This window comes from Myotis myotis, unplaced genomic scaffold, assembly GCF_014108235.1.
Source record: "Myotis myotis isolate mMyoMyo1 unplaced genomic scaffold, mMyoMyo1.p scaffold_m19_p_4, whole genome shotgun sequence".
In the NCBI taxonomy this organism is placed as follows: domain Eukaryota; kingdom Metazoa; phylum Chordata; class Mammalia; order Chiroptera; family Vespertilionidae; genus Myotis; species Myotis myotis.
Genome location: NW_023416346.1, coordinates 93,399,149 through 93,916,253, shown reverse-complemented (window position 1 = coordinate 93,916,253; position 517,105 = coordinate 93,399,149). Strand labels below are relative to the sequence as shown.

The following is a 517,105-nucleotide window of genomic DNA, read 5'->3' as shown; positions in this document are numbered from 1 at the left end:
ACACTGGGGGATAGGGGAGGCTAGGGGACTGTCTAGGGCGGGGGGATAAAATGGACACATATGTAATACCCTTTGTAATACTTTAAGCAATAAATAAAAAAAAAAAGAAAAAAAAAGTTTTAAGACCCCTGATCTAGGGCATCAATCTTCTAAAACTGTGATTAAATATATAGAATTCATGGCTCAATTAATATCTCAACTCAGAAAGCGCTTCAGGCAGCTTAGAGGAGAAGAACTCCAATACATCTATCTTCCCCTCACTGGGAAGCAATTAGAAATGTTATTTCAGACTGATTTGAATTGGCAGATTGGACTAAGTGGATATTCAGGGGAACTTTGTTGTCACCTACTAAAAAACAAGTTACTACAATTTTTATATTACACCCCTATTATTATACCAAAGAATACTAGACAGGAACATATTCCTGGAGCATTAATTGTTTTTACTGATGGTTCATCTAGTGGTAAAGCTGCTTATCATACAATGAACTCAAACTGAATCATCCAGACTAGTCACACTTCTATACAAAGGATTGAATAAGAAGCTATCAAGGCTGCACTACAGAATTTCCAAGAGCCTCTTAATATTATTTCTGATTCTGCCTATGCTGCTTGCCTGGTAAACAAAATTGAGACTACTCAATTAAAATGACTCAATGACCAAAATCTACTTATACTATTTAAACAAGTACAGCGAATTGTACAGCAAAGACAATATTCCTTTTATATTACTCATATTAGGGCTCATACCACCCTGCCAGGTCCTTTAACAAAAGGAAATGTATATGCCAATCAGTTAATTGTTTTATTACACCAGGCAAAAAAAAATTATCAAGGTATGTCCCACTTATATGTTACATCTGCCTCAAAGGCCTAATACAGGAATTAACCCTCCAGGATTGATAAGGGACCATATCTGGCAAATGGATGTAACACATTATACTACTTTTGGATGCCTTAGGGCATTGCATGTAGCTGTAGATACCTTTTCAAAGGCCCTATGGGCCATTGCATCTACAGGGGAAATGGAAAAACAGGTCATTAATCATTGCCTAACTACTTTTGTCATCATAGGAATTCAAAAAATTATTAAAACTGACAATAAACCTATATACACAAACTCATTTCCAGCATTTTTGTAAAAATTTAACACATTACAGGAATACCATACAATTCCCAAGGGCAGGCAATTATAGAACACCAACATCAGAGGCAAAATCCAAACTTGAAAAACAAAAAAGGGGCCATAGTGGTGCTGGAGAAATCTCCTGTAGATAGACTACACCAAGCCTTAATTACTTTAAATTTTTTCACTTGTAAAACTGTTTGCAAGACACCTATGGAATTACACTTGTGTCAGAATAAACCAAAGGAAAATGGTTTGGTTAGATGGAAAGATCTTGAGTCTGGTTTATGAAAGGGTCCTGATCCTTTGTTAACCTTTGGTTTAGGATATGCTTGTGTATTTCCAGAAAACTCCTCCAAGCCTGTGTGGATTCCTGCAAGGAACATTAAACTTCAACATGAATCCAAGAGAGGAACTGACCAGACTAATGAGGACCTTGCACCTGGAGCCTCACCCTGTACCTGTGGCTGCAGACAATTGACTACTCCAGCCACAGTTAGCAGTAGCCTTCAAGCAACACGCTGAAGATGAGGAATGGGAGGAGAAAGAGACAGACAAGAAACAGTCTGGAGATAACCTGGGGGATGGCGAAGAAGACAGCTCAGAAAACTGAGTGAGTTTGTGAGGAAACAAGAACCCTGAGAACATCTGAGAATGTTTTCTTTTCCATGCTAGCAGTCACCAGTTGTGGTACAGTGCAGGTTGCCCTGGACAAAGCCAGAGAAGGGCGGACCTGATTGTCATTGCCCACTGTTTGTCCACCATCCAAAACTCGAATATCATTGCTGTCATGTCACAGAGGACAGTGATTGAGAAGGGGACCCATAAAGAACTGATGGACCAGAAAGGAGCCTACTACAAACTAGTTCCTTAGATGCCTGGCAGCAATTTAAAAAGGACATGAAAGAACTCAATCCTTTTCATTGGATCTCCCTACATCTGCCTCTTAGCATAATCACTATTGTCTGTCTCATTCTTATTCTTTTTCTTTTAAATTAAATCTTTATTGTTCAGATTACTACATTTGTTCCTCTTTTTACCCCCCATAACTCCCCTCCTCCCAGTTCCCACCCCACCCTCCGCCCTCACTCCCCACCCACTATCCTCATCCATAGGTGCACGATTTTTGTACAGTCTCTTCCCGCATCCCCCACAGCCCCCCCCCCCAAGAATAGTCAGTCCATTCCCTTTCTATGTCCCTGATTCTATTATAATCACCAGTTCATTCTGTTCATCAGATTATTTATTCACTTGATTTTTAGATTAACTTGTTGATAGATGTGTATTTGTTGTTCATAATTTGTATCTTTACCTTTTTCATCTTCTTCCTCTTCTTAAAGGATACCTTTCAGCATTTCATATAATACTGGTTTGGTGGTGATGAACTCCTTTAGCTTTTTCTTATCTGTGAAGCTCTTTATCTGACCTTCAATTCTGAATGATAGCTTTGCTGGGTAAAGTAATCTTGGTTGTAGGTTCTTGGTATTCATCACTTTGAACGTTTCTTTCCACTCCCTTCTAGCCTGCAAAGTTTCTGTTGAGAAATCAGCTGACAGTCGTATGGGTATTCCCTTGTAGGTAACTGACTTTCTTTCTCTTGCTGCTTTTAAGATTCTCTCTTTGTCTTTTGCTCTTGGCATTTTAATTATGATGTGTCTTGGTGTGGTCCTCTTTGGATTCCTTTTGTTTGGGGTTCTCTGCGCTTCTTGGACCTGTAAGTCCATTTCTTTCACCAGTGGGGGAAGTTTTCTGTCATTATTTCTTCAAATAGGTTTTCAATATCTTGCTCTCTCTCATCTTCTGGCACCCCTATAATTCTGATGTTGGTATGCTTGAAGCTGTCCCAGAGGCTCCTTTCACTATCTTCATATTTTCGGATTCTTTTTTCATTTTGCTTTTCCGGTTTGGTGTTTTTTGCTTCTTTGCATTTCAAATCTTTGACTTGATTCTTGCGCTCCTCTGGTCTGCTGTTGGGAGTCTGTATAATATTCTTTATTTCAGTCAGTGTATGCTTAATTTCTAGTTGGTCCTTTATCACAACATCGAGGGTCTCATTAGATTTCTTGTACATCTCATTAAGTTTATCGGCAGTCTCTAGAAGACTCTTGGAAGACCTCAAATGTGTGGTTTTGAATTCTATATCCAGCAGCCTGCTTTCCTCCAGTTCTGTCATTTGTGTCCTGTTTCTTTGTCTCGGCATTTTTTATGCTTCACTGTGTCGATAGAGTGGCTTTCTGTGCTAAGTGAACCAATTACCTGAGGTAGACTGCCGGAGTCCATTCATTGTCTTCACTAGCTGAGTTTAGACAGAGACCTCCAAAAGCTAGTAACCTTTGAAGTCCTAGCAAAGGTCAGAACTGTGCACCACCCAGTTAACCTAGGAACCACCCAGTTAATTTAGGTAATAATAGTTGAAGCATCCCCACCTTAGTTCACTTAATTCCTTAGATACTTATGTAGATCCTTGTTGATTATTGTTAATCAGATACTCTGCCTATTCCTGGAAATCTATTGATGAGCTAATCAGATACTTTGTCTATTCCTGGAAATTGTCTGCTGATCTGTGTGTCATTGAAACCTCCTTACCCTAAGGGCTACTCCAGATCAATAAAAGATTGGAGCAGCCTGAGCATGGGAGGAAGTCCTTCGGGACTTGCCCGCCTGGTCCCCCAATATTGCAAAATTATCTCGTGTCATTTCTCTCTCATTTGTTGTGCGGCTCCTCTTTCAGATACCGAACCCTACTCCACACAGAACGTGGAGGGAGTGTTACTCGACATCTGGCGTCCGACGGGTAATCTGGAAGTGCAGGCTTCGCTGGAGTGAAAAAAGGAAGTTTTCACCGAAAAGGTGTGGAAAACTCACTGAAAAAAGATGAGGGGAATTTTACCGCACGCAATGCCCAGGATCAACTGCAGAGGCCCGGGTCTGTAAGTAGGCTGGGAAGGTTTTCTTAACCAGGCTAACAAACGGGGCAGGATGTGGCTTTAAAAAGTAGATTTGGCTCTAAAAGGTAAAAAATTTAATTATAGACTTTTGATTTGCATGTTTAAAGTGTTAAAATTTTAGAAGGTAATCTTTTGCAGTTTTTGCATGTTATTATCCTATCTAATAAAAGAGAAACATGGTAATTGGCATACGGCCGCTACCCTTCCCATTGGCTAATCAGTAAGATATGCAAATTAACTGCCAACGAAGATGGCGGCTAATTTGCATACTGCAGGCAGAGAGGGCCAGCTCGAGCTGCAGTCTGGCCCTTGTGGTGCCTATGCCCCAACACCAGCCGGGACCCCAGTGTGCGGCCCTGAGTGGCGGGGGGCTTGGAGGCAGGAACAGCAGCCTAAACCACACCCCCAGTTGCCCTGTGTGCGCCCTGGGCGTGGGGAGGGGGTTGGTGGCGCGAACAAACCTCCTAAACCATGCCCCCAGCTGGGACCCCTGTGTGGGGCCCTGGGCGGCAGGGGGCTTGGAGGCTGGAACAGCCAACTAAGGCACGTCCCCAGCCGGGGCCCCTGTGTGCGCCCCAGGCGGCGGGGGGGCTTGGAGGCGAGAATAGCTGCCTAAACCATGCCCCCAGCCAGACCCCTGTGTGGGGCCCTGGGCAGCAGGGGTCTTGGAGGCGAGAACAGCTGCCAAAACCATGCCCCCAGCCAGACCCCTGTGTGGGGCCCTGGGCAGCAGGGGTCTTGGAGGCGAGAACAGCTGCCAAAACCATGCCCCCAGCCAGACCCCTGTGTGGGGCCCTGGGCAGCAGGGGTCTTGGAGGCGAGAACAGCTGCCAAAACCATGCCCCCAGCCGGGACCCCTGTGTGAGGCCCTGGGCAGGCGGGGCCTCCGCAGCTGCAGTGTTCGGACCCAGGCCCCAAGCCTGCCCTGGGCTCCGCTCAAGGAGGGGCTGGGGGCCTTGGGTTTACTAAACTTTACTGGAGCTGCTCCCTGTTAGGTTAGGTGGCTCAGGAGGCGGCGCAAGAAATAGAGTCCAGTGAATCAGAAAAGAAAGGAAAGGAAAAGGTTTATTCTGCGTCCCTGGGAGACCCACGTACCCCAAGGACAGGGCACGTGGATTCACGCCAACAGGGAGGGGGGCGCTTTTTTTATACTGCAGTTGGGTGAGGGGCGGGGACATAAGCTGAGGAATTCTCTGCTGCAGGGAATGGGCGGAATATTCAGGACGAAGTTCTTATCTGTGTGGGGGTATGTGAATTCAGGGAGAAGAAGCTGGTATCTGTGTCTGGCACCTTGATCTGTGAGAAATTCCAGGGGAAGTCCATTATCTTGTCATGTCTGCATGTATCCGATCCTGGGCTCTCTCCGACCTAACACTCCCCACACCCCAGCCCGGGCCCCAGAACCACACTGCCCGCAGCAAGGCTCCTGGCAGCTTCCTGACAGGTGGGTGGCAGGAGAGCTGAGTAGAGCAGGGCTGCAGGGAGCCATGGAAGGGCTGGGCCGCGGGATCCAAGCTCCCGGGGGTCTGAGGAGAGAGCCTGAAGGTAGAGGAACCTTTGGCAAAGTGGCTGCCAGGAGCCGCGGCCATGGGGTCTGCAGGCGCGCGGACAGGCTTCCGCCTGATGGGCGATCCTGGGCAAGCGTCATGGCTTCGGGGAAGCAGCTGGCCAGGAGGCAGGCGGCCCAAGGTGGGGTGCACTGGAGGGGGCTCAAGCCTGGGTAGGGTGCTGGCGGGTGGGGATCTGCCTCGCCTGCAGAGAGTGAGGTTCTGTATTGGCCCCAATAGGGGGGAAACAAGAGGCGATGACTGCAGGCGTGGAAGGATGCCCAGGCAGAAGGGCGCAGACTCCCAGCCCTGAGGTGGGGGTGGAGGGGCGGCGCCACCTCAGTGGAGGAGCGCCCCACTGCTGGGTACCCCACTGCGGCGGTTTGGTGAAGCTCCTGGTGCTGACCGGGCCTCGCCACGGCCTGCACACTTGGGAGGCCAGGACTCCTGCTCCCGCGTTGGCCCAAAAACAAGCCTGCGCCCGCCCTGCCCCCAGTTCTCACCCACCCCATGGGGATGCACACCTGCACAGTGAGTGCAAGCCTACCACCTGCTCCCCAGAAGAGGGGCAGTAAAGAGTGGGGTGGGGGCGGGTTAGAGGAAAGAATGTGGAGCATCCATGATGAAGAGATGCTGGAGAATGAGGCTTGGAAGCCTCACAGGGAGGTTTGTTCTGTTTGCCCTGTGGCTGTCCCTTAGGAAAGGCAGAGGGCATGGCTGTGAGGGCTCCCTGCACTGAGTCCAGTTCCATAGCCAACTGGAATTGGCCTCAGTTTCCTGCTCTGTAAAATGTGTTAAGCGTGTCCCAGTGCCTTCACTGAGCTTTGCGGGCCAATTGAGATACTACATAAAGAAAATGAGGGAAGAAGTGAGAAAGAAAAGGAAGGGCAAGCAACACAAAAGAAAGATTGAAAGGAACCTGTAAACCTATTGTCACTTAAATAGGGAATAGCGTCAACAGTGCTGTAATGATGGTATGAAGCCAGGTGGGTACTGGAAATATCAGGGAACACTTTGTAAAGTATATGGTTGCCTAACCACTATTTTGTAACTAATAAACCTGAAACTAATACAAAATAATATTGAATGTAAAGAAATGAAAATAGAAGTGAAATTTTTCTAAATTTCAAATTTTAAATAAAGGCTGTAAAGGAAGGAAGGGGGAGAATAAAAATAGTGTTTTTCATTTTACCACTTTATTGTCTTTTCAGTATATGAAAAAGACAGTTGTCTTTATATGGTGCTTTTATGCTTTTCTAAGCCATTATCTCATTTGATGTTCAGGGCAATTTAAAGACAAGATAATTATTCCCTCCACTATTCAAAGAAAGGAAATCTTGGTGCCTGGCCCCAATGATTCAATCGTCAATCCCTTATTGTAAAGCAGGGTTAGTGAAATTTTCTGTGAAGGGTCATATCTATACTAATAAAGGCCTTGGGGATGATCAGGCTGGCAGGGGAGTAGTTAGGCATCAATCAGGCCGGCAGGGGAGCTGTTAGGGGGCGATCAGGCTGGCAGTCTGAAGCAGTTAGGGGCAATCAGGCAGGCACGCAGGTGAGTGGTTAGGAGACAGCGGTCCAGGATTGTGAAAGGGATGTCCAACTGCCAGTTTAGGCCCGATCCCGGCAGTCAGACATTTGGGATCAGGCCTAAACCAGCAGTCGACATCCCCCAAAAGGTCCGAGATTGGAGAGGGTGCAGGTTGGGCTGAGGGACACCTCCTCCCTTGCACGAATTTCGTGCACCAGGCCACTAGTAGAATATAACCTTTGTTTTTCTTGAAAAAGGTACTCTTTTAGATCAGGCTGAAAAAAATAGTGCCATGGTCATCTTAATGAGTTTTTTTTATCCAAATTAAAATCTTAATTTGTATTTGGAATCTATCTGTAATAAGAAATGAAACCCCGCTGCCGAATCTCTCTCTGGTTCGGAGAGATTCAAAGGTGGCAGGAGAGCACAGAGCAATAAGCTCTCCCGCAATGAGATTACTTAATGTTCTGTTTAAAAACTACCTGAGAACACATCGGGAAGTGCAAAGTCTAGCCAAGGTCACCTTGGGTGCTAGCTATTACTTTGGAAAGGCAAAAAGGAAAAAAAAATTAAAATCTGTTTTTCTATTAAGCATGGCTTTGGGAACAACAAATACGCCATCTGAGTCATTTGCTGAAACTTCCCCCAAAACAGGATGTGGGGGAAAGGAAGGAAAGAAGCTCACCTGGTCATCCAATATGGACGTCACTCTCCAAGAAAACCACTTTTTTGCCTCATCTTCGCCATCTTTATCCTTTTTTTCCAGCTAATGACTTAAAGCTTTTATAAATTCATAAGGGCATCCGGGATTTCTATGCACATGTAAAGGGAAAAGGCCAGTTTAAAAACAAGTGCGCATAGTTTTGAGCTGAACTTGACCTTTTGCTGTGTACAGAATAAAAACCCGAGACTGTTTTGGCCTTAAAAATGGCGGAGATGAACCTGAGAAAGAAATACAGGTTGGTTTCCCAAGGCGATTTAAAGTAGCTCTTTTGAAATTTCCTGCCCTGAGGCAAGTACTCCCAGGAAGTTGATAGTCAAGTTTACATGTGAATAGCTATGGGTTTGCTTCTTGACTTCCCCAGCAGGAAAATTGTGACCATTTTGAAATTTAGCAGCTATGCCAGGCTTATTGGCTGGAAACTTAAAACTTTTAAGTTCAAATCATCTAAAAGTATTGAGATTTATAATACTTAAATGTTGATCTGAGTATGCCTAGTATGAAGTCTAGATGATAGAAGTTAATCTATTAATTGAAAATGCCTTATATTTCATTTGAAATGTATCCTTAAATGTAAAAGTATTGATTTGGAAAATGCTAAGTATTTAATTTGCAACCTAAGATTTAAAGCTCTGAAAGTTTAAGGTAGCCGGATCCGGCCCGTTTGAAATGAATAAAACTAAAAAAAAAAAAGACCGTACCCTTTTATTGTTATGCCCAGAGTTCGGGGTCCCCAATAATCCACCACCAGGGAGCCTCCTCCAATGCAAAAGCAACAAGTCTTTATTGATCAATTCTAGAATTGGCTCCCAGCCTCTATCTGGCGCAGCGGTGAGGCGAGAGAGTGTGTCCCAGGAGAACAAAGGTTATATAGGGCTAGCTATTTGGGGTGGGCTTTAGGGTTGACGTGAGTTACAGAGATTGGTCAGGGTTTTACAGCATAAGGGTCAGGAAGTGACCATCACATTCTGAAGGTTGGAGCCATCCTCCACTATAGCCTTATTAGGACCTTAGCTACATTTCTGGAGCTTCATTGGTCCACTCAGGTGGGTGGTTGGGAGAGTTAGGACAATACCAGCATTCTTGTGGTCACTCTCGGGGGGGGGGGGGCCGCTTGGGCTGAGGGCCCAGCCTTGCAAGACAAGATAGAGGAGAGGGAGAAGAGCATGTCTCTGCCTCGTCCTTGAAGAGGGAGGAGGGTGCATTTCTGCTTAGTTCTTTCAAGTTCCGTTCTGTCCCTTCATTATGTAATGATGTTTACTTTGAATTTATATTAGTTCACACAAACACTCCATCCATGCTTTTGTTCCGGCCTTCTGGTCCAGTTTAAGAACCCACTGTGGCCCTCAAGTCAAAAAGTTTGCCCACCCCTGGTTTAAGGTCTCTTTTCTTGCCATTAAAAAGTTTAAAGCTACACCCTTTTTTAATGGAGGGAGAGGTAGACATGCCCTTCCCCTAGCATGCAGGTAATCCAATTCCCGCCAGCAGCCATCTTTAGGAATGTTAATTTGCATTTCAGTGGCTACACCTTTTGCTAGCCAACCTTCCCAGAAAAGGTTAAGTGGCCAAAAGGTGGCTCCTTTGAAATCAGCTTTCCGCCAGTAGTCATTTTTTAATACCTACAAGTTTGCTTCTCAGTTTCCCCAGGCAGAAAAAACATGGTTTAAAGTTAATTGTTAAATTTTAAAATTTATTCTTAAAAATATAAAAGTGTAGTTAATCAAAGAACTGCTAATATTTGACTTGTAAGCTCTGAAAGTTTAAAGTGCAAATTGAATCAGAAGAAGTTAATTAAATATCTAATGTATAACTTGTTTTTGAAAAAATAAAATATGTTTTCTCTTAAATGATTAGGAATTCAAAATATGTTACTTCTTTGGCTGATTAAAAAAGAGGATTAATTTTATGACCTCAACTGAAAATTTTTTTAATACAAAAACCAGTTTAAATTTAATTGATATTCTTTAAGATAATTATAAAGGGTATAAACAGCTAATGAGAATTCTGTTTGTCTACAATATAATGTTGGTCATCTATCTTTTAGGGATATTGGTTTGCTCTGTCAAAGAACAGTGTAGACAGCCACCATTTTGGGCTGCGTGACTTGGCAGCCGCCATGTCAGCCACATGGCCTGCCGCTCCCCAGGGGGCCGCCATCTTGGAACAACTAAGGCCCCTCCCTCTGACTTAGCCAATCACAAAAGGAGTGTCTGCTTACTGAGGCAGGATGGAATTTCAGGAGTGGAGTTTTAAGACGGAAATGCTGATGGGGCAGGAAGTGTGCTTGCCTCACAGATTTTATTTAATACTATTTTTAAAATATTTTAATGCTTAATAAATTAGCAATCACAGTCTTAATATAATTTCAGTGGTATATGATAGACCAATGTTTTGAGCAGTTGGCTTTATAAGGGCCAACAATAGAGCTTGTATTTCTTAAAAGGCTTGTAGATAGAGACATTTTTAAAAGATATCTAAAATTCTCAGTAGAACCACAGTTATACATATATCATAAACAAATTAAGAGTAATTGATTCCATGGTCAAGACTAGATCCTATTATGTTGAGAACTGTTTTTAAGTGTTAAAAATTTTTTAATTAGATATGTATTTGACAGTTTTTCCAGAGTGCAATATTTCAAAATATAATATGCTTGGCTGCATAAGGAATTTCTGCCAAATAAAAGAAAAAATTGATTTATTAGTAGCAATGTCTTTCTTTAAACTAACAAAAGCTCCTCGCCGCTGCATTTTAAATTAGGCTGGAGGTGGGGCAGCATTTGCACCTCATGTATCAGACATAAAACTTTGCTAAATTTACTAATCTTTGTAAGCAACTGAATCCTAGTAAAGTAAATTCTTCTAAAAAGGTTACTGAAGGCTTCCCATGATTCCTCTGTATATGCAAATAAGCCAAAGGGTATACTCTTTAAAAATATAATTGCTAACATTTACAGATTGTTGTTAAAATACTAAATCTGACAATAATTAGTCACCATAAATGAGAAATCACTTGAAATATATAGCTTTGTGACAGTATTTGTTAAAATCTCAAAAGGCAACCATGTTCCTTACATTTGTTGCTTGTGTGAGAAAGAAAGCTGTCTGGAAGGAAATAAAAAGAGGTTTCCTTCAGATGTCTAACTAAAATTAAAAATCAACATATTGGGCCTCATAAGCTAAATTAAATAATTTGTGTTTTGCCTCCTTAAACAAAGTTTATGTAAATTTACCCAAAGACTAATACCAGAAATTTAATTAATGTCATTTACTGTCCATAACTTAGGACAAGTAAAGTTAAGAGAATAAATGTTATTTCAAACTGACTTAAAATTGGCAAATTGGGTTAAGTGGATATTCAGGGGAACTTAGTTGTCACCTATTAAAATATAAACTACTACAATTTTTATATAAGACCTCCATCATCATACCAAAAATACTAGGCAGGAACCAATTCCTGGAGCTTTAACTGTTTTTACTGATGGGTCATCAAATGGGAAAGCTGCTTATCATACTATAAATTCTGACCGAGTCATACTGATCAGTCATACTTCTGTGCAAAGAATTGAATTAAAAGCTATTAAGGCTGCGTTGCAAGATTTCCAACAGCCTGTTAACATAATTTCTGATTCCTCTTATGCTCCGGGCCTAGTAAGTAGAATTGAAACTGCCCGGTTGAAATGGTTTAGTGACCAAAGTTTATTCTTACTATTTAAGCAAGTTCAACAGATTGTGCAGCAGAGAAAATACCCTTTTTATATCACCCACATCAGGGCTCACAGCATATTACCTAGCCCATTAACTAAGGGAAATGCACATGCTGATCAATTGGTTGCTTTATTAAAAGAGGTTTCAGAGTCTCACCAGCTTTTAAAAATTCCAACTTGAAAAACAAAAAAGGGGGATGATGGAGAAATCATCTTCGGGTAGGCTGCACCTAGCTTTAATTACTCTAAATTTTTTCACTTGTGATGCTAATGGAAAAACACCTATGGAGCTACATTGGTGTCAGAATAAAAGGAACAGCCCAGAGACCACCTGGGGCATGGTAAAGTGAAGTATGGTAACAATTATTTCAGGTTAAAACTGTAAGTTTGGTCTTAAAAGACACTTTTTTCCTTTACCTGGGAAGGACAGCACAGCTATCCCAAGGTTAGAGGGCTCCAGTTAATATGTCAACTCAGTGTTCTGGAGACCCAAAACTGTAATTTAGATAACATGCCTAAGTTTAACCGGGTCACCCAAGGGTTCTAGACCCAAAACTGTAATTTAGATAACATGCCTAAGTTTAACCTAGGTCACCAAGGACTCTAGATAATGTGTTCACCCAAAACTGTAATTTAGATAGCATACTGTCTCTGCTTCTGTAAATTTCTTCTTTTTTTTTTTGAAAACTAGGTTCCTCATTCCAAACCTTGAGACAGCCAGTTTAGAAAATTAAAGTTGTCATGACCTAGAGCAAAGAATATTCTTACATGGTATTATTCTACAAAGTTTTATTAATAATTTTTGATGCTTTACAACAGTATTTTGTACATTTATCCCAAACAAACTTACAAATTAATATTTACTTTGAATGTTTTAAGAACATGAAAGGATTTATTCCCTCCTGGGAAGGCACTTAAGCATTCTGTATTGACCTCTCTTGACCTTCTTTTTGCCAAAAAGATTCCAATTGTCTACAGCTGTTATCTGAGCTCTCAGTTCAAGCTGAGACCATGAAAAGCTGGTACCATGGATCTGTCTCTTGCCCAATGGCGTAAGCTGGGCCCGCTCTGGAGAAGAAACCTGGGTTCCCTATGATCAATGCCGGGGCCCCGCCAGCAGGCGAGGGGATCCAAAGGCAGTTGCTGGGCAGGGAGGCCAGAGGGACATAGGCTACCAAGGAGACAGAACTGAACCTCACATCACCCTACTTGGCCCAGAGATGGCTGGTAGTCAAAGACAGGTAAGACACCACAGGGTGGGGCTACCTAAGACAGGCATAGTCGGGGGCCAGTAGGAGAAAAGTTAGGGTTCAACAGAGGTGAGGCACAGATCCTCACCCTCCCCAATGGTGCAGGGGCTTGAACACTCACCCCTTCTGAGGAAGGTCTCCTGTCCCCATGGCTGCTTCTTGCTTCCCATGCCCAGCCCAGATCAGGAACCAAATAACAAAAGAGATTTGGTCCAGCTGAAATCAGAATCCAGATAAACGGAGGCTTGGCTAACAGACCCTATGTCTAAATCTAGCCTAACAACAGGAATGCTTGGGCCTCCTCAAGGACGTAAAGTGATCCTTTCAATTAATATTTACAGTGTAAATTAAGATTATTGTTAAAATATTAAAATTGATAGTAACATAGTTGTCAAGTTTTCAAATGAAATTTGGCTAACTTGAAAGAAGTAATTATTCAAAAAATATTAACCAAAATTTTCATTTCGTGGTAAACATGCTATGAACCTAAAGCATGTTCAGGTTCATTTTTTTTTGTGCAAAAAATTAATATTTAAAGCTATCTAGACTGCATTATAAAATTTCCAAAAAATCTCCTAATTAAATCAAAAAAAGGGGGATAGTGGAAAAATATAGTGGAAAAATGCCATGTAAGAAAATAGACCTTATAACTAAATTAAAATTTTTTCGTTAGCGAGACACCCAGAAAAAAACACACATTATGCCAGGGTAAGCCAGGTAAGATCATTTTAAAGAAAAGACCCCAAGTAAGGTTTTTTCCTTTAACCTTTGGTCAAGAATATGTTTGTATACTTTCAGAGAACAGCTACAAGACCATGTGGATTCCTGTAACAACGGATCCCAGAAAGCCAGCCACAAAGACAGAAGAGACAGTTCAGAGATGGAGATGGTGAAGATGCCTTGCCATGCTAGCAGTCAGCAGCTGTACGTCGCTGCAGGGTGCCCAGGACCAGACCAGAAAGGACCGGACCTGCATTTTCCACCATCCAGAACCAACATTTCATTGCTGGCATGTACACATGAACTGTCGGACATTGAAAGTTGGACCCAGAACTGTTGGACATTGAAATTGGGACTTGTTCTTATATTTCTAGTTTACAGATACTTGATTTTTTAAAGAAAAAATAAGGGGGAGATGCTGGAGTCCATTCATTGTCTTCACTAGCTGAGTTTAGACAGAGACCCCCAAAAGCTAGTAACCTTTGAAGTCCTAGCAAAGGTCAGAATTGTGCACCACCCAGTTAATCTAAGAACCACCCAGTTAATTTAGGTAATAATAGTTGAAGCATCCCCACCTTAGTTCACTTAATTCCTTAGATACTTATGTAGATCCTTGTTGATTATTGTTAATCAGATACTCTGCCTATTCCTGGAAATCTATTGATGAGCTAATCAGATACTTTGTCTATTCCTGGAAATTGTCTGCTGATCTGTGTGTCATTGAAACCTCCTTACCCTAAGGGCTACTCCAGATCAATAAAAGATTGGAGCAGCCTGAGCATGGGAGGAAGTCCTTCGGGACTTGCCCGCCTGGTCCCCCAATATTGCAAAATTATCTCGTGTCATTTCTCTCTCATTTGTTGTGCGGCTCCTCTTTCAGATACCGAACCCTACTCCACGCAGAATGTGGAGGGAGTTTTACTCCCCCTTGTGGTCTTTGTGCGAAGTCCTGTTGTAGCTAAGCCTTGATTATTGTAGGTATCACTGGGAGGGATTTGACCTCCAGGCCAACTGGCTTTGAGAATCAGCTGTGTCTGCAGTGGGAGAACTTCTGTCCTCTAGGGAGGTGCTAATCTAGCCTTTGCCTGAGGCTATCCAGCATATGCCTCTGTGCATGGCTTTGGTGGGGCGGATCCAAAAGGATCAACAGGGTGGGCGGAGCGAGCAGTTATGGCTGCTCTCAGTCCTGTACCCAGAGGCTCTGCCTCTCAGAGTCCCAGCAACCGCTGCAAACCTCGGAGAGAAAGCTGCCCTCAAGTTCCGACCGATGCCAGCCAGTCCCGCTTCTCCAGTTTGAGTCTGGGTCCCTAGAGACTCGCCCAGAACTGGAGCTCAGAGTCTGAGACTCCCTCCCGATTGAAACAGACAACCGCGCCCTCAGCCACCAGCCCTTAGTATTTCACTTCCTCACTGTGCCTCCTCTGAGTCTCGGTATGCTTTTCTCTTTCCTTCTAGTTGTGGAATTTCCACTCAGCCAGCCTTCCTGTGGTTCTGGGTGATGTCCATTCCATCTTTTAGTTCTATTTTTGAAGTGGTTGTGCGAGGCACTAAACTCCGGTGTTTACCTATGCCGCCATCTTGGTTTCTCCCCTCATTATTATTCTTATATGTTTATTTCTAGTCTGCAGATGCAGAATGAATAGTCTTAGCACATTGTTTGCGGGTAGCTTTTATCACGCGCTAACAGGTGGCACGAGCCATTTTTGCCAATTTTTTGCGCAAATGGCAATGTTCAGTAAAATTACGATAACTTTAGTTTACGTATTTATATGTTACCCGCATTCTATAAAAAATGTATTAATACGTATTAATAACGTATAAAAAATGTATTAATAAGTGTCCCACACTCTACTACACTGGTAGAACGTATAAATACGTGAAACGTATAAATACGTTTCCCACATACAATGTGTTAAAGGACTCAAGTTTTACAGATGGCATACACTTTTCAAGATTTATTAAGAAAACAAAAAGGGGGAGGTGTAGGAAGCCAGCACTTGCCAATATGTCAGTGCACCAAGGAATGCAGAAGGCCAATGGACCTTGGGTGTTAGCAGAGCTGACACTAAGCACTGGTTGTTGAGATAGTGGTGGCTCAAGGCAATTCCCTAACCTGATAATCCTTTTACTGTTTACCAAACTTTACCTTTGGTATGCCTGTATGCATTTCTAAAGGGCAAGATGTATATCTAAAACTTAATAAAAAGCAGACAGGCCCAGTATTGGGGGTGCCTGTTCAAGAAAGAGGTCTCCACCTGGTCCCTCATGCCTTCTAAATTCATATTTACTGTATAGCATTTTCATTTATGCGTTGGCCTCTCCTTCAGATCCTAAAGCCCACAGCAAAGGTTGCAGCATCTGTTTTCTTGGGATCTTTAACTAGCACTCACTTGCCTCATTCAATTTTTTAAAATTTTTCCTTATTGTTGACAGTATTACAGATGTCCCCCATTTTTACCCCATTACCACCTTCCACCCAGTTCCCACTCCACCCCAGGCCTTCATCACACTATTGTCTGTTTCCATAGATTATGCATACATATACTAATAAAAGGGTAATATGCTAATTAGACTGGACATCTTACAGATGACCTTCCAGATGTCCTTCCTGACAAAGCAGCCTGGGTGAAGCCGTCCACCCACAGTCTCGGGGGCCGGTGGCTGCGGCTGCAGCCCAGAAGAGGGAGAAGGTGCCCTCTCCGTGGTCCCAGGTGCCTGCAGCTGCAGCTGAAACCCGGGCAAGCCACCCGCCCCCAGTCCCTGGTGTCTGAAGCTGGCCATAGCGAGGGAAGCCTGGGTCCCGGGTGCCTGCAGCCAGCCAGAGGAGGGAATCCTGGGCCCTGGGTGCAGGGCTGAGGCAGAGGTGGTTATGGGCAATCAGGCAAGCAGGCAGAGGTGGTTAGGGGTGATCAGGCAGGCAGGCAGAGGGGTTAGGGATGATCAGGCTGGTAGGCAGGTGAGTGGTTAGGAGCCAGAGGTCCCGGATTGCGAGAGGCATGTCCGACTGCTGGTTTAGGCCTGATCCCACAGTCGGACATCCATCGAGGGGTCCCGGTTTGGAGAGGGTGCAGGCAGGGATGAGGGACTCGCCGCCCCTCCCGCCCCGTGCATGAATTTCATGCACTGGGCCTCTAGTATGCATATAAATTCTTTGATTAATCTCTGCCTGAATAACATCAACTTTTTAAAAACACCTACTGTGTTTCAGGCCTTCCACTAGGCTCTATTGTGGGGGAATACAGTAATGAATATGATGCTTTAGCCTTTCAAGGTGTTCACATTTTATTAGAGGATACAGCCATATGAAAATGATTTAACATACTAATATATTTGTCAAACTATTTTTAATGCAAATCATAGTAAAAATATATTTTATATTGTGATCCAGTACACACATACATTTGTATATCATTAAAACAGAAGTTTTATAAAATAATACTTACACTTACCATATGTTATGGACCCTGTTATTTTTTCATTCTATTCTATTTCTTGTGTTATTTTTAAAGCTGGGCACCAATATATTGAATATCTTCATAACCCATTAACTGAAGTCAAAAAACACATTTTAAAAAATACAATTAAATTGTATGAATAAAATAATGCAAAGAACATGATGGCATCCTTTACTGAAGAGGAACGTTCAATTTTTTTTTTTTTTTAAATGGAGGCTTCAGAGGAGAAGTTTCATTTTATTGAAAACTTGAAACATGAGTAGGTGTTGAGCAGCAGAAAGAGGCTAAGAGCATTCTTGTCAAAAACAAATAAAAGCACAGAGATTACAAAATATTCTGGGAAAGGGCAAGAAGAATTATATTGCTGGAGAAAGGGCTGTAACAAGAGATGAACCAGAAAAACCTAGCCTTAGGCAAAATTATAAAAAAAACCTTGGAGACTGGGAAGTTAGACCAGGAGGTGGGTTTGAGTAATCAGGTAAAATGATTGATTTTCAAATTGTTGTTGTTATTTGGTGGTTATATATGTATATATGTTTGTTATATAAATATGTAGTTAAAAGTACTACAAGGTGTTATTTTATTTTTTTAATTAAATCTTTATTGTTCAGATTATTACATTTGTTCCTCTTTTTACCCCCCATAACTCTCCTCCTCCCAGTTCCCACCTCACCCTCCACCCTCACTCCCCACCACTGTCCTCACCCATAGGTGCACGATTTTTGTACAGTCTCTTCCCGCATCCCCCACAGCCCTCCCCCCCCCCAAGAATAGTCAGTCCATTCCCTTTCTATGCCCCTGATTCTATTATAATCACCAGTTCATTCTGTTCATCAGGTTATTTATTCACTTGATTTTTAGATTAACTTGTTGATAGATGTGTATTTGTTGTTCATAATTTGTATCTTTACCTTTTTCGTCTTCTTCCTCTTCTTAAAGGATACCTTTCAGCATTTCATATAATACTGGTTTGGTGGTGATGAACTCCTTTAGCTTTTTCTTATCTGTGAAGCTCTTTATCTGACCTTCAATTCTGAATGATAGCTTTGCTGGGTAAAGTAATCTTGGCTGTAGGTTATTGGCATTCATCACTTGGAATATTCCTTGTCACTCCCTTCTGGCCTGCAAAGTTTCTGTTGAGAAATCAGCTGACAGTCGTATGGGTATTCCCTTGTAGGTAACTGACTGTTTTTCTCTTGCTGCTTTTAAGATTCTCTCTTTGTCTTTTGCTCTTGGCATTTTAATTATGATGTGTCTTGGTGTGGTCCTCTTTGGATTCCTTTTGTTTGGGGTTCTCTAGGCTTCCTGGACTTGTAAGTCTATTTCTTTCACCAGGTAGGGGAAGTTTTCTGTCATTATTACTTCAAATAGGTTTTCAATATCTTGCTCTCTCTCTTCTTCTGGCACTCCCATAATTCGGATGTTGGTACACTTGAAGCTGTCCCAGAGGCTCCTTACACTATCTTCATATTTTTGGATTCTATTTTCATTTTGGTTTTCCGGTTGGGTGTGTTTTGCTTCTTTGTATTTCAAGTAGTTGACTTGATTCTTGCGATCCTCTAGACTGCTGTTGGGAGTCTGTATAATATCCTCCATTTCAGTCAGTGTTTGCTTAATTTCCAGTTGGTCCTTTATCATAACCTCGAGGGTCTGACTAGATTTCTTGAGGATCTCACTACATTTATCGGCGGTCTCACCAGTCTTTTCAAGGGTCTTACTAAATTTATTGGCGGCTTCTAGAAAGTTCTTGAAAAACCTTAAAAGTGTGGTTTTGATCTCTATATCCAGTAGTTTGCTTTCCTCCATTTCTGTCATTTGTGTCCTGTTTCTTTGTCTCTGCATTTTTTATGCTTCCCTGTGTTGATAAAGTGGTTTTCTGTGCTAAGTGTCCTCTATGGCCCAGTGGGTCAGCCTCCCCAATTACCTGATTTGGACACTCTTGGTGCACCCCCTTGTGGTCTTTGTGCACTGTCTTGTTGTAGTTAAGCCTTGATTGTTGTAGGTAACACTGGGAGGGATTGACCTCCAGGCCAATTGGCTGTGTGAATCAGCTGTGTCTGCAGTGGGAGAACTTCTGTGCTGGAGACACCCCTCTGGGGCAAGACTTTCTTCAATGGGGCTTTGGTGCTCACTGAGTCTGCCCCCCTAAGTGTGTCCTTTATGGATCTGAAGAGCTGAAAACTGGATGGTCCCACTCTGACCACTGAGCACACTGGCTCTTGGATCTCTAAGGAGGTGCTAATCTAGCCTCTGCCTGAGGCTATCCAGCAAAAGCCTTCCTGCAGGGCTTGGCCGGGTGGGTCCCATGGGATCAACAGGGCAGGGCTAGCAGTTATGGCTGCCCTCTGAGGCCCCACTTGTCAGTGTCCCGGCAATTGCTGCAAACACCTCCGAGAGAAAGCTTCCCTCGAGTTCCGACCAATGCCAGACAGTCCCACTTCTCCCATATGAGTCTGGGTCCCCAGAGACTCCCCCAGTACTGGAGCTCAGAGCCTGAGACTCCCTCAGAATTGAAAAAGACAACCGCACCCTCAGCCACCAGCTTGCTCCGCGAGCGCCTCTGTACCTTAGTATTTTACTTCTGCACCACACCTCCTCTGAGTCTCGGTATGCTTTTCTCTTTCCTTCTAATTGTAGAATTTTCACTCAGCCAGCCTTCCTGTGGTTCTGGATGATGTCCGTTTGGTCTTTTAGTTGTATTTTTGAAGTGGTTGTGCGAGGCAGCAAACTCCGGTGTTTACCTATGCTGCCACCTTGGTTTCTCCCAAAGTGTTATTTTAATAGTGTGCATTTGCTGCTGGTGGGAATGCAGACTGGTGCAGCCACTATGGAAGACAGTATGGAGTTTCCTCAAAAAGCTGAAAATGGAACTCCCATTTGACCCTGTGATCCCACTTCTAGGAATATATCCCAAGAAACCAGAAACACCAATCAGAAAGGATATATGCACCCCAATGTTCATAGCAGCAGAATTCACCATAGCTAAGATCTGGAAACAGCCTAAGTGCCCATCAGTAGATAAATGGATTAGAAAACTGGGGTACATCTACACGATGGAATACTATGCTGCTCTAAAAAGGAAGGAACTCTTACCATTTGCAACGGCATGGATGGAACTGGAGAGCATTATGCTAAGTGAAATAAGCCAGTCAATGAAGGAAAAATACCACATGATCTCACTCATTCATGGATAATAGAGACCATTATAAACTTTTGAACAATAATAGATACAGAGGCAGAGCTGCCTCAAACAGATTGTCAAACTGCAGTGGGAAGGCCGGGGAGGGTTGGGGGGCAGGAGGGAGGGGGTAAGAGATCAACTAAAGGACTTGTATGCATGCATATAAGCATAACCAATGGACATAAGACACTGGGGGATAGGGGAGGCTAGGGGACTGTCAAGGGCGGGGGAAAAAAAAGGACACACATGTAATACCCTTTGTAATACTTTAAGCAATAAAAAAAATTAAAAAAAATGTCTTAAAAATAAAATAATGAAGTAGGAATAGTGTGCATTTGAATGGCTTTCTAAGGGGCCACTCATTCTTTTTTGTTTTAACTTATCTATATTTATTTTTTAAATTCTTTTCCCCATTGTCCTCTCCCAGCCAGCCCCTGCCCCCCAGCCCAGGCCTTCACTGCCTATTGACTGTGCCCATTTGGTTATGCTTACATGCATACAAGTTCTTTGGTTGATCTCTTAAGCTTCCCCCCACCACAGACAACCTCCCCTGACTTCCCTTTGAGGTTGACAGTCTGTTCCATGCTTCTATGTCTCTGGATCTATTTTTGTTCATCAGTTTATGTTGTTCATTATATTCCACAAATGAGTGAGATCATGTGATACTTACCTTTCTCTAACTGGCTTATTTCACTTAGCATAATACTCTCCAGGTCCATCCATGCTGTTGTAAATGGTAAGAGTTCTTTCTTTTTACAGCAGCATAGTATTCCATTGTGTAGATGCACCACATTTTTTTAATCCACTCATCTGCTGATGGGCACTTAGGTTGTTTCCAAATCTTAGCTATTGTAAATTGCACTTCTATGAACACAGGGGTGCATATATTCTTTCTGATTGGTGTTTCTGGTTTCTTGAGATATATTCCTAGAAGTGAGATTACTGGGTCAAATGGAAGCTCCATTTTAAAATTTTTGAGGAAACTCCATATTGTTTTTCACATTTGCTGCACCAGTTTGCATTCCCTTAAGCAGTGTACAAGGGTTCCCTTTTCCCTACATTCTCACCAGCACTTGTCATTTGTTGATTTATTTATTTTATTCTTTTAAAAATATATTTTATTGATTTTCTTCAGAGAGGAAGGGAGAGAGACAGAGAGTCAGAAACATCAATGAGAGAGAAACATCGATCAGCTGCCTCCTGCATGCCCCCCACTGGGGATGTGCCCGCAACCAAGGCACATGCCCTTGACCAGAATTGAACCTGGGACCCTTCAATCCTTAGGCCAACACTCCATCCACTGAGCCAAACCGGTTAGGGCAGTTTGTTGATTTATTGATGAGTGCCATTCTGACTGGTACCTCATTGTTGTTTTGAATTGCATCTTTGGGATGATCAATGACTTTGAGCATTTTTTCATATGCCTCTTGGTCTTCAGTATGTCCGCTTTCAAGAAGTGTCTACTTAGGTTGTTAACATAAAAACATTCAAACCTGTGAATAATTTTTGAGTTTATTTGAGCCAAACTGTGTACAATTGCTGGGAAGCAGAATCTCAACGGATTGAAATAACGCTCAGAGAATGGTGGTTTTTCACTTTGTTTTGTAAATTACATCAAAGGAGATGATGTAAGTGGGTTACATGAAGGCAGGAGAGAGCAAAGTGGGGGGAAGGAACCTCTGGAATTGGATAAAAAATAAAATGATAGACACATATTTCTTTTACTTAGGTGGGTGCGGGATAGTTAACAGTCAACAATTAACATGATAACAATAACAATGAAGGAATTTATGGTCTCTGTCTGTCCTGGTTCCCAGGTGCATTTGGTTGTGCCCTGAGGGGCCCAGAAAAAAACAGAAATTACAAGTTACCCTGACATTTCAATGATATATTATCGTAGATGCAAAAAAACACAAAAATCTCAGTTAAGGTAAAGATTGACCTTGTCAGGGAAGATACTGGCCTCAGGGGTGACTCCCCACCATAACTGCTTTTAGTTAAAGTTTAATTTCAGACCATCCTTTGTGGCTACTCTAGATCTTTGAGTTTGCGAGACTGCCATGCAGGCCCTCCTTGAGTTTGTCAGGTTAGGCAGCCATGGGCAAACTACGGCCCGCGGGCCAGATCCGGCCCGTTTGAAATGAATAAAACTAAAAAAAAAAAAAAAGACCGTACCCTTTTATGTAATGATGTTTACTTTGAATTTATATTAGTTCACACAAACACTCCATCCATGCTTTTGTTCCGGCCATTCCGGTCCAGTTTAAGAACCCATTGTGGCCCTCGAGTCAAAAAGTTTGCCCACCCCTGGTTTAGCGTCTGGCCCCTTTTGTCCACAAAGTCCTTTGCCCGTTTTCTAGGACAATGGAAACTAAGGAGAAAATAAACAAATGGGACTACATCAAAATAAAAAGCTACTGCACAGCAAAAGAATCCATCAACAAAATAACAAGGGAGCCCACTGCATGGGAGAACATATTTGCCAATATTACATCTGATAGGCGTTTAATCTCCAAAATTTATAGCAAATTTATACAACTTAACAAAAGGAAGATAAGCAATCCAAAATGGGTGAAGGACCTAAATAGACACTTCTCAAAAGGGGGCCACACATTCTTAATTTCTTTCCAGTTTCCAGAAATCTCTTTCAGCCCATTTTTATCACCATCTTCATCTCTGTGAGCATTTGAGTTTATAGTCCATAGTAGAATGTCAGATCATCATAAAATTTAATTAAAGAACTATCAATCAGATAGTTTATTAGAAAGGTAAGTAATGGCTGTAATGTGAGGATGAGCAGGTAAAAGGAAAATTGGAGGCAAAAAAAGAAGTGGCCAAGTTGTAGCAGATTTTCAACAAGAGATAAAGAGAGCAGATATGCAGTGATTCTGATAGTTTACCAACACAAATGACCAGGACATTTTTATTGTTTGTTTTTTGTTTTGTTGGTGGGTAATTAATTAGTCCATTTTAAGTCATATTGTCTTTTAAAAGTCAATGTATACAACCACGTTGCAGTTTTGATATTATCTTGTAAAGTTGAACAATTACATACGCTATGACTCAGCAATACTAGTCTTAATTATAGACATCAAATAAACATATAATGTTCTTATCAGTACTGTTTGTAAAATAGCAGTAAACAAGCAAAGAAACCCAGAATCAAAAACTAGATACAATCTGCCCTGGCCAGTGTTGCTCAGTGGGTTAAGCATTGTCCTGTGCACCAAAAGGTTGGAGGTTCATTTCCTGGTCAGGGCACATACTCAAGTTGCAGGTTCTATCCCCAGTTAGGGAGTGTGTGGAAGGCAACTGAGTGGTGTTTTTCTCACATCGACATTTCTCTCTCCCCATCTTCCTTCCTCTCCCTCTAAAAAAAATCAATAAAAACATAATTTTTAAAAAACTAGAAACAATCCAAATATCTATTTATAGAGGAATGGGTAAATACAATAAATGTTTGCATAACAGAATATTAGAGAGCAATGATGAATGAACTGCAGCTACATGCCACAACAGTTTTTATTATCATTGTTAGAGGCCCATTGCATGAAGATTCGCGCAATACGCCTTTCTACCCCTGGCTGCCAGCACCGGTTTTCCTCCAGCACCCTGGACCCAGGCCTTTGGTCCGGCCACAGCAATGAGGCTTGGCTTCTCCACTGCAACTGCAGCAGCGAGGCTTGGCCTCTCCGCTTGGGCCACAGCAGCGAGGCTTGGCTTCTCCACTCAGGCTGCAACAGTGAGGCTTGGTTTCTCTGCTCTGGCTGCAGTGGAGAAGCTAAGCCTCTTCAGTCTTCAGTCATCTTCAGTCTTCACTCCACATCTGCATATGTAAATTAACTTCCATCTTTGTTGGGTTAATTTGCATACTCATCCTGATTGGCTGGTGGGCATAGCAGAGTGACAGCAATTTGCATGTTTCTCTTTTATTAGTGTAGATTAGTACCTATGTATATTGGCCTATATTCAAATGAAATTTATCTCCTTAGCTCCAGATCTCTAGATCCACCACCTTCTTGCATATCTCCAAGGGGAAACAATCATATGTTTGCCATTTACTGGGTGTGTAACCATAGGAAAATTATTTAACCTCTTTATGCTTCAGTTTTTTTATCTATGACATAAGGATACGAAAACATTAACCTCATAAGGTTGCTGTGAAGACCGAATAAACACTATGAAAACCTCTCAAGAATAGCCATAAGGAAAGCAAAGGGAATGGTCAGTGTGTAGTGGTCTTCCATAAGTTTCTACTAGAGTAATTTTCTTTGATATGTCTTAGATATTGAGGTTTCATATAAGCATTCATTTGAAGAAAGGGTTCTTCAGTTTAAAAGAAATAAGAAAACAAGTGACCTTCAAGATAAACCACAAGCTCCCTTAGAAAAGCATACTAAATTCTTTATGACCTAGGCCTTGCCCAGCCTCATATGTTCTACTCTCAACCTGGTACCACAAATCCAATACTCCCTCTTTTAGACAACTTTATGGAAATCCATGGAGATAATATGCTCTTTCAGTACTCATTGCATGCTAGTCCTACTTCCCTGATGCCCTCCCATCTCAGAGCACTTTCCCTGTGAGTCTCTTTCATCTTTCTCCTTTCCCAAAGTAGAGTCATGCAAGTTTGTTTTATACTCTCTGAGTATTCTATACATAATATCTCTACTGTTAAAGACACTTTAAGTCAGTGGTTCTCAACCTGTGGGTCGTGACCCCTTTGGCGGTCGAACAACCCTTTCACAGGGGTCACCTAAGACCATCCTTCAAATCAGATATTTACATTACGATTCATAACAGTATCAACATTACAGTTATGAAGTAGCAACGAAAATAATTTTATGGTTGGGTCACAACATGAGGAACTGTATTAAAAGAGCCAGAAGGTTGAGAACCACTGTTTTAAGGGAATGGATGTGTTTTCTTTCTTTTTTTTGTTTGTTTTTTTGTTTGTTTGTTTTGAAACAGAATTTGAACACAGCTCTTTAATGTAAATTTGATTTTATTCCACCATCTATCCTATACAAACAACATAGGAATTACTTTGACCACCCTGTGTTTTATTTCTTTATTGCCTAATACAAGACCTGGAAAAGTATAAGTTCAGTAAATGATGGATAATAGAAGGAAAGAAGGAAGTGAAAAAAGACAGGAGGAAATGAAGGAAAGCAAGGCCAGCAATGGCTTTGATTACAACTATGGAGTCAACCTAGCACATTTAGGCAACAAAAATAATTTGGAGACATTCATAAGTTTGGAGGTAACTTAGTGACCATAGCTGGATTTTCTCCAAGTTACTGCTGCAAGTGTCTAAAATGTAAATGTTCCAAAGTGTTTACTAAGAAAGCAAGCCAGGCAAGTAGGTAGCAAAGCTGGCATTTTAGTATTCATAGAGATTGACTTGTGTTCTTGTTTATATGACAGGTAAATTAGTCCTCTTACATTGCCCACAAAACTCAGTAGTGTTGAAACATAGTTGGAGGAGAGCATTACCTACCTCCTCCACACACACACATAAAATGAGTCCTTTTCCACAATGAATGCCACACTTTACTGTTTTTTTTTTCTTTTCATATGGACAATTATTTTTTTCTCAATTTGATATAATATGTGAATATGAACATCTTTTAAAAACCTTGCTACTTTTTTCTCTCTGTTTTAAAAAATATTTTATTGATTTCAGAGTGGAAGGGAGGGGAGAGAGATAGAAACATCAATAATGAGAGAAAATCCTTAATCAGCTGCCTCCTGCATGCCCCCTACTGGGGATTGATGGAGCCCCCAACCCAGGCATGTGCCCTTGACCAAAATCAAACCCTTCAGTTCACAGGTCGATGCTCTATCCACTGAGCCAAACCAGCTAGGGAAAAACCTTGCTACTTTGATTTCTCTGTAATATAAAACCCTATATAATAAAAGGGTAATATGCAAATTGTCCCCATTGGCAGGAGTTTGACTGACCAGGAATTAGATGTGTGCTGACCACCAGTGGGCAGCACAGAACATGGTGGTTGTCAGCGACAGGGTGCTGGTAGCGGGCAGCAGTGGAGGCACTGCCAGCCTTTCACCACTCCAGGAGTGTGGTGAAAAACCCTAGATCACTTTTTTGGATTCTTATTACCCAAGTTACTAAGAATATTACCAGTGGCATACAGGAAGCTTAGCCAATGAGCGGTCAGAAAAGGTGTTTCCTCTGTAGTTCACACCAATCACCGGCTTGGCCCCGGCCGGCCCAGGCCTGACACCTCTGGCCCAGGCTTCAGGCCTGGTCAGGGGATCCCCATTTTCCTCTGATCACCCCCTGGCCCCCCCACCCAGGTCTGATGCCTCTTGTTGAAGTGTCAGGCCTGGGCAGGGGACTCCCAGACCACTCCGATTGCTGGCTCCCCCCTGCCTAGGCCTGAAGCCTCTGGCCCAGGTTTCAGGCCTGGGCTGGGGACCCCCATCTCCCCCCCCCATCACCGGCTCCGCCCTTGCCCAGGCCTGATGCCTCGGCCAGAGGCGTTGACCCCCATCACTCTCTGATGGTGGTACTGGCCACTTGCCCAAGCCTGATGCCTCCGCCAGAGGTGTCAGGCCTGGGCAGGGGACCCTCATCTCCCTCTGATGGCCGGCTCGGCTCCCCTTCCCAGGCCTGATGCCTCTTGCTGAGGCGTGAGGCCTGGGCAGGGGACCCCCAGGCCCCTCCGATTGCTGGCTCTGTCCCCCACCCAGGACTGATGCCTCAGCCAGAGGCATCGACCTCCATCACCCTCCAATCCCCAGATTGGCCCCTTGCCCAGGCCTGACGCCTCTGCCAGAGGTGTCAAGCCTGGGCAGGGGACCCCCATCTCCCCCCGATCACTGGCTTCTGGGCGGCTTCTGGGACTTCTGGGGCCGGCCTGCGGACCGGGATGGTGGCTGGCACTGGTGGCTGCACTGTTCTGCCCTGCCTGAAGTATGCAAATTAGCCGCCATCTTTGTTTGCAGTTACTTTGCATATCATGCTGATTAGCTAATGGGAGGCAAAGCGAAGGTATGGTCAATTACCATGTTTGTCTATTATTAGATAGGAAAATAAATCCTTATGAAAGCCAGGCATTTTTTTTGGTCTCAAGTAAGATAAAACTCATCTAACTATGAACTAATTAAATTAGAGTTTCTTTTCTCCACATAATAATCTGGAGGTTGTTGATTATTTCTGTAGTACACTGATGTCATCAGAGAGGCAGCCTCTTCATGTCTTTCCTTGTTAGTATGCAGACCATGAGCCTCATGGTTGCTACTTCATGGTCACAGAAGGTTGCCCTAGGCAACCTAGCCCCAGGCATCACATCTGCATTCAAAGTAAGGAGAAGAAAAGAGATGTTGATGCTAGCCATATTTCTCCCCTTTAGCAGGAGAGCAAAAGCCTATCAGAAATTAGCCCCCTACCAGCATCCTTTCTCTTACATTTCCTTAGTCAGGTGTTGGTCTTATGGCTAGCTTTTCCTGCAGGAGAGGATGAAAAAATGAGTAACTGAGCACATTGTTGCCTCAAATATGGGGGATCAAGTTGCAAATAAGAAGGAAGAAATGGATATTAGGAAGGCAATCAATGGCTTGTCAGTCATAGATAAGTAAAATTATAATCACTATTTTACAGATAGGGAAACTCAGCCATGAAGTAGTTAAGTAACTTACCCAAGGTCTTATAGACAACAGACAGTAGAGCTATAATTTGAATCCAGGCAGTTTTGCTCTACACCACTGTTTCTGGAACATTCATTGTTACAAACTACAGTAAGAAATACCTTTAATATTGTACCCCAGTACACATACTTTTTTCTTTAAATCTTTATTGTTGAAAGTATTACATAAGACCTTCTTTTTTCCCCATTGACCTCTTCCATCCCACCTCTTCCCCCCACCCTTTTGTCTGTGTCCATGGGTTATACATATATGCATACAAGTTCATTGGTGGATCTCTTCCCACCCACCCTCCCCTACCTTCCCTCTGAGGTTCGTCAACCTGTTCCATGCTTCTATGTCTCTGGGTCTATTTTTGTTCATCAGTTTATTTTGTTCATTAGATTCCACATATGAGTGACATCACGTGATACTTATGTTTCTCTGACTGGCTTATTTTGCTTAGCATAATACTCCTCAGGTCCATCCATGCTATTACAAATGGCAAAAGTTCTTTCTTTTTTTACATTCCATGTGTACATTCAAACCACTATGTATCTTTTCTTCCTACAATGCACTAATCTATTCTATTCCATTCTATTATTTAATTTTTTAAAATGCTGGTCATGCTTAACTAAACTGCTGTGATGACCCTGCAATTTGGAAATAATTTTACTACACTGCTCTGCCTCAATGCAACTACTTCCCCAAAGGGATATCAGAGGTACCAAGAAAGACTGAAATGCCACTATTTATTTCTTCCTTTTTGTGTAAATGTTTGTCTCTTACTGAATCTGACTTTGGAAGAGGAATACATTATTTGAGGGGGTCCTGTTTTATACAGCCAGACACAGTTCCTAATTGACAAAAGCACCAATGAATGCTTTAGTGAGAATGTATAATACTTCACACAATATATAGTGAGCACTAATTCATGTGTCTTGGCTGAATCTCCCCAAGAAGCATACCCTTTGATATGAGGGGAATAGGAAATGAAACAAGGAAGTGAAAGCAGTAAAACAATGAATGAGCAAATAAGACAAAGAAGCAAAAACTCATAGACACAGGCAACAGTATGGAGGTTCTCAGAGGGAAAGGGGGTAGTGGGGTATTAAAGGGTAAACAGGGTAAAATATATAGTGATAGAAGAAGAATTGACTTTGGGGGGCAAATATACAATGCAATATACAGATGATGTATTATAGAATTGTACATTTTAAACCTGTATAATCAATGTCACCTCTGATAAAGTTAACTAAAACTAAATAAACACAAAATAAATTAGGTATGTCTTATTAAACCAGCTACTAGAGTAGGCAATTGAAGCTTAATCCCTGGGAAAGCCCTGAGGGAAAGGATCAAACACATGTATCTCTATTTTTTCCCCCACATGTATCTCTTTTTGTTTTGTTTTGTTTTTGTTTTTTGTTTGTTTATTAGAGCTAGCTGAGACTTTATTTTGGAAAAAAAGCACTTGACTTTTAGTTGAGGGTGTGGGTAAGAGGCAGTCCCACAAACAGTAGACTCCATCTCTAAGGGTGGGCTGAGAACTGGGGCTGAGCCTCAGGCTGGTCTCCTTTTCCCTACATTCCCCTGCATAGCTCCTTGTCCCACAGGCTCAGAGGCCAGGAGAGAATGCAGTAGCCATTCACTTGGGCAGCATGTCAGATGACTCAGACAACACCTTCTCAGTCTTCTTCACAACCATGGTCTTGGAGCAGCTGGTGTTGGTGCAGCTGAAGGAGCCAGAGCCTCTACCAGAGCCAAGTTGGCTTGGAAGCCCAAGCCATAGCTGAAGTTCCCATAGGCCAGGCTCAGCCCACTTGAGCAGCTGCTTGTGGTCTTAGTATGGATATTCGTTTTGCATTCCAGACTCCAGCTGATTCTCCTTGCCCATCCAGCAGCTTGCATACTTTTGAATTATCACACTTGGGAGTCAAGGGAATCAGGATACTTATACATCTCCCCCATTGTCATTGGTTAAGGGCTACTCCCAGGACAAGGAAGGCAGTAATTCCCAGGCACTTCTAGACTGCTATATTCTAGGCAAAGTGGGTTCTGGCAGCCTGAGAACAACCCTCCAACAAAGATGCGGGTACTAAATATTGAAAGTCAGGTTGATGTCCACAAAATTATAAGCTGAGGTGGATGGAAGACCAAAAGCCTCTGTTATAATATGTTAGCTTGCATCCTCAATATTATCATCAGCTCTAATATATTCAACAGTTTCTGGGTGTTTGTTCCAGTGCTATGTTTCTATAGGAATGGATGGTACAATGTTGTAAGAACCTCACATACAGCAGGTCTGAGTTTCAAACCCAGCTCACTCACCAATTCTGTGACCCTGACCCTCACTTTCCTCATCAGTAAAATGGGAAAAATATTCACACCTACCTCTTAGAGTTATAGTGATGAACCTATAACAGAGCTTAGCACATTAGCAATTAATCAATGCTAGCTAATATTAATTAATAACAAAAAAGATTTTGAGTTGATCCTATTGTTAACATATGAAATGGCAAAAGTATGTATAACTATATGTATGGTGTTGGAAATGAGTGTGGGCTACTTTATCCAATGCTGAACATAAAACAGAGGGCATGTAATCTGGTGACCAGGAGGCTGGACATTTAGGAGGGGTTTTGCTGAAGCTTTAACTGTAGTTGGTTTACTACCAGAGCTTGGAAACTCACATCTCTCATCTCAAGAATACAGTTTCCGAGGAATTTGTGCTAGAAAGTGATTTACTACTCGATAAGCACCATACAAGTAGGAGCAGTATCTAATTTATTCACCTCTATATCCCAGATAGTGGAAATGTTCTGCATGCAAGTACATATTTGTTGAATTAATAAATAAATGAGTACAAATTGATGACATACAGAGCTTTTTCCCCAGTGTGACCTAATCTACTAGGATTTTAGTCATGCTATTTCCTCCACTTGGAACATCCTTTATTTCTCATGCCACCCTTTGCTCCATGCTTATACTACATGTGTGTAGAAAAAAATCTATGCTTGCCCTAAGAGAAATATGACTCTTACCCTCAGCTTCTGGGAGGTAATCTCCAATCCCTTGGAATATCATATCTGATAAGAATGGTTTAGGGTGAGGTTTTGGCTACACCGACAATGTGATTTAGGGTGGGGGCTGTAGTTTATCTGGCATCAGATCACTTCCTCAGGAGACTGGGGACTGAGATCAGGCACAGAGGCAGTGATGGATCCCAAATAAAATTTCTAGGAGCTTGGATGAGCTACTCTGATTGGAAATACTCCATGCATATTGTTTCATATTAATGCTGAAAAAGTAACACTGTCCTGACTTCACAGGGAGAGGGCCACTGAAGCTCCCCACTTAGTACTTTCTTGGACTCTTCCCTATGTTTCCTTCCTTGGCTGATTTAAACACTCTAGGATTCTCTCTCCGGCTGTGGTGGTTATGGAAATATGTGTTCAGAAGGAAATGTAGCAAGGTCAAAAGCAGCCCAGATTATGCACTATCACATGGAGAATAGCTGTCCTGGAGAGTTACTAGGACCCACAGTAGGATTTACATGAGCAAGAAATAAACTCTTATAAATTAGGCCATTGAGATTTTGGGAATATCTATTACTGCAGCACAACCAAACTTGTCCTGACTGCTTACAGATATCTTCCTCAGGCATAATTAACCACTCCACTCACTGAGTGCCTCCAGACCCCCCATCCATCCCTGTTATAGCATATGCTTATATGTTCCCACTAAACTCTGAATAAATATTTTATTTTAGTCATCTTTGTATCCCTAGTGATTCTACCACAAGTCCTGGCTGAGGTCACATACACAGCATATGTGGGTTTAATCTAATTCAGCTGTTTGGCAGCAAGACTGGGAGGCATGCTATTGTGGAGCTAGACATAGCTTTACCTATGAAGATATCTTAAATGGTCCATTGGTGAGCTAAGTAGAAGGAATGGAGGCTTCTGAAAAACACAGGGTCATGGTATGCTTATGTGACATCCCTCTTTTATGACAACAAAAAAGTGTCCATATGATATTCCGTATGAGTGTTGGAGAAGAAAGTCATAGTCCAAGACAGAAATGTGAGAGATGGAACCAGAATAGTGTACTTCTAGGGGACATAAATTTTACTTCCAAATGTCCCTCTTCAACTGTATTGCAAACCCAGCTAGTCTTATCAATGTATGGCCAGGCTGAATTATTGTCCTGCAGGTGGTGGGACTTTAGGAAATGCTAGAAGTCTCCTATTTTTAATTTGGACTTGGCAGGTAAAGGCCTAGCAAGCAAGATCTACCTTAACAGCCCCATATCCTGGTTCGAACAGAAGCTTCAGGAAGCCAGGGGTGAGCAGATCAACATAAAGAAGGAAATCCCAAAACTAAATGGGTCAAGTGACAGTGGTGACCTCCATGACTAAAACACTGAAGTAAGGCCACAGCAGAGATCATGGTCCTCCTGACATTTGTTCTTCATATTAGAGACAAAGAGACATATGGCTTCAGTCATCTGTTGGAGGCCTAGTTTAGAAAACTGAAGAAGTAGAACTCTCAAGGAGCATATAAGGCATTACACTCATTTACATGTTAGAATCAAGTCATTCTATATTCTTGCTTCACACCCCCCCCCTCCTAACCCCAATCTGTGCCACCCTCAGGAACACTCTGAGAGTAATCAGCTCTGAGATCGGTTTGAATGGTAGTGGGGAATAGTTGAAGAATACTCACAAGCTGGGTAACTTTGGTCACTTTAAATGAGCCCCTGGCTTTTCCAGTGTGAAATGTGGTTAACAACCACCATTGCTAAATGGTTGTCATAAAGATTAAAAGAGACCATTATATGTAAGGTCATTGAAAATACTAGGGATTCTTGTATTTAGACAAGCCATAAGCCTCCTCCATCACAGCTGGTGGGAGCCTTTCCAGGATAGAGATAGGTCAGGGATGACTTGTTTGGGAAGAGGCCTTTCCTGGAAGCTGGGATGAGTATCCTTTCTCCATTATAGTTATGGCCATCTGGACACACCACAAAGACATCTCTCCTGACCACTCAGCCTCCCAGAAAATCCTGAGGAAAGTCGAAGAAGCCATCATTCTCAACACAATGATCTTGAAATTGGTAAATGCCCTGTGGCCCTCCCCTTTTGAAGGCCTTCTGAAAATGATACTTGAAATCCATTGCCACCTCTGCTCCCAGTCAAGAGGAAAATCTTAGTAATTAGGCAAAGTAATTTGGAGACTTAGTAATTAGAGAGGCAAGTGACACTTACATCAATGAATATAGCAGAACTCTCATCAGTGAATAAAACTTAAGGGCAGGAATAGGTAAAATGCTCTTAGCAAATAAGTTTGTAAGTTAGTAAGGCCATCCTTTATGGTAATAAATAATATGGATTTATCATGTAGACCATATAGAGCTTTCATAAATAATTCTTTTGGCGGTAAGATGTGCTTTCCTAAGGTACCTTAGGAAAGAATCAGCTGCATCCAGGAGTGTAAGACCCCCACTATTTATTTCCCCACTCTCTACTGTAGTACCTACATAAGGTCATCAGGGAACACTAAGACTAGGTGTAGTCTTCTTGCTCTGAAGTAGGTAATTGAGATTCAAGTCTGGTAGCTGGGGAAGATGGATGATAAGAACTGAGGCTTTTGAGTTTGGTGGAGCGAGATGGCAGACCCCATGAGGGCAGTAGAGAAAGAGATTAAATGAGGAGAAATAAAGAAAGGGTAAAAGGTTACTGAAGGAGATGGTTTAATTATCTCTTTCTCCAAATCCTGGTGGATGGGGATATCCCCAAGGTCTAGACACGCAAGGCTTACACCCTAAAACCTTTCAGTAAATAAGTACTTTATTAGGGTCAGTGTTTAGCTGCTCTCAAGAAGGGCAGGTGAGGCAGTGCCAGAATAGACAGATCCACTATGGTGTCTTTGCTAGGCAGCATAAGACATCAGTTGGGAGTCTGTGGGCAGGAAGGAGCATCTATGTATATATATATAGGTAACACCATGATGAAAGAAACAATATGGTCACTCCACTGGTTTTGGGTAATGAATCTACCTCTGAGGAGATGGACTCGGAAGCATTAAGAAAGAACTGGGGGTAGGGGACTCCTAACTGAGATGGTCTCTTGCTGGGTCCATAAAACAACTTTTATGATTCCATGAGTTCCAGGCAGGTACTGAACTCACAGCTACAAGGAAAAGGAGCAAGGTCAGGAATGGGCTTTGAAGTCTGGTCCAAGAGTCAGGTAACCTGAAGGACAGTCCCATCAGTAAGGGCACTTGAAGTGCCCCGTTATAGGATCATATTTGATTCTTGTGACCAACTCTTCCAGAAAGAACATGAAAGGTCATAGCCTATGGATTGCCTGACAATGGTACAGCAGGGATGCAGGCTGAGAATAAGCGGGGGTAAGCTGCCCCCTCCCCCCCCCAGGTAAATTCCCCTTATTTTGCTATTGGGAAACAAGCACACACATATACACACAAAAATGGCACGAGAGCTATGCCTGAGGTGTCTTTTTACTTCTTTTATTGAACTCCATAAATATTTTCATAAGGCTTTGTGTCATTACAACATCATAGTTTTGTTGTTAAACATTTTTTTAAACACACAACTTTGACATTTGTTTGACAGGGTCAAACAGTCAATTAGGAGAAACAAAATAAACTGGCAAATGCAGAGCAGCAGGGGTAATCAAAATCACTGTTGCCCATCCAACCACCCCAGCCCACCCCATCCCCAAAGCACTAAAAGATCACTATTTGGCTTTACACTAGAACTGTTAGAACTCTCTTGTTGCTGTTCTTATAAATCCATTAGAGATATACACATAGAGAGAATGGGGGAGAGGGAGAGAGAAAGAGGAGTTGAGTTTCTGTGTTAGGACCATCCCACAGCAGGGCCCATAGAACACAATAGCAAAGCCTTTTGAAGAGCAAATCCAGGCCTCATTGAGTTGAGGAAAAGGGAGCTCAGGGCCATGCAGAAACAAAGATTTACAGAGTTCTTAGGGATAGCACTGCTGTGAGGACACAGAATAGGACTGGACCATGAGCCCAGATAATGGGACTCCCCATGGGGCTGCTGGCCACTGGTTTGATTTGCTGCCATAGGCTGGGGGAACACTACAACCAAGGGAAAACTTATTTCTTGGTGTTTTCACAAGTCATTGGCATCTGGTGAGGCCAGTGGGTTGGGTGGATGAGAGATAGATGGATGGGAGATGGATGGCGAGAGGCAATATCCCTGATCATGGAGCTCTGGGTACAGGTCTAGGGGAGCACAGGGACAAGGGGGTTTGACCAAGAGATATTGTAGGCCCAGGGACTTGTGTGAGAATCCCCTTTTGGTGGGCTCCAAGACCTCATAGAAACATGTCAGTGCCAAGCGTAGTGGGGCAAGTAAGAAAGAATGTAAGTTCAAGAAAGGCCTACCCAGCTATTTAAACACATTCTGCTTGCCAGAGAGGCCATTTTATCTTATGCACTAGGTACAGGTTTCTTGCCAAGGGTGCTTAAGTAGCTGGGTCATGTTCTGAGCAGTGGTGGCCAGTCCCAAGCCCTGGCCCTCTGCCCAATTCAAGCTTATCCTTGGCTCATTCCACAAGTCTGAATGGAAGCTGAAACAACTTGCAGTTTGATTCCCACAGAAGAAAAATTCCCAGGCTGGGTAGGACTGGTCTGGGTCAGGAGTCATAGAGCAGCAATCAAGCCAGCTACACTGAGGGCCCCATGCAGCCATGGTACTGCTTAGTAAGCTGAGGTCCTTTCATGATGCAGTCTTCTCCCAAGGGGTTCTGAACAGACTCACAATCTCCAGATTCCTCACTAGAGTTCTCCATAGCAAGGTCAATCCTTACTTCTTTGTACTCCATTCTTCTTGCTGTTCAACGTCTATCCACACAAGGGGCCATGTGGGGAGGAGAAGCAAGTACTCCTGTACCCACAGGGAACTCTTTCTTGGAGAAGTTAGTTTTACCCCAGTGTAAATCCTGCCCCCAAAATGAGCCTAAGTATGGGATTTCTGTCTCAGATCCTTTCTCCATAGGGAAAAATCCCCCTGGAATCCTTACTTGCTTCAAATGTCCTGAGATGGGGCAATGTTGGAAATGGAGCCTTCTTCAAGTGCCAGAGTGCTTTAACTATGGCAATACCACCAATCTTCCGGTGCCAATAGAGCAGGAAAAAGAAGAAAGATAGGAAGAGGGGAAGAAAAGGGAGATTGTCCATGCAATCTGCTAATAATTAGGGAAGTCTCAAATAACTTGAATGGTAGGAACTGCAGGTACATATCTTAGGCCAAGGCTGTCTATTTCCATACCGACCCGTTTTTTTTCCTGTAAGAAGTTGCGGTTCAGCATTGGATCTTCTCTAGGTAAATAATTTAAAGACAGATGATGATCTTGGTAAGGTAGGGTAGACTCTATCTTTATCCATTTATAGACTCCTATCAATGCTGCCTAAACAATCTGCAAATGGAAACTGGGATGAACGGGCCCTCAAACTGATTGCAGTGGGGAGCCCTTTCTTAAATCTATTTGGTACTGGAGGCAGTTGAATCCCTCCAACAGGAGGCAGAGTTTCAGCCTGTTTGCTTCCAGTTCAGATCTTTTAGGTTAGGAGAGGGACAGGCTTAGAAGGAAAACCATAACCAAAGCATCTTGAAGAACAGAATAATTTGTGAAACTAAATCCCAGATACAAAACTGTCACAACTCAGTAGTGCTGCAACATGGGAAACCCCAGTGCTAGGAGAAGAAATAGCCCAAATGCAGAATGTTCCCTGAACAGAAGTCTTCTCCTGCATCATTATACTCTGACATGCCCTTGCTTATTTTGGTTTTGATCCCTCTACAATACCAAAACACAGTGAAAGCAATAGGAATATTGAGTAGTTATGTCACAGGGCACAACAGAGCACATCCAGACTCACACAACTGAGAACAGAAGATGCAGGGAAAAGGCTGTTTGGGGCAACTATAGGGCTGCATAAACATTTGAAGATAGATGGTCAGCTAAAGGAGAGGAGAAAGAAGACCCTCCCTTTACCTAGTAAAAAGTAAAAGGAAAAACAATTCTAAACTCCCAAACCCACCACATTAAATTAAATTAAAAAGTCATCAGCATCAGTATCATTGGGAAAGAAAAAAAAAAACCAATATAAACACATCTATGGTAATAATGACAAGTCAATGAATCACTCAGGGGAGTAAAGAGATTATCTCAACAAGAAAAGGAACAAATAGAAATGTCAATTTCTGAAAGTAAAGGGGATGGGGATAGAGCAAGAAGAACAACAACAAAAAAAAACACTTTTAAGAAGAGATCAAATGTTTAGAAGTCATTGATACCTCTTCCTACCAACTATAGATTTCACTTCCCCCAAAGAACAGAAAACGTTTTTGGTCCTTCTGTGTGTGTGTGTGTGTGTGTGTGTGTGTGTGTGTACACTCAAGGGTCTCTCTGTGTGTGTATATGTCCATATATATATTTATAAATTTCAACAGTGCTTCTCCGAAAAAAGGTCCATCTATAAATATAATTTTATTTACTTTATTTTAAAATTATCTGCCTCCCTGTAGGTACTATTTTTTGAAGGGGGTTAACCTGCTGAAGTTTTGCCAGAATGGTGACTGGCTGCGCTTGGGTTCGGTGAACTCAAAGACCTGTGACTGAGCGATGCCATCTGGGACCAGGTACTGGCCCTGGTTTAATGGGTCCTGCGGTGGTGGGTAGGAAGGAGGAACTGAGCGGGCAGAGTTGACACCTAGAGTAGATGAAAGATCAAAGGGAAAAGTTATAAGTTAAGTAGCAAGGGACTTCTCAAATTACCCACTGACCACTATGGGCAGACATTTCAAAGCATCCATTTTAGAGAGTGTGAACTGGAACTGAAAATCACCAAGGGAAGATTTACATTCCTTCATAGATTTTGGAATGGTGCGGTGATTACTGCAGCAACATATGCTTTGCCATCTACACAGCATTACTGAGAAATCTGGGATGTTGCCATCATCCATTTTACAGATGAAGTCACTGAGACCTGGAGGGAAATGCCATACCCAATGTCACAAAGCAAGGGCTAGAATTCACATTCTTTGACTTCTCAGTTCAGAGCTCTTTCCAAGAGACCATAAGCATTAATCAGACCGTCAAACCTCAGAGGGAAGGTAGGGGAGGGTGGAGGTAAAAGGTAGAGATCAACCAAAGGACTTATATGCTAGCATATAGGCCTAACGAATGAACACAGACAACAGGGGGGTGAGAGCATGAGTGGGGGGGGGGATGGGGGGGTAATGTGGGGATAAAGACACATATGTAATAACTTAATCAATAATTTTTTTAAAAAGAGACCATAATCCATTATGCAGGGTTGGTGCTGCAAATAACCCAACAATATCCATTTAATGTGAAGCAACATTTTCTCCCTCCTCCATTCCCCCTGGAAGTGTCAAAAGAGCCTGGTTAAAAACTAGTGACTTCAGGGTAGGTGTTTAGGGGAGGGAAATGTTTTTCTAAAAGCAAGTGTTCTATGCCAAGTTGAGAGTAATGCAACTGTATTTAATAGGGAAGTGACATTGGTAATAGAGGGAGAAAGTGAACTCACCAACAGAAAATATGATTCATGGAACACAAGGAAGACTTGGAATATATTTATGACATTTCAAATGGAACACTTCAATAATTTATCAACTTTCATTAGGAGGGTTTGCAACTATCAAAGCAAAATCTGCTTGAATAGAGAATTCTTGGAACCAGGGGCCTAAACTTAAAGTTTAATCTTAATCTATATTCAGAATAGAATAGGCTAAGATATACAGCATCTGATTCAGAATGCAAGGAAGACCTCTCTACTGCTTTCACATACCTTCCTCATCTGCTGGGCAGTGTCTGAAATTTTAACATTATAGCTTTTTTGTTTGCCTTTGTTTGATGATTTGATCCCATTATCCTGGAGGTAGTATCATATTAAGCCACCATCGGCCATTGGCCCTTCAGTGGGAAGGAACTGATTTTATTCTAAAAGTCAGTAGTTTTTGTTTTGTTTTTGTTCTTATTTTTATTTTCTAGCTTTGTTGAAATATAATTGACACAGAACACTGTATAAGTTTAAAGTGTGAAACATGATATTTGATAGACATATGTATTGAGAAATGATTATCACAATAAGGTTAGCTAGCACATCCACTGCCTCACATAATTACCTTTTTTTGTGATAAGAACATTTAAAAACTACTTTGTTAGCAACTCTCAAGTATACAACAAGTATTTTTTAAAAAAATACATTTTATTGATTTTTTACAGAGAGGAAGGGAGAGGGATAGAGAGCCAGAAACATCGATGAGAGAGAAACATAGATCAGCTGCCTCCTGCACGCCCCCTACTGGGGATGTGCCCGCAACCAAGGTACATGCCCTTGACCGGAATCGAACCTGGGACCTTTCAGTCCGCAGGCCGACGCTCTATCCACTGAGCCAAACCGGTTCTGGCTACAACAAGTATTGTTAACTATAGTCACCATAGTGTACATTATATCCCCAGAACTATGTGTTATAACTGGAAGTTTGTTCCCTTTGAACAACATATTCCCACTTCCCCAAACCCCAGCTCCTGGCAACCACCAATTTATTTTCTGTTTCTATAAGTTTTCATTTTATAGATTCTAAATATAAGTGAGATCATACAGTATTTGTTTTATTGTCTGACTTATTTCACACAGAACAATGACTTCAAAGTCCATCTATGATTCAATAAGGCAGGGTTTCTTTCTTTTTATGGCTGAATAATATTTCTTTGTGTATATGTGTATGCATTTGCATGCATACACAGGTACCACATTTATTTTATCTATTCATTCACTGGAGGACACGTAGGTTGTTTCTGTGTTGGTTATTGTGGATAATGCTGCAATGAATATAAGGGGGTGCAGATATCTCTTTAAGTTTCTGATTTCATTTTCTTTCCATATATACTCAGAAGTGGGATTGCTGGATCAGGTGACAGGTCTAATTTAAATTTTTTGATGACCTTGCATATTGTTTTCACTGTAACTCACCAACTTACATCCCCATCAACAGTGAACAAGGGTTCCCTTTTTTCCACATTCTTACCAGCACTTGTATTTCTTGTCTTTTTTTATATAACAGACATGAGGTGATATCTCATTGTGGTTATGATTTGCATTTCTCTGATTGGTTAGTGATGTTGAGCAAATTTTATGTATCTGTTGGCCATCTGTATGAATTCTCTGGAAAAAATATATTCAGATTCCCTGTCCATTTTTAAATTGGACTACTGGCTTTGTTTGTTTTTGCTACTGAGTTATATGAGTTGCTTACATATTTTGAATATTAATCCTTTATCAGATATATGGTTTGCAAACATTTTTCCTATTCTGTAGGTTGCATTGTCATAGTGTTAATTGTTTCTTTTGCTGTGCAAAAGCTTTGTAGTTTAATGTAGTCCCACTTGTTTATTTTTGTTTCTGTTGCTTGTGTTTTTGATATCATATTAAAAAATACTTGTTGCCAAGACCAATGCCATTCAGTTATTTCCCCTATGTTTTTTTTGTAGGCCCAACATTATTATTAATGAAAATCTACAGTTTACATTAGGACTGACACTTTGTGTTATATAGTTCTATGAGTTTTCACAAATGCATGATGTCAAGGGTCCACCGTTCCACTATTGGTCTTTTATTTTTAGATAAATAAGTTTCCTTAATGTTGATCATTTTTAAGAATTCTTTCTACATTTTGGATACAATTCTTTTACCAGATATGTGTTTTGCAAATAATTTGCAGTCTGTCTTGTGTTTTCATTGTTTTTAAAATAATTTGAATTTATTGGGGTGACATTGGTTCACAAAACCATAGAGGTTTCAAGTGTACAACTCAACAAAACATCATCTGCATACTGCATCATGCATCCATTACCCAAAGCAAAGTCTCTTTCCATCTCCATTTACTAGTATCCCACCCCCTTTGCCCAAAGCTACATATCTACCCCACCTTTCCCTCTGGCTATCACCACACTGTTGTCTGTGTCTAGGTGTTATATACATATACACACATGTACCACATTTATTTCATCTATTCACCCTTGGAGGACACATAGGTACATAGGTTGTTTCCATGTCTTGGTTATTTATGAATATATATAATGTAGTTTTTTGGTTAATACCTTCACCTTCTTTTACCAAGCCCCCCACCCCTCTCTTTTGACAGTTGTCAGTCTATTTCGTGTATCTATGCCTCTCTTTCTATTTTGTTTGTCAGTTTATTTTGTTCATTAGATTCCACATATAAGTGAGATCATATTGTATTTGTATTTTCCTGACTGGCTTCACATAGACTAATACTCTCCAGGTCCATCTATGCTGACCCAAAAGTTAAGATTACATTACTTTATATTTTTTTTACAACTGAGTAGTATTCAATTGTGTAAATGTACCACAGCTTTTTTATCCATTCATCTGATAGTCACTTTAGCTGTTTGTAGATCTTAGGTATTGTAAATAACACTGAAATGAACACAGGGGTGCACATATGCTTTTGCATTAGTGTTTCAGGTTTCTGTGGATATATTCCCAGAAGTAGGATTGCTTGATTAAAAGGCCATTTCATTTTTAATTTTTTTAGTAAACCTCATAGTGCTTCCTCCAGTGGCAGCACTAGTCTGCATTCTCACCAACAGGACATGAATATTCCCTTTCTCTACATCCTCATTATCACCTGTTGATTTTAATGATAGCCATTCTGACAGTTGTGAGGTAATACCTCATCATAGCTTTAATTTTTAATTTGCATCTCTCTGATGATTAGTGACACTGAGCATTTTTTTCATATGTCTATTGGCCATCTATATATCCTCTTTGGAGAAGAGTCTACTCAGGTTCTTTGCCCATTTTTTAATTGAGTTGTTTGCCTTCTTGGTGTTGAATTGTATAAATCCTTATATATTTTTGGAAATTAACCCCTTATCAGATGTATCATTCATTCTCCCAATCAGTGGGCTCCCTTTCGTTTTATTGATGGTTTATTTTGCTGTGCAAAGGCTTTGCAGTTTGCTAAAGTCCCATTTGTTTATCTTTTCCTTTACTTCCCTTGCTCAAAGAAATATATTGGCAGAAAAAACTTCAATGAGAAATGTCTGAGATTATACTGAATATGTTTTCTTCTAGGATTTTTATAGTTTTAGAACACACTTGTGTTTAATCCATTTTGAGTTTATTCTTGTGTATGGTGTAAGTTAGTGGTTTAGTTACATTTTTTTGCATGTATCTGTCCAATTTTCATAATATCATTTATTGAATGGGCTGTCTTTAGCCCATTGTATGTTTTTCCTGCTTTGGCAAACATTAATTGATCACAAAGTTGTTGGTTTATTATTGTGCTCTCTATTCTGTTCCATTGTTCCATATACTTATTCTTGTGTCAGTACCATTCTGTTTTGATTACTATGGCCTTGTATTATAGTTTGATATCAGATAAAGTGATACCTCAAACTTTGTTCCTTTCTCAAGATTATTGAGGCTATTTGGGGTCATTTCTGGTCCCATATAAATTTATGCAATATTCATACTAGAGCTGAAATCTATGCAATTGCTATTTTTATATCTTTATTGTTGAGAGTATTACAAATGTCTCCCCCTCTTTTCCCACTTTCCTCCCACCATCTGGTTCCCACAGGGCCCCAGGCCTTTACCACACTATTCTCTGTATTCATGGCCAATGCATATATGCATATAAATCCTCTGGTTAATCTCCTCTACACCCCTCACACCTTCCCACTGAGATTTGTCAGTCTGTTCCATGTTTCCATGCCTCTGGTTCTATTTTATTCATCAGGGTATGGTGTTCTTCAGTTTCCACATATAAGTGAGATCACGTGATATTTGTCTATCTCTGACTGGCTTAGTTCACTTAGCATAATCATCTCTAGGGCCCTCCATGATGTCTCAAGGGGTAATTGATCCTTCTTTTTCATAGCTGCATAGTATTCCATTGTGTAAATGTACCATATTTTTAAAATCCATTCTTCTACTTTAAGGCACTTGCTCTATTTCCAGATACTAGCTGATGTAAGCAATACTGCTATAAACATAAACATTCATATATTCTTTCTGATTGGAGTTTCTGGATTCTTTTTTTAAATATATTTTTTATTGATTAAGATATTACATATGTGTCCTTATCCCCACGTTACCCTCTTCACCCCCCCCCCCCGCTCATGCCCTTACCCCCCCCCCCATTGTCCGTGTCCATTGGTTAGGCCTATATGCTTGCATATAAGTCCTTTGGTTGATCTTTCCCCCTTACCCCCACCCTCCCCTATCTTCCCTCCAAGGCCTGACAGTCCAATCAATGCCTCTCCATCTCTGGATCAGTCCTTGTTCATCAGTTTATGTTGTTCATTATATTCCACAAATGAGTGAGATCCTGTGGTGTTTATCCTTCTCTGACTGGCTTATTTCACTTAGCATAATGCTCTCCAGTTCCATCCATGCTGTGGTAAATGGTAAGAGTTCCTTTTTCTTCTTCCTCTTCTCAAAGAATACCTTTCAGCATTTCATATAATGCTGGTTTGGTGGTGATGAACTCCTTTAGCTTTTTCTTATCTGTGAAGCTCTTTATCTGATCTTCTATTCTGAATGATAGCTTTGCTGGATAAAGTAGTCTTGGTTGTAGGTTCTTGGCATTAATCACTTTGAATATTTCTTGCCACTCTCTTCTGGCTTGCATGGTTTCTGTTGAGAAATCAGCTGACAGTCGTATGGGTACTCCCTTGTAGGTAACTGACTGTCTTCTCTTGCTGCTTTTAAGATTCTCTCTTTGTCTTTTGCTCTTGGCATTTTAATTATGATGTGTCTTGGTGTGGTCCTCTTTGGATTCCTTTTGTTTGGGGTTCTCTGTGCTTCCTGGACTTGTAAGTCTATTTCTTTCACCAGGTGGGGGAAGTTTTCTGTCATTATTTCTTCAAATAGGTTTTCAATATCTTGCCCTCTCTCTTCTTCTGGTACCCCTATAATTCTGATGTTGGTACGCTTGAAGTTGTCCCAGAGGCTCCTTACACTATCTTCATATTTTTGGAATCTTTTTTCTTTTTTCTTTTTTCTTTTTCGGTTGGGTATTTTTTGTTTCTTCATATTTCAAATCTTTGATTTGATTCTTGGGATCCTCTTGTCTGCTGTTGGGAGTCTGTATATTATTTTTTATTTCAGTCAGTGTATGCTTAATTTCTAGTTGGTCTTTTTTCATATCCTCCAGGGTCTCACTAAATTTATTGGCGGTTTTCATAAAATTCTTGAAAAACCTTATAAACGTGGCCTTGAACTCTATATCCAGTCGTTTTCTTTCCTCCATTTCTGTCATTTGTGACCTGTTTCTTTGTCTCCGCATTTTTTATGCTTCCCTGTGTTGGTAGAGTGGTTTTGTGTGCTAGGTGTCCTGTAGGGCCCAGTGGCTCAACCTCCCCAGTTACCTGAGGTGGACACTCTTGGTGTACCCCCTTGTGGGCTTTTTTGCACAGTCTTATTGTAGTTATGCCTTGATTGTTGTAGGATCACTGGGAGGAATTGACCTCCAGGCCAATTGGCAGTGAGAATCAGCTGTGTCTGCAGTGGGAGAATTTCTGTGCTGAAGACACCCTTCTGGGGCAAGACTTGCTTCAGTGGGGCTTTGGTGCTCACTGAGTCTGCGCCCTGAGTGTGTCCCTTATGGATCTGAGGAGTTGTAATCTGGATGGCCCTCCTCTGACCACTAGGTACACTGCCTCTTTGATCTAAGTAGGTGCTAATTTAGCCTCTGCCTGAGGTTACACAGCAGGAGCTACAAAGAGAACTGCAGATTCCCCTTCCTTTTTTGGAGTTTGGAGGTGCCCTGATGAGGCCCAGCTGTGAAGCAATGCAAGCTGCTGTGGGGCCTTGGGCCATCTCTTGGAAGTTCTGGGTCTGTGGGGCCCAGCTGCAGTTTGTTAGGTAATTTTCAGGTTGCAAAGGGCCAGGGCATTCATATGCAAAAGCCTCTGCCGCAGCCTGGGTGGGGCAGGGTCTCAGGGAATCAAAGGGCGGAGCAAGCAGCTATGGCTGGTCCTCAGCCCTTCCCTAAGGGGCCGCGTGTCTCAGTGTCCCGATAATTGCTGCAAGCACCTCTGTGGGAAAGCTGCCCTCAAGTTCAGAGTTCTGCCTGCTGCCAGACAGTCCAGTTTCTCCCCGTATGAGTCCTGGGTCCCCAGAGACTTCCCGGAACTGGAGTTCAGAGCAGTTGGGAGCTTGTGACTCCCTCTTGATTCAAAAAGACAGCTGTGTTCTCAGGTGCCAGCCCCTTTCTGCGCCCGCGAGCCTCCGTACCTCTGCACTTTACTTCCGCAGCTCCTCTGGCTCTCAGTGTGTTTTTCTCTTTCCTTCTAGTTGTAGAATTTCCACTCAGCCAGCCTTCCTGTAGTTCTGGATGATGTCCATTTTGTCTTTTTGTTGTATTTTTGAAGTTGTTGTGGGAGGCAGCAATTTCCTGGTGTTTCTCTATGCTGCCATCTTAGTTTCTTTCATATCATCTCTGGAGTTTCTGGATTCTTAAGATACATTCCTAGAGTGGGATCACTGGGTCAAATAGCATTGCCATTTTAAATTTTTCGATGGAAATCCCATTCCATAGTGGCTGCTCCAGTTTGCATTCCCACAAGAAATGTACTAGGGTTCTTTTTTTTCTCCACATCATCACTAGCATTTGCTGTTTGATTTATTGATGGTAGCCATTCTGGCAAGTATAAGGTTATGCCTCATTGTTGTTTTAATTTGCATCTCTATGATGATTAGTGAACTGAAGCATTTTTCATATGTCTCTTAGCCATTTGAATGTCCTCTTTGAGAAGTGTCTAATCAGGTTTTTGCCTGTTGTTAAATTGGATTGTTTGTCTTCCTTTTGTTGAGTTATATGACTATTTCATATAGTTTGGAAATTAACCCTTTATTGGATGTATCATTGGCAAATATGTTCTTCCATATAGTGGGTTCCCTTTTCATTTTGATGCTGGTTTCTTCAGCCGTATTACAGATTTTTATTTTGATGTAGTCACATTTGTTTTTTCCCCCTTTGTTTCACTTGCCCTAGGTGATATATCTGTGAAAATTCTGCTATATGAGATGTCTGATATTTTTGGGCCCATGTTTTCTAGTAGGATTTTTATGCTTTAACAACTTACATTTTTATTAAATCTTTATTATTGTAGTATTCAATATGTCACCCTTCTCCCCCATTGTCCCATTCTAGCCTGCCCCCACCCCCAACCCCAGGCCTTCACCAAAATACTGTCTGTGTCCATGGATTATGTATACATGCATACAAGTTCTTTGGTTGATCTCTTCTCTCCCAACCACCAACAACCGCCTTCCCTCTGACATTTGACAGACTGTTCCATGCTTCTACATGTCTGGATCTATTATTTTTTAAATTAAAATTTCATTTTTGAAAGTATTACATATGTCCACCTTTCCCCCCATTGATGACTTATAACCCACCCCCTCCCTCCACCCCAGACCTTCACCACCCTATTGTCTGTGTCCATTGGTTATACATATATGGATACAAGTTCTTTGGTTGATCTCTTCCCACCCACCCACCATCCCACGCCTTCCCTCTGAGACTCCACACTATGTTCTGGGTTTCTATGTCTCAGATCTATTTTGTTCATCAGTTTATTTTGTTCATTAGGTTCCACATAAGAGTGAGATCATGTTATACTTGTCTTTCTCTGACTGGTTTATTTTGCTTAGCGTAATACTCTTCAGGTCTCTCCATGCTATCTCTAAGGGTAAGAGATCTTTTTTTTTTTTTTTACTGCTACATAGTATTCCATGGTGTAAATGTACCATAGCATTTTAATCCACTCATTTACTAATAGGCACTTGGGCTGTATCCAGATCTTAGCTATTGTAAATTTTGCTACTATGAACATAGGGGTACAAACATTCTTTCTGATTGGTTATTTGGTTTTCTTAGTATATATTCCTAGAAGTGAGATCACCAAGTCAAATGGTGGATCCATAGTAAATTTTTTGAGGAAACCCCATACCATTTTCCGTAATGGCTGTATTCCCACCAGCAGTGTACAATAGTTCTTTCTCCACATCCTTGCCAGCACTTATTGTTTGTTGATTTGTTGATGGTAGCCATGCTGACAGGTTTGAGGTGATACCTCATATTCATTTTAATTTTCATCTCTCTGATGATCAGTAACTTTGAGCATTTCTTTCATATATCTCTTGGCCATCTGTATGTCCACTTTGGAGAAGTATCTATTTAGTTACTTTGCCCATTTTTTAATTGGATTGTTTGTCTTCCTTTTAAGTTGCATGAGTTCCTTATATATTTTGGAAATTAACCCCTTATCAGATGTATCATTGGCAAATATGTTCTGCCAAGTAGTGGGTTCTCTTTTCATTTTGTTGGTGGTTTATTTTGCTGTATAGAAGCTTTTTATTTTGATGTAGTCCCATTTGTTTATTTTCCCCTTAGTTTTGTTTGCACTAAGAGATATATCCACAAACATATTGCTATGAGAGACATAAGAGTTTTTGTTGCCTATTTTTCCTTCTAGGATTTTTATGGTTTCACTACTGACATTTAAGTCTTATCCATTTGGAGTTCATTCTCTTGTCTGGTGTAGGCTGGTGGTCTAGTTTCATTGTTTTGCATGTCTGTCCAATTCTCCCAACATTTATTGAAGCAACTGTCTTGACACCATTGTATATGCTTGCACCCTTTGTCAAATATTAATTGAGAATAATGGTTTGGGTTGATTTCTGAGGTCTCTGTTTGGCTCCATTGATCTATATGCCTGTTCTTGTGCCCATACTAGACTGATGTAACTAGTGGCTTTGTAGTATAGCTAGATAAGCTAGATATCCAGTATTGTGATCCCTCCAATTTTGTTCTTCTTTCTCAAGATTGCTACGTCTACTCAGGGACTTTTTTGGTTACACATAAATTTTTGGAGTATTTGTTCTACATCTGTGAAATATGCCATTGGTATTTTAATAGAGATTACGCTGAACCTATAGATTGCTTTGGGTAGTATGGACATTTTAATGATGTTGAGTCTACAAATCTATGAACATAGTACAGTGGGGCCTTGACTTACGAGTGTCCCGACTAACAAGTTTTTCCGAGATACGAGTCGTCTCTCGGCTGATATTTTGCTTTGAGTTGACAGAGTAATTTGAGTTGAACTCCTTAACGAGCTCTGTCACAGAATGAATTAAACTTGTAAGTCAAGGCCCCACTGTATATTCTTTCACTTGTTTATATTTTCCTCTATCTCTTTTTTCAAAGTCCTGTGGTTTTTGAAGTACAAGTCTTTTACCTCTGTGATTAAGTTTATTCATAAGTATTTTAATGTTTTTGTTGCAATGCTAAAAGGGAGTTTGCTTAGTTTCTCTTTCTGAGAGTTCATTATTGGTGTATAAAAATGCCATAGATTTCTGGGTGTTAATTTTGTATCCTGCTACATTGCCAAATTCATTTTTTAAATCTAGTAGTTTTTCGATGGAATTTTTAGGGTTTTCTATGTACAATATCATGTCATCCGAGAATAATGAGAGTTTTACTTCCTCTGTTCCAATTTGGATGCCTTTCATGTTTTCTTATCACCGTGGCTAGCACTTCTACTACTATGTTGAAATAGAGTGGTGAAAGTGGACATTCCTGTCTTGTTCCTATTTTTAGAGGAAATGGTTTTAGTTTTTGCCCATTGAGTATGATTTTCGACGTAGGTTTGGCCTTTATTGTGTTAAAGTATGATCCCTGTATTCCTAATTTGCTGAGAGTTTTTATCAAAAATGTGTGTAGGATTTTGTTGGATGCTTTTTCTTTTTTTCTTTTTAATTCTTTATTGTTTAAAGTATTACATATATCTCCTTTTTCCTCCATTGATCTCTCCCGGGCCACTCCCACCACAGCACATGCCCTCACCCCCCTAGTGTCTATGTCCATTGGTTATGCTTATATGCATGCATACAAGTCCTTTGGTTGATCTCTTAATCCCTCACCCCACCCTCACCTGCCTTCCATCTGAGGTTTGATGGTCTGTTCGATGCTTCTCTGTCTCTGGATCTATTTTTGTTCATCAGTTTATGTTGTTCTCAAATGCTTTTTCTGTCTATTGATATGATTACATGTTTTTTGTCTTTCAATTTGTTTATGTGATGTATCACATTTGTTGATTTGCAAATATTGTTCCAGCCTTGCATCCTGGAATAAAGTCCACTTGGCCATGGTGTATGATCTTTTTAATACATTGCTGGATTTGATTTGGTAATATTTTTTTGAGGATTTTAGCATCTATGTTGATCAGGTATACTGGCCTGTAATTCCCTTTCTTTGTACTGTCTTTATCTAGTTTTGGAATTAAGGCTATTCTGGCGTCATAAAAAGAGCTCAGAAGTGTTTCTTATTCTTTGATTTTTAGAAAATTGTTTGAAGAGGACATGTATTAGTTTTCCCTTAACTGTTTGGTAAAATTGTCATGTGCAATGGTCCAGACCAGGGATTTTGTTTCCTGGGAGTTTTTTGTTTGTTTGTTTTGTTTTGGTTTTTAATAACTGCTTCAATTTCATCAGTTTTTATCAGCCAATTCAGGCTTTCTGATTCTTCCTGGTTAAGTGTTAGAAGATTGTATTTTACTGGGAATTTGTCCATTTTGTCCAGGTTGTCCAGCTTGTTGACATATAGTTGTTCTTCATATTTTCTTACAATCCTTTTTCTTTCTGTAGTATCAGTTGTTACTTCATCCCTTTTCATTTCTGATTTTATTTATTTGGGTCCTCTCTGTTTCATGATTAGTTTGGTTAAAGGTTCATCAATATTGTTTATCTTTTCAAAGAACTAGCTCTTGGTTTCACTGACCTTTGTGATTTTTTTTTTTTTAGACTGTCATTTATTTATGCTTTGATCTTTATTATTTCCTTCCTACTTACTGTGTGCTTTTCTTGTTTTTCTCTTTCTAATTTCTTATTTGTAGGGTTAGATAGTTTACAAGTAATTTTTCTTGTTTCTTGAAGCAGGCCTGTAGTTCCATGAACTTCCCTCTCAAGATTCTTTTCATTATGTCCCATATATTTTATGGTGTTGTATGTTAACTTTCATTTGTTTCTTATTTCTTCCATGATCTCATTGGTAACCATTTCCTTGTTTAATAAAATGTTATTTATCCTCCATGTGTTTGTATTGTTTTTAGTGTTTTGTTTTGCTATAGTTAATTTTTAGTTTCATACCATTGTGATCCAAGAAGATGCTTGATATAATTTCATTCTTCTTGAATTCACAGAGACTTAGTTTGTGTCCTGACATGTGGTCTATTTTTGAGGCTGTCCCATGTGCCCTTGAGAAGAATGTATATTCTGCAGCTTTTGGGTAAAATGTTGTATAAATGTCAATTAAATCCATTTGATCTAGTTTGTCCTTTAGGGACTCTGCTTTCTTGTTGATCTTTTTTTGTCTAGAACATCTATCCAGTGATTTCAGTGGGGTATTAAAGTCCCCTACTATGATTTTATTGCTTTCAATCTCTCCCTTAAAGTTCTCCAGAATTTTTTTTTAAACATATATTTGTGTGCTCCTTTATTGGGTCCATATATGTTTCCTCGGATTATATCCTCTTGTTGTATTGATCCCTTTATTATTATGAATTGGTATTCATTGTCTCGTCTTATGGCCTTCATTTTAAAGTCTATTTTGTCAGGTCTGAGTATTCCTATCCTTGTTTTTATTTTTTTTTCTTTTCCATTTGTTTGGAAATTTTTTTTATCCTTTCACTTTCATTCTGTGTGATTTTTTTGTTCTGAGGTCGGTTTCTTGCAGACATCATAAATATGGGTCATGAGTTCTTATCCGTTCAGCTACTCTATATCCTTTGATTGCAACATTGATGCCCTTCAGATTTAAGGTTATTATTGATAGGTACTTGTTTGGTGCCATTTTTATTCTTTATGCGTGTGTCCCTCCCTCTCTTTCTATTTCTTCTTCTTACAACAGTCCCTTTAGCATTTCTTGCAGTGCTGGTTTGGTGGTAATAAACTCCTTTAGTCTTTATTTTTGTGTCTGAAAAGCTCTTTGTTTTTCCTTCAAATTTTTTTTTTTAATTAAATCTTTATTGTTCAGATTATTACATTTGTTCCTCTTTTTTTCCCCCCATAACTCCCCTCCTCCCAGCTCCCGCCCCACCCTCCGCCCTCACTCCCCACCCACTGTCCTCTTTCATAGGTGCACGATTTTTGTCCAGTCTCTTCCCGCATCTCCCACACCCCTTTCCCCCGCAAGAATAGTCAGTCCATTCCCTTTCTATGTCCCTGATTCTATTATGATCACCAGATTTATTCACTTGATTCTTGGATTCACTTGTTGATAGATGCATATTTGTTGTTCATAATTTGTATCTTTACCTTTTTTTTTCTTCTTCCTCTTCTCAAAGGATACCTTTCAGCATTTCATATAATATTGGTTTGGTGGTGATGAACTCCTTTAGCTTTTCCTTATCTGTGAAGCTCTTTATCTGACCTTCCATTCTGAATGATAGCTTTGCTGGATAAAGTAATCTTGGTTGTAGGTTCTTGGTATTAATCACTTTGAATATTTCTTGCCATTCCCTTCTGGCCTGCAAAGTTTCTGTTGAGAAATCAGCTGACAGTCGTATGGGTATTCCCTTGTAGGTAACTGGGTTTCTTTCTCTTGCTGCTTTTAAGATTCTCTCTTTGTCTTTTGCTCTTGGCATTTTAATTATGATGTGTCTTGGTGTGGTCCTCTTTGGATTCCTTTTGTTTGGGGTTCTCTGCACTTCCTGGACCTGTAGGTCTATTTCTTTCACCAGGTGGGGGAAGTTTTCTGTCATTATTTCTTTAAATAGGTTTTCAATATCTTGCTCTCTCTCATCCTCTGGCACCCCTATAATTCTGATGTTGGTGCGCTTGAAGCTGTCCCAGAGGCTCCTTACACTATCTTCATATTTTCGGATTCTTTTTTCATTTTGCTTTTCCAGTTGGGTGTTTTTTGCTTCTTCACATTTCGAATCTTTGACTTGATTCTTGCGCTCCTCTGGTCTGCTGTTGGGTGTCTGTATAATATTCTTTATTTCAGTCAGTGTATGCTTAATTTCTAGTTGGTTCTTTATCACAACATCGAGGGTCTCATTAGATTTCTTGAGGATCTCACTACATTTATCGGCAGTCTCACCAGTCTTTTCGAGGGCCTTACTAAGTTTATCGGCAGCTTCTAGACAGTTCTTAAGAGACCTTAAAAGTGTGGTTCTGAACTCAATATCCTCCATTGACAGTTTTGTCCTGTTTCTTTGTCTCCGCATTTTTTATGCTTTCTTGGTGCACCCCCTAGTGGTCTTTGTCCGCAGTCTTGTTGCCTTTAAGCCTTGATTGATGTCGGCAATACTGGGGTGATTTGACCTCCAGGCTAACTGGCTATGAGAGTCTGCTGTGTCTGTAGTGGGAGGGCTTCTGTGCTGGATCTCTAGGGCGGTGCTAATCTAGCCTTTGCCTGAGGCTATCCAGCAAATGGCGCTGCGCAGGGCTTGGGCGGGGCGGGTCCCCGGGGATCTACAGGGCGGGCGGAACAAGCAGTTATGGCGACTCTCAGTTCCTTCCCCAGGGGCTCTGCCTCTCAGAGCCCCAGCAATGGCTGCAAACCTCGGAGAGAAAGCTGCCTTCGAGTTCCGACCGAAGCCAGACAGTCCCGTTTCTCCCGTTTGAGTCTCGGTCCCCAGAGACTCGCCCGGATCTGGAGCTCAGAGTCTGAAACTCCCTCCCGATTGAAAACAACAACCGCGCCCTCCGCCACCAGCCCGCTCCGCGCGCACACTCCGCACCTGAGTATTTCACTTCAGCACTGTGCCTCCTCTGAGTCTTGGTATGATATTCTCTTTCCTCCTAGTTGTAGAATTTCCACTCAGCCAGCCTTCCCGTGGTTCTGGGTGATGTCCGTTCTGTCCTTTAGTTATATCTCTGAAGTGGTTGTTTGAGGCAGCGATCTCCGGCGTTAACCTATGCCCTTCCTTCAAATTTTAATCATAGCCTTGCTGGACAGAATACTCTTGGATTGCATCCCTTGCTTTTCATTATTTTGTATACTTCATGCCACTCCTTTCTGGCCTGACTTGTTTCTATTGAGAAATCAGCTGTCAGTCTAATGGGAGGTCCCTTGGAATTAACTTTCTTTCTCTCTCTTGCTGCCTTTAAGATTCTTTCTTTGTTTTTAACATTTGCCATTTCAATTATGATGTGTCTTGAAGTGGGTCTTTTTGCATTCATCTCATTTTGAACTCTCTGTGTTTCTTCGACTTGTGTGGCTTTTCCCTTCACCAGGCTAGAGAAGTGTTCTGTCATTATTTCTACAAATAGATTTTCTATTGCTTGCTCATATTGTTCTGTTTTTATGCCTATGATGATGATGTTATTATGTTATATTTCATGTTGTCCAATAGTTCCCTTAAACTCTTCTCAGGCTGTTTACATTTTTTTCCAATTGCTACTCTTATTGTTTTTGTTTTGTTTTGTTTTGTTTTTTCCTAACTTGTCTTCTAATTCACTGATTTGGTCTTCAACTTCTTCCAATCTACTGCTGATTCTTCCCAGGGTATTCTTTATTTCAGGTATATCATTGTTCATTTCAGATTATTCTTATTCATGGTTTCTACCTCTTTGTTCATGATGCTGTAGTTCTCACTAAGTTCCTTGTAGTCCTCATTAAGTAATTTGAGCACAGTTATAACCATTTCTTTGAATTGCTTCCCTCATTTAATGTAGTTCCCTATCTGGTGATTTCTGATTTTTTTTCATTTGGGCGCTATTTCTTTGTATCCCCATTCTAGTGGTTTCATAGTCCAGGGCACTGAGTGAGGTGGACCAGGTTGCGGTGGCTGGTCTGTGCATTTGGAAGTATTGCTTTGCAACAGGGTCTGGTCTCCTGGGGGTGCCGGGTTAAGTGTGCCTTGTTGCAGAGCCAAGTCCATGTATCCAGAGGCTTGGATCATTGCTGTGAGGCCAGGTTCAAGGTGACAGGGCCAGTTGTCCAGGAGTGCCAATTCAGGCACACTGGGCCTCAGTGGAAGATCCATGCATCATGGGTGCTGGGTCAGGTTAGCAGGGCTGTGTGGGGTCATATTAAGGCAGTGGAGCTAGTTTTCCAAGGTCGCAGGCTCAGGTGTGTCAGGTTGTGTCAGCAGGTCTGTGCATGTGGTCCCACACACATCAAGGTGGCAGGGCAGGTCAGGTGTGTCATGTGTCAAGGCAGTGGGGTCAGTTGTCTGAGAGCACTGGTTCAGGTACACCTGGTCATGACATCAGGCCCATGTGTCTGGAGACATTGGGTCCCAGAGGTGGGGCTGGGTGTGCCTCTCTGGCTGTGTGGCACTAGGTCATGGCCACTCTTTGTAGCCTCCTCCTGAAGAAGACCCTGTGGATCCACCAACATGGCGTACTCTCCAATCTCAAGAGGAGAGAAGTGCTTGGCTGAGCAGCAATCAGTGGCAACTGGCAGCTCCTCTACCAGGAGGATTTTGTGCACTGACAGACAGATGCCCATGTACACTCACACACACACACTCTTCCTCGAACACACTCACCCTCACTCTGGTCCTGCCCTATGCCATGTTGGATCCCTTACCATTGCTATTTTGATAGGAATTTCCTTGAAACTATAAATTGCTTTGGGTAGTATGGACATTTCAATGATGATTTTTTCCTATCCTTGAACATGTTATATGCTTCCCTTTATTTGTATTTTCCTCATTTCCTTACTAAGTATCTTATAATTTTCCAAGTACAAGTCTTTGACCTCCTTGGTTAAATTTAATCCTAGATTCTTTATCTTTTTTGTTGCAATAATAAATAGCATTTGTTTCTTAATTTCTCTTTTTGATAGTCCATTATTGGCATACTAGTATAAAAATGCCACTGATTTCTGAATATTAATTTTGTTTCATACTTTTCCAAATTCATTTATTAGATCAAGAATTTATTAGATGGAGTCCTTTAGGTTTTCTATATACAATACCATGTCATTTGCGAATAATGACAGTTTTACTTCCTGTTCCCCAAATTGTATTTCTGTGGTGTCAATTCTTACTTTGTATCTTTCATTTCTGATTTTATTCATTTGGGTCTAATTCCTTTTTCATTGAAGAGTCTGCTTAAAAGGTTTGTAAATTTACTTATCTTTTCAAAGAACCTGCTCTTGGTTTCACTGATGTTTGTATTGTTTCTTTAGTCTCTATGCCATTTATTGCCACTCTGATCTTTATTATCTCTTTCCTTCTACTTAGTCTGGGCTTTGTTATTCTTTTTCTAGTTCATTTAGGTGTAGGATTAGATTGTTTACTTAAGCTTCTTGAATTGGCCTGAAATGCTGTGAACTTCCTTCTCAGGTCTGCTTTTGCTGTGTTCCATAGATTTTTGTTTTTATGTGTTAATTTTCACTTGTTTTCAGGTAACTTTTTATTTATTCTTTTATCTTACTTTAACTCATTAATTGTTTAATAATGTTATTTAGGCTCCATGTTTTTTTTTTTATTTTTTTATTTTTTATTGCTTAAAGTATTACAAAGGGTATTACATATGTGTCCATTTTATCCCCCCGCCCTAGACAGTCCCCTAGCCTCCCCTATCCCCCAATGTCTTATGTCCACTGGTTATGCTTATATGCATGCATACAAGTCCTTTAGTTGATCTCTTAGGCTCCATGTTTTAATGTTTTCCAGTTTTTATTATAATTGACATCTAGTTTTATTTTTTTTAAATATATATTTTATTGATTTTTTAGAGAGAGGAAGGGAGAGGGATAGAGAGTTAGAGACATCGATTCAGCTGCCTCCTGCACACTCCCCACTGGGGGTGTGCCCGCAACCAAGGTACATACCCTTGACTGGAATCGAGCCTGGGACCCTTCAGTCTGCAGGCCGACACTCTATCCACTGAGCCAAACCAGTTAGGGCAAGTTCTATACCACTGTGGTCAGAGAAGATGTTTTATATGATTTCAATCTCCTGTATTTATTTATTTATTTATTTTTTAAATATATTTTATTGATTTTTTACAGAGAGGAAGGGAGAGAGATAGAGAGTCAGAAACATCGATGAGAGAGAAACATCGATCAGCTGCCTCCTGCACATCTCCCACTGGGGATATGCCCGCAACCCAGGTACATGCCCTTGACCGGAATCGAACCCGGGACCCTTCAGTCCACAGGCCGACGCTCTATCCACTGAGCCAAACCGGTTTCGGCTCCTGTATTTATTAAGACTTAGTTTTTGTCCTAAAGCTTGGTGTATCTTTGATAATGTTCTGTGTGCACTTGATAAGATAGTATATTCTCCACCTTTGGGATGAAATATTCTGTAAATATCAATTAAAACTTTCTGATCCAGTGTGTTGTTTAAGGTCATTGTTTCCTTATTAATTATTTGACTGGAAGATCTACCTATTGATGTCACTGAGTGTTAAAATCCTTTAGTATGACTGTATTTCTGTCAAACTATACTTTAACGTCCACCAAGGATTTCTTTATATATAGGTGCTCCTATTTTGGATGCATATGTGTTTACAAGGGTTATATACTCTTGTTAGATCAATCCCTTTAGTATTATGTAGTGACTTTTGTTGTCTTTCTTATGGACTTTGTTTAGAAGTCTATTTTGTCTGATATAAGTTTCCTTCCTGGGCTTTTTTGTTTGTTTGTTTCCATTTGAATGGGTTATTCTTTTTTCCCATCCCTTCACTTTCAGTCTGTGTGTATCTTTTGTTCTGAGGTGGTTCTCTTTTAGAAGCATTTATATATGGGTCATGTCTTATTATGCATTCAGCTATCCTATATCCTCTATTTGAAGCATTTAGTACATTTAAGGTTATTATTAATAGGCACTTATTTTTGCCATTTTATTCATTTTTAAATATACTTGTTCATTTTTAGAGAGAGAGGAAGGGAGATGGAGAGAAACATCAATATGAGGACAGAACATTGATTCACTGCCTCTCACATCCCCCCTCCTCACCAGGAATTAAGCCCGCAACCCAGGTATATGCCCTGACTGGGAATCAAACTTGGGACCTCTTGGTCTATGGGATGATGCTCAATCCACTAAGCTACGCCAGCTGGACCAATTTTACTCTTTATATCTATGTCCCTCTCTTTCTCATTTTATTTTCTTCCTCTTAAAGCAGGCCCTTTAACATTTCTTGTGATACTGGTTTTGCATTAATGAACTCACATTGCATCACTTTGAATATGTCATGCCAATTCCTTCTGGCCTGAAGTGTTTCTGTTGAGAAATCAGTGTACAGCCTTATGAGAACTTCCTTGAAGGTAACTGTCTTTCTGCCTTTAAAATTCTGTTTTAATCTTCATCATTTTAATTATGATGTGTCTTGTTGTGAATCTTTTTTTGAGTTTGGGACTCTGTGCTTCCTGAACTTGGATGACATTTTCCTTCACCAGGTTAGGGAAGTTTTCAGCCATTATTTCTTCAAGTAGGTTCTCAATTGCTTGCTCACTCTCTTCTCCTCCTGGTATCACAATGATGTGGATGTTGCTATGCTTGATGTCTTAGAGCAGTGGTTCTCAACCTTCCTAATGCTGCGACCCTTTAATACAGTTCCTCATGTTGTGGTGACCACCAACCATAAAATTATTTTTGTTGCTACTTCATAACTGTAATTTTGTTACTGTTATGAATCATAATGTAAATATCTGATATGCAGGATGTATTTAGGTGACCCCTGTGAAAGGGTTATTCGACCCCCAAAGGGGTCGTGACCCATAGGTTGAGAACCGCTGTCCTAGAGCAAGCATGTCAAACTCGTGAGCCTTGGCCTGCATACAGCCCACAACAAACAGTTTTGCAGCCCAACCAGTATAATAGTATGTAAGAAATGTTTTAATAAAAGTTTCATAACTTAATTTTTACAATATCCTGTTATACATAATTATTAATAATGAATTACAACATTTGCTAATGACTGATTACTATAATCATGTTGCATTCATTTCCCTTATGAACCTTGCACGTAGGTGCACCATTTCTCTCCACTAATACTAGCAGCAAATATTTTAGCAGCCAATTGCCACATCATTAGTCTTGGACTGACTTGTTTGGTGTGTGCAACAGGAAATATTTTGCTTTCAGAGAACAAGAAAAATAGGTTTATTTGTGTTACATTTATTAATTTGTGCAGTTATTCAGTGTCTAGTAAGTTAATGTTCAAGAAAAAATTAATTTTTATTAAAATATTCTATTATTTTATGTTAATGATTACTCATTTATTTCAGCCCTTTGTATTCAGCATGTCTCTATCAAAATAAAACTACGTTTCTATGAAAATTAAAGCTTTTGTTTTTTTGTGGCCCACATAAACTTAAACCTTGTTTATTTGGCCTGTGTTAGCCTTTGAGTTTGACATGCTTGTCCTAGAGGTCCTTTACACTTTTCTTATTTTTCAAAATTCTACTTTCATTTTGTTTCTCTGCTTGGGCGCATACTGTTATCTTGTCCTCAAAATCACTGTTTTGATCCTCTGCTTCATCTAACCTGTTTATTCACCCTAGTGTTATCATTTTAAATATTGTATTCTTCATTTCTGACTGGTTCTTTTTTATGGTTTCTATGTCTTTTTAAATTCATACTATCTCCTTGTTTAAGTACTCATTGAGATCATCCATGCTTCCCCTAAAGCCCTTGAGCATCCTTATAACTACAGTTTTAAACTTTGTATCTGGTATATTGCTTGCTTCCATTTCATTTAATTTTTCCCCGGGGTTTCTCTTGATCTTTAATTTGGGGCATATTTCTTCATCTCCCCATTTTGTCTGCATGTTTGTGTTGGTCTCTGTATATTTGGTTGATCTGCTATGACTTGTTATGGAGATTTTATGATGTATGTGTTTTGTTGGGTTCACTGGTGCAATCTTTCAGATCACCTGAGCTCAGTGCTCCAGGAATGCTTCTTGTGGGTTATATGCACTCTCCTGTTATAATTGAGTTTTGAATTCAGTTGGCCCTTTTAAGGGTGGATTTATAATATCAGGTTGGCTGATTATGAGGACAAACCTCAATCACCATGTATGAGTCACTGTGCAAGAATTGTTCCCTGAGGCAGAGTCATTCCCAGAAGTGTCTGGTGCCTGCCAGTATTCCCATTGTGTGTGCTGCTTGTGTGGCTCATTGGGTGGAGTTCTGGTATTGTCTGAAGCACATCACTGGTTGTGTTGGTTCTGGGTCCACTTGGGCAGTGTTCTGGTAAAGATCTAACTGTATGGAGGTACTATGCTATTCACTGTTTGTGACTGTCTTTACTGGGCCTGGGAGTGTTTGGGAAGGACCAAGCTATGTATAAAGGTCAACTTTCCTCCAATTTAAATCTGGGGACAGATCTATAAAAGGTCCGAGACTACCTAAGGTCTACCTCTATGTGTTGTCTACTCTGCCTCTTCCTGAAGTTGCTTGGTTTTCCTCCCAAGCCTTCCAAAGAAAGACTATAGAGTGGGCCCAGGCTGGCCGTGAGTCACAGAACCTTCCATAGGGCACAAGCTCATTAGGGCAGAGCCTGGGGTTGCAATCATGGGGCTAGTGGATCCCCTATTGGGGGGCTGCATAGGGAAAAGTGGACTGTATCTAGAGCCATACCATCCAGGCTTGTCAGAGTTTCCAACTCTAGCTTCCCCAGAAGGAGCAGGCCATAGGTTCATGTTGGGTGCAGCCAGCCAGCCCCTCTGCAGGAGCAAGCTCAGTGGGGTGGAGCAACTGGGGAACCATAGAGGACACATCAAAAGAGCCTTCATTGGGGGTGGGCCAGATGAGTATGCAGAAGGGGCAAGCACTTCACCTCCCCTCTGCTCCACAGCCAGGCACACAACCCAGTGCCCATTGGAGTCTAGAGCCTCTGAAGGAGATACATTATGAAGGTCTTAACTCCAGGTAGCACTCACTTCTCCCTACTGAACTGAGCTCCACAGAGTGAGGCCACTGGGAATTTGGAGGACAGATCCAGACAGTCTGACATGGGGGTGTGTGCCAGCAAACCTGTAGGAGGGGGTTGGTACTTCTGCCACCCAAGGAAGAGCCTCTGAGGGAGACACGCTCTAAAGATCCCAGCCCCAAGTAGCTCTCTCTTCCCTCCACAGGACTGAGTTCAGCAGCATGGGGGCCCTGGCTGCCATAAAAGCAGGTCAAATGTGTCTCCTATTAGCGGAAGATTAAGCACACAGGGGAAGATAGTAGTGCCCTCCCCCCTCATGATATAGCTACACAGCCCAGCACACATCTGATTCCCAGACAAAATCCTCCTAAAGAAACTCATGCCAAAGGTCTTGACTCTGAGTATCAAATCTTTAGGTGTGGGAGGAGCACTTCTTCCCCTTCCTGGGCAAGAGATTTTGAGGGTGATGCACTCCAAAGGTCCCAGCTCTGTGAAGCACTCAAATCCCCCTGCAAGACTGAACTCAGGCAGGATAGGGCCACAGAATGTGGAAGGGCAGGCAAAGTGATTCAACAGGTTGGGTGGGGCCACTGGCTCTGTGCTGGAGGTGCAGTAGAATGGTCCTTTTTTCCAAAGGTATGCAGTTAAATCACTACCTGAGTCTCTGCCAAGATTTTCTCCAGAAAATATGTGCCATAAAAGTCCTTGCTGGGAGTAGTGAACAGACAACTCTGCAGGACTCAAGCATGGCAGAATGGTGTCACCAGTAGCTGGAGGATCAGGCAGTGCTCTTCCCAGGATGGTACTGTAATAATAGAAGTGTTCACCCCTCAGAAGGTGGTGTCTGAGTCTCTAGAAGACTGTCTTCTCTCCCATTTAGACTGAATCCCCAGTGATTTTCACCACCAGATGCTATAAGGGCTCTTTTTGCTCTGGGTTGAGACCCCATGCTCCTGGGGATAGGAAATTTGCATCTGACATAACCCACTGGCTTCTCACCTGCCACACATGCATGCGGAGATCAGTCCTTTTGGCATCTCTTATTCCCAGCCTCTAAGTGGCTTATTCTGTAAATCCTTGTTATAATAATTCAGTTAAACTAGCCTTCAGTTGGTTAATTAGGTTGATTGCTCTAAAATTTAGCTGCAAACCTGGTTTGGCCCTGGGAGGAGGTGAGTATAGCTTCCACTTACTCTGCAGCCATCTTGGATTCCCTTTCTCTCTCTCTCTCTCTCTCTCTCTCTCTCTCTCTCTCTCTCTCTCTCTCTCTCTCTCTTTTTCCATACGAGTTTTGTGGTATTGGGTCTTACAATTAAGTCTTTAATACATTTTGAGTTAATTTTTGTGAATTGTATAAGAAAGGGGCCCAATGCATTTTTTTTTATGTGAATATCTAATTTTCACAATACCCTTTACAGAAGAGACTAGTCTTTCCTCTTTCAGTATTTGTGGCATCGTAACAAATATTAGTAGACTATAAATGCTCTTTTATAACTGTGAGTTTATAATTTGGTTCCATTGGTGTTGTTTTTTTATGTCAGTGCCATACTACATTGATTGCCATAAATTTGTAATATATTTTGAAATTGGGACATTTGATGTCCCCAGTTTTGTTCTTTCTCAGGATTGCTTTAGGTATTTAGGGTCTTCTGTGGTTCCTTATGAAATTTAGGATTGTTCTATCTACGTTGAAAAATGTCATGAAATTTGAGATAGGGATTATGTTGAAACTATAGTGGGCTTTGGGTAGTGATGATATTTTCACAATATTAATTCTTATGATCCATGAACATGGAATATCTCTGTATTCATTTGTGTTCCTTAATTTCTTTCATAAACATCAAAAGGTTTCAGTGTACATATCTTTAACCTCCTTGGTTAAATTAATTCCTAATATTTTATTCTATTTTGTGCCATTACAAATGATATTTTCTTCATTTTTCTTTTGGATGTTCATTTTTAGTGAAACATTACTGATTTTTATACATTGATTTTGTATCTTGAAACATTGCTAAATTCTCTTTTTATTCTATTACTAGAGGCTGGTTGCAGGAAGATTCCTGCAAGAATAGGGCTTCCTGTGGCCGGAGAGAAGCAGAGAAGGGAGCGAAACCCACTTGGGTTTCGCTCTCGCCTCCGCCTCCCCGCTTGCTTGTCCGCAGCTTTGCTCCCTTCTGCAGTGCTTGGCTTCCTTCTACATTGTCTTCAGTCTTTGCTCCGCACCTGCGTATGCAAATTAACCGCCATCTTTGATGGGTTAATTTGCATACTCATCTGACTGGTTGATGGACGTAGCAGAGTGACACCAATTTGCATGTTTCCTTATTTTCAAATTAAATCTTTATTGTTCAGATTATTACAGTTGTTCCTCATTTTCCCCTCCATAGCTCTCCTCCACCTGGTTACCACCCCACCCTAAGCCCTTACCTCCCTTTATGGTCCTCACCCATAGGTGTATGACTTTTGTCCAGTTTCTTCCCACACCCCCCACACCCCTTTCCCCCCAAGAATAGTCAGTCCATTCCCTTTCTATGCCCCTGATTCTATTATATTCACCAGTTTATTCTGTTCATCAGATTATTTATTCACTTGATTTTTAGATTAACTTGTTGATAGATGTGTATTTGTTGTTCATAATTTGTATCTTTACCTTTTTCGTCTTCTTCCTCTTCTTAAAGGATACCTTTCAGCATTTCATATAATACTGGTTTGGTGGTGATGAACTCCTTTAGCTTTTTCTTATCTGTGAAGCTCTTTATCTGACCTTCAATTCTGAATGATAGCTTTGCTGGGTAAAGTAATCTTGGTTGTAGGTTCTTGCTATTGATCACTTTGAATATTTCTTGCCACTCCCTTCTGGCCTGCAAAGTTTCTGTTGAGAAATCAGCTGGCAGTCATATGGGTACTCCCTTGTAGGTAACTGACTGTTTTTCTCTTGCTGCTTTTAAGATTCTCTCTTTGTCTTTTGCTCTTGGCATTTTAATTATGATGTGTCTTGGTGTGGTCCTCTTTGGATTCCTTTTGTTTGGGGTTCTCTGCGCTCCCTGGACTTGTAAGTCTATTTCTTTCACCAGGTAGGGGAAGTTTTCTGTCATTATTTCTTCAAATAGGTTTTCAATATCTTGCTCTCTCTCTTCTTCTGTAACCCCCATAATTCAGATGTTGGTATGCTTGAAGTTGTCCCAGAGGCTCCTTACACTATCTTCATATTTTTGGATTATTTTTTCTTTTTGTCTTTCTGGTTGGGTGTTTTTTGCTTCTTCATATTTCAAATCTTTGACTTGATTCTTGCAATCCTCTAGTCTGCTGTTGGGACTCTGTATAATATTCTTTGTTTCAGTCAGTGTATGCTTAATTTCTAGTTGGTCCTTTTTCATATCCTCGAGGGTCTCACTAGATTTCTTGAGGGTCTCACTCAATTTATCGGCGGTTTCCAGAAAATTCTTGAAAAACCTTATAAGTGTGGTTTTAAACTCTATATCCTGTAGTTTGCTTTCCTCCATTTCTGTCATTTGTGACTTATTTCTTTGTCTCCACATATTTTATGCTTCCCTGTGTTGACAGAGTGGCTTTCTGTGCTAGGTGTCCTATAGGGCCCAGCAGCTCAGCCTCCCCAATTACCTGAGGTGGACACTCTTGGTACACCCCTTTGTGGGCTTTGTGCAGAGTCTTGTTGTAGTTAAGCCTTGATTGTTATAGGTATCACTGGGAGGAATTGACCTCCAGGCCAATTGGCTGTGAGGATCAGCTGTGTCTACAGTGAGAGAACTTCTGTGCTGGAGATACCCTTCTGGGGCAAGACTTGCTTCAGTGGGGCTTTGGTGCTCACTGAGTCTGCCCCCTGAGTGTGTCCCTTATGGATCTGAGGAGTTGTAATCTGGATGGTCTCACTCTGACCACTGGGTACACTGGCTCTTGGATCTCTAAGGAGGTGCTAATTTAGCCTCTGCCTGAGGCTACCCAGCAGGAGCTATGGAGAGATCTGCAGATTCCTCTTCTTTGTTTGGGGTTTGAGGTGCCCAGATGAGGCCCAGCTGTGAAGCAATGCAAGCTGCTGTGGGGCCTTGGGCCTTCTTTTGGAAGTTCTGGGTCTCTCTGACCCAGCTGCAGTTTGTTAGGTAATTTTCAGATTGCAAAGGGAGGCCTTTCATATGCAAAAGCCTCTGTGCACAGCTTGGGTGGGGAGGGGTCTCAGGGAATCTACAGGGCGGAGCAAACAGCTATGGCTGATCCTCAGCACTGACCTAAGAGGTTCCGGGTCTCAGTGTCCTGTGGTAATCGCTGCAAGCACCTCTGAGAGAAAGCCACCTGCGAGTTCCGATCAATGCCAGACAGTCCAGTTTCTCCCCGTATGAGTCTGGGTCCCCAGAGACTCGCTCTGAACTGGAGTCAGGGCCGTCGGGAGCTTGTGTCCCCCTCGCAATTGAAAAAGACAACCGTGTCCTCAGTTGCCAGCCCTTTCCGCGAATGCCTCCGTACCTCCTCTGAGTCTCAGTGTGCTTTTCTTTTTCCTCCTAGTTGTAGAATTTCCACTCAGCCAGCCCTCCTGTGGTTCTGGATGATGATTGTTTTGTCTTTTAGTTGTATTTTTGAAGTGGTTGTGCGAGGCAGCAATTCCCGGTGTTTACCTAGTGCATGTTTCCCCAGTGCATGTTTCTTTTTTATTAGCGTAGATTACGATTTCTTGATAAGAATTCTTAGGGTTCTTTCTATAGAAAATCATGTTATTTTCAAACAGAGGCAATTTTACTTCTGTCTTTCTGACTTTTATTTCTTTTTCTTGCCTGATTGCTCTGGCTAGGACATCCCACACTATGTTGAACAGAAGTGGTGAGAGTTGTCACCCTTGTCATGTTCCTGGTCTTAGAGGAAAATCTTGAACCATTCGTCATTTGGTATAATGTTATTAGCAGTGGACTTGTCATAGATTATGTTGAAGTATGTTACTTATATATTAAGTTATTGAGAAATTTTATCACAAAAATGCGTTTTATGCATCTATGGAGATGAGCATATAATTTTTACTTTTCATTCTGTGAATGTGTTATATCATATTTGTTGATTTTCACATGTTGAACCATCTTTCCATCCTAGAGATGAATCCCACCTGATGATGGTGCATAATCCTTTTACTGTGCTGTTGTTTTTGGCTTGCTAGTATTCTGTTGAGAATTTATGCATCTATATTTATCAGGGATATTGGGATGCATTGTTTTGTACTGTCTTTATTTTATCTGAATGGATGTCTATTCAAGGCCTTTGCCTAATTTTCAATAGGATGATTTGTGGGGGTTTTTAAAAAAATATATTTTATTGATATTTTACAGAGAGGAAGGGAGAGGGATAGAGAGTTAGAAACATCAATCAGCTGCCCCTTGCACACCTCACACTGGAGATATGCCTGCAACCAAGGTACATGCCCTTGATTGGAATTGAACCTGGGACCCTTCAGTCTGCAGGCCGACGCTCTATCCACTGAGCCAAACCAGTCAGGGCGGGTTTTGTTTTTTTAAAAGGTTTTTGCTACTTAGTAGTATGAGTTTCTTATAGATTTGGGATATCAATCCTTTAGCATATATGCAATTTGTAAATATTCTTTCCCATTCCATAGGCTGCCTTTTCATTTTGTTGGTTTTTAATTTTATATAGTTCCACTTATTTATCTTTTGCTTTTGTTGCTTGTGCTTTATCTTTCATATCCAAAAATGCATTGCCAACACCCATATCAAGAAGCTTTTATCCTATGTTTTCTTATAGAAATTTGATGGTTTCATATGTTATATTTGTCTTTAATACATTTTGAGTTAATGTTTGTGAGTAGTATAAGATAGCATTCTATTTTAATTCTGCCATGTGAATATCCAATTTTCCCAGAACAATTTTGAAGAGACTGTTCTTCTTAGTTGACGATTCTTGGCTCCCTTAGCAAATATTTAGTTGACTCTATATGCATGTGTTTATCTCTGGGCTCCGGATTCCTTTCTATTAGTCTATGTAACTGTATTTTTCCCAGTACAATACCAATGATTACTATAGCACTGTAATATAATTTGAAGTCAGGAAGTGTAATGGTTCAGGCTTTGTTCCTTCTCAGGATTACTTTGCCTATTCAAAGTCTTTTATGGTTCCATATGAATTTCAGGATTGTTTATTCCTTTTTCTGTGAAAAATGGCATTGGAAACTTGGTAGGAAATGTATGAAGTCTATAGATGGCTTTGGGTTGTACAAACATTTTAACAATATTAATTCTTCCAATCCAGGAACACAGGATATCTTCCATTTTTATGTCTTCTTCAATTTTTTTTTTAACAAATGTCTTAGACTTTTCAGTGTATAATCTTTCACCTCCATCATTAGATATATTCCTAAGTATTTTTATTTTTATTTTTGATACTATTGTAAATGATTTTTTTCCAGATAATTCATTGTTGGAATACAAAATGCTACTGAGTTTTGTACGTTGATACCGAAACCTTACCACATTCATTAATTAGCTTTATTAGTTTTTTGGTGGTGCTGCTAGGATTTTTCTATATATAAAATCTTGTCATAGGCAAAAACAGTTTACTTCCTCCTTTGTGATTCAGATGCTTTTTACTTCCTTTTCTTGGCTGATTCCTCTGACTAGAATCCAGTACTATGTTGAAGAGAAGTAGTGAGCGTGAGCACCATTTTGTTGCTCCTGGTCTTAGAAAAATAGCTTTCAAACTTTCATCATTGACTATGATGTTAGCTATGGGCTTGTCATATATGGTCTTCATTAGGTTAATGTGTGTTCCTTCTATAACTAGTTTGTTGAGAGTTTTTAACATAAAAATATATTGAATTTTCCAAATGCTTTTGCACCTCTTGAGATAATTACATGATTTTTATCTTTCTTTCTATTAATGTAGTATATCACATTTATTATTTGCATAGATTGAACCATTTTTCCATCCTGGAATAAATGCCACATGATGATGGTGTATGCTCCTTTTTAATTTTGTTTGCTATTATTTTGTTGATAATTTTGCATCTATATTTATCAGGGATATTGGCCTGTACTGTATTGTAATGTCTTTAAGTGGCTCTGGTGTCAGGGTAATGCTGGCCTTATAAAGTAAATTTTGAAGTGTTCCTTCCTCTTCAAGTCTTTGAAAGAGTTTGAAAAGGACTGATGTTAATTCTTCTTTAAATGTTTCATAGAATTCACCAGTGACACCATCTGATCCCAGGCTTTTCTTGGTTGGAAGGCTTTTTGTATTTGTTACTGATTCAATGTTATTACTCATTATTGGTATGTTCAGCATCCTTTTTTATGTTCATTAAATTTATTGGGCTGACATTGGTTAATAAGATAATATAGGTTTCAAGTGTACATTTCCATGATTCATTGTGTACCCACCAGCCACAATCAAATCATCTTCTGTCACCATATATTTGACCCTCTTTACACTTACTACCCCCACACTTCCCTTGCTTCTGGTAATGACCATACTGTTGTCACTGTCTATGAGCTTTTTTGTTCCTTTGTTTTTCTTGTTCATCTGTTACTTTCTGTTTTATATCTCACATGAGTGAAATAATGGTTCTTAACTTTTTCTGTCTGACATATTTCACTTTGCATGATATGCTCAAGGTCATTATTTCCCTGATTCAGTTTTGATACATTGCATATTTCCTGAAATTTATCCATTTATTCTACATTATCCAATTTGTCACTGTATAGTTGTCATAGTATTCTCTTTTGATTATTTTTATTTCTGTGGTATCATTTGTACTATCTTCTGTTTAATTTCTGATTTCATCTGAATCTTCTCTTTGTTTCTTAATCTACCTAAAGTTTTGTCAGTTGTCTTTTTTTCAAAAAGCCATCTCTTAATTGCATCAGTATTTTCTATTGTTGTTAAGTCCCTGTCTCATTTTTTTTCTTCTCTGATCCTTATTTCATGATTTTTTTTTTTCTTGCTAAATTTGGGCTTATGTTTTTCCTTGTTTCTCTTGTTCCCTTAGGTGAAAAAGTTTGGTTGTTTATTTGAAATATTTCTGTTTTTCAGTGTAGGCATTTATGCCTATAAACATCCCTCCTAAAACTGTTTTTCTTATATTCCTTACCTCTTGGTATATTGTGTTTCCATTTTCATTCATTTTGTATTTTTGTATTTCTTCTTTGACCCATTAGCTATTCATTCATGTGTTGTTTAATTTCCACATCTTTGTGAATTTTCCAGCTTTTCTCCTGTTACTGATTTCTAGTCTCATATCACTTTGGTTGGAAAAGATATTTGATATGATTTCAGTCTTCTTAAATTTGCTGAATTGGTTTATGATGTAACATATGATGTCCTGGAGAATGTTGCATGTATGCTTGAGAGAAACAGGAAATCTTCTGCTGTTGGATGGAATGTTCTTTAGGTTCATGTAGTCTAAATATCTTATTAGTACAATATTCTCAATCATTTTTGTCTCAGTAATCTATCAATTGCTGAAGTGAGGTATTAAAATACCCTACTATTATTATATCACTGTCTGCTTCTTCCTACAGATGTTAGTATTTGCTTAATATTTTTAGGTGCTCCAATCTTGAGCACATATACATTTGCAACTGTTATGTCCTCTTGAGGAATTACACTTTTATCATCATATAATGACCTTTGTCTCTTGTGACAGTTTTTGACTTATTGTCCATTTCTCTGATATAACTACCCTTGCTCTCTTTTGGTTTACAATTGCATGGAATACCTTTTTCTATTATCTTCACTTTAAGTCTATGTGTGTTTTCAAAGGAGAACTGATTCTTTTGTAGGCAGTATACAGTTGTGTCTGATTTTATATTTTTATCCATTCAGCCACTCTATATAGGAGAATTTTACCCATTTACATTTAAAGTAATTATTAATAGGTAAGGCATTATTATTTCCATCTAAATTACTTTTTGTCTGTCTTATAGTTCCTTTGTTCATTTCTTCATCTTTTGCTACTTTCCTATATGAATTGATAATTTTCCATAGTGGTATTCTTTTCTCTTTTGTGAATCTACTGTAGGTACTTGCTTAGTGGTTATAATGAGGCTATCATAAAAAAATCTCATAGTTGCAATAGTCTATTTTAAGCTGATAAATCAACTTTGAACATATACAAAAATTCTACCCCTTTACTTCGCTCTACATTTTATGTTTTTGATGTCACAGTTTACATCTTTTTATTGATATCTATTAACACATAGTTTTACCTATAGTTATGTTAATCCTTTTGTCTCTTATCCTATACTAGGGGCCCGGTGCATGAAATTCATGCACGGGGGTGGGGGTCCCCTCAGCACGACATACACCCTCTGTCACATTTCGGGACCCCGGCCGCTCCTGGCCTAGGCGCAGGCCTACAGACTCAGGGTGGACTGGCTCCCGAGAATGCCTTTCCCAGAGACACAGGCCTTTTGGCGCCAGCGTGTGCACAAACAGCCACAGAGCGAGAACCTCTGCTGGCGCCTGCGAGCGTGCACCCGCTGTGTAGGAGCTTCCCTGGAGTCTGTGCATGCTGTCCTGACCCCGGCGACACAGGGGAAGTACCTGCCCTGCCCCCAGCTGCCCGGTGCCTGTGTATGCAAATTAACCCGCCATCTTTGTTGGGTAAATTTGCATATTTGCTCTTCATTGGCTGGTGGGCGTGGCTTGTGGGCATTGCAGAGGGACAGTTAATTTGCATGTTTCTCTTTTATTAATGTAGACTAAAGGCCCAGTGCATGAAATTTGTGCAAGGGGAGTGCCCTCAGCTCAGCCTGCACCCTCTCACAATCTGGGACATCTGGCTCCTAACTGCTCACCTGCCTGCCTGCCTGATCACTCCTAATTGCCCCCCTTGCCAACCTGGTTGCCCCTAACTGTCCCCCCTGCTGGCCTTGTCGCCTCTTACTGCCACCCCTGCTGGCCTGGTCACTCCCAACTGCTCCCCTCTGATGGCCTGGTTGCCCCTAACTGCCCCCCCTGCCAGCCTGGTCACCACTTACTGCCACCCCTGCTGGCCTAGTTGCCCCCAAATACCCCCCTCTGCCAGCCTGGTTGCCCCTAACTGTCCCCCGCCAGCCTGGTTGCCCCTTACTGCCCCCCTGCCAGCCTGGTCACCCCCAACTGCCCCCACCTGCTGGCCTGGTCACCTTCAACTGACCCCCCAGCTGGCCTGGTAACCCCACGCACCCTGTTCTTCAGTCGTTTGGTCATCCCTCACTAACTCCCCTGCCCGCCTTGTTGCCCCATGCAGCCTGCTGTTTGTTACTGTGATGGTGTCCCAGACAATTTTCATATTCCTCTATTATTAGTATATAAGTCTCATATGCTAAGTGTCTGGTCTTCCAGTTGTCCATTCAACCAATCAAAGCAGAATATGCTAATGATATGCTAAGGCCACTCAACCACTCTCCATGATGTGCACTGACCACAAGGGCGCAGACAGTTGGCTGGTTGACCAGTTGCTATGATGTACATTGACCACCAGGGGCAGATGCTCCAACCGGTAAGTTAGCTTGCTGCTGGGGTCCAGCTCATCACTACTGAGAAAAACTGGGCCGGACATGCCCTGGAGCCCTCCCACTGTCCCTTCCCGGCTGGCTAACTTCCCGTATCCCTCCCCAGCCCTGATCATGCATTGGGTGGGGTCCCTCAGCCTGGACTGTGCCCTCTCGCAATCTGGGCTGAGGGACACCCCCCTGAGTGCATGGATTTTGTGCACCAGGCCTCTATTCATTTATAATAGATTTAAGCACACCACTGTATTAGATTAGTCTTTGACTATATATTTAACTTTTACTTGTGTGTGTGTATTCATATGTTCTCATGTTACTAATTAGTGTCCTTTTATTTCAGCTTGAAGAATTCTTTTCAGCATTTCTTGTAAGACAAGTCTAGTGGTGATGGACTTTGAGCTTGTTTGTTTGTTTTTTGTTGTTCTGGGACAGTCTATTTTATTTCTGAAGGACAAATTTTCTTGGTACAGTATTCTTAGTTGGCGTTTTTTTTTCTTTTAGCACTTTGAATATATAATCCCCAGTCTTTCCTTGCTGCTAGGTTTCTGCAGAGAAATCTGATAATAGCTTTATGTGGGTTCCCTTGTATGCAAGGATTTTTTTCCTCTTGATAATTTTAACCTTCTCCCTTTGTATCTGATTTTTGACAGCTTTATTTTAATGTGTCTTGGAGGAGATCATTTTGGGTTGACGTTGTTTGGAAACCAATAAGCCTCATGAACCTACTCAGAATTGGGAATATCTCATCCATTATTTCTTTAAGTACACTTTCTGCCCATTTCCCTTCATCTCCTCAACTTAAGGGACACCAATATTTTATACACTTTTTCTCTTAATTTTATCCCACAATTTGCATAGGCTTATTTCACTCTTTATCATTCTTTGGTTTGTTTGTTTGGTTCTACTATGATTGCAAATGACCTGCCTTTGACTTCACAGATTCTTTCTTCTGCGTGATCAACTCTGTTGTTGATATTCTCTATTTAAATTTTCATTTCATTCATTGTATTCTTCAGCTCTATAATTTCTGTGTTTTTTTTTTTAATTTTTTATTCTCTGCTAAAATATATTGTTTTGCTCATGAATTGTTTCCTTGAATGTATTGAATTGGCTCTCTGTGTTTTCTCAAATCTCACTGAGCTTCTTTAAAACAATTATTTTGAATTCTTTATTGGGTAAATTGCAGATCTCCATGTTTTGTAGGCTCCGTGTCTTTGGGGGTCAGTTTCTAGAAAATATTGTGTTTCTTTAGAGATTAAACATTTCCTTGATTTTCACATTCCTTTCAGTCTGGCATCACTGTCTTTACATTTAAAGAAGTAGTCATGCATTGTTTGGTGTGGCTCAGTTGATTGGGCATTGTCCCGTGCACCAAAAGGTTGCCAGGCTGATTCCCAGTGAGAGCACATGCCAGGATAGTGGGTTTGATTCCACTAAGGGGCAGGCAGGAGGCAGCTGATCAATATTTCACCCTTGCATCAATGTTTATTTCTTTTTCCCTCTCCCTTCCTCTCTCTCTAAAAATAAAATCAATAAAAATATTGTTTAAATAAGGAAGAAGAAGTAATGACCTCCCTCAGTCTTTATTGACTGGATTCTTCTATGCATCCAATAATGGATTTTATTTTTCTCCAGCAGTGATCTGGAGCTTCTCTGATGGACTCCTAGACTCAAAAAAGAAAAATCACTCTCATCTGTGGGTCTTTGACAAAATCAGTGTTCTTTAGGGGGAGAACAAAAGCAAACTATTCTGCCATTTTAATGACATTCTCTGTCCGATTTCAAAGGTGGTGTCAGAAATATGAGGGTACAGGATGCCAATAAACGATATGGACATATTAGGGAGGGAATGTTGGGAGTGCTCATTTGAAATTTTTAATTAAATTTTTTTTTTATTTTGAGATCATTATAAATTTGCATGTAGTTGTAGAGAAAATACAGAGGTATGCTTTGTACCCTTTATTCAGTTTCTCTAATAATATTTTGCAAAACTATTCTACATAATAAAAGCCTAATATGCTAAGTGTCCAGTCGTCCGGTCATCCGTTCAACCAATCGAAGTGTAATATGCTATTGATATGCTAAGGCCGCTCAACCGCTCGCTATGGCATGCACTGAATACCAGGAGGCAGACGAGCCGACCAGTAGGTTAGCTTGCTGCTGAGGTCCAGCAGATCAGAACTGAGTTAGATGGGCCAGACACACCTTGGAGCCCTCCCGCAGTCCCTCCCCAGCTGGCCAACCTCCTGCATCCTTCACTGGCCCTGATCGTTCACCGGTGAAGTCCCTCGGCCAGGCCTGCACCCTCTCACAATCCAGGACTCTTGGGGGGATGTCAGAGAGCTGGTTTCAGCCCTATCCTGCAGGCCAGGCCGAGGGACCCCACTGGTGCACATGTGCACCAGGCCTCTAGTAGTACAATAACACAGCCAAGATATTACCATTTTTCTAGAACATGGTCAAGAGATAGAACATTTCTATCATCAGAAGGATCACTCTTGCTACTCTTTTGTAACCACACTCATTTCTCTCCTGACCCCACCCCTTTATTATTCCCTGGCAACCACTAATCTATTCCCCATTTATAAGTTACATTAAAACATTGTATAAATGGAGTCATACAATATGCAACGCTTAGCTATTGGCTTTTCTCACTTACTAGTAGCATAATTCCTTTGAGATTCACCTAAGTTGTAGCATGTACTTGTATCTGGCTCCTTTTTACTGATGAGTAATATTTCATGGTATGAATGTACCATAGCTTGCTTAATTTTCACCCAATGAAGGACATCTGAATTGTTTCCAGCTTGGGCTATTATGAACAAAGCTTCTATGAACATTTGATTTATGTGGAAATAAGTCTTGAATTCTCTGGAATAAATGCTCAAGAGTGTAATTGCTGGCTCATATGGTAATTGTATGTTTCATGTCTTAAAGTGCCAAACTACTTTCCAGAGTGGCTGTGCCATTATATATTCTCACCAGCAAGGTATAAATGGCTCAATTTTTCTGCATCTTTGCCAGCATTTGATGGTGTTACTATTTTTTATTTCTGCATTTCTAATAGATATGTAGTAATATCTCATTATGGTTTTAATTCACATTTCTCCAATAGTTAATGATATTGAACATTGTTTAATTTTTAAATGGTATCCATATATCCTCTTTAGTGAAATATGTTTATATATTGCCTATTTTCTAATTGGAATAGGTAGTTTTTTAATGTTAAGTTTTGAGAGTTCTTTATATAGTCTAGATACTAGTGTTTCATCAGATATGTAGTTTGCAGATATTTTTTCCTAGCCTGGAAGTTTTTTCATCCTTTTCACATGGTCTGTCACAGAGAAAATTTTTCTATTGTGACGAGTGTATTTTATCAATTTTTTAGTTTGTAATTCAAGATTTTGGTGTCAAGTCTAAGAACTTCTCTGAATAGCCCTAGATACGCAGAGAAGATTTTCTCCTATCAATCCTAAAATTTTGTAGTTTTAAATTTAAGTGCATTATCAATTTTGAGTTAATTTTTATAGGGTGCAAGTTTAGTTTGAAGCTCTTCTTTTAATTTTTGCCCTATGGAATTTCAATTGTTTCAGCACCATTTATTGAAAAGGCTATCCTTCCTCCAGTGAATTGCTTTAGCACTTCTGTCAAAATTCAGTGATGTAAATTTGTGTAGGTCTATTTCTGTGTTCTCTACTATGTTCAACTGAGCTAATATCTCTATCCCTATGCCAACACTACACTGTTATGGTTACTATAGATAAATTAGTGTTGAAATCAGGAGAGACTGATTACTCCAACTTTTTTCTTACTTTTCAAGATTATTTTAGTTATTATAGTGTACTCATTTGATTCACAACTGGTCCCAAAACCTCTGAAGATCAGGGCTATACTCAGGGCCCTAGGGAGTTCTATAATGATAGACTGAAATAGTCTGATGGATCAGGAAGTAGCATACAACTCTTAAGAAGTTAAAACCAGGGCAGTATGAAAGACAAATGTAAAATGAAAAGGCTTTCCTTAGAGCTAGGCTTTCCTCCAGAGCAGTTGACTAAGTTGATAAAGTCCCATGTCATTACAGATGGGGTTGCAAAGGGAAACTAGAATAATTACCTATCCAATTACATTACATTAGAGAAATCTTAACAATTCTTTCACATCACTTTTAGGAAGGGTTCATTGGAATGGTAAGGCAGCTAGATTTCATTGGTATCTATAAGGACTCCCTTGCTCTTCCCATGTATATTATGTAACTAATATTACTAAGTTTGACAACTACTTCCACACGTATAGTACCTTTGAGTCACAAAATATATGAGTCACCACAGCCCTGGACTAGAAGAGTCTTGAAGACTAGAAGTAGAAATAAGAGAAGTGATTTGTAGGAATTCTGGGACATTTGAAACTAGATACGTTTCTTTGAAGTCTTTAAGATTGCTATTACAGGTAGAAAGCTGTTCAGGTGAACCAGTGTTTAGATATTGGGACACAAGAGAGGATCTGAAGGGTATAGGTTGAGACTAGACAGGTGGGTAAGAAAACTAACACAAAAGCTTGGTATGACTGAGCAGGGCCGTTTTCTGGTTGCTTGATTTGCGGACTTTCCTAAGCTTTAAAGATTATCAGTCACAAAACCAGCCAGTCTCAGATAAGCTTCAGGGAACCTGGGCTAAGGTAATGTGCTGGGGTCCAACCCCAGCAGGTCCAGGGATCCCCAAAGGTGTGGACGGAGTCGGCGAAGAAGGAATGACACGGAGACAGCGTTCAGTTGATCAGCAGCCTAGCTAGGATCTCTAGCCAAGTTCTGGTCAGGATCTCAAGCGAAGTTCTGGTTAGGATCTCCAGCCAGGTTCTGTGTCCATGTTCTCTTGCTAAGTTCTCCAGCCAGGTTCTGTAGCCATGTTACCTCGCTAGGTTCTCCAGCCAGGTTCTGTCCAGGTTCTCAAGCCAGGTTCTGTGTCCATGTTCTCTTGCTAGGTTCTCCAGCCAGGTTCTCCAGGTTCTCCAGCCATGTTCCCTCGCTAGGTTCTCCAGCCAGGTTCTGTCCAGGTTCTCCAGCCAGGTTCAGTCACCAGGTTCTAGTCAGGTTCTCTTGCCATGTTCTATCCAGGTTCTGTAGCCAGGTTCTGTCTCTAGGTTCTTCAGCCAGGTTCTCTCGCTAGGTTCTGTCTCTAGGTTCTGTGGCCAGTTTCTGTCCAGGATCTTTTGCCATGTTCTGTCTCTAGGTTCTGTCTCTAGGTTCTGTGTAGGTTCTGTGTCTAGGTTCTGTGTCTAGGTTCTGTGTCTAGGTTCTGTATCTAGTTCTGTGTCCTGCTGTCTTGTTACATCTGTATTTATACCAGTTGATTCCAATCCTATCAATCTCTATTCCAAAGGTTAGGGCATTTCTTATCTCCATTCCAGGGAGTAAAGATTATGTAGCTTAAGCATGATTGTTCGTAGTTAAAGTGATTAATTACCCGCCTGGCACTTAGTTAAGGGGTTTTATTCCCTCCTTAACTTCAGGGGAAAATCCCTACCTGGGGAAACAACCTTTCTCAGAGAGGTGACCTTGGTTAAAACACATAGTGCCAAGAAGGTGAGCAAACATATTAAGAACAGTATGCCATATATGCCAGGTCCCTTGAAACAGCAAGGATGGACTGGCTCCCAGCAAATTCCCCCTTTTTTATTTTTTAAAAGCAGGCATTAAAAAGAAAAACCCCAAATGCTCTCTTGTATCCATTTTAAGAGTAGGATTGGTGCTTTCCGCTATTACCTGAGTCCTGATCTATCACCCCAGGGAGAGCTTGCCAATCCTGCACTTTCCTGGGGTGGAAAGGCTGCAGTGGGGTTAAGGATAAGGCTCCTTGGGCCTACCTCCTCCCATGCCTTTACATTTACCTTTCCTTCCTCAGAAAAGCATGGACATACTTCTTGTATAAAACGTTCTGTCTGACTGGGAGTAACCTTAATTCCTCTGCTAGCAAGCATATGTGTTAAAAGATCAATACAGAGTCTTATTTCTTTAGACTCAGTACGGCACATCTTCTTAATCTAAAGATCAATACAGAGTCTTCTTTCTTTGGACTCAGCATGGCACATCTTCTCAATCTAAGTTCTGTACTATCCACCTTCTTACCCTACTTATCCTCTATAGGGGGGTCTGCAGTACCCTGGTGGAGTCCTATCCGTCCCGAGTGTGGGATTCTCAAAGGGGGGGGGCTTACCTAGGGGAATCCTCTTCCAGGGGTTCCCAAAGGTGTGGATGGAGTCGGCGAAGACTATCCACCCTCTTCCTACGGCGGAGTCCTATCCGTCCCGAGTGCGGGGCGCTTACCTAGGGGTCCCTGTTCAGGTGCCAGATGCTGGGGTCCAACCCCAGCAGGTCCAGGGATCCCCAAAGGTGTGGACGGAGTTGGCAAAGAAGGAATGACACGGAGACAGCGTTCAGTTGATCAGCAGCCTAGCCAGGATCTCTAGCCAGGATCTCCAGCCAAGTTCTGGTCTGGATCTCCAGCCAAGTTCTGTTCAGGATCTCCAGCGAAGTTCTGGTTAGGATCTCCAGCCAGGTTCTGTGTCCATGTTCTCTTGCTAGGTTCTCCAGCCAGGTTCTCCAGGTTCTCCAGCCAGGTTCTGTAGCCATGTTCCCTCGCTAGGTTCTCCAGCCAGGTTCTGTCCAGGTTCTCCAGCCAGGTTCAGTCACCAGGTTCTAGTCAGGTTCTCTTGCCATGTTCTATCCAGGTTCTGTAGCCAGGTTCTGTCTCTAGGTTCTTCAGCCAGGTTCTCTCGCTAGGTTCTGTCTCTAGGTTCTGTGGCCAGTTTCTGTCCAGGATCTTTTGCCATGTTCTCTGCAGGGAAGTTCTTCTGTCTCTTGGTTCTGTGTAGGTTCTGTGTCTAGGTTCTGTTTCTAGGTTCTATCTAGGTTCTGTGTCTAGGTTCTGTTCTCCAGTTTCTGTGTGTTCTGTTGTCTTGTTACATCTGTATTTATACCAGTTGATTCCAATCCTATCAATCTCTATTCCAAAGGTTAGGGCGTTTCTTATCTCCATTCCAGGGAGTAAAGATTATGTAGCTTAAGCATGATTGTTCATAGTTAAAGTGATTAATTACCCGCCTGGCACTTAGTTAAGGGGTTTTATTCCCTCCCTAACTTCAGGGGAAAATCCCTACCTGGGGAAACAACCTTTCTCAGAGAGGTGACCTTGGTTAAAACACATAGTGCCAAGAAGGTGAGCAAACATATTAAGAACAGTATGCCATATATGCCAGGTCCCTTGAAACAGTAAGGATGGACCGGCTCCCGGCAGTAATGGGGTACCATCCCATCACAAATGTCAGTATGGTGAGGACAATGAAGGAAATCAGAGTGAGAAAAGCTCAGGAACTAAGAGCTTACAGGAGACAGATGCAGGCTACTAGGACAGTAGCCCCTTTGTAGCCTGAGGACTCTCCACCTGCCTAGGGCTCTTTTCTGTTCATATCTCCATCTAAAGAAGGGGCATATTCCCTCACAGGACTCTCGTATTCATACAGATTATATCTTTACAGTAACTCCAGATTGCTTTCTAATATTATACCTCACTTTTCATCCCCAAGAGGTTAGGAGTGGTTGCCTTTAATTCTTTATCTAAAGAGAATCACATTTGCATGATGAGGGAAAGAGGGTCTCCCAAGGGCAAAAAGCAATAAGCAGTTAAAGGGACTGTCATGTCTAGATAGAGGGGCTCCAACTAGGTACACTGCTTAATTGTAAATCAGATATACACAGGTACTCAGCTTACTCAATGAAAAACAGTGCCATTAGGAGTAAATAGGGGTGCTTTCTGTCACTGCTGGAATTTTAGGCAACTTGAATCTGATTATTTTCTACGGTGACTCATTCTGAGCAATAGTCCACTGAGAAAGCAGGAGTGACCTGGGGAAACTGAGGTCTAAGATTGCCCACCCCTGGGGACAATAACAGTGGTTATCAGTAACAGAAACATTTGTTGGTAATTGAGGTGAGACAAAAAAAGTCAGCTGTTCTTCCTCAAAATGGAAAATCATCAGACCCCTTAGGTGGAGAAGAGAGAGCAGGGGACTTATAGTCAAGCTGACTTCTGTTCAGAGTCACTTAACCCAGAAGAGCCTCAGTTTCCTCATCTACAAAACAGGGCAAACAATGCCTACCTTATTAGAGGTGCCATAAAGATGAAATGAAAGAAATTATGTAAAATGACTGGGATTGAATAGGCTCTCAAATAAACAGAGGGTAGGGTAGTTCCTTTCTTTTGTTTATCTAAGCATTTTAATTTTGTCTAGCTCATAAAAATGAGAAAATAGGGCTTCATTTCATATTCGAATTTATTTTCAATATATTTTTCTTTTGTAAATACTTTATAGTTCAGAGAAAGAGACAATGAATATCTGAATCTTCTAGATTCAGTTTGAAATTCTTCATTCTGATTTGGGATTCTTGATTTACCAAATATCTCCAAAACAATGAAAGAAAATTCTGCACATTTCCCTTACACTTATAAATAAATCCTACACATTTTCTATTGCCCAGCCATCTCTAAATTGTTAGTAAAGCTTAGTTTCTCGCTCTCTCTCGTTTATTTAAGTAAAAATAAACATAAAAAGAGGCTCTATTTTTTTTCCTGTACTCGATGAACTATCTCTGGACATAAGTACCTTATACTATTCATTCCTCAGACTTAAACCTTTAAGAACATTTTCTATGTACAGGGACACATAGGAACCCAGAAACTTTCCACCACCCCCAAGTGAACTTCTACATGGAAAAAAGCCTAGGAATATGAAAACACATAGCCTATGGCTTTCCATTCTCACAAAGAGAGTGAATGGTGGGGTGGGGGTGGGATAGGGTGGGGTAGGAGGAGTGTTGGTAAAAGGCAGCTTTACCTTTTTGTTTAGAGACTTTTCTCACAGTCATTGCAGCCTGCCTCTTCTGATTTTCAGAAATTTCAAAGCCTAGAAAAAGAAAAACACATTATTTTGTTAAAGAAACATTGACCTTTCTTAAATGTAAAAATTAGTATGTTCCTGGAAGAGTAATTTTGGCAAGACATATAAAAAGTCTTTATTTTAAAATTTTACTTATTGATTTGAGAGAGAAAGGGAGAAAGAGAGATACAGAAAGAGAAACACTGATTTCTTGTTCCACTTATTTATGCATTCATTGGTCGATTCTTATATGTGCCTTGACTGGGGATCGAACCAGCAACCCTGGCATATTTGGACAACACTCTGACCAACTGAGCTCCCTGACCAGGGCCTCAAAAGTCAACAAGGTATCACCATACGAGAGTCTGATTTCACTTTTTTTGCATGTTTATATCAAGTTTTTCCAGCACCATTATTTTTTTTTTAATATATTTTATTGATTTTTTTACAGAGAGAAAGGGAGAGAGATAGAGAGTCAGAAACATCGATGAGAGAGGAACATCGATCAGCTGCCTCCTGCACATCTCCCACTGGGGATGTGCCCGCAACCCAGGTACATGCCCTTGACCGGAATCGAACCTAGGACCCTTCAGTCCGCAAGCCGACGCTCTATCCACTGAGCCAAACCGGTTTCGGCTCCAGCACCATTTTTAAAGAAACCATCCTTTCCTAACTTTGTAGTCTTGGCACATTTGTTGAAGGTATGTTGACTTATATGTGTACATTTATTTCTGGGATTTCTATCCTAGTTCCATGGTTTATATGTCTGTCTTTTATGGCAGTACCATACTGTTTTTTAAAAAATATTTTTATTGATTTTTAGAGGGAGAGGAAGAGAAAGGGAGAAAGAGGAACATGGATGTGAGAGCAGAACATCAATCATTTTCATCCTGCACCTTCTGCCCTCCCCACAGGGGAATGAGCCTATAACCCCTGCATGTGCCCTGACTGGGAATCAATCTTTTGTTGCATAGGACTATGCCCAAACAACTGAGCCACACCAGCCATGGCAGTACCATACTATTTTGATTACTGTAGCTTTGGCATATATTTTGAATCAGGAAGTGTGATGCCTTCAGCTCTGTTCGCTCTTAGCTATTATGGGTCTTTTTGGTTTCTACATGAATTTTAGGAGTTTTTACTATTTCTACAAAAAATATTATTGGACCTAGAGGATGTTATGCTAAGTCAGACAGAGAAAGACAATTACCATATGATTTCACTTATATGTGAAATCTAAAGAGCAAAATAAAAAAACAAATAAAATAGAAACAGACTAATATAGAGAACAGACTGATGGTTGCCAAAGGGAAGGGGGTTTGGGGGCTGGGTGAAAAGCTGAAGGAATTAAAAAGTACAAATTGGTAGTCACAAAATAGTCATAGGGTTGTAAAGTACAACATAGGGAATATAGTCAATAATACCGTAATAACTATGTACAGTCCCATATGGGTACTTGAAATATTGGGGGGATCACTTTGTAAGTTATATAAATGTCTAACCACTATGCTATACACCTGAAACTATATATATATATATATATATATATATATATATATATATATATATATATAAAGCCTAAGCAATCAGATGACCTGCCAGTAGCTATGAGATGCACTGACCACCAGGGGGCAGATGCTCAACCCAGGAGCTGCCCCATGGTGGTCAGTGCATTCCCACAGCGGGATCGCAGCTCAGCTAACAGACAGGTGCCAGACACCAGGCTTGGGCTCACAGGTGGTTGGCGAGCACAGCTGTGGCTACAGGAGCCTTTCCCGCAGACACTCCCCCTGTGCACCCCTCTCCCATCTAGACTGGGACAGGGATTGGGACTGGTATCTGGATTGACTGGGCATGAGCCTGTGGCTGCTTCTCTAGTGCCACGGGAGGTGCAAGGAGCGAGGCTGCCATGACGAGCATAATACCCATAATACCTAGGATAGGCGTGCAAAAGACCACAGAGGCGTGGTAGTGAGCCCACTGAGCAGCAGTGGTGGCAGGCGCAGTGGGGCCAGGATGAGCTGGAGCAGGGCAGCACTGGGGCTCCTCCCAGGCCACCTGCCACTTTGTGCACTTCTTCCTGTTGTGCTGGATCTACAGGCTGGAGCCCAATGAGCTGGCGGGTAAGGCTGGGCTGCAGCAGCACAAAGGTCCACTGATTCCTGCAGGCCAGGCTGAGGGACCCCACTGGTGCACGAATCCATGCACTAGGCCTCTAATATAAAATAATATTGAACTTAAACTGTAATTGAAACATTTAAAAAAGTCATTGGCATTTTAATAGGTTCACATTGAATCTACAGATAGCTTTGAGAAGAACTGACATTTTAACAATATGAAGTCTTCCAATATGTGAACACAGAAAGGTCTTTCTATTTATTTTTGTCTTTAATTTCTTTCAGCAATATTTTGTAGTTTTAAGTGTAGAAATCTTTCACCTCCTTGGTTAAGTTTATTCCTAACTCTTGCATTCATTTTTATGTGATTGTAAGTAGATTGTTTACTAATTTTCTTTTCAGGTAGTTTGCTGTTAGTGTATATAAACACAACTGAATTTTGTATGTTGATTTTGTATCCTACACATTTAATAACTTCATTTATTAGTTGTAAGAGCTTTTTGTGGAGTTTTTAGGATTTTTCTATATGTAAAATTACATCATATGCAGACAGAAATAATTTTACTTCTTCTTTTCTTATTTGGATGCCTTCTGTTTTCATGCCTAATTGCTCTTGATAAAACTGCCACTACTATGCTGAATAGAAGTGGTAAAAGTGAGCATCTTTGTCTTCTTCCTAATCTTAGAGAAAAGGCTTTCAGTTTCCCCTCTTTGAGTACGATGTTAGCTATGGGCTTTTCATACATGGCCTTTATTATGATGAGGTAATAAAGGCCATGTATTCTACACTTTGTTGAGAATTTTATATCATGCAAGAGTGATGATTTTTCTCTATCCAAAGCAATTTAATAATTCAGTGTGATCCTATCAAAACTCCAATGGCATTTTTATCGAAATAGAAAGACCACATGTGGAACCACAAAAGACCCATAATATCTAAAACAAAATTGAGAGAGAAGAACAAATCTGGAGGCATCATACTTCTTAGTTCAAAATATATTCAAAGCTACAGTAATTACAGACAGACATGTAAACAAATAGGATAGGATAGATAGTCCAGAAATAAACTCATCTATATATATATATATATATATATATATATATATATATATATATAGTCAATATATCTTTGACAAAGTTGCCAACAATACAAACTGGGGAAAGGATCCTTTTCTCAAAAAACGGCGCTCAAAAAACTCAATGGATATCCACATGCAAAAGAATGAAACTGATCTACCTTCCACAATACATGAAAATCAATTCAAAGTGGACTGAAGACTTAGATGTATAACCTAAAACTTGAAAAGTCCTAGAAGAAAACAGGGAAAAAGCTTGGCATTGGTCTTGGCCATGATTTCTTGAAAATTACACCAAAAACATAGGCAACAAAGCAAAGCAGAAAAGTAGGACTACATCAAACTAAAATACTTCTGCATAGCAAAGAAACAACAGAATGAATAGGCAACCTATGGAATGGAAGAAAATATATTTGCAAACTATATACCTGATAATGGGTTAATTTCCACATATAAGGCACTTCTATGTGGAATACTCAATCGCAAAAACAAAAACAAAAAATCCCACAAATAACTAGATTTTAAAAATGGGCACAGGACTTATATAGACATGTCTTCAAAGAAGACATACAAATGGCCAACAAGTATATGAAAAGATTCTCAATATTTCTAATCTTTAGGAAATTCAAGTCTAAACCATAAGAAATCACCTCACTCCTGTTTGGATAGCTATTATCAAAGAAACAAAAGATAAGTATTGGCAAGGATGTGGAGATACTGGAACCATAGTACACTGTTCAGAATTAAAACGCTTCAGCCACTATGGAGAACAGTAAGGAGGTTCTTCATAAAATTAAAAATAGAACTATCATATGATTAGCAACCCCACTTCTAGATATATATCCAAAATAACTACAATTGGGATCTTGAAGAGATATTTGTACTCTCATGTTGATTGCAGCACTATTCCCAATAGCCAAGATATAGAAACAAACTAAACATCCATTAATAGATAAATGGATTAAGAAACATGGTATATACATACAGTGTAATACTATTCAGCTCTAAAAAGGAAGAAAATTCTGTCATATGTGACAATATAGATAAATCTGTAGGATATTATAGTAAGTGAAATATGGCAGTCACAGAAGGACTAATATGGCATGATTTTTCATATTAGATATATAAATTAAATATGAGGTCAAACTTATAAATGCACAGAATAAAATGGTGATTCCAAGAGGCTGGCTATAGGGGAAATGAGGAGTTGATGTTGAATATGTATAAAGTTCCCTTTATATAAGATATGAATAAGTTTCAGAGATTTGCTATACAACACTGGTTGTGGAGCTTATGTTACTATATCGTGCACTTAAAAATTTTTAAGAACATAGAGTTCATGGTAGTTGTTATTACCACTTAAAAAAAAAAAAGCAGTGCTGAGGTCTCCCCCCTCTGAGAGATAAGAAATTCTGCCTCACAACTTTAGTCCATGTACTTGGAGTTCAGTCCTTCTCATGAAATTCCTGTCTATGGATGAGAGCTTTGGCCTATGTCCATGAGTTCAAGCCTGCCCATGATCTGTCATTCCTGACAGCCTGCCCTACAATTTTGGAGTTGCTCAGCCAGGATTCACAATCACATAAGGTAATTCCTTATAAAAATCCTATCTAATAAAAGAGAAACATGGTAATTAGCGTACGACTGCTACCCTTCCCATTGGCTAATCAGGGCGATATGCAAATTAACTGCTTGCTTGCTTCAATGACGGAGGACTCCAACGTTCCCCATCTGCTTTGCCGGCCTCTGAGCTTGCAGTTTAAGAAACATTGTAACAAATACAGAAGCTAAACAAAACCCCAGAAACCAGCTTCCAGTGAGCTGGGATCTCAGAGCTGGAGTTGATACAGTGTTACGAGATAGAGAACCCAAACAAACCAGATACGTGCTTTCAGCAGCAGAGGCCTCAGAGCTGGAGCCAGAGCTAAAGCTGGCCCAGAAAAAAAAAAAAGAAAAAAGGAGCGGTTGGGAGCTTCAGTCACCGCCAGCCTGAAAACAGCCCTCAGCCCCTCACCCAGACAGGCCAGGCACCCCAGTGGGGACCCCCACCCTGATCCAGGACACCCTTCAGGGCAAACCAGCCAGCCCCCACCCATGCACCAGGCCTCTATTCTATATAGTAAAAGGGTAATATGCCTCCCAGCACCATAATCAGCAGAGCCACGAGGCCTCCTGGCACCGGGATCAGCGTGACAGGGGGCAGCGCCCAAACCCCCTGATCTCCCTGTGGCTCTGTGTGTGACAGGGGGCGGGGCCACAACCTCCCTATTGGCCCTGCTCTGTTCCTGACAGGGGAAGGCGCCCCAACCCCCTGGTCGGCCCTGCTCTGTGCCTGATAGGGGGGAGCTCCCCAACCCCCTGATCGCCCTGCGGCTCTGTGTGACAGGGTGCGGCGCCCCAGCCCCCTGATTGGCCCTGCTCTGTGTATGACAGGGTGTGGTGCCCCCCACCCCCACCCCACGGGCCCTGCTCCGTGTGTGACGGGGTAGAGCCATAACCTCCCCATCGGCCCTGCCCTGAGTGTGAGAGTGGCAGTGCCCCAACCCTCTGATTGGCCCTGCTCTGTGGGTGATAGAGGGCGGCGTACCCCCCCCCCCACAGGCCCTGCTGTGTGTGTGATGAGGTAGAGCCATAACCTTCCCATCGGCCCTATCCTGAGTGTGACAGTGGCGGCGCCCCAACCCCCTGATCGGCCCTACTCTGTGAGTGACAGGGGGGAGCTCCCCAACCCCCTGATCGACCCTGCTCTGTGCGTGACAGGGGGGAGCTCCCCAAACCCCTGATCGACCCTGCTCTGTGCATGACAAGGGGCAGAGCCCCAACCCCCTGATTGGTCCTGCTCTGTGCGTGACAGGGGGTGGCGCCGCAACCTCCCCATCGACCCTGCCTTGAGTGTGACAGGGGGCGGTGCACCAACCCCCCAATCGGCCCTACCCTGAGTGTGACTGAGGGTGGCATCGCAACCTCCCAATCTGCCCTGCTCTGTGCATGACAGGGGGCGGCGCCCCAACTCCCCAATCGGCCCTGCTCTAAGCCCGACCAAGGGCTGCACCTAGGGATTAGGCCTGCCCTCTGCCACCCGGGAGCAGGCCTCAGCCAGCAGGTCGTTATCTCCCGAGGGGTCCCAGACTGCGAGAGGGCACAGGCCAGGCTGAGGGACCCCCCCCCCCCCGCTGAGTGCACAAATTTTTGTGCACTGGGCCTCTAGTATCTTAATAATCTCCTGTTGGTTATGCTTCTCTGATTGAACCCTGATATAAAGAGTTATAGTAAGAATTTATATTCTTCACCTGTCAAGTTATTTATGATTAATTAAGTTTTATAAAAGCAAGTTACAGAGTAATATGTATAATTTTTTGTAAATAAAAATTAAAAAGTCAGATGTGCATAGATGTTTATATGAGCAGTAGAGGCCCAGTGCATGAAATTCATGCATGGGGGGATGTCCCTCAGCGCAGCCTGCACCCTCTCCAATCTGGGACTCCTCAGTGGGATCGATCCTAAACAGGCAGTCGGACATCCCTCTCACAATCCAGGACTGCTGGCTCCCAACTGCTTGCCTGCCTGCCATCCTGATCACCCCCTAACCCAGCCGTGGGCAAACCACGGCCTGTGGGCTGGATCCGGCCCATTTGAAATGAATAAAACTAAAAAAAAAAAAAAAAAAAAAAGACCGTACCCTTTTATATAATGATGTTTACTTTGAATTTATATTAGTTCACACAAACACTCCATCCATGCTTTTGTTCCGGCCCTCTGGTCCAGTTTAAGAACCCATTGTGGCCCTCGAGTCAAAAAGTTTGCCCACCCCTGCCCTAACCACTCCCCTGCCAGCCTGATTGACACCTAACTGCTCCCCTGCAGAGCTGATTGCCCTTAACTGCCCTCCCCTGCTGGCCTGTTCCCCCCTAACTGCCCTCCCCTGCAGGCCTGGTTGTCCCTAACTGCTCTCCCATGCTGGCCTGGTTGCCCCCAACTTCCCTCCCCTGCAGGCCTGGGTCCCTGCCAACTGCCCTCCCCTGCTGGCCATCTTGTGACCACATGGGGGCAGCCATCTTGTGTGTTGTAGTGATGGTCAATTTGCATATTACCTCTTTATTATATAGGATTGGATAAGTATGAAAATATGTACACTAAATAAATAATGATTATCTCACACAGCATAGGAGTGATAGAGAAGAAAAAAATTATAGACTTCCTTTATTACATATCTATAAGTTTTTAAATGGTTATTATGTCTATGTATTTGATAATTAAAAAATAAAAATAATATTTTTAATTTGATAATTAAAAAAATAAAAATAATAAACATAAAAATTGTAAATCCATATGATAACCATAAGAATAATAATTAAATATTAAATGATTTAAGGAAATAATAATGATATAATTTTAAGTAAAAAATAATGATGTATGATTATATCTACCATCAGGGAGAGGTGGGGAGTAGGGAGTGATAGAAAAAACTATTGAGCCATGCTAATTTTTAAATTTATCATAGAAAAATAGAAAAATATATTAAAATATTTATAAAAGTTAGCTCTGTATGTTCATGTCTGGTTTTTAGTTTCTTTTTTAAATTAATTATTTTATTATTATTATTTGGTCTACAAATGAAAGTCTACAATTAAAGTAATCCTGTATAATAAAAGGCCAGGGACCATAAGCGTAACGACTGGAATGACCACTCAACCAGTTGCCATGAGGTGCATTGACCACATCTCGGTCCCTCCCCTCCCCCACCTCCTGACCTCCCTACCCCCACCTGCAGGTGAACCGGGAAGCAATTGGGTGGTGGCAGGACAGGGTGGGATTGGGGACTGGCGAGCAGGCAGAACAGCTGACCTCTTGGTCCCTCCCCCCGGCCTGCAGGATCCGATGGATCAGCCGTGGTGAATGGGGGAACCAGGGTGGGTGGCGGGAGGACTGGGCTGGCTGTCAGGCATTGGGATCCCCAGCTCATCCCTGGCATCTAGGGGGCTCAGGCCAGTGGGAAAGCGGGCACTGGTGACTTCACCTCCATGAGCATGCGCTGGGCCGGCTGCTGATGGAATGCGCTGCCCACTTGGGGCCGCTCATGCAGGTGCCACCGCTGCTGCTGCTGCTGCTGCTGCCACTGCTTCTGGGGCTTGCAGCGCTGACAAAAGCTGGGGGTGTACCCATGACCCACCCGCCCCGGCATTGGAGGCAGCCTGGGACTGGCGAACGGGCAGAAGATGGTCCTGATTGCAGGCTAGGCCTAGGGACTCTACCACAACGATTTCGTGCTCTGGGCCTCTAGTTTAGTTATAATCAGAAAAACAAACACATATTTACTTATTAAAAGACAAACATTGGCCTGCCAGGATTGAACTTCTGTAAGCTTTTCTATTAGAGGCAGATTCTCAAAGTTATAGGTCATTAGGACATTGTGCGTGAGGCATCGTGTTTGAACCATAGAGAATGGAGGGGATATTCAAGTTGATCTAGGGGCTTCAGAAAGCACACTAAGAAAATTCCTTTAATATCCCTAACAACTTATGCAATGTCAAAGGCTACTACTGCTGCCATTGGGAGAAGAAGCCAGTAGCATTTCTGTACCACTCCACATCATGCCCCAAATCAGTGCCCATAAGCTAAAAGCAATTTGACACCAATGGGACTCAAAGTGAATTATCAGTATGCATTTTAACTAAGACTTGAGAAGACTAGGATAAGACTAAGTAGTGTTTTTCTAATTATATTACCTTGCTTTTGGACCATTTCTATTCCCTACACTTAAGGATAGGAGAATCCAATTGTACCAGAACTCAGTGGGTAGGCTCTTTTTTCTAGAGGCAGTTTCTACAAACTTGAGTGTAAAAGTATTATAAAGTACAATTCTACTTCCATTTGGAGTGGTGAAAAAACAGAAACTATTTTTTAGGGAATTACAAAGCCTGGATTTTTATATTTTTATATTAGAAATGTATGACTATGGGCAAGAGACCTGATAGTACTTTGTAAACCACACAACTACTTCCAATGGAGCTTAAATCTCATTTGGGAAGCAGAATAAAAAATATCTCTCCCAGCTATATCATTTGTGGAAAAGGGGAACAATCTCTCATACAAAAGAGTATGGTTTAGTGTGAATGGAAATCATGCAAGTGGTTATGATTTTAGAACCTATTTATTAATTTATTTCAAAATATTTTCATACAGAGGGTATGATATATACATTTACATTAATTGTAATCTATATTCTATGAGCATTTAAAGTGCCCTAGTCAAGAATGTACACTCAAGAGGTGATGTTTAGCAATATTAAACACTCAGAAATCTTTCCTATCGAGGCCACTACTACCAGCCATTTAGTCACCTTATGCATGAAGCCTAATTAGCCTAACAAATGTTAAAAATGAACTTTCATCCCTAGCTGGTGTGTCTTAGTTGGTTGAGTGTCATCCCATGCACCAAAAGGTCGCTGGTTCAATTTCTGGTCAGGACACATCCCAGGGTTGCAGGCTTGATCCTCAGTAGGGGGTGTGCAGGAAGCAGCCAATCGTTGTTTATCTCTTACATTAAAGTTTTTCTCTCTCCCTCTCCCTGCCTTCCTGTCTAAAAATCAATAAAAATGAACTTTGCCCATCAGCAGATGAATGGATTAGAAAACTGTGGTACATCTACACAATGGAATACTATGCTGCTGTAAAAAGGAAGGAATTCTTACCATTTGCAACAGCAAGGATAGAACTGGAGAGCATTACGCTAAGTGAAATAAGCCAGTCAATGAAAGAAATATACCACATGATCTCACTCATTTATGGATAATTAAGACCATTATAAACTGATGAACAAAAATAGATACAGAGGCAGAGCAGCATGGAACAGACTGTCAAACTACAGTGGGAAGGCTGGGGAGGGTTGGATGGGGGGTAAGAGATCAACCGAAGGACTTGTATGCATGCATATAAGCATATCCAATGGACATAAGACACTGGGGGGTAGGGGAGGCCAAGGGAAGGTCAAGAGGAGAAAAAAAAGGAGACATATGTAATACTCTGTAATACTTTAAGCAATAAAATAAAATTTAAAAAAATAAAATTGAACTTTCATTGGGAAAATGAATGTTATACAAGATGCACAGTGGCCACAAATGTCTTACAGGCACTTTAGCCCTCACAAAGACTGGGTATAAGAATCCAGTAAGTCCTTTAGCCTATGCCTTTCAGAAGGAAGCCTAAAGCTTAAAATTGAAAACAGATGCTATGACTTGACCTTAATGAAAGGATTCTGTCATCAGACTCTGACTAGAAAGTTAGCTGAATCCTGTCACTATATTACCAAATCTGCCTTGACTAACCTTTCACAGAAGATTCCATCATGTATCTAAGATTAGAATTGAGACTGCATTGAGATTACAGAATAGGCTGTATAACTACTTTCATGTTGTTTTGCTGATAAATGTCTGTATGTTTGAAAGGATTGAGTCAGAGGTTTGCTTTCCATGTAAGAGTTTTATCTAGTAATGAGACTGTAGAGGAAGCTGACCTGTAACTCACTTAACCCTAACTAAGGGAAACTACTGGTATCTACCAAAAAGCACCTAATAGTAGGGAACCAACAAAGTTGATTAAGTCAGCCTGCAATATAATCTTCCTTCTGCCTCTAGAGAAATGAAAACTATTTCCAGTCCTCTATGTTCTTCATAACCATATTCTTTGTTCTCTTCTGAAGTCACTTACCAATTTTTTCATCTTCCTGTACCATTTTCCTCTCTTCTCTGAAAGCCCTGAGCCAGCGTATCTTCTCCTCCAGCTTCTTGGCAAAGAATAGGTGCACCTCCTCAGTCTCTTTGTTGTGAAGTTTAAAGGCATTCTTCATGCTGACATTAAAGTCATCATCTCTGCCATCTTCAATGTCTACTACCTCATATTTATCCATGTCAATGCGGCCTTTGTAGTATAGGATGTCTCTCCGAATCAGGTCCTAGGTGGGAAGAAGAGAAGACTTTGTTAAAGGTATGTAGAGAGTGGGTACCAAGAGAGTTGGCACATAGGCACATCAGAATGCTAATACTGCCAATGGGAGGTGTTTTGGTCTAAATTTGGGCACATTATCTTAGTGTTGTGGGGATTTTTGAAGAAGGCCTAGTATAGAAGGAGAAATGGGGATAAAAATTAATAAAGAACTTCATATATTGACATGGATGAGTCTTACAAATCTTATTGTCTGAGAAAAATAGAAGTACATATATACAAATAGTATATTGCTTATCTGTTATTATCATAGTTGTTTTGCTCTTGAGTGCACAAAATTAGATTAATCCTAACTCAATCTATGAGACACTCATCATTAGTCTATGAATAATGCTCTTATTTCTATATTTATTTACTTAAGTACTTTTTTAATATTTTCATTGATTGTTAGAGAGAGAGGAAAGAAGAGGGAGAGAGAGAGAAACTTTGATGTGAGAGGGAAACGTACATCGCCTGTCTCCCGCATACCCCCTACTGGGGATTGAGTCGCAACTCAGGCATGTGCCCTGACTTGGAATTGAACCAGCACAGTACAATGCCCAACGAAGTGAGCCACACTGGCCAAGGCTAATTAACTACTTTTAATAATGTATTAAGTTTTGGTGAACCCATCACACAATCCAAAATCTATGATGACAAAGCAAACTCCATCTCAAATCCCATGCTCATCATTCCCTTAATTTCTATATAGTTTATCTCATCTATATTTATTTCATTTATATAAGGTTTAAAAACATACAAGTTGACACATGTTTAAGGATGCATACATATGTACAAAACTATAAAAATAATACATGAGAAATTCAGTACAATGATGAGAATGGGGAGAGGCAAGGAAGGAAGAGTAGGGAAAAAGCAGAAAAGGAGAGGAGGAAGACCATTTGTAAAAATATTTCTAAAATTGAATAGTAAGTACGTGGGTGTGCATCATGATTTTCATATCTTTTTGAATGTCAAATATTTCATAAGTTAAAAAACAGAGAGACATGAAATAACCTGTGGGCCTATGGAATATAAAGTCTGATGAGGGTCTCTGAGTGGTCTTTCAGTGCCTTCTCTCAGCACTGTCCTAAGCTTCCCCTGAGAGCACACCTAATTCTGGGACATGTGGTGTGACTGTGTCTGGTGAAAGAGGACCCCAGTGAGCCCTGTCCAGACAGATGTCCTCTATTAGTAGCAGGAGCCATTTCTGGCCAATTATCCCTCCTGTTGGCCTATACTTGGACTTTTAGACAATTTGATAGAGTCAGAAATGCTCGTTAACTTTTATTAATATGATATGGTTTGATTAAACTATTTCCGTTCTACTGAATCGCCTGACATGACTCATTTCTAAGCTGCAGGCTATCTGCCAAGGATTTGCCTTTGGCCATGGCCACATTCCCAATCCTAACTCTTCACACTGCATGGTAAACTGGGCTTTTTGGTAGGGCTGTGGAAGGCTGTCCTTAAGGATTTCCAACATAGCTCTGTCAATCTTGAAGCTTCAGGCTGGAAAATAGAGGTCTTATTGAATTGCTTTGCAAAAAATAATCATCACATGGTACTTTTTCCTCTCATAATGATCATTCACATACATAAGCTGTGAGTACATCTGGACTCTGATCTGTTGGGTGTCCCTGGCATCAAGTTCACAGGAGAAGAAAAGGCCATCTACGAAGAGTGGACAAATGTTTCTCCAAGCCTCTTTCATAGCCTGGGTTCCTTTTATCATCAGGCTCAATCTGGCCAAAAGAATGGATTGGCTCCCATGTGCTGACTTCCACATCCTCAAGAACACTTTGTGGAAATATACATTAAAAGTAGGCTCTGTCAGGCTAATCTAACTACAAAAGCAGGACAAGCTTAGAATGGATCAATATAATACAGTTTGATCTGTAAAGGCTTAAAACCTGCCTTAATACATAATACAACTACACATAGACCCAGTAATCCAGGTCTGGACCACACAGGTGGGTAACCACTATGCTAGAATAAGGCAGTCTCAAACTCCCTTTATTCCTAACTTCAGCCTACAGCTTCCTTTCTCTCTGAGTTGGTGTGTCATAATCATTGTCAACCTTCAAAACCTCTACTAGTTTCCACAAATGGAAAGGATGTACATCAAACATGTCAAACTCAAAGGCTAACACAGGCCAAATAAACAAGGTTTAAGTTTATGTGGGTTGCAAAAAAAACAAAAGCTACAAATTTTCATAGAAACGTAGGTGTATTTCAATAGAGCCACGCTGAATACAAAGGGCTGAAATAAATGAGTAATCATTGACATAAAATAATAGAACATTTTAATAAAAATTAATATTTTTCTTGAACATTAACTTGCCAGACACTGAATAACTGCACAAATTAATAAACATAATGCAAATAAACCTATTTTTCTTGTTTTCCGAAAGCGAAATATTTCCTATTGCGCACACCAAACAATTCAGTCCAAGACTAATGATGTGGCAATTGGCTGCTAAAATATTAGCTGCTAGTGTTAGTGGAGAGAAATGGTGCACCAGCGCATGAGGGAAATGAATGCAACACGATTATAGTAATCAGTCATTAGCGAATGTTGTAGTTCGTTATTAATAATTATGTATAACAGGATATTGTAAAAATTAAGTTACAAAATTTTTATTAAAACGTTTCTTACATATCGTTATATTGGCTAGGCCACAAAAATATTTGTTGTGGGCTGCGAGTATGACATGCTTGATGTACATGATCTTAAAGCTAAATTAAAAGCATCAATTGAATCTCTTATTGTTTTTGTTTTGTTTTGCTTTGGAATTTAAAGATAACAAGCAACGATAGAGAATTCTGTTTCTGTGACAGGGGAACAGAGCTAGAGATATATGTCTTTAAAATTAGGCCCAGGCGGCGTGGCTCAGAGGTTGAGCATTGACCTATGAACCAGGAGTTCATGGTTAAATTCCTGGTCAGGACACATGCCTGGGTTGTGGGCTTGATCCCCAGTGTGGGGCGTGCAGGAGGCACCAGTCAATGACTCTCATCATTGATGTTTCTATCTCTCTCTCCCTCTCCCTTCCTCTCTGAAATTAATAAAAAAATATATTTTTAAAAAATCACTTTAAAAAAAATAAAATTCCCCCTTTGCCTGCTCTTTCTGACTCGGCAGCGTGAATATGAGTTTTCAAGCACCAGATTAGTCATAAGGTCAAGTGTAAGGATGTGATAGGAATGAACCACTGATCAGAAAATCCAATTACAAAGGATAGTTATGACATAAAGCAGCATGAAACAATGGAGTGAGTTAGAGTCCAAAACCATGAGTTTAACCTACTGTGTAGTCTTGTGCAAGCCATATAACCTCTCTGAGCCTCAATTTCCTCATCTAAGAAATGAGGGGAGTCATCCTTACCTTGTATAATGGTTGTAAAGCTCAAATCTAAACATGCAGTTACCAGGGCATGATGAAACCTACCCCTCTATTCTTTTAATATTGTTTTTTTTTTTAATTTTATCTTTATTGCTGAAAGTATTACAGATGTCCCCTTTGTTTTTCCCCTCATTGACCCCTTCCACCCCAAATCTTCTCCTCCCAGGCTTTCAGCACACTGTTGTTTGTGTGCATTGGCTATGCATATGTGCATATAAGATTCCAGGTTAATCACTCCCCAACCCTCACCCCTGCCTTCCCTCTGAAATTCCTCAGACGTTCCATACTTCTGTCTCTGGATCTATTTTGTTCATTAGATTTCACAAATGAGTGAGATCATGTGATACTTATCTTTCTCTAACTGGTTTATTTTGCCTATCATAATATTCTACCTGTCCCTCCATGCTGTCTCAAAGGGTAAGAGGTCCTTTTTTTACAGCTGCATAGTAATCCATGGAGCAAATGTACCACAGCTTTTTTATTCACTCCTACTGATGGACACTTGGGCTGCTTCCAAATCTAAGCTGTTGTAAGTTACACTGCTGTGAATATAGGAGTGCATATATTCTTTCTGATTGGTGTTTCTGCTTTCGTAGGATATATTCCTAGAAGAGGGATCAATGGGTCAAATGGGAGTTCTAGTTTTAATTTTTTGAGGGAACTCCATACTGTTTTCCACTGTGGCTGCACCAGTCTGCATTCCCATCAGCAGTGTACTAGGGGTCCCTTTTCTCCATATCCTCAATAACATTTGCCATTGGTTGATTTGTTGATGATAGCCATTCTGACCGGTGTGAGGTGATAACTTATTGTCGTTTTAATTTTATCTCTCAGATGATTAGTGACTTTGAGAATTTTTTCGTATGTCTCGGCCTTCTGTATGTCTGCTTTGGAGAAGTATCTATTTAGGCCGTTTTCCCATTTCTTAGTTTCATTGTATGACTTTCTTTTGTTAAGTTGTATAAGTTCCTTGTATATTTAGAAAATTAATCCTTATCAGATGTATCACTGCCAAATATGTTCTCCCATGTAACAGGGTCTCTTTTCATTTTTTTTGATGGCTTTTGCTATGCAGAAGCCTTTTATTTTGATGTAGTCCCGTTTGTTTATTTTCTCACCATTTATTGAAGAGAATATCTTTACAGCACTGTATGCCCTTGCCTCTTTTGTCAAATATTACTTGAGCATAATGGCTTGGGTCAATTCTAGGTTCTCTATTCTGTTCCATTAATCTATATGCCAGTTCCTGAGCCAGTACCAGTGAGTACAATGTTGTGAGTACAATGGCCTTGTAATATAACTTGATATCTGGTATCGTGATTCCTCCAACTTTCTTCATCTATTTCAAGATAGCAGAAGGTATTTAGAGACCTTTTCTGGTTCCATATAATTTTTTTGAGTGTTTGTTCTAGATCTGTGAAATATTCCATTGCTATTTTAATAGGGATTGCATTGAATCTATGCATTGCTTAGATTTATAAACACGGTATATTCTTCCACTTGCTTATAGCTTCCTATCTCTTTTTTCAAGGTCGTGTAGTTTTCGGAGGGTAGGTCATTTTATTTATGTATTTATGTATTTATGTATGTATTTATTTATTTATTTATTTATTTATAAAATATTTCTTACTGCTTTCAGTGAGGAAGGGAGATGGTGAGAGAGACAGAAACATCAATGATGAGAGAGAATCATTGGTTGGCTGTTTTCTGCATGCCCCACACTGGGGATTGAGCCTGCAACCTGGGCATGTGCCCTGACCAGGAATCTAACCATGACCTCCTGGTTCATAGGTCAATGCTCAACTACTGAGCCATGCTGGACGGGCAGGACAGCAGGTCTTTTAATTCCTTGATTACATTTATTCCTAAGCATCGTAATTTTTTTGTTTCAATGGTAAGTGGGATTTTTAAATTTTTCTTTCTGATAGTTCATTATTGGTGTATAAAAATGCCATGGAAATCTGGGTGTTACTTTTGTATCCTGCTACATTGCCAAATTAATTTATTAAATCTAGTAGTTTTTTAAAAATATTTTATTGATTTTTTTTACAGAGAGGAAGGGAGAGGGATAGAGAGTTAGAAACATCGATGAGAGAGAAACATCGATCAGTTGCCTCCTGCACACCCCCTAATGGGGATGTGCCCACAACCAAGGTACATGTCTTTGACCGGAATCGAACCTGGGACCCTTGAGTCCGCAGGCTGATGCTCTATCCACTGAGCCAAACCGGTTAGGGCTAGTTTTTTGATATAACTAGTTTTTGTAGGGTTTTCTATGTACAATATCATATCATCTGTGAATAATGACTGTTTTACTTCCTCCTTTCCAATTTGGATGCCTTTATTATTTCTCCTTGTCTGATCACTATGGCTTGGTCTTCCAGTACTATGTTAAATAAGAGTGGTGAAAACAGGCATCCCTGTCTTTTTCCTGTTCTTAGGGGAAATGGTTTTAGTTTTTACCCAATGAGTATAATGTTGGCTGTAGGTTTGTCATGTATGGTCTTTATTGTGTTGAGGCATGATCCCTTTTATTCCCACTTTGCTGAGAGGTATATATATATATATATATATATATATATATATATATATATATGTGTTGGATTTTGTTGAATGCTTTTTCTGAACCAATTGATATGATCATGTACATTTTCTCTTTCAATCTGTTATTGTGCTGTTTCACACATATTAACACGTTAAGCTCCAAGCCTGTTTTGTATTCCTTTCCATTTAGCCCGCGATACCTGATTTCACCGATATGCTGGTAGCACCTGTGACTGACTGGTCCAGATGGAAAGTATAGTGTTAGTCAATGGTGACTGACATGGCACTTAATGTGTTAATTTACGACTATTGTATCAGCCTTGCATCCCAAGAATAAATCCCATTTGGTTATAGTGTATGAACTTCTTAATGTATTGCTGGATCCTATTTGCTAATTTTTTTGAGGATTTTACCATCTATGTTTATAAGGGGTATTAGCCTGTAATTCTTTCTTTGTAGTGTCTTTATCTGGTTTTGGAATTAGTATAACGTTGGTTTCATAAAAAGGGCTTGGAAGTGTCCGTTCCTTTTTGATTTTTTAGAATAGTTTGAAGAGGATAGGTGTTAGGTTTTCATTGAATATTTGATAAAACTCCCCCGTGAAGCCATCCAGACTAGAGCTTTTGTTTCCAGGGAGGTTTTTGATTACTGCTTAATTGCATCAGTACTTACCAGCTTATTCAGGCTTTCTGAATCTTCCTGATTATTTTAGAAGATTGCATTTTTCTAGGAACATGTCCATTTCATCCAGGTTGCCCATTTTGTTGAAATATAGTAATACATAGTATCTTTTTTAAAAAATTAAATCTTTATTGTTCAGATTATTACAGTTTTTCCTCTTTTTCCCCCCATAGCTCCCCTCCACCCAGTTCCCACCCCACCCTCTGCCCTCACCCCCGCCCCACTGTCCTCATCCATAGGTGCACGATTTTTGTCCAGTCTCTTCCCACAGCCCCCACACCCCTTTCCCCTCCATGAATAGTCAGTCCACTCCCTATCTATGCCCCCGATTCTATTATATTCACCAGTTTATTCTGTTCATCAGATTATTTATTCACTTGATTTTTAGATTCACTTATTGATAGATATGTATTTGTTGTTCATAATTTGTATCTTTACCTTTTTCTTCTTCTTCCTCTTCTTAAAGGATACGTTTCAGGATTTCATATAATCCTGGTTTGGTGGTGATGAACTCCTTTAGCTTTTTCTTATCTGTGAAGCTCTTTATCTGACCTTCAATTCTGAATGATAGCTTTGCTGGATAAAGTAATCTTGGTTGTAGGTTCTTGGCATTCATCACTTTGAATATTTCTTGCCACTCCCTTCTGGCCTGCAAAGTTTCTGTTGAGAAATCAGCTGACAGTCGTAGGGTACTCCCTTGTAGGTAACTGACTGTCTTCTCTTGCTGCTTTTAAGATTCTCTCTTTGTCTTTTGCTCTTGGCATTTTAATTATGATGTGTCTTGGTGTGGTCCTCTTTGGATTCCTTTTGTTTGGGGTTCTCTGTGCTTCCTGGACTTGTAAGTCTATTTCTTTCACCAGATAGGGGAAGTTTTCTGTCATTATTTCTTCAAATAGGTTTTCAATATCTTGCTCTCTCTCTTCTGGCACTCCTATAATTTGGATGTTGGTACGCTTGAAGCTGTCCCAGAGGCTCCTTACACTATCTTCATATTTTTGGATTCTTTTTTCATTTTGCTTTTCTGGTTGGGTGTTTTTTGCTTCTTTGTATTTCAAATCTTTGACTTGACTCTTGCGATCCTCTAGTCTGCTGTTGGAAGTCTGCGTAATATCCTTTATTTCAGTCAGTGTATGTTTAAGTTCTAGTTGGTCCTTTTTCATAACCTCGAGGGTCTCACTAGATTTCTTGAGGATCTCACTACATTTATCGGCGGTCTCACCAGACTTTTCAAGGGTCTTGCTAAATTTATCGGCGGTTTCTAGAAAGTTCTTGAAAAACCTTAAAAGTGGGGTTTTGAACTCTATATCCAGTAGTTTGTTTTCCTCCATTTCTGTCATTTGTGTCCTGTTTCTTTGTCTCTGCATTTTTCATGCTTCCTGTGTTGACAGAGTGGCTTTCTGTGCTAGGTGTCCTAAAAGGGCCCAGTGGCTTAGCCTCCCCAATTACCTGAGGTGGATACTCTTGGTGCACCCCCTTGTGGTCTTTGTGCACAGTCTTGTTGTAGTTAAGCCTTGACTGTTATAGGTATCACTGGGAGGAATTGACCTCCAAGCCAAGTGGCTGTGAGAATCAGCTGTGTCTGCAGTGGGAGAACTTCTGTGCTGGAGACACCCCTCTGGGGGCAAGACTTGCTTCAGTGGGGCTTTGGTGCTCACTGAGTCTGCCCCCCTGAGTGTGTCCTTTATGGATCTGAGGAGCTGCAATCTGGATGGTCCCACTTTGACCACAGGGCACCCTGGCTCCTGGATCTCTAAGGAGGTGCTAATCTAGCCTCTGCCTGAGGCTATCCAGCAGGAGCTCAGCTGTGAAGCAATGCAAGTTGCTGTGGGGCCTTGGGCCAGCTGCAAGTTTGTTAGGTAATTGTGCATGGGACAATTTTAGATTGTAAAGAGCCAGGGCTTTCATATGCAAAAGCCGGCGCACAGCTTGGGCAGGGCGGGGGTCCCAGGGGATCAACAGGGCTGAGCAAGCAGCTATGTCTGCCCTCAGAGGCCCTGCTTCTCCATGTCCCAGCAATCGCTGCAAGCACCTCCGAGAGAAAGCTGCCCTCGAGTTCCAACGGATGCCAGACAGTCCAGTTTCTCCTGTATGAGTCTGGGTCCCCAGAGACTCACCCAGAACTGGAGCTCAGAGCTTGAGACTCCCTACCAATTGAAAAAGACAACTGTGTCCTCAGCTGCCAGCCCTCTCTGTGTGCGCCTCCGTACCTCTGTACTTTACTTCCACACCGCACCTCCTCTGAGTCTCAGTATGCTTTTCTCTTTCCTTCTAGTTGTAGAATTTCCACTCAGCCAGCCTTCCTGTGGTTCTGGATGATGTCCGTTCTGTCTTTTAGTTGTATTCTTGAAGTGGTTGTGCTAAGCAGCAATCTCCTGTGTTTACCTATGCCGCCATCTTGGTTATTTTTCCCATAGTATCTTTTTATGATCCTTTGTATTTCTGTTGAGTCATTTGTAACTTCACCTCATTTGTTTCTGATTTTGTTTATTTGGGTACTCTTTCTTTGTTTCTTGAGGAGTCTGGCTAAAGGGCCATCAGTCTTGTTTGTCTTTACAAAGAACCAACTCTTTGTTTTATTGATCTTTGGTATTTTTTAGTCTCTATGTCATTTATTTACACTCTGATCTATATTATTTCCTTCCTTCTACTTATTGGGAGTTGTTGTGTGATCATTTTCATTTGTTCCCAGGATGGTTTTTATTTCTTCCTTGAGCTCTTTGGTAACCCTTACTATTTATCCTCCATGTGTTTGAATGCTTTTGATTGCTTTTATTGTAGTTGATTTCTAAGTTCATGCCATTGTGGCCCAAGAAGATGCTTGATATGATTTCAACATTTTTGATCTTGTAGAAACTTAGTTTGTGTCCTAACATGTGGTCTAATTTGAAAATGTCCCATGCACATTTGAGAAGAATGTATAGTTTAGTTTTGGGGAGAAATGTTGTGAAAATAGCAATTAATTACATCTGATCTAGTGTGTCATTTAGATCGCTGTTTCCTTCTTGATTTTTTTGTCTAGAAGATCTATCCAGTGATGTGAGTTGTTAAAGTCCCCTACTATGATTGCATTGGTGTCCAAATCTCTCTTTAAATTCCCAGAAGTTTTTTTCATATATTTGAATGTCTTGCATTGGGTGTTTCTATTTTTACCAGAGTTGTATCCTCTTGTTGTTTTGATCCTTTTAGTATTATAAAGTGGCTTTCATTATCTATTGTTATGGCCTTCACTTTGAAATCTATTTTGTCAGATATGAGTATTGCTACCCCAGCTTTCTTTTCATTTTCATTTCCTGGAAATTTTTTTCCATCCCTTAAATTTTATCTTGTGTGCATCCTTTGTTCTGAGGTGGGTCTCTTGTAGACAGCATATATATGGATGATGTTTTCTTATTCATTCAGCTAATTTATGTCTTTTGATTGGAGCATTTAAGCCATTTATACTTTAGGTTGTTATTGATAGGTACTTATTTATTGCCATTTTTATTTGTTATGCCTGTGTTCTTCTCTTTCTATTTCTTCTTATTATTACAGTCCCTTTAGCATTTTTTGAAGTTCTTCTTTGATAATAAACTCCTTTAGCCTTTTTTTGTCTGTGATGCTCTTTATTTTACCTTCAATTTTGAATGATAGCCTTGCTAGATAAAGTAGTTTTCAGTTTAGTCCCTTTCATTCTTTTGTATACTTCATGCCATTCCCTTCTAGCCTGAAGTGTTTCTATTGAGAAATCAGCAGACAGTTTAACTGGAGCTAAATTGTAGGTAACTTTCTGTCTCTCTCTTTCAGCCTTTAAGAATCTTTGTCTTTAATGTTTGTTATTTTAATTATTATGTGCCCAGGTGTGGGTCTTTTGGGGTTCATCTTTATTGGGACTTTCTATATTTCCTGAGCTTGAGTGACTTTTTCCTTCACCATGTTAGTGAAATTTTCTGCCATCATTTCTTCAAACAGGTTCTGTATTCCTTTATCAGATTCTTCTCTTTCTGGTACCCCTATAATGCAAATGTTGTTACATTTCATGTTATCTCAAAGCTCCCTTAAGCTCTCCTGCTTTTTAATTTTTGTCTTCATTTGCTGCTCTGAATGGGTGTTTTTTTTTTTCTACCTGGCCTTCCAATTCGCTAATTCGTTCCTCAGCTTCTTCTAATCTACTGTTGAACTCTTCCAGGGTGTTTATTTTAGCTATGTTACTCCTCATTTCCAATTGATTCTTATTTATTATTTCAAGTTCTCTTTTCATGTTGGTATAGCTCTTATTAAGTCCTTTATAATTTTCTTTAAGTTGCTTGTAGTTCTCACTGAATTGTTTGAGCCAACTTATTACTATTACTTTGAACTCTTTATCTGACAAATTACTTGTTTCCATTTCATTTAGTTCCCTTTCTGGGGATTCCTCTTTTTATTTCATTTGGGGGTTGTTTCTTTGTCTCCTCATTTTTCTGTCCCTTTGTATTTGTTTATATGTATTAGATTAAACTGCTATGCCTTCCATTTTTTCTGGGGTGGTCTTATGTAGTAGGTGTTTTGTGGGACTTAGTGATGCTATTTCTTAGATCTCCTGAGTAGCGTGCTTTAGGAAAGCCCCTTGCCTCAGCGATTTGGGTTCTTCTGTGTAGTTGGGTCCTGAATTTTATTGCTCTGTATGTAGATGGAGTCTCCTCTCAGACTGGCTGACTACGTGACTCACCCTCATCCATGTCGTGTGAGCTATTGTGGAGGTGTGGATCAAACAGAACAAAGTACAACACAAGAAAACATATAGTAAAAGAAACAATACAAAAACATAACACAAGATCCCTACAGCTGCAACAAAACAACTATCAGAGAAGAGAGAATTAAGAAAGAGAAAAGAGCAAGAATGATAGAAAAAAAAGAAAAATATATGAGGAGAAAACAAAACAAAACAACAAACACATAAAAGCACAAATTAACAAATTAAAAAAAAACAAAAAGGGGGAAGGATAATATGTGGATGCAGAGCTAAAATAAAGAATATACGAATAAATAATTAGGGGAATAGGGGAAGGAAATGGTTTATAATAAAGGAGGAAAAAAGAAAATTAAAGAAAAGAAAGAAAAAAATCTGAAAAGGAAAATACAAGAGAAAGCAGATAGACCTAAAATAATAAAAGGTAAATAAATGAGAAAGCAGGAGAAAAAGAAAAGAGATGAAGAAAACAAATTTAGTAGTGAAAAAAGTAAAAAATTGAGTATAAAAAGGGAAGAGAAAATTTATATATATGCTTTAAACAATAGAGACTAGAATAATAACAAATCAATAAAACAGATAAAGAAAATTTAAAAAGGGGAAAGAAAGGAAATAAAGAGAAAAAATTTTAAAAAAGTAAAAGAAAAAAAGGGAGGAAAAAATAGAAAACAAAAGTGAAGTAGTGTTCATTTCGGCAGAGTTTAGTGCCCCATGGAAGATTCCTTTGAATCTTATTCTGATGACTGTGGCTGACTATTCTGCCTGCCAATTGTGGGCTTCCTGTGAGGTATTTAGGTGCTAACCACTGTCAGGAAGTGTCCTCCTTTGGCTTTCAGCAACCTGCTTGAAGCTCCAAGCAATCCACCATTTGTGTCTCTCTCCAAAGGACTTAGCTGAAAGCAGGAGGGGCCAGGACTGGGTCATCAAACTTCCCCTGGTTCCCCAGGCTTTGCCTCTGATCACCTTTGACTGCTAGGCAGCTGTCAAACTTAATCACTCAAATATCTGTTTTTGAAAGGGCTTTAGGTGGGGGAGGTGCTGATTAGCTTTCAGGGAATGTGGCTTGTGTGTTTCCTTGTCCCAGAGCTACTCCTCCATGAGTAGCCCAAAATATTACTCTGCCCTCAGCTGGACAGAGATCCTTGTACAGAGAAAAGTGGGTTGGAAGGAAACCTGGAGTTTTATCAGTTCTCCCATGCAGCGAAAGTAGGAGTCTGTTTCCCAGGAGAGTGGGGCAGATGGCTCCTCCCCCAATCTAGTTACTGAAGTCCCCTGAGACTGTTTGGGGTTTGCCTCTGCTTTTGTTTCCTCTGAAAAGGTCAAAATTCAGGGTGTTTCAGGCAGGGCTCCTGATGATGGGACAGGCTGCATCAGCTATGGTGGGTTTTTTCCCCCCCTTTTCTGCCCTGAGGCTACTGGGAGTGGCCAACTCCTCTCAGGAAAAATGGTCATTTGGGTTGGGGGCCTACAACCAAATGAAGGACTCCTGGCTGCTGCTTTTCCACATCTTCCCATAATGCTTCCCACCCCAGCCTCTCCTTGGGCACCTCCAGTCTGAGTCACTGCATCAAAGCATTGGTAACTTTAAATGAATACTACTGTGCTCTGGTTTAAACACACACACACACACACACACACACACACACAAAACAAACAAAAAACCTGAAACTTCAGCTTTCTCTCTGGCTGTCTCTGGTCTACTGGCTCCAGACTCAGCTGTGGCCAGCAGCCCTGTGGCCTTTCACAGCTGGATGATACATAGGCAGTGGATCTAAGCTTTGGTGCTCCAGACTGGAGCTCAGCCTGAGTTTTGAGCATCTATCTTCTGAGGGGACAGACCCTCCCATAGCCAGGAGCTCCCTCCTCACTCTTGTACTGCTAGCCTGCCAAACCTGGAAACTGGGTCAGCTTCTCTCATGACCTTGATCTTCCTACCAGTCTCCAGCTGTTTTCTGTCTTTCTTAGATATAAGTTTCCTCCTCAAGTGGACCTCAGTTGGAAATTCCAGGTGAATGTTCTCCAATTTAGTTGTATCTCCAGTGTGGCCCTGAGAGGAGGTGCATGAAGGTCTGCCTATCCAGCCTCCATTTTTTCTCCTATTTTTAATATTGTTTTTGTTAAAAGTATTTTTATGAAAGGTGAATTATTACCTAATATGTAAAGCATGAATATGTTGCATATATGTGTAAGAGTTCCAGGGGAAAGAAGCTAACTCAAGCAACTGGACATTCTGGCTCTGGGAGACTTGCTGTCTCTCAGCCATAAAAATCCGATCTCCACTTGACCTGTTTCGAGATAATCATCAGAATGGACTGTGCTGACTTACATGTAGAGAACTTTCAAACACCACCCTCCTGATTTCTTTGTTTTTCTTTTTCATTCCCTCCCAATAAAAACCCCTGCCTGCACTGAGAAGTTAAAATGGGCTTTGGGATGCGAGTCCCCTATTGCCTCAGGCAGCTGGCACTTGAATAAACCACTTGCCTTCTCATTAGCACCTGTCTCATGAATTTGGCTTTTGTTGCAGCAGGCAGTGGAACCTGCATTCAGGTTACAAGGAAGTCAAGTTTCTCATAGACATGGTCTGAGCTCTCTTGCTCCCATACCAATGTTCTGTATTATTTTAGAACTCTTTTTGATAAACCTAAAAATTTCCATTCCCCCTTTAGTTCATTTAAGCTTCCAAAGTAAGTTAAATACTGTGACTGAAAATAAATCAATGTTAACTCTGAACATTTAAAAATTTACATAGCTACCCCACTATCCCTGGAAATTTCACATACCCCTTTCAGGGTGGGAGTGGTGTGGTGGTGGTGGATGGCAAATATTATTTGCCACTCATCAAAATCACAGATCTATATGTGGGCTCACACTAATACCTCCTCCTTGCCCCAGTGATGCTTCCTATTTTAATACAACTAGCCTTTAAAGTCAAATTCACATATTCTTCCTCCCTAAAGAAGTTTTCTCTGACTGTACCCTCTAACTCCTCACTGTGGTTTCCCTTTTGTGAATGCTAGCACAGACTATACACCCTTACACAGTTGACACTCAGCTACCACATCGTTGAGCTACATTTGTTCTGTTTCACAGCTTTTAGTTTTGTTTGCTCATTTAACCTGTGCCAAGCAGCATCTTTGTCTTGTCTCACTCAGCAGTTGTCCTAGAAAAGACAGTTGACAAAGCCTCAGAGGTTTTTCTGCTCATAACAAAGAGACAACCTCTCTGAAACCTGGTTGCCTATGGTTCTATCGGAAACAGGTTGCTTACATGCCATTTGTTAATGGTTGACTGAGTGTTTTCATTGGGACATGGTGAAATAAGTGCTCAGAGATGCTATCTGGGTTGCCACAAGTTCCCTGCCTAAATAGGGTTGTTTCCAATAGTATATCACCTTTCCTCCTTTTCCCTTTCAGTAATATGAGATGGAGGATATTAAGGAAGTTTTACTTCTCCAGGAGAGCCCCAGAAGTCTGCAGACAAGCATCCTGGCCCTAACCATGGCTCTAGCAAGGAATCTATCCCCAACCCTGACATTGCATAATTGAAACAGATGGGAGCTATTTGAATTTGGACTCACTGAGTTTTTGTTAGGTTTAGTAAAATACTGTAGGACATTTTGTACAAATGAGAGATAATGAAATCTGGGGAATGCAACTGTTCAGAATTGTAGTCTGACTGTCAATAAGGTCCTCTCTGCCTCTTTAGATGGGGCCCTGGTTATTACCCCCCTAGCCTGAGTCACCCTGGTTTTCTCTCCAGATCCTGGGGAAGGCACAGGGACTGGGACTGGATTTATTTTTCTCATTATTTCATTTCAGCATCAAGAGTACATACTTATTAATAACAAAATAATAATAATAATGCAACAGTGAACACAGCATAATTTACGTGCCAATTCCATTCTAAATGCTTTGCCTTTTTCTCCAGCTTTATTGAGGTATATATTTAAGGTATGCACTGTGAAGTAATTACCACAATCAAGCTAATTAACATATGCATCACCATTTTTTTGTGATGAGAAAACTTAAGTTCTACTTTCTTAGTAAAGTTTAAGAATACAACGCAGTATCACTGTGATCACCATGCTGGTACATTAGCTCTCGAGAACTTATTCATCTGGTATAACTGAAAGTTTTTATCCTTTGACCAATATCTCCCTATTTCCTCCACCTCACCAGCCCATCAACAACCATTCTACTCTCTGTTTTATGAGTTCAAATGCTGTAAATTGCATATATAAGTTAGATCATATGGTATTTGTCTTTCTCTGTCTTATTTTATTTAGCATAATGCCCTCCAGGTTCATCCATATTGTTGCAAATGGCAAGAGTTTCTTCTATTTTCAGGCTTAGTAATATTCCATTTTGCATACCATATTTTCTTTATGCATTACTCAGTAGCTAAATGTTTTTGCGTTTATTAACTTAAATAATCCTCACAACAATTCTACAAGGAAGGTACTGTTGTAATCCCATTTTATGAGGAACTCTAAATATAGAGCAGTTAATAAACTTGTCCAGAAAAAAAAATACTAAATGGAAGAGCTGTACCTTGAGTCCAGGCTATCTGGCTCTAGAATCTATGATTGTTCAACCTTCTGGATACTGCCTCCCAATAAAAATTTGCTGAATAAATGATTAGTAACACTAAATATACAATGGCTAGTATTTACTATGTGCTTAACTATGTGCCACTCACTGCAATTATTTTGTATCATTTGACCTTCCCTACGTCCCTTCTATGTAGACATGATTATGATTCTCATTTTGCAAATGAGGGGATAATAATAGGCACAGATAATTTGTCCAAGGTCATGCAGCTCATGGAAAAAAAAGAAATTGATTCCCTCCTGTCTGGCCCTAGAATCCATGCTCTTAAGAGTAAACGTCACTGCTTCCTACTAACTTAGAGGGTTCTTCTCAAAACCTCCTGAGATAAATTTTTATCATGTACCTGCTTTGACACTGAGGAAAAATAATTATTTACAGTTAAAGCACTGCCCAAAGTTAGACTAATTAGTAAGAGACAGTAGAGTCTAGGACCCAGTTGTTCTGGCTTCAACTCCTCATCTTCTTTCTCTCTATCACCATTTCTGTTGCTATGTTTGCATTTCTAGTTGTCCTGAATGGCTCATCCTCCAAGTCGGGCCAATCAGTGCAAGAAGAAATGGCCCAAATGCAGAGAATTACCTGAACAAAAGAAGTCCCTTCTCTAGCATCATTGAATTCTATATAGTACTGACTTTCCAGAATATGACAAAAACAACATAAATATCAAGTAATCATGACACAGGAGACAACAGAGCACATCCAGACTGGCACTATTGACAGAAGATACAAGACAAAGTCTGTTTGGGCAACTTCAGGGCTGTAGGAAATTTAGTGGATAAATGACTGAGGAGAGAAGAAATGGGTTCTCCTCCCTTTCCCACTAAAAAGTGAAAGGGCAAACATGGAGAAAAGGGGAAAAATCCCCAAAATCAGCAAAATAATTTCCAGTATAGCTATGTCAGAAAAAATAACAATACACATGCATAACTAAAATATCAGGGCAATGAGATTAAGAGGAGCAGAGCCAGCCATCATAGAGGACAGGAAAAAAGAGAACAAATAATCTTATCTATATTTTTCAAAAGAAAAGTGACAAGAAAAGAATGGGGACAGCAAAATTTAAAGAACAGGTCACATAATTAGAAGTCACTGGTATCTTCACATCTACTATAATGGCCATTTAATTCATAAACATATACATATATATGTGTATATGGATACACACACCCTCTAAATCAAGCTACACATTTTTAAAGCTGTTTTTGGTGGCTCCGGTAATCCCAATTTCCAATATACACTATGGGAAAGATTTTGCATAATAATTTGCAAAATGGGTAAGTTTTTGCAATAAATCTTGAGTTAATCCTCAACAATTCCGTCTCCTGATTTGATAGATGTCCTAGGAAGAATTGGGCGGGGGGGGGGGGGGGGAAGCTAAGAAGAGGCCTGGTATTTGGCCAAGTTCTATAGTCATAAAAGTTCCGTCTTCCAGGGTCAGCTACAGACCAAGATAATTATTGTATCCATTAACCAATCCGCTATTGGTTCCAGAGCTGGCATTCAAAGCTTATCTCCAACCCTGAGGCACTTTGACTCAAAACTCAATTTGTTCTCTCAATCCACTCTCAAAGGCATATGGACAAAGTTTTGTTTGTTAAATATATTTTATTTTTTTACAGAGAGGGAGAGGGATAGAGAGTCAGAAACATCGATGAGAGAGAAACATCGATCAGCTGCCTCCTGCACACCCCCCACTGGGGATGTGCTCACAACCAAGGTACATACCCTTGACTGGAAATGAACCTGGGACCCTCCCAGTCCACAGGCTGACACTCTATCCACTGAGACAAACCAGTTAGGGTTATGGACAAAGTTTTAATGAAACATGTGGCACACACAGAACAGGGTGCTTAAAAACAAATGTGTAGCTCATGTCTCAGGCTGGAAAAAATTACAATTTTAATCTAGGTATCTCAAGACTCACCATTCCTCTTCAGATGCATTTACTACTGGATAAGGTTAAGAACAAAGGGACTGGATGATGGAGTCAGAGCCAAGGGTAGGACAACAAATTTAGAAAGTCACTCTAAGCATTCTTTGGTTTTTCCCTTCTCTTTTATTTTCCCTGGTCCAAAATTTTTCCCAACCACTCCCTGGAGCCAAAAGTGGTCTGAACTCCCTATGCTGAGAGAGAAAGTGAGGGGAACAGTATACCTTCAGAAGAGGGAAACAGTATATCCATTAGTCTGAGAACATATGCCATCCTCCTACCTGCCAAGGATTGGAGACCACGAAACCAACACTCACATTGAGTCAGCCAGAGGTCAATGACAAGAGTAAGACATCTCATCAAAAGGATTACAGAGAATGGAGGGTGGAGAAAAGCATAGTCAAGAGTTATAGGAAAGTGATACAACTTGTGTAGAAAATAAGTAAGGGCACAGGGGAAATTCCTGTACCACAAAAGTACATACCTGTCAGGGAAAGGTAGGAGGACCCTTGTTGTTTCTTGGGCCAGTGAGGGTCCAGATGGCTAGAACCATTGGAGTGGAAATAGGGTGAATTTGCTCAGGGAAGCCACTATTCACCAACTGGGATAGAAATATTTAAATATTTTTAATGCTTATTGTAAACCAGTAGGCTATTAGCTCTGGGTGGAAGATAGTGGAGAAGGATCACCAGGGGCAGGAGGGTAAATAGTAAAAATGATACCAAGACAAAAATATCCTATCTTCAGATTTCACTGCCCAAAATCCAGCTTTGCTTACAGTATTCATGCCATACCAGTGATCCTGATATGGAATTGTTGCCAATCTCCTGTCTGCTTTTGACCCATAAGTTTTAGCTCACTTTATTGAGAGTTTGGGGATGATAAAGGGGGAGAGACTGGTGCCCCCTGAAGTGCCCATATTCCTCAGGGAAGAAGAGGGTGTGATTACCTTCTTGCAGAGGACCATCTGGTGGTCAAACAGGAAGAAGACCCGCTGTTGGTTGCGGCCATAGGGCTGGTAGATCCAGGCCATCTCCCCAGTGTAGATCAGCTCCGAGCTCCTGTCTAGGATGTCCTCACCCTGGGAAGGACATGTGACAGTGAGAGGCAGCCAGGCAGGAGTGATGGACCCATCACCTGCCTGGAGGCACCTAGGGCTATGCATAATCTGGGGCAGGAGTAGAACAGAAAGGACTGGTGGGAAAGGAGGGATGAAGGGAAGGACCCCTGAGAATCCTTGAAAGCCTCCATGAGCTGGATCTGGAAAGACTAATACTCTTATTCACCCTGAGGCCATATGAGCCCAGGGCCATCTAGAACTGCTATAGCCAATTGCCTTCTGGCCCTAGGGGAACCAGCTGCCATGAAGTTCATTCTCTAATTTGGCCTCTTTTTCTCTATGAATCTCTCTGACACAGTATTTCATCCCAGCATTTGTCTTTTAGATGCTTTCCTGTATCTGAAGGGTAAGTCTGAATAGGTGGTATAAGTCTCTCTGTTTTTTGGATGAGAAAAAGGGGACAGGGGAGAGCAAGAAGGAGATGATAATAAAGGAAAAGAGAAACCACTCACCCTCTTACAATAGTGTTTTTCTTCCCCTAATAAGTTATTAAAATATATTGATTAAATAGGAAACTTTATGACCACATGCTTCCTTGATTTATTATCCAGAGAGTTGGAAAGAACTCCTCCTCCTTGTTATGTAGAGTCAGACACACAAAAAAGCACCAAGACACCTGCTTCCTAATTCTTCAATTCTATATTCTCTAAAGGCTCCTTTTTTAATGGTAATTCTGCTAGGTCAGATGTATGTGGTAGGTCTGTCATATGCTAAGTCAGACTTGGCACCTATTTTCAAGGATCTTACATCTTCAGTGGATAAGACTAATAGAGATGTGCTTGGAACTCATGGAACACAAGGCAAACAAAATCAAAGCCATGGGCACCAGGATGTGTGTTCCTGGGCCTATGTGCAGATGGGTACAAAGAGCAGTGCCCAGGATTAATACTTACTGAGCACCTATATTGGTCAGACATTGTGTTACACTTTCTCTCTTCTAACACTCACAGTTGCCCTGAGAGATAGATTTCTTGCTTTCATTTTATAGTCTGAGTTACAGAGAGGTCAAGTGATCAGCCAAGTTTATCCAGCTAGTTAGTTACAGATCTACAACCAAGCCTCAATTCTATGGCTCTGGAGAATTTGCTCACTCTTACCATTACATTATGCTGTATCCAGGCCAAAATTACTGGAGAGTCAGTACTTTCCTCTCTCTGGGTCTCAGCTTTCCCAGCTGTTAAATGAGGTATCTGAGGAGGATGTCTAAGTTCCTAGCCCTGGTACTCAAAGCTTGAAGTCAGTTAGAAATGATGGCTGCTACATCACCCCAGGAATAATCAGAGGCAAACAGCACTGGGCCAAAGAGAGGGATAGCTGGATATTATATTCTCAAGCATACCATTTTTTCCCAGTCTAAGGGGTGGAAAGGAAAAGAGGAGCTCAGCAGGAATATTTTCTAATAATACAACCTCAGAAAGAAAGCTCAGAGATATTACTGTGACTCTAGACTCCAACCCAGGGATACCTTAAAACTTAGATAACACTCCTTCTTTGGGAGCCCACATAGAAGCACAGAACTTCTGGAGGCCCAGATCTGGGAGAGGAAGTCCTCAGAATGAGGGACTATACAGGCCTTTCCTTTGAAGGAATGGAAAGGTGAGAGTGGTACCAGTCTGCCATGTCCCATCTGAAGTATGCCAGGAAGATGTGTCACCATCTATTTTGAATATATATGAAGTGAATGAAATCTATAAAAGGGGCCAATGCCATACAAGAATGGCCAAGATTACTTTTAGATGCAACACTTACTAAATTGAGAATGATTGTACAAGGACTAGGACTACTCAGTGTCATCTGGTCCACCCACTGTATCAGTAACTACACAAATTCTATTCTAAGTACTACTTATCACATGTAACTCCACCAAGCAAAAAAAAAACAAGTAAAACCTTGAAAAAATACTCCTTATGCTCATCAAGGTGGTTTACAGTTGATGTCGGGCAATTCACATGTCCTCTCTGTGCCTCAGTTTTCTCATTTTAAAAATGAGGATACTAGCAGTACCAACCTCATTTGACTGTTGTGAAGATTATATAAATCAACATATATGAAGTTTTTAGGAAAGCACATATCATACTATAAGCTCTATATAAGTGAAAGTTATTCTATTGAGTATTACTGTGTGCCCTATATCCTGTGCTACATACATACTCCTATTCATACTCACAACATAATAAGAAATATACTGTTAATATCCCACAATCAAGGTCAGAGAAATTGGAAGTAATCGTTCTAAAGTGGCTGAATCCAGGTCAGACTCCCTCCAAATTCCATGTTATAATCACTGAACCACAGTAGAATAATGATTCCTTAATGGAACAACCAGGTGTCCTGGAAGTTTTCTGAGGTGAGAATCTCAGAAGGCTTGGGTTCTAGACCCACTGCTGCTACCAATTTACCTGTGCCTATGAGAAATACGTTAACCGCTCTCAATCTGTTTCCTTATTTGGACATTTGGAATAATACAATGGTTCCTGTATGGCTCACCTTATATGGCTGCTTGAAAGTGGCCATGTCAAATCAGTCCATGTGAAGGAAAGAGCTCTCTCAGAATTCAGAGCTCTCACCTTGCCCCCAAAGTGTAAACCTTTTCCACTGACCCCTTCCCCACAGGCCTTTTGTTCTCTCCATTCCTCTAGAATTTTGCTCACACTGTTTCCTCTTCCTAGAATGTATTTGTCCCCACTCACCCCCCCCCCCCCGCCCCAGATAGGCAAAAGCACATCTCACTCATCTCAATTCTCAGCACACCATTCTGATTACAGGCTGATTGTCTGATGTAGGGTTTATTTTCATACAGTTTATTTTCAATGCTGCCTACTAACAAGAGGGCAGAGAAATAACAAATCCATCCAGCACCAGATTTGGTCTCCTGGTCCCAGGAACATGCCCCATCAAGCCAGTTTAGCTTTTAAACAGATGCTCTTGCTGCCTCCATCATGTTGGGGCTTTGTGTATCCTCCAACTTCTTTGGATTAAATCACCCGATGGTAAACTGCAATAGGTCCTTGAGTATTACACAACCAGGATGTGAGGGGAAGGGTTCCATGAGGAGGAACTTACAATCATGTTCCCAAACATGAGCTCTAAACTTGGGTTCCTGGTAAAAAACAATCTCAAAAAAAAAAAGATTAAAAAGAAGGTGTCGGGGATATGTTCCTTCTCCCTTCCTTTCAAGTGGATCTAATGTGTGTAAAGGGTGGTAAAGTGATAGCTAAACCAAATATCAGCATCAGAAAAATTAGGAATTCAAATTCTCCAGAAACTATAGTCCTTGGAACAGGTCATTTTCTATGCTGTTCCCCTAAGCTGCTCTGAAGTATTGATTATTACTTAGAGGTTGTATCTATGTCCAATGGAATGGGGTTGTGAGGTATTGTTTTTATAAGCATATGACAAAACAACAACAACAGAATTTGGTCTGTCAGTTTGGCAGGGATGATAGTCAGGGCCTGAAGTGTGCAGGCTTGGGTGTAGACCTAATAGATATGTCATGGTGAAGTGACCCTAACAAGAGGAAAATAAGTATGTTGGCTGGCCTATACCAGAGAACCAACCTTGTATTCTGTGTTTGGGAGTGAATTAGGATATAGATCTCTTCAGCCAAGTATTCATCTGGTGGCGATGAAATTCCAGGACTTGAAAGAGATTTGAAAGGTTACCTAGTCAACCCAATTGTTTCCTGGCAATAAGAAAAATGATGAACCTTTCCTTTCTTAATGAAGCACTGTTACAAAGATTTATCCAACCTTCCTAGAAAGCTATTCAGGTACACGATACCTCTCATTAGCATGAAGTTTTGCTTTGGCTCTCATCTAAATCCTTCCTGCTGCTCTTCAAATCTAATTCCTCTTCACCCATCCATGGCTATGTTCAGTTCTGGCTAAGCTGTTCAGAATTCCCAATATCCCTGTTGGTAAGGATCCTACCTCCCAGTCTAGGACAGAGGCCTGCCACTGGGCAATCTTGTCAATATTCTCCAAACGCCGCTTGCGTTCATTGATCTGTTGAGTCACATTTCTCATGACAGCCAAAGCAGCTGCCACATACCTGTAGTCACTGTGAAGACACAAAAGTACAAGTTGAATCACTCAATGTGCCAGAGAACCAATTTGCTACATGCCAACCCTAACATCCATTTTCTTCTTCCTACTTAGTATAACAGAACCCTGGTTTTCAGATAGAAGCCATGTCACATGGAGACTACATTACCTATCATTTTTTACAGTAAGGGGTGACTATGTGACTAAATTATGTCAAATGATATGTAAATAAAAGTGTAGAGAATAATTTTTTGAGAAACCTCTTTTAAGTAAATTGGCATACCATTCTTTAGCCCTTACTTAATCATGATACTTAGAATATAGATTTGATGGCTGAAGTTCTAGCAGTCATCTTGGACCATAAGGATAAGGTCCAGACTCCTAGAGATAGTATAAGAGAAAGGTGGAGAAAGTCCAAGTCTCTGAAGACTATGGCAGCCATAGTTTACTTCCCTGCAGACATATTTTTCATAAGATAAAAAATAGACAAATATCTTTTCTACACTATTATTTTTGTATCCTATCTGATACAACCAGCTAAAAACCAAGAAGGGATCTTCGCACATGCCTTGGTCCAGACAACTTTACCATTTCTTCTATCACCTATTTCTAGGGAACTCTGCCCCAAATCACTGTGAAGTAACATCCTCCTGAACAATATATAGATAATACATAGAATAGTGGTTAGAACAGAGACTGAAACCGGACTCCTTGGGCTCAAATCCTAGTTTTGTTACTGACTAGTGGTGTGGCCTTTGGCAAGTTTCATTCACCCTCTCAGTGACTCAGTTTCCTTAGTTTCCCACAAAATGAGGAGAATTACCTTAGGATTTATTGAGGGTTTAATCATCCATGTAAACTATTTTACTCCAGTTTGTTTTCTGTACAACTGCCAGACCTCAGTTTTCAAACATTACTGTATTTAATCACTTCCAGTAACAAAATACTTACTATGCCTCCTAACCAGTTTATTTTGTCTCAAGAAAACTCTGTTAAAAAAATAAGCTCTTCTTTATCCTGAATCTTTATGAATGTTAGCTATTATCAGTTTTTTCTTCTGGATCCTACTGTTGACTCATATTGAGCTTATGGCTGACTAATGTTTCCTAAGTCTCTTTGAAATATGCTGTCTGGAAGCTGCATGTCTCTCAATCTGTAGTTTAACTGTTGATTTATTAAACACAACGGCAAATCTTTACATTTGTTCATGTTACATTTCATCCTTTTACAATAGATCCTACAGCCTATGGGGGATATATTGGGCTCTGTAACATTGCCAAAGTTATTCTCTGGCACTACTATCTGAGCCTGATATTTAGAAGCAGAATAGGGTGATGTTAGAAGGGGTGGTTACAGTGTAGAGTAGAAGCTGTTAACATAAACAAGAACCTCTGTTCTTTGGGCCATTCCTCTATCTGATTTGAGAGCATCAGGAAAAGGCCTTAAGCTACTTTCTGGAAGGTAAAGCATAGATCTATACTGTCCAATAAGGTAGCCAAGAGCTACATTTAAGTAAAATAATTTTTTTGTTCCCAAGTTTTATCAGCTACATTTCTCAGTATTCAGTAGACATATATGGCCAATGGTTAAAATCTTGGACAGCATAGATAGAGAGCCTTTACGTTACTATAGAAAGTTATACTGGACAGCACTGTCATGAAAATGCTTATTACTTCATGCCCCACTCAGCCATGAATTAATCCCTGCCACTGTGCAATACTGTCAGTCAACCTTTGCCATTGTTACCTGGGTGCCTTTCTCATAGTGGATATAGAGGAAATATTCCCATCTCTAACTTGCCCCTTTAGCTTTAGTGTGAAAAAAGTAAATAGCTGTGGTCCAGTTTGAATCCTGCTCAGAGTCCCGAGGACTCCAGATGAGGTCTGGGCCCAGGCCCCTAATGAAGAGATTGACTGAAGCAAGATTGTATTACTCCAGATACATCAGCTAAATGCCCTCTTGTCAGCTTAAGGAAGGTTGGGTGGCAGGATGGGGACATGTCACCCTTCTGTAAGCAAAGGTAGTATTATTCTCCATTTATCACTGTCCATCCATCTAATCTTCTACCTCAGCAGCCACCCTGACTGCCTGCATTTCAGTCCCACCTATCTTAACACCTATCACACTAAGCTTTTAAGCTGGCAGCAACTTCTAATTGCCTTCCAATCCAAGCTACTCTGACATGCATCACAGGAGCTGCCATCTTGATGCAGCTTGCTGAACCTGCTGAAAGGGGTAGTCTGTGACCTGGGTATAGTGCTGGGCACAATAGGGCATGCTGAAGGAAAATAGGGATTGATGTAGCCTGTCACTCTCTGAGACATTCTCTCAGTACTCTTGATCCCAGGGGATAGAAGGACAGAAGACCAGGGACCCAAAGGTAAAGGTGGTCTTGAGGCAGGGGTTCCAGTTACAAGGTGAAGTAACACAGGAATGGCAAATCCCAGGCAGATGACCTATCTTATTGGTTCCCATTAAACTCGAAAGGCCCTGAGGTTGCTTTGGCCTTAAGAAACTAACATAGCTTTTTACTGTGCTTTGAACATGGTCTTTCTGAGCTCTTAAAAGCAATTATGTAACATATAATTTACCTAGTTGAAATCATCCATCCCCAAGTATGGTTTTTAGAGCCTCCTGCTAGGTTCCATGGAACAGATACTCAGGATTAGGTAGGAAATGAACTGTGATATAAAAACATCTGAGAACCACTGTTTGAATATACCGGTTTTAAAACTATTGGTCTGGAGGCTGCTCCACTGAGATTTAGGTACAATAGTGGCTGCTTCTGGTCATTTAACACCATGAAGTATAACTGTGAATGGCATTTAGGCTCATGATATCACGAGTTAACAGAACCGGAAGACACCTTGCAGATAGGCTAAAATAATGGCTGACAAACCTTCTTGGGCATGGAATCATTTGGAGAGCTCTTTAAAAAGGTTTAAAAAGTTAGGTTCCCAGTCCTGGATAGGTGGCTCAGCTGGATGGAGTACCATCCTGTACACCAAAAGGTTGTGGGTTTGATTCCAGGTCTGGGCACATACCTAGGTTTCAGGTTCAATTCCAGGTTGGGGCGTGTATGGGAGGCAACTGATTGAGGTTTCTCTCTCACATTAATGTTTCTCTCTCAAGTCAATAAACATATCCTCGAGTGAGGTTTTTAAAAAACAAAACAAAAAACAACTTACAGTTAAAAAAAATAAAAAAGCTAAGTTCTCAGACCACTGTCCAAAATTTGTGTCCCTGTTTTTCCAAGGACTTGTTCTTTGTAATTTCACTGTCTGGGCCTCAGTCTCTCCAGCTATAGAAGGAGGAAATCTGACTAGAATACATTCCTTTAAGGGTCTTTCCATTATAAGTGCCATAAATATTTTCCATTTTTATTTTCAAAATATCTTAATTTTAGTGGGGGTTCTTCAGTGTCCTATGTTAGCTCTCACAAGAAACTGTGTCCTTAGAAAACTTGGCACTCAGTTCTGACAATGAGTTGTATTAAATCTTTTAAAATGAGATTTAGTCACCTCCAAATTTCATATCTAATGAATATTCCCATCATTCCCAAGCTAGCAAACAGACTGAAGGAGGAGAAAGAAGAATCCTCCTTTGCAAGGTCCTTCTCTCTACCTGCCTCCCTCATAGCCAACAGAGCATGGAAGGCAGAATTACTACTGGTGGTGTTACTCACACAAAGGGAGATTCCAGTGTCACTGTATTTGGATTCATATCTGAAATCTGTTCAGGGCTCCAAAACTACTGAAGCACATGACCCATGATTTGCTTAGAAAAACATCAACTTAAAAATAAACGCATGGATTGACCTAGAAGTTTGACATAAACAAAACCAACTGGCCAACACCCATGGCCTTATGCAACTAGGTCTACAAGTCAGATCCAAGGAACCTAGGCAATGGAGCCAAATAAAAGTAGAAAGCAGGCCTAATACAAATCAGATAAGAAGCTAAAACAATTGGGCAAAGGCCTTCTTTCTACTTGGAGTGTTCAATCAGAAAGAAAGCAGAGCTGGGCCAACTGGTCTAAGGTCAGGGACTTAATATCAATTAAAGGCGGTCTAGAAACAGGCTGAGGACTCTAGTTCATGAAGTAAAACACTTGAAAGAGTGGGAGAGTGGGGGATGGTTCACTTTAGATCATCCCCATTGTTGGAGATGACTCCCAGCATATACCTTACTGGTAGGGGGTTAGGGATGCCATTTCCATTCTGAGAGATAAACTCCTTGGTCCATTTTGAGTTGGTTTTCTTGAAAATATTAAAAAAACTTTGAAAAAAACTTCAGAGGAAGTTTCAAGTCTATTTTCCCCCAGTATGTTCAGGGTCTAATGGGAAAGTACAGTTGGAATGAGGCAGAGCAGGATAGAAAAGATAAAGAAAACCAAGGAGTTAGCCTTGCAGAATAAATGTAAGGTCGGTATAGTTGGGCAGGCTGTTACCGAAATATTTAAATCTATTAAGAAGAATAGAAAATAACAGTTGAACAATTATTCCATCTGTGTTGAATTACTTGGCTAAACTCAGGACTAAGGACCAGACTGTAGGCTCCCTGAAGGCAGGGTTTAAGTTGTACAATAATGATGATGCATAATGATTTTTTTTGTGCATACTGACTTATAACTTTTTAAAAACAGAACATGATCATATTTAATACACAAGTTTGATACAACCAAAAAGTAAAACACCAGAATAAAATAGTAACAAAAAACATGGTATTTCATTTGCAACACATGAGAAATGGTTAACATCTTTAGTCATAAACAAGCTCTTAAAAACCAGTAACAGAGACACTATAATGCAAGGAAACTTGATTTACAACTTTATAAGCAACTCTCATAAGCCTTCCCTTACTTTATACACATAACAGCCTTGTGAGGTAAGCAAGAATATGTCATCATCCCATTGTGCAAAGAAGCTAACAGAAGCTCAGACAAGGAAAAAGAACATACATACTCAGTAAGAACCAACATGTAGAGGAGGCTCTCTCCTTCACTCTTGCCTCCATTAATCCCTTACCTATGGTCCTGGGCAGTATACTTGAGGAGCTCAGCCAACTGTAAGGGATACTTGCAGATTTTCTGGACTGGAGTGAGAAGGAAACCATCAATAGCTATGTCAATCATCTGCTGCAAGAGGCGACAGGCCTCAAAGAAGTGCTGATAGCGGCTGTCCTTCATCAGTTTGGAGAGCTCCATGCAGGCGTCCAGATGGTTGTTACAGTACTCAGAGTATATCCAGAATCCATCTTGCTGTGAGCAGAAGAAAAAATGAAGAGAAAGTAAAAGACTGCTGAGGATTCCAAAAGAAGTTTTGTAGAAATGGAAAAACAGACCCTGTTGTTATGTAGGAATATTAACATGATAATATCAATCTTCCAAAGTTAATTCATAATTTAATAATAAAAAATGAATTATTTAGAAACAAGAAAAACTTACTGTAAAACTTCATATAGAAAAAGAAATAAGTAGCAATAGTAAAGAAATTCTATAAAAGAAGGGTAATGAGGAGAGACTGGCCCTCACAATAGGAAAATACACAACAGCAATAAAACTTTAGAAATTTCTGGCAATGGCAGACTAAATTTTTTAACTAAATCTTAGCCAGAAAAGCTAGAAAAATATAACAATTTATGTTCAAAGAAATCACATCATCCAGAGGCTCAAACTGTCTCCACAGAATATTCTTTAGGAAATACGCCTTGGAGTATTTAGGGGTAAAGAGGTCATGATGTATGCAAATTAAACAGATGGCTAAGAAAAAACATATGAGTGGAAGTATGTACATGTACATATACATATAGAGAGGTGGGAAGAGGAAAGAGAAAAGAGAATGAAGGAGAGCATATTCAAATTATAATGTAAAAACAGTGAAATGTTATGTTAACAATAGGTGAATCTGGGCAAATGGTATATGAATGTTCTTTGTACTTTTCTTACTTTACAACTTTCCTGTGAGTTTGAAATTATTTCTAAGTTTAAAATAAACCTCTACAAATTTTCTTATACATTGTTTAAAACTCATACAATGATTATCTGATACATAAACAAAACCTAAGAGAAATAATAGGCAATGCAAATTGATAGATACAAAAAAATCAAAATTGAGTTATTATACAGACTTAAAAAAGTATTATTTAAAATAAATACTAAATAGGCAAGCCCCACAGATGAAAAGAAACTAGAAAAATATATAAATAAAGAGGGAGATAGTGTGAGTGAGTAAAGGGGTGAGAAGGGCATGTGTAGACATGTGTGGTATGTGTGTGAATAAATGAGGGTCAGATAGATATCTCAGGAGTCCCAGGAACTGGAAGATCAGGCTCTCCTAGATGGGGAGCCCCTGCTGCCACCATGGGCACCCCAGACTGGTTCGGCTTTGGTGGGGAACCCATGCCATCTTGTAGAGGGGAGTAACGGAAGCCAGGAGTGCTGCCACACCAAAACCCAGACCAACCTCGCATAGCACCCCAGGACCTGTGCAGGGAGCCGCATGCCAGCCATAACACACGTGGAACCACCACCATGCTCCAGTAGTGAGCAGCGTGATACCACAATGTAGGTCCCAATGTCTGCAGTGAGTGCTCGCCAGACAGACCTCCTGAGCTGTGCCTCCTTGCCAAAGCCCAAACCCAGTGTCCCAGAATACCATGCTTCAGGTCCCATGCTGTGAGTGCAAACCATGGGTACCCCACTCCTTGCTCCATCCCTGGTCCTAGTACAGAGCCACAGCCCAGTGCATGCTACACCCCCACCAAGACAGAGCCCTCGCCCAGTGATCACCCCACCCCCCACATAGACAGAACCTTTGTCAAGAGTGCACTCTGCCAGCAGCACAAACAGAGCCTTTGGCTGGTGTGCACCCCACCCCTGGCACAGATAGAGCCGCAGCCTAGTGTTTGCTATGCCCCCAGCAGAAACAGAGGCTCTGACCAGTGTTGCCCCACCCCTGCACAGACAGAGAGTCAGCCTGGTGTGTATCCAGCCCCAAGCAATGATGGAGCCTTGGGCCAGTGTGTGCTACACACCCAGCAGATACAGAGCCGTTGATAGGTGGGTGCTCGGCCAACAGCACAGACAGAGCCTTTGGCTTCTGAGTGCCCCGCCCCCGGAATCGACAGAGCCTTTGAACTGTGCATGCTCTGAACCCAGCACAGACAGAGCTGTCACCCGGCACACACCCTACCCCCACCTCAGGTCAGAGCTGATGGTGGGTCCTGGTGTGCCCAGCAACAGGTCACAGTACCATGCTGCAAGTGCACTGCCAGAGGGACCTAGGCACCATCCTGCTTTAGGAGCTGGGGCTGCACAGAAAATTGCATGCCAGAGGGTTCTTGGCCCTCACAGAGAGTCACAAACCAGAGCAATTATACACCCACATGAGCCAACCCCAAGAAAGAGACAACTGAGGGCTCAGAACCATGGGAGAAGGGAGTACAACTCAGAGGAGAGACAATAACAGTGTGAAGCTCAAGGAAGACCCAACTCCTGGGCTAGGGGTCCAGGACCATTTGACTGCTAGGGGCTTTAATGCCTGGGACCCCCTGCAGGGAGCCCAGAGCAAGAAAGAGACAGCAAAAATAGGGAGACAAAGAGACAAGCCCCAAGGAAAGAAAAGGAAGAATCGCCAGGAAAGGATCTAAATGAAATGGAGGCATGCAAAATGTCAGAAAAAGAATTCAGAGTAAGGGTCATACAGTTCCTAAACAGGATAGATGACAAAATCAACAACTTACGTAAGAATCAAAAGGAAATAAAAAATGATACAGTTATAACAAAAAACACAATGGAAGGCTTCAACAGTAGATTAGAAGAAAGGGAGGACTGCATCAGCGAGCTAGAAGACAGGGCAGGAAAACTCACCCAATTTGAACAGCAATTGGAGATATTGAAGGCCACTTCATAATACTAAAGGGAGCAATTCAACAAGAGTATATAACTCTGGTAAACATATATGCAACCAATGCAGAAGCACCCAAATACATTAAAAAAAGTTCTGGAACATATCAAGGGAGAGATTGACAGCAATACAATCATAGTAGGGGACTTTAATACCCTATTGACATCACTGGATAAATCCTCTGGACAAAAAATCAACCAAGAAACAGCAATCCTAAATGACTCACTAGATCAGATGGACTTAATTGACATCTTTTGAACATTTCACCTCAAAGCTACAAAATATATATTCTTCTCAAGTGTACATGGGACATTCCCAAAGATATACCACATATTGGGATATAGGCTAAGTCTCTACAAATTCAAGAAGACTGAAATCATATCAAACATCTTCTGAGATCACAATGGCATAACACTAGAAATTGAAAGGGTTAAAGAGAGTAAAACAGGACAGAGAAAACTTATTGTGCTTAGCAGATATCTTGCAGAAAGCTTGCAATCTTCACCACGCCACAGTGCAGATAGCTACTGGAAATCTAGTGCCGGGAAGAGCTAAGGACGGACCAAACCCTTACATCAGCAAAAAGGCTTGCAGGCAGCAAAAGTTAATAAAAACCTTTCCCTCCCTACACTCTCTTCTGATTCCTCTGTTGGACTCAGCCCACCTGCACCCAGGTGCCTGAAATAAAAGCTTCTTTTGATACCTTATGGCCTCATGTCATAGGTGCATGAACCCGCCAACTCTGCAGCTTTTAGAAATCAACTACAGTAAAAACAATAAAATAATTCAAACACTTGGAGGTTAAATGGCACATTATTTTTTTTTAATTTTTTTAAAAATATATTTTATTGATTTTTCACAGAGAGGAAGGGAGAGAATTAGAAACATCGATGAGAGAGAAACATCGATCAGCTGCCTCCTGCACATCTCCCACTGGGGATGGGCCCGCAACCCAGGTACACGCCCTTGACCGGAATCGAACCTGGGACCTTTCAGTCTGCAGGCCGACGCTCTATCCACCGAGCCAAACCAGTTTCAGCAATAGCACATTATTAAACAATAATTGGGTTACCAGAAATGAAAGAGGAAATAAAAAGAAATGACAATGAAAACATAACAATCCAAAATCTATGGGACACAGGGAAAGCAGTTCTGAGAGGGAAGTTCATAGCTTTACAGGCCTACCTCAAAAAACCAAGAAAAACTGGTAATAAAGTAGCTAACCCTACAACTTAAAGAATTAGAAAGAGAGCAACAAGAAAAGCCCAGAGTGAGCAGAAGGATGGAAATAATAATCATCAGAGGGGAAATAAATGACATAGAGACCAAAAACACAATACAAAAAATCAATAAAACCAAGAGCTGATTCTTTGAAAGGATAAACAAGATTAATGAACCTATAGCCAGGATCACCAAAAAACAAAAGAGAAAGGACCAAAATGAACAAAATCAGAAATGAAAGAGGTGAAGTAACAACTTACCCCACAGAAATACAAAGGATTATAAAAAAATACTATGAACAACTCTATTCCAACTGGACAACGTAAAAGAAATGGACGTATTCCTAGAAAGACACAATCTTCCAAAACTCAATTAGGAAGAAGCCAATAACTATGGAGGAAGTTGAAGCAGTCATCAAAAAACTTCCAGCAAACAAAAGCCCTGGGCCTGATGGATTCACAGGGGAATTTTACCAAACATTTAAAGAAGACCTAAAACCTAACCAAAAAATTCAAGAGGAAGGAACACTTCCAAGCTCTTTGTATAAAGCCAGAATTACCCTAATCCCAAAACCAGATAAAGAAACTACAAAGAAAGAGAATTACAGGCCAATATCCCTGATGAACACAGATGCCAAAATCCTCAACAAAATTCTACAAAATTGGATTCAGCATTACATTAGAAAGATCGTACATCTTGACCAAGTGGGATTTATTCTAGGGATGCAAGGCTGGTATAATATCTGCAAATCAATAAACATGATATATCACATAAGTGAACTGAGAGACAAAAATCACAAAATCTTATATATTGATACTGAAAAAACATTCAACAAAATCCAACACTATTTCTTGATAAAAACTCTCAGCAAGGTGGGAATAGAGGGAACATACCTCAACTTAATAAAAGCCTTATAATACAAACCTATAGCCAACATCACACTCAATGGGCAAAAACTAAAACCATTTCCCCTAAGAACAGAAACAAGACAGGGATGCCTACTTTCACTACTCCTGTTTGACATAGTACTGGAAGTGCTAGCCATAGCAATGAGACAAGAAGAAGAAATAAAAGGCATCCAAATTAGAAAAGAAGTAAAACTGTCATTATTCATGGATGACATAACATTGTACATAGAAAACCCTAAAGACTCCATCAAAAAACTACTAGATTTAATAAATGAATTTGGCAATGTAGCAGGACACAAAATTAACACCCAGAAATCTATGGCTTTTTTATACATCAATAATGAACTCAGAGAAAGAGAAACTAAAAAAAAAAAAAAAACAAAAAAAAAAAAACACAAAAATCCCATTCACTAATGCAACAAAAAAATTAAGATTTCCTAGGAATAAACTTAACTAAGGGGGTAAACACCTGTACTCAGAAAACTGCAGGACATTGAAAAAACATAGAGGAAGACATAAACAAATGGAAGAATATACTGTGTTCTTGGATTGGTAGAATCGACGTCATTCAAATGTCCATATTACCTAAAGCAATCTATAGATTCAATGCAATCCCCATTAAAATACTAGTCCCAATGGCGTATTTCACAGACCTAGAACAAACTCTCCAAAAAATCATATCGAATAAGAAAACACTCCGAATAGCCGTAGCAATCTTGAGAAAGAAGAACAAATTTGGAGGGATCACAATACCAGATATTAAGCTCTATTACAAAGCCACAACAATCAAAACAGCCTGGTACTGGCACAAGAACAGACATATACCGTAGATCAATGGAACAGAACAGAGAACCCAGAAATCGACCCACTCCATTATGCCCAATTAATATGACAAAGGAGGCAAGAGCATACAATGGAGTTAAGACAGAGTCTTCAAGAAATGGTGTTGGGAAAATTGGATAGATACATGCAAAAAAAAATGAAACTAGACCATCAACTTACACCACACACACACACACACACACACACACACACACACACAAAGAATAAAACAACAACAACAACAACAAAACAAACAACAAAAAACCTCAAACAGGATAAAGGATTTAAACATAGGATGGGAAACCATAAAAATCTTAGAAGAATCCATAGGATGCAAAATACCAGACATTTGTCATAGCAATATATTTACCAATACAACTCCTAGGACAATGGAAACAAAGGAGAAAATAAACAAATGGAACTACATCAAAATAAAAAGCAAAAGATACCAGTAACAAAACAACAAGGAAGTCCACTGCATGGGAGAACATATTTGCCAATGTTATCTCTGATAAGGGTTTACTCTCCAAAACTTATAGGGAACTCATACAACTTAACAAAAGGAAGACAAACAATCCAATCAAAACATGGGCAAAGGACCTAAGTACACTTTTTGAAAGTGGACATACAGAAGGCCAAGAGACAGATGAAAACATTTCAAAGTCACTAATCATCCAAGAGATGCAAATCAAAACGACAATGAGGTACCATCTCACATCTGTCAGAATGGCTATCATCAACAAATCAACAAATGACAAATGCTGGTGAGGATGTGGACAAAAAGGAACCCTCGTGCATTGCTGGTGGGAATGCAGACTGTGTAGGCACTGTGGAATACAGTATGGAGTTTCCTCAAAAAATTAAAAATGGAACTCACATTTGACCCAGTAATCCCACTTCTAGGAATATATCCCAAAAAATAAGAAACACCAACCAGAAAGGATATATGCACCCCTATATCCATAGCAGCACAATTTATAATAGCTAAGATTTGGAAACAGCCTAAGTGCCCATCAGCACATGAGTGCATTAAAAAACGGTGTTACATCTACACAATGGAACACTACGCTGCTGTAAAAAAAAAAAAAAAAAAGGAATTATTACCATTTGCAACAACATGGATGGACCTGGAGAGCATTATGCTAAGCGAAATAAGCCAGATGGAGAAAGATATATATCACATAATCTCACTCATTTGTCAAATATAATGAACAACATAAACCGATGAACAAAAATAGATCCAGAGACAGAGAAGGATGGAACAGATTGTCATACCTGAGAGGGAAGGTGGGGGGTGGGGGAAAGAGATCAACCAAAGGACTTGTATGCATGCTTAAACAATGGACCTAGACAATAGGGGAGTTAGGGTATATGCTGGGCGGTGGGAGCAGCTGGGGTGAGGTCAAAGGGGGGAGAAAGGAGATGTATGTAATACATAAACAACAAAGCATTCTTTAAAAAAGAATAGAACTTAATAATAAAAAGATAAGCATAAGAAAAAATATTTTTTTAAAAATAGGCAAAATTACTACACTAAAATGATGATACACCATGAGGGTTTTATCTCAAGTCATTTCACACTATTAACAAATTAAAGGATAAAAATTATATGATTATTTAAATAAATAATAAGCATTTGAGAAAACACATTTATGGTATAAAGTCACCAGCAAACTAGGAATAGAAATAAACTTCCCCAATGTGATAAAAAATATATATATATGATTTATAGATTTAATGCAATATTACGCAAAATGCTGGCAAGGTTTTTGGTTTGTTTGTTTTTGCTTTTTGATACAACTTGGCAAATTGATTCTTCTTTTTGAAAAAAAAATCAGTTTTATAGAGAAATAATTGGCATATGTTACTGTATATGTTTAAGGTAAACAGCATGCAGGCTTGACTTACTTATATTGTGAAATGATTATAACAGTTTAGTTCACATCCATCATCTCATATAAATACAATAAAAAGAAGAGAAAAATTTTCATTGTGATGAGATAAAAATACATATAGACATAGAAATTATCTAAAATAGCTTAACTGTTTTGAAAAAGAATGAATTTGGAGGGCATATGCTTCCTACTTTCAAGACTTGTGTTGAAGCTACATTAGTCAAGACAGTATGAGAAAAAAAATTCCTAATAAAATCTATAGTGATGGGTGTTAACTAGACTTATTGTGATAATTTTACAATAAATACAAATATTGATTTATTGTATTGTACACCTGAAACTAATACAATGCTATATGTCAATTACATCTCAATAAAATAACCACCATCACTACCACCCACCATCACCACCACAATAAAAAGAGAGTGTGGTATTAGTATATGAATAATCACATAGATTACTGGAAAAGATGAGTATCTCTAAAAATAGACCCATACATACAAATCTGATCACTTGATTTTTGAAAAAGGTGCCCAGATAATTAAATGGTGGAATTAATAGTTTTTCAACAAATGGTGCTGGAACAACTGGATACTCTATGTCCTATGTAAACCAATGAGCTTTGAACATTATTTAACCCCATTTATAAAAATTATCTCAAAAAAGGATCATAGACCTAAATATCTACACTAATAAAATACAAAGATGCTAATTGACCTTATCTTTGCTATGGCCCAAGCCATGCCCACCAACCAATCAGAGTGACTATATGCAAATTAACCCAACCAAGATGGCGGCCGGCAGCCATGGAGCTGGAGCAAGCAGGAGGCTTGGTTTCCTGGGCGATGGAGGAAGCCAAGCTTCCCGCCTGCCCTGAGCCGACTGCGGCCTCCGCTCATGGCAACAAAGTTTCAATTATAGAAGACAAATAAATCCCAGATACCTGCTTCCAGCCAGCCTCCACTGGGAGCTTGGGTGCCTGGGGGCCATGGCCAGCCTGCAAACAGCCATCAGCCCCTCACCCAGGATGGCCACAACCTCGTGGGGTGAGGGTCCCTGCTGGGGGGCTTGGCCAGCCTGCAAACAGTCATCAGCCACTCACCCAGGCTGGCCACACCCTCATGGGGTGAGTGTCCCCACTGGGGGGTTTGGCCAGCCTGCAAACTGCCATCAGCTACTCACCCAGACTGGCCAGACACCCCAGCAGGACTCCCCCCACCCTGAAGGGGGTGTGGCCAGCCTGAAAACAGCCCTCAGCCCCTCACCCAGGCTGGCCAGGCACTCCTATATAATAAAATGATAATATGCAAATTGACCCTAAAGCAGAACGACTGGGAATGACTGGTCACTATGACACACACTGACCACCAGGGGGCAGACGCTCAATGCAGGAGCTTCCCCCTGGTGGTCAGTGTGCTCCCATAGGGGGAGCTCTGATCAGCCACAAGCCAGGCTGATGGCTGCCAGCACAGTGGTGGTGGTGGGAGCCTTTCCCGCCTCCTCAGCAGCGCTAAGGATGTCCGACTGCAGCTTAGGCCTGCTCCCTTCTGGCAAGTGGGCATCCCCTGAGGGCTTCCGGGCTGCCAGAGGGATGTCTGACTACTAGCTTAGGCCCAATTTCCCAGGGAGTGGGCCAAAGCCAGCAGGTGGTCATCCCCCAAGGGGTCCCACACTGTGAGAGGGCACAGGCTGGGCTGAGGGACCCCCCTGAGTGCACAAATTTTTGTGCACTGGGCCTCTAGTCTATATATATATAAAAGCCTAAGTGACCAAAGGACCAAATGAGCTGCCCCCCTGGTGGTCAGTGCGCTCCCACAGCAGGAGTGCCACTCAGCTGACTGCCCTGCCTAGGTGGCCCCCCAACCTGGCTGCAGCCACTCACTCCCTCAGTAGTCCACAGGTCCAATCTCTGGAGAACAGGCCAGGCACTGATGGACCGGCACCACCAGCACAATCCTGACAGCGCCACTGGCCTCTTGGAAGTCGGCCTCAGGCACCTCGGCCACTTCCCCTCCCTAGAGGCTCTGCAAGGAAAAAACAATATAAAAATGGCCACCAGGTGGCTCCCAACAACCTTTGTGAACATCAGCGAGATGGATCTGGATCCCCCGCCTGCAAGGGCATCCCACCACCTGCCCAGAGGGCCGATTGCATCCCGGTCCCCCCTCAACACCCTCTGGACCGACGGCAGGTACAGTGGGGCCAGGATGAGTGGAGCAGCAGGCATGAGTGGCAGGCAGCATTGGACTGCGGGTTTTGGCCTGATCCCCACAGGCTACCCTGAGGGACCCCACCTGTGCATGAATTCATGAACCAGGCCTCTAGTAAGAAATAAAGCTACACAACTTTGATAAGAAAATAGGGTAAAACTTTATGACTTTGGATTAGGCAAAGATTTTGTAAATAAGACCTAAAATCATGAATCATAAAAGAAAAATAATTGTAAATTGGATTTCAACAAAATTAAAATTTTATGCTTTACAAAGACACTGTTAAGTAACTAAAAGACTAAGCTACAGACTGGAAGAAATATGTGCAAATCACATATCTGACGAAGGACTTATAAACAGAATAAATAAAAAACTGAAACTAAACAGTAAAAAAAACACACCCAAAAATCTTCTTAAATATAGGCAAAAGACATGAACAAACACTTCACCAAAGATTTTATACACATAGAAAATAAGTGCATAAAATGCTCAACATCATTACCCATTAGGGAAATGTAAATAAAAACCATAATGAAGTACCACTAAACATCTAACAGAATGGCTGCAATAAAAAAAAATACTGGGAATACCACATGCTGGCAATCATGTGGAACAACTGGAACTCTTATATAGGGTATCCCCCAAAATGTACATGTACAGTTTGAATAATTATAAAGGCAGTGTTTATTAATTATACATTTCATTTTTAAATTTGGGCTGTTAAACTGAGTATACATTTTTGGGGACACCCTTTATATTTGAATTCAGAATGCAAAATGGTATAGCAACTTTGGAAAATAGTTTTTCAATTTTTTATAAAGTTAAACAAACACTTACCATACAACCTAGGAATCCTACAGATATGAACAATCCAGTAAATAACTCAGATGTCCTGGAATAAACTGATGAATGGGTAGTATATCTAGACCAGAGGTCGGCAAACTGGCCCCTTGAGTGTGGCTCTTCCACAAAATATCACGTGCAGGCGTGCACGTACAGTGCGATTGAAACTTCGTGGCCCATGCGATGGGGCCAAAGAGCAGCATGTGGCTCATAAGCCGCGGTTTGCCGACCACTGATCTAGACAATGGAATATTATTAAGCAACAAAAAGAACCAACTACTGATACATTCAACAGCATGGGTGAATATCAAAGGCATTATGTTCAGTGAAAAAAGCTAAATACAATTACTACTATATGATTCATTTATATGACATTGTAGAAAAAGTAAAATTAGGGTAACAGAAAGCAGATTAGTTCTTGCCAATGGCCATGGGTGGGAGCAGAGATTGACTACAAAGAGAAAACTAGAGAACTTGATGAAGTGATATAAATGTTCTATACCTTAATTATGATGATAGGCACACAACTATATACATCTGCTAAAAAAATGGTGAAACTTATTGTGTGTAATTATACTGAAAAAAAGCTGATAAAAATAAAATCTTAGAACTGAATAATAAAGGTTAAACAATCCAAGTTTTTTCAAGACAAACTACTCAAAAAAAAAAAAAAAAAAGATTGCAGCACTATTTACAATAGCCAAGATCTGGAAATAGCTCAAGTGTTCATTAGTAGATCATGGATAAAAAAGCTGTGGTACACAATGGAATACTACTGTGCTGTAAAAGGGAATCCAATTTTACACTTTGCAATAGAATGGATGGACCTGTAGAATATCATGCTAACTGAAATAAACCAGTCAGAGAAAGTCAAGTACCATATGATTTCACTCATATGTGGAATTTAATGAACAAACTGACTACCAAGCAAAATAGAGACAGACTCATAGATAGAGAGCAGGCAGACAGCTGGGGGTGGAGGGTGAGTTGTGGAGGTGGAGCAATTGAGCAAAATGGGTGGGGGGGGGAGAACTCATGGACTTGGACAACAGTGTGGTGATTGCAGGGGTGGAAGGGGATGGGTGGAGGTGGTAGAGAGTATAGAGGAAATAAAAGGTGATGCAGAAAATTAAATTTTTAAAAAATGTAATACAGTAGGGTTTATCCCAGCAATGCAACTATAGTGGGGCCTTGACTTGCGAGTGTCCCAACTAACGAGTTTTTCGAGATACGAGCCGTCTCTCGGCCAATTTTTTGCTTTGAGTTGCGAGCTAAAATTCGGGTTATAAGCCAGCTTCAGATACCCCACCACTAGTTGGCGCAGCGAACTTCACAGTGAACGCCACAACATCAGCCCAGCATCACGTGTCTCACTCGTTCACTTTATGATTTGATATATGAGTAATTTGAGTTACGAGCTCCGTTACAGAACGAATTAAACTCGTAAGTCAAGGCCCCACTGTACCATTTAATATGAAAATTACTCAATACAAATTCACATATTAACAGACTAAAGGGTAAGAGCATATGACCATTTCAATGGATTGGTGGTTCTTTTTGACTTCCAGATATTTGACAATGTCTGGAGACATTTTTGGTTGTCACAAGTGGGGTAGTGGGAGTTGCTACTAGCATTCACTGGGTAGGGACCAGAAATGCTGTTAAACACCCTACAATGCATAAGGCAGGCTTCAATTGAATATCAACATTCGATATTCTACTTAAACTCTCAACATTATGTTTATAATATCTATAAGCATTGCTATAAAGTTCATACATCTACTCTGTTGAGTCTTGCTACATAATATCCCACAGTAAGCATCTGCTGTTTCTTATCCATCCCTTGGTGATAAATACCTAAATTGCTTCTAATTACACTCCACCACACATAACACTGCCATGCAATGAACAGCCTTGTAAATGCTCCCTCATGGATCTCTGTGAGAACTTCTCTGGGATACCTATTCAGAAATGGAAGCACGAGGTCATACATATGCTTAACTTTGATAAATACTTCCCATGTGCTTTCTGGAATGGCTGAAACAGTTTAAATACTGTGCAGAAAAGAGTTAAAAGAGTTAACATATCAGACCTGAGGCTGCTATCCTTAGAAAGACCTTTTTTTTTTAAATGTTGGCCTTCACTGGCATCTTGGAACTTGAATCTCAAGAGGCTTCTCACCGTTCCCTAACAATCATGGCTCACTGTGCCTAAACTGTTTATATAAACAATGTGGTTTATACTAAATGTCCCATTTCCTTCTGGGAGTCTAGAATTTGGGTACATGCTAGGCAAAGGGTGCCTATGTGACCAGACCCCCCATAAAATGCTTACGTACTGATTCCCTAATGAGTTTCCCTGGTAAAGAATGTTTCATATGTATTGTCACAACTTATTGCAAGGGGAATTAAGGGCATCTTATGTGAACTCCACTCAGAGAAGACTCTTGGAAACTTGAGTATGGTTTCATCCAGACATTACTCCTGGTGCCTTTTCCTTTTGCTGATATTGTTTTGTATCCTTTAGCTATAATAAATCACGACCATGAGTATAACTATATGTTGAGTCCTGCAAGTCCCTCTAGCAAACCACTAAATTACATATCCATAAGCAAAGCAGTATTTTTAAGACTTACTTTTAGCTACACACTTTTTTATGTGCCACTTGAAATTTGTATCATGTGCACATGTTATCTCTTTAAAAAATAAATACTTTATAAAATGGGAGAAGAGAGTTGTTAAAACAACTTGGTCAGCTATGAATGAGACCCAAGAGAACCACAATATATAATTGACTTCATAGAGGAAGGTAGATGGAGAGAGAGATAGAAACATCCATGATGAGAATCACTGATCAGCTGCCTCCTGCATGCCCCTGGGGATCAAGCCTTTAACCCAGGCATGTGCCCTTGGCCTGAATCAAACCCGAGACCCTCCAGTCCTCAGGCCGACACTCTATCCACTTAGCCATACTGGCTAGGGCCAGAGTGAACCTTCTTATATTCCAGATGAGGAAGCCCAAAGAAGGTAATGGACTTATCCAAAGTTACCCAGACGGTCATTACAGATACTGGTACAGGACTCAAATCCTCATTTTCCTGTACCCTAGTGCTCCTTTCTCTAAGCCATGTGGTCTCCTGTCCTACACATATAATTTCTCCTGCCCTAGTACTCTCCCCTAAATGCCTCAAGAGACCTATTTTCATGCTGATCATGGGCTCTCCTATTACTCAGATCCCTGGATTATCCATGTAGTGAATAATTTCAAAGCCCTTCCAAAAACACCAGGTCCCACAGAAACTGAACCCAACAGAAAAAAAAAATAAGCTGAAGAAAAATCTTACTGGTAACCCTCTGGAAGGAGAGAGAAAAGAGAGGGGAAATGTAAAGTAAGAGAGTCCTAGTCCAAATTACAGTACCTTCCTAAGTCCTCATGCACTGGCAAAGATATCAACATCAAAGTCAGAGAAGAATTCATCCGCTACCATAGGACAAACCAGCTGAGCAGGACCACGGAGCTCGGACACTCCTTCCAATGCTTCTTTTTTTTACTTTTTCTTTCTTTCTTTTTTTTTTTTTTACTGAGTTTGTTGGGGTGGCATTGGTTAATAAAATTATACCAGAAATGGTATAGGTTTCAGGTATACAATTCTAAAAAACATTATCTGTATATTGTATTGTGTGTCTACCAACCCAAGTCAAGTGTCCTTCCATCCCCATTTATCCCCCCTTTAACCTCCTATACTCCCTCCACCCCCTTCCTTCTGGTAATCACCATACTGTTGTCTCTGTCCATGAGTCTTTCTTTTTTAACATCTCTCAAAACTCTCCCCAAAGAGAAAGATACTTACGTGCTCCAGGAAGCAGGGTCCTATCTCACTGAGGTGGGGGTCATCATTGTTGTACTGTTTCTCCAGGTCTCTCACAAAGCCCATCTGAAACCTGTAGATGTCTTCAATGTTCCCAAAGATGACCTTCAATTGCTCATCACTGAACATGTCCCTTCTCTTTCGGCACTGCTTCAGGTAGCCCTGCAGACAAAAAAAGAGGCCAGTCTGAGGATATCCCTGGTTCCTTGAAAGCTTTACCACTTCCTAAGTAGTTGGAGCCTCAATTCAGTTCCATGAGGTAGACAGGGAACAATCCTATATAATAAAACCCAAATATGCAAATTGACTGAATGGCGGAACCGACTGGCTGCTATGATGCACATTGAACAGCTCCTACATTGGGCAGACCACTCAGCCAGAAGGTGGGCTCATGGCTGACGAGCACAGCGGCGGTGGCAGGAGCCCCTCCAGTCTCCACTGCAGGTGGGCCATAAGGAGTGAGAGGTCCCAGACTGTGAGAGCTACATACTGCGAGAGGGACATCTGACTGCCTGCTTAGGCCCAATCCCCTAAGGGGTCCTGGACTGCGAGAGGGCTCAGGCTGGGCTGAGGGATGCCCCCCTGAGTGCATGAATTTTGTGCACCAGGCCTCTAGTCATTTATATTTTTCATATGAGGAAATTAAGGTTTTGAGAAGGAAGTCACTCCACCAGTGAAGAATTAGAAAAGTTGGATCTCAAGCAAAGTCTTCAGAGTGCAAAGACTCAAGTATAGAGCTTTGCCTGCAATTCTCTATGACAAAGACCCCCAAAGTCTTAGGACCATTTTTTAGAAGCTGGTTAAGCATAAACATTTTCACTAATTTTAGTAGTTATTGGTTTAGCTTGATCTATTCATATCTCTAAAGTTCTTTCTTATAGGACCAATTCAAAAGATCTTCATAACATCTACAACAGTTTGGCAACAGAGACCCCAGAAGGAAACTTCCCAAAAGGGAACAGGAATTGACAAAACCAAACCATTCCTTAAAGCAACATCTTAGTCATCTAAGGTAGCTGGCCCGGAAAAACAGTTTGGATGAGCTCAGACAACAAGCCCACCAGTGTCCAGGCATGGTGTTTTTAACAGAGTAAGTGTTCAGGACACATTTGTGAATAAACAGATTATTCAATATAGCTAGCCATTGATGAAAGGGAAAAACAATGAAAGAGATTTTTGGTCTAATAAGAAAGTACTGAGATAACACAATTAGCCTCAGGCACACTGTAAGTCATAGGGAGGAAAAATAAAACAGCCACAGTTTTCCATTTTGAACTTAAATATTTTTAAACTAATGGCCACTGTCCACATTAGAAATCATCAGCACATGAAAATGTTCTTGGTGAGAATGAACCATGGTCACTTGCTTTCATATAAAAGCTAAATGTGAGCCCAGCTGGCATGGCTCAGTGGTTAAACATCGGCCTATGAACCAGGAGGTCACGGTTCCACTTCCAGTCAGGGCACATGCAGAGGTTGTGGGCTTGATCCCCAGGGTGGGGAATGCAGGAGGCAGCAGATCAATGATTCTTTCTCATCATTGATGTTTCTATCTTTCTCTCCCTCTCCCTTCCTCTCTGAAATCAAGAAAAATCTATTTTAAAAAATAAAAGCTAAATGTGATTTTTTTTATTGTTTTATTGCTTAAAGTATTAGAAAGGGTATTACATATGTGTCCTTTTTTCCCCCACCCTTGTAAATGTGATTTTTATAACACCTTTCGTAAATGTTGAGCCCCTAATGAAGAGCATTGTAGTGACTGACTTACCACTTCCAGGCCTGTCTCTACCTCCACTTTGTCTTCCCTAACACAGCTTCCAATTAGATCTTCTAGCTCTTCCTTGGCTTCAATGGCCTTTACTAACCTCTACCAAAATCTCACTTCCCTTATCTCTTCTAACAATCCAAATCAGCCATTAATTATTAAGTGTATTTCAACAGTTATACAAATTAATACTCTGTGCCTGTGTTGACATTTATTTTACTAATGGCAGCTGCCCTTATTAAGTGAAATGCCCAAGATGTTCTGTATTCATTTGTATCCAATTCCTGACCAGGAAGAACATGCCACTTATTCCAGAAATACTCTTTTAGCTTCACTACTTTTGCTGAAACAGCTCCCAAAATTCTGCCTCCATAGAGACTTTTCCTTGACTAACTGGAAGATCGTAAGTAACTCCTAGTGTTTGCTTGCCTCTTTCTTCCTTCTCTTCCTCCCTCTCTCTTTCCCTTTCTCACCCAATCATATTTGGAAGTATCTTAGCTACAGTGAAGCAGGGAAAGTAGTGTGCATATCATCTGGTAGGAACTTTTCTATCTTGACATCAGGCAACTGGACAGAGTCTTCCTCACCCCTGCTCCCATTCTCCCTAAGGTAGACATGTGAACACAGCTGAAAAAAACTGGTAACAATGTCACATCAGCATGTCATGGCAGGAAAGTACAGATATCAGTGAGTGACCATATTGGAGCAATATAAGAAGCCATTAGGGACAGCTCATTCATCCTTAGAAGACAGTTCAGGAAGTACTTAATAGTTCTTTTCACTGCTCCCATTTAAAAGGTCTCAAGGAGCCCTAACTGATTTGGCTCAGTGGATAGAATGTTGACCTACGAACTGAAAGGTCCCAGGTTCAATTCGGGTCAAGGGCACATGCCCAGGTTGTGGGCTCGATCCCCAGTGGGGGACTTGCAGGAGGCAGCCAATCCATGATTCTCTCTCATCATGAATGTTCCTATCTCTCTCTCCCTCTTCCTTCCTCTCTGAAATAAATAAAAATATTAAATAAACAAACAAACAAACAAACAAACAAACAAATAAATAAATAAAAGATCTCAGGGAAAGAACAATTATCAAATCCCCACGTGCAACAAGGATACTAGATCTCAGCATCAGTATGGAATATAACAGAAATGAAAAATAAGAAAAAGTGAACTCTGGAAAAGAAAGAACAAATAGAGAAGTCAGTAAAGCTTCCTAATTCCTCAAATATGCTATTCATTGTTATTGTCAAGGTGACATTTTCTTTCTATTACATCATATGTGTTGTAGCATGTAAAGGTTAAGTATGGATTAGAAGAAATGTAACTGTCCATAGTATGGTGGGACCCTAGAGTGCTTAGTAAACTGTTTTTCTTTAAAGCTAATGCTAATTATAAATACACTAGAGACCCGGTGCATGAAATTCATGCATGGGTAGGGTCCCTAGGCCTGGCATGTGATCAGGGCCAATCAGGCTCCCCGCCTCCTGGTCTCTCCGCCTCCTTCCCTTGCTCCCTCAGCACCCTGCTGCAGCTACTGGTCACCCGCCATGTTCCACATCGCCCCCTGGTGGTCAGTGCACATCATAGCGAGTGATCAAACTCATAGTCTCCCAAACTCCTGAGGGGATAATATGCATATTAACCTTTTATTATATAAGATTCTTGTTTATTTAACTTGATGGAATATTATGTAGCCATTAAAAATGATTAGGAAGATTATGTAGAAACATGGAGAAGTGCTTATGATATAACGTTAAAAAGCAGGACACAAAATGGTATGTCACTATAATTATTACTGTAAATACATGTACATATTTGAAGGAATTATACAAAAATGCAAATAGTTTTCTTATAGTTTTGTGGATTCTAGTTGATTTTTGTTCCCACTTTCAAACTTCCTCTAATTCCATTTAAAAAATTATTTCTATGATAAAAAAGGAGGAAATCTTTGCCAGAGGATATAAAGAAAATACAATGTCAGGAATGCTGTCCTGAGTACAATATTATCAAAGAAAAGGGATAAATCCAATGTCCTCTCAAAATCTTAGCCCTAGGGTTTAAGACACATGACTTGCTAAAGAGAGTACAACTAATAGAAACTTCCTTTATCAAAGAAATAAGAGATGGAACATAAGAATATGGGAGTAGTTAGAGAACCCCAAAACTGTTAACCTTAGCCCTTACAACACATAGCTGCTTAGGCTTCTCAAGGGAGAAAGGCCAGGTGATATGACTAGTACTCTGTAGTCTAGCTTTTATTTTTCATCTCCTTCCCAAATTTTCCACAGCAACGATGAAAAGAAGCTTGACTTAGTGGATCAATCAATATGTGTGTCTTCTCATTCACCCATTTTTGAGGGTATATATGTTTAAGAAAAGCTAGCTGTAGAATGTGACTGCCAAAAAAATGAATGCAATTATAAGTTAGGGGACAAATTCTATATTTAAATAAACAAGTTATAGTTATTGAGGTTCAAGAGAAAATAAAACCTCTGTTTAAAATATGGAAATAAAGGAGAAACAGACTGAGAGGGTAGAATGAGAGACGTAATGAAAAGGTAGTTCCACCACTGTAGGAGAGCAGCATTCAATTCTGAGGCCTCTTTTCAGAGGAACTTGGAGAAAAGAGAGTAGTAAGCAGGGTAGAGAGGGGCCTGAAAATCAACACCATGAAGAATGGTGTAGGATCCAGGACTGTTTATCTTGGAGAAGAAAAGACTTAGGTGGCATTGGAAGGCCTGACACAAGGCATAGGTAGCAGAAGGGGTCTGCGGCACTTACTATCAAGCTGCTTTGAATACCCTCTAACTCCATCCGAATGGGAAGAGAGAATAGGGTGATATGGCAGTAGGTGTGAACTGATTAAATAGAGTCAGTTTCTGAGATCCTCACCTCTGTCTCCTACAAATAGAGTGGGCATGGTGAGAAGGCAGGCCACACAGCAGCTAAGAGTACTGTGGGAGTTATCAAATCAATCACAATTGGAATGATTTAACCATGGCATTTCCATGGTGATAGTCAAGGAAATAGGAAATACAGTTAATAATATGGTGATAACTATGTATGGTACCAGATAGGGTAGTGGAAATATCAAGGGAATACTATATAAAGTATACGATTGTCTAACCACTAAGTTGTATACCTGAATCCAATACATAATACATAAATAAAAAACAAATAAAAATAGTCAAAGACATTTGCCTACTTAACTCCATTCTAAAACCCAAAAGGATTTATTTAGAAGTATAGATTTAGTGCACTGAGCTAGGATTACTGCCTTGATATGGAATTCAAACTACAACCATGATCTCTAGGGAAGATCCCCAAAACCTCAGGGAAATAAGGATGAATAAAAAAGCTCTGGATCACCTAGGCTTGGAAAACACCTTAGGTAAAGGCCCTTATAAGTCTGGACCTCAAGGTCTCCATCTTTATAGAGCAAATCTCTATATTCCATGCATATAAAAATATTTCCAGGGCCCTATTTAGCTATGATTTTCTGGAGATTTCATATATTATTTTGCTTGGAAGGCTGGGGCCCAACAGAAGACCTGATAAACATCTTGAAAATAGATTTCAGAAAGTTTGGGAATGATGACTACATTTGCCTTCTTCACAGCTATATCCCAGAGTTTATTAGAGTAGCTGGTATGTAGTTGCTGCTTAATAAATATACATTGAATAACTACAAAGTGACTAGCTCTTCTCATAGTAATGATAACAAAAGGTAAACTAGAAGCAGAATGTATAAACTGGCAGCTGTCTTTTCTTCATTCTCTTTTTAGGCCAGGAAACACTTTCTTCAAATTAAATAAAACCATTAACATAAACCTAGGGAATGTGAGGAAGAAAGATACTTGTCATATGGAAAACTAACAACAGATTAACATCTGAAATATATAACAAAATCCTATAAATAAGCAAAAAAAAGTTAAACTATACGAAAGTAAATAGAGGATAAGAACAGGGCCAGGAGTGTTCAGGTGGTACAAAGAGGTCAGCCAGAAACCCCTGGGTTGGTCACTTCAGACTGACAAGCTGCCAAATCATTTACTTTAGGATGCTATAAAAATACCATTTAATAAAATGCGCTATCATTTTCTATGTGTAAATATAGATGTAAAGACAATTGGAAAACATCAAGATAGGCAATTCCCAGAAAGGAAAACCCGCATGGTAAATAAGTTTGAAAACCTCAGGCTTAAACATATCAAATGGAAATGACTTGAAGCTACAGCAACTCAATTAGGTCTAAGGAAGAGTTTCTTGATGGTGAGGAATCAGAGACAGTAATATAAATGACTGAGGAAAGCTAGTCCAGCCTCTCTGGAGGAATTTGAGCACAGAATTTATTTCACAGGTATGGGATGACTGATATTATCTTCCTCAAGAGAGGCAGACAAGGCAACTTTATAAGTCATCTTTAACTTTGCTTGGCCTTTACCTCAATTTCCCTGATTATGAGTTTTAAGTTTACAAGAAGTAGTACCACCAATCATTGGTCAAGGTGACCTAGAACTAAGCCAAGGTTTTTTATCCCACTGTCTGGATTTAGAAAGAAGAATGTTGCCTTTTGCAGAAAACCTATTTAAAAATATCTTTTCTCTTACTGGCCTCACTGAATGACTCTGACTTTCTTTCTTACTCATTTGTAAAATAAGGGCAATATAACTTAAATATTTGTAAAGCACGTTCTGATCCCAGGAGTGAGTGTGTTTGTGTGTGTGTGTGTGTGTGTGTGTGTGTGTGTGTATGTGTTTATTCTCTGATAGTGACTTTTTACTATATTGAATGCAGTGTCCCTCATTTCTCCTTCAACAGCACCAAAGTGGAAAGTGTTTAGAGATATCCTTTAAACTATAGAAAGAGTAGACATGAACATATTCATGCCTAAGTAAGACATGTCTCCATGGGTACTAAGGAGGAAATGGCAAGAAATGCAGAAGTAGGAAAAAAGATGGCTGCTGGCAGGATGGAGGCGAGGGATAGGAAGTGAGTGAGGGGATGAATGGAGAGTGTGTGGATGTGTGTGTTGTGTGAGTGAGTGAGGGGCAGTTAAATCAGGCAGGAACAGCAGAGGCTGGCGGACCAGGCTCTCTGGGACACTGAGAGACTACCACCGCTGCAGCACTCCTGGACTGCCAGACTCAGGCACGGAGCCCACGCCATCTTAAAGGGGAGAGCGGCCTCTTCTAGGAACTCAGCAGCACCACCACCCAGACAGGCCTGGGACACTGCCTTCGACCCAGCAGCCACTCCAGCAAAAAGCATTTGACAAAATCCAACACCCTTTCTTGATAAAAACTCTCAGCAAGATAGGAATTGAGGGATCATACCTCAACACAATAAAAGCCATATATGACAAACCCACAGCCAACATCATAATCAATGGGCAAAAACTAAAACCATTCCCCCTAAAAACAGGAACAAGACAGGGATGCCCCCTCTCACCACTCCTGTTCAACATAGTACTGGAAGTACTAGCCATTGCGATCAGACACGAAGAAGAAATAAAAGGCATCCAGATTGGAAAAGAAGAAGTAAAACTGTCCTTATTTGCAGATGACATGATACTGTACATACAGAACCCTAAAGACTCCATCAAAAACTTATTAGACTTAATAAATGAATTCGGCAATGTAGCAGGATACAAAATTAATGCTAAGAAATCCATGGCATTTCTTTACACCAATAGTGAACTTACAGAAAGTGAAACTACAGAAGCAATCCCATTTACCATTGCACCAAAAAAATTAAAATACCTAGGAATAAACTTAACTAAGGAGGTAAAAGACTTATATGCTGAAAACTACAGGACACTGAAAAAAGAGATAGAGGAAGACATAAACAGATGGAAGAATATACCGTGTTCATGGATTGGTAGAATCAACATCATCAAAATGTCCATACTACCCAAAGCAATTTATAGATTCAATGCAATCCCCATTAAATTACCAACAGCATATTTCACAGATCTAGAACGAACGTTCCAAAAATTCATCTGGAATAAAAAAAGACCCCGAATAGCTGCAACAATCCTCAGAAAGAACAAAGTAGGTGGGATCTCAATACCAGATATCAAACTGTATTACAAAGCCACTGTTCTTAAAACAGCTTGGTACTGGCACAAGAACAGACATATAGATCAATGGAATAGAATAGAGACCCCAGAAATCAACCCAAACCACTATGCCCAATTAATATTCGACAAAGGAGGCAAGAACATACAATGGAGTCAAGACAGTCTTTTCAATAAATGGTGTTGGGAAAATTGGACAGATACATACAAAAGGATGAAACTAGATCACCAACTCACACCATACACAAAAATAAACTCAAAATGGATAAAAGACTTAAACGTAAGACGGGAAACCATAAAAATACTAGAGGAATCCACAGGCAGCGAAATCGCAAACATATGCCGAAGAAATTTCTTCTCTGATAATGCTCCTAGGGCAATGGAAACTAAAGAGAAAATAAACAAATGGGACTACATCAAAATAAAAAGCTTTTGCACAGCAAAGGAAACCATCAACAAAACAACAAGAAGACCCACTACATGGGAGAACATATTTGCCAATGATACCACCGATAAGGGTTTAATTTCCAACATTTACAGGGATCTCATGAAACTTAACAAAAGGAAGATAAACAATCCAATAAAAAAATGGGCAACGGACCTAGATAGACACTTTTCGAAAGAGGACATACAGAAGGCCGAAAGACATATGAAAACCTGCTCAAAGTCACTAATTATACGAGAGATGCAAATCAAAACGACAATGCGTTATCATCTCACACCTGTCAGAATGGCTATCATCAACAAATCAACAAACAACAAGTGTTGGAGAGGATGTGGAGAAAAAGGAACCCTTCTGCACTGCTGGTGGGAATGCAGACTGGTGCAGCCACTGTGGAGAACAGTATGGAGCTACCTCAGAAGACTAAAAATGGAACTCCCATTTGACCCAGTGATCCCACTACTAGGAATATATCCCAAGAAACCAGAAACGCCAATCAGAAAGGATATATGCACCCCTATGTTCATAGCAGCACAATTCACCATAGCTAAGATTTGGAAACAGCCTAAGTGCCCATCAGCAGATGAGTGGATTAGAAAACTGTGGTACATATACACAATGGAATACTATGCTGCGGTAAAAAAAAAGGAACTCTTGCCTTTTGCAACAGCATGGATGGAACTGGAGAGCATTATGCTAAGTGAAATAAGCCAGTCAGAGAAAGATAAATACCACATGATCTCACTCATTTGTGGATTATAGAGAACAACATAGACTGATGAAAAGGGACAGACTCAAAGACTGAGAAACAGCAATCAGGCTATCAATCCCCAGAAGGAAAGTAGGGGAGGGCGGGGGTAAGGGGAAGAGATCAACCAAAGGACTTGTATACATGTATATAAGCCATACCAATGGACATGGACAACAGGGGGATGGGAGCATGAGTGTGTGTGGGGGGGGAGGTTGGGGGTTAATGGGGGGGATGAGGACACATTTGTAATACCTTAACTAATAATAATAATAAAAAAAAATCCTGCAGCCACACCTGCAGACTCGCAGACCCTGGGACCTCCACCACCAAAGGAGCACCACGCTGCCCGCAGCAGTAAGTGCAGCCGCCCCCTCCCCAGCGGCAGACCTCCAACATCGAGTTTGCCAGTCTCCAGCACGCAGGTCTCCAAGGCACACCACTCCATAGACTTCTCTGAGGAGTCACTAGGAACCTCAGATGGGTGTGATTTTGTACAGACACAGGCGCACTGCCACCCAGTAGAAATTCTGAATTCCCTCTACCTGAATAACTGCCCACACACACCCAGCTGCGCAACTTAAGCGCCAGGGCCCCTCAGAGTGCCTCAGAGCTCAGCTCTGGTGAACTGCACTGCCACAGTTGCTCACTCCCCCTGAGCCCATCTATCCACAGGGCACTTTGGGGAAGCAGCGGTGAGCCTCTGCGGGGTCCGATCTTGGACAAATAGGGACGCACTCCCCTGGGAAGTAGAAATTCTGAATTCATCCATCCTGGATTCCTGCCCAAAGCGTGCCAGGGCCCTTCAGAGTGCTTCAGTGCACCTGCGCTAGCAAACTCACTATGGGTGCTCCTGTGTGCCTCCACAGGGAATGCGAGCCTATCAACGACAGGTGCATCAGCAAAATCTGAGTTTCCCCACCCCACAGCTGCAGAACTCTGGACACTACAGTTGCATGCTTTTCCAGCGTGCAGGTCTTCCAAGACCACCGCTCCACAGGCAGCCCTGGGGCCCCGCTGCGAGCCCTGCTGGTCTTGCACTTAAACAAACAGGGGTGCACTGCTAGGCTATAGAAATTCTGAATTCCCTCTTCTGGGATACCTGCCCACAGACACTGCAATCCAGTGGCTTCAGTGCCAGGGCCCTTCAGAGTATGTCAGTACACCCTGCTGGCAAACACATCACAGGTGCCTCTGTGAGCTGCCGCTGGAATCGCGTGTATCCAACCACGGAGGCAGCATGAAAAGCTGAGTCTACCCACCCCACAGCTACAGAACTCTGGACACCACAGTCACGCTTTGCCAGAAAGCAGGCTTCCTGAGTCCCACCACCCCAATAGACGGTTCCTGGGTGCCACTGTGAGTCCCTACGGGGCACGCGTGATTTCAACCAAGGGCATAAGACAGCAAAAATTGGAACACCCCCTCCACAGCCGCTGACTTCTACACACCTCTGTTGCGCCTTTCCAGCTCACAGGCCTACATCAAGAGAACCCAAATAGCCCAAGTAGGGAGTTACACTAGACTACCAAACCCAGGAGGCCTGAGAGGTCACTCCAGTAGCACCATATTCTAAAGACACTGGGTAGCAAAGCAATCAGAGCTACAATTAAAACATTACAGCAAAACATGGGAAGACAAAAAAGCAATCCACAAAGGAAAGAAAAATAGAAATCACCAGAAAGGGAATTAAATGAAATTGAGGCTACTAACTTATCAGAGAAAGAATTCAGAGTAATGGTTATAAGGATGATCAAATGGCTGGATGACAAATACACACAACTCAATGAGAATTATAAGGAGCTGAATGAGAATGTCACCAACATGAAAAGGAGCAAAGAGGAAATGAAGAATGACATAGCTGCAATAAAGAACACAATAGAAGGCTTAAACAGCAGACTAGAAGAGGCTGAGGACCACATCAACAAATTAGAAGACAAGGTAGGAAAAAAACACACAAACACAGGAGAAACTGGGAAAAAAAAACTTAAAAAGCAAGAGGAGAGCCTAAGGGAGCTTTGGGACAACGCAAAACGAAACAACATTCACTTAATAGGGGTACCAGAAGGAGAGGTGGAGAAGCAAGGAATAGAAAACCTGTTTGAAGAAATGATGACAGAAAACTTCCCTGATACTGGCAAGAAAAAAACTACACAAGTCCAAGAAGCACATAGAGTGCCAAACAGGATGAACCCCAAAAGACCAATACCAAGACACATCATAATTAAATTGGCAAACACCAACGACAAAGAAGGAATCTTAAAGGCTGCCAGAGAGAGACAGAAAGTTACCTACAAAGGATCTCCTATTAGAATATCAGCTGACTTCTCAACAGAAACACACCAGGCAAGAAGGGAATGGAATGAAATATAAAAAGTGATGCAAAGCAAAGGAATGAATCCAAGAATACTATACCCAGCAGGGCTATCATTCAAAATTGAAGGTGGAATCAGGAGCTTCACAGACAAAAAAGGGCTAAGAGAGTTCATTACCACCAAACCAGCAATGCAAGAAATGCTAAAGGAACTGCTGTAAAAAGAAGAAACAGAAAGACAAGAAGAAACACAAACATTAAGAATAACAATGACCACAAACAAGTACTTTTCAATAATAACATTAAATGTAAATGGATTAAATGCTCCAATAAAAAGACACAGGGTAGCTGAATGGATGAGAAAACATGACCCATATATTTGCTGTCTGCAAGAGACCCACCTCAGAACAAAGGATTCACACAGACTGAGAGTGAAGGGATGGAAAAAAAAACTTTTCAGGCAAATGGAAATGAGAAAAAAAGCTAGGGTTGCGATACTTATATCTGACAAAATAGACCTCAAAGTAAAGGCCATAACAAGAGATAAGGAAGGCCACTACATAATACTAAAGGGAGCAATTCAACAAGAAGATATAACTCTGGTAAACATATATGCACCCAATACAGGAGCACCCAAATACATAAAACAACTTCTGGAAGATATCGAGGGAGAGATTGATAGCAATACAGTCATAGTAGGGGACTTTAATACCCCACTGACACCACTAGATAAGTCCTCTAAACAAAATATCAGCAAAGAAACAGCAATCCTAAATGACTCACTAGATCAGAGGGACTTAATTGACATCTTCAGAATATTTCACCCCAAAGCTACAGAATATACATTCTTCTCCAATGCACATGGGACATTTTCAAAGATAGACCATATATTAGGACACAGGCAAAGTCTCTTCAAATTTAAGAGAATAGAAATCATAACAAGCATCTTCTCAGATCACAATAGCATAAAATTAGAAATCAACTACAATAAAAACATTGAAAAAAATCAAACACTTGGAGGCTAAATAGCATGCTATTAAGTAAAGACTGGGTTACCAGAGAGACCAAAGAAGAAATAAAAGGCATCCTGGAAACAAATGACGATGAAAACACAACAATCCAAAATCTATGAGACACAATGAAAGCAGTCCTGAGAGGGAAGTTCATAGCTCTACAGGCCTACCTCAAAAAACAAGAAAAACTGGCAATAAATGATCTAACCCTACAACTCAAAGAGTTAGAAAGAGAGCAACACGAAAAGCCCAGATGCTGGGGTCCAACCCCAGCAGGTCCAGGGGTCCCCAAAGGTGTGGACAGAGTCGGTGAAGAAGGAATGACATGGAGACAGCGTTCAGTTGATCAGCAGCCTCGCCAGGATCTCTAGCCAAGTTCTGGTCAGGATCTCCAGTGAAGTTTTGGTTAGGATCTCCAGCCAGGTTCTGTGTCCATGTTCTCTTGCTAGGTTCTCCAGCCAGGTTCTCCAGGTTCTCCAGCCAGGCTCTGTAGCCATGTTCCCTCGCTAAGTTCTCCAGCCATGTTCTGTGTCTAGGTTCTCCAGCCAAGTTCTGTCACCAGGTTCTCTAGCCAGGTTCTCCAGCCAGGTCCTATCCAGGTTCTCCTGCCATGTTCTGTTGCCAGGTTCTGTTGCCATGTTCTCTCGCTAGGTTTTCCAGCCAGGTTCTGTCCAGGTTCTCCTGCCAGGTTCAGTCACCAGGTTCTAGTCAGGTTCTCTTGCCATGTTCTATCCAGGTTCTGTAGCCAGGTTCTGTCTCTAGGTTCTTCAGCCAGGTTCTCTCGCTAGGTTCTGTCTCTAGGTTCTGTGGCCAGTTTCTGTCCAGGATCTTTTGCCATGATCTCTCCAGCGAAGTTCTTCTGTCTCTAGGTTCTGTGTCTAGGTTCTGTGTAGGTTCTGTGTCTAGGTTCTGTTCTCCAGTTTCTGTGTGTTCTGTTGTCTTGTTACATCTGTATTTATACCAGTTGATTCCAATCCTATCAATCTCTATTACAAAGGTTAGGGCATTTCTTATCTCCATTCCAGGGAGTAAAGATTATGTAGCTTAAGCATGATTGTTCATAAAGTGATTAATTACCCGCCTGGCACTTAGTTAAGGGGTTTTATTCCCTCCCTAACTTCAGGGGAAAATCCCTACCTGGGGAAACAATCTTTCTCAGAGAGGTGACCTTGGTTAAAACACATAGTGCCAAGAAGGTGAGCAAACATATTAAGAACAGTATGCCATATATGCCAGGTCCCTTGAAACAGCAAGGATGGACCGGCTCCCAGCACCCAAAGTGTCCAGAAGGAAGGAAATAATAAAGATCAGAGCAGAAATAAACAACATAGAGACCAAAATATATATATATATATATATATATATATATATATATATATATATATATATAAAAGATCAATTAAACCCAGAGCTGGTTCTTTGAAAGGATTAATAAGATTGATGAACCTCTAGCCAGGCTCACCAAGAAACAAAGGGAGAGGACCCAAATAAACAAAATCATAAATGAAAGAGGTGAAGTAACAACTCACCCCACTGATATATAAAGGATTGTCAAAAAATACTACGAACACCTCTACTCCAACAAACTGGACAACATCGATGAAATGGACACATTCCTAGATAAATACAAGCTTCCAAAACTCAACCAGGAAGAATAAAAAAACCTGAATAGGCCAATAACTACTGATGAAATTGAAACAGTAATCAAAAAGCTTCCAGCAAACAAAAGCCCTGGACCAGATGGCTTCACAGGGGAGTTTTACCGAACACTCAAAGAAGAACTAAAATCAATCCTTCTTAGACTATTCCAAAAAATTCAAGAGGAAAGCAAACTTCCAAGCTCTTTCTATGAAGCAAGCATTACCCTAATCCCAAAACCATATATAGACACCACAAAGAAAGAGAATTACAGGCCAATATCCCTCATGAACATAGATGCCAAAATCCTCAACAAAATTCTAGCAAACCGGATCCAGCATTACATTAGAAAGATCATACACCATGACCAAGTGGGATTTATTCCAGGAATGCAAGGCTGGTACAATATCCACAAATCAATAAACGTGATACAGCACATAAACAAGTTGAGAGACAAAAATCACATAATCATATCGATTGATGCAGAAAAGGCATTTGACAAAGTCCAACACCATTTTCTGATAAAAACGCTCAGCAAAGTGGGAATAGAGGGATCATACCTCAACATAATAAAAGCCTTATATGACAAACCTACAGCCAACATTATACTCAATAGGCAAAATCTAAAACCATTTCCCTTAAGAACAGGAAAAAGACAGGGATGCCCACTTTCACCACTCCTGTTCAACATAGTACTGGAAGTGCTAGCCAAAGCGATCAGACAAGAAGAAGAAATAAAAGGCATCCAAATTGGAAAAGAAGTAACATTGTCATTATTCGCAGATGACATGATACTGCGCTTAGAAAACCCTAAAGACTCCATCAAAAAATTATTAGACATAATAAATGAATTTGGCAATGTAGCAGGATACAAAATTAACGCCAAGAAATCTACGGCATTTTTATACACCAATAGTGAACTTACAGACAGAGAAATTTAAAAAACAATCCCATTTACCATTGCACCAAAAAATTAAGATACCTAGGAATGAACTTAAACAAGGAGGTAAAAGACCTCTACCCAGAAAACTACAGGACATTGAAAAATGAGGTAGAGGAAGACATAAACAGATGGACGAACACACCATGTTCATGGATTGGTAGAATCAACATCATCAAAATGTCCATACTACCCAAAGCAATCTATAGATTCAACATACTCTCCATTAAATAACTAACAGCATATTTCACAGATCTAGAAAGAACACTCCAAAAATTCATCTGGAATAAAAAAAAAAAACCAAACCTGAATAGCTCCTGCTATCCTGAGAAAGAAGAACAGAGTAGGTGGGATCTCAATACCAGATATCAAGCTGTATTACAAAGCCACTGTTCTCAAAACTGCCTGGTACTGGCACAAGAACAGACATATAGACCAATGGGATAGAATAGAGAACCCAGAAATCAACCCAAACCACTATGCTCAACTAATATTTGACAAAGGAGGGAGGAACATACAATGGATTCAAGACAGTCTCTTCAATAAATGGTGCTGGGAAATTTGGTCAGACACATGCAAAAAAATGAAACTAGACCACCAACTTACACCATACACAGAAATAAACTCAAAATGAATCAAGGACCTAAATGTAAGTTGGGAAACCATAAGATTATTAGAGGAATCCACAGTTAGCAAAATCTCAGATATATGCCGAAGGAATTTCTTCACTGACACAGCTCCTAGGGCAATGGAAACTAAAGGGAAAATAAACAAATGGGACTATATCAAAATAAAAAGCTTCTGCACAGCAAAAGAAACCATCAACAAAATAACAAGAATACCAACTGCATGGGAGAACATATTTGCCAATGATATCTCTGATAAAGGTTTAATCTCCAACATTTATAGGGAACTCATACAACTTAACAAAAGGAACATAAACAACTCAATCAAAAAATGGGCAACGGACCTAAATAGACACTTTTTGAAAGAGGACATACATAAGGCTGAGAGACATATGAAAACATGCTCAAAGTCACTAATCTTCCGAGAGACGCAAATCAAAATGACAATGAGGTACCATCTCACACCTGTCAGAATGGCTATCATCAACAAATCAACAAATGCCAAATGCTAGCAAGGATGCGGAGAAAAAGGAACCCTTATTCACTGCTGGTGGGAATGCAAACTGGTGCAGCCACTGTGGAGAACAGTATGGAGTTTCCTCAAAAAACTAAAAATGGAACTTCCATTTGACCCAGTGATTCCCTTCTAGGAATATATCCCAAGAAACCAGAAACACCAATCAGAAAAGATATATGCACCCCTATGTTCATAACAGCACAATTTACAATAGCTAATATTTGGAATCAGCCTAAGTGCCCATCAGCAGATGAGTGGATTAAAAAACAGTGGTACATCTACAGAATGGAATACTATGCAGCTGTAAAAAGGAAGGAACTCCTTCCATTTGCACCAGCATGGATGGAGCTGGAGAGCATTATGCTAAGTGAAATAAGTCAGTCAGAGAAACATAAGTATCACATGCTCTCACTCATTTGTGGATTATAATGAACAATGTAAACTGATGAACAAAAACAGATGTAGAGACAGAGAAGCATTGATCAGATGCTCAAAACTCAGAGGAAAAGCAGGGGAGGGTATGGGTGAGGGTGAAAGATCAACCAAAGGACTTGTATGCATGCATATAAGCATAAGCGATGGATGTGGACAACAGGGGTGAGGGTGAGGGCAGGATTTGGGGGATACGGGGACATTGGGTGGATAAGGACACATTTGTAATATCTTATTTAATAAAGAGGGGGGAAAAACAACAGCTGGAGATTCCATCTAAATTGCACAACTGGCCGAATAAAAGCAAGACACCACTGGACTGAAAAAAAAAAAAAAAAAAAAGAAATGCAGAAGTAACCTGGATCACTTCCAGAGCTTTCTCTAGTGAGAGCATATCTAGATCACACAGAACCAGAGAAAGTAAGATCCAGATAGCACTTAAAAAAGCAACTCTTCTAATACCCTCATTTTAGAGTTGGGGAACAAGGTCCAGGAGGGAGAAGATACACCTGATGTTACTCAGTGACTAAGCTGAGACCTGAAGAGGGACTTCCAATTCTGAGTCTGATGTTCTTTCTGATAAACCATATTTCTGCTCACAGCTTTTGGGTGAGATGTAACACATCCTGGGCTAAAATACTCTCTTCTGGCCCATATAGAAACAACTTTCTCTACCCTTCTTTTGCTCTAGTTAAACCTTTCTTTTGCAACAGCATGGATGGACCTAGAGGGTAGTATGCCAAGTGAAATAAGTCAGTCACAGAAAGACAAATACCACATTTCACTTATTTGTGGAATCTAAAGAACAAAATAAATGAACAAACAAAACAGAAACAGATTTGTAAATACAAAGAACAGACTGATGGTTGCCAAAAGGAGAGAGGGTTAGAGGATTGTGTGAAAAAAAGTGAAGGCATTGAGAACTACAGGTTGGTGGTTACAAAAATTGTCATGGGGATGTAAAGTAGAGCATAGGAAATATAGTGAACAATATTGTGATAACTATGTATGGTGCAAGTTGGGAACTAGAAATATCTGGGGAATGCCTTGTAAAGTAAATGATTATCTAACCACTATACTGTACACCTGAAACTAAGATAAAATAATATTGAATGTAAACTATAGTTTAAAATATTAAAAATTTTAAGACTTTGTTTGATACCTATGATTGCAAGGTAGTACAAAGAGATATTTCCCTCTTAAACTCTTAACTTTAGCACCAAGTATAATTAAGAAGTACATAACTGGCAGATTGTCAACAAAAGCTTTGCATGGGTTGGCTGGATAAACAATCCAATAAAAAAATGGGCAAAGGACCTAAATAGACACTTTTCAAAAGTGGACATATGAAAGAGGCATATGAAAAAATGTTCAAAGTCACTAATTATCCAAGAGATGCAAATCAAAACCACTATGAGGTACCATCTCACACCTGTCAGAATGACTATCATCAACAAATCAATAAACAAAAAATGCTAAATTTTTAAAAATACCCATGAACAAATAGTGGAGAAAAGGGAACTCTCATACACTGCTGGTGGGAATGCAGACTGGTGCAACCTTTGTGTAAAACAGTGTGGTGTTTCCTCAAAAAATTAAAAATGGAACTCCCATTTGACCCAGTAATCCCACTTCTAGGAATATATCCCAAGAAAACAGAAACATCAATCAGAAAGGATATATGCACCCCTATGTTCATAGCAGTGCAATTTACAATAGCTAAGATTTGGAAACAACCTAAGTGTCCATCAGCAGATGAGTGGATTAAAAAACAGTGCCACATCTACACAATGGAATACTACACTGCTGTAAAAAAGAAAGAATTCTTATCATTTACAACAGCATGGATGAACCTTGAGAGCATTATGCTAAGCAAAATATGCCAGTCAGAGAAGGATAAGTATCACATGATCTCACTCATTTGTGGATTATAATGAACAACACAAACTAAATCTAGAGACACAGAACCATAGAACAGATGTCAAACATTAGAGGGAAGGCAGGGGAATGTGGGCTGGGGGATGGATGTGGGGAGTAAGAGATCAACCAAAGAACTTGTATGCATATAAGCATAACCAATGGACACAGACAATGGGGCGAGGGGGGTGGTGAAGGCTGGGTTGGTGGGCAGGAGCGGGCTGGGAGAGGACAATGGGGCTGGGAAGGGACATATGTTATATTTTCAATAATAAAGAATTTTTAAAAATACCCATGAACAAATAGAAAAGAGAGACAGAGAGAGAAAGAGAAAGAGAGAAAGAGAAAAAGAGAGAGAGAGAAAGAGAAAGAGAGAGAGAGAGAGAGAGAGAGAGAGAGAGAGAGAGAGAGAGAGAGAGAGAGAAACTGAGCAGCCCCAAAGAATCAGTTTCTCACAAACAAAATTTAGGAAACCAGTCAAGGTGCTCTTTCCAACATCTTCAACTGTCACAGGTAGGGCCCAGGGAGTTGTTGTTTCTTCATGGAAGTGAACTCTGTTTCACCCTAAGTGCCACCACAAGTACTATCATAGCTGGACCTACCTCACAGATGTCCTTGAGGTGCTTGATATAATGACGCTCAGTGCTCATGATTTCATTGATGACATTGGCCCGCATCTGATCTCGGTTTTGTAGTGGCCGGCCCAGACAGAGACAGTCTGAGTTGGGGTCCAGGTGCCCATTCTGAACGTCACTGGGTCCTTCCTCTACCCCATCCTCTTGGTTCACCCAGAGCTGTGGAAGAAGGCAGAGAAAGAAAGGATTAACTTCCCTCTTTGAGAAGTTTTCAAACAAGTAGAAAAAGGATAAACTAAATTCTTCAGGTATTCAGAGAACCTTCAGAGGCCCCTGTAAACTGCATGCCAGGCCTGGATCCAGGGTGACTTGTTGACCCTAGGAATGAGACTAATTTTCTCTTGGCCTCTGGTGACCTGTCATTTGTAAAATGAAATATGGGGAAATCATCTTCAGAGACTTCTTAGCTAAAATGATTTCAGAGGAGAGAAGAGCAATGACAATCAGAAGACATATTGGGGCATATTAGGGAGAATAGTTGGATCAAAATAAAAAAGGATTAAGCTATACATATGAGGTGCCATGGCTGGATTATTGTTAAACACTTATGAGTATGGAAATCAAAGTTAGAAACTAGAGTGGGCATATCCAAATCAGGGCCTTTGGTGTTGATTTTCCTCAAAGCCTACACATATAAATCATTAAAATTTGACTGTGAAAATTCTTGGGATATGCAAATATCTGTACTTCCTCAAGGTTGGAATGGAGATGTCATAATGTTCTTGTGCCACATAATAGCCACAGCTGTTTATTGAGCACTTACTATATACCAGCCCCTGTGTTGAGAGTTTTCAGTGAACTGTATTATTCAGTTCTACTAGACAGGTACCATTATTATCACCATTTCACAGAAGAGGAAACTGAGCCTTAAAAAGTTAGGGATTTCATCCCAAGTCACAAAGTTAGGAAGCAGAAGAGCTGGATAGAAGCCAGGCAGTTTGGCTCCAGAGTTTTTGGTCTAAACTACTGTGCTAGCTCCTTTTGCCTCTATCTCTAAGAGAGATGGAAAAGGAGTAGAGAAGGGATCGAGACAAGGTGATCTTAGAAATATTAGACTCATCAAAATTGGATACAATTGGTAGAGGTTCAGACGATCCATTCCAAATCATGAAGCAAAGGAATGCAGAAAAAAAAAAAACTATTGGGGAGGCTTAATAAGGTATTTCTTGATCTTGGATTAATTAACTCATGGAAATGGCTCATTTCACCCTATTCCTAGGAAGAAGGAAAACTAAGTGGCATGGAAAAAAGGAAGGGTGGTACCCTAAGAAGAGTGGCAAGATCTGCTAGGATAATTAGCCAAAGAGCTTGTCAGGTGTCTCTACAACTTTATTCAACTATTCATCTTTCCCTCCCATATCCCACCCCTGGTTTTTCTACATTCCTGCCTCAAGAAGCTAAGATTAAGCAATTTCAATGCATCTCTATTTCTAACAACAAAAATGTATGTTGGTGGGTGGATTTAGGGGTACAGAAGCTTTGAGATGAGGCCAGAGGGACAGTAGTTCCTTCCCACCTCTGTGTATTCTCCTCTCCCTTTGCCTCACAGAGCTTGGAGAGCATGGTTACCACCCAGTGAACCTAGAGATGTCACCAGCATATAGTCTACTTATTTGCCACAGTAGTTGGTATATAGTAAGAGCTCAATCCATTTTAATGCATTTTGCATACACAGCCAAATGTGCAAAAATGTACGTCTACCCAGAACCTATCACCCTCTGCAAATTATGTATTGAAAATCTTTCTACATCTTATAAAGGTCAGCTTTGTGTCTTTGATGTGCTAATAGCTGTCCCTTGATACAATAAATAGGCAGTGATGAAGGATGACTAATTAAGGAACAGATCTGTTTTTTAAAAAAAGGTGATTCTAAGGCCTTGAAGCAAACACATCATAAACCTGTCTATCTTTACCAATAAAAACATCATTTTCTAATAATCTATTAGCTTTTTCCAGCTTCTCATAAAGCAAGCTAATCCCTGCTATGAAAAGAATACAATAGGCAGGCCTTCAAGAAATAAAAAAACCTTTCTATTCTTCTCAGGAGTAAGACAGTCAAATCAAAACAAAATGTTGGCTTTCAGATGGCTGAAATGAGATGACTCTTTGAAACAACTCTAGTGGGAAGGAGCACAGAATATTGGTGGGGGTAGGTGGGTTGGAAAGTCAGGTCAAGACAGAACCAAATTTAGGTTCAAGTAATACTTCAGATAACAATGAAATGGCAAGAAGGCAACTACAACTAGGTGGATGCAGATTTCTTGCACAAAATTTGGTGGAGGAGCCCCTTCTGGCAAGAACTAAAGGCATGGATGGCAGGACTCTTCATAAGGAGCTTCTGAGAAGACAAGACCTTTATCTATTATACTGAAACAACCCCATAAGCCCACTACTTAGGGAAAGATGCTACCTTAATCCAAAAGAATGACTGGTAGATTCATTCATTCATTAAACCTATGTTCAATGCTTAATATATACCAGATAATGGAGATAAAGCAGTAACAAAAGAGACAAAAATCTCTGTCCACTGTGTAGCTGACATTTGAGGGGAGATTATTTTAATTTGCAAAAAGGTAGCATGTAAGGCCTGATTACTGTGCCCCTAAGCCCAGGGTCCCACAAAAAAATCCCCTGAGCCTGAGACAATGACGTTCTGGTAGAAAACTTTCAATCCCCTGCTGTTGAGAGTCTCCCTGTTCTGTGTGATGAAGGTCTTGGCTGCTTGTATGTCAAAGTACATTGACACAGATCAGCACAAGACTTCATCTTCCGTGGGTACAATATCAACCCTCTCACCAACACACTATGCAAGCTAATGTATACCTGTGTACTTTTTCAAAAATGTTATACATTAACACTGCAATTGGCACACATGGGCTCCTAGGTGACAAGAAAGAAGACAGACAATGCCCAGAGCCTGGCAAGATGGAAGGCTTTCCTGGAAGCCCTCTCAGAGTACTTGAAGATTATTTTCTCCAGCCTTCATTGTGCTCTAGCAAGGCTTGGTTAGTGCAATTAAACTTAATAAATGCCTATTTTGGACCTAGTTTGTACTTAACTAATAGCTATGAGAAACAAGGGGATGAGCAAGAGAACTAACTACTCTCGTCTCCCTTAGTTTCAGGGAGTACTTTTCAAAACATAGAAGATCTCTGGTCATCATCTCTTACTTTTCCATTCTTACTGTCATGGCCCCCATTCCCTAAGTGATTTCCGTGGGTGATTCCTAGCTCCAATCCTGCCCCCACACCAATTTCTTTTGATTGGCTACTCTCACACCTCCATATACTCATTAGCTGCCCATTGCTAAATCCAAATCTCTTACCATGGAATTCAAATATTACCATAATCTGGCTTCAATCTGCATTTCCTTTCTCACCTTCAACTGTGCCTTTTAGGAATACTGGGCTCCTTCCAAACTGGTCTACTGTCTATTCTCAAATACTCCAAACTATGGTCTTTAATCCCATGCTCAAACATGGAAATAATATAGTCCACATGCTTTCAAAGACTTAAATAATTATTAACCAATATCATAACTTCCTGATGAAGAAACTGAAGTTGATAAAGGAGAAATAACTGGTGGAGAGCTAGCAGCATGCCCAGATCCCAATTTTGATAAGGCTTTGTATTTTGTATGTATCTTCAATTTCTCCTTTTTTTTCTCCTTTGTTGTTTAAATTACACAGTAGATACAGGATTACATTTGCTTTTTAAAAAAGTTAAAATGTAAAAGAGAGATCTCAAATTATCAAAATCAAGAATAAAAGAGGAAATACTACTACTAATCTGAAAGAAATAAAAGGGATTAAAGGGGACATTATAAACAAGTACATGCCAATAAATTAGATAACCTGATGAAATGGAAAAAAATTCTAGAATGACAGAAACTGACTGAGGAAGAAAAGGAAAATTTGGATAAAAAGATCGGACTATTATTCAAAAACTTCCCATCTGGATCAGACCAGATGGCATCACTAATGAATATTTAAAGAATATCACTACCAAATATTTAAAGAATAATTAACATCAATTAAAAAACACCTAAGAAACTAGGCATAGTACAGAACTGTTGAAAACTGATGATGGCAATTTGTGAAAAACCCATAGTTAACAGCATACTTAATGGTGAAAGACTGAATGCTTTCATCCTATGATCATGAACAAACATCACTCCATGCAACATATGTACTAAAGGTACTGGACAGAGATATTGGAGGGAAAAACATTTAGATTAGAAAGAAAAACTAAAGCCATTCACATATGACATAATAGTATATATAAAATTAAGAAATCCACACATAAAAAAAACTGTTATAACAAATAAACAAGTTCAGCAATGTTGCAGGATACAAGAACAATATAAAAAGTCAATTGTAGCCGAAACCGGTTTGGCTCAGTGGATGGAGCTTCGGCCTGCGGACTGAAAGGTCCCGGGTTCGATTCCGGTCAGGGGCATGTGCCTGGGTTGCGGGCATATCCCCAGTGGGAGATGTGCAGGAGGCAGCTGATCGATGTTTCTTTCTCATCGATGTTTCTAACACTCTATCTCTCTCCCTTCCTCTCTGTAAAAAATCAATAAAATATATTTTTTTAAAAAAAGTCAATTGTAACCCTAACTGGATGGGCTCAGTGAATAGAGCATGGGCCGGCGGGCTGAAGGGTCCCGGGTTTGATTCCAGTCAAGGGCATGTACCTTGGTTGCGGGCACATCCCCAGTGGGGGTGTGCAGGAGGCAGCTGATCGATGTTTCTCTCTCATGGATGTTTCTAACTCTCTATCCCTCTCCCTTCCTCTCTGTAAAATAATTAATAAAATATATTTTTAAAAAGTCAATTGCATTTTTACACAAAATAAGTCTTTAAAAATTCAAGAGAATTGAAATTATATCAAGCATCTTCTTGGATCACAATAGCATGAAACTAGAAGTCAAACAACAATAAAAACAACTCTAAAACATACAAACACATGGAAGCTAAATAGTATTTTATAAAATAATAAATAGGTTACCAATGAGATCATGGAAGAAATTAAAAAATTCATGAAACCAAATACACAAAAACCCCAAATCTATGACACACAGTGAAGGCAGTCCTGAGATGGAAGTTCATAGCATTACAGACCTACCACAAGAAACAAGAAAAACATCAAGTAAATAATCAAACCCTATACCTAAAATAATTCGAGAAGGAACAACAAGCAAAGGGCAGAGTAAGTAGAAGGAAGGAAATAATAAAGATCAGAGAAGAATATGACAAAAAAACTAAAAAAGAATACAAAAGATCAATGAAACCAAGAGCTGGTTCTTTGAAAAGATAAACAATATTGATGAAGCTTTAACCCGACTCATCAAGAAACAGAGAGGAATCAAACAAATAAAATCAGAAATGAAAGAGGCAACGAAACAACTGACATCACAGCAATACAAAGGATTGTAAGAAATTTGCCAACAAATTGGTCAACCTGATCAAAATGGACAAATTACTAGAAACATACAATCTTCCAAAACTTAATCAAGAAAAATGAGAAAACCTGAATGAACTGATAACAATGAAATTGAAACAGTAATTTTAAAACTCCCAGCAAATAAAAGTGATGTACTGGATGGCAACACAGGCATATTTTTTCCAAACATTCAAGGAAGAACTAACACCTATCCTCCTAAAGCTATTCCCCTCAAAAAATTCAAAAAGAAGGAAGACTTCCATGCTCTTTTATTGAGGCCAGCATTATTGTAATTCCCAAACCAAAAAGACACTACAGAAAAAGTAAATTATAGGCTATTATCCCTGATGAACATAGATGCTAAAATCCTCAACAAAATATTAGCAAATTTGATCCAGCAATAAATTAAAATGATCATACACCATGACCAAGTGGGATTTATTCTTGGAATGGAAGGTTGATACAATATTTGCAAATTACTAAATTTGATACAGCATATAAACAAAATGGAGGATAAAAATCACATGATCATATCAATAAATGCAGAAAAAGGATTAGACAAAATCCAACACCCATTAATGATTAAAAAAAAAACTCTCAGAAAAAAAGGAATAGAGTAATCATACATAAACATAACAAAAACTATCTAAGACAAACTTACAGCCAACATCTTACACAATGGGTAAAAACTAAAAGTGTTTCACTTAAGATCAGGAACAAGACAGGATGTCCACTTTCACCATTCTTACTCAACATAGTACTGAAAGTCCTAGCCACAGCGATCAGAAAAGAAGAAGAGAGGAAGAAAATGGCGGAGGTTTAGACAGACGTGTTGGTGCCTTGTCCTGGAGCAGATAAGGGTGGGCAGCTGAAACGGGTAGCATACAGCCCGAATAAGCAGAGGAGATTCAGCTGAGAGACAGTCTGCAGCCAGGAAAGACAGAGAAATCCTAGATAAAGGGAACGGTTAGAGGCTGAGGCTGAAACCTCTCCAGGTGCGCCGGCACAGCCGCGGAGACCATGCCATCTTGGGTGACTGTCACGGGCATCCAGAGACCAGCTACTAACCCGGCAACAACGGCTCTCAAGCAGCGCGACTACGTGAACTCAGAGGAACCCTGCTTCTCCCCACAGAAAGGTTAGATTTTCCCCAAAGGTGCGGTTTGCACTTTCGGTTGGAGAGTGGAACGCGCGCAGGGGGGTGGGGACTCTGCGCCCTACAAAGACTGCGGCCATTGGAGCCATCGTGACCCACGAGTGTGGAAGGGCACCCCCAGGGCTGCTGGCAGAAGGGAACGCTATAAATAAGCCCACAGTTGGACGGGACACAAACGGGCAGCCTCAGATTACGCCAGTTTGCCGGCTACTCGGTGCCAGGAGCCAGAGCGCGCGCAGAGACTTCGCGCAGATTTGGAAGGTGAAGCCTTGCGAGTTCGCACAACTTCCTAGGCTCTTAAATCTGTGCGTTTGATTGTTGAATCCAGTGCAAGGAACTACCCAGTTGGGGTCAGTCACAGAGCTTGTAAGGGAAGGCTGTTTTGGGGGAGCCTGGGAAACAGAGTGGGGAGTGACTACTGGGAAACCAGCTCTGGGCGGAGGACATTCCAAACCAGCTTCCGGTACAATAGAGAACACCTGGTCAGAGAGGTCCTATACCCTCAGAGGTCAATCCGACGCACTGCCACCCAGAGGCAGAGCCACGAACTGACTCTTCTGTAAATACAGATAAGGGCTGTCTGGGAAACCAATACAGCCTGCCTTAAAATCAGGACTGTGGCTTACAACACGGAGGAACAGTGTATCAGAGGGAAATTCAACATTCTCCTGAATACCTGGTGTGCCAAAAAGAGGAGCAGAAGATCTGAAGCACCTTCATTACAGTCCATTTTTTTTAATTATTATTATTTTTTAATTATTGTTTCACCTCTTAACTAAGAAACCATTTATTTTCTTTTTTTCATCACCTGATTTTACCCTTTTAATTACAACATTATTATTTTTAACCAGTATTATTACTGCTGCCATTTTACCATTTTTTTTTAAAGTGTCATTTTATTTTCTCTTTATTTTGGGACTAAGGTTCTGCATTCTATTTTCATCGTTCCTTTAGCATCATTTTCCTCTACCTCAATTGTGCTGCTGTGCTAAAACTCTCTTCCCCACTTTTCCCCTTTTGCTGTCCTGTTTCTCTTACCCTATTCCTGCTTTATATTTTCCCTATTCTTCATACCCCCTGTCTAAATTTCACCCTACTTATATATCCCTTTCCCAATCACCTGCTCTAAATCCTTATCCACCTCTCCCTTATCTTTCTTCACTATCCAAATTTTTTATTCTCTCCTTTTCTCTATTGTTTTGTTGTTGCTTGCTCGATTGTTGAGTATGTTGTTTTTTTTCCTTTTCATTTCTTTAAGGATTGTTTGTGAGGTTGTTCTGCTTTTTCTTTTTCTGTCTCCCACTCCCCCGCCCCCCCCCCCCCAGCCAGTTATTTTTGTGCTTCTGTTTTCCCTTGCCTCACTTGATATTATTGGCTGTTTGTAGTTTGTATTCACTCCAGGGATCCGTTGCTGGAATTTGTTGGGATTAGTGGCGGTTCTATCAGAGTTTTCTCCTCATATGAATAGTCTCCTCCCCTCTTCTACTTCATTCTCTTTTTCTTTTCTTTCTTTTTTTTTCTTTTTTTCCCCTCTTTTTTCTGTTTTCCTCTCTATCTTTTTCTCTTCTTTCTTCCTTACCCCCCAACTCTCTTAGCTCAGGTAGCCATCTTTATTTGGGGTTATTAATACCGTAATTCATTTGTGTTCAGTGCCTGGTACGTTGTGCCTTGTTGTGTTGTATTTTGTGCCTTTAAATCAACGCAGCAGATCCAAGCAACAGCGGCCTCCTGTTCTCCACACGCTCTGTCTGAGGAACAGCTGCTGTGTGTGAAGCCTCCCTCCACCAGCCAGAAGAGACACAACAGCTGTGAACAGCACCCATCAGAAGACCCGCTACCAACAGAGGAGCAACTGCTACAACAACTGCCCAAGGAGCAACCACAGCCCGAGGAGCCACTGCCACCTAGGGAGCAGCCACTGAACGACTCAATATCTATACACGTCAGTGAGATCAAACATGGGTAGACGAAGAAATCCCCAAAGGAAAGAAAAGGAGGACTCACCAGAAAAGCAGCTAAGTGATACAGAGGCATACAACATGACAGAAAAAGAATTCAGAATAAGGGTCCTAGAGTGCATACACTGGATGGAGGAAAAAATTGACAACTTATCCAAGAAGCAAGAAGAAACAGATGAAAAAATCAACAACTTAAGTAAGACCCAAGAAGAAATGAAGTGCGATATAGCTGCAATAAAGAACACCATTGTAAGTATCAACAGTAGACTAGGAGAAGCGGAAGACCGAATTAGTGAATTAGAAGACAGGGAAGCAAAACACACCCAAACTGTACTTCAGTTGGAGAAAAAAATTAAAAGACAGGAGGAGAGCCTAAGGGAGCTTTGGGACAACATGAAATGAAACATACGAATAATAGGGTTGCCAGAACAACAGAAAAAGGAACAAGGATTAGAAAACCTATTGGAAGAAATAATATCAGAAAACTTCCCTGAGGTGGGGAAGAAAAAAGTCACACAAGCCCAGAGAGTCCCAAGCAAGGTGAACCCGAAAAGACCCACACCAAGACACATCATACTTACCATGGCAAATATTCAGGACAAAGAGAGAATCTTAAAGGCTGCAAGAGAGAGACGGAAAGTTACATACAAGGGATCTCCCATTAGATTATCAAATGATTTCTCAACAGAAACACATCAGGCCAGAAAAGAATGGACGGAAATTTACAAAGTGATGCAAAGCAAAGGACTGAATCCAAGAATACTCTATCCAGCAAGGCTATCATTCAAAATTGAAGGGGAAATAAGAAGCTTCACAGACAAAAAAAGGCTAAGGGAGTTTATCACCACCAAGCCAGCAATGCAAGAAATGCTAAAGGGACTGGTGTAAACAGAAGAAATAAAAATCCCAGAAAGAAAACAGCCACACAAAAAAAAGAAATGGCTACAAACAAGTACCTTTCAATAATAACTTTAAATGTAAACGGGCTAAATGCTCCAACCAAAAGATATCGAGTGGCTGAATGGATAAAAAATCATGACCCATACATTTGCTGTCTACAAGAGACCCACCTCATTAGAAAGGACTCACACAGACTGAAAGTGAAGGGATGGAAAAATATCTTTCAGGCTAATGGAAAAGAAAAGAAAGCTGGGGTAGCAATACTTATATCGGACAAAATAGACCTCAAAGTGAAGGCCATAACAAGAGATAAGGAAGGCCACTTCATAATACTAAAGGGATCAATACAACAAGAAGATATAACCCTGATAAACATATATGCACCCAATGCAGGAGCACCCAAATACATAAAAAATCTCCTGGAAGATATCAAAGGAGAGATCGACAACAATACAATCATAGTAGGGGACTTTAATACACCACTGTTATCACTGGATAAATCCTCTAGACAAACAATCAGCAAAGAAACAGCAATCCTAAATGACTCACTAGATCAGATGGACTTAATTGACATCTTCAGAACACTTCACCCCACAGGCATGGAATATACATTCTTCTCAAGTGCTCATAGGACAGATTCAAAAATAGACCACATATTGGGTCACAAACAAAGTCTCCCCAAATTCAAGAAGATTGAAATCATACCAAGCATCTTCTCAGACCACGATAGCATAATATTAGAAATAAACTGCCATAACCGGTTTGGCTCAGTGAATAGAGCATCAGCTTGCGGACTGAAAGGTCCCAGGTTCGATTCCGGTCAAGGGCATGTACCTGGGTTGCGGGCACTTCCCCAGTGGGAGATGTGCAGGAGGCAGCTGATCGATGTTTCTCTCTCATTGATGTTTCTAACTCTCTATCCCTCTCCCTTCCTCTCTGTAAAAAATCAATAAAATATATTTAAAAAATAAATAAATAAAAATAAAAATAAAAAAAGAAATAAACTACAATAAAAACAACCCAAAATACTCAAACACTTGGAAACTGAATAGCATCTTATTAAATATTGATTGGGTTACCAATGAGATCAAAGAAGAAATTAAAAACATCCTGGAAACTAATGACAATGAAAACACAACAATCCAAAACCTATCGGACACAATGAAAGCAGTCCTGAGAGGGAAGTTTATAGCTCTACAGGCCTATCTCAAAAAACAAGAAAAAATGGCAGTAAATCATCTAACTCTACAACTCAAAGAATTAGAAAGAGAGCAACAAAGAAACCCCAGAGTGAGCAGAAGGGAGGTGATAATAAAGATTAAAGCAGAAATAAATGACATAGAGACCAAAAAAATAATACAGAAAATCAATGAAACCAAGAGCTGGTTCTTCGAAAGGATAAACAAGATTGACAAACCTCTAGCCATGCTCACCAAGAAGCAAAAAGAGAGGACCCAAATAAACAAAATCAGAAACGATAGGGGGGAAATAACAACAGACCCCACAGAAATACAAACGATTGTTAAAAAATACTATGGACAGCTCTACTCCAACAAACTAGACAACCTGGAAGAAATGGACAAATTCCTAGAAAAATACAACATTCCAAAACTCAATCAGGAAGAATCTAAAAATCTCAATAGGCCAATAACTATGGAAGAAATTGAAGCAGTCATCAAAAAGCTTCCATCAAACAAAAGCCCAGGACCAGACGGCTTCACAGGGGAATTTTACCAAACATTCAAGGAAGAACTAAAACCTATCCTCCTCAGACTACTACAAAAAATTCAGGAGGAAGGAACACTTCCAAGCTCATTCTATGAAGCCAGCATCACCCTAATACCAAAACCAGGTAAAGACAACACAATGAAAGAGAATTACAGGCCAATATCGCTCATGAACATAGATGCCAAAATCCTCAACACGATCTTAGAAAATCGGATCCAGCAGTACATCAGAAAGATCATACACCATGACCAAGTAGGATTTATCCCAGGGATGCAAGGATGGTACAATATCCGCAAATCAATAAACGTGATACATCACATAAACAAATTGAAAGAAAAAAACCACATGGTCATATCAATTGATGCAGAAAAAGCGTTTGACAAAATCCAACACCCATTTTTGATAAAAACTCTCAGCAAGGTGGGAGTAGAAGGATCATACCTCAACATAATAAAAGCCATATATGACAGGCCCACAGCCAACATCATACTCAATGGACAAAAACTAACACCATTTCCCCTAAGAACAGGAACAAGACAGGGATGCCCTCTCTCACCACTCCTGTTCAACATAGTACTGGAAGTGTTAGCCATTGCAATTAGGCAAGAGGAAGAAATAAAAGGCATCCAAATTGGAAAAGAGGAAGTAAAACTGTCCTTATTTGCAGACGACATGATATTATACATACAAAACCCTAGAGAATCCATCAAAAAACTACTAGACTTAATACATGAATTTGGCAATGTAGCAGGATACAAAATTAACCCCAAGAAATCTGAGGCATTTCTATACACCAATAGTGAACTTTCAGAAAGAGAGATTACAAAAACAATCCCATTTATCATCGCACCAAAGAAATTAAGCTACCTAGGAATAAACTTAACTAAAGAGGTAAAAGACCTCTACTCAGAAAACTACAGGATGTTGAAAAAAGAGATAGAGGGAGACATAAACAAATGGAAGAACATTCCGTGTTCATGGATTGGTAGGATCAACATCATTAAAATGTCCATACTACCCAAAGCAATCTATAAATTCAACGCACTTCCCATTAAAATACCAACGGCATACTTCACAGATCTAGAACAAACTCTCCAAAAATTCATCTGGAATAAAAAAAGACCCCGAATAGCTGCAGCAATCCTGAGAAAGAACACAGTAGGTGGGATCTCAATACCAGATATCAAGCTGTATTACAAAGCCACTGTTCTCAAAACTGCCTGGTACTGGCACAAGAACAGACATATAGATCAATGGAATAGAATAGAGAGCCCAGAAATTGGCCCGAACCAATATGCTCAGTTAATATTTGACAAAGGAGGCAAGAACATACAATGGAGCCAAGATAGTCTCTGCAATAAATGGTGTTGGGAAAATTGGACAGATACATGCAAGAAAATGAAACTAGACCACCAACTTACACCATACACAAAAATAAACTCAAAATGGATAAAGGACTTAAATGTACGACAGGAAACCATAAAAATTCTAGAAGAATCCAAAGGCAACAAAATCTCAGACATATGCCGAAGCAATTTCTTCACTGATACAGCTCCTAGGGCACTTGAAACTAAAGAGAAATGAATAAATGGGACTACTTCAAAATAAAAAGCTTCTGCACAGCAAAAGAAACCATCAAGAAAACAACAAGAAAACCCACTGTGTGGGAAAACATATTTGCCAATGTCATATCTGATAAGGGCCTAATCTCCAAAATTTATAGGGAACTCATACAACTTAACAAAAGGAAGATAAACAATCCAATCAAAAAATGGGCAAAGGACCTAAATAGACACCTTTCAAAAGAGGACATTCAGAAAGCCAAGAGACATATGAAAACATGCTCAAAGTCACTAATCATCCAAGAGATGCAAATCAAAACAACAATGAGGTATCATCTCACACCTGTCAGACTGGCTAGCATCAACAAATCTACAAACGACAAGTGCTGGAGAGGATGTGGAGAAAAAGGAACACTTGTGCACTGCTGGTGGGAATGCAGACTGGTGCAGCCACTATGGAAGACAGTATGGAGTTTCCTCAAAAAACTACAAACGGAACTCCCATTTGACCCTGTGATCCCACTTCTAGGAATATATCCCAGGAAACCAGACACACCAATCAGAAAGGATATATGCACCCATATGTTCATAGCAGCACAATTCACCATAGCTAAGATCTGGAAACAGCCTAAGTGCCCATCAGTAGATGAATGGATTAGAAAACTGTGGTACATCTACACGATGGAATACTATGCTGCTCTAAAAAGGAAGGAACTCTTACCATTTGCAACAGCATGGATGGAACTGGAGAGCATTATGCTAAGTGAAATAAGCCAGTCAGTGAAGGAAAAATACCACATGATCTCACTCATTCATGGATAATAGAGAGCATTATAAACTTTTGAACAGTAATAGATACAGAGGCAGAGCTGCCTCAAACAGATTGTCAAACTGCAGTGGGAAGGCCGGGGAAAGTTGGGGGGCAGGAGGGACGGGTATAAGAGATCAACCGAAGGACTTGTATGCATGCATATATGCATAACCAATGGACATGGGACGCTGGGGGGTGGGGGAGGCCAGGGGATAGTCAAGGGCGGGGGAAAAAAAAGACACATATGTAATACCCTTTGTAATACTTTAAGCAATTAAAAAAAAAAACTAAAAAAAAAATAATAAAAAAAAATAAAAGTTCAAAAAAAAAAAAAAAGAAAGAAAAGAAGAAGAAATAAAGGCATCCAAATTAGAAAGAAGGAAGTAAATCTGTGATTATTTGCAAATGGCATGATACCGTACATAGAAAACCCTACAGAATACACCAAAATATACTAGATACAAAACTAACATCCAGAAGTCAAGGGCATTTTTATACACCAATAAGGAACTCTCAGAAAAAGAAACAAAAACAAACAAACAAACAAAATCCCATTAACCATTCAACAACAACAAAAAAAATTAAGGTGCCTAGGAATAAACTTAACCAAGGAGATAAAAGACCTGTAAATGGAAAACTATAGGTCATCGAAAAAAGTAATAGAATAAAATACAAACAAGTGGAATCATATGCAGTGTTTATGGATTGGAAGAATTAGCATCATTCAAATGTCCATACAACCCAAAGCAATAGATAGATTCTATGCAATCCCTATTAAAAATACCAACAGCATATGTCACAGTTCTATAACAAATATTCCAAAAATTTGTATGAAACCAAAAAAGACCCTGAATAGCCTCAGTAATATTAAGAACAAAGTTGGAAGGGTCAAAATACCAGATATAGAACTATTACTACAAAGTCAGTGTAATCAAAATAGCCTGGTATTGACACAAGAACAGGTACATAGTTCAATGGGACAGAAGAGAGACCCCAGAAATAGGCCCATGCCATTATGGTCAATTAATATTTGACACAGGAGGCAAGAGCATACAATGGAGTCAAGAAAGTCTCTTCAATAAATGGCTTTGGGAAAATTGGACAGGTACACAGAAACAATTAAACAAGACCACCAACTTACACCATACACAGGAATAAACTCAAATGGATAAAATACTTAAATATGTTTTTAAACCATAAAAATCTTAGAAGAAAACATAGGCAGTAAAATTTCAGCCATGTCATGTAGCAGTATTTTCACCAATATATCTCCTAGGTCAGTGGTCGGCAAACTGTGGCTCGCGAGCCACATGAGGCTCTTTGGCCCCTTGAGTGTGGTTCTTCCACAAAATATCACATGCGGGCGGGCATGTATAGTGCGATTGAAACTTCGTGGCCCATGCGCAGAAGTAGGTATTTTGTGGAAGAGCCACACTCAAGGGGCCAAATAGCTGCATGTGGCTCGCGAGCCGCAGTTTGCAGAGCTGCGGTTTGCCGACCACTGTCCTAGGTCAAGGGAAACAAATGAAAAATAACCAAATGAGACTACATCAAACTAAAAAGCTTATGCACAGAAAATTGGCCAACCTTAGCAAAATGGACAATTTGTATATTTGCTAGATACATACAATTTTCCAAAACTCAAATCAGGAAAAATTTCAGACATGAAATTTAAGCAGTAATTTGAAACCATCAACAAAATGAAAAGGGAACCCACTGAATGGAAGAACATATTTGCCAGTGACACATTGGATAAGGTGTTGATTTCCAATACATGTGATGAACTTATCAACTCAACATCAGGAAGACACACAATACAATTAAAAAATGGGTAAGGAACCTGAATACACACTTCCCCAAGGGAGAAATACAGATGATCAATAGACACATGAAAAAATGCTCAACATCACCTATCATCACAGAGATGCAAACTAAAACTACATTGAGACATTACCTCACACCTGCCAAAATTGATAACATCAATAAATCAATAAGCAACAAGTGCTGGCAAGGATTTGTAAAAAAAGGAACTGTAACAGAACTCTAGTTCACTATTGGTGAGAATGTAGACTGGTGATGCCACTGTGGAAAACAGTATTGAGTTTCCTTAAAAAAATAAAAATGGATCTCCCAGTTGACCCAGCAATCCCACTTCTGGGAATATATCCTAAGAATCCTGAAAAGTCAATCATATATTATATGTTTATAGCAATGTTATTTACAATAGCTAAGCTCTGGAAAAAACACACATGTCCATCAGTAGATGAATGGATAAAAAAGTTGTGAGCCTGACCGGTTTGGCTCAGTGGATAGAGCGTCGGCCTGCGGACTGAAGGGTCCCGGATTCGATTCCAGTCAAGGGCATGTACCTTGGTTGCAGGCACATCCCCAGTGGGGAGTGTGCAGGAGGCAGCTGATCGATGTTTCTCTCTCATCGATGTTTCTAACTCTCTATCCCTCTCCCTTCCTCTCTGTAAAAAATCAATAAAATATATTTTAAAAAAAGTTGTGGTACATCTACACAATGGAATACTATACTGCTATAAAAGAGAACAAACTCTTACTGCTTGCAACAGCATGAATGGATATGCTAAGTGACATAAGCCAGTCATAGAAAGACAAATACCATATGACCTCACTTATATGTGGAATCTAATGAACAAAATAAGCCGACAAACAAAATTGGACCAGAGGCATAGATACATGGATCAGACTGACACTGTCAGAGAGGAAGATCGTGGAAGGACTGAAAAAGATTAATCAAAGAACATATATGCATATCCCATGGACAAAGGCAATAATGTGGTGAAGTCCTAGGTTGGAGTGGAGGGGCTGGGTGGAGGGGGGCAAGTGGGGAAATGAGGGACATGTATACTGTCAACAATAAAATAAAATAAAAAAATTAAAAGCCTTTGCAAATTATCTTGGAATTTGAGTCTGTCAGATTTATAATTACCATGTAAACAGAATAATACAGAAATAAATAAAAGGTCACTTATATTTCTAGACACTACTAATGAATAATATGAAAATGAAATTAAGAAAACAATCCCATTGTAGTTTTGATTTGCATCTCCCTAATAGCTAGTGAAGTTTAGCATCATCTCACATATCTGTTGGCCATTTGTATGTTTTCTTGGTAGAAGTGTCTGTTCAGGTCCTCTGCCCATTTTTTAAATTGGATTGTTTGTTTGGTATTGAGTTGCATGAATACTTTATATATGTTTTATATATATGAACCCCTTGTTGAAATTGTTATTTGCAAATATGTCCTCCCATTCTGTTGCCTTTTTGTTTTGTTGATGGTTACTTTTGCTGTGCAGAAGCTTTTTAGATTTATATACCCCAAGTAGATTTAATTAATTTTAAAAAGAAAGCAATATCATTGTAACAGCATCAAGAAGAACAATGTACTTAGAAATGCATGTAATGAAAGACATGCAAGACTTGTCTGCAGAACATTTTTGAAAGAAAGTAAATAAGACTTAACTAAATAGAAATATATTTCATGTTCATGGATTTGAAGATTTCATATTTTAAGATTGCATATAATACCTATCAAAATGATCAGCTTGTTTCTTCAGAAACTAATAAGCTGATTATAAATTTAATATGAAAATTTTAGAGAGTTAAAATAACCCAAACGATTTTGAAAAAGAACAAAATTGGAGAACTCACATTTTCTGATTTCAAAACTTACTACAAACCTTTAATAACCAAAAAAGTATAGTACTGTCACAAGAATGAACATAAAGTTCGGTGGAATAGAGTCCAGAAATATTTCCTACATTTATGCTGAGTTGATAAATTTCAAATGTGTGAAGACAATTCAAGGGGAAGAGTATAGTTTTTTCAAAAAATGGTACTGGGACAACTCTACATCCACATGCAAAAGAATGAACTTGGACCTATACTTCACACCATATATATATATGGTCAGAGAGGAAGATCGTGGAAGGACTGAAAAAGGAAATCCAAGATGACTGTGAAGTAGGTGGAACCTACACACACCTCCTCCTTCTGGCACCAAAACAGGATTTACAGCTAAAATATAGAGCAATCAACATGAATGACTAAATGAATATCCAAGTGTTTATAGAAGCTACAGTAACAAGAAACAAGTATAAAGGGCAGAGATGCAGAGAAAGCTGACCCCTGCATCCATGTGTGGTAGCTGAGAAGCCAGAGAGCTATCTCAGCTTCAAAAATAACCCCTGAGGACTGTGGGTGTCTCAATCCCATGCTGTAAAGAAGAGGGAGTCTGCTAGAATCCCAGGTGTTCTCCTAAAGGGCCAATGCACAGGAGCTTTCTCTTGGGTATTCACCCAGGGTTGTGGTAGAGAGAAGACAACTCAGGGCATATGGAAGTCATAAAGAGAAGATCTGGGTTGTGTGGCTCCAAGGAGAGATCTGGAGAGTCAGCTACTGAGGTCCTGATCCTTAGTCAATATCCCACAATTCAGGTGCCACCTTCTAGGGTTGGCCATTCGTATTCTTACAGCACCAGCTTGAGGAGTGCACTACCCCGGTTCTCCAAATACTGGTGAAACTATCCTGCCAAGCTTAAGTCTAGCATAAAGGAACATTTGCTCCACCCAACAGGGACCTGAGGTATACTTTTTTTCTGGAGAAACTACAGACATTCTCAGATGATCATTGAACTATGTGGCTTTGGAACAGGATCCAATCTTTCTGCCCTCTTATGGGTTCAGCAGGTGCAATGCCCAACAGAAGACTCCCTTGTTAGGGTCTCTGGCAGTGTGACTGCAGAGTTAAGGGGAGGTGTGCAACTTGGCCTCCTCCCATGGTTCTGTGCCACTGCCAACTGAGGGCTTCCTTGATCTGCAACCCCAAATCCCACTGGCCCTGCTAAACTCAGTTCCACAGGGAGAAAGGAGCACAGCTCAGAGCTGAAACCTTTGAAGCAACCCCCTTGGAGCCTTCTGTCAGGGTCTCTGGCAGCACACTGTGGAGCTAGGGGGAGGCATGCAGTTCACTCCCCTCTCGAGGGCCAGCACCACAGCCAGCAGAGGGCTGACTTGATGTTTCTCGAATTCCCACTGGCCCTGTCCTGCTGGGCTTAGTTCCTGGGGGTGGGGGGAGGGAACATGGAGTGAAGCTTGGAGCTGGGATTTATGGAGTGCAGTTCCTTTGTGGTATCTGATGGTGCAGCCGCAGAGCTGGGGGAGGTATGAAGCTTACTCCCCTCCCATGGGCCAGCACCAACCCCAAGAGGAGACTGTACTGATCTGTTTTTATAATTTCCCCCATCCTCTTGGGCTCAGTTCCGTGGGGAAAGGCGGCTCTGCTCTGAGCTGGAACATTCAAAGTGTATTTCCCTCAGAGGCTCCAGTCTGGGGCTTGAGCAGGCATAAATACAGAGCTAAGGGGAGGAATACAGCTCATCTCCCTCCTGCAGCCCTGCTGGAAGGCTTTCTTGATCTGTTTGCCCAAGTCCCGGCAGCTCCATTTTGCTAAGCTTGCTCCTGCAGTGGGGACATCTGGCAGTATCCAGACTGAACCTGTAGGGTGCTCCTCCTGCAGGACTATAGTTGGAGACACTGAGACTTAGTGCTTTGGCTCTGGAGTTGGGGCCATATTCACCCCATTGATAACTTGACCACACTGCCCCAAGTATGGGGGCCCACTATCCTTGTCATCCTATTCCATTGTCCTAACATACTGAGCTTAAGCTTTGTGGAAGGATATGTGGGATGCAGCCAACTTGGGCCCACTCTACAGCCTTTCTTCATAAGACTCAGGTGGAAGTCCAGGCAACCTCAGAGGGGGATGAAGCAGCCAACAGGTGGACATTGACCTCAGAAAGCTTTGGAGTTTTATTGATCTGCCCCAAGTTCAGAGCTTGATGGAAGCTGGTCCTGGTACACAGCCTGGTCCCTCTCACGTACACCCTTGCCCAGTATACACAGACGAAAACAATGAACAGAATAGTAACTACAGACAGGTAGCCCAAGGCAGGTTACATACAACATCTAATATTGACCTGCACCAGAGCCCTGGCCAAGGGGGACCCAAACCAACAAAACCACTGGTGGGCTTCAAACCACATCAGAGCTCAACCCGACTAGCCATAGAAACAACACAGCCAAAGGGGGACTCTGGCAGATGCAAGACCCTACCAGGAATAATTCTTCCTTTGGTGTGTGGGGGGGAGTAGCCCTCAAACTTGTTGAATGAGGTTCTATCCATATACTCATACAGCCTGAGGGGTTAACTCTACACGAATGGGCCAACAACATTCAAGACTCAACTAAAACAGAAGAGGGCACACAACCCACAAAAGAATCATTTTTGGAGCACCTAGCTCAGGTGATCTAGAAGATTGCACCACTTAGACCAACAAGGCAACTACATGAGAAAGCCCTCCTAGCAAGCTTGGGAGTCATAGCAGAATAACCTAGTACACAGAGACAAATACAAACAGGTAGACAAAATGGGGAGACAAAGAAATGTCCCAAATAAAAGAACAAGATAAATCACAGAAAAAAAGAACTAAAGGAAATGGAAGCAACCAATATACCAGATGCAGTGTTTAAAAGAATGATTATAAGGGTACTCAAGGACCTGAGGAGAAGAATGGATTATCTCAATGAGAACTTAAAAGGTTAGTATGCATTTAAAAAGGACACAGAATTCCATGAAAAAAGAACCAGTCAGAAATAAAAAAATACAATATCTGAAATAAAGACTACACTAGAAGGAATCAATAGCAGCTTAGATGAAGCAGAGGATCAAATCAGTGATTTAGAGAACAAGATAACAGTAAGCACCCACGCAGAACATCAAAAAAAGAGAGAGGATTGTTAAAAATTAGGGAATTCTAAGGGGCCTCTGGGACAACATCAAGCATAACAACATCTACATCATAGGGACCCCAGAATGAGGAGAGAGTGAGCAAGGCCTGTTTGAAAAAAATAAAGACTGAAACTTCCACTAACTTGGTGAAGGAAAATGTCACACAAGTTAAGCAATCACAGAGTCCCAAACAAGATGAACCTAAAGAGGCCTACACCAAGACACATCAAAATTAAAATGCCAAAAGATAAAGACAAAGAAAAAATCTTAAAAGCAGCAAGGGAGAGACGGTTATTTAACTACAGGGAGTTCCCATAAGGTTGTCAGTTGCTTTCTCAACAGGCCTGAAGGGACTGACATGAAATATTCAAAGTGATGAAAAGGAAGGACCTGCTACCAAGACTACTCTATTTTAGCAAGGCTGTCATTTAAAATTGAAAGTGAAATAAAAAACTTCCCAGACCAAATAAATAAATAAATAAATAAATAAAGTAAGGGAGATCATTACCACCAAACCAGTTTTTTAAAAAATGTTAAATGGCCTTCTTTAAGAAGAAAAAAAATATATAGAGAAAGGAACATAGATAAAAAAGTATAAAATAGCAATAAATATCTATCAATAATAATCATAAATGTAAATGGATTAAATGCTCCAATCAAAAGACACAGGGTAAGTAAATGGATTTAAAAAACAATGACCCATATATATGCTGTCTACAAGAGACCCACCTCAGAACAAAAGATACACACAGGCTGAAAGTGATGGAAAAAATATGCCATGCAAAAAGAAAACAAAAAATTCCTGGGGTAGCAATATTTACATCTGACAAAATAGACTTCAAAACAAAGGCAATAACAAGAGACAACAAAAGTCACTATAAAATACTAAAGGATCAATCCAACAAGAAGATATAACCCGCCCTAACTGGTTTGGCTCAGTGGATAGAGCATCGGCCTGCGGACTCAAGGGTCCCAGGTTCGATTCCAGTCAAGGGCATGTACCTTGGATGCAGGCACATACCCAGTAGGGAGTGTGCAGAAGGCAGATGGTCAATGTTTCTCTCTCAACGATGTTTCTGACTCTCTCTTTCTCTCTCCCTTCCTCTCTGTAAAAAATCAATAAAATATATTTAAAAAAAGAAGATATAACCCTTATAAACATATATGTGCCCCAAATAGCACCTAAACATATAAAGAAAATCTTGGTGGAGATTAAGGGACAGATAGACAGCAATAAGTCAGAGTAGGGAATTTTAACAACCCATTGAACTCAAAGGATAGATCTTCCAGGCAAACATCAACAAGTCAAAAGGCAACCTTTAAAGACACATTGGATCAGATGGATTTAATTGATATTTACAGAAAATTTCATCCCGAACCAGCAGAATACACATTCTTTTCATGTGCACATGGAACATTCTCAAAGATAACACATGTTAGGACACAAAACTAAGTCTTTAATTCAAGGTTTAAACCATATCAAGCTTCTTCTCTGACCACAATGATAAAAAACTAGAAATCAATTATAATAAAAAATCAGAAAAACATTCAAATACATGGCAGCTAATTAGCATGTTATTAAATAATGAATGGGTTAATGATGAGATCAAGAAACCAAAATTTACCTGAAAACAAATGAAAATTAATAAACAAAATCCCAAAAATTTATGGGACACAGTGAAAGCAGTCGTGAGAGGGAAGTCCATAGCATTACAAGCCTGCCTCAAAAAACAAACAAAAGAAAAAAAAAAAGAAAAAAAATCTGAAATTAACAATATAATCCTACATGTAAAAGAACTAGAAAAACAACACCAAACAAAGTCCAGAGTAAGAAGAAGGAAGAAAATAATAAAGATCAGAGTAAAAATAAATGACATACCGACTAAAAACAAACAATACAAACGTAAATAAAACTAAGAGCTGGCTCTTTGTAAAGGTAAAAAAGTTTGGTGAGCCGGAACCGGTTTGGCTCAGTGGATAGAGCGTCGGCCTGCGGACTGGGGGGTCCCGGGTTCGATTCCGGTCAAGGGCATGTGCCTGGGTTGCGAGCACATCCCCAGTGGGAGATGTGCAGGAGGCGGCTGATCGATGTTTCTCTCCCATCGATGTTTCTGGCTCTCTATCTCTCTCCCTTCCTCTCTGTAAAAAATCAATAAAATATATTTAAAAAAAAAAAGTTTGATGAACCTTTAACATGACTCATCAAGAAGAAAAATGAGCTGAAACCAGTTTGGATCAGTGGACAGAGCATCGGCCTGCGGATTGAAGGGTCCCAGGTTCGATTCCGGTCAAGGGCATGTACCTGGGTTGCGGGCACATCCCCAGTAGGAGATGTTCAGGAGGTAGCTGATCGATGTTTCTCTCTCATTGATGTTTCTAACTCTCTATCCCTCTACCTTCCTCTCTGTAAAAAATCAATAAAAAATATTTAAAAAAAGAAGAAGAAAAACGACAGGACCTAAATAATCAGAAATGGAAGAGGAGAAGTGACAACTCACACTACAGAAATGGAAAGATTGTAAGAAAATATTATGAACAAATATATGCCAACAAATTGGAAAATCTGGATGAAATGGATAAATTCCTAGAAACATACAATCTTGCAAAACTTAATCAGAAAGAATCTGAAAACATGAACAGACCAATTACAGCTAATGAAATTGTAGCAGTAATTTTTAAAAAAATCCCACCAAACAAAAGTCCTGTACTGAATGGCTTCACAGGCAAATTCTACCAAACATCAAAGAAGAGCTGACACCTACCCTCCTCAATCTTTTCCAAAAAAATTCAAGAGAAGGAAAGACTTCTAAGCTCTTTTTATGAGGCCAGCATATCCAAATTCCAAAACCTGATAAACACTACAAAGAAAGAATATTATAGGCCAATATCCCTAATGAACATAGATGCTAAAATCCTCAACAAATTATTAGTACAGTAGTATACTACTCTGCTGTAAAAAGGAAGAAAATTTTATCCTTGCAATAGCATGGATGGACCTGGAGAACCACTTATGCTAAGTGAAATAAGCCAGTCAGAGAATTTCATTCTGGGGACAAAATGTTGGTACAATATTCACAAACCAATAAATATGATACATCACATAAACAAAATGAAGGCTAAAAATCACATGATCATATCAACAGATACAGAAAAAGCATTAAAGATATAAGCTCCCACTTATGATAAAAACTTTCAGCAAAGTGGGAATAGAAGGATCAGACCTTAACATATTAAAGGTCATTTAAGACAAACCTGCAACCAATATCCATACTCAATTGGCAAAAACTAAAAGCGTTTTCCTTAAGACCAGTCCTAAGACAGAAACATCCCCATTTACCACTCTTATTCAACATAGTACTGGAAGTCCTAGCCACATCTATCAGAAAAGAAGAAGAAATAAAAGGCATCCAAATTGGAAAGGTTGAAGTAAAACTGTCATTATTCTCAGATGACATGATATTGTAAATAGAAAACCCTAAAGACTCCACAAAAATACCTACTAGATCTAACAAATGAAATTGGCAAAATAGCAGCATACAAAAGAAATATTCAGAAATAGTTGCATCCTTATACATGAAAAATAAAGTATCAGAGATAGGAAGTAAGAAAACAATTCCATTTACTATTGCAACAACAACAAAAATAAGGTAACTATGAATAAATTAATCAAGGAGATAAAAAAAAACCTGTACTCGAAATATTATAGGACACTGAAGAAAGAAATTGAGGAAGATACAAATAAGTGGAAGCATATTACATGTTCATGGATTGGAAGAATTAATGTCATTAAAATGTTCATACTACCCAAAGCAATCTATATATTCAATGCAATTACTACTAAAATATCAATGGCATATTTCACAGATCGAAAATATTCCAAAAACTTATATGGAACCAAAAAAAGAGCCCGGATAGCTTTAATAATCTTGAAAAAGAAGAACAAAGTTGAAGGTATCAAAATGCCTGATATCAAACTACACTGCAACACTATTATAATCAAAGCATCTTGGTACTGTCATAAGAAGAGCCATATAGAGCAAAGGAACAGAATAGAAAGCCAGATATAACCCATACCTTTCTAATCAATTAATATATGACAAAGAGGCAAGAGCATATAATAGAGTAAAGATAATCTCTTCAAGAAATGTTGTTGGAAAACTGGACAGGTACATACAGAAAAAAAAATGAATCTAGACCACCAACTTAGAACATACACAAGATTAAGAATAAACTCAAAATGGATAAAAGACTTAAATGTATATTGTGAAACCATAAAAGTCCTAGAAGGACACATAGGTAGTAGAATATCATGCATCTATCATAGCAATATTTTTGCTGATATATCTCCTCGGGCAAGAGAAACAAAGGAAAAATTAAACAAATGGAACTACAACAAACTAAAAAGCTTTTTTCACAGCAAAAGAAACAACCAACAATATGAAAAGGGAACTCACTGAATGGAAGAACATATTTGCCAATGATACATCTGATAAGGGGTAATTTCCAAAATATATAAAGAACATATATAACTCAACATCAGGAAGACAAACAATCCAATTAGAAAATGGGCATACAGATATCCAAAAGACATAATATGCTCAATGCCATAAATCATCAGAGAGATGCCAATTAAAACCACGAGATATTGGATCAAAGAAGATGGCAGCTGACAGGACAGCAGTGAGGGAAAGAGTGTGAGTGAGTGAGTGAGTGAGTGAGCAAAAAAGGAGTGTGTGGACGTGTGTGTGTGTGTGTGTATGTGTGTGTGTGTGTGTGTGTGTGTGTGTTTGTCTGTTTGACTAAGGGACAGTTAGATCTTTCAGAAGTTTCTGGGGCTGGCAGATTGGGCTCTCCAAGACAGGGAGCCCCTGCTACCACTGCAAGTACGTTTGGGCAGCTGGCTCTAGCACAGAAACTATGCCAGAAGGGGGGAGCTGCTGTGACTAGGAGCCCAGCCTCACCACCACCCAGACTGGCTTCAGACATCATCCTGGACCCTCAAGCCACTCCAGCCAAAGACCAGCTACCTCATATGCAGAACCACAGATTCGGGGACTCCAGCCTCCCTGGCCACAGGCTCCTGTGCACCCCAGAGTACACTCCTCTCCCACCAAGCTCACCACTTCAGCCTCAGGCCCTGCATGACTCAGCACCTAGACCCGCTGTTGAGTCTCCTAGTGAGCACCCCTACTGACAGGCACACTGTGGGCTCCACCCCCTGACACAGTTAGAGCCTTTGGGCCAGCACAGGTTCCGCATCCCCCACCCCACCTGGACAGAGGTGTCACCTCGTATGTGCCCTACCCATGGCCCAAGTCAGAGCTGCTGGTGCAACCTGGTGTGGCCACCCACAGGGTACAGGACCATGCTGCATATGTCCTGCTAGAGGGACTTAGGGCATCATCCTGTCTTGGGTGCCAAAGCCGCACAGTGAATTGCATGCTAGATGACTCTGGGCCTGCACAGTGAGGTAGAGATAAGAGAAACTGTGAATGTGCCTCAGCCGACCCCAATAATCTGAAGTGGCAACTGAGGGACCAGAACTGGGGGAGAAAGGGGTACCCAGAGCAGAGACAATAGAGGTGTGAAACTCAAGGCAGACTCAGACTCTGGGCTAGTGAGTCTGGGATCATTGAAATGCTAGGGGCTTCAACACCTCAGACACCAAGAGCCAGAAAGAGATAGCAAAAATGGGGAGACAAAGAAATAACCCCACAAGGAAAGAAAAGGAGGAATTTCCAGAAAATGAACTACATGAAATAGAGGCATGCAAAATGTCAGAAAAAAAAGAATTCAGAGTAAGTTCCTAAACAGGCTGGAAGAGAAAATCAACAACTTATATAAGAATCAAGGGGAAATAAAAATGATATAGCTATAATAAACAAACACAATGGAAGGTTTCAAGTAGGCTAGAAAAAGGGGAAGACCGAATCAGCAAGCTAGAAGACAGGGTAGAAAACACACCCAATCTGAACAGCAATTAGAGAAGAAAAATACTAGTAGAAAGTAAGAGGAGAGCTTAAAGGAGCTTAAGGACAACAGGGAATGAAGCAACATCCTTATAATAGGGGTGGCAGAAGGACAACAAGAAGAGCAAGGATTAGGAAACCTATTTGAAGAAATAATGACAGAAAAATTCCCTGATTTGGGGAAGAAGAAAGACACACAAACACAGAGAGTCCCAAACAAGATGAACCCCAAAAGACCCACACCAAAACACATAATTACAATGGCAAACATTAACAACAAAGAGAGAATCTTAAGCACTGCAAGAGAGAGACAGGGAGTTACTTACAATGGAACTCCCATTAGATTATCAAATAATTTCTCAACAGAAACACATCAGGCCAGAAGGGAGTTGGAATGAAGTATACAAAGTGATGCAAAGCAAGAGACTGAATCCAAGAATACACTATCCAACAAGTCTATCATTCAAACTTGAAGGGGAAATCAGGAGCTTCTCAGACAAACAAAAGGCTAAGGGAGTTTATCACTACCAAACCAGCAATGCAAGAAATGCTAAAGGGACTGTTGTAAAAAGAAGAAAGGGAAGAAGGAACACAGGCACAAAAAATAAAAATGGCGACAGAGATACCATTGGCAAATATGCTCTCCCATGCAGTGGACTTTCCTGTTGTTTTGTTGATGGTTTCTTTTGCAGTGCAGAAGCTTTTTATTTTGATGTAGTCCCATTTGTTTATTTTCCCTTTAGTTTCCATTGCCCTAGGAGTAGTATCAGTGAAGAAATTGCTTCGTAATATGTCTGAGATTTTGCTGCCTTTGGATTCCTCTAATATTTTTATAGTTTCCCATCTTACATTTAAGTCCTTTATCCATTTTGAGTTTATTTTTGTGTATGGTGTAAGTGGGTGGTCTAGTTTCATCTTTTGGCATGTGTCTGACCAAATTTCCCAGCACTGTTTATTGAAGAGACTGTCTTGACTCCATTGTATATTCTTACCTCCTTTGTCAAATATTAATTGAGCATAGTGGTTTGGGTCGATTTCTGGGTTCTTTATTCTATTCCATTGATCTATATGTCTGTTCTTGTGCCAGTACCAGGCAGTTTTGAGAACAATGGCTTTGTAATACAGCTTGATATCTAGCATTGAGATCCCACCTACTTTGTTCTTCTTTCTCAGGATCGCTGCAGCTATGCAGTTGGGTTTTTTTTGTTTGTTTTTTGTTTTTATTCCAGATGAATTTTTGGAGAGTTCTTTCTAGATCTGTGAAATATGCTGTTGGTATTTTAATGGGGAGTGCATTGAATCTATAGATTGCTTTGGGTAGTATGGACATTTTAATGATGTTGATTCTACCAATCCATGAACACGGTATGTTCTTCTATCTGTTTATGTCTTCCTCTATCTCTTTTTTCAACATCTTGTAGTTTTCCATGCACAGGTCTTTTACCTCCTTAGTTAAGCTTATTCCTAGGTATCTTAATCTCCAACATTTACAGGGAACTCATACAACTTAACAAAAGGAAGACAAACAACCCAATCAAAAAATGGGCAAAGGACCTCAATAGATATTTTTCAAAAGAAGACATAAGGAAGGCCAAGAGACAAATGAAAACATGCTGAAAGTCACTAATCATCTGAGAGATGCAAATCAAAACAACAATGAGGTACCATCTCACACCTGTCAAAATGGCTATCATCAACAAATCAACAAATGACAAATGCTTGTAAGGATGCAGCTAAAAAGGAACCCTTGTGCACTGCTGGTGGGAATGCAGACTGGTGCAGCCACTGTGGAGAACATTATGGAGTTTCCTCAAAAAACTAAAAATGGAACTGCCACTTGACCCAGTGATTCCACTTCTAAGAATATATCCCAACAAAGCAGAAACACCAAGCAGAAAGGATATATGCACCCGTATGGTCATAGCAGCACAATTTATAACAGCTAAGATTTGGAATCAGCCTAAGTGCCCATCAGCAGACAAGTGGATTAAAAAACTTTGGCACATCTACACAATGGAATACTATGCTGTTGTAAAAAGGAAGGAACTCCTAACATTTGCAACAGCATGGATGGAACTGGAGAGCATTATGCTAAGTGAAATAAGTCAGTCAGAGAAATATAAATATCGCATTATCTTACTCATTTGTGGATTATAATGAACAACATAAACTGATGAACAAAAATAGATCTAGAGACAGAGAAGCATTGATCAGATACTCAAAAGTCAGAGGAAGGCAGGGGAGGGTGAGGCTAAGGAAGAGAGATCAACCAAAGGATTTGTATGCATGCATATAAGCATAACCAATTGATACAGATGCCAGGGAATGAGGGTATGAGTGGGGAAATGGGGAACAGTGAGGGGATAAGGACTCATCTGTAATATCTTAACCAATAAAAGAAAAAAAGATTGAATTGTGAGGTTAAATAAAGATTATATCCCTATGGTAACAAAAAAATGGCTACAAATAAGTACTTATCAACAATAACCTTAAATGTAAATGGATTAAATGCTCCAATCAAAAGACATAGTTTGGCTGAATGGATAAGAAAACATGACCCATATGTGCTTTCTATAGGAGACCCACCTCAGAACAAGGGACTCACAGACTGAAAGTGAAGGGATGGAAAAATGTTCTTAAGGCAAACAAAAATGAAAAAACCAAACAAAAAACTGGGGTAGCAATACTTATACCTGAAAAAGTAGACCTCAAAGTGAAGGCCATAATAAGATATATTGAAGGCCACTTTATCATACTAAAGAGAGCAATTCAAAAAGTGTATATAACTCTGGTAAACATATATACAGCCAATACTGGAGCAGCCAAATACATAAAAAACCTTTTGGCCAAAACCGGTTTGGCTCAGTGGATAGAGCGTCGGCCTGCGGACTGAAAGGTTTCAGGTTCGATTCCGGTCAAGGGCATGTACCTGGGTTGCGGGCACATCCCCAGTAGGAGATGTGCAGGAGGCAGCTGATCGATGTTTCTCTCTCATCGATGTTTCTAACTCTCTATCTCTCTCCCTTCCTCCCTGTAAAAAATCAATAAAATATAAAAAAAAAAAAAAAAAAAACCTTTTGGAAGATAACAAGGGAAAGATTGACAGCAATCTACACTAATAAAAGAGAAACATGCAAATTGGTGTCACTCTGCTACACCCACAAGCCACGCCCACCAGCCAATTAGGAGCAAGTATGCAAATTAACCCAACCAAGATGGCAGTGGCCACGGAGCTGGAGTGAGCAGGAGGCTTGGGTTGCCCTCAGTGATGGAGGAAGTCAAACTTCCTGCTCACCCTGGCTAGCCCTGGCCTCTGCTCAAAAGTACAAAGTTTCAATTATAGAAGATAAATAAATCCCAGATACCTGCTTCCCTCTGCTCAAGGAGGTGCTGAAAAAAAAAAGACAAAAGGAGGGGCTGGGAGCTTGGGTCTCCGCGGGCCATGGCCAGCCTGCAAACAGCCATAAGCCCCTCACCCAGGTTGACCAGGCACCCCAATGGGACACCCACCCTGAAAGGGGTGTGGCCAGCCTGAAAACAGCCATCAGCCCCTCACTCAGGCTGGCTAGGCACCCCAGCAGGGACCCCTACCCTGAAGGGGGTGTGGCCAACCTGAAAACAGCCCTCATCCCCTCACCCAGGCTGGCCACACCCTCATGGGGTGAGGGTTCCCACTGGAGGGCTTGGCCAGCCTGCAAACAGCTATCAGACCCTCACCCAGGCTGGCCACATCCTCATGGGGTGAGAGTCCCCACTGGGGGTGTTGGCCAGCCTGAAAACAGCCATCAGCCCCTCACCCAGGCTGGCCAGGCACCCCAGTGGGGACCCCCACCCTGAAGGGGCTGTGGCCAGCCTGCAACCAGCCATCAGCCCCTCAGCCAGGCTAGCCAGGCACCTTCCAGCGGGGACCCTCAGCCCATGGGGATGTGGCTGGCCTGCAAACCACCAAAGGCCCATTGCCCAGGCCACCCCATGCCCCAAGGGAACCCTAACCCTGATCTGGGACACCATTCGGGGCAAATCAGCCAGCCCCCACCCGTGCACCAGGCCTCTATCTATACTAATAAAAGGGTAATATGCTAATTAGACTGGGAGACCTTCCAGGAGACCTTCCAGACGTTCTTCTGGACAAAGCCATGGTGGCGGGGCCGAGGTAGAGGCGGTTAGAGGCCAAGAGGGGAGGGCAGTTGTGGGTGAACAGACTGTTGGGGGCCGGGTCATTGGGGGCCATCAGTGGGGGTCAGTTGGAGGTGATCAGGACAGCAGGGGGGGCAGTTGGGGGCGAGCAGGCCAGTGGGGAGGGGAGGTGGGGGCAAGCAGGCCAGCAGGGAGGGCAGTTGGGGGCGAGCAGGCTGGCAGGGTAGGCAGTTGGGGGTGATCAGGTTGGTGAGGGGGCATTTAGGGGCAAGCAGGCCGGCGGTGGGGGGCAGTTGAGGGCGAGCAGGTCGGCAGGCAGAATAGTTAAGGGCAATCAGGCAGGCAGGCTGCTAGGCGAGTGGTTAGGAGCCAGCAGTCCCGGATTGTGAGAGGGATGTCCAACTGCCATTTTAGGCCCGATCCCTGTAAACCAGCAGTAGGACATCCTTCGAGGGGTTCCAAATTGGAGAGGGTGCAGGCCGGGCTGAGGAACACCCCCTCCCCTGTGCACGAATATAATCATAATAGGAGATTTAATACACCATTGACATCGCTGGATAAATCCTCCGGACAAAAAATCAACAAACAGCAATCCTAAATGACTCTCTAGATCAGATGGACTTGTTGACATCTTCAGAACATTTAACCCCAAAGCTAAAGAATATACATTTTTCTCCAGTGCACATGGGACATTTTCAAAGATAGACGACATATTGGGATACAGGCAAAGTCTCGTCAAATATAAAAAGATTCAAATCATATCAAGCATCTTCTCAGATCACAATGGCATAAAATTAGAAATCAATACAATAAAAACAAAAAATAAAACACTTGGAGGCTAAATACCATGTTATTAAACAATGACTAGGTTACCAAAGAGATAAAAGAAGAAATGAAAAATATGCTGGAAACAAAGACAATGAAAACACAACAATCTAAAACCTATGGGACACAGTGAAAGCAGTCCTGAGAGAGAAGTTGGGGGTGAGCAGGCCTAACTCAAAAAAAAAAAAATAATAATAACTCGTAATAAATTATCTAATTCTACAACTTAAAGAAGAAGAAAGAGAGTAATAAGAAAATCCCAGATTGAGCAGAAGAAAGGAATTAATAAATATCAGAGCGGAAATAAATGACATAGAGACCAAAAACCAACCAAACAAACAAACAAACAACAACAACAAAAAAGCAATACAAAAGATCAATAAAACGAAGAGCTGGGTCTTTGAAAGGATAAACAAGATTGATGAACTTCTAGCTAGGCTCACCATGAAGCAAAAAGAGAGGACCCAAATAAACAAAATCATAAATGAAAGAGGCGAAATAACAACAGACCCCACAGAAATACAAAGGATTGTTAAAAATACTATGAACAACTCTATTCTAACAAACTAGACAACCTGGAGGAAATGGACATATTCTTAGAAAAAACACAACCTTCCAAAACTCAATCAGGAAAAAAAAAATCTGAATAGGCCAATAACTATGGGGAAAATTGAAGCAGTAATTAAAAAATAAAATCCAGTAAGTAAAAGCCCTGTGCTGGACAGCTTCACAGGGGAGTTTAACCAAACATTCAAAGAACTAAAGCCTATCCTCCTCAGACTATTGCAAAAAATTTGAGAGGAAGGCACATTTCCAAGTTCTTTCTATGAAGCCAGCATTACCCTAATCCCAAAACCAGGTAAAGATACCACAAAGAAAGAGAATTACAGGCCAATATCCCTCAGGAACATAAATGCTAAACTCCTCAGCAAATCAGATCCAGCAATATATTAGAAAGATCATACACCATGACCAAGTGGGATTTATTCTGGGGATGCAAGGCTGGTAAAATATCCACAAATCAATAAATATGATAAATCAAATAAACAAACTGAGAGACATAAATCACATAATCATATCAACTGATGCAGAAAAAGTACTTGATAAATCCAACACCTTTTCTTGATAAAAACGCTCAGCATAGTGGGAATAGAGGGATAATACCTCAATATAATAAAAGCCTTATAATATAAACCTACAGCCAACATCATACTCAATGGGCAAAAACTAAAACCATTTCCCGTAAGAACAGGAACAAGACAGGGATGGCCATTCTCACCACTCCTGTTCGTCATAGTACTGATAGTGCTAGCCATAGCAATCTGACAAGAAGAAGAAATAAAAGGCATCCAAATTGGAAAAGAAGAAGTAAAACTGTCATTATTTGCAGGTGACATGATATGGTACATAGAAAACCCTAAAGACTCCATAAAAAAACTACTGGATTTAATAAATGAATTTGGCAATGTAGCAGAATACAAAATTAACACCCACAAATCTATGGCAATTTTACACACCAATAAGAACTCACAGAAAGAGAAACTAAACAAACAAACAAAAAAAAACAATAAAAAAAACAAACAATCCCATTTACCATTGGAAAAAAATTTTAAATACTTAGGAATAAATTTAACTAAGGGGGTAAAAATCTGTACTTGGAAAACTACAGGACGTTGAAGAAAGAGATAGAGGAAGACATAAACAAATGGAAGAATATACCGTGTTCATGGGTTGGTAGAATCAACATCATTCAAATGTCCATACTATCCAAAGCAATCCATAGATTGAATGCAATCCCCATTAAAATACCAATGGCGTATTTCACAGACCTAGAACAATCTCTCCAAAAATTCATGTGGAATAAAAAAAAGACGCCAAATAGCTGCAGCAATCCTGAGAAAGAAGAACAAAGTTGGAGGGATCACAATACCAGATATCAAGCTATATTACAAAGCCACTGTTCTCAAAACAGCCTGGTACTAGCACAAAAACAGACAAATAGACCAATGCAACAGAAAAAGAGAACCCAGAAATCGACCCAAACCATTATTCTCAATTAATATTTGCCAAAGAAGGCAAGAGCATACAATCGAGTCAAGACAGTCTCTTCAATAAACAGTGCTGGGAAAATTGGACAGGTACATGCAAAATAATGAAACTAGATTACCAACTTACACCATACACAAAAATAAACTCAAAATGGATAAAGGACTTAAACATAAGACAGGAAACCATAAAAATCTTTGATGAATCCATAGGCAGCAAAATATCAGACATATGTCGTAGTAATGTCTTTACTGATACAACTCGTAGGACAATGGAAACTAAGGAGAAAATTAACAAAGGGGACTACATCAAAATAAAAAGCTTCTGCACAGCAAAAGAACCATCAACAAAACAACAAGAAAGCCCACTGCATGGGAGAACATATTTGCCAATGTTATCTCTGATAAGGGTCTAATTTCCAAAATTTATAGGAAACTCATACATTTTAACAAAAGGAAGATAAATAGTCTGATCAAAAAATGGGCAAAGGACCTAAGTAGACCATTTTTGAAAGTGGACATACAGAAGGCCAAGAGACATATGAAAACATGCTGAAAGTCACTAATCATCCGAGAGGTGCAAATCAAAACAACAATGAGATACCATCTCACACCTGTCAGAATGGCTATCATCAACAAATCAACAAATGACAAGTGCTGGTGAGGATGTGGAGAGAAAGGAACCCTCGTGCATTGCTGGTGGGAATGAACACTGGTGCAGCCACTGTGGAAAACAGTATGGAGTTTCTTCAAAAAAATTAAAAATAGAACTCACATTTGACCAAGTAATCCCAGAAACACCAATCAGAAAGGATATATGCACCCCTATGTTCATAGCAGCACAATTTACAATAGCTAATATTTGGAAACAGCCTAAGTGCCCATCAGCAGATGAGTGTATTAAAAAATGGTGTTACATTTACACAATGGAATAGTACACTGCTGTAAAAAATGAAGAACTCTTACCATTTGCAACAATATGGATGGATCTGGAGAGCACTATGCTAAGTGAAATAAGCCAGTCAAATAAAAATAAATATCACATGATCTCACTTATTTGTGGAATATAATGAGCAACATAAACTGATGAACAAAAATAGATCCAGAGACAGAGAAGCATTGACTAGACCTCATAGGGAAGGGAGGGGGGCGGGGGGCAAGGAAGAGGTCAACCAAAGGACTTGTATGCACACATATAAACATAACCAATGGACACCGACACTAGGGGTGTAAGGGCATGTGCTGGGGGGTGGGAGTGTCGGAGAGAGGTCAATGGGAGAAAAAGGAGACATATATAATAGTTTAAATGATAAAGAATTAAAAAAATAACACATGAGATATCACCTCACACCTGCCAGAATGGCCCTCATCAACAAATCAACAAACAGCAATGTTGGCAAAGAAGTAGAGAAAAGAGAACCCTCAAGTGGTGTTGGTATGAATGCAAACTTGCAGACTAATGCAGCAACTATGCAAAACAGTATGGAGTTTTCTCTAAAAATTAAAACTGGAACTGCCTTATGACCAATCAATTCCACTTCTGGGAATATATCTGAAGAAACCTAAAACACTAATGCGAAACAATACATACACCCCTATGTTCACTGCAGCTTTATTTACAGTAGCCATTATCTGGAAACAGCCATAGTGCCCCTCAATAGATGAGTGGATAAAAAAAGCTGTGGTACATTTACACAATGGAATATTACATGGCCACAAAAAAAGAGAAATCTTATCTTTTGTGACAGCATGGATTGACCTGGAGATTATTATGCTAAGTGAAGTAAGTCAGGAAGAGAAAGATGAATACTGTATGATATAACTTACATCTGGAAACTAATGAACAAAATAAACTGATGAACAAAATATAAACAGAGGCATGGATACATGGAACAGACTGACAGCTGGTCAGAGGGAGGGGTGGTTGCAGGGCTGTATGAAATAGGTGAAGTGGTTATGCAAAAAAAAACCCTAATAGACACAGATAATAGTAGGGTGATTACCAGAGAGAAAGGAGGATGTTGGCAGGTAGAGAAGGATAAATGTGGGATAAATGGTGATGGAAGGAGACCAGACTTTTTATGGTGAACACACAATAAAATGTACAGGTGAGATATTATAGAAGCATACACTTGAAACTTAAATAATTTTATTAACCACAGTAATCCCAATAAATTCAATAAAAAAAGAAATCAAGTGTTGGTAATGACCTGGAGAAAAGGGAACCCTCATGCAACCTTGGTGGGAATGCAGATTGGTACAGCTGCTCTGGAGAAAAGAATGGACGTTCCTAAAAAATTAAAAATCGAATATCCTTATAAACCAGGAATTCCACTTCTAGGTATATGTCAAAAAAAAAACAACCCCAAAACACTTACTCAAATAATATATACTAGTACACTCCTACGTTCATTGCAGTATGTCTGTAATACTAAAAATATGGAAGCAACCCTAGTGCCCATCAATAAATGAGTAGATAAAAAAGCTATGGCACATATATACAATGGAATACCACTCAGCCATAAAAAAATTTAATCTTACCTTTTGCAATAGCATTCATGGACCTAGAGGGTATTATGCTAAGTGAAATAAGTCAGACAGAGAGAAACAAATACCATATTATTTCATTTATATGTAGAATCTGATGAACAAAACAAATGAACAAAATAGAAACAAATTGCCAGATATAGAGCACAGAGGGGCAGGTTTTTTTGTGGGGGTGAAAAAGATGAAGGGACTAAGAGGTACAAATTGGTAGTTATTGAACAGTCACAGAAATATAGATTACAGTATAGGTAATACAATATCTTATATAATAAAAGCATAATATGCAAATTGACTGAAAGGCGGAATGACCTGTCACTATGACGTGCACTGACCACCAGGAGGCAGATGCTCAATGCAGGAGCTGCCCCTTGGTTGTCAGTGCACTCCCACAGGGGGAGCGCCACTCAGCCAGAAGCCGGGCTGCACCCTCTCGCAGTCTGGGACCCCTTGGGGGATGTCTGCCTGCCAGCTTAGGCCTGCTCCCGCCACCACTGCTGAGCTCACCAGCCATGAGCCCGGCTTCTGGCTGAGTGGCACTCCCCGGGAGGAGTGGTCTTAAGTCAGTAGTCTGGCATCCCCTGAGGACTCTTGGACTGTGAGATGGTGCAGGCCAGGCTGAAGGACCTCCCCCTCCAGTGCATGAATCTCGTGCATCGGGCCTCTAGTAGTCAATAACATTACATAGTGATAACTATGTATGGGGCTGGTTGGGTACTTGAAGCAGTAGGGGGACCACCCTGTAAGGTGCATGATTTTCTAACCACTTTGCTATACATCCAAAACTAATACAGAATAATACTGAATGTAAACTGTAATTGAAAAACCATTTAAAAGATCTATATTTAATAGCATAATTTTTATCCCAAAACTAGATGCCTCTGAGACCAATTGTATTCCCCACTCTACCCCATAGTCTCCTCCTTTTATTGGTTTTCATAGGCCTATCTACTACTTAAACATTGATAGAATTTAGGCTTATATTAGTCAAGTACTCACAAAAGTAATATTTGATTTAAATATTTAATAATGTTTCCAGTAATTATTCTATAACTATTGTGTGCAGGTTCCTGTGCTCTTTGTAGAGCGGGTAACAAACAATGTGTGCATGTATAGATAGTAATTGATTCTGCCAGAACCTTTACAAATTCATTTTGTCGTATTTCCTTTGGTTTGCTTTCTATTTGGACTAAAAGAAAGAGAAGACTTCTAGTTTAGCCATCTAGATACGGAAGTACAAGTCCCTGCCCTCTCTAATTTCATGATGAAAGTTACAGGAAGCAAGAATGCTAAAAGCAAGCTGACCTCATCTCCCAGAAAGCTCACAATATTTGATTAAACATTCAGAAAAACTACTTCAGGGTGATGACCTGAAAAAATACTGGTTTTAGGGTCAGATTGTTAGCTTATCTAGACTATGCCATTTACTAGTACACCAGTAGTATTGGTGTCAGTCAATATCTGATCCTGCAGAACTCTACCAGTGACCCAAATCTGGGTTGTTCCTTTTTAGAATTATCTTGTTATATCTGTCTTATATTTATAGTCTCTAGTAATCCCTATCCAGGCTGAGGTATTCTTCTGTGATTACTCAAGTGATATTCCTCTTCCTGAGCTCTGTTCCTATTGAACCACCTTTCCGTAATTGTCTTCTACCTTCCATCTGCTGACATGTGTACAAAGTGTTATGGATTCCAGGGACTAGGGTAAGGAATGTATGGGGAATGACTACTAATGGGTATAGGTTTATTTTGAGGGTGATGAAAAAGTACTGAAACTTTTTTTAGAGAGGTGATGGTTGTACAACATCATAAACACACTGAGTTGTACACTTTAAAATGAGTTAAATGAAAAAAATTCATATTATGTATATTTTACCTCAATTTAAAAAAGTTATATAAAAAAGTTATAGAGCCAAAACCGGTTTGGCTCAGTGGATAGAGCATCGGCCTGCGGACTGAAAGGTCCCGGGTTTGATTCCGGTCAAGGGCATGTACCTTGGTTGTGGGCACATCCCCAGTGGGAGATGTGCAGGAGGCGGCTGATCGATGTTTCTCTCTCATCGATGTTTCTCTCTCATCAATGTTTCTAACTCTCTCCCTTCCTACTGTAAAAAAATCAATAAATATATTTTTTAAAAAAAGTTATAGAATATGAGCTAAAAAGGTTCTTGGAGTTTAACTAGTCCAACCCCTCCTTCTTCTAGGGGAGATAATTGGGACCTGGCCAAGAGAAATAATTTGACTAAGGTCATAGAACTTAGGCAAGCAATTTTCTTTCTGTATAAGTTCTCATATTTATTATCAGTCTCTGTAAGATGGGCTCTAGGTCTAATGTACTTCTGTACCTCTTCAGTAGCCACTTGATGATCATGTCTTGTATGAGTGAATTTATAATGAAGCCCTTCATTCTACAGATGAGGAAACCCTTGTTGGTTCACTGCGTACTTCCTGCCTCTGGATTTCTGGTCATCTGCTCATTGGAACAACTCAATGCTGGACCCACTAATACCAACCTCTTGCCATGGCAACAATGCCACCCTCTGTCTGATTCCTACTGACATTGCACTCTACTTACTGGGTTGGACTTTCCTGTCACATGTGCAGTTGGAAAAGCCTTCAATCATCCCATGCTCTCAGCCTATGCCAACCCACATGGGAAGGTGAATTTATAGGACCTAACTTCAACTCCAGATTTTCTGGCCATACCACAATTTCAGGGCTACTGTTGACCCTATATCATATGTAACACTATTATTAAATGTGTCATTAAGATTAAGTAAGCTATGATTAGCTAATATGTAACTGAGCGTGGGGATAAATCCATTCCAAACATGGCCCCCAGGCCCAAGCCCCACTGATTAGCAAAGTCCATAACCTCACTACCTTAATCTACACTAATAAAAGAGAAATATGTAAATTGGTCATCACTCAGCTATACCCACCAGCCAATCAGGATGAGTATGGAAATTAACCCAACAAAGATGGCGGGTTAATTTGCATACACAGGCACGGAGCAAAGACTGAAGACTCCGGCCTGAGCGAAGCCTGAAGATGACTGAAGACTGAAGAGGCTTGGCTTCTCCGCTGCAGCTGGACCAAAGGCCTGGGTCCCTGGTGCCGGAAGAAAACCGGTGTCGGCAGCCAGGAGAAGGAAGGCCTATTGTGCGAATCTTCGTGTATCGGGCCTCTAGTAAGATTATAAAAACAACTAAGAGGCTGGACCAATGGGCAGAACTTACAGGTCTATTACTATGTCCCTTTTCCCCAACACATCTTACAAAGAATGTTTTCCAATTCATTCCTGTGTTCTTATGTATAGTATTGCATTCTACCATTTATTTTTTCATAAATGCGGACTAACTGCTAACTGCTGATGTATAAACCAGAAAAGCCAAGAAAGTACATTATCCAAGTACATATTCATCAGGTTCACTAGTTGCAATACCATTCTTATTAGTTTTAAGAGCCTAGCAGTATCAAAGGAGAGGGTCAATAAAAACTTGGTATACCCAGGCCTCCATGCAGCTCACATCCTTATATAAGCAGCTGAATGGGGTAGAACAGAAGCTTTCAATGCCCAAATGGCCTCAGTCTAGCCATATACTATACATGTAGAAGTAGCAGGAAGTTGATACACAGGGACAGGATAAAGGCCTGGAGAACAATAGAGGCTTAGCAGACTTCGTCTCAGGCTTCAGAGCTCTGAAGAACTGTGGACAGAGCAGAAGGTCAGTGCATTCCTGGGGGAGAGGGGAAATAAGGATACTACTTATACTATTAACATTGAAAGTTTGTTGCTGGTATCATCAGTATTATGAGTGAGTGCTTTCTGTGTGTCAGAACCTACTATCAATACTTTTCTTGCATACTTCTGTTTAGTTCTCACAACAACTTAATGAGGTAGGTACTATTATCTCATCAAGTTGCTGAGTGCAGAAAGTGTAAGTGACCTGCCCATAGTTACATTGCTAATAAAGGGGAAGGCTCTTATTCTAATCCAGAAATACTATCTTCAGCTAATGCTCTTAGCCATGTACACCATTCCCCTGAGTAGATGCTCCAAAAAGACAAATTTTGGTTCAGAATAAGGACAAAATCTCTCAGAGCTGTCCTGAGCTACAACCTGAGCCACAACCTCTAAAAAGGCAGGAAGCTACACAGCAGTGAAGGTGTAAAAGCAGAGATTTGATGACCACTTGGGAGGCAGGAATATTCTGGAGGGGTTCAAACATCAGCAAGGAGGCTGAACTAGATGACTTCTAAAATCTCCCCAAGCCCTAAAATGCCCTACCTGTGTGAGTCAACAACCATTGCCCATGGAACATTTTAAGAGGGATAAAAACAAAACAAAACAGCCTTTTGGCTGGATCCAATCAAACCAAGTCCAATCAAATACAAACTTAGGCCAGAATATCCTTCCTTAAGCAAGGGCTCATGGGAAGTCACAGAGAAAAAGACTCATCTTTGCTTTCCCCCCTCCAAATCATTCTCAGGCAAAGGACTGATAACATTCATTTACACTTCAGCATGAATAAGCTAGAGTCAATGCTTTCTTTTCTTCTCTCAAGTGATCTGGATACTAGAGCTAAGTTGTAATTACAAAATCAAAGACTATGACTTCTAATAAAGAGCGTCCTAATAAAGAGGGAGAGTGGGAGAGGCATATATAAGGAGGTAAATCTTGAGCCTGGATATATACACCTCTGGAAGCTTCCTACTCAACAGATATGGGTAGGTTTGGCAGAGATTATAGCCCATGGACAAAGGCAATAGTGTGGTGATAGCCAGAGGGGCGGTGGGGGCTGAGTGGAGATGGGTAAAAGGGAAGGGGGAAATGGGGTACATGTGTAATAGTGTCAGCAATAAATAAATAAATAAATAAATAAATAAATAAATAAATACATAAATACATAAATACATAAATACATACATAAATACATACATACATACATCAATAAAGAAATAGAGCAAGCTGTCTCTTAGAATCTGGCTGCCCAAAGAACAGGAGGCCACAGATTTTAAGGTGAGTTGCTTCTTCATGTCACCTCATGTCATCTTCCCTGGTAGGACCTACGGACTGATGCATCATAGGAAAAACCTCACCACCTGGACATGAGGTTTTACCGGTTAATGTGTCAATGTTCTCTCCAACCTCTATTCACCATCTGTAGTGTCCAGTCAAATATTTCTTGACACACTGGGAAGCCCCATCAAACTAATTTAATGTACTATTCTGAGTAGATGAAGGCTGGTAAATACAAATGGTCCTGGCTCTAGAATCATGGAAGAACCTCAGACTGGTGCAGATAGGGCCTTTAAAAACAACCTGGCCCAACCCCTTGGACTGTCAGCCAAGACAATGAAGCTCAGAAAAGGAAGGGTCCCTGCTTGATATTCCCCAGATAATCAGCAGCAGAGTTGGCCCTTCAAATCTCTATCTAGATCAATGTCGCTGCTATATTCACGTTTGTTCTTCCTGCCTGATAATATGATAGATATTTCATTTCTCCATCCCCAGAAGCTCCATAATTCCCTATTCCTCTACAGAGAATGCCACCTGCTCAATACACACAAACTGATCTTTGATATGCCTACATTGCACATTTCCAATACACTGTTCTCTGGTGAACCCTAGAAGTGTCAGTAGGCCTCAAAAGACTAGAATAATTTCTGCCCAAAGCTCCCTATTCATGTGCCTCACCTGCCCTCTTAGCATCATCCACCTACCCCTTGGCTCCTCTACTGCAAAAGACTCAGAAAAAGTCAGCTTGTGACTAAGATCTCACTAGATCTGAGTTCCAATACTAGTCAAGGAAAGAGGAGGATAGTTAGATTCCCTAAGGACTGGCACAATCAACTGATCAGTACAGCCTACTGTGCCCAGGGAATACCATCCTTATTGGTGGAATCTCATTAAGGCCCTGGCCTACTTTTTCTTTACATTTATCCTCTGGTAGTAAAGAAAATGTTTCTGAAAGATAAAAGTACCTATATGTATTTAGACCAGGAGGTGTTAGACTCCTTCACTGGCTGGATCTCTAACAGGAATAGTGTATATGAGGCCTGAGCCTTCAGATCCTTTGCCCTGTGTCTCATACCCTAGAGATAGGTAAACCAGCCTTCATGTCATCCAGAAATGACTACCCTGTGTTTACTTAATATAAGAAGTCCATTCTGGAAACAGAGCTAAAGCAGGAATTGCCAATTTTCTCATTCAATGTCAAGACATCACAAATTAAGGTTCTTCAGATGTGACTCACTTTTGAACACCAAAAGGGAGATCCAAAAGATTCTGAGTATGGTTTCTCTGGTGAACCCCTAACAAGCAGAACAAGATACCCATAAGGAGGACTCTCAAGATGCCAGATACTCTCAGCCCTTTCTACCTAGCTCAAGGAGGTAGCTGCTGTTAAGTGCTGGGCAGTTGTGTTTGTTTAGGATTTAGTAAATACTGGCAAGGAGATATTAATAGCACTAGTAACAAGAAGCCCTGAGGAGAAAAATGTTAAGAGGTGTATTCTGACTCATAATAATATCTATACTGATGGAAAAAGAAAAGAATATATACAATTATCATAATTTCCCAAAATGTTATACTTCCCATAAAGCCTCCGAAGCAGACCTCATCTCCAAACACTCTTCCTCTTTTCAAGTCATCAAGACCACCAAAGCAATGTAGACATGATACTAGGGAAGCCCAAGATGATACCTACATGAATCCAGGGATAGGCTATACTAAGAAACATAGGCCCCAGGACACAGATTACAGTCTTCAACTCAGAAAGCCAACCAAGACATTTGATTCATGCTATGGATTAATAGCAAGGCCTTGGAAGGAAAGCTCCACCACCAAGAGAACAATTTAGAGTGTCTTCTACTGGTACCAGTTCATAAATACCATATTCCTAGTAAAAAAACAACAACAACATGTTTTAAGAAATTTGCTTAGACAACAGGCTAAGGGCTAGCAGCTTTACTAAGAAAGCAGTTCAGACTTTGCTGATAGATGCCAGGTTCTCCGAAGTCCAAGGTGATTTAGTTACAGCCCTGTTTAGAGCGTGGGGTATAAACTATATTACCCTCAAGGTTGCTATTAGTTTGGGAATTCTGAGAAAGACTTATAGGGTCACCTAATTGAATATGGAGGAAATCACCTAGGTCAGGCAAATCTCCTACAATTAGCCAAAAGAAGTACTAAATAATGTCATCCAAAGCATGTGCACAGTCAGAAGCCATTAAAACGCATCATGCAAATGTAAATGAGTACTAATGCCATTTGAAATCATGGTATGGAGGGAAAAAATCTTAGTAATCCATGGAAAAAGGCTCTCCCTGCTAATGTTAGCCTCAACTCACAGATCCTGCAATGAGTCACCTCCAGAGCCACAAACAAGACCTTCTACATAAATGGTTAAAGCTAGAGGTCTACTTGAAGCTTTGGTGGATAAACAAGGGCTGGCATATCTGAACTCATCCCAAGAAAGCAAAATACTATTGCCATTAGCTTGGAATCAGAGGTACATTTTCAAGTGTTAACAGTATTGTTAGCAGCCCAAGCATACCCTTTCCTGATTATTCTATAGCACAGAAAGCACAGGATTAAGATTCAGGAGGGGGTAACATCACTTTCTAGGGTGCACAAAGAATCAGTCCCTCCATTGAAATAACCCTTAGCTGACATGACTGGCAGGCCCAACCTTTTCAGAATTCTGTACTGTAATCCAAACCTTACAGCAACCAGGGGACTGCTTGATGCAGAAAACTAAGGCTAAAATTTCCTAAGAGAATGTTGAGGCATTTTCCCTATTCCCCAGCAGTTGAGACAAGGGTGGCCTATATACCTCATGCAGCTTGCTGGTGCCAGTGGGCTAATGACCTTCTTCTTAAAATACTGTGGCTATGTATTTTGACCTATTTGGCCTTGAGGGACAAGCACAGAGGCTGACCTTTGTTTTGTATCCCTACCTCCTTGGGCTCAAGTGGCTTTTGAGGCTGTGACTTCCACTGTTGAAAGATTCAAAGACATATACTTCTCATACCCAACCAAGATAGGGGATGGCAGAAGGGGCAAGCAGCAAACAGGCCCAATATCATAAGAGGGAAGAGACTGAGGAAGAAATTTCTTGAAAGAATAGTAACTCAGAAAGGCTACCATGCATACTGAGGAAGTTAAAGTGCAACACACATGCCCTGAGCCAGATGCATACTCAGAGAAAGCATGAGGGGAGTATAGAGTATAGGTTTGCACTTCTGGAGGATCTCTGGGTTATATACAAGCAGGAGAGTAGGAGGTGACTAAGGCAGAATTGTGGGTAACCTGGAGTAGTGTTGAAGGAGTGCCCCAGCTCAGAGCCAAGCTGCAAAGCCTAGAAGAGTAGTTTTTTGTTTGTTTATTTGTTTTTATCTTCTTGGTTCTAGATATTTAAAGAAATATTTGTTAGGTCACTAGCTGGACAATGAGACTTCAGTGTTCACAGATGACAAGGAATACAGTCTTTTCAAAAATAGTTTGGAAAAGTTGCTAAACAAATGGACAACTGCAGCCCTCAACTGCCAACAACAGCATATCCTGGAAGGGGAGAGAATCTGATGTCCAGAGTTACCATACTATAATATTCAAAATGCCCAGTTTTCAAAAAAAATTACAAGGCACATAAAGAAACAAAATTATGGCTCATTCACAAGAAAAAAACTGACAGAAACCATAACAGAAGTCCAGACATTGTACTTACTAGACAAAGACTTTAAATCAGCTCTCTTAAGTGATATTCATGGGCCTGGGTACAAATCCTATCTTTTTCACTAATTCCTATAAGATAATTAAGTCACTTCCATTCTTTGGGCCTATGTTTGTTTCCTCAGGATTTATACATTAAGGAAGTCAGGCTGATCACTGGTCCCCAATTGGGACCAAGGGGGACAATTTAGCCCTAAAGATGTGTTGTAGTTGTCTCTCACAGTATTTATTTTTTTAAAATGTGAATTACTTGTCAATATTTTAAAAATATGGGTATTTTTACATAAAATTCAATTCCTGGCTTTTCTTGAAAATACTGGAATATTTCAACCCACTGGACTTCCCTCCTTCCTATACCTAATCCCACTGATGAGAACCATCCAAGTCTTTTGCTCCCTTTAGATGGGGAATAGATTTCCCAGTTAGACATAGGCCCCCATTTACCCCAATCTCAGACTAATTTACTCTCATAAGTTATCTGTCTTGCCCCTGTAAACATCTAATTCAGTCATTCCTGGCCAAAATGGGTCTTTCCAACTCTAAATCTACTGTGAGCCTAAGGTTTCACACAGGTGAAAAGTGTTCCCCAAGTGCAGTCAAGAAGAGATGCTATGTATTAGGATTGCATTTTGTAACATCTGCTATGTAATTAAAAGTCAAGTAACACTTTGGAACAGTGGGCTTCCTTATGAACAGGAGAGGTTTATTTTCTGTGACATATGATCTATTCAACTGCAAAAAATGATGATAATGACTTGATTAGCTCATCCTTTCATCCCCCTGCCTCCAGGCAGGCCTAAAACCAGATAAATCTAAAATTTGAAGAAACAAAGAATATATATGCTGATGCAATCTGAGCAGGCTCTGACCAAATCCATGCCTTGTCATGCAGGCCTTGCCTACCACTAACAATAACTGGATGTCATGTGTTCTGTACACAGCTTGTCTCAAAGTAGAAGCAAGCCCTCTGCAGGCCATAGACCAGAGTCAGAACAAAGGTTCCTTTTTACATGTTAACAAAATAAAAAATGCCTCTATAATTTGGAGTTAGGGCCTATAATTCAAAAGGAGGCTCCACCACAGGGTTGAGTTTTACCATTTGGAGACACAATAATATCCCAACAGTCTCCTCTCAGCTTCCAGGGAGGGAGACCAGGCCAGGAAAGCAGCTGAAGATGTCAATAGCTAGATAAGGAAACTGATATTCAGTAAGCTGTAATTTACTTAACCTGACCAACTGCTAGGAAGGTACATCAACTCCTGCATGGCTCTGGTGAAGATATGTTGTCCCCAGTACAAAAGGGAGAACACACACACACACACACACATACATGTTATACACATACAAAATAAAATTCTGAACAACTGAGAAGGCAAATATTTGACTGAGTAGAAAAACATGTACCCAGCAATTTCTTGTACAATCGCCAAAATGGTATCATACTTCCTATTTACAGGTATCCAGCGTATCACAGTTTAAAAAGGATTTTCACAAGACTCAATTATCCCCATTTTGCAAGGAGAAAAACTGAGCTTCAAAGATGTACAGGAAACTGCTCAAGCTGCACAACTAGTAACAGAACTGAGACAAGAATCTCAAACTCTACATAGTCTTTAATCTGATTACTATCAGGGCTAGCTTGGACAATACTTCACAAAACACCCTTGATTACTGTTCTAAACCTGGGATGTTCATACAGCAATGAGACTTCTATTTAAGGAATGAAGGTGCCTTGCTAAATTAGTTACAAATTTTGTGCAATGATCTACAAAGGTGTCCAGTTGGTATGGAGTTAGGCAAAAGTCTTTTCTTTGCTATATGCTTTTATGTCATATGCCAAATAACCTAGTACTGATGTTCTCCAGGAGCTACTGAATCTCAGCTCAGGGTCAGTCTGGATAAACGAAGTAACTATCCTATAACATGGAGGTATAGCATCCCATGAAATGGCCCATCTGCCTACCAACTATATCACTAATGAAGATTCAATAGGTCAGTGTGATTTATCTCTATGTCCTACCTAGATATGTCAGAACCTGAATACATTTTAGAGAATGCTTCAGAAATGGAGAAAAATAAAAGCCCATGATCATATACCAAATATGTGTAATACAGTTAGCAGTGTTTCTACAATACCATTCTATGCTCAACCAAAAATCAACATAGAGCAGCAATTTTCAACCAGTGGGTCACGGCAAGCACACTAATGTGCTGCAATAATTTTTAAAACAAGCAATACCTGACTATTTAGTCAGGTACTGACTCTTTTCCCTTAAATTGTCAAATTAAAAAATGACAACAGCCAACACAACAACAGCTATCCAGTGTGACTGAATCAAAATTATACCTATTTTTGTCAGACTGGCAAAAAATATAACATATTTTGGTGTACCACAACACTTTAGTAATTAGTTTGTATTGCCATGAGATGAAAAAGGTTGAAAATTACTTATGTAGAGGAATGAAAAACAGCAATTTTATTTTAAAATATCTACTAGAAAAGAGGTTCCTTCCATAACCTCCATAATTTAACCCCTTAACTATCATACAATGTTACTAGAAATGTAAACCTACACGTAAACACTAATTCATGAGAATTGAAAGGTCTACCTAGGAGCCAATATTCACATCATTCATACCAACAGCAGCCTACCAAAATTTCCTTTTACTGGCAATACCATAACACCTGGCTTCTAAGTTCCATGATACTTCCCTTTAGCAATCTGAAGACCATTAGAGTATTACTAAAACAAACAAAAAAGTTTTATAATAAATAAATTCTCATTCTGAATGCAATCTGATGCAACAGGGAATGCTTAGTTTCTCACAGAATAATCACTGGTATAGTAGAAAGAGTATTAAAACTCTAAGTTATGATTTAGGCTCTGCCATTAAAAATCCTGCTCTATGTTTGTGCTATCTTATGCTATCTCATGCAATAGCAATTAGTCACATATGGCTAGCAAACACCTGAAATGTGACTAGTGTGAATAGAGATGTGCTGTAAGTATAGGATACTCACCAGATTTCAAAGACTTAGTAAAATATGTAATTAATAATTTTGTAGTGATAGTGTATTATATTATACTAGAGGCCCTATGCACAAAATTTGTGCAAGAATAGGCCTTCATAGCCCTGACTTGATCTGGAAGGTTGTCCAGAAGGACGTCCAGACAGTCGTTCCACTGTTCAGCCTTTCAGTTGACTTGCATATTATGCTTTTATTATTATAGACATTATATGATAATATTTTGAATAGATTGGATTAAATAAATATATTAAAATTAATTTCACTTTTACCTTTTTTAAAACTTTTTTTTAGTGTGGCTAGTAGAAAAAATTTAATTATATGTGTGGCTTGTATTTGTGTCTCACAATATATTTCTATTGGGCTGTGCTTGTCTAGAACAATGGTTCTCAATATCAAAGATTCTGACTTGACCAGCCTGGAACCTGGGTTTTAGTGTTTATTTGTTTTTAAACTACTCAAGGGAATAATTTCACTATGCAACTGAGAACCAATAGACTAGACTCTATATCATGTATTCCTGGGCCAGCCAGGGGTGTTCTTAAACATTAGTATCAGCCCACCCAAGTGGCTGCTTCAACTGTGCTCAGAGGAACACTCCTCCTGGCCTTGGATGTAGGAGCATCAATGCCAGCTCATTTATATTCTAAAGCCTGGCTCTGTCATTTGCCTCCCAGAGCTATTCTGCCTTGCTCATTCATTTTTGTCCTGCCCCTTGATGTACTGCTTATTACAAAAATGACATTTCACTAAAAGTGAAATACATTTGGATTTGGGTGACATTGTTACAAGGTGCAATTTAACCCTTCTTTTAAAGAGGGGGAACTGTCATTCTAAGACACACAAACTGTTTGTGTACAGGGCCTCGTGTTAGTTACAAAGGCCCATGGTTATTGATGTGCTCTTTCTGACTACCACTGGGACCAATTCATCAACGAGCAAAGCTGAGCTGGGAAACAGATGGCATTTGAAGACTCTGGTGAAAGATGCCACATACATGGATGAAAAAAATATTGGATATTTCATTAGGAGATTCTCAGGTCAGAGGGAATAAGAGGTCACTTTGTCCACCTCTCTGCTTCTGACCAGTGCCCTCACCTAAGTCATTCCAACCAGTTAACGGTGCTTCCTGGGTTTGCACCCTCCAAGAAAGGAGACTTATTCCAACCAATATGGCCAGTCTTGATATATAGATCTTTTTGGATTTAATAAGGGGTTGGTAGTGATGAGGATGAAGATAAAGATGATGATTAAGCAAGTTAGCATTTGTCAAGTACCCACTATATACCAAGCACTGTGCTAGACGCTTTACTCACATATGTGGTTTTATTTAATCCTTGTAAAAAGTCTGCTATTCCTATTGTTCGGATCAGGAAATTGGGTCTCAGAGAGGTGAAAAGTCTTACCAAAAGCCATAGAGCTAGAAGGTAATAAAACTGAGGCTTCCTCTCAGTTGTCTGATTCCAAATACCCTGCTCCTTCTTCATGCCACACAGCTGTCATTCTAATCTTGAGGCCCTTTATTGTCCAAAAGTCAAAGCCACTCTGATCTCTGGTTTGGGTCAGGACTTTAGCCTTATTTTACAGAAGAAATTAACAAAGGGTGATAGGCTGTAGTAAGGATAATGATAAGACATCCTAATATGGCATTGGTAATTTGGTGTCCACAAAGTGTGTGTGTGTGTGTGTGTGTGTGTGTGTGTGTGTGTATTTTCTCATTCACTATGACATACCCTGCCAAGACCATTTTGTGAATGGGGAAAATCAGAGCTCATAATTCCCAAAGATCTGAGTCAAGCTCTTAACTCTTAAATATGGTCAAAAGCTGGGTCACCAGACCAATGCTCTTCTCCCATAGCATGTTACTAATTGGTGACCCAGAAGAATAAGAAACTGCTAAGGAGCCCTCTTCCAATAGTCCCTTTTTTTAAGGGCCACGTTCTTCATGGTACAATGTAAAATGGGCCAAGGCATTTGCTTCCCACTCACAGCACATCTTAGATACCAGCCACTTGAGTCTCTTGCAAAAAGTAAGATTCTAATCAGTAAACTAGAGCCCCTGAGAAAATAGAAAGCCCACACTCATACATTAACAACTGAAGACAATCCTGAGACAATATACAGGTGTGTTCACACTTCCCAAAATGAGAGAAAGGAAGAACAGAAAAGTTAGGAGGAGATAGGAGGGAGGGGAGAGATGTATAAAAAGAAAGAATGAAAAAGAGGAGGCAAGGACAAAAAGACAGCAGAAAATAAGAGAGGTAAGAAAGTAAAATTCACAGCAATATGGTCTTTAAAAACCAACAAGGCCAAAAGGGAAGCAATTTGTATAAAGTCACAGCAGGTAGGAGGCAGAGGCAGTAGGTGGGGATTGTTAAAATAAACAAGAAAAAAAATTAAAAGTTTCAAAATTAGAAAGAAAAAAAAATTAAAGGAAGCCTAGGTCTTGGGTAGGAGACCACAAAATGAAGTAAAATGTGAGAGGCGCCTCCGTGAGATAAATTATCAGTAGAACAGGGGCTGGTGAGGGGAAATCCAGGTGCAGACAGACAAGGAGACAGGAGAGGAGAGTGAAGGCTGACACTCACCCTCACAAAGCTGGCAGGAAACCATCCCTCCTCATCGTCGATCTGGCCCCACCACCAATCCTTGTTGGAAGCATCCAAGACTTTGATGACGTCGCCAGCCTTAAATGCCAACTCCCGGTTGGCCATGGTGACGTGATCCCATACTGCCTCAGCACTAACGATGGAATCTCCAGTGATCAGCTTAGGAGACAAAATGAGAATGTTTTCAGTCCACACAGCTGGCTATCTTACTTGCCCGCTTACCCCATCCATAGAGCTCTACTACTTTATGGGAAAAGTCACATACTAGTGGTGAAGACTGGGGGTAAGAGAGATGGCACTGGAAGTACAAACAGCACTAAACTATAAGGCAAACAATACTGTCAACTCTACATTAGACAGTGAGTGGAATGACCCAGAATGTGAATATGGACTACATAGGCCTCATGTTTTTATCCCTACTCATTATCTCCTCCCCCAGTGAAGAAAGAAAGCACCAGTCCATCTTTCCTTGGATCTTCAAGGCAGCTGAAGGTCTGGAATGGGTAGAGAGGCTGAAATCAATGCTAAAACAAGGCTCGAGCACATTTGCTCTAAATTCTCTGCACTCCTCTCCCTTTCCTCCTCTTCATTGTAACTGACCAACTGAGAGTTGGTGGTACATTTTTAACACCACTGTATCCCACCCCCAGAGGTTACAGACCATGGCATTCCTCACATACAATGGACCCCAGTCCTGCAGCCTCCTGGTTGCCACCCACACATGATGCCATCCAGAGAGGTCATGGGTGTGAAAGAATATGGCTTTCTGTGATGACTTGCTCCAAAGAAACTCAACCTTGGCACAGATTCATTCAGTGATTTGTACAACCACCCTGTGATATACATAGAGAAGTGTAGGTTGATTTCTGCATTTGATAGATGGCAAAACTGAGCCAGAGGGAAGTTAAGGGGTGAGCTCAGGGTCACCCAGCAAGGCTGGGATTGTTCACAGACCCTAACACTGGTCATTAAACTTTGTGGTCATTAGGACTGGGCTCCACACAGCAGCAGGCAGATATATATCTCTCTGCCACATGAACACACACATGAACATGTTCACAACACTCATCTAAGCACAACGATGAGGATGGGGTAGGTAAATAGTCTGCCTCTTTCTGGCTACCATCCTGACCACTGTATTACTTGTTCTCTTTTTTTCCCTAACTGGTTCCTGCCAGTATGGGCCATGAGTCTCCCTGGCATTTGCAGAAACAGATTCCAGAATAGAGAGCATATGGCCTGTCAGGCAAAGGACTCAAGTACTCTCTCCCCAGAAATGAATAGCTGAACATTTCCTCTAGAAGTCACCTTTTTCATCAGTCTGCTTTGAGGAAGGACTAATTTCCCAAGGCAACATGGCTCCTGACAAAACAGTTCAAGGACAACAGAGACAGGATATAGAACATATATCCTGTCACACAGGTCTACCTGCCAACATACCAGCCAGAAAATAACACTATTGGTCAGCTCCTGCCTGGCGCATCCTTTACTGCTCAGGTTTCTAGCTATTGTTCCTTCCAGAGAAGGTAAAGTATCAGGGAGCTCCTCAGCATGAATGTTAGAGAGATTTTCAATAGGATCGTTTATAACACCACCTTTCAAGTACCTTATGATTTACTGTTTACAAAATGTTTTCAAATCTACTGCATCACTTGATCCTTCCTGAATGAGCTGTTTCCATATTTAAAACAGGTTCAAAGAGGCGGCCTGGTCCTTTGGCCAATCACACAAGTAATAAATAAATTATGGAGTCTTATAACCCATCATACTGGACTACTAATGTTTACTAATTAGCTATACTGAATTCATAGAACTCCATCCATAATATCATAAACAAGATGGCTCCTATTCTTAAAGAACCCAAACAAAGAGAGTTGAACAGCCACCTTTAAGGATGCTCCTACCTATGAGGAGATTTATTTTTATGTTGAACTTGTTTTTTTTTCCAACTACATTAAAAGTCAATTTCTTCTTGTTCTTGCCTCAGTGGAGAACTGCTGATCACTGGCCTCAATAAAATAAATCCTTATAGAGAAGTCTCTGTAAGCATATATAACACCAACTCAGAGCATCATGAAGGTTTGTGGTTTAAAGCTACATCCTTGGCTTTTTACCAAGAGTCAAAATAATATATTAGCATCAGTTACCAACACCCTGCTCAGGATGCTATCTGTGGTGCTGTTTGAGGACCCCTAGGCTCAAATCTGGTTGATTCCACTGTCTGTGCTCTTTATGCAGTGGACTTTTCTTATTAGGGATTCCATGCTTGGTTTTTCCCAGGAGCAGTTGCCTCACTCTTACATCCATTTAGTCCAGTTGACTTGTCTGGGCCCTCAGGTCAGATAGGCCAGCTATGCCATGGTCAAGCCAATCCAGTACCCAGTGGCCACAAACCAATGGGCAAACCTGTTGTCAAGACCTATTTGGAATCAATGATAGTCAGAACTATACAGCATTTTAAAGATCATCACCCATCAGCCCTCATTTTATAAATCAGGTATACTATGGCAGATGTGACTTGCTTATGGTCATCTGATGGCCAGCTTTCTGGATCTATTTTTGCTCCAACATAACACCATAGAGGAGGCAGAAAAAATTACCCAGATTTAAGACCTTGCTCTACTTCTTGCTAAACGTATAATAATAATGTTGATAAAATTAGCTGATATAAAGTACTTAATAGGTCAGGCACTATTCTAAGCACTTTACACACATTAACTCACTTAAGACTCACAACAACACTTTGAGGAAATACTAATATTATTACTATCTTACAGATGAAAAAAAACTAAAGCTCAGAGAGGTTAAATAATTTGCTCACATTTACACAGCCAATAGGTATTGAAGCCATAATTAAAATGCAGACACACTCTAGCTCTAGAGTCTCTGCTCTTATAAATTATGCTGCCTTTGGGTCTCAGTTTATTCACCTATTAAATGGGAATAATTCTATATCCCCACTTACTTCATGAGCTATAAAACACTGAACCAAGAGTTGACAGATGTGTGTTCATATAACTTGAGGAGGATTAATCCAGAAAGAGATGCTAGGTGTATAGGGCACCTGTGCTCTCTAGTCACAACTTTAAGCAGGAGTAAGGTGATACTCCCCCTCCCCCATCCTCTGAGTTCTTTAAATCGGGGCTGGAAATTGGTTTTAAATCTCTTTTTTGTTGTGTACAGGATTGATTTTTAACTTGCTACACTTTTCTCTGATCATCCATTTATCATCCATCTCTCAATCAGTGAGCTCCCACTGGGTGTAGGGCTCTACTTACTGTGATTCAGCCATAGTCCTTACCTGATGTCAAAGGCCTTTTGAGTACCATCAGTGAGTGCCATTCAAGGAGTATGCAGAAGTCATTAAGGGCCAGTAAACCTAGTTTCAATTTCTGGGCTTTGCTACTTTAGAAAGTAGCAGTGACAAAGGGAGGTGAGGAACAGACAAGAAACCAGAGAAACAAACCAAAATAAACTTTTAGCATGTAATTGGAATACAAAAAAGTACAATACCTGCCTCACACGCAGAATTATAGACAGGGTGAACTGAGTGCTGGATGTACAGTGCGTACTACAATGCCTAGTATATGCTGGTCTAGTTCAAGATTTCAGAGGAAGGAAGGATCATATGTGCTTACTGGATTTTAGAAGTGTTGAGGGGCACTTACTATAGGCTTTAAAAATGAGTAAGATTATAAAAGATACAACAGGGAACAGGAAGGGCAGTTGAGACAGAGGAATGACATTAAATAAAGTCTCAGAGGTGAGGACTATGTGAGCTTTGATGACAAATGTAGTGAAGTTTGAAAAGGGCTGGAGAAGGGCAGTTGGGGGTGGAAGGATGGCTGAAAAGGTGGGCTGGAGTCTGTCTGAAGGTTCTTAAATCTAGTTTTAGGAAAATGAGGAGGTTAAAATTGATTTGGTGTGTGTGTGGGGCGGGGGAGGCGGGGATTCAATCTTAAACATGATAATTAAAACATGAGGAATGCTAGCTTGGGAGAGGGAGAAAGATGACAAATATTCTCTTTAATATGTTGAATTGTAGGGGCCGGCAAGATATGCAGGTAGATTTAAAGATCAAGAGAGGTTAAAGGAAATAGCTATACAGGTTTAGGAGTCAAAGGCCCAGAAGAAATTGTGAAAACCAAGGAATTTTGCCCTGGAAGAAAGTGCTTAGAAAGAAGGCCAGAAACCTAGGGCAACAACAACAATGGGAGGTAAGGATAAGAAGAATACCCAGAGAAACAAAACTAAATAGAGCTGTTACCACATAATTAGAATGCCAAGGAGTACAATCTCACAAAAGCCAAGGTCAAGAGTTCAAGCAGCAGCAGCTGATCAAATTATCAAATGGTACAAAATATAAGAGAGAAAAGCCAAGGCCATTTGGGAGTAGTTAAGTCAGGGGTAAAATGCTTTATTTTTTAAACTGGTTTATATCCCTCCCCCAACCCAAAGCCCAAATTTCCCATCTGTTCCAACCCTTTCAGCCAACAAGCCCAACATAAAGCCAGGAGGTACAATGGGTTACTCCAGGAAGGTACCCAAATGGCTCTGAGCCTTGGGACAGCACTGTTGTGACTTCTAACAAAATAATTCCCAATCCCTAGGACATTTCAGGTGCAGCACCAAATATAGGTTGGTTTTTGCTCAGACTTCCTAGTGAGTGGGACACACAGTGTTCTGCACTCCCACACCAAAGACACTTTTGGATATGAATAAAAAGATGGGGAGGGAGAAGAGTCATAATATCTATATATATAATAGAGAAATATGCTAATTAACCAGGGCGCCATTAAGGGTCGACCGGACAGGAGCTTGTGCGCGCAGCATCAGGGGTGGGGTGGCAGGGGCCTTCTCACACCTGTGCTGGGGGAGGACCTGATCAGCAGTGGCTTTGGCTGCTTCAAGGGCCAGAGAGGGAGTGGGCGGCACCACACAATTTCCAATCGGGCCCTGTGCTCCTGGTAATTCATAAAGAAGGAATGAGCTCTTCTTTTTTAAAATTGTTTTATTATTTAAAGTATTACAAAGAGTATTATATATGTCTCCTTTTTTTTTTCTCCCCTTGACCTTCCCCTAGCCTCTCATAACCCCCAGTGTCTTGTGTCCATTGGTTATGCTTATAGGCATGCATACAAGTCCTTCGGTTGATCTCTTACCCACCCCCCCCCCCAACCCTCCCCAGCCTTCCCGCTGTAGTTTGACTTATTTAGATTTTCCAAACAATCCTCATTTCAAATATTCTATCCCATTGATTCTAAAAATATATACATATGTTATCAGACACATGAGCCCTGACTATTAACCTGGAAATATGATCACCATACCCTGGAGGCATTCAGAATTTGACCTCTAAGGCTAGTTTCTGATCAACACACATGTGTCTACAGCCAACTTGGAGTGGCCAGTGGGCCATTTTAGGAGGAAGGAAAGAAACAGGGAAGAAGGGAGAAAGTAAGTAAAACAGGGAGGAAGAAAGAGAAGAAGGGAGAGAGAGAGAACCATATTCATTGAAAACATGCCAGGCTCTCTTTTCTGATCTCAATCTCTGTAACTGTATCTAAGGTACGCATTAGCACCCCATTTTTTTGCTGAAGATAACTTGTGAGGTTATCCAAGTAGCTCACAGTCACCCACCGGATAGGTGGTGGAGCAGATTTGAATCTCTAGTCGAACTTGACCTATAGCTTTGCTTTTGCCAATCCTCTACACTTTCTATCAAGAAGGCAGAGGGCTTCCAATTGGTTTTTCTTTTCAGGGAGACCTGTGAATGGCCTACAGCAGTTCTCAGCCATCTTGAGGGTTTCTTAATATAGACTGCTAGGCCCCATGAGTCCCTGATTTAGTAGGTATGAAGTGGGGCTTGAGAATTGCACTTCAAACCACTTCCCAGGTGCTGCTGGTTAGGGACATTCTAATCTAGGCTTTACCCTTGCCTTTTCTGATACCTCATTCTTCCCAGTGGTCCCCATGCCACCCCATAAGTTTGGTTCCCTGCCTGTCTATAAGTCCGTTCTCAGTGGTTGGTATATCTGAAATAAAGGATTTGGGGTCATGTAAGGAACATTCCAAATGCCAGGCCTTGCCAATTCAGAAAAAAAAAATCTGAGGTGACAGCCTCTACCTAGTTTTCCAGAGCCATACCACTTGTCTTCCTCTTCTTCTTGTCCTCCAGCTGAACAGTATCAACCACAAATACTTATTTAATTAGCCTGGGTGGCTGCCAGAAATATGAGAGTTTTAATGGCAAGCAGCAGAAGCTGGAAAGGTTAAAAAATAAAAATATATATTGTTTTGTGAAGAATAGCAAATGTGCCAATTGCCATGAGAAGTTTCACAGGACAATGGGGGACATGAGGGGGTTTTGCCTCTCTGTAAGTTATTCTTCAGTTGGTGCCTGCCCCCATCTCCTCAGAAGGTACCCTCTATCAACAGGTATGCATGGACAAAAGCAAAATCCATTCCTTCGTTCCCTTTAAGCACATACAAAATAGGCTGGGGTTTTATGCTCTTCCCTGAATAAACCAGATGTCTTTTAAATACAGCCCCATAAACAGACTCTATCTTGCCCAAAGTGTTCAAGGAAAACATTTCTGTAAAGGTGTGACCCAGGCTATTAAAACAACTTCCAGGAGTTACCAGGGTATACAACAAAAACTGGCTATTGGAAGAAACTCTGCAAATAACTCACTGAATGACCTTAGGTCTCTTTACCAGTATTAGTTTATCAGTAAAGTTACAGACGTGAACCACATAGATGACCTCTCAGGTACCTTCCAGTTCTGGCTTTCTGTTGAGGATAACACTTCAGCTTTGCAAAGACAGAAATGTCATTATAGCAGCTTATTTCTTCTCACCCTCCTACATGCTCCATAGGATGGTTTTATTGTTCTCTGCTCAGGAAAATGAAAACTTGGAGCTGACTAGCCCCCTCCTGAGTCTCACTAAGGCATTGCTAGTGACACATTAAAACACAGGCCAATTAGAGTGGCTGGGAAACTGAGGAATGGGTTTTCAATGTTGGCCCTTGACTGCCCCATTCAAAAGTCAATGGGGACCTTGGCTCTTTGTTCTCGCCATATAGCTCCTCAGAGAAATCATCTTTTTCATGACATCTGCTCTCAGTCACCTTTAGTCCCATATTTCTAACGGTCTGTTCCACATTTCACTGCATGGCCTGCTATCACTTCCAGTAAAATATATGTTAAACTCATCATATGCCACCATTTCCCTTCTAATTTTTCCTGTTTCTGGTAACTCTTCTGGGACTGCTGTGTTCCTTCTCCCACCTCTCTTTCCCTCCCTCCCCCCCTCCTTATATGATCCTTTATCTTCATTTTCAATGCCCCATCCTAAGCCTGGCCTTTAAGTTGCCTCCAACCTAGCCTTCCTGCTGCCCACAGGTCTCTCTCCTCCTCAAGCTACTCCTTAGTTATGCATTTTTCAAAACTTCTTTGCTGGTACCACTATCCAGGCTCAAGAAGCTTCAATAACTCCCTATTGTTAATCACTCAAAGCTATCCTTAATCTAGCCCCGCCTGTGGTTCCAACTCTTGTCTTGAACATGTCAGGGACCTTCCACTCTGACCAAACAAAAGCAGATGCATTCTTACCTCTGTATCTCTGATACAGCCATGGTTAAATGTAGGGACACTAGAGCTAGGCTGCCTCTTCCTAGCTGTGTGATCTTGGCTCACCCATATGATCCTTAATCTCTTCCCTGGTGACTCTAACCTATATCCTTTCTCCTTTTACTTCTTTCACTAATTTGTATATAGATAAGAAGAAAATAAGCTAAATGAGAGTTATTCAAATTGTCAACCAAAGTGTTATTGTCCAAACAACCAGAATGTACACTTGTGAACAGTAGATCTAAAACATCGCTTAACCCATAAAACACAGCGTTGTTTTTAACATCACTCTAAAGTTCTACAACTTGAGCCCTAAAATCAGGCAAGCTCTGAGGCAGATCACAGCAACAGAGTTAACATGCCTGTAAGATTGCAGCATAGTCTATGGGATCAAGGATCTTGTTTATATAACATGTACCAGGTGGCCTATGGGCCAATCTATTATTGGTAGGTTTTATGGCCAGATGACTTTTGGGGTGGGCTGGTTTTTGTGGAAGAGTTGCACAGGTGCTCAATGGTCATCAGGGAAGAGAGAAGAGATGCCAGATAAAACAAACCCCACTATGAATATTAAAAGTAAAAATCAAATGAATTGCTTTTTCTTTTCCCTATGACTTTCTTTTCCCAGGCTGGTTTCAGTTTAAATCTGGGTGTTACTATGGTCCGTAACAAAATAATTTCATTTCTAAGCAGAATAATTAATGCATTCAGGTGATGGTGACTATGACTATACTGGAAAGAGGTATGCAAAAATCATCTTTTTCATGACATAATATTTTTCCTAGGTTGGGCATGTGATTTGCGAGTCATTAGGCATTGGCTTCCTTCAGTGTACCATTACCAGCAATTTTTCACTTTAATGAAATGAAAGATCTACTATTGAGTTCAACCACACTTGAAAGACATTAAATGCAGCTGGACTGGCTTGACATGGAAAGGTGGGTGACAGGTGAGTCTATATGCAGATCAGGCTCAGCAAAAGCAGGACAGACCACCTGATCCAGAGGACAATATGTTTTTAATTTTTTATTAAAAACTGTCAATTGACTTTGGTTACAAACCAGCTAACACCTGCCAGGACCTAAAAGCTTGGGAAACCTAGACAAGTGTTGTAAGGTAGGAAGCATCCAATACATTTCTCACTCATTACAGACTAATAACAAAGGATGACACATCTTTCTATACCTCTTTCAAAGGAAGTTACAAGGTAATCTCAGCTATAATGGTGAACAAACATATCAGGGAAATTGCTTGCTCAGTCTGTACCTCAGCAACGGACTCTTCTGGTATGAAATTTCAGCCACTAGCTCAACATAGTAGACCAAGAAGTTCCGAGATGAGACTCAGCTGCTGCCATAAATTTCATATAGTTAAGAGTTTGTTATTTTTGAGGGAACAAGTCCTTTAGAGAAAAATGCAGCCAAATGAGCCAAGGATTGCATAGACCAGAGAGAAGACATATTAGTATTTCTGGACCACCAACCATGACCCCACATTAGAGCAGCTCGCAGGTTGGTCAACATCAGCTTGCATCTCCACATCTTGGAAATAGGAGTTTCTGTTAAGCTATTCTGGGATTTTTTGGCATCACCCAGGTGGCCCTGACCCATTACACAAATTTCTCAATGTGTGGTCCACAGATCTCCTGCTCAAAATCACCCCAGCATTTTTTACAAGCAGCCCAAATGATTATGAATTATATATCATACTGAAAGTGTCTTAAAATTGCCACAGCTGGAGTTTGAAGTATAAGAATTTCTTCTTACTGCACTGGACCATTCAGAATCCCTGAAACTGTTTCCTGGCTTCATCTTTTTGTGTCAAGTCCCAGGCAGGCTGAGGAATTATAGTAGTTTATCAGGAGGATTTTCCCAGTCTCCTTGAGCGGCTATTTGAAACTGCTCTGTTTATACCCACTCCTGCCCCCACCCTGACATTTAGCACTAAGGTCCTCAGTGGTCCTAATGGAAAATTTTGCAGCATCTCTCTATGCAACAATTTAGAAGCCATTTTCTAGAGCTATGTTCAATCTTCCCAAGTCAGCCTCCAGTATTCTAAGAGACAAACTATTAGTAAAACAAAACATAGAATGACTCAGCAATCCTCCCTCCATGAATTGAGTCAGAAGCATGCCATCCCAGTTTGGAGGTTACCCTAACCTGTACCTGTCTCTTGAGCCAGCTTGGGACCTATCTCCAATATGTTCCTGCCCTGGGCATCATGACCTTCTTCTTGGACTCGCTTCGGGTACTAAGTTTCAGACACCCATTGGGATTTCTTGTTGCTGTCATACTTTGAGAGATAGCAGGAAAAGCCTAGGGGAGAGAAAGGAGCCTCAAAGAGTGCCAAATTCCTTAGGTGACTCCATCTTGGGCCTTGTACCTGGGTTCTTGAATTTCTTCCTGTGGTTCCACTGGAACCAGCCCTGGGAGCCTTAGCTTTTCCTGGACTGTTACTTGAAGGCCAGCTTGAAGTTTCCTGGGAAGGGGCGGGGGTGGTGCTTCTCTAGGTTTATAGAAGGGTAGGAGGAGGGGACTAAAACTACATGAAGAATCTGTCTTCCCGTGCCTCCCACATACATAGTTCTGCAGTCATCGACACCACAGCCAGAGGGTGGGTGGGCAAGGCAGACAGAAGAAGGGAAAGTCATTTTTTAAACCATTTGACAGATGTCGTGTTAAAATCTTGTAAGGGAAGGAGGGCTGTAGGTGGGGGGAAGAGCAGAGAAAAAGATAGGTTGGAACTAATAGTTCTCTAAGTTGTCTTTAAATGTGGCCATCTGGTGGTTAGAACAGGAACAGCAATTAGTCAGGGGCACTGTGACTTGTATCCTGAGGAGAGACAGAAGAAATAAGTATGTTTCAATCAACTTAAACCACCTTGAAGTCTACTGAGCATACCCATCTAGGACACAGGCTCACAAAGGCTTTGAGCCTTCGTATAAATGTCCAAAGAGAATGTAATTGTCTCTGGGGAGTACATACAGACCAAAGAGGAAATCTGTATTTAATCAGAAAGTAGATATTTTCCAATGGCTTATTGATTTCCCTCTGCCTGTTGGCTCACTATGAGAGAAAATACATTTGCCAAGGCACTTAAAAGTGCCTCTGGTCCCTGTCAGCAGTGTTTCCTGTTCAGAGGTGGGACACTGTTGTTCTCACAAAATCACAGTCCTGGTTTCTCAACAGACATGGTAAATAGTGGATGAGGGGTGTTCAGTGAACAGCCACTGGATCAGGCCCCTGGGGATCAAAAGTGGCTGAGCTGGTTTCCCTTCAGACTGTGTCACCAAAGACTCAGACAGAAGGATACTGCACCTAAACCTAGGCTGCCAGAAAGGATGCAAGAGAAGCAAAATCAGACCCAACCTCAGGGCCCTGGAGGTTTGGCATCAGGTCTGTGTCTACAGGAAAACTGGTTGTGCTTTTAACAAAAGAACTTCAAGTAGGTCAGCCAGGCTTATGTAACAGAGTGTCTGCCTGTCTCGGCTATGTGGAGAAGGTGGGAGAAGGAGAGGAAAGGGGAGGAGACCTGGGGAGGGGAGAGGAGGGACCCAGGGCAGCTGACTGAAGGACAAAGCATCCAGTAAGGTGCTAGGGTTGAACATATTGTTTTTGGACTCTGACTCAGGCTCAAGAGCCTGAAAGAAAGTATATTCTTATGCTCAGAGAAGGTTAGGATTGGAGAACCAAAACCTAGCACATCTAGTTCAGTCTAACATTTTATAAATAAGAAAACTTAGGCTCTGGTGAGGAGAAGTTGCCTAATATGGCAAGCTAGTCAGCAGCAGAGCCAAGATTAGAAACCATGCCTACAGTCTTTTAGAAAGATAGGTGTCAATTAATTTTTTATTAAAAATTGTCAATTGGCTAAAAAAATATGAACACCTACCTAGTAACTAAATGCTATTAATGTAGTATGTGCTACAAAAATCTCCACAAAATATAAATTAAATACTGAGTTTAACAATTTAAAATATAAAAACTTCCAATATTTTCTCCCAGAGCTTCTCTTTGAAGGTCACTATTTTAGACATTTTCTGGTGCTTTCTTTCCTCTGCTCTACAGAAATCACCCCTTCAATATTACAACCAGCACATGCCTCTCCCTCACCTTAGGACCTTAAACAAGTCTGACTCTGGAAATTAAGAGGTAAGAAAACCTCAGTTTAGAGGGTAAGTAGAGACAATTCCAGAATCTCTCTCACTACCAGCTTCTTTGCTAAGGAAATTCAAATTCACACTAAAATGCAAATGCTAGTGAAAAAACTAGGATGGGAAAAATGGGTTCCAGGCTTGGTTTAGTTACTTATTTGCAGTATAAACTTGGGCAGATCTGGCTCCTCTTTGAGCTAGTTACACTAGGTTATCTCAAATGGAAAGATGGGGTAATTTTTGACGAATGCTGATGCCTTGCTTGTAAAAGTAGGTTTTGACAAGAGACAGAAGGGAGTAAAAAAAAGATATGGAATCAAGGAAGATGAGAGAAGAATGGGGTGATTAGAAAGTTCGGAAGACAAAAGTTGACTATTTCAAATTTTTGCCATAGGATACCTCCACCCAGACTAGAACTCCAGTACAAAAATGTCCTCTGGGTTCAACTGACAGAAAAAAAGGGCACTGCCTTCTCTACCCAGTTCTAGCCATTGGATCCAAGCTATCCTAAGTATCTTCTATGAAAAGATTAAGCAACACTCCTTCCATGTGCAGTACATTATAGTTTCTAAGATGCTTTCACATTCATTAGCTCACTGGATTGTCCCAGCAACTCTAGGAGATAAGCAGAATAAGGATGAGACCTTACATTTTAAAGATAAGGAAACGAGCTTGAACAAAGGAAGTCACTCAGCTATCCCAGGAGCAGAGGCCAGATGAAAACCCAGATCTTCTGACTCACAGTCGAATAGGTTTTTCCCCCTAATAATAAGATATAGCTAACATTTACTGAATACTTACTGTCAGAAACAAATCTGTTTTTAAATATACTAATTTATTTAATCACCATTTTAAAAAATAAGGAAACCAAGATTCAGAGAGATTAAGTAATTGCTGAAGGTCACACAGGGCCAGAATCAAAACCCAGGTAATTTTACTCTAGAATCAATGCTCTCATCCTCTGTTCTGCACAGCACATCCTCACCCCCACAGGGTCAAAGAACTTCCAAGGTATAGTTAGATATAGGATAATATATATATATATATATATATATATATATATATATATATATATATATCTCCACATAAAAGAGCAAGAAGACTATATTCATATACAGGCATACCTCATTTTATTGTGCTTCAATTTATTTTGCTTTGCAGATATTGCATTTTTTTACACATTGAAGGGTTTTTTTGAGATAGAATCTACTCCTGGTAAAGATGTGTGATGATTGCTGAAAAGATGACAAAGGATTTAAAATATTACATAAGTCTAGAAAAGCAGCATTAGGGTTTGAGAGGATTGACTCCAATTTTGAAAGAAGTTCTACTGTAGGTAAAATGATACCACACATTACATGCTACAGAGAAACAGTGAGAGGAAGAGTCAATCAATGTGACAAACTTCATTGTTGTCTTATTTTAAGAATTATCATAGCCACCCTAACTTTCAATAACTACCAACCTGATCAGTCAATAGCCATCAACATCAAGGCAAGACCATCCATTAGCAATAATATTGTGATTTGCTGAAGGCTCAGATGATGTTTTGCATTTTTAGCAATAACGTAATTTTTAATTAAGATATATACATTGTTTTTAAGACAATGCTATTGCACACTTAATACACTATATAATATCATAAACATAACTGTTATATGCAATGGGAAACTAAAACAATTCATGTGACACACTTTATTGTGATATTTACTTTATTGTGTTCTGAAATTGAACCCACAATATTTCTGAGGTATGCCTGTATACTTATATATACATAGAACATTTCTCAAAAGGACTCAGTGGTAGTCTTTGGGGAGGAAGCTGAGAGGCTAGAGGGTAGGGGTCGAAAGTCTTTTCACTGTGCACCCTCTTGTACATTTTGAATTTTGAGCCATGTGAATGTATTTCCTATTCAAAAATAAAATATTTTAAAATGAGGTGTCTGGGATGCAGAGAGCTGAGGAAAACTGTGTGGCAGCTTCTTGTCAGGGCTTTGGTGGCAACCCCTTCCCTACACAACTTTCTGGGCTCTCAAACTTGCACAGAAGGTATTTCTTTCCCTCTATCTTCCAGTTTCCCCAACCCTGACATTCCTTGTCTAATTCCCCCAGAAAGGCCAGTACTGTAGTCATTCTACAGGTTTTAGCAGTGCAAGTGAAAACAGCAACAAACTAGATTAAACTCCCACAGTTAATCAGCAGGCTATAGGAAAATAATGTATTAGCAGCAGGACAGATAAAGAATGACACACAAAGCCTTCCCCAATGCCTAGCACTCAAGGTCTGAGTACCACAGATTCTTCCATCTCCTTCCTCTCAGCGCTTCATCTCAGTATGACTACCCACTCCTCTCCTGGACCGGGTAAAAACAAACAAAATTAAGCTAGAAAGGCTCCAGGAAAGCTGGCCCAGCTTGAGAATCCATGCTATACAAGAACATAGTAAAGGAGAAAAAGTCATCCCAACTGGGTTTTAATGTCCATAGATGAGAGTCAGCCCAGATGGTTTCAAGGGACTCTCTCTGCTTTGGTTCTTGAATTGTCACTATCTTATCCCACAAGTATTAGAATAACATTTCACAGATTAATGCCATCAACATATTCTTAGATACCTTTTGGCCTAACCCAGTGGTCAGCAAACTCATTAGTCAACAGAGCCAAATATCAACAGTACAACGATTGAAATTTCTTTTGAGAGCCAAATTTTTTAAACTTAAACTATATAGGTAGGTACATTGTTATTAACTTAATTAGGGTACTCCTAAGCTGGCCTTTGCTAAAAATGTCCTCAATCTGATTGAGGTACGTTCGCTGAGGTCGACCCCTTCCAACTCTCCCATCCACACTTGTCTTGTATACTTGTTTCATCTATCTCCTTTCGTTCATCCTCTCTATATGTCCAAACCATCTCAACATACCTTTCTCAATCCTCGACACTACATCTTCTTTCACTCCACAACATTCCCTGTATGTGCATGGTATTTTGTGGAAGAGCCACACTCAAGGGGCCAAAGAGCCGCATGGGGCTTGCGAGCCGCGGTTTGCTGACCACTGGCCTAACCCCTTAGCCAGGTCAGCCACAAAGGGCTTCTGTACCCTGAAAGCTGTAAGGTGGTGGGAGTGGCCAAGGTGGATCAAGGGCCTTTAGGGATCCTCCTGAAGTGGCTTAAGCAAGCATCACAATTCCCTCTCATAACAACTTAGCATCTTCTCCAACATTTCACTGCTTCCCACATGCAGAAGATGAGTGGAACATTTAACTGCTATGCGAAGGATGAGAGGTCAATCAGTGTGCCTCTCGTGGGAAAGCAGGACCCTGCTGTAGAAGATTGGGCCCTAAAGAGCCCCCTTTCCTTGTTATGTGTCGGAGACAAACCTAAGTTTTTACATATACAGGGTGTCCCAAAAATATATACACACTTTAACAACTGAGAGCTCAATTTTGAAAATGAAATGTATTTTAATAAACACTATCTTTATAATTTTTCGAAGTATTTGTATACATTTTTTGGGACATCCTATATTAATTTAAGCTGCTACCAGCAGTTTCATTTAGTAATGGAATCCACTGTGTAGTAGTAGCTTGGGGCCATAGAAAGAACACTGAACAGAGTCTGAATACATGACTTCTAGACCCAAATCCATCACCACCTAATCCTGTATCCTCAGGCTGTCCCTTCCTTCTCTGAGCCTCAGTATCCCCACTTGTAAAATGGAGACAATGCTGGTTGAAAAAAAAAGGCAGGGGAAAAGAGTAGATAAATAAAATGAAGACAAGCTCCTGGGTTACCTCCAAACTACTTGTAATCATGACCTGGATGAACTGAACAATCCAAACAGCACCAAAACAGTTCAACATTTTATATGGCACTTTTTACATCCTTCAGTTAAGAATTCTTATACCCACCAATCCTGAGACTTTACAGTTAAGCCCATTTTATAGACCAGAAAACCGAGGCTCAAAAGAACTTTGCCCACAACATATGGGGTGAGGAAAAATCTGTACATGAACCAACATAGTCTAGTTCCTGACCCACCCCCTTCAACAAAGCATGTGAAATTGCCCTGAGCACAAAACTTAGAATAAGGAACTCTATCAGGGTCCAAACAAGCACTCAAGGCCGTTTCCTCTGTCAGGTGGCAGGAGTTTTAGGAAGAAGTCCCTGCTCCTGATGCCCATTACTTTCCCTCACTATACAGGGTTCCTGAGGAGTCAAACTTGTATGACCAACTAAATATTGCAAACCTGTTTTCTGGGAATTGACTTGGCATTGAAAGCCATCTGTATAGATGGGGTGACCCCAGCATAACTTTTACCAACCTGACCCCACGAGGTTGCCTTCCTCTGGCCCCCACTTGGGCCTTTTCTTTCTATGGCTACTATGATAGGAGTCAGGCCCAGTTGTTGGTGGACACTAAGACCAGCTTTGGGGGTAGGCTAAGTACAGCTTTGTAGGTAAAGAACAAGTACATTTCCAAAGCATTTTATGAGCCCTTAGCCTAGGTTAGCTTGCCAGCATCTGGAGGCAATACTGGCTATTTTACCCATTGACCAAATAAGACCCAGATGGAGGCACACCCTAAGTAGCAGAGTAGCATGTAGAACTATTGATTTCCAGTCCAAAGCTAAGAAACTGACATGAGGCTGTCACAGTTAACAGTAACCTCTAAGGCTGGTACTCCAGGGTAGACCAGCCACACTCTGGCCACCTATCTCACTGCTTCTTACCCTTCATCTAGACCCCAACTAGGGGCCTACCTCTCCCTTCCAGCTCCAGCCTTTGGTACAAAGGGGCAGAAAGGTCTCCCTAGGACACCCCGACCTAGTTTCCAGCTTGAGAAACTAAAAATAGCAGGCCCTCATTAGTGGGGCCAGATGGCCCAAGCTGCTATGCCTAGGGGCAGGGCTGTGGTCATTAAAGATGTGGCTGTTCTCTCCACCCACCACTGACCCAGGAGAGTCTGGGCTTTTGCCCCGCTTTATGCATCCTACTACTTCGCCTCCCACCCGCAATTTTGATATAGTTGCTCAGGTTCAAGTTGTTAATTCATTCCTAAGAAAAAAAACTTTAATATTCAGTTGCTTTATGTTTTCTAGGACACTACTTTACAATCACATCATTCCATACTGGTTTGTAATTGGATTAGGGGCTTCAGGAGCAGCTTCAAGCTTTCTACATTGATCAGTGTCAATTTATCTTCCTCATTTTTCTCCATATGCCTGTTAATTCAACATCTGAATACTTGGTTCTAAGTTTTACTTGCCTTGTGGAGCCTGCTATAACACATGCCACCTTGAATATCTATTTTACTCCTGAATTCACTGCTCTCTGAGTCCTGATTTCAAAGATAAGGGAAGGAGGAGTCAGAGTAAACTTATAGAGGCCCACCAGACGGGGCCAGTGCCCTGTTGTGCCCACTTGGAAGACCGAGTCAGCTAGCCAGCTCTAAGGGTAGGATGTGGTCTGCATCATTGTGTTTCTGTGAGTGTGTCCCATAGATGTGTTCAAATGTGTCTCATGTGGGGAAGGTTATTTGTCCATGTAAGTCCTCAGGAGTGTGTATCTCAGGGATAGGGGTATGAGTCCAGGGTGTAACAGCAGATCTGAGTGTGTATCTCAGAGCACCCTACATGTATGTATACTATGTATATGTGCCCTATGGGTGTGCTGTTGTGCCTTAAATGCATTCATGTGTACACACACACACACACACACACACACACACACACACACATACACACAAATCTGCATAAGCCTATCTCATCTGTTTGTGTGTGTGCCTTGCCTATACTGAGTATATGATAAGTGTGAGTATGCCTCATGGTTAACTGAATGTGTGCACTCCAAGTGTGTTAATGTAAAAGTAAACCCCACAAGTGTGTCCCATGTGCATACCAAACACACCGTACATGTGTCTGAGTGTGTGAAAGTGTGTATCACATGTGACCTATAGTGTGTGTATGTGTGGGTATGGGTGAATGACATGGATAAACAGCAAGGCTGAACCAATTTTCCTCTCTCACAATTTTTTTTCCTTAACAACTTTCCTCTAAGACACCCGAGTCAATCTACTCCTAACCAGGTCAAAGAACCTGGGTTCAAAGTTCATTTCTGTCTCTTCCTGAATGTGGTAGCCATAGATGTTTTTCCTAAGAGGCCTAGTCACCACTCCATTTATACAAGGGGCCTCATAACTATGAAGTCTAGCAGCTAGGAGCTGAAAAGAGAGACAGGACAGGATTGTGAGACTTTGGGCAAGTTTTTGCTTCTCCTTAGGCCTCAGTTTCCTTAGCAATACTGTGAGGGAATGGGTTCAATGATCTTATATATAAGGCTCTTTCTCATTCCCATCTATAGACTTTCTCACCATGGACTAACTCTGGTCCCTCACACAACCTCCACAAAAAAAGGACAGTCCACAGATAGTGCATGTGAAATAGTACCTACAGATGTCATATCCTAACTAAGCCCCCTGTAGCCTTGGGCAAGCTACTGGTTGAATCCCTAAATCTGCCATACCATACTCATTTTTTCCAGTGGCCTGAGCCACTTAGAATAAAAAGAATAAAGTCTCAAAGACATATAATCTTTACCAAAGTTCAGGCAAAATAAGAGGATTGATTCAAAGCATTTTCCCCATCTTTTGGGATGACTGTAGGAACTAGTGATGGTAATGAGTCAGGTTTTAGGCTCAAAGCCTAGTCTTTAAGAACAGGACCAGATAAATCTATAAAGAGAAACCTCCAAAACGGGCATGAAGGGCCAGAGAATCTAGGGCCACTCTTCTGCATTTGGAAGGGCCTCTTGTGCATCCTTGGATGATATATCTGGGTGGACTTATCGTAGGTTAAATAGATGTATATGAATTGCCAATTAGTGGTTTAATGCCAACCTAACCAAGGTTATCTAGTAGCATCTGCCTAGTTTTCTCTGCTATCTTGACTAACTTTTATAATACAACCTAATTAGAAACAAAGTGCAGAGGCATCTTTAAAACAAACTCCTTACCTAAGGCCACTTAGTATGGGTTGGTTGACAACAGCTATCCCTTTATACTATGCTCTTCATAGTTAGTACACAACTGCTTTTAAAAGTCAGCATTAATCTCAGTCAGAGTAATTCCCTATGTTTTCATTTCCTTAGCCATAAAATGGGGAGAATAATCCTGGCCTTGAGTACTTCATAGAGTTGTGGTGGAAAAACCAATGTGGTAGTAAGACTATACAATAGTTCTTATCTTCTCAGATTGCCCTGGGAGTAATGAGAAATTTCCAAACAAGATGATGCAGATAAAGGTGAAGAGTGTATATTTGTTCTAAGTAGGTCATCTGTTAAGAGCCTGTTATTTCTAACGCAACTCTTAATCATACCAGGAAAACCCAGTAATGTTCATCACAAATCTTAGCCAAAAACCTAGGGGTTAAATTTCTCTTTTAGCTTTGCATGAGATAGGGAGAGAGAATGCTAATCTGTTATTCATAGCATCATATGTGTGGCCAGGTGTGGGGGGATGGAGCTGTGGATAAATAAAAGAAAAACCCTAGCTTCCCACAAAGAACAGAAGACATGAGCTGGGTCACAGTGTTTCTACCCTTCCAAGGGAGGGGAGTAAAAGAGTCCTCCATGATGTGATAGAGAGAAATGAAGCACAAAGACAATGGGATTTGTTCAAGGTCATCTAGTGATTAAGTTTATATTTGCAGCCCTTATTTTTTCATGTGTATGTCTTTCATTAACAAAACCTTAAAGGAAGGCCTACCAAGTATATGGCTTTCAACTATAGCAGTCACCCAGAGACTTCTGCCTCAGAAAATTTTCACAGATCATCAGCTCAATTAACAGAAAACCAACTCAGAAAAGCTGAATGACTTGACCAAGGTCACAGAGCTAAAAAATGCCAAACTACTAGCTCAGAGACCCTTTGTTTTTCATCACACCATATAGGTTTCCCTCACCACCCCTGAAAGACAAATAAGCTTGACACACTGTGTTTTCATGGAAGAGTCCTTTATCTCCTTTCTCTGTGCCAAGTTCTCCAGTTTTTACAATGAGGGAATTAAACTCAGGACAGCTATACCACCCCTTTTCTAGAAGATATAACTGTCTGGAATGACCTTAAAGGGCACTATAACTTCTAGAGTTCAAGCCCATATCAAATACTGTATGACAACAAGTTTTTGAGTCTCATTTTTCTCATCTATAAAATGAAGATAGCCCTAACTGGTTTGACTCAGTGGATAGAGCATTGGCCTGGGGACTGAAGGGTTCCGGGTTTGATTCTGGTCAAGGGCACATGCCAGGGTTGCAGGCTCAATCCCCAGTAGGGGACGTGCAGGAGGCAGCCAATTAATGGTTCTCTCTCATCATTGATGTTTCTCTCTATCCCTCTCCCTTCCTCTCTGAAATAAATAAAAATATATTTAAATAAATAAATAAATAAATAAATAAATAAATAAATAAATAAATAAAACAAAGTTAATCCCTGCCCCATCTACTTTACAGGGTCACAGAGAAGATCAAGTAAGACCATGTAAAATCCAGTGCAAAGTGTAAGACAATGTTCAAGAGGGACTGTCAAGAATCAAGGGAGAATCAACTGAGCATCCACTAGCTCCAGTTGCTTTTCTCTAAATTCAAGTAGAGAAACTATCTATGCATGTTCTGTCCACTACATCTTCCCGAATTCTCCTGTATAGTTCAACCTGGATTCTCAAGAAAATCGCCTCAGCCAGTTGCAAGGTCCAGAGGAAATTAATAAATCCTTCCACTCCCTTTGGGACCAGAGCACAAAGCAGTGTCATCATTTCGCCTTTGTTCTGAGCCCTCCCACCATACCAGGCCTACCAGAACCTCTCTGAGGGATGCCTGGCTCCCAGTGCCTCTTTCCCAATGCCAAAACACCCACTGCCCAGACTTCCTGCAAACTAGCGGGGTTCATGGAGAGAGGAGGAAGAAGTGAGTGAGCAGAGGAGTGGCTGTGGGAGGTACAGCTAAAAGTAGCTGCTGCCTTTAGGCTCCACACTCTGAGGGGGTGGGGGTGGGCTCTTAGCACATCTTTGCTGCAGCCAGATGGGCATGGAGGTGCATGGTTTCCCCTCCTCTAATGAAGGCAGGCAGGCAGAAAGATCAGAGCTGCCAGAACCTTTCCCAAAGCTGTCTATGGATGCTCAGTGCTGGCCTCCTCTGGGCCCAGAGGGCGGATGGCCTTGCAGCACAGGACTGCATCCAGGCCTCCCTGACTCAGAAGAACAAATATAGTCTGCAGAAGATTCTGTGCTTCTCCACTCCCATCTCAATGCCTGGCATCCCAAGGGCTGCTAACAGGCCTGCTCCCCTCCAGGAGGTTACATAATACTCCTTTTTTTCCCCAGCCTCTCTGTCAGCTCACTTTCTCCAAACAAACCTGAAAGCATTCAGGTTTCTGATCCAGCCAATGGGACATAGATCCAGTATCTTATAGCAGAGGAAACTGAGGTTGCACACAGTCAGGAAGTGATAGTTCCTAGGCCTCTTGATGCCACATCCTGCAGTTCTTCCAGTATAGCCTGCATAGTCAATCAACTCTGTGGTCATAATGTAGTTATGACTTTTTGAGAATTGTAGGAGTTTACTCCTGAGTTCTGCTCTATGTCAGTGGAACTCCTACAATTCTCAAAAAGTCATGACTACATTATGACCACAGAGTTGATTGACTATGCAGGCTATACTGGAAGAACTGCAGGATGTGGCATCAAGAGGCCTAGGTACTACCACTTCCTGACTGTTGTGCAACCTCAGTTCCCTCAACTAATTCCAGTTTCGGGGGGAGGATCCAATGAAATAACTAAGGAACTTTATTTGTTGAAATTCTTATTAACAGTAGTAGTAGTATTAACTAAATGAATAGCTACTTAAAATACTGCAGAAAGGGGTTCTGGGCTGTCAAAGCAGCCCTCCTAGGCTTTCCCAGATATATGAGGCTGGTATTTTATCTATAAGAGGCAAGTCTCAGTTATCCATGGGACATATCTCTTTAACAAATGCTAAATCCCAAAATGGCATCCCCCTGCCACTCAACTCACTGTAGGGCTCCCTTCCCTGCTGGCAACCAGTGTGTGTTCTGGAAGAAACTTAAGCCAAATTTAATTAAGGAGAAAATTCTATTACCCCCAAATCATCCTATACATTCCAAACTTGTTAAAATTAATCTTCAGATTACCTGCTTTCTTTAAATAATAATATTCTTAATCATTTTGATCATCAGTATTAATCACAAAGTAAGCATAGATTATTAGAGCTTGAAGAAATCTTTGAAGCTTTCTAATTCACCTAACCTTATTTTACAGATGAGGAAACCAAATTTCATTGGGAAGAATTAATTTATCCAAAGTCACTCAGTGAATAAACAAAATTTTTCCCACTAGTATAGAAAATGAATAGGAAGTGACTCTTCCTGAAGTGTTCAAAGCAACTCACAGCTAATAATTTTAAGTCCAAATAAGTCCCAAGACTACTTACTGTCAAAGGTTTACTCCTCTTTTTTAGGGTGGGCACAAGCCCCTAGCATTCGTCAAGGCCCCCACAGTCCTAGAATAAAATTTTATCATCTGTGAAACCTGCCTATTCACATGTGCAGTAAGCCAGATTCAGGCTGAGCTGGCATTTCTTCTGAATATAGCAGTCATTCTCATCTCATGCTAAACATTCCTTCCACCTCAGGGAGCTTTTAGAAAATATTGATGCCAGGGCCTCACTATGACCAATACAATCACATCTCCCTCAGAGATTCTAGGAATTTTTGCTAGTCTTGTTAAATCCCCAGGTGATTCCACTGTGCAGATAAGACTGAGAACCACTGGGTTAATGAAAACAATTCAGCCAACCAAGGAAAACATGCATAAAATATTTACTGAACTCTGAAAACAAAATCTATTCTGTTTTAAAGCTACATCTCTGTTGTTCTGCTTTCCAAAAGAGGAGATCAAAGTGGTACACAGAATCTACAGTTGTAGCACTGACCCTCAGGCAAATTCTGGACCCAGTTAGGAAACATACAGTTTGTGGGTATTGAAAGAAAACGGTATCCTAGAGCCTCCAACAGGATTTACCAGGAGTAAAATACCAAGTGACTCATACTCCTTGGTCATTGGCTTGATAAGTGATTGCTATGAACCTAACATACATCTTGATGTCTACAAAGCATACAAGTCTATCATGCCACATTATCCTCATTAACACACTGGTAGGATAGATGATGGTAGAGCCTCAATGAATTCTGCACTGATTGACCAGGTATATACAAAAATCAACGGGCTCCAACTCCAAAAGAAGGAATCCAGTGAGATGTTAGAGTAACAAGTATCCATCATATTGAACATTTATTTGAATCATCAACTTGAATGATACTTATTCAGTTTTCGATCGATGCAATGCTAGAAGAGTGCCATCTGTGTCATGGCATAAAGAAAAAATAATTAACCCCTCTCAAAAAAAAAGCTAAAATGGGCCAACCAAATAAAATAAAAGTTTCACTGATGCAGTGCTAGAAGGGACTGTTAATTTGTTGCTCAGTATAAAGAAAAAATTTAAAACCCATAGAAAAAAAAATGAGAATAATGGACCAAACAAACAAAATGAAATGTAACAAGTTTGGTTGAAAAAGGCCAATTTCATGAGAAAATAGAGGACTGGACTAGACAGCAAAGTGTTTGAGCCTATAGCCCAAAAGGCTAATACAATGGCTGTTAATCTTGGCAGCACATTTGAATCACCTTGTAGAGCCTTAAATTTCAAAAAGTTTTAAAAAGTTGCTGGGGATCTACCCTATGCCAATTAAGTTAGAATCTCTGAGTAGGGACCTGGTGTGGGTATTTAAAAACTTTCCAACTAATTGGAATATTCAGTGAGGGTTAGAACCAGTACAAGGCTGCATTATTAGATAATTCACAGACAAATCAAAGTCCCTTTGTACTTGATCCCGATTAGGTCACACCTGGAGTAGCACGATCAGTTCTGGGCAGCACATTTTTAGTGAAATATATAAATATAAGAGTGCTTCAAAAGGAAGAACAACTGTATGAAAACTTCAGTTACTTCAAAACATTCTTTATTTTAGGCCCCACTAATTCACACTGCTTTTCTCCTTGAAGATATCAAAGTTTTCATAAGACTAAAGGGAACTCTGATGTATATTCAAGATAAAAGGCAACATTTTCTTAAATAACTTTGTGCAAAAATTGCTATACAAATGAAAGGTATTAAAAACACTAAAAATTTAAGCAAGTAGCTGAGGAAGCTAGTATGACCTCAGGGAAGACTTACATACCTCTCTCTCCACCTGACTGCATTCAGCTTCACACTAGCTAGGAATGATCAATTCTGACTCTTCCCCCTCTCCATTTGAAAAGCAGACTCACTCCCATCCCACCAATCTCTCTGACTTTTACTTTCCTCTTCTATAAAACCAGGAACAACAATCAGCCCTACACACTTCACAAGGCTGATGTGACACTGAAAATTAGGAAGAGAAAATTCTTTGTAAACTCTATAGGCCCATGCATGACAAGGGATTGCTATTACTGGAACATTTCTCGAGCTTTCCCTCCCCTCTAGGCCCTTACCCCTTCCATTTTTTCCACTTCATATTTTTGTGCAAGGGTAAAGCACAATAAGCTAAATACTGGTGAGAGGTAGACCCAACTAGTGACAGGAGACACTCTCTTCAGATATCAGAAAAACTAAGCTTTGATCAAGGATTCTTGGAAAGCAAGAGACTCAGTTGGCCTAGAACAAGTTGCAGAGATAGAAATAAGAGCTAGAGAGTCAAAGATTCTCCATCTCCTTCCCACTTCTTGGGGCAAAGCCACTGGGGCTGGATCCAGATGCTTTGTGAGAAGTCTTCTGAGGAGGCAGTTATTTTGGGAGAATAGGCTCAATTCCCAATTGTGTCCCTGTCCAGAGTAAGCACTCCAAAGGCCAAGGGGAGCAGAGGCCAAGATGGCAGACAAAGGCTAGGAGGAGGACATGATTTGGCACCATCCCTATAGCTGCCAGAGTGTGCCCTCCAATCACAGTCAAGCACTCTTAATCTGGGCTTCACCACAGGGCAGAAGAGCACTTTATTCACTGGCTCACTACAATCCCTCAGCTCCCTAGCCACTTAATCACACACATACAAGTGATGAGCAAATCTCAGCCAGGGCCCAAACCCTGCTTGCCAGCACAATAAGCTAAACTGGCCTTCCCAATTTGCCTAGCCTTCCCAGTAAAAGAAACTATCCAGAGACCAACAACATAAAAACAATTGCCCTCACATTTCACACTGTAGCTGAACTAGGTTCCCTAAGCCACAAACAACATTGGTCACACTGTGCAAATAGATGCTGCAGGTTCTGACAAATAAAGGCTGTCTCAATAGGGAAAAGCACTCTCAGTTTGTTTCTACCACACTAACACTTCACCTCTTCCCTGCCTCAGCCAAAAGTCAGGGTGAAAAAAACATTTTTTACAGGGCCTACAGACCTCCTTGCACTAAAGTTGGGCTGTGATATGGCTCAGTTAATCTTAAGGAGAAGACAGTAACTCAATGGGGATTTTAACCCAGGAGCATTCCAATAAACAATCCCCGTGGCTGGGAGAAGGCTAAACTCAGAATGCCTTCTGTGCATGTGTTTTCTAGTCAGGCAATGAGTATCTTGCTCTTTGTCCTCTCTCCCAAAGCATCTCTCCAAGTCCTGTTGGGTTCAAGCCCCCTTTCTCCAAAGGCCTGGTGCCTGGACATTTAAAGGATGAGATCTGGAGCTCAGCAGGAACTGAGTGATGCAGTGGTTGCTAGGATACCAGCTGAGGGTATTTTCTTGAATCCCCCATAGGGAGCTGGAAGCCAAAATTCCTGAGCTGGAATTTTGCCCCTCTTAGTAGCAAAAGGTATCCTCTACCCAAAGGGGTTAGAGAAGGGGAAAAGAAAAGAGGAACTGTATTGGGAAATTTTAGGACAAATCAGAGAGAAAAAGCCCTCTTTTCTTTCTTATCTACCCACTGACAGATGTATCAGGCAAGGGAACAAAGGGAGAATGGGGAAGATGAAGAAAAGAGGCAGGAAAGAGAAGAAACAAGAGTCAAAATGCAGAAGATTCCATTCCTTTGGCTGCATTTTTTCATTTTCTCCCACTCTTCTCTTTTTGCATACCCTCATAAGTCTGAAGGAGAAATGCCAAACCTTTAGGATTCACAGAAGTAAAAAGTCACACTGCCAACTTTGGTTTTCTACTCCTCAAACACCCTTTTAGCTGCTCTAGGGTGGCCTGCCATCTGGCTAGCAACATTCCCTTAACTGCCTAGAGATAAATTAATCTGAAAAATGCTTGCCGATTATGCCAGTTAAATTACTGATGGAAGGGCTCATTCAAGCTACCCCTTTAGTCTGAGGGGTTGTGGGGGTTGGTGGGAAGACTGGCAGGGGGAACACCCATCCATCCTATACAAGGAGGCCATTCAGAACTGCAGAACTCAATGCATTCCCTTTTGTTATTCCTCATTCCTTGCACAAGCAACCACCATCCACATTCATGAGTGTACACGCCCCCACACACAGACAAGGGTGTGCACACATACACATGAACATACTATCACACAACCTACACACATACATTCCCATAGGATTTCTGTCAAGGGCCCGTCAGGCACCCAGTCCTGAAGGCTGTGGCATTTCATGACACTACTTTGTCATAAACCTGGCTCAAAGACCAGCTTTAGAGAGAACCCTTCTCCCCTCAGCGGAAAAGAAAAAGCAAAAAAAACCTAAGAAACAACAACAACAACAAAAATTCCATTCTTGTAGTGGCTTTCTCACATAGTTAGATGAAAAAAATCTCTTAGGTGAAACTTAAATTTCTCTAGATACCAGCAAAAAGATATTTCTTCCCTCCACCTTCCATCATCCTTTGATTAAAATTTTGTTTTCCTTTTCACTTGTCATTACAGTTCACCCCTTCTGATTTCAAGTGTCTATGGGCACCAAAAATCACAGAATGCAAGAACTTGGAGGTCACTTAGTGTAACCATCCCTAAATGACAGTGTTACAGGGATCCCCAAACCCACTGAGAAGGAAAAAAATGCCCAAGGTCAAACAGCCACTGAACAGAGAAAACCCAGGTCTTTAGTGCCCAGCCTAGAGCCTTTCCTCACTCTTCAAAACTCTCTTAGAACAAAGTGCCCAGTCAAAATATAAATTTACTTTATATAATACCACTGGAGCTAGGGGGGAGGGCAATCTCACTAAATTCTCATTGCAAAGAAACAAGTTCTTAGTTCAACTCAGGGGGCCCCCCACAAAGGAATACATAAATACCAGTGCCAGCAAAATGTCCAGATCATGCTCATACCATGGTACCAATCAAATTAAAAAATCAGCTTCTCACCCACACCACGCCAAAGAGAGCAGACCTCAAAACTCAAAACCTCTTCTGAGGCCATTAAATAAAACTCTCTGGGTTCTGAGGTCAGGATAACTTCAAGAGCCCCCTTCATAGCCCATATCTTTTCGTAATCAGTTCCCAAAAGATTAAACAGCAGAACATGGAACTTGAGAGCACAATTCCAGCAGATTTGCACATCACACATGAGCAGCCGCCCACATGGGTGTAGGAGGAACATGTGTGTGGATGTGGATGTGCCCTGATTCATTGCTACATGAGCCAGAAATGGCACTATTTCTAGTCAGGTAAGCAAGGGGATGAGGAAGACTTGCCTGCATCAGCAGGTAGGAGAAGGGAGGAAAACAAGTATGCACATTGGTGTCAGAAACATCTTTTTCTTGGCTTTGCCAAGAGCTTTCTCAGCAAAAGCAGAAATATAAAAATAATAGCAATAATAACAGCAACCACCACCACCATCACCATTGATACAAACATGCAAATATATAGCAAATTAGAATGTTGTTTCTAGCTCATGGTTTCCCCACTCATACCCCATTCCATCCAGACTTGGGGGGGGGCGGTCAGTGGTGCTCAAAACTCTACTTAGTAAGATACATACTTTCATTGTTATGGAAATCTTTTAATTAGAGATACTTCTGGTCTTAAAGAACAAACAAGTAGGCAAACAAAAACCACCACTTTCTCATTAGCACTAGAGCAAGTTCTATTTAAAATGTAGTTCAAGCACATCATTGCAAATGAGATTACCCCAAAGAGGCATATCCAAATACTATTATTCCCAAGGTGGGTAAAGAGCTGGCTTTTCTTGTTTTTTGGAGGACACACAGAGAATACCCCCAAATTCAAATCCAGGGGTAGTCTTTGGGAAAAGAAACCCAATAAAAGCTCATCAGTGTCTTCTCTTACCAATTCATAATGATCAGGTAATGCTTTTACATCCCATTCCATAATTCCAAAAAATGATATTTAATGATTTAATAAATGTTTTAAAGGTGGCGTCTTTCCAAATTGAAAGCTGTGAACCCTGGACAGCAAATTGAGATTCAAAGGACAGAGTCACCAACTGCCAGCTCAATGCACCCCACCACATCACTTCTCAAATTCTCCCTTCTATTAGAAACTAAAGAATCATTTCCCTAAATTCATTCATTCCATCATTTTTTTCTTCTAAACAACCAGTGCAAGACTGTCTTTCCTAAGATGTCAAAAATCCATCATGCTCTTCCCACAAGCCCCCTTAACCCCAAACAAATCCAAATACAGTCTTGATAGCAAGAGAGAAATTTTGACTAAAATTCCCTCATGGAATTTAAAGATATTGTTTTCAAGAAAATGAGTTGACAAGACACCACAAACAGCCAAAGCCACTGTTTAAGGATGCAGACCTTGTTCCGTGAACGTCACATAAATGGAGAATGCACACACACATACACACACACACACACACGCACACTTAAATAGAAAGCATTTCTTATCAACAATTTTACTCAAGCAATAAGCAACTACACTCATAGGCATACTTAAAAGACAAGACACGACAAAAGATTTAGGGAGAGATAATATACCAACGTCATACATATCACAGCGAGGCCATGTTGCAGCTCAAAACGTTTCCCCCCTGAGTAAGAAAGCTTGCTCTTTCTCTCCCTCTCTTTCCCTGTTTCTGACTGTCTCTCTTGATTTTTTTCTCGGTGGTTCTCTGGATGAAATCAAATCGAGAGTTAGCAACAGCTCAGATGGCTGGACTCCATTCAGCGCGTTCCCAGGAAAAACATGAGTATGACATTGACAAGCAGGAGGACTACAATTACAGCAAAAACGACTACAGTTTGCACATCCAGGGTCATGGTGCAATGCAGAACACTGTAGTGTTCCAGGTGGGGGGCCGGCAGATTGGGAGATGTCAGTCTCTGTTCTGTCAGACTGTCCATACAGCCACCATTCTAGAAAGGAGAGGAGGAAGTCGGATGGTTAGGGAAGGGTTGGGTTTGGTGCCCGAGTTTGGTATGGGGGGAGGGGGAGGGGAAAGAGGGGAGCTTGTTTCACCCCTTCTCAGGATTGAGCTGATTTTTTCTTCCCTAGCTGAGAATCTTAGCTTGCGCTGAAGTCGGCAGAGTCCAGCATTCTCTCTCGGGCGCCACGGAAAAGGCAAAATCCTGGCTTTCAAAGGGAAAGGCGGGAGGAACCAGTGCGAGGTTCTCCAGCGCCTGCTCAGTCTGTCTGTCCCGGCGTGTGTCCGTCTGCCTGCCTGGCTACCGGTCAGTCTCGGTCTCCCCTACTCCCTCTAGTTCGCTTGCTTTCCTCCGCTTGCTAGCTCTCTTCGTGGGGCTCCTGGTTGCCAGCCACACCTCACAACCCTGCCTGCTGGCTCTCTCCCTCTCCTTTCCCAGCCCCCAGCTTGTAGGCTGAGTTTTTATTCACCAAGCGCCTGCAGGCGCCTGCGTGAGGCGCAGCACCAGCCGTTGACAGACCCGCTGGCCAATAGCAGGTGCTATAGCAGCATGATTACTCTCTGGGGGGCGGAACTTAGGCTGGCGTGCTAGCAGAGAAAACCAATTGGAGGGCTCAAGGCACCCCAAGCAATCTTGCTTCATTTTCAGGAGCCACCAGCCTCGGTTCCGGTGTGGGGGTGGAGAGCTTATTCTAAGAGGATTGAGGGGGATGTAGGGAGAGAGAGTGGAGGGGCAGAAAAGGACTTGGAAAGAGGAAGGGATTAGATGGGATAGGCTGTGGCAAGAGGGAAGGAGGAGGAAATAAGGGGAAGACCCTGGGGAACAAGGGAAAAAGAGAAGGAAAGATGGGAAGGAGAAAGAAGAGATAGGGGGTAACATAGAGAGAAGGGTTGTACTAAGGAAGGAAAAAGGATGGGGGAAAAGGAAAATAAAATGTTTAAATAGGATAGGTAGATGGGGAGGAGCCATGCCTTGGCAGCCACTTTGTTTGGGGCCTGGACAAGAAAGAAGCAAAGCTGCGTTTGGCCCCTGCCTAAATTTTTACAGGCAACTCACAATTAGGTATACAAACTCAAAAACAATGATACTCTACAAATTATCCAAAATCCAGTTTCACTTGGCTTTTTTCTGATATCTCCACACTCGCAGGTCAGATTTCCTTTCCTATTTATGGTTTCTTTTAGATGATGGTGGCTTGCACTTTTTCAGCACGCTGGGTAGTATAAAGGGAAGCCTCCATAAAACTTCCAATCTACTTGTAATCACTGTGCTGCTCTGTGTTTATGACTCTGTGCCTGAACTAGGGAAAAGCCCTGGACTAGAGACCAGAAGTTTCAGATTTATTCCCAGTACTACCTGAAGCTTGTTGTATGGCTTTTGTGCAACTTCTTTCCCCTCTCTGCCTCCATCTCCCTTCTGTCACATGAGGACTTAGACCTATCTGATAATTCAGTGAAACCTCTAAACTCTCCCTCAGAAAAATATAATTTTAATAGACCCCCTAGGCCCTCAAAAACTCAGGACTCCCTTAAACAGAAATTTGTCCAAGAACTCTTCTTACTCTTACATTGTAAAAGTGAACAGATAGATATTGGCGGAGCGGATCAATAAACTGAATTAGCCAGAGACAGAACAAATTCAATTCTGGAACTTCTACTATACTACACAATCTAAGAGGAATGAAAATTGCTTTCTATTCTTTAGAAATCTTTTGAGGCTGGGTCAGTTAAGTCATACATCTTAACTATATGATTGAAAATTCTGAATGAATGCAGGTCATAAACAAAGTGGCCGCTGGCCCTATAAGATAGAATAAAACCCCAAGAAGCCCCCACTTTAAAAGTATGGGCTTGCCCTGGCTAGGTAGTTCAGTTGGTTAGAGCACTGTCCAGATATACCAAGGTTGCAGGTTTGATTCCTGGTCAAGGCACATACAAGAATCAACCAATGAATGCTTAAATAAGTGAAACAACAAATCAGTCTCTCTCTCTCTCTCTCTCTCTCTCTCTCTCTCTCTCTCTCTCTCTCTCTCTTCATTCTTCTCTCACTAAAATAAATCAATAAAAAATAAAAGTTTTGGCTCATAGCACCACCTATGAATGATTCATGACAAAAAAACTCTGACTTCTATCAAGTTTCTAGATGCAATTATCAATTTATAGAATGGAGGACAGGAAAACATGTTAAACTGCAATCCTGGAATACACGCTGTACAAAACTATAGGACCAACAACCTAGTTCTTAAGCAAATAAATAGGAAGGAAAAGGAGAGACTGAATGACTCATGTGAAACTTGTGCATGTGCATGCACACACACACACACACACACACACACTTGTGATATTTATGAAACAACTGGAAATTTGAACAGACTGAATATTTGATTATATTAAAGAATTACTATTAATTGTTGTGGTTAGGTTTAGCAAAATGGGGAGAATAGATGTAAATATTTGTGACTTTTGATTTGACAATTGTTTCTTAGAAATGACATGAAAAGCATAAGCAACAAAAGAAAAACTAGATACTGGTAAGCTGGATTTCATCAATATTAAAAACTTTTTGTACTTCAAAGGACACTATCAAGAGTGTGAAAAGAGAACCCACGGAATGGAAGAAAATATTTGCAAATTATATATCTGATAAGCGACTTGTGTCAAGATTAGAATATATAGTTATTACAATTCATTTATAAATAGCAAAATGACCAAATTTAAAAATTGGCAAAAGAGCTGAATAACATTTCTCTAAAGAAATGGTCAATAAGAACATGAAAATATGCTCAATATTAACCATCAGGAAAATGCAAATCAAATGCAGGAAATGCAAATGCAAGATATTACTATAGCATTACTTGTAGTGATATATAACTCTACACTAGGGGTCCTCAAACTTTTTAAACAGGGGGCCAGTTCACTGTCCCTCAGACAGTTGGAGGGCCGGACTATAGTTTAAAAAAAAAACTATGAACAAATTCCTATGCACACTGCACATATCTTATTTTGAAGTAAAAAAAACAAAACGGGAACAAATACAATATTTGTATTTGCATGTGGCCCGCGGGCCGTAGTTTGAGGACCCCTGCTCTACACCCACTAGAATGGCTATATAAAAAAGCTAGATAACAAATATTGAGGAAGATGTGGAAACATTAGAACCTTCATAACACTGCTGGTGGGAATGTAAAATGGTGAAGCCACTTTGGAAAACAGTCTGGCAGTTCCTTAAAAAGTAAAACATGGAGTTAATATTTGAGCCAACAACTCCACTCCTAGGAGAAAAGGAAAGCATATCCACATAAAAACTTGTACATGAAGCCGAAACCGGTTTGGCTCAGTGGATAGAGCGTCGGCTTGCGGACTGAAAGGTCCCAGGTTCGATTCCGGTCAAGGGCATGTACCTGGGTTGCGGGCACATCCCCAGTAGGAGATGTGCAAGAGGCAGCTGATTAATGTTTCTCTCTCATCGATGTTTCTAACTCTCTATCTCTCTCCCTTCCTCTCTGTAAAAAATCAATAAAATATATTTAAAAAAAAAACTTGTACATGAACATTCATAAGAGCATTATTCAATTCACAATTGTCAAATGATGGAAACAACACAAATGCCAATCAAATGGTGAATGGATAAACAAATGTGGTATATCAAAAGAATGGAACTTAGAAAATATTATAAGTGAAAGAAGACAGACACAAAAGGCTTTTATCTGATTCCATTTATAAGAAATATCTATATGGTTATGGTAAATGCTATTTAATATAGCTTTTGTTTCAGATTTACATAAATATTAATGTGTTAGGTTATGATGTAAAAGGTATTTCTTAAAGCATATAATGATTAAAATAATTTGAAAGCCACTCTTCTAGATTATGTTGAGACAGATACTGGTGATCAAGACGGTACTATAATGTAAGCAACTAGAATCTTTACCCTTGACTTTAAAAGTACAATCTTATACTGTCTCCACTGACCTTTCAAACCACTACAGCCTGGCTTTCACCCCCTCATACCATAGGAAACTAGAACTTCTGAATATAAACAAATTACCAACATGTTGCTAACTCTCATGGCCAATCTTTATCTTCCCTGATTTCTCTCCCAGTTGACTCCCTATGCCTTCCTCCTCCCTGAAATGTTCCTTCTGCCTTGGGAACATCAACCATATGTCCTGTCGGATATATTGCCTTTACTTACTGCCTAGGTTCTTCTTCATCCAGTCATTAAGGACATGATTTCTCAGGGTTCTTCTAATTTCAGTCCCCCTTTCTTCTCACTCCACACATGCACTGAATGATGGGCCCATGCATCCCCAAGACTTGAACTACCATCCACATTACACATGATGCTCCTCCTTTCAACAAAGTTACTAGACACCAGTAGGGAACAAAATAGACATAAGCCCTTACCTGCATGGAGCTTACAACTCTGCTGATTACCCTCAGGTAGCTCTCTTCTCTTGAACTCCAGATATTAATCTCCTATTGCCTTTTAAATATTTCCTGAGTATTTCAGGTGAACTTCACACTTAGTAAGTCCAAAATTGAATTAATCTTCTCCCACCCCTGCCAGCTTCCTCCTTCCCATGAGTTCTCTGTCTCTTAGGACACAGAAATATCCAAAACTAAGGAGCTATCTATACCTCTTGCCTCTCCCTCACCTTTATGCTAGCCATCCAGTCTCAAGTCCTGATGATTATCTTCCTCTTTAATATCATTCTCATGTGTCCTTTCTCTCTCCCTGCTGCCCATACTCAACTCCTCATCATTTCTGATCTATTACCATTCATTATGTGGTCTCTTGTGCTGCCCTCTGTCCCCAATTCAGCCTCTACTCTCCTGTCCAACTCATCTTTTTCAAACGCAATTCTGCTTTTATCAATCCTATGGTTGCTACTATAGATTGGTTGCTCAAGATCCATGCCACCCTCCTTCTAGCATACCTCTTTATATTGCTGAAAACTAAAAAACAAACAAGCAAACAAACACTAAAACAAAAACTTGTCATTTCTCAGACTCTTTTGCATCCAGTATTCTGGACATGATTCATTTCTACCAATCAATACGCACATGCACAATACTTAGAAGAAGGTGATGCAGAGGCTATATTTCTGCTGCTTCTGTTGGCATGAACAATGGTGGAAATCTTAGGTTTTCTCCACCATGTTACCTTTCGGTAGACTCCAGTGTCTGGTCACTGGCTTTGTGCATTTGGATCAGCAGAAAATTGAATATATATACCTTTGCCATTGAAGATCTGGAAGGCATGATGATAGTTAAGGCAGTGGCAGATTCCATAGTTAAGGCAGTGCCAAGGATTCCAAGATGGCTGCAGAGAAGGTGGAAGCTACATTCACCTGCTCCCAGTGTCAAACTGAATTACAGCTAAATTACACAGCAATCAACCTGAATAACTAACTGAAGGCTACCTGAACTGAAATATTATAACCAAAGATTTACAGAAGAAACCACATAGAGATTGGTAAGAAGAGCAGAAATGCTGAAAGGGCTCGTCCCTACACCCATGTGCAATGGCTGAAAGCTGGAAGGATATTTGGGCTGCAAAACTCCCTTCCTGCCAGGAGCATGGGGTCTCAACCCCATGCAGGGATCCCCAAACCCAGAGCAAGAGAGACAGAAAGAGGAGCCCACATAGCATCTGGTGGTGAAACTCAGTGGGGATTTAGTCTTCCTGGGAGAGAAGGGAGTCTGCTAGAGACTCAGCTGTCACCTTCCAAGGAATGAGGACTGCTATTGTTACAGAACCAGCATGGGGAGAGCACTGCCTTGTCCTCCAGATACTGGGGACACAATTCTGCTATGCTCAGGTCATGCAAAGGGGTCTGGTGGCTGCACCAAGCAGGAAACTTTGGGGTGTTCTTCTGGATGATCTCTTGGTGGAGACAAGTAATTGAAATGTGTAACTTTAGAAAGGGGACCATTCTTCCCCACCTTGAGTGCACCGCTGTTGCCCATCCCCCACCTGTTGAATCACTGGGTCTGCCCTGCCACTTTGTGGCCTGCCTCTGATGAGTTTAGCCATGCAAGGAGATCAGAGTGCTGTACAGAGCTTAGACTTTCAGAGTGTCTCCTGGGAAGTCTTTTTCCTGGGAATCAGAAAAGTAGGAGTTAGTTTAATAGCTACATTGGGGAGGGGGGACACTTCTATCTCCCCTGCTGTAAGCTCAGCCTCTGATATCCCTGGAAGAAGAAGTGCCTGCCAACCCCCCTCCAACAGGCTAGCTGGAAAAACCCCCAGTAGGAGACTGAAGCAGCCCTTCCAGGTCCCAGTGGCCCTGCCCTGCTGAGCTCAGTTCCACAAAGGGAAGGGCATGCTGCTTGAAGCAGGGACATTCAGAGTGTGTCTCCCTCACAGGTTATTGTCTAAGGACCAGAATGAAGTGCATGCCCCTCCTGTGGTCTCAGCCAGCACCACTCTCACCAGGAGACTCTTTTGATCTGTCCTCCTGAGACCTAGTGGGTTTGTCCTGTTGAGCTTGCTCCTGCAGAGGGGATGCCTAGCTGCACCCAACCTGAACCTGCAGCGGGCTCCTCCTGGGGAAGCTAGAGTTGGAAACTCTGGCAGAGACGGAGTGGTTTGGCTCTGGAGTAGGGGGCCACTTACCCCTCATTGAGTGCCTGATAACACAGCCCCCAAGTAGACGACCCTCTAGCTCCATCCTCCCAAACCCAGTTGCCCCACCCTACCAAGCTCATAACATGTTGAAGGGTTTGCGCTTTGCAGCCAGCCTGGGTCTACACTACAGTCTTTCTTCAAAAGGCTCTGGAGAAAGAAAAGGCAACCTCTGGAGGAGTCAGAATAATTGACAGGTAGAGGCAGGGAGACTCAGAACTTTTACAGATCTGTGCCCAGCTCTAAGCTGGAGGAAGCTGACCCTTTTACAGAGATTGACTCCTACCCCACACACCCAGGTGCAGTAAATGTAGCCATAAACAATGATTAGTGTGGTAGCTCCAGACAGGTAGCCCAAGGCTGGTTACAACTGATATCTGACATCGAACTGTACCTGAACCCCAGCCAAGTGGACCCAGAACCAACACAACCAGTGGTAGACTTCAGACTACACCAGAGCTTGACCAAAATAGCCAAACAAACAGTATACCCAAAGGGGGATTCCAGCAATCACCAGACACTGCCAAAAACAACTCTTTCCAGGGGCCAGCCCCAACACAGTAACTTATATATGATGATCAAGATTTATCCTTATAATAAGGCAACCTGAAGGGTTAACTCCACCCACAAAAGGGCCAACAGCATTCAAGATACAACTACAACAGGAGGGTATGCATAACCCAAAAGAAACATTCCTGAGCTGAGATGATGTGGAAGATTGTGCCACTAAGCTCAACAAGACTCCTATATCACAAAGCCATCATAGCAGGTTTGGGAGTCATAGTAGATCTACCCAATACACAGAGAGAAAATGGGGAGACAAAGAAATATGCCCCAAATGAAAGAACAAAAAAAAATCCCCTGGAAAGAATTAAATGAAATGGAAACTACCAGATGCAGAGTTTATAACAATGGCTATAAGGATGCTCAAGGACGTTAAGGGAAGAATGGATGGTCTCAGTGAGAACTTAAACAAAGAGATAGTAAGAATTAAAAAAGATATAGAAACCATTAAAGAAAAACAGCCAGAAATGACAGTTTAAGGGATATTGGGAAAAACATCAAGCATAACAATATCTACATCACTGGGGTATAATAAGTAGAAGAGAGTGAGCAAGGGATAAAAAATATATTTGAAGAAATAATGGCTGAAAACTTCCCTAACCTGGTGAAGGAAAAAGGCACACAAGTGTGGAAGCACAGATAGTCCCAATAAACATGAACCCAAAGAGGCCCACACCAAGACAATCACAATGAAAAGAAATTTAAAAGCATTAAGGGAGAAACAGTTACCTATAAGTGAGCTCCTATAAGGATGTCATCTGATTTCTCAACAGAAACACTTCAGACCAGAAGGGATTAGCATGAAATATTCAAAGTGATGAAGAGCAAGAACCTACAACCAAGACTACTCTATCCAGAAAAGCTATCATTTAAAATTGAAGATGAAATTAAGCACTTCCAGACATAAATAAGCTAATGGCGTTGATTACTATCAAACAAATACTGCAAGAAATGTTTAAGGGCCTGCTTTAAGAAGAAGAAAAAGAAGAAAGAAAGAGAGAGAAAGGAACGTAGATATAAAGAATAAAATGGCAATAAATAAGTACCTATCAATAATAACCTTAAATATAAACAATTTAAATGCTGCAATAAAAAAAAACCCCACAGGGTAGCTGAATGGATAAGAAAACATGACCCATATATATGCTGTCTACAAGAGACCCACCTCAGAACAAAAGAAATACACAGACTGAAAGTGAAGGGATGGGAAAAAAATATTCCATGCAAATGAAAACAAGAAAAAAAAAAGCTGGGATAACAATACTTATATAGGCTTCAAAAAAAGGCCATAGCAGGAGACAAAGAATGCCACTGCATAATACTAAAGGGATCAATACAAGAGCATATAACCCTCCGAAACATATATGCATCTAACATCAGAATAAAACTTACTATAGTTCTCATAACTCACCAGTTTCTCCCTCCTTAGGACCTATGTAACTGTTGCTATCCTTCCGCAGTCTTCACCTCAAAGCTCAGCTCACATCTCACCTCCTCTAGAAGGCTTTCCCTGAGGTTTTTCATCAAAAATATTCTGGACCGTATTCTTTTCCCGTTAGGACCCAGTGTTTAACCCTGTTGAACAATTATTAAACTGTATTGTAATGCTAATTTTGTTTGTTTATATCATACACTGGACTGTGGAGCTAAGACCACACCTGTTTTGTTCACTGCTTTCTCTCCAGCACAGTGCCTGACACTTAGTAGGGATTTCATAAGCATCTGCTGAATGCATGAATGCCTCTTCATCCACTTGTTTCACTCAGAGAATCATATCTTCCAAACACAGAAGGCAAGACCTGATGAGACCTTAGAGAAAAATCTATTCTAAACTTTCATGTTCCAGGTTAGGAAACTTAGGCCCAGGGAATGGAAGCAACTTGCCCAAGATTATATAGCTAATTGCTGGCAGAAAAGAAACCAAAACCCTGACTCTAGAGCAGTGGTTCTCAACCTTGGCTGCACATTAGAATCACCTGGAAATCTTTTTAAAATTCTGATTTCTGGGCCTCATCCTCTGGAAATTCTGTTTCTTTGTTATGGGGTGGGGCCACAACATTAGTAACAAAGAAACAGAATTTCTGGAGGATGAGGCCCAGAAATCAGGATTTTAAAAAGATTCCCAGGTGATTCTAATGTGCAGCCAAAGTGAGAACCACTGCTCGAGAGTCTCAAAAGTACTTTTGAGAGATTTCAGACTCTAGAACATGACATTTGATACCAGCCCTTCCCACTCAACTCACAATTTCAAAAATATTAGACAAGTCCCCCATATTTTAAGCAGCAGGAACACCACCTAAGAGCCAGTCCTTCTGCTAACAAGTATCAAGGAATCAAAGAATCTCTTGGTATAGCAAAAGCCCAATTCCATCCTTTAATCTCTTCTGCAACATCCCCACCAAGTAGTTATCCAGTCTCAGCTCCAACATGCATAATGATGGGGAGGTTTCTCTCTCCTAAGATGGCACATCCGATTTAGGACAATCTCAGTTGGTAGATAGTTCTCCAATCACTTTGTGTCAGATATTATCACCACGTCTGCCATTGCTGAGGAGTTAATTACTCCATGAAATTGTTTGGAACATAAACGTCCCAAAATTCACACTGAAATTATTATAAGCACCCAGTATATTTTTCAGGACCCAAAGGCCTCTCATTAGGTAATAATAATATTAAATGCTTATAAAGTGCTAACTCTGTGCCAGGCACTGTTCTAAGCCCCTTACATATTAACTCTTTTATTTTTTTTGCCTTTTTTTATTGCTTAAAGTATTACAAAGAGTATTACATATGTCTCCATTTTTTCCCCCCCGCCCTTGACAATCCCCTGGTCTCCCCTACCCCTCAGTGTCTTATGTCCATTGGTTATGCTTATATGCATGCATACAAGTCCTTTGGTTGATCTCTTACCCACCCCCCTCCTGCCCTCCCACATATTAACTCTTTCAATCCTCACAACAACCCTATAAGGTAGATGCTATTATTGTCCTTGTTTTACAGATAGTCAGTGATGGAGTGCAGATGCAAACAACCCAAGAAATCTGGCTCTTGAGCCTATTCTCTTAAACACTGTCACAAAAATGCCGCTAGGTGACACATGTTCCATCTTCCAACAGCATTTGACATGATGTCAAAAAGAAACCAAAACCCTGGCTCTTGAATCTCAAAAGTATTTTTGAGAGATTTCAGGCTCTAGAACATGACATTTGATACCAGCGCTGTCCATGATGTCACCTGAGTCATGGTAATAAACTGTTTCAATGTCCTGACCTGAGTTCCAGTGACCTACCTTCCAGGTACAAAAAAATCATAGATGTTACCTCTTTGCCTGCTTTCAGAGAGAAGCCAATGTTTTGTTGTCCCTTGCCTCTCATGGTTCGGACAGCTTCCAAAGTCCCACTTGTGCCACACCACCAAGGAAAGTTTCACATTTTGTGTTGACCCCTACTGTTACTCACTTATTTGCTATACAACCCCCACCCCAGCTATGTGATAATCCTTCTGATGCTTGCCACAGGCAGTCCGAAGATATTGAGTTCCATCTGTTCATTGTCTTGGCTACTGATGTGATTAGATGCTCTTGCACATTCATTCATGTCAACTCCATTTAAGAGTCAGTTCCCTGAGGTCATGAACTCTTGATTAGTTCAATTATTCAGCACAGAGATCAACACTCTTCCAAAATTGTTTAAATTAAATAAGTGCACTTACTTTGACAGCTAAGGGATACAGAGAGGCTCTCAGGAAGCTTACAGTCTATTGGGAAAGACAGTCACAAACACACATAATTTCACTGTCATACACTAAAGTGTCCCAAGCGCAATCAGATAATGAATAAAGTTGTTGGTAATTATAGAATGAATCATAGAATTTCATAGAAATTTCTCCCAACTTTCTTATGTAGGAATCTTTCTGAGGTGTTGGGTACAAGGAGTGGTAGGTAGGAGGAAACACTTACTTTGGGCACACATGGTCCTAGGCCTTTCAACATATTATTTTATTTAATCTTCCCCAGAAGCCTGAAAAGAAGAAATCATTATTGCTATTTTAATTTATTGATTCAAGAGAGAGAGAGAGAGAGAGAGAGAGAGAGAGAGAGAGAGAGAGAGAAATATCTGTGTGAGAGATAAACATTAAATTAATCAGTTGCCTTCCACACATGCCCTGACTGGAGATCAAATTCACAACCTATATACCCTGACTGGGACGTGAACCTGCCACATTTTGGTGTATGGGATGATGCTCCAACCAACTGAGCCACACTCCCCAGAGCCCTTTTTGTTATTTTAAAGAGTGAAAAACTAATATTCAGAGTGTTATACCATTTCCCAGGTAGAATGAAGCATTAGCAAGATTTAAACTGAGATATGTTTCCAAAGCCCATCCTTTTCTCCCACTATCCCTAATGAGTTTTGTCCTGCAATTGCTGGAATATTTTCAGTAATAGGAAGCTCACTCTCAAGCTTCCAAAACCATTTGTTACAGTACCATCCACTAGGACATGCAAAAAAAAAAATGGCCAAGTCCTTCTAAGCAATAGTCCTCTTAAGTATTTGGAAGACATCTATCACAGGTTCAAACTCTTTTCATTGTGAACAACCTCTAACACACACACATTTTCCAAGATAAACATGATCATTTCTTTAAGCTCTTCCACTGTGGCATGGTTTGCAGTCCCTTCTGCAGGCTGATTGCTTATCAATTTGTCCCTATCCCTAACATATATCCAGGTGGAAGCAACAATGGGGAGTAGAGTGGGACTGTTACCTCCCTTATTATGAGCACTGATTCTTAGGAAGATTTTATGAGCTCATGCTCACCTAAAATGGCTCATACTCACATGTGCTGCTGTGATCCCACAAGGCCTTGAAAAGCTCATGCAAAGTGAAAATAGTAGTGGATGGGAAGTTAAAACTTTCAGATGTAAACCCAGCCTCTGCTTCTTGGTAGCAGTGTGACCTCAAATAAGTCCTTTAACTTCCTTAAAGATAAAAAAGCTATGGTTTGCTTTCATTTGCAGCTTAGAATAAATCATTGACTATTGTAAATCTTCATCGGCCTTGCCAAATGTATGGTAGAAATGGAGTTGGTCCCAAATGGGGTACCTTGAGGAAAGTGCAATGGGTGATAAGCTTAAGTTAAAGAATAAGGTTTCATATATGGTTGTAGGGAGTGGAGTTTTAGGGAGAAATCAAATATAGGGTTACAAATTTTACTCTGCCTGAATACTTTTCTCCTAGTTATCTACAATTTTAGCTCTTTCATCTCATGGAAAGGAATCCTTCCCTGACCACCCTCTCTAAAACTGTACTACCCCAATATCCTGCTTTTTCTTCTAGCCAATTTTTCTTCTACCTGAAATGTTATATAATTATTTACTTATTGGTTTATTGTCTCCCTTTATACATTTTAAGATCCATGAAGACAGCGATTTTCTGTTTATTGTTGTATCTCCAGCACCGAGAACAGTGCTTGGCATACAATAAATATTTTTTGATGACTGAATAACTAACTGAATGAATGAATGAATGAATGAATGAATGAATAAAGACCAAGGCATAGAGCACTACTGACTTACAATATAGACTGTATAGAAGCTGTATCATAGAAAATAGTCTGTGCTGCAGCCCGTGATACCGACCTTGGCCCCTCACCCACCAAAGGCCTTCATTAGTCAGAACTCCTTCAAAAGGGACTAAAAGTTTCAAATTACAGGCTGAGAATTTTAGGACCTCTTTGGTTTTCTGTTCCCTGTTTGCATAGACACCACTTAAACCATCACCCAGAAGCCCTTCCCTCAAGAAACACTGCCTAGACTGCCCTCCTGTGGCCAAAGACTAAATGCATACCTGAATAAATATCCAAGAATAGCAGTTTTCAATGGCTCTATTTCAGGCCTATTTATTTTCCTTTTCCTTTTCTTTCTTTTCATTTATTTTACTTTATTTATGAGAAGTGGACTTATTTTAGTTCTATTCAAGTAAGTTAGTGGGTCACACAACTTGCCTCTAACTCAGGGTAGAAAGGGCTGGTTGGAAAAGAGCAGTAAGGATCTAAAAGCCCTTTCAGAGGAAGTACAATGCTTTCATATCAAGCACAAGATCTTTCTGGGGCAACCAAACCCAATCATGCATCAATTCAAGACTGTCATGGGCAGTGAATGCCTCCCTCAGTATCAGGCCTATTGTTTAGTTTTGATGTCTAAACTCCTGGATAGTTCCATTCTTGGGCCTCATGACTCATTCAATCAGCTGTTCACTCTCATCCCCATGTCCAGGTTTATTTATTTATAGGCTTTATTTAAACTGTGCCAAAACCGGTTTGGCTCGGTGGATAGAGCGTCGGCTTGCGGACTGAAGGGTCCCGGGTTCGATTCCGGTCAAGGGCATGTACCTGGGTTGCGGGCACATCCCCAGTAGGGGATGTGTAGGAGGCAGCTGATCGATGTTCCTCTCTCATCGATGTTTCTAACTCTCTATCTCTCTCCCTTCCTCTCTGTAAAAAAATCAATAAAATAAAAAAAAATTAAAAAAAATAAAAATAAAAAAATAAAAAAAAATTTTAAACTGTAAACAACTGTGAAGTCAGGACACTAAGTACTCATCATCAAACTAAGCATTGAGTTTTGCTCATAATAGGTGCTCCACAAATATTACATAGATAAACAGGTAGATTGGTAGGTGGATAGGCAGATGATAAGAATAAGATACAACTGCAATAGGAGGAAAGTTGGTTAGTTTAGCTGGGGAATTTGTCAGATTGTGGATTATATGTCAGAAGCAGTCTAACCAATTGACTCACTAACTCTATTTTCTATAGAAGTCCAAGGTAGACTAGCAAACAGGCTCGGAGTGAAGATGTAAAGAGAGGACTGGACACTATCAAAGGATGGGAAAGAAGAAACATGCACAGGACACACAGTGGATGGAGGCTTATAGAGACTTGTGAAGGCACAGCTGAGACTGTTGAAGATCTCTGTGGATTGATAGGGAGATATCTTAAAAATACATTATGAAAAAAAAGAAATATGCAAAATAGTATATAAAATGTATGCTTTGTGGGGGTAAAAAATAAGGAAAATAAGAAGATATGTTTATATCTGCATAAAGAAACTCTGGAAGGATACATCTACACTAATAAAAGAGAAACATGTAAATTAGCCATCACTCCGCTACACCCACCAGCCAATCAGGAGTGAGTATGCAAATTAACCCAACTAAGACCAGGGCTGGCCACGGAGCTGGAGTAGCAGGAGGCTTGGCTTGCCCCCTGCGATGAAGGAAGCCAAGCTTCCCGCCTGCCCTGGCCAGCCCTGGTCTCCGCTCAAGGCTACAAAGTTTCAATTATAGAAGATAAATAAATCCCAGATACCTGCTTCCAGTCCACCCTGGCCTCCGCTCAAGAAGGTGATAAAAAAAAAGAAAGAAAGAAAAAAAGGAGAGGCTGGGAGCTTGGGTTGCTGGGGGGCATGGCCAGCCTGAAAACAACCATCAGCCCCTCACCCAGGCTGGCCAGGCACCCCAGTGGGGACCCCCACCCTGAAGGGGGTGTGGCCAGCTTGGAAACAGCCTTCAGCCCCTTACCCAGGCTGGCCACACCCCCATGGGGTGAGGGTCCCTGCTGGGGGGCTTGGCCAGGCTGAAAACAGCCATCAGCCCCTCACCCAGGCTGGCCAGGCACCCCAGTGGGGACCCCCATCCTGAAGAGGGTGTGGCCAGCCTTAAAACGGCCCTCAGTCCCTCATCCAGACTGGCCAGGCACCCCAGCAGGACCCCCCCCCCCACCCTGATCCTGGACACCCTTCAGGGCAAACAAGCCAGCCCCCACCTGTGCACCAGGCCTCTATCTATACTAATAAAAGGGTAATATGCTAATTAGACTGGGAGACCTTCCAGGAGACCTTCCAGATGTTCTTCTGGACAAAGCCATGGTGGCAGGGCCGAGGTAGAGGTGGTTAAAGGCCAAGAGGGGAGGGAAGTTGTGGGTGATCAGGCCAGGATGGGATGGCAGTTGTGGGTGATCAGGCTGATGGGGGGTGGGGCTGTTGGGGGTAAGAAGACCAGCAGCAGGGCCAGTTGGGGGCAAGCAGGCCATCAGTGGGGGTCAGTTGGAGGTGATCAAGACAGCAGGGGGGGCAATTTGGAGTGAGCAGGCCAGTAGGGGGGCAGTTGGGGGTGAGCAGGCCAGTAGGGAGGGAAGGTGGGGGTGAGCAGGCCAGCAGGGGGGCAGTTGGGGGCAAGCACACTGGCACAGGGGGCAGTTGGGGGTGATCAGGCTGGCAGGGGGGCATTTAGGGGTGAGCAGGCTGGAGGCGGGGGGCAGTTGGGGGCAATCAGGCCAGCAGGCAGAGTGGTTACGGGCAATCAGGCAGGCGGGCGGGCAGGTGAGTGGTTAGGAGCCAGCAGTCCCAGATTGTGAGAGGGATGTCTGACTGCTGGTTTAGGCCTGATCCCTGTAAACCGGCAGTAGGACATCCTTCGAGGGGGTCCCAGATTGCAGAGGGTGCAGGCCAGGCTGAGGGACATGCTCCCCCCTATGCACGAATTTCGTGCACTGGGCCACTAGTCAAAAACTATAAAGCTGGTATACTGTAATGGGGGACCTGGGTGGACAGAGAACATCCACTGTATATGTTTTTATAGTTAGATTTTTTTAAACTATGTGAATATATTATCCATTCAAATATTAAATTTAAAAATGTTAAATATGCTGTGTGAGCTTAATAAGGCATTCCTTCCCTCACTTCTCCCTCCCTCTGCTTCAATTAATCAAGCTAGGAAGAGCCCTACACTCAGAAGCAGTATAGTTTGACAGTTGAAAACATAGACACTGGGGTCAGCCTGCTGAGATTCAACTTTAGTTCTGCTAATTGCTGGCTATTTCAGCAAGTTAATAACTTCAAACCTCATTTTTCTCATCTTTAAAATGGGATGAGTGGTATAATTCCCTTGTACTCACTCTGCCCTTAACTTTGAGAAAGCCCTGGATTCTTAGCACCCTAGTTTCCTCATCTGCAAAACAGGGAGATTAATAAAGTTGTTGGTGAGGGTTTAATGAGTGAATACATGTAAAGCACTAACAATAATGCTTGGCACATAGTAATGTTCAGTAAATACTGGCAATTACTATTATTTAAGGGTTTCTTCCCCTAACTTTAGGCAAATTACATACTCTCTGAACCATCATTCTCAGTTTCCTTATGTATAAATAGAAAAACAAAACAAAATTATCTATCAATGAGATGATAAGATAATGAATTTGAAAGTTCCCTATGGCATAAAAATTTTGGTTAGGAAGAGAATTGTTATAGTAGAAAAAGGAGGAGGGTTGGATACTAAATGAAGATTCTACTTATTCAAGGTTCCCCTCTCACCTTCAGCATTCCAAATGAGATATCTAAGGGGCAAGTGGAGGTCTTTAAAGGCCATGAGTCATTTGTATATTAAATGTCAGAAGATGAGGCCTGGTTCCCACCTCTTTAAAGCAGAGTGGCCAAAAAGGACCACACATCACTGGCTGCCACTCCATTGTGAGATGCCAAGTGTTCCCATGTATTTTTTCCTATTTTGAGGAGGTGCTGAGGCTTAGTGATAATCTCACTATCCTTAGCAGCTTCTCAGAAAAGAAAGGAAGTAGCACCCTGAAGGCTCACTCTCCCCACTCCGCACATGCAATCAATTTACAAAGAACAAAACAATTTGCTTAATCAGGGGTACCAATTCTCCATATCCCAGTAACCAGCCCTTGCAGGCTCATTTTATGACCTATAAAGCCCTTTTATCCCCATTTTCTGATTTGCGTCTCGCCAATAGCCCGAGAAGGCTGTCAAGTGGGAGAGAGGTAATCATTCCCATTTTACAGAAGGAGAACACTTTATTTTTCAGAAGGAAAGTGACTTACCCCAGCTCTCACCACTTCATAGAAGAATGAGAATGAACAAAGGATTAAGAACCAGAAGACCCAATTCTGAGGAGAGTGCTTTAGAGCTGTAAAATTCTATACATTTGGGATTTTATGAAACTGTCATGCCAGGGCCAAACCCAGAACCCAAGTTTCCTTTCCTCCAGACCACAACTCTTGTACTGATGCTGGAGAAGGGAACAGCAAATAAAGACTAAGAGAAAATTATCAACCCCCAAAATAACTGCAGCTTACATTTAAATAAAACTATACATCTTCCTGAATATTGAGGCCTTTTCTTGCATTTCAACCTCATGGCAACCTTGTGAGGGAAGTGTAGCAAAAAATAGGAATCTAAAGTTTTAACCACCCACACACATACTTCTTGTCCTTCTTCCCTGCTGCACTTTTTCTCCTTAGCACTTAGGATTAACATACTACATATTTTATTTAATCATCTGCTTAGCATGTATTTTCCTTAAGTAGAAAATTTGTTCCATGAGGAAAGGATTTTTGTCTGCTTTGTTCACCATTCACCAATGCCTAGAATAGTGCCTGGTACATAGCAGACACTCAATAAATATTATTGAATAAACAAATTAATGAATATGTGGTGTGTGTTAGGGAGAGTGCTGTGAGGCTTATGTAAATTAGTATATGAAGGTGCTTTGAAAATGCAAAATACTGAACAAATGTGAGGGATTACTAGTATCCTATATAATAAAAGCCTAATATGTTAAGTGTCTGGTCGTCCGGTTGGCCATTCAACTAATCAAAGCATAATATGCTAATGATATGCTAAGGTCACTCAACTGCTCACTATGACATGCACTGACCACCAGGGGGTAGACACTCCGACTGGTAGGCTAGCTTGCTGCTGGGGTCTGGCCCATTGGAACTGAGCTAGATGGGCCAGACATGCCCTGGAGCCCTCCCGTGATCCCTCCTAGGCTGGCCAACCTCCCGCATCCCTCCCCAGCCCCAATCGTGCACCAGTGGGGTCCCTTGGCCTGGCCTGCAACCTCTTGCAATCCGGGCTGAGGGACCCCCCTCCCTGAGTGCATGAATTTCGTGCACTGGTCCTCTAATATTAAAATAATAAAAGCTATCATTAATTGAATGCTTGTTATGTGCAAGACACTGTACCATGTGTTTTACATAGATTAAATCAGTTCATCTTCACAATAGTACCAATTACCAGGTACTACTATTCTAGTTTCATAGATAAGGTATATTGGTTAATTTTGTGTTTCAACTTGTCTGGAATACAATGCCCACACATTCAATCAAACATTATTCTGGATATTTCCATGAAGGTATTTTTTGGATGAGGTTAACATTTAAATCAGTAAACTCAGTAAAGCAGATTGTACTCCAGAATGTGGATGGGCCTCATCTAATCAGTTGAACGTTATAATAGAACAAAGACTGACCTGTCCCTAAGCAAGAAGGAATTCTGCCAGCAGACTGCCTTTGGACTCAGACTGCAACTCTTCCCAGATTGCTGACCTACCCTTCAGATTTTGGACTTGCACCTCTGCAATCACGAAAATAGATTTTTAAAAGTAAATTAATATTCCTCCTTGTAGATAGATTATAGATATAGATATAGATGTAGATATAGATCTATAGATACATATACATCTTGTTGGTAGTGTTTCTCTCGAGAAGCCTGACTAATACATAAGGAAACTGAAGCTTAGAATGGTTAAATCCCTTGCTTCAAATCAAACAACTCCAGCTGTGGGCAAACTACGGCCCTCGGGCCGGATCCAGCCCGGTTTGAAATGAATAAAACTAAAAAAAAAAAAAGACCGTACCCTTTTATGTAATGATGTTTACTTTGAATTTATATTAGTTCACACAAACACTCCATCCATGCTTTTGTTCTGGCCCTCCGGTCCAGTTTAAGAACCCATTGTGGCCCTCGAGTCAAAAAGTTTGCCCACCCCTGAACTAGACAGTGGCAGAGCCAGAAACTTAGGGATCATGTTCCTTGTTTCTTCCATGTCATACACCTCTCTCATCAACCCAACAACAATTTCTATTGAGTCTATCTTCAAAATCAATGTCAAATCTTCCCTCCTCTCCCTGAACTCCACTGATTTTATTTCTGTAGAAGCTTTTCAATTGAGCTTGCCATCCCTACTTTCACCATCCCCAATCCATTCTCTAGAGAGTCTGCAAAAATCAACTTCTCAAATCACAAAGCAGACCCCATCATTCTACTGCTTCAAATGCTTCCTATTGTACTTAGAATAAATAGCACTCACTCTGCCCAACACTGTCATACACACTGTGAGTATGTTAACTCACACTTAATCCTCACTAACACTATAAATAGTACCATTATTATCTCCATTTTTCAGAGGGCATAACTGAGGCACAGAAAGATTAATGTGCCCCAAAATCACACAACTAAGAAGTGGCAGAACCATGACTTGAACTTAGGCAGTATGCTTCCAGAATCTGTGCTATTAACCACTGAACCATACCACATTTAGGTACATACCCTTTCTGGGCCTACAAGGTCTCATGTGAGCTGTACCTGCCTGATTCTCTGCCTTCCTATCATGTCACTTGCCTCCTCTCTCCCTGTGCTCCATTTGTACTGCCCTTTTTTTCTACCCCTCAGGTGCTATCCTTGTTCCCTCCTTTAAACTCCTTACAAGACTTGCTGTCTCTTCCTTTATTTTTTATTGTAATCCAAATTCATAGGGTCTCTCCCCAAATCTCCACACAGCTAACTCATGTTAAATGTCAATTCCCTGGTATGTCAGGCAGGCCCTTAGACAAAATGTCTCCTCATGGCAATAGGACTTCTTAGAGCTAGCTGAATGTATTTATTTCCCCCACTTTCTGATGCCATTACTGGATAGCTTAATCACTTACAGAACTAGTCATGTTCACACACACACACGCACACACGCGCACACACACACAGCACAATAATAAAACACCTCAAAGCAATGGGTTCCTAAGAAGAAGCTCTTCTCATCCCGACATGGGACTGTTTAGGGGTCTTTTTCATTTTCTCCTGAAGCATAAAATTGAGGAATCCTTGCTGTGGGGCAGGAACAATGTTCCTTGTGAATGAAATTCCTGTTGGATCTCTTAGCACTCAAAGAGGAAAGTTATATCTGATCTTCTGAGGCCTGATTTCAGGGCAGTAGAAAAGATCATATTCTGTTTTCCCAAGTGTGTATCCCCTCTATCCTGTCAAGAATAATAATTACTCTATATATAGGTAGAGATTAGCACAGTTCACACAGCCCTTTCTTGTCTACTCACAGAGAAGACTGAATAAACAAAGCTATGTATTAATTTTATGTATCAACTTGACTGGGTCAGGGGATTCTCAGACATTTGGTCAGACATTATTCTAGATGTGCCTGCTAGGGTGTTTTGGATGATACTGATATTTGAATTGGTAGACTGAGTAAAGCAGATTGCCCTTTCTAATGCAGGTAGATCTCAATTAATAGAAGACCTGATAGAACAAAAAGGCTGAGTGAAAGGGAACTATTCCTGCTTGACTATATAACCTGGAACCTCTCTCTCTCCCCCCCTCTTTCTCTCCTTCCCTCTCTCTCCTCCAGCTGTCAGTTGCAGCCACCTCTCCTCTCTTCTTGCACCCTCTATGTGTATCACCATAGAAAGCCTCCACCACTCAATCTTATTATGCCGTTGTCCTTTCTGCCAGGCAAAGTTTTTGAGCTTGGCACTCAAGGTACTTCTTGATGTGGCCCCAATGCACCCTGCCAGAATTACTGCATTTAGCAACATCAAAGCACCCACATGTTATTTACAGAACATACTGTCACTTTCATGCCTCAATTCTTTGTCTAAGGTTGTTACCCTCTGTTTAGAATATTTCTTGCTTCATCTACCATACCTACTCCCCACACCAAGCCAACAGGGCCATCTGAAAGGCTTGAAAGTACAATTTAAATACTATATTTTCTAGGAAGCCCTGCCCAATACTCCGAATCACTCCTCCACTATGCTTTTGCTCCCCTATACTTCCACATCACCTTCTTTGTATCTCCAATAGCATTTCACCCAGGCTGACATTAGTTATCCCCTTCTGAATCATTAAGCTCCTGAACACATAAACCACATTTTGTCTTTGATTATCCCGCACCTCAGCCTGACATATAGTGTCCTGGAAATAGCAGCTGCTTAATAAGCATCCATTTTCTTAAAATGACCTTTTAAAATCTACTTAAGCATTGCTTATCATGGCAATTGACTGGACACAAACTAATTGGCCATCAATAGGGAACACAACAGAATTCTATTTAGCCATGTAAAAGGAGGTTTCTCTGTACATACTGATATAGAATAATCTTCATGACATACTGTTCATTGAAAAAACGGCAAGACTGTAAAATATGCTACTATCTATATGAAGTAAATAAAATGTGTGTGTGTGTGTGTGTGTGTGTGTGTGTGTGTGTATGTACATAAGTAAATGTTTGTACAGGCTTGTATATATCTCTATACAAACACTTAAGAAACTGATTTCAGTGACTGTTTCTGGCATGTGTGACTGAGGACCAGAAGGAGGAAGACCTATGGAGACTTAATTTTTGCCACATTCTTTTCCTACTCTTTGAATTCTGTACTATGTGCATGTATTACCTACTCATAATAAATAAATAATTTTTGTCAAGCATCTATTACATGGGGGAGAGAAGATATTGAGCTGTTATTAAGTATTGGAATAAATTTCTCTTTTGGGTTAGCTAGAAAATACCCTAAGAAATGTAACATGATTAGTCAATGATTGTACACAAATGAAGTGGTAGTTCTGAGACAGCTGGGATGGGCTCTGGATCCGAGGAAATATACAAATAATAACAAAAAAGTGAAAAGAATAAGGCTTTTGTAATCAGATAAATCTGGATTTGAAAATGATGCTGCCCTTTATTTAACCCTGAAAAATATACCTAAACTCTATTGCTGTTTCCAAGCTATACTAGACTATGAACTCTGGGAAGGCCAGGACATTTATCTTTCATTCTCTACTGCATTCCTGACATCAGAATAGTATCTGACAGATAGTAGATGTTCAGTGAATATTTATTGCCTGAATTTATAAACCAACAAATGTTAACTTTAAACCTATTTTGTTAGAGGATAATGAGAGAATTAATTGAGATAACATTTCACATAACTAGCACATAATAGGTATGCTTCCCTCCCCTTTCCCCCTACTAAATTTACCTCATGAGCATTGAAGAAGGCACACACAACTGAGAATTGGGATATGTGGATTATTTTCCCAGTTACTGAGTAGTTGTGAGGTCTTGGGTCAAGTACCTTCCCTCTCTAAGATTCAGTTTTTACAATGTATAAAACGGTTGGTATTCAAACATTTTTGTGTGGGAGATAGGGAGAATGCAAGGTAAGCAAAAACCCTCTTCCAAAATCTTAAGCAACAGCTCAACATATAAAGCAAAAATCAAGGTGCTCTGGATAAATCAAAGATAGGAGATCCAAATTCCTGCTTGCCCCTGCCCAGGCCCTCCCCTTGAGGTACTGCCATGGTAAACCAAATGCTCTAAGGCAGAGGGCTACAAACCTTTTCTGTAAAAGGCCAAATAATAAATATTTTAGAGTTTGCAAGTCATACGATCTCTGTCACAACTATTCAACTCTGACTGTGTATCATAAAGGCAGAATGTGCATGGCTATGTTCTAATAAAACTTTATATATAATAATAGAATTTGAATTTCATATAATTTCATGTATGTCTGTCACAAAATATTCTTCTTTCAAATTTTCCCAACCATTTAAAGATGTAAAAAACATTTTTAATGTTTTTTATTGATTTTTAGAGAGAGGAAGGGGGAGAGAGAAAGAGATAGAAACACATCCCCTGCTGGGGATTGAGCCTGCATCCCGGGCATGTGCCCTGATGGGGAATCCAACCATAACCTCCTGGCTCATGGGTTGACACTCAGCCACTGAGCCACATCTTTATCTAACTTGTGGGCTGAATTTGACCAGTAGACTGTAGTTTGCTGACCTGATCTAAGGACTTGGGCTAAATTATCACCAAGGTCATCCCGTTTGGACATTACAACTGAGGCAGTCCAGAAGCAACATGAGCAATGTAGAGAGTAAAACCTGAAACTATACTGTTGCAGTGGAATTCCAGAAAGTACATAGCAGAGTGGATCAGGTCTGCTCTAAATTAGAAAGATAACCTCAAAAAGGAAAAGGCTCATGTTCTGCTCCTACCCTTCATTTCCCCAGACTAAATTGCATTTTAAAATACTTTGTAGATCTCTGTTATTCATAGCAGAATCAAATCAACTGTTAAACTTAACAGTTGGTCATTCTATCTTGCCTATACAGAGATTTCTACCAACTCAAATACTGTGACTTTTATGAAGGTCACTTGAAATTTGGCATGGCATTTAGTTCAATATTTAATATTCTTCTCCAAAGCACTGGCATATAAAGTGGAGCAATAGGAGTGGACAACACTTAGTGCAGGCAAAGAAGGAGCACACTATCTTTAGATAATTTTTTTAAAAAAACTAAAAGTCAAAGTATTTTTTATATCACCATGGACCAGAAATTTTAAACATCAGTAGTAAAATACTCTTCCCTGACAAAATATTTTGTTGGTCAAAGTTCTAAACAATTGTTACTACTGAGTTTTAATAATCTATATAAAGTTTCAAATTAGCACCTTTTATTACTTATCTTTTAATAATATTGTATTATACATGGAAGTCTAATTCAGAGAACTTTCAGTTATATAGTTGCGCCCCTACCCAACACATACAGACTTTACACGTGTTTCCGCTTTGTAAATGTTTAGAATCATTCATGGCAGATTTTGGTGCATTTCTTTCTTTTTATTGATGAGAGAGAGAGAGAGAGAGAGAGAGAGAGAGAGAGAGAGAGAGAGAGAGAGAGAGAGAAGAAGAAGAAGAAGAAGAAGAAGAAGAAGAAGAAGAAGAAGAAGAAGAAGAAGAAGAAGAAGAAAGGAGGAGGAGGAGGAGGAGGAGGAGGAGGAGGAGGAGGAGGAGGAGGAGGAGGAGGGAGACATTGATTTGTTGTTCCAGTTATTTATGCATTCATTGGTTGATTCTTGTATGTGCCCTGAATGAGGATCAAAGCGCAAACATTGGTATTTCTAGAGGATGCTCTAAGCAACTGAGCTATCTGGCCAGGGACTTTGGGTGCATTTCTTGTCTGCAGTTCCTCTAGTGCTATATTACAACATTTAAATAGTAGCTTCAAAGTAAACAATGGTAGCCACAGTGATTGTTAAGCTAAAGGAACAGAATGTATGTTATTCAATTCTCTTGTTTATGTGACAAATTGAAGTTTTTGTTTGTGCTTAAAATCTAAAACAGCAAAAACAATATAAACTATGGTATACTATGTTTGTTCAGGAAGTACACATTTTAGATCATATTCTATTAATGAATTTGTTTTTTAAATTGAAAATTGAAATTTAGTCTCCTTTTTCATTGTGAGCTATTTGAAAATTTAAAAAAAATCAAGAAAATCAGTATTAGTGCTGGTTATTACTGAATTTTTTAATATAGAGAGAGTTCTGAAAATGATACATTCCAGATTTCACACATGTTAAGTGTACCATATCCAGAATCCTAGAAAGCAAGGAACTGGTTCATTGGTAATCCACATTGACCCAACCGTCAATTAGCCCTACCACTGGCCAGAAGCCTGAAGCAGATAATTTGATTATTGACTTAGATATTAAACACCTTTTAATGAATCCACTCACTGTGTTCATTCTAGCCCCACACTCAAAACAGCTGAGAATCAGATGAATTGTCAGAAAGGAGAAAGACCCAGACCCAGCTGACAGAAATATCAGGACTGGCATATTTTATTTTTTAAAGCAAACTTCGTGGCATTAGTTCATCCTTAAGGAAGTCCTTTTCCAAGATCATGACTCTGTTCTTTTCTGACTCTCTCAGCACCATTTGAACTAATGATTCTGTGGAGCAGTGGGGAGGGGCAGTGACAAGTCAGGAGACTAAGCTTTGCCTTCATGGAGCTGTGTGACCCTGTGTGAGTCTCTCTCACTCTCTGGGTCTCAGATTTCCTGTACGGATGACAAGGACTTGAAGGTCTTCTCATGCTCTGATCTTTTCTGGGTCTACAAACATTTAAAATAGCCCTGTTGGGATACCAGGGAAAGAGGGATATCTGAGAAAAAGAGTCTCTTGAAGCCCTGGCATAAAGGAATATAAACTGGATGCCTTCAGGAACCACTAAAACAGATGTATAAAGAAGAAGCCAGCTCCTCATAATACAGTCCTAACCAACTCCAGATTCCCTCCTTCTTTCCAGAATGGGATAAACAAAAGAGTTAAACATCAATTTTTGCCCAACTGCTTCTGGCTACTTTCCTTCAGCTTTGGGTTGTGGGTGGCAGTACAGAAGTGTGGTCTGGCATGGCCATCAGTGTCTGCTGACCCAACCCAACTGCCCTCCAATACCCTCTTGTTCATGCCTCCCAGCTGAGGACAAAGGCATGGGGGCCTCCCACCCCCAGAATCTCTAACAAGACTTGAGCTACCCCTGAGTCAGAGAGGCATCAAGATGCAGCCACCACTTCCTCTCTGGAAGGGAAGTCATTCCAAGGTCTCCAGGTAGAGAAGGGAGCATTATGGCATAAAATTTACTGTTGGAAGATAATATTGAACACACACAAACCCACACTTCTTGGGTGGCGGTGGGGTTCTCTTAACTGAATGGAGTCCAGACCCATTTCCAGGATAGGGATCTCTGCAGCTATCTTTCCTTCACGAAGCCCCAAGTATTGACAGGGTGACCCCAGCCCAGGCAAAAAAGGGCTCCTGAGCTCCCCTAGACAGCTTCCCTGAGAGTGGCTTTTTGGCCCTCATGCCCTGGGACTAGCCAGAGTAAGGGGATACAGGGTCTATTTGGGGGACTATGCAACTCTCCCATACTACCTCCTCCACAATCCCAGGCTTTGTGACTGCTCCCTTCTTCCCAACCCCCTGCCAGCTGGCCTGCAGCCTGCAAGCCTCACATCTCACAGAGAGCCCCTCTGCCAGATCCCTTGCTTATTTAGCTTTCCAGGTTACCCCCACTATCATCCCACCCCAATCTCTGGGGTGGCGGGGAGACAGGATTGCGGAGGAGGATGGGAGGGGGCTTTCTTCGTTAGGCGAGCAAGGGCTCCTAAAATGGCCACAGCGAGCTCTCTGGTATCTCAAGGACAGCGGAGAGGGGAGGGCAGTGGGCAGAGGCTAGGGGGCTTACGGCAAGGCGGCTGGTGGAGGAGCTGGGGGTGGGGCTAGGGGACTGAGGCTCAAGCAGGGGAAGCCAGGGTTATATGCACTCACCATTCCTGATCCGCCCCTTATCCACTGCATGGTGCCTGCTTCTCCGAGGCTCTGGTGGCTGGCGCAGGTTGTCTGGGGTTGGCTGGTTTGGCAGGGCTGGAGCGAGGGAAAGCCCCAGCACCCTCTCCGTCTCCCCTCCTCCACAGTACTATGGCCCAATCCCCTCCGCCTTGGACCTTGCCTTCAGTCAGGCTGTTTCATCCCAGCCCGCAGGCTCTGCCTCTCTGCCTGACAGCTCTCAGCTCTCGGGGTGTTTGGTCACGGAAGAAGCGTGGGCGGCGGGGGCGGCGGGGGTGGCGGGGGGCGGGAGGGGTCCCAACTGACTGCCTTTGTCTCAAGCCAAGGCTTGAGAACTGGGAGGTGGGGTGTAGGGATGTAGTGAGAGGATGGGGGTGAATAACCTTGCCTAGGAGAGGACAGTTGCCACCTCTGCCTGCCTCCCACTGTGCTGGAGTTAGATGCTGTTTATTGTGGGGATCCCTAATTGTGTTGAGTCAGCGGAAACTCCTCTCCAAAGTTGCCAGAGGTGTTGGACCAACCTCCTGAATAATAAGATCCTGCTCCAGTGGAGCTACGCCAGTACTATCCAGCCTCCCTCCCCCAGCCCTCCCTCTGCATACCCCCCTGGTGTCTCCTCTCCTAGTGGGTGTCTCCTCTCCTCTCTTTGGGTTTTCATCATCAAAATCACTTTCACTTCGCAGAACAACCCTATGGAGGCATGTATTAGTATCTCCATTTTACAGATTAATAAATGGAGGATTAAAGTTGAAAGGAGGCTGTGTAAATTCACATAAAAAAAGATAAAACCTCCACTTTACCTTCTGAAGCTTTCCAAACTTTTTGTTATCACAAACACACACACACACACACACACACACACACACACACACACACACACACACACATTGTTCCAGGATTCTGGAAGGAGCTCACACCTTCAGGATTATAAAAGGTAGCTTGTCGATGGATGAATTTTCCATTTGCTTATTTTTCTGAGAATGAGTCAAATGAACATCAGCAAAACAGGCAAACGGAGAAACCGCCCACCTTTTCATGATGCCCCTAACTCTGGCCATTGCAACCCAGACTGGCACCTTTGTATTTCCTTAGAGTTGGCATTGTTGGTCACATTCACACCCATTGTACCATACAATCCTTACAATAACCCTATGAGGTGGACATGACAGGGACTGTTAATTAGTCCCATGTTACAGTCATAAATACTGAAGCCCAGAAATTGAAAAACATCTGCTCAAGGTAAAATAGCCCTGAGAGGTGTACAAACAAACGCTGAATGGTCTTTTGGCAAAAGATTCCTGAATTAAATGGGAGCTTAGCCTTGGTGACCTTTCAACTTCCTCCCAAGTCTGATAGTTAAGTAATCAGAGATTCTACAATGTTTTCCTCACTTTTTTTCACCTCTGAGCTTTTACTCAGAACTGAGCCTCATGAATGAACTTCTCTTGATAATCAGTCCATTCAAAGTGTCATGACTCTCACAAATCTTTAAGATCTGGCACTAGGCAGACTACCTCTAGGAAGCTTTCCCACAATACTCCAGGATACTGGTTTAACCATCTTTCATCTAACTCCCATAGTACTACCATTTAGCCTTCTTAACTGAAAATGATCTTTTATTTACTAGTTATTGTAGGCTGAATTGTGTCCCCTAAATATTTGTATGTTGAAGTCCAAACCACCAATGCCTCAGAATTTGACTGTATTTGCAATGAAATATTACTTGGCCATAAAAAGGAATAAAATCCTACCATTTGCAACAGCATAGATGGACCTGGAAGGTATACTCTAAGTGAAATAAGTCAGACAGAGAAAGACAAATGCCATCTGATTTCACTTATATCTGGAATCTAAAGAGCAAAACAAACAAACAAACAAAATAGAAGCAGACTCATAGATACAGAGAACAGATTGATGATTGCCAGAGGGGAATGGGATTGGAGGATGGGTAAAAAAGGTGAAGGAATTAAGTACAAATTGGTGGCTACAGAATAGTCATAGAGATCTAAAGTTATTACAATAATACTGTAATAAATATGTATGGTGTTAGGTGGGTACTTGAAATATTGGGGGAACCACATTGTAAAGTACATGATTGTCTAAACACTAAGCTGTACACCTGAAACTAATATAAAATAATATTGAATGTAAATTGTAATTGAAAAGTAAAAAAGAATGTGTATTTGGAGATAGGGTCATTAAAGCAGTAATTAATTTAAAATAAGATAAGTACTGTGGGTCCCAATCCACTATGTCTTGTGTCCTTATAAGAAAAGGAAACTTGGACAATGATGGGTACAGAGGGAAGACCATGTGAAGACAAAGGGAGAAGGCAGCTATCTATAAGCCAATGACGGAGGCCTCAGAAGAAACAACCTTGATCTTGGACTTTTAACTTTCAGAATTGTGAGAAAATAAAATTCTGTTGTTTAAGCTATCCAGACTGTGGTATTTTGTTATGGAAGCTTTGGCAAACTAATACACTGGTATTTTTTGTTGTGTTGTTTTTTTTCAAAGCAGGGACAATGAATTACTCACATTGGTAATTCCTACAACTGGATGTATTGCACATAGGAGATACCCAATTAAAAACTTGGACTTTTTTTGATAGATGCATTTATTCAACAATATTATTGACTGCCTATGTGCCAGATACTGTCATAGAGTCTCAGGATACAAAACAAAGTTTCTCATGGATCTTACAATCTACTTGAAATGGAGGAAAGATAAACAATAAATGTGACAAATAAGATAAAGTTTGACATGCTCTGATAAAGATTGTGACATATGCTCTGAAGGATAGAAACCAATTTATATGATAGTGAATAGCTCTGGGGTTATACAAGTTGCCTATATCAATTATAATCCAGTCAGGAAAACAGAGAGAACATTTAATACAGGTAACACATCATACAGGTAGATAAGGAGCCAAACAAGGGATGGCAAGACGAGCCAGAATTTAACACCCGTGAAAAACTCCTACCACTTTGAGAACTAGATGGATAATGGGAAAAGGTAATGTTACCATAACAAAGAAACTGATGCTAAACTAAGCTAATAGCATGATATCTGTCTTTCTCTGTCTAACTTATTTCACATAGAACAATACCCTCCAGATCCGTCTATGCTGTCGCCACTTCCAGAATATACCATTCTAAAGCAGTAGGAAGAGTAAATATCCTGGCTTCGTCTTCCTCTTGCCCACCAATCTCCGGCAGGTATTTTCTATTGAACAGAGAAATAAGACAGTATGGGATCCTAGGAAATTTACTTTTCAGGAGAAGAGTCAAGAATGAATCTGGAAGTGAGCATTCCAGTGTTATTGTCTGTGCTAGAGATTCTTGCAGAGGAAGAGACGTTGATTCCATAGGCAAATAGGTTATTGAATCCAGTATGTCTTGAGTGCCTATTTATCTAGAACCATATGAGCAGTTGAAGACAATATAATGTAGTAGGTAAGAGAATAAGCTGAGGCCAGAGTGTTTGCATTGGCTTTGCTACTGACTTGGACAGGTTATTTAATGTTAGGCATCTAGATAATTTCCTTATCTGTGAAACAGAACTAATAATACTGCCTCCTTCATAAGATTGTTATAAATATTTGAGCCCTAGCCGGTTTGGCTCAGTGAACAGAGTTCTGGCTTGCCTAAGGGTCCCCGGTTGGATACCTCAGTTGCAGGCTCTTCCCTGGCCTAGGCCCTGGTCAGGGAGGGTTCAGGAGGCAACCAATCTAGGTATTTCTCTCACACTGATATTTCTCTCTGACTTTCCCTCTCTCTTATACTCTATCTAAAAATCAATGGAAAAATATCCTCAGGTGAGGATTAAAAAAAATAATAAATAGATAAATAAATAAATAAATAAATAAATATTTTATAAATTAACCCCATAGAAAGAAAGCACTTAGCACAGAGCCTGGCAACCAATAAGCATTCAGTATGGGATAAAAAGAAATCTGGTAAAGGGGTTTCCACAATGTCGGTGTCCCACACTTCTCTCTTGAAACCATGTGATCTCTCAGAAGCCTATATTTGGTACTTAACCTAACACCAGCTCTCAGTGTACAAGCGCCAAATACTGCCCTCTTTTCAGCCATGAGTAGCAAGAGGAGAGAGGTAGTCTTAGGTAGGTCCCCAATTTAGTACATTCTCTTTATTTGAGTCCATAGTGATTCAAAGAGCCCAGAATCAGACTTCTGGGGGCAGAGGCCCCACTACTCCAAGTTGGTCCCTTAGTTGCTATGGCTTTGACTTTATGCAGATCTCAGTAAATAACTGAATTCTCTACAGGTGGGTAAACGGGGCAAATACCAAGCTTCTCGGGTTCCAAATCACATAATGAACACACTAATTGTTGTTTACCTAACAGTGTTAAGCAATCATTTATTCATGGATATCAGAGTTGTCAAAGTTCTTAAGATTATCTCCTGCAACATTCTCATTTTACAGATGAGAAAATGTAGCCCCCAAGAATGAAAAGGACTCCCAAAGTCCTATGCTAGTGGCTGAGCTGGAATGAGAACTCAGACCCCTGATGTTTTACAGTGAGTGGAATGCAGTAGTGAAAAGGGATAAAATTAAAAGTATACAACTACTATAATGCTAGTATTGAGAGCCTAAAGCTGCCATCTATATTGTAACTTGTGTTGTCATGACAAAATGACAGGCAGTACATATGTCACTACCTATTCTTAGTCATTTATTTATAAATTCAATAAACATGTGTGCCTGGGTGCAAGAAACAATGTATTAGGCACTGATTATATAGCAATGAAAAAGACAGAAACCATGCATTTCCTGATTTCTATTCAACAAACAAGTAAATGAGGTGACTAAATAAGCTAATACAGATGGTGATAAGTGTTATGAAAGACAGTGAAAGGACTACGAGTAACTATTGGGGAGGAAAGAAAGAATTTATAAAAACAAGGCTTCTCCAAGGAGATGACATTTAAGTTGAGGCCTCCAGGATTAAAGGAAGCCAGCCACGTAAAGAGGCAGTGGTAAATATTCCAGGCACAGAAAACAGACAGTGTCCAAAGATAAAAGGATGCTTATTTTAAAAAATCTTTATTGTTGAAAGTATTACATATGTCCCTCTTCCTCCATTGACCTCCCGCAACCCACCCCCACTCCCACCCCAGGCCTTCACAACCCTATTGTTTGAGTCTGGGTTATGCATATATGCATACAAGTTCATTGGTTGATCTCTTCCCACCACCCACCCTCCCCTGTCTACCTTCTTAGGTTTGACAGTCTGTTTGATGTTTCTATGTTTCTGGATCTATTTTTGTTTATTGGCTTATGTTGTTCATTAGATTCCACATATGAGTGAGATCATGTGATACTTATCTTTCTCTGACTGGCTTATAACGCTTAGTATAATATTCTCCAGGTCCATCCATGCTGTTGCAAATGCTAAGAGTTTTCTTTTTACAGCTGCCTAGTATTCCATTGTGTAGATGTACCATTGTTTTTTACTCCACTCATCTACTGATAGGACCTTTGGCTGTTTCTAAATCTAAGCTATTGTAAATTGCAAAGCTATGAACATAGAGGTGCACATATCCTTTCTGATTGGTGTTTCTTATTTCTTTGTTCCTAGAAGTGGGATCACTGGGTCAAATGGGAGTTCCATTTTTAAGTTTTTGAGAAAACTCCATACTGTTCTCCACAGTGGGTGCACCAGTCTGCATTCCCACCAGCAGTGTACCAGGATTCCATTTTCTCCACATCCTTGCCTTTTATTTTTTCTTCTTGTCTGACCTCTATGGCTAGCACTTCCATTACTATGCCAAATAGGAGAGGTGAAAGTGAGCATGCCTGTCTTGTTCCTGTTCTTAAGGGAAATGGGTTTAGTTTTTAACAATTGAGTATGATGTTGACTGTAGGTTTGTCATATAAGACTTTTATCATGTTGAAGTATGATCCCTCTATCCCCATTTGGCTGAGAGTTTTTATCAAAAAAGGGTGTTGGATTTAGTCAAATGCTTTTTCTGCATCAATTGATATGATCATGTGATTTTTATCTTGCAATCTGCTAATGTGCTGTAACACATTTATTAATTTGAGGATATTGTACCAGCTTAGCATCACTGGAATAAATCCCACTTGATCATGGTGTATGATCTTGTAATATAACGCTGGATCCAATTTGCTAAAATTTTGTTGAGGATTTTAGCATCTATGTATATAAGGGATATTGGCCTGCAATTCTCTTTCTTTGTAGTGTCTTTATCTGGTTTGGGGGATTAAGGTATGCTGGTCTCGTAGAAAGAGCTTGGAAATGTTCCTTTATTTTGAATTTTTTGGAAGAGTTTGAGGAGCATAGGTGTTAGTTCTTCTTTGAATGTTTGGCAAAACTCCCCTGTGAAGCCACCCAGACCAGGGACTTAGTTTGCTGTAAGGTTTTTGTTGTTGTTGTTGTTGTTGTTTTGGGGTTTTTTTTGACTGTTTTGATTTCATCAATAGCTATGGTTCTATTCAGGTTTTCTGATTCTTCCTAATTGAGTTTAGGAGCTTGTATTTTTCTAGGAATATGTCCATTTCATGAGGGTTGTTCAGGTTGTTGGAATAGAGTTGTTCATAGTATTTTTTTTAACAATCATTTGTATTTCTGTGGGGTCAGTTGTTACTTCACTTCTTTCATTTATGATTTTATTTGGGTCTTCTCTCTTTGTTTCATGGGAAGCCTGGCTAGATGTTCATCAATCTTGTTTATCCTTTCAAAGAACCAGCTTTTTTTGGTTTCTTTTTTTTTAATTAAAATTTATTGTTCAGATTATTACATTTGTTCCTCTTTTTTCCCCCCATAACTCCCCTCCTCCCAGTTCCAGCCCCACCCTCCGCCCTCACTCCCCACTCACTGTCCTCATCCATAGGTGCACGATTTTGTCCAGTCTCTTCCCGCATCTCCCACACCCCTTTCCCCCCCAAGAATAGTCAGTCCATTCCCTTTCTATGTCCCTGATTCTATTATGATCACCAGATTATTTGTTCACTTGATTCTTAGATTCACTTGTTGATAGATGCATGTTTGTTGTTCATAATTTGTATCTTTACCTTTTTCTTCTTCTTCCTCTTCTTAAAGGATACCTTTCAGCATTTCATATAATACTGGTTTGGTGGTGATGAACTCCTTTAGCTTTTCCTTATGTGTGAAGCTCTTTATCTGACCTTCAGTTCTGAATGATAGCTTTGCTGGATAAATTAATCTTGGTTGTAGGTTCTTGGTATTCATCACTTTGAATATTTCTTGCCACTCCCTCCTGGCCTGCAAAGTTTCTGTTGAGAAATCAGCTGACAGTCGTATGGGTATTCCCTTGTAGGTAACTGGGTTTCTTTCTCTTGCTGCTTTTAGGATTCTCTCTTTGTCTTTTGACCTTGGCATTTTAATTATGAAGTGTCTTGGTGTGGTCCTCTTTGGATTCCTTTTGTTTGGGGTTCTCTGCGCTTCCTGGGCCTGTAAGTCTATTTCTTTCACCAGGTGGGGGAAGTTTTCTGTCATTATTTCTTCAAATAGGTTTTCAATATCTTGCTCTCTCTCATCTTCTGGCACCCCTATAATTCTGATGTTGGTACGCTTGAAGCTGTCCCAGAGGCTCCTTACACTATTTTCGTATTCTTTTTTCATTTTGCTTTTCCAGTTGGGTGTTTTTTGCTTCTTCGCATTTCGAATCTTTGACTTGATTCTTGCGCTCCTCTGGTCTGCTGTTGGGTGTCTGTATAATATTCTTTATTTCAGTCAGTGTATGCTTAATTTCTAGTTGGTTCTTTATCACAACATCGAGGGTCTCATTAGATTTCTTGAGGATCTCACTACATTTATCGGCAGTTTCTAGAAAATTATTGAAAGACCTTGAAATTGCGGTTTTTAGCTCTATATCCTCCATTTCTGTCATGTTTCTTTGTCTCCGCATTTTTTATGCTTTCTTGGTGCACCCCCTTGTGGTCTTTGTGCGCAGTCTTGTTGTAGTTAAGCCTTGATTGTTGTCGGCAATACTGGGGATGATTTGACCTCCAGGCCAACTGGCTATCTTTTTTTGGTTTCTATGTCATTTATTTCCACTCTGATCTTTATTTCCCTCCTTCTACTTTCTCTTGGCTTTTCTTGTAGCTCTCTTTCTAATTCTTTAAGTTGTAGGGTTAGATAATGTATTATAAGTTTTTCATAATTTTTCAGGTAGGCCTGTAGTGCTGTGAACGTCCCTCTCAGGATTGCTTTCATTGTGTCCCAAAGATTTTGTGTTGTTTTTGTGTTTTTATTGTCATTCATTTCCAGGATTTTTATTATTATTATTATTTCTTCTTTGATCTGTTTTGTAACCCATTCATTGTTTAGTAGCATGTTATGTAGTCTCTATTTGTTTGATTGTTTTTTTTAGTGTTTTTATTATAGTTGATTTCAAATTTTATGCCAATGTGATCTGAGAAGATGCTTGATATGATTTCAGTCTCCTTGAATATGTAGAGACTTTGCCTGCGTCCTAAGATGTGGTTTATCTTTGAAAATGTCCCATGTGCACTTGGGAAGAATGTATATTATGTTGCTTTGGGGTAAAATGTTCTGAAGAAGTCAATTAGTTCCATTTGACCTAGTGAGCTGTTTGGGATTGCTGTTTCCTTGTTCATTTTTTTTCTAGAAAATTTATCCAGTGATGTCAATGGGTATTAAAGTCCCCTACTATGATTGTATTGCTGTCAATCTCTCCTTTGATATCATCCAGACGTTTTTTAATGTATTTGAATGTTCCTGTATTTGGGTGCATATATGTTTACCAGAGTTATATCCTGTTGTTGTATTTATCCCTTTGTATTATGAAGTGGCCTTTCTTATCTCTTGTTATGGCCTTCACTTTGAGGTCTATTTGTCAGGTATAAGTATTGCTACCCCAGCTTTTTTTTTTTTTTCATTTCCATTCGCCTGAAGATTGTTTCCCCCATCCCTTCATTTTTAGTATGTGTGACTCCTTTGTTCTGAGGTGGGTCTCTTGTAGAAAGCATATATATGGACCATGTTTTCTTTTTTATATATAATTTTTATTTCTTAAAGTATTACAAAGAGTATTACATATGTCTCCTTTTTTCCCCCCCTTGACATTCCCCCGGCCCCTACCCCCCCGGTGTCTTGTGTCCATTGGTTAATCTTATATGCATGCATATAAGTCCTTCGGTTGATCTCTTAATCCCTCCCAAACCCTCCCCAGGCTTCCCACTGTAGTTTGACAGTCTGTTCAATGTTGCTCTGCCTCTGCATCCACCCCTGTTCATCAGTCTATACTGGTCCCCATTATCTGTCCCAACCTCACTGGAGCAGTCCCAACCTCACTGGGGCCGTCTCAGCCTCACTGGGGCCATTTCAACCTCACCGGGGCCATGCCGACCTCACCGGGGTCGATTCAACCTCACCGGGGCTGTCTCGACCTCACTAGGGCCGCTTCAATCTCACAGGGGCCGTCTTGACCTCACCGGGGCAGTTTCAACCTCACCGGGGCCATCCTGACCTCACTGGGGCCGTTTCAATCTCACCGGGGCTGTCCCAACCTCACCGGGGCCGTTGCAACCTAACCGGGACTGTCCCACCATCACCGGGGCCGTTTCAACCTCACCGGGGCCGTCCTGACCTCACTGGGGCAGTTTCAACCTCACCAGGGCCGTTTCAATCTCACCGGGGCCGTTTCAACCTAACTGGGGCCGTCCCATCCTCACCGGGGCCGTCCCTACCTCACTGGGGCCGTTTCGACCTCACTGGGGCCGTTTCAGCCTCACCGGGGCCGTCCTGACCTCACCAGGGCCGATTCAACCTCACCGGGGCTGTCCTTACCTCACCGGTGCCGGGCCATGTTTTCTTATCCATTCAGCTCCCCTATGTCTTTTTATTGGAGCATTTAATCCATTTACATTTAAGGTTATTATTGATAGGTGCTTGTTTGTTGCCATTGTTATTCTTTAAGCCTGTGTCCCTCCCTCTCTTTCTATTTCTTCTTCTTACAACAGTCCCTTTAGGATTTCTTGCATTGCTGGTTTGGTGGTAATAAACTCTTTTAGCTTTTTTTTTTGTCTTCAAGGCTCCTGATTTCATCATGTCATCTTCAATTTTGAATGATAGTCTTGCTGAATAGAGTAGTGTTGGATTCAGTCATTGCTTTTCATTATTTTGTATACTTTCTGCCACTCCCTTCTTCCATGATTTGCTTCTGTTGAGAAATCTGCTGATAGTCTAATGGGAGATTCCTTGTAGATAACTTTCTATCTCTCTTGCACCCTTTAAGATTCTTTCTTTGTCTTTAATGTTTACCATTTTAATTATGATATGTCTTGGTGTGGGTCTTTTTGGGTTCATCTTGTTTGAGATCCTCTGTGTGTCATGGTTTTGTGTGACCTTTTTCTTCCTCAAATCAGGGAAGATTCCTGTCATTATTTCTTCAAGCAGATTCTCTATTCCTTGCTCAGCTTCTTCTTCTTCTGGAACCATATTATGCGAATGTTTTTTTTTTTTTTTTTCATGTTGTCCTAAAGCTCCCTTAAACTCCCCTCCTGCTTTTTGGTTTTTTTTTTCCCCACCCAATTGCTGCTCTGATTAGTTTTGTTCTACCCTGTCTTCTAACTTGCTGATTTGGTCCTCAGCTTCTTCTAGTCTACTGTTGAAACCTTCCATTGTGTTCTTTATTGCAGCTATATCATTTTTAATTTCCTCTTGATTCTTATCCATGTTGGTGTATTTCTCATTGAGCTCCTTATAATTGTTATTGAGTTGCTTGTAATTCTCATTCAGATATTTGAGCCTCCTTATAACCATTACTTTGAATTCTTTATCTGACAAAATTACTTACCTCCATTTCATTTAGTACTTTTTCTGGTAATTCTTCCTCTTTATTTTCATCCTTTGGGGATTGTTACTTTATCTCCCCATTTTCACTGTCCCTTTGTATTTGTTTCTATGACTTAGATAAAACTGCTATGTCATCCAGTTTCTTAGGGGTTGGTCCTATGTAGTAGGTGCTTTGTGGGGCCCAGTGGTGCCATCTCTCAGATCTTCTAAGCTGGGTGTTCTAGAAAAGCCCCCTACTTGAGTTATTTGGGTTCTCCTGATGTAGTTGGTCTTGAATGTTATTTTTCTGTTTGTGGATAGAGTCTCCTTACAGGTTTCCCGACTATGTGGCTCACCTCCAACCTCGTTGTGCAAGTTGTTGTGGATGTGCTCCCATGGCAAGGGTCGCCTGTGACATCCCACTGGCGTGTGACTCACTCTGTGGTCCCTGAGCCCATGGCAGGCATCCCTTGCAAGGTCCTGCTGGTGTACAACTTACTGAACAAATCTGGGGTGATGTCCTAGGCCAGGCTGGGTGGTGTGAAGCTGCACTCCTAGCTGCTACTGCTCTCTCCTTCCAAGATGGCATGGTTTCCGTTCCAGAACTCTGCCTGCCCAGGGAGTGCCTATGCCCATAGTAGGGGGTCTTTTTCCAGGAGAGCCTGATCTGCCAGCCCCTGAGACTTCTGCGAGATCTAACTATCCCTCACACACACACACACACACACACACACACACACACACACACACTCACACATCACATGTCCACACACTCCCTTACTCACACTCTCTCTCTCACTCCTGTCCTGCCAGCCACTATGTGGCATCTCCAGGGTGCTTTTTATAACTGTGGAACCTTAGGCCCCATCTCAGACCTAATGAATCATAATTTGCAATATAATTAAATCCCTAAGTGTTTTCCATGTACTTTAAAGTTTGAGAAGTACTGGTGTATCAGAAGGGGTACCTGCATGGGAAAAGTTCTTGAGAGGTGAGAGAGGATTTGGTCTAGAGCGTACAAGAAGATATCTGCCCTTGATTGTAACAGGCCTATTCTAGCAGGAAGGAAGATAGAAACAATGGGTGAAAGTACAGGTGTTTGTAGATTTAGTAAATAAAAGAGAAGGGAATGCTCCTAAAATAGATTTTATTTTCTCAATATAGAGATAAAACTGATAGAGACATGTGGAAGGAGGAGTCATTGAAAGTTATAGGAGGGAATAGCAAGTATGAAATAGTCCTCTCAGAGCAATGGCTCTCAACCTTTGCTACACATAGGAATCACCAGGAAAGTTTTAAGAAACTCTGATGTCTAACCCTGGCCAGTGTGACTCAGTTGGTTGGAGCATCATCCCAGACAATGAAAGATCATGGGTTCAATTCCCAGTCAGAGTACATACCTAGGTTGCAGGTTCAATCCCCAGCCAGGGTGCACACAAGAGGCAACCGATCAATGTTTCTCTCTCACATAGATGTTTCTCTCTCTCTCTCTCTCTCTCTCTCTCTCTCTCTCTATATATATATATATATATATATATATATATATATATATGTGTATATAGTCTTCCCTTTCCATTTCTCTGTCTCTAAAATCAATAAAAAAACACCAAATCCCACCTTCAGGGATTATTATTTAATTGGAATAAGGTATAGCCTGGCCATCAGGATTTTTATAAGATCCCTAGATGATTCTAATGCACAACTAAGGTTGACATGCAGTGTCTTAGGGAAACTAAAAAAAAAAAAAGCAAATACATTAGAGACACATACTAAGGTTTTCGGAAAGTGTTGAGTGCCCAATTGAGGATTGTGGTAAAGCAAATTCAATCAGACCAGCTATGGGACTTTCAAATTTGTATAAATGAAATGACTTCAAGTTCATCTCATTTATCCACTTTTCTTAGCACTGTCATCTTTCCTCTTTTGTTCCCTCTTCTCTTTTTCCCACGCCATACCTTTAGCCTCAAATAACTTCCTGTCTATCTAAGAAATTTACTTTTCAGTCCACTATTCATTTTCAGTACAAAGGCAGGAACTGAAATAACTGAATGAAGATTTTCAATCAGATGGACAGAGGTGTCAACTCAGTTGGGTGGATTCAGGACCTGCAGAGCTCATGAATAATATGTATCTGTTCAGAGATTCTCTGGCAAGCCAAACTCTCATGTTAGTGTCCAACCTTATGAACTGGTGTGCTTCCCATCATTGAAGGCATCCAAGCAGAATCTGGAAGCCCACCTGCCAGTGCTACTGTAGAATAAATCCTCCATTGATGAAAGGCTGCACTAGAGAACCATGCAAAAAAGTCAGTTGCTGTGTGACCTTGGACAAGCTATGCAGCCTTTTCATCTGTCAAATATTGTTAGAATCTCTCAATGTGGTTTTTTTTTAAATCCTTACCCAAGGATATCTTCCCATTGACTTTTAGAGAGAGAGGAAGGGAGGACGAGAGAAACATTGATGTGAGAGAAACACAATGATTGATTGCCTCCCACACATGCCACTACTGAGGCCAGGGATTGAGCCTGCAACCCGATAGGTGCCCTTGACCAGAATCGAATCCTCAACCCTTCAGTTCACAGGCTGACACTCTATCCACTGAGCCAAACTGCTAGGGATCTCAGTGCTTTTTGGCCTGGCTTTGTATTTATAGAGTGTAGGGAGAGTCCTTTAGAGGCTACTCTTAGTCCTGGAGGACATGGGATAGGTTGAGTGGGAGAAGCTCTGGACCTCACTTCAACCAGAGTAGTTCTCCTTTCATCTGCTTAATCCATTAAGCTTCCAGGTAAGATTCTGTTTGATCAAAGAATCCCTGTTGCTAAAAACAAACAAACCTAGACTACATAAGAGACTATAAATGGAGTGTGTATCCAACAGCCCACCATACTGTTTTTAAATTTGTTGGATGTTAAACTCTCTCTCTCTCTCTCTCTCTCTCTCTCTCTCTCTCTCTATATATATATATATATATATATATATATATATATATATATATATATATATAAAGAACCAGGGGCCATCACAACCAAACAGATGACTGAACGGACAACCTAACAGGCTGAGTGGGGCGACAAGGCTGGCAGTGGCAGGGGAGTTAGTGAGGGATGACCAAATGACTGAATAGCAGGCTGCGTGGGGCAACCAGGCCAGCGGGGGGGGGGGGGGGCAGTGGGGGGTGACCAAGCCTGCAGGGGGGCAGTTGGGGGCGACCAGGCTGACAGAGGGGTGACCAGGCTGGCAGAAGGGAACAGTGTGGAGCCACCAGGCTGGCGGGGGGGGGGGGAGTTGGAGGTGACCAGGTCAGCAGGGGGTTGCAATTAAGGGCATCCAGGCCAGCCGAGGGGGGCAATGAGGGGCAACCAGGCTGGGACGGGGGGCAGTAAGGGGCAACCATGCTGGGTGGGGGGGGGCAGTTAGGGGCAACCATGCCAACGGGGTGGGGGCAGTTGGGGGTGACCAGGTTGGAGGGGGAGCAGTTGTGGGCGACCAAGCCAGTAGGCAGAGGCGGTTAGGGTTGATCAGACTGGCAGGGGGTCAGAAGGGATGATCGGGCAGGCAGGCAGGTGAGCAGTTAGGAGCCAGCGGTCCTATATTGTGAGAGGGATGTCCTCAGGATTGGGCCTAAACCAGCAGTTGGACATCTCCCAAGGGATCCTGGATTGGAGAGGGTGCAGGCTGGGCTGAGGGACCCCTCCCCTGTGCATGAATTTCATGCACCTGGCCTCTATATGTATATAATATACCTTACAATGTGATCACCATACTAAGTCTAGTAGCCAACTGTCACCATGTAAACTTATCATAATATTATTCACTATATTCCCTGTGCTGTACACTACACCTCTGTGGCTTATGTATTTTACAACTAGAAGTTTTTACCTTTTATTCCCCTTCACTTTTTACCACCCTCCAATTATCAGTTTGTTCTCCGTTCTATGAGTCTTCTTTGTGTTTTATTTGTTCATTTGTTTACTTTTTTTAGATTCCACATATAAGTGAAGTCATATGGTATTTGTCTTTGTCTTATTTCACTTAGCATAATACCCTCCAGGTCCATACATGTTGTTGCAATATGACCCAGCAATTCCACTTCTGGTTATTTATCCTAAGAAAATGAAAACACTAATTCAAAATGACATGTGCAGCCCCATGTTTATTGCAGAATTGTTTATAATTGCCAAGATATGAAAGCAACCTAGGTGTTCATCAGAAGATGAATGGATAAAGAAGATGTGATATATATAGGCTGCTATTCCCACCATGCAACAATCAGCTGGAGTTGAGTAGCAACTGCTTCCTTTAGAGCCAGACCCCCTGCCTAGCCTCTGAAGATATCTGAGTAGTAACCCCTGCCCTCCAGGGCTCTCTGACCTTCAGTTTCTTTACCCCCTCCACAGTTTCAAGCAAACACAGAAAGGGTTGCTCTAGGAATGACTGTGTCCATATAGAGAGGTAGTCTATGAAGAACAGTGCTTTTCAAACTTGAATGTTCAAGGATATTCTTGTTAAAGTAAATATTCTGAATCAGTAGATACAGGGTGGAGCTCGAGGTCCTGCATTTCTGACAGATTCCCAGGTAATGTGGATGCCGCTGGTCCATGAACCACACTGATAGAAGTGAGAGGCCAGTAGAAAGAGCAAAGAAGTGAAAAAGAAAGAGCTGTGGCCTCCAGCCCCAGCTTTCACTGACCTTCACTGCATTGAGTAAACTGCTAAACCTGTTCAACGTGCTTGTTACACCATTCTCCAGTGAGGTGGTGAAAAGACAGGAAGAGATTCTTTCAGCCAGAGGAGTGCTTGACCAGGAAAAGCACTATAAAGAAAGCTGGCAAAGAATCTACTTAACAGAAGGTGAGGCTCCTTCTAGGGTACTCGCCCCTCCAAATTGGGATGGTTTGAGTGCTTGAGTCATCTCTCAGATTCCAGATGATGTCTCCTGAACTCCAAGGAAAAATTGTGTTTCTTGTTTTGTTTTGTTTTTCTTGGGGGTGTGAGGTGCTGGGGAGATTCAGGAAGAGAAGGGAGAAAATAAGGAGAGGGAGTAAAAGGGAGTAAAAGAAAGGAAGAAAAGCCCTAGCTGGTTTGGCTTAGGCTGGGCATCCTCACAGCAGGATCCTAAGGTTGCTTTCCTGCTCTAAAATTCTATGATCTTCTGAAATGCTATGGCAACAGGATAAGCCCAGCCTGGCCTCCTGGCTTGCCTATGATTAACTATCTCCTCTCCCTCACCTTTTGCTCAGCAGGAACCATCCAGCCATACCCATTCTTCCTCTATCCTAGTATAGGAGGATTCAGAGTTCATCAGACTGCTGTAGAAGCCCTGGGTTGAGGGAAAACTGGGAAGGAGGACAGAAGACTTCACCTGCACACACATACATATTATTAGTTGTCAAGTCCTGTTGCTTCAACCCTTATGGCATTTCTTCTGTGTATCCCCTCCTTTCTATATCCACCACCATTGCTCCACATCAGGCCCTCATTTATGTCTCTCCTGAACTATCACATCAGCCTCCTAACTGTTCACCTACCTCCATTTTTGCTGCCCTCCAATCCACTTTAATCCACTTTCACACTGCTGCCAGAGTTAGAACCCTAAAGGTTGATCCTCCCCTGATGAAACACTTTTTAAAAAGACTTTTTTATTTATTGCAGAGAGGAAGGTAGAGGGAGAGAGAAATAGACAAATCAATGATGACAGAGAATCACTGATTGGCTGCCTCCTGCATGCACCTCACTGGAGATTGAGCCTGCAACCCAGGCACGTGCCCTTGACTGGAATCGAACCTGGGACCCTTCAGTCCACAGGCCAACACTCTATCCACTGAGCCAAACCAGCTAGGGCTGATGAAACACTTTTAATGACTCCCCATTGCTTACAAAATAAAGCAGCAAGATATTAACAATTCTCTCCACCTGGTCTAAATACTCTTCAGACTCTCTACATATCCACACTTTCCAGCTCACAAGTTTTTGTTTTGTTTCCTTTTGTTTTAATATCTTCTGATAATTCCTTCCCTACTTTTGCTTGTCTAAGTCCTAGTCATCCTTTCTGGTCAGGCTCAAAGCCATATCTTTTTTTAAAATTTTTTTTTTTACAAAAGTTTATTCTTAAATGTACCACAGCCTCCAAGACAACACTTCATTTTAGCTATAGGTGGCAAGAGATGTGATGACAGGGAATCCTGATGTTAAAACAGGAATGGAACTAAGGATCATCATTGCCCCAGGCACAAGGAACAGTTCACTTTTTGCCAGATTACTTAATTCCACCTGTGGCCAGGGGGGCCCTTCCCCTCCGCCTTCGCTTTCAGCTCCTTGAGTTTCTTCTGCTCCTCTTTCTGCCTCTGCTTGAATGCCTTGTCCTCCTCGTCCATCTCCTTGGCCTGCTTCTTGGGCTGCTTCAGGGGCTTCTTCTTGTCACCTTCGTGGCCGGACATGGTGCCTGCCGCCCCGGCCCCAGACCAAAGCCGTATCTTTTATGAAGTTCCAACCCAAGTTGAAATCAATCTCCCTTTCTATGCATGCTCATGACATTTGATGGGCACCCTTTTTATTACCCTTATTACTGCTTGCTTTATGTAGTTAGCTTATTATGAGTTGGTCACCCCACATAATTTTGCTTTCCAAAAGCTTCTGTCAAAGCACCTAGTCTTGAGACACTAAAAATGTTTGTTGAATGAATTGATGTTCTGTGAAAGGAGAAAAAAATGGCTGAGCTTGGGTTCAAAGAAGGTCAGAGTAGATTCTAAGAGGGGTAGGGCAAGCCATGCAGGGTCAAACTTTCACCAGGCACTCTGAGGCATGCTATTGGTGCCTCAATCCCCTGTCCCCCAATGCCTGTCATTCCAGGAATATAATGATTCCCTTTGGGGCATGAACCATTTTAGAGGTCTCTGAGAAATTCAAATAGCTTTGAAAATGGGCATGCACCCTAAAGCAGTGATTTTCAAAGGGCTGTTTACAATCCTTTAATTAATGGTGAAGTGGGTCCATCTCCGTGGTAAAATTAATGAGGTGTATCCTGACCAGCTTTTTTGTTTGTTTTTGGTGTGTTTTTATCCTAATCCTCACCTGATGACATTTTTTTCCATTGAGTTTTAGAGAAAGTGGAAGGGAGCAGGAGAGACAGGAAGAGAGAAGTATCGATGTAAGAGAGACACATCAATCAGTTGCCTCTTGCTCACACCCCAACTAGGGCCAGGATTGGGCCTGTAATGCAAGTACATGCCCTTGACCAAGAATTGAACCCAGACCCTTCAGTCTGTGGGTCGACCCTCTAACCACTGAGCAAAACAGGCCAGGGCCTGACCAACTCTTTTTTTGTAACTGAAGTGAAAATATCAGACTACAAAACAAATATTAAGGGTATTATTCTGTGAAAAGTTAGTTTCAATTTTGTATGTTAGTTGTGATATACATGTATGTATATATATATAGATATATAGATATATAGATATATAGATATAGATATAGATATATATTCAGAAGAGTTTGAAATATGCTATCCTAAACCAACATCAGCTGGCAGCCAGATAGATACTTGAGCTAATTATCTCTCTGGATCTCAGTTTCCTCATCTGGAATACAGAAATGATCATAGCACCTATATCAAAAAGTTGCTGTGTAGAGTAAATAAATAAAATGCACATAAAACATTTAGCACAGTGTCTGGCATGTATTAGCTCTGATGGTGGTGATTAACTGCAGGATTGAGGTAGAGTTAGGATTAAAGGGATTGCAGTAAGGACCTCTAAAGATAAAGAAGGACCTTGCCAGCACTGTTGAAAACCATGTATGTAGACATCCACATACAATGGGTATAGATAAGATGCAGACTATTAAGTCTCACACACACACACACACACACACACACACACACACACACACACACCTACTGGCCCCACACAGCCTTTAGTCTCTACTAGCAGTCATGTGTGTCTGTCACTTCATTCCTGTGAGAAATCTGAACCTGTCACAGAGCAAGGTGTTTGGGGTCTAATATGCAGATGGCCAGGAGGATAAGGGGGCCCAGGCTCAGGGGGAAATTATGTTAAGAGCAGTGAAAATATCCCAGTCACCAAAGCCCAAAGCCTATATTGAAAGAGCCTCAAGAAACACTGGCAACCAGACAAATGAAATATGGGCAGGCATAAGACCACTTGCTTACTCTCCACCACTCTTTCTTTCCTTTTGGGGTGTGATTCCTCTGTGAACATGCCTTTGGATCCTTTCAAGATGGCTATGCCTATTTCATATTATTGGAGAGAAGGAAAAAAATATAAGGAAGCAATGGGAGAGAGTTCTTTTCGTTTATTCAAATAATTTTATTAGGTAGCTTTTATGTGCTAGGGAATTCCTATTCCTGGAATTAGGAGTATATTGGTGAATAAAACAAGTCAAAATCCTTGCTTCCAGGGAGTTTATATTCCAGCAGGAAGAGACCCATGCCAAAGAAACAAATAAAATGTATGATATGTTAGAGAATTACAGTTATAATTGCTGTTGGGGGAAAAAACAGAGAGAATAATGGCAAGTGTGAAATTTTTTAAAAGATAGACACAACAGGTGAACCAGACCTGATGGGGTGAGAAAGTGATGCAGAGATCTGAGGCCAGAGTATTCCAGAGTATTCCAGGTGAATGGAATATCAAGCAAGGCCTCAATGCTGGAGTGTGCCTGGTGGCTCTGAAGAACAGAAAGGAAAACAGTGTGAGAGGAGTGGAGTGAGCACTGGAGACTGTGATGGGAGATGAGGTCACAGAGGCAATGAGGGCTGATCATGTAGGATCTTAGGGATTATTGTGAGGATTAGGTGTTTACTCTGAGTGAGATGGGAGATAACTGAAGGATGTTGAGCAGAGGAGAAACATGTGATGTGATTTGAATTAAGTTTTAACAAGCTCACTCTGGCTGCTGTGTAGATAATTGACTGTAAATTGTTAAAGGAGGAAACAGCAGTAAGAAGAGTAATGTAGTGCTCGTAGTAAGAGATGATGGTGGTTCAGACTATGGTGGCAGCAGAGGAGGTAGTGAGAAGTAATTGATTCTACATACATTTTGAAGGTAGAACCAACAGGATTTCCTAAGGGATTGGATGTGGAGTGTGAGGGAAAATGAGTCATTAAGGTTTTGGTCTGACCAACTAAAAGGTAGTATCTGGAAGTTACTTGTTAGACAGACATGAGCAGAGCAAGAATGATAGGCCAGGTACAGAAACTCACCAGGGCAGAAAGCCCTGGATGCCTAGCAAGGGAAAAAACTGGAAAAACAAAAACCTTATCCCCAGGGTAACCTATCCTCCCTATCACTAGTCATGTGGTTTAGACCCCTGACCTTTTCCTCCCTAAAGATAACATCTAGGCCTCAGTTGTATTTCAGCTCCAGGACCAGAAAAGCAGCAAAATCAGACAAGTGACCCAGTGGCTGCCTCAGGACCAGCTGAATTGACAAATGACCCCCTGCCCTCCTAACAATCAATCGACCAATGGGTGGAGACCACGACACTGAAAGAGCACACCTGGAAAGCTGATGAATATTCTATTGAGACCCTCCCCTGAGACCTCCCCTAAGATTTCCATCTGCAAGAGAGAGATAAATATGCTCAGGACAAAGGACCCAGTGTGCCCTCTCCCTCCAAGGAGCATGGCCATGCCATTCCCGCCCCCCTCACTCTCCCCACAGGAACATATCCCCTAACCTCTAAGGGACCCCATGAGACTTCAGCCAGGGGAGCAATGGGCAGCTGCAGCTCATCCTGGGCTAACTCCCTGAACCTGTCTCCAAGGCCCCCTTTTCTCTGACTTGTCAGTGAGCCAGAGAAGCCCTGCCTAGGCTTTCCTGTTGCTTCTTCTATACCCTTCCTTGTTTCACTGTCCTAAGTATATTTTTTGCTGCCATCATGAACTCAATACCCTTTGGCTCAGTGCTGTATAGCCCTTCTCTTTGAATATCCCCATCCCCTTTTCCTTAAATAAATTCAAATTTTCTTTATTCACCTTCTGAGTTGGATATTTAGCTTGCCTGTGCACCATTGCTTTTAACCTTTCATTATTACTAACTGACAGAGGGAAGAGTGCAGGAGAAGCAGGTGTGGGTTTTAGAGCTCAGTCTGGCAAGAGCTGAGTACAGTTTGGAACATATTAAGTTTGAAATGCTTATTAGATATCCAAGTGGAGATGTTAAGTAGGCAGTTAGACATATGTGTTTAGAGAGGCCAGGCTGGAGATATAAATTTTGGCGTTGTTAATGTGTAAATGTTACTTAAAGCCATGAGGCTAGATTGCCGGAAGCCAATTCCAGCAGGACAGCAGGGCTGAATCATCTGGAGTGGCAAGGGCATTTCCCCAAAGCTGAAAAGGATACATTAAATTGATTGTTTGCTGCCAGACAGCTCTGGGCATTTTAATCTACATGTTGTTGCCTCCTATTGGCCAAACACCTGAACAGCCGTAGGCAAATTCTTCCATTCTGACAATGGACTGTGTATATGAAACCCTACCCTTTGAAGTGTATATCTCCACCTCGCCTTAGGACAAATTGTGTTAATAAAAAACATGGGGTCCTGAGATGAGGAGAACTTAGTTTCTTTAGCTAGGCTCCTCTGACCCCCAATGCCTTTCAAAATTATATTTTGTCTCTGGACTCTTTATTAAGTTACACACAGCCCCTTCTCCAGATTGCTGAACCCTTCTTTTTTTAAAAATAGATTTCTTTATTGATTTCAGAGAGGAAGGGAGAAGGAGAGAGAGATAGAAACATCAATGATGAGAGAGAATCATTGATTGGCTGCCTCCTGCACACCCCCTACTGGGGATGGAGCCTGCTACCCAGGCATATGCCCTTGGCTGGAATCGAACCTGGGACCCTTCAGTCCGCAGGGTGATGCTCTATCCACTTAGCCAAGCCAGCTAGGGCGCTGAACCCTTCTTGATGCTGGAACAAGAACCCCCGCACTAGATGAAGTTACCAAAGAAGGGAGTAGGAATAGAGAAGAGTGGAAGTCCAAGGACTGAGTCTTGGGGCCTTCCAACATTTAGAGCAGTGATGGCGAACCTTTTGAGCTCGGCGTGTCAGCATTTTGAAAAAACCCTAACTTAACTCTGGTGCAGTGTTACATATAGACATTTTTTTATATTTGCAACCATAGTAAAACAAAGACTTATATTTTTTATATTTATTTTATATATTTAAATGCCATTTAACAAAGAAAAATCAACCAAAAAAATGAGTTCGCGTGTCGCCTCTGACATGCATGTCATAGGTTCGCCATCACTGATTTAAAGGCTTAGGAAGTGAGTATAAAATACCAAGAGTGTGGTGTCCTGGAAACCAAGAAGGAGAGAGCTTAAAAAATAAGAGAGTGGTCAACTTTGTCAAGTAATGCTGAGAGTGGTTCTTTTAGGGATTAAGAAGGGGGCTAGCCCCATGGCAAGCTTATGCAATTAGTGGTACATATTCTCAGGGAAGAGCAAGGTTTGTTCCCTAACTAATAGCTTCCTGAGCACCCTATATAGAGGCAGTGTGGCATCAAGTTTTGGTTCAGTGCACATGGGCCTGGGATGGAGTAGCCAGCAATGCTGTTTGTTTGGTGTGTCATCTGAGGCATTTAATACAGAGAGCAAGCAAATTGGAGAACCTGGCCCACCAGTAACAGATGTAGAGGGAGTAGCTACCCATTGGGTATAATTAGAAGCACATTAGAGAAGCAAACATGCTTCTTCTATTCCTAAATCAGATTCTAGGCTTTCTTATTTATTCAGTAAACATTGTGTGTGAGGCACTGTTCTAAGCATTTACAAATAATGACTCAGTGATTTCTTATAACAACCCTGTGAAGTAACTTCTATAATTATCCCGTTTTTATAGATGGAGAAACTGAGGTAGGGAGAGGCTAAGTGACTTGTTCAGTTGTGCACAGTTACTGATAAGTGAAGCCAGGATTTTAACCCTGCTGTCTCTAGTGTAAATGCTTTTAGCCTTTTATACCAGGCACAAGCAGGTATGGGGAAAATCCTGCCCAAGACCAGTTTTTGTACATCTTGTACATTTCTAATGTGTTGTTAAAAAAATAAGTAACTGGGACCTAATCTGGTGCATAGTCTAAAATATTTTCTATCTCGCCCTTTATAGAAAAAGTTCACCAGCTCTTGCCCCACACTATAAATGGTAAAGATAATGCCTCATTTTGGTTGGTGGGTAGATCAAATTATGACTTATATAAAGTACCTGTAGTTGCTCAAAAAGTAGCAGTTTTTTATTAACTTTTGATTCCTTCTGCCATCAGCTCTTTGTTTCTTGCACTATCTCCAGAGGAATTCCTCCTAGATTTGATTAATTTTAAGCCTCACTCCCATCCTCTCTTCACCCTTGCTGAAATGTTATAAAAAAAATAATCAAGCTAGACAACAATACCAATCATTTTAGTGGGTGTCACACATTAAAAAAAAATTAAGTTCAACCTAGCCAGTGTTATACAGTGGTTAGAGTGTCAGCCCATGCACTGAAGGTGGTGGGTTTGATTCCAGGTCAAGTGCACATACCTGGGTTGCAGATTCCATCCTCGTCCCAGACAAGGTGCAAGCAGGAGGCAACCAATTGATGTGTCTATCTCATGTTGATCTCTCTCTCTCTCTCTTCCACTCCCTCCCTTCCACTCTCTCTAAAAATCAATGGAAAAATATCCTCAGGTGAGGATTAACAAAAGCAAAAAAATAATAATAATAAGTCAATATAACATCCAGTGGCCTTAAAATTTCTAAGTGAATTGGATGAAGAAAGTAGGTTATAGCTAAGAAAGTCTTGACAACAAATGGTAAATAAGGGACTAGGAGAACCAAGATGGTGGCATAGGATAACGCCAGAGTTTGCTGCCTTGAACAACTACTTCAAAAGTGAAACTAAAAAACGGAACAGACATCACCCAGAACCACAGGAACGCTGGCTGAGTGGAAGTCCTACAACTAGGAGGAAAGAGAAACGCATATGGACACTCAGAGGAGGCGCAGTGCTGAAGGCAAATTCTGAGGTGCGGAGTGCGCGGAGCGGGCTGGTGGTGGAGGGCGCGGTTGGCGTTTTCAATCGGGAGGGAGTCGCAGACTCTGAGCTCCAGATACAGGTGAGTCTTTAGGGACCCAGACTCAAACGGGAGAAGCGGGACTGTCTGGCTTCGGTCAGAGCGAGTGCAGCTTTCTCTCCGAGGTTTGCAGCGGGTGCTGGGACTCAGAGAGGCAGAGCCCCTGGGGACAGGACTGAGAGCCACCATAACTGCTCTCTCCGGCCCACCCTGTTGATCCTGTTCGACCCGCCCCACCCAAGCCCTGCACAGAGGCATTTGCCGGATAGCCTCAGGCAAAGGCTAGATTAGCACCTCCCTAGAGGACAGAAGTTCTCTCACTGCAGACACAGCTGATTCTCATAGCCACTTGGCCTGGAGGTCAAACCCTCCCTGGTATTAGCTACAACAATCAAGGTTTAACTATAAGACTGCGCACAAAGACCACTAGGGGGTGCACCAAGGAAGCATAACAAAATGCGGAGACAAAGAAACAGGACAAAATTGTCAATGGAAGATATAGAGTTCAGAACCAAACTTTTAAGGTCTCTCAAGAACTGTTTAGAAGCCGCCGATAAACTCAATGAGATCTACAAGAACACTAATGAGACCCTCGATATTATATTGGGGAACCAACTAGAAATTAAGCATACATGGACTGAAATCACGAATATTATACAGACTCCCGACAGCAGACCAGAGGAGCGCAAGAATCAAGTCAATGATTTGAAATGCGAGGAAGCAAAAAACACCCAACTGAAAAAGCAAAATGAAAAAAGAATCCAAAAATGCGAGGATAGTGTAAGGAGCCTCTGGGACAGCTTCAAGCGTACCAACATCAGAATTATAGGGGTGCCAGAAGATGAGAGAGAGCAAGATATTGAAAACCTATTTGAAGAAATAATGACAGAAAACTTCCCCCACCTGGTGAAAGAAATGGACTTACAGGTCCAAGAAGCGCGGAGAACCCCAAACAAAAGGAATCCAAAGAGGACCACACCAAGACACATCATCATTAAAATGCCAAGAGCAAAAGATAAAGAGAGAATCTTAAAAACAGCAAGAGAATAAACTCAGTTACCTACAAGGGAATACCCATACGACTGTCAGCTGATTTCTCAACAGAAACTTTGCAGGCCAGAAGGGAGTGGCAAGAAATATTCAAAGTGATGAATACCAAGAACCTACAACCAAGATTACTTTATCCAGCAAAGCTATCATTCAGAATTGAAGGTCAGATAAAGAGCTTCACAGATAAGGAAAAGCTAAAGGAGTTCATTACCACCAAACCAGGATTATATGAAATCCTGAAACGTATCCTTTAAGAAGAGGAAGAGGAAGAAAAAGGTAAAGATACAAATTATGAACAACAAATATGCATCTATCAACAAGTGAATCTAAGAATCAAGTGAATAAATAATCTGATGAACAGAATGAACTGGTGATTATAATAGAATCAGGGACATAGAAAGGGAATGGACTGACCATTCTTGGGGGGGAAAGGGGTGTGGGAGATGCGGGAAGAGACTGGACAAAAATCGTGCACCTATGGATGAGGACAGTGGGTGGGGAGTGAGGGCGGAGGGTGGGGCGGGAACTGGGAGGAGGGGAGTTATGGGGGGAAAAAAGAGGAACAAATGTAATAATCTGAACAATAAAGATTTAATTAAAAAAAAAGAAATTTACGTACAAGGGATCTCCCATTAGATTATCAAATGATTTCCTAACAGAAACACATAAGGCCAGAAAAGAATAGAGGGTAATTTATAAAGTGATGCAAAGCAAGGGACTGAATCCAAGAATTCTCTATCCAGCAAGGCTATCATTCAAAATTGAAGGGGAAATACGAAGCTTCACAGACCAAGAAAGGCTAAGGAAATTTACCACTACCAAGCCAGAAATGCAAGAAATGCTAAAGGGGCTGGAGTAAAAAGAAGAAATAAAAAGGGAAGAAGGAACACAGGCACAAAAAATAAAAATGGCTACAAACAAGTACCTATCAATAATAACTTTAAACATAAATGGACTAAATGCTCCAATCAAAATACATCAAGTGGCTGAATGTATAAAATAACATGACCCATATATATATGCTGTCTATAAGAGACCCATCTCAGAACAAGGGACTCATAAAGACTGATAGTTAAGGTATGGAAAAATATTTTTCAGACAAATGGAAATGAAAAAAAGCTGTGGTAGCAATACTTATATCTGACAAAATAGACCTCAAAGTGAAGGCAATAACAAAAGATAAGGAAAGCCACTTCATAATACTAAAGGGATCAATACATCAATAGGATATAACCCTGATAAACATATATGCACCCAATGCAGGAGCACCCAAATACATAAAAGAAAACTCCTGGAAGATATCAAGGGAGACATTGACAATACAATCATAGCAGGGGACTTTAATGCACCATTGACATCACTGGATAAATCCTCTAGACACAAAATTAGCAAAGAAACAGCAATCCTAAATGACTCACTAGATCAGATGGACTTGACATCTTCAGAACATTTCACCCAAAGTCACGGAATATACATTGTTCTCAAGTGCACATGGGACATTTTCAAAAATAGACCACATATTGGTTCACAAGCAAAGTCTCCCCAAATGCAAGAAGACTGAAATCATATCAAACATCTTCTGAGACCACAATGGCATAATATTAGAAATAAACTACAATAAAACCAATCAAAAAAATTCAAATACTTGGAAGCTGAATAGAATGTTATTAAACAATGATTGGGTTACCAAAGAGATCAAAGAAGACATTAAAAAAATCCTGGAAACTAATGACAATCAAAACACAACAATCCAAAATCTATAGGACACAATGAAAGCAGTCCTGAGAGGGAAGTTTACAGCTGTACAAGCCTATCTCAAATAACAAGATAAAATGGTAGTAAATCATCTAACTCTACAACTCAAAGAATTAGAAAGAGAGCATCAAGAAAACCCCAGAGTGAGTGGAAGGATGGACATAATAAAGATCAGAGATGAAATAAATTATATAGAGACCAAAAAATCAATACAAAAGATGAATGAAACAAAGAGCTGGTTCTTTGAAAGGATAAACAAGATTGATGAACCTCTAGCCAGGCTCACCAAGAAGCAAAGAGAGAGGACCCAAATAAACAAAATCAGAAATGAAAGAGGAGAAATAACAACAGACCCCACAGAAATACAAAGTATTTTTTAAAAAATACTATGAACAACTGTCTAATCCAACAAACTAGACAACCTGAAGGAAATGGACATAATCCTGGAAAAATACAATCTTCCAAAACTCAATCAGGAAGGTTCTAAAACTCTGAATAGGCCAATAACTATGGAAGAAACTGAAGCAGTCATCAAAAAGCTTCCAGCAAAAAAAGCACAGGGCCAGAAGGCTTCACAGGGGAGTTTAACCATACATTCAAGGAAGAACTAAAACCTATCCTCCACAGACTATTCCAAAAAATTCAAGAGGAAGGAACACTTCCAAGCTCATTCTATGAAGCCAGCATCACTCTAATACCAAAACCAATTAAAGACAAGACAATGAAAGTTTCATTTTTAGCTTTTTGAGGAAACTCCATACTGTTCTCCACAGTGGCTGCACCAGTCTGCATTCCCACCAGCAGTGCACGAGGGTTCCTTTTTCTCTGCATCCTCGCCAACACTTGTACTTCGTTGCTTTGTTGATGATAGCCATTCTGACAGGTGTGAGGATGGTACCGCATTGTTCTTTTGATTTGTATCTCTCAGATAATTAGTGACTTTGAGCATGTTTTCATATGTCTCTTGGCCTTCCTTATGTCTTCTTTCAAAAAGTGTCTATTGTGATCCTTTGCCCATTTTTTTCATTGGGTTGTTTGTCTTCTTTTGTTAAGTTGTATGAGTTCCCTGTAAATGTTGGACATCAAACGCTTATCGAAGATATTGTTGACAAATATGTTCTCCCATGCAGTGGGTTTTCTTATTTTTTTTTTTTGATGGTTTCTTTTGCTGTGCAGAAGCTTTTTATTTTGATGTAGTCCCACTTGTATATTTTATCTTCAGTTTCCACTGCTCTAGGAGTGGTATCAGTGAAGAAATTGCTTTGACATATGTCTGAGATTTTTCTGCCTTTGGATTCCTCTAATATTTTTATAGTTTCCTGTCTTACATTTAAGTCCTTTATCCATTTTGAGTTTAGTTTTGTGGATGGTGTAAGGTGGTGATCTAGTTTCATTTCTTTGCATGTGTCTGACCAATTTTCCCAATAGCATTTATTGAAGAGACTGTCCTGACTCCATTGTATGTTCTTGCCTCCTTTGTCAAATATTAATTGAGCATAGTGGTTTGAGTCAATTTCTGATCCCACTTCTAGGAATATATACTAATAAACCAGAAACACCAATCAGAAAGGATATATACACCCCTATGTTCATAGCAGCACAATTTACAATAGCTAAGATTTGGAATCAGCCTAAGTGCCCATCAGCAGATGAATGAATTAAAAAACTTTGGTACACCTACACAATGGAATACTATGCTGCTGTGAAAAGGAAGGAATTCCTAACATTTGCAAAAGCATTGATGAAGCTGGAGACCATTATGCTAAATGAAATAAGTCAGAGAAAGATAAATATCACATGATCTCACTCATTTGTAGATTATAATGAACAACATAAACGGATGGACAAAAATAGATCTAGAGACAGAGAAGCGTTGATCAGATGCTCGAATCTCAGACGGAAGTCAGGGTAGGGTGGGGTTAAGGGGGAGAGATCAACCAAAGGACTTGTATGCACACATATAAGAATAACCAATGGATACAGATACCGGGGGTGAGGGCATGAGTGGGGGATGGGGAGAAAATCGGGGGATAAGGACACATTTGTAATACCTTAATCAATAAAGGAAAAAAATCTAAAAAAATAAAGACAACACAATGAAAGAGAATTACAGGCCAATATCCCTCATGAACATAGATGCCCAAATCCTCAACAAATTTCTAGCAAATCAGATCCAGCAGTACATCAGAAAGATCATACACTGTGACCAAGTAGGATTGATCCCAGGGATGCAAGGCTGGTACAATATCCACAAATCAATAAACGTTATACATCACATAAACAAATTGAGAAATAAAAATCCCATAGTCATATCAATTGATGCAGAAAAATCATGTGACAAAATCCAACACCCTTTCGTGATAAAAACTCTCAGCAAGGTGGGAATAGAAGGATCATACCTCAACATAATAAAAGCCATATATGACAAACCCACAGCCAATATCATACTCAATGGGCAAAAACTAAAACCATTTCCCCTAAGAACAGGAACAAGACAGGGTTGCCCACTCTCACCACTCCTGTTCGACACAGAGTACTGGAAGTACTAGCCATTGTGATCAGACAAGAAGAAGAAATAAAGGTATCCAAATTGGAACAGAAGAAATAAAACTGTCCTTATTCACAGATGACATGATACTATACATAGAAAACCCTGAAGACTCCACCAAAAATTTTTTAGACTTAATAAATGAATTTGGCAATGTAGCAGGATATAAAATTAACACCAAGAAATCTATGGCATTTCTATACACCAATAGTGAACTTACAGAAAGAGAGACTAAAAAAGCAGTCCCATTTACCATGGCACCACAAAAGTTAAGATACCTAAGAATAAACTTAACAGAGAAGGTAAAAGACCTATACGAGGAAAACTACAGGACAATGAAAAAAGAGACAGAAGAAGACATAAACAGATGGAAGAACATAATGTGTTCATGGACTGGTAAAATCAACATCATCAAAATGTCCATACTACCCAAAGCAATCTATAGATTCAATGCACTCCCCATTAAAATACCAACGGCATATTTCACAGACCTAGAAAAAACTTTCCAAAAATTCATCTGGAATAAAAAAAGACCCCGAATAGCTACAGCAATCCTGAGAAAGAAGAACAAAGTAGGTGGGATCTCAATACCAGATATCAAGCTGTATTACAGAGCTACAGCTCTCAAAACAGTCTGGTACTCGCACAAGGACAGACATATAGATCAATGGAATAGAATAGAGAACCCAGAAATTGACCCACACCACTATGATCAATTAATATTCAACAAAGGAGGCATGAACATACAATGGAGTCAAGACAGTCTCTTCAATAAATGGTATTGGGAAAATTGGACAGATACATGTAAAAAAATGAAACTAGACCAGCAACTTACACCATACACAAAGATAAACTCAAAATGGATAAAACACATAGACATAAGATGGGAAACCATAAAAATACTAGAGGAATCCACAGTCAGCAAAATCTGAGACATATGCCTAAGCAATTTCTTCACTGATACTGCTCCTAGGGCAATGGAAACTAAAGAGAAAGTAAACAAATGGGCCTACATCAAAATAAAAAGCTTCTGCACAGTAAAGGAAACCATCAAAAAAACAATGAGAAAGCCCACTTCATGGGAGAACATATTTGCCAATGTTATCACTGATAAGGTTTTAATCTCCAACATTTACAGGGAACTCATACAACTTAACAAAAGGAAGATAAACAACCCAATCAAAAAATGGGCAACGGACCTAAATAGATAGTTTTCAAAAGAAGACAGCAGGAAGGCCAAGAGACATATGAAAACATGCTCAAAGTCACTAATTATCCAAGAGATGCAAATCAAAATGACAATGCAGTATCATCTCACACCTGTCAGAATGGCTATCATCAACAAATCAACAAACAACAACTGTTGGCAAGGATGCAGAGAAAGAGGAACCCTCTTTCACTGCTGGTGGAAATGCAGACTGGTGCAGCTACTGTGGAGAACAGTATGGAGTTTCTTCAGAAAACTAAAAATGGAACTCCCATTTGACCCTGTGATCCCACTTCTAGGAATATATCCCAAGAAACTAGAAACACCAATCAGAAACAATAAATGCACCCCTATGCTCATAGCAGCACAATTCAGCATATCTAAGATTTGGAAACAGCCGAAGTGTCCATCAGCAGATGAATGGATTAAAAAACTGTGGTACATCTACACAATGGAATACTACACTGTGGTAAAAAAGAAGGAATTCCTACCATTTGCAACAGCATGGATGGAACTGGAGAGCATTATGCTAAGTGAAATAAGCCAGTCAGAGAAAGATAAATATCTCATGATCTCACTCATTTATGGAATATAATGAACAACGTAAACTGATGAACAAAAACAGACAGATATGCATTGATCAGACCGTCAAATCTCAGAGTGAAAGTAGGGGAGGGTGGAGGTAAGGGGGAGAGATCAACCAAAGACTTGTATGCATGCATATAAGCCTAACCAATGGACACAGACAACAGGGGGATGAGGGCATGAGTGAGGGAGTTGGGGTGGTAAATGGGGGGGATAAGGACACATATGTAATACCTGAATCAATAAAGAAATTTTTTAAAAAGTACCACTTTTGAGACAACCAGGGAAATCTGAACACTAATTGAATACTGAATAATATTTAAGAAATTTTTCTTAGCATATTTTTAAGTTTCATAATGGTATTATAGTTATAATGTGTTGGAGCCTTGTAATTTAGAGATAAATACTATTTTTAGACAAAATCATATGGCAGAGATTTGCTGCAAAGTAATCCAGAGAAGTGTGGTGAAGGAATGGATGGAGGAATAGATAAATTAATAATGGTTGAAGCTGGGCATATGGAGGTTCATTATATTGTTTTATCTACTTTTTTAAAAAATATATTTTATTGGTTTTTTACAGAGAGGAAGGGAGAGGGATAGAGAGTTAGAAACATCGATGAGAGAGAAACATCAATCAGCTGCCTCCTGCACACTCCCCATTGGGTATGTGCCCGCAACCAAGGTACATGCCCTTGACCAGAATCGAACCAGGGACCCTTGAGTCCGCAGGCCAACACTCCATCCACTGAGCCAAACTGGTTAGGGCTGTTTTCTCTACTTTTGTATGTGTTTCAAAGTTTCCATAATAAACAAAAATGTATAAAAAGAGGAAGTAGAGATTGATCAAGTGATTTGGGGGAGCCCCAGGGTTCTGAGGGCACACCTTGGATACTACTATGGGGTAAAAGAATGCATGTATGGGGGTGGAAGCAATTAAAGCCCATCTTTGCTTCAGTCTCAGCAATGTTATTTTGATATGTTTTATGTATAGCTTGGACATTCTATCTTTGGCAACCCAGGCCTACTTGAGTTTGGCTTGAGTATAAACCAAGCCACTTACACTTTTGACTGAGGGAGATCTACTCTCAAAATTTTGAAAGCATATAAAAGTAGAATAAACAGTATAAGCAGTAGATTTCCCAGCCCCCATTGCTAGACTGGTCTGTGGCTTGTGGACCTCTGCAGTTACCGTCTCCTGAATCATTGACTTCCAGGATCATTGCCCTAGTTCTAGGCACAGGCTGCAAGTGTGAGAAATACCATTTTTAATTTGCCTTAAAGATTCCTCTCTCCTTGCCAGGCATCTCTCTCTACCCTACTAAATAAGGTATGCCATACCTACAACCTAGATGACTCATCCTCCCAGGCCTACTTGCCCCCACCTCCTCATTGTTTTCCAGGCCAAATCATCACAGTGGCATTGAAAATTCCTTTCACATACAGTGAAATAAAAAGTCATAATTTCCAGGAATAGGAGAGCTGGGAAGACTTTGGGGGAGGTCACGTGTCATAATTTTATGAGACCTGTCCTTACTGGGGAATACAGGACTCAGACTTATAGTGTGCTCTGATGTGAACCCCACCAAATGAACAAGCGGGAATATTGCTAAATATAAACCTGTTGGGCTAGAAGGTGCATCTGTAGATGCTAAGCTGGGAGAACAAGTTCCCTCTAGGAGATTGTGTGGGACAGAAAGTGGTCCTCAGTTGGAGAGACCCTGCTAGACTGGCCTTCTCATTCTCCAACTCTAGCAATAAAGTAGAAATGGAAACAGCTCTGAAAAACAATTCTAGAACCCCTGAAGGGGAAGCTCCAGTGATTTTCTAATTTCTGAGAGTCAGAAGGGAGATAAGATACTCAGGGGGGCATGTCTACCAGCCACCATCTCTGAACTACACTCAACCTTCTGAGGAACAAATCCTTGCATTTCCAGTGAGATATGTGGCTCTTACCCCTGCTCCCAGCCCTAGCTCTCAGCTTACAGCCATTAGCCCTCTGCAAAATCTGGCAAACATAGTGTCATATTTAGAACTAACATGAAAGGCTAGCTTTCACCTTCTCCCCAAATTTACTTTTGCTGAATTGACATTCAGCATGTATATTTCCCTTCCTACCCCTATCCTAGTCTCTCTTTATTCACAGGAATATGCTTTCCAAACAGCTTGGGTTGGAGGAACTTGCCAGGAGAATCTCTCACTGTGTCAGGATCTAATAATGAGATGAGAGGCTCTACTTTTTAGGCCTTGGGACTCCTCCTCAAGCCTCTTTTATATCATCTGATGGAGGCAAAGGAGTGCTAATTATGCAACCGCAGTCCAGATCCAGGCTCCTAGAGAAAGGGAGCATCTTCTACTGGAGTTGGAACCCAAGCTTTCCTCCTGCTGCTGGGCCTTTCTGCATACAGAACTCACTTCATGGGTAAGTGAAATCCACTAATAATATTAATAAAATAAAAACACTTCACTTTAGCTACTACCATAATATCAGAACCTCCTCCCAAATTATATGTTTACAAAAGAACTTTTTTATTATGGAAATTTTCAAATAAACATATAGTGAATACCCAGGTACCTATCACCCAACTTGAATAGTTAGCAAATCATGACCACTCCTATTTCATACAAATTCCTTCCCACATACAGACTTCCTTTCTGTAATACTGTAAAGCAAGTTATAAACATACCATCATATCATTTCACTCACAAATATTTCAGACTATGCTTTTTGTACACTTTTTATAATTAGAGATGAATGAAAAACACAAAAGACCTCTTTAGAGGTTCAGCAGTTCTGGTTTTAGCTCTGCCACTGATGTACACTCTAATTTTGAAAACATCCCTTTCCCTCTCTAGACCTCAGTTTTCTCATCTACATGATGGGGTAGGAGAGGTATGAGAGATGGAGTGGTGTGTGTGTGTGTGTGTGTGTGTGTGCGCGCGCGCGCGCGCGCGCTATGGGTGGTGGTGCACTAAACTAGTGTTTCTCAAGCTTTAGGGTACACAGGAGTTCCCTCTTAAAACAGAGATTCTGATTCAGTCTGTCTGAAGTGGGATCTGGGGCTCTGCATTTCTAAGTCCCAGGTTTATACACCATGGATTAACAACATAAAATTATTTCAGGAGCCTTTTCAGTTCTGCAGCTCCACAAAATTCCTGATAATTTTTCCCACCTCTCTAACTCCAGGTAAGAGGCACACTTTAAATTATCCCAGAAAAAATATCCCAGTTTTAAGAAGTTTGTGTGCACCCCTAATCATTGGTTCTAGACAGTGTCCGAATTATTTGGATGCATTTGCCTAGGCCCTCAGAGGCCCCAGGGGAAAAAGTGATAGGTGTGCCTAATTGGATTCTACAGTGGATTCTCTGTTTTACTGAAGGACAAAAATTATACATAGTTACATTCCAGGAACTGTGTATTATTTGGCTAATGCATTGCTCTAATCTTCTCTCTTCAGGGCAGCTTCTTTACCTATTCTTTTGCTTTTCTGCCTCTGACTTGAAAGCTATTTCCAAGCACCACAATACCTAGAGAACCATTGTGATGCTTATTAAAAAGCCTTTTCTCATTAGTTCTTTTGTCGAAATGACCCCGGGAAAGTTATTAGGCCCATGTGTAAAAATAACAAAAATATCAAAATGTAAAAGTTTCAAAATAGGCTTGTTTATGGGCACCATCACATTTCACCTGAAGTGAGACGGTCAGAAGCCAAAATATCAGCCACCAATAGTGACCCCAATATGTTATTGTTCAGAAAGCAGGAAGCTAGCAAGGTCCTCAAAGGGTTATCTGGTTAATCCCCCTGTTTCCAGGTTAGTGAATATACTAGCAGTCAGTTCACTTATGAGGTTTTGATGGCTAATCCTGTTTTGACTAAAAATTGACTTACCTACCATCTTCTTAAAGCATACCATGGGTTATGCTCATTCTCTTGGTGAAACTCTTTCATGTTTTAGGTTTCCCTTGGTTCCCCAGTCTATTGTCATTATTATTTTATCTCCCAAATTGCTGCTGTTTATTGGAAAGTGAATACTTTCTAGAGAGCATCAAGCAGGGACTGGCCCGTATAGTGTGATACAGCCTTAAGATCTATTAATCTTCTGTTTTAATTTGTCATTGACACCATAGACAAAGCTGAAAATCTGATGCCTATGCTTGGCAGCTTATAATTCTTCCTTTTATTATTTCCTACTCAAAACTATTTAAGGACACCCATAAGGCATGTAGAAACATAGGCCTGCAACAAGTGGGAGGCAATTTGATAGAATGGAATCAGCACAGGCTTTGGAATTTGGCTTTTGGAGCCTCAGTTACCTCATAAATAAAATAGAAGTAATTTATATAAGGGCCTGGCATAGAATAGATATTTGATCAATGCACCAGTTCTTCTCAGCAAATGATGGCCCTGTATAGGAGTGATGATTTCCCTCTTGCCTTTAATAGGGCTCCTCAATCCAATCTCACACCAAAAGCTGGGAGGATGTTGGAGCCATTCTAGCCTGATTTCTATAACTCTTGTTCTTTCTCGTTTTGTCTTACCTTGTTCTATTCCTCCTCAACCCTTCTTTGTTCCTCTTTCATTTCCTACCTCCTCTTCTTACTTCTCTTTCCTCCTTCTCTAACTAGTACAATGAGTTCTGTTTACACACAGCAGGTGGAAAAATACAATTTAGCCAGATAGCAAATGACTTGCCAACTGGATCTGATGGGTTGGAGGCCTCTTTCCTGCCTCTAGAGAAAACAGTGACAATTAAGACAGAGCCACCAACATAAGCCCATCTCATAGGCCTTTGCTGTAGGACAAACAGTTGGTCTGAACTTTTATAGCACTCAGGCTACTCCCCAGGTCCAGCTCAGAGAGCCAGAAAAATTAACTCCTGATCTTATAGCACTCTGTATTTTGGGAGAAGAGGGAAGAGGGCTGATAAATTCTGTACCTAAAAGGGTTATGGAAATCATGTAGCAAGGAGATCATCTCTACACAGAAAATGATGATAGAAATATTCCATTGTAACTGAAATGAAGCTACACCCTGGTGGCTTCAAGTCATCTGGTTCCTTCTTTCTTTTTCTGACACAAACAGGTTTCTGCTACAGTGAGCACCACACAGATGATTAGACATAGATTGAACAGTGCCAAGCCCAATCCTAGTGCATCTGCAAAGGGACAGTCAGCAGAATGCCAGGAGCAACAGCTGCTTCTATATTTTGGGATTGATGGTAGAAACAGAGGAAGCAGTCCTGAATTCCCAAGTCAGAGTAAATATACCTTGGCTCAGGTGGAGTTTACTGGACTGTGTATCAGTCAGCAGGGCTGCCATAACAAAGTTCCACCAACTGAGTGGCTTAAACAACAGAAATTTGTTGTCTCACAGTTCTAGAGCACATAAATCTGAAATCAAGGTGTCAGCAGGGTTGGTTCCTCTTGAGGGCTGTGACAGAGCATCTGTTCCATGCCTTTCAACTTCCAGTGGATTGCTAGCAATCTTTGACAGCCCTTAGCTTGTAGATCACTGTCTTCATCTTTCTTATTAAAATGATCTTTATTGCTTAAAGTATTACAGATGTCCCATTTTTTTTCTCCCATTGACCCCCTCCACCCTGCACCCACCCCTCCCTGGCCTTCACCACACTGTCTGTGTCCATGGGCTATGCATATATGCATATAAGTTCCCCAGTTAATTTCTCCCTCCCAACCCACCCCCACTTTTCCTCTGAAATTTATCAGTCCGTTAAATGCTTCTATGTCTCTGGATCTATTTTGTTAATAAGTTTATGTTGTTCATTAGATTTCACATATGAGTGAGATCATGTGATACTTATCTTTCTCTGACTGGCTTATTTCTCTTAGTATAATACTCTCTAGGTCCCTCCATGCTGTCTCAAAGGGTAAGAGATCCTTCTTTTTTTTCAGCTACATAGTGTTTTATGGTGTAAATATACCATAGATTTTTTTATCCATTTATCTACCAATGGGTACTTTGGCTGTTTCCAGATCTTAAAAATTGTAAATTGTGCCGCTGTGAACATAGGGGTGCATATATTCTTTCTGTGTCCAAATTCCCCTTTTATATAAAGACATAGACATATTGGGTTAGGGGCCCAACCAATACAGTATGGATATCTGAAATAATTACATCTGCAGTGACCTTATTTACAAAAAAATTGTCACATTCTGAAATACTGGTTGGAAGTCAACATATGAATTTGAGTAGAACATAACTCATAACAGGCTGCAAAGTTCAAGGGGTATAAATGATAACGCCTTGCATAGAAGCAGTAAAAAGCATATTTTCTTCTTATTGTTAATAATACAAATAGGAACTATAATCTAATAGGTACTATCAGTTATATGCTAGGTACTAAGCTAAATTATTTGCATGCATCATTTCATTAATTTACACCACAAATCTCTGAAGTAGGTACTTAACTCTTATTATCCCCATGTTTCAGTGGACAAAACTGTAGCCCCAGAAAGGGAAATTACTTACCCCTCAGAGGGAAATTGACTTAGTGCAGGTCATATGTCAAGTAAGTACTAGAGTGAGATTTAAACTCAGGTCCTTATGACACCAGAGTCTCCCAAATGTTCTTCCCACTATACACTTTCATTAATTTGGAGGCCCCCACTTTCTCCATTTCAGGACATGAAACACCAGAGCTTGCAGAGAAGTTCTGATTGAGGGCTGGTGAGGCCAGTTTAAGCCTTCCTTGGTGGCTGCTGCATCATCCCTATAGAATAGAGGGTTGGGAACATCTGGCCCAAGGGCTGTATAAGGCCTGCTAAGTCATTTGGTCTGGACTTGCCAAGGCATTAGGGGTGAGTTAGTTAAGTGTTTTACCAAATATAGCTGGCTAATTTTTAAGAAAATATATTTTATTGATTTTTTACAGAGAGGAAGGGAGAGGGATAGAGAGTCAGAAACATCGATGAGAGAGAAATATTAATCAGCTGCCTTCTGCACACTCCCCACTGGGGATGTGCCCGCAACCAAGGTACATGCCCTTGACCAGAATTAAACCTGGGACCCTTGAGTCCGCAGGCTGACGCTCTATCCACTGACCTAACCGGTTAGGGCTACCTGGCTAATTTTTAAGTTGATAATTTTGTATGGCCCACGAATGATGTTATAAATATCCAAATGGTCCTTGGCATAATAAAGATTCACCACCCCTGCTGTAGACCTTTAAAAGTAAGAGAGCTCTCTACCAGAGATATGTGTGATGAGAAGCTGTCTAGATGTGGGAGTATAAATGAGATGATCTCCAGAGTGTCCTTTCACATTGGGTTAGGGGCCTAAACCATACAGTATGGAGATCCGAACTAATTACATCTGTAGTGACCTTATTTACAAAAAAATTGTCACATTCTGAAGTACTGGTGGTTGGAATTCAATAACTCCTATCAGTAATAGTGGGCATAGGGGTGGGAGGAGGAGAGGATAGAAAGAAAAGAAGTAGTGAAGTGATATTTCTAAGGAATCAATGAAACGTAATAGCTCACACTCATATAGTACTTACCATAAGACAGGCTAAGCCATATATATATATATATATATATATATATATATATATATATATATATATATTTCATTTAATCATCAAAGCAAACCTATGAAGTATGGGCCATCTTTATTCTTGGTTTATAAAAAAGGAAACTGAGGCACATAAAGATTAAATAACTTGTCTAAGGTCTCACAACTATCATATATTAAAATTAAGGTTTGAATCCAAGAAGTTTGGCTACAACCAATCCCAAGAAATTTGCTTTTCTCCTTTTAAACAATATTCTTATTGATTTTTTTTTCTTTGTAGAGAGGAAGGGAGAGGGAGAGAGAAAAACATCAATCACTGCTTCCTGTATGCCCCCTACCTTGGCATGTGCCCTGACCAGGAATTGAACTGGCACAGGACAATGCCCAACCCACTGAGAAACACCAGCCAAGGCTGCTTTGCTCTTATTAAAAAATCCAATCAAACTCAATGCCAGCTACTGCCACAGGCAATCCTTGGGCAGGGATGGGTGGTGGGGAGGGCTGGCTCTGGCTCAAAAAACATGTCATCTTGAAGGGGAGAGTGGCAGCTGCTTGGAGCACAGCCTCACCACCACCCAGACTAGCCTTGGCACCATCTGGGACCACTCAGTGAGTCAAACGCCAGTAAGACCTCATGCATAGGCACCCAGGAGACCGCTAGCATGTGGAATGCCAGTGGGCTTGTGCATGCACCCCTGCTGACCCCGGCCGCTGGCAGGACCAGCTACATGAGGAAAGGGAGTACAGCTCAGAATAGAGACAAGGCGTGAGAATCAAGGCAGACCTGGCCTTTGGGCTAAGGAGTCCCTGACCACTGGACTACTAGGGGCTTCAACCTCTTGGACCTCAATCAGGTTGCCCAGGGCCAGAAAGGGATAGTGAGTCACATTGTCCTGCACCAGAGAAGCTCCCAGGAGGCCCAAGATAGACACATCAAGGGACCAGATCCAACAATGTTACAGCAAAATCCAGCAAGTCCCACAAATAGTGGACCTAAAGGTCTTTGAAAGTGTGAGTGAGTGTGTGTGTGTGTGTGTGTGTGTGTGTGTGTGTGTGTGTGTGTGTTTGGTATCTGTGATTAGATATTTTAGTTTTTGTTGTTTGTCTGTTTTTGCCTTTAATTTTTTCTTCTTTTTTCTTGCACATCTCTAATTTCTCTCTTTCCTTTGATTATTCTACTTTAGCCTATTCTTACTGTTATTATTACATTTTCTTTTGTTTTGTTTCTCTCTCTTTTTTTTCCATTTTACTTTTCCTACCTATATCCATTATTACTACATTTTATTTTCACTATTATTATTTCATTTTTTTTCTGTTTCCTCTTCTTTTTTCTGACACAATCAGAAAAATCTTCTTTTTTTCCTCATATAATAGTTCTTTTAGCTTCCTCTTTGCTTCCATATAGCCACCTTTTCATCGTCTTCTTTCTTCCTTTTTCTTTATATCCCCTCTAAGTTATTGGTCATGTGCTTTTTAGTATTCTTTCTATTTTTTCTTTGCTTTCACTTCTTTTTCCTTCCTAGTCTTTCCTGTTGTTACTGCATAGAGTAGCCTGAATTGAGTGGTGTTTTGGTTTGGCCCTATTATGTTTTATTCTGTTGTCAGCACCTGTATAACAGCTGGCAAGACGATATAGGGTTGAACCTCATTGGCAGAAAGTTGGAGGGGAGTTCCTTCCCATGAATGAGACATTAACAATCATGTCCCAATTACAACAGGAGAACCCAAATAACACACACAAGGGACATTCATAGAGAATCCAGCTCAGGTGAACAAAGAGACTGCACCACTGGACCCATCAAGATACTTTCTATATAAGGCCATCCCACAAAGACTGAGAGGCATAACAGTTCTATCTAATACATGGAAGAAAATATAAAGAGACAGCTAAAATGGGGAGACAAAGAAGCAACCCACAAATGAGAGAAAAGAAGGAATCTCCAGAAAAATAATGAAATGAAATAGAGGAAAACAATATATCAGACATAGAGTTCAAAGCAATGGTTATAAAGATGCTTAGGGAACTTAGTGAAAATTACAACACCATGAAAAGGGAAATAGAGGCCATGAACAAGAACCAAACAGAAATGAAGAATGATATAACTGATATCAAGAACACACTGGAAGTTACTAAAATAGATTGGATGAAGCAGAGGATCGAATCAGTGATTTGGAAGACAAGGTAGAAATAAATACCAAATTAGAGCAGCAAATAGAAAAAAAAGCATTAAAAAGCAGGAAGATAGCTTAAGGGAGCTCTGGGACAACATGAAATGTAACAACTTCCGCATTATAGGAATACCAGAAGGGGAAAAGTGTGAGCAAGGAACAGAGAATCTGTTTAAAAATAATGACAGAAAACGTCCCCAACCTGGTGAAGGAAAATATCACACACGTTCATGAGGCACAGAGAGTCCCAATCAAGAGGAACCAAACGAGACCAACATCTGGATACATCATAATTAAAATTGCAAGTGTTAAAGACAAAAAAAGAATCTTAAAGGTAGCAAGAGATCGACAGAAAATTACCTACAAATGAGTTCTCATTAGAATGTCAGCTGACTTCTCAATAAAAACACTGAAAGCCAGAATGGAGCAGCACAAAGTATTCAATGTAATGAAAAGCAAGGGCCTAAATCCAAAACTACTGTATCCAGCAAGATTATCATTTCAAATTGAAGGAAAAATAAAAAGCTTTCCAGACCAAAAAAAAAAAAAAAAGTTAAAGGGTACATTACCACCAAATCAGCAATGCAAGTAATGTTAAAGGGACTGCTTCCAGAAGAAGAAGAAAAGGAGAGAGAGAGGATCATAGTCATAAAGAAAATAAAAATGGCAATAAATAAATGCCTATCAATAATAATCTTAAATGTAAATGGATTAAGTGTTCTAGTCAAAAGACATAGAGTGACTGAATGGATAAGAAAACATGACCTATATATATATATGCTGTTTACAAGCGGCCCACCTCAGGAAAAAAAATACACAGACTGAGAGTGAAAGGATGTAAAAATATATTCCATGCAAATGGAAGGGAAAAAAAAACTGCAGTAGCAATATTCATATCAGGCAAAATAGACTTGGAACTGGAGAACATTATGCTAAGTGAAATAAGCCAGTCAGTGAAAGAAAATACCACATGATCTCACTCATTTATGAATAATAAAGAATATTATAAACTGATGAACAAAAATAGATACAGAGGTAGAGAAGCATCGAACAGACTGTCAAACTACAGTGGGAAGGCTGGAGAGGGTTGGGGGGAGGTAAGAGATCAACCAAAGACCTGTATGCATGCAAGACACTGGGGTGGGGAGGGAGGCATGTGATGGGGGGATAGGGGAGGCCAGGGAAAGGTCAATGGGGGAAAAAGGAGACATATGTACTGCTATTTGTAATACTTTAAACAATAAAATAAAATTAAAAATAAGCTAAGGTGATAACAGGAGACAAAGAAGGCCACTTCATATTACTAAAGGGAATGATTCAATAAGAAAATATCACCCTTATACACATATAGGCATCCAATATAGGAGCACTCAAGCATATTAAAAACTCTTGATGGACTTTAAGGGAGAGATTGAAAGCAATACAGTCATAGTAGGGGACTTTAACACTCCACTGACATCACTGGATAGATCTTCCAGGCAAAAAAATCAACAAGGACACACTAGATCAGATAGATCTAATTGATATTTACAGAACATTTCACCCTAAAGTAATAGAATATACATTCTTCTCAAGTGCACATGGAACATTCTCAAAGATAGACCACATGTTAGGGCACAAAACAGGTCTATACAAATTCAAGAAGATTTATAAAATACCAAGCATCTTCTTGGATCACAATGGCATGAAGTTAGAAATTAACTACAATAAAAAAAAACAACTTAAAAATACTAAAATACATGAAGGCTAAATATCCTGTTATTAAATAATGAATCAGTTAACAATGAGATCAAGCAAGAATTTAAAAACTTCCTGGAAACAGATGAAAATGAACACACAACCACTCAAAACCTGTGGGACATTTCCAAAACAGTCTGGAGAGGGAAGTTCATAGCACTATAGGCCTACCTCAAGAAACAAGAAAAATAACTAATAAATTATCTAACCCTACAACTAAATGAATTATAAAGAGAACAGCAAGAAAAGCCCAGAGGAAATAGAAGGAAGGAGATAATAAATAGCTGAGTGGAAATAAATGACATAGAGACAAAAAAAGAAATACAAAAGATCAATGAAAACAAGAGCTGGTTCTTGGAAAAGATAAACAAGATTGATGAACCCCTAGACAGACTCATCAAGAAACAAAGAGAGAGGACACAAATAAAATCAGAAATGAAAGAGATGATATAACAATGGATACCACAGTTATACAAAGGATTGTAAGCAATTACTATGAACAACAATATGTCAACAAACTGGAAAACCTGGGTGAAATGGACAAATTCCTAGAAACATACAATCTTCTGAAACTCAATCAGGAAGAATCAGAAAACCTGAGTAGGCCAATCACAACTAATGAAATTGAAGCAGTAATTAAACTTCGAGCAAACAAAAGTCTTGGACTGGAGGGATTTACAGGAGAATTTTACCAAACATTCAAGGAAGAACTAAACACCTATCCTTCTCAACTATTCCAAAAAATTCAAGAGGAAGGAACTCTTCCAACCTCTTTACAAAGCTAGCATTATCCTAATTCCAAAATTAGATAAAGAAAGAGAACTACAGGCCAATACCCCTGATGAACACAGATGCTAAAATCCTCAAAAAATATTAGCAAATCATATCCAGCAATATAATAACAAGATCATACACCATAATCAAGTGGGATTTATTCTGGGGATGCAACACTGGTACAATATTCGCAAATCAATAAATGTTATATATCACATAAACAAATTGAAAAATTAAAACCACATGATAATATTAATAGATACAGGAAAAGCATTCAAAAAAAAGTTCAGCACCCTTTTTGGTAAAACCTCTCAGTAAAGTCAGAATAAAGGGATCATACCTCAACATAATAAAGGCCATATGTGACAAACCTACAGCCAACATCATACTCAATGGGCAAAAACTAAATGCGTTTCCCTTACAAACAGGAACAAGACAAGGATGTCTGCTTTCACCACTCTTATTCAACATAGTACTTCTTATTGAAGTCCTAGCCACAGCAGTCAGACAAGATGAAGAAATAAAAGGCATCCAAATTGGAAAGGAGGAAGTAAAACTGTCATTATTCGCAGATGACATGATATTGTACACAGAAAACCCTGAAGGCTCCACCAGGAAACTACTGGACTTAATATATGAATTTGACAATGTAGCAGGATACAAAATCAACATCCAGAAATCGATGGCATTTTTATACACTAATAATGAACTCTCAGAAAGAGAAATTGAAAAGGCAATACCATTTACCATTATAACAAATAAAAAAAAAAGTACCTAGGAATAAACTTAACCACGCAAATAAAAGACTTATACTTGGAAAACTATAGGACATTGAAAAAAGAAATACAGAAAGATACAAACAAGTAGAAATGTCTACCATGTTCATGGATTAGAAGAATTAACATTATTTAAATGTCTATGTTCTCCAAAGCCATCTATAGATTCAATGCAATCCTTGTTCAAATACCAAAGGCATACTTCACAGAACTACAACAAATACTAGAAAAATTTATATGGAACCATAAAATACTCCCAATAGCTGAAGCCATCTTGAGAATGAAGAACAAAGTAGGAGGGATAACAATGCTGGATATCAAACAATTGTACAAAGCCATTATAATCAAAACAGCCTGGTGCTGGCAAAAGAACAGGCATATAACACAATGAATCAGAACAGAGACCCCAGAAACTGACTCTCACCATTACAGTCAAGTAATATTTGACAAAGTAGGCAAGAACATACAATAAAGACAGCCTCTTCAATAAATAGTGTTGGTAAAACTCGACAGACACATGCAAAAAGATGAAACTAGATTACCACCTTAAAATATACACAACAATAAACTCAAGATGGAGAAAAGACTTTAATATAAAGCATGAAACTATAAAAATTTTAGAGGAGAACATAGGCAGCAAAATCTCAGTCATCTCATGTAGCAATATGTTTACAGAAACATCTCCTAGGGCAAAGGAAACTAAGGAGAAAATAAACAAATAGGACTATATCAGAATAAAAAGCTTTTGCACATCAAAAGAAACCACCATCAAAATGAAAAGGAGCCCCACTCAGTGGGAAAACATATTTGCCAATGATGCATCTGATAAGTTGTTAATATCCAAAATATATAAAGTACTCCTGGAACGCAACAAAAAGAAGACAAACTATCCAATTAAAAAAATGGGCAGAAGACCTAAATAGATATTTCTCCAAAGAGAACATACAAATGGCCAAGAGGCATATGAAAAAATGGTCAAAGTCACTAATCATCAGAGAAATGCAAATTAAAACCACAATGAGATATCACCTCACACCCATCAGAATGGCTATAATCAAAAAATCAACAAACAAGTGTTGGTGAGGATGTGGAGCAAAGGGAACACTATTTTTCAGTGCTGGTGGGAATGCAGACTGGTGCAGCCACTGTGAAAAAAAGTATGGAGTTTTCTCAAAAAATTAAAAATGGAACTGCTGTTTGACCCAGTGATCCCACTGCTGGAAATATACATAAAAAAACCCAAACACCAATCAGAAAGAGTATATGCACCCATATGTTCATAGCAGCGTTGTTTACAATAGTTAAGCTTTGTAAAAAGCCCAAGTGCCCATTACTAGATGAATGGATAAAAATGCTGTGGGACATTTACATAATGGAATAGTATGCAATTATAAAAAAAAAAGACGGTTCTTACCCTTTGGGATAGCATGGATGGACCTGGAAAATAGTATGCTAAGTGAAATAAGTCAATCTGTGAAAGACAAATATAACATGATCTCATTTATTTGTGGAATCTAATGAAGAGAATGAATTTACCAACAAAATAAGACCCGAAGCATAGAAGCACAGAACAGACTGATATACCTCGATGTGGGGTTGGGGGGACAAGAAGAGATAAACCAAATAACTTATAAACTTATGGGCATACACCATGGACATGGACAATAGCATAGTGAAGACATGGGGAGGTTGGTAGGGGCTGGGAGGAGTCAGATAAAGGGGGAGAAAAGGGGAGATATCTGTAATACTATCAACAATAAAAAGTATGTTAAAAAGAACTGCCATACTGTGACCTGCATGTTACCCAGTGCAACTTATGTTAAGATTCATTAAGTTATCGCCTTTATTCTTCACAAGAGCCACACAAGGTATTATATCTGCTGTCACATCAGTGCCATGTGATAGCAGAGGAAACCAAGGCTCATATAGAGATGTGATGAAAATGTCAAGGTACACAGTCACATGGCAGAGCTCAGATTCAAACCCAGGTCTATCTTACTCCAACACTAAGCAGCTCTGTGTTTCATGCCTCAGTTTTCTTGATGATTGATAAACCAACTCCTGCCATGATGGGAAAGCTGATAACAGGTGTGAATGTCCCCAAAATGTGTATGTGTTTTAATAAGGGGTCGCGACCCACAGGTTGAGAACTGCTGGGTAAGTGGAACTGAACTAGAACCCTACAATCTGAGCAGTCAGAAGACCTAGATTATAGTTCAGTTCCTAATTTGTTCTATGTGTTCTTAGGCAAGTTACCTGACTTCTCTGAGTATCACTTACCCCTCTTTATATGGGAAGGGATTAAATGTGATTATCTCTTAATTCCCTTCCATTTAGATATTTTGTGGTTTAACGTACCTCTATGTTTGTAGCACCGCTATTTGCAATAGCTAAGATCGAGAAATAGCCCAAGTGTCCATCAGTAGATGAGTGGATAAAAAATGTGGTACATTTACACCATAGAATACTATAGCATTTGAGACAGCATGGAGGGACCTAGGGAGTATTATGCTAAATGAAATAAGCCAATCAGAGAAAGACAAGTATCACATGATCTCACTCATATGTGGAATCTAATGAACAAAATAAACTGATGAGCAAAATAAGATAAAAGCAAATAAAATTCCTTCACATTCTCAGCCTTTGATTCAGTCCTTAATGGGTTGGGTCAGAGAGTCATCATCTCCTAAAGGCCTGTTAAAATGCACTGGAGAGCATGTATAAGCAGACAATCTAGACTAGCATATTTTGGCCTGACCTGCTTATGGGTACAAGAAATACCAATGTCTGCCTTGTAGATTAATATTTTAACTTGTTCAGCTGTCTCTCCCAAAATGGATTTTCCTCCTCAATTCTCTATGTTTCCCAATGCTTTCATGAGTAACTCAGGTTCAGGGCCTAAGAAGCCTTAGAATTTCTATGAGGATGGCTTTGAGTAATACATTTGGACAGATGTTTGGAGGTACAAATTTCAAAGTTAGTTCTGTAGCCTCAGAACATGGGCTTAGAATACTCTGGCATCTGCCTTCAGTGATGAACCACCAAGGAAGAGAAATCCAGTTTCCATTAAGTATCACAAGCAAATTTGGAGTTAATGTCCAGGTTGAGTATAGAGTGCTACTATCAGAATTAGTCTCACAAGAGATAAATTCTAAGACTCCATTTTGTTTGGGAGCTCAAGGTCAAGAAAGGCACAACAAAATCTGGCACCTCAGAGAGCTCCTTCCTATTTCCAACCCCAAGAAAGCCATTGGTATTTCTCAATAGAGCATAGAGGAGAGTGTTTAGAAATGGAGGGAGGGCATTTTGTATCGTCACAAAGTCTGGTGAGCTCTTCTGAAATTTAGTGAGAGGGGACCAAGGATGTAAAACCTCCTAAGATGCAAAGGACCAATCCACATAATAAAAAATTATCTCAGCCAACATGCCAATGGTGCCTCCATTGAAAAACTGTTGATAACTACTAGACACAAATCTTAAAAAGTGAAAGGAGATTTTAGAGGCCAACGAACTGCTTGCTGGAAGCTAGTTCCAACTGGTCATAATTATGCAAGAAGTTCATCAGAAGGCTGATGGATCTTGAGGCTTCAGCAGGGCTGAAAATCTGCATATATTATTACCTGTTGCTGGAACAGCTATAGGCATTCCCCCTAACCTGAAAATCTTTTCCTGTTTATCAAACTTTACCTGTTTGCATTCCTAAAGGGCCAATGTGTTTCCCAGCAAATAAAAAGCAGTGGGTCCGGGCATTCAGAGAGCCCACTTCACTAGAAAGTGGAGCCTCTGAAAGGGCGAGGACTATGCCCTCCATCTTGCCCCATACCCTCCATGTTGGGGCAGCCGCCATGTGCTCAGGAGAGTACCTTCTTCCCGGAAGCCCAGGCCCCTGCTGGCCACGCCCGGGATTTCTTTAAACTAACCAATGGCAATCAAGGGACATGCGCACCATAGAGATGACCACATCCTGTGTAAGAAGACCCGACTGGCGCCTGGCCAATTGGCAGGGCCCACAGTCAGCTCCCCTCCCCCTCACTCCACCCCCTATTAAAACCCTGTTTCTCTCACGGTGGGGGGACTCTGCTTCCGGTCGCTGCGTCGGCCAGGAGGCAGGGTCTAGTTAGTTAGCTCAATAAAGGACCCTCTGCTTTTGCATCGGACTGGCTAGTTCCCTGGTGTGGTTTCCTTGGGGATCTTGAAATCTGGGCATAACAGCCTCCCCTGGCTCCCCCATGCCTCCCAAATTTATATTTTCATGTCTTGTCTCTTTATTCAGTTTACACGCAGTCCATCTCCAGAATCCTGAACCCTTGCAGCTGTGGATAAGACCCAGCATTTATGGCACCTGAGACAAAAACATCTGGAGAAGATTTCCCCTGAGCGAAGAAAAGAAAATCACTTGGGAGAGGTGAAGGATCACTGGTAAAGGTAGGGTCACTGAAAATTCGGTGGGGAGATTCACTGCGCATAAAGCCTATGCCAAGCTTTGGATTTCGAGAACCAGAGTGTGTGGGAAAGACTTGTTTCAAACCAAGCCATAATGGGGAAGGATTCAACCAAAAGGCAAAAATATAATTGTAAATTTTTAGCTTCCATTCTCAAGGATAAAGAAATTAAAATGTTGAAAGGTACTCTTTTAAATCAGGCTCAAGGAAAAAGAGTGTTGTTGTCATCTTTAACTATGTGGAGTCTTGTTCAAACTGTATTATATCTAATTCGTATTAGGGATCAAAAATCTGTAATAATTAAAAAGGCCCCAGATCCTCTGCTTCTAGCTAGAGAGGGTGGAGCTATCAGCTCTCTTGCAGGGGAACACTCAGATGCTTTGTTTAAAAATTACCATAGGACGCCTTGGGATAGGAAGACTTTAGCTAAAATAACTTTAAAGGCCAGTCAATGCTATGGAGAGCAGAATAGAAAAAGATTCAGGAAAAGAACTGTGATTTATTAAGTCTATATGTTAGCTGTTGAATGTAGTTTTTCTGTCATTTTTGTTTGGTTTAATATGTTTGTTGTTAGTCTATTAAGCATGCCTTTGGCTTAATTTAATAAGAAGGGAAACCTGGGCAACCAGACCATTTACTAAATTTCCCCAGAGGAAACAGGATGTGGGGGTGGGGAGACACATGGTGATCCTGTAAAATGGGCCACTCCCAAGAGTACTGAAAAATCTCATTTCCACCATGTTTTTTCACAGCCCAACATTTAAAAATTTAGCAGAATTTAGAAATGCATCTGGGATTTCTGTACTTGTGGGGAGAGAAAGCTAGCTTAAAACAAAAGAGCGCTCCTCCGATTTTGGACAGGTTTTGGGTTAAATTAATCTCTTTATGGATGCTACAGAATAAACCCAACACTGTTTTTTTTCCTCAAAAAGATGGCAGAGATTACCCAAAGAAAAAATATAGGCAGGTTCTAAGCAATAAGATTGCTGTTTCCATAATAAAGGGTAGTTTTTGAATAATAATGGACAACATTCCAAAGTTAACCTTAAGGCCACTAAAAAGTCAGTAAATTATCTCTGTTACAGAATTTGCCAAAGAAAATGCCTTGAGTAATAATAATTGACTTTAAAATCTCAAAATTGTTGAAACATGGATGTAACTAAAATAAAGGATTTGCAGTAAAGCTTTTCCGTAATTATGTATTAAAAATGAAGGTCCAGTAGCCCGGGGAAACTGTTTTGGCTCTTTGATAAAGGAGGGGGCTGGTCACCCTTCCTCCAGCAGACAAAATGTGGTAGTTTTACATCAAGTGGCTGGGCCAAACTTGTTTCGCCAGCCAGAAACATAGTTTTCCAAGGTCTTTAGCAACTTAAAACTTTGGGGTTTGCTAAATTAAATGATAAAAAAAGCTTATTGCTCTAACCGGTTTGGCTCAGTGGATAGACAGCGTCGGCCTGCGGCCTGAAGGGTCTCGGGTTCGATTCCAGTCAAGGGCATGTACCTTGTGTGCTAGGGGCAGGGGCCTGACAAAAAAGAATTACTAAGTAGGCTGAGGGGCAGGGACCATGGGAGAGAAAAATTGCTAATTATCTCGCTAGAAAAGCAATGTGTTGTGATTGAACCCAGCCAGGTGTGACCCTGCTCGTAAATTTTATGTAAACTTTTTACCCTGCCAGTACCAGGAATGGCTAATGACCCGCTTTGCAGTTTTTTTCTTTTTTTTAAAAAAAAATACTTTGTAGTGTTGCAGATAAAAGGTCTTGCTGTACTCTTGGTCTGCACTGCAAGCTGTGGGCTCTTATGGGAAGCACACGGCTAGCAGTCAGCTGGTCAGCTTAATAAAGGCTCTTAAAATTTAAATTCTGAGTCAGTGGTCTATCTCGCTGAGCTAACCCATAACATTTGGAGGCCCGCAGCGAGATCCCCGGCAGGGGTGAGAGGGACCCCTTATTTAGGGCAGGAGGCTCTCCCCCAGCAGGGAGGAGAGGGACCCCCTATTTAAGGCAGGAGGCTCTCCCCCAGCAGGGGTGAGAGGGACCCTTTATTTAGGGCAGGAGGCTCTCCCCCAGCAGGGGTGAGAGGGACCCCCTGTTTAAGGCAGGAGGCTCTCCCCCACTTGTCGCCGGGCACTCAGCGAGATACCCCACACCTGTGGACAACGACTACCAAGGAGGCCTCCAGTCCACCCAAAAACTTTCAATTCGGAAACCGAGCCACCTGGACTCTCGAGAGAGGTAAGGACCAGTCGTTAAACAGGAATTGGGAAGTCCCACGGAAGGACCTATACGGAGGGCTGGACGCAGCGGTACTCCTGGTCCTGACCCGCGGCCACGACGGTGGCCGGGGTCCCTGGTTTGTGCAGCTGTAGGCTGCACTGGGTTTGTCTGTCTGGTATTTGTTTGTTTTGGTGTTTATTGTCAAAAAGTTGTCTGCTTCTGTGTGTACCCTGCTGCAATGTTTTTTGAAAATTTTCAGGACTTCAAGGAGCAAGCTGCAGGTTCCGGGCAACCTTAGGTTGCATTTGGCTGGTTTGTTTTGTCTCTGTTCTTTGTTGTCTTTGTCTTTGTCAAATGGGATAGGGTCAGTCATCTTCGTCGACCCCCTATCAATCAGGCCCACTCCGGGTGAGTGGAAGGGGAGCTTGATCACCTCCCGGGAAGCTATAGAGCTCCCTCAGGAATTGGAAAATTGTTAGGAATTAGATGGATTGTTTAAACTCTGAATGAATGTCTGGTGAAAGTATGTGAGTGTGGAGGGAGGGGGCCTGCCCTCTCCTCTCCTTTGTGTGGCTCCATGACTTCAGTCAGGCGGGCATCTGCATGAGGATCTGTAAAAACAGGTCACCCCCTCCCTTGTCTGTCTCTCGCCACCAATCATCATGGGGTCGGGACAAAGTTTGCGTGGGACTAGCCCAATTGCTACAGAGAAGGGGGACTGGATACAGCTCCAGCCTGGGCTAGGCTACTAAGAAAGTGTAAATCATTACTGGTCTGTGTGAAGTAAAAGCTACTTTGATTTATTCTACTTTCTATTGATAAGCTTGGCTGAACGTTTGGGCTGGCCCCTTTAATAGTCTTCAAAGCCTCTTGCAGCTGCGAGAATTATTTTTTTTTCTCAGAGTCTTTTGCTCACTATTAAAGGGGAATCAGCCCACTTAGCTAATAAAGATTTCTCTCAGTTGCTCTAACCTAGGTTGTAAATTTACTGTATTAAACTGAAGTTCTAGGGTAGATTTAAAGGTTATAATGTTAATGCTTTTGATTTACAGCGATTCTGTAAACAGGAGTGGCCCACTTTCCAGGAGGGGTGTCCGGATGCAGGGTCTTTTGATCTGACCACTGCCTACCGGGTCCATTATGTCATATATGGCCGCCCAGGGCATCCTGATCAAATTCCTTATATTCAGGTTTGGATTGACATATTGTCCAAGAAACCCCGGTAGATAAGGGCTTGCCTCTCGAGGGGAAAATTGGGACAGAGACAGACAATTTTTTGGCCGGGCCCAAGAAGGGAAAGGCTCCCCTGGTCCTTCAGGGAGAGCAGGAGGAACCCATTAGCCAGCTGCCCCCCTATGGTCCCCAGGCATCGGATCTGGGTGAGCCCCGGCCTCAGGCCCAGGCCATGCCACCAGCTCTTGACCCGGAGCCCCTGCCTCCCCCGATGCCAATTGTCTTCCCTCTGCACCCACCGACGGGAGGGGCTTTGTCGTCCTTCAACCCCTTCAGTCCATCCCATACTAGACAGGGACAGCGTATGGAGGGAGAGAGAGAGGGGGGGAGAACCTGCAGGACCCTGTGACATCTGCCAGTCCTGCAGTTCCTATGTTGCCACTACGGCAGGCCGGCCCTCTAGATCTGGGGCCAGACGGGCAGCCCTCTGGGTATGCAAGGCGGATTGAGATGCTATTCCCCAGCTCCAGACTAGATTGGGGAGTGAATGATCAAAGAAGGGGGGCTGGATGCCTGAGCTGCCTGCAGTGGCCCTGAAAAAAAGCAGCAGCAGCAGCAAGAAAGTAGAGAACAGCAGAAATTTACCTGACATTAGAGCTGCCCTGCTGCTGCCCAGTAAAAAATGAATGTTTTACAACAAGCAATACAAGACTTAGGCCTTTGGCTTGCAGGCTACAGCAGTTAAGCCAGAAGCCAGTGACTAGTACTAGCCTTCCTACAGCCCCAGAAAGAGTAGCAAGCCTGAGATCTATGAAAGCTGCAGATAGAGCTAGTAAAAGCTCCCTGCTTGCAAATGTTCTGAAGGGTTTTAGTACCTGTTGCTGCTGGAAGAGGAGGGGCTGATACCCCTTCCAGTGCACTCCCTTCAAAGAGGCCTGGTTGCTGCTCTGCCATAAAAGGGTACTTGTGGAAAGACAAGGAAAGCAGGGCCCTGTAACTAATAAACAAAGTTAAGAAAAGGGCACTCTCCCTGGACCTGGGAGTCATCAGGACTTTGAAATTCTCCAAGAGAGGAGAAGTCTGACTCAGAGACTAGCCGAAACCTCGTTGGGTTAGGAGGACCGGAGGCTGCATATTGAACTTATAGACTGCAATTTGCTAGGCAGAGGTCCAATCCCAGTTGTATAGGGGTTAAGCTGCCTGTGTACTGTCTTACAGGCCTGTGTGGCCATGCCCATGTCAGGGGTGGCACAAAACCTCAACTGTAGGAAACTGGGGAAGGCCTGTCTAGAACAGAGGGGGTTAGTAAAGTAGTGAATACTGGCCCTCTGTTACAGGAATTACAGACCCTGTGAGGTCCTGTGACATGTAAGACCCTATAAGGAAATAAAGCTCCTTTAGTCCATTCTGAGAGAACAAGTCAAATAAGGGGAGCCCTACTGCAGGGAACAGCTATACCTATCTATTTAATTATAGACACATTGTAAATTTCTTCTTACCATTTAAAGATAGATTAAAGGCTGTGTTTCCCTCCAGGCAACCCAACTGAAACCCCAATAGTGACAGGGGAAAGGAGGCTCTCGATCGGTATCGCCAGACTCTATTAGGGGGCATCCAAGCTACTGCTTGGAGACCCACAAACCTCTCTAAAATGACAGAGACAGTCCAGGGGCCTAACCCTGATGCCCCAGAAAATCGGAGGGCTGTCAATGTTACATTTGTTTCCCAGTCGACCCCAGATATTAAAAAATTATAGAAATTAGAAGGCTTTGAGGAGAAATCAATCTCTGAGTTGGTTGAGGTGGCCCAGAAGGTTTTCAACAATTGGGAGGACCCGACGGCAGGTTTAAACACCCGGATGGCCAAGGTCCTCCTGGCCTTAAATGAAAAAAAAAAAAAGGGCCCAAGAGGCCAGAGAAACAACAAGGGCCAAGAAAAGCCTTGCGGGAGAAAAGGAGTCCAACCCCGGCTTGGGAAAAATCAATGTGCATTTTGCAGAAAGGAAGGACATTGGAAACAAAAATGCCCTAAAAGTGCGAGGGAACCGACTCCCATGTTGGTGAAGGAGGTGGATTAGGGTTGTCAGGGCTCAGCTGGCCCCCAAGAACCCAGGATAACCCTGACAGTTTGGGGGGCCAAACGGTGGACTTCCTTGTGAAACTCATAGCACTCACTCAGGCTCTCTGGTGGGAAAAAGGAAAAAGAGTGAACCTTTTAGCTTCCTGAAAACAGCTGCCTTGAACCCTGCCACACTCCTCCCTGACATGAAGGCAGAGGCCCCTTTGCATGACTGTGAGGAGACACTGACTACCCTCACTTCCCTCCGCAAGAACCTTGTGGACCAGCCCCTGCAGAATCCGGATGAAACCCTCTACATGGACATCACCCGGTATGCGGTATGCGGGGGCGGCAGTAGTAACATGAGGAGGAGCCAGGAGAGTTCAAAGAAGCCCTGGTGAGCGCCCCAGCACTGGCCATGCCAGACCTACCCAGGGACTGCAAGGATATATCTCCTTACACTGCCCTTACAGGAGGCCAAGGAATTGGCTAAAAGACCAGTAGGGCCCCTAGAAGTTCTCATAGCCCTGCCAGCACAAAGGCTCCCAGAGAAGCCTACTCATCTGCTGGAGAAGCAGAGGCTAGCTGAGAAACTAAGGGCCCTGGAAGAAGAGGCTGGATGGCTAATTCTGCCAGATGGGAGGCCTATAGTGCCAGAAGCCCTGGGGTGAACCATCGCTTCCCAGACCCACCAGAGTACCCACCTTGGGGGAATGAAACTATCAGACTTGATTAGAAAGTGCCAAGTATGTGCCCGAGTAAATCAAGGGCTCCCTGTTGTGGCCATGCCGGGGCAGCGATTCCGAGGTCAGAACTCTGGAGAACACTGAGAAATGGACTTCACTAAGACACCAGGAGGACAAGGAAGGTAGAAGTACCTGCTGGTTTTCATTGATACCTTCTCTGACTGGCCTGAGGCATATCCAACCAAGGCAGAGACAGCACAGGCAGTAGTTAGGAAACTCCTCACTGAAATTGTCCCCCGGTTTAGCCTACCACTATACATGGGGTCCGACGATGGCCTGGCGTTTATTGCCAAAGTTACACAATCCATAGTTAAGGCCATGAGAGTTACTTGGAAATTGCATTGTGTTTATAGGCTACAGAGTTCTGGACAGGTAGAGAGAATAAATTGGACCTTAGAAAAACATTAACTAAGTTAAAATTAGAGACTGGCGAAAACTGGGTAAGTCTCCTTCCTTTTGCCCTCCTCAGAGCTAGGTGCATCCCATATGTTTGGTAGGTCACCACCTCTCCTCCCCGCCTAAGGGAGGAAAATCTTGCCTGGCTGTCTACCCGAAATTTGCTTAAGTCCTTACAGGCTTTGCAGAGCAGCGCCATGTCGGCACGACGGGTGGTGAGAGCCGTATGGGAGGAGGACGCACCAAGAACCAGTCCAACACAGCCTGCCTTCTCTCCGGGTGATCTCGTCTGGGTGAAGCGTCACGACCCTGGCAACCTGGAACCTAGATGGGATGGACCCTACCAGGTGGTGCTGAGCACTCCAACCGCCATCAAAGTTGCAGGAAAGAGGCACTGGATTCATCGCACCCAAGTGAAGGCGGCTGACAGTGGTGACAGCCCCCAGAGGTGGAAAGTGAAACTAACCCAGGTCCCACTAAAGGTGAAACTAGTCCCTGCATCATGATCTATCTACTGCTGCTCGCTGTCATGTGGAGGTTCGGTAAGCCCCTTTCCCACCAGGTCCCACATTATGCCTGGGAGGTGATCCGCACCACGGACGGGGTAGTACTGGCCTGAGAAACGGGCACCGGTGAACCGACTATCCGGTTTGACCTGTGTAGCCTCTTCAGGGAGGATTGGAACCTGCCCCAGGACAGACCCAGGCTCATGAATTTGGGCCCAGCCGGGTCGCAGCTGGGGATCCCCAGGGAATGGCTACACACAGGGCTGCAACCACCTATGGCTGTGGGACCCGAGGGACTGAGCAACAACTTTGGCATACTCCCCTATATGTCTGCCCGCGCCAGCCCCGGACTCCCTTTCTGAAGTGTGGAGACCAGGAGGATTATTATTGTGGACAGTGGGGCTGTGAAACCTATGCCAAATGGCCCCCCGAAGCTTCCGGACAGGGACATCCGATTCACCCGACAGGTGCGGCCAGCGGCTCCGGAAAGGAACTATACTGTTGGAAACTGCAACCCCATTGTCATTAAACCAGTGGCATATTGGGCTAAAGACTGGACCAGGGAAAGACATGGGAATTAAGGCTATATGTCTCTGGACCAGACCCTGGGGTACTATTTACTATCCAGCGATGGGAAATACCCCGACCGCTCAACCCAATTGGCCCCCTGGCCCCTCAGTGACCCGAGGTCAGGAGACCAAGCCTGGCCCCACGTATGATGAGCCCGCCACCACCATCATCAAAGACTGAGGCAAGTCGCAGGGATGCAGAAACCTGGCCTCTGCCTCGGGGAGCTCTGCTAAGATCAGACATTTTTGCACCGCTGGAAGCCTCGTTCCAACTTCTGAACAAAAGTGCGCCCAACCTTACTGCAAACTGCTGGTTGTGCCTCAACCCCGAGCCCCCCTATTACGTAGGGATCGGAGCTTCAGCTCCCTTTGGGGCAAGTGCTGCCCACGTCCGCAATGTGTCCGCGTATGCAGAAACCCCGGGACTATGTGCATGGGAAAAAGGGAGGAGGGGATTAACTTGAGGAGATATTACTGAAGCCGGGCTGTGTGTCGCATCTGCCAACTACTCTCTCCCCGATTCCCCCTATGCAGAAAATTGTAACCAGACACTCCAACTTCCCAAGAGACCAGGGTCCGGGGCCCCCTGGTACCTGGTGGCCCCAAATGGTACCTGGTGGGCATGCATCACCGGAATCACCTCTTGCATACTCTCCCTAAACCTCCAGACTGGGCCCGAGCCAGGGCTCTGTGTCCTAACTCATATCCTGCCGCAAGTGTATTATTACTCAGGGGGAGGAGGAAGGGAGCACCTCCTCATAGAGCCCCGGCGGATTAAGAGAGCCCCGGTTCTGGTTCCCCGACTCGTAGGACTCGGAATTGCAGGATCCACAGCGGTAGGGACAGCCGCCCTACTGACAGGACATCAAAATTACAAAGAACTGGGTAATCAAATTGACCAAGACCTGAGTACCCTAAAAAAAAAATCCAGAGGACAGTTGGAAAAATCAGTAGGGTCCTTAGCTGAAGTAGTCTTACAGAATAGGAGGGAACTCGACCTACTTTTCCTGAAACAAGGGGGACTGTGCCTAGCATTAGGGGAGGCGTGCTGCTTCTACACTAACCACTCCAGGGTAATCAGAGTCAGTTAAGGAAATGGCTGATGGACAGAGAAGAGGCCCGTAGGGCAAAGGGGAACTGGTATGAGAATTTCTTCTCCTGGTCCCCGTGGCTCACGACCCTCCTATCTGCAGTGGCAGGGCCCCTCCTTCTCCTAATAGTAGGTCTCATTTTCAGATCCTGCCTGCTCAGTTGTCTCCTCAATTTTATCCAAGACCGAATCCAAGCTGTCAAGCTTATGGTCCTACACACCCAATACTCCAGAATCTTAGAGGAGGACGCTGAATAAAAGATTTGATTCGGGCATAAGACCAGTAGGGAATGTGCTAGGGGCAGGGGCCTGACAAAAAAGAATTACTAAGTAGGCTGAGGGGCAGGGACCATGGGAGAGAAAAATTGCTAATTATCTCGCTAGAAAAGCAATGTGTTGTGATTGAACCCAGCCAGGTGTGACCCTGCTCGTAAATTTTATGTAAACTTTTTACCCTGCCAGTACCAGGAACTGCTAATGACCCGCTTTGCAGTTTTTTTCTTTTTTTTAAAAAAAATACTTTGTAGTGTTGCAGATAAAAGGTCTTGCTGTACTCTTGGTCTGCACTGCAAGCTGTGGGCTCTTATGGGAAGCACACGGCTAGCAGTCAGCTGGTCAGCTTAATAAAGGCTCTTAAAATTTAAATTCTGAGTCGGTGGTCTATCTCGCTGAGCTAACCCATAACACCTTGGTTGCGGGCACATCCCCAGTAGGGAGTGTGCAGGAGGCAGCTGGTTGATGTTTCTCTCTCATCTATGTTTCTAACTCTCTATCCCTCTTCCTTCCTCTCTGTAAGAAATCAATAAAATATATTTAAAAAAACCTTATTAAATATCTAGATATTTTGAAATGACAAAATACTGAAATGTTAATCTGAATTTGACTCATGAAAAATCTAGAGGATAGAACTGAATCTATTAATTAAATATGTCTTGTATTTTTTAAAATTTAAAGTTATTACTAATTTAAGAAATGATAAGTAATTTGCTGGTTAAAATTTGAGGCTTCTAAGAGTTTAAAGTTCAAATTAAGTTGGGATAAATTATATAGTTATGATAACAAAATGCATAAAGTATAGAAATTTATTTTTGAGAAAATAATTCTTGTATTTTTCCTGAAGAAATTAGTAGTTCAAAATATATTATAGTCCGTGTGGTAAAATTTCAACCTAAGGTATAATATTTTATATAGTCTAATTAAAAAAGAGGAATAATTCTATGGTCTGAACCAAATTTTTAATATAAAAAACAGTTTAAATTTAATTGATATATTTAGAATAATTATAAAAAGTATATAATATAATCTTTGGAATATATATACATATATGATGATCTTTCCAAGTTAAATTTCAAGACTGTAACCGAGAGATGGCTTTTGGGACCATGGACCATGGAGTGGTTCAAGAATTTATTCTCTCTTCCTAAAAGAAATAATTTTGAATTAGGCCAATCTAATATACTTGAAATCATGTGGAGAGCTTTATCAAATAAAAATTAATGACTATATTTAATTTATAAGCATATTTTAAATGTTATAAAGGTTTTGACCTCTAAGGGAGGGCAAGGAAAAGTTGCTGAATATTTCTTCAGCAGCAGAATTTTAAAAAACAAAAGCAATGGAATTTTAAAGACACAAAGCCCTGGCAGCCTGCTTTCCAGATAGGCTGGGGGGATGAGACAGCATTTATACTTCATAGGTCGAATGTCTAAGTTTGCTTTTTCAATAAAGATGCCTACTTTAATGACTTAATAAATTAGCTTTTTAAAATATAATCAAGGTCTCATATAATTTCAGTTAAATGAGAAACCAAAATGTTAAGCAATTGATTCTACTAAAAATAGTTACTAAGACCTCCCATAATCTCTCTGTGTATGCAATTGAGCACTAGTCAAAAAGAATGCTTTTTAAAAGTAAATTTTAAGCTTAATAAAAAGAAGAAATTTTAAAATCTCTTCTGCTAATATTTACAGGGTAAACTGAAGGTTATTATTCAAGCATTAAATTGGATCAATAATAAAGTAACCATAAGTATAAAGAGAGTCACTTAAAATGTAGGCAGCAGGAAAACCAAAATGGTGGAATAAATTATACACTTGTACATGCTACCCCCCACAACCACACCAAAAGTACAACAAAAAGACAAAACGGCTATCATCCAGAACCACAGGAAAGCTGGCTGAGTGGAAGTTCTACAACTAGAAGGAAAGAAAAAGGTGCATTGAGACTGAGTAGGAGGTGTGCAGGCTCCAAGAGCAGAAGTACGGAGGCGCGGGAAACGGGTTGGCGACTGGGTGCGCTGTTGTTTTGAAGTATGGTAGCAACCATCAGGTAGAAACTGTAGTTTAACTCTAACCCTGCTGTTTGGCTTAACAATAGAAAAGTTACTTTGATTTTCTGAATTGTATAACTCATCCCATTCTATTGAATGACTATCCCATTGATTGTTATCTTACTGGTTATCGAAGCACATTCTTCTGTACCTGGAAACAGGACAGCACAATTGCCCTAAATTGTTTTAGTGGCCACAGATGGTGCATTCCAGTTGACTCAGTGGTCCTAAGACCAGGACAGTGCAATTACTCTAAATTGCCTCGATGGCTCTAGATAATGAGTTCCTGACAACTCAGTGGTCAGGAGACCTGAGGGCTCTAGATAATGTATTTCTGTCAATTCAGTGACCCCGAGACCCGAAACTGTAATTAACATACTTAATTCTGCTTCTGTAATCTGCTTTTTTGCGAGCCAGGTGCGTCATTCCAAACCCTGAGATGTAATCAATACCTGTGTGATTTTTTGCCTATATAATCCTGGAACTGTGACCAAAGGGCTGCTATGAGATTTGGGAATGTCCCCTCATAGTCCCGGATTGCAATAAATGTGACTCTAATTCGACTTCTTGAGGCATCCTTCTGTGATTCGTGGGGTACATTACAACAGTTTTCAATCAGAAGGGAGATGGCATCGGGTAGGAAAGTGAGGGTGGCTTTCTCACAGAGCTGCTCGCAGAGATCATTGTTACTGTGGGGGTGCAGGACTCGGGGACACGGACAGCCGGAGATGCAGAGACAGCTGACTGACAGCCATATCTGTTTGCCCCGCCCTGGTGATTCCCTGAGACCATGCCCCGCCCAATTTAGAGCCCTACCTAAACTGTGAGCAGCGGCTTTTGCATATGAATTGCCTGTCCTTTCCAGCCTAACCTAACAAACTGCAGCTGAGTCAGAGAGCTCCAAAACTTCCAAACCCCAAACAAAGAGGAAACATCTGCAGATCTCTCTGTAGCTCCTGCTGGGTGGACTCAGGCAGTGGCTGACTTTGCACCTCCTTGGAGATCCAGGAGCCAGTGTACCCAGTGGTCAAATACCAGATTTCAACTCCTCATATCCATAAGTGACACACTCAAGAGGCAGACTCAGTGAGTACCAAACCCCCACTGAAGCAAGTCCTGCCCCATAAGGGTGTCTCCAGCACAGCAGTTCTTCCATTATAGACACAATGGATCCTCACAGCTAATTGGCGTGGAGGTCCACTCCTACCAGAAATACCAACAGCAATCAAGACTTAACTACAACAAGACTGTGCACCCAGCCCACAAAGGGGTGCACTAAGAGTGTCCACCTCAGGTGATTGGGGAGGCTGAGCCACTGGGCGAATAGGACACCTACCACACAAAGCCACTCTATCAACACAGGGAAGCAGCCAAAATGCGGAGACAAAGAAACATGTCACGAATAAAAGAAATGGAGGAAAGCAAACTACTGGATATAGAGTTCAAAACCAAGGGTTATAAGGTTACTCAAGAATCTTCTACTAACCTCCAAGAAACTTAGTGAGACCTCCGAGGAACTTAGTGAGACTTTCAAGGATCTCAATGAGAATGCCAAAAAAATGGAAAAGGACCAGTCAGAAATTAAGCATACACTGACTGAAATAAAGAATAATATACAGAAATTCAATGGTAGACTAGAGGATCCCAAGAATCAAATCAAAGATTTGAAATAAGAGGAAGCAAAAAACACCCATCTGAAAAAGAAAAAAGAAAAAAGAATCCAAAAATATGAAGATAGTGTAAGGAGTCTCTGGGACAACTTCAAGCGTACCAACATCCGAATTATAGGGGTGCCAGAAGAAGAGACCAAGATATTGAAAATCTATTAGAAGAAATAATGACAGAAAACTTCCCCTACCTGGTGAAAGAAATAGACTTACGAGTCCAGGAAGCAAAGAGAACCCCAAATAAGAGGAATCCAAAGAGGACTACACTAAGACACATCATAATTAAAATGCCAAGGGCAAAAGACAAAGAGAGAATCTTAAAAGCAGCAAGAGAAAAACAGTTAGTTACCTACAAGGAAGTACCCATACGACTGTCAGCTGATTTCTCAACAGAAACTATGCTGGCCAGAAAGGAGTGGCAAGAAATATTCAAAGTGATGAATATCAAGAACCTACAACCAAGATTACTCTACCTAGCAAAGCTATCATTTAGAATTAAAGGTCAGATAAAGAGCTTCACAGACAAGAAAAAGCTAAAGGAGTTCATCACCACCAATTCAGGATTATATGAAATGCTGAAGGGCATTCTTTAAGAAGAGGAAGAAGAAGAAAAAGGTAAAGATAGCCAAAACCGGTTTGGCTCAGTAGATAGAGTGTCGGCCTGCTGACTGAAAGGTCCCAGGTTCGATTCCGGTCAAGGGCATGTACCTGGGTTGCGGGCACATCCCCAGTAGGAGATGTGCAAGAGGTGGCTGATTGATGTTTCTCTCTCATCGATGTTTCTAACTCTCTATCTCTCTCCCTTCCTCTCTGTAAAAAATCAATAAAATATATTAAAAAAAAAAGGTAAAGATAAAAAGTATGCCAAACCAGTTTGGCTCAGTGGATAGAGCGTCGGCCTGCTGACTGAAAGGTCCCAGGTTCGATTCCAGTCAAGGGCATGTACCTTGGTTGTGGCCACATCCCCAGTAGGAGGTGTGCAGGAGGCAGCTGACCGATGTTTCTCTCTCATCGATGTTTCTAACTCTCTATCCCTCTCCCTTCCTCTTTGTAAAAAATCAATAAAATATATTTTTTAAAAAGATAAAAATTATGAATAACAAAGTGACAACAAATACATATCTATTAACAAGTGAATCTAAAAATTAAGTCATTAAAAAAATCTGATGAACAGAATAAACTGGTGAATATAATAGAAGCAGGGGCATAGAAAGGGAGTGGACTGACAATTCTCGGGGGGAAGGGGGTGTGAGGGGTGCAGGAAGAGATTGGCCAAAAATCTTACACCTATGGATGAGGACAGTGGGTGGGGTGGGAACTGAGTGGAGGGGAGCTATGGGGGGAAAAAGAGAAACATCTGTAATAATTTGAACAATAAAGATTTATTTTTAAAAAATGACAGAAAAATGTAGGCAGCAGTATCAGCCAGCATCTGAAAAGCAGTCAAGTGTGTTGCTCCGTTTAAAAGAAATAAAAAAGGCTTTTAAAAGAAACTCTCTAAATGTGGCCTAGAAATTACTCTGGGAGGAAATAAAGGGAGGTTTCCTTCAAATATGTAGAAAGCTGTAATTAAAAGTTAATATATTAGTCCTCAAAAAGGAAAGTAAGTAATTTGTGTTTTTGCCTCCCTAAGCAAAGCTTATGTAGGTATACTCAAAGACTGATAGCAGAAATTCAATTAGTATCATTTACTGTCCACAGCCAAGGACAAATAAAGTTAGAAAATAAGCCTTATTTCAGACTGATTTAAACTGGCATATTAAAATAAGTGAATATTCAGGAGAACTTAGTTATACTAGGCAGGAACCTATTCCTAGAGCATTAACTAATTTTTACTGATGGTTCATCTCATAGTAAAGCTGCTTAACATGCAATAAATCCAAACCAGTCATATTTCTGTACTAAGAATTGAATTAAAAGCTATCAAGTCTGCATTGCAAGGTTTCCAAAAACCTCTTAATATTATTTAAGTAAAAAAAGGAAGATAGTGGAGTAATCTCCTGTAAGTAAACTACATCAAGCCTTAATTACTTAAATTTTTACTTTAATTTTTTTTTCACTTGTAATGCTGATAGCAAGACACACATGGTATTAGAATAAGCCAAAGGAAATGGTTTGGAAAAAATGAAAAGATCCCGAGTCTAGTTTATAGAAAGAATTTCTTTATTAACCTTTGGTCTGGATAAAGATTTCTAGAAAACTCCTCCAAGCCCATGTGAATTTTTGCAACAATGGATCCAAGAGAGAACCTGACCAGACTACTCCAGCCACAGTTGGTGGTGGCCCCCAAGCAACATGCTGAGGAGACAGAGGAGAAACAGTCCAGAGATGGAGGATGGTGAAGATGCCTTGCTAAGCAGACTGATTCCTTTGATGCCTGGCAGCAATTTAAAGGGACATGAAAGAACTCAAATCCTTTCCATTTAATTAAAAAATCTTAAAAGGACCCAAGCTCTGCAAATGGCATACATTCTTGTTAAATTTATTAAATCAAAAAGGGTGATAAGCTGGAGGCTAATTCCAGCAGGTCATAATTATGCAAGAAGTTCATCAGAAGGCTGATGGATCTTGGGGCTTCAGCAGGGCTGAAAATCTGCATATATTATTACCTGCTGATGGAACAGCTGAAGGAATTTCCCCTAACCTGATAATCTTTTCCTGTTTATCAAACTTTACCTGTTTGCATTCCTAAAGGGCCAATGTGTTTCCCAGCAAATAAAAAGCAGTGGGGCCTGGGCATTCAGAGAGCCCACTTCACTAGAAAGTGGAGCCTCCCCTGGCTCCCCCATGCCTCCCAAATTTATATTTCATGTCTAGTCTCTTTATTCAGTTTACGTGCAGCCCTTCTCCAGATTCCTGAACCCTTGCAGCTGTGGAAAGACCCCAGCAACTGCTAAATTGCCCCAAGTTCCACTTCCTACAATAGTACTGTGAATGATCTAAGAGTGATCCTGGCTTGTACTGAATTGATGCTGAAATTTTGGGAGGGTGAGGAGATTCTGGGCTGGGAGCAAGGTGGAGAGGCTACTTTAAGAGTGAAATTAGGCTCAATGAGAACAAGACTACGGAGCAACTTTCAATCCATTTGGATGCTAAGATTAGTGAGAAAGCCAAGGATAAAGTCAGAAAACATTAGCTTCATTCTTGGCCACCACCCTGACTTGTTGTATTACCATGAGAATTACTTCCCTTCTCTGCACCTTTGATTGCCCAGCTAGCCAAAGGAGTAAGGAAGCCCTGTTTCCCTTCCACCCTGGACTAGTGATAGGATTTATGAGATAGCAGATGCGTAGATGTAAACATAAGTGTTGTAGAAATGAGGGCTTATTAATGGTCTTAAGGAAGAAACAGTCAGTATCTCTTGTTATTCAAAGTCTATGGTGATCTTCTGAGACCCAGTAAGGTCCACCTTGCCTGGGCCAGCTAGTTTGAGGCTAATATTTTACACAATACCTCACCAAAACCCTCCATTTCCCAAATTCCAGTCTGAAACCACCAGTATAACCTCCCCATACTTTTAAGTTAGATTAAAGTACTTCAATTTTCTATAATGGATACTCTGTTCTCTTTCCTGTGGGTAATTAGCAGGTAGCAAGAAGTTGGATAGTAGAGGACAATGGTTTTCATTAACCAGAAAGTTACTCTGTAAAAGTTAGAGCTGCGGAAATTATTCCCCTGCCAACAATATTCCAGAAAGATGTACTTTGGTCATACCTACTTCCACTTTTCCCTCCTTGTGGTTGATTAAATTGCACTATTTCTATACTTTCTTGAAGTTAAACTTTCAACTCAATGTATTGCACACAATAGGTTCTCAGCAAATATTTGCTTATAGATCAACTCATGTTACTGCAAACTGAAATTCTAGTAGGAAAGTGAAAGTATGGCCAGGAAGCTACCAAGAGAATAGTCAAAGCAGTTGGCTTCATACACAAGTTAACTTGACATAACATGGAATCTGATATACTTGTTAATTTAAAAATATTGTATATTAGGTCATGTATACTCATTCATCTTATTGGAAGTGGGGAATTCACATCTCCTGCTGCAAGAGAAATCAACTATCATAGAAACCATCTTTCAGACTAAAATTATTTGCTAATTTTTAGCAGAAGCTCAAGGAGCCTTTCAGCTTGGTAAAAAGCTACTAGCCCATGGTGATTCTCAATTCATATGTAGATAAAAGAATGCCTTTTTCTCCATTGATGCTACTCTCATTGTAATCTCTGAAGTGATTAAAAACTAAGGAAAATTAGAGTTGGCTGGTAGTTTTTATTTTGGGGCAGGTGTCAAAATTTAGTGGCAAATGCCACTTTCTCTTCTAAAGTATAAATAAAGTACTCACTTCTAAAACTGGGTCCACTTTCCTAGTATGCTTGCAGGCAAGCTTCTGCCAATTGAAAACTCTGAGCTGGGACTGGGCACAATGGGTTTGTGTCATTACCATATACAGCCCTTCTCCACTGGGCAGACCATGGAGCAGGCTATTGTGCCTTTGAGCTGATCAATTTACCTGTTGGGTTGGCTCCTTGCTGAGGGCGGACCTTGGCTAGTCTTCTGTGCCTAAATGTGCTCAATTGGGGCATATACCTCATTCTGTTCACTGCCCACTGCTGTCCTGAAGCAAGACTGATTAACCAATGGAGAAAAATTAAAGGAGTTCTAATTAGGTGGTTGGAAAAGACAAAGGGGAAGGGGGAGAAGGACACAATACTTGAGTGAATTAAAAACTAGTTTTATTTGTTACAGAAAACTGTTCTCTGTAAAAACAGAAAATTATAAACTGAACTAAAACTACAACTTCAATTTTTAAGTTATATTTAAAGAATCATGTAAAAAATTGAACTAGATAATGAACAAGAAAGAAAGAGCTCCCCACCCTAGCTGGCTTGGCTTAGTGGATAGAGTGTCGGCCTGTGGACTGAAGGGTCCCGGGTTCAATTCTGGCCAAGGGCACATGCCTGGGTTGCAGGCTCGATCCCCAGTGGGGGGTGTGATTCTCTCTCATCACTGATGTTTCTATTTCTCTCTCCTTCTCCCTTCCTCTCTGAAATCAATAAAGAAATATATTTTTTAAAAAAGAAACAGCTCCCCATTTCCCATGGATTTGATATAAAGAGAAGGGACATTAAAGAGGCCCTTTAGCCACTGTCTAATTTTATGTGCATTTTTACACTCTCCCAGCTAGGCAGAAATTTATCCTATGTAAAAAGATCTTCAGAGAAGAACATTATAAGGCCTCATTCTCATTCATCTTAAAGTTTAACAGCTCTCAATGTCAAGAAATGTTGCTTTATATTTATCCTAAATCCTCTCTATTAAAGATAATCCATTTTCTTTTGTTCCAGTCTCTGGAGACAAAGAGCAACCAGTCATACATTTGAAGACCCCACAGTCCCCTCTTCTCCAAGTTAAACAATCTCAGCTTCTTTCATCTGTTTTTGAAGATCTTATTTTCCAACACCCTTTGTAGCTCTCCTCAAGATTCCCTTCACCCTGTCTTCATCCACCTGAAATGTACAGTCAAGAACTAGATAAAGTCCTCTAGTAAGGATTGAGTACAATGGGAAACTTTCTTTCCAGTGATTAGACTGTTTTTCATATTCAAGTTTTTTTTCAGCATTTTTGATAACAGCCTCACTCCTGTTGTTGGTCACTGAGGTTGTTTTCCATTATTTTTGTTAAGTAAATTATGGTACATTAATTCAATAGAATATTAGGCAGCCACTGAAAAGGATCATTATTATCAAATGTGTATTGCAACAAAGGAAGAAAAGGTATAGGTAAGTAAAAAAAGGAAAAATACAAAATTATATGTCCTCTCATCTATGGCTCTAATGTGCTTTATATACCACTTTACTACAGCACTTATTTTATATTTCTGCCATTTGTTTCTGTGCCTATCTGTTCCTCCAAGCCAGTGGCTGGCCTAGGCAGTCTTTAAGTCAGTGGTCCTCAAACTACGGCCCGCGAGCCACATGCAAATATAAATATTGTATTTGTTCTCATTTTGTTTCTTTTTTTTTATTTTTTAAAATATATTTTATTGATTTTTTACAGAGAGGAAGGAAGAGAGATAGAGAATTAGAAACATCATCGATCAGCTGCCTCCTGCACATCTCCTACTAGGTATGTGCCCGCAACCCAGGTACATGCCCTTGACCGGAATCGAACCCGGGACCTTTCAGTCCGCAGGCCGATGCTCTACCTACTGAGCTAAACCGGTTTCGGCCCACTTTGTTTCTTTACTTCAAAATAAGATATGTGCAGTGTGCATAGGAATTTGTTCATAGCTTTTTTTAAACTATAGTCTGGCCCTCCAACGGTCTGAGAGACAGTGAACTGGCCCCCTGTTTAAAAAGTTTGAGGACCCCTGCTTTAAGTCATCTCTGTTGCACATGCACTGGGTAGCAGGTCCTGGCAGAGAGTAGTTACTCAGAAGTGTTTAGTAAATGAATAGATAAGTTGGAGCCATATGATAATACCTAAGCATGGAAGCAACTGCTTAGCCATAATAGGAGGAAATCAAAATGTTTGTGCTAGAATGGTGAAATTATAAGGGTTTTATTCTTTTCAAATTTTCATGCAGCTTTTATCATTGTTATTGGGCTGTTCTGTCTTGGTTTTTGAGTAGGTCCCTTGGTCTGTCTTTACCAAGACTCCTCTGAAATTCTTAGCTCATTTCCAGAGACACTGCTTAGCAACATCCCCCTTTCCCTCCAATGTGGCCTTCCTATCTCTCAAACCATACCTGGGTGTAACCATCCTATCTAATAAAAGAGAAACATGGTAATTAGCCGTATGACCGCTACCCTTCCCATTGGCTAATCAGGGCAATATGCAAATTAACTGCCAGCCAAGATGGTGGTTAACCACCAACAAAGATGGCGGTTAATTTGCATATGTAGCTGCAATGCTGGGAGGCGAAAGGAGAAGGACTGAAGAATGATGATCGGCAACCCAGGCGGCAGGCAAGAGCTGGGGGGTGGGCAAAGGCCGCCTTCAGCCAGTGATCGCCGTGGGAAAGCCAGTTGGGGTTGCCGCTGGCCTGCTGGAGCGATTGCCATGGCGATTGGAGGGCAGGAGGGCGGGAGGGCCGGGCACAGGCCAGGCCACAACCCCGGACTCCCGGGGCTGGTGGCTGGCCTGTGGCCCCGAGATTGCCATGGCGATCAGAGGGCGGGAGGACCCGGAAGCAGGCCAGGCGGCAACCCCGACCCCCCAGAAGCCACCTGCCCGCGCCCGTGTGCAGCCGCTGAAACCGCCTGCCTGCGCCCGTGTGAGGCAGCAGAAGCCGACAGCCCGAGCCCGTGTGCAGCCTCTGAAGCCGCCTGCCCACAGCATGTGCAGTCACAGAAGCCGCCTGCTCACGCCTGTGTACAGCCACAAAAGCCACCTGCCGCTGCCTGTGACCTTCCGGTCCCGGGTTGCAGGCCCGCGCCCCTGTGCGGCAGCAGAAGCCACCAGCCCGCACCTGTGTGCAGCCGCAGAAGCTGCCTGCCTGCCTCATCCCACTATAATCCACTGAGTTATGAGGCCAGAGAGCAAGGAGAACTTCCACCCCTGAGTCAAAGTAGGGAGCGGAAGACACAGCCTCCCCTACTAAAGTAGCCAAAGGACAGGACCTAACCTAAGCCACATCCTCAAACAGCCTGCCAGGCACCACTGACCCTCTCTGCAGGCCAGGCCCCCCTCCCCCTTCCCCTGTCCCTGCCCAGCTCCCATAGCCCCCCACTGGCTGAGTCAGGCACAACAGGTTTGCAGCCACAGGGGCGATTTAGCAGCTAATGAAAAATGCAAGAACGAACAAATGAAGCAGCTACTGCAGTGGGGAAAAGACGTTCATCAAATTCATTGTCTCTGAGAAACTGAGGCAGCCAGCACAGGCCCCTGCACAGGATGAGGCTTCTGCTTCTAAAGAAACGTCCTGGGGTTAGAGGCGAGGGGGTGCTGCCTTTCCCATCTCAGAGCTCTAGGAGGAGTCTGTGCTCCCCCTTCTGGTATTCTTAACACCCAGAGACCCCTCCCCAGTCCAGGCAGGAATGTTCCACACTGACCGCCTCCAGAAAGCAGAGAACAAAGAGGCACTTCTTGACTTCAAGCCTCTAAACCAGTAGTTCTCAACCTTGGCTGCACATTAGAATCACCTGGGAATCTTTTTAAAATCCTGATTTCTGGGCCTCATCCTCTGGAAATTCTGTTTCTTTGTTATGGGGTAGAGCCACAACATTAGTAACAAAGAAACAGAATTTCCGGAGGATGAGGCCCAGAAATCAGGATTTTAAAAAGATTCCCAGGTGATTCTAATGTGCAGCCAAGGTTGAGAACCACTGCTCTAAACAGACTTGACCACTGCGGGCAAAGACCTGCAGCTGAGAGGGGGCAGGTTCTGGGTGTCGAGGTCCAGAGCGTGGAAGACCTCCTGGGGGAGCAGTGGATCCGGAAGCCTGTGTGCTGGGTCAGAGACACGCCTGCCTCCCACCCTCCCCTGCCCTGCACATAGACGTGCCTGGACTGGGGTGAGGAGGAGAAGGAGAACTAGAGGGAAGGAACACTGAGTGTTTGTTGGCGGCCATGTAAAAAGGACTGTGACCTTCCCCTCTCACTGAGTCACTCCCTAAGGCAGCAGGAGACGGAGGGTCTGAGAGCAGCCACACAGCTTTGTGGCCGTGACCAAGGCACCAAGATGGTGTCCATGCAACGGGGCTGAGGAGGTGTCAGAGGACCTCACCCCAGAAAACCCAATAGCTCTTTGTGTGAGAGAGAGAAGATGGCAGGGAGGGAGGGAGAGAGCAAATTAGACTCAAGAGGCCTGAAGGCCCAGATGAGGAGAATATACCAGGGATCAGCATGGACTTGAGCTCTGAGGTGAGGGTCAAGAGCAGCTGGGTGGGGGCCAGCCCAGACAGAAGACTGAGGTCCAGATGTTCTTGACCCTGCTCGGTTCTTTGGCACCTCTGCCTGAGATATAAACTGTCTGATATGGAAGTACAACTCCAGAGAAGGGGGTGGGGAACCTAAGTTAAATAATATTTTTTTTTTTTGTTTTTTCACTTGGCAGAATGGGGGCTGAAGTTGAAGTTAGGTTTGGTTACTACACAATAAAGAAAGCAACATTTCTTTCACACCCGACTGTGTGGTCTGAGTTTGCTGCTGCCTATATACCGAGAAAAAGTTGTAAAATGAAGTACTAATCTCTAGGGTTTAGGTCAGACCGAGGAGTAGTGCCACTCAGCCAGAAGCTGGCTCATGGCTGGCCAGTGCAGTGATGGTGGCAGGAGCTTCTCCCACCTCCGTGGCAGCACTAAGAGTGTCCAACTAACAGTTTAGGCCCGACCCTTGGGGGCCTAAGCCTTTAGTCGGACATCCCCCGAGGGCTCCCTGGCTGCCAGTAGGATGTCTGACTGAAAGCTTAAGCCTGATCCCCCGGGGAGTGGACCTAAGTCAACAGGTGGATATCCCCCAAGGGGTCCTGGACTGCAAATGGGTGCAGGCCGGGCTGAGGGACGCAAACCCCCCCCCCCCCGAGTGCACAAATTTTGTGCACTGGGCCTCTAGTCTATATATATAAAAGGCTAATATGCTAAGTGTCTGGCCATCCAACTGGTCACTATGATGCGCACTGACCACCAGGGAGCAGATGATCAATGCAGGAGCTGCCATGATGCACACTGGCCATTTACAGAGAAATGGCATCACGGACATGGCACCCACAAAGTAATACTCAGCTTCCCCCAAGTGGGACACAGGCCCCACCACCACCCTGGAGCAACACCCCACCAAATCACAGCCAATGCTGCCAAGACCCCATGGTGCAAAATGTGGCCCACAGCCCAGCCCAGCCCAGAAATGGTGGCTGTGGGTGCCAGGTAATGACATCATGTAGCAATGCCCGGCTTCCTCTTCCTAGCAACTAGCCTCCTTGCAGTTTCTTCAGCCCAGGAACACAACTTGCTTTATAGCCAGGTGGAAACATTTTACACTTTATCCAAATGTCTGTGAAGCATTTTCCCGTGCCTCATCTCATTTGGTCCTCACAGAAGTCCTGGAGTAGGCAGATAGGAGACTTGATAAAATTCTATTTTCATTAGCCAGAAAATGGAGATTTAGAAAGCTTAGAAACTTGAACCGACTGAAAAGACGAAAGAAAGAGTGGAACTTGAAAATGACTTTAGGTTTTCTCACTGCGCAGAATAAAGTCAAACACTGCTGCAGTTAAATATTTTACCTTTTGTTCTCCCTGTGTGATCTACAATAATAATCTGCTTCATGTTGACATTTACTGCTGTGTTGCTGACAATTATCTGAAAGAGAAGTTGGAGTGCTTCACTGGGCTGGAAAAAAGTTTAGCTAAATCAGAAAGCAGGTCTAATTAAGAAAGCTTATCTATATATATAAAGCTCTCACTGGCACCAATCGCACAAATATGTTTCCATTTGTCATTGTCGACCATGAATTCGGTTGACACTTCTATTATAGAGAACGGGCGAATAGTGATATTAAAATATTTCTTCTAATTAATTTCTTTTCAATGTGCACAAATTTGTGCACTGGGCCACTAGTATTAAGAATATGGGACATCCACTCATCTGAACTTCCTAACAGTTCTGGAGGGTAGCCAAGGTAGGGACAAATTTCTGTTTAAAAGATGAGGAAACAAAGGCTTAAAGAGACCAATAGTGGCAGAAATAGAAAAAAGCAGATTAGGTCTAGAACCTAAGTGTTCTGATTACAAACCCCATGAATATTTCATTACACCATCCACTCTTGGTCTGTATCACCACAAATGTAGTAACCCCAAGATTCCCTGTATAACCAAGCCTATCTCTTAATCCTTTTGGTTGCTAGGTGAAAAGGCAGTTGGGGTAGAAGTGAAAAGTTAATATTTACTGCATGCCTATTATGTGTCAATTAGCCTACTTATAATAAATACAATTATCACCTGTACTTTTTAGAGAGAAAACAGCATAAGCATAGTGCTAAGGTGATTTCCCAAGATAATCCAGCTGGTTAATGGCAGAGCTGATATTCAAACTCATATCTGTTTGACTTCAAAACCCAAGCCCTTGGCACTATATTAGATAGAGTGGGAGCTTTCACTCAAGTTAGTAACCTGGGTAAGGCTCCAAAATCAATACTAACCAACTCTTCCTTGAGCACCATTTACACCTATTTTCTTAAATGGAGGAAACTGGCTCAGAATAGAAAGCCACAATGGGGCCCATCCATCATGACTCAGTGGTTGAGCATCAACCTATGAACAAGGAGGTTGTGGTTTGATTCCTGGTCAGGGCACATGTGGGTTGTAGGCTTGATCTCCAGTGGGTGATGTGCAGGAGGCAGCCGATTGATGATTCTCTCTCATCATTGATGTTTCTGTCTCTCCCTATCCCTTCATCTCTGAAATTAATAAAAATATATTAAAAGAAAAAAAGAAAGCCATGATGGGCAGGTAGTAGCTGTAGCTTGAGTTCCTGTTGGATGACAATGAATAAAGTCATCCATATGCTTTTCCCCAGCCTGTAGGAATCACTTTGAAAGTGTTTGACCTCTATTTCAGGCCTAGAATTGTGCTATTTCAGCTCTAACCCTATGTCAAAACACATCCATTCTCTTTGCTAATCTGTCTTAGTCTGGGTAGAATAATGGAGGGAACATAAACCATTGCAATCTCAAAGAATTGTCCTGGGTATGAACAAATAATATATAATATAATATATATATATGTATCTATCTATCTATATATATATATATATATATATATATATATATATATATATATATATTTATATCGCACTTACTCTGTGCCAGGAATGTTCTAAGTGCCTAATGTATTTAATCCTCACCATAAACTTATGAAGTAGATACCAGATTTAACAAAGGGAAAATTTAGGTTAAATAAAAAAGGTGAAATACTTGGCACAAACAGCTAATGAGTGGCAGAGCTGAGATTTAAAGTTGAGCAAATCTGCAAGAGTTCATGTTCTTAACCACAACACTGTACTGCCACTCCAGGTATGATGTGAGACCTCAATAACAAATCAGGATAAAAAGGCCTGAATTAATGCTAAAGCTGACAGTAACAATATGTCTTCCATCTAGACAATACTTTAAAGTTTATATAGCACTTTCCACATTTGTGGACTCACTTGGTCCTCACAAGAATGGTGTGAGGCAGGCAGCAGTGGTTGTGTCAAAGTCTAGAAGCTGGTATGTCCAAGATGTTTGAGGTGTGATCTGGAGGCAAGGGGAAATTTTCCATGCTCCAATAATGACTTGGATAGTCAAAATGGATTTCAGCCTTGCCAATTAAATGGACTGCTCAAATTCAGACTACATATTAGGTTGTCTGAGCCCACTGAGCATTGAACAGAGTGAACTACTGCTCACTGAGAGTTTATAGAAGGAATTTCACAACTCTACTTCATGGTTATTTAGTATCAGCAGAGCTATATGAACCACTCAACCTGCTTCAAGAAGGAAACATGAAAATAATTATTGTCATGATTAGTTAACAGCAGGATTTTATTCGGTTCCTCTGAAAAATCACCACACAGTACCAAAACTCAAACAGGAGAACTGTTTTGTGCCCCTTCTAGAGAAGCAAAGGGGGGTTTTGGCATCTCTGCCTCTGCCCTCAGACACAACACAGTCTCTCTCTGTTTGTGTTCTCTCTCTCTCTTTCTCTCTCTCTCTCTTTCTCTCATTCTCTTCAGCTTATGTTACCTTTGCCAATTCAAGCAATAGTAGCTCATGTGCTGTGTGCCCTTGAGCAAGTTATTAAACCACTCAGAGATATGTGTGTTTTTTCATCTATAAGTGCAAATACCAATAATTACTTCTTAGAAAGTGCCTGGCATATAGTACCTGCTGCATGGTCGGGAGTATATCAGAATAAAGGCATGTGTTTTAAAAAGTGGCAGTTTTTCTAGATGTTTGGGAAACTGACATGGACTGACTCCTTAGGCATTCTGTTTGCATCAGGCAGCATTAACAATTTTATGCAGGCTATTATATAAGTTGCAAGACAAAACAACTCTCCTCTAGTATTAGAATTTCCTTGGACATCGAGATGGCTGCAAAAGCGTAATTTCCAATCCTCATCTCTTTTCTGTCCTCTTCTGACCCCCACTGATTCCAAAGCCTTTCTCTCATTGGCCCATGCCCACTACACCCTGTAAAACTCTGAACCACTTTTTTCACTCACTCCCCATCCTGTCTCTCCCAATTAAAACAACACATATTTTCCTCAATTACCCTCCTCTAGCTGACAGATAGCAAATGTGGGCTGTTGTAACAATGGATTCCCCAGGCAGTGCTTCAAAACAAACCAGGGAATTGAAGATGACTTATACAGGCTGTTTTCTTCTAAGAGTTTTATAGTTTTAGCCAAGGCATTATCTTTAATAGGCAAAAAATAAAAAATAAAAACCTAAATAGCCATTAACTCAGTCTGGGAAAATAAATGATACACCCATATTACAGGACTCCGTATGATAGTTAAAAAGATTGAGGTAGATCTATGCATACTGATATGGAAAGATAATTAAGATAAACTGTTAAGTGAAAAAGGTGCAAGTTTTAAAGAAACATGGATAGGGCAGGAACCGGATGGCAGGGGCAAAGGAGGGAAAATTGGGGGCATCTGTAACACTCTCAACAACAGAAAAAGGAAGGAAGGGAAGAAGGAAGGAAGGGAGGGAGGAAGGAAGGAAGGAAGGAAGGCAGGAAGGAAGGAAGGAAGGGAGGAAGGAAGCCATAAACACAAACTATGTATTTTTAGGTTTGTATGTAAGAATGTTTACACATGCATATATGCATATGTGCCAGCGTGTGCATGCGTGTTTGTGTACACGCGCATGCATGCATGTACACACACACCCATGGTATTCTATGACTCAGAGACTAAGTTAAGGTGCTCATATGTGGCCTCACACCAAGATTCATTCTGTTTTCTCCAGAGAAATCAGTGTGAACCAAAGCTCCTTAAAATGCAAAAAATATTAGTTACAATATTTTGTTCCCAGCTCCAAAGTAAATGTAATATCTAACCAAATAACCAATCCCCAATTCTTTTTATACAAGGTCTCCCCCACCCCTGTGTTATTAGAGATAAAGAGCTAGAACAAGTATTGTAGAGAAAACACAGCTGTTATATTTGTGTTTTTCCTTACACGATTATTCTCCAGTAAGTGTATGAGGACTCTTATGATACCATGTGTCATTGTTGTTGTGTGCCATTCAGTCAGCTCTGACTCTGGTGACCCTATAAATGAGTGATGTCCACAATGCCTTGTCCTTGCAGCCCTTCTCGGCGCCTAAAGATTCATGCCTGTGACTTCTATTATGGAGTCTATCCATGTCATATTTGGTCTTTTCCTGCTGCCTTCTATTTTTCCCAGCTATTGTCTTTTCCAAAGAACCCTTCCTTCTCATGAATTTCCAGAAATCATATAGCTTTAATTTTGTCATTTTTGCCACCAATGATGTTTCAGGTTTGATTTGTTCTAGGACTCACTTGTTCATCTTTTCTGGCAGTCCAGTGTATCCATATAGCTCTTCTGCAACACCATGTTTCAAATGAATCGTTTTTGTTTTCCCTATCAGCCTTCTTTACTGTCCAACTTTTGCACCAGTACATAGTAATTGGAAATACAAGGATGTGAATGACCTTAGAGTTGGTCTCTAATGATACATTTTTGCTCTTTCTAATCTTTCCTAATTCTTCCATTGCTCCCTGTCCAAGTATCAGCCCTCTCTTGATTCCTGGACTACAGTTTCCATTTGAACTGATGATTAAATCAAGGCAATAAAAAATCTTAAAAAACCTTTTCATTGTTTATATCAACATTGTGTATTTCTTCTGTAGTCATGATTTTTGTCTTCTTGATGTTCAAAGGCAATCCTGCATTGGCACTTTCTCCTTTCACTTTCATTAGAAGTCATACTAAATCATCACTGCTATGCTCTGCCAGTAAAATGGTGTCATCTGAATATCTTAAATTACATATTGATATTTCTTCCACCAATTTTCACTCCTCCTTCCTCTGAGTCTAGCCCAGTTTTTCATATGATACTAGAGGCCCAGTGCATGGATTCATGCACCAGTGGGGACCCTCAGCCTGGCATGTGTCCTCTCACAATCCACGACCCCTCGGGGGATGTCTGACTGCCTGTTTTGGCCCGATCCCCACAGGCCAGGCTGAGGGACCCCACCAGTGCATGAATCCATGCACTGGGCCTCTAGTATACATATAAGATCTTTGGTTAATATCTTCCTGCCCTCCCCCTCCCCCCTTCCCTCTGAGATTCATTAGGATTCATTAGTCTGTTCCATGTTTCCATGCCTGTGCATTGAGTGTCTGCCCCCTGGTGGTTAGTGCGCATCACAGCTACCGGTCAAACAGTCAAATGGGCGCTTAGGCTTTTATATATATATATATATATATATATATATATATATATATATATATATATAGAGAGAGAGAGAGAGAGAGAGAGAGAGAGAGAGAGAGAGAGAGATTCTGCATACAGATTAAACAAATAAGGAGATAAAATGCACACTTGTCTGACACCTTTCCTATAGGAAATCATTCTGTCTTTCCATGTTCTGTCCTGACAGTTTCTTCCTGACCATAATACAGGTTACACATTAGTACAATCAAGTGCTGAGGAATGCTCATTTCTTTCAAAGGAACCCATAGCTTTTTATGATCACAGTCAAAGGATTTCCTGTGGTTTATAAAGCATACACTGTTTTCTGAAATTTTTTGGAGCACTCCTATAGTTAATGAACATTCACAATTAGATGCTGAGTGCTTCTTCCTTTTTTAATACAGCTTGAACATCCAGCATTTTTACTCCCTATAAAGTAGAAACCTTTGTTGCATCACCTTGAGCATCACTACTTGCATGGGAAATGAAAGCAATGGTCCTATAGTTACTGCACTCCTTGGCATCTTCTTTCTTGATGACAGGGTTGTATATTGAATGTTTTCTTTCTGCAGGCCATTGCTTTGTTTTCCATATTTTTAAACATTTTTTTGCTAGGATTTTGACATTCAATCACTGTGGCTTGAAATAATTCTATGACATTTCGTCTACCCCTGGTTATTTACTTATTTCCAATAATTTCAGGGCAGTTTTGACTTCACTTTCTAGAATTACATGTTCTTCCTCATAAGAATCTTCTTTAAAGGGATGTCCTCCCTTTGTCTCTTCTGTATAGACTTGGAATATACTGTTTCTACCTTCCTTTTATTTTATCCTGGTCAGACAATGTGCTTCCTTATGGGTTGTCAAATATTCCTAGCTTAGATCTGAATTCTCTTTTATATCTTGAGTCTTCAGCTAGAGATCTTTCATTTTTCCTTTTTTGTTGCTCTCTCCTATCCCCTTACATTGACTATTGTAATAGTTCTTTTTGTCTATACATTATAGTCATTGAAAAAATAGATTCGGTATTCTAACGTTTTTGTCACCTTTAACCTTTGCCTCTCACCTGTCTTTAATAATTGTTATTGTTTCTTCTATCATACATTGTGATTTTTCTTTCGTTTTTACTTCTGGCATAGTCTTTTCACAGTTTTCCCTAATATTTCTAGTTTCAGTCCATAGTTCTGATTCTTGGTCAACTAAGTTTAACGGTGCAAATATGTTTTTATATAGACTTTAAATCCATCTGGAATGTTATTTATGTTATATTTTAGCATTAGGATTATTTTAGCGCTATTTTAAAGCTTCACTCTAATGTTTGATAGCCACAGTTTGTGGTCAGTACCATAATCTGCTCCTGATCTTGTTTTGGCAGATAGAATACAGCTTCTCCATTTCCTGCTTCCTATTACAGCATCTGTTTAATTTCTATACTGGCCATCTAGTATTGTCCATGTATACAGTCATTTGTTCAGTTGTTTGAAGCATGTGTTTGTAAAGGGCAAGCAGTTGGCTCTACAGAAATACACAAGCTGATCTCTGGCTTAATTTTTTTACCCCTAGTCCTAATTTTCTGACATTTGATTTTTCTTGTCTTAAAATGAAATCTTTATTGTTGAAAGTATTACATATATCCCTTTTTTCCCCACCACCGACCTCTTAAACTATTTAATCCTACAACTTAAAGGATTATAAAGAGAACAACAAGACAAGCCAAGAGTAAGTAGAAGGAAGAAAGAACTTGTATTATTCTACTTTTGCATTCCAGTCATCTATAACTATCAGCATGTCTTTTTCTTTCTTTCTTTCTTTCTTTCTTTTTTTTTTTTTTTTTTTGGTGTGTTTGATCAATTTCTGCCTGGATGCTTATGTAAAAGCTATCAATTTCATCTTTAGCAGCCTCTATAGTTGGAGCATACTAGTAGACTTAAATGATGGTTATGTTGATAGGTACTCCTATAATCAGACCTCAAATTGTAGGCCCTAACTGCCTGTGCTACATCTTGCCTCACTATTAAAGTCACACTGTTTCTGAGCTTGTCATTTCCAGAGTAGAACACTTTGTAGTTGCCTGAGAAAATGCCTCATCCAGTTCATTTTAGTTTGCTAACACAAAGCACTGCGATATTCAGATGTTCCATTTCTTGCTTTACCATTTCCAGTTTGCCTTGCTTCATGTTTCTTATGTTCCATAATCCATTTATATGTGCTGTGAAATACTGTATGTGTTGTATTTTCCTTGCACCTTTTTGCACATCAGCCACTAGACATCTTTCTGTCTTTGATCTAGTTGGAGCCTTAGCAACAATGTTATTTGTACATGTTCTCTGCTCTTCCCAGGGGACTGAGTGCCTTTGGACCTGGAAGTCTCATCTTTCAGCGCTAACTCATATTTCATTTTGGATTGTATCATCATAGCGTTTTCAAGGTAAGATGAAAGGAAAATATAAAAAGAAAACACAGCAGTGGTTTACCATTACCTTCTGCTCCTCAGTGTGTGGGCCCAAACCACTTGTATGGTCTGTGATGTTGCAATCACCAAACACCTACAAAATGTAAGCACACCTGTGATACCATGTGCACTACTACTTCACATTTCCTGGTGTTGCCCTGAGGGGAGATCAAGGATATTTTTTCTGTTCAGGCAGTGAGTGCTTTCCTCAAATAATGCTGATCAGAAGATTATATGATCCTGTACACTTTGGAGACAATTCCAGTAGACTTGTTCCAAGGATCAAAAAGAATAAACAGATGCCACTCTTATGTATCAAAACAAACTAAAATAAAAAAACAAGGATTCTAAACCTGTAGGCAATATTGCATTTTAGACATATGGTTTAGCATGACAATTTATATAGTACAACCCTTCAAAGATGCTTGTATGAAATTAAAGAGGAGAGAGCTAAATAGATCAAGAAAATAACGGAATATTAGAGAGAGGTAAGGAGGTATATGCCGGGAGCCGGTCCATCCTTGCTGTTTCAAGGGACCTGGCATATATGGCACACTGTTCTTAAAATGTTTGCTCACCTTCTTGGCACTATGTGTTTTAACCAGGCCTCCTCTCTGAGAAAGGTTGTTTCCCCAGGTAGGGATTTTCCCCTGAAGTTAGGGAGGGAATAAAACCCCTCAACTAAGTGCCAGGCGGGTAATTAATCACTTTAACTACGAACAATCATGCTTAAGCTATATAATCTTTACTCCCTGGAATGGAGATAAGAAACGCCCTAACCTTTGTAATAGAGATTGATAGGATTGAATCAACTGGTATAAATACAGATGTAACAAGACAGCAAGACACAGAACTTAGAAGACAGAACCTACACAGAACCTAGAGACAGAAGAACTTCGCTGGAGAGAACATGGCAAAAGATCCTGGACAGAAACTGGCAACAGAACCTAGAGACAGAACCTAGCGAGAGAACATGGCAAAAGATCCTGGACTGAACCTGACTACAGAAATTGGCAAGAGAACCTGACTAGAACCTGGTGACTGAACCTGGCTGGAGAACCTGGACAGAACCTGGCTGGAGAACCTGGCTGGAGAACCTGGAGAACCTAGCAAGAGAACATGGACACAGAACCTGGCTGGAGGTCCGAACCAGAACTTCGCTGGAGATCCAGACCAGAACTTGGCTGGAGATCCTGGCTAGAGATCCTGGCTAGGCTGCTGATCAACTGAACGCTGTCTTCGTGTCATTCCTTCTTCACCGACTCCGTCCACACCTTTGGGGACCCCTGGGCCCGCTGGGGTTGGACCCCAGCAGGTATATAAGGAAGTTATAGTTAAATTAGAAACATAAACATAAGCCCCTGATTTTGAAAGGTTTTTCCCATACATTTCAGATACTAGCCTCACAGGTTAGGTCTGAGGAGGAGAACAGGACTACAGGGTTGTCAGAGGAGTGGGGAAGATGAGTTTACATTTCCCTATACACACTTCTGGTTCTTTTTTGCACTTTGTGCATGCTTTGTCTATCTAAAATTAGTCAAAAGTATCAATGTTAAATGCTCCAGCTATGTTATAGAAATGGCTTGAGCCACCTCTAGTGACCTCATAAGTGCTACCAACTCTCATGCAAAGTAATCTATTGTGTGTCCCTAGCCAGCACCAAAACCTGGGCCATTACTGTGTTCTCAACTAAATGATACCAAGAATTATTGGAAGGTAGGATGGACCAAATTTGGAAGGAAAAAAAATTCACGTTGTGCCTGGGACATCTTGCCTTTTCAAAAAGCAAGAGTAATAATAATAAGGACACTGTCATTAAATAATTACTTATGTTCTAAGTGTTTTATATGGCTTAAATGATTTAGTGCTCACAAAAATTCTATTATCAACAACCCTGTTTCACATGTCCAAGATCAGAATCCTTGCAGCAATGACTGGGATTTTTTCAAGGATAATTAAGTCAAGCAGTGACAAAAAAACATGATAATAGCTAAATAAAAAGTAAGTCTAAGAGTAGAGTTTTCTATCCACAAGAATATTTAAAAGTGGTAATATAATATGTTTGGTAATTTTGTGCATGTTTTAGTGGCAGGAATAATTATTGACTTAGGAGAACTAGGTAGACATCCTCAGACAACAACATTGATAATAATTAACAAAAATAGTCAAACATTACTAAATGTTTGCATGTCCCAACCACTGGTCTAAGCATTTTATGTTATCGCATTTAATTCTCAAATGACCCTAAGAGAAGAATAGTATTATTACCCCCATTACTTTAAAATTTAAATTCCTTACTGCTTAAAGTATTACATAAGTTTCCTTTATACCCCATTGACCTCTCCCTGGCTGCTCCCACCCCCCAGCACATGTCTCACCCCCCTGTCTGTCTCTATTGGTTATGCTAATATGCATGCATACAAGTCCTTTGGTTGAGCTCTTACCCCATCACCATCCGCCTTCCCTCATAGGTTGGACAGTCTGTTCAATGCGTCTATGACTCTGGTTCTATTTTTGTTCATCAGTTTATGTTGGTCATTATATTCCACAAATGAGTGAGATCATGTGATATTAATCTTTCTCTGACTGGCTAATTTCGCTTAGCATAATGCTCTCCAGTTCCATCCATGCTAATGCAAATGGTAAGAATTCCTTTTTTTTTTAACAGCAGTGTAGTATTCCATTGTGTACATGTACCACACTTTTCTAATCCATTCATCAGCTGATGGGCACTTAGGCTGTTTCCAAATCTTAGCTATGGTAAATTGTGCTGCTATGAACATAGGGGTGCATATATCCTTTCTGATTGGTGTTTCTGTTTTCTGGGGATATATTCCTAGAAGTAGGGATTACTGGGTCAAATGGCAGTTCCATTTGTAATTTTTTGAGGAAATGCCATACTGTTTTCCACAATGGCTACACCAGTCTGAAATTCCACCAGCAGTGCAAAGGGTTCCTTTTTCTCCTCATCCTCCCCAGCAATTGTCGTTTGTTGATTTCTTGATGATAGCCATTCCGACAGGTGTAAGGTGGTAACACATTGTTTTTTTGATTTGCATCTCTCAGATGATTAGTGACTCTGAGCATGTTTTTATATGTATCTTGGCCTTCTGTATGTCTTCTTTTAAAAAGTGTATATTTAGGTCCTTTGCCCATTTCTTATTGAACTGTTTATATACCTTTTGTTAAGTTGTATGAGTTCCCTATACATTTTGGAGATTAAACACTCATTGGATATACATTGGCAAATATGTTCTACGATGCAGTGGGCTCTCTTGTTGTTTTGTTGATGGTATCTTTAGCTGTGCAAAAGCCTTTTATTTTGATGTAGTACCATTTGTTTATTTTCTCCTTAGTTTCCATTGCCTTAGGAGCTGTATTGGTAAAGATATTGCTATGACAAATGTCTGCTATTTTGTTGTTTATGGCTTCTTCCAGGATTTTTATGGTTTCCCATCTTACGTTTAAGTCCTTTATCCATTTTGAGTTTATATTTGTGTATGGTGTAAGTTGCTGGTCTAGTTTCATTTTTTTTGCATGTATCTGTCTATTTTCCCAGCACCATTTATTGAAGAGACGGTCTTGACTCCATTGTATGCTCTTGCCTCCTTTGTTGAATATTAGTTGAGCATAATGGCTTGGGTCGATTTCTGGGTTCTCTGTTCTGTTCCATTGGTCTATATCAGTGATGGCGAACTTATGACATGCGTGTCAGAGGTGATATGCAAACTCATTTTTTTTGGTTGATTTTTCTTTGTTAAATGGCATTTAAATATATAAAATAAAGATCAAAAATATAAGTATTTTACTATGGTTGCAAATATCAAAAAATTTCTATATGTGACACGGCACCAGAGTTAAGTTAGGGTTTTTCAAAATTCTGACATGCGGAGCTCAAAAGGTTCGCCATCACCGGTCTGGTCTATATGTCTGTTCTTGTGCCAGTACCAGGCAGTTTTGAGAACAGTGGCTTTGTAGTATACCTTGATATCTGGTATTGTGATTCCCTCCAACATTATTCTTCTTTCTCAAGATTGCTACAGCTTGTTGGGATCTTTTTTATTCCAGATGAATTTGTGGAGAGTTTGTTTTAGGTTTTTGAAGTATGCTGTTGGTATTTTAATGGAGATTGCATTGAATATAGATTGCATTGGGTGGTATAGACATCAACTACCAATCTATGAACAGGGTATATTCTTCCATTTGTTTATGTCTTCCTCTAACTCTTTTTTCAGTGTCCTGTAATTTTCTGAGTACAGGTCCTTTGCCTCCTTGGTTAAATTTATTCGTATGTATCTTAATTTTTTGTTGCAATGGTAAATGGGATTGTTTTTTAAGTTTCTCTTTCTGTGAGTTTATTATTGGTGTGTAAAAAAGCCATAGGTTTAAAAGCAATGCTAGGATTTTGTGGGAAAAAAAAAAAAAAAAAAAAAAAAAAAGCCATAGGTTTTTGGGTGTTAATTGTGTATCCTGCTACATTGCTTAATTCATTTATTAGTTCTGGTAATTTTTTATGGAGTCTTTAGGGTTTTCTATGTACAATATCATGTCTACTGCGAATAATGATAATTTTACTTCTACTTTTCCAATTTGGATGCCTTTTATTTCTTCTTCTTGTCTGATCTTTATGGCTAGCACTTCCAGTACTATGTTGAACAGGAGTGGTAAAAGTGGGCATCTCTATCTTGTACCTGTTCATATGGAAATAGTTTTAGTTTTTGCCCACTGAGTATGATGTTGGCTGTAAGTTTGTCATATAAAACTTTTATTATGTTGAGAAGTGATCCCTCTAGTACCACTTTGCTGAGAGTTTTTATCAGGAAAGGGTGTTAGATTTTGTCAAATGCCCTTTCTGCATCAATTGCTATAATTATGTGATTTTTGTCTCTCAATTTGCTTCTGTGATGTATCATGTTTATTGATTTGCTGATATTGTACCAGCCTTGCATCCCCGGAATAAATCCAACTTGGTCATGTTTTATGATTTTCCTAATGTAATGCTGGATCCAATTTGCTTGAATTTTGTTGAGGATTTTAGCATCTATGTTCATCAGGCATATTGGTCTTTAATTCTCTTTGTAGTGTCTTTATCTGCTTTGGGAATTAGGGTGATGCTGCCTTAAAATAGAGAGAGCTTGGAAGTATGAATTTCTTTTGAATTTTTTGGAATAGTCTGAGAAGGATAGGTTTTAGTTCTTCTGTGAGTGTTTGGTAAAACTCCCCCTGTGAAGCCATCTGGCCCAGCCTTTTGTTTCCTGGAAGTTTTTTGATGACTGCTTCAATTTTCTCCTTGGTTATCAGCCTGTTGAGATTTTTTGATTATTCTTGATTGATTTTGGAAGGTTGTATTTTTCTAGGAATATGTCCATTTCCTCTAGGTTGTTTAGTTTGTTCATAGTATTTTTTTTTTTTTACAATCCTTTGCATTTCTGTGGGGTCTGTTGTTATTTTGCCTCTTTCATTTCTGATTTTATTTGGCTCCTCTCTCTTTGCTTTTTTGTGAGCCTGGCTAGAGGATAATCAATCTTGTTTATTCTTTCAAAGAATCAGCTCTTGGTTTCATTGATCTTTTTTTATTGTTTTTTTTGTTTGTTTGGTGTGTTTTTTTGTCTCTATTTCATTTATTTCTGCTCTGATCTTTATTATCTTGTTCCTTCTGCTCACTCTGGGATTTTATTGTTGCTCTCTTTCTAATTCTTCACGTTGCAGAGTTAGATGGTTTATTACCAGTTTTTCTTGTTTTATGAGGTAGGCCTGTAATGCTATGAACTTCCCTCTCAGAACTGCTTTCACTGTGTCTCATAGGTTTTGGATTTTTGTGTGTTCATTGTGATTCATTTCCAGGATGTTTTTAATTTCTTCTTTGATCTCTTTGGTAACCCAATCATTGTTTCATAGTATGCTATTCAGCTTCCAAGTGTTTGAATTTTTTGGATTTTTTTATTGTAGTTGATTTCTTATATTAAGCCATTGTGGTCTGAGAAGATGCTTGATATAATTTCTATTTTCTTGAATTTGGAGAGACTTTGCCTGTGCCCCAATATGTAGTCTATCTTTGAAAATGTACCATGTGCACTTGAGAAGAATGCATATTCCGTATCTTTGGGGTGAAATATTCTCAAGATTTCAATTAAGTCCATCTGATCTAGTGAGTCATTTAGGATTGTGGTTTCTTTGATGATTTTTTGTCTAGAGGATTTATCCAGTGATGTTAGTGGGATATTAAAATCCCCTACTATGATTGTATTGTTGTCAATCTCTCCTTTGATATCTTCCAGAAGTTTTTGTTTGTTTTTGTTTTGTTTTATTTTTTAATGTATATGGATGTTCCTGCATTGGGTGCATACATGTTTACCAGAGTTATAACCTCTTGTAATGATCCCTTTAGTATTATGAAGTGGCCTTCTTTATCTCTTGTTATCCCTTTACTTTGAGGTCTATTTTGTCAGATATATACGTATTGCTACCCCTGCTTTTTTTTTTTAATTTCCATTTGCCTGAAAGATATTTTTCCATACCTTCATTTTCAGTCTGTGAGAGTCCCTTGCTCTGAGGTGGGTCTCCTATAGAGAGCATATATGAGTCATGTTTCCTTATCCCTTCAGCCACTCTATGTCTTTTGATTGGAGCATTTAGGTCATTTATGTTTGAAGTTATTATTGATAGGTATTTGTTTGTAGCCATTTTTATTTTTTTGTGCCTGTGTTTCTTCTTTTCTTCTTCTTCTTCTTCTTTTTACAACAGTACCTTTAGCATTTCTCATATTGCTGGCTTGGTAGTGAGAAACTCCCTTAGCCTTCTTTTGTCTGTGAAGTTCCTGATTTCCCCTTCAATTTTGAATGATAGCCTTGATGGATAGAATATTCTTGGATTCAGTCCCTTGCTTTGCATCACTTTGTATACTTCCTTCCACTCCTTTCCATCCTGATGTGTTTCTGTTGAGAAATCATTTGGTAATCTAATGGGAGATCCCTTGTAAGTAACTTTCTGTCTCTCGTAGCCTTTAAGATTCTCTCTTTGTCCTGAATGTTTGCCATTGTAATTACGATATGTCTTGTTGTGGGTATTTTGGGGTTCATATGGTTTGTTACTGTCTGTGCTTGTGTGACACTTTTCTTCCCCAGATCAGGGAAGTTTTCTATCATTATTTCTTCAAATAGGTTTTCTAACTCTTGCTCCTCTTCTTGTCATTCTGGCAACCCTATTATATGTATGTTGCTTTATTTCATGTTGTCCCAAAGTCCCTTAGGCTCTCCTCATGTCTTTTGATTGTTTTCTCCAATTGCACCTCAGATTGGGTGTGTTTTGCTTTCCTGTCTTCTAATTCACTAATTTGTTCTGCTGCTTATCCTAGTCTACTGTTGAAAGCATCCATATTGTGGTGTGTTTTTTTGTTTGTTTGTTTTTTTGTTTTTTGCTTTTTGTTTTTGTAGCTATATCACTTTATTTCCTCCTAATTCTTACATAGGTTGTTGAATTTCTGAGCGAACCGTTTTTATGAACTACTAGAGGCCCAGTGCACAAAAATTTGTGCACTCATGGGGAGGGGGGCTCTCAGCCCAGCCTGTGCCCTCTTGCAGTCTGGAACCCCTCAGGGGATGACCACCTGCTGGCTTAGGCCCACTCCCTGGGGGATTGGGCTTAAGCTGGCAGTCAGACATCCCTCTTGCAGCCCTGGAGCCCTTGGGGGATGTCCACTTGCCAGTGGGGAGCAGGCCTAAGCTGCAGTCGGACATCCTTAGTGCTGCTGAGGAGGTGGGAGAGGCTTCCACCACCACCGCTGTACTGGCAGCCATCAGCCTGGCTTGTGGCTGAGCATAGCTCCCCTTGTGGGAGTGCACTGACCATCAGGGGACAGCTCCTGCAATGAGCATCTGCCCCCTGGTGGTCAGTGTGTGTCATAGTGACCAGTCATTCCCAGTGGTTCTGCTGTTAGGGTCAATTTTCATATTACCTTATTATATAGGAGTGCCTGGGCAGCCTGTGTGAGGGGCTGATGGCTGTTTGCAGGCTGGCACAGCCCCGTCAGGGTGGGGGTCCCTGCTGGGGTGCCTGGCCAGCCTGGGTGAGGGGCTGATGGCTGTTAGCAGGCTGGCCACAGCTCCCAGCCACCAAAGCTCCCAGTGGAGGCTAGCTGGAAGCAGGTATCTGGGATTTATTTGTCTTCTATAATTGAAACTTTGTTGCCATGAGCGGAGGCCACAGCCAGCTCAGGGCAGGTGGGAAGCTTGGCTTCCTCCATCACCAGGGCAACCAAGCCTCCTGCTTACTCCAGCTCCATGGCTGCCGGCCGCCATCTTGGTTGGGTTAATTTGCATATAGTCACTTTGATTGGCTGGTGGGCATAGCTTAGGGTGTAGCAAAGGTATGGTCAATTACCATCTTTGTCTTTTATTAGTGTAGATATGACCCTTATTCTGCATTCTTTTTCTGACATATTGAATGCCTCCATTTCAATTAGTTCCTTTTCTGGTGGTTCCTCCTTTTCTTTCCTTTGGGGGTTATTCTTCTGTCTCCCCATTTTTGCTCTGACCGAAGGATCTAGGTGTCAAGTTGCAGGACCTGTGGCTGCAGCAGTGGGCTGGGTGGTGGGTCACATGGTTGCGGGTGGCGGCCACTCCTTGTGCAGTTGTGGGGTAGTTGTTCCTTGCATGGTCACGTGGTGGCTGCTTTTCTCTCAGTCATGGGGCCATGGCTGCTCCTGGGGTGTGGATGGTGGCTGCTCCTCTGGCGGTCATGGACAGCGGCTGCTGACATGGCTGCTGGCGTGTTTGTGGTACTCGGGGTTAAAGCATCTGGCTCGCAGGAAGGGAGCATGATCTGAAAGTCACAGTAGCCTTCAGCTGGGGAGGCTGGAGTCCTGGTGTCTGTGGGTTGGCAACCCGAGGCAGCAGGTCCCTGGCCAGAGTGGCTATAGGATCCTTGGTGGTGTCTGAGGGTCCCCTGGGTGGAGGTGAGCCTGGGATATCAGTCACAGCAGCCCTCCCCTTCAAGATACTGCAGCCTCTGCAGCTGAGCCTGTGCTCCATGAGAGATTACAGCAGTAGCAGAGGCTACCCTGCTTTGCGAGTCTGGTCCTCCAGCCCCCAAAGATCTAGCTGTCCCTTACTCAGGCACATACACACCCCACACATCCACACACTATCCTTTCACTCTCTCACTCACTCACACTCTCTCCCTCACTGCCATCCTCCCAGCCACCATCTTGGAATCCTCTACCCCCATTTTGTAGTGAAAAAAGAGGTATATTCAGGTTCAACAGCTAGTCAAAGATCAAGCTATTGATAGATAGAAAGTGTTAGGTCAAGGTGTTAATGAATCCAAGCAGTCAGGCTTCAAATTCACACTCTAAAAGTCCACACATTACCCTATATTGTCTCACATGTGGGTCAGCAAGCTACTTGGAGATAGATGCAAGCATGATGAAGTAGAAAAGACATAAATGGTTTTTGCTTTCTTGAAATTACAAGAGTGCAACACTAAGAGGGGACTATGCAGAAGAAACTGAATGAGACCATCATGTAGGGAAATATTTGAGTTGGAGGTAATAGGAGATCCACTCAGTTGGCACAGGCATGCTATTTCTCCCACTGACTAGACCTCGATAAGCCAAGTGTTCATTAATCCATGCACCTGTCCTGGGTCACCCATGGACACCACAGGATGGCTCAGGTCTCAGGACTGCATATTTTATTAATGCCTATTGGCTTTGGAAAAGGAACAAAGTTACTAAGTGATTGTTATCACCTACTAGCACAATTGTTCTCTCCACTCCACACTCCCATGGACCTTACTTACTGCTCCCTGAAAAATTAAAGATTTCTATTCCTCTGTACCTTTACTTATGCTGTTTCCTCTGTCTAGAATGCTTGTCATTAGGTTTGCCTTACCAACTTCTTTTCTATAGATGGAAAACTTCCACTTATCCTTCAAAATATCATTCAAATGCCATTGTCTATGCCAGGTTACACAAATGAATTAATGGACTTCTCTACTGTTCTCTAACTCAGTTATTTTTTCATATGTCTTTCCAATAACCCAACCCATAATTAGACTGTGAGTAGTTGGAGGGAACATGCTGTGCTGTATTTGATTCATCTCTGTACCTCTGGTGCCTAGTGCAGTGGCAAGATGTGAAAAGGCAATATCAAATGTTAAATATTTATCATCATCATTCTGAAGACCCACCCTTTGTTTGCCTAGTCATGGGACTGAGGTAAAGTATGTAAAGGATAACAGCTCAAAGACACATGTTTTTTTTTTTGGAACCAGTTAGAAAGACGTGGGTTTAAATCCCAACTTTACCACTTACTAGCTTTGGAACTGCGGATAAGTCACTTAACATCTGTGAATCTCAGTTTCCTCATGTATAAAATAAAGGCAAATGATTGGGCTTCCCTCATAGAATGGTTGCAAGGATGAAATGTAATCATGCAGTAGATTTCACAGTGTACAATACACTTAAATAGTAGCCCTTATTATTAGGACAGTGTACCTGTCAGTGCCAATGGAAATCTATGTTGGCATGGGCCCAGCTATTTGTCCATATCAGTCATTTTCCCAGCTACTCCACAGCAGAAATGTTATAAGTTGTTCTTGGGCTCTTAGACAAGCCCACAGACTGACAACAGAGCCAGAAAATTAATCTGCTGCCATGGGGGAAAGCCCATTTGTTCAGAAAGAGAAGCACTTGGTCCCCAATTCCAGAGAGGTCATCAATATAAGTGTTAAGTTTGTCATAGCATCAACAAAAGCCCCCTCTCTGGAAGTGTGAGTCTGAGGGATCAAAGTGGGTCTAAGATGGCCAAAGATGACTCCCTCCTTTCACATTAACTTGGCCTTTTCTCTATTGCTGACTGGGCAAGTCTCTTCCCCTCTCTGAACTTCAATTTTCCCAGGCGTGCCACGAATCTCTTGGATCAGGTGGAATATTTGGGACCTGTCAGCACTGACACTCCAGAGTTCTCACTTCCCTCCTTTCTCACACTCACCTCTGCCATTGGCTAATTCTAAAGTCTCAAGAGTCAAGGTTGGACCCACTGACCAAAAGACAGAAATGATGTACTGTCTACAACAGGAATTGGTTATCTCTAAAAGTGGAACAGTAAGTCCTTGGCCCTTGATCTGCTGAGGCATAGTATGTGTGCCTGCACATGCATGCTCAGTGGAATTGGGTTTGGGGGAGTGTCACATCCTAAGTGGAGAGGGCAGACAGAAAGAATCAAAGGGAAGAGGCTCTCCTAAGGGTGCTGATAATTTTGGCAGTCACTGTGCCACTGAAACTTAGCCAGGCTTGGCCCAGGACATTGGCCTATCCAACTCACTCAACATTGGCTCTTGAAAGAAAAAGAGAAGCCAAGGGAGACATAGACACTACCCTCCCAAATTACATGTGGCCTCTGCATTGTCCCCCCTGGCCCATGTGGCTCAGTTGGTCGGAGCATTGTCCCGTCCCATACACGAAAAGGCTGAGGGTTGGTTCCTGGTCAGGACACATATACTTAGGTTGCTGGTTTGATCCTTAATCAGGGTGCAATTCTCTCTCTTTCTCCCTCCTTCCCTCTTTTCCCTCTCTCCAAAAATCAAGGAAAATGTTTCAGGTGATGATTAGAAAACTTTTTAAAATTTTAATAAAAGATAACATTGTCAAGAAAATAGCCCAGACACCCCTGCTCATCACCCATCACAAACAAAATTAACTTCTCAGGGGAAAAAACTTTTACTTTGAACTTTGAAAGTTTTAACAGGAAGAAAAGAAACCTGCCTTCTTGCCACCTGAGGTGTCTAAAACACCTATATGAAAAATGAAGATGTTTCAGCGTTCCAGATCTAGGTGCCAAAGCAAATCTCCCCCCCCCCCCCCCCGGCAACCTGGGCCATGCCTCATCAGATTCAAAATGGTTTCCAAAACGCACTGTGAGCCTCATCTAATCAGTAAAAGGCCTGGATAGAACAAAAGGGTTGACCCTCTTCCAAATAAGAGAATTCCTTCTGCCTGTCTTGAGCTGGGAAACTGCTTTTTTCCTGCCTTCAGACTGCAACAGAAACATCGGCTCTTTCTGGGTTTCTGGCCTTTGCACTCAGAGTGGAACTACACATTGGTTCTCTTTAGTTTGTCAACTACAGGTCTTGGGACTTGTCAGTCTCTATAATTACATGAGCCAATTACTTATTATAAATCTCTTTACATATGTATACATGACTATTACAAGTAAAGCTGCTATAAACACTAGAAAAAAAGAAAAGTGTCTAAATGTGATTCCTCTGCCAGCAGATACAGGGATTAAGTGTCTAAAGGGAAATGGCAGGAATGGGCTAACAGTGGATCCAGATACATGAAAGGAATGGGAACTAAGTGGCCATGATGTAGGCCAGTGAAAAGAAAGAAAGAAACCACTCTTCAGAAGTAAAGAGACAAAGAGAGAGGTTAAGTGGTAGAGAGAGGTATTGAGAGATAAGATGGGGACATAAGAAGTATATGAAGTTTTAGAGACAATATGGGAACTTGAAGAAGGAAGGGGGCCACAGCTAAAAGGTGGAGAACTGGCAGGGGAACAGAGGCTAAATAAGGAAAGGAAAAAGTTGGAGGTTAGAGAAGAGGGCAAAAAGGGGGTAACTGGGGCCAAAGAAAAAGGAGGATTTTGAACACAGCATTGATGGTTCAGGAATGGGAAAAATGCAAATGTGGAACAAAGGGGACAGTGGTGATGAGTGTGGGATTAAATGAATGAATAGGGTGAGGAAGAGGTAACTAGGCTATATGAGAGTTAAGAGGCACTGTGGTGACTCAGTGCCTGTCAATTGAGAGACAAGGTTAAGTTAAGCCTGGAAGGCATAAGACAAGATGGGATTTGAGCAAGGAAAGATTTTAGTGAGCAAATGTGAGCAATCTAGGGGATTAGAGTAAGTGATGGAATGATGAATTGGTGTGCAAATGGGGCCTAAGAGAAGGGAGTTCAGTGTAAGGGGCCTCAAGAAAGGGAGAGACTTCAGCAATAATCAGAAAGTCAGAGGGAATTCATTGGGATAGAGGCTCAGTGATAGAAGGGTTTGAAAATATATGTGAGAAAGACTTCCAGTCTGGACTGAATGATGTTGACAGACTTCTCCATTTCTCCATGAGCCTCCCTATTAAAGACAACTAATCATGCAGGAGGCAAGCTGAAGAAAACTTTGGAAGGTGGTAAGAGGAGGATAATCTGGTTATCTGCCCTCACCCAATGTAAGAATGTGGCCCAAATCCAGCATTTAATGATCTAGTACCTTCAATCTAGCAACAGATGGCAGCCCAGGTAGATTCATTCTTCCCATGATTGATGCACAGTCCCACCAAAATCACCAGAAGAACCCAACAGAACCAGTAAAAAAAAACAAAAAACTAATCTAATAAAAGAGAAACATGCAAATTGACCACACCTCCAATATGCCCCAAACCATGCCCACCAGCTAATCAGAGCTACTATATGTAAATTAACCCAACCAAGATGGCGGCTGACAGCCATGGAGCTGGAGCAAGCAGGAGGCTTGGTTGGCCCAGCGATGGAGGAAGCCAAGCTTCCCACCTGCCCTGGCCGGCTGTGGCCTCCGCTAAAGGCAACAAAGTTTCAATTATAGAAGACAAATAAATCCCAGATACCTGCTTCCAGCCAGCCTCCACTGGGAGCTTGGGTGGCTGGGAGCTGTGGCCAGCCTGCTAACAGCCATCAGCCCCTCACACAGGCTGCCTAGGCACTCCTATATAATAAAAGGGTAATATGCAAATTGACCCTAACAGCAGAATCACTGGGAATGACTGATCACTATGACACACACTGACCACCAGGGGCAGACGCTCAATGCAGGAGCTGCCCCCTGGTGGTCAGTGCGCTCCCACAGGGGGAGCTCTGCTCAGCCAGAAGCCAGGCTGACAGCTGCCAGTACAGCGGTGGTGGTGGGAGCCTCTCCCACCTCCTCAGCAACTCTAAGGATGTCCAACTGCAGCTTAGGCCTGCTCCCTGCTGGCAGGTGGACTTCCCCCGAGGGCTCCAGGGCTGCCAGAGAGATGTCTGACTACCAGCTTAGGCCCAATCCCCCAGGGAGCGGGCCTAAGCCAGCAGGTGGTCCTCCCCCGAGGGGTCCCAGACTGCAAGAGGGCACAGGCCGGGCTGAGAGACCCCCCTGAGTGCACAAATTTTTGTGCACCGGGCCTCTAATATATATATATATATGGAGACCCACTAACACTAAGCAGCCAGATGAAACATTCTTTTGCACTGGGGCCTGACAAGATTAGAGGTTGAATTCTACTTTCTCAGATTTCCTAGTTTAACTAAGCATGGGGTTTAAATACCATTGCATGGTCAGAGCACATAGCAGTTGCTCAATGGCCTTGTATCCTCCCACTGGGGCTCCACAGCCTCTCTAGTTCAACACTGGGATTCTAGAGATTCTTTCAAGTCCCAGCTCAAAAGTCAACTCTCCCTGAAATTTCATAAGATCCTCCTCTGCCCACCCCTGAACCAGTTAGATGTACCTCATCATCTGGGAGTTCATAGCATACATATGACTTCTACTTAGGTCCTCTAAATTTTGCCTCTAAATTAACAGGCCAAGAAGGGAGTTACTGTGCTTCCTGGTGTGACTGATCCTGACTACCAAGAAGAAATTTGACTATTTCTTCACAATAAAGGTAAGGAAGACTAGTTTGGAGTAGAGGCACTCTCTTAGGACATCTGTTAATATTAATGTGTCATGTGATTAAAGTCAATAGAAAACTAAGACAACACAATCCAAGTAGGACTACAAATGGCCCAAAGACTTCATAAATGAAAGCATGGGTCACCCTATCACATAAAGAACCACAACCACCTGCGGTACCTGCTGAGGACAAAGGGAATACTGAATGGGTAATGGAAGAAGGTGGCTATGAATACCAGCTATGACCATGTGACCAATTACAGAAATGAGGACTATAATTGTCATTAACATTTCCTTCTTATTTTATTATATATATACACACACATACACACACACACACAGTGGGGCCTTGACTTATGAGTGTCCCAACTAACAAGTTTTTTGAGATACCAGCTGTCTCTTGGCGGATTTTTTGCATTGAGTTGACAGAGTAATTTGAGTTAACGAGCCCCTTAACGAGCTCCTTAACAAGCTCGGTCTCGGAACGAATTAAACTCATAAGTCAAGGCCCCACTGTATACATATATATATATATACACACACACACACATATATGTTTCTTGAAGATTGTTTCTGATAAGGTTAACATTTAATGAGTAGAGCAGTGGTTCTCAGCCTTGGCTGCACATTAGAATCACCTGGGAATCTTTTTAAAATCCTGATTTCTGGGCCTCATCCTCTGGAAATTCTGTTTCTTTGTTATGGGGTGGGGCCACAACATTAGTAACAAAGAAACAGAATTTCCGGAGGATGAGGCCCAGAAATTAGGATTTTAAAAAGATTCCCAGGTAATTCTAATGTACAGCCAAGGTTGAGAACCATTGGAGTAAAGCAGATTGTCCTCCGTAAGTAATCCAGGTGGCCCTAATCCAATCAGTTAAAGAACTGAATAAAACAAAAGGCCAACCCACCCCCAAGTAAGAGAGACTTCTAGAGCATACTGACTTCAGACTTTATTTGGAACTTTAGATCTTCTCCTTGGTGGCCTTCTAACTGGAACATTGACTCTACCTAGGTCTCCAGTCTACTGACCAACTCTGCATATTGGACTTGCCAGCATCCACAATCATGTGAACTGATTCCATATAATAATTCTCTTTACATGCATGTATAAATACAAATATGTATTGTTTCTGTATCTTTGCAGAACCCTAAGACAGACTGGGAAGGGGGGACTAATTTCAAATTAGGGAGTTCATTTCTCTCCTCCCTACTAGAGTAGGAGCTGAGTTCAGGACTGGGTGTGACTCCTCCCTGTATCTCAAGGCTCAGCACCGAATCTGGAACAAAGTAGGCACTTAAGTAATGCTTATCAACTAGATGAGAATAAATTATTGACTAAGAAATCAATCTTAAGCATACACTTTGATTTCATAGTATTCTGCATTGGGGCAATACCCCTATAACCTCTATGCTTCTTTAAGAAGGTAGTAGAGCTTGGGACTATTCCAGAATCTCAGGAAATTCTATTGACTATGCTACTCAGAGTGGTCCTGAAGCCACAGTGTTGGAAACAGTTTTTTTCTGGATAGTTTGGATAGATTAATGTAAAATAGAGGTTCTTAACACAAATTTAAAAGCTTTTTTTTTTTTCACAGACATCATAATAAATTGAAGCAACTTTCAGCAAGTTACTTCATCTCTCTGCCTCAGGCAAAACTATACTCAAGTCCTTTCATAAGCTTTTATAGAGCAGCAAGAAAAATGACCCAACAATCTGCCTCAGTTATCTACCATAGTGTGACTACTAATGTTCTAAATTAAATTTGTCCTATAACAATAGCAAATGTTCATTGGGCACATAGCACACGCCATATTCCTTGCTTAGATATTAATTTAACCCTCAGAACAGCCCTAAATAGTGACTACTATTATTATTCCTATTTTATAGAAGAGGAAACCAAGACACAAAAAGGTTAAGTAATTTGTCCAAGGTTACACAGGAAATAAGTAGCAGACCTAACATTCATATGCAGCCTGTCTAGTTCCAGAGGCCATACTCTTAATCATTATTATATACTAATCACTTTTCTTAGAGAGAAGACCCCAAACTCAACTTCCATAATTCAGAAATCCAGCTCCATCTTGGATTCCTAAGTGAGGTATATTTGTGTACTGGAGAGAAATGAAAAAGAGTTCAGCTTGTTTGGAGTTACAGAAAATGGGAAAAATTAGTAATACTGATCCTATCTTTATTTAAATTTTTGACACTTTGTTAAATGTGTTTTTGCATTAATTTAAATTGTAAAAAATATATTAAAATAATATTTATCCTGATTATGAAGTATTTTTGGCAACCCTTTAAATTTTGTGCACAGGCAAGTGCCTCACTCACTTTACACTAGTCCCAGCCCTGAAACTAAGTGGAGCAGAAGGAAAAGGACATCTCTGATTACTTTGTTCTGTCCAGTGCTGCTCTTTTCCCCCTATTGACCCCTTGCTCCCCACTCCCACCCCCTCCCAATGCCTTCATGATACAATTCTACCATTGTCTGTGTCCATAGGTTACGCATAAATGCATATAAGTTCTTTGGTTACTCTCTTTCAACCCACCCCCTTCCCTTTGAGATCTGTCAGTCTGCTGCATGCTTCCATGTCTCTAGAACTACTTTGTCAGTTTATTTTGTTAATTAGATTCCACATATAAGTGGCATCATGCGATACTTGTCTTTCTCTGACTGGCTTATTTCACTTAGTATAATAGTCTCCAGGTCCCTCCATGCTGTCTCAAAGGGTAAGAGATCCTTATTTTTTTACTGCTGCATAGTATTCCATTGTGTAAATGTACCACCGATTTTTTATCCACTCATTTACTGATGGGCACTTGGGCTGTTTCCAGACCTTAGCTCTTGTAAACACTGCTGTTATGAACATAGGGGTGCATATATTCTTTCTGATTGGTGTTTCAGGAATTGTAGGATTTTTCTGAGGAGTCAAATGGATTGTAGGATCACTGAGTCAAATGGCAGTTCCATTTTTAATTTTTTAAGAAAACTCCATATTGTTTTCCAAAGAGATTGCACCACTCTGCATTCCCACCAGCAGTGCACTAGGCTTCTTTTTTCTCCACATCCTCCTCAGCACTTGTTGTTTGGTGATTAACTGATTGTAGCCATTCTGGCAGGTGTGAGGTGATACCTCATTGTCATTTTAATTTGCGCCTCCCCAATAATTAGTGATGTTGAGTTTTTTTCATATGTATCTTGGCCATTTGTCCTCTTTGGAGAAGTGCCTATTTAGATCCTCTGCCCATCTTTTAATTGGATTGTTTGTCTTTTTTTAGTTGTATGAATACTTCATATATTTTGGAAATTATGTCCTTAGCATATGTATAATTAACAAATATGTTCTCCCATGCAGTGAGCTCCCTTTTCATTTTTTTAATGGTTTCTTTTGCTGTGCAGAAACTGTGTATTTTGATGTGGCCCCATTGTTTATTTTTTTCCTTTGTTTATCTTACCCTAGGCTTCATATCAGTGAAAATCCTGCTACATGAGATGTCTTATATTTTGCTGCTTACGTTTTCTACTATGATGTTTATGGTTGCACAACTTACATTTAAGTCTTTTATCCATTTTGAGTTTATTCTTGTGTATGGTGTAAGTTGGTGATCTAGTTTCTTTCTTTTTTTTTTTTTTTTTTTTTTTTGCGTGTATCTGTCCAACTATCCCAACACCATTTACTGAAGAGATTGTCTTTATTCCATTGTATGCTCTTGCCTCCTTTTTTGAATATTAATTGAGCACAATGGCTTGGGTCAATTTCTGGGATCTCTGTTCTATTCATTGATCTATATGCCAGCTCTTGTGCCAGTACCAGGCTGTTTTGATTACAGTGGCTTTGTAGTATAACTTGATATCCAGTATTGTGATCCCTCCAACTTTGTTCTGCTTTCTCAACATGACTGAGAATATTCGAGTTATTTTTTGATTCCATATAAATATTTGGAGTGTTTGTTCTTGATCTGTGAAATATGCAGTTGGTATTTTAATAGGGATTGCATTGAATCTATAGATTGCTTTGGGTAGTATGGACATTTTCATGATGTTAATTCTACCAACCAATGAACACTGTATATTCTTCCACTTGTTTATATCTTCTATTTCTTTATTCAACTTTCTGTAGTTTTCATAGTGAAAGTCTTTTGCCTCCTTGGTTAAGTTTATTCTTAAGTATCTTAATTTTTTGTTGCAATGGTAAATGGGATTTTTTGTTTAGTTTCTCTTTCTGAGAGTTCATTATTGGCGCATTAAAATGCCATTGATTTTTGGGTGTTGCTTTTGTATCCTGCAACATTGCCAAATTCATTTAATAACCTAGTAGTTTTTGGTGGAGTCTTTAGGATTTTCTATGTACAATATCTTGTCATCTGTGAATAATGGCAGTTTTATTTCCTCCTTTCCAATTTGGATGCCTTTTATTTCTTCTTCTTGTCTCATCATTGTGGCTAGGACTTCCAGTTCTATGTTGAATAAGAGTGGTGAAAGTAGACAACCCTAGTTTGTTCCTGTTCTTAGGAAAAATGGTTTTAATTTTTGCCCGTTGAGTATGATGTTGGCTGTAGTTTTTTTATATATGACCATTATTATGTTGATGTATGACCCTTATATTATACTTTGTTGAGTTTTTATCAAAAATGGGTATTTGGGTATTAGATTTTGTCAAATCTTTTTTCTGCATCTAGTGATATGATTATGTGATTTCTGTCTTTTAATTTGTTTATGTATCACATGATTTATCTCGTTTATTGACGTATGAATATTGTACCAGACTTGCATCCCTGGAATAAATCACACTTGGTCATGGTATATGATGTTTTTAACCTATTGTTGGATCCAGTTTGCTAATATTTTGTTGAGGATTTTAGCATCTATGTTCATCAGGGCTATTGGCCTGTAATTCCTTTGTGGTATCTTTATCTGGTTTTGGAATAAAAATTATGTTGGCCTCATGAAAATAGCTGGGAAGTATTCCTTCCTCTTGGAATTTTTGGTATAATTTGAGGATAATAGATCTTAGTTCTTATTTGAATATTTGATACAACTCCCCTGTAAAACCATCCTGTCCATGACTTTTGTTATCTGGCAGTTTTTAAAGTATTATTTCATTTTAATTAGTTGTTATCAGACTATTCAGATTTTCTCTGATTGAGTTTTGGAAGATTGTATGTTTTTAAGAATTAGTCCATTTTGTCCAGGATGTCCAGTTTGTTGGCCTATAGTTAGTTGTTCAGTGTTTTCTTACATTTCTTTGTATTTCTGTGGTGTCAGATGTTGCTTATCCTCTTTCATTTCTGATTTTATTTATTTGGGTCCCATCTCTTTGTTTCTTGATGAGGCTGGCTAAAGATTCATAAACTTGTTTGTCTTTTCAAAGAACAAGCTCTTGATTTCATTGATCTTTTGTACTTTTTTTTAGTCTCTATATTATTAATTTCCATTCTAATAATCATTATTTCCTTCCTTCTACTTACTCTGGGCTTTTCTTGTTCTCTAATTCTTTAATTTGTAGGACTAGATAGTTTATTAATAAAATTTTCTTCTTTATTTAGGCAGTCCTGTAAGACTATGAACTTCCCTCTCAGGAATGCTTTATCTGTGTCGCATAGATTTAGGGTTGTTGTGTGCTCATTTTCATTTGTTTCCAGGTAATTTTTTTTATTTCTTCCTAATCTCATTGTTAACCCATTCATTATTTAATAACATGCTATTTAGCCTCCATAGGTTTGAATATTTTTGATTTTTTTTTACTGTAGTTGCTTTCTAGTTTCATGCCATTGTGATCTGAGAAGATACTTGATATGATTTCAATCTTCTTGAATTTTTCAAGACTTACTTTGTGTCCTAACATGTGATCTGTCTTTGGAAATATTCCATTTGCACTTGAGAATAATGTATATTCTACTGCTTTGTGATGCAATGTTCAGTAAATATCAATTAAATCCGCCGAACCGCTTTGGCTCAGTGGATAGAGCGTCGGCCTGCGGACTCAAGGGTCCCGGGTTTGATTCCGGTCAAGGGCATGTACCTTGGTTGCAGGCACGTCTCCACTGGGGGGCATGCAGGAGGCAGCTGATCGATCTCTCTCATCGATGTTTCTGACTTTCTATCCCTCTCCCTTCTTCTCTGTAAAAAATCAATAAAATATATTTTAAAAAAAATATCAATTAAATCCATCTGCTATAGTGTGTATTTTAAGGTTTCTGGTGTAGATTTTTTTTTCGCTTTGGAAGATCTATCCAGTGATAACAGTGGGATGTTAAAATCACCTATTATGAATGTATTGCTATCGATCCCTCCCTTAACCAACATTTTCTTCATATATCTAGTTGCTCCTATATTGGGTACATATATGTTTATAAGGGTTTTGTCCTTTTGTTGGATCAATCCCTTTAGTATAATGTATTGATCTCCTTTGTCTCTTTTATTTCCTTTGTTTTGAAGTCTATTTTGTCAGATATAATTATTGCCACACCAGCTTTTTTTTTCTGTTTGTATGTAATATTTTCTTCTATTACTTCACTTTCATTCTGTATGACTCTTTTGTTCTGAGGTGTGTCTCTTGTAGACAGCATTTATATGGATAGGTCTATATCCTTTAAGACCTACAGCAGATACCCTGTCACCTTTCCCAAGTGAAAATAGATATCAGGAAACTGGGGTTGGAGCCACCAGAAGTCCACCCTGAGTCTGTTATGAACTCATTTTTTTGACCTTAGGAAAGTCCTTTCTTTTCTCTCAATTTTATTTTATCATATGAAAAATGGAGGTAACATAGTCTTCCCATGGTAGCTGTGGGATTTAAATGGCACTATATGCTTCAAAGTGTTCTCTTAGCTCTAAGGTATGCACACATGTAAAGAGTAGCTCCCTTTGACTCCTGATATTGTTAGTAAGAGACCAGCCTGAACTGAGTGTTCCAGGGGACCAAGAGAGTGGGTCACTCCTGGTCATAACACATATATTTTACGCAGTTACTTCCCTCTGCTCTACCTATTTAATCCCTTTTCATCCTTCAAATTCCACTCTCTGTAAGAAGTCTTGAATATTGCAACTTACCACTCAACTTCTTTTTAACTTATCTTTAGTTAGTCCCTTGAAAAAAAAAATTGCTCCTGTATTAATTGTCTCAGGTTCTGAAAGGCAGGCAGAGCATCAATCTAGGTCCTGCATCCTGATTTGAAGTCATACAGAATTTTTGACTCTATCATTTATCAGCAGGGTACCTTTAGGTAAGTCATATCCCCTCTTTGAGTCTCAGAGTTTTCATGTACAAAAGGAGGGTGAGATTTATTGACAGGGCTGCTATGAGGTAAAACAAAACTTTGGATTTGAAAGCATTTTGTAAAATGTCAAAGAGATCTAAGCCATCATTATTATTACTATTATTATGCTATCATAGGAGAATGAAGGGCTGAATAGGGCTTCAAAACTATTGTTTAAACATTTGAAGCCCTGTGGATCCCATAGAGCCCCTCCCCAAGATTTGCTTGAGGACACCCATCCCTCCCTTAAAACCACAGAGTGTGTATATTTTATCCTATGGGAACCACCTCCATGGATTTCTCCTCTTGGTGTCTTTCAAATGCTGGCTTCCCCAGGGAAAAGGCCTTATCACAAATGACTAATTGCTATTTTTGAGCATACACAAATTACTGATTAGGACAATGCTGATTATTTGTTCTCAGAGTAAAAAGAGACCTTGCTGAAATGAAATAAGAGCCCAGGCATGCCTGCTGTTGCACTTTTATTTGGAGGAATGGACCAACTTGAATCTGGACCAAGTAAGGGAAGGCTGGCAATTGAGCAATGGTACAGAACAGAAGAAGGCAAGCCCAGTGCCATAGACTTTTTCTTCTGGGCTTCATTTTTCAACCCCCAAACTAAAATAAAACAACAACAACAACAACAACAAAACCCTCAACTCCATGATATATATCTCTGGCCAAGAGTCTCTAGGCTATCATGAGATAAGCCTGAACTGCTGTGACTAGAAGGCTACTTCTGAGAGGGAATATTCTAGTGGGAGCGTGGTAGTAGGAAAAGCTAAGCCACTAAGCTAGATATCTCTGGGGGGTTGCATTCTCAGCTGCCATTGCTCACCAAGGTTTAGCCACAGAGCTATAGTCTTATATGTCCAAATACACTTGCTCCCAGATAGACTGACTCATGTAGATACAGACACATCTGTACACACCCTCAAGTAAAAAGATGCTAGTGGACAGGAGCATAGCTCTAAACATATACAAAAAAGCTCCAGAGGTCAAAACACCCAAGATACACTCAGACAAAAGGATGGAAAATACACACACAAACAGGCACACACACACAAGCAGAGAGTTAAGTTAGAAAAAAGCATTGCAGTCATATTCAGGGACACCCATACATGTACCCCAAAAAGTACTTTTACAGGCATGTCGATGAGCAAAGTTGCATTTATAGGTATATATGGGCAGGCATGCACACACATACAGATACAGCAAGAAAACTACACTTTTAGTCCACATAAAGAATTAAAAAAGAAAGCAAGCTACGCTCATAGAACTTCCCATAAACAGACATGGGTGTAAATACATGGAAGTAAAGAAGCCTACTAACACTGAACTCCTAAGTACCAGCTATTATATCTGCATTTATAAAACATCTTATCTAAGGGAATGCCCATACATATGCCACTAATTAACACTGAAGATGATCACGAACCTGCAGGATGTAATAACAGAAAACCAAAGTATCCATGGTTTAAAATCTGCCATGGAAAAGGCAGCCAAAGACAATGGTGGGAGCAGCTTGCATGGAAGCCATAAGAGGTTCTTGATTTATCTCATAGAAAAAATTAACCACAGGAAAAAAAGGTAAACACACCCAACTTTGATATAGCCATAAAATAGCTCAAAACCCCATTTTAAAAATTGCTTCCATTACACATGTTAGAAGCTCCAACACTTGCAATATGACTAAACAAAGGAAAGTTTAGAGGAAATAAATGGTCCTGGAGATCTGGTAAGTTCCCAAGGAACTAAGAGAGATTTCTTACTTCATTGACTTGCTTGTTTCCTGGTCCCTGGGGCTTCCAGTGTCCACCAATGTTCTTGCAGCTTTCTAGTGTCTTGAAGCCCTGGTCCAAGTTACCTGTTGTGAGAGAATACCCTTTAGGCTGAATCCAGATATCAGCCCCTTTTAGAGAAGCCTGGCTAATGAGCACCAGGACTGAGGCGAATGGGGGAATGGAAGGAGAGGTTATGCTTAGGTGAGGCCAGATATGGGGAGAAAAGGGGCTGAAATTAGTAACGAAGAAATCCAAAGCCAGTATCTGAATTACTGTGGAGCTTCTTATATTGCTGAGGGAATATCTTGGGGGAAAAAGAACCTCAGGCTTTTGTCTGGAATTACAAAGTAAGAATTACAGGTCTGGACAATTCTCTAATAATTGAAGTCTTAGATGGCATGACGAGCTCGGTTATTTAAATTATATATTGTCAAAACCTTGTTTCCACCAATAGTTCTAATTTCTTGCCCCTCCCAATACTTTCCCAGAACAATGTAAAGAGTTCTAAATTTTCATCCCTTTCTTTAACCTACCTATTAAAAGGAAATGTTAGTAGTGGTTGTATTTATAAAACATGGAGTAGGAGAAGAAACCAATGACATATCTAATCAGACCCAATTAGTAAGTGAAACCTGTGTTCTCAGAACAGCCAAACAGCACTGCTTCCATTTTCGAGATGAAGATACTGAGGCTTACAGAAAAAGAATGATTGTCAAACTACAGAGGGAAGGCCGGGAGAGTTGGGGGGGGGGTGGTTAAGAGATCAACTGAAGGACTTGTATGCACGCATATAAGCATAACCAATGGACACAAGACACTGGAGGGTAGAGGAGGCCAGGGGAAGGTCAAGGGGAGAAAAAAAAAAGGAGAGATATGTAATAATTTTTGTAATACTTTAAGCAATAAAACAACATTTTTTTTAAAAAAAAAGAATAATTGGAACTGACCACACACAAGTACATACAGAAACCCAGCAACAGAATTCAGGTCTTTGTGGCTAAGTGATACCATCGCCAGAGAAATACTCAAATAATGGGTAAAGATATATCAGTTTATTCTTACCTGCTCAGAAGCCATTGTCTTGTTTAAGATTATTTCCAACTGCTGAAGGGACATCCAAGCAAGTGGTGATAGGTTATTCTAGATGTATCCTACAATCCTCTAGATCAGTGATTTTCAACTAGTGTGCCACCAGAATTTTTAAAACATGCAATACCTGATTATTTAGTCAGGGACACTGGCCTCTTTTCCCTTGGATTGTCAAATAAAACAGATGACAACAAAAAATACAACAATAACTGCCCAGTGTGAATGAATCAAAACTGTACCTATTCTTTTTTTTTTTTTTGGCAGATCAGCACAAAATATATTTTTGGTGTCGCATAATTTTAGTAATCAGTTTCTCTGTGCCATGAGAAAAAAAAAAAAAAGGTTAAAAGTTGCTGCTATAAATCAACACCAATCCAAAGCCACCCCTACTTGGAGAGTCATGGCCTCAGTGGAAAATGATCTCAATGTTATTACCAAAATATGCCTCTGAGTCAGCCACACTTCAAGTGGTTTGAGCAGAACTCAGCCAAGAGGTAGAATGACATATGTGTAGGTATACCTATAGTGGGGTTGCTTCGGATATTCTAGTCCTTTCAAGTAGAAGAAACCCCCACTACTTTTTTTCAAAAGTAAATATTAATTATAATATTGGTACCAACAGATATTTATTGACTATCAACTACAGGCACACCTCAGAGATAATGTGGATTTGGTTCCAGAGCACTGCAATAAAATAAGTATTACAATAAAGCAAGTCATAATATTTTTGCTCACGGAGGATCTTGCCTTCAAGTTGTAAAAAAAGTGCAACATCTGTGAAGTGCAATAAAATGAAGCACAATAAAACGAGGTATGCCTATATGTAAGGGACTTGGATAGGTATAAGACACAACCCTATCTCTAAGTGGTTTATTTTTATTGCCATTTTTATCGTTCCAATCTAGTTTTACAGCACCTCGGAACTATAAAGCACTTTTATATTTATTAGCCTTTTTGAGACTTAAGGCATTGACTGTGAGGTTCAAATCATTACCCAAATATTACAGATAAGAAATCTGAATCTCGAAGTGGTAAAGTGACTTATTCCAGATCATACATCCAGTAAGTGACAGAGCCAAGATTCAAATCCAGGTATATCTGACTTCAAAACTTTCGCCCTTTCCAACACACAAGGCTATAAGAGCACAAACTCCACTGACTTAATTTTGCTCAATAAATATTTCTTGAATGAGTGGGAAAATAAATAAATAAATAAATAAATAAATAAATAAATAAATACATAGTGAGAGGAAGTAGCTCATGTACTAGGGCAGATTCAGGTTGAGTCTGACAGCAGTGTATGTGAGTGTGCATGTGGCGTAAGTCCTTGGAAATATGGAATTGGTGAAGGGCAGAGGGGAAAGGGGACCTACCATCACCAATCACCCCTCTATGAGAGGAACTGTGACAGGGAAATTGATCAATTCTATTTGATTCAATCCTCACAATGATCCTGTGAGTTAGATGTTATACAGCCTCTCATTTCTCAAATGGGTAAACTGAGGTCCAGAGAGGTTATGCAACTTGCCCGAGGTGGTGGACCAGAAATTTGAACCTGGTTTCTATCTAATTCCAAAGGTTTACCCTCAACTCCAACCATTTACTCTCTACTGGTCTAATATGAGTGGAGGAAGATAGAAAGGCAGAGATTGAGTACTAGAAAACAAACTAAATTATTTCAGGCTCTGAGCAAGATAGAGGTACAGCAGGTATTACACATAATGGGAATGGGATCCTTAGATCCCTTTGCCAGCAGAGTCAGGAATATAAGAGGAGCTGAATGACAACTGGTTTCCCAAATGGGATTCTGACGTTATCCTCCTTTCTAGGGATATTTTTAGTCCTTGAGAAGAAGAGCTACAACGTGAGAGCCATTTATAGCCCAGAGGTGAGAATGGCTGCTGAGGTGATGGCAGGACCTGTGCCAATCTCAGGGGTACATTTTCCCACCCATGGTCTATAAATAAGCCCAGAGCAGTCCTCAAGGTAGGTATTAACCCTGACTTTGCTGGGCCGTCCTCCAAGAAGCTATCATCTATTTACTCCTGACAACTAGGAGGCTGTGGGGGCATTCTGATGCACTTGGCAGTGGAGTGGTAGCAGCTGGCAAAAAGCCTCTGACTTGCCAGGGGTTGGGCTCACTTCCAAAGAGGGAAGGAGGAAGAAAGGAAACAGCTGTGGCAAGATACCCTGGCCTGACCTTTCTGGATTGTGAGAGAACGCCTTGTTTCCAGGCAGAGGACTTAGAAAACATGGCAGGCATCTTCTGCTGTCTAGATGACTTGGTTTGCATCCACCACCTGCAGTTCCTTTCAGCAGGGAAGGATATGGTTAGTAATTCCAATAGAAATGAGCTTGAATGGAACCAAGGCTTGGCAGTCCAACATTTAACAATTTGCTCTAGAATTGAAGTTAATATAACACTCTAGAATAGTAGAAAGTCAGGAGGTTGAAGCCCTAAGTCCTAATTCTGTTATGAACTGACATGACCTTGGGCAAGTCCCTCCCTTGTCTGAGCCTGTTTCTCCATTCACAAAATAAAGAGGACCCTCCTAGTTCTGACAGAGAAGAATTATCTCCCTGTTTTTAAAATTATTTACTCTCCTTTTACCATCTTCCTGACTTCCAGATATTTATGAGGGAGATGATGCTACAAAAGACCAAAGCCTCTGATTCCTTTGGCTCTTAACTTCCGGGAATGCTGTCAAGGAATTGCAGTGTTGGAATTAAGTTCCAAGTCAAAGCACCCTACATATCCTCCACATGGGGAGTAAGGAAAATAAAAGAGAAAAAGATGATGAGAAGTAGCAAGTCTACAGCACTGCCTTTGGGGTTGTGGGAAATTTTGGGGCATGGGGAAGTGATACCAGGGCTCACAGAGCTTGTAGAGACTATAGAAAACTTTGGAAAGGAATGCTGCAAGGTCTGTGTGTCCTCAGAGTTCATGCAAATTATGTTTCTGTTAAAAGGGCTGGGTGGGGCATGGGGGCTTTTAGGGAATGGTATTAGGCCCATGGGCAAGAAAGCATAGATCCTCCCAGCTGCACCAGAAGATGGAGCTTTACTTTTGAGTGACAAGTATCTGGCAGTCAGGACCACTGGGCTGAGTCTAAAAGGGTGTACCCTGAAGCTCTGAGAGGTAACTTATATGTTGGTGGGGGAAGTCTTTAGGTTTTGAGTGGTTTAAATAAAACTGCCTTGAGCCTTAAGGAGCTTCCCATGGTCAGTGGTCAGTGAAGGAGAGGAAGGACCTGAGACCCACAAAGATTAAAGTCTAGGCAAGATGCAAGAGAGACAGGGCTAGGATGACTCCATGGGGTTGGGGACTATGTATCTGGCCCCTTTGATACAAAGAGGTTGATTATAAGAGCATTATGAAGAAAGTGGACAGAAGGAACTGGAGCTTATGAGACCTGGAAAGTATTAGGTACAGAGGGTCTGAAGTAAAATGAGACCTTGGAAAGGGGATATATTTAAGTGCTCAGTTAAAAGGGCTTCCAAATGAGGATATTTGCACATTAAAAAAAGAACATGGAGAGGGGAAAGTCTATACCAAAGTAACATGAACAGTGGATTTTCAGGTGCCAATGAGGAAAAGTATTTGGGAGACTGAGAGGAGACAAGGGGTAATGAGGGTAAATGTCAACATAGTCTATCTATGCCTGAGGTCTGCCTGACATGTCATGCTACAGAAACTAGGGCATAAAATGCATACCTGTGCAAAGCTTCCTGCGTCTCCTCCAGTACATTTGATTCAACTCCAAAGGATCACTCCATGAGACAGGCAGAGATTGGCATTTTGCCAGGAGGACTTTGAGGGGTAGAGTTTTTGGTGATGGTTCAGCTGGGGGTAAGAAAGCCTGCAAAGAAAACTAATCAGGATTAGTAACTCAATGGGGGTTGGGAGTAGGCTAACACTTGGTTTAAACAGCAGAACTTTCCATTTTAAAGTATCATGTGGTCCAGCATCCAAATCCAAGCAAACATCCAACTACAAAGAGCCTAAAAGACACCAGGCAGTAGAGAATATGAAAATTAGTCAATCAACTTAAAGAAATAGCACTTATTTGTTTCTCCTTTCTTGGGTATTTCTTGTGTGTTTAGTTTGTACTGGGATTGGGGAAGTGAGGATTTTGCATTTGCTATAGACATGAACCTTTACAAAATGTGAGACCTGGGGAAAGTGAATTCATCTGAGTCCCAATTTCCTCATCTGCATAAAAGGATAGTGATAATACCTACCGTGCATAGTTGCTAGGATGAGGAAATGAGATAATACACATAGAACCCATAGTAAGTACTAAAGAGAGAGAGAGAGAGAGAGAGAGAGAGAGAGAGAGAGAGAGAGAGAGAGAGAGAGAGAGAGGAGAAAGAGGGAGAGAGGAGAGAGAGATGGGCAGAGAGGGAGGGAGGGAGAGAGGTAAAGAGAGAAAGAGGGAGAACATCTTAACTTTCCAGAAGAACATCTTAAGACCACATACAAGTTCTCTCTTTTGATATTAACATAGATAGCTGTTTTCATCCCAAATCCTTCTTACTTTACCAAAATCCTGACCACCAAATGGAAAAAGAGAAAAGGAACTAACATCTGTGAAATACCTCATATCTGTCAGATATCCTGATAAGTATACTTATGCTATCTTGTTTAGTCTTTATAACTACACTATAAGGTAGATATTAGCCCATTTTACAGTAAGGAAACCATGGCTCAGAACAGATAACTGAATTTCCAGTGGTCACACAACTTGTAAATGTTAGGCCTATATGACTACAGACCTGCTGTATCTCTAACAAGATAAAAGTAATTCCTTGGCCCCTTCATCCTTCAAATTCATCTTTAACATTGCTAAGCCACTATGAACACAGTACAGGTTTCTTTCACCTGCATCATTCATCACTTAAACAACTGGATGTAAGGAACAGTTAACAGTTTGAATGACCCAGGGAAGGATCTCTGCCCATTTGCTAACCCAATTTCCAAGAGCAGAGACCAACTATCAAAGTCAGTTCATCCTATACACAGTAAAAGTTATGGGGAAAAAGGAACTGAGGCCCTGTGTCATTGTCTGTGTCCACATTTTCCTTTTCTGATAAAGATATCAGTTGTTGGATTAGAGCCCACTTTAATTCAGTATGATGTCATCTTAACGTGATTGCATCTGAAAAGACCGTATTTCCAAACAAAGTCAACTTCACAGGAACTGAGGTTTAGGACTTGAAGATATATTTTGGTGGACACAATTCTTCCCAATACAGAAAGAAACCGCAGCTTGGGGGAGGACTAGAACTAAGCAGCTCAAAGCTGAGATGACAGGGGCAGGGACCCCCCCAGAGCTGGAAGAGGTAAAAAAAAAAAAAAGGTGGAAGACACCATTTGCACTTTAGCTAAGGCCCATCTGGAACTAAGGTTACAATTTCTGTAGCCCATAATGTCTATAAAGAACATCTAATGAAAGGGCGAGGGCTACACCCTCAATCTTACCCTGGATCCTCCATTTTTGGGCAGCAGCCATTAGCCATGTGCTCAGCAAGGAGCTTCTTCCCGGAAGCCCAAGCCTCTGCTAGCCACACCTAGGATTTCTTTAAACTAACCAATGATAATCAAGGGAAGTGCACGCCATAGACACAACCACATCCTGTGTAACAAGACCCCCGACTTGCACCTGGCCAATCGGCAGGGCCAACAGTCCTCTCTCCTCCCCTTACTCCAACCCCCCTATAAAACCCCTCTTCCCACAGAGCTAGCTCTCTCTGCCGCTTGCCGCTGTGTCGGTGAGTGTGGCTGACCGGTAGCTCAAGCTAGCTTTTGCATAGGACTCGGCCCTTCCTGGTGGTCTTTTGGGGATCCTGAAATCTGGGCTTAACACTACTACCTGGATGCCCATATTGGAGCTCCTGTAGCATCGAGTTCACAATTTGGTGTGTCCAGAAACACCTTGATATTGTACCCATTTTGGAGTTTATTCTTTGTCCAGTGTTCTTGAGGATCTGGACAACAGAACCCACAGCAGGGTGACAACCTTGTTCACTCAGGAAGTGCCCCACCTACCCCTCCCTTGCATTCTGCCAGGGTGGGGCACTAGGAAGGAGAAGCTGAACCCATAGTGTGTATACAGATTCATTGTGGGGAGGTATAGAGAAGAGGCCAGGATAGCTGAAAATTTGATAAAATCTGACTGTAGTTTCCTTCACAGCCCATAGGTTGTGCAAACAGCTTTGAAATGAACAGCAGCTAAGTAACAGGAAATTGGGCTCAGTAATTCTAGATTCTAGAATGGAGTGAGAGGAAGTGTAGATCCAGCACTGACAAAAGGGACAGGATCCCTGTATCCTGATTCTGCACCTACCACTGACTCCCTTTGTATCCTCAAATAAGGCTCAGTCTTTTCATCTGTAAAATGTGGAAAATAGCCACTGCCCAGGCTGCTTCTGAGTATGGTTATGAGTATCACTTGTAGGCAGAAGCATAATACAATAGGATAGTGGTCATGAGATCAATACAACAAAGACACCAGGGGCATCAAGTGAGAACAGAAGTAAAAGCACATAGTGGGTTTTCAATATATCTATGCTTTCTTTCTACTCTAGGAAGAAATCAGGGAAGACTTCCTATTTCCAGTTGACAAATGAAGGAAAACAAGAATCAAAGTGCTTGAAAATGATTTATCAAAAATCTCATATCCAATAAAGTAAAAGAACCAGGACTTTGAAAGTAGGCATTTTGACTCCAACTTCAGTGTTTTGTCCCTCAAACATAATACCTCAAGTCCTTCATCCATCATACCAGAATAGCAATAATAACAATAAGTATAATTAGTGTGGACGAAAGGGGACACATGCTGACCTGACAAGCTCAGGAGAGGCCTGCCTGGCAGTCTTGCAAACTCAGAGACCTAAAGTAACCACAAAGAATGGTCTGAAATAAAACTTTAAAAGCAATTATGGTAGGCAGTTATGTCCTAGGCCAGTATCTTCACTGACAAGGTCAACCTTTACCTTAACTGAGCCTATCTGTCTTTTGCATCTATGATAACATACCCTTGAAATGTCTGGGTAACTTGTAACTTCCCTTTATCTGGACCCCTTGGGGCACAACCAAATGTACCCTGCGCCAGGACAGATACCACAAATTCCTTCATTATCATGTTAATTGATCCTGCACCCACCTATGTATGTGTCCATCATTTTACTTTTTATCCAATCCCAGCGGTTTCCCCTGCTTTGCTTTATCCCTCCTCCTTAATCGATCACCAATGAATTTCATGTAACCCACCTACGTCCCTCCTTTGATTGCAATATATGAATACAAATGTAACCCGCCATTCTCTGGAGCATTATCTCAATTCATTGAGGTTCTGCTTCCCGGCATATGTCAACAGTTTGGCTCAAATAAACTCACAAAAATTCTTTACAGTTTGCAATGGTTTTTTTTACGTTAACATTACAGAAGTCTTGCAAATTCATTTATATCTGGGAAAGCACTCTGAAAAGAATAATGTCCTGTACAAATCTAAAGAATGACTATTCCCCTTCCTCCCTCAACTTGTATTTTGCTAATTCTCACTAAGATGTTAACTAATGACAGTTTTGAGGTACAGTCCCTTCCTGTGACAAGTGCTTTTAATAACTAATGCAAATAGCTAACATTTGTTGTGCCATGACTCTTAGTCACAAACTGTTATATAAGTACTTAAGTGTATTTACTCATTTCATCTTTGCAACAACCCTGTAAGGTGGGTATTATTATCGCACTCATTTTATTTATTTTTATTTATTTATATATTTATTTTTATTGCTTAAAGTATTACAAAGATGTCTCCTTTTTTTTCCCCGCCCTTGACAATCCCCTGGTCTCCCCTACCCCCCAGTTTCTTGTGTCCATTGGTTATGCTTATATGCATGCATACAAGTCCTTTGGTTGATCTCTTATCCCCTCCCTGTCCCGCCACCCTCCCCGGCCTTCCTGCTGTAGTTTGACAGTCTGTTCAAGACAGCTCTGCCTCTGTATCTATTTTTGTTCATAAGTTTATAATGGTCTTTATTATCCATAAATGAGTGAGATCATGTGGTGTTTTTCCTTCATTGACTGGCTTATTTCACTTAGCATAATGCTCTCCAGTTCCATCCATGCTGTTGCAAATGGTAAGAGTTCCTTCTTTTTTTACAGCAGCATAGTATTCCATCGTGTAGATGTACCACAGTTTTCTAATCCATTCATCTACAGATGGGCACTTAGGCTGTTTCCAGATCTTAGCTATGGTGAATTGTGCTGCTATGAACATAGGGGTGCATATATTCTTTCTGATTGGTGTTTCTGGTTTCTTGGGATATATTCCCAAAAGTGGGATCACAGAGTCAAATGGGAGTTCCATTCTTTGTTTTTTGAGGAAACTCCATACTGTCTTCCATAGTGGCTGCACCAGTCTGCATTCCCACCAGCAGTGCACAAGTGTTCCTTTTTCTCCACATCCTCTCCAGCACTTGTCGTTTGTTGATTTGTTGATGATAGCCATTCTGAGAGGTGTGAGATGGTACCTTATTGTTGTTTTGATTTGCATCTCTTGGATGATTAGTGACTTTGAGCATGTTTTCATATGTCTCTTGGCTTTCTGAATGTCCTCTTTTGAAAAGTGTCTATTTAGGTCCTTTGCCCATTTTTTGATTGGATTGTTTATCTTCCTTTTGTTGAGTTGTATGAGTTCCCTAAATATGTTGGAGGTTAAACCCTTATCAGTGATAGCATTGGCAAATATGTTCTCCCATGTAGTGGGCTTTCTTGTTGTTTTGTTGAAGGTTTCTTTTGCTGTGCAGAAAATTTTTATTCTGATGTAGTCCCATTTGTTTATTTTCTCTTTAGTTTCCAATGCACTAGGATCTGCATCGGTGAAGAAATTGCTTTGGCATATGTCTGAGATTTTGTTGCCTTTGGATTCTTCTAGTATTTTTATGGTTTCCCGTCGTATATTTAAGTCCTTTAGCCATTTTGAGTTTATTTTTGTGTATTGTGTAAGTTGGTGGTCTAGTTTGATTTTCTTGCATGTACCTGTCCAATTTTCCCATCACCATTTATTGAAGAGACTATCTTGACTTCATTGTATGTTCTTGCCTCCTTTGTCAAATATTAATTGAGCGTATTGGTTGGGGCTGATTTCTGGGCTCTCTATTCTATTCCATTGATCTATATGTCTGTTCTTGTGCCAGTACCAGGCAGTTTTGAGAACAGTGGCTTTGTAATACAGCTTGATATCTGGTATTGAGATCCTACCTACTTTGTTCTTTCTCAGGATCGCTGCAGCTATTTGGGGTCGTTTTTTATTCCAGATGAATTTTTGGAGAGTTCGTTCTAGGTCTGTGAAATATGCCATTGGTATTTTAATGGGAAGTGCGTTGAATTTATAGGTTGCTTTGGGCAGTATGGACATTTTAATGATGTTGATTCTACCAATCCAAGAACATGGTATGTTCTTCCATCTGTTTATGTCTTCCTCTATCTCTTTTTTCAACGTCCTGTAGTTTTCTGAGTATAGGTCTTTTACCTCTTTATTTAAGTTTATTCCTAGGTAGCTTAACTTTTTTGGTGCGATGGTAAATGGGATTGCTTTTTTAGTCTCTCTTTCTGCAAGTTCACTATTGGTGTATAGAAATGCCGTAGATTTCTTGGTGTTAATTTTGTATCCTGCTACATTGCCGAATTCTTTTATTAAGTCTAATAGTTTTTTGATAGAGTCTTTAGGGTTTTTAAAGTATAATATCATGTCATCTGCAAATAAAGACAGTTTTACTTCTTCTTTTCCAATTTGGATGCCTTTTATTTCTTCTTCTTGTCTAATTGCAATGGCTAATATTTCCAGTACTATGTCGAACAGGAGTGGTGAGAGTGGGCATCCCTGTCTTGTTCCTGTTCTTAGGGGAAATGATGTTAGTTGTTGTCCATTAAGTATGATGTTGGCTGTGGGTTTGTCATATATGGCTTTTATTATGTTGAGGTATGATCCTTCAATTCCCACCTTGCTGAGAGTTTTTATCAAGAAAGGGTGTTGAATTTTGTCAAATGCTTTTTCTGCATCAATTGATATGACTATGTGGTTTTTTTCTTTCAATTTTTTTATGTGATGTATCACGTTTATTGATTTGCGGATATTGTACCATCCTAGCATCCCTGGGATAAATCCTACTTGGTCGTGGCGTATGATCTTTCTGATGTACTGCTGGATCAGATTTGCTAAGATTTTGTTGAGGATTTTGGCATCTATGTTCATGAGGGATATTGGCCTGTAATTCTCTTTCATTGTGTTGTCTTTACCTGGTTTTGGTATTAGGGTGATGCTGGCTTCATAGAATGAGCTTGGAAGTGTTCCTTCCTCTTGGATTTTTCGTAGTAGTCTGAGTAGGATAGATTTTAGTTTTTCCTTGAATGTTTGGTAAAACTCCCCTGTGAAACCGTCTGTCCCTGGGCTTTTGTTTGCTGGAAGCTTTTTGATGACTGCTTCAATTTCTTCCATAGTTATTGGCCTGTTGAGATTTTTAGATTCTTCCTGATTGAGTTTTGGAATGTTGTATTTTTCTAGGAATATGTCCATTTCCTCCAGGTTGTCTAGTTTGTTGGAGTAGAGTTGTCCATAGTATTTTTTAACAATCATTTGTATTTCTGTGGGATCTGTTGTTATTTCACCTCTATCATTTCTGATTTTCTTTATTTGGGTCCTCTCTCTTTGCTTCTTGGTGAGCCTGGCTAGAGGTTTGTCAATCTTGTTTATCCTTTCAAAGAACCAGCTCTTGGTTTCATTGATTTTCTGTATTTTTTTTTTGGTCTCTATGTCATTTATTTCTGCTCTAATCTTTATTATCTCCTTCCTTCTGCTCACTCTGGGCTTTTCTTGGTGCTCTCTTTCTAATTCTTTGAGCTGTAGATTTAGATGATTTACTACCATTTTTTCTTGTTTGTTGAGTTAGGCCTGTAGAGCTATAAACTTCCCTCTCAGGACTGTTTTCATTGCGTCCCAAAGGTTTTGGATTGTTGTGTTTTCATTGTCATTAGTTTCCAGGATGTTTTTAATTTCTCCTTTGATCTCATTGGTAACCCAATCAATATTTAAGAACATGCTATTCAGCTTCCACGTGTTTGAGTATTTTGAGTTGTTTTTATTGTAGCTTATTTCTAATATTATGCCATTGTGGTCTGAGAAGATGCTTGGTAGATTTCAATCTTCTTGAATTTGGGGAGACTTTGTTTGTGACCCAATATGTGGTCTGTTTTTGAAGATGTCCCATGAGCACTTGAGAAGAACGTATATTTTGTGGCTTTGGGGTGAAGTGTTCTGAAGATGTCAATTAAGTCCATCTGATCTAGTGAGTCATTTAGGATTGCTGTTTCTTTGCTGAGTTTTTGTCTAGCGGATTTATCCAGTAATGTCAGTGGTGTATTAAAGTCCCCCACTACGACTGTATTGTTATGGATCTCTCCCCTGATATCTTCCAGGAGTTTTCTTATGTATGTGGGTGCTCCTGCATTGGGTGCATATATGTTTATCAGGGTTATATCCTCTTGTTGAATTCATCCCTTTAGTATTATGATGTGGCCTTCCTTATCTTTTTATGGCCTTCACTTTGAGGTCTATTTTGTCTGATATAAGTATTGCTACCCCAGCTTTCTTTTCCTTTCCATTTGCCTGAAAGATATTTTTCCATCCCTTCACTTTCAGTCTGTGTGAGTCCCTTCTAATGAGGTGGGTCTCTTGTAGACAGCAAATATATGGATCATGTTTTTTTTATCCATTCTGCCACTCGATGTCTTTTGATTGGACCATTTAGTCCATTTACGTTTAAACTTATTATTGAAAGCTACTTGTTTGTAGCCATTTCTATTTTTTTGTGGCTGTTTTATTTCTGGGCTTTTTATTTCTTTTTTTTACACCAGTCCCTTTAGCATTTCTTGCATTGCTGGCTTGGTGGTGATAAACTCCCTTAGCCTTTTTTTGTCTGTGAAGCTTCTTATTTCCCCTTCAATTTTGAATGATAGCCTTGCTGGATAGAGTATTCTTGGATTCAGTCCTTTGCTTTGCATCACTTTGTAAATTTCTGTCCATTCTTTTCTGGCCTGATGGGTTTCTGTTGAGAAATCATTTGATAATCTGATGGGGGATCCTTTGTAGGTAACTCTCTGTTTCTCTCTTGCAGCCTTTAAGATTCTATCTTTGTCTTGTACATTTGCCATCGTTATTATGACCTGTCTTGGTGTGGGTCTTTTGGGGTTCATCTTGCCTGGGACTCTCTGTACTTGTGTAACTTTTTTCTTCCCCATATCTGGGAAGTTTTCTGACATTATTTCTTCAAATAGATTTTCTAATCCTTGCTGCTCTTCTTGTCCTTCTTGCAGCCCTATTATGCATATGTTACTTCGTTTCATGTTGTCCCGAAGCTCCCTTAGCGTCTCCTCCTGCTTTTTAATTTTTTTCTCCATTTGCTGTTCAGATTGAGCTTGTTTCTCTGCCTTATCTTTTAACTCACTAATTCGGTCCTCCGCTTCTTCTAGTCTGCTGTTGAAACTTTCCATGGTATTTTTGATTGTAGCTATATCATTTTTCATTTTTTTCCTGATTCTTGCATAGGTTGTTGATTTTCTCATCCATCCAGTGAATGAATTGTAAAACCATTATTCTGAATTCTTTTTCTGTCATGTTGCATGCTTCAACTTCATTAATTTCCTTTCTTGGCAACTCCTCATTGTCTTTCCTCTGGGTGTTGTTTCGTCTCTTCATTCTGATTATCTCCCGATGGTTCAAACGTTGAGTTGCGTGGGCCTGGGCCGTGTGCAGTGGGAGCCTCCCACCACCCTAGTGTCACTGAAGAGCTCTGACACTAAGATGTGTGGTTGTTGTGGGTTAGTGGTAACCAGGCTCGCTCAGAGTCAGTGTAGTCAGCACTCAATGTGGCCTCGTACGTGCCCTTAGAATCAGGGACCCTGCCTGCAATGTGCTAAAACAGAGAACTCCCTGGAGCATGTTGAAAACCAGAGCCCCCTAGTGTGTGCCAGGAGTCAGAGGTCCCCAAGAATCCAGTATCAGAGTCTCTGTTGCTTTGCCTTGAGAATCAGGTTCCCTGTGTGCCCTTGCACCAGGAATCGGAGTCACTGGCTCTTAAGTATGAATGCACAGGGAATCAGGATCTCAGGCGCAGGTGATAAGAAACACAGTCAAGTCACTGGTGCTTGGTGCTGCCTCCTGCCCAGAGAATCGGGGCCCCTGGGCCTGTGCTACGGGGGACAAATTCCTGGTGTTCGGGCGATTGCTCCCAGCCCAGGGCTCCGAAGCCGGCAGTGTGAGTAGGATCAGTTTCTGGGGTTCGCATGTGCGTTCGCTCCCAGCCCTGGGCTCCTGGAGCAGGCAGTGCGAGCAGGACCAGTTCCCAGTGTTCGTGTGATTGCTCCCAGCCCAGGACTCCTGAACCAGGCCCTACGCTGGATCAGTTCCAAGGTGCTTGCGCACTTCCAGGCCAAAGTTCCTGGAGCGCTGAGGCCCCGGCAAGGGGTGGGTCTATCAGTTAGTTACTCTGGCGCTGCCCACAAGCCTGCGGGAAGGGGGGATGGGCTCTGTTACTCAGGGATCTGCCGTGGGGATTTCTGAACTTTTGGTGTCCGCAGGTCTGTAGCTGTGGTCACAGGTCTCCATCCCCAGTGGCTGCAGGGTCCTGGTATGTGTCTGAGATCAGACTGGGTGGTGCTGAGGCCAGGATCCTAGTCTCAAGCCACTCTGTTTCCCAAGATGGCCTGGTCGCTGTGCCTATGTTGGCTGCCCCGGAGTGTCCACGCAGGGAGAGGGACTCCGCCGCCTAAGATTGCCCAGTTTAGCAGCCCCTTAGACGACCTGCAGAATCTAACTGTCCCTAGCTCGTACACACACACACCACACAAGTCCACACACTCCTCTATCACTTCCTTGTGCTCTCACACTCTCTCCCTCCCTACCTTCCTGCTGATCGCCATTTTTCCGCACTCATTTTAAAGGTAGTCCCTAACTTCATAGGGTAGTTATGAGACAAAATAAGTTCATACAGGTAAAGTGCTGAGAGCATCTGAGCACATAATGAGTACTATATAAATGTTAGCTAGAATTATTAATATTACTCCCCTCAGAGAAGTTTTATTCCCCAATGACCCTTGAAAAATCCCCCAAATGAAGGTTTCGGAAGAGACCATATCCCAGCCTTCTGACATCTTTCCCTTGAAGCTGCACCCCCTCCTGGGCTACAAGAGCAGCCCTAGGCTTGGCCACAATCAATTCTGTGCCAAAACAGCTAGAGTTTTTGGATCCACTTAGCTCTGTAGGGTTGAGTAAATACGCTTCAAAAATAAAACACCCTTGAGGAAGCTGACCAAAGCCCAGTTTCCCTAGGAAACACAAAGGACCAGGTTTTTCATCTCCATTTGCATATAATGATCCATTGCAAACATGTGGCCTTTGCTACATACAGAATGCATTGCTTTCATATCCATTATCTCAGTTTAGCCTTATAATAGATGTACAAGGTATTTGAGGGAAGAATGAGGATTTCCAGTTATCAGAGAAGGCTGCAAAAATCCAAAAGGAGAAGGAGGCTTGTCCTTATTTGTGGCAGAGCCAAGACTGGAACTCTGAACTCTGGGTACCTACTTGACTTTCACTTTCTTGTTTGTTAGGGGAAATCCTTTCCCTTCTGTGGGACTCAGTATCCTCATCATCTGGAAAATGAAGTGATTGGACCAAATGGTCAACAGGATCTCTTACCTATATAAATGTCCCCTGACATTCAGCTTTCCTACTCCACTTTGCTTTTTCCCTGGATCCAAGTGCTTGTCTGGGCTGGTGTTTAACACCCCAAAGAAAGATAACCAGCATCTCCTAGCATTCAGCAGAGGGCACAAGAAGCTTGCCAAGGAGAGCCATTCTAAAATGAGCCACTGGGCGTCTCTCACTGGACTCAGGGAAACAATTATAGGTTAAGCTGGGAGGAAAAAACTAGAGAAGGGCAAAGAAAAAAGATAATTGGGAATTAACTATGCAGCCTCTGGTTCAAATGGCCCAGAGAGGGGAAGGACCTGTCTCAAGGTCACAAAACAAGTGGCGGGTAGAATGTGTCATGAGTAGTGCTAGGCAGGGCACTTTATATACTCTGGCTCTTTTGATTCCCCACAACAACCCTCTTAGGTAGGCAGTGTTTTGTCTCATTTCGCAGATAAGAGAACAAATTACACACAAGCCTTTGTGACTCCAAAGCCTGTGCTTTTGAAGAATGCACCACAAGGCACCTCCGTGCTCAGTCCACATAGTCCTGTAGCTAGGAGATGAATTCATCTGTGAACCTCTTCCTAGTGACTGGTAACCTTGGACATACAGTACCCAATTGTAATTAGGTACATTTGCTTGCTTGACTGTTGGTCTTAAAACCACTGACATGAAATTTAATCCCAGTATTATACCAATTTTTATGTCCTTAAAGCTTACCAAAAATGATACATGTAGGAAGAGAATGCTTGTAAACATATTAATATCTCAGAAAAAGCAGTCTTATTGCTTCTGTCCTGATGGGCCAAGCTCTCTGAAAGTGGAATGTGAGGGATGACAGGACAGGTTGAGAATTATCAAGCTAGACTACCTTACCACCACCACAACAACCAAGAAGGAGAATTTTAATTAACTACCCTTAAAAATACTTTGCCTTAAAATTACTGGAAAAACTATAAGATACCCCCTTATAAAACACTAGAGGCCCAGTGTACAAAATTTGTGCACTGGGGGGGGGGCATCCCTCAGCACAGCCTGCGCCCTCTCACAGACGGGGACCCCTTGCTCCTTACCACCCACCTACTTATTGCTCCTTACCGCTCAGCTCACTGCTCCTTAGCGCTGTTGCGAAGGCAGGAGAGGTTCCCACCATCGCTGCTGTGCTCACCAGCCATGAGCCTAGCTTCTGGCTGAGCTGCACTCCTCCTGTGGGAGCGCACTGACCACCAGGGGGCAGCTCCTGCATTGAGCGTCTGCTCCCGGTGGTCAGTGTGCATCATAGTGACTGGTTGTTCTGGTTGTTCTGCCTTAACGGTAGCTTAGACTTTTATTATATAGATTCTTAAGTCTCAAAGCCAAATAATCCCTTCTAGTGTTTATTTAACATTCCTCCTACTACAATTCTAGTACATTTTTCTTTGTCCTTGAATGGGGGTGTGGTGAGCACCTGTTTATCACCACTATAATGAGACACTCTGAAAACTATAGACAGCTAGACTAGGGCACTAGACTTGAAGTCAAAAGTGTGATTTGAATCCAAATCCTATTACAATCTGTATGACTTTGGATAAGTCACTCAACCTCTCTGAGCTTGTTTCCTCACTGGTAAAATAAGGAAAACCACTTTCACCTCACAAGGTTACTTTAAAAATTAAAACAATGTATGTGACAGCACCTGTAAAAGGATGGATATAAAGCTACCACTCAATGAGTGCTGGGAGAAGAATGTAATTGGGCTGTCTGCCTACATTCTTTAGGTTAAATAACAAAGTCTTGTTACACCAAGATAGCCTCCTTCCCTCCATAGAGAAACTGAGGTCCAGTAAGATGGCAGGACTTGTCTCAGAGTCCTACAGATAGTCGGGCACAGTATTGGGACACAAATCCAGGTCATCTTACACTCAGCTTAGAGGCTTTCCTTGATACCAATTTCTGGATTCAGCTACTGTTGGTGGGAGAGAGGGAGGTGGCAAAGAGGGGAAATGCCCCACAGGAGACCATGGCTGTCTTGGGTGTCATTAAATGACCCTGGTCACTCTGCTGCCATTCCCAGAGCTACAGTTTTGGTTCAAGGCTGAATTGAGGTGCAAGTGCAGGAATTGAGCCAAAAAGGGGGCAAAAGTTTCCCAGGGATTTAGGATCAGTCAATGACTTATAGGAGCATTCATTCCAGGACATTCCTGGTAGAAGGTGAGGTTGTGGGGAGGGCAAGGGAGTTTAGCTGACTTCTGGGGTCCTGAATGTTTCAAATGGTGATTTGAAAAGACAGGTCCCCTCTTACCTGAGTATTGGAAACTCCAGTGCAGGCCTTGCTGGCTTCACTCTCTGTATCTGTTGCATCCATATCCAAATCAGACTTGTGGAGCTGTCCTGCCTGACTGGACCCTGTGGGCCCCCTGCTGGCCTCTTGCTCTTCCATCTTGCTGAGGTTCTCCTCTAGCTTCTCCACAACAGCTTGAGTGACAGCCCTCCTGGAGCAGGTGCCGAGCTCAGGGGACCCTCCAGCACTGTCATCTTCCTTGAGGAAGTTGACTACAGTCTCAGTATCTTCTTCAAGCTCTTCAGAGGAGCAGTGCTCCCTGGTGAAGGCACCATTGTAGTGGCAACTGTAGCCTTTCTGTGGGGTGGGATCATTCTGGAATTCAAAGGCAGTGGAGGTTGACATCCAGGCCAAGGCAGCAGTAGAACAGGGATCTTCCAAGGCTTGGCCTAACATCTTCTTTCCTTCAATGCTCATTTGAAAGGTGCATGAGGCCTGTGAGGCATTGAGGTGGCAGTGCTGGTGCCTCCCAATGGCACTGCCACACAGTGCAGCCTCAGGAGGCCTGAAGGGCAAGTTTACCTGGGAGTAGTCCTGGGAAGCAGCACCCTTCAGAATGAAGCCTTGGGTGTCCCGGACCAAGTAGGCCTCGCGGCGTGGGTGGCAGCGGCGTTGGCAGCCCATCTGGGGCTCTTCTCGGGAGAATGCCCGCCACTTGCGGGCCACCTCGGCCATGTTGCTGAAAAACTTAACAACACCACCAAAAGATGCAGCCTTGTCTCGGCGCAGGTGCCCAGGACTTTCCTCATAGCCTCCTTCCACGTTCCCTTCCAAGTTGGAGCCCTCAATGATGACCCTGAGTTCCTGAATTCTGGAGTTTCTGGCTGATATTTGTAGAGCCTCATGGTCCCCAGAGAACATGTTTTTCAGATAGCTCCTAGCCCACCTGTCGCCTCTGCCACCAGGCTGCCCAGGGGCCTCTTTCTCACAAGGTCCTTCCTCCACTTGAATACCAGAGTCTTTGAAGGTCCACGCTTTCTGATTTTCCCTATTGGGAGTGTGCACAAGCCTCTGTGCCTCTGGAAGGAAGGGCTCCAGGACCTCAATGTGGCCTGCATAAGAATGGCGGAAGGGCTTTGGGGTCTGTTCAGCCTTCCTCACGTGGTAATTACTTGAGAACTCCTGGGGTTCCTGGGGCTTGCTGCTCCTAGGAGCAGTATTCTTAGAGGCCCCAATGGAAGACTTCAACCTCTTGAAAGACTTCATCCGATCCATTAATGTGACTTTAGGTTTCAACTCTGATGACTTAGAGGTGTCTCCCAATAAAATCATGGACTGGGGTCTCTTCCCCTGACAGGAAGGCCCTTTTCTGCGACTCACAAAATTCCAGATCTTGTTGACTTTGTTTTTCTTCTTGTTTTGACCACTCTCATCCCTGGAACTCAAGTCATACTGCTCAGAATCCTCCGGCTCCACCTCCCCAGTCAGGCTTTCTACCTCAGGGCAGCTTTGGAAGATCTGAGTCAGGTAACCCTTGGGCACCAGCTCAGAGAGGGAGGCAGTCTTGCAGCTGGTGAGAGTTTCCATGGTAACAGCAAGGGATGGGGCCACCAAGGCACAGCGGGAGGCCTGCTCAGTGATTTCAAGCTGAAGAAAGGTGAGAAAGAGGGAGGGAAGGAGAGAGGAAGAGGGAAAAGGAGAGGGAGAGGGAGAGGGAGAGGGAGATGGAAAGGGAGAGGGAGAGAGAGAGAAGAGCTAGATTAGGCAAAGCCACAAACAGGGTTCTTTACAGATTTGCCATGATCAAAAACATAGAATATACTTTGTAACCACTGAACCACAAAATCTTTAGGATATGGATTGGAGGAGATGGCAATTTATCTTATGTACTAAGAAAAGCTAAGATTCCTATTTAAAAGAAAATATACTTGAGAGGGACATAACTTAAAGCTACTATCATCAGATCCTGACAACTGAGCAAATATATATTTTTAAAGCCAAAAAAAGTAAAAGCTAAAAGGTACTTCAGAAGTCCATCATTTCGATCCTTTCATGTTATGGGGAGGGGGACACTGAAGATCCAAAGAAAACACCTGTCTTGCCTAAGCCACAAAGCCGAGGGAGCAGCAGGTAGGAATCCAGTCCATGCTTCTCTTTCTCATTTGTTCCTCCATTCACGTGGGAAACCAATTGGTTGAGTTCACTTTTCAGATCACCTGCTCAGCACTGACCCCGCAGCTAGGTGCTGGACACCACTGAGATGAAACAGACACATACACCTAGTCACCCAAGCTCACAGGTTACTGGGAGCAACTGGTTGTCAAAAAGAATTACAATATAGCCTTATAAGTGATCTTATAGAGGTATGGTCAAGGTCAGTGGAAGGTGAGAGGGAAGAAAGGCAGGGACAGTAGACTGAGGAGGTGCTGGGGCTGGGAAGAGGTGGACAGAGCAAAAATTAGGAGTCCCCAAGAATGCTTTCCAGAGCAGCAGGAACTAGATGTGGGAGCTCACTCCATCTAGTGCTCTTTGTCCCTCTGCCCTGCACAGCCTAAGAACAGGGTTTGCTAAGAGGGAGAGAAGCGAGAAGGCAGATTGATAGGCAAAGGGAAAGGAAGGAAAGAGAGGAGAAAGTGGGCAGAACCCAGAGCCCCAAAGACAGTTTCTGCCTTCTTGGTGGTTTTGCCAGTGGGCAGCTCACTCCCTCAGGATCTGTTTGTTCCTCCTTCTCTACTCTTGTCTTCAAGGTTAACTTTACTCTGTGTCCTTCCTGTACTTACGTGCACAGCCTACACAGAATCTGTTTGACTCAGAAAAAGCTCAGATTGAAAAAAAAAATGAGGAAAAGTGAGGAGTTTGGGAAACTGAGAACATAAAGGGGCAGAAACTTGACCTAGATCACACAACAAGCCAGTGGCAGGCCAAGAAAGGAAGCCTAGTCATCCGGCCTCCCAGGCCAGGAAGGACACTTACCTCTGTTCCACACTCCCACCCTCATCCATAAGTTCTGTATAACTCAGGATGATAATAACAGATAACATTAATAAAAACTGCACTAACTTTATCTACTTAGTTCTCACAAAAACCTTTGAGGTGGGTACTACTGTCCTCCCCATTTTAAAGATGGTTCAACTGAGGTGCAGAAAGATTCAATTATTTGCTTAGATTCTCCACAGCCATGACTAATAGAGTTGGGATTTGAGTCCACACAGTGACACCAGAAGTCGTGCCTTTAACCATTATACTATACGCCCTTGCTAGAACATGGCTACGCACACAGAAGATGGTTCATTAACAAGTCTGCCTGCCTTCCTGACTGTCTGCTGACTTCCTTCAGCAGCAACAGAGCAGAATTAGACTCCTAAAAAAAAAGGCATCTGAACACATTGTTAGTGCCAGGGTACAAAGTGGGGGAGGTGAGTTGATGGGAGATGACCACTATACATGATAACCCTCCTACAAAAAGACTTCCTAAATCAAGCAGGACTTGGGAATTCAGAACTCAGGACTCTTAACATTCCCCACTTTTCAATCTGGCCAGAGCCCTTCCCCTTGGGTTTTGCCCAAAGTATAACCCAAAAAAGAGCATGCCCTGAGAAGATCCAGTCTTAGCCTCTAAGTATAACTAAAATAAAGAAGAACTCTGAGAACCACTAGTTCACTCCACCCACCATTGCACAGGATGAAACTGAAGCACAGAAAATTTAAGTGAAAAGCAAGTAGATACACATTGCATATTTATGTACCAACCACAGCTGTAGAGCTGGAAGGGATGTTGGAAATCATAAGGGGCTAGCTGGGCCCCTTATGCTGCAGCAGAATAACTGAAGAAGAGGAAATCCAAGGGATTGGCCCTCAGCACACAATTACTGAGTGAAAAAATAGGGCCCAGTTTCCCATTATGCAGGCCAGACCACAGTGTTCCTCCTTTGGTTCTCTCATTGCCCTAGTGTTTATAGGAAATCCACTGAAAAAAGGGAATGCTACAAAGCTGAATTTTCCTATTGTGGAACTTAAGAATGGACACAATAATAAAAGATATCCCATTTTTACATAAACCCATTTATTCTAATCATCATTTTATAAGAGTTTTATGAAATAATTAAGATTAACAAAAAGGATATATGAGGTGAAACCTTTATCAACAAATTTGATAAGATTCATTGGACCAAAAAGACTCTTCCTAAGACAGAAGTAGAGCCATCATTATAACACACAACAACAGGGGTCTCCATTGTCACGAGCAAACACACTGCATTCATGCCTCTATGAAGGAATATCACCCTGCATTTTGATTACCTATTTATGTGCCTGACTCACCCATAAGACCAAGAGCTCTTTCAGGATAAATACTGGATCTTGTTTACTTTGCTATCCTCAGTGCTTACTAGGTATCTGACATATAGTTGGTGCTTGAGAATGAGGATATAAATCAAGAGTTAGCAAACAGCCAAACAGGTTTGGCTCAGTGGATAGAGTGTTGGCCTGCGGACTGAAAGGTCCCAGGTTCGATTCTGGTCAAGGGCATGTACGTTGGTTGCGGGTACATCCCCAGTAGGAGGTGTGCAGGAGGCAGCTGGTCGATGTTTCTCTCTCACTGATGTTTCTAACTCTCTATCCCTCTCCCTTCCTCCCTGTAAAACATCAATGAAATAAAATTAAAAAGTGATTCATCCCACTGACTATTAAAAAAAAGAGTTAGCAAACAAAGGCCTGTCATCTGTTTCTGTAAAGAAGGTTTTATTGGAAATCAGCCAAACTCATTTGCTTACATATTTAATTTTATTTTTAAATATATTTTTATTGATTTCAGAGAGGAAGGGAGAAGAGGAGAGAGATAGAAACATCAATGATGAGAGAGCATCATTGATCAGCTGCCTCCTGCATGGCCCCATCTGGGGATCGAGCACACAACCTGGTCATGTACCCTTGACGGGAATCGAACCTGGGACCCTTCAGTCTGCAGGCTGATGCTCTATCCACAGAGAAAACTGGCTAGGGCTTACATATTTTATATGGTTGCTTTTGTGCTACAAAAGCAGAATGAGTAGTTTGAATTGATACTGTATGGCCCTCAAAAGTCTAAAATATTATTATCTGAACCTTTACAAAAAAAATTTGCTGACTCCTATTGCATTTGCATGTATATATAGCTTACCAATTTTACATTCCTCTAGAGTGGACATTTATGGCTAGAGTGGACAAATAGAACTAGGGGAGTGAACTATTTTGTGTCACTGAAAGGATTCCACACACACAGGTAAGATTTAGCAATGGAAAAAATTTTTACCCATTTTTCTTTTATTTTTTTTTATTTTTTTACTCTATTACAAATGCCCTCCCTCCACACACCTTCACCACATTATTGTAGCCCATGGGCTATGCATATATATTCTTTGGTTGATCTCTTCTCATCCTCCCACTCTCCTTCCCTCTGAGATCTGTCAGTCTGTTCCATTTAGCAATGAGAAAAATTTTTATTTGCCTAATTAAATCTCCTGTTCCCACAGGCAATGAGTGGCAGAGCTAGGACAAGAACAATGGGCACATATGATGCCAAATTCCATGCCTACTTTCCTGCACCTGACGCTTTCTTTAGGACCCTCAAGTAGGATCATGAAAGACAATTCATTGATAATTCTTACCAAGGTACCATTAAATGATACAAGACTTGCTTAAGTCAATAGGCACTCATTCTCCAATTCACTTGAAATCTGAACACAGTTCTAAATATCAAGCAATCTTGCAAATGGCTTTCTGTGTCACATAGGTACTGTGAATGTTAAATGAGATGAAGCCTAACACAATAAGGGTGATAAAGACTAATCAGCACCTAACCTGAACCAATCACTGGACTAAGCAGTTTCTTAATATTGCAAATCCTCATCACACAGCTAAGAAGTATTATGATCCCCATTTTAAATGCAAAAGAGAAGGCTCAGTAGGGAGGTAACACGCCCAAGGTCACACTTAGAGCCAGGATTTGAACTGGGTCTGTTTTATGTCAGAGGCTGTGATCTTTTTTTTTCTTTTTCTCTGAAAGCAATTTTTATTTTAAACACCATAAAATAGATATATACAATGTCAAACTGCACAGTAGACTTTGGTCAAGGAGCAGTACTGGGAAGCAATAAAATAAAATTTTAACTGGCATTTTTTATTTAGTGTGGACACTGACACATGAGAAAAAGTCAATTTCATTTGGAGCAGTTGCAGTTAAAAAGGATCCCTGACAGGAACTGAGCACAGGTGGTCACCAGCAGGTCTTGTTTAAAATGCAGAATTCTGGCTTCTACCCCTAGGGAGGCAGATTAGGTGGAACTGGGATAGAACTCAGGAGTATACATTTAACAAGCACTCAGGAGAGTCTGACCCAGGCCCTTTGAGGACCACACCTAGTCCTACTGGATTGGAGGGGCTAGAGTCTCATTTCCTGAGACTGTTTGCTATAGTACCATGCCCCCTTTTCTCCTTCTGTGTCCTCTCAGTGGTGGCAGTGACTACCTGTCACTCCACAAGATATGTATGGATCAGGAATTAGAGGTAAGAGTGGAAGCCAGGGAGATGAAAGAAACTCCATCACTCATACAACATTGAGAGAGCTGAGATTCAGCTGGTATGTTGGTGATTAAAACAGCAAGAAATTGTGTACTTCTTGGAAAATAGTCTCCGCCCTGAATATCCCTAAACCCTAGTCCTTCTCTGCTAGTAGGTGCCCCCAATTAAACTCTCTGTAGAATGGGATCAATAACACCTTTTTTTCATTTTCAGATTTAAAAATTTTATTTCTGAGCCTGTAATCTTTAATCACCACCCACACTGTTCATCAAAGTATAACAGTGTCTGGCACATCATACCACTCAATTAGCAATTTATGGGATTATGTTTTACTTTATTTTCTTAAACATTAATTGTATTGATTTTAGACAAAGAGGAGGGGAGAGGGAGGGAGAAACATCAATGCTAGACCAAAATATCGATTGGCTGCCTCCTGCACGCACTCTTCTTTTCACTTCTTATTCCTCCACTTGGGTCCTTATCTGTCAGTATCTGCCAGGTATCGAGCCCTGCAACTTGGGCATGTGCCCTGACTGAGAATGAAACCTATAACTTTTTTGTGCACAGAATGATGCTCAACCAACTGAGCCACACTGGCCAGGGCTTACTTTATTTTTTATCAGCAGCTATTATTTATTGAATGTTTGCTATGTAGAAGGCATTGTGTTATGCAATTTCTTAATTATTAACTGGCTGAATCTTTACAACCACACAATGAAGTTGGTACTATTATTATCTCAAATTTGCAAATGAGGAAGCTAAGGTACAGAAAAACTAAGAAACTTGACAAAAGTCATGCTGCTAGCATAGGGTTGGTATTAACAATTTGCTTTTATAGAAGATATTTAAATCTTTTAAAAGCTTCAGTATTAAATTGGGTTTACTTTAGCTACCTAGACAACTCATGTCTATGGAAAGTCTCATTCCACCAAATAGAAAAAAATGAGAAATAGCTTTATATAGGTTTTATACATCAAAAAAAAAAAAGGATTTAACCTCAAATATCTGTATTATTAAATATCGTTACCTTTTACAACTGCTATGCTGGATTAGATGCCTCAAAATTCAAGACTAAATCTGATTTAACTCTGGTGACTTCACAGGTACCTGCTTTAAATTACTTTGGCAGTGAAATAACTGATCTGGTTTCCTGAATTAGTTTCAGAATAAATCACTGTTTTTAGATGTCTTGTGTGTATCACTCACAATTGAAAACAATATCTAAGACTGGGTCTTAATAATTCATATTTATTATGTGAATATCAATAAATAAATAGGCACTCTTTTCACAGGAACATATTAACTAAAGTTGTCCAAATTAGTTATTAAAATTATGACTGAAATTATTTACTTTCACCTTGACAGAAGTCGACTTAAAGCAAGCATACTCATGTCATATTTCTAGTCCTTTTTTGTCTAGTTTCCATGGAATCATGTACAGTGTGTCTACTATTAGCAGATGCTGACAGATAGGGCCTCAAGAGGAGGAATGAGAGGTGAAAAGAATAGTGGAACACCGGGAATGTGTCCAAAGGAAGAGGGGCTCAGCACTTGGAACAAAAAGAAAGAAACTTTTACAGTGAATTTTAACTGAGGATGAATGGTCTCAAACTGCAAAGGGAGTGACGAAGGGTAACAGGAAGAACATTACCTAATATAAGCAGCTGGCTTATGGGGGTGGGGGTAGAACAGATTTTTGTGGATGACCTACTGCTCTTCCATGTTGTCAGCAATATTGGAAAATAAAAATGCTCATATATGATTCAACCCTGTCTCTGCTTAATTGACTCAAGTAGTGACAGGCAGTATAGACCCATTCGTTGTCCAGTTTCATAGCTCTGAAATTTAGGTCTTTAACTCATTTTTAGTTAATTTTAGTAAATGATTGAAGTAAAGTTCCAACTTCATTATTTTGTATATGCCTATCCAATTGTCTTAGCATTGTTCATTGAAAAGACTATTATTTTCCTATTGGATGGGCTTGGCATCTTTGTGGAAAATCAGTTGAATTTAGATGTTTGTTTGTTTGTTTTTCTGGACTCTCAAAATCTATACTTGTGCCAGTGCCACGCTCTCTTAATAATTGTTGCTTTCTTGTAAATATAAAATTCAAGATTTGTGAATCCTCCTATTTTGCTGTTTTCCCCCAAAACTGTTTTGGCCATTTTGGATCCCTTGCAATTCCGCATAACTTTTAGAATCTACCTGTCTTGGTCTTACCACAAAGAAATCAGCTAGTATTCTTTTTTTAAATTGAATTTATTAGGGTGACAATAGTTGGCTAAATGAAACAAGTATCAAGTGTACAACTCAATAAAACATCATCTGCAAACTGCTTTGTGCACCCAGTGTCCCAAGCAAAGTATCTTTCCATCCCCACTCCTCCCCGCCCCCGCCTTTGCCCAACTCTACCTCACCCCCATCACCCTTTCCCACTGGCTATCACCACACTGTTATGTGTGTCTATGTGCCCTGCATGTATATTTTCTTTGATTAATCCCTTCATCTTCTTTCATCCAGTCATGCTCCCCCATCACTTCTGGCAGCTATCTGTTCCATGTATCCATGCCTCTTTCTATTTTGTTCATCAGTTTATTTCGTTTATTAGATTCGACATATAGATGAGTTCATATGGTATTTGCCTTTCTCTGACTGGCTTATTCCACTGAGCTTAATAATCTCCAGGTCCATCCATGGTGTCCAAAAAGTAAGATTTCCTTATTCTTTATGGCTGAGTACTATTCTATGGTGTAAATGTACCACAGCATTTTTTTCCCCATTCATCCACTCCTGGGCATTTTGGCTGTTTCCAGATTTTATCTATTTTAAATAACGCTGCAATGAACATAGTAGGGGTGCATACATTCTTTTGAATTAGTGTTTTGGGATTCTTAGGATATATTACCAGAAATGGCATCTCAGGGTCAAAGGCAGTTCCATTTTTAAAGTTTTGAGAAAACTCCATACTGTTTTCCACAGTGGCTGCACTGGTCTGCATTCCCACCAACAATGCACAAAGGTTCCCTTTTCTCCATATTCTCGCCAGCACTTGTCATTTGTTGATTTATTGATGGTTGCCATTCTGACAGGTGCGAGAAGATACATCATTGTAGTTTTAATTTGCATCTCTCTAATGATTCGTGTCAGTAAGCATTTTTTCATATGTCTCTTGGCCATCTGTGTGCCCTCTATTTTTTTTTATCATCACCCAAGGACACACTTAGAGTGAGAAACAGATCTGTTGCCTTCTGTAGGTGCCACAAACAGGGATCAAATCTGTAACCCAGGTATGTGCCCTTACCAGGAATAAGTCAGCAACATTTCAGTGCACAGGATGACATTGACCCAACTGAGCCACTCTGACCAGGCTGTATGTCCTCTTTGGAGAAGTGATTGTTGAGGTCCTTTGATATTTTTTAATTGGATTGTTTGTCTTCCTGGTGTTAAGTTCTTGATATATTCAGGAAATTAAACCCTTGTCAGATGTATCTTAGCAAATATGTTCTCCCATATACTCGGTTCCCTTTTCATTTTGTTCATGGTTTTTTGCGGTGCAGAAGCTTTTTTAGTTTGATGTGCTCCCATTTGTTTATTTTTTCCTTTGTTTCCCTTGTCCCAGGAGATATATTGGCAAAAAATATTGCTATGAGAAATGCCTGAAATTTTACTGCCTATGATTTCTTCTAGAACAGTGGTTCTCAACCTTCCTAATGCCACGACCCTTTAATACAGTTCCTCATGTTGTGGTGACCCCCAACCATAAAATTATTTTCGTTGCTACTTCATAACTGTAATTTTGCTACTGTTATGAATCGTAATGTAAATATCTGATATGCAGGAGGTATTTTCATTGTTACAAATTGAACATAATTAAAGCACAATGATTAATCACAAAACAATATGGAATTATATATGTATTTTCCAATGGTGTTAGGTGACCCCTGTGAAAGGGTCGTTCGACCCCCAAAGGGGTCTCGACCCACAGGTTGAGAACCACTGTTCTAGAATATTTATGGTTCTGTTACTTACATATAAGTATTACATATATTTTGAGTTTATTTTTATGTATAGTGCAAAATGATGGTCTAGCTTCATTTTTTTGCATCTATCTGTCCAATTTTCCAACACCATTTATTGAAGAGACTGCCTTTACTCCATTGTATGTTCCTGCCACCTGTGTCAAATATTAATTGCCCATATTGGCATGAGTCAATTTCTGGGGTGTCTATTCTGTTCCATTCATTTATATGCCTGTTCTTGTGCCAGTACAAGGCTGTTTTGATCACGATTGCATTGTAGTACAGTTTGATATCTGGTATTGTGATCCCTCCAACTTTGTTCTTTCTCAAGATTGCTGAAGCTATTCAGTGTCTTTTTAGGTTCTCTATAAATTTTTGTAATGTTTGTTCTAGATCTTTGAAGTATGCTATTGGTTTTTTTTCTTAAATATTCATTTATTTTCAGGTAAAAATCCTATGTCTTATAGCCAGGGATGCAAGGACTTGTATATCCTGGTTGGAATAATGGTCCCTCTCTACCTGGGAAGTCACTCTGTATAGTTAGGGGCTGAGAGGGAAGGGGTTGAAATCTGAGAAGGTAAAGGTTTTTCTTGGAACAAAGCTAGCTGTCAGTCATCACCAGATCATTATTGTGGCCAGAATTCTAGAAATGGTGTACAGTTCATTTTCTATTCATTCTTCATGAAGTACACCACTCTGTTTAACAGCTGGTTCTAAATATGATGGTTAAATTTTCAAGGTCTTCATTCTTTAAATGTAATTCTTCAAGCAGGGTAGCTAGAAACTGTGTAAACACCATATTTTCTTGAGAATGCTTCTGAATGCCAAGAATCGGCATCAGTAATGACAGCAACACCATAGCAATTAAGGTCCATTCTGCAGGTTTGTGTATAATATTTCTATTTGTTAATCTGAAAGTTCGAACAAGATTTTTAAGTTGTGTGTAAATATCTCCTAATGTAATCTGAAGAGGCCCCAAAAGTCCAGGCAATACTTTACTCAATTTTTCGAGTACGATGCGTTTTCTAATCTGGTTCTGAGAACTTGAATCTATCAGTGGAAAGGTGGGATCATGCTCTTCTGAGTCTTGTGATTTGGTGGTTTCTTCATTTAAAACATACAGTCCTCTATAAAACTCTCTGATCCTTAGGTCTAATGTTTCAGTTTCCTTTTTCAAGCTCTCATAACTTGGCAGTGGTTTAATGGCTGTATCTGAGGCCCTGAAAGGGAAAGACTCATCCAAGCTGTCCTGAGATTCCCGCAAGGTGGGGGAATGACTATCTGGGTCAGAGTTTATGTCATCTTAATTAAGCTCTTCTTCTTTAACCAGAGGGACTGAAGAGGGTTTTGGACACACAGAAGCATAATTCTGGCCATACAAAAACCTCAAAGTTTCTTCTGTCTTCCACTCAATCAAAGTCTCCTTCAGAACTTTAAGTAAGTTTGCCTTCGCAACTTCAGGACACACCTGCACTGAACTAGAAGCTGACGTAAAAACTTGGTTTGATTTGACAAATTTCCTCTTAAAATGTTCAGCACTTTTCTTACTTATGCCTACTAAAGTTATTTCTGAACTATTGTATTTATTTTCAGGAATTTCTGAGGCATCTAAGTTTTCTCTTGAAGGACTATTTAAAGAAACCTGAGTATTTACCTTCTGTAAAGGAAGCTCACAAGTAGCAGCTTTCTCCTGACTATCTAATCTGCAATTGCCTAACTGCTCAGTAATACTTATTACTGCCTGTTCTTTGTCTTTTTGCTTGAAGTTAGATTTTTGACAAGCTTTCTTTTTCATGATGCTTTTTATGTGCAGCTGTTGCCTTATACCCGTTGCATTTGGTCTGTTTCCTAGTAGAATGGAGGAAACAAAGTCTTGCTCATTATCACTGCTACTATCACTATGAATGCTAGAAGAATTAGATTCATATTGCTTCTCAATATGGCCAGGATTGTCAACATCTGATGTTTTAATGGTCTTACTGCATAACTGTACTTCTTCTCCAGAATGGCCACTTTGTCCCTCCTGTAACAGCTGAAAATCAGGGTGCCTTTCTTCTTCTCGAACCCATACTGGAGTTTTAGGAATTTGTGCTTCAAAAAACTTAGATGCTTTATAACAAAAATTGCTGCAAAAACACTTTCTTTCAGTAATATCATAGACTTTATTGGTTTTGGTAGAAATTTTATATTTCTGTTTTGGTACTATTCCTAGCTTCTTGTGACATAAGGGATAACCACAGAGCTTGATAATAGAACGTTCATCCACGACATCGCTGTAGTAAGCAGGTATGATACACTTCCCACACTCCATTAAGAATTCTTCTGTAATATTCTCTTCTAAAAGTTGTTCAACAATATGTAGAGCTTTTCTCTCAAACTCAATCTTCTTTCTCACAGTCTCTTCTAGTTCTGCTTTCCTTTTAGAAGCATCTTACTGTTTCAAGGTGCTTGTCTGTTTAGTACCTGCGGCCTTTCGAGAGGCGTGGTGGGCCCGGGTCTTGCGGCCAGCCGGGGACAGCCCAGCAGATTCGGCCATGGGGCGCGTCGTCAAGCTCTCTGGTCCCGCCATTGGTTTTTAAATAGGAATTCTGTTAATTCTATAGATCGCTTTGGGTATAGTATAGACATTTCAATGATGTTAATATGACCAATCCATGAACATAATTTATGCTTCCTCTTATTTGTTTTTTCTTCAATTTCTTTCTTTAGTGTCCTATAATTTTATGAGTACAGGTTAAATATATTCTTAGGTAACTTATTTCTTTTGTAGCAATAGCAAATGGGATTGTTTTCATCTGTGTTTTTTTTAAAATTATCTTTATTGTTGAAAGTATTACAGATGTCCCTTTTGTTTGTTTTTCTCATTGACCCCCTCCACCCTACACCAAACCTCCAAGTCCTTCAACACTCTATTGTATGTGTCGATGGGCTATGTATTTAGACATATAAGTTTCCCTGTTAATCACTCCCCACCTATTCCCCACCCCTAACTTCCCTCTGAAATTCGTCCATCTGTTTCATGCTTCTAAGTCTCAGGATCTATATTGTTCATCAGTTCATTTTGTTCATTAGATAGCACATGAGTGAGATCATGTGATACTTACTATTTCTCTGACTGGCCTATTTCACTTAGCATAATACCTCCAGATCAATCCATGCTTTTACAAATGGTAAGAGTTCTTTCTTTTTAACAGTTTTGCAGTATTTCATTGTGTACATGTACCACAGCTTTATATCCACTCATCTGCTGATGGACACTTGGGCTATTTTCAAATTTTAGCTATTATATATTGTGCTTCTATGAACATAGGGGTGCATATATTCTTTCTGCTTGTTGTCTCTGGTTCCTTAGGATATATTCCTAGTAGGGGGGTTGAGAGGGTTAACTGTAAATGCAGGAAGATAGGGCAGGGGTCCAGTGGGAAAACAAAAGCAGGTGGAACTTAGGCAGGGGAAGACAGGACAGTTTGAGCAGCCTAATCACAGAAACCAACTATGCAGAAATAAGGAAATGTTTCTGGACTCAAAGGGGGAGGCATGGAAAAATAAGGGAAGGCCTGCAACAATAAGGTGAACTGGCACAGAGAAACAGAAAGTTCAGCATAGCCCTAACCGGTTTGGCTCAGTGGATAGAGTGTCGGTCTGCGGACTGAAGGGTCCCAGGTTCGATTCCGGTCAAGGGCATGTACCTTGGTTGTGGGCACATCCCCAGTATGGGGTGTGCAGGAGGCAGCTGATCGATGTTTCTTTCTCATCGATGTTTCAAACTCTCTATCCCTCTCCCTTCCTCTCTGTAAAAAAATCAATAAAATATATTTCAAAGAAATAATCTACTTGTATAAAAACCCTGGGCGGTGTTCATCAGGACCAGAACTGCTGTGACGAAGGGAAAGGAAGTCAGTCCTGCAGGGGTTGTCTTGGCAATGGCTGCGCCCTCCCCGGAGCTGTTTCCCAGAGCTGTTTCCTGTAAGGGCGGGGTTTGAGGCAGGAACCTGCCCTGGGAATGTGGAGGCATTATCTTTATAAAGTGTGCCGCGCCAGCACAGCCAAGGATGAACCTGAGTGGGGGAGGCTGAAAGGCTTAGAAAAGACAGACAAGAGAATTAAAGCCGAGTCTCGGTGGGATGCTGCTTCACTGAGAGACAGTGACCACGCCCACAGACATGCCTTTATTTTGTAGCAGATGCTTCGAGGCAAAGTAAGGGCGTGACCAAGATGTTTACAACATTCTCCTGGGTTTCAATCCTACTCAACTACATGTACCTGAACTCTATCAAGCCCACATCACTCAGGCACGTGGGGCCACGTGTTTGGACCATAGGTTCAAGCCTACAACGACAGATGTTGGCTATAATTGTGCTGGGAGGGCCCTGCCCTCCAAGCTGGGACTTGCATGTGGCAATGAAAGGACTGTGCCCTCTCATCAGTCCAAGGTTTGAACCTTTCCAAAACACTGTAGCGGCTCCCCATAATAAAGTTTTAATTCTGTTTCTTTGTTACTAATGTTGTGGCCCCACCCCATAACAAAGAAACAATTTCCAGAGGATGAGGCCCAGGAGTCAGGATTTTAAAAAGATTCCCAAGTGATTCTAATGTGCATCCAAGATTGAGAACCACTGCTATAGATAACATTAAAAACTAGAGGCCTGGTGCACAAAAATTTTTGCACTCGGGGGAGATCCCTCAGCCCGGCCTGTGCCCTCTCGCAGTCTGGGACCCCTTGGGGGATGACCACCTGCTGACTTAGGACCATTCTCTGAGGGATTGGGCCTAAGCTGGCAGTCAGACATCCCTCTGGCAGCCCGGGAGCCCTCAGGGGATGTCCACTTGCCAGCGGGGAGCAGGCCTAAGCTGCAGTTGGACATCCTTAGTGCTGCTCTGGAGGCAGGAGAGGCTCCCACCATCACTGCTGTACTGGCAGCCGTCAGCCTGGCTTGTAGCTGAGGAGAGCTCCCCCTGTGGGAGCACACTGACCACCAGGGGGGCAACTCCTGCATTGAGCATCTGCCCCCTGGTGGTCAGTGTGTGGCATAGTGACCACTCATTCCCAGTGGTTCTTCTGTTAGGGTCAATTTGCATATTACCCTTTTATTATATAGGAGTGCCTGGCCAGCCTGGGTGAGGGGCTGATGGCTGTTTGCAGGCTGCCCACAGCCCCTTAAGGGTAGGGCCCCCCCCGTGGGGTGCCTGGCCAGCCTGGGTGAGGAGCTGATGGCTGTTTTCAGGCTGGCCACATCACCTTCAGTGTGGGGGTCCCTACTGGGGTGCCTGGCCCTCTTGGGTGAGGGGCTGAGGGCCGTTTTCAGGCTGGCCAAGCCCCCCAGCAGGGACTCTCACCCCATGAGGATGTGGCCAGCCTGGGTGATTAGCTGATAGCTGTTTTCAGGCTGGCCATAGCCCCTTCAGGGTGGGGATCCCCACTGGGGTACCTGGCCAACCTGGGTGAGGGGCTGAGGTCCGTTTGCAGGCTGGCCACAGGCCCTTCAGGATGGGGGGGTCCTGCTGGGGTGCCTTGCCCATCTGGGTGAGGGGCTAATGGCTGGTTTCAGGGTGGCTAAGCCCCCCAGTTGGGGCCCTCACCCCATGAGGGTAAGGCCATCCTGGGTGAGGGGCTGATGGCTATTTGCAGGATGGCCACAGCTCCCAGCCACCAAAGCTCCCAGTGAAGGCTAGCTGGAAGCAGGTATCTGGGATTTATTTGTCTTCTAAAATTGAAACTTTGTTGCCATGAGTGGAGACCACAGCCAGCTCAGGGCAGGCGGGAAGCTTGGCTTCCTCCATCACTGGGGCAACCAAGGCCTCCTGCTTGCTCCAGTTCCTTGGCTGCCAGCCGCCATCTTGGTTGGGTTAATTTGCATATAGTCACTCTGCTTGGCTGGTGGGAGTGGCTTGGGGCATAGCGAAGGTACAGTCAATTAGCATCTTTGTCTTTTATTAGTATACATATATTACATGTAATGACCTACTGCCGCAGAGGTGGGAGAGGCTTCTGCCACTGCACTGCACTCACCAGAACTGAGCCTGGCTTCTGGCTGAGCGGCGCTCTCCCCGTGAGTGCGCACTGTCCACCAGGGGGCAGCTCCTGTGCTGAGCATCTGCCCCCTGGTAGCCAGTGCACATCATAGCCACTGGTCGTTTTGCCATTCAGTTGATTTGCATATTACCCTTTTATTATATAAGATATATCTAAACGTCCAATTCTTTGTCCAAAAAATGAGCATGTTAAAAAATTAAATGAAGAAAATTTGGATATACTCGATGGAGATTTTCACACATATTTGAGTGATGATTCCATTGATTCCACAGATGATGCAAAAAGGAAAATTTTCCCAACAAATTTCTTAATAGTATTACTCCTTCGGGAATGCCGTGTCATAAATTAAAATTGAAAGTGGGAGCAATCATCATGCTATTGAGAAATCTCAATAGTAAATGGGGTCTTTGTAATGGTACCAGATTTATTATCAAAAGATTACGACCTAACATTATCAAAGCTGAAGTATTTTCTTTACAATCATAAGGTATCAATTGTTACTTTGCCTCTTTCATTTCTGATTTTATTTATTTGGGTGTTCTGTCTGTTTCTTGATGAGTCTGGTGAAAGGTTTGTCAATCTTGTTTATCTTTTCAAAGAACCAGTTCTTGGTTTCATTGATTCTTTTAAAAATATGTTTTTATTGATTTCAGAGAGGAAGGAAGAGGTAGACAGAGATAGAAACATCAATGATGAGAGAGAATCATTGATCGGTTGCCTCTTGCACAACCCCTACTGGGGATGGAGTCTGCAACCCTGGCAGGAATGAAACTGCGACACCTTGATTCATAGGTTGAAGCTAAACCACTGAGCAAAACCAGCCAGGCTCATTGATCATCTGTATTTTTTGTTTTTAGTCTCTATGTCATTTATTTCCTTTCTAATCTATTATTTAATTTCTTCTACTTTGAGCTTTTTTGTTGTTATTTTTCTAGTTCCTTTATGTATAAGGTAAAATTGTTGATTTGTTTTCTTCATGCTTTTTAAGGTAGGTCTTTAATGCTATGAACTTCCTTCTCAGGACTTCTTTTTCTGTGTCCCATAGAATTTGGGTTGTTGTGTGTTCATTTTCACTTGTCTCCAGTTAAATTTTGATTTCTTGCTTGATATCATTTTAATTTATTCATTGTTTAATAAAATGTTATTTAGACTCAATGTGAATATTTTTCAGTTTTTTATTGTAACTGATTTGTATTTTCATATCATTAAGGTCAGAGATGTATGCTATGATTTCAATATTCTTGAATTTATTGACTCATTTTTCATATATTTAGGTGCTCCTATATTGGATGAGTAAATGTTTATGAGTCTTATATCCTCTTGTATTGATCCCTTTAGTATCATGTAATTAACTATTTTGCCTCTTTTTATGGCCTTTGTTTTGAAGTTTATTTTACCAGATATATCTATTGTTACCCCAGTTATTTTTTTGTTTCATTTCCATGGAAAACTTTTCCATCCCTTTATTTTCAGCCTGTGTATATGTTTTGTTTTGAGGTTGGCCTCTTGTAGAAAGCATATATATGAGTCAGGTTTTCTTATCCATTCCCAACTAACCTGTCTTTTGGGTTTTTGTTTGTTTGTTTGTTTTTTAATATATTTTATTGATTTTTTACAGAGAGGAAGGGAGAGAGATAGAGAGTTAGAAACATCGATGAGAGAGAAACATCGATCAGCTGCCTCCTGCACATCTCCTACTGGGGATGTGCCTGCAACCCAGGTACATACCCTTGACTGGAATCGAACCTGGGACCTTTCAGTCCGCAGGCTGAGTCTCTATCCACTGAGCCAAACCGGTTTTGGCAAACCTGTCTTTTGATTGAAGCATTTAATTCACTTACATTTAAGGTTATTATTGACAGATAATTATTTCTTGTCATTTTATTCTTTATAGCTATGTCCCTCTCTCTCGGTTTATTTTGTTTTCTTTCTTTTTCTTAAAGCATGCCCTTGAAAGTTCCTTGTAATGAACTCTTTTAGATGTGTGTGTGTGTGTGTGTGTGTGTGTGTGTGTGTGTGTGTGTATGTGTGTGTCTGTGTGTTTGGGTTTGGAAGCTCTTTATTTTACCTTCAACTTTAAATTATAGCCTTGCTAGGTTGTAAACCCTTCCCTTTCATCACTTTGAATATTTCATACTAATCCATTTAGGTTTGAAATATTCCTGTTGAGAAATCAGCTGACAGTTTTATAGGAGCTCCTGTGTAGGTAACTAATTGTTTTTCTCTTGCTGCTTTTAAGATTCTTTGTCTTTTATCTTTGGCAATTTAACTATGATGTGTCTTTATGCAGGCCTCTTTGGGTTCATCTTGATCGGAACTCTCTGTACTTCCCAAACTCGTGTGACATTTTCCTTCAGCTGGTTAGGAAAGTTTTCAGCCATTATTTCTTTCAACAAGTTCTCTATCCCTTGCTCACTCTCTTCAACTTTTGGTACCCCTATGATACAGTTGCTTTTGTGCTTAGGCTGTCCCAAAGGTCCCTTAGATAGTCCTCACTTTTAAAAAATTAACTTTTTGTTCTGAAGATCTGCTTGTGTGCTCTCTGTTATCTTGTCCTCTACTAGTAAATTTTCTTCATCTAACCTGCTATTTATTTCATCTACTGTGCTATTCATTTCTGAATGGTTTCTTTTTATGGATTGTATGTTCTTTTTGATACTTGCTATCTTTTTGTATACGTTTTCACTGAGATCACTCATGCTTCCTCTAACCATTGTTTTAAATTCTGGATCTGGTATTTTGGTTGCTTCCATTTCATTAATTATTTTTCAGGGGATTTCTCTTGTTCTTTCATTTGGTGTATTTGTCTTCCCATTTTGTCTCTCTGTGTTAGGAAGAATGGCTATGACTCTCAAACTTATTATAATGGCTTTATTATGAAGATGTCTTTTGGGGCTCAGTGGCACAATCTTCCCTTATTTCTGTGCTCCAGGAATGTTTCTTATGGGCTATGTGCACTCTCCTGCTGTAGTTGAGTCTTAAATTCTTTTGGCCCTTTTGTAGTAGGAGTTAACCCTTCAAACTGGCTTACTATTAGATAAACCTCAATCACCATGTATGAGTTCCTGTACAGGGGCTGACCCCCAAGGCAAAGTTATTCCCAGTATGGTCTTTTGCTTACCAGAATCCTCCACTACATTTGTTGCTTGAGTAGGCTAGTTTGGTCAAGCTCTGTTGTGGTTTGAAACCCAGAACTGGTTGTGTTTGCTTTGGTTCTACTTACATGGGGTTCAGGAATAGGTCTATATCAGATGTTGTTTATGACCAGTCTTGAGCTACTTGCCAGGGTCTACCAAACTGTTTACATTGTGGCTGTGTCGGCTGGGCCTGGGTATGCATGAGAGGGGTGAATCTGTATATAAGATTAGAGGTGGGGTCAGACCTATAAAAGAACCAAGGCTTCCTTAGGTCCATCTCCACCTTTCAGCTACTCTGCATCCCCCTGATGTTTCCTGGTCTTCCTCCATAGCCTTCTGAAGAAAGACTGTACAGCAGGCCTAGGCTGGCCGTGATCCACAGACCCTTCCACAGATTGCAAGCTCAGTAGGTTGGGGCAACTGGGGTCAGGAGGAGAGGATTAGTGGTTCTCCTACTTGGGGTTACATGGTCAGACATTCAATAAGGGGAAAATGGCCCCTACTTCAGAGCCAAACCACTCAGTCTCTGACAGTCTCAACTCTAGTACCCCCAGAAGGGGTGCACTACCGGTTCAGGTTGGCGGAAGCCAGCCTTCCCCTCTGTAAGAGCAGGTTCAGCCAGTCAGAACCATTGGGCCCATGGGGACAGATCAAAAGAGTTTCCTATTGTGGTTGATGCTGGCCCAACTCCCAGGACAGGGCTAAGCACTATGTCCCAGTACCAGAAAAAACCTCTGAGGATCTCACACTTTGAATGTCCCAGCTTTGAGTCACTCTCCCTCCCCTATGTGGGATTGAGCCCAGCAGAGTAGGGTGTCCTGGACTTATCAGGGTGGATTCAAACAATCTCTCATTGGAGGTGGTGCCTGCAAGCTTGTAAGAGGGGGACAGGCACTTCTTTCTCTTCCAGGGATAGTGAGTGCTGAGCTCACAGTGGAGATCAGAATTGCCCTCCCACCATAATGTAGCCATCACCCATCTGTCTATTTCCTGGAAAAAAGCTTCCCAGGTGACACTGTCCAAAAGTCCCAGTTCTGCATGGCACTCTGGTCCCCCTTCATGGCTTAACTCAGCAGGACAGGGCCAGCAAAATGATTAAACTAACTGAGTCTCAACTAAGAACCTATCCCTAAAAATTAGGCCCCCAAAGTCACTGCTAGGTGCAGCTAGCAGACCCTTCCACAGGCCCTAAGCATAGCAGAGTGGCCTTGCCAGCAGTCAGAGACCAGCAGTGCACTATGCAGTCTGGTGCTATAACAATAGGAGTGCTCGTCCCTGAAAAGGTGATGTCTGGATTTCCCAGGTGGACTGAATCCCCACTGATTTTTACCACCACATGCTATGTGGACCCCTTTTCCCATCCCTGTGTGGGGTTGAGATCCCATGCTCCTGGGGAAAGGAAGTTTTGCAGCTGTGTTATCCCTCTGGCTTCTCAGCCACTGCACATGGGTTCAGGGGCTAGCCAGTCTTTATGTGGCTTCTTTTGTAAATCTTTGGTTATAATATTTCATTTTAGCTAGCCTTCAGTTGGTTATTGAAGTTGCTTGCTCTATAATTTACCTGTAAAACCGGTTTGGGGCCAGGAGCAGGTGAGTGTAGCTCCCACCTACTCTGTAGCCATCTTGGAATCTTCTCAGCTGTTATTCTAATCATGATTGCATTAAATCTGTAGATCAATGTGGGGAATATTGTTCACTTAATAATGTTAAGACTTCCTGTCCATATGATGTTTTCCCACTTATTTAGATCTTCATTAATATCTTTCAATAATATTTTTTAGTTTTCAGAACATAAATCTTGCACTTGTTTTGTTAAATTTAATCCTAAGTATATCATTGATGCTATTGCAAGTGGAATTATTTTCTTAATTTCCTTTTTTTTCATTTAAAGTGTATAGAAATACAATTGATTTTTGCATATTGATACTTTATCCTGCAGCCTTGCTGAACTCATTTATTAGTTTTATTAATTTGTTAGATTTCTTGGGATTTTTTAATATACACAAGCATATCATTTGTGAATAGAAAGAATTTTATTTCTTTATTTCCAATCTGGATGAATTTTAGTTCATTCTCTTGCCAAACCATCCTGGCTAGAAATTCCAGTACAATCCTATATAATAAAAGGGTAATATGCAAATTGACCCTAACAGCAGAACAACCAGAACTACCAGTCACTATGATGCACACTGACTACGAGGGGGCAGATGCTCAATGCAAGAGCTGCCCCGTGGTGGTCAGTGTGCTCCCACAGGGAGAGCTTGGCTCAGCCACAAGTTGATGGCTACAAGCACAGCGGTGGTGGCAGGAGCTTCTCCCGCCTCCTTGGCAGGGTTAAAGATGTCTGACTAATGGCTCCAGATCTGCCAGAGGGATGTCTGACTGCCAGCTTAGACCCGATCCCCCAGAGAGCTGGCCTAAGCTGGCAAGTGGACATCCCCTGAGGGCTCCTAGACTACAAGAGGGCACAGGCTGGGCTGAGGGACACCCCGAGTGCACGAATTTTTATGCACGGGGCCTCTAGTGTTAAATAAAATTGGCTAGAACAGACATCCTTGCTTTGTCACTGCTCTTAGTGGGAAAACATTTTTTATTCAGTATGATGTTAGTTGTGGTATTTTCATATATCCCTTATATCAAGTTAAGAAAGTTCCCTTCTATTCCTAGTTTGTTGAATGTTTTTATCATTAAAAAAATATGCTGGTTGTCAAATGTTTTTTTCTGCATCTATTTAGAAGATCATGAGAATTTATATTTTATTCTATTGGCATGATGTATTACATTAATTGATTTTCAAATGTTAAGACAACTTACATTCCTGTGATAAATCTCATTTGTTCAAGGTATATACTAGTAATTCTTTTTATATGATACTGGATTTGGTTCGCTAGTACTTTGTTGAGGAATTTTATATCCATATTCATAATAAATACTGGTTTATAGTTTTCTTTTCTTGTGATTTGTTTGCCTGGTTTAGATATCAGAGTATGCTGGCCTCATAAAATGATTTGGGAAGTATTCCCTCCTCTCATATTTTTGAAATATTTTATAAATAATTGTTATCAATTATTCATTAAATGTCACATAGTATTCAGTGTTGAAAGCATTTGGGTCTCAGCTTTTTTGTGTGTGTAGGTTTTGTAGTATTAATTCAATCTCTTCACTTATTTTAGGTTTAGTCAAATTGGTATTTCTACTTGAGACAGCTCTAGTAGTTTGTCCCTCTTTAGAAATTTGTGCATTCATCTAAGTTATCTAATTTGTTGACTTAAAATCATTCATAGTAGTCTTTTATAATCCTTTTCATTTCTGTAAGGCTGGTAGTAATGTCCCTTCTTTTATTTCTGATTCTAGTAAATTGAGTCTTCTCTATTTTTATCTTGACAACTTTAGCTAAAGGGTTGCCAATTTTGTTTATCTTTCCACAGAACAAGCTTTTGGTTCCATTGATTTTTTGCATTGCTTTTTTTTATTATCTATTTCATTAATTTCCATTCTAATCTTTATTATTTCCTTTCTATTTCTTGCTTTAGCTTCAATTTGTTATTTTTGCAGTGCCTTAGGGTATAAAGGTTAGGTTATTGATTTGAGATATTTCTTCTTTCTTAGTAGCCCCCTTATTTGTGGGATATATGTTCCAAGACCCTTAGTGGATATATATATATATATATATATATATATATATATATATATACATATATATATATATATATATGAAAAAGTTTTATTTATAAATTATGCAAGTAAGAAATTAAAAACAATAATAATAAATTTGAACAATTATAAGTTATATTGTAATAAAACAATGTGGCTGTGATGTTATTATGTAAAATAATGGTTACTTGAACACACGCACTGTGATACTGTGACAGTTAATCTGATAACCAAGACTGCTACTAAGTGACTAATGGCCAGATAGCTTATACCTCATGGATACATTGGACAAAGGGATGATTCATACTTCCTTGCAAATGACATTGGTTTATTTGGGTAGGACTGAATGGGACAGCATGAGATTTTATCATGCTAGTCAGAATGGCGAGCAATTTAAAACATGAATTTTTTATTTCTGGAAATTTCCATTTAATATTTTCAGACTATGATTTACGGTGGGTAACTGAACTGAAACTGTGAAAAGTGAAGCAGTAGATAAAGTAGGACTGTTATATAGGCATTTATAGACTGATATAAATTTCCATCTAAGGACTGAATCCTTTACATTTTGATATGTTATATCTTCATTTTCATTTATCTCAAAATATTTTCTAATTTCCCTTCTGATTTCTTTTCTGGCCCAATGTTTATTTAGGTATGTAGTTTAATTGTCACATATTTGTGAATTTCCCACATGTTTAACAGCTGGATGATTGCTGAATTGTTTTTAACAATATCCTGGAGCATAAATTGCTCTACAAACTAGTCCAGTCAAACTGTGACTCCTTTGAAGAAATGGTTTCTAGGAGTGTTTGATATTTTTTCTGACCCCAGAGGGCTCCTCTCAGCTGTATTATTCCCCAGCTGTCTTCTGTAAACTAGCTGGCTTACAGTTTAGCTTATATTTTAAATCTCTTACAAATGCCTTTCACCACAACCTCCACTGTTCTTGAGAGTACCCTCAATTTTAAACTTTTCCATGCTTCCTTGAAAAGGGCATTGGTTTATTTGGGAAGAGATTAGGATCTCTCTGTTTATGGCCTGCCTCTCTCCCTAGCAAAATCTTTGAGACAGGGCTCTAGAGCTGGGGGTGGGAACAATGGCAAGCTTCTGTCTGAGTGACACCTCTAAGGACATAAGCACTTGGTGAGGAAAGAGCAGCAGTCTGTGCTTCTATCAACTTGCCTCTCCTGGTGTGGAATCACAGTCTTAAGATATGGAACAAGGTGACCAATGCCCCAGTCTTCTCAGCAAAATATGCCCAAGGCACAACCTGCATTCCGTAAGTGGAGGCTGGGCGGCAAGACGAAGCTCCAACTCTCAACAGCACTGGCTTTGGAACTTAGTGTTGGCAACAGGTAGCTGAAGGCAAAATGAGAAATGCTAACATCCTAAACCCTTTAATAACTTGAGTTTTTGTTTTGCTAATGTATTAACTCTTATTCCTCCTTGTAACCAAGAGGGTATTAAGATCAGCAGTGTCCAAAATGGCATGCATCCCACTGGGGTATGATCAACATCTATTAGATAATTTTCAAAGGTACCTAAATATGTGTCTATGGCAAAATTTTGAAGGTGTTAAAAAAATGACTGAAGTTTGGGAAACACCATAGGGAAAAAAGTGTACTTTAAAAACAAACATACCTTTTCATGCATTCACTCATTCAACAAATATGTATTGAGAACTAGTCTAGGCTATGGAGCCATAACAGTGAAGAAAACAGAAAATCATTCCTAGCCTAATAAAGTTTACATAAATTCTATTAGGTTGAACCATATAAAATTGTCATTATTAGACTATTGTTGGCCAATAAAAATGGCAATTTCATGTGGTTCAACTTAATAATAACTCTATCACTTGATAGCTATGTGACTGACCCCAGATAAATCACTCAATCTCTCTGACCCTCAGTTTCACCATGTAGAAAATTAAGGTAATAATAATTTTTGAGGTGAATCTATAAGTTGATAGTGGGGAGGTATCTAGCAGTGTTTAATACATAGTAAGTACTTGATATATATGTTTTTATACTTTTGAACAGTCTCCCAAAAAACATCAGTGGAGTTTGTATTCTTATTTCAAAAGACAAAAAGGTAGGACACACAGAGAAAAATTATGTCATGCTTCCCTTATAGCCTAGGTGGCAATAAATTAACTGAGAAAGGGGAAAGGCCTGAAAAAAAGGTCATGGAAAGATTCTAGAGAACTAACAGCAAGGAGGCTTGGAATTCAGTCTGGAAAGCCCACTTACTGCCACCCACAGGTTCAGAGCCTAATGGAACTGAGGCAATATTTTGGTAGCTGCAAAAATTCTCTCTCCAGTTTCACTTTTTTTTCACTTATATTTTGGTTTCCTCAGAAATTATTTGGTGGGGGAAGGAGAGAGGGGAAAGTGAGGAAGGAATCAAAGTATGCTGCTGTTGGGGAGAAGGAAAATTCTGAAGAATTCTGAGAAATGGGCAAGAGTATCAGGAGATGCACATTTTGGGAAACAACAAGACCTTTACAGAAAAATTTCTACAATAGTAAATGGCCTTAAACTGCATCACAAGAAACAAAAGTTAGATGTTGAGAATTTCTTCACAGTGAAAGTTGTTTAACATGAATTGGCAGAATTCTACAGGTATCAGCAAACTACTGAGTTTTGGCCAAATCCAGTCAAGGGCCTGTTTTTGAAAGGCTCACAAGCTAAGAATGATTTTTACTGTGTAAAGGGTTGGAGTCACAGGTTGAAAGGGAGGTGAAGGAAACAAAGTATACAGAAAATCAAGGGCAAAAGGACTTTACACTATTCCCAACCATACAAGTATTACCACTATAGTATCACAGTCATGTTTTACTGTTTTACTTGAGCCCTCTTAGAAATAGGGATGTCATGTCTTTCAAAGGGTTCCTCTTGTGGTCACTTCTAATCTTTTCACAAGGTCCTTATTCCTTTGAGTGATCATTAGCCTCCTGTGAACTTCTACCCTTTGTCCCTGGTTCTGTTCTAAGAGCAATTTCAACAAATTTGATTCATATTTGTGGATGGCTCCATATAAGTATAATAAGCACACAATCCCATTCCTTAAAAATGTACTGCCCATTGTGGGCACTAAGATAAGTGCATGAATTATAACACAAAGTAGGCAGACAAAAGAAAGAACTTTCCCATCATAAGTTATTAAGCAGTGAAATAGGCAGCTAGAGGAGACTGTTTAATATTTATCTCTACAGAATTTTAAAAATAGGAGATTTTCACCTGGCCCGTGTGTTACAGTGGTTGAACATTTAACTCAGGAGGTCATGGTTCAATTCCTGGTCAGGGCACATGCCTAGGTTGAGGGGGTTCCATCTCCAGTAGGAGGCATGCAGGAGGCAGCCTATCAGTGATTCTCTCTCATCATTGATGTTTCTCTCTCTCTCTCTCTCTCTCTCTCTCTCTCTCTCTCTCCCTCCCCCTCTCTGAAATCAATAAAAATATATTAAAAACAAGAGATTTTCATTTGTCTTGGAGGGGGTAAGTATAGGCCTGCCTCGAGGCAGGGGAATGGACTAAATAACCTTAAAGAAGTCCTCCAAACCCAGAGTTCTAGAATTTGATAACTTTCCTAACTAACAATGTATGCTCACACATATCTAAGCCAAAGGGAAACTTATGGCCTGGTCTTTCTACTTCTGGTCCTAAGAAAATTCATATTTGTTAGACTCAGAAAGTGATAAGAAGGGCTCTATATTATATCTCCCAAATACAGGTCCTTGGGGATAAGGCCTAAAGATGTGTGACCTTAAAAGCTGCTTCCCAACTCATTCCTCCTTCCTTTCTCCCATCCTTTTGGCAGGTGTGGAGAGGGAAACAAAACAACCACATAGCTCTTAATACCTGGCAACCTGAACCTACACAATGGTTGCACAGGTATTCCGTGACTCAATGTGGCTGCATGCCTCTGCGCAGAGGCAGGAATCCATGTATCAGTAAAGAAGTTGGCAATCTTTGGGAGTGTGTCAAACCTAGTACATGAGCCTACTGTCAGTGCCCTATTGATCAGTTCCAGTTGCAATACCTCCCCTTGCAACAGCCAAAAGTGCATATCTGTTGAGGATGAATCCTTCCTCACTGTGTTCTCAGCCAACTGAGCTTGGGAGAATCCCCTTTACCCCACCCCCAAGGAGAATGCAAGCTCCACCTTATGCTCCTCATATCAGTTACAGTCATTGGTTCACAGTTACCGTCCCCCCCATGTACTGTAAAAATGGGTGCAAAACATTCTGCCACTTTTCAAAAGTAGCCAATCCCACATATACTTTAAAAAATTATTTTCTCTGCCCTAGCTAGTTTGGCTCAGTGGATAGAGTGTCAGCCTGTGGACTGAAGGGTCCCAGGTTTGATTCCGGTCAAGGGCACATGCCTGGGTTGCAGGCTCGGTCTGATGTGCAGGAGGCAGCCTATCAATAATTCCCTCTCATTGTTGATGTTTCTATCTCTCTCTTCCTCTCCCTTCCTCTCTGAAATCAATAAAAATATATTTTAAAAAATTATTTTCTCTGACCCCATTGAACAGCCTACTTAAACCTGAGGATGCTTAACAGATTCACAACCATTCCTTTTTTGTATATTTACAGAAGGCCTCTGATGTCCATATGATATGCCATCATTTAAACAGGTGAGAAACTGAGGGATAAAGTAATTAAGTAATGTGGCATAGCTTACTTTAAGTGATTTATCTCCTTATTTTGAAGGCATGCAAGCAGAGTCTGACTGTCCTTGTCAGGCAGACAATAAGGGAGTTTATGTATTTTATAGCAGGAGGAGGACAGTGTTGAACCAGATGACCTCCGTTTGAACCTATTACTTTGCAGTTCGAGGTAGTAGAGTAAGGTCTCAAACCTGGGTCTTCTGCCTCATCATTCAAAGCTCTTTGGAGTACACTATTAGATACGAGGTCTTTGAAAGGAGGTGAATATTATATATCACTTTTATGTCCTGTACCCAGCATGGCACAGAGCAGGTATTGACTGTTGACTTAATTCTTGATTTAACTGCTTGTTGATTCAATGGCAATAATAAACACTTGTAGAGTGGTTACCATGTGTGTCATGCACTGTTCTAAGCACTTTTTACCTATTAAGTCACTCCAATGCTTATAACAAGCCTACAAGGTAAATACTATTATCTGCATTTTACAGATAAGGAAACTGAAGCAAAGAAAAGTAAAATAACACAACTGGTAAGTTTTGGAGTAAGGGTTCACACCCAGGCAGTCCAGCTGCAGAATCTTACCCCTAACCATTCCACTAAATTGTCTCCCAGTATGTAATGTATGCATGCATGTTCTTCACAACGATAGTTCACTCACCTGCCAGGAAGTACCATTTTCAAACATATGCAGGACACCTGATGAGAGAAGTTAGTACATAAGCTACTTGGCTGACACTAGACTGGTATAAATAGGGCAGGTATGGCCCTGAGGCTTTGTGGAACTCCCCTGTGTCTATCATTCTCATTCTTCCCCATTCAGGCATCCCAGTTAAGAACCTCTACTCCTATTGCTGCTGCACAGCAGCTAAACAGCCTGGCCCCATTCCAGCCTGGATTTCCTCTGTTCCCTGGCCAAATTCCAAGCTGGAGGAAAACAGCCCACTATCCCCTGGCTCACACCCTCCAAACCAGAGGGAGTACTGCACCAATGAAGACATGAGTAGTGGGAGATCAGCTCTGCGGATGTGCCCATCCCAAAGAAAACACAAAGGCTAACTCAGAGCCAACAGAGACAGAAGATACCACCCCAAGTGTCTCAGCCTCCAGGGAAGGAAAAGGGGGAGGCTGCCTTTCTTTGCTCTGACAGTTATGATTTTCAAACTTGTCCCTGATTAAGCATCATAGTTCTTGTCCACAGTGTGATGTGAATGAAAGCCCAGGGCAGCAGTGCAAGGATGGAATAATGATAAGAATAGTAATAATAACTACTATTTATTCAGCCTTTACTCTGGCACAAAATACTGAATACTACCAACCATTGTTTCACTCAATCTTCCCAACAATCCTGTGAGACAGTTGCTATTAGGTTCTCATTTTACCGATGGGAAAACAGAAGTTAAGTGACTTGCCCAAGGCCACATAGCTCTCTCTCTCTCTCTCTCTCTCTCTCTCTCTCTCTCTCTCTCTCTCTCTCGTATGCACATACAGAACAATGATGTTCTAAAATTGTGCATCCTTTTACGTGCCAGAAAACATCGAGTTGGGAAAACATAAAGTTGGAACTCCTCAGACAGGATGCTGGTGATTGTTTAGGATTTCCTACATTTTTCTGGAGTCAGACAGGTCCAAAACCTGAAGCAAGATAATACCACTAGGCAGATAAGACCACAGGTTTCAGTGCTCTATACAAGGGTCTCTGCTTTCAGGACTAACCTTACCTTTAGGAATAGTGTAAACAGCAGTCTCTGCATCAAGGCTTAAGGCCACTTACTCCCAAGTGGTTGATGTTTGAAATGCTACCATTAGGTTTAGCATTACCACTTTTCTTGGACTGCTTTCAAAACGCCAATACCTCTGGAAGCAGAAGGTTGTTGCCGAGGTCCCTAGAGCTTCACTGCACACCCCTAACAGGCTAGGCAGGTAGTACAAGGGGTCTGGAGCTGAGACAACACGTAAAAGTGAAGCAACCTTGCCAAAGTCTAATTTCACTGGCTCTCAGTGTTTTTCCAAAGGACCTTAAAGACCGTCTGATTTGACCCTCTCCTCTCCCGATTCCTTAACCACCATTGCAGGCATCACTATTTAATGTTTAAATCTTCCCTTTAGCATTCCCATAAAGCAAAGATCCTTTTGGCTTGTACCCCTCTAGTAATGGGGAGCCCATTTCACAATTAGAAAGTTTGTCCTTTTGTGGAGTTTAAATCTGTCACCCTTTAGCTTTCAGGTAAGTATATTAAGTGTTTCATAAATATTAATTTCCTCTCACTTTCCCTTCTATGATGGGTGGATCCACACAGACCTTGTCTGTTCCTTCTCCCCATGTTAGCTCTCCTGAAGCCAAAACCACACCACCTTGATTTTATCTTTTGAAGCTATCCTAGTAAATTCATAACTCCATAAACCCCTCTCCAGTCTGCTTACCCAATACACTCCTGGTTGTTTGGGGCCTCTTTCACATTGTTGGCCTAGACATTTTTCTTAACTTTTATGCCCTCTACTTTCTAATTCATAAGAAACACACTGATATGCATATTCATATCTATAGCTTCATAAACATGAAAACACCAATTGGAAACATCTGGTCCAGCCAATCCAAAATAAAGACAACACTGAGACCCAGAGAAGGGAAGAAACATTGTTCATTCAAAACCTTTCTCTCATTTGGCTAGCACCTTTACCCTAAGACAGGGGTGGGGAATGTCCAGCCCATGGGTCATATAAAGCCCTCAAAATCATTTGGTTTGACCCTGCCAAGGCACTAGGGGTGAGTTACTTAAATGTTTGACTACAGATAGCAGGCTAATTTTTCAGTTGATCATTTTGTATGGCCCATAAATGATGTTATAAATATCCAAATGGCCCATGGCAGAAAAAAGGTTCCCCACCTCTGCCCTATGACAATGTTTCTCAAAGTATGGTAAGGACCACCTGTGTCAGAACCACCTGAAACAGAATCTCTGGGAGTTGGGAACAAGAAATCTCCATGTTTAACTAGCACCTTCAGTGAGTCTGAGGCACACTGGAGTTTGGGAACTAGGGTCTAAGAATGACATAGCATTTCACTGGTGTTGCCTTCCATTCTGTGAACTTCTGTTGCTAATTAGGTGTTGAGGCTTCCTCTCCAAGCTCACTAATCAACACCTGAGGCAGCCTGATTTACCTCCCTGTCCTGAACCCAGACAGCCCTTACACACAAGCTGACCTTGTAGCAGTTCAAGATTCCTTACCTAAAGAGAAAGAGTTATAGGAGCACATTGTCCATATTTCCAGATCTATTTTGAGGAGCCATCCTTTTACACATATAACCAGATCTAAGATTATTATCTGTCTGCATTATCAGTCTAAATGCATTCCCACTGCAAGCAGAAATCTTCCTTTCTCCAAATCAAATTTCAAAACTATAGCACAAAAGCAAAGTGTAAGTGTCAACCTTAATGTTCCTGCCTTGGCTCTTCAGCTTCTCTGGCACCTGTTTTTCTGCCCATTTCTCCATTTTCTTGCTTTTCTTTAAAGGAATAATTCAATATATCAACCTTTTTTATGATAGAATTCTTTTCTGCTAACACTCTCTTCCAGACTAAAACAGCTGCCTCACAGTGCTTTAACCCAGCGTTTCTCAACCTGTGGGTCGCGACCCCTTTGGCGGTCAAATGACCCTTTCACAGGGGTCGCCTAAGACCATCCTGATATCAGATATTTACATTACAATTCATAACAGTAGCAACATTACAGTTATGAAGTAGCAACGAAAATAATTTTATGGTTGGGTCACAACATGAGGAACTGTATTTAAAGGGCCAGAAGGTTGAGAACCACTGCTTTAACCCTTGAAGCACAGGCACATGGCTTTTCTTGGTGTGTTAATAGACTCCCATTAGCAAATGAGTGTACCTGTCATTTATTTTTCAGGTTATGTGCATTATATGCTTAAAGTTTTGTTAACTGGCCCTGGCTGGTGTGGTTCAGTTGGTTGAGCATTATCCTGTGCACCCAAAGGTCTTTGGTTTGATTCCCAGTCTGGGCACATGACCAGGATTTGGGATCAATACCCAGTTAGGGTGCATGCAGGGGGTGGCAAATCTCTCTCTCTCTCTCTCTTTCTCTCTCTCTCTCTCTCTCTCTTTCTCTCCTCTTTCCCTTCTCTCTCCCTTCCTATCTCTCTAAAATCAATAACAACATATTTTTTAAAAAGTCTTATCTTTCCAACCTATATAGGGGATACCTTTAGACCACATCACTATAAGGGGACTGGGATGAATAAAAGGAGGACTTTCCCCTCTGTGAATCATCCTGGAAAGTTTCAAAGGTGGGGGATCCTAAGAACTTGAGACTCTCACATTGAGATGAACAGAAAGTAACCAGGACCTATATTAGGCACTGTTCAAAGATTTTGTTTAAACCTCTCAACTACCCAGAGTTCAAAAATGCCCATGTCGCTCTCTGTAAGTCTATTCTAAAGTAGAATTGAGGATAAAGGACCTTGAGTCACTCTGGAAGTTTGAAAAGTAAAGTGGAGATCCTTGGTGCTCATGGTAGGCCACTATCATGTAGCAGAAGATAAAAGACACTGCCTATCCCTTGTTGCTTGAAGGGACCTGGGTGTCAGGGGGAGAGGAAACCCAAGTGACTGAAGAGCAAAGCAAGCAAAGCAAGTCTATCTGGGGCAAAGGGCAATTAGCTTGAGAGAAGGGCAACTGAGGCTTAGGGAAACTTTTCCTTTGTTGTTCTTACTACATTTGTCGAATCAGAAATCTGTATTTCATATTCTCCCAAGGAACTATTTTGTTGGTGGTTTCTCAGATAGGAAAAAACAATTATTATCCTATATGATAAAGAGGTAATATGAAAATTAACCCTCACATCCTCACAAGATGGCTGCCTACAACCAGGCTGGCAGGAGGGCTAGTGAGGGAGGACCAAATGACTGAACAAGCAGGCTGTGTGGGGCAACCATGCTGGCGGGGAGGCCGTGAGGGGCAAGCAGATTGGCGGTGGGGGGGGAGTTGGGGGCAACCAGGCCAGTGGGAGGGCAGTTGGGGTTGAATAGGCTGGCAGGGGGGTAAGTTAGGAGAGACTAGGCTGGCAGGGAGAGGGCAGTTGGGGGCAACCTGGACGGCAGCAGGGGGCAGTTAGGGGCAACCAGGGCAGTGGGGGCGGGGGTTAAGGGCGACCAGGCAGGCAGGCAGGTGAGCAATTAGGAGCCAGCATTCCAGGATTGTGAGAGGGATGTCCAACTGCCAGTTTAGGCCCAATCCCCGGCAGTCGGACATCCTCCTAGGGTGCAGGCTGGGCTGAGGGGACGCCCCCATGTTCACAAATTTCGTGGACCAGGCCTCTAGCTGTTATATAAAAGTAAACTTTGAAAACCTGTTTATTAATTTTTTAGCTTTTTTGTTTGCCTTTACTTAACTCTCCTATTGATGAACGTCAACAGAAAACCCCAGTGTCTGTCTGTCTAGGATTTGGTTGTGTTCTAGGGGAGCAACACTAGGGCACAGTGAGAGCATTCTGAGAAGACAGTGAGGCTGGGAGGAACCAAATTTGGACAACCACACTACCTGCCCATGGGCATCTTTGTTACTCTAGAAGTTTCTAGCTTCTGGATATATAAATTATGATATATTCAGGCACTGGAATACAATGTAGCAATCGAAATAAAAGAATTATAACTATAAATAACTGTAGTTTCTCAAACTTGAATGTGTACATAAATAATGTGAGGATCTTGTTAAAATGTCACTTCTGATTCAGTAGGTATGAAGTGAGGTCTGAGAATCTGCATTTCTAACAAGTTACTAGATGATGCCAATGATGCTGATCTGGAGACCATACTTTAAACAGGAATGGGTTAGGGGCTACAGGACCTCTGATCAAAGGGCCGGGGGTCAGGGTGAGGGTGGTCCTCATCCCTTTCTTCCATCAATATACTCCATAGCCCTCCCAAGTCCTTTATGTCCTTGGGATGTTTTTTTTTTCCAAGTAGCTCCTCAGGACCTCACAAAGAGTTACAAGATTCAGAGAACCTCCCTTTCAGGCCAGTAAGCTACAGTCAATCTTATCTGCATAATCCATTGGTAAGCCTCTGAAATAAATGAATCACTGAGAATAGAACTTCAGGTATATGGGAGAGAAATTTAGGAGCAGAGATTAAACCATGCTATAGAGACAGTAACCAAACTCCCCTCCACTACACTTCCCTGCCTCTTCCATGCCTTCTACCCACTGTCTTCTCTCCTTACCTGGGGAGAATAAGCCCTTCTCACTATACAGGTTCCCCAAGGCATTAGTGTTCTTCTTTTCTACTGGGCCCTGCTACCTGTTTTCCCTCTCATCTAAGGCCACATCTCTTCCAAGACTAGTCTGAAATCTATTCTTGAGATTTTGAAGAAAGGAGCAGGGTTTTTGTATAGTAGGAGAAAAAACACCAGTTATGAGTTTGATAGACTTGGATTAGAATGCTGATTTCAGCAGTCACTAGCCATGTGACCTTGAGCAAGTGACTTTCACTTTTTAGTTCAACATATCTTTAGTGAGAACCTACAAGGTTCCATGGCTGTTTGGAGGCTGAGATAGAGGGGCAAAAAAGTCAGACAAGGACCCAAGTCTCATGTAGCCCTCACAGAGCTCATATTCTAGCAAGAGAAGGGAAACAATAAACAAATATGCAACATGTTGGGTGGCAAGTGCTCTGAAAATGAGGTGGAATAAGAGGACAGAATGATAGGAGTTATTTGAAATGTCAGGGAAAACTCCTGTGCCATGTGACATTGAAGAAAAGGATGAAATGAGAGACTAAGCCATTAAACTAATGGAAGAGTGCTTGAGGCTGAAGAAATCACAAGGCCTTGAAGTAAGAGTGTAAGCAAGCTAAATGTGTTTGCAATATGAGTGAGGTTTTGATCAGGCAGATTGATAGTAGAGATGGTGAGAAGCAGTCACATTCTAGATACATTTTGACTTTACCTCTGTTGTGAAATGAAAATTCTGCCTGGGGGGTCATCATGAGGCTTAAGATTTTGTGATAGAGTATTAAGCCTAGTCTGGCACTCAAGGTTTAAATATTGTCAGTACCTTTACCTCCCAACCCCACTTCCTTCAGTGACTTCAGGTAGAGGTCAAAGATCAAAGAGATTGTTTATTCTAACTTGCCCATGACTCAGGCTGACCATTCAGAAACCTCATCTGTTGGCTATATAGTCTTCCTCAGGCCCAACTGAGGGGTTTGTGTGAGGGAAGGGCAGTTCTGCCTTGAAGAAGTTTATAATGGGGATGAGTAAAAAAAAAAAATGTGCAGCATCAAGGAAAATACAACAAAAGAATACATGATTATATAAAGAGGTCCTATAAATAAATAAGAAAGAAAACAAACAACTCAATAGAAAAAAATAAGTGGAATGCATGAATAGACATTTCACAAAAGAGAAAATATTAATGGGTTATAAAAAATATGCTCAGTCTAATTAGTAATCAGGAAAATGCAAATTAAACCCACAATGATACACCTTTTTACACCTAACAGATTGACAAAAATTATAAAGGCAGACAATATCAGCCTGTGGATGAAAATATGCAGTAAAAGAAATTTTCATTGTGATACTGTAAATAGGAACAACCATGTGAAACTATTTGGCCTTATCTAGTAAATTTGAACATGTGCTTATCTTAGAACCCAACAATTCAACTCTTGGGGATATATACTAAAGAAGCTCTACACCTGTGCCCAAAAGATAGGCACAAGAATGTTTGTAGCAGCACTGTTTGCCATAGTTCCAACCTAGAAACAACCCATTTGTCTCTCAACAGGAGAATGAATAAAGTGTTGTATATTCACATAATGAAATACTACACAACAATGGTAAAGAACAAACTATACACATATGAACATAACTCTCAGAAACAAAGTATGATTTATATATAGTTCAAAATGTGCATAACTAAACAATATAGTGTTTAAGATTCTATGTCTAGATTGATAAAAAATGAAGAAATGAAAGAGAATGTCTAACACAAAATTCAAGGTAATGGTTACCTCTAGGAAAACAAGAGAAGGATATGATCAGGAAAAGGCACATAGGGGACCTCTATGGTCCTCTTCAATAATGCTCTATTTCATAAGCAAGATGGTGTACATATGGGTATTTATTTAATTATCATTCTTTAAGCTGCACATAGATGTTTTATACACTCTTTTGTATGTATAATATGTACTACATAATATTTTAAGAGTGTATGATCAAGTGATAAATTTAGTGCTTTAAGCAAAGTGTTCTGATAATTTGAACATTGGAGAGATCAAAGAGGACCAAAATCTTCCGAAAAGGCGTGGGTCACAGGATCTCAAGGTTGGAAGATATCTAAACAGTCATCTAGTTCAAACCACCATCAAACAATTGAATATCCTCCACAATATACTAGGTGATGCATAAGAGTATCCCAGTTAAATCTCCCAACAATCATGTAAGATAGTTGTTAAGACCTGTTTTCCAGATGACAAAACTGAGGTGTAAAGAGGTTCAATAAATATCCCAAGGTCACACAGCTAACAAGTGGGAGAACCAGGATTTTACCTCACAGGTGTGAGATTCCAAAGCCTTCAGGCTGTTAAAATTTAGAAAATAAAAAAATGGAATAGACACTGCAAAGACAGTCACTTAGAATAGAGTCAGGAGGCTCGTAGGGAAGTGGGGCCAGCGCATATCTTGTGCCTCAGTTCTCAGAGCTGCTATTAAGTTGTTGCACCTGTTGGTAAACTCAGCTCAAGTCCAAGCTATAAACATCCAGAAGTTATAAACATCCTAAAGTCATAAACATCACAGGGTCATAAATATCCTGTAATAACAACGGCTATATGGACACATACTGACTTTATTTCCTTCCCTGTAGTTTCTGCCTCCCTCATTTGCATAGTGGAACTAACCAATCCATGTTAACCAAGCCAGCAATCCGGTATTTGCATGAAAGAATGACATTTTGTTGTTCTTGCCTTTATAAACCTTGCTGTCTTTGTTCTCTCCAGAGTGCAATTTGGGTTGCTACATGAATCTGCATCTTCCAGTTTTGAAGCCTTTAAGACCACAAATAAACTTTTAATTTATTTTACTAGTATAGCCTCAACTCTTTATTGGGTAACATTACATGGTATGAGAAACGGGGTCAATGGCAACTTGTCGCTTAGTACCATGCCACCCTAGATTAGAGTAAGGTACCTACAAAGGTCCTCAGTGGTCCCAGATTTGGCTGGGAAAGTCCTGGTTCCAAACTTCTCACCTTGATAAAGTTTCAGATTTATTTGGGTGTCCTAGTACACATCTGGTTTTGTCTATGGGACTTGAGGAAGCCATTTGGTGAGTCAATACTCTTCTGTCCTTATGTCAGAATACTCTTTCTAAAATTGGGATTTCATGTTCAAAGGGAATGGCCCATCTTCTGGAACTCCTGATGTTTGAAAATTATGGGCCCTCATCCTGCAAATTATAACTAAATTAGTCATTATGGGGACCTGTTGACACAAAAACTGCTTTTCTTAAAACTAAATTAGAAAACTGTGTCTTTAAAGTAAAACAAACTGAATGATATACCTATTTAATTAGTACCTTGAAGCTTCCAAACATATTTAAGACTCTAAATTAATGGAGGTAAACAATTTGGTAAAAAAGTTAAAATGGCTTCTGAGGGCTCTTTTCCCTCTCCCCCATCTATAATAATAAAAGCATAATATGCTAATTAGACCGGATGTCCTTCTGGATGAAGCCGGGGCTGTGAGGGCCAAGCCCCTTGGATGAGTTTTGTGCATCGGGCCTCTAGTCCTCTATATATCTAGAGGGAGGGGAGTAGCAACCATCTTTTTGTTTAATCTCCACTTCTAGTGTCATTTCTTCTCTTCCCCCCTCTAGGAATACCTGTCCCTTTAAATTTAGGCCTTCTGAAGTCACTCCATTTGCATCCTGAGCTTTCCAAATTTAAGGTTCACATTTGCTTTCTATTAATTTTCATTGCGTCCTGTTTCTGTTTGCTTAAGCTTCTTAAGTCATCTATCCTCTTCAAAAGGGGAATCTTTGTTTAGATAAGTCCACCATAACAGACACCCTTAAAAGACAGGATCTCAAAACTCTTAAAGACAATGGAACACATTATTTGATTGATTTGTAAAAGGTTCTAAAAGACATAGTTCATATGCCAGAAGCATAACTTGGATACAGTTTTTCTTCTGAGTTTTGTATTATTGTATTTAAAACATAATTAATATTTTAAAGTGAAAGCTATGTGATCTCTCTCTGTTTAGCTGTATGTCTATGTATGTATGTTATATATAATGGTATTTTATACCTCTGAATGATATGGACAAAATTAATTTGTAAACTTAAAATTTGATTGTAAAGGAACCCTATTTAATCAGCTTAAAAACAAACAATCACTTATATGAATAAATAAAATATAATGGAAACTAACTCAAATGCTTTTTAAGTACACATGATCTAGGATAAATCTTTAGTAAATTAAAGCTAACTTAGGTTGTTGGTATAAAGAAAACAAAAATGTCTTTAGAGTTATTAGCACCGTACAATAATGGAAACATACCACTCTCATTCTACCTGGGCTTATTGGTCAGATAAGCTCATATTTTCTCTGTTACAAAATTTATCAGCAAGAAAAATAACCTAAGATAATGGTTAATCACTTTAAAGTCTCATGAAATCTTTAGAAGTAATCCTATATAATAAAAGCCTAAAATGCGAAGTATCCTACCATTCGACCATTCAACCAGTTGCTATGATGCACACTGACCACCAAGGGGCAGATGCTCTGACCGGTAGGTTAGCTTGCTGCTGGGGTCTGGCCAATCGGGACTGAACAAGACAGGCAGACATGCCCTGGAGCCCTCCTGCGGTCCCTCCCTGGCTGGCCAATCTTCTGCCGTCCTTCCCCGGCCAGCTGGCCCTGATCAGCCCCAATCGGGACTGGGCAAGGTGGGCCGGACATGCCCTGGAGCCCTCCGACAGTCCCTCCCCAGCCATGATCGTTCACTGGTGGGATCCCTCGGCCTGGCCTATAGCCTCTCGCAGTCCATGCCCCTTGGCGGATGTCAGAGAGGCAGTTTCGGCCTGATCACTGCAGGCCAGGCCAAGGGACTCCACCAGGGCACGAATCCGTGCACTGGGCCTCTAGTGTAAATATAATTGTTAAAAACAAATGATGTAACTAGAGATAAATAGGATATAAGAGTTTGTGCATGAATTTTAAGTTTACAAATGTCTTTGGTTACTGGAAAGCTTGAAGTGTACTAAGTTAAATAATGAATGCAATCTAAATACTAAAGAAGGGCTGAAATTAGAAAAGGGTATGTGGTTGTCCATTGCTCTGCTAGCTTTGGGAGCTAGATGACATGGTGGAAAAACAGACAGAATAATAAATTGGAGACTTTTGTGTGACATTTTACAAGGCTAGGAGGACACAAGATGCTTCAGAATAAGTTCCAGACATTTATGACAAAGCCTAATTTGGATTTTAAGATGTAGAATCTCTGGGAAAGTGATGAGAACAAAGAGGAGTATGTTATGGTGATTGAAAATAATTGTATATGAAAAGTAAGATGTGTTTGCCTGTGGGGAAAAACGACATGAGGAACGGAAATGGATTTTTGACAAAGGATACGAAAATAATATTGTCATAAAATAAAATGATTATTCCAGAATAAGTAAGGAAAAAGATAGGACAAAACTAGAAGGTTTATGAAAGTTGCAAAAGGATTTGAAAGTGGTAAAAATTTATAAAAATCAAATTTTAGAAAAGAAATCTTATATATGGTCAAGCTAAGTCAGATTGAAATGGTTCTACTTATCATTCTTTCAATGCCAAAAGTACTGATACAAAATTAGAATTTCATTTTCTATCTCTTTTAAAAGAACTAAATGTTCCTGTACTGTTGCTATACTTTTACAGAAATCATAAAGGAAAAACAAGACTTCATGTTTTATTAAAATTATCTTGTGCTCTGCACCACCAGGTATTTGATTTCTTAGGTAAGGCAAATTTTCTTAATGTTAAAAGAACTAATTTTACTTCCAACCATTTAACTTTCTATACTTGCCTGTGAAGACTTTAGTTGTCACCACGACAAAATGGATAACTGTGTATTGTTTCACAGTAACCTATAAACCTATCTGAATGTTTAAAAGCTTTTGATATATTTGACAAACTTCCCAAATTTCAAAACTTAAATAGAATCTTCATTTTATCTTCCAATAACTTTGGAATGCTTCATAAGAATTCCTGAAGCATTTCAAAAGATCTCTCTCTCTCTCTCTCTCTCTCTCTCTCTCTCTCTTTCTCTCTCTCTCTCAACAGAAGAGAGAATATTAAGTTAATTAGTACTATTTGATATGCTAACATTTTGAGGTATGCAAAGGAAAAAATAAAAAGCTGAAATAAACAGTCTCACCATACAACTAAATAAATAAAAACAAAACAAAACAAAAAGCTCAGAGTGAGTAGAAGGAAGGAAATAATAAATCTTAGAGTGGAAATAAATGACGATGAGATTATAAAAAAATAAAAAAGATCAATGAAACCAGGAGCTGGTTCTTTGAAAAGATAAGCAAGATTAATGAATCTATAGTCAGATTCTTTAAAAAAAAAAACAAAAACAAAGAGAAAGGACCAACACAAATAAAACCAGAAATAAAAGAGGAGAAGTAAAATAACTGATACTATAGAAATACAAAAGATTATAAGAAAATACTATGATCAACTATTTGCCTACAAACTGGACAACCTAGATGAAATAGACAAATGCCTAGAAAAATACAATCTTCCAAAATTGAATCAGAAAGAATCAGAAAACCTAATAGGCAGATAACTACTTATGAAATTGAAGCACTAAAAACAAATCAAAACAAAACAAAACAAAAAACTCCCAGAACACGAAAGTCCTGGATCAGATGGCTTCACAGGTGGGATTTTACCAAACATTCAAAGAACTAAAACCTATCCTCCTCAAACTATTCTAAAACTTCAAGAAGAAGGAACATTTCTAAGCTCTTTTTATGAAACAAGTATTATCCTAATTACAAAACCAGATAAAGGCACTACTAAAAAATAAAATTGTAGGCCAAATCCCTGATGAACATAGATGCTAAAATCCTCCACAGAATATTAGCAAATCAAATCCAGCAATACATTAAAAAGTTCATACACCATGACCAAATGGGATTTATCCTGGGGATGCAAGACTGGTACAATATTCAAAATTAATAAATATGATAATTGCATAAACAAAATGAAGGATAAAAATCACATGATCATATCACTAGATACAAAAAAAGCATTTGATAAAATCCAGCACCCATCTGTATAATAAAACCCCAGCGACCTTTACGGTGGAATGACCAGAACGACCAGTCACTATGACACGCACTGACCACCAGGGGGCAGACACTCAATGCAGGAGCTGCCCCTTGGTGGTCAGTGCACCCCCACAGTTGGAGTGCTGTTCAGTCCGAAGCTGGGCTCACAGCTGGCTGGTGACCGCAGTGGTGGTGGTGGGAGCCTCTCCCACTTCTGTGGCAGTGCTAAGGAGTGGCAAGCCAAGTGGTAAGGAGCAAACAGGTGGACGGTTGGGAGCAAGGGGTCCCAGATTGCGAGAGCGCGCAGCCTAAGCTGAGGGACCCACCCCTGCACAAATTTGTGCATCGGGCCTCTAGTCTATATATATAAAAGCCTAAGTGACAGAAGGACCGAACGACCGGTTGACCAGTAGCTATGATGTACACTGACCACCAGGGGGCAGATGTTTAACACAGGAACTTCCCCCTGGTGGTCAGTGCGCTCCCTCAGCGGGAGCACTGATCAGCTCACTGATGGGTGTCAGACACCAGGCTCATGGCTGGCAAGCGCAGCTAATATGGCACTAGCCTCTCCTGCCACGGCAGCAGCGCTACCAAGTGGCAGTGGTGGCACAGCAGGGCTGGGATGAGAGGTAGCGGTGCAGCACCCAGCCAGGACTCAGGCTCCTCCCTGGCCACCTGCCACTTCGCGCACCACTACATCCCTTGGGGATGTTGGACTGCTGGTTTCGGCCCAACCCCCGAGGAGTCCCGGATTGTGAGCAGGCACAGGCCAGTCTGAGGGACCCCACTGGTGCACAAGTATGTGCACTGGGCCTCTAGTTTATAATAAAAAATAATCTCAGAAAAGTGGGATTAGAGGGATTATACTTCTACATTATAAAGGCCATATATGAAAAACATAGAGCCAATATCATACTCAATGGGCAAAAACTAAACGTATTTCCCTTAAAAACACGAACAAGATAGGGATGTCTGCTTTCACTACTCTTATTCAACATAGCACTGGAAGTCCTAGCCAGAGTGATCAGAGAAAAAAAAATAAAAGGCATAAAAATTGGAAAGGATGTTTTGAAATGGTCATTATTAACAGATTGCATGATATTATAAATAGAAATACCTAAAAATTCCACACAAAAATACTACTAGATTTAATAAAAGTATGTGGTAATACTGTAGCAGGTTACAGAATTAACAACCAAAAATCATTAGCATTTTTATACACCTATAATGCACTCTCTGAAAGAGCAACACACACACACACACACACACACACACACACACACACACACAAATCATTTACCACAGTAACAACAACAAAAAAGATACCTTGAAATAAATTTAACCAAGGATGTAAAAATCCTGTAGTTGGAAAACTACAGGACATTGAAAAAGAAATATGGAAATAACCAAACAAGTGGAAGCATTCACGATGTTCATAGATTTAAAGAATTAACATCATTAAAATGTCCATACTACCCAATGCAATCTATAAATTCAATGAAATTCTTATTAAAATACTTATGAGATATTTCACAGATTGAGAACCAATATTCCAAAAATTCATATGGAAATAAACCCTGAATAGCCACAACAATGTTGAGAAAGAACAATGTTGGAGGGATCACAATGCCGGATATCAAGATATACTACAAAACCATTGCAATGAAAGCAGCATGTTACTAACAGAAGAACAGGCATATAGATCAATGGAACAGAACAGAGAACCCAGAAATTGACCCACATCATAAGGTCAAGTAATATGTGACACAGGAGGTAATTATATACAATGGACTAAATACATTTTTCACCTATACATCTCCTAGGACAGTGATGGTGAACCTATGACACACGTGTCAGAAGTGACAAGCAAACTCATTTTTTTGGGTTGATTTTTCTTTGTTAAATGGCATTTAAATATATAAAATAAATATCAAAAATATAAATCTGCCGAAACCGGTTTGGCTCAGTGGATAGAGCATCGGCTTGCGGACTGAAAGGTCCCGGGTTCGATTCCGGTCAAGGGCATGTACCTGGGTTGCGGGCACATCCCCAGTAGGAGATGTGCAGGAGGCAGCTGATCGATGTTTCTCTCTCATCGATGTTTCTGACTCTCTATCTCTCTCCCTTCCTCTCTGTAAAAAATCAATAAAATATTTAAAAAAATATATAAATCTTTGTTTTACTATGGTTGCAAATATCAAAAAATTTCTGTATGTGACACGGCACCAGAGTTAAGTTAGAGTTTTTCAAAATGCTGGCAAGCCGAGCTCAAAAGGTTCATCATCACTGTCCTAGGGCAAGAGAAACAAAAGAAAAAAAAATAAACAAATGGGAATACATCAAACTAAAAAGATTCTGCACAGCAAAATAAGCCATCACCAAAATGAAAAGGGATTTCACTATATGGGAGAACATATTTGCCAATGATACATGTGAAAAAGGTGAATTTTCAAAATATAAAAAAAACTCATACAACTCAACAAAGGGAAGACAAATAACCCTATTAAAAAGTGGGTACAGGACCTGAATAGACACTTATTCAAAGAGGACATACAGATAGCTAAGAGACATATGAAAAAATGCTCAACATCATTAATCACCAGAGAGATGCAAATTAAAATCAAATGAAAAATCACCTCACACCTATCAGAATGGCTACCATCAATAAATCAACAAACAACACATGTTGGCAAGGAAGTAGAGAAAAGGGAATGCTACTCACTGCTGGCAAGAATGCAGATTGGTGCAGCCACTATGGAAAACAGTATGGAGTTTCCTCAAAAAATTAAAAATGGAACTGCCCTTGACTCAGCAATCCTACTTCTAGGAATAGATCTTAAGAATCCAGAAATACCAATCAGAAAGAATATATGCACTGCTATGTTAATTGCAACGTTATTTACAGTAGTTAAGATCTGGAAACAGTCCAAATGGCCCATCAGTGGATGAGTGGATAAAAAAGCTGTGGTATATTTACACAGTGGAGTACTATGCAGCTGTAAAAATTAAGGATCTCTTACCCTTCACAACAGCATGGATGGACCTGGAGAATATATCACATGATATAACTTATATGTAAAATCAAATGAACATAATAAACTGATGAACAAAATAGGTGCAAAATCATGGATGAATGGAGCAGACTGACAGATCTCATAGGGGAGGTGGGTGGAGAGATGAGAAGAGATTAACCAAAAAAACTTATATACATAATAGTGTGGTGTAGGCCTGAGGTGGGGCAGAGACTGATGGAGGGGTGGAGGGGGACAAAGGGCAGTAAAATGAGGGACATTTGTAATACTGTCAATAAATAAATAAATAAATAAATAAATAAATAAATAAATAAATACTATGAGGTTTAAATGAAAAATATTTTGAGGTATGGAAAGCAGATTTTTTAAAAATTACCTTCCTCTTATGGATGTAAATATGTACTGGTGATGATCTGTATTTATTCTCATTGGATAGGAGCATTCCCTTTCAGAGGACTACAGCCATAGCAGTTGCTAATTACTTCCAGAAAGCTTGTTTCCTTCTTAAAGAATCCCCACTAAACTCAGTAGTGACTGGAACCCACTTTACAGGATAAATTATGCAACAGGTATGTGAAATTTGGTGACTATAACATTTCTATTGTGCTTATCATCTCCAGTGTTCTAGATTTGTAGAACAAATGAATGGGATTATTAAGATCCAATTGGACAGGCCTTCTTATAAAGATGGCAAAGTAAGTAAACACAGTGGTTGACTCCTTTTAAGGACTACATCAAAATTACAACCAAATTATTAAACTACCACCATTGAGAACCACCTGAAGACTAGCTGAAAAGAACTGTTATAATTAAGGATATAAAAAAGGAGCCACATTGAGTCTGGTAAGAAGGGGTGGAGAAGTGAACCAGACATCATAAATCCACATGTGGTAGTTAAGAATTGGGAGGGATATCTCGCTGTAGGCGTTCCCAGTGAAAAGTGAGGGATTCCAGTCCCACGCCAGGATCCCCATCCCAGAATACCAGTCCGGAGAAGTTCGTACAAAACCTAGTTGTGAAAATCAGTGAGGATTCCACCAGGGTGAGACTGAGGGCTGCTGGAGTACCAGGAATTTCTCTTAAAGGACTTGCACACAAACTTACCCACTCTTAGGTGCATTCCAGCAGCTCAAATGACAAGGACATGCTGGGGAGGGGCTGAATAGTCGGGTTTCAGAGGGAAGATTGAAGGGGCAGTTCTCTCTGAACATTTTGTTCCTTTGTGGAGTCCTCCCTACACAAAGGCAGCAGGTGGGTGCCATTGTTCTTTTTGTTTGTTTGTTTTTTTAATCCTTACCTGAGGATAATTTTCCATTGATTTTTAGAGAGAGTGGGAAGGTGAGAGAGAGAGAAATATCGATGTGAAAAGACACATTGATTGGTTACATCCTGCATGGGCCTGGGCCAGGGAAGAGCCTACAATGGAGGCATCTGCCCTTGACCAGAATCGAACCTGGGACCTTTCAGTCCACATTCGATGCTCTATCCCAGAGGTCAGCAAACCGCGGCTCGTGAGCCACATGCGGCTCTTTGGCCCCTTGAGTGTGGCTCTTCAACAAAATACCACGTGTGGGCGCGCAAGTACAGTGGGATTGAAACTTCGTGGCCCATGCACAGAAGTCAGTTTTTGGAAAAGAGATAGACGAAACAAGTATATAAGACAAGTGTGGATGGGAGAGTTAGAAGGGGTCGACCTCAGCGAACGTACCTCAATCAGATTGAGGACGTTTTTAGCAAAGGCTAGCTTAGGAGTACCCTAGTCAAGTTAATAACGATGTACCTACCTATATAGTTTAAGTTTAAAAAATTTGGCTCTCAAAAGAAATTTCAATCGTTGTACTGGTGATATTTGGCTCTGTTGACTAATGAGTTTGCCGACCACTGCTCTATCCAATGAGCCAAACCAGCTAGGGCTGCCATTGTTCTTTTGAACACCTCACTACAACCCAGCCTGCAGGCTCAGGGGATGCCAAATCCAAGTCTGCATCAAAATCACCCCACCCTGTTGATTCCATGAGAACCCACCCTAGCCAACTTGCTCATAGACTGAGACCTCTTTTAGGTGCTGTTACTCATAAGCAGTTAGCTTCCACACATGCTTTAGATTTCTATAAAATTTCTAAAAGGCCTACAAACCCCCCAAAAATAGCAGCTAGCCACATCTTACCCTGTACCACTTGGTAAGTGACCCCCAGATTGGAACTAGAGGCAGCCAGCCTCAGTTCACAGCATAGCCTTTCCTAGGTGCCTCCATGCCTAGCACAAGCAGCTACCAACTGCAGGTCACTTTGCTGCCTGTGCCAGACTGGGCACAAGCAGCCTGCACTGGAACCCCTCTCAAGAGGCTCCAGAAGAAACAAACCCAGTGACTGGCTTCAGACACCAGAGTACCATCCAATTAGCTCCACAAATGATACACCGAAAGGGTGGACTCGTAAAGCACCAGAGCTCTGCTAAAGCCAATCCTACTCTGTGGGGTCAGCCACACACAACAGCTCGTCCACTGTTGTTATGGCCAGTCCTCACAGCCAGTCAGCCTGGGGGTCAATTCCACCCACTGATGTGCCAACAACAATCAAGGCTCAACTACAACAGAATGGCTTTTGCTCAATTTTTCAGCTGGTCTCTATGACCATCCTCAAAAAGCCTATCTGTCGAATGGGATTTGCAGCTTTTGTGTCCATTATTTATAAACTGTGTCCATGAAGCCTAGATGTTGCCTCAATGGGTAGGACTTAATTTCCCCCCTCCCTGCTGACATTCCCCAAGGGAGAGATAATTAATACCAATGGCCAGGGATAAAGGCTTTAGCTTTGATTCATTTTTCATAGTGCCATTGGGGCATGGCCCTATAACTTTAAGTGGTGTCTTTCAAACATTTCTTATCACAACCCCTATAATAAGAAATACACTTTACATTATTACCAAGCACACATACACACTACTTATATAGTATATACATATCATATGTATACTATATATGAATGAAATGTTTCAAAAATATTTAATTTTACTGTGTGATAAATTATTTTATATATTTTTAAAATGCTAGTCATGACCCACTAAGTTTATTTTGACCATCCACAATAACTCTCAATCTATGCTTTGAAAACCACTGCCTCAACTGGATATTAGATGATATTAAGAAATTATTCAAAAAGGACAAACAACAAAATAAAATAAATAAATTGGGGGAGATGGCGGCTGGCAGGACAGCGGTGTGGAAGAGGGTATGAGTGAGTGAGGGAGTGAAAGGGGTGTGTGTGGTATGTGTGTGAGTGAGTGAGTGAGTGAGTGAGTGAGTGAGTTACAGTTAAATCCTGCAGGAGTATCAGGGGCTGGCAGACCAGACTCTCCTGGACAGGGAGCCCCTGTCTCAGCTGCTGACACTGCCCAGGCTTCAGGGCTTGGGCAGGGAGTTCACACCATCTTGAAGGGGAGAGTGGCCTCCACTAGGAACACAGCCTTACCACCACCCAGACTGGCCTTGGATACTGCCGGGGAACCTGAAGCCATTCCAGCCAAAGTCATACTGTCTCTCCCGCAGACCTGCAGACCCGAGGACATCCACCTCCAAGGGCATACAGCTCCCTCAGTAGAAACTATGACTCCCTGCTCCCTGGTGGCCCACGTGTGGACACTGTGGTCACACCACTCCAGCATGTGGACAACACAACCCCACCACCCCAGCAAGCAGCTCCTGGGACCATCTGTAAGCCGCCGCTGTGTGCACGCCACTCCAACCAAGGGCACACAGCTCCCCCAACAGAAACTAAAACTCCCCGCTCCCCAGCAGCTGGTATTTGGACACTGCGGGTCGTGCTACACCAGCACATGGGCCCCACGAGCCCGCCACCCTGGCAGGCAGCTACTGAGACCCTCTGTGAACAGCCACTGCACATTCACCTCTCTAACCAAGGAAGTACAGCACCCCTCCCCCACCCAACAGAAACTGCAAGTCCCGACTCCCTGGTGGCCAGTGTCTGGACACAGCAGTGAGCTACTGAGGGCTCACGTACCCAGACAAGGTCATGCTGTTTCAGCCACAGACTCAGAAATTCCTGCATCCCCAGCTGTTGGCTCCTAGACCCCTTCACAATTCGCAATGTGAAATGAACCTAGCGAGAGTACCACTGCCTCATCCATAGACTATGGGATAGCAGCCTCCCATTGTCATGGGGTCTGAGACCTTCCCAGTGATTTGCAGATTGATGCTACCCCAGCAAGAGTCACAGAACACTGGCCAGAGTCACACTACCTGACCACTTTCTCCAAGGTGGTAGACTTTGGTATTTCACAGTGAGTGCATGCCAGTGAGACCTCAGGCAACCCTTTTCACAACAGCCAGAACCATGAGCACATCCACAACAGCTTGCATGACAAGGCTAGGGCCGACTCACAATGTCAGGCAACCCATGACGAGACTTTATCTATGAACAAGAAACTAACATTCAAGACCTGACTACATCAGGAAAACTCACATAGCTCAAGTAGGGGACTCCACTAGAACACCAAGCTCAGGAGATCTGAGAGACTGCACCACTGGGTCCCAAAAATCACCAACTACATAGGACCACCCCCAAAAGAACCTGGGTAGCAAAGCAGTTGGATCTAAGACATAGAAACAATTAAAACCTTACAAGCAAAATGGGTAGACAAAGATACAATCCCAAAAATAAAGAAAAAGAGGAACCACAAGAAAAGGAATTAAGTGAAATGGAGGCAAGTAATTTGTCACAGAAAGAATTCATAGTAACGGTCATAAGGATGCTTAATGTCTGGATGACAAATGCACACAACTTAATAAGAATTATAAAGATCAGAATGAGAATTTCACCATGAAAATAAATAAAAAGGAAATGAAGAATGACATAGCTGTAATAAAGAACAAAATGGAAAGCTTCAACAGTAGAGTAGAAGAAGCTGAAGATCGCATCAGTGAATTAGAAGACAAGGTACAAAAAAACACCCAAGCAGAGCAGTGACTGGGGAAAAAAACAACAAAAAACTTAAAAAGCAGGAGGAAAGCTTAAGGGAGCTTTGGAACAACACAAAATGAAATAACATCCACATAATAGGAGTGCCAGAAAGAGAGGAGCTGAGCAAGGAAAAGAAAACTTGTTTGAGAAATGACAGAAAACTTCCCTGATTTGGGGAAGAAAAAAACTTACACAAGTCCAAGAATCACACAGACTCTCAAACAAGATGAACTCAAAAGACCGAAAACAAGATACATCATAATTAAATTGGCAAACATCAATGACAAAGAAAGAATCTTAATGGCTGCCAGAGAGAGACAGAAGGTTAACTACAAGGGATCTCTACTATCAACAGATTTCTCAACAGAAACACATCAGACCAGAAGGTAATGGAATGAAATATACAAAGTGGTACAAAGCCAGTGACTGAATCCAGGAATACTATACTCAGAAAGGCTATCATTCAAAATTGAAGGTGAAATCAGGAGCTTCACAGACAAAAAAGGCTATGGGAGTTTATTATACTGAGCCATTAATGCAAGAAATCCTAAAGGGACTGCACTAAAAAGAAGAAGTAGAAAGGAAAGAAGGAACACAGGCATAAAGAATAAAAATGGCTACAAACAAGTACCTAACAATAATCACCTTAAATGTAAATGGATTAAATGCTCTAATCAAAAGACATAGGGTAGTTGAATGGATAATAAAACGTGACCCATTATTTGCTGTCTACAAGAGATCCACCTCAGAACAAAGGACTCACACAGACTGAGAGTGAAGGGATGGAAAAAAAAATGTCAGGCAACTGGAAAGGAAAAAAAAAAAGCTGGGGTACATTACTTATATCTGACAAAATAGACCTCAAAGTGAAGGCCATAGCAAGAGATAAGGAGGGCCACTTCATAATACTAAAGGGATCAGTTCAACAAGACCATATAACTCTGGTAAACATATATGTACCCAATAGAGGAGCATCCAAATACATAAAAAGATTTCTGGAAGATATCAAGGGAGAGATCTGCATGAATACAATTATAGTAGGGACCTTAATACCCCATTGACACCACTGGATAAATCCTCTAAACAAAAAATCAGCAAAGAAACAGCAATGCTAAATGAATCACTGGATAAGATGGAATTAATTGACATCTTCAGAACATTTCATCCCAAAGCAACAGATTATACATTCTTCTCAAGTGCACAGGGGACATTTTCAAAGATAGACCACATATTGATACACAAGCAGAGCCTCTTCAAATTAAAGAAGATAGAAATCATAGCAAGCATCTTCTCAGATCACAATGGCATAAAATTAGAAATCAACTACAATAAAAACAATGAAAAAAATCAAACACTTGGAGGCTAAATAGCATGCTATTAACCAATGATTGGGTTACGAAAGAAAGAGATCGAAGAAGAAATAAAAAGCATGCTGGAAACAAATGACAATGACAGCACAACAATCCAAAATCTATGGGACACAGTTAAAGCAGTCCTGAGAGGGAAGTTCATAGCTCTACAGGCTTACCTCAAAAGACAAAACAAAAAATGGTAATTAATTATCTAACCCTACAACTCAAAGAATTAGAAAGAGAGCAACAAGAAAAGCCCAGAGTAAGAAGAAAGAAGCAAATAATAAAGATCAGAATGGAAATAAATGATATAGAGACAACAACAACAGCAACAACAACAAAAACACAATAAAAAAGATCAATAAAACCAAGAGCTGGTTCTTTGAAATAATAAACAAGATTGATGAAACTCTACCCAGGGCCACCAAGAAACAGAGAGGACCCAAATAAACAAAATCAGAAATGAAAGAGGTGAAGTAAAAACTGACCCCATAGACATACAAAGGATTGTACAAAATACACACACACACACACACACACACACACACACACACACACACACACACATACTATAAACAACTCTACTCCAGCAAACTGAACAACTTAGGCAAAATAGATATATTCCTATAAAAATACAATCTTCCAAAACTCAATCAGGAAGAATCAAAAAATTTGAATAGGATGATAACTACTTATGCAATTGAAGCAGTAATAATAATAATAAAAAAACTTCCAGTAAACAAAAGCCCTGGTCTAGATGGTTTCACAGGGGAGTTTTACCAAACATTCAAAGAAGGGCTAACACCATCCTCTTCAGACTATTCCAAAATATCCAAGAGGAAGGCACACTTCCAAGCTCTTTCTATGAAGCCAGCATTACCCTAATCCCAAAACAAGATGAAGATTCTACAGAAAGAGAATTACAGGCCAATATCTTTGATGAACATAGATGCTAAAATCCTCAACAAAATTCTAGCAAATCGGATGATCCAGCATTACATTAGAAAGATCATATACCATGACCAAGTGGGATGTATTCTAGGGACACAAGGTTTGTACAATGTCTGAAAATCAATAAACATGATACATCACATAAACAAATTAAAAGACAAAAATCACATAATCATATCAATTGATGCAGAAGAAGCATTTGACAAAATTGAACACCCTTTGTTGATAAAAACTCTAAGCCAAGTGGGAATAGAGGAATGATACCTCAACATAATAAAAGCCTTATATGACAAACCTACAGCAAAACATCGTATTCAATGGGCAAAAACTAAAACCATTTCCCCTAGGAATAGGAACAAGACAAGGATGTTCATTTTCACCACTCCTGTTCAACATAGTACTGGAAGTGATAAGACAAGAAGAAATAAAAGGAACCCAAATTGGAAAATAATAAGGAAAACTGCCCTTATTTGCAGATGACATGATACTATACATAGAGAACCCCAGAGACTCCACAAAAAAACTACTAGATTTAATAAATGAATTTGGCAATGTAGCAGGATACGAAATTAACACTCAAAAATCTATGGCATTTTTATACACCAATAGTGAACTCACAGAAAGAGAAGCGGAAAAAAATTTCCATTTACTGTTGCACCAAAAAAATTAAGATACCTAGGAATAAACTTAACTAAGGATGTAAAAGACCTGTACTCAGAAAACTACAGGACATTGAAAAAAGAGATAAAGACATAAACAAATGGAAGAATATACCATGCTCGTGGATTGGTAGAATCAACATCATTAAAATGTCCATACTACCCAAAGAAATCTATAGATTCAATACAATCCCCATTAAAATACCAATGGCATAAATCACATACCTAGAACAAACTCTCCAAAAATTTATACGGAATATAAAAGAACCTGAATAGCCATAGCAATCCTGCAAAAGAAGAACAAATTTGGAAGGATCACAATACCAGATATCAATATATATTACAAAGCCACTGTTCTCAGAACTGCCTGGTAATGGCACAAGAACAGACATATAAACCAATGGAACAGGGCAGAGAAACAAGAAGTCGACCCAAGCCATTATTCTCAATTATTATTTGACAAAGGAGGCAGGAGCATACAATGGAGTCAAGATAGTCTCTTCAATAAATGGTGTTGGGAAAATTGAACAGATACATACAAAAAAATTGAAACTAGACCACCAACTTACAAAATTCACAAAAACAAACTCAAAATGTATAAAGGACTTAAATGTACGATGGGAAACCATAAAAAGCTTAGAAGAATCCATAGGTAGCAAAATATCAGACATATCTTGTAGCAGTATCTTCCCAGATAAAGCTCCAGGGCAATGGAAACTACGAAGAAAATAAACAAATGGGACTACATCAAAATAAAAAGCTTCTGCACATCAAAATAAACCATCAACAAAACTTTAAATGGGCCCACTGCATGGGAGAACATATTTTCCAATGTTATCACTGATAAGGGTTTAATCTCCAAAATTTATAGGGAACACATACAACTTAACGAAAGGAAGATAAACAATCCAAGCAAAAAATGGGCAAAGGACCTAATAGACCCCTTTCAAAAGAGGACTTACAGAAGTCCAAGAGACATATGAAAACATGCTCCAAGTCACTAATCATCCAGGAGATGCAAATAGAAAGGACAATGAGATGCCATCTCACACCTGTCAGATGGCTATCATCAACAAATTAACAAACAAGTGCTGACAAGGATATGGAGAAAAAGGAACCCTTGTGCACTGCTGGTGGGAATGCAGACTGGTGCAGCCACTGTGGAAAAGAGTATGGAGTTTCCTCAAAAAATTAGAAATGGAACTCCCATTCGACCCTGTAATTCCACTTCTGGGAATATATCCCAAGAAACCGGAAACACCAATCAGAAAGGATATATGCACCCCTATGTTCATACCAGCACAATTCACCATAGCTAAGATTTGGAAACAGCCTAAGTGCCCATCAGCAAATGAGTGTATTAAAAAGCTGTGGTACATCTACACAATGGAATGCTACACTGCTGTAAAAAAAAAAAAAAAAAAAAAAAAAAAGAAAGAACTCTTAAGATTTGCAACAGCATGGATGGATCTGGAGAGCTTTATGCTAAGTGAAATAAGCCAGTCAGAGAGAGATAAATATCACATGATCTCACTCATTTTTGGAATAAAATGAACAACATAATCTGGTGAGGTAAAATAGATCCAGAGACACAGAAGCATGGAAAAGACCATCCATCCTCAGAGGGAAGGTGGAGGGGGCAGGGTGATGAGGGAAGTGAGAGATCAACCAAACGATTTGTATGCATGCATATAAGCATATCCCATGGACACAGACAGTAGGGGGATGAGAGAGAGCATGTGCTGGGGATGTGGGAACGACTGGGGAGAGGTCAATGGGGCGGGGGGAAAGGAGACATATGTAATACTTTAAACAATAAAATAAAAAAACAAACAAATTAAAAATAAATAAATTGGGCATGACCATTAAAACCTTTGTACCTCAAAAGGTACTACAAGGAGAGGGAAAAGGCCACCCACATAATGTGAAAAGATATTTGTAAATCATATATCTAATATCTATAATTCATATGAATAAAAATACATATGATAATCTCTCCAGACTATTCAGAATATAAAGAAATCTTACAACTCAACAATAAAAAGAAAAATAGCTCAATTTAGAAATAGGCAAAGAATATGAATAAACATTTCTATAAAAGTATATACAAATAGCTAATCAACACATGAAGATACTCAACATCATTAGTCATTAGGGAAATGAAAATCAAAACCACAATGGATATCATTTCACACCCTTGAGGGTCCCTGCAATCAAAAGATGTAAAATAACAAATATTGTTTTTGAGTAACCAGTGTGTCACCAGAAGACAACTGTTGTGAAAATAATAGCTATATCTAAGGCAAAAGGGGAAAGGGAAAACCTTTTATCAACATCATAATCATTGGGCACATGGGGTCTGGCAAGTCTACCACTCCTCATCATCTGATGTACAACTGTGGTGGGGTCGACAAAAGAACCATCAAAAATTTGAGAAGGAGGCTGCTGAAACTGGGAAGATCTCCTTCACATGTGCCTGGGCCTTGATAAATTAAAGGCTGTACATGAGCATGGCATCACCATTGATATCTCCCTATGGAAATTCAAGACTAGGAGATACTATTTGACCATCACTGATGCCTCAGGACAGAGATTTTATCAAAAACATGTTTAGAGGCACAAGTCAGGCTAACTGCGCTGTCCTGGTTGTTGCTGCTGGTGTTGCTGAATTTGAAGAAACTCCAAGAATGGGCAGACCTGTGAGCATGTCCTCCTGACTTACACACTGGGTGTCAAATAACAAATTGTTGATGTTAACAAAATGGATTCCACTAAGCTACCCTTCAGCCAGAAGAGAAATGAGATCATTGTTTAAAAAGTCAGCACCTACAGTAAGAACCATATGATTACACTCATATGTGGGATATAAAACTTAAAGCAACAAACAACTAGAAAAACAAACAAAAATTCATGGACACAAACAGTATGGCAGTTACCGGAGAGAAGGGGGGTGGGGTATTAAAGGGTAACAAATAAAGGTGACGGAAGAAGATTTGACTTTGGGTGATGGACACACACTGCAATTTATAGATGATGTATCATAGAAATGTACACTTGAAACCTATGTAATATTTAAAATTTATATTTAATAAATTTGGGGGGTGATAGTAGTTAATAAGATCATATAGATTTCAAGTGTACATTTCTATGATACATGGTCTATATATTGCATTGTGTGCCTACCACCCAAAGTCAAATCATCTTCCACCACCATATATTTGGCCACCTTTACCCTTTACTATACCCCATCCCTTCCCTCTGGTAACCACATGAATTTGAGTTTTATAGCCCATGTATCAGAGAAATAAGGTTCTTAGCTTAGTCAGAAACCTATATAATTTTATTAAGCAATGTCACCCCATAAATTTAATTTAAAAAAGAAGTCAGCACCTACATTAAGAAATTAGCTATAACCCAGACACTGTAGGTTTCTGCCAATTTCTTATTGGAATGGTGACAACATGCTGGAGCCAAGTGCTAATATGCCTTGTTTCAAGGGATGGAAAGTGACCTGTCAAAATGGCAATGCCAGTGGAACCACACTGCTTGAAGCTCTGGATTACATTCTGCCACCAACGCATCCAACTGACAAGCACCTGCATCTGCCTCTCCAGGATGTCTACAAAATTGGCAGTATGGGTACTATCCCTGTGGGTCAAGTGGAGACTGGTATTCTAAAACCAGGTATGGTGGTCAACTTTGCTCCAGTCAACATTACAACTGAAATAAAGTCTGTTGAAATGCACCATGAAGCTTTGAGTGAAGCTCTTCTTGGAGACAAGGTGGGCTTCGATGTTGAAAACATGTCTGGCAAGGATGTTTGTCATGGCAATGTGACTAGTGACAGTAAAAATGACCCACCAATAGAAGCAACTGTCTTCATAGGTCAGGTGGGTATCCTGAAGCATCCAGGCCAAGTCAATGCTGGATATGCATCTCTACTGGATTGTCATACAGCTAATATTGCAATTTTGTTAAGCTATAGAAGAAGAAGGATCATCGTTCTGAGAAAAAACTAGAAGATGGCCCAAAGTTTTTGAAGTCTGGTAATGCTGCCCTCATTGATATGGTTCCTGGAATTCTGCAGGAAGCCGCCCATTGTCTTCAATGCATTGTCTTCACTATCAGAGAAGTGCAAACAAGGATCCTGGAATGCTGGTGAACCTTGAACCCATGGCAAGGGCCAGAGTTATGCACTAATTGTCTAGTCCAGACAATGGGGGCTCAAGCTATTTCCTGATCAAATAGTCTCCGAGTAAATCCTTCTAATATTTACTGACCTTTAAGATAGTCTGTCTGCTACTGCAATTGCCTGCCTGACTAAGGGCTTTATGTGTATCCAAAGTTGAATAAAAGGTTGGCGAAGCCTGGGCACCAGTGGAAGTCCTTCCCTTTGAGTTGGGCTTGCCCACCTGGCCCCCAATATTTCCCAATTATTTCCTTTCTCGTCTCTTTCATTTGCGTGTGGCCCCTCCTCCAGATCCTGAACCCTGAACCACGTGGGACATGGGGGAACATTCACAGAATTCCCATCTGTGTCAAGAACTTCCCTGACTATCCTCTGGGCTGTTTTTTGTTGGTGGTGAAATGAGACAGATAAAAGCAGTGGACAAACTAGAGCTGGCAAAGTCACCAAGTCTGCCCAGAAATCTCAGAAGGCTAAATGAATATTATCTCCAATATCTGCCATCCCAGTCTTAACCACTGGTGGAAGAATGGTCTCAGAAATGTCTGTCTCAACTGGCCATTTCAGTTTAAAAGTAAAAGACTGATTAATGATTACAATGCACCATAAAATCTTCAAAAGGAAAGGAGAATGTTTTGTGGACCATTTTGTGTGTGTGTGTGTGTGTGTGTGTGTGTGTGTGTGTGTGTGTGTGTGTGGCAGTTTTTAAGTTATAAGTTATTAAAATCAGTACCTTTTAATAGAAACAACTTGATAAAAGATCTGCCACAGAATTTTGAGACCCATTAAAAGAAAGCTTAATGAAAAACTTGTGTCTTCTTTTGGTCAACACTGTAACTTACTATTGCACTGCTTAGGTAAAAGGCTTAAGAATCACCCATAACAGAAAAACAGAACGTGGTGGTCTGCAGGACTGGAGAGAGGAAGAGTGTGAGTGAATGAGGGAGTGAGAGGGCTAGTGTGTGGACATGTGTGTGTGTGTGTGTGTGTGTGTGTGTGTGTGTGTGTGTGTGTAGGTGTGTGTGAGGGAGAGCCCATTCACACAGGAGTCTCAGTGGCCAGCAGTTTGGGATCTCCTGGCCAAAGAGTCCCTACTACTGCCACAGGCACCTCCCTGAAGGGGCTCAGGCTTGGATACCACATCTTGATGGGTTTACAAGGTCCTCCTTGGGAGGAGGTTTCAAGGAGTGGCAGCAGCTAGGAGCCCAGTCTCAACACCACCCACACTAGCTGTGTCCCAGGCCTGAACCCAAGGGCACCCTGCCCCGGAACATGTGAATGTGTGCACCAAGGACACAACGCACCCTGCTGCAGACCCCCAGTCCACACAGCTAAGAGATCGCCAGCTGGACCCAGAGTATCTGTAGCTGACACCTGCAAGGCCAGCTCCATGGGGGAAAGGATTACAACTCAGAACATGGACAATCAAGGTGTAAGACTCAAGGCAGCCCCAGCCTCTGGGCTAAACAGTCCCTGCCCCCTGGGTTACTAAGGGCTTCAATCTCTCTGACTTCAATCAGGTTACCAAGGCCTGAAAGGGACAGTGACTCATACTGACCTGCACCAGAGAGGCTCCCAGGAGGCCCAGGATAGACATAGCAAGGGATCAGATTCAATAACATCAGAGCAAAATACAGTAAGCTCCACAAACAGCGGACCCAAAGGTTTTTGAGTGTGTGAACATGTGTGGTTTTGTTTCTTGTTGTGTGTGTATGAGTGAGTGGAATTTTTTGTTTTTGTTTTTTATTGTTTTTTCCCCTTTTTATCTTTTCTTTTTTCTTGTATATCTCTAATTTCTCTCTATTTTTTTACTCTATTTGACTTTAGTCTATTCTTATTATTTTTAACACTTATTTTATTTTTCCATTTTTTCTCATTTTTGTTTTACTTTTCCTATTTCTTAACATATCCATTATTACTACATTTTAAATTCATTATTATTATTTCATTTTATTTACTATTTCCTTTTCTTTTTTCCTCCTATACTAGTTCTATAAGCTTCCTCCTTGCTTCCATATAGCCATCTTTTCATCTTCTTCTTTCTCCCTTTTTTTAAATATCCTTTCTAAGTCTTTAGTCATGTGTCTTTTAGTATTCTTTTCATTTTTCTTTGCCTTGCTTTTGCTTCTTTTTCCTCTTAGTCTTTCCTGTTTTTACTGCATTGAGTAGCTTGATTTTCATGGTGCTTTTGGTTTGGCCCTGTTGTGTCTTATTCTGGTCTGTCAGCACCTGTATAACAGCTGGCACGATGACGTAGCGGTTGAACCTCACTGCCAGCAAGTCAGAGGGGTGATCCTTCCCATGAAAGGAATATCAATAATCAAGTACAAATTACAAAGGAGAGCCCAAATAATGCACACAAAGTGCATACATAGAGAATCCAGCTCAGGTGAACAAACAGACTGCACCACTGGACCCCTCAAGACACTTTCTACATAAGGCCATCCCACAAAGATTGGGAGGCATAACAGTTATATCTAATACATAGAAGCAAATACAACAAGACAGCTAAAATGTAGTTCAATGTAATGGTTACAAAGGTGCTTAAGGAGCTTAGTGCAAATTACAAGGAACTCATTGGGAACTATAGCAGCATAAAAAAGGAAATAGAAACCATGAAACAGAACTATACAGAAAAGAAGAATAATACATCTGACAAGAACACACTGGAAGGAATTAAAAATAGATTGGATAAAAGAGAGGATTGAATCAGCGATTTGGAAGACAAGGTAGAAATAAATACCCAATTAGAGAAGCAAATAGAAGAAAGAATTTAAAAGCAGGAAGATAGCTTAAGGGAGCTCTGGGACAACATGAAATGTAACAACATCTGCATTATAGAAATAACAGAAGGGGAAGAGGGTGAGCAAGGAACAGATAATCCATTTAAAGAAATAATGACAGAAAACTTCTCCAACCTGGTGAAGGAAAATGTCACACAAGTTCAGGAGGCACAGAGAGCTCCAATCAAGAGGAACCAAAAGATACTAACATCTGGATACATCATAGTTAAAATGGCAAATGTTAAAGACAAAGAAAGAATCTTAAAGGCAGCAAGAGAGAGATAGAATATTACCTACAAAGGAGTTCCCATTAGAATGACAGCTGACTTCTCCATAGAAACACTTCAGGCCAGAAGGGAGTGGCATGAAGTATTCAAAGTAATGAAAATCAAGGGCCTAAATTCAATATTACTCTATCCATCAAGGCTATCAATTAAAGTGGGAGGGATTACAATACCAGATAACTGTACTACAAAGGCATTATAACCAAAACAGCCTGGTACTGGCACAAGAACAGGCATATAGACCAGTGGATCAAAATGAAAATCTCAGAAATCGACCCAAGCCATTATGCTCAATTAGTATTTGACAAAGAAGGCAAGAACATACAATGGAGTAAATCTCTTCAATAAATGGTGTTGGGAAAACTCGACAGACATATGTAAAAAGATGAAACTAGACCACCAACTTACACCATACACAAGAATAAACTCAAAATGGATAAAAGGCATGAAACCATAAAAATCTTAGAAGAAAACATGGACAGTAAAATCTCATACATCTCACATAGCAGGATTTTTGCCAATATATGCCCTAGGGCAATGGTCGGCAAACTGCTGCTCGTGAGCCACATGCGGCCCTTTGGCCCCTTGAGTGTGGCTCTTCCACAAAATACCGAGTTCTGCACATGGGCCGAGAAGTTTCAATCACACTGTACATGTGCACTCGCAAGTGGTATTTTGTGGTCGGCAAACTCATTAGTCTACAGAGCCAAATATCAACAGTACAACGATTGAAATTTCTTTTGAGAGCCAAATTTTTAAAACTTAAACTATATAGGAAGGTACATTGTTATTAACTTAATTAGGGTACTCCTAAGGCTTAGGAAGAGCCTAGGGCCTAGGGCAAAAAAACTAGGAGAAAATAAACAAATGTGACTACATCAAAATAAAAAAGTTTCTGCACATCAAAAGATACCACCATCAAAATGAAAAGGGAACCTACTCTATGGAAAAACATATTTGCCAATGATACATCTCATAAGGGGTTAATATCCAAAATACACTGAGTGGCCAGATTATTATGACCACCTGACGTTTGTAGGCAAATTAGCCGTACACTGCATCATATGGAGTATGGAAGCCGAAGACCTGTTCGAACACCTTTGCTGTCTGAAGTTACCAAGATAAAACGTCTCCAATTCGCACAGGAACACAAGGATTGAACAGTCAAGCATTGGTAAAAAGTCATGTGATCCGATAAATCATGTTTCCAGTTGCATCATGCAGGTGGCAGAGTGAGAATATGGCAGAAACAGCATGAAAGCATGCACCCCACATGCAAGAGTACAACCCTTCAAGCTGGTGGGGGCAATGGTTATGGCTTGGGGCATGTTTTCCTGGCATGATTTGGGCCCTTTAATTCGAGTGGAACAACATTTGAATAGCACAACAAACCTAAGTATCATTGCTGATCAAGTGCATCCTATCATGTTGATGGTGTATCCCAATGGAGATGACTTCTTCCAACAAGACAATATGCAATGCCATGATGCTTGTATTGTGCAGGAGTGGTTTCAAGAACATGAGGGAGACTTTACCTTGCTTAGGTGGCCCTCACAATCACCAGATCTCAATCCAATTGAGCATTTGTGGGATGAAGTTAAAAGAGCCATCAGGCAGCTGCTTCCACAACCATCAAATCTCACAGAACTGGACAGTGCTATTCATCAGGCATGGTGTCACATTCCTCGCATCACCTTTCAACATCTCGTGGAGTCAATGCCAAGAAGAATCACCGCAGTATTAAAGGCAAAAGGTGGCCCAACAAAGTACTGATAGGTTGGTCATAATAATCTGGTCAATCACCTTCATATATAGCCCACATTCAAAGGCTGTTAAATTACATTGTTTACCCATATCTTCAGAAAAAAATCACTTCTACTGTCATGGTAAACAACCTGCTTCCCTATTTGTAGTGGTCTGGCCCTCTAGCAACTTCAGTGTGAAATTATAGCTAATTTGCCTACAAGCGTCAGGTGGTCATAATAATCTGGCCACTCAGTGTATATAAAGTACTCATAGAACTCAACAAAAGGAAGACAAACAATCCAATTAAAAAATGGGCAGAAGACCTGAATAGAGATTTCTCTAAAGAGGACATACAAATGGTCATGAGACATATGAAAAAAAAATCCTCAAAGTCACTAATCATTAGAGAAATTCAAATTAAAACCACAATGAGATATTAACTCACACCTGTCAGAATGTCTATTGTGAAAAAAATCAACAAACCATAAGTGCTGGCAAGGATGCAAAGAAAGGAAACACTGGTTCACTGCTGGTGCAGCCACTATGGAAAACAGTATGGAGTTTCCACAAACAATTAAATATAGAAATGCCATTTGACCCAGCAATCCCACTTCTAGCAATATATCCTAAGAAACAGGAAATAACAGTCCAAAAGAACATACGCACCCCTATGTTCATACCAGAGTTATTTACAATAGCTAAGACTTGCAAACAGCCCATGTGCCCATCAGTAGATGAATGGATAAAAAGTTGTGGGACATTTACACAATGAAATACCATGCAGCTGTAAAAAAGAGGGATCTCTTACCCTTTAGGACAGCATGATGGACCTGGAGACTATAATGCTAAGTGACACAAGCCAATCTGAGAAAGACAAATATCCCATGATCTCACTTATTTGTGGAATCTAATGAACAAAACAAATTGATAAAAAAAAAAAAAAATAAAACCCAAAGCATGGAGGCATGGAACAGACCGACATACCTTGATGTGCGGATGGGGGGACCAGAAGAGATAAACCAAAGAACTAATATACTTACGGGCATAGCCCGTAGTCATAGGCAATAGGGTGGTGAAAACTTGTGTGTGTGTGTGTGGCGGGGGGGCTTGAAGGAGGGGGTAAAGGCAGGGGAAATGGGAGATATCTGTAATACTATCAACAATAAAAAATATATATTAAAATTTTTTTAATAAAAAAGAAAAGCCAATTTTGTGGGATTGAATGAACTAATATGTGTAATGCTTTCAGATATTCCTGACCGGATGTACTAGTAAACCTATAATAAATGTTATTGATTATTATTATTGTTGCTCAAATCTCACTAGTAAATGATGATGTTCACTTCTATTTTGTTTTTTCTACTTGTCAATGTTTATATCAACAAGTGATAAATATAATATAAAATTTGGATCCAACCAAAACCAAAACCAAAAACACAGAATTACCCATAACCTATTTCTTGTGTTACATCTGCTGAAACTTTAGAATTTGATAATTCTGGGTTAACATTTTTTCTGGGTGGAAACTAGTTTTTTTTTTTAACCTTGCCTTAAGTGAAGGAATCATCTGTTTACATAGTAAAAAGCTATGAAATGGACTCTCTTGGTGCAACACTTCATAGGCTAAAATATATAAGCAAATAGTAACTTTGTTTATGGGTAAGCTAATTTATAAAGGCCACATTCTATAATATTAAAGTCTCCGGGTTGCTTGTGTAGTTACCTCAATACTGAGTAAATTTGTTGGTATGTCAAATTTTTAATTTACCAGATAACAGAATATTAATTCTCACCTTTACAAATACTGAGGTGTTTTAAAGAAATTAAAAGGAGGCTTAAATACAGGGTGGGGCAAAAGTAGGTTTAGAGTTGTGAGTACATGAAACAAAGAGTTTATTCTTGCATTATTATTCTAATTGCTGTATTATTTTCCATATAAACAACTGTAAATGTACTTTTGTCACACCCTGTAGTATTGAGCAGTGTCTTGCTACAGATTATTGTATTCAGATTCTAGGAAAAATAAATTATACTGGAAGTTGAAAAAAAATAAGAAAACTATGTGAAACCCTCATCCATTGCTGGTGGGAATGTAAATAAGGTACAGCCACTATCAAAGAGTCTGATAATTTCTCCAAATGATAAGCAGACTTGCTGTATTACTCAGCATTTGCACTCCTACTTATATATAGCCAAGGGAAATGAAAACATACATCCACACAAAACCTTGTAAACAATTGTTCATAGCAGCATTATTCATAATAGCTAAAAAGTGAAAACAAACCAAATGCCCATTAAGTTATAAATGTGTAAATAAAAAGTGGTATATACATACAATGGAATAATACTCAGCCATTAAAAAGAATGAAGTAAATGATAAGTATAGATGACATTGAAAACATTATGCTAGGTGAAAGAAACCAGTCATAAAATCCCACATATTATAATATTCCATCTATATTAAACTAGAGGCCCAATGCATGAAATCTGTGCATGGGGGGGGGTGAGGGGCGGGGGGGTGGCCCTCAGCCAAGCCTGAGCCCTTTCACAGTCCGGGAACCCTCAGGGGATGTCTGACTGCATTTTTAAAAAATCACCCTGCACTTAATTTTCTTACTAGCTCCTCCTTTTAAACTCCCCTCACTCTCACATTCTGTTCCTTCTTTTTATTTAACTATTTTCCTAGCCTCAGCCCATTTTAGCATCCTTCTCTTTCCTGCTTTCTTTCCCTCCCTCCCTTTGAACCTCCTGTGGCCCCTCTCCTTCCCTCCCTCTCTCCTTTTCTCCCTTCATTCCCCGTTTGTCTCCTTCTAACTCCTCCCTCTCTCCCCCCATTCACCTTTCCCTTGTGAGTCTGAACCTTGCCTCCCTCCCTCCTTCCCTATTATTACCCCCTCTGCCCCCAGCCATGTTCACTGGTTTCTCTTTCAAACCTTCCCCTTTCCTCTCTGGGACCTGCTGCCAGCCCTGCCTGAGCACACTTTGATATTAAAGCTTCCATTCAGGGGGCGTTAACCTCCAGCCCAGGGCCCAGCCCTGGCCAGGCATTCACCACCCCTCCTTTCCCTGGCCTCCCCGCTGCTGTCCTCCTCCCATTCCCTGCCAGGGACGTCCCAACTTCTAGTCAACAAATTACACTTAATGTGCTACCAACGTAACCCTGGCCAGTGTCTTTGGGGTCCAGCCCTCAGGGACGAAAGGAGTACCCTCCTTAGTGTTCGACTCTGCCCCAGCTAAGCTGTGCCTCGTCTCCTGCACAGGGCACCTGGCCCAGTGAGGGTGGCCAAGGCCTGCGTGGCCCAGGCACTGCTGACACAAAGCAGGAGGGCCTCTGTCCAGAAGGCCTCAGACCATCCACCCCTCTATCCCAGGACACGTGGTTGCCTCCCTGCCAATGGCCTGCACTGGGGGCCACCACCCTCCTCCCGCATCTGGATGAGGCTCCCCGCTCCATGCCACCTGTGCCCTGCCTCTCGCCATGCGCACCTGCTCCGCCCCACTGTGGTTGCCACCCCCTCCCGTGTGCAGCCCCATGTTGCCTTCCCTTTCCCATTCCTACATCTTTTTCTTGTTCCCTTTCTGTATTTGTGTTTCTCCTCTCAGCCTGTCTGCATGCAGGCCTGCCTTCCTCTCCCTATCCTTTTTTATCCCCTCCTATCTTATCCCATCCTATTTACCCCAGGCCTCATAACTGCCTGAGCAGGGGGCGGGGATGCAGCCTGCTCGTAGGTCGTTATGTGATGGTGTCCCAACCAATTTGCATATTATCCTATTATTAGATAGATGTTCACATTATGTAAATCCATAACGATAGAAAGTAGATTATTTGTTTCCAGGGGCTTGAGATATGGGGACTGGGGAGTGATAAATAATAGGTATGGGGTGTCTTTGAGGAGTAATAAAAATGTTATAGAATTAATTGTGCTAATAGTTGCACAACTCTGTGAATATACTAAAAACCACTGGATTATACACTTTAAGATAGCAAATTTTATGGTATGTGAATTAAAGATCAATAAAATAAATATAATAAAGAATGTGTTAGTGTGGATAGATTAGATTTATAATTTAAGATAAGTAGTTTTGAAATTAAATTTTAATGATTTATCTTTTTTAAGTCAATATATTCAAATTATTATTTTTAAAATATATTTTATTGATTTCAGAGAAAAAGGGAGAGGGAGAGAGAGATAGAAACATCAATAATGAGAGAGAATCATTGATTGGCTGCCTCCTGCATGCCCCCCAGTGGGGATTGGGCCCACAACCTGGGCATGTGCACTAACTGGGAATTGAACCATGACATCCTGGTTCATAAGGCAACACTCAACCACAGAGCCACACTGATTGGGCAATATATTCAAATTATGATCATTTTAACATGTAATCAATATAAAAATTATTAAGATATTTGATGTTTTTTCATAAGCAAAATCAGTATGTACATTGTACTTAACAGTATATTTCAATTAGGCCTAGTCACCTTTTATTTTCTTTTAAATTTATTTTTAATTATAGTTGAAATATAATAATATGTTAGTTTGAAGTGTATAACATAGTGATTCAACATTCATATTTCTTATGAAATGATCACCATATTAAGTCCTGTAGTTATCTGTCACTTTATAGTTATCACAATCAATACTGACAATATTCCCTATTCTGTACATTACATTCCCATGTTTTATTTTTTATCTTATTGTTGAAAGTATTACAGATGTCCCCATTTTTCCACCACTGCCCCGTTCCACCTGGTTCCCACCCCACATCAGGCTTTCACCACATTATTATCTGTACCCATTGGCTATGCATATAAGTTCTTTATTTAATCTCTTCTTACCTCCCTTCCTTTTGTAATTGGAAGTTTGAACTTCTTAATCCCCATTCCCCTTTCTGCCATCCACCCAACATTTACCCTCACCTCAGGCAATTATGAATGTATTTCCTATGTCTATGAGTTTGTTTCTGTTTTATTTTATTTGTTCATTTATTTTATTTGTTTTAGATTCCACATATAAGTGAAATCCTATGGTATTTTCTTTCTCTGTCCAACTTATTTCAATTAACATAATACTCTCTAGATTCATCCATGTTGTTACAAATGGCAAAATTTCATTTTATTTTTGTTAATCCTCACCCAAGGATATTTTCCATTGATTTTCTAGAGAGAGTGAAATGGAGGGGGAGAGACAAAGAGAGAGAAACATCAATGTGAGAGAGATACACTGATTGCTTGCTTCCTGCATGTGCCCCCACCAGAGCCAAGGATCTAGCCTGCAACCAAGGTAAATGCCCATGACTCTTAAGTCCCAGTCCACAGGCCAATGCTTTATCCACTGAGCCAAAATGACTAGGGAACAAAATTGTTGTTTGCAATTTTTTTGATTAGTTGTTTTAATGGAGTTTTCTCACCATATACATATATTTTATTCCCCTTCTTTTTTATTCTCTTTCTTTTCTCTCTTACAGTTTTACCTTTTCTCAATATCATTTTTGTACACTTTTCTATTCTCTAATTCTCTTTTCTCTGGGGGTCACCTTTTTTGGGGGTTATTAGTATCATGAATACATTTGTGTTTGGTACCCTGTGCATTGTGTCTTGTTGCATTGTCTTTTGTGCCTTCAAGTCAATGCAGGAGAGAGTTACATAACCAGACACCCTGAGAGGAGCTATCATGGGGAGACAAAGAAATAGCCCCATATGAAAGAAAAGGAGAAATCACCAGAAAAAGAAGTAAACGAAATAGAGGCAAGAAATATGACAGAGAAAGAATTCAGAGCAATGCTCATAAGGTCACTGAAAAGGATGGAAGACAAATTCAACAATATGTGTAAAAACCAAGAGGAAATGAAAAATGATATCACTGCAATAAAGAACTCAATACAGAGCATCAATAATAGACCAGAAGAAGCAAAGGACTGTATCAATGAGCTAGAAGACAAGGTAGTAAAAAATCCCCAAGCAGAGCAACATCTAGAAAAAAAAACCTTAAAAACAGGAGGAGAGCCTAAGGAAATTTTGGGACAACATGAAACAAAACAACAACCGCATAATAGGGGTCCCAGAAGGAGAGGAAACTGCGCAAGGAATAGAAAAGCTGTTTGAAGAAATATTGACAGAAAACTTCCTTGATATCAGGAAGAAAAAACTCACACAAGTCCAAGAATATCACAGAGTCCCAAACAAAATGAACCCCAAAAGACCAACACCAAGACACATTATAATTAAATTGGCAAATACCAATGACAAAGAATTTTTAAAGATGCCAGACAGAGACAGAAAGTTACCTACAAAGGATCCCCCATCAGACTGGTGACTGATTTCTCAACAGAAACATATCAGGCCAGAAGGGAATGGAATGAAATATACAAAGTCATGCAAAGCAAGGGTCTGAATCCAAGAATACTGTACCCAGCAAGGCTATCAATCAAAATTGAGGGTGAAACCAGGAGATTCACAGACAAAAAAAAGACTAAAGGAGATTATTACCACCAAACCAGCAATGCAGGAAATGCTAAAGAGTCTGCCGTAAAAAGAAGAAATAGGAAGGGAAGAAGGAACACAGGAATAAAGAATAAAAACTGTGACAAACAAGTACCTATCAATAATCACCTTAAATGCAAATGGATTAAATGCCCCACTCAAAAGACATATGGTAGCAGAGTGGATAAGAAAACATGACCCATATATCTGCAGTCTACAAGAAACCCACCTCAGAACAAAGGACTCACACAGACTGTTGGTGAAGGGATGGAAAAAGATTTTTCAGGTGAATGAAATGAAAAAAAAAAAAAAAGCTGGGGTAGCAATACTTATATCTGACAAATTAGACGTCAAAGTGAAGGCCATAACAAGAGATAAGGAAGGCCACTTCATAATACTAAAGGGAGCAATTCAACAAGAAGATATAACTGGTCAATATACATGCACTCCATACAGGAGCACCCAAATACATTTAAAAAAAGCGTCTGGAGGATATCAAGGGAGAGATTGACAGCAATAAAGTCATAGTAGGGGACTTTAATATACCACTAACACCACTGGATACATCCTCTAAACAAAAACTCAGCAAAGAAACAGCAATCCTAAATGACTCACAAGATCAGATAGACTTAATTGACATCTTCAGAACATTTCACCCCAAAGTCACAGATTATATGTATATTCTTCTCAAGTGCACAGGGGTCAGTTTCAAAGATAGACCACATATTGAGACACAGGCAAAGTCTCTTCAAATTCAATAAGATAGAAATCATATCAAGCATCTTCTCAGAGCACAAATACAATACAAACAATAAAAAAATCAAACACCTGGAGGCTAAATAGCATGCTATTAAACAATGATTGGGTTACCAAAGAGATCAAAGAAGAAATAAAAAGCATCATGGGAACAAATGACAATGAAAACACAACAATCCAAAATCTAAGGGACACAGTGAAAGCAGTCTTGAGAGCAGTTCATATCTCTACATTCCTATCACAAAAAAAGAAAAATGGTAATAAATTATCTAACCCTACAACTCAAAGAGTTAGAAAGAGAACAACAAGAAAAGCCCAGCATAAGCTAAAGGAAGGAACTAATAAAGATCAGAGCAGACATAAATGACATGGAGACCAAAAAAACGTACAAAAGATCAACAAACCCAAGAGCTGGTTCCTTGAAATGATAAACAAGATTGATGAACATCTAGCCAGGCTCACCAAGAAGCAAAGAGAGAGGACCCAAATAAACAAAATCAGGAATGACAGAGGTGAAATAACAACCAATCCCACAGAAATACAAAGGATTATGAAAAAATACTATGAACAACTCTATTCCAACAAAATGGAAAACCTAGATGAAATGGACATATTCTTAGAAAAATACAAGCTCCCAAAACTCAATCAAGAAGAGTCAAAAAACCTGAATAGACCAAGAAATTGAAGCAGTGATAAAAGATCTTCCAGCAAACAAAAGCCCTGGTTCGGGTAGCTTTACAGGGTAGTTCTACCAAGCATTCAAAGAAAAACTAAAACCTATCCTTCTCAGACTATTCCAAAAAATTCAAGAGGAAGGCACACTTCCAAGCACTTTCTATGAATGCAGAATTACCCTAAACCAAAAACCAGATAAAGACACACACAAAAAAAGAGAACTACAGGACAATATCCTTGATGAACATACATGCTAAAATCCTCAACAAAATTCTAGCAAATCGGATTCAGCATTACATTAGAAAGATCATACAACATGACCAAGTCAGATTTATTCCAGGGATGCAAGGATGGTACAATATCCACAAATCAATAAATGTGATACATCACATAAACAAATTGAAAGACAAAAATCACATAATCATATCAATTGATGCAAAAAAATGCATTTGACAAAATCCAACACCCTTTCTTGATAAAAATTCCCAGAAAAGTAGAAATAGAGAAATCATGCCTAAACATAATACAAGCCTTATATGACAAACCTACAGCCAATATCATACTCAATGGGCAAAAAATAAACTCATTTCCCCTAAGAACAGAAACAACACAGGGATTCCCACTTTCACCACTCCTGGTCGACATATTACAGGAAGTGCTAGCCATAGCGATCAGACAAGAAGAAGAAAGAAAAAGCATCCAAATTGGAAAAGAATAAGGAAAACTGCCCTTATTTGCAGATGACATGATACTATACATAGAGAACCCCAGAGACTCCACGAAAAAACTACTAGACCTAATAAATGAATTTGGCAATGTAGCAGGATACAAAATTAACACCCAAAAATCTATGGCATTTTTATACACCAATAGTGAACTCACAGAAAGAGAAGCAGAAAAACAATCACATTTACCACTGTACCAAAAAAATTAAGATACCTAGGAATAAACTTAACCAAGGATGTAAAAGACCTGTACTTGGAAAACTATAGGACATTGAAAAAAGTGATAGAGGAAGACATAAACAAATGGAAGAACATACCATGTCATGGATTGGTAGACTCAACATCATTAAAATGTCCATACTACCCACAGCAACCTAAAGATTCAGTGCAATCCCCATTAAAATACCAACAGCATATTTCAAAGATCTGGAACAAACTCTTCAAAAATTCATCTGGAATAAAAAAAGACCCCAAATAGCCACAGCAATCCTGAGAAGAACAACAAATGTTGGAAGGATCACAATATCAGATATCAAGCTATATTATCAAGCCACAGTTCTCAAAACTGCCTGGTAATGGCACAAGAACAGACATATAGACCAATGGAACAGAACAGAGAACCCAGAAATCGACCCAAGCCATTATGCTCAATTAATATTTGACAAAGAAGACAAGAACATACAATGGAGAAAGGAAAATGGTGGCGGTATAAACGGACGTGTCCGGTGCCTTGTCCTGGAGCAGATAAGGGTGAGCAGCTGAAACGGGTAACATGCAGCCTGAATAGGCAGAGGATTTTCAGCTGAGAGACTGTCTGCAACTAGGAAAGACTGAGAACCCCCAGGAAAAAAAGGACGGTTGGAGACTACGGTTGAAGCCTCTCGTGGTGCGCCAGCTAAGCAGCGGAGACTGCGCCAACTTGAGTGGTTGTTGCCGGCATCCAGAGACCAGCTACTAACCTGGAAACAAGGGATCGCAAGCAGCGTGACTGCGTGAACTCAGAGGAGCACTGCTTCTTCTCACAGAAAGGTTGGACATCCCCTAAAGGTGCGGTTTGCAGTTCGGGTTGGAGGGAGGACCGAGCTCGCGCGCGCGGGGCGGAATCTGCACCCCACAGAGTCTGCAGCCTTTGGGACCAGCGTGACCCGCGAGTGGGGAAGGGGCCCCACAGGGCTGCTGGCAGAAGGGAACGCGAAAAATGAGCCCATAGCTGGACTGGATGTAAAGGAGCAGCCTTGGACTTTGCCAATCTGCAGGCTGCTTGGTGCCAGGGGCGAGTGGGCACGCGGAGACTGCGCGCGGAGACTGTGCGCAGACCTGGAAGGTGGAGGCTTGCGAATTCGCACAACTATCAGGCTCTTGTTACAGTTCCCCTTAGATCCGTGCATTTGATTATTAAACCCAGTGCATGGGATTCCCCAGTTAGGGTCATTCGCAGAGCCTGTAGGGGAAAGTTCTTTTTGGGGAGCCTGGGAAACAGCGGGCAGTGGCAAGGAACCAGCTCTGGGAAGTGGTCTTTCCCGAATCAGTTCCAAATACCATAGAGGAAAAAAACAAAAAAAAACCCTACCGATAGAGAGGACTTATAGCCTCGGAGGTCAATCCAGACACACTGCCACCCAGAGGCAGAGCCACGAACTGTCTCTTCTGCGATCACAAATAAAGGCAGTCTGGTAAACAAATACAAGCTGCCTTAAAATCAGGTCTGTGCTTTACTGCACGGAGGGACAGTGTATCGCAGGGAAGTTCAACACTCCCCTGAATGCCTGGCAGGACTGAGGCGTGCCAAAAAGAAGAGTGGAAGATCTGAAGCACCTTCACTTCCGAATATTTATATATATATATATATATATATATATATATATATATATATATATATTTTAATTCTTTTTTCACCATTTCATTAAGAACCTATTTTATTATTTTATTTTATTTTTTATTTTTTTCAACACTTGATTTTACCTTTTTAATTACTACATTTTTTAACTAGTATTATTGCTATCCTTTTAACATTTTTTCAAGTGTCATTTCATTTTTTATTATTTTTTTTTATTTTTCTTTATTTTATTTTGGGATTAGTGTTATACACACTATTTTCATCATTCCTTTAGCATCATTTCTCTCTAGCTCACATTTACCCTTAAGCCAAAACTCTCTTCCTCACTTTTCCCCTTTTGTTGTCCTGTTTCTCTTACCCTATTCCTGCTTTGGATTTTACCTATTCCTTCTTTCTACCCACTGTCTAAATTTCACCCTACTTATATATCTAATTTCCAATCCCTCGCCCTCCCCATACAAATAGCCTCTTCCCCACCTCTATTTCATTCTCTTACTTTTTTTTTTGTCTTTTTGTTTTTTTCTTCTCTCCCTTTTCCCAATCTCATTTTGGCACTCCTTTTGTTTTTTATTTTTCTCTTTAATCTTTTTCTCTTTTTTCTTCTTTATCCCCTAATTCTCTTCGCTTGGGGGGTCACCTTTATTTGGGGTTATTAATATCGTGAATGCATTTAGTTTGTTGCCTTGTACGTTGTGCCTTGTTGTGTTGTATTTTGTGCCTTTGAATCAGCGAAGCAGAGAGAGAACTACATAACCAAACACCTTGAGAAGAGAAATCATGGTGAAACAAAGAACCAACCCAAATATGAAAGAAAAACAGGCATGATCAGAAAAGGAAATAAACGAAATGGAGGCAATGGAGGCAAGCAACCTGTCAGAGAAAGAATTCAGAGTAATGGCCATAAGGTGGATGAAAAGAATGGAAGACCAATTCAACAATATGTGTAGGAACCAAGAGGAAATGAAGAAGAACCAAGAGGAAATGAAGAGAAACCAAGAAGAAATGAAAAATGACATCACTGCCATAAAGAACTCAATAGAAAGCATCAACAGTAGACTAGAAGAAGCAGAGGACCGCATCAGCGAGCTAGAAGACAAGGTAGAAAAAAATACCCAAACAGAACAGCTTCTAGAAAAAAAAAATTAAAAAGCAGGAGGAGAGCCTAAGAGAACTCTGGGACAATGCTAAACGAAACAACATCCGAATAATAGGGGTGCCAGAAGGAGAGGAAACTGAGCAAGGAATAGAAAACCTGTTTGAAAAAATAGTAACAGAAAATTTCCCGGATATAGGGAGGAAAACACTCACACAAATCCAAGAAGCTCACAGAGTCCCAAACAAAATGAACCTGAAAAGACCGACACCAAGGCACATAATAATTAAATTGGCAAACACCAACGACAAAGCAAGAATCTTAAAAGCAGCCAGAGAGAGACAGAAAGTTACCTACAAAGGATCCCCCATCAGACTAGCGACCGATTTCTCAACAGAAACACATCAGGCAAGAAGGGAATGGAATGAAATATACAAAGTCATGCAAAGGAAGGGTCTGAATCCAAGAATACTATACCCAGCGAGGCTATCAATCAAAATTGAGGGTCAAATCAGGAGCTTCACAGACAAAAACGGTCTACGGGAGTTTATTACAACCAAACCAGCAATGCAAGAAATGCTACAGGGTCTGCTGTAAATAGAAAAAACAGGAAACAAAGAAGGAACGCAGCGGTAAAGAACAAAAATGGCGACTAACAAGTTTCTATCAATAATAACTTTAAATGTAAATGGATTAAATTCCCCAGTCAAAAGGCATAGGGTAAATGAGTGGATAAGAAAACATGACCCATATATCTGCTGTCTACAGGAAACCCACCTCACAAAAAAAGACGCACACAGACTGATGGTGAAGGGATGGAAAAAGGTTTTTCAGGCCAATGGAAGTGAAAAAAAAGCCGGGGTAGCAATACTTATATCTGACAAATTAGATCTCAAAGTGAAGGACATAAAAAGAGATCAAGAAGGCCACTTCATAATACTAAAGGGAGCAGTCCAACAAGAAGAAATAACTCTGGTAAATATATATGCACCCAATATAGGAGCACCCAAATACGTAAGAAATCTTCTGGAGAAGATCAAGGGAGAGATTGACAGCAATACAATCATAGTAGGGGATCTTAACACCCCATTATCTCCACTGGACAAATCCTCTAAACAGAAACTCAGCAAAGAAACATCAATCCTAAATGACTCACTAGATCAGATGGAATTAATTGACATCTTCAGAACATTTCACCCCAAAGTCACAGAATATACATTCTCCTCGGGTGCACATTTGTCATCTTCAAAGATAGACCATATATTGGGTCACAGACAAAGTCTCTTCAAATTCAAGAAAATTGAAATCATATCAAGTATCTTCTCAGATCACAAAGGCATAAAACTGGAAATCAACTACAACAAAAACAATCCAAAAAAATCAAACACATGGAGACTAAACAGCATGCTATTAAACAACGACTGGGTCACCAGTGAGATCAAAGAAGAAATAAAAAACATCATGGCAACAAATGACAATGAAAACACAACAATCCAAAACCTATGGGACACAGCAAAAGCAGTCTTGAGAGGGAAGTTCATAGCTCTACAAGCCTACTGCAAGAAACAAGAAACAATGAGAATCAATGACCTAACTCTACAACTCGAAGAATTAGAAAGAGAGCAACAAAAAAAGCCCACTGTAAGCAGAAGGAAGGAAATAACAAAGATCAGAGCGGAGATAAACGACATAGAGACCAAAAAAACAATACAAAAGATCAACAAAACCAAGAGCTGGTTCTTTGAAAGGATAAACAAGATTGATACACCTCTAGCCAGGCTCACCAAGAAACAAAGAGAGAGGACCCAAATAAACAAAATCAGAAATGAAAGAGGAGAAATAACAACAGACCCCATAGAAATACAAAGGATTGTTAGAAAATACTATGAACAGCTCTACTCCAACACACTAGACAACCTGGAGGAAATGGACATATTCCTAGATAAATACAACTTTCCAAAACTTAACCAGGAAGAATCTAAAAATCTCAATAGGCCAATAACTATGGAGGAAATCGAAGCAGTAATCAAAAAGCTTCCAGCAAACAAAAGCCCAGGGACAGATGGCTTCACAGGGGAGTTTTACCAAACATTCAAGGAAGAACTAAAACCTATCCTCCTCAGACTATGTCAAAAGATCCAAGAGGAAGGAGCACTTCCCAGCTCATTCTATGAAGCCAACATCACCCTAATCCCAAAACCAGATAAGGACAATATAATGAAAGAGAATTACAGGCCAATATCCCTCATGAACATAGATGCCAAAATCCTCAACAAAATCCTAGCAAATCGGATCCAGCAGTACAACAAAAAGATCATACACCATGACCAAGTAGGATTTATCCCAGGGATGCAAGGATGGTACAATATCCGCAAATCAATAAATGTGATACATCACATAAACAAATTGAAAGAGAAAAACCACATAGTCATATCAATTGATGCGGAAAAAGCATTTGACAAAATCCAACACCCTTTCTTGATAAAAACTCTCAGCAAGATAGGAATTGAGGGATCATACCTCAACATAATAAAAGCCATATATGACAAACCCACAGCCAACATCATAATCAATGGGCAAAAACTAAAACCATTCCCCCTAAAAACAGGAACAAGACAGGGATGCCCCCTCTCACCACTCCTGTTCAACATAGTACTGGAAGTACTAGCCATTGCGATCAGACACGAAGAAGAAATAAAAGGCATCCAGATTGGAAAAGAAGAAGTAAAACTGTCCTTATTTGCAGATGACATGATACTGTACATACAGAACCCTAAAGACTCCATCAAAAAATTATTAGACTTAATAAATGAATTCGGCAATGTAGCAAGATACAAAATTAATGCTAAGAAATCCATGGCATTTCTTTACACCAATAGTGAACTTACAGAAAGTGAAAGTACAGAAGCAATCCCATTTACCATTGCACCAAAAAAATTAAAATACCTAGGAATAAACTTAACTAAGGAGGTAAAAGACTTATATGCTGAAAACTACAGGACACTGAAAAAAGAGATAGAGGAAGACATAAACAGATGGAAGAATATACCGTGTTCATGGATTGGTAGAATCAACATCATCAAAATGTCCATACTACCCAAAGCAATTTATAGATTCAATGCAATCCCCATTAAATTACCAACAGCATATTTCACAGATCTAGAACGAACGTTCCAAAAATTCATCTGGAATAAAAAAAGACCCCGAATAGCTGCAACAATCCTCAGAAAGAACAAAGTAGGTGGGATCTCAATACCAGATATCAAACTGTATTACAAAGCCACTGTTCTTAAAACAGCTTGGTACTGGCACAAGAACAGACATATAGATCAATGGAATAGAATAGAGACCCCAGAAATCAACCCAAACCACTATGCCCAATTAATATTTGACGAAGTAGGCAAGAGGATACAATGGAGTCAAGACAGCCTTTTCAATAAATGGTGTTGGGAAAATTGGACAGATACATGCCAAAAGATGAAACTCGACCACCAACTCACACCATACACAAAAATAAACTCAAAATGGATAAAAGACTTAAATGTAAAACGGGAAACCATAAAAATACTAGAGGAATCCACAGGCAGCGAAATCGCAAACATATGCCGAAGAAATTTCTTCTCTGATAATGCTCCTAGGGCAATGGAAGCTAAGGAAAAAATAAACAAATGGGACTACATCAAAATAAAAAGCTTTTGCACAGCAAAGGAAACCATCAACAAAACAACAAGAAGACCCACTACATGGGAGAACATATTTGCCAATGATACCACCGATAAGGGTTTAATTTCCAACATTTACAGGGATCTCATGAAACTTAACAAAAGGAAGATAAACAATCCAATAAAAAAATGGGCAACGGACCTAGATAGACACTTTTCGAAAGAGGACATACAGAAGGCCGAAAGACATATGAAAACCTGCTCAAAGTCACTAATTATACGAGAGATGCAAATCAAAACGACAATGCGTTATCATCTCACACCTGTCAGAATGGCTATCATCAACAAATCAACAAACAACAAGTGTTGGAGAGGATGTGGAGAAAAAGGAACCCTACTGCACTGCTGGTGGGAATGCAGACTGGTGCAGCCACTGTGGAGAACAGTATGGAGCTACCTCAGAAGACTAAAAATGGAACTCCCATTTGACCCAGTGATCCCACTACTAGGAATATATCCCAAGAAACCAGAAACGCCAATCAGAAAGGATATATGCACCCCTATGTTCATAGCAGCACAATTCACCATAGCTAAGATTTGGAAACAGCCTAAGTGCCCATCAGCAGATGAGTGGATTAGAAAACTGTGGTACATATACACAATGGAATACTATGCTGCGGTAAAAAAAAAGGAACTCTTGCCTTTTGCAACGTCATGGATGGAACTGGAGAGCATTCTGCTAAGTGAAATAAGCCAGTCAGAGAAAGATAAATACCACATGATCTCACTCATTTGTGGATTATAGAGAACAACATAGACTGATGAAAAGGGACAGACCCAAAGACTGAGAAACAGCAATCAGGCTATCAATCCCCAGAAGGAAAGTAGGGGAGGGCGGGGGTAAGTGGAAGAGATCAACCGAAGGACTTGTATACATGTATATAAGCCAAACCAATGGACATGGACAACAGGGGGATGGGAGCATGAGTTTATGTGTGGGGGGGGAGGTTGGGGGTTAATGGGGGGGATGAGGACACATTTGTAATACCTTAACTAATAAAAAAAAAAACAACAACAAAAAAGAAAAACAACAACAAAAAAAAGAAGAACATACAGCGGAGTCAAGACAGTCTCTTCAATAAACGGTGCTGGGAAATTTGGTCAGATACATGCAAAAAGTTGAAACTAGATCACCAAGTTACCATACACAAAAACAAACTCAAAATGGCTACAGGACTTGAATGTAACATGGGAAACCATAAAAATCCTACAAGACTCCATAGGCAGCAAAATTGTAGACATATGTCATAGCAATATCTTTACAGACACAGATCCTAAGGCAAGAGAGACTAAGGAGAAAATAAACAAATGGGACTACATCAAAATAAAATGCTTCTGCATAGCAAAAGAAACCATCAACAAAACAACAAGAAGCCCACTGCATGGGAGAACATATTTGCCAATGTTATCTCCGATAAGGGTTTCATCTCCAAAATTTACAGAGAACTCATACAACTTAACTAAAGGAATGCAAATGATCCAATCAAAAATTGGGCGAAGGATCTAAATAGACACTTTTCAAAAGAAGACAGAAGGAAGGCCAAGAAACATATGAAAACATGCTCAAAGTCACCAATCATCTGAGAGATGCAAATCAAAACAACGATGAGATACCATCTCACACTGGTCAGAGTGGCTATCATCAACAAATCAACAATAGACAAGTGCTGGAGAGGATGTGGAGAAAAAGGAACCCTCCTGCACTGATGGTGGGAATGCAGACTGGTGCAGCCACTGTGGATAACAGAATGGAGTTTCCTCAAAAAACTAAAAATGGAACTCCCATTTGACTCAGTAATCCCACTTCTAGGACTATATCCCAAGAAACCAGATACACCAATCAGAAAGGATATATGCACTCGTATTTCATAGCAGCACAATTTACAATAGCTAAGATTTGGAAACAGCCTGAGTGCCCACCAGCAGATGAGTGGACTAAAAACTGTGTATATCTACACAATGGAATACTATGCCACTATAAAAAAGAAGGAACTTTTACCATTTGCAACAGCATGGATGGAACTGTAGAGCATTATACTAAGTGAAATAAGGCAGACTGAGAAAGATAAATATCACATGATCTCACTCATATATGGGATATAATGATAAACATAATTTGGGGAACAAGAATAGATCCAGATACAAATGGTAGGGGAGGGAGGGTTAGAGAGCAACCAAAGGACTTGTATGCATGCATATCAGCATAACCAATGGACATACACACTGAGGCGGTGGGTGCTTGCCTGGAGTGGGAATGGGGGGGGGGGTCAATCGGGGGAAAAGAATATATATGTAAAACTTGAGACAATAACAAAAAGAAAAGCTATTTGAAGAAATAATGACAGAAAACTTCCCCTATCTGGTGAAAGAAACAGACTTACAAGTCCAAGAAGCCCAGAACGTCACAAACAAGAGGAACCCTAGGAGGCTCACAGCAAGAGACATCATAATTAAAGTGCCAAAAGTTAAAGACAAAGAATCTTACAAGCAGCAAGAGAAAAGCAGTTACAAAGAAGAAGAATAAAATCAAAAATATGAACAATGAAATGGCAATAAATACATATCTATCAACAACTGAATCTAAAAATTTAAAAAAACACTGATGAATAAAATAGAACCATGGAAACATGGAAAATGCAGAAACATGGAACAGAAGGAGGAATCTCAGAGGGAAGAGGTGAGGGGGGTAGGAGGAAATAAACCAAATAAATAAATATATATATATGCATTACCTATGGGCATAGACGATAGGGTGGTGAAAGCTTGGGGCAGGGTGGGAACTGGGTGGAGGGGGCAATAGGGGGGATAATGGGACATCTTTAACATCTTTAGTATTCTTAACAATAAAGGTTTTGTGTTTTTTTTAAAGAGGGATATCAAAGAGTTGACCGCCTGTGTTTTTGTCTTAGGAATGTTATGGTTTCAGGTCATTCATTTAAGTCTTTAATCCATTTTGACTTTATTTAATTATTTATACTTTAAAATATGTTTTTATTGATTATATTTTCTTCTTTTCTTTTTTTATTGATTAAGTTATTACATATGTGTCCTTATACCCACGTTATCCCCCTTCACCCTACTCATGCCCTCACCCTCCTGTTGTCTGTGTCCAGTGGTTAGGCCTATATGCTTGCATATAAGTCCCTTGGTTGATCTCTCTCCTTTACCTCCAACCCCCCCTACCTTCTTTCTGAGGGTTGACGGTATTATTGATGCTTCTCTGTCTCTGGATCTGTTTTTGTTCAGCAGTTTATGTTGTTCGTTATATTCCATAAATGAGTGAGATCATGTGATATTTATCTTTCTCTGACTGGCTTATTTCACTTAGAATAATGCTCTCCAGTTCCATCCATGCTGTTGCAAATGGTAAGAAATCCTTTTTTACCACAGCATAGTATTCCATTGTATAGATGTACCACAGGTTTTTAATCCCCTCATCTACTGATGGGCACTTAGGCTGTTTCCAAATCTTAGCTATGGTGAATTGTGCTGCTATGAACATAGGGGTTTATATATCCTTTCTAATTGGTGTTTCTAGTTTCTTGGGATATATTCCTAGAAGTGGGATCACAGGGTCAAATGGGAGTCCCACTTATAGTTTTTTGAGGAAGCTCCATACTGTTCTCCACAGTAGCTGCACCAGTCTGCATTCTCACTATCAGTGCAGGAGGGTTCCTTTTTCTTCAAGTCCTCGCCAGCAGTTGTCCTTTGTTGATTTGTTGATGATAGCCATTCTGACAGGTGTGAGATGGTACCGCATTGTCGTTTTGATTTGCATCTCTCGGATGATTAGTGACTTTGAGCATGTTTTCATATGTCTCTTGGCCTTCTGTCTTCTTTTGAAAAGTATCTATTTAGGTCCATTGACCATTTTTTGATTGGGTTGTTTATCTTCCTTTTGTTAAGTTGTATGAGTTCCCTGTAAATGTTGGAGATTAAACCCTTATCAGTGATAACATTGGCAAATATGTTCTCCCATGCAGTGAGCTTTCTTGTTTTGTTGATGGTTTCTTTTGCTGTGCAGAAGCTCTTAATAGAGAGAGAGAGGAAGGGAGATGGATCAAGGATAGAAACATAAGTGAGATGCAAACATTGATGTGCTGCCTCCTGCATGCCCCCTAGTGAGGATTGAACCTGCAACTTGTGCATGTGCCCTGATTGGGAAACAAACAGGTAACCTCTTGGTTCATGGGTTGATGGTCAACCAGTCAGCACACTGGCTGCGGTTAACTTTATTTTTGTATATGGTGTAAGAAAGAGATATAGTTCCATATTTTTGCATGTATCTGGCTAATTTTCCCAATACCATTTATTGAAGAGACTCTCCATTCCCGCCTGTATATTCTTGCCTCCTTTGTCAAATATTAATTGATTATATAAGCATAAATTTATTTCTGGGCTTTCTATCCTGTTACATTGATCTATGATTTTGTTTCTGTTCCATTATGATACTGTTTTGGTTACTATAGCTTGGTAATATAGTTTGAAATCAGGAAGCATGAATGAACCCCATTTAATCTTGATGTATGAATAAAGAAATTAACCAAAGGACAAACATCAAACTCACAGGCTGGAAACCCCAAGTATATTTGTATTTTTCTTCCTTATTTTTAGCTAGCTAATATATTTATGTAAAGGAACTTCATTAACATAATTCAAAAATTAAATATATGAAATTGTGTGCAGTTAAAAAGTCTACTTCATACTCCCTCCCATAGGTAACCACTATTATTAGTTTCTAAAGTAGCTTCCCAGAGGGTTTTTTTTAAAGGCATGTACAAACAAGCACCAATATATACATTTTTTTCAACCTTCCTATACAAATCAGAAAACATTATACATAATACTAAACATGTCCAAGTGGCTGTTAGTAATCTATATTTTCCCTCTTATGTAAATCTATCTAAATTCTTCTTAAACTTACTTTTCCATTTGTCATGTTGTTTTCTGTCAGATCTGTTGAGCTTCTTGAGATTTATCAGTAGCATCAGTAGACCTTGGAAACATGTGGGTCCCAGAGGGCCCCCCAAATTCAAAATTGGTCCAATGACTACAAACACTGCCTAAGAAAAGAGGGCTAGGTTACTGGGCACTGACATGGGAGGGGTATTTTTCATTGTACCCTTTTGTACCTTTTGAATTTTATACCAAGTAAATATACTTATATTTTTTAAAAAAACTAAACTAAATTAAAATCAGAAGGTAGAACATCTGTAGAATATCAGTACAACTGTCCTGGACTCTTTAACAATAACAACAAATATGGTATGTGTGTTTGGTGGGAGAGGGGAGCTGCTGTTTTAAATTAAAAGAGAATTAATGGACCTAACAAGTACAGTGGGGCCTTGACTTACGAGTTTAATTTGTTCCGTGACAGAGCTCGTAACTCAAATTACTCGTATGTCAAATGAACAGTGAACGAGTGAGACACGTGATGCTGGGTTGATGTTGTGGTGTTCACTGTGATGTCCACTGCTCCAACTAGCGGTGGGGTATCTGAAGCTGGCTCGTAACCCGAATTATAGCTCACAACTCAAAGCAAAATTCGGCCAAGAGACGGCTCATATCTCGAAAAACTCGTTAGTTGGGACACTCGTCAGTCAAGGCCCCACTGTAACTGCAATATGTGCGGCTTGATTGAATCCCAGTTTGAATGAACCAGGTGTCAGAGATATTTTCTGAAAAAGTGAAAACACCTGAATATGGACTGGCTTTCTATATTAAGGAATTGTTCATTTTTTTAGATGTGATTCATGGCACTATGAGTATATAAGGTAATGTCTTTTGTTAATAGATACATTCTGCAGCATTTAAAGGTGAAATGTCAAAATATCTACACTATACTTTAAAATACTTCAGAAAAAATACATAAAGCAAATATATTGGTCAAAAATTCACTGAGTTAAGTCTAGGACTAGGTTATGGTCATATGGGTGTTCAGTATTCTTTTTACTTTTCTGCATGATCAAAACTTGTATAATAAAAATAAAATTATTACATTTTTAAAATAACATGAAGCTGTTGGAAATATGGTTGTGGACCTAATAAAAGAATTCCTGGTTATTTTTCCCCCAACTCTTTTAAATTTTTTTTATAACAATTCATATATGAAAAGAGATTCTGGCCGAAACCGGTTTGGCTCAGTGGATAGAGCGTCGGCCTGCGGACTGAAAGGTCCCAGGTTCGATTCCGGTCAGGGGCATGTACCTTGGTTGCGGGCACATCCCCAGGAGGAGATGTGTAGAAGGCGGCTGATCGATGTTTCTCTCTCATCGATGTTTCTAACTCTCTATCTCTCTCCCTTCCTCTCTGTGAAAAATCAATAAAATATATTTAAAAAAAAAAAAAAGAGAGAGAGAGAGAGATTCTGGACCCATTTCTCCATATAACTCTGGTCAATGGTTAATGTCCCTCAGTCTGAACTCAATGGGACCTCACAACTTACCTCTCCACCTGGATTAGCACTGGCCATCAAGAAAGCAGTTCCCTCACTGGGAACAAACCAATGAAGTCTGAGGGTAGAGAATTACATCTTTTTTGTTTACTGCTATCCCCGGTCCCTAAACAGTGTCATGTAATAAACATTCAGTCAATATTTGGTGAGTGAATAAAAGAAGGGAGAGAGCCCATCTCCAACATACATACAGCCAAGTACTTTAGGGAGCATAGTATTTGGTCAAGGAAAGAGAGGTACATTGCAGGTGGACTCAGCCCAGGGCAGTCCCTTTCAATCAACCACCCCTGATATCCAATTCATTTGAAGGGTTAAAATTAAAATAGTTTACAATGTGTTGTTTCTCATCTAGGAAACCAGTGTCATATATCCCTTTCTTCTAAGCTAATGACTGGTACATCAGTACAGAACTTCCCATCATTAATCTAGAGATACTTCTACCTCAGCTTGTTAATTTCTAAAGTCCCAGGGAGAAATAGAAATGAACTACAGAGTCATTCTGGCATTCAGAAGTAATGAACGTGCTAAACTTACCGGAAGTTAAGAGACTAAAGGTTTAATCTCAAATCCCCACCCACCTCCCACAAGTTATCTGTTGGACTCCTTAGCTAGACACTCAACTACTCTGGGATTCTGTTTCATCAGAAGTTGAAGAGGAAAAAAAATGGCCCTCCCTACCTCACAAAGCAGTTACAAAGACAAAAAACAATATATGTGGTGCTTTAGCAGAATAGCTCTAAAATTATTATTTTATCATCATTATGTAATGATTTGCTCAAGGTTCTCCCCAGTGGGAGTTGAGATCTTCCCTTTCTTTCCCTCAAGTCATCAGGGTTATTTTGATAAAAATAAAGATGGAATCCTTCGTCAAAAGCCTTTAATACCTACCCACTGCCTTTTTAACTGGCGGTACCAGGATGGAGCTCTTAGCCACCATTAGATATAATGCCAAGGTCTAGGAAGTACCCTCCTCACTACTTCACATTAAAAATCCTTCCCTCAATATGGCGGCTGACAGGATGGCAGTATGACAGGATGGCAGAGTGAGGAGGGGAGTGTGAGTGAGTGAGTGCGAGAGCAAAAGGGGAGTGTGTGGATGTGTGGGGTGTGTGTGTGTGTGTGTGAGTGAGGGACAGTTATATTCCACAGGACTCTTGGGGACTGGCAGACCAGGTTCCCATAGCTGGGCAGCCTCTACTACCACTGAAATCTCTCCTGGGGTGGCCATCTCTGCTGCAGAGACTGTGCCATCTTGAAGGGGAGAGCAGCTGTGACCGGGTGTCCAGTCTCACCTCCACCCGGGGAGACCTTGGAAACCACCTGGGACCCTAGAGCCACACTGGCCAGGGACCAGCTGCCTTGGCTATGAAGCCATGAACACCAAGACTCCAGCCACGGGCTCCTAAAAAGTTTGTCCAGGGGTGGAGACAAAATGGCAGCCAAATAGGCAGATGGTCCTGCACCTTCTCACAGAGCAGATAGACGAAACAGCTGAATTGAATAACATCCACCCAGAATTGGCGAATTAAACACAGCTGGTGAGGCAATCCCTGAACGGAAAGGTCAGAGCTCACCTGAAGAGAGGTGGGGTTGGAGAACTAGGCTGGAGGGAGAAAAGCACGCAGCCTGGACTAGAGTCTCAGAGCGGGACTGCCCTACACCAAATCCGTGTCCCTTGGGGACACTGTAGCACTCAACTTTGGAAGGGGGTCCACAAGGCTGCTCGCAGCAGGGGACTCTAGATCTAAGCCCACAGCCGTGAGAGGCTGCATCCAGAAATGTAGCTTGAAGTTCTGCACCAGCCATGCAGTGCCAGGGGGAGAGAGACGCACAACAGTGCAGTTGTTCTGTCTTTATATTTTCCTTGCTTTTACTTGCTAAACCCAGTGCATAAGATCTTTCAATTACAAACACTCACCGAGGCTGAGATGCAGGGGAAGGTGGTTTTGTGGAAACTGGAGAGCAAAATAGGGAGAGATGATCAGGAAGCCAACTCTGGGACAGTACAATTCCTGCAACGGTGAATAGACATTTTTCTCCTGAAGACCTGATCCCTCCTAGCAGTGCAGCAGCACACAGCCTTGAACTCAGCAGGTAAACAAAGATTCAAAATACCCACAGGGAGCCCTCAGGCACTGGGTTGAGGGGCCATGTGGTCCCAGAAACTAATACAGAAACACCACCACCTAGAGGCCATGTCAGAAATAGACGCTTATGTAAATATGACTGCAAACAGGCAGAAAAAGAAAGTCAGCAGATTGACCCCGCCTGCCTGAAACCAAGGTTGTGGTATCTGATACAGAGAAGTGATGGATCACTGGAAACTTCAACATGGTGCTGACTACCTAACAGGAAACTGAGAGGAGGCAGAAAGAATAGTAGACAGGGGTCTTAAACCAGCCCCCTCAATAAAATTCAGCTGAAGTGAATGTTCATTACTTTACTTTTTTATTATGTTTTAATTAAGAAAAACTATTTTTTTCTCTTTTCTTTTTTTATTATTTTATTTATCATCATCAACATCATCATCATTATGATTGTTTAAACCTTTCATTTTTAAATTTTCTTTTTTGGATTCGTGTTATACATTTTATTTTTAATTTTATTTATTTATTTATTTATTTATTTATTTATTTATTTATTTATTTATTTTTATTATTGTTAGTTAAGGTATTACAAATGTGTCCTCATCCCCCCCATTAACCCCCAACCTCCCCCCCACACACAAACTCATGCTCCCATCCCCCTGTTGTCCATGTCCATTGGTTTGGCTTATATACATGTATACAAGTCCTTCGGTTGATATCGTCCCCTTACCCCCGCCCTCCCCTACTTTCCTTCTGGGGATTGATAGCCTGATCGCTGTTTCTCAGTCTTTGGGTCTGTCCCTTTTCATCAGTCTATGTTGTTCTCTATAATCCACAAATGAGTGAGATCATGTGGTATTTATCTTTCTCTGACTGGCTTATTTCACTTAGCAGAATGCTCTCCAGTTCCATCCATGCTGTTGCAAAAGGCAAGAGTTCCCTTTTTTTACCGCAGCATAGTATTCCATTGTGTATATGTACCACAGTTTTCTAATCCACTCATGAGTGCCAAAATGAGATTGGGAAAAGGGAGAGAAGAAAAAAACAAAGAGCCAAAAAAAAGAAAGTAAGAGCATGAAATAGAGGTGGGGAAGAGGCTATTTGTATGGGGAGAAAACTCCAAGAGAACCGCAACCAATCTCAATGAACTCCAGCAGCAGATCCCTGGAGACTAATGCAAACTACAAACAACCACCAATATCAAGCGAGGCAAGGGAAAACAGAAGCACAAAAATAACCAGATAAAGAAAAAGTAAGCAAAACAGAAAAATGAAAATGAAAAACAAAACAATTTCCCACACAAGCATAAAAAACCCCAATATATTCAAAATCAAGCAAACACTAGCAAAACGACAGAGAGAGAGAGAAAAAAAATTAGATAATGAAGAAAGATAAGAGAGAGGTGTATATGGATTTAGAGCGAGGGATTGGAAATTAGATATATCAGTAGGGTGAAATTTAGACAGTGGGTAGAAAGAAGGAATAGGGAAAATCCAAAGTAGGAATAGGGTAAGAGAAGCAGGACAACAAAAGGGGAAAAGTGAGGAAGAGAGTTTTGGCTTAAGGGTAAATGTGAGATAGAGAGAAATGATGCTAAAGGAACAATGAAAATAGAGTGTAGAACACTAATCCCAAAATAAAATAAAGAAAAATTTAAAAAAAATAATAAAAAATGACACTTGAAAAAATGGTAAAAGGATAGCAATAATACTGGTTAAAAAAATGTAGTAATTAAAAAGGTAAAATCAAGTGATGAAAAAAATAAAAAATAAAAAAATAATAAAATAGGTTCTTAATGAAATGGTGAAAAAAGAATTAAAAAAAATATATAAAAATATTTGGAAGTGAAGGTGCTTCAGATCTTCCACTCTTCTTTTTAGCACGCCTTAGTCCTGCCAGGCATTCAGGGGAGTGTTGAACTTCCCTGCAATACACTGTCCCTCGTGCAGTAAACCACAGACCTGATTTTAAGGCAGGTTGTATTTGTTTACCAGACTGCCTTTATTTGTGATCACAGAAGAGACAGTTCGTGGCTCTGCCTCTGGGTGGCAGTGTGTCTGGATTGACCTCCGAGGCTATAAGTCCTCTCTATCAGTAGGGTTTTGTTTTGTTTTTTTTCTCTATGGTATTTGGAACTGATTTGGGAAAGACCACTGCCCAGAGCTGGTTCTTTGTTACTGCCCGCTGTTTCCCAGGCTCCCCAAAAAGAACTTTCCCCTACAGGCTCTGCAAATGACCCCAACTGGGGAATCCCATGCACTGGGTTTAATAATCAAATGCACAGATCTAAGGGGAACTGTAACAAGACCCTGATACGTTGTGCAAATTCGCAAGCCTCCACCTGCCAGGTCTGTGCACAGTCTCCACACGCCCACTCGCCCCTGGCACCAAGCAGCCAGCAGATTGGCAAAGTCCAAGGCTGCTTTTTTACATCCAGTCCAGCTATGGGCTTATTTTTAGCGTTCCTTCTGCTAGCAGCCCTGTGGGGCCCCTTCCCCACTCGTGGGTCACGCTGGTCCCAACGGCTGCGGACTCTTTGGGGCGCAGATTTTGCCCCACGCGCGATCTCGGTTCTCTCTCCAACCCGAATTGCAAACCGCACCTTTAGGGGATGTCTAACCTTTCCGTGAGAAGAAGCAGTGCTCGTCTGAGTTCACGCAGTCACGCTGCTTGCGATCCCTTGTTTCCAGGTTAGTAGCTGGTCTCAGGATGCCAGCAACAACCACCCAAGATGGCGCAGTCTCCGCTGCTTAGCTGGCGCACCATGAGAGGTTTCAGCCGCAGTCTCCAACCGTCCTTTTTTTCCTGGGGGTTCTCGGTCTTTCCTAGCTGCAGACAGTCTCTCAGCTGAAAATCCTCTGCCTATTTGGGCTGTATGTTACCCGTTTCAGCTGCTCACCCTTATCTGCTCCAGGACAAGGCACAGGACAGGTCCGTTTATACCACCGCCATTTTACCTCCCTCAATTTTATTTATTTTTATCATTATTTTACACTACCTCATATTTTCCTTTATGCCAGCCCTTTCTTCCTCACTTCTCCCCTTTCACCCTGTTTCTGTTCTCCTATACCTGCTTTACTTTTTCTCTATCTTTCTTTTTACACCTCGTTAAAAATTTATCTTTATCTGCTTTATTGAAACATTACTATTATAGTACACTCTGTTGGCTTACGCATAAATCTAATTTCGTCTCCCCTGCTCCAAGGCCATGCAACTTGCTCTTTCTTCACTATCCGTTTTTTTCTTTTCTTGCTGTTGTTTGATTGTTTGTTAGTTTGTTTTTTGTTTTTGTTTCTTTAGCTTATGCTTTTGTTTTTCTTCCCCTGGCTTGTTCTCTTCTTCTACTAATGGCTTAATTAGTTTCACTCACCAAACGCAGGCCTATCTACTCTCTACTCTATTCTTCTTTTTCAAAAATAGATGAATATATCGATAGATTAAAGAGAGGGAAATATTTTTTTAAATTTATATATAAATTTTTTATTTTATATACATATATTTTATTTTATTTTTTATTGCTTAAAGTATTACAAAGGGTATTACATATGTCTACATTTTTTTTTCCCCTGCCCTTGACATTCCCCTGACCTACCCTACCCCCCAGTGTCTTATGTCCATTGGTTATGCTTATATGCATGCATACAAGTCCTTTGGTTGATCTCTTACCCACTCCCCTCCTGCCCTCCCACCCTCCCCGGCCTTCCTGCTGTAGTTTGACAGTCTGATCGAGGCAGCTCTGCCTCTGTATCTATTTTTGTTCATAAGTTTATAATGGTCTTTATTATCCAGAAATGAGTGAGATCATGTGGTATTTTTCCTTCATTAACTGGCTTATTTCACTTAGCATAATGCTCTCCAGTTCCATCCATGCTGTTGCAAATGGTAAGAGTTCCTTCTTTTTTTACAGCAGCATAGTACTCCATCATGTAGATGTACCACAGTTTTCTAATCCATTCATCTACAGATGGGCACTTAGGCTGTTTCCAGATCTTAGCTATGGTGAATTGTGCTGCTATGAACATAGGGGTGCATATATCCTTTCTGATTGGCGTTTCTGGTTTCCTGGGATATATTCCTAGAAGTGGGATCACAGGGTCAAATGGGAGTTCCATTTGTAGTCTTCTGAGGTAGCTCCATACTGTTATCCACAGTGGCTGCACCAGTCTGCATTCCCACCAGCAGTGCAGGAGGGTTCCTTTTTCTCCACATCCTCTCCAACACTTGTCGTTTGTTGATTTGTTGATGATAGCCAGTCTGACAGGTGTGAGATGGTACCTCATTGTTGTTTTGATTTGCATCTCTCGGATGATTAGTGACTTTGAGCATGTTTTCATATGTCTCTTGGCTTTCTGAATGTCCTCTTTTGAAAGGTGTCTATTTAGGTCTTTGCCCATTTTTTGATTGGATTGTTTATCTTCCTTTTGTTAAGTTGTATGAGTTCCCAATAAATTTTGGAGATTAGGCCCTTATCAGATATGACATTGGCAAATATGTTTTCCCACGCAGTGGGATTTCTTGTTGTTTTGTTGATGGTTTCTTTTGCTGTGCAGAAGCTTTTTATTTTGATGTAGTGCCATTTGTTTATTTTCTCTTTAGTTTCTAATGCCTTAGGATCTGTATCGGTGAAGAAATTGCTTCGGCATATGTCTGAGATTTTGTTGCCTTTGGATTCTTCTAGTATTTTTATAGTAACCCGTCCTATATTTAAGTCCTTTATCCATTTTGAGTTTATTTTTGTGTATGGTGTAAGTTGGTGGTCTAGTTTCATTTTCTTGCATGTATCTGTCCAATTTTCCCAACACCATTTATTGCAGAGACTATCTTGACTCCATTGTATGTTCTTGCCTCCTTTATGAAATATTAATTGAGCGTTTTGGTTGGGGCTGATTTCTGGGCTCTCTATTCTATTCCATTGATCTATATGTCTGTTCTTGTGCCAGTACCAGGCAGTTTTGAGAACAGTGGCTTTGTAATACAGCTTGATATCTGGTATTGAGATCCCACCTACTTTGTTCTTTCTCAGGATTGCTGTAGCTGTTCGGGGTCGTTTTTTATTCCAGATGAATTTTTGGAGAGTACGTTCTAGGTCTGTGAAATATGCCAATGGTATTTTAATGGGAAGTGCATTGAATTTATAGATTGCTTTGGGCAGTATGGACATTTTTATGATGTTGATTCTACCAATCCAAGAACATGGTATGTTCTTCCATCTCTTTTTTGTCTTCCTCTATCTCTTTTTCAACGTCCTGTAGTTTTCTGAGAAGAGGTCTTTTACCTGTTTAGTTAAGTTTATTCCTAGGTAGCTTAATTTTTTTGGTGCGAAGGTAAATGGGATTGCTTTTTTAGTCTCTCTTTCTGCACATTCACTATTGGTGTAAAGAAATGCCATAGATTTCTTGGCATTAATTTTGTATCCTGCTACATTGCCAAATTCATTTGTTAAGTCTAATAGTTTATTGATGGAGTCTTTAGGGTTTTTGAAGTATAATATCATGTCATCTGCAAATAAGGACAGTTTTACTTCTTCTTTTCCAATTTGGATGCCTTTTATTTCTTCTTCTTGTCTAATTGCAATGGCTAATACTTCCAGTACTATGTTGAACAGGAGTGGTGAGAGTGGGCATCCCTGTCTTGTTCCTGTTCTTAGGGCAAATGGTGTTAGTTTTTGTCCATTGAGTATGATGTTGGCTGTGGGTTTGTCATATATGGCTTTAATTATGTGGAGGTATGATCCTTCAATTCCCACCTTGCTGAGAGTTTTTATCAAAAATGGGTGTTGAATTTTGTCAAATGCTTTTTCTGCATCAATTGATATGACTATGTGTTTTTTTCTTTCAATTAGTTTATGTGATGTATCACATTTACTGATTTGTGGATATTGTACCATCCTTGCATCACTGGGATAAATCCTACTTTGTCGTGGTGTATGATCTTTCTGATGTACTGCTGGATTTGATTTGCCAAGATTTTGTTGAGGATTTTGGCATCTATGTTCATGAGGGATATTGGCCTGTAATTCTCTTTCATTGTGTTGTCTTTCCCTGGTTTTGGTATTAGGATGATGCTGGCTTCATAGGATGAGCTGGGAAGTGTTCCTTCCTCTTGAATTTTTTTGTAGTGGTCTGAGGAGGATAGGTTTTAGTTCTTCCTTGAATGTTTGGTAAAACTCCCCTGTGAAGCCGTCTGGTCCTGGGCTTTTGTTTGCTGGAAGCTTTTTGATGACTGCTTCAATTTCTTCCATAGTTATTGGCCTATTGAGATTTTTAGATTCTTCCTGATTAAGTTTTGGAATGTTGCATTTTTCTAGGAATATGTCCATTTCCTCCAGGTTGTCTAGTTTGTTGGAGTAGAGTTGTCCATAGTATTTTTTAACAATCATTTGTATTTCAGTGGGATCTGTTCTTATTTCGCCTCTATCATTTCTGATTTTGTTGATTTGGGTCCTTTCCCTTTGCTTCTTGGTGAGCCTGGCTAGAGGTTTGTCAATCTTGTTTATCCTATCAAAGAACCAGCTCTTTGATTCATTGACTTTCTGTATTTTTTTTTTTTTTTGGTCTCTATGTCATTTATTTCTGCTCTAATCTTTATTATCTCCTTCCTTCTGCTCACTCTGGGCTTTTCTTGGTGCTCTCTTTCTAATTCTTTGAGCTGTAGATTTAGATGATTTACTACCATTTTTTCTTGTTTGTTGAGTTAGGCCTGTAGAGCTATAAACTTCCCTCTCAGGACTGTTTTCATTGCGTCCCAAAGGTTTTGGATTGTTGTGTTTTCATTGTCATTAGTTTCCAGAATGTTTTTAATTTCTCCTTTGATCTCATTGGTAACCCAATCAATATTTAATAACGTGCTATTCAGCTTCCAAGTGTTTGAGTATTTTGAGTTGTTTTTATTGTAGTTTCTTTCTAATATTATGGCCTTGTGGTCTGAGAAGATGCTTGGTATGATTTCAATCTTCTTGAATTTGGGGAGACTTTGTTTGTGACCCAATATGTGGTCTATTTTTGAAGATGTCCCATTAGCAGTTGAGAAGACCGTGTATTTCGTGCCTTTGGGGTGAAGTGTTCTGAAGATGTCAATTAAGTCCATCTGATCTAGTGAGTCATTTAGGATTGCTGTTTCTTTGCTGAGTTTTTGTCTAGCGGATTTATCCAGTGATGACAGTGGTGTATTAAAGTCCCCTACTATGATTGTATTGTTGTCGATCTCTCCCCTGATATCTTCCAGGAGTTTTCTTATGTATTTGGGTACTCCTGCATTGGGTGCATATATGTTTATCCGGGTTATATCCTCTTGTTGTATTGATCCCTTTAGTATTATGAAGTGGCCTTCCTTATCTCTTGTTATGGCCTTCACTTTGAGGTCTATTTTGTCCGATATTGTTGGGGGCCAGATGTAAGCTGGCAAGGTCTTTGCACCTGCAGGGGCTAGCAAGGCTGGGACCCTTACCCACACAGTTTTCCCAGACTTGTTTGGATGGCGATTATCAGTAGAATGTGGTTAACATTTGTAGAATGAGAACAGCCTTTCATAGCTTGCCAAGAAGTCTGTGACTATTTACTGAGATATGCTGTACTGAGAACTTGTCCTTCTGCTGTATCTCTCCCTTAGAGATTAAGAGGAACAAAGAATACATTCCTCTTGACAGACCCTCCGATTCAGTGTGTTGTGTATAAATAGGATTGTATAGCTAATAAACTCGCTTCAGTTCATCAAGAGAACTGGGGTCCTCCCGACCCCGCTTTCCTGTCTTTCTTTCTTTTCTCAATTCCCACCTCCCTGCCTCAGCCCGGCTCAACCCTGTCAGGCTGGCCCTGACAGATCTGGCGCCCGAGCTAAGGGACTGAGGAACTGGGAAAAAGACGGTGAGGAACTCCGTTGGGCTTGGAGAGACGACGTGAGGATCTCCTCTGGATAAAGAGTGCACTCGTTAAGGTAACGGAGGAGCAATTTTTTGATAATCGGGAGTAAAGCATGGGGCAATTAGAATCTAGAGAAAATGCCCTTTATGGGCAAATGTTAAAGTTTATGTTCAATAGTAGAGGAACTAAGGTTAATGACAAGCAAGTAGAAAATTTTTTAAAATTCATTCAGGAGGTCTGCATTTCCTTATCCAATTTAATACGGGATTATTTAGATCCCACGCATGACCATAATCAACCATCTCTTAAGCCAGAACAAAAGGAGAAGCAGTGTGATAGCACAAAACAGGTGTCTAAAAAAGACAGTATATTAAAAAGAAATAATGTAACTTTTAAAGACAATTTAACTCCTCAAGATGAGGAGGATTTTGAGGAAGCTGCTGCTCTTTGTCATGATGATAATACAGGTGTTGTTCAGGCAGAAGAGGAGGAAGAATGTTTTTCTGCTGGAACTGAAGAGGGCAGTGATATAGAGGATGTGTTGGAATCTTTTTTAGAAACATTAAAGCTTCTTGGCAAGAAAAAGAGAAGCCGCGGGGGCCGTTCCCGCCGCTCTCCGCTGCCTTGTGCGGCACCAGTTCCAAGGAAAAGTCAAACATACAAGTGTTACACTTGTGGAGGAACAGGACACATGGCAAAACAGTGTCCTTCTAATAAAGGGATTAATAAAGGAAATGGCAGAGGTCCCAAACAACCTGGACTATGCCCTAAATGTAAAAAAGGAAAACATTGGGCTAATGAGTGTAAATCTAAGACAGATATCCAGGGAAATTCTTTGCCTCAACACCAGTGGAGAAACTACCAAAAGGGGCCAGCCCAGACACAGCAAATAACAGGGGCATTGTCTATTTACCCTCCTGTCCTTATGCTGTCTCAAGGCCAGCAGGCTACACAGCACCCAGCCCGCCCCAGAGAGCAAAATAGATACAAGAGCTATTCCGAGCAACCCCCGGAAGTGCCGGGCTGGACCTTGGATCCATAGGAATAAGACATTCTGTCTGCCCTGGGTGCTGCCCTTGCCTACTGAAATAAACAAAATATCATTAGATTTAAACCTCCCACATAGAGAAGAAATGATGATTTCCTTGCATCTCTGATACAGCTACAGCAAATGCCACCAGATCTGAAATTTAAAAATGCGTCTGGGATTTCTGTACACGTGTAAAGAGAAAACTGGCTTGAAACTAAGGCGCGCATTGTCCGATTTTGGACATTTAGATAGAGTTTCAAGCTAAAATCTCTTTACAAATATACAAAATAAAACCCAAGACTGATTATTTCCTAAGAAAGATGGCAAAATTTAACCCAAAGGAAAAAAGATGCTGGCTAGATTCTAGCAGCAGAATTGGCATTTCCATAATAAAGAACAGTTTTTAAATACTAATAAAGAATATTAAAAAGTTAATTTCAAGGCTGAAAAGGAAATTCAGTAAAATTGTCTCTGTTACAAAAATTTGCTAAAGAATATGCCTTAAAATAATAAATTGGATTTAAATCTCAAGAATTATTAAAATATACTAATTATAAAAATCTAAGTAGCCCAGGTAAAAGATGGCTACGCCCTTTAATTAAGGTTGGCTTCCCAAAGCAGTTTCTAATAGAGAAAGGGCTAGCCTCCCTTCCCCCAACAGAGCAGGTAGGCCAAAAATTTCCTGCCAGTGACAACTTTTAAAGAGAGGCTTGCTTCCCAGTTTCCCATCCTTGGTAGAAAGAATGTAACTAATTTGCATTTTAATGGTTACCTGTTTTCAGTCAATGGCACCCCAAGGCTTAGGAATTTGCTAAATTAAATTAGATATTCTGAAATAACAAAATACTAAAATATTAATCTAAATTTCCTTCACGAAAAATCTAGAGGACAGAATTAAATCTATTGATTATGTCATGTATTTTTGAAGTTTATTCTTAAAAATGTTACTGATTAAGAAATACTAAATATTTAACTTGACAGGTAAGAGTTTAAAGTTCTAGTTACATAAATTAGGAGAAATCATATAATTATAATAAAATTTCAACATTTATCTAATTAAAAAAAGAGGATAAATTCTATAATCCCAACCAAAATTTTTAAATACAAATATCAGTTTTAATTTAATTGATATCTCTTAATAATTATAAAAGGTATATAATCTTTAAATTATAAATACACATATATATTTAATAGTTTTTTAAGTTAGATTTCAAAACTATAATCAAGGAATGACTTTAGGACATTTCATGGGCCCTGAAATGTTTTCAAAAGTTTATTCTCTTTTCTTGAAGGATTTTTTAATAAAGCCAATTTCATATACTTGAAATCACATAGAAAGCTTTATCAGATAAATATTAATAAATATATATTTTAAGTTTTTGCCTCTAAGAAAGGGCAAAACAAATTATCTTATTTAATATTTCTTAAAATACAGCAGTAGAATTTTAAGATATAACTTATATAACTTATATTTTAAGATATAACTTAAAATATAACAAAAGCTCATTAATAATTTTTAATATTTTACAACAGCATATTAACATTTATTCCAAACAAGCTTACAAACTAATTATTTGGCAGGAATTTAATAGAACATAAAAGGATTTTATCCCTTCCACTGTGTGGAAGGCCCCCTAGGAAGGCACTTGAGCATTCTATATTGACTTCTCTTGCCCTTTTTGCCAAGGGGGTCCCTCTTCCAATTGTCCACAGCTGTTACCTAAACTCTCTGTTCATACTGAGGTTGAAGCCTCATGGTGGCTGGTACCATGGATCTGTCTCTTGCCCAATGGCGTAAGCTGGGCCCTCTCTAGAGAAGAAATCTGGGTTCCCCATGATCAATGCCGGGGCCCCGCCAGCAGGCGAGGGGATCACAAGGCAGTTACTGGGCATGGAGGCCACAGGGGCATATGCTACCAAGGAGACAAAACTAAACCTCACATCACCCTGCTTGGCCCTGGAGGATGGCTGGTTAGTCAACGACGGGTAAGACCCCTCTGGGAGGGGCAACCTAAGACAGGCACAGTCGCAGAGGGCCTCAGGGGAGAACTTGGGGGTCAACTCAGGTGGGGCAAAGATCCTCACCCCTCCCCCAACTATGCAGGGGCTTGAACACTGGCCCCTTCTGAGGGAGGTCTCCTGCCCCCATGGCTGTTGCGCTTCCCATGCCCAGCTCAGATCGGGACCCAGATAACAGAAAGAGGCTTAGCGCAGCCGAAATCCGTACCCAGATGACAGAGACTTGGCTAACAGCAACTACCCTATATCTAAATCCAGCTTAACATCAGGAATGCTCAGGGCCTTCTCAAGGATGCAAAATAATCCTTTCCATTAATATTTACAGTATAAACTAAGATTGTTATTAAAGTATTAAATTTAACAGTAAAATAGTAGTCAAGTTCTCAGATTAATTAAATTTTACTAATTAATATAAGTAATTATTCAAAAAGTATTAACCAAAATTTTCATTTCATAGATAAATTGCTTAACATACTATAAACCTAAAGCAGTCATATTTTTATACAAAAAATTAAAATTAAAGTTATCAAGACTACACTAAAAAATTTCTAAAAACCTCCTAATATTAAAAAATAAAAAAGGAGGGATAGCGGAATAATGACCTGTTAAGTAAATGCCTTAATTGCTTTAATATTTTTACTTGAAAATTAATTTTTTCATTTATAATGCTAATAGCAAGACACTCATGAAAAACATACATGGTGTCAAAATAAGCCAAAGGAAAATCGTTTGGACAAAAATTAAAAGAATCCCAAGTCTAAATTATAGATATGATTCCTTTATTAACCTTTGGGCGAGAATACATTTGTATATTTTCAGAAAACAACTCCAAGACCATATGGATTCCTGCAAAAGAAGAGAATTATCAGGACTGCTCCAGCCACAGAATAGCAGTGGCCCCGTGAGACAATGAGAAGAGAAGCAGTCCAGAAATAAAGATGATGAAGACGCCTTATCATGCTATCAGTCAGCAGCTGTGCATCGCTGCAAGTTGCCCAGGACCAAACCAGAGAGGGTTGAACCTACATTGCCACCATTTGTCCACCATCCAGAACTGAAATATTACTGCTGACATGTACACATAAGAAACTGTCGGACACTGAAACATGAACTTCACCTAAAAAACAAAGAAGGGGTCATGAGATGGACAGAAAGATGGCGGCGGTATAGGCAGACGCGTCCCAGGTCGTGTCCCTCAGCAAATGGAGTGAGCAGCTGAAACTAGTAACATCCACCCCGAATTGGCGAAATTACTCAGCTGGCGAGATGGTTTGCAGCCGGGAAGAGCAGAACTCCCCTGGAAAGGTAAAAAAAACCCAGGGATTTGGACAGGAAAGTTTGCCAGACCTCTGAGCCCAGAGAGTCGGAGGGAGACCGCGTGGCAGACAGCCGCGTCCCTTGGGACAGGCACAGCCCCTAACAGGGGAAAGGAGAACCGCAGGATTCCTGGCGCTGCCGGGGGAATTGAGAGCTCGGTCTGTGATCACAGAGGACTGAGCCTAAAGGGGGCAGCCTGAAGAGCTGACCAGACCATGCAGTCCCGGTAAGAGAAGAAGCTTACAGAAACCAAGCCTTCCCCGTTTCCGCGGCCGGCGTTTGTTTGTTTGTTTTCACTGAACCCTGTTCATGGGACATTTCGGATACAGACACTCACCTGTGCTGAAGAGAGGGAGAGTGTGCGGAGGAGTGGAATCTGGGGAGAGACTGAGGAGAGAGGGGCGGCCGGGAGAGGTGGCAGTGAGTTGAGTGCTGAGACACCCCTGAGCCCAGGGCTGAGGCAGCCATTCTCTCCGGAGAGTGAGACTCCTCCCCCCAGCCCCCAGGCAAGGAGCACAGCCACACCCAGATTCCACCTTGTAGTAGATCAAGGATTAAAATAACCTGATCAGTCCCTGGGAGTTAACAGGGTCTGGCCTATAGAGGGATTTTCAATCCCAGCAACAACACAGCACTGGTAACTCTTACGCAGCCAGCTCTGGGCAGTGAACTTCCACTGGACAGAGAGGCCCTGTAGCCTCAGAGGCCAACCCCAGAACACTGCCACCCAGAGGCTGACCCACAAACTGACTCTTTGCTAAACACAAAATAAGGCAGTCTGGGAAACAAATGCGGCTTGCTTTAAAATAAGGACTGTGGTTTACAACACAGAGGAACAGTGTATCGCAGGGAAACTCAACACTCTCCTGAATACCTGGCAGTTCTAAGGCGAGCCACACTGAAGAATAGAAGAACCGAAGGACCTTCACTACTGCAATATTTTTTTTTTCTTTTTTCACCTTTTAACTAAGAAACCAATTTTTTTTCTTTTTTTTTTCTTTTCCTCTTCTTCTTCTTCTTTTTTTTTCTTCTTTTTTCCATCACCTGATTTTACCCTTTTAATTACTACCGTCTTATTTTTAACCAGTATTATTACTGCTACCATTTTACCATTTTTTTTTAAAGTGCCATTTTATTTTCTCTTTATTTTATTTTGGGATTAGTGTTCTCCATTCTATTTTCATCGTTATATTATTGGTTGTCTCTAGTTTGCATTCATCTCCAGGGAGCTGTTGCTGGAATTTGTTGGGATTAATGGCTGTTCTATAGGAGTATTCTCCTCATATAAAAAAGTCTCTTCCCCTCTTCCACTTCATTCTCTCTTTTCGCTCTTTTTTTTCTTTTCCTTTCTTTTCTCACTTTTACTTTCCCCCCTCCTTTTTCCCAATTTCATTTTTGCACTCCTTTTTTTGGTCCCTACTTTTCTTTTTTCTCTTTTCTCTTTTTCTCTTCCTTCTTCCTTATCCCCTAATTCTCTTAATTCAGGTGGTCACCTTTATTTGGGGTTATTAATATCGTGAATATATTTGTGTGTAGTGCCTGGTACGTGGTGCCTTGTTGTGTTTTATTTTGTGCCTTTAAATCAACACAGCAGATCCAAGCAACAGCAACCTCCTGAGCACCACACCCTCTGCTGAGGAACAGCAGCTGTACGTGAAACCTCGCCCCACCAGCCAGAAGAGCCACCACAGCTGTGAACAGCACCCACCAGAGGAGTTGCTGCCAACTGAAGAGCAGCTGCTACCGCAACCGCCCGAAGAGCAACCGCAGACCAAGGAGTCACTGCCACCAAGGGAGCAGCCACTGATCGACTCAACGTCTAGGTATGTCAGTGAGATCAAACATGGGTAGACAAAGAAACCCCCAAAGGAAAGAGAAGGAGGACTCTCCAGAAAAGCAGCTAAGTAATACAGAGGCATGCAACATGACAGAAAAAGAATTCAGAATAAGGGTCCTAGAGTGCATAAACCGGATGGAGGAAAAAATCGACAACCTCAGCAAGAAACTAGAAGAAACAGATGAAAAAATCAACAACTTAAGTAAGACCCAAGTAGAAATAAAGAGTGATATAGCTGCAATGAAAAACTCCATTGAAAGTATCAACAGTAGACTAGGAGAAGCGGAGGACCGAATTAGTGATTTAGAAGACAAGGAAGCAAAACACACCCAAAACGTACTGCAATTGGAGAAAAAAATGAAAAGACAGGAGGAGAGCCTAAGGGAGCTTTGGGACAACATGAAACGAAACAACATACGAATAATAGGGGTACCAGAACAACAGAAGGATGAACAAGGATTAGAAAACCTATTAGAAGAAATAATATCAGAAAACTTCCCTGAGGTGGGGAAGAAAAAAGTCACACAAGCCCAGAGAGTCCCAAACAAGGTGAACCCAAAAAGACCCACACCAAGACACATCATAATTACCATGGCAAATGTTCAGGACAAAGAGAGAATCTCCCTTAGCCTTTTTTTTGTCTGTGAAGCTTCTTATTTCCCCTTCAATTTTGAATGATAGCCTTGCTGGATAGAGTATTCTTGGATTCAGTCCTTTGCTTTGCATCACTTTGTAAATTTCTGTCCATTCTTTTCTGGCCTGATGGGTTTCTGTTGAGAAATCATTTGATAATCTGATGGGGGATACTTTGTAGGTAACTCTCTGTTTCTCTCTTGCAGCCTTTAAGATTCTGTCTTTGTCTTGTACATTTGCCATCGTTATTATGACGTGTCTTGGTGTGGGTCTTTTGGAGTTCATCTTGCCTGGGACTCTCTGTACTTGTGTAACTTTTTTCTTCCCCATATCTGGGAAGTTTTCTGACATTATTTCTTCAAATAGATTTTCTAATCCTTGCTGCTCTTCTTGTCCTTCTTGCAGCCCTATTATGCATATGTTACTTCATTTCATGTTGTCCCGAAGCTCCCTTAGGCTCTCATCCTGCTTTTTAATTTTTTTCTCCAGTTGCTTTTCAGATTAAGCTTGTTTCTCTGCCTTACCTTCTAATTCACTAATTCAGTCCTCTGCTTCTTCTTCTGCTGTTGAAACTTTCCATGGTGTTTTTGATTGTAGCTATATCACTTTTCATTTCTTCCTGATTCTTGCATAGGTTGTTGATTTTCTCATCCATCCGGTGAATGAATTGTACAACCATTATTCTGAATTCTTTTTCTGTCATGTTGCATGCTTCAACTTCATTAATGTCCTGTCTTGGTGACTCCTCATTGTCTTTCCTCTGGGTGTTGTTTCGTCTCTTCATTCTGATTATCTCCCGATGGTTCAAACGTCGAGTTACGTGGGCCTGGACCGTGTGCAGTGGGGGCCTCCCACCACCCTAGTGTCACTGAAGAGCTCTGCCACTAAGATGTGTGGTTGTTGTTGGTTGGTGGGAACCAGGCTCGCTCAGAGTCAGTGTTGTCAGCCCTCAATGTGGCCTCATATGCTCCCTTAGAATCAGGGACGTTGCCTGCCCCGTGCTGAAACAGAGACCCCCCTGAAGCGTTTTGAAAACCAGAGCCCCCTTTGGTGCGCCAGGAGTCAGAGTTCCCCAGAATCCAGTATCAGAGTCTCTGTTGCTTCGCGCGACCTTGCCTTGAGAATCAGGGTCCCTGTGTGCCCTTGAACCAGGAATTGGAGTCACTGGCTCTTAGTATGAATGCACAGGAAATCAGGATCTCAGGTGCAGGTGAAAAGAAACACAGTCAAGTCACTGGTGCTTGGTGCTGCCTCCTGCCCAGAGAATCGGGGTCCCTGGGCCTGTGATACGTGGGACAAATTCCCAGTGTTCGTGAGATTGCTCCCAGCCCAGGGCTCCAAAGCCGGCAGTGCACGCAGTCTCAGTTCCTGGGGTTCGCACATTTTCTCCCAGCCCAGGGCTCAGAAGCCGGCCCTATGCGGGATCAGTTCCAAGGTGCTGGCACACTTCCAGGCCAAAGTTCCTGGAGCGCTGAGGCCCTGGCAAGGGGTGGGTCTATCAGTTAGTTACTCTGGCGCTGCCTGCAAGCCTGCGGGAAGGGGGGATGGGCTCTGTTACTCACGGATCTGCTGAGGGGATTTCTGAACTTTTGTTGTCCGCAGGTCTGTAGCTGTGGTCACAGGTCTCTGTCCCCAGTGGCTGCAGGGTCCTGGTATGCATCCGAGATCAGACTGGGTGGTGCTGAGGCCAGGATCCCAGCCTCAATCAGCTCTGTTTCCCAAGATGGCGAGGTCGCCGTGCTTGTGCTCGCCGCCCAGGAGTGTCTGAGCAGGTAGTGGGACTCTGCCGCCTAAGACTGCCTGGTTTAGCAGCCCCTTAGAAGACCTGCAGAATCTAACTGTCCCTAGCTCATACACACACACCACATGCGTCCACACACTCCTCTATCACTTTCTTGCGCTCTCACACTCTCTCCCTCCCTACCTTCCTGCTGGTCGCCATTTTGGAATCTCTTATATACATATATTTTAATACATATATATTTTAAGAATTATTATTTTTAATTATTATTATTTTATTTATTTATTTTTATTGAGTATTTTGTTTTTTAAATTTGTTGTTCTAAACTCATTCTCTTCCTACCTCCTCTATACTGAATCATGGCCATTGCCTCACTCATTCAATTCCTTTACATTACCTTCTGGAAATAAGTTCTGCCTCTTCAGATTCAGCTCCCCTCCTGTTTTTCTGGGTGTTTTTTGTTGCATTTTTTTGAATTAGTTGTTTTTGTGGAGTTTTGTCCCTATATGTATATATTTTTCCCCTGCTATTTTTACTTTTTCTTTCCTTTCTTACCCTTTTTCTTTTTTTCAATATCATTTTTGTGTTTTTCTCTCCCCTAATTCTCTTTTCTCCAGTGGTCACCTTTAATTGGGGTTATTGGTGCTGTGAATACATGTGTGTTTTGTTTCCTCTGTTGTGTCTTGTTAAGTTGTATATTTTGCCTTTTGGTCAATGTGTAGAGAGTGAGCCACATAAATAGACACCTTGAGAGTAGCAAAAATGGTGAGACAAAAAAACAGTCCCCATACAAAAAAAAAGGAGGAATCACTATAAAAGGAAGTAAATGAAATGGAGGCAAGCAATTTGTCAGAGAAAGAATACAGAGCAATAGTGATAAGGATGCTGAAAAGGATGGAAGACAAATTCAGCATGTGTAAGAATCAAGTGGAAATGAAGAAGAACCAAGAGGAAATGAAGAATGGAATAACTGCAATAAAGAACACAATAGAAAGCATCAACATTAGAATAGAAGAAGCTGAGGATAACATCAGCAACCTAGAAGACAGGGTAGGAAAAAAACACCCAAGCAGAGCAGCAACTTAAAAAACAAACAAACAAACAAACAAAAATGAAAAAAATGGAGGAAAGCCTAAGGAGCTTTGGGACAACACACACACACACAAAAACAACAACATCCGCATAATATGGGTCCCAGAATGAGAGGAAGTTGAGCAAGGATTAGAAAACCTGTTTGAAGAAATAATCACAGAAAACTTCCCTGATATTGGGAGAAAATACTCGCACAAGTCCAAGAAGCACACAGAGTCCCAAACAAGAGGAACCCAGAAAGACTCACACCAAGACACATCATAATTAAATTGGCAAACACCAACAACAAAGTAAGAATCTTAAAGGCTACCAGAGAGAGACAGAAATTTAACTATAAGGGATCTCCCATTACACTATCAACTGATTTCTCAACAGAAGCACATCAGGCCAGAGGTAATAGAATGAAATATACAAAGTGATGGAAAACAAGGGACTGAATCTAAGAATATTCTAGCCATCAAGGTTATCATTCAAAATTGAAGGGAAAATCAGGAGCTTCACAGACAAAAAAGGGCTAAGGGAGTTTATTACCACTAAACCAGCAATGCAAGAAATGCTAAAGGGACTGCTATAAAAAGAAGAAATAGGAAGGGGAGAAGGAACACAGGAATAAAGAATAAAAATGTTAACAAACAAGTACCTATCAATAATAACTTTAAATGTAAATGGATTAAATGCTCCAATCAAAAGACATAGGGTAGCTGAATGGATAAGAAAACATGACCCACATATCTGCTGTCTACAAGAGATCCACTTCAGAACAAAGGACTCACACAAACTGATAGGGAAGGGATAGAAAAATTTTTTTCAAGCAAATGGAAATGAAAGAAGAGCTGGGGTAGCAATACTTATACCTGACAAATTAGAATTCAAAGTGAAGGCCACAAAAACGATATGGAAGGACACTTCATAATACTAAAGGGAGCATTTCAATAAGAGGATATAACTCTGGTAAACATATATGTACCTAATACAGGAGCACCCAAATACAAAAAAAACTTCAGGAAGATATCAAGGGAGAGTCAGCTGCAATGCAGTCATAGTAGAAGACTTTAATACCCCATTGACACAACTGGATAAATCCTGTACATTAAAAAAAAAATCAGCAAAGAAACATCAATCCTAAATGACTCACTATATCAGATGGAATTGACATCTTCAGAACATTTCACCCTAAAGCTACAGAATATACATTCTCTCAAGTACACACAGGACATTTACAAAGGTAGACCACATATTGGGACACGGGCAAAGTCTCTTCAAATTCAAGAAGATAGAAATCATATCAAACATCTTCTATGATCACAATGGCATAAAATTAGGAATCAACTACAATAAAAACAATGAAAAAATCAAACACCTGGAGGATAAATAGCATGCTATTACAGAATGATTGGGTTACCAAAGAGATCAAAGAAGAAATAAGCATCCTGGTAACAAACAACAATAAAAACACAACAATCCAAACTCTATGGGGCACAGTGAAAGCAGCCTTGAGAGGGAAGTTCATAGCTCTACAGGCCTTCCTCAAGAAACAAGAAAAAATGGTAATAAATTAACTAACACTACAACACAGAGAATTTGAAAGAGAGCAACAAGAAAATCCCATATTAAGTAGAAGAAAGGAAATAACAAAGATCAGAGCAGAAATAAATTACATAGAGACCAAAAAAAAAAAATACAAAACATCAATAAAACCAAAAGCTGGTTCTTTGAAAAGATAAACAAGATTGATGAACCTCTAGCCAGGTTAACCAAGATGCAAAGAGAGAGGCCCCAATTAAACAAAATCAGAAATGAAAGAGGTGAAGTAACAACTGATCCCACAGAAAAACAAAGGATATGAAAAAATACTATGAATAACTCTATTCCAACAAAATGGACAACCTAGACGAAATGGAAATATTCTTAGAAATTTAGAAGCTTCCAAAACTCAATAAGGAAGAATAAAAAACCTGAATAGGCTGATAACAAATGAAGAAATTGAAGCAGTAATCAAAAATCTTCAAGCCAACAAAAGTCCTGGTCTTGATGGCTTTACATGGAAGTTCTACCAAGCATTCAAACAAGAACAAAAACCTATCCTTCTCAAACTTTTCCAAAAAATTCAAAAGGAAAGCACACTTCCAAGCTCTTCCTATGAAGCCAGCATCACCCTAATTCTAAACCCAGATAAAGACACCACAAAGAAAGAGAACTACATGTCAATATCCTTGATGAACTTAGATGCTAAAATCCTCAAAAAAATTCTAGTAAATTGGATCCAGCATTACATTAGAAAGATCATACACCATGACCAAGTTGTATTTATTCCAGGGATGCAAAGATGGTACAATATCCACAAATCAATAAATGTGATACATCACATAAACAAACTGAGACAAAAATCACATAATCATACCAATTGATGGAGAAATGGCATTTGACAAAATCAAACACTCTTTGTTGATAAAAACTTTCAGCCAAATGGGAATAGAGGAATCATACCTCAACATAATAAAATCTTTATGTGACAAACCTATAGCCAACATCATACTCAATGGGCTAAAACTAAATCCATTTCCCTGAAGAACATGAACAAGACATCTAACATCCATCTATCTATCTATCTATCTATCTATCTATCTATCTATCTATCTATCTATCTGGTCTTCTTTCTTCCCTTAGCCTTTACTGAGGAAAGTATCAGAATTCACCATTTTGTTCTCAGGTGAAAGCCAAGCAAGGGACCTCTATCTGAGCTATTCTAAGGTTGCCATTTTGTTGTTTAAAGAAAAAATCAAATCTCATGCAACAGAAGGCATTTCATTTACTTTATTTCCTGGTGATTCATCCTCTTCTTTCCTTTGGGGGTTTTTCTTTGCCTCCCCATTTTTGCTGTCTCTTTCTATCCCTGGCCTCTCTGCTTGGGGTCCGATGGGTTGAAGCCGCTCACAGTTCAATGATCCGGGGCTCGCTAGACCGAAGGCTGGGTCTGCCTTAAGTTTCACATCTTTATTTTATTTGCTATACCACCTTTCTCCCCAGTTCTGGTCCCTTGGTTGTCCACTTCATATTCTTGTGCTCGGCCAGGGTGGGGCATGTGCACAGTTCTTCTGGTGTGGGTCTCCCTGTGAGGGCCCAGAGCCCTCTGGTATGCAATTCATTGTGCAGCCCCAGCAACCAATGCAGGATGGCACCATAGGACCCTCTGGCAGCACACATGCAGCCTGGTCTTGTGACTTTTGGCTGGGCATGCCATGTAGCACCAGTAGCTCTGACACGGGCTGGGGGTAGAGCCTACACCAAGTGATAGCTCTGTCTGTGCTGGGAGGTGGAGCCCATGCTGGCCCAAAGACTCTGTTCATGCCAAGGTGGGGCGGGGGTGGCTGGACCCCCTGCTGGCCCCAGGGGTTCTCACCAGGTATGGGGGTGGGATCCCAGGGTGGACTTGGCAGCAGGGGCGCACACTCCAAGACTCACCAAGGGGTTCAGGCCCCTTGTGCGTGGTCTGCCGCTGAAGCTGCAGGCTCGGTGGAACGGGCTTGTACTCCTGGGCTCACAGGAGCCTGAAGCCAAGGAGGCTTGAGTCATGGAGTCTGTGGGTCTGTAGATGAGGTAGCAAGTCTTTGGCCGGAGTGGCTGCAGGGTCCGAGATGGTGTCTGAGGCCAGTCTGGTTGGTGGTAAGGCTGTGCTCCTAGTCACAACAGCTCTCCCCTTCACAATGGCATGGTTTCTGTGCCAGAGCCAGCCATCCCTGGAGTGTTTGCAGTGGTATCAGGGGCTCCCTGCCTAGGAGAGCCCCATCTGCCAGCCCTCAAGACTCCTGCAGGATCTGTCTCTCACTCACACAAACACAGACCACACATATCCATACACACCTTTTTCACTCTCTCACTCACTTACACTCTCACCCTCACTGCCATCCTGCCAGCTGTCATCTTAAATCCTCCTGTTTCAAATTCTTTACACCATTAAATCATTTAATCATAAAAAAACCCTATAGTGTAGGGGATACAAGTACACAATTCCAAATGTAAATCCTAGTAATCTGATCTATTTTATAATTCAAAGTTTTTCAGAATTTTTGGAAGAATAAAATGCCAAATATTATAAAACACTTCCAGCAAGATTTAGGGCAATACTACATAATCAAATATATATATATATATATATATATATATATATATATATATATATATATACATTAAGTTTGATATGACTAAATAATCTCATGCCAGTTCAGGTATTGATACCAAATCAATTTAGGGACTCCAAACCAAATTAATGTGTGACTTTCAGAGCTTTATGGATTTTTGGAATTGTGCATAAGAAATTGTGGGCTATTTCCCATTTTACAATTGAGGCACATAGTCTCAGGATATAGCCCAAAATGCAACAGCTAATAGGTATCAGAGCTAAGATTGAACCTACGCAATCTAGTAACCAATTTTGCCAGAGGATCCTCCACCCTGGTCCTTCCATTGACACCTCCCTTCCCCCACTCCCAACCTAAGACCTGATATCCTTGTTACCCTCACTGCTTAGCCTTTCAACATCCTTTCATAAATTTGTTCAAAGCTATTCCTTCTTCAATGTACATTTCCAATTCTGGTCCCCCTAGTAAATATTAATTAACCTTTGGGGTCCCCATAATTGCTTTATTCATACCTCTCCCTTAGCTTTCATCGTATTATATGGGGTTTGTGTATGTGTCTCGCCCACACTCTACTATACTTCAAAGTCCTTGCAAAAACAGTAATCACTTTATACTTATGTCCTTGGCCCCAAGTACACACTCAGGGAAATATTCTGGAATGAATGGGTATGGGCATCTTCTGAATAGTGATGAGAGTTGATTCCATATGTGAAAATCCATAGCCTGAGCACTGGGAGAGAGAAAGAGATCTAAGTAATGAAAAAGAGGGTGATAGATGGATATAGATAGTGTGATTTGCCTGAGAAAAGAGCAAGGCCATAATACCTGGAGACAAAATCCAAGCCCCTTGACTGCCAGCATTCAAAGTAATACAGCAGTGCCATCTGATGGATATGTCTGTAACCACAGGACACTGGCTCAGTCATAAAGTCACAGTCTTTAAACATTCCAGAAACTAGAATGTCAGGTGGACTAATCTTCCAAGCCAACCCTCATTCTAACCCTTGGAAAGCCATTCACCCTTCCTTCCTGATGTACTTTTAAGAACAAAACGGTTGGCACAGTCTGATCATGTTCCTAGATACAGACCTTCAATCCAGCCAGTCCCTCCAATGTCCTTGGCCTCCTTGGTTCTCTGGCCCCTCAACCTTTTATTCAGGTCATGTAGGCTTCTCAGCCTAGAATGCTCTCCATCCCCTCTTACCTCTGTCCAAATCCTGACCACCCTTCAAGACTCTGTTTCTTCTAAGTAGCAAAGGCACTAGGCAAAGGAATAAGAAACCTATGAACTATAAGACCTGAGCTAATCACTTTTCTTCTGGCCTGCCAAACTATTGCTTTTTCTAACACATCACAGTGTTCCTTTGGGAGGGTCAACTGGGCTATGATGTGATAAAAAGATTGACAGCCTGGCAGCCCAGAGGTCCTGACTCTCAGATATTAAGCACATCCTTCACCTCTCTAGGTCTCATTTTCTCCCATCTTCACAAAGAGGAGTACAATTATCAGTATGTAAGAGCTCTTCTTAGCTTATATTCTCAGTCTGACAGAAACATTGCCCTGCCTCAGCTCTTATTTAAGCTCCTAGTTCAATTTGTTCTCTTTCTGAAGCTTAGCTTTTAGTTACTTGCCCCCTTGACCCAGCTACCAGCTAAAGCACAAAGACAACTCTACAGACATTTATCCCTATTTCTTAATAATGTTTAAAATGTTTTCATTATAACATGCTATAGAGGAATACAGGAGAGGAAGTAGTGAGTCCAAGTTACAGACAAGGAAACACCAGCCCAGAAAAATGAAGTCATTTGCTCAAGGACACACAGATGAGAAGTCACAGATTTAGGGTACAATTCCTAGTATGATATGTGTGCGCTTTTTAATAACAGTCCAGTTCCTGTCTTGCTGAGAATCACCATGACCTGTCTGTTAGAAGCATGTGTATCTTCACAGAGGCCTGGAGAAAGATCCCCAAAACACCCAGTTCTGTGGAGAAAGAAAGCAAACCACAGAAAGTAAGATTACTCAACAGTTGGTCCTATGCCTTTCCCCCACTTTTACATTCTGGTTTATTTATGGGCTTACAATAATGCAGAGATAATCTTCAAATTCTGGAAAGTCAAAGCTCAAGGGCCTTTGGAGAGTCCCTATTTTATAGCCTCTATTTTATGGATATTGAAACTGAGGCTGCTCTCCAGAGTAGGCTCCTCCTCAATGTCTTGCTATAGAAAATTCTGCTTAGGAGAGCAAGATATGTTTTTTACTTCTTTTAAATGAATACAAACACCAACATTTCCAATAGGTTCACAGGAGCAGTATATCCAAAACCCATTAAAGAAAGATTAATAAAATCTATCAAAGCATATTTGAGTTTTTCACACAGAAAACATACAGCCAAGACATTTCAGAGTAGAATGTTCTGTTATTCCTACCTTCAGCTCTACCTCTCCACTCTCAAACTGGAAAGGCAGGTAGATACTATTATGGTGATCTTGTCATGTCTGGAGGCCCCTGAGCCTAGGCTGAGGGTTGGTATGGAACCCCAAGATTGACTGGCCAGATGGGGTCACAATGCTGGGGGAACAGAATCATATAAACAGATCTTTAAACCTGAAAGTAACCTATAAGACCACCTTACCAAACTCTACATTTCACCACCATCTGTTTTTACAGAAGAGGAGAATGAGGCTCAGAGAATACCTTGGTACAAGACCATAGATTTTTTTCAAATTTTGCCTGTCTTCTCAAGAGATTAATTGCAGAGAAGCTTAGAAAAATGTTCAGAGGTTAGGAAACACTGTCTACTGAACTTGCAGTAAAAGTATGCTGAATGGAAAGGTGAAGTCAACAAATGGTAAATTAGTATTTCTAAGCTCTAATTTGTCCAAAGAAATATCGAGAAGAAACTCTCTGAACCAAATTTATTGGAGCTCAGGAAAATAGTTAAGATTTATAGCAACTAAGCAAACACACAATCAGGAAAAATCCATCTTCAAAATAGTGGGAAAGTTTTGTGGCAATATTAATCACCCATGCCCCAACCACTCCCCAGCATAGCATTGATTATGGTCTTGAGCAGGTGAAACCCAATTCTCAGTCCTCTCCCTTGAACTGGAAGTTTCAGAGCCAACCTCATATATATCAGTTATACTATGTCTAGGAAATACCTGAAGAACTGATACAAGGCACATGTCTTATTTTGCATAATTCAGAATGCACACAGCAAAGCAGTGAACACTGATTTTAACAGGTAGAAGGCAACCACAAACATAGGGGCATCTAGGGCAAGAGATTATGAGTGTGGACATTCAAAAAACCTTCTAAGGCCCAGAGAATAAATAGGAATGATACATACTCTTTTAGAAATTAGGACATTGAAAATCATCAAGGTCTATGAGGAAACTTAAAAAGCCATGCTCATGCCCAGGCAAGATACATTTTCAGAAAAGTCCTCAGAAGATCCTAAGCTTTCAATTTGGTCTGATCTCTGGGCTCAGAGCAAGCCTAGCTATGAGGTGAAGGACTGCCCTAACAGACAGCTAATCTGAAAAAACCAGGAGAAGTGATTTCTCTCTCTTTATTTCAGGGGGAGGGTTTTGTTTCTTTCATCTGTTCATGCTAAAGGATATCTCTGTTAAAACATTAGCTGAACATAACCTATAAGAACAGAGAACTCATTGATCATACATGACAAGGAATAGTCTGGAAAATGATTTGGAAAGGTTAAATGGACTCCTATAACCATCATCAACAACCACAAAAATAAGGAAACACTGAGGAAGAAGAAAATATGATTTCTAGAACCACAACATTATAATAGTCAAATTTTCAACAACAACAATAAAATCACAGACATACACAGAAATAGAAAACGTGGTTCATTCAGAGGAACAAAATAACTTGATAGAAACTACCCCTGAAGAAGTCCATATATCAGACTTAATTGACAATGACTTTAAAACAATTGTCTTAAATACGCTCAAAGAGTCAAAAGAAAACATGGACAAAGTGAAATAAATCAAGAAAATAATATATCAACTAAATGATAATACTGACAAAGAGACAAAATAAAAAAGTAATCAAACAGAATTCCTGGAGCTAAAAGGTATAACAACTAAAATAAAAAGTTCAATACAGTGGTTCAACAGCAAGTTATGCAGGAAGAAGAAAGAATCAGCAAACATGGAGACATAATCAAAATAATGAAATCTGAGGATCAGAAAAATAAACAAATGAAGAAAAGTTAACACAGGTTAATGGACTTGTGGAATAGCATCAAGCAAGCCAACATATGTATTATGGAAAACTAAAAGGATAAGAGAGAGGAAAAGGGGGCAGAAAAAATATTTAAAATAATGAATGAAAATGACTCAAATTTTATAAAAGACATATATCTACAAATGCAAAAATCTCAACAAACTCCCCAAGGGATAAACACATCGACCCCCAGAGAAACAAAGAGACTATTGAAAGCCAAGACAAAGAGTGGATCTTGAAAGTAGCAAGGGAGAAGTAACTTTTCATTTAGAAGAGATCTTCAATATGATTATCAACTGATTTCTTAGCAGAAACCTTGGAGGGCAAAATGCAATGGGTTAACATACTCAAAGTGCTGAAAGAAAAAACAAACAGACCATTAAGAACTCTACTTCTGGCAAAACTATTCTTCAAAAATTACAAACAAATTAAGATTTCTCAGATAAACAAAATCTGAGGTAATTCATTAACAGTAGACCATCCCTACAGGAATCTATACTAATAAAAGCATACATGGTCCTCGCGCCCTCACGCAACGCCCTCAAGTTATAAGATGTACTCCACAAGATGGCCAGCAGGGGAGGGCAGTTGTGGGCAATCAGGCTGGCAGGGGAAGGCAGTTGGGGGTGACCAGGTTGGCGGGGGAGGGCAGTTAGGAGCAATCAGGCTGGCAGGGGAGGGCAGTTGTGGGCAATTGGGCTGGCAGGGGAGCAGTTTGGCATCAATCAGGCTGGCAGGGGAGTGGTTAAGGGGCAATCAGGCTGGCTGGCAGAAGTGGTTAGGGGCAATCAGGCAGGCAGGTGAGTGGTTAAGAGCCAGCAGTCCTGGATTGTGAGAGGGATGTCCGACTGCCGGTTTAGGCCTGATCCCACAGAGATCGGGCTGAAACCGACAGATGGACATCCCCCGAGGGGTCCTAGATTGGAGAGGGTGCAGGCTGGGCTGAGGGACCCCCCCCTCCCTCCGTGCATGAATTTCATGCACCGGGCCTCTTATGTAAAAATAATCCTTTAGCTGGATGAAAGGATACTAAACAGTAGTAACTCAAAGCCATATAAAGACATAAAAGTCCCTAGTAAAGGTAAATGTGTGAGTAAATATATATGCCAATATTATTGTAATTTTGGATTGTAACTCCATTTTACACTTTCTACAGGATTTAAAACACAATATTATAAAATAATTTTAAATCTATGTTATTGGGCACATGCTTACAAAGGTACAATTTGTGACATTGATAATGGGGGCAGAGCTATATAGGAGTAGAGTTTTTGTATGTGGTTGAGTATAGGTTCATGTCAATTTATTTAGATTGTTATAACTATAGAGCATTATATATAATCCCCATAGTAACTACAAAGAAAATATCTATACAATATTCACAAAAGGAAATGAGAAGGGAATTAAAACATGTCCCTACAAAAATCAATGAAACACAAAAGACAGTAGTAGAGAAAAATGAGGGGCAAATAAATAAATAAAACTTTTTTCTCTCTATCTCTATACAGAACTGGGTATTTTGGGGACCGTTCACATTTTTTCTCCCTCCCAGAACTGGATATTTTGGAGATCTTTCTCTAGGCCTGTGTGATCATGCACATACTTCAAACAAAAGTAAGTCCTTTCTTTTCAGCAATTGCATTAAATGTCAGTGTATTAAACTCTCCTGTCAAAGTCAGATCTTGGCAAAATGGATTGAAAAACATGGCACAACTATGTGTTGTCTAAAAGAAAATTACTTGGTATTTAAAAGCACAAATAGGTTGAAATTAAAATAATGGCAAAAGATATTCCATACAAATAATAACCAAAACAGAGATGGGTCATTATTATATAAACAAAGTAAAATATACTTTGTTATAGACAAAGTAAAAGCCCAGTGCCCAAATTCGTGCACCAGTGGGGTCCCTTGGCCTGACCTGCAGGATCAGGCTGAAACCGGCTCTCCGACATCCCCCAAGGGGTCCCAATTGTGAGAGGGTGCAAGCCAGGCCAAGGGACCCCACTGGTGCATAATTGGGGCCAGGGAGGAACACAAGAGGTTGGTCAGCCAGGGAGGGACCACGGGAGGGCTCCAAAGCATGTCTGGCCCATATCGCTTAGTCCCGATCAGCCAGACCCCAGCAGCAAGCTAACCTACCGGTCGGAATGTCTTCCCCCTGGTGGTCATTGCACGTCATAGTGAGTGGTTGAGCGGCCTTACCATATCATTAGCATATTATGCTTTGATTGTTTAAACAGCTGACCGGACGACCAGATGACCAGACACTTAGCATATTAGGCTTTTATTATAAAGGATGTGCTCCCACTCAAAATTGTAAGTTGAACCTCTAATCCCCAATGTGACTGTATTTACAGATAGGGCCTTTATAAAAATGATTATGTGAGTTCATAGGATGGAGCTTTAATACAACAGGACAAATGTCTTTATAAGAAGAGCAAGAAACACCCAAGATTTCTCTCGCTCTTTCCACATGCACAGAAAAAAGGCCATAGATGACAGTGTGAAGGCATCCAAGTAAGTTTTCACTAGAAACCATCTCTTATGGCATCTTGTCTTTGGACTTCTAACCTCCAGGACTGTGGAAAAATAAAAATTTTGTCTATTTGCCGCCTGTCTATAGTATTTTGTTATGGTATCCTGAGCTTACTAATAGAGACTTTAAGTAAAAACACATTACAAGGAAAAAAGAACATTATTTATTTATATAAAAACCCTGGGTGTAACACCCATCATGACCAAAGCTTGACCAACCAGAAGGAAGTCAGTCCTGCAGGAGTCACCATGGCAACGGCTGTGCCCTCCCCGAGCTGTTTCCAGTGATGGTGAGGTTTGAGGCAGGAACCCATCCTGGGATCGTGGAGGCATGTCTTTATAAAGTTTTAATACATTATATTAGAGGTCGTGGTGGCACTGTTTTACCCACAGTGTCTACAGGAATTGCTGCAAATTTAGTTCTCAGTGGAAGAACCTTTCTTTCCCAATATAAATGACCAATTCCATTAAATAAAACTTCAATTTCTAGACTCGATATAAACAGTGAAGTTGCTAAAACTATTAAAAAGGCCCAACTTCTCATTATTTATGAATGCACCATGGCATCCAGTCATTCTATAGACATATTACTAAGAGAAATTATGAATTTGAATGTTGTATTTGGTGGGAAAGTTCTCCTTCTTGAAGGGGATTTTCGACAATGTTTCAGTATTGTACCACATGCTATACGATTGGCCATAGTACAAATGAATTTAAAGTACTGTAATGGTTGGGGATGTTTCAGAAAGTTCTCTCTTACAACAAATATGAGATCAGAGGATTCTGCTTATAGTGAATGGTTAATAAAACTTAGAGATGGCAAACTTGATAGCAGTTTTCATTTAGGAATGGATATTATTGAAATCCCCTGTGAAATGATTTGTAATGGATCTATTATTGAAACTACCTTTGGAAATAGTATATCTATAGATAATATTAAAAATATATCTAAACATGTGATTCTTTGTTCAAAAACTGAACACATTCAAAAATTAAATGAAGAAATTCTGGATATACTCGATGGAGATTTTCACACATATTTGAGTGATGATTCCATTGATTCAACAGATGATTCTGAAAAGGAAAATTTTCCCATCGAATTTCTTAATTACTCCTTGGGGAATGCTGTGTCATAAATTAAAATTGAAAGTGGGTGCAATCATCATGCTATTGAGAAATTTTAATAGTAAATGGGGTCTTTGTAATGGTACTAGATTTATTATCAAAAGATTATGACCTAACATTATTGAAGCTGAAGTATTAACAGGATCTGCAGAAGGAGAGGTTGTTCTGATTCCAAGAATTGATTTGTCCCCATCTGACACTGGCCTCCCATTTAAATTTATTCGACGACAGTTTCCCGTGATGCCAGCATTTGAGATGACTATTAATAAATAACAAGGACAAACTTTAGAGTAGGCATATACCTACCTGAACCCATTTTCGCACATGGTCAGTGATATGTTGCTTTCTCTCGAGTACGAAGAACATGTGATGTTAAAGTTCTAAATACTTCATCACAAGGGAAATTAGTCAAGCGCTCTGAAAGTGTTTTCACTCTTAATGTGGTGTACAGAGAGATATTAGAATAAGTTTAATCACTTTATCAGTCATTGTTTGCATCACTATTGTTTTTATATCATGTTTTTGTTGTTTTTATATCATGCCTCTGTTGTTATATCTTTTTGTTACTGTTTATTTATTAATAAATTTATATATTATTTTCATATACATTTTACTAATTTCCTTTCATCTCTCACACTTCTATTATAGAGAAAGGGCAAATAGCAGTATTAAAATATTTCCTCTAATTAATTCCCTTTTATTTTATTTTATTTTTTTAAATATATTTTATTGATTTTTTTTACAGAGAGGAAGGGAGAGAGATAGAGAGTTAGAAACATTGATGAGAGAGAAACATTGATCAGCTGCTTTCTGCACATCTCCTATTGGGGATGTGCCCGCAACCCAGGTACATGCCCTTGACCAGAATCGAACCTGGGACCTTTCAGTCCGCAGGCCGACGCTCTATCCAATGAGCCAAACCGGTTTCGGCTAATTCCCTTTTAATGTGCATGAATTTTGTGCACTGGACCACTAGTATATTTATAAAAGGGGTAATTTCCCAAGAAGATATAACAATTATAAACACACATGCATGAAATAGCTCATCCTTAAAATATATAAAGTAATCACTAATAGAATTGAAGTGAGAAATAATACTTTTACATTAATAGTTGGAAAATTTAATACTTCACTTTTAATAACGGATAAACCAGAAAGAAGATCAGTAAGAAAATAGAGGATTTGAACAATACTATAAGTCAATAAGACATAACAGACATATAGTGAATACTCCCAACAACAGCAGAATACATATTTTTCTCACTTGCACATGGAATATTCTCCAGGATAGATAATATATTAGGCAACAAAACAAATATTAAAATGGTTTTAAACATTTAAAAATGCTTAAACCATTAAAAATATATTTTCCTGGTCACAATAGAAAACTGGAAAACAACAGAAGGAAAACTGAAAAATATACAATTATGTGGAAATTAAACAACACTCTTTTTTATAAGTATTTTAAAATTAAATCTTTATTGTTGGAAGTATTACATATGTCCTCCACTTTACCCCTTTGGCCCTATCTAGCCTCCCCCCCATCCCCAACCCCAGGCCTTTACCACCCTATTTTCTGTGTCCATGGGTTATGCATATATGCGTACAAGTTTTTTGGTTGACCTCTTTCCACCCACCCACCCCTGCCTTCTCTCCGAGATTCCACTGTCTAGTCTATGTTTCCATGTCTCTGGATCTAATTTGTTCATGAGTATATTTTGTTCATTAGAATCCACATATGAATGAGATCATGTGATACTTGTCTTTCTCTTCCAAAGGATTCAAGATCCTTATATATTTACTGCTGCATAGTATTGCATAGTGTAAATGACCATAGCATTTATATCCACTCATCTACCAATGTGCAACTGGGCTGTTTCCAGATCTTAGCTATTGTAAATTGGGCTGCTATGAACATAGGGACGCATACATTCTTTCTGATTGGTGTTTCAAGTTTCTTAGGATACAGTTTTAGAAGTGGGATCACTGGTTTAAACGGCAGTTCCATATTTAATTTTTTTAGGAAACTCCATACTTTTTTCCATAATGGCCGCACTAGTCTGCATTCCCACCAGCAGTGTACTAGGGTCCCTTTTCTCCACATCCTTGCCAGCACTTGTTATGTTGATTTCTTGATGGTAGCCATTCTGACAGGAGTGAGGTGATACCTCATGGCTGATTTAATTTGCATCTCTCTAATGCTCAGTGACTGAACATTTTTTCATATATCTCTTGGCCTTCTGTATGTCCACTTTGGACAAGAGTCTAAGTAAATCCTTTGCCCATTTGGATTACTTGTCTTCCTTTTATTAAGTTTTATGAGTTCCTTATATATTTTGAACATTAACCCCTTATCAGATGTATCATTAGCAAATATGTTCTGCCAGGTAGTGGGCTCCCTTTTCATTTTATTGGTGGTTTCTTTTGTTGTGCAGAAGCTTTTTATTTTGATGTAGTCCCATTGTTTATTTCCTCCTTAGCTTCCTTTACCCTAAGAGATGTATTGGTAAACATATTACGACTAGAGATGGCTGAGATTTTTCTACCTATGGTTTCTTCTAGGATTTTTATGTTTTCACAACTTACATTTAAGTCTTTTATCCATTTTGAGTTTATTCGTGTGTATAGTGTAAGTTGGTGGTCTAGTTTCATATTTTGCATGTATCTGCCCAATTTTCCCAACACCACTTATTGAAGAGACTGTCTTGACTCCACTGTATGTTCTGACCTCCTTTGTCAAATATTAATTGAGTATATTTTCTTGGGTCAATTTCTGAGGTCTCTCTTATGCTCCATTGATCTATATGCCTGTTCTTATACCAGTAACAGGCTGTTTTGATTACATGGCTTTGTAGTATAACTTCATATCTGGTATTGTGATCCCTCCAACTTGGTTATTCTTTCTCAAGACTACTGCAGCTTTTTCATTTTTTTTTTCAGTTCCATATAAATTTTTGAAGTATTAGCTCTAGATCTGTGATATATACCATTGCTATTTTAATAGGGATAGCATTAAATCTGTAGATTGCTTTGGGTAGTATGGACATTTTAATTATGTTAATCCTACCAATCCATAAACACTGTATATTCTTCCACTTGTTTATATTTTCCTCTAGTTTTTCAATGTCCTATAGATTTCCAAGTATAAGCCTTTTACATCACTGTTTAAGTTTATTCCTAAGTATCTTAATTGTTTAGTTGCAATGATAAATGAGATTGTTTAGTTTTTCTTTCTGAGAATTTATTATTGATGTAGAAAAATGCCATAAATTTCTGGTTGTTAATTTTGTATCCTGCTGCATTGCCCAAAACACTTTTTGATTTTTTTTTTTTTTTTTGGTGAAGTCTGTAGGGTTTTCTGTTTACAATACCATGTCATTTGCAAATAACGAGAGTTTTACTCCCTCCTTTCCAATTTGGATGCCTTTTATTTCTTCTTCTTATCAGAACAATGTGGCTAGGACTTCCAGAACTATGTTGAGTAAGAGTGGTGAAAGCAGACATCCCTGTCTTGTTCTTATTCTTAGGGGACATAGCTTTAGTTTTTGCCCACTGAATATGATGCTGGCTGTAGGTTTTCATATTTGGCCTTTATTATGTTGATATGCTCCTTCTATTCCCTCTTTGCTGAGAGTTTTTATAAAAATGGGTGTTAAAATAAGTAAATTAAAAATATGGGTGTGGGATTTTGTCAAATGTTTTTTCTGCATCTATTGATATGATCATGTGATTTTCTCTTTCAATTTGTTATGTGATGCATCACATTTATTGATTTGTGAATATTGTACCAGTCTTCCATCCCTGGAATAAATCCAACTTGGTCATGGCGTATGATCTTTTTAATATATTGCTGGATCCGATTTACTAGAATTTTGTTGAGGATTTTAGCATCTATGTTCATCAGGAATATTGACCTGTAGTTCTCTTTCTCTGTGGTGTTTTTATCTGATGTTGGAATTAGCATAATGCTGGCTTCATAAAAAGAGCTCGGAAGTGCTCCTTCCTCTTGGATTTCTTTTAATAGTTTGAAAAGTATAGGTGCTAGTTCTTCTTTGTACATTTGGTAAAACTTCCCTGTGAAGCCATCCAAACCAGGGTTTTTGTTTGCTGGGAGATTTTTGATTACTGCTTCTATTTCATCAGTCCCTATTGTTTTATTCCAGTTTGATGATTTTTCCTTATTCAGTTTCAGAAAATTGTATTTTTTTTTTATGAATTTGTCCATTTTACCCAGGTTTCCTGTTTGTTGGCATATAGTTGTTCATAGTGTTTTCTTACAATCTGTGGTGTATTTTTGTGGTGTCAGTTGTTACTTCTTTCCTTTTGTTTTTGATTTTATTTATTTGGATACTCTTTCTTTGTTTCTTGATGAGTCTAGCAGAGCTAATGGTTCATCAATCTTGTTTATCTTTTCAAAGAACCAGCTCCTGGTTTCATTTTTTTTTTCCTTTATGTCCTTTATTTCTGCTCTAATCTTTATTATTTCCTTCCTTCTACTCACTCTGGGAATTTCATGTGGCTTTGTTTCTAATTCTTTAAGTTGTTAGGTTAAATAATTTATTAATTTTTCTTTTTTTGTTTGTTTGTTTGTTGTTGTTGTTGTTGTTGCTTTTTGAGGTAGGTTTGTAGTGCTATGAACTTCCTTCTCAGAACTGCTTTTGATATGTCTCATAGATTTGGGGTAGTTTTGTGTTCATTTGCAATTGTGCTCAGGAAGTTTTTGATTTCTTTCTTGATCTTGTTGGTTATCCATTCATTGGTTAATGACATGGTATTTAGCCTCCAGGTGTTTGAATGGTTTTACTGTGGTTGATTTCTATCTTCATTCCATTGTGATCTGAGAAGATGCTTGATATGATTTCAATCTTTTTGAACTTATAGAGACTTGTTCCATGTCCAAAATGTGGACTATTTTAAAAATTACTCATGTGCATTTGAGAAAAATTTATATTCTATGGCTTTGTGGTGAAATGTTTTAGAAATGTCAATTACATTAATCTGATCGTGTGTCATTTACAGTCTCCCTTTCCTTGTTAAATTTCTGTTTTTCAGCATGGTTTTAAAGTTCCTACTATGGCTGTAGTGTTGTTGATCTTTCCCTTAATGTCTTCCAGAAGTATATATATTCTTATATTGGATACATATATGCTCACTAGAGTTATATCCTCTTGTTAAATCAATCCATTTAGTATTATGTAGTGACCTTTATTGTCTCTTGTGATGGTCTTCATTTTGAAGTTTATTTTGTCATATATGAGCATTGCTACCCTCACTTTTTTTTTCTCATTTCCAATTGCATGGAAAATTGTATCCATCCCTTTACTCTCATCCTATGTGAATCTTTTGTTTTGAGGTGAGTCTCCTGTAGACAATTGAGTCATGTTTCTGTATTCATTCAGGTACTCTATGTCTTTTTGTTTTTTTGCTATTTTAATTCTTTATGCCTATGTATTTCTCTCTCTATATTTATTCTCATTACAGCAGTCCCTTTAGCATTTCTTGCAGTGCTGGTTTGGTGGTGATAAACTCCTCCTTTAGCTTTTTTTTTTTTTTTTTTTTTTTTTTTTTTTTTGTCTGGGAAACTATTTCACATCTATTTTGAATGATAGTCTTGCTGGATATAATAATCTTGGTTTCAGATCCTTGTTTTTCATTACCTTGAATATTTCATGTCATTCTGTGCTGGCCTATAGAATTTCTGATGAGAAATCAGATGTCAGTCCTATGGGAACTCTTTTGTAGGTAACTTTTCTGTTCTCTTGCTGCCTTTAAGATTTTCTCTTTATTTTTAATTTTTGGCATTTTAATGATGACATGAATGGGTGTGAGCCTGTTTGGGTTCTTCTTGTATGGGACTCTCTTTGCCTCCTAAATTTGTGTGACTTCTTCCTCCACCAGGTTAGGGAAATTTTCTGCCCTTATATTTTCAAACACATTCTCTAAACTTTGTTCACTTTATTCCCCTTCTAGTACTCCTGTGATGCGAATATTGTTACATTTTATGTTGTCCCACAACTCCCTTAAGCTGTCCTCCTACTTTTAATATTTTTTTTCCTTTTGGTTCTCTGATTGAGTGATTATTTTTCTACTTTGTCTTCTAATTCACTTATCCAATCCTTGGCTTCTTTTAATCTACTATGTATTCCTTCCACTGTGTTCTTAATTAGTGCCATGTCATTCTTCATAGTTACTATATCTTTTCTCATGCTGTTGAAGCATCTTTGCCATTATTATTCTGAACTCTATGTCTGATAAATTTCTTATCTGCATTTCATTTAGCTCTTCTACTGGAGAATTATCTTGTTCTTTCATTTTGGACTTTTTTTTGTTATTTTTGTGTGTTTTTTTGTGTTTTTGTTTTTGTCTCTCCACATTGGCTGTTTAGGTTTGTGTATGTGCATTAATTAAATCTGCTACAACTTCCAATGTCTAGTGCAGGACAATATCAGACATTGTTTGTGACTGGCTCTGAGTACTCCTTGGAGTTATCAGCAATCCAAAGCTTGTGGCTCCCTCTGCTGAGGCTGAGTGCCTTTGGAAAGGACTGAGATGTGCACCAGGTTCTGCTTTTCCTAGTCCCAAGCACAGAAGATCAGGCAAAGACTCAAAGCCTCCAGAGAGTCTCCTCTGCCTTCAGTCTGATTGTTATAAGCCTGATTAGCTTTAGGCTATTAATCAAAGGGTGGGGCAAGAGGTCTTCCAAAAGAGTGGGGTAACTGCATTCCCTGAGGGCAAAAACTGCCTGCTAAGCAAATGCCTGTGGGAGAAAGATATCCTGCGCAGTGTGAGAGAATGACTCAGCACAGGAAACCAGGGTGGCTGCCCTCTGAACTCCAAACCCAATGCCCCCAACCTGGACTCTCCTCATAAACCTCCAGTCCACTCTGTGCTCTGTCTTTTGGAGCCCCAAGTGAGCGCCTACACACAAAAATTTTTGTGTTGGCCTTTTAAGAGTGTGCCTGAATTTACAACTGTCTGCTTCTTTTTACAGCCAGATGTTATGTGGGCACCTCTCTTAGTTCTGGTGCTCTGGGGGTGGATATCCTGTGGTTTAGACCCCAGAGTTCTCAGAGGGAACCTCCCCACAACTGAGGTATTCCTCTGGGACTTCAGCTGCTTTCTGTGGGAGACTGGTCAGCCCTCTCGTGCCTCTGCATTTCCAACTAGTCTCTATGCAGTCTCCACTTTCCATCCTCAATTATCAGGGTTCTCTCCAGCTAGTTATCAGTTCATTTTGCAGGGTGGTTCTTCTGTGTTGTATTTCCAGTTTGGTCCTGGGAGAGTGTCAGTGTAGCTTCCACTTATTCCACCACCATTTTGGAATCTCTAAGCAACCAATGTGTCAAAGAGTAAATTAGAAAATACCTTCAGACAAATGAAAATATAAACACAACATACTAAAATTTATGGGATGCAATTGAAGTACTAAGAGGGTATGCATATATTAAAAAAGAATAAAGGTCTCAAATCAACAATCTAACTTTATATTTGAAGGAACCAGAAAGAGGAGAGCAAAATAAATACAAAGCTATCAGGAGAAAGGAAATGATGAAGAATAGATTAGAGATTTAAATCAGAGAAAGTAGAAAGTAAGAAAATCAATTAAAGACAATGTTGATTCTTTGAAAAGACCAACAAACTTGAAAAATGTTTAGCTAGATTGACTAACAAAAATAGAAGTAAAATTTAAGATACAAAAATCAGAAATGAAAGTAGGGACACTTATCTATTTAAAGAAATAAAAAGGATTATTAAAGAATACTATGAACATTGGTATACGAACAAATTGGATAACCTAGGTGAAATGGAAAAAAAATTAGAACTGTACAAATTATCTAAACTGAGTTTTAAAAAATAGGAAATCTCACCAGACCTATAACCAGTAAGGATATTAAATCAATAATCAAAAACCTCCCCTGCCCTCAAAATCTCTGGACCAAATGGCTTCAGTGGTGAATTACACCTGATATTTAAAGGAAATTAACTCCAATCTTTCTCAAATTCTTCCACAAAAAGTGAAGGAACACATTCTGAATTGTTTTATATCAAACATTACTCTGATACCAAAGGCAGACAAAGACACTAAAAGAAAAGAAAACTACAGACAAATATCCTTTTTGAATATTATACAAAACCTTCAACAAAAAAGTACCAAATCAAATTAAGCATCAAAATAAAAGAATTATACTCTATCCTCAAGTGGAATTTATTTCTGGAATGCAGTGTTGTTTCAACATATGAAAATTACTCAATGTCTGCATTAATAGAATAAAGGATGGAAAACACATAATTACTTAAATTGACGTAAAAAATTTGACGAAATTCAGCACCCTTTCATGATAAAAGCACTCAATACACTAGGAATACAAAGAAATTTTCTGTATATAATAAAGGCAATATATGAGCAAACTAGAGTTAAGGTTTTACGTAATGATGAAAGAATAAAAGCTTTTCTTCAAATATGAGAAACAAATCAAGGATGGTTGCTTTCACCATTTCTATTCAACATAGTATTAGAAGTTCTAGTGAAAGAAATTAGGCCGGAAAAGGATATTAAAGTCACCAAAATTGGAGAGAAAAGTAAAATTATCTCTGTCCAAAGATGACATGATCTTATATGTAAAATTAAAGACTCCAAAAAATATTTCGCTAGATTGACTGACCAAGTGGGATTTATTCCGGGGATGCAAGGATGGTACAATATCCACAAATCAATAAATGAGATGCATCCCATAAACAAACTGAGAGACAAAAATCACAAAATTATATCAATTGATGCAGAAAAAGCATTTGACAAAATCCAACACCATTTCTTTTTTTTAAAATATATTTTATTGATTTTTTTACAGAGAGGAAGGAAGAGAGATAGAGAGTTAGAAACATCGATGAGAGAGAAACATCGATCAGCTGCCTCCTGCACATCTCCCACTGGGGATGTGCCCCCAACCCAGGTACATGCCCTTGACCGGAATCGAACCTGGGACCCCTCAGTCCTCAGGCTGACGCTCTATCCACTGAGCCAAACTGGTTTCGGCCCAACACCATTTCTTGATAAAAACTCTCAGCAAAATGGGAATAGACAGATCATAACTCAACATAATAAAAGCCCTATATGACACACCTACAACCAACATCACACTCAATGGGCAAAAAATAAACACATTTCCCCATAGAACAGGAACAAGACAAGGATGCCCACTTTCACCACTCCTGTTCAACATAGTACTAGAAGTACAGACCATAGGTATCAGACAAGAAGAAGAAATAATAGGCATCCAAATTAGAAAAGAAGAAGTAAAACTGTCTTTATTGGCAGATGATATGATACTAAACATAGAAAACCCCAAAGACTCCATCAAAAAACTACTAGACCTAATAAATGAATTTGGCAATGTAGCAGTATACAAAATTAACACCCAAAAATCTATGGCCTGTTTATACACCAATAATGAACTCACAGAAAGAGAAATGAAAAAAAAAAACAATCCCAATTACCGTTGCACAAAAAAAAATTAAGATACCTAGGAATAAACTTAACTAAGGACGTAAAAGACCTGTACTCGAAAAACTACAGAACATTGTAAAAAGAGATAGAGAAAGACATAAACAAATGGAAAAATTTACCATGTTCATGGATTGGTAGAATCAACATAATTAAAATGTCCATACTACCTAAAGCAATCTATAGATTCAATGCAATACCTATTAAAATACCAATGGCATATTTCAAAGATCTAGAAAAAAAATCTCCAAAAATTCATCTGGAATAAAAAAAAAAGACCCTGAATAGCCACAGCTATCCTGAGAAAGAAGAACAAAGTTGGAGGGATCACAATACCAGACATCAAACTATATTACCAAGCCACGGTTCTCAAAACTGCCTGGTAATGGCACAAGAACAGAAATATAGACCAATGGAACAAAACAGAGAACCCATAAATTGACCCAAGGCATTATACTCAATTAATATTTGACAAAGGAGGCAAGAGTATACAATGGAGTCAAAACAGTCTCTTTAATAAATGGTGCTGGGAAATTTGAAGAAAATGAAACTAGATCACCAACTTATACCATACACAAAAACAAACTCAAAAATGGCTAAAGGACTTAAATGTAACATGGGGAACCATAAAAATCCTACAAGACTCCATAAGCAGCAAAATTGCAGACATATGTCGTAGCAATATCTTTACAGACACAGATCCTAGGGCAAGAGAAACTAAGGAGAAAATAAACAAATGGGACTACATCAAAATAAAAAGCTTCTGCACAGCAAAAGAAACCATCAACAAAACAACAAGAAGCCCACTGCATGGGAGAACATATTTGCCAATGTTATCTCTGATAAGGGTTTAATCTCCAATATTTACAGGGAAATCATACAACTTAACAAAAGGAAGATAAACAATCCAATCAGAAAATGGGCAAAAGACCTAAATGGACACTTTTCGAAAGAGGACATTCAGAAAGCCAAGAGACACATGAAAACATGCTCAAAGTCACTAATCATTTGAGAGATGCAAATCAAAACAACAATGATGTTCCACCTCACACCTGTCAGAATAGCTATCATCAACAAATCAACAAAGGACAAGTGCTGGAGAGGATGTGGAGAAAAAGGAGCACTCCTTCACTGCTGGTGGGAATGCAGACTGGTGCAGCGATTGTGGAGAACAGTATGGCATTTCCTCAAAAATTTGAAAATGGAACTGCCATTTGACCCAGTAATACCACTTCTAGGAATATATTCCAAAAAAAACAGAAACACCAATCAAAAAAGATATATGCACCCCTATGTTCATAGCAATACAATTTACAATAGCTAAGATTTGGAAACATCCTAAATGCTCATCAGCAGATGAGTGGATTAGAAAACTATGGTACATCTACACAATGGAATACTACACTGCTATAAAAAAGAAGAAATTCTTACCATTTGCAGCAGCATGGAATGAACTGGAAAGCATTATGCTAAGTGAAATAAGCCAGGCTGTGAAAGAAAAATACCACATGATCTCACTCATTTATGGATAATAAAGAGCATTATAACCTAATGAACAAAAAGATAGATGCAGAGGCAGAGAAGCATCGGACAGACTGTCAATTACAGCGGGAAGGCTGGGGAGGGTTGGGGATGGGGGTAAGAGGTCAACCGAGGGACGTGTATGCATGCATATAAGCATAACCAAGGGACACAAGACACTGGGGGGGTGGGGTGAAGGCACGTGTTGGGGGGTAGGGGTGGCCAGGGGAAGGTCAATGGGAAAAAAAAGGAGACATATGTACTACTATTTGTAATACTTTAAACATAGAATAAAAATTTTAATAAAGAAAAATATAAGTAAAAATTTAAGATACAAAATTATAAATGAAGGTAGGGACATTATTATCTACTAGGGGCCTGGTGCACAAAATTCATGCACAGGGGGGAGCAGGGTCCCTCAGCCTAGCCTGCACCGTCTCTTAATCTGGGACCCTCAAGGGATGTCCGACTGGCGGTTTAGGCCCGATCCCTCTCCCAATCCGGGACCACTGGCTCCTAACCGCTTGCCTGCTTGCCTGCCTGCCTGATCACCCCTAACCACTCTGCCTGCCTGCCTCATCACCCCTAACCACTCGCCTGCCTGCCTGATCGCCCCTAACTACCTCTGCCTCAGCCCCTGCCGCCATGGCTTTGTCAGGAAGGATGTCCGGAATGACATCCAGAAGGTCGTTTGGCTGTCTGGTCTAATTAGCATATTACACTTTTATTAGTATAGATTTTAAAGAAGTAAAAAGGATTATCAGAGACTACTATGAACATTGGTATACTGACAAATTGGATAACCTAGGTGAAATGGAAAAATTTTTAGACTCCAAAAAAACTTTTAAAGGTAATAAAGGGATTTAGTAAAGTTGAAGCATACAAAATCAACACACAAAAATTAGTTGCATTCATGTACATTAACAATGGGCCATACAACAGGTTAATTAAGAAAACAACTCCATTTACAAAAGCATCACAAAGAATAAAATATTTAGAAATAAATTTAATCAAGGAGGTAAATAACTTGTCCACTAAAAATTACAATACACTGATGAAAGAAATTTAAAAAGACATACATAAATAGAGAAATAAACTGATGAATAAAATAGAATCAGAGGCATGGATAAATGGAATAGACTGATGAATCTCAGAAAGAAGGGAGAGGGGAACAGGAAGATATTAACCAAAGAACTTATATGCATACTAGAGGCCCAATGCATGAAATTTGTGCAAGGGGCTCAGCCCTCACAGCCATGGCAGCTCCCTCAGTCCTCGCAGCCCCAGCTTCATCTGGAAGGTCATCCAGAGAAACGTCTGGAAGGTCGTTCTGCTGTCTGGTCTAATTAGCATATTATGCTTTTATTATTATAGATATGCATTACCTATGGACAAAGACAATGGGATGGTGAAGGCCTGGGCAGAGCAAGAACCAGGTGGAGAGGGAAAATGGAGGGAAAAAAGGGGGACATCTATAATACTCTCAACAATAAAGATTTAAAATAAAGGTAAAACTGCCCTGGCCTATACAGCTCAGTTGGTTGGGCATTGTGCCATGCACCAAAAGTTTGCCAGTTCAATTCCTGGTCCTGGCACATACCATGGCTGCAGGCTCAATCCCCAGTGGTGGGCATGTAGGAGGTAGCCAATCAATGTTTTGCTGTCACATCGATGTTTCTCTCCCATTCTCTCTAAAAATCAATTAAAAATCTTTTTAAAAAGGAAAAATCTTGTGTCCATGGATTGGAATACTTACTATTATCAAGTTTATAATACCACCAAACCAGAACTACAGATTCAGTGCACTTTTTATAAAAAATCTCAACAGAAATACCTATCCTAAAATTCATGTGGCATTTCAAGGGACTCTGAATAGCCAAATTTATCTTGAAAAAAAAAAAAAACCGGAGGACTCACATTTTCTGATTTCAAAACATATTGCAAAGTTACCATGAAACAGTGTGGTAGTGGCATAAGGATAGACACAAACACCAATGAAATAAAATATAGAGCCAAGAAATAAAACCTTGACTGTATGGTCAATTGATTTTCAACATAGGTGCTAAGACCATTCAATGGTGGATAGTTATTTTCAATCATTTGTGCATGGAAACCTGTATGTCCACATGCAAAATAATGATTTTGGGCCCTTACTTTATACCATATTAAAAATTTGGTTGAATATGAAATGCTGAAAGGTATCCTTTAAGAAGAGGAAGAAGAAAAAGGTAAAGATACAAATTATGAACAACAAACATGCATCTATCAACAAGTGAATCTAAGAATCAAGTGAATAAATAATCTGGTGATCATAATAGAATCAGAGACATAGAAAGGGAATGGACTGACTATTCTTGGGGGGGAAAGGGGTGTGGGAGATGCGGGAAGAGACTGGACAAAAATCGTGCACCTATGATTGAGGACAGTGGGTGGGGAGTGAGGGCGGAGGGTGGGGCGGGAACTGGGAGGAGGGGAGTTATGGGGGGAAAAAAAAGGAACAAATGTAATAATCTGAACAATAAAGATTTAATTAAGAAAAAAAATGGTTGAAATGGTTCAAATATTTAAACATAAGAGCTAAAAATTATAAAACTATTGGAAAAGAAATTGTAGAAAAATCTTCATGAGATTAAATTTGGTCAGAATTTCTTGGATAGTACATAAAAAGAACAGCTAATTAAAGAAAAACAAATAAGGTTGTCTTTTTTTAGTTTCTCTTTCACAGGGCTCATTACTGGTGCATAAAAATGCCATCAATTTCTGGGTGCTAATTTGTGTCCTGCTACATTGTCAAATTCATTTATGAAATCTAATAGTATTTTGGTGGAGTCTTTAGGGTTTTCTATGTACAATATCATGTCATCTACAAATAATGAGAGTTTTACTTCCTCCTTTCCAATTTGGATGTCTTTTATATTTTCTTCTTGTCTGATCACTGTGGCTAAGACTTCCAGTACTATGTTGAATACGAGTGGTGAAAGTGGACATATCTATTGTCTTCCTGTTCTTAGAGAAAATGCTTTTAGTTTTTTCCCATTGAGTATGATGTTGGCTGTAGGTTTGTCATATACTGCCTTTATTATATTGAGGTATAATCCCTCTATTCCCACTTTGCTGAGAGTTTTTGTCAAAAATGGGTATTGGATTTTGTCGAATACTTTTTCTGTGTCTATTGATATGATCATGTCATTTTTTTCCTTTTAATTTTTTATGTGATGTATCACATTTATTGATTTGCAAATATTGTACCAGTCTTGTATCCCTGGAATAAATACAACTTGGCCATGGTACATGTTCTTAATATATTGCTGGATCTGATTTGCTAATATATTAATGAGATCCCTATATAGCATTGCAACAAAAAAAAATAAGATACTTAGAAATAAACTAACCAAGGAGGTAAAAGGCTTACACTCAGAAAACTACAGGACACTTAAAAAAATAAGATAGAAGATATAAATAAGAGGAAGAATATACTGTGTTCATGGATTGGTATAATCAACATCATTAAAATGACCACACTAACCAAAGCAACCTCTAGATCCAATTCAATTCCTATTAAAATACCAATGGCATTTTTCACAGATCTAGAACAAATACTCCAAAAATTCATATGGAACCAATAAAGACCCCGAATAGCTGCAGCAATCTTGAGAAAGAAGAACAAAGTTGGGGGGATCACAATACCAATTACCAAGTTATACTACAAAGCCACTGTAATTAAAACAGCCTGGTACTGTCACAAGAACAGGCATATAAGGTCAATGGATCAGAAAAGAGAACCCAGAAATAAATTATTATTTGACAATGGAGGTAAGATCATACAATGGAGTACAGGCAGTTTCTTCAGTAAATGGTGCTGGGAAAATTGGTCAGATATGTGCAAAAAAAATTAAATGAGACCACCAACTTACACCATACACAATAATAAACTCAAAATGGGTAAGAGACAACATAGGCATCAAATATCAGGCATCTTATGTAACAGAATTTTCACAGATACATCATTGAGGGCAAGAGAAATAAAAGAAAAAATAAACAAATGGGATTACATCAAACTAAAAAGCTTCTGTACAAAAAAAAAGAAACTAGCACCAAAATGAAAAGGGAACCCACTGGATGGAAAGTACATTTGCAATTGATACTCTGATAAGAGGTTAATTTCCAAAATATATAATATACTCATACAACTCAACAAAAGGAAGATTAGCAACACAATTAAAAATGGGCAGCGGACCTAAATTGACACTTTTCCAAAGAGGACATACAAATGGCCAAGAGACATGACAAAATCCTCAACATTACTAACTATCAGAGAGATGCAAGTTAAAATGACAATGAGGTATCACCTCACACCTGTCAGGATGGCTACCATCAAGAAATCAAGAAACAATAAGTGCTGGTGAGGATGTGAAGCAAAAGGAACTCTAGAACACTGCTGGTGGGAATGTAGACTGGTACAACCACTATGGAAAGCAGTGTGAAGTTTCCTCAAAAAATTAAAAGTGGAATTGCCAATTGCCCCAGTGATTCCACTTCTAGGAATATATCCCAAGAAACCAGAAACGCCAATCAGAAAGGATATATGCACCTCTATGTTCATAGCAGCTCAATTTATAATAGCTAAGATTTGGAAACAGCCCAACTGCCCATCAGCAGATGAGTGGATTAGAAAACTGTGGTACATATACACAATGGAATACTATGCTGCGGTAAAAAAAAAAAAAAAAAAGGAACTCTTGCCTTTTGCAACAGCATGGATGGAACTGGAGAGCATTATGCTAAGTGAAATAAGCCAGTCAGAGAAAGATAAATACCACATGATCTCACTCATTTGTGGATTATAGAGAACAACATAGACTGATGAAAAGGGACAGACCCAAAGACTGAGAAACAGCGATCAGGCTATCAATCCCCAGAAGGAAAGTAGGGGAGGGCGGGGGTAAGGGGAAGATATCAACCGAAGGACTTGTATACATGTATATAAGCCAAACCAATGGACATGGACAACAGGGGGATGGGAGCATGAGTTTGTGTGTGGGGGGGAGGTTGGGGGTTAATGGGGGGGATGAGGACACATTTGTAATACCTTAACTAATAAAAAAAATATGTGGTATATTTTCACCATGGAATACTATGCAGCTGTAAAAAAGAAGGATCTCTTACCCTTTGAGACAGCATGGAGGGAACTGGAGAGTATTATGCCAAGTGAAATAAGACAGTCAGAGAAAGATAAGTAATACATGATCTCACTTATATGTGAAATCTAATGAACAAATTGAATTAATGAACAAAACAGATCCAGTGATATTGAAACATGCAACAGTCTGACTTATTTCAGAGGGAAAGGGTGGTGGAGAGGGAAGTGATTAACCAAAGAACTTATATGCATATATGCATAGCCAATGAACAAACAATAGTGCAGGAAAGGCCTGGAGAGGGTGGGGGTGAGGTAGAGGAGGGGTCAATGGGAGAAAAAGAAGGGGACATCTGTAAGACTTTCAACAATAAAAATTTTAAAAAGGAAAATAATAAATTGGCATTTAGAAACATGAAAAACTTAAGAAATAAAGAACTTGTGTCTTATTCCCGTACTTGCCAGAGTGAGACACAGGGGCCCTCTCTGATTGATCTTTGCATGGCCCACTTAGCGGGCCTGGTCCGATAATGTGCTCTCAGAAGCCACCTCCAAAATTGACCCATGAATGATCTGGGAAAGTGGACTATCCTGACCAAAGGTCAAATGAACCAATTCACAAAGCTGCAGGACTACCCAACCCCCGGAGAGGCATTTCTAAATGCTGATGCATCTTTGTTCAGTCAAGGGACATGATAGAGGAAGGGTAGGAAGTGTGAAGAGAGAAAGGAAGTACTTTCCCCCCATGGGAAGTGGGAAGGGGATTATCATTTGTTTAGAATTCAGCTATAATCCCCCAGAGCCTGCCTGGAATATCATCTCTGCTCCATCTCACACACCCTGTAAAAGTCAGCATTGGCCCTCCTCAGTGGGAAGTGGCTTCCTCTTTCTTTGAGATTCTGGGTATTTGGGCCATACAGGTTAGAACTTAATTTTTCTTTGCCACTCCAAGAGTGCAGTAAGGAGGTCTTGGATGTGAAAACCTCAGGGCTTGTGTCCTTGCCCCTCTGATCTCCTCTATTTACCTCTGCACCCATGCATAGCCTTTCTTTCCTTTTACAAAATGGCCTGGTCCTAGGATAACCATATAGTTGGCCCTCAATAAATTCTGACTGACTGAAAGTTTTCCTACTGTTTCCCATCCTATGCATCTCATCACCCAATGCCCTCTCCCAAATCAACTATAACCTCTACCTCCATAGGCTTATCTCTGAATAAGGGAGGGGGATGGGTAGCTCATTACCACTGTAGCAGGGTCATTTGGATTTGCAGCATGGGCAAAGGTTGAGCAGCCCCTTCTCTACCACAGAACCTTCAAACTGCCCAAACTTGCCAGCTAGCTCCTGCATAAGGAGGTTGAACTAGGTTGTGAGGAGTAAATGATAAGAACAGTATCTTATCAATAACAGTATCTGGCACCAATTGCATTTTGGTGCGAGAGACAAGAGATAATAGGAAAGGCCAGATTAAAAAGGGTCTTATGATCCATGTGAAGGGGTTTGAACCTTGTCCAAGAACAATGTCAAGTTGGTAAAGGATATTGAGCAGTAACACAATTTGGTTTGTACTGTATTGTGAATTATCTCCTATTCAGGCAATATGTCAGGCCCTGACTCTATATCCACCCTTTGCACAGATTTCTTTCTCTACTTAAACACTACTTCTTCCTGGCCTCTGCTGAACTTCACTGTTCATAGGCTCTGCTTGTATGTCACTTTCTTCTGCAGACCTCCCTTCCTGGTCCCCATCCCCAACCCTAGCACTGCCCCAAAGCCCAAAGAGAACATTTTCTTTTTCCTGTGAGCTTCCGTAGCACACTGCACTGTCATAAGCCTACTTACTTCTCATCTTTCTCACTGTTATGAGCTCAGTAGGGGAGAGACCACATTTTCTTATCTTGATATCTTTAGGGCACAACGCAGTACTCATAGAAGGTGCTTAATAAATGCAAAATATATAAAACTGTGAACTAAAAAGTTGCATACTATATAAGTATTAGTAATAGTTTTAAATATGCTACTTTGATACAAAGATTTTAAGAAATTTTTTATATTATTCTAAGCTGATATATACCATGAGCCCAACCTTTAACTATTCATTAGCCATTCTAGGCTCAACCAAGTGGCAGTTGGCACCCCAAGTTTAAGCCACAGACAATGTAGTATTAGCACAGAAAACTCTGGTCCTTTCATTCAAAAGGGGCAACACCAAGGGCCAGCAAAACTCTCCACTTCCTTTTAGACTCACTACTAGTTTAGGGATCTCTCTCACCTCGCAAGCCTAAGAAGGCAAAGAGACCCAGAGTTTTGAAGAGGGTCATATAATTAGACGAGAGGAGAAGATCCAAACCCAAAGGAAAATCACTCTGTGTTTCACATACATAACCCAATGTGTTTCCCTGAGGAACAGTGAATGGCCAGGCCAAATTTGTCTGGAACTTGGAGACAGGTGATCATACTCCAGTTTGAGGGTAGAATGAGGATAGAAGGAAGAGGATAGGGTTGTATTCTGGATGCTATCTCCCATATGCCACTAGTGTAGGAGAAGAGGAGTCATCTTGTGAATTCACATATACACACCAAGTAGCCAGATTATTATGACCACCTGACTTTTGTAGGCAAATTAATTATAATTTTGCGCTGAAGTTGCTAGAGGGCCAGACCATTATAAATAGAGAAGCAGGTTGTTTACCATGACAGTAGAAGTGATTTTTTTCTGAAGATATGGGTAAACTATGCGATTTAACAGCCTTTGAACGTGGGATATATATTACTATGAGTGGCCAGATTATTATGACCACCTGACATTTGTAGGCAAATTAGCCGTACACTGCATCATATGGAATATGGAAGCCGAAGGCCTGTTCGAACAACTTTGCTGTCTGCAGTTACCAAGATAAAATGTCTCCAATTCGCACAGGAACACAATGATTGGACAGTCAAGCATTGGGAAAAAGTCATGTGGTCCGATGAATCACGTTTCCAGTTGCATCATGCAGATGGCAGAGTGAGAATATGGCAGAAACAGCATGAAAGCATGCACCCCACATGCATGAGTACAACCCTTCAAGCTGGTGGGGGCAGTGTTATGGTTTGGGGCATGTTTTCCTGGCATGATTTGGGCCCTTTAATTTGTGTGGAACAACGTCTGAATAGCACAACATACCTAAGTATAGTTGCTCATCAAGTTCATCCTATCATGTTGATGGCGTATCTCAATGGAGATGGCTTCTTCCAACAAGACAATGGTGCTTGTATTGTGCAGGAGTGGTTTCAAGAACATGAGGGAGACTTTACCTTGCTTAGGTGGCCCTCACAATCACCAGATCTCAATCCAATTGAGCATTTGTGGGATGAAGTTAAAAGAGCCATCAAGCAGCTGGTTCCACAACCATCAAATCTCACAGAACTGGACAGTGCTATTCATCAGGCATGGTGTCACATTCCTCGCATCACCTTTCAACATCTCATGGAGTCAATGCCAAGAAGAATCACCACAGTATTGAAGGCAAAAGGTGGCCCAACGAAGTACTGATGGGGTGGTCATAATAATCTGGCCATTCAGTATATATATATATATATATATATATATATATATATATATATATACTGAATATATATATATTACTGATATATATATATATCACGTTCAAAGGCTGTTAAATCACATTGTTTACCCATATCTTCAGAAAAAAAATCACTTCTACTGTCATGGTAAACAACCTGCTTCCCTATTTATAATGGTTTGGCCTAATTTGCCTACAAATGTCAGGTGGTCATAATAATCTGGCCACTCAGTGTATGAAGATTTTTAAGCCTTTATATAACTAACCACAGAAGCCTTCAGGGCCAATGCAGTCCCTGGGCCTGCAGTCAGAGCTCTCTGACTTACACCCCAACTTATCATAGTCTAGGGCAGTGATGGCGAACCTTTTGAGCTCGGTGTGTCAGCATTTTGAAAAACCCTAACTTAACTCTGGTGCCATGTCACATATAGAAATTTTTTGATATTTGCAACCATAGTAAAACAAAGACATATTTTTGATATTTACTTTATATATTTAAATGACATTTAACAAAGAAAAATCAACCAAAAAAATGAGTTCGCATGTCACCTCTGACACGCGTGTCATAGGTTCGCCATCACTGGTCAGCTCTAATACCACTACCCAGCACAAACACTTACCCTGGGGAATTCTTGTCACCCAGACATATCTTTGTTTATACATCCTGCTCTTACCCCACTTTCTTGACCCAGTATCTGCTATCCTTGAATTAGAATTCTATATAACTAGGAACAAATAGATATGAGTGCCCTTAGAAATCACTTGGTCCCTTTCTCATGGCAAAGATAAGGAAACTAAAGCCCAGAGAGGTGAGGAACTTTTCCATGGAGACATAGCAAAACAGTAGAATACCCACTAGTAGAACCCAATACTCTGAACTCCTAGTCTGGTGCTCATTCTCCCCTCAAGCTGCAGTATGATCACCTGTCTCCAAGTTTCAGACAAATTTGGCCTGGCCATTCACTGTTCCCCAGGGAGACACATTAGGTTATGTATGTGAAACACAGAGTGATTTTCCTCTGGGTTTAGATCTTCTCCTCTCCTCTCTTCACACTACCACACCACTTCTTCTCTGACAGAATTAATAGTAGTTAATATTTTTTTGTGGGCTTACTATGTGTGGGGCCCTGTTCCAAGTGCTTTAATGCATTAACTCATTTAATCCTCATAGCAAGGTGATGAGGTAGTTACTATTATCCTGGTTTACAGATGAATAATCTGAGGACAGAGAAACACCTACTCTACTTATTCCTTATCTGTGAAGTGACAATGGGAGCCAGAAACCACAAGTTTCTACTAACAAGACCCAAACATTGCTGTTGGAGAGGCAGAACTGTGCTGCTAGAGAACCCTGCAAGGGCATGTCAATCAGTCAGGCACACGTTAGTGTGAATCAATCACGGGATTTTCCATAAAATCTACCTGAAATCAGATGCATGGAAAATGGGGAGCTTTAATTGAGAGGAAGGGCAGAAGGTAAGGGAAGAGAGGAAAGACAGAAAACTGAGGAGCTGGGGCACTTGGAAGTTGATGACAGAGAGATGGAAAAAAATAAAGCAGACAGTCAGAGGACCCTAGAACCGGACACTATGCCCCACATTCACCCATATCCATCCCCTATTTCCTTGAGTCAGACTCTCAGGGCTCTAATGAGGCCGACTTCCCTCCAAACTAGAAAAAAAAGGAAAAGAAGACTAGGCCATAGGAGCTCAGGGGTTAGAGGAGCAGAGACCCGAGGCCACAGGGTCCAGTGCTTTCGCATCAATCCTTTGCCTTTTCTTGCAGAATGATTGACTATGGGAATTCAGGCTGTGCCTTTCTTCCTTCACCCATTGACCCCTGCTCCCACAGTCTTTAACTAGGATAACTGAGGGAGAGAGGTTAGGCCATGGGCATTAATAATGGCCTTGGTATCTGTGAACAAGCTCCAAAAATGACCAGTCCCAGTAGGTAGGCCACAGATCTTGGCTGACAAGTAGAGAGAGCACATGAGTTGTGAGAGGTGTGACAGAGGACCCAAGAATAAGTGGGAATGAAGGAAGAGCCATGTTGTGTGTGTATATCCTGCCTTTTGCCTAGGAAACAGTGGTGATAGTGGAGCTACCTGGAAAGACATAGGCATATCAGAACTAGAAGGACCCTTGGAGATTATTTAGCTTAGTCTAGACCACCTCTTGGATACTAACCCATAAGATCCAAGGAGTTCCACTGGAAGCATATTGGGCTTCCATGGAAGATGTCCTTGTTGAAAATCACCAATGTAGTTCAATCTAGTGTTACAGATAGCAAATCAAGACATAAAGAGAGCAAGGTACTTATATAAAGTCATAACTGGAACTCAGGTCTCTGTGTGTTCCCACAGATTATCTAATTTGCTCCTTCCTGTGGCAAAATTGTTATAATTTTCCCATTGTTTGACCAATGAGAATCTGAAGTTCAGAGTGTGGAAGCAACTTGTCTAACATGATATAACAAGGTAGCTTCACCCACATTACACTCAGAATGACTTTAGAAAATCAGCAGCACCCAAAACACTAATACCACAGAAAAAGCTCTATGGGTTCCACCCATCAACACCCTTCTTGGCCTCTTTATGGTCTTTATATCACACACTAGAGGCCTGGCGCATGAAATTCGTGCACGGGTAGGGTCCCTAGGCTTGGCCTGCGATCAGGGCTGATATTCCCCAGCTGTCTGCAGTTGGCCCTACCCCCTGCCACTGATGCCAGTCGTCCTCTGTGTATAGGGTGACTGGCGGGGTGACTGGGACCCTGCTCACTTACACCCACCTTGGCCTGGTGCTGCCCACATCCACTACCACCCATTCCTGGTTCCCTGTTCCCCCATCAGGCTATCAGAGCCTGCCGGCCAACTGGGGAAAAGGACTGAGAGGTTGGCCATTCCCGCCTGCTTGCTGGCCCTGCCCTCTGCTGCCAGTCATTCTGTGTGTGTGGGGGGAGACCATCGGGGCGATTTGGGCCCCCTCACTTGCACCTGCCTTGGCCTGGTGCCACCCATGTCCACCGCCGCCCACCTCCGGTTCCCTGTTCCCTATAGGGAATCGGAGTCTGCCAACCGAGGAGGTGGGAGGGGGGGAGAGAGACTGAGAGGTTGGCCCGCAGGTCCCAATCAGGCAATCAGGGTTGCGGGCTGGGGGCAGTTCCTGCATTGAGCATCTTCCCCTGGTGGTCAGTGCATGTCATAGTGATCAGTCATTCCGCCATCTAGTCGATTTGCATATTATGCTTTTATATATATAGATGATCAGGAAAACATGTTTGTCAGCACTAAACACATCCCAGATTGTTCCACTCTTCCCTCTACCTCTATTGCACTCCACCTCAAAATCTTCACATAAATTGAATTCCAAGGCAGATATGGAAATGCCATTATTTAGGTGTGTAGCTCTCTGCTTATTTTCAGGCTAAGTTTTTACATTTGTTTATTTTCTGAGCATCTAATGCTTAAAGCCCTTAGAGGGACAAAAAAACATAATACACATATGCACATAACTATGTAGACAGTAATAACTAGTTCATGTTTGTG

At 40.6% G+C, this 517,105-nt stretch overlaps 2 protein-coding genes and 3 pseudogenes across 8 annotated transcripts; 2 read left to right on the top strand and 3 right to left on the bottom strand.

Moving 5' to 3' along the window:
• The first annotated feature begins 1,454 nt into the window (after positions 1-1,454).
• On the top strand, positions 1,455-2,000 carry LOC118653915 (annotated as a pseudogene).
• Positions 2,001-34,352: 32,352 nt separating this feature from the next.
• On the bottom strand, positions 34,353-365,854 carry ARHGEF9 (Cdc42 guanine nucleotide exchange factor 9). 7 transcript variants are annotated; one of them, XM_036305563.1, is made up of 11 exons: positions 365,718-365,854; positions 360,902-360,996; positions 202,437-202,616; positions 152,152-152,343; positions 133,102-133,281; positions 118,473-118,705; positions 113,333-113,462; positions 109,233-109,364; positions 90,132-90,375; positions 79,191-79,259; positions 34,353-37,605 (listed from the first exon to the last, which is right to left on the bottom strand). In XM_036305563.1, exons 1-11 carry the CDS (start codon positions 365,749-365,751, stop codon positions 37,424-37,426), a joined length of 1,671 nt encoding a protein of 556 aa, XP_036161456.1. In that variant the 5' UTR covers positions 365,752-365,854; the 3' UTR covers positions 34,353-37,423. The 7 variants fall into 7 exon arrangements, with proteins under 7 accessions (XP_036161456.1, XP_036161449.1, XP_036161450.1 ...); XM_036305556.1 differs by lacking the exons at positions 360,902-360,996; positions 365,718-365,854 and adding an exon at positions 258,077-258,281; XM_036305557.1 differs by lacking the exons at positions 360,902-360,996; positions 365,718-365,854 and adding an exon at positions 231,227-232,034.
• On the bottom strand, positions 275,095-275,367 carry LOC118654217 (translation machinery-associated protein 7-like). Its single transcript, XM_036305564.1, has one exon. It carries the CDS (start codon positions 275,338-275,340, stop codon positions 275,164-275,166), a length of 177 nt encoding a protein of 58 aa, XP_036161457.1. The 5' UTR covers positions 275,341-275,367; the 3' UTR covers positions 275,095-275,163.
• Positions 365,855-390,124: 24,270 nt separating the features above from the next.
• On the bottom strand, positions 390,125-392,134 carry LOC118654728 (annotated as a pseudogene).
• Positions 392,135-434,005: 41,871 nt separating this feature from the next.
• On the top strand, positions 434,006-436,087 carry LOC118654596 (annotated as a pseudogene).
• Positions 436,088-517,105: the final 81,018 nt, after the last annotated feature.

Bases quoted from the DNA above. Each gene is read 5' to 3' on its own strand.
- ARHGEF9 (XM_036305563.1), bottom strand. From the start codon at position 365,751: ATGTACTGGAGGAGACGCAGGAAGCTTTGCACAG. The intron at 202,617-360,901 runs GTAAGAAATCTC...TTGTCTCCTAAG, and splicing joins GAAACAAGCAAGTCAATGAA to CTGATCACTGGAGATTCCAT. The intron at 152,344-202,436 runs GTGAGTGTCAGC...CTTCTTCCACAG, and splicing joins TTCCTGCCAGCTTTGTGAGG to CTCTGGGTGAACCAAGAGGA.
- LOC118654217 (XM_036305564.1), bottom strand. From the start codon at position 275,340: ATGTCCGGCCACGAAGGTGACAAGAAGAAGCCCCTGAAGCAGCCCAAG.